This window comes from Carettochelys insculpta, chromosome 6 (genome assembly GCF_033958435.1).
Source record: "Carettochelys insculpta isolate YL-2023 chromosome 6, ASM3395843v1, whole genome shotgun sequence".
Taxonomy (NCBI): domain Eukaryota; kingdom Metazoa; phylum Chordata; order Testudines; family Carettochelyidae; genus Carettochelys; species Carettochelys insculpta.
The window spans coordinates 100,649,239-101,225,954 of record NC_134142.1 but is presented as its reverse complement, the minus strand read 5'-3'; the positions used below and the strand labels follow the sequence as shown (position 1 = coordinate 101,225,954).

At 42.3% G+C, this 576,716-nt stretch overlaps 2 protein-coding genes and 1 long non-coding RNA gene across 8 annotated transcripts; 2 read left to right on the top strand and 1 right to left on the bottom strand.

The window, feature by feature from the left end:
• The first annotated feature begins 123,896 nt into the window (after positions 1 to 123,896).
• On the top strand, positions 123,897 to 482,913 carry NAV2 (neuron navigator 2). 6 transcript variants are annotated; one of them, XM_074997676.1, is made up of 39 exons: positions 123,897 to 124,927; positions 232,944 to 233,061; positions 243,248 to 243,300; positions 261,147 to 261,219; positions 274,100 to 274,370; positions 276,891 to 276,959; positions 280,954 to 281,111; positions 320,030 to 321,137; positions 327,442 to 327,554; positions 332,131 to 332,239; positions 333,946 to 334,335; positions 354,485 to 354,607; positions 402,132 to 402,270; positions 413,843 to 414,110; positions 415,031 to 415,733; positions 419,939 to 420,406; positions 420,965 to 421,030; positions 423,394 to 423,438; positions 426,018 to 426,178; positions 429,745 to 429,933; positions 431,961 to 432,013; positions 435,369 to 435,392; positions 435,509 to 435,583; positions 445,306 to 445,389; positions 446,250 to 446,361; positions 447,060 to 447,205; positions 449,794 to 449,966; positions 453,588 to 453,741; positions 455,424 to 455,583; positions 456,062 to 456,162; positions 458,126 to 458,221; positions 458,637 to 458,805; positions 461,608 to 461,843; positions 462,835 to 462,989; positions 464,040 to 464,111; positions 464,280 to 464,476; positions 464,709 to 464,827; positions 477,037 to 477,240; positions 479,337 to 482,913. In XM_074997676.1, the coding sequence occupies exons 1-39, from the start codon at positions 124,670 to 124,672 to the stop codon at positions 479,460 to 479,462; spliced, it is 7,338 nt and encodes a 2,445-aa protein (XP_074853777.1). In that variant the 5' UTR covers positions 123,897 to 124,669; the 3' UTR covers positions 479,463 to 482,913. The 6 variants fall into 6 exon arrangements, with proteins under 6 accessions (XP_074853777.1, XP_074853776.1, XP_074853779.1 ...); XM_074997675.1 differs by having other exon boundaries at positions 413,819 to 414,110; XM_074997679.1 differs by lacking the exon at positions 123,897 to 124,927 and adding an exon at positions 217,193 to 217,298 and having other exon boundaries at positions 413,819 to 414,110.
• A 19,860-nt stretch (positions 482,914 to 502,773) lies between these two features.
• Positions 502,774 to 507,820, bottom strand: DBX1 (developing brain homeobox 1). The gene is made up of 4 exons (XM_074999021.1): positions 507,451 to 507,820; positions 506,879 to 506,980; positions 504,663 to 504,865; positions 502,774 to 503,964 (listed from the first exon to the last, which is right to left on the bottom strand). The coding sequence occupies exons 1-4, from the start codon at positions 507,818 to 507,820 to the stop codon at positions 503,581 to 503,583; spliced, it is 1,059 nt and encodes a 352-aa protein (XP_074855122.1). The 3' UTR covers positions 502,774 to 503,580.
• A 15,701-nt stretch (positions 507,821 to 523,521) lies between these two features.
• LOC142014106 (uncharacterized) lies at positions 523,522 to 576,423 on the top strand. Its single transcript, XR_012645866.1, has 3 exons — positions 523,522 to 523,604; positions 539,579 to 539,681; positions 576,314 to 576,423. It is a non-coding gene; the product is annotated as an uncharacterized LOC142014106 (long non-coding RNA).
• The last annotated feature ends 293 nt before the right edge of the window (positions 576,424 to 576,716 follow it).

Sequence of the window (576,716 nt, the reverse complement as noted above, 5' to 3'; positions counted from 1 at the left end):
GGCATGTGTACTACCCCCTTCAGAACCTATTTATCCCTTTGTGATGAACTGTTTTAACTCCCGTATTTTAAGAACATAGTTTTCAGTATGGATTCATAGCTCCTTGAATGTTCTCTGTACATGTATCTTCCAGTCATGAAGACAAGCAGTTTGTTACTGGTCATCACCCTTTTGCATGCTCTTTAGTACAAGGTTCCCCACGACCTGATAGCTAAACTACTGTACATCCCATAAATCATGTGCCAGGGCACCAAGGATGGGAGAGGCTCATGGTACAGCTATGTATCTGCACGGTGCAAATATTTGATTCTTGTAATTATCTGCTCCTCCTGACAAATAAAATGTTTCAGTTGCAACATCAAACCTAAATTGGCCTGTTGCAAAGTGTCTTCTGGTAGACTTTCTAGGTCTGGTCAGAAATAATTTTATTATTTCTCACCACTTCATTAGTGGAGGCCTTGTCAGCTTGGAATGAAGTGAGGGAAAAATGTTGAAAGTTCACGGATGCTGGGAAGCCCAGGTGAGGGATTAGTAGCAAATCTGCAGAATGGTTCCTTACTGGCCAGTTCATTACCACCAGTTTTAATGTGAAATGCAGCATAATCATGCTGTAGCTGAAACTGTGACCATATAACCATTTTTCTAAGTTAGAGGGAAACTGGAGGGAAGCCAAAGAAGAAAATGAAGGAGGTGGAAAATTGGCCAAGTGAGAACTGTTATGCATAGGGCCATATTGTATTACTTTAATGAGCAAAACTGATCGTGTTTAATAGTAGCCTCTTACAAATATTATCACTCTAGACAGGAGAGGTTTTGATGACATTTCAAAAGAAGGGGACTCAGTTTTCCCTTCCTACCACACACACTAAAGCATTTAAAATTCATTACTACCATCTGTGCATTTTTAATACATTCATCAGCAAATCTCTTGTACCAATGTCATTAGAACTTTCGGAATTATTAAACAGACATGAAACATAGTCCTTAAAATTATTTGAATATTAATTTAAGTGGGTACAACCAAGAAAATTCTAATTCAAGATGGTGACTTCCTTTTCAGTCTTTTTCCTCTGTACTGTTTCACATCAAATACGAAGAACACCCACTTGTGCAAGGTTTGTCTAGGAGCTAAACATAAAAGGTCTGAGTGATGGACAGAGTTGCATCCTTAAGTCTATATTTTCTTGCATTTTTCAGATCAGATCAGTCATGTTATTTTAGTGTCATTTTTCTATGTACTTCTCTGTAAGTGGCAGAGGTTAATTGCCTCTCTGTTCGCTCATGCAGCAGTGCCAAAAAAGGACTCCTTTGCAGTTCTTAGTTGAAATGAAGACTGTTGTTTATTGAAGATTAGATTTGACATTGATAAAATACTAACCATTTTTGAAGTCAGAGAGAAAACAACAATAGGTGGCAGTTGCTTATCACATTCAACCCAGAACAATGGCAGAAAGATGGTAAAATGACCCAATGAATAGCAAATGGAGAGTACACAACATAAATATTCTAGTTTGTACTACTTTTTTCTGCTCCATCCATTTACAAGCCAGCTGCATCAACAAATTATTTATTGTCCTGTTTAAAAGACACCTTACACTAATCTATAAAAGCAAAGTATTTGACAAACAAAGAATCAGTCTAAACTGGAATAGCTTGTTTTCCAATATTCTTTGAAATTAAAATCATTACAACTGCGCAAGCATAAAAACCACTCTGGTATTAAACCTTGCTAAATTGTGAGTACTGCACCATCCACAGATCTTTTTCTTCTGTGTCATTTGATGGGACTCGGGCCTACCAACCCAGACTGCTACATATGCTCAACTCCTTTTGACCTTGAAAGACCAGGCCTCGCCAGGAAGGCTGATAGAAAATTCAGACTACATGTGAGATTTTCAGACTGCGGAAGATTTTTGCAGGCGCTTAGGCCAACTCAAGTGCCTAAAAGGTACCTAAATCCTTATTTAATCACCAGAGATAAGTGGCTTGCTTCTCAAAGGTTGAGCTTCTGTTGCTTCCTGGGCTTTCTTTACAGGAGGCATGATGTAAATCAATGGTACCCAAACTTTTTGGCATCGTGCCCTGCTTTTGATTTTTGAGAAACCCTGACCCCTCCCTTCCTTTTTACCACAGGCCACACCCCAGCCTCCTGCCTGAGCCCCTTCCCTCCCCCAAAGCCAGGCAGCGCCAGCCCCTCATCTAACTCCATACTCCTCCTCACCCCCGCCCCCCCCCGCAACCCACACTCAGTCACCTTTGCAGAAGGTGGCTAGATCCATGTGAGCCTTCGCGGCTGCCTGCTTTTTATAGCGGCTGTGCCAGGTAGCCCACGTAAAATGGCAGGGGCTGAGAGCCACAAGCAAGGGCCATCTTTTTCTATGGGTCTGGGGAATGACTGGGGGAGGGGGCTGGGTTACCTCATATCCCCCAGAATTTCTTCATGCCCCCCAGGGGGGTGCGACCCCAGTTTGGGAAACCATGATGTAAATGGAGTGATTCTTGACCAAGAGTGTCAACCTCAGAACAGACACCTCAGACTGGTGGTATGTTCTGTTAGTGAGATTTTAGTAACCTAGAGTGATGTATGGTCAGGAAATTGTTAAGTCTCTTGCAGGATAAATGACCTATATTCAATCTTTAGGGACATACTGGTAGTTAAAGTTTGTGTTTTATGTATCTTTTGTTGGAAGTTAACAAATAAACCAAACAATTCCTGTCTGTGCTGCATTATCTCTTTTGAAGTGCATAGCAAATCTGTGAATGGTGGAAAGCAATTAACTTATGTTAATCAGCATAACCAGTTACTGGGAAATAAGTCCATTTGGAAGTCTTTAAGGTTGCCTGTTATTCACCTAAAGACTCTGAACTGTGATGAGAAGTCTCGATCTGTATAAAAGGCTCTGAGGTTCTGATCCTTTTTGTCTCACATATCCTTGATGCTTTATCAGGGAATGCTTTAAGTTGTAAGATATGAGATCTCCAGTCCTAACTGGATCTCACCCTGAATATTGGACAATGAACTATGACCTAGGGAGTAATTCTGTAAGAACTCTTTGCAGCTACAAAGCTCACCACCTCTATAAACCTGATCTCAGAACTATACTCATATCTGTATATATATTGAACTTTTAACCAATACTCTCTTTTTTAAATAATTTTTTGTTTCGTTAATAAGAATTGACTGTAAGCATGTGTAAATGGGCATGATTCATCTATGTGGAACCTCCCATTGGTCTCCTTGGGAATTAGCTCAGTCCAGCCTCCAGCATTCCCTCTCTTGTTGGTGTCTTACACCATTACCTGTTTGTTCTCCACCAATTTGTGCCAGAAGCTATGTTCCTCCCATTCGTGTGGGCACTGCCCCTTGACAGTGCCCCATTCTGTGGGGTCCTCTCCTCCTAAGGAACCCCAACACCCTACACTCTCCTTGCCTTAGAGACCCACTACCGATTGTCATCTATCCCCTTACGTCAGGGGCAAACTCCAGTATGAAATGGCCACTCATCATTGGCAAGAGGTTGTGGACCTGCTGCCTTCTCCTACCCTGGCTGCCTGCAGCACTAGTATCGTTAGGCCTTGTCTCAGACCCTACAGCCTGGAAGTGGTTTTAGGCCAGATCACCCCAGCTCTGTCCGCCTTTCCCCAGAACTACTCTGTCTCAGAAAACCTCTGTAGCTTCCTTGGTAGCCAGGTCTTTCTTGCTCCACAGCTAGATTAAGAGTTCTCTCCTCTTTTTCCAGAACCCCAATTTGTACAGCTGTACCCTAATTAGCAGTTTGTTGCCTTGGCTCCTGGCTCCACAGTTTCAGCTCTCTCTGAGGGCTGGGTTTAACCCTTCACCCTCCTGGAGCAAGGTGACCACCCCTCTATAGCAAGTGTTTGGGGTAAGATCTAAAGTATTCCTGGGAGTAATGTGCCCGATTCTCTGGGATTGGCAGATCTTTATTTGACTTGGATGTCTGCATGGAAACCTCATGTTGGGTTGCCCCAAGGGACCTATGTTACTGGCTTCTGTGTAACCAGTAAGGTATTATAGAAGCTATTTTGTGCTGTCTTGGTAGATCTAGTTAATGTAATAAACACAATTGTAGGGAGGGAGTGGCTCCATCATTCTTTGCAGTTTGGTTCTAATTGAGTAACCTCAGTTGACTCTGCTCAGACTCCAGTCCCATTCAGTAACAAAGATGAATTCCCAGACTACTAGACTAAAGAATCATCTTGCCACTCAGACAAGCTGGACTTAGTGATAAATGCTCACTTAAACTAAAGACCACAAAATATTCAGTGTGCTCCCAATCTCTAGAGACTAGTTGTTTATCCCAGATTAATTTGTACATTAGGTCTCACACCAGAAAGAATGCTGGTAGCTAATGCTATAATAAACTAAAGGTTTATTAATTAGGAACAAGAAATTAGTTATTTACGGGTTAAAGCAGGCAGCAAATATACACACATATTCAGTCTATGGTTTCAAAAGGTAACAAATGTAGTAATTGGTTTGTATTGAATGTCTTTTCAGGGTTAACCCATGCCAAGCAGTATGTGGATCTCTATGCTTAGAGTTAGGAATCCATGGACTTGGAATCCAGATGGGGTAACAGAGTTTCTCCAACAGATTTTTATCCCATCCATCCTAGAGCCCAAATTGATGGGGTGAATTCTTGTTTTGTAGGTAGGTAACAGGGCTTTTGTTGTCTTTTGATGCTACACAGCACCTCAGTTGTCTCCAATGGGCCATCCTGGTATGCAGGTCTAGCACTTGGTCTTAATATTTCTTTTTCCTGTTTCTTGATTTACACAATGAGAGATTTACAGTGAAGTGCTCAATATAACTTTATACCATGAATTACAGAGGTTATAAAAATATAATTGGAGATACACATCTCCTAGAACTGGAAGAGACCTTGGGAGGTCATCTACTCCAATCCCCTGCCCTCTTGGCAGGACCAAGCACCATCCCTGACATCTATTTGCCCCAATCCCTAAATGGCCTCCTCAAGGATTGGGCTCACAACCCTGGGTTTAGCAAGCCAATGCTCAAATCACTGAGCTATCCCTCCCCACCTCAGTTATAACTGAGATTAATACCTGCAGCATCCTACTAGAATTTTATATAGTTTAAATGCATTCTTATCAACTTTATGTCTAATATCTGTTTTCATGATGGTAATACACGGGCACGTAAGACTGACTTCCAGCTCTGCATTTGTGTTTCAGTGTGACCTCGGGTCTTGGCAGGAGCTGTCACCTGGTCTGCCAGCATTACAGAAGTGTTCCAAGAAAAATAACCTCCGAGATTTTAATAGTCTTGTCTTTAAACCATTGAATTATTCAGTGCATGATGTTAAGAGAAAACAAAGGTCATGAGTAGTGGGGAGAGACTCTGGTGTGGGAATGGGTTTGTTCACTTTGGTTCTCAAAGAAAGCTGCATGTTTTGTTTATTTTGACCTTGCTGACCCTAGAAGAGAAGCAGGTAGGCAAACACACATCAGTGGGATGCTGCCATGTGCAGAATAGCTTCCTTTGGAGCAGACCAGCCTTGAATGTATATTGCAATGCATGTGTAGCACAGGGGGAAAAATGCATTTTTGACCGATCTCCTGCTGTCACCAAATGCCTATTTCCTCCCCTCTGTGTTGCTCCGTGTTCTATCTTTTTAACAGCTTCATTTCCTTTCTTTTCAACATATCTACCAACAAAATGCTTTCCATCACATCAGGGTATTTTTAGCCTCTTATCATAGTTATTTCCTTCAGTAAATAGTTTCCTGGCATTGCTGCTGCAGTGTACCGCTGAGAGCTGGAATGCACATTAGGGTACAATAGGTGCTGTGTGTGTGGGAGGTGTGAGCCAGAGCAATAGCAGTGCTTTTCTTTTTGGCTGCTTTGTACAGAACAGCTCCCACATCTGCGTGATGATGCTAATTTTGTTTTACAAATTACAACCTTTACAAAAAGAAATGGTATTTATAAAGTCAAAGGTGACAAACCTAATCTTCGCAGGGTGCCAAAATAGCTTTTGAAATCAACCTTTGTTTAATGGGCTTTTCATGGAGAGTGTCCCCCTCCTAATCAGTGGGGGAGACTGCAGAACATGGCATTGTGATTAAAATATAATTTAAAGTCTGTAAATATGGTAACAAATAAAAAAAATACCGGGGTCAGGTCACAAAAAGTGGAGAGGAAAAAATGGAAATTGAACATGGAAACCATTGTGGTTACAGATCTTGGACTTTATATGTGCCAGTTAAATTGCACTGTTCATAGATGTAGCCATGTTAGTCTGTTTCAGCGACAACAAGGAGTCCGGTGGCAGCTAAAGACTAACAATTTTATTATGGCATAAGCTTTTGTGAGTTGCTGCTCACTTCACCAGATGGATGAAGTAAAGAAGAAAGAAACAGATGGTAGAGATACAAAGATGGGAGTCTCATATCAGAGCTAATTCAATTAGATGGATGTGGATATAGGGTAAGAATACCTATAACTAAGTGGAAAATTACTTATGGTAATGAGAGAGCCATTCCCAGTCCCTATTCAGACCCATTCTGATCGTGTCAAATATACATAGGAATTCCAGCTCCGCAGTTTCATGTTGTGGTCTGTTTTTGAAGTTTTGTTTGCTTAAGAATGGCAACTTTCAAGTCTGTGTGTCCAGGGATGTTAAAAAGTTTTTCCCATTGGTTTTTCTTTGTTACTTGTCTTGATGTCTGCTTTGTGTCCATTTATTCTGTTGCATGGAAACAGTATGATTTGTCCAATGTACATTGCAGGTGGGCATTGCTGGCATACGATGGCATATAGCACATGAGTAGATGTGAAGAGGAGTGAGACTGTGGTATGTCGGATGTGGTTAGGTCCTGTGGTGGTGTCACTAGGCTAGATGAGTGAATAGAGTTAGTAACGGGGTTTGTTGCAGGGATTGGTTCCTGGGTTAGTTTTGGTTGTGGAGTGCATGGTGGTTGGTGAGTATCAAGGATCTATACCCTATCCTAGAGGATGATCCCTCACTCCCATAGCTGTTGGGATGCAGGCCAGTCCTTGCTTACAGACAGCCACCCAACCTGAAACACGTGCTCACTGACATCAAGAATGGCAGTGTACAAAAACCAAAAGGAAAACATTTAAACCTCCCTGGACACACAGGTGTTTATATATTATTCAATATATTAAATGTGGAGTTTAACGTACAGTACTCCTTTTCAGTGGAACCAGATAGTGCTCCTCTGTGCCTTACTGTGCATGAGAAAAATAGTAATTTTCACACATCCCCCTGCTGAGATTATCCCAGGGAGTTCAGTTTTGCAGGAGTTTTGCTTTCTCACTTATGCATACAGGATTTAGGAGCACACCTCCCTTTTGTTTTAATGGGAGTGTATGGGAAAAGAGTTACCTCGATGTCTCCCCATGCATCCCTGGAATCATTGATTTAGTTTAGCGAGATTATTCTATAAAATATGTATCAGAGAGGCAGCCATGTTATTCTGTAGCTTCGAGAACAACAAGAAGTCTTGTGGCACCTTATAGACTAACAGATACTTTGGAGCATAAGCCTTCATGGGCAAAGACCCGCTTCATCAGAGCATGAGTGGGGTGGGTGGTTTCAGACGGGTATTTAAAGAGTGGGGTCCCAGTAAAAGAGAGGGCCAGAGCTGACAAGGTCTATTCAGCAAGGTGGAAATGGCCCAGTATCAATAGTACTTATCAAAAGAGGAAAAGACAAGTTAGATCAGACAGAGGGATGTGAGCCTTTGTCAGAGTATAATGGGGAGATGTTAACACCCAGGGCAGATAAGCTGTTTTTGTAAACTGCGAGCCACTGCAAGTCTCTGTTTAATCCTTCATTAATGGAGTCAAATTTGCAAATAAACTGCAGCTCAGAGATTTCTCTCTTCATTAATACTGGGCCATTTCCACCTTGCTGAATAGACCTTGTCAGCTCTGGCCCTTTTACTGGGACCCCATTCTTTAAATACCCATCTGAAACCAACCCCCCTTTCATGCATCTGATGAAGCAGGTCTTTGCCCACGAAAGCTTAAATTCGGTACTGAGGAATAATGCCCAATTTGTAGCAGTAGGGATGGAAGAGCTGTGTCCATGGAATGGATATGTAAGAGCTGTCCATTTCCCCTGCTGTATGTGGCTGTCCGCTTCCCCTGCAGTGCTCTGATAACATACCTCAGCCTTGTTTTGGAGGGACCCTCTTGAGATCGTATATTATTATAGTGAATTTGCTGTGTCCATTCAGGGCTTGACTTCTGAGCCTGCTTTCTTCTATTTTTATGACAGGGACATCTATCCACAAGGGTGGAATGAGTCTATCAATTCATTCTATAAAACGGAGCTGTATTCACACTAAAAAACCTACTGGTGGAAAAGCACCATTTTACAATATGAACCTCTTTCACCCTTTTCTTAAAGTCTGGCTGATTGCTTATTGCATCAAAATCTTAACTTCCATTTAAAGAAAAAAGTAGATTATGATTGCAGAGACAGGGTAGACAGAAAGGAGTTTTGACCACAAAGGGTCAAAAGCTAAAGGCAAATGAGAGTCCAACATGTGTTGTATTAAAATAATCTCATGATATTTGGAGGCTGGACTCATTTTTGAACATTTTAGATTATTTCCATTTCCAGTTAAAAATTGTAAATAGGACAAAAATGATTCAGAATGACTTCTTGTCTGGAGAACCTGATTCAGTTGAAAAGCATTTAACACAGGATTTTGAAAGCTGTTTTTAAATATACTTCCCAAAAGTATATTGTTCCTAGGAGAATTTCTTATTTCAGTAGAAAAACTTAGTAGCATATGTGAAGCAAAATGCACTGCATCTCATCCTAGTTATTGTTCTGTGTTCTCTAAATTTTTCTGCACCCTTCAGCCCATTTCTTGTCCTAACTTAAAACATGCTACTGATGCACTCTCTCTTTGCTGCGTTGGAGCTCAGCCTATGCCATTATCTCAGTGCCAAATTGTACTGGCCCGTGAGCCTCTGTGCTACACTCTTTATTTTGTGTGTCTGTTATTCATGTTTCCTCCTTATTCATGCCTTTTATTGCACTGAGCATATTTTCTGAAATTAAAAAGTTAGAACTTACAACTCCTCTTTTGTCTGATTATATCAGATTCTGATGCCCATATTATTCTTTCTTCAATTTTACCTTTGCTTGATTTTAAAACTTGTTTTTTGGTGCTGAAACTGTTTTACGTTCTTCTAAGTGTGAAGGCATATGCTACTTGTCTGGGTTTAAAAAGAATAAAATGAGGATGATGGGGAATTCAAGATGGTACTTGAATGGAACAGTCTGGAATCTAACTTTACTGCCATTTGCCTCATTAACTTCCTCTTCCATGTTTTTAGAATTCCACTGCTTGCAATGCATTAATATGTTAAATATACAAGCTTTAATATTTTCCTGACATTTTTACTTACAACACAGTAGTGGCTTTGATGGATCATGTTTTGCAAAATACTCCTCTGTTATAATTGGCAGTTTCCAACAGATAATTGTGAATTCTGGAACTTGCAGGGTGGAGGGGGGAACTTTATCCTATCATGTGCTATTCAGAAAATCTTAGCAGGTGGGCTAGGGTCAAGTCCCTGTCTTTTTCTATTGATCTTTCTCTTATGTAAGCAAGTAAAGCTTAAGTAAAACAAAGACTCAGCTGGATTGTATTAGTGAAGTTGTCCCTTTAGCTTTAGTTTCCATGTTGTGGCTCCTGCTTTTGGAATTTAAATTATAGATTCCAATAGCAACTATAAACTATACACTCCAATAGCAACTCGATATAATTTATTAATCACCTGGGCAGAGTAATATAGATGTATGAAGATGTGTATCTGACATGGGCATAACTGATATTCACACTCTTCTGAATTCTCACGAGATAAATGGATCCCAAAGCCCAAACAAAAATACAATTCAACAACATTAAAACAATTGGCCTGATAATGGGTTAGTCTTTTCTGTACAACATCAGTGTGGAATACACAAAAACATTACCAGCCTATAGGAGTCTGTTTGAAATTCTGATTCCTGAAATCAGAGAAGGAATGAAGTGGACATGACAAGGAACGTTGGCTTGGTCCATAGAAGTTTGCTGTCCAATCTGAACACCACAGCTTGGGCCAGTCTATATAATGGGCACTATCCTGAGCATTTGGGGCCTGAACCTGCTGGATCTTTTGGCTAAGTTCTGATCCAGATCTGATTCTGTAGCTAAACTTCATGACTAGGGTTAATCTTGCCAAGTAAAACCAAGAGCTTAAACTTGCAGTTTTGATGGAGACAAAACTTTCATTGACATCAATGTACAAAGAGGCTAATAAGGCTTTGGTTGGTGTCTGCTGGGTGGTGGGCCGAACATGTTTAAACAAAAACAAACAAACAAACAAAAAGGCCCAGCAGGTGCTGTGGAAAATTCAGGAAGGTCAACATGTACTTGTTTTCATGCGTGACGCAGTGGGGCACACGTTTTCCAAAAACACTAGAATTAGATTAGTTTAATTATCATTACATCTAACTAAATATATTGTTTTATTCAGCTATTACAGATCCCAACAGTGATTTGAAAACTGTTTGCAAAAGCATTTTAGAAACTGTACTTTAAATATGTCTGCCAACTCCCACACAGCATGCCTTTCACTCTCACATTTAAATTAGACAACTTTGTCAGAGTTAGCTGCTCTCTAGTGGGGTTCTTTTCCCAAAGAGATCTGGCTGCCAGACTCAATCATCATTTTAAAATCCAGATTGAGGTGCTTTCCTCCCAGTGTTTGGTTGTAGCTTTTTGCTGTGTTTCAGTGAGCTTTTAATGTGAGAAAGCCATGCTTTGCATTATGTGGATTGTGGGCTAGATTCTGCGACCATCACTCACTGCCGTATTTATTTAAGCATCCAGTTGATTTAAAAGTAAGGTGTTGGTTGTGGTCAGAGATGGCAATAGCTATCTTTAAATAAATATTTAAGCAAAGGTGGCAGTGATATTTAAAATAATCCATTGTGGGTTTAGAACACTGAACTAGAAGGGCCAATAGTAGCCAATACACAATTTTCAGAGAAAGATGTAAGAGATTAGGCATGCCAGGTTATACTTCCTAGGGAAGAAGAATGGACAAGCAGCCCTCAACAGATGCATTTCCTCTTTTCCAAAGAAAAGAAGCAATGGTTCAGGGATATCTCTTTAGGCTTCAGGCAGACTGCATGAATGTCTGTGGTCCCACATGAGAATCTTCAGTATATCAGGAAGTCTGACATTCTTCTTTCATTCATGGGCTACTTTCTATAAAGAAGGGACCAAAGCCTCGGAGGTACCATGTCTCCTGAGCAGAGAGCTGAGTTTGATGTTGAACATTTTGAGCAATTTTTACATTCAGACATCCTCTAAGCCATCCGAACAGCAGGGATATACTTGTTCTATCTATCTATCTATCTATCTATCGATATTGATATAGGTATAGATTGTTATATATACTTGTAATTGCCTTTTGGAAATAAAATCTCCTGTTATGAGGTTGGAGAACCAAAAGAAACAAAGCAATTCTTAGTGCAACCTATGGAGCTGTAAAATGTGGTGCACCGTGATGTTAGCCTGAAGCCGCTGGAGGAAGAGAGTGCTGCTGAATGGCAGAAGTTTGTTATTGGTGGAAATACACAATGATCTCTTTGATCTCATGTCTGAAAAAAAGTACATATTCTAGCAATTGTTATGATTGAAGTGAATTTAGTTTTGCTGAAAATACACATAAATTGTGTGGTCCTTGAGCTTCTTGCTGCTTTCCAAAGGGTCCCTTCATAGTCTGAAGCTTGGGCTTGATTTAAACCTGTAAATGCAGATTCAACATTATAAGTTTTGCTTGTTTCCCAGTTCTCTAATCAGTTTCTAGTTGATCCTAATTTAAACCTGAGAGCCACGTAGATAATAATTCTTATAGCACAAAATCATCTAGAAAGACTCATTTTAATGACCATTTTAATGACATTTTTGTTGACATTTAATTGTACTCTATTGCTATGATAATTATGGAGTCCAGAAACAATCACTGACTATGTTGTGAAAATGACTCTTTCGTAGTGGAAAGGCTGAAATCAAAGAAAGTGGTGCCTGCTAGATGATACTTGGCATTTCTCCAAGGCTTCTAGCTATAGTGACCTCCTGACCAAGAAAGAAGGTGGCTGCAATCATAGAGATTGGTTTAGAGGGGGATAAAAGGGACTGTTTTCAAAGTCTATATGAGTACGAAGCTGACTTCAGCACATACAGTAAGTGCATAAGTCTGATTAAAAAAGGTGTTGCAGAAAGATGGTGGATATTTCACAGATAAAACTCTTGGGCCTGGTATACTGAAACTTTAGGGCTCTTAGCAGGGGATGCCATTTCATATTTGTGTGTGTGTGTGTGTGTGTGTGTGTGAGAGAGAGAGAGAGAGAGAGACCTGTGCATGTCATGATGGGGGAAGCAAAGGGAGGGCATTGGGTGGCAGACTGAGGACAGCAGCTTCAGAAGGGTTACTGAGCACACTTAGTAAAAGCCAAGCAGCAAATTTTTTTGCGGGGGGGTTGGGAGGTCTACTCTATCATGTCTCTCCCAACATATCCCCTGTTTCCAGGAGCTACTAAGGCTCTTAAAATGCTGGTTTGGGGGCAAATAACTTAGCAGTCATCTGACAGGAGCACTGTCACTAATTTTTATGTAGAAGAAAGAAAAATAAATAAATATTTGACCCACTCAGCTCTAATACTAACCCATGCTGACATTTTGCGGCAAGTCACTTAAGGGACACTGATTAGGGTTTTAAAAATTTACTGTATATTCTTACTTTGTTACTAACTCTGCAGGGAAAGAGACGCTGTCTGGGTTCCTGGGCTTGCTCTCCGCTTTGCTAGGGGAGTTGAGTCTGGTGCTGTGGTGTGCAACGTGCTACCAAGAGCTGCATGTGTCTGTTTTGCTAGATGAATATGGGTTGTTGGCTTGAACAGTAAATATATTTTCAGAATTATGTGGCTAGTCCACTGTAGCGGCTATAGATTCAGAACTGGTTGGACATCACAAGTGTAGTGGGTTATTTCAGCAGGAGACAGATAAGTCTTGGTTCTTTATAAAAGCATCAGAATGGCCATACTGGGTCAGACCAATGGTCCATCTAACCTAGTATCCTGTCTTCCAACAGTGGCCAATGCATATTCAGAAAGCATGAAAAGAAGAGACAGTCATCAAATGGTCTGTTCCCTGTTGCCTGTTTCTAGCTTCTGGCAAACAGAGGCTAGGAACACCATCTGTATCCATCCTGACAAGTAGTCACTGATAAACCTATTCTCCTTGAACTTACTTTGTTCTTACGAAGTGGGTCTTTGCCCACCAAAGCTTATGCTCCAAAATATCTGTAAGTCTTTAAGGTGCCACAGGACTTCTTTTTGTTCTTACTGGAGCCCTGCCATAGACTGGGCCTTTCCACTCTCCCTTGGCAATGAGCTCCACAGGTTGACTGTGAAGAAATCCTTTCTTTTGTTTGTTTTAAATTTGCTGCCTATGAAGTTAATTGGGTGACCTTCTTGTGTTTTGTTAGTGAGGGAATAAAAAACATTTCCTTTTTAGACCTCTATCATATCTCCTCATCCTTCAGTCATTTCTTTTCCGAACTGAAAAATCCCAGGCTTTTTAACCTCTCCTAATACGGATGCTGTTACTCACCCCTTAATAATTTCTCTTGCCCTTCTCTGTACCTTTCCTAAATTCAGTATTTTTTTTCAGAGGGGGCAACCAGATCTGCATGCAGTATTCAAGATGTGAGCATATCATGCTTTTATAAATCGGCAATATGATACTGTCTGCCTTATTATCTGTTCCTTTCCTAATGATTCTCAATATTCTTTTAGCTTTTTAACTTGTCACTTCACGTTGAGCAGGGATTTTGGGGAACTATCCACAATGATTCAAGGATCTTTCTTGAGTGGTAGCAGCTAATTTAGATCCCATCATTTTCTATGTACAGTTGAGATGATAATTTTCTGTGTGTATTACTTTGCATTCATCATCACTGAATTCCACCTGCCATTGTGTTGCCTAACCACCCAGTTTTGAATGATCCCTTTGTTACTCTTTCTTTGGAATTACACTCATCCCTTGCTATGCAAGCACAATTGGTTCCCAAATTTTTGCTCATAGGTGAAACCTCGTAAGAGTTTAATTCCCATTTAATTCCAACACTTAATTCCCATTAAAATACATGTAAAAGTCTCCGATTCGTTCCAAGTGCTTGTAACTTGACATAAACCAGTTGAGTTTAAGTACTTTTCTGATGTATTTGAATAGTTTGGCACCAGAAATAGGATGTAGTGTATGTATGTAGAACAGGGATTCCCAACTTATGTGTTGGGACCCAAATATGGGTCTCGTTAGATTTGTTAAGGGTCGCCAGCTGGGCAGTTCCAAGCCGCATGTGGCTGTTAAGGAAGCCATTTGCAGTTTCGTAACACTGCTGCCTCAGGTAGATATCCATCAATAGAGATAGATACCATCTTCAGCAGCTATCTCTATCACTAGAGATAGCAATTACCTTATGCCTAGGTGCTGAAAACTTAACACTTGACATAAGTGGTTTTAATGACTGTTATGTGCTGGGAGCAGAAGGGCTGAGGGAGCAGCCCAGTCTAGCATCCCCAGTGAAGAAGCTGCGGGAGGAGGAGGAGTGTCTAAGGTTGGGGCCATTTATGGCTGCAGTGGGGCAGCGGGGGACATATCTAAGGCTGGGGGAAGTCTGGGACTGCAGTGGGGGATCTAAGGCTGGGGGAAGTCTGGGACTGCAGTGGGGGTTCTAAGGCTGGGAGAAGTTGAGGGCTGCTGGGGGGAGGTGTAAGCCTGGGGGCAGTTTGGGGCTACAGGGGGGCTATAAGACTGAGGGCCATTTGGGGCTGCAGGGGGGTGTCTAAATTGGGGGGCAGTTTGAGGCTTTGGGGAGGTCGAAGGCTGGGGGCAGTGGTGGGGTGGTGGCAGCTTGGGGCTATTTTGTGTTCAACCCCGGGAACATTTAAAAAATTGCCATGTGGCCCCCAGTGAGAAAAAAGTTGGACACCCCTGCCTTATTCATTACAAAGACTGCTTCCATGTCTTTCATATTCCTAGTGATCCCAGGCAAGCCACTTGATAGGCTCTGGTAGTAATTTCCCCCCACCCGCCCTTCGCTCTCCCTCCCTTTTTGTTCCCCCTCTCTTCTATGTAACTGATTTCTCAGTTTTCATTTTTTGTTTGTGACTCTGCACCAGCTCCTCCAGCCTCTAGGTGTGGGGTTTAAGCTGGGGGCAGGGAGGAGTGGTTTGAGGATGAGTCTTTCCCACACCATAACTCAGACTAAGTATAGTAATAAAATAATAAACTATAATAAATAAAGTGTTAATATTTTGTTAATGTATTTTCCCTTTTTTAAAGAATAATTATTAATATATAAAGATGAGGGGGCACAATTTTATATTCTTGTCTCAGGTGGAAAATTAGCTAGTTAGAGTACTGCTTCCCCCCGCCCCTACTCCACACTCCCCTTTTTGAATCTCCTTGGGTCATCAAGTCTTCCTGAATTGTCAAAACTGGTCCCCATCTGGAAAAGGTTGGGAACCACTGCGTAGAGTAACCAGATTCCATACTAGAACCTTAAATTACCTTTTTTATTTAACTTATTGAAAGTGAAAAAAATGTAAGAGTCATCAAAAGAAGTCAGCATTGATTGGGTGGTTGTGGAGCTAGCTGTCAGCTGGTAGTTTGTGAGGGGTTGTCAGCATCTTCATCTGAAGGTACATCGAATTCCATATTGTTAGTAGGAGTAGTATAAGTTTTTGATGTGGAAGGTTGAAGATCAACAGTGTTTCAACAAAAAAATGTTCAAGTGTAGTTTGTTTGGCAGCCTGTTTTTTCATTTTGTAAAGTTCACAATAACAGGCTAGGGAAGCATTTAGTTCACACTTGAAAGCAAACCTTTCCAAATTTCGATCATTTTCATCCAATATTACCATTGCTGCTTCACAATACTTGAACGCTTCAGAGCGTTTTTTGTTGTCTAATATTCTCACTGCTGCAGTGTCTTCATCATCAGATTCAGCATCTTCATCCTGTTTACTTTTTTTTCTGTCTTCGTCAAGTTGAATGAGTTCTTCGTTGGACAATTTCTCCTTGTGAGAGTTTAGAACTTCTTGAACGTCCTCTTTGTCAACTTCTTCGAGTCCAGCTTCAAGTGCCAGCTTCACAATTTTTTCTTGACTGCCTTCCATGACCTTTCACAGGCAATGAAGTCATGCACAAATTTTGGCAGCGAGGCTTTCCATAAACCATTCATATTTTTGAGTGACTTTGTCCCAGGCTAAAGCAATATTACCTATTGCCATTTTTATGTTGTATTTCTTCCACAATTCTCATACTGTTGGCTTGTTTTCACCGTCAACTTCTGAAATGAGGTATCTCATGACCAAACATAAATAATATACCTTGAAAGTGGCTATTACACCTTGATCCATTGGCTGAAGGATCAAGGTAGTATTAGGAGGCAAGAAAACCACTTTGGCCGTGTCTACACTAGCCCCAAACTTCGAAATGGCCATGCAAATGGCCATTTCGAAGTTTACTAATGAAGCGCTGAAATACATATTCAGCGCCCCATTAGCATGCGGGCGGCCGTGGCACTTCGAAATTGACGCGGCTCGCTGCTGTGTGGCTCGTCCCGACAGGGCTCCTTTTCGAAAGGACCCCGCTTACTTCGAGGTCCCCTTATTCCCATCTGCTCATAGGAATAAGGGGACTTCAAAGTAGGCGGGTCCTTTCAAAAAGGAGCCCTGTCGGGACAAGCCATGCAGCGGCGAGCCGCATCAGTTTCAAAGTGCCATGTCCAGCCGCATGCTAATGAGGTGCTGAATATGTATTTCAGTGCTTCATTAGTAAACTTCGAAATGGCCATTTGCATGGCCATTTCGAAGTTTGAGGCTAGTGTAGACGTAGCCTTTAATGTTATCGGCATAGTCTTCCACATTAATAGGATGTCCAAGAACATTATCAATTATTAAGAGACATCTATCTTCCAAGTTGTTTTAGGAACTATAAGATGCAATAAAAGGAGAAAGAGAGCTGGTTATGTAGTCTGTAAATATTTGTACTGTCACCCATGCCTTCTTGTTGGATCACTGTTAACGATGCTTTATTCCAGTGCTTGTCGGTTTTGTGAATGATACACGAGTAGAGGCTTCAGCTTGACATCACCTTCAAGATTACCACCCAGGAGTAGTGTGAGACAGTCTTTAGATACTTTAAAGCCTGATGCTTTCTTTTCTTTTCTAGAAATAAATGTTCGAGAAGGCATTCTCTTCCAAAAGAGCCCAGTCTCATCAATATTGAAAATCTGCTTAGGTGAATAGCCTCCTTCTTTGACTACCTTCATGAGCTCTTGCGGAAACTTCGTTGCAGCTCTGACATTAGCTCTCACCCTTTTGCCTGATGTACGAATGCTATGCAAATTAGCATGGTTCTTGAATCTCTCAAGCCAACCATGGCTTGCCTTAAATTTAAGATCCTCCAAACCTGCTACTCCTTCTTCTTGAGCCTGCATCTTTAAATCTTCAAACAATGACATAGCTTTCTCTTGGATGATAAGAAAGCTCAAATTCATGTTAAATGTGGCTGTCAATCCAATGGGACAAAAGTCTTTCTAGTTTTTGCATAATGACATCTCTTATTTGTGTTATACTCTCCAATTTCATACCACCACCAGAGCTTTCAGCAGCTTCTTTCAGCTTATCTTTTTGAGAAAGAATTGTACTCACAGTTGAAGAAGATAGGTTCATGTTTGCACAGATATCCCTGTTACATTCATCTTATTCAATACACTTCATAATTTCTAGTTTCTGAGCTACACTTAATGGCCTACTTGCTTTCTTTGGTTTACCTCTATGGGAAACATTTGCAATGCGTTTTGGACCCATGTTGTAGAAAATAAAGATGGTAATTCAAGATAAAATGTATCACTGTAAGAGTGATGAAGGGATGCACAAAGGCCATGAACTCAAGGCCCATGCTGATGCACCAAAGAGCATCATGGGAGAGCGTGACATCACCAGATACTCACTCAGGGCTTTTTTTCCCCACTGCCTTTTTTACCAGGGCAGCCATTTTTAAAACGCGTCTAGGCAGCATTTGGCAGCTCCCACAGCTCTGCCTCCAGCTCCCTCCCTGCAGATGAACGAGCAGGACTCTAGGTGCCGGTCCTTACCCATTAAACTGAGCCCTGCTCTTTCAGAGCAGTAGGTCAGGGAGCTGCCCCTGCCACACTGTAATATGAAGGAGCCGGAGGGCTGGGAGAGAGGCACAGTCAGGCAGGAAGGAACTTTGCAGGCCAGGAAAGAGCAGCAGCATGTGGCATTACTTTTGAAAGGTAAGTGAAACTTGGGTTTGTGGTGGGGATGGTTGGGGAGGGTTAAAAGATGGGAGTAGTTTGGGAATGTAGGGGAGAGAGGGTTAAAACCTGGCTGAGAGTGAGGTCTGTGGGTGGGCGGTGGATGGACTAATACAGTAAATCCTCCAGTTTTGCAGGGGTTGTTTCTGCAACCCCTGCATAACCCAAGTTTTTCTGCAAGGGAGGTGGAGCCAGGAACCACCAGGCCTGGTCAGTATCCTGGCTCCCAGAGTGACAGGAGCTGGGAACCAGGGGCAGTCTGGTTCCAGTCTCCCCATGGCTTGAGGGACCAGGAAACTGATCAGCTCAGGGCTGGTCAGTTTCATGTTCCCACCAGTGCAGGGGAGGGAGCCAGGCTAAAAGTCTTATCAGTCTCCTCCCCCAGCCGCAGGGCTGTCAGACAGCTGCATGTGTGAAGGAAGGGAGGAAGAAGGCTCCAGCTGCAGGGCTGGGGGGTGTGACTGCTCTGCACAGGGACCCCGCAGCTGGAGCGGAGCCGAATGCGGGGTGGCTGCTCTCGCCCTCCCCGCCCTGCTGGGGACCCTGCGGCTGGAGCGGAGCTGGATGCGGGACTGCTGCTCTCGCTGATCCCCCCACCGCAGACCCCACGGCTGGAGCGGAGCCAGCCATGGGGCTGCCAGTCTCTCCGCCCCTTGTCAGGGACCCAGCAGCTTGAGCAGAGCCAGCTGTGGGGCTGCTGATCTTGCCACCCCTGCCAGCGGCTGGCTCCTATTAGTGGGGGAAGTTCACTCATCTAACGAACATTGGTAGGTATGTATCTCCCTCGTTTTAATGAGTACTCGTTAGTAAAGTACTCGTTAAACAAGGGACGAATGCAATTATTTTGAGTAATTTTTTATCACCTGAAAATTTTGACACCTCCTGTTTATCCCTTTTTCAAGATAATTTATGAATCAGATGAACAGTCCTGGTCCCGATGCAGGCTCCCCTGGAGCACAGCGCTATTTGTTCATACCCTTTCCCCCCCATTTTTAAGTGGAGTACCTGCAATATTTTCTTGATCATCTAAGGAGCCTTCAACAACTTGAATGACCAGCCTTTTGTTATTTTAATAATCCTGCCTCTCTGTTTATAAACAAACTCCCTGCCCCAAATTCAAAGCTGGGAGTAGCACAAAATCTGTTGCTGTTAAGAGCTGTGTCTTGGGGCTCGGGCATGTGCTTTAAGCAGACCTCAATGAGCTCAGATTTGGGCCAAGAGTTGTGGGGTATGTACATATACTCCCTTATGGGGGCACTGCCTCTTAGATCACTTCAGTAGTGCAAAGCAGCTTTAAGCCCAGTTGAAATGCTGTAATCATGGGGTTATGTGGTGGAGGTTGTCTCTTGTGGAAGCTGTTGCATTTTAAATATCTTATACAAACACTCATTGACACAAGACAGGAACCTGGGTCTCCCAGGTAAGGGTCCGAATAACTAGCTTATAGTCACTTTCTGCATTCTGTCCCTCGGATGACGAGTGTAAGTTACACTTATTAAAATTAATCAGCTAACATGTACATAGTTATCATTGAGGAAGACGAGGAGAAGCTAGTGAAAGTGGTGCAGGTGCTGAATAAGGAAGGGAAGTGGCATGGACTGATTGTGAACTGGGGGCAGCAAAGGTCAGCGGGGGGACAGCCCAAATATGGGAAAATTCATCCCTTTTTAAAAATAAGTCTGGATGCCTTTTTGGCATTGCAAATATGGCACTGTCCTGCTCAATATTGGATGGATGGTCATCTTAGTGTGAGGGCATCTACAAGAGAGTAAGGAAGTATAAGTTAGTTGTTGGAGGAAAGGCTTGGCTTGCCTGTTACCTACAACAGTGCAGTAGCTCTGTTTGAAGTCAGTGGAGTTGCACAAGGTTAAAGCTGGCGGGAGTGAGGCGAATCAGTCTATAAGAAGGAAATGGCTGATTTTTCTTGCTCTTTTATTTTCCTTGTTAGCTGTTACCTTTGTGTTCACAGCCTATGGCAGGATATCTGTGAGTGTATATCTGTGTGTGTAATAGCTTCCCTCAGAGTCACCTGGACTCTGTGAGCAAAATGTCAGTTTTTTTAATGTAAAAAAGCAAGAGCTACTTATTAAGAGGGTGTAAATATAATTTGGTATCACGCTTAGAATTTCAAGAACATGCAGTTTACTTTGTTAGATAATTAGGGATTCACCTCTGAGTTTGACCAATCATGACATAGTATATATAAGTGCACGTGTTCAGTGGATCTGTACCTTCTTATGCCAAAGCAGATTCAGGTCCATAGTTAATTATGAGCTGGTGAAGACTATAATTGTAAGCAGACTAATGAAAAAGGGATCAATATTCAAACACTGATGGCTTTATTTTTGCAGTAGGTTATCATGGCATCTAAGCAAATTTACATAGTTTTGTGTATAGCTGCAAGTGTTTCACTTTATGATGGAAATTTTTAATGATATAATAAACTTGGAAATGAAGGAGGTTTTTCCGAGACTGAGATTTTTGTTGCTGTTTGTAACTTTAAAACTAATCTAGTCCAGAAAATGAATTCCATGTGTACTAAATGTTGTTTATCTGGGTTTGAGCAACTTCTTTTCTATATACCATATTTTGTCTTTGAAAATGGGTATAGGTGCACATTTGATTTTTATCTTTTTCCAGCAGATGATTTACAGCAAATTTGTCTTTAGAAGCTATTTATTTTCCATTATAATAATAGAGATTGTTAGGCATCATTTTATTCATTCTTTCCAAACTGAAATTTTATGAATTAATTCAGTTAACCAGTTGAATTGCTAAGTCTTTCCTTAGTTGTGTAGCTCAGTTCTGCACTTAGGATAGAGAAATTTCCTATGAAGATCTTTAGCATCTGAATTTTGAATCCTTTTTATATAAAGGAAACATTTGTGCATTGTCTTATTTCTATAGTTTTAGAATTATACTGTCTTGAATAATTCATGAGTAACTTAAACAGAAATCTCAAGCATGTCAAGCATCTGTCGAAGGAAATATAAAGAAGCCGTGTATAATCTCAGAAAGCAAAATCCTAGACTAGGTTATCAACACCCCCAGCTCCCACTCCAACAACCAAAATTAGGCTGTAACACATAGCCCATAGGTAATTAAACTGTTAGGTGCCAAAGGCAGAGAATACAAGGGATTATGGTGCACCAGTGCCCGAGGCCCCTGCAATAGCAGGAGAATGATCAAGTGAGATATACCCAGCTAACTCTGGCACTTACATGATGCAGTGTAGGTAGTCCGTGGACTCCGACGATGACGTCAAAGTACAAGTATGAGTTGCAAAGAACCTGGGCAGAAGAATGCTTGAAGTGGAAAAGCCATTGCACAGGGGCAGTTCCACTCTCTTGACCTCAGAAGCCTGGTTCCAGTGGTACAAAAAGTTGTCATGGCTGGGACTTCCTAGGCTGCAGTGGATGGCCATGCCATCTTTGGTGCCTTGTCATGCCCTTTGCTCTCCACAGAGGATTGCAGAACTGCCTTCCTGGTCCTTGGATCTAGCTGTTGATCTCATCCATCCAACCCGCTGGGGCTGACCTTGCAGCTGGGATAGGTAATTCCCTATCTCACCGCAAGTAATTGCATGCTGGGATAGGCAATTCCCTATCTCACCGCAAGTTTCAGACCTGCTGGCTACCCTCACCTGGTTTAGCCCGTCTGTCGAAGTGGTTTATCAGGGTGTGGCCACTGCGTGCTACATCTTCTTGGAGCAACAGGTGACAGCTGGGTGCCAGGTAGGGACCAAGGGTGCATGAACTGCCCCCAAAAAGACACAACAAGTCCCCACACCAGAGGTGCTACCCCTCCCTGGACACCCCATACGCCCCACATGACATGGTAGAAGGCAGAAAACTCCCCAAGGTTACTTCCCATTTGACCTTGAGGAAGTGTCCTTCCTAACCCCACATATGTCAGTCAGAATCCAAGCATATGGGCAAGAATGAGCCAGGCAAGCCCCTGAGAAAGAATGCCTGGTACCTCCTCAGAGCACTGGCCCCACTGGTCAAGGGCTTTTGTTAAGAATGTCAGTTACAGTTTTGGATTAGTTCTCCCCTTTTTCCTCTAGTTTTGGTCAACTTCAGAGGTATCTTGATTTCTCACTTTCCATAAACCTGGCCCTCAAATGTATAAGGTAGATATCCATTCTTTTATGCCACTAAATAGAAAAGTAGTAGTAGTGGTGATGTAGGAAGAAAAGAGCATATGCTCTCACCTCTGTGGTCAAACATGAGGGAGAAGAATTGAGAGTTTACATTAGCGTAGGAAACAATGGGACTGCCTTCAAATATCATTCACCTTTTTTCCTGGATTAATGCAAATCCCCCCACACTTCGGAAATCTTACCATCTAATTTGATAGCAATACCATTGGTTGTGAAAACAACTGGGGCTCAAATTTTTACAACAGTTTTTCTTGCCTCTTCTGTTTTTTTTAAAAGCAGTTTTCATGAGAACCATGGGAACATTGCATAGGATTTTATGGGTTATAGTTCATGGAATAATAAGAAAATACGGTACTCACTGCAAAAGAACAGTATGTTTAAAGGATCTGTGAAGAATATTTTAATTCCATTTTGTTTTTTCGAAACACTATACCGTAACACTGGAAGAACTGAAATGTTGAATTTTTGTGATCCCAAAGAATTTCAAGCTTCATTTCACTTGTTAAATACAGTTGTCTTTGGTTACCTTTAAACAATCCATTTTGGCTTTCCATTTAGCTAACTGAATAGTTAATAGAAGAATTCATAAAATAATTATGGATTTGGAGATCTAATTCTGAGAAATACTCAGTAAATGACTGATTTCAGTGGAAGTTTATTTTTAATTTATGAAATTAAATATTTTCATTGTGGCAATGCCTTCAAGCTTTAGATAGGGAGTGAGGCCCCATCATATCAGGCATTATACTTCTTACATGTAGACAAAACATTGTCTCAGGATGTGAATGTTTCCATCCATAAGTGATATTCAACTGGTTATTTCATTAAGAAAATGAAAGACCATACCGGGGGGTTATAACAACTAGGGAAATGTTTTAACCTGAAGGTTTTATGGTTTTTAGTATGGAATGAATGCTGCTTCCGGTCTATTGACACATTGTAGACCTCACCTTGTGAAATCACCCTGCTGACTCACCTAATGGGGAAGTTGTTTTCCTGATGCATGGATGTAGCAGCTACAAGTAATGCATTCACAGTCCTGTGATTCAACTTCTGTGTGGTCATGGGGTGGCTGTACTCATAAAGGCTTGAAAACTGTTATAGAAATTTTTTGCTGATGCAGGCTTATGAGCAAATTAAATTGTCACAAAAACCATGGAATGACCCCTTAGCAATGGAGCAGGTTTCCTCTTAAGTGTTTTGTCAAGAGGGAGTTAAAAATAGCTGTGATATGTTTCTCTTTTCAAATGCTATGATAGTAAATATTGAGTAGAATGGCTTTCCCAATACATTAAGAACTACTCACAGAGCTTTCTTAGGAAGCTCTTGTTTGTTCTCGCCCGTTTGACCTGAGCCAGAGAGGATTCTTTTGCTGTTTGCTGATTTCCAGTTTCCTGGCTGAATGATGCCAGTCCTCATCTTATTACAGTGAGGAAACAAACTAAGTGTCAATATCCTACAACTGCTGATTATTTGTTGTTGTTGTTTTTTTAACTGAGCATATTGCTAACATGTTGTAAATTATTGTATTAAACTGTAACATACAGTGTACAAGAAGAACTCAAAATATAATGAAAGGAAAGAAAAAAGAGCAGATGTACACTGCCTAATACTGTTTGTGTGCAAATTAGCCATCTCTCTCGCTTTTTAATACTATATTTATCCTAATAGTATGTGAGCCCCTCAAGTAAGTGGCAACTGAAAGGAAAAAGGTGTTCTTCCCTTTCATTCCTTGTTTAGACCTGTTTATCCTTTTCTGCCAGTATTTTTAGTCTCATGCCTTCTCTAGAGCCTATCAGATCGAGGTCAGGGGAGTTCAATAGGCAGGATAGACCAGAGTCAGAGTAATTTCCATGTTTATGGTTATCAGTTCCAGTAATAACAGCAACTGTTGCAAGAAATGGAGATGCACTTTATACTCGTGGGACTAAAATCTGGCAGGAGAGCAGGTTCAGACTGCTCTCTACACTGAAAGAGGCTGGTTGTGTTTTTTCTGGCTTCTCCATTCTGTCACAAGCTTGATGATAAGGCCGTGTCTACACTAATGTCCCCCGTTGATCTATTTCGCATTGCTGACTTGCGTGTGGTAAGGCCCATAGGTGACACATGGGAAATGCAGAGGGGGCCAGATGCACACCCAGCATCACCCCCTCACTGTCATCATTAGTATTGTGCTGTTTCCAGCGCAGTGGGAGAGGGCAGTCCTGGCCCTCCCCAGGAGCTGCATGGCCTGAAAGCAGCACAAGCTACCTAGTTTGCATGAGTCCTAGGCTGTGCTGCTCCAAGGGAAGTGGAGAAGCTGCTCTTGCATGCACCCAAAGTGATGTGGCACTTCCGCGGGGAGGGGCTGGGATTGGCACAGGGAGAGGGCAGGACGTGGATGGAGAGGGGGCAGGTAGCTGGTGCCCCCTCCTAGAATTCCTGCACCTGTCACCTCTGATAAGGTCAGCAGAGCTGCTCTCCTGTTGACGATGTTTATTCATCCCATTTTAGTGGATTACCAGCATCACCAGGAGAGCACTTGGAGGTTGATTTATCGCATGTAAGCAGAAGCTATGAATTGATGGCCAGGGGATTGATTGCTGCAGTGTGAATCTGCAGCGTAGCTAGACATACCAAAAGATATTAAGTTAGATTTTACAGTGAGACTAGCAAGTGTTTCTCAACACTAGTGACAACACAGAGAGTCTGAAAACAGTTTTATTCTATGTGCCATCACCTCTGTTTCCCACAATATCTGAACATTCCAGTCAGCAAGTTAAAACTCCATGTGTCTGGTAATACATCTCCGACCAAGTGGTAACGCCCGCCAGTTGGCCTTTGGGCATGTTTACACTTGCCATTTATAATGCAAAAAGACCTTTTTTGGTGTAAGGTCTGTGGGATCATCAACAGTTGCCAGTGACTTTTTATGGTGAAACTAAGAAGTTTCACCCCAAATAGAAAACACCTTATATGAGAGGTAGGGCGACCATATATCTCTGTCCCAAATACAGTAGAGTCTCACGATTCACAAGCTGATTGTTCGCCAATTCAGTTATTCACAAGCAGCCGAGTGGCTACTTCCTCTGGCCCCCAGGCAGGAGCATCAGCAGCTGCCAGTTCTCCCGGGCCCCCGGGCAGGAGCGCCAGCTGCCACCGTTTCACCCGGTGCCCCGGACTAGAGCGCCAGCAGCCGCTGCTTCCCCTGGTGCCCCAGGCAGGAATGCCGTCAGCCCCCGCTTCCCTTGGGGGCCCAGGCACCCCCGTATTTGCAAAAAATCAACATTCATGAGGGTTCTAAACATGGAACCCTTGTGAATATCGAGACCCTACTGGACAGGACAGGGAGATATGGGGGGGTATGGGCGGCTCTTCCTGGCACCACCAAGCCCCAGGGAGCCTGGAATAAGGTGGCAACCATGGGCTGTCCCCGAGCCCCAGGGAAGCATCAGCACCTGGCGCTTCCCAGCTGCCCACACTACCCCCATTTCTCCGAGGCTTAGGGCAATGACCTACATGCTCTTCAGCCAGCAGCTGCACCTGCACAGCTGCTGTTGGAAAAGGTCAGCATGGGGAGGGCCCAAATACGGGCCAATTAATCTCTTTTAAAAAATAAGTAGGGACCCCTTTTAGGCATCCCAAATATGGGACTGTCCCACCTAATACAGGATGGATGGTCACTTCGATAAGAGGCACAGCGTTCCATACCAGCGATACTTTTGCAGTGACTGGAAATGAAGACAAGTTTTTCCTGTTTACCCAGTTTTTAGCCTCCAGAGGGTACGCCACTGTGCCTAGGTGGCCGCCAGCAGGTCTCGTGCCAGGTAAATAGATGTCCTCCCACCCCAGCAAAGAACTTTGAAACTCTCCTTTCTGTTTCCTTGATAAGTGCTCACTTATCTAGCCAGGTGACAATGGCTGCTTCATGGAGCAAATGATGCCTTGCTGAGAGCAGTGCTGAGCTACTGGAACTGGTGAGTGTTTGGGGAGAGGAGGTGGTGGAGGGACCCTGGTTTCCCTGCTATTACCCTCCACTTTATCTCAAGACCGCCTCAAAATGGAGAGAGCTGCACTGTGGGATAGTTTCCCTTCATGCACTGCTCTTATCCGTGATGGAAATACTGCTAATGTGAACACACTCTGACACCCGAGGAAATCAGTGACTACACAGATCAACGCTTTTCTTTTACTGGATCCCTATCATCATTGAAACTGACAGTGCAAAAACTCTGCAAGTGTAGCTGTAGCCTTAGTGAGAGTTCTGGGTGCCACTCACGCATGAAGGGACTGAAGGGGATTCTTGGGAACCTCTGAATGTGACTATGGCTCAAACTGTGTTATCACTTGTGTTGGTGTAACTTCTGTCACTCCAGGGTGTGAATAAACCACCATCCAGAGTGAGAGTCTTCAGGGCCTAGACAAGCTCTTCTGAGGAAGCTGTCTTCTCTTGGTGAACTGTATACCCCATCACTTTGACTTGTTATTTATAAGCTGTCTGGAAGCCAAGCATAATAGCATTTTCATTCACACGGCAATTGTTTAATTAAGTTTGTGTCAGCTGCTTGATCTGTAATGGAAATCTGGCTGAAAATAACTAGAGTAATTGGAACTGCTATTAAAAGGTAGCCAATAAAAATGCTTATATGTGTCCATGTGTTTGGCATCCTTTTACGGTGTTTGTATATTACATCTAGAACAGCAGGATAGAGGAGAGCAGTTAGTGGCAGAGTGTTTCCACAGTTTCAGAGAGGTAGCCATGTTAGTCTGTATCTTCAAAAACAATAAGAAGCCCTAATGGAAACAAACTGTGGAAAAACAAGTCCTGTGGCACCTTGTAGACTAACATGTATTTTGGAGCATAAGCTTTTGTGTGCAAAGACCTGCTGCGTCAGATTAGTACAGATGCATCTGATGAAGCAGGTCTTTGCCCACGAAAGCTTATGCTCCAAAATATGTTAGTCTATAAGGTGCCACAGGACTTGTTTTTCCACAGTTTGTTTGCATTAACTGTATGTTGAACTGAACTTCAGAAATTTGTCTGTCTCCTTCATATGTCAGAATAATACATCAGCTTGTAAAAATGTAATTTTATGCTATGATATTTTTACAAGTAAATTTAGAAAATAGTGATGCATAAGCAACAGAATGCAACATCCACTCCCCACCCAAACATCCTGTGATTTGTGACAAAACTTGGGAAGCCCTTGTCTTAGAAGCTTTGTTACACTTACCCATGTAAATTACTAGATTTAGCAATGGAGAAACTGAGGAGACTGCATGGCATGCTTGGTCATCATGGTATTCAGCACTTATAACCTTTCCTGTCAGAGGAATCACTCTGAGGGATTGCCGTAACCTCGGGCATGTAGTAATGTTGACACTTAAAACAAACATTGCTAGTGACTTGAACTATAGACGCTGATGTTTTTTTGTCCTCACATTTGACTTCTGTAAAATATTCATGGCTAAAACTCAGGATTGTGAGCAAGTTCCAGTTTGAAGAATTGTTTAACAGCAAGACTTTATCTCCAGTTGAGCTCTTATGTTACAAAAAATGTTCTGTGATGTGCATATGCATCAGTTTGGTCCTGTGTATACATGGATACTCTACATACCGACTACCCGCAGTACCAAATTCTCAGGTATTATCTGCATACATTATTAAATGTGTATAGTTCTATTCTAATCCAGATGTTTAAACATCTTTTTATTGCGAATAGATGGAGACATTGTGAGGGACATAATTTCCCTGTATAGTTTTGTCTTCATAGTTAGAATCTCAAGTCACTTTGGTTACCGATGTGTATCTTATTAATATGCACTTGTCATCAACTCTTCAACATATATATGTCTACATATACATACTTGCAGAAAAGTCAAAGTTGACACAGTGCGTACCCTGCAACACTCCTCGGTCCCCAAACCAGATGAAAGCTCCTTTGTACGACATTGGAGAGTAAGTTGCACAACTGAAGACCTTTCATTAAGTACATCCTGTCCCTTCACACATTCATCCAGAAGTCTAGCCTTTTCCTATGTAACCGCTCTCAGCTCTTCACTGCTAAACACCTGTATGAAAACCACTGGGACAACTTGACACATCAGACCAAAGCTCTGGGTTAGGCATGAAAAGTTGTACAAACTTCCTCCCCAAGTAATTCCAAGCGTCTGAATCTTGTTGCATGCAGTGTAGTTGTAATCGTGATGGTCACAGGATACTGAAGAGACAAGGTGGGTGAAATAATATCGTTAGCAAGAGAGATGGGTTTTGAGCCACACAGAGCTTTTCTTGAGCTCTTGGAAAGGAGGTCCAAGGGTCCTAGCAAAATGCAAGGTGGAAGTGATTACGCATAGGTAATTAGTGTGTATTATAAGGGACCGTTCAAGGTAGAGTGATCCGGTGACACCTCTGGCATGATAGGACAAAAATAATGGGGTTAGTGAGTAACTGATTGTTGTAACAAGCCAACAACAGTGTGTGTCTGTTCAGTCAGTAGTTTTCAGTGTCTAGCAGAGTAATGGGTTTAAGGTCCCAGGCTCATCTTTTAAAAGTGTTGTGTATATTTCCTTTGAGGATGAGGACTGATAGGTCAGACATAGAATGATCATTTTGTGACATGTTAACCAACAGATGACAGGGTGTGTGTTGTTGTGAGCTCATTTAAGAGTGAGAATTGTCTGGTTTCAGTCACACAGTTACTGTCGGACTAGAGGAAATATGCCATGTTTTGTGATAGGCATAAATAGGATCCAGGGATCTTGAAATCAGTGTTGGGGAGGAGGGTTTATGATCATTGTAGCAGCAGCAGAAGCAGAGATTTGTCTGCAGGTTTTGCATCTGTTGTACTGGCAGGGTCTGGTGCCACTTAGTGTATCACAACTAAGGGACATCAGAACTGACATGTTTTCATTATATTAAACTGGTTTTGTTTATTCATTTGGTTCTGAAAATAGGAAATCACAGAGCTTGCGAGTGTGCTGTACGAACGATAGACAACTCCTGTCGCTAAGTCTCTCCTCCCGCCTCCCGCGCCCCACCCCCCGCCTCCAATTGCTACTGTACCTTCAGTGGTCCTTATAACATGTGCTAACTACTTGTGCTTAACTATCTGTTCCACTTTACATTTTGCTATGACAGTGGGAGTTCCTTTCCCAGTCTGGAAGTAAAGCTCTGTGTGGTTTGAATGCTTGTCTATCTCACCAACAGGAGCTGGTCCAGTAGAAGCTATCACCCCACCCACCTTGTCTTTCTAAGGCTGTGTCTACACTAGCTCCCTACTTTGAAGGGAGCATGATAAATGGGGTGTTGGGAGTGTATTAATGAAGTGCTGTGCTGCATATGCAGCACTTCATTAAGCAAATTCCACCCCATCTCCACCCCGCGGCAACTTTGAAGTGCCAGCGCGTGTGTAGCTGCGGCTAACCCGCTGGTACTTCGAAGTGCTTGGGCAACTCCTCAAAATTCGAAGTACTGGTGGATTAGCCACGGCTAGACGCAAGCTGGCACTTCGAACTTAACACTTTGGAGTTGCCCTGGGGGGGAATTTGCTTAATGAAGTACTGCATATGCACCGCAGCACTTCATTAATAAACTCCCAACGCCCTACTTACTGTGCTCCCTTCGAGGTACGGAGCTAGTGTAGACAAGCCCTAAGTGTCTGAATTGATACCCAAAACCCAAGAGAGGAGCACAAATCTTTTTTATGACCTTTTGTTTTATACCATACTGGGCATCCATCTTTATCCTCAGTCAAGATATTACCACATAAGGGAGTGTTTCTATAGTTTGTGACTGCTTTGCAGGTCTCATTTGTAGGCATTTAGGCTGATAAGCAAGCCTCTTTTGTACAGGTAGCAGTACTATGTGAGGTTTTTCCGTGGCTAAGCTCAGCTGCGGGCTGAAGGGAACATACTGAACCTTCCTGACACCACCTTCTGTGACAGATAAACATTATGGGACAAGGTGATGCCCACTGCTAATAGAGAGCATCGTGCTTACAATCTTTTCTCCACTGAATGATGGTCCATCTGGAGAGAGTATGGGCCTGAGTGTTCAGATAAACAGACTGTACTGTATAACCCCAGGGGTAATAAATATTCAGCTACATAGCTGAAGTATCACAAGGCATCTCACCAAATGTAATTTGATTAAGTTATGTTTATAGCTGAGATATTGAATGTGACTTTGAAACCAGCCTCTTTGTTTCAACTGTGGTGACAATCACAGACCCATGTCAGTACGTACATATCTACTTGCCTTTTCATGAGTGCATAAAGGAAGTTTGATGCCTAATGACCTTCCTTGGCACCATAGCACCTGAATAGAACTTAGTTAATGAAGAGGCCTTATGCTAGACCCTTGGTCCAGTGTGCAGTGTTACATTTCACCATTATTTAATAGCTGTCTTTCTTGCACATTTTCCAGTACATCCTTGATATGCAGGTGTTAACGTTTGCTTGCTCCGCTGTGGTTTTCCTTTCATTTTTGCTTAACTAAAAATAGATTTTGATATGAATACTTTCCTCAAACAGAGCATTTTTACAAGGTTTGGTCCTTAAAAGGAACTGATAAATATTCTGACCTGTACTTTAAGTGATAGGTATTTGTAAGCTGTGTGTAATGTGGGCTTAGCATATGGTTGGTGTCTTTGCTCTCATCACATTAGCCGCCCCCCCTCCCCACCTCTGCCCATCCCATTCTCCTAATCGGTAATTAATTTGCAGAATGAGGGTGCATGCTGCTCCAATGTGAATATTGTCATGGGAGGGCAGAAGGGGGAAAGAATGAAGTAGAGTTAGAAGAGAAACTAAAGAGTGAAAAATGATTACAGCTTTTATAATCATAGGTTTTCACAGCAGCAGGTTTCATTTTGCACTACTGCAAAAAACTAATCACTCTGTGCCTTTTGAAATGCCTTCTGAAAACAAGACAGTAAAAAGAAATCTGAAGTAGATTATATAGATATATATGTAAAGGGGAAGAGAGAAATAAATGAAAAAACCTGGGATTCTTTTTATTTTGATATCTGGAAATGCTTAGACTTGGGCATAATTTAAATCACTACATCATTTTATAAAAAGAAAACAAATATCCACTCAAACTATAACAAACATGATTCACCGTTTCCATCCAGCTGTTTGTTTGACCAGGATTCTGGGGTGTGATCATGCTTCTCTTTGCATGTTTTTGACTTCAGTGGGAACAATTTAAACCCAGGGTGAGGAAGAATAAGGTTTACTTAAATTAACGGTGTCCAGCTTTCTCAGCTTCAGGACCAAACAGATTGTTTCCAAAAGGTGAAGGGTCATACTCACTAATTTTACAGTCCTTCTAGCTGTCATGGATTTTGTGAGACTGATTTGCCTTTACCTCCAGACCCCCCTGTTCCAGTTGAAACAGAACATTTCTCTCATTCAGGCCTGAGTGCTGAGTAGCCAAAGTGTGCCTTGAGCTCCCTTGTCAAGAGGGCCTCCAAACTGAGTGGTCTGTGCATGTGTAGATGTGCACCACCAATAGAAACACATGCTCTGTGAGTGGCTGGGGGTACTCCACCAATCAGCTGGGGTGCTCCACTAATTGGCTGGGCAGTACCTGAATCTCTCCCGGTCAGCTGCCCAAGTGCTTAGCATACAGGGGACACTGGTCACCACATCACGCAGATTTGACCTGCCAACCTCTTGTCTTAATCTATGGAGGCCAGCTGGGCCAAATTTAAGTAGTGTTGCTTCCTTCTTTGGCCACTTGAAATGTTGGGGAATATACATGTTCTATTCCCTTTGTGCTTCTAGGCAACGCAAGGGGAGCGCTTGGCATCTGCAGGTCCTCTGCTGAGGATTCTGCTAATATATACAAGTGTCAAAGGGTGCAGAGCCCACCTGCTAGCTCCTGCATCTCCCTAGAGCCATGGATAATATGGAGATATGCCTAGAGTGCTCTTGCACTACTTATTCCCAGCTGGTGGATGGTTCTTCGGGAACTATTGCCAGCTCACACAATTTAGAACAATTCCAGAGAAATTCACCTGCTCTACACCTGGGAGCCAGAGGCAGAGGATCAAGGAACCATATGTGGTTAATTTCCTCTTTTTTGCTGTCCTGAGCTGCCCTCATTAGTTGTATATGAGAGAAGGAATCATCCTTTGCCAGGTTCTAACCTAGGCCCTGACAGACCCATTTCAGTATTTTGTCCTGTACTCCTTGGGGTTTGTGCACTGTGAATAGTTGCTGTCCCTTCCATGTTGCACCTACTCAGTGGCTTCTGTCTCCCATGAAAGCTGCTTCTGTGGGTTCAGCAGAAGCACTAGGAGGAAGGCTGTACCTCCTACCTTCTCCCCATGGAAATGGGGCTGATTTAAGCACTTTCCTTTTAAAAATCACAGGTGGAGTAGGAACACATTTTAGTTAATTAAATTTTTTTTTCTTAACGCAGTGGTGTCTGAGGGTTACAATGTAGAGAGTTACTAGTGGGTCGCAGGCCACAGATTGTCCAACAATTACGTAAACTTTCTAAGTGTCTTTCTTGGCAGTGGAATTTATTTTTTCTGGATTTCAAAACTCACTTCCAATGTAATGTTTGCTAGCTAAATCCACTCTGTTCACTCAGGGCAAATGGGGGCTGATTTTTACTTATCTTCCTGATACAGGTGCAAGACTCCTGCTTTTCTTGTGGCACTGTTGATTGCTTACCTGATTGTACCTATTCTCTTCTTCAGAAATAAGAGTTGCATTAACAGGTTGACAAACTTGATTCACACTCTCCCTGATGGAGCTCATGTTGTTATACAGAATACAGCTTGGGTGTATATCCCAGTTGTATATTTTACAGATCTTGGCAACTCTATGCTTTTCATGTAATAGGAAAGATACAGGTGAGCAATTTACATCTATCCTTATTTCAGTCATTATAAATCATCATGGCTGGATTATGAAGGGGGCTTTAGGGGCTGCTGCCCAGGGTGCTAGGCTAAAGAGATTCCCCTTAACCCAGAGCACAGAGATGCAGCCACTAAAACCCCTTGTGTGTTGAGGGCAGGGGGGTGGCTCTGTATTGCCATTCTGTCTCCTCCTGCTCCCTACCCCCAGCTGGAACCGTGTGCATCACTGCTAGTGGCACTCACCTGCCAGCTCCAGGAATTGCAGCTAATGGGCGTGGCTGGGAGAAGGCAGTGCATGAACACATAGGGCCACCCAGAGCCACCTGTTCCCCCTGGGACCTGTGCCAGGTAAGTGCCCCAACCCACTGTTCCCTCTCTTCTCCTTCCCTGCTGCCACCCTCACTCCAACACACTACTACACCCAAATTCCCAGCCAGTCCCCACACCCCAGCCTGCTCCTGCACCTTATCTCCTCCTCAGACCCTGCATACTCCACCCTGCTTCTGCACCCTACCTCCCATCCAGACCAGCCCACACCCTCACCCTCCTCCTGAACCCTACCTCCTGCCAAGAAAGGTCCACACCCAGCACTGCACCTTGGCAGCTCTCTCCTGCTCAGTGAGCTCCCCATTCTTAGTACCGCGCTGGACCCTGCAGGGCTGCTATAAAATCTGCTAGATCTGTGCCCCCAAAAGAAATAATCTGGCCTTGATAATCTTAAACATGTAGGGCTGGAAAAGACCTCAAGAAGTCCACTAGACCATTATCCTGCGCTGGGGAAGGTTCAAATGTACCTATGCCATCCTTAACAGTGTTTCTCTAACTTGTTGATAAAAACCTCCAGTGGCAGGGATTCCACAACCTCTCATGGAAGCCTATTCCAGTTCTTATATACCCTTAAAGTTTGAAAGTTTTCCCTAATAGGCAACCTGCAGTCTCCTTTACTCCAAACTAAGCTCATTATTTTCTGTCTTATCTTCAGTGGACACAGAGAAAAATTGATTACATCTTATTTATGACAGCCACGATTTTCTGTTCTCATCGTAGAAAATTACCCAGATTTTTAACTCTTCCCTACTGGTCAGGTGTCCTATACTGTAATCTTTTTTCTGCTGCTCTCCTTTGGACTCACTCTGATTTGTCTGCATCTTTCTAAAATGCAGCATCCAAAACTGGTGTCTCCTCCAGCTGAGCAGGGCAATGGTCTCCCATACCTTCCTCTGACACGTCTGTGAATCTATCCCAAGAGGGTATTAGCAGGCCCACAGACAGCAATTCCAGGCTCCAGGGCAGAAGACACAAAGAGTACCCAAGGATGCAGAAGCTTCACCCGAGCCAGAAGGGTCTGTCTGACATTTGGTGGGTGTTGCACCTGTGCTGGTGACTAACAAGCTGCCCACTATGTTGCTGGTCATGTTCTTCCAGCACAGCCAGGGCTGTTATGTGCCTACCAAGGGTTGCCAACTCTCCAACTGCACAGACTCAAAGACATTTGCCCTATCCCTTTTCCAAGGCCTCCCCACCTCCCCCCACCACTTATTCCATCCCATAGGAGCTGGAAGTAGTGCTGAGGCTGATGCAGCCCCTCCTGGACTGAAGTGGTTTCCATCATATTTACAGTTTACAGTTGGTTTGGTAGGTCCCAGAACCCCTGCTATACAGTTTGGTTCAGATTCCTATTCCTTCACTCTTCCCCATCCTCACTCACTTTCACCAGGCTGGGGCAGGGGGTTGTGGTGCAGGATGGGTGAGTGATACAGCACTTACCTCAGGTGGCTCACACGAGACTGTCTGGCAGTGACTCCTAGGTGGGGTAGTGGAAGTCTGGGGTTATCTGCATGCCACTGACCAAAGGCATTTCCCCCCTCCTCCACAGTTTCCAACCAAGGGGAGCAGTGGAGTGGGCACTTCAGGAAGGGGTCAGCGCACAGAGACACCCCCCTGCCTCCTCAGAAGCGCAGGGACATGCCCCATGCTTCTGGGAGCAGCATGGTGTGAGGATTAGCAGGACTCCTGCCTTAGCCCTCCTTAGGTACCCTCCTCAACCATCCCTTCCCAGCTCCCAGGCTCCCAGCAGGCCTGGATGTTAACCACAATAGTGACTGCATTATCTTGTTGGATCACATTCAGGTTTGATCCACCACGACTCTAATATACTATTCTGCTGCACTGTTATCTAGCCATTATTCCCAATTTTGTAGATGTGCATTTGATTTTTTCCTTAAGAACAGTCCTACACACTTTGCTGAGTTTCATGTTGTTAGTATCAGACTAATTCTCCAGTCTGTAGGTTCTTTTGAGTGCTAATCCCTCCCAGCTTGCTGGTATTTACAGATTTTAGAAGCATATTTTTTACTCTCCTTTTCAAGTCTTTATACACACATTGAATAATACCAAGCTTAAGACACACCCCTGTGAGATCCAAGATGATATGCTCTCTCTTTTTGACAACAAACCATCAAAATTTTTCTTTGTGCCAGGGCTGAGCTCCAGCACCTCTAGGCTTGGCAGTTTATAGGCCTGGCACCTCTGGGCTTGCCACATCAGAGCAAAAATGCTTTTGAGCACCAGCACCTCTTTGAGTACAAATGAAGCACTGAAACTAGTCTTTGAGTACATTTTTCAGCATTAGAATTCAGCTGCTTCAATGGGTCCTTTTTACTGGAGTGCAGATTGCTATAGTCCACCTTTTCCTCATCCACCACCTTATCCCCCATTTCATCTTCCTTTCTGCTGTCAGAGGTCTGCAGAGCAGTATTTACAGAGGACTCCAGACACTTTTTGGGTGAAATGGTTGGATCTCTCCACAGAGTAACATCCAGCTGCTCATAGAAGTGACATGCTTGGAGAGATGACCACTAGCTTCTTTGGTCTTTTGATACACCTGCCTGAGCTCCTTGATTTTAACATGGCACTGCTGAGTGTCCCTGATGCACCCTTTCTGCAGCATGCCCTGTGAAATCTTGGCATTAATGTCTACATTTCTTTTGCTGGTTCTGAGCTGCATCAGGACAGATTCATCCCCCCAGCCCCAACACAGTGATGAGGTCCTGGATCTCCTGATTGCTCCATGCTGGGGTTCTTTTGCGAACCTGTGAACTCATGAGCAGGTGTGCTACTGAGGTGTGCACCTGAGGTCTGCTAGCCATGCTGGCCAGAAAGGAAATTAATTCAAACTTCCCAGGCTGATAATCCCTGCTTTCTATTGCCTACTTACTGCTCACCTGGGCTACGTCTACACGTGAAGCCTACATCGAAGTAGCCTATTTCGATGTGGCGACATCGAAATAGGCTATTTCGATGAATAACGTCTACACGTCCTCCAGGGCTGGCAACGTCGATGTTCAACATTGACGTTGCGCAGCACCACATCGAAATAGGTGCTGCGAGGGAACGTGTACACACCAAAGTAGCACACATCGAAATAAGGGTGCCAGGCACAGCTGCAGACAGGGTCACAGGGAGGACTCAACAGCAAGCTGCTCCCTTAAAGGGCCCCTCCCAGACACAGTTGCACTAAACAACACAAGATCCACAGAGCCGACAACTGGTTGCAGACCCTGTGCATGCAGCATGGATCCCCAGCTGCAGCAGCAGCAGCCAGAAGCCCTGGGCTAAGGGCTGCTGCACACAGTGACCATAGAGCCCCGCAGGGGCTGGAGAGAGACAGTCTCTCAACCCCTCAGCTGATGGCCGCCATGGCGGACCCCGCAATTTCGAACTTGTGGGACGCGCAACGACTACACGGTCCCTACTTCGACGTTGAACGTCGAAGTAGGGCGCTATTCCCATCCCCTCATGGGGTTGGCGGCTTCGACGTCTCGCCGTCTAACGTCTATGTTAACATCGAAATAGCGCCCAACATGTGTAGCCGTGACAGGCGCTATTTTGAAGTTAGTGCCGCTACTTTGAAGTAGCGTGCACGTGTAGACACGGCTCTGGAGAGCAGCAGAGGTGAAAGTGATGCCCAGAAAGGACAGGTTGGTGGCTTTGTGGGATACTTCTGGAGCCTCATTAAATCTATTTTAATAACGCTGTGTCTGCATTAGCATAAGGTCACTATTACAGATTCGATTTAGTATTACTCCTCGTGAAATGGAGGTTTACAAAAGTTGACCTCAGAGCCCCTTAAAATTGACCTAATGAGCCCTGTAGTGAAGACTGATGCTTTATAAAATCAACCAAAGTCCCTTAAATTCGAGTTGATCCTCTAGTGTAGACCAAGCCTGAGACTGATCACTTAGCACAGGCAGGGTTTTCAATGGAGTGGGAAGGAAGAAGGTTCCTTATAGTACTTGGGCTTGACTACTCATCATTCAGATGTTGTTGGTTTGGCAGGATTCTGTGTTTGCCGATATCTGAAAGCGCAGTTTAGACTCATGGCATTAAATCTTTTATTCAAGAAAAAGGATATCAGACTAACAGCTAAATCAAGTGTTGTCAAAAGTTGTATTTTTCACTGTGTTGTTTTTCACCATGTAATGTGTTCTGATATGAATCATGCAGACAGGTGTCATTTTACATTAATTACACAATTGCTGTTTCTAAAATATCATTGGAATGTTGACTGATTTTCCTGGTATTGCATACAGAATATAGTCCCCAGCTCATTGCAAAAAATGATTGAAATGTGATGAATTGAGAAGAGCTGTGGGTTTTAAAAATCAAATTGTTTAAAACACTTTTCGGTGCACTGGTGGTGTAGAATTGTCAGTTCCAGGTCTCTCTCACCAACCAAACTTGGTCCAATAAAAGATATTACCTCATTCTCCCTTGTCTCTTTCAAACGCTTTGGGGTATTGGCTGTTTTTGCTAACTATCACTTTCCACAAATGACAGCATCAGCAGTTGGGAAAAACTCATTGCTAAACATCAGCCTGCCTGGCTCTTCAGTGATATGCTGAAAATCCACACCTAAAGTCTCCAACACATGCCATAGAAAAAAACAATATTAGACTTGACGTTCCTGAAATTTATAAAGTAAACAAGCAGTGAGAGAAGGTGGGTGGGTTGGGGGGTGAGAAACCACTTTGTTCAAAATCCAGCCAGCCAATCAATTGAGAGAACCATTTCAGGCCTTTTTCTGTAGATATCATAAAGAAAAAAATTAACCTACAATAAAAATTGCATAGCCCTCTCCCCTTTATATTTACAATTTACAAGTTATCTTTAACACAAAAGCAAAAGGGGCAGCAAGTTAATTAGTTTTGAAAGTGAGCTGGACGCCTTTAAGAGTATGTCTACACTACTGGGAAGACCAGGTCAGGGTCAATCTTCCAGAGTTTGATTTCATGTGATGGGTACAGACGTGCGAAATCAGACTATTTGAGGTTAGCAGTTGACTTCTGTACTCCTCGATGTTGTGAGGGGTAAGGGAGGCCATTGAGAGAAATTCTCCCATCAACCTCCCTCTGTATGGTTAGGCTGGTAAGTTGACTGTATATGAATCAATTTTAGCTAGGCAGTTGCTGTAGCTAGAATTGTGTATCTGCAATCGACTTAACTCACTAGTATAGACCAAGCCTATGGGTATTGTTGTAAGATTAGGTTGCTGGCGGTGGTAGGCAGCAGGGCTCAGCAACACTTTGACTTGCTTTTAGTTTGTCTCATGTTGCTAAAACTCTCAGTTCCATGCTTCAGCGGGCCCCCAGCAGGGGCTAGGAAAGAATTTCCTCCTCACCTTTCTGTGTATTCTGTAACGGTTTCTTTAAAAAAAATTCCTTCCTCTGAAGCTTTGAGGATGGCCATAGCAGGAGAAGGAGCATAGGATGGGGAGGGCGTGGACTCTTAGATGGCACCATTCTGTCTCACAGGTCTGGCTAGCTTGTTCTTGCTAACATGCTTAGGCTCTGATTGATTGCCATATATGGCTTTGCGGAAGAATTTTCCCTAAGTCAGACTGACAAATTACCTTGTTTTGTTTTTCTTCCCCCTTCCCCTTCCTCTGCCATGTGGGAGTATTTCTCACTTAGCCTCTGGCCCATCTGTTCCTCAGACTCTACTGTTCTCTGCCTGTGGTGCACAGGGCTAGTTTCTGGTGGGCTGTAATACCATAGTCTAATTTTGTTCCTTGGATTTTGCGCATGGGCGCTGCATGGTGCTGGTGACCTGTGATAGATCAGATCAGACTAGATTACCTGGTGCTCTCTTCTGGCCTTGTACTCCATGATTCTGACATTCTTAGCTCCTGTCTCTGCACCTGTGTACAGTAAAATTCTCTATTATCTGGCATCCCCGAGGAAGTTGGGGGATGCTGGATAATCAAGTATGCCAGATATTGGAGTGGGGCACTGGCCCTGCTCCACCAGCCTCACTGCCACCCATTCTGTCAGCTGGCCCCACGGTGGGCAAGTTAACACAATGTGCTGGTTATCCAGATGCCAGATAACCAAGCTTTTGCTGCACCTGTTTCAGCCAGTGGAATAATTGTGCAAATGTTTTGTGTAGTAAAGTCCTTCGTTCACTTTGAATCAAATATGGAAAGTTTCTAACTGTAAGATAAAACCACTATGGTACCTAGGTACTTATAGCACTATCTGTGGCATTTTCATTTTACAAATTTACCAATATAACTGCAGAGAAAAAAATGTTTAAAACATTATATTCAGCCAACCACGTAAAAGTAACTGAAATTAGTTTGGGTAAGAATATTTCAGCAAAACATAGCTTGGCTGGTAAAAGTGCTTAAAATGAAAGCAAGAACACAGAATCTGAAATTTACCTTATGAAAAAACTGAAAAAATAATATTTTTCCCCAGAGCCTAAACACAGTATAAGCAATGCAGCCGTTGCAGTCACACTCCAACCTTCCAAATTGTGTGCACATGCATTGCAAATTCAGGGCCTGATCCAAACCCATTGAAGTCCACAGAAAAACCCATTTGCTGCCATGGCCTCTGGACTAAGCCAGCATAAAAACTGCTCAGCACTGAGGTGAAATCTCTGTCTACTCAGCTATATAGGATAGAGGAGGTGACGTGTGGAGAGCAGGGAAGGACTTGCTATGGGGACAGAGGATAAGCAAACTGGTCTGCTGGTTGGGATTTTGGCTTAAGACTTGGGAGATCTATGTTTAGTGCTTCGGGCTGCTTCAGTTTTCTTGTGGGACCCTATATAAGTCATTTGTTTCTATTCTCAGGTCCACAGCCAAACTGAAGATAACTTCCTTGCCTCACAGGGTTGTTGAGGATAAATGTTTTAAAATTGTGTAGCACCTCTAAGAATCAGGTCTGTGGGAGGGCACATAAATACCCAACATAGACTCCCTACACTGGCCTGTGCCCCACTTTCAACTTCTCAGACTGTTGGCTGGAGTGAGGACTTCATAAATCAGTGTGTAGATGGGTCTCACGTGAAGCTTGTCACTTGCTGCTTTTTCCCCTCCCTGTTATATATGGTCCTCGCTTTTCCCTGTTGGCCTCCCAGGCCCTCATATTTACTGTTGAGGCCTCTTTCTTCTTTAGCAGAATGCAGCCCCAAAGAGCGGGCACCTCCAGAGTCTCAGGAGAAATGTAATTTTGGAAGGTGGTAGGTTGGCAGGGGAAATTTTGAATGCATGTGGTAATAAAAGTCAGTTTTCCACATTGATGAACTCCAGCCTCTAAGAACTCAAAACCTTCATTCTGGCAGCATCAGTAAAATCAGAAATTAGACAAAGAATATAAATTCTGCTCATATGTATGGCATGGAAATTGGGAGGGATTCTGCAGTTGGTGGTGTTATTTAGATAGTAACTGTCAACGGAACATGGCCTGGCCTTTCTGCCATAGGCATCTTCCTCTGAAAAGCCTGGCAAACATTTGTAAAATGTGATGCTTTGTTACTTACTGCAGCACAAAGGCCAATGTTTAACATTCAGTGCTTTAGTATTCTGTAAGTATACCATTTTCTGATGGCATCTAGTCAGATTGCACTGCCAGAGGGCTTGGTTCTTACATACATCTCTGTGTGGGGGATATAAGTGTCAGAAGGCTGAGTGAAGCTTTATTGGAACTGACATGTTTTCTTACAAAATGATTCTGTGGAACTATAAAGTAAAACATTTTGTCCCTTAAGAGAGCTGTAAGAGTTGTTTTGGCAGGAGGGATGTATTTCCATTTAGGGGTAGATACAAATGGCTTAAACAAAAGGGGGACAAGAACTGATAAATAATCCAACATGAATCATAGAACTGGAAGGAACCTTGAGAGGTCATCAAGTCTAGTCCCCTGAACTCATGACAGGACCAAGCACCATCTAGACCATCCCTGAGAGGTGTTTGTCTAACCATCTCTTTAAAATCTCCAATGGTAGAGATTCCACAGTCTTCTGAGGCACTGCATTCCAGTGATTAAACTACCCTGCCAGGAAGCTTTTCCTAATGTTCAACCTAAACTCCGTTGTTGAAATTTAATCCCATTGTGTCTTGTCCTATCCTCTGAGGTTAAGCAGAGTAATTTTTCTCCCTCCTTCTTGTAACAACCTTTTAGATATTTGAAAGTTATGTCTCCTTATAACCTTCTCTTTTCTAGACTAAACAAACCCAATTCTTTCAGTCTTCTCTCATAGGTTATAGTTTTCTTGCTCTTTTGAAATGTGTGCTTGGCAGGCTGCAATCTACCTGGTCCTCCACAAGTCTCATTACTGGCTGGCACAGGCCTCTGAGAGGGTGGGACAAAATAGGGCAGTTGCCTAGGGGCCCAGTGTTTCAAGGGGGCCTGCAGCTCCATCTGTTGCCACTGCTACTTTCACTCCAGAACCTTTTGAACTGCCACAGCAGCAGTGCTCCATATGAAAGTTGTGGGGGTGGCCCCAATCCTGGGGTTCAGGCTGTGCTAAGGGCTGACTGCTGTAGGCCCTGCCCTTTCCACCTTGGCCCCACCCCTTCTTTGGGGCTCCTGGTGGCTCTCAGACCTACTGGGTTGGTGTGAACCAAGTTTTCCTCCCATGTCTTGCCAACTCACAGCATTTGGCCCCATGCTTATTTTCCCATACTGTAGTCCTTTGGGTTTGGGAGCCCACTTGTCCATTGGTGTTCACTTACCTACATTTCTGTGATAAGCCTAAATATCATGTTGGCAGATTCAAACCACTGAGCCCTCCTTTCATGTGTAAAAATAGGCTGGCATGTAGATAAGGGCTTTCAAGAGAATTATTAGTGTTCTGGGAGGGCAGTGACAAGGTTCCCCAATAACAATGCATCCCTCCATGTAAATGTGGGGAGAAGGGGCAGACAAGGCCATTTGGGGAAAAGTGCTGCAATCGTAAAAGGAGCTGTGGGATCTTTGCCATTCAGGCAGAGTGCACAAGCCCTGGATTTTTAAGGTCTCATCTGAAGGACACCTCCTATCTCAAACAGAAATAATGCGGAACATGATTAAATGATGTGAGTAGATTGGACTCAGCCAGATTTGAATGACTGAAGAGAAAGAATCTAGGCTTTTTAAACCTGGTTTTTAGACCCTCTGCCCAGAACAGTAATAAACAAGAAAAGAAACACATCTTAAAGAGCAGAACTCACAATGTTATGTTTTCCTGTAATTACAGAGTTAAACCGGTAACTGAGAGGAGAATTTAGCCCTTTCTTGTTTAAGGAAGTAATGAACCACTATTGAAAGTACAGTGTATGCACTTGAGGGTCACTGAACAGGATGTGCTCGTAACATATTTGAGGCATTAGTTCTCAGACCCTGGTATTCGGCATAATGGACGGTTCTAATAGGACAGGCAGACCCCACAGAGAATGGGTAGATGATATAGTAGATTGGTGCAGAGCTAGTCTACAGAAATTAAACCACTCCACACTGGACAGGGAAAGATGGAAGGAAATAGGGAGAGACGCATCAGACACCAAAGGGCACTGAAGCCATGGTTGATGATGAGGATGATGAGTTCTCAGTAACTTTGTGCTGAGTGCTGTAAATTCCTATGGTATCAAATAGCCCTGAAGCCCATTGCTGCCCTTATGCTGAGCTGGTCTACTGAGAACACATAAGGCTTTAAAAATTATGAAGTCTCACTATTATTAAGAACTTTGGTTTTAAAACTGTCTGCAAAGTTCCTCTAGTCTTATTTAATTATTTTGATTAAATTCTTTGTTTAGGTGTTTACATTTAATGCAAGGCAAAAACAGGGTGAAATATGCTACCTGTAAGTGTAAGGACACATGAAAGTTATCTAAAGAACCTGATGGAGCAAAGTACAGTGTTAGCTCCGAAGCTGGGACTCTGTCACTGCAATCAAAAGCATTAGCTACAAGTTACAGATAAACAGTGCAAGAGTGGGTGGAGATAGGGAGAGATGTTTTGATTGTGCAAACGGCCACACTCGTTCCTGAGTTGAAGGAATTTGAACAGTATGGTTATCACAGGATAAACTTGTGCAACTGTGTTTATTGTCCATGAATGGATTTGTAAGTTTTAAAAGTATCAGTATCTAGCAAAGCACAAAGATAGACATTGAACAGGGGGTTCTATGAGTCAGTGAGAGAAGGATGAATCCATTCACTATGGACGAAGTTGCTGTGTATTGTAAGAGACAGGACTACATGGATAGTTGAACTTTAGGAAACAATGATATTCCTGTGCTCCCAATCCATTTGAAATAAATCTCCTTCAGGAATAGTAACTACTTGACCTATAGGTATAAGGGTAGGCATAATGGAGCTGTTTGTCAAAATTGTTATGCATAGCTGAACAGAGGTGGGAAGATATGTGTTTTGTCAGATTTATGACCAGTGGAAAAATGTGACTTTATTTCTTTTGTGAGATTCCTCTCCTTTTGCTGCAGTAACCACGCAAACTGCGCCTCCAGAAGAAAATTGTTTTAAAACTTATCTGGAGAATGGACTATGTCTCTGCCATGTCCGACATTGTAATTTTGGAACCCCTCTTCTCCCCACAAAGAGTGAGTCTAATGAGATGTTCCCTAATCTACTCCTAGCTGTTAGCCTGTCCAAAATGAAGATAAATTACAATACAATCAGCTACCTCTCCCAACAGCACATACTGTGCTGCCTGCATCCTGTATACATTTTCAAAATGCTTGAAAGGACTGGAAGAAAAAATAGTGATTTGTTAGTTTGATTAGTAGCATTTGCTTTAATCTATGATCTCAGCACCCTGAATGCTTCAGTCCTTTTATGTTTTTTTAATAATTAAATGGATTTATAATTTTTAAAAATAGATCCTAAGTGCATTATGAGCCTCTACCCTGAGTGCGTGGGCTGGGGCATTTTAGTGAAACACAAGCTGTGCTTTCAGCATTTGAATTAGTATGGTGCTGCCAGTGTCTTTCATTGTTGGCTTTCCCTCAATGACAGTCATAAGGTGATTTCAGAGTTCCGGTGAATGCATTAGTTTGGAGAGCTGCCTGCCTCCTTGTGTCTTTTTTTCTTTTGAGCTTGACATTTAAAAGTAGAACCCTCCGCCCCCTTCTCTTTGTCTCCTAGTCAGAAGGCGGCCTCCTCCTCAGTGAAACTTTGCCTCTTACATTGTGTTCTTCTGCTAATGTTTGTTTTATAAGCTCCCTTCTTTCTCTGGCAGCTCACACAATGACGAAGCAATGAGGGCACCTTTCCAGGCTATGAAATTTTAGAAGCGGTACACAGTGGAAATAGTTACAAATCAGTTCCAAGACACACACACACACATACACAGAGCATATGTACTCAATTGTATATGTTCAGAGCTGTTCATTAGGATTTCAATTTGTTAACCTGTTAAGAGTTTCTTTTCATGTGTCCATTGGGAAACTTCATTCTGCAGGCCAAGTGATAGCAGGTTCCTTTGAGAAATGAAATAAACAGTTTAAAACTTTGTGTCTGCCAAAACAATACTAAAATCCTTGAGCAACAGGTTCCTGTATATTGACAAGGAGAGAAAGTGCAGTGTGACCTGGTCCTGCATTGCTGGATTGTCCTAGCTATATATAATAATCTGTTAAAGTGATTGGCTGTGCCAGATTTAAGGTGCTGACTGGGCACTCAGCCTATTCAATCTCTTAATGAGATTGTTTGCCACTGCTTCGGTGAATTGGAACTTTTGCTGAGGGGACAAGACTTTCTCAAAGTTCAATATTTGCTGAATTAAAAGCTCTTGCACTTTTAGACTCTTCTGAGCAGGAGAGACTGGAGTCTGTGTGCCAGCAAGTGAAATGGATATAATTACTATAAAAAGGTAACACTACCCTCCACAAGGGGAAAATGACACTGTTTGGTTTTTATGAGGTCAGAGTAATTTTAATAGTTTGAAATTTGGTTTTATTGTGTGTTTTATGTGGAATTTAAAAAAAAACTCGCACTTAAGGTATTGACTCAAATTAGGCAGAATCCGTTTGGTTTTGTGGTGGATGGTCAGATTCTCTTGAGAGGGATTATCAAAAATAGATTTAAATCAAAACTGCACATCTGGAAAAGCAAAGATGTTGAGGGCAAATGCATTCTAGATTTGGATCTGACTTTTGCAGCGGGGTTTATTTTGTAATGGACTGAACCCAACAACCTGTATCCAAAAGTGCTTAAACTTCTTAGATGTCCGGATCCAGATTTCACTGTTCTGGTTTGAGCCCCTCTCTGGGGTTTAGTGTGGGAAACTTTTCTGTACCTGCAATACCTTTTTTGAGAATCTCTGGGATTTTACTCAGCTAGTCAAGTACCAGTGAACAGTATGTTCCTTTTTTGAGAACTAGAACTGGCAGTTGTTCAGGATCCAACATGTCAGCTGGCAACGAATGCAGAGATGGAAAAGCTAAACTGACTTTTTTGTACACAATTGCCCTCAAGCTCATTGAAACCGATGAGAGGTAAAGCAATAAATACAGCTGCATATAAATACATCCTCCTTATTGTCATACTGCAGTAACCCAAATCAGTTTTTTTCCTCTGTAGCTTTAGCAAGAAGACTGTGATTTAATTCCAAAACAAATGCAAAATACGGGAGGTAGTGTAGGAACTAGAAGTAATGTGGGGAACGCTTGCGCTAGTTGCAGCAGTATTTAAAAGAAAAAATCACAAGAATTGCTGTTGCTTTGAAGGCTGAATTCCAAGCATGTTGTAGGATTTATACTTTTACCTTGGGAACTAAGGGGCTGCTGCCCACTTTAAAAAGATTTTTGTGTGCAGGAAACCTTGAAATAAGGAAGAATAACCACCTAGAGTCAGACCCCAGGAACCCTTAATTATAACTTCTTTGAAGCAGGGGACAACTTTTTGGTTTGTCTGTATAGTGTCGAGCACAATGGGACCCTAGTCCATGTCTAGCCTCCTAAGTGTTACTGTAATACTAATAATGAACCATTTGTAAGTCATAACCATCCTGGAATATATTATTCTTCATAATTGTTTACACCTACCTGCGATTCCAGGTTGAACTTCTCTAGTCTGGAAATCTCTTGTCTGGCAACATCTGTAATCCAGCATGATTTTAGTTAGCTGGATGACCACTTATCATGGGTGTGGCCAAGCTTCCTATGGTCCATTAAAGTTTGTTTACAGACACTATTTCTGGATCTTCAATGTTCTGTGCTTCTATTTAGCTGTAATTTATTTATAACTGGCTTCTGAGAGGCCAGTAAGCAGTGGAAGCATTGGTAATGCCGCTAGACTCTGTTGATCTCCTGTGATCTGGCAAATTCTCTCATTCGGCAAAGGTCAGGTCCTGAGGGTGTCAGATTAGATAGATTCAACATGTAGTGGTATCTTACTATAGTTTACAAGTCACTGTTATATTTTGACTGTCCTGGTCCAGTTTAAGACAGAATTGCATGCTACTGCTGAAATATTGACCTAATGGTGTCATGGAAAAGCAAGGCATAGCTAAATCAGTCATCTGATGGCTAGATCAGCAGCATCTGTGAATGATATGAAATCAGCATGCTTGGGTCTTACTTCAGCACAGCACTTAAACATGGACTTTAAACCCCATTGATTCAATCTAATTTAAGTACCTGCTTAAAGATAATCATAGGCTTACGTGGTTTTGAGAAACATGGCCCGAGGCTTGTTGTGATAATAAAAAAAAAGTGGTTTTCCGTTTAGGAGTGATGTGAGTTATCAGATTAAACTGTGAACATATGGATCAATGTTGCAACCACTATTATATGTTTGCAAGAAATCTTGTACGAAGTGTTCCAAGTGAGATGTCTATAAAAAGCTTATGATTTGCTGGTCATGTTTATGCCATTTATATGCATGTATTGTTTTTGTATTTGAAGTTATAAGTATTGGCTATGTACTTGAATTTCAAATGGTTGCTTCTGGGAGGAACCATTAAGAGGCTTTGCAAGCATACTGTGAATGGACTATTAGTTAAGTGAATAGAAGTACTTGACTGACATTGGAGTTTGGAAGGTGCCAATCCACATCTGATGAGTTCTGTGAACATTCAGACTAGCAAGGGAGCTCTACCTGCAAAGAACTGAGTCATGCATGGACAAATGTCTTGCCTGTGTGACTCCACACATCATCTTGAGATGCACTTTTACACAGCAATGACAGTGAGATTCCCTCCACATGGCTGCAGGTGCAAAAGGCCCTGGAAACACCTCCATTTTGCCTTTGGCCCTGCTTCACACCTCAACGTGATCTTTACTACAAACTGAAGCTCTAAACAAAGGACTGACCCATGCTAATGGTGGATATGCTACAGAAACTTGACTTAAGCTAGCAGTTTATTCCATCTCTGCTACAAGCCTGAACCAAGAACTATGCAACTGTTGTATGTATTTGACTCCTTTAACAATTTTAACTCTCACCTTTTCTCTTTTTTACGAATAGACCTTAAGATTTTAGTTACTAAAGGATTCACAAGAGTATTATTTTTGAGTAAGATTCTAAGTTATAAATTGACCTGGCAATGTTGCTGGTCCTTTGGGATCAGAAGAACTTTATCTGAAGAGATTGGTTTTCATAACCACTTACCTGTACAAGGAATAGTGTTAGTGGCACAACAGAATTGACATGTCTGAGGCTGCATCTACACTGCATGATAAAATCGAATTTATTTATATATAGTTTTTCTCATTCTGGAATTTACAAGTTCTATTTTGACCATCCTCATTTCCACTGTTCTCCCCACAAAGTCGAGTCATTGCTGCCACACACAAATTGGCTTACACTGATTGTTGCAGTAGTGCGGTGTGGGAAGCTATCCCACAGTTACCTTATCCCCATAGCATTCTGGGTATGCTCACTGGTCTTCCTGCCATCTTCCCCCTTTGCATTTTCCACATTCTCCTCCCGATCCTTGAAAATATCTCAATCCCTGGAAATAATGCAGAGACCCCCCCCAAATTAGAAGAAAGAATTTTTGGTCCCCACCCCGCACATTACATTGCCAACATGGGTGCAGCGAGTGTATTCTCAACTGCCCATCTGCGTGTCCCACTTCTCATCATAGTGTGCATGTGAAACCTGACATTCATGCAGGGGCCCGGACTGCTTTTTTAAGTAAGAAGACAGAGGGTAGAAAAGTGTAGGAAGAAAATTTTTGGTTTCTCCATTCATTATGTTGGTATTGGAAAGGGTATTTGGCTTTCTAGTAGACTATAAGGCTTCTGTGCTTTGACTGTGTTCTCAACTGGCCATCCACTGAGCGTCCCGCATCCCATCATGCATGTGTATGCATGTGATCCCTGAAAATAAGGCAGGGTCCCGGACTGTTATTTGGAAATGAGAAGAAAGAGTATAGAAAAGTGCAGGAAAAATATAATTTTTGGTTTTCTTCTCGTGGCAGTAAGCCCCAGGATGGTCTGTGGGGGGCCAGTTGAAGTGGTCATTCCCTGGTGGCAGCAGGTCCCTTAGCCACCAGGGGAGAACTTTTCCCTGGCAGCAGCACCAAGCCCCTGAGCCACGGAGGGAAGGGGGGAGTCAGTGGTTGAGGGGGGCCAGTTGAGGTGGTCCTTCACTACAGCGGCAGCAAAGTCCCCCCAGTATCTTAACCAACAGGGGAGACTTCCCCATGGTGGCAGCAAAGCCCCTAGTATCTTAGCCACTGGGGGAGACTTTCCCATGGTGGCAGCAATGCCCAGAATATCTTTCCCATCCGTGGAGCCCTAAACATGCGACTGGCAGCATGGTCAGCACCAAACGGCAGGCATGTTCTTCTATTGGGTTGGTTTGGAGGCTACCCATGTGATGTGGCTGAGTGCAGGAAAGACCCAGGCTGTGTGGTGCCTTTGGAGGTGGGAAGGGCTTTCACACAGAAATGTAAACTGCTGAGAAGCTTCTCAGCATGTTAGGCAAGCACAATCCGCAGCGCAGCCTTGATGACATGTGGTACGGCGGGGCATGGGCTGGCACCTGGCAGTGCAGAAAAAAATAGCAAGTGTATAGATAGAGCTGCGAACTCCATGCAAGGGCTATTTGAATGGGTAGATGCACTCACAGTGCTTATAGCATTGAAAGAAAGAAAAGCCATTTATCAGGCCCTCATACTAGCATGAGCCCACAGCTAAAGGCTTGCTGCTCCTGCTTGGAAATTCAAGGTGTTCCTGGTACTGGAGAGCAGCGGCCAGAGTGGAGCACTGAGAGGGGCATTGTGGATGACATATGGGATGCCTCTGGAGGCTAATAAATTTTATTTTAAGATGTGTTGCTTCCACACTTGCCTTTAATCGAACTTCTGAATTCAAGCTTGATGCTAAACCTGTCAGGTAACTGCACTTTTGTACTCTCAAGATTAGTGCACCCAAAATCGAACAAATGGCATTTACAGGGAAGACAGTCACATGGTAAAATTGAGCTAACTGAATTAAATTTGAATTTATCTCGTGGTGTAGATGCAGCCTGAGGGAATTCCTTGTATGGCTCCTGGTTAGCCAGCATGCTCAGAACAGAAGTGCACTTTGTGACTGGTTTGGTGTATCTTATCATGGAGGACCTTGAGTCTTGAATTGTAAATATCCCTGTCTCTAAGCTATTTGACTAAATAGATACTTTCAATAGTGTTCCGCCAGCACCCACCTGTTACAGATGTGCCCTGTGACCATCAAAGAGTTGTTTTGACTAACTCAATCAGTACCAGTAATCAGCTGTCTTGACTGGGAAGGAAGGTGAATCTTGAAAGACTTTCTTATAAAGAAAAACAAATAATAGGTTCTAATTTTCAGTTGGCCTCCAGATTATTTAGGCAGACCAGATGGAATGTACAACATACAAGTAATTCCCATTTTGGCATTCATTTACACAGTTAAACAGGAAGAAAAATAGTCCCCAAATGCCAAATATTTAGACTGGTAGCAAAACACATTTGATTAAGGCTTCCATTGCATTTTTCATTTTCTGGTTATGCCTAGATTTTAAAATGAATGTGATACTGTGGGCTCACCCTAAGATAGACATCTAATGAAACAGAATCTTCTCAATACACAACAGTGTTGAAAAATGTTTATATTATTTATGGTACGTCCATCTGCATTGACGTGCATGCCAATCTTGCCTTTGTCTTATTGTTTTACTAAATTCATATGATGCCAGTGCACGCCTATTTTTTTATTGTAAGTATGTGAAAAGGAATACAGGAAACAATTAGAAAAAGACTGGATTAAACAATATACAAAAGCCAAAAGATCTTATGGTAATGGAGAAACACAGTTGCAGAAACCAAGCTCACTATGGAACCAGGATTTGTTGACTGTCCTTCTCCCTGGGTCTGGCCAGTTAAACCAGAAACTTGCATACTCTTGTGAAAAGTATTGGAGCAGTAGCTAAGCTAACTGGAGCTTTTTGCAAAATCCTATGGCTTGAGAACCAGTACCAGGTTGGGATACACTTCTCCATTTAAATTATGGCTAATAATTTTAACTCTTTTTCATGGCTACCTACTTTTTCCAAATAATGCAACATGCACCAGAAGTTTAATACCAACAAGTTGAACCAGCGCAGACAATTGCTGATGCCCACACAGTGAAATTGCATTTCTGATATAGAAACAAACAAAAAAAATAAAACCAAAACCAAACCCTGTGATTTTAGCACAACAAATGATAGATTAACTACAATGTGACACAGTAATGTTTGTGCAAACATGGTAAATAACACATTCATACCATACATGTAGACTGGGTGTCTTGTTGACTTTTGCAAAGCGTCCTGTGTGATCACCTTTAAAGTATACTGGCATGTGTGAAAATTCTGAAAGCATCTCATTGAACCCCCAGCAAACATCTGCTGTCAATGACAAATCACAGTACAAATAGCAGTGGGTGCCAATGTGTGTTGTTTTTTCCATTAGGCTGGATGAGAGACCAGGGTGCATTCTGTCCCCAGTTCTTTTCACAATGTACACAATTTATTGTAAAACAATCTCTGCAAGATTTAATAAAGTGGAAGGTGCTGGGATTTCCATGAAGAGGAACTGCCTAAATGATCTGGGATACACTAATATGACTTTCTTTGCTGTGACCATTGATGCAATGCAGTGAATACGGAGTCTGTAAAAACAGTTTGAGGGTTATGGACTATGCCTGAATATGGTGAAAACAGGTGAGATGGGTGCCCTGTTTGTTGAATTCATCTGGACCTCCCCCATTGGCTCAGTGTGTGATAGGTACACTCCATCACCCGGTCATCTAGATTCCTTGTTAGATTGAATAATTGCAGCAAGGTGGACTTTGGACTACCAATGGGGCTGAGCGAACAAATAGTCTGTGGCCCCAGGGCCTCCAGGCCAGTCATTCTGGAACAATTTTTAGGGTGGGAGTGCTGAGCTGCTTCCCCTTCCTCCATCTTACCCGGTCCATGGCTCTCACCACTCTAGCCTGGGGCCAAAAAACAACAGTTTAAATTCTGGCCCTCTGGGCCAGATCAGCCTATAGCTTCCAGGAGGGACTGGGCAAAAAGAATCTATGGTCCTGAACCTCTGGGCTGGGACTTAGAACAAACAGCAGCCAAGCCTAGTGGCCTGTGGGGTCTAGTAGGATGATGAAGCTGTCTCTACCCAATCCACTAGGTTCTGACTCAAGACCCTGTGAAGTCACGAGACTTCCCTATTAAAGGTTTAGGCATCAGCTTCTACTACATCCCCTGAGTGACTTCCTATCACAAAATGCATCCCAGGCATTCCTTGGCTGGAGGCAACATAGCATCTCTGTCTCTTTCTGCACTCGGTGATTCAGCCACAACGTAGTCTGGATCCACAGGCTGTGCTGCTTGGGATGTCACTAGCACCTCTGCAGGAGCCTGTAGTACACATCCTTGCTCCTCCTCAGACGGCCCTGACTGAGATGGGCTGCCTCCTTTTGTTGGGCTCTTCTTGCCTGGAGCATGCAGCAGGAGGAAGGGGGCGTGTATGCTTGTGGCTGCAGTGATTGGGCTGTCTCTGTTGGGCCAGTGCACTGTTGATACACCCTGTCCTAACAAGATACAATCCAACAAAAAGTATAATGTTCAAAGGGTAGAGGAAGAAGATGGGTTTAATTGTTGGGGATTATGCCACCCAATCAAGGAGTCTGCTCTAGGGAAACCAGAGAATGAGAAATATACAGAAGTTTGACTAGAGGGGAAGCTTAATTTTGTCTATTTCTGTAGCAACTTGTGGATGTGAATCCTAGGAAGCTATTATTGCTAACTAGAGGAAAATTGAAGATTTTGACATGTGGTGCCAGTGAAGATTCTTGTTTATCTCTTGAGTGGAAAAGAAGGTAAATGTTCCTATTAGAAATATTATTGGAGAGAAATGGACTACTTTTGGAAATTAACAAGTACAAACAGAGACAGAATTATCCACATAAGGCATAGGGGTCAGGTCATTGTAGTAGATTGTGATCATCATGGAATGGATACGTGCTTTATGACAGTTGGGAGGTCATCTCCTGAGTGTCTGAAAGTAGAGATGGATCAAGAAAGCTTCAGAATACTCTGCTATCGTGTCATCAATATTTAGATATTAATAAGTGAACTTGCATATTCCTAACTCACAGTACTCCACTGTAACATAGGCACACTTGCTCGAAGACACAGGGTGCCAGGGAACAGGAGCCCCGTAAAAGATGAGACAATTTATCCATTTTCTTAAAAAAGTCAGGACACCTGTGAGACAGCTTAAATAAGGGACTATCCTGGATGGCCACCCTATCCATGTCTCAGCTATCATCTCTGCACATAAGTGTCAGTAATTTTCAGCTCTTCTGCAGGCTGGACAGAAACACTGCCATCCTTCTCAAGTGATTTCAGTTCCCAGGGATTTCAGTTGTTGGGTAGAAACACAGTCCTGCCTCAAGTGGTTTCATCTGTGATAGAACAACTGAAAAATAACAAAGGAGTGAAGCGGGTTTAGCTCTATTCTTCTACCAGTGAGGAGAAACAGCTAAATCCAGCTTTACAGCAGGTGTTTGATGACTTGTACCTCATAGGTTGGAAGCCAGGAACACAACTCCCTACTTTCACAGGGCTTTGACCTTATCTGAGTCCTTATTCTACTGAGGCTCTTTACAACTGCAAGTGACTCCTTCCTTTGGGACAGGTTAAGCATGGTGTTTTCTATATACTCCTTTTCTGTATTCCCACAGAAATTAAAAGCACTGGTACCCATATTTCACTATTCCTGCATTTAGCTCGAGTCAGGCTGATCGTAGTGAGTGAACATCAGCTGATTATCTAGCAAATCTAAGCAAAGCAGGAGTGAACAGAATTTACATAAATGCACCCAGCATCTTTCCTCCCTCCCAGCTAGCTGTCAGAGAAGCATTCACTCAGATCCTACTTACACAATTATTTTAAGAAATTGCACACATACAGTTGGGTCAGATTTCTGACAGTGACTAGTGTTGAGCACTCACATATTGAAAATCAAGTTCTTTAAGATGTTTCATGTTGGACCTCTCCAAACTAGAAGCACCCAGAATCACTCATCATTAAAACAGATCCATCTTTAACTGCATGGTAATGCACATGTCATCCTCCAGTCTGCTGCATTTCATTGTGAGCTGAAGTGAAGCCTGCATGTAGTTTGTGTATCTGTAAAGTACTCTGTGATCCCTGAAGTTTTAACTGAATCAACTCAAGTGTGCTACTGAAAACAGAGCTGTCACAGGAAAGCCCTTTGTGTATATTTTTAACATTGTGCAACAAAATCATAATTGCACCAATGTACTTCAAACCTCTTAATCCAGTGCAGTTTGACAAAGGACAAAACAAGTACTGCTTACAGGCAGAAACCCTTTGTCTTGGGCTTGTTAATAAATGATCCCTTTTTTGTTTTTCTGTTACCTGCACTGCAATTTGTTGTGTGCTCAGTGTCTAAATGTGAATACTGTTCTTAACTGCATATCCATGTGGAATTTCATTCTCTTTATTCATCCCCTTATTTAAAAATAAAATAGTTACGTGCATCCAAGTCTGAGAATGAATTGCAATGTATTTACACGAGGTGTTTAAGAGAAAAGACAGCTGCATGCAACCGGATTTGGAAATGCTAGTACAGGAGTTACTGCTCAAAATGATTACAATGCTATCAGCACACATAAACTAGCTATTAATGTTTGCTGCCTACTGTGAGATAACAGCAGGAGAAAATGCAAAGATCATTTTGTTGAGTCATTGTGTAACATTAAAAAAATCAAACCATCTGTGTTTAAATTTTAATTCCTTTCCTTCTTTTCATTAAGAGATCCTTAAAAGTGGGTGGGGGTGGGGGTGGTTAGCTCCATTTTCTGCGGTCAAGCGAAAGGAACTGAATGTAATGTCATTTTAAATCATAATTCATTATTTTTGCACTAGTGTAAACCACTTGTGTGGGTGTTCTGTCATCTTTAGCCTTTTCCGTGAGCTTTGGCATTAACAAACTGAAAATGAAGTCTTTATCTTTGATCCTCTGATTCATGATTTGCAGCCTTGTGCTTCTCTAATATGCTTTTGTTTCCTTGGAGGACTTTAAATATGTGAATATTCATTTAGCACTAAATCTCAAATTCTTTGGTAAGGAAAGAGAACTGAAGCCTTTTAGTGCTGCAGAATGATTACAATATGAGGCATAGATCAGTCTAAGAATTCTTATTTTTAAGCCTTACTCCTATTAGAATTACTACGAAACATACATTCAACTTCAAACACCCTTAGTGAGTATTTTGTAAGGTAGCCAGAACTTACTATGATGAAAACCTGATCTTCTGCCTGATGAAGGCTGCAGGTTTGGTCTCTGTGAAAAACATGTTAGCTGCTTAATGTAACGTGCCCTTTCTGTGCATCATCTACCTTTATTGGAGCTCTGGAATTACTGAAAGATCAACGCAAAGTCTCCTCATTTTGTGTGAGTTTTGTGGTTATGATCTCTGAAAGTGATCTCTGTGTGTTATCTGCTAATTAGACTGTCTTTAAATGCTACTTTATAAGAATGTGGCTTGCTTTTCAATTGTAGCTGTAGAATTGCAGTTTACTGAGCCATACAGAAAGGTAAGAGAAATTGATCTGGTGAGTTTGGTTCTTGCCTCATTTGTTTAAACAAATGCAAATAAATCTTGGTTTTGCTTAAGCATGGGAAACAGTGGAGATACTAAAGATTAGTTCAGTGTCTAACATTTCTCAAGCAGTTTGTGACAATACAACTTTCAAGTTTGAATGTGGCATAAGTGAAACATATTTTCTACTAAGGTCTGTGTTACCTATGGTCTAAATCAGGCGTGTCCAGCCCGCGGGCCACATGCGGCCCTGGACAGCTAGTAATGCAGTCCCACAAGATCGTAAACTTTTAACATTATTATGTGATTTATACACATTAACTATATTATATATTTTATATGTGGCCCAAGACAATTCCTCTTCACTCAATGCAGCCCAGGCAAGCCAACAGGTTGGACACCCATGGTCTAAATCATGGGTGTCCAACCTTTTGGCTTGCTGGGCCGCATTTAGTGAAGAGGAATTGTCTTGGGCCGCATGTAAAATATATAATATAGTTAATGTATATAAATAACAAACTTCCTTTATTTTTTTATATTTTTTATTATAACATTAAAACAAAAGAGGGAAATATAAACATAAAACTAGTGGGATATTTGAGCTTGTTTTTGTGAAACCAATGCACCAATGTCTGGTTCGATGGAAGTGGTTGCAATTCTTAGTGAGTTCTCAAGGTGCTCCTCAGAAAATTTTGATCTAATTTTACTCTTCGTGTGCTTCATCCTTGAAAAAAGTTGTTCACAAATGTATGTACTGCCAAAAAGCGATGATTGAATAAGGCGTGATTGTGAAGCGAGGGATATTTTTCTCCAGGAAGATAGGACTTATAAAAGTCTAGTAAAGAGACATGATCAAATTTTTCTTTGAGTTGAATGTCTGATTGCAACTCTATACATTCCATTTGAAAATTCGGAGGTAATGTATTTATGTCGACTGAAAATGGAGTCGCAAACATACCAAAAAATTGATGATTTTTTTGAAAATCTTGAAACCTATTATCAAATTCCTGTATCAAAACGGAAAGCAAGGCTGCATATTTTTCACTGTTCACAGGACTGTGTTTAGCCAACGTATCAAAATGCATAAAATTATTTGCCATAACTTGAGGTAGCCAAAATTTAAGTTTCATTTCGAATGCTGTTATGGTTTGAAACATAGCACAGATAAGTTGATTTTCACCTTGAAGACGCATGTTTAACTCATTTAAATGAGTGGTCAAATCCACCAAAAATGCTAAATCTGTGAGCCATTTTTCATCTTCAAATTCTGTCAAAAATTTTCCTTTTGATTCCATAAATGACTTGATTTCATTTCGCAAATTATAAAATCTTTTCAACATTTTACCCTGACTTAGCCCCCTTACTTCAGAAAAGTAAATGATGTCCCCATAATCAGCATCCGTACTTTTAAGGAACTCCTGGAACTGGCGATGATTCAGTCCCCTGGATCTTATGAAATTCACAGCTTTGATGACAATTTGCATGACATCATCCATTTTTAAAGCTTTCGCGCATAAATTTTCTTGATGTACGATGCAGCGATATTTCATCAAACATGAGTTGATGGTGGCAATTGCACCATCTTCTATTAGTTTTATAAGCCCCTCTTTTTTACCAACCATAGCCGGGGCACCATCGGTAGCTATACCAGATATGTTGGCAAAGGTTAAAGAAAATCGTTTTAATGTAATTTTTACTGCTTCATACAAATCAAGAGATCTAGTTGTGTCTTTTAATGGCACCAAAGAAGCCATTTCTTCAGTGAGATTGTATTCGTTATCAATACCCCTAATAAAAATGGCAAGTTGAGCTGTATCTGTAGCATCAGTACTTTCATCTATCGCCAAAGCATAAAATTTGAAATTAGCAGCTTTACTCTCCAAATCTCTTGCGATAGATTTTCCTATTTCTTCAATTCACCTGGCTATAGTCTGGTGAGACAAACTGATTTTAGAAAAATCCGTTTTTTTATCAGGACAAATTATATCTGCCATGCTTTCCATACATTGCTTAATAAACTCACCATCAGTAAATGGTTTTGATTTTTTTGCAATCAGATTTGCTACCACATAACTAGCTTTCATAATAGAGTCTGTTTGAGTTGTAATTTTTAAAAAAAAATTGTTGAGATGACAGACTTTTTTTCAGTTCCGCTATTTTGTCTTTACGAAACGTTCCTTGATATGCATTGAATTTGGCAGCATGTTTTTGCATATAATGTCTTTTCAAATTGTAATCTTTGAAAACTGACACACTTTCCCTACAAATTAAGCATAGTGCTTTATTATTTGTCTCGACAAAAAAGAATTCATCTGTCCATTTTTCGTTGAACACTCTTCCTTCATCCACGATTTTTCTTTTTTTGGGTTCTGTTTTCTTTTGACATGATGCTGAAGTCATGCTCGAATAAAAAAATTAATAAATAAGCAACCATTTATTTTTCTAGTATTAGCGATGTTGTATATGTAATTATATCAATATCACGACCAAAAAACTATTTGATTCATTTTTGTACTTACTCCACCACAGCTGCTAAAAAACTATTTTAACTTATTTTAACTTATTAAATTATTTTACGAAGTAATACAACAAGCCCAAGTGCAATAATTAAATAAGAAAACTTACATGTCTGCTTCCCAGCAAAAAAAACTTAGCATTTGTTTGCTGGGTCAATAACAATAAACGCCTGTCTTCACAGGCACACACACGTTGTATTATCACACACGTATTATCGGTAATTGTTGCGTTTTACTTGCCAGGTCGCACAAGCGCATATAACGTCTAACATACGCGGGTTTCGATTCGACTGACTGTGTGTGGTGGGCGTGGGAGGCAAAGTTAGCACTGCGCTGTGCCCTCCCCTATACAGCATTCCGTTGTCGCCTACACAGTCCACGCTCGAGTACCACGCAATTGAGTCATGAAAAATATCGCTAAAAATCACATAATAATGTTAAAGGTTTACGATCTTGTGGGGCTGCATTACTAGCTGTCCAGGGCTGCATGTGGCCCGCGGGCCATGGGTTGGACACGTCTGGTCTAAATGCTTGGAAGAAATATTGCAAAGATGGGCTCTGCATGGTGGAGCTGAATGGATCAGAGAATTGGTAATGGGATCTAGAGCTGTTTACTTCTAAGTCACTAGTTGAAGCCCATTCTGCATCAGTGGTAATTAAAAAGGGCTTTTATTTTTTTCTATATCTTTCCATCTATGGTGTAATGTCCCTTCTGTGCCCTCTGTGCAATGAATTGTCAGTTTCTGTCTGGGTTCTAGTGACTGTTGACAAAGCACACAGGAATGACATTAGCAATAATGCAGAGAGGCAAAACTGGGCATGGAGACTCCTTTACCATTATATATGAACACTGTAGGGGTGTGTGCATGCAGGACAGAGGGCTGAGGGTTTGCATTTGCCTGTGGTGTGGATAAGGATCTTCTCCCTTCCTTACTATCACTCTTGGGTTTGCTGCTTTAGGTTTTCAAGAAGTCCTATGGCACCTTATAGACGAACAGATATTTTGGAGCATAAGCTTTCATGGGCAAAGACCCATTTTGTCAGATGCATGAGTGGGGGGCAGGTTTCAGAGGAGGATTTAAAGAGGGTGTCTCAGTCAAGGGGATGGCCAGAGCTGACAAAGTCTATTCAGTCAGGGTGGAAATGGCCCATTATTGGCAGTTAATGTGCAGTTATGCATATCAAGAAAGGAGAAAACAGGTCAGTTCATTGGCGGGATGTGTCCCGTTGTCAGATGCTAATGTGGAGGTGTAAACATCAAGAGCAGAAAAACTACTTTTGTAATGGGCCAACCATCCTCAGTCTCTGTTCAGTCCCTGGTTGATGGAGTAGAATTTGCAAAGCAACAGTGCACATTTCTCTTCTCTACAGAAGAAAAAGGACTGTAAATTATCTAAACTCCTACTTTCCACATAGGGCCACAATAGTGGTACCCTTATCTCACCCAGCAATATTGTCAATCTATCCAACTACGCACTCAGCCCAGCAAAATAACCTGCCCTTTCTCAGGGACTCTCTTTTTGCCCCACCACCCCCACAGACTTGATACAGTTCCACGGGGATCTGGACACCTACTTTCGCTGTCTTCAATTCAAGGAATACTTCCAACAGCACACTGAACAGCGTGCTGACCCACAGGTACCCTCCCACTTACAGTACACAAAAAGAATTCTTCATTGATTCCCCTGATAGCTAAAATGACAAACTGGACCTATACGTTGAATGCTTCTGCTGACATGCACAGGCAGAAAGTGTGGAAAAGCAGCATCGCTGACCCCATAACCTCAGCCGTGCAGAATGCAACACCATCAACAGTCCTCAGAAAAACTCTGAGATTTCCATCCAAGAGGCTGACAAAGGAGGTGGTGTTGTCATCATGAATAGGACAGACTAGTGAAAGGAGGCTGCCAAGCAACTTTCCAATGTCGCATTTTACAAGCCACTATCCCAGGATCCCACTGAGAAACTACAGCATCTGCTCAAGACCCTCCCTATAAAAACACAGGAGCAAAGTCCATCAAAGTCCAAAGTCCAAAGTCGACACAGACACACCCCTAGAACCCCAACCAGGTTTATTGTACCTTCTACCCAAGATCGAGAAACCTGGGAATCCTAGACACCCCATCATGTCAGGCATTGGCATTCTCACTACAGGTTTGTCTGGATATGTGGACTCTCTACTCAGACCCTATGCTACCAGCACTCCCAGCTTTCTTCCAGATACCACCGACTTCCTCAGGAAACTACAATTCATTGATGACCTTCCTGAAAACACCATCCTGCCCACCATGGATGTAGAGGCCTTTTATACCAATATCCCACATGAAGATGGACTTCAAGCTGTTAGGAACGTTATCCCTGATGAGACGGAGGCACAAATGGTGGTGGAGCTTTGTGACTTTGTCCTCACCCACAGTTATTTCAGATTTGAGGACAATTTATACCTTCAAATCAATGGCACTGCTATGGGCACCCACATGGTCCCACAGTATGCCAACATTCTTATGGCTGACCTGGAACGTTTCCTCAGTGCTCATCCTCTAGTGCCCCCCTCTACTTGCTCTACATTGACGACATCTTCATCATCTGGACCTATGGGAAAGAGGGTCTTGAAGAGTTCTCCCATGATTTCAATAGTGTCCACCCCACCATCAACCTCAGCCTGGACCAATCCACATAAGAGATCCACTTCCTGGACACTACTGTGCAAATAAGCGACGGTCACATAAATACCACCCTATACCGAAAACCCACGGACTGCTATGCTTATCTAGATGCCTCCAGCTCAAGCCAGGCACTAAGGTACAACCACATTTGCTCCAATCCTTCAGACAGATACAAACATCTACAAGACCTTTACCAAGCTTTCCTGAAACTACAAACACACATAAGGAAGTGAACAAACAGATTGACAGAGCCAGACATGTACCAAGAAGCCACCTGCTACAAGACAGGCCCAAGAAGGAAAACAAGAGAACTCCACTGGCCATGACATACAACCCCCAGGTGAAGCCTCTCCAGCACATCATCAGTGATCTGCAACCCGTCCTGGACAATGATCCATCGCTCTCACAGACCTTGGGAGGCAGGCCTGTCCTTGTGTACAGACAGCCTGCCAAGCTTAAATAAATTCTCACCAGCAACTATAGACTACACCACAGTAACTCTAAAGCTGGAACCAATCACTGCAACAAACCTCAGTGCCAACTCTGCTCACATATCTACACCAGCGATATCATCACAGGGCCTAACATCAGCTATACCTTCAGGGGCTCTTTCAGCTGCACATCTACTAATATAATATATGCCATCATGTACCAGCAATGCCCCACTGCAATTTACATTGGCCAAACTGGACAGTCTCTATGTAAAATATTTAAAAGTAGCAGTCCTACAACAAAAAAATTTCAAAAATAAAATGGAAAGAGAAATTTCTGAGCTTCAATTCATTTGCAAATTTGACTCCATCAACCAAGGATTGAAGAGAGACTGTGAGTGGTTGGCCAATTACCAAAAGCAGTTTCTCTGCTCTTAATGTTCACACCTCCACATTAGCATCTGAGAATGGGCCACCTCCCCCCCCCACCCGATGAACTGACTTGTTTTCTTCTCTCTCAATGTTCACAACTCCACATTAACTGCCAATAATGGGCCATTTCCATCCTGACTGAATAGACCTTGTCAGCTCTGGCCATCCCCTTTACAGAGACCCCCCTTTAAATCCTCCTCTGAACCTCCCTGGCCCACTCATGCATCTGACAAAGCAGGTCTTTGTCCATGAAAGTTTACGCTCCAAAATAGCTGTTTGTCTGTAAGGTGCCACAGGACTTCTTGTTGTTTTTGAACATACAGATTAACACGGCTACCTCTCTGATACTCAATTTTTCAAGTTAGTTACTTCCCACAGATAATGTGTTATTTTTAAATATCTAAGGGCCTGATGCTCCAGTAAGCACTAACTTGCACCTTCCAGGAACCAGAGGATAGGACATTTCCTTTTTGGTTTGTTAATGCCACAGCATATGGAAAAGGTGAGAGATGACAGAATGCACACATCAGTGGCGCACACCACTGTAAAAATAATGACTTAATTTCAAAACAATTTTACGTTCAATTCCATTCTGAAGTCAATGGGGATGTGCCTGCAGTATCAGGGCCTTCTTTTGGTATCTAGCTGGTAAATACATGCTAACATCTCAAAGAGCATTTACTTGACAGTAATATTCTGGAGAATCATAATACTAAGTTGGTTCCAGAGCTCTCAAAGGGGTGCCCATTAGGGCCTCTGGGAATTGTGAATTGTTAACAATTTCTCAAGGAATTGATCTTCTCTGGATTGCTTTCAAATGCCATCTGATGAAGGCTGTGTGGATCATATAAATCTTAATAAATACTACTTTTCTGTATCCTCTCATTTAATCAATTCTTGTCCTGTAGTAGACATAAAAACCCGTGAACATCTGATTCAGATGGCTATTCCTATTATCTCTGTGTTTCATCTAAGCATGTATGGTAGTTTATAAGCATCATTTAAACTTCTGAAATTATTTTACTATACAATAAGTTGGTTGCTTAAATATGATCACCACTCTGTACTTCAACTTGTGTGTATATGTACAGAGGAAGTGTCATTAATGGAACAAGATGTCCTCTGTGCAGTGAATCCAATGGAAGAGAGGTTTAATTTATCAAGAGTATCGTGAGATACATTTTAAGAAACTTGAGCTCTTATTCATCTCTTCTGTAAGTGCCACAGCTGTTTCCTTTGCATACCAATATGCTGCTGGATGGTTTGCAGGTCACACACTTACAGAATACTACCCCAAAAAGTCTCAAAGCAGCCATTCAGCATATGCGAATAAGTGTGCTCATGCATATACATGCTTTATTACGTAGTGGGTAAAAAGAGGTGTGGAGGAAAAAACTTTCATGTACATCCTTGAAGGTCAAAAGCATCTCCAAGTGAACGAAGCAAGTAAGTTGACTGAAGCATTTGACTAAAACATTTTCATTTTCAATTGTAGAAACTGCAAGATGTGTCTGGTTTTAGTTGATAGTTAGGAAGCTGCAGCTCGGTGTTGTGAATCCAGCAAGTTCCTTCCTATTCAGATCTTCTCTAGTAAGCAGATGTAAATATGCAAAGCCATGTGTAGAGAGTTTTGCCTCAGGTTTCCCTCAGGTTTGCTCCATCTTCCTAGCAATAACAATGGCAATCAGAGCAGACTGGCTATTTGTCTGCATAGTTCATTGTAGATTTTCACTTCACATGTTTCTTAAACTCATGCTGCTGAAACTGCATGAAAACAGTGACAACCAAGATCTACATAGGAAATCATGTTGTTTCATTGTGTTGTCTGCTTTTAGATGCTTTTTAAAAGCAATTGTTTTCCTCCTCATGACTGCAGACAACTCAGTCTCCTCAAGCTATTACAGGCAATATCAGTATTGCAGGCAAGCTGCTTGGAACTGTATATTCAGGGGCATGGTGGATTTTCCATCATTAGCAATTTTTAAATCAGGATCAGCTGTTGTTCTAAAAATTTGCTTTAGGAATTTATTTTTGGGAAGTTCTTTGGGCGGTGTAATACAGGAAGTCAGACAAGAGGATCACAATGCTGCCTTCTGGCCTTGGAACCTGTGACTAAGTATCCATGATGTCAAAGTTAAGTGAGATGCAATTTAGTGTCATGTAGTCACATCACTTTTTGCTATGAGCATGTAAAATCTCACATACTAGATAACATCAGTTTTTAAATGTGGAGACTTCTAAGGAACACCTTATTGCTGTGGATGGTATGATAAGTGGTGTACTTTGAGTGTTGATGAATGGGACACAGTCCTACTGAATTTACAGTCTTTTGAGAGGGATATAAAAATCTTAGTCTTGACCATTTTTTGTTATTACATCTCTGTACTTTTGAGAGTTAATGCCAATGTTTTGAGCAAAATTCAGTTTGGGTAGAGGTTCCAGTTCCCCAGTCATGCTCTGTCCTGAACTGTTGCACTGTATTGTAGTGTGTTGTTAAACAGCCACTCAGCGCTCCCTCTTAGATATGGCTATATGTGTGTGGTAGGTTAGACTGGGACAATCCTCCTGCCCCTACCACACACTTTTCCTTTTCTTTTCTTTTTCTCTTTTCCAAAACTGGCCATTAATCATCAATTTGCGAGAACAAATGGGGCAAATGCCCAATTTTGATCCCCCCCCCGCCCCAGAAAAAAGCCACTTGAGGAGTGTGGAGGAACATTTGAGGGGGCCAGTGGGCAAATGGTATCAATGTGTTGGAGCGCCTTTGGTCCAGCCCAGCTCAATGGAGAAAGTGGATGGGGTGACCATTAAGCCAGCTGCATTTGGGGGGAAGCAGAGTCCCTCAGGGCAGCCCCACATGGTATCCGGTTTTCTCTTTAGGAAATATGGTTGCCCTAGTGGTGGCTGAAGTGAGCCCTACCCAATAGCACAAGGATGTCATAGTGCTTAATTGATGTTTTGAGCTCAGTGCCTTGAGTGCTGCCATGGAACTTTATACTTTGATTTTTTTGTTAGATATCACAACAGATCATTTTCAAAGACACCTGTAGAACCTACAAGTCCTGAATTCCAGTCTTTTTTGTATCACTGAGATGATATTCTTTCCCTGTCAGTATAAACCTTATAGTGTAATTTTTAATGGATGCACTTCTGTGTCTGTTGTCAAGAGCTGAATTCCTTTAGAGATTACTGTTACCTACCCATACTGGGGGGAAGCATGATTTAGTTGAAAGGGGGAGAGACACATGATTCTCCCACATGTCCTTTGCCCAGTGACCCTTCACCTGCCCTGCACCCCACCTGGGGCCATCACCCTCTTCCCACCCCATGTTACCTGCAAAGTCGGTTCTGTCCTTCTCTTCCTGCACCTCCCCCGTATCCCTTCTATGTATCACTCATTTACATCTTGCATACACAGTTCAAGTTTTACAACTCAAAACTATGCCTGGTGATTCACCTGACAGAGACAGGAAAGCACATCCTTTGAAAGCATCTTTTCCAATGTTATAATATTAGACACACTGTTGTTTTTGTTAATTTACAGGTGGGTGCCAGGCTGTGTTCTCTGTAAGCTGAGATTCAGGCACTGCCCAGCTCATTAGCAGAGTGCCCATGGCCAGCAGCATGTGTTTCTATTGGTGGTGCATATCCACACATGACTTGGTGCACTTAACATAATTTATTCTGCTCATGGATGGGAAAAAAATAGAGGGAACGCTGATGCCAGGGCATTAGGAAAAGTACACCAAAAGTGACACTGAAGTACTTGTATCAAATTGTTCATGCTTATTTGCTTACATCCGCACTGCAAAGTATCCCTATTCAGGCAAGTACATGCTTCATTTGGGTTACTTGAAGTCAGTGGGTCCCGAGCATGTGCTGAAGTACATTCCGGAACTAGGGTCTCATTTGGTAATGCTTCAGTGGTTGTTGAGAGAAGTCTATAGTTTTAGTTATTATTAATAATACAATCACCTCAGTTAGTGTTGCATCCCCAATGGTTGATCATTTGTTTCATTTATGGGGGTTCATTTGTAGTTAGATGTGTTTGTTCCATTTGCCTTTTATTAATCGTATCGGTTTGAAATAGTTTCCCCCATGGGCTATCTCCTTTCCTCTTGTGAGAAATGGTTTCTTTTCTGTGTACTTTGAATGGAGCTTTAAGCTGTTTTTGCTGTGGTGCCTTACAACTAAATACCACTGTGTGCACTAGCGTACTATACGGTACTTTGAAAAGCATGGCTGTTTCCGCTTGGCATGCTATGTCTTACTGATTAGCAAATAGCATCCACTTTACATATATAGTCTCCTTCAAGCTGCGTTGTAAGTTATAGATAATTTTAACAGTTCCTGTGACATGATGTTTGTAATATTTACCCAATTAACAGGAACATTAAGCCTGTACTGCTATTTCACTGGGAGTTGAACGCTATTCCAAGTTCACCAGATTACTTGTATCTTTTACCTTTCTTTCTTGAGGTTTCAGTATGAAGTACTTTAGATGTCCAAGGCCTGTGAAGATCTTCAAAAGATTTCTTGCTACTGGAAAATCAGAATATTCTCTAATACACTTTGTACTCCACAGTTTCTCCCCACCTGAATCCCACTGAGACTGCTTCCCTCTGATACTGAGGGAGGTTTGCATAGGCTTGATTCAAATTCTCCATGCCCCTGCAGTTATTGAACTATAGCCACGTCTACACGTGCCAGCTACTTCGAAGTAGCCGCACCAACTTTGAAATAGCGCCCGCCACGTCTACATGGGGCGAGCGCTATTTCGAAGTTGAAATCAATGTAAGGCAGCGAGACATCGAAGTTGCTATCCCCATCAGGAGATGGGAATAGCGCCCTACTTCGACGTTGAACGTCGAAGTAGGGCACATGTAGCCGATCCGCGTCCCGCAACATTGAAAGAGGGGGGTTCGCCATGGCGGCCATCAGCTGAGGGGTTGAGAGATGCTCTCTCCAGCCCCTGAGCTCTATGGTCGCTGCGTGCAGCGGCCCCTTAAAGCTCCCCGCCACCTGCCTTCCTGTGCAGGAAGCTGAGAGCGCGTGCAGGCAGCAGCATTGCCATGTGGCTAGCCTGCACACGCCTCTGCAGCCCCAAGCCACTCCCCCGCTGCGATGGCCACCCGCCAGCCCCCCAAGCACCCCCAGGGCACCCCCCAAGGGGAGCCAGGGCTCCGGGCATCCAGCCAGCCTGGGAAAAGGCACCGGGGCCCCTCCTGGACGGAGGCCGAGATCCGGGACCTGCTGGGTCTCTGGAGCAAGGAGGAGGTGCTCCAGGTAATGGGGATCAAGAGGCGGAATGTGGATGCGTTCGCTCAGCTGGCTGAGGGCCTGGCTGCCTGGAGGCACCCTGCCTGCACTCCTGATCACGTCAGGAGTAAGGTCAAGGAGCTGCGGCAGGGTTACGCCCGGGCCCAGGATGCGGCCAGACGATCTGGGGCCGCCCCCGCCACTTGCCCCTTTTACAGGGAGCTCAGGTCCATCCTGGGCCCCCAGTACACCTCCTCCCCGCCGGCCACTCTTGACACCTCGGCCGACAAGCCCCAGCAGGCCCCGGAGGTGGAGTCCACCCTGGAGGCAAGCCCCACACCCCAGGGCCTCCCACAGGAGCCCACCCCTGGGATGCTGGAGGAGGAGGGGGAATCCTCCTCCAGCGACGGGGGGCTGTGGATCGTCCTGCCGTCCCGGAGCTCCAGCAGGGCGTCCGCCCAGAGGGTGTCCCCCGACCGTGGGAGCGGACCGTCAGGTATGTACCCCCCCGGTGCACACCCCCGGGGTTGAGGGGCAGGGACAAGAGACATGACCAGGGCCCTCCACATGCACAGATGACCATGGCCCCAAGGACAGCAGTGACATGTCCCTCAGAAGAGTCCATCAGCCCCTGCCCCCCAGCAGGACAGCGCCATGCCCCATCCCTGGGGATGGGGGGAGCGGAACCTAGGGTCCCCCGGGGGGAGGGGGTGGAACACCATCAGCAGCAGCGGCATCTCCCGGGGACAGGGATGGGAAACCAGCAGCAGAGGGTTGGGGGGACAAGGGCCACGGCTCGGGGGCCACACTAACGGCTGTCTCCACTCTTCTTCCCCCGCTGTGTTCCGCAGCTGCACCTTCGGAGGGCCCGGAGAGCACCAGCGAGGTGTCCGTGGTCCCAGAGAGCCCACCGGGGCCATCCCAGCAGGCCAGCCCCTTGGCGGAGCACCAACCATTCCCAGGAGGGGGCCGACGGCAGAGCCACCACCACCAGAGGACAGCCATGGACCCCCAGCTGCTCGCAACCCTCCGGCATCAGCTGGAGGTGTCGGAGCGGTGCCTGCGGGTGGACGAGCGCCGGCTGGAACTACAAGAGCGGGCGCTGGCCTGGCGCCAGGAGGCATGGGGGGCCTTTATGTGCACTTTCGAGGGCATAGCGGAATACCTGGCCCCCCATGCCACACCGCCCGCTGCTCTGCTCGCCCTGCCTGCAGCTCCATCCGCCACTCCACCCGCTGCTCCACCCCCTGCTCCAACCACCGTCCCATTGCTGTCCGCCACCCCAGGGCCTTCTGCCGAGGGGAACCTGGGGCCTGCTGACACCCGCCGGCCATACCTGCCGGTTCGCCCGGCCCCCAGCCAGCCTCCGCCAGGGCTCAGGCCGAGGTGAGGGTCGTGCCCGCCAACCCCGGGCGGTGGACAGTAGAGGGGTGTGGGGCCCAGGACGTGGCCCCCCCTCCCCCTGTGTACATATCCCCCCATATAATATATTTGTATATACTTTGTGTTACACCTGTTCTGTTATATGGTACCTGCCGCCCCCATGTAAATAGTTCCCCCCTTATGTTCAGCTCTCTCTCTCTCTATATTTTTGTTGTTTGAATAATAAGACAAATCACTGGTTTTTGGTTTCAAAAAAACAACAGCTACATTTTTATTTGCCAGGAAGGGGGGGGTGCTCTTGGATGCTCTGTGGTGTGGGCGTGGGGGCAGGGAGTGTTGTGGAGGATGGGGGGGTGCAGTGGGGGGCCTGCCAGCATTCACCCCGCAGCCTGGTCGAAATGGGCCCGCAGGGCCTCCCGGACCCGGATCCCCTCGGGGTCCACCTGGCAACTGGGGGCAGCGGGTGGCTGCACGTCGGCCCTGCCAGCCTCCATAGCCCAACCCTGGAAGAATGCCTCCCCCTTGCTCTCGACCAGGTTGTGGAGTGCGCTGCACGTGCCCACAACCTGGGGGATGTTGGTGGGGCCCGCATCAAGGCGGGTGAGGAGACACCTCCAGCGCCCTTTGAGGCGGCCAAAAGTGCGCTCAACCACCTGGCGTGCATGGTTCAGGAGCGTGTTGAACCGCTCCTGGCTGGCTGAGAGATGGCCCGTGTAAGGGTGCATGAGCCAGGGCCGGAGAGGGTACGCCACGTCTGCGATGACGCAGAGGGCCATGGTGGTGTCCCCCACAGGGATCTCCCGCTGGGGGATGTAGGTCCCCACCTTCAGCCGGCGGCACAGGCCCGAATTCCTGAATACCTGGGCGTCGTGGGTGCTGCCAGGCCAGCCAACATAAATGTCCAGGAAGCGGCCCCAGGTGTCCACCAAGGCCTGGAGGACCACAGAATGGTAGCCCTTCCTGTTCAGGAAGCATCCTCCGCTGTGCTCCGGGGCACAGATGGGGATATGGGTCCCATCCAGAGCCCCAAAGCCATTTGGGAAGCCCAGGGTGGCAAACCCTGCAGTGGCGGCATCTGGGACCCCAAGCCGCATGAGCCTGTGGAGGAGCAGGGCATTGATGGCGTGGACAACCTGCAGGGGAAGGACATGGGAGAGCACCAGTGAGGGGTGTGCAGGGTGTGTCTGGCTCTCCACCCCAGGGCTGCCCTCCCCCGGGTCCTGTTACCTCCATGAGGACAGCCCTGACGGTGGCCTTGCCCACGCCAAACTGCTGACCCACGGATCGGTAGCTGTTGGAGTGGCCAGCTTCCAGACGGCGATGCCGACCCGTTTCTCCACCGTGAGGGCACGCCGCATGCTGGTGTCCTGGTGCCTCAGTGCGGGGGTGAGCCACTGGCAGAGCTCCAGGAATGTCTGCCGGCTCATGCGAAAGTTCTGGAGCCAGCAGTCATTGTCCCACTCGCCAAGCACCATCGGCTCCCATCAGTCAGTGCTTGTGGGGTAGCTCCACAGCCGGCGGCGTGTGTGGTGGGGGGAGGGGTCGGAGGGCAGCAAGGTCTGGGGCTGCTTCCTCCTCCCCTGGGGGCAGCTCCTCTTCTGTGAATAAAAGGTGGTCAGCTGCCTCCTGCATAGCATTGAGCAGGGCAAGCACTGCTCTTGCAGGGGCGGCTGGGTGGACCTCTGGCTGCTGCTGCTGCTGGGGGTCCATACTGCTTCGACGGGTGTGCATGCCCGTGGCTCTGCAGACCATCTGCTGTGCAAGCTGAATGTGTCTGGGAGGGGCCTTTTAAGGGAGCAGCTAGCTGTTGCCCCGGAAGTGCTAGTCCGCCCTGTGACCCTGTCTGCAGCTGTTCCTGGCACCCTTATTTCGATGTGGGCCACTTTGGCATGTAGACGCTCCCCTGCAGCGCCTACTTCGATGTGGTGCTGCCCAACGTTGACGTTGAACGTCGACGGCACCAGCCCTGGAGGACGTGTAGACGCTATTCATTGAAATAGCTTATTTCGATGTCGCTACATCGAAATAAGCTATTTCGATGTAGCATACACATGTAGACGTAGCTTATAAGTCTTATGTAGTAACTTTTAGGAACATGGCATTTTTATGAGTCTAAAATCACAATATTCCTTACTGCAGAGCTGTTTGGTGAACGTGTTACATGCTTTATTTCTGCCCAGTCCTCTGCATATGTTATGGTTGTTCTGAGCTATGTTTAGTTTCTGTGATTGAGTTCTTTTAATGTAAACAAAAAGTGTTTAGAAAGAAAATGTTCCAAAGTGGACCACATGCTTTCCTCTTGCATGGTATACTGTGTCAGTGGAACTGAGGTATTTAAAGAAAATACACATTATAAACTCCAGAGAATATTGATTTAGGCAACAATGTTAATGCTTAACAAATGGCCTTCCTGATCACAAGTAAACAGGGACTGAGGAATTTTAGAAGTCTGTTTTAGTTTTGAGTTTTCTTTGAAATTACAAAATATATCTAATAGTATAGCTCTTTGTCCCATGCTGCCTTACAATTTTTTATGAGAGAGAGCTGAAGAAGTGACTCTGTCCAGGGACTCAAATGTGAATTCTGGGATGACTTCAGTTTTGCCCACACACATCCTGGAGAGAATTTGAATTGCTCAACTTTTATACCTGTTAGCTGAATTCACCTAGCTAAATCACCATACACCACTTTGAAAATTCACCTTTATGTCTTCAGAGAATAACTGACCGATCCTGCTTCATGATAGGCATTGCTAAACTGCCCGCAGTGTTTTTGGTTACACAGATGCCTTGAACACAGAGAATCTAGTAAGGGTATAGTTCTCCTAACTATTAACAATGCTAAACCAGTGGTATCATTATAGTAGTATTTAGGATTCTGCTGTGACTTTTTAAGTAAGCAAAGTGTTGCCAGACAGTTTCAGGACTTGATTGGCAGCAGCATTTGGCTCGTGGACTGCTCCAGGCAAACAATTTCAGGGACCCTGCTTAAGAGACTCTTACAGGTCTGGTCTGGAGATGCAGTATTCACTTTCCTAGAATGCCCACTCATGCGAAGGAGGGAAAGGCTGTGGTTGCGCCCCCACTGTACCTCAAAGATGTGTAGTACTTCTTGTCATTCACCTTAGGTCTTGCACTCAAGGAACAGGCAGAAGGAATTTTGTTTGCAATAAATGCATCAAAGAAGAAGAAAGGTACCAAGTACCTTCTAGCCACCTCTTTAATAATTGTGACAGGAGCAGCCAGAATATGGCCTTGAGTGTTTTTTGGTCTTCCAAAATACATAGTTTTAGTTCCCTAAATAAAGGGGGTGTACTTATAGTTGTCCTATGGAACGTACCTCTGGGACTGTTGAATCCAGTCCCCCGAATCAGGCAGGACTGGATTAAATTTACTCCCGCAGTTATCTAATATTTCCTTCATTGTTTCCAGAGACACAACTGCTTAATTAATGTTAGTTGGCAGAATTGTCAGGGCTAGGTAAATCCTGTCTTAGACCAAACGTAGCCTCCGATACACATCACAGACACCGCCCAGTAAAGGAGTGGTGGGCAACCTGTGGTCTGCAGGTTGCATATGGCTTATAGGAGTTCTGCATGTAGCCCAGGCAGCCCCTTCAAGTCCCTGTCTCTGCTCCTATCCCCAGCTGGGGCCTTTTTCTTGCCTTCCAGAATTTCCAGAGTGCCATGAAACAACAGATTTGCACTCGCTTCCTGTTCCTCCCCCTCACCCCCAGCATTTCTGTGCTATGAATTGACAGTTTCAAGCCTATCCCTGCTCCTTACCCCTATCTCCCAGAGCTTTAATGCCACAAATGAGCTGATTTACAGCATTCTGGAAATGCTGTGTGGGATTGTGAAGAGAAAGGATGGGGCGCATTCAAGGAAGGAGGCAGGTAAGGTACCGGGTGGGGGGTTGAGTGAAGGATGGAGTGTGGGGCGGAGCCTGCAGCGGAGAGGGAGGGTCAAGCAGCCCCTGGCAAAATGAGAAGTAACAAACAAAGTGCTGACTGCATACAACATTGTGAGATCTGTGCACTCCCTCTGCTTCTTTGTTATTTTTGCCAGCAATTTAATTTGCCCCTAATAATGGATCACTTTGTGTTGAAAAGGGATGTTAAAGGAGAATGAAATGCAGAGTATTTAATTTTATTCTTGGGATCATGGTTAGTGCACATGCCGGATTTCATCTTGTGGCCCAGGAGTTTGGCGTGCAATTTTGATCCCATTGAAGTCACTGGCAAACCTTTTCTTGAATTCATGGGGAGTGGGGGAGGTGAGAATCAGGGTTTCACCCCATATGCAGAGCTGAGTATTCATTCGACACATTCTGTTTTAATTATCAAACCACCCCACCCCTGCAGAATATAATGTATCTTCTATCAAGCTTCAAAAGACTCAGAGGTGTAGCCATGCTAGTCTGTCGCTTCAAAAATAAGGAGCTGTCCTGTGGCACTTTAAAAACAAATACATTTATTTATTAGGTAATGAACTTTCGTGGGTAAGACCCGCTTCCTCAGATTCTTACTCATGAAAGCTCATTACCAGCTTCAAAAATTATAAATAACAACATATTAGAGATAATATTTGAAATAACTGACCCCATTTTAGCTCACACCCAGTTTTTAAAGATGGAACCTGGAGAGCAAAAAGCATGAGTCTCTACCAGTTGAATGAAGGAACTAAACGTGGGGCCAAAGCACTTAACTACAGGTGTAGCAGAATCATCGCATCTTAGGTTAGCCAGCCACTAGAGGTGAATAAGTGCCCCCTTATTTCTAGTATGAGTTACATGTTTGTTTTCTGCACATAGGGTTTCCTCCTAGTACCTAAGTTGCCTTTCCAGTTACTGTGTAAAACTGCAGGCAGGTTCAGATTAATGACATGAGTCAGTTTAATAGTGATGCAAATAATAATACATTGTGCTTCTGAACCATCAAAGGGAAGTGTTCACAACATCCACTATTAGGTAAATGCAGTCACCTCTGTGGTACAATCTAGCAATGTCTTCAAAGCATAAAGTAATGCTACATAAGATGAGAGGGTGTGAAGAACAAATTCAAAATGGCCAGAATATTTAGGCATAAGCTCAATATTATTACCTGACATGATCTTTACTCATGCTATCATGGAAAATGGCAAATGAGAAGCTCAACTGGTGATTAGGATACCTTCAAAAGTCTTCTGTATATGAAGACAATGGATTAGCACCAGCTTACACACTAAACCACAAACGTGACTTTCTGCAGCATGTAAGCATCCCACAGAGGTCTCCTACGCAAGCAACATTTCAACATGCTTCTCTTTTAAGATCTGAGAGAATGAATCATACATAGCCTGACATAGTTTGCAAGAGGACTTGCTGTTTAATTCTTGACCTTAGCACTGTCCAACACAAAAGATAGATTAAGTAGGGTGTAATGCTGTGACACTCCCTAGAGGTACAGACTGGTTTGTGAGGCCTCATCACCATACATCTGTAGCAATGTCTTCAATGAAGCTAAAGTTTTGCTTTAGGTTTATAACACCAATATTATTGTAAATGTTTTCAAGAGATTCAAGATAGTTATATTCCATTGTTTTAAAAAGTGCCACCATCCTGGAGAGTGGAGCATTTGGAGGAATGTAAAGAAGTGGCAGAATAATTCTTCTCTGCTCTTTGTAAGGGAGAGTGAGCAAGTAGGAAGCTCAGTTAGCAGAGCAGAAGTGAAGGATCAGAGTAGAGAGGAATGTTGGTATATTTGATATCTTGTTAGTCAAAAAAAAAGTTTATAAAACTTTGCCTAACCCTAGAGTTAGGTTTAGGCAAAGCTTTATAAACTTCTCAGACCTCCTATGTTGAAACTCTCCTGCAGTTGGTGTATGGTGTTTTCTGAGGTCTTTTTTGCAGGTAAGTCGAGTACTGAGTAGCACTGTCTCCTTATGCTGCTTGTGAGATACGGTGCTACAGCAAAGTGCTCAGAGCACTGACTTTAAAACAGGAAATTAATATATTTTCTGCGGACTATTTTCTTTGTGTTTCTTAGGCTTCTATCAAGGGAATCTCTTTTCTACCCTCATGTTTTTGTAAGACTGTAATGTTTGTTGTTTACTTCTTTCCACCCCCCCTTTCATTTCTGCTAGCACCTCAACAAATGGTGTCTACAAATGTTAACATAGCCTTATGACATCAAAAATGTTGATTTAGCATGTGTCTGGCTGCCCGTCTGAATATTTCAGACCAGCAGTTTTGCTAGGTGAGTAGGTTTCTCTTTCAAAGTATGCTAAATAGACACATGCTGATTTTTCACAGTCGGTCAGCCTGCAGCCTGTATTTTATGAAAGCATTACATCAGCAGTAAAGATGGTCAATCAGCAAGATGTAGGTTTGGAGGTTCATACAGTATTTATGCTGTTAAGTGACATGGAAAACAAATGCACGGAGGCTAAATTTGTTCTTAACAAAGATAATTTGTCTCTAAAACTAATAGCAGTTTGCCAACCACTAGGATGAAGAATTGAAATCTATCAACCCATCTGTACTAGGAAGAAGAGACGTAAAATACAGTATCAGCTGGAATTGTTACTTGCATCATCTACATAGTATAAAATTACATGCATAAACGACTTTGAAAATTTATCGCAGTGTGTAGTTTAAGCTTCTGTATAGTCAAACATTTGAGTTTGTTATAGACATTTGTTGTGTAGACATTTCTTAATCAGCTGTGTCCCTGTGGCCATGTCTAAACTGCCCCTCCCGTTTGAAATGGACATGCAAACATGGTCAATGGAAAAATGCAAATGATGTGCTGATTTTCATATTCAGCATCTCGTTTTCATAATAGTAGCCACTCACTATTCTGGATGTGCTGTTTTTGAAATGCAAAATGGCTGTATGGATGGGGTTCCTTTGGAAGGAAGCCCCCCCTTTCGAAAACACCCTTCTTCCTGAAAAGTATTAGGAAGAAGTGTGCTTTCAAAAGTGAGGCTTACTTTCGAAGGAGCCCCATCTACGTTTTGCATTTTGAAAACAGCATTTCTGGAATGGCAAGTGGTTGGAATTATGCAAATCAAATAGTTGAATATGCAAATCAGTGGCTCATTTGCAATTTTGGTTGGCCATGTTTGTATGCCCCTTTTGAAAGGGAGGGGCAGTGTAGACATAGCCTGTAGGTATAGACATAATGTTCTGAAGCTCTGAGAGGGGCATTGAGCTATAGATTGCTGCTTTGTGTCACTTACTGTTGTTAAAATACATGAATTTTATATTTAAAAATAAATAATTGTCTTATGTGAAATGGATAATTAACAATGATTGTACAGTTACTTGGGAGTCCCCCTGTGAGACTGCATTTGATGAATTTTGTGTTTCTGCCTTCTGCTTCTTCTGTTTAAGTGAATGACAAGTATAATTTGTTTCCTAGCAGCTGGATTTATGTCACTGGCATCTCTGCAGGGTGGCTTATTCAGTAAGTCATTACGTTATTTGTATTAAACCTCTTAGATGTTTATGGATTTCTTTTGTCTGAATATGCTTCAAAATAACAGAGTGTTTCTACAACCAGAAAGACATGGATGTTCTCTTTGTCTTGGCATAACTGCCATTAACGTATATATGCTGCTCAGTTGAACAGTACTGCCCACAGTCCTCACACCTCATAATCTTCATCCAGCTCTTCTGGGAAGAGGAGGGTAGGGTGCAGTTCATTGCAGAGTGCATCAGCTGACGGTGGGGTGTGATAACAATGCTAGGATAATGGAACTTAAACAAAATGAAGCATTCCCACCCTCAGCCATGCTGTCTCCAAAGTATTATTGTCCCAGAACTCAGGAAATAAGATCTCAGATCACTGTAATGGATGTGTTTTGCTGCCATTAGCTTACCTGCCCAGTCCATGCTGCGGTATCATTAACAGATCTCAGGAGTGCTTTACTAAAGCTGTGAGTCCCACAGTGGCAAAAATACAACGCAAGCATCAAAGCAAAGAGCATAATGCTACAGCTTTATTTTCTAACAGAGTGAAGAGCCCTGTAGATAAATTTGTGCACTGGAACGAATATTGAATCTGATGGCTTACGCAGCTGAGTGCAGGAGGAGGCTGACTGACTGTCAGATTTAGTTTATCATTCATAGGATATTTCTGTATTCATCTAGCAAAGATCCGAGTGTCCGAAAGCCAGGGGGCTGACTTTAAATCAGTCTGGGTGTTCGTGACAGTTTGAAAAATGTGCTTTGTATGGGAAAGCTTTTGCTCAGCACGTAATACTGGTTGGTACCAACTGTTAAAATAGGGTAGTCTCTCTAAGACTGGCACCATTAACAGTGAAGTTTCTAACTAGATGCTGCAGTTGAGCATTAGCTTTAATCTAGCTTTCACAGGGTATGTCTTCACTACAGGAAAGACGACTCTGCTGCGGTTGATCTTCTGGAGTTTGATTTAGCACGCCTAGTAGGGACATGCTAAACTGAACGTATAGAGGGCGTGCATCGCCACTAGTGCTCCTTCCCCCCCATTAGGAGTGAGGGAAATCTATGGGAGTGCATGCTCCCATCACCCTCCCTTAACAGAGACTGCATGGAAGCCTGAATTAAAGTACGTGGACTCCAGCTGTTACATAATAACGTAATTAGAATACAGTATCTTAATTCAACCTCCCATTGTAGTGTAGACCTGTGCAGTTAAAAAAATTAGGAAGGTGTGGCAGTGCAGAGCCCAGCGTGGTATAGCAACACATGCGGGTACCAGGTTCTGGGCAGACTTGCATAGCTGATGCTGAACCCTGAGCCATTGCATCTTCATGGATGTTTTCAACCACCCTAACCACATTGCAGCTAGCACAGGTATGCCTGCCCAAGGGGCAGTTGTACTCTGCTTGTGGTGAAGATGGACCTTGAAGAAGAGCCTGTGAATATGTCTAAAAGGTGTAGGCCAAATAAAAACTACAAATTCCTAGTGATAGGTTTTGAGTGTGTGGGGCGGGAGAGTTTGCAGTGGTTAATCTACTTTCTGCAGACATTGGTGTGGGTGACCTTTGTTTCCCATATTGTTTGCAGAGCTGAACCTTTTACAATTGGCTCTGCCCCAGCCCTTGATGAATCTCTAATATCTTCCTGTGCTTCAGATCCACATCGGTGAACTATCTTGTTAAAAGTTTCAGGGCGTAGTCAAGCTAGTCTGTAATTTGAAAATGAACAAGCAGTCCTGTGGCACCTTAGAGACTAAGAAATTTATTAGGTCATAAGATTTTGTGGGGCAAGCCCACTTAATCACATGTCCCCAAGGTGCCACAGGATTGCTTGCTGTTTGTTTAAACTCTAAGTTCTTTGAGGCAGGCAGCATCTCTTACTGTTTGTATGTTAATAATAAAAGGGCTGATCAAACCTGGGTTTAAATATAAAATTCATTTTTCCAATAAAGTTTTTTCATTGTCCATCACCAAATTAGTTTTTATTGCTTTGGTGGGGCTCAAAACAAATTCACTGTCAGAATATTTTATTTCAGTCATGCTGAAAACTTCTCTTTTGGTTTTATTTTTTTCATTTATTTTCCCAACTTTTATATTGCATGGGTTAAAATCATAGAATCATAGATTTATCATAGGTTGTATAGGTTCACCTCCTAAAACCAGTAGACTCCATCCGGTGACATCTGTGATTTGGCAGGACCACACATGCTTCTGGACCAGTGAGCCAAGGCAGGAGGGCCAGCCTTGTTGCCTGGTTTCGGGGTCCAAGTTGGTGTCACCCCCCTCTCCAACTCAAACCCCCTGCCTGTGGAAGCTGGGTAGGCAGCCCAGTGTGTGTGGGGGGTGAGGTAAGTTGCCTACTGTAGGTGTGTGGGGCCATGACAGGGGACCTCCCCTCATCTGGCAAATTCTCTTGTTTCTGCTCTTTGGAAGGAAGAGAAGGACCCAGTTACTCCTTAGCCTGTGGAATGTCATCCACCTATGCAGTGAATGGCAATAGGGTGCAGAATCTTCAGTGATACAGGGTATGCTGCCTAATGTGATAATGGAGAGTTCTGTTTATAAATCATTTACTGTAAATTCTTATTGAATAGATTGCAACCTTTCTGTAACAATCAGGGATGATTTTTCTATATTAATTGTATTTCCACTAATAGTAAACTGAAATGCCAAGTATTAAACACACCTGCTTTGTTCATCATACATGGGTTATAATCCCTTCAAAATTAGCTACAATTGTCACTAAAGTGTTTAAGCCACAGTTCTTGATCTCTGTTGGGGCATTAAAGGACAGATTTATAAAGGTATTTAATTGTATAAAAATGCAGATAGGTATCAAGTAGGATTTAAAAAAAATCAGTGGAATCAGCTGGAGTTAGTCACCTCTTGAAAATTTCTGTAGGCACCTGTCTGCATTTTTAGATGCCGAAATAAATTAAACAATAATGTCCTGTCTGTAGAATAACTGCTGCTAATGCCTGCTTTTTAGCAATTTTAGAATGCAGCTAAAGTCTTCAATTCTGAAAATATATTTCATGGCAACTGTAGTAATAACTTGAAAGTAAAAATTCTATTCTTTGTCTTAAATAGTTTTCCTACTTAGTAGTACAGTCAGGTGGTGGATGTGCAGTAATTGTATTGGGAAATGCAATATCACATAGAGCATATTGATTATATAGCAAAAACTTCCAAGTTATGAACAGAATTACTTGATGGAAAACTAGGTCGTAGCTTACAAATATGTAAGCTGAAATAGAAATCTGCTGGTTACAGAAGCTAATGTAGAATAATCAAATATTAATATCAATAACGAGGTAAAATTTATTCCTGTGCAACAGCTGGGTTGTTTTTAATTTCATTAAATTAACAAAATCAATCTTTGTTTCTTGACCTTGTTGAACAATCAGGTTTCTCATTTGTCTGGCAGCCATGGATGATGTATTTGATTATTTGTTTCAGTGATACTTTTGTTGAGTCACATTTAAAATGTATCATTCATGGCTCAGTGATCAAGGTATAATTGAGTTTTAAATAGTACAGTCAAACATGTCAGTTCTAACAAGTTACTTGAAAAGAATATGGGTTAACCAGTGTTTCTTCTAATTTTTCCCATCCATGAGTGAAATAAATGTTATGTTCACCAAGGCATGTGTGGTTGTGCAAACCAACAGAAACACATGCTGTCCACTGTGGGTAGCTGTGGGCATTCTGCTAAGCAGCTGGGTGGCACCTGAATCTCTCCTGGGTGGCTACCCAGATGCTTAGATTATTGCTGTTACTGATTACTGCTGTTCTTAAGAATGTAATCTCTGTGCAGGAGTTTTAGGCTGAAGATTGACCGTATAGGAGAGCCCCAGCTGAGTTGTATAACAGTTTTCTGTATTCAAGCACCGTCTGCTTAAAGCCTTCTGTTACCTGTGTATGTTCACCTTTGAAACAGGAGCAAGTCTGTGTCTCTGTGTAGTATATTGGCTAGAAAGCAAAACGCAGAAGGGAAGCACCTATGCTTTTACTACTAGATGTATTATGTACTCCTGGATCACCACTAGGCTTTCAGAAAACTTAATGCTGTTTGCAAGGTACAGGCTGAAAAACCTGGGCAGTAGAAGGGCGTAAGACCTCAGATTCTTTTTTAAAATTAGGGACTGGTTTCTGAATATTATCCATATTCAGGGTGGAATATATCAGGTGTTGGTCAGTTTTTGCCTACCCTCTGGGGTGATTCCATAGTGAAAAGAATGCATACATGTTACTTTTTCCTTTTGCTGAAGTATTTTCCAAAAATCTTCTTTGACATCATTAGTAAGAAGAATGCTCCCAGGTATAATCTGAACATTACAAGTGAAACACTTAGGCTGGATCTACACTTGCCCCCAACTTCGAAGCGGGTATGTTAATCAGGGCAACAGGAGATTACTAATGAAGTGCTGGAGTGAATATGCAGCACTTCATTAGGCTAATTCTCCCCTGTGGCAACTTCAAAGTGCCGGCATGTGTGTAGCCTGCCCGTGCTACTTCGAAGTGCCTTTACTCCTCAAAATTTTGGGGAGTAAACGCACTCTGACGTAGTGCGGACACTTCAAAGTGCCTGTGGCTACACGCATGCTGGTACTTGGAAGTTTGACACTTCGCAGTTGTGGCAGGGGAGAATTAGCCTAATGAAATCCTGCATATTCACTGCAGCGCTTCATTAGTAGTCTCCCTTCACCCTGATTAACATGCCCTCTTTGAAGTTGGGAGCAAGTGTAGACAGCCCTTTTTTATGCATGAAAATCACAAGTGAAACACTTATTATGGGGTCCGGCAGGGAATAAATGCCCATCATGTAGGATAATGCCACTGGTAAAATGAACAAATGTCTGGGCCTCTGGAATCAGTAACTGTTTTGAAGGGCTTTATCATTTTACTCATTTGTTAACTTGTCAACCACTTTGAGCAGAAGTGGAGTGAAAATCCATATACATTCCTTAGCATGCTTTTGTAAGCATTCCTATTCCACTGTGTGGATTAGAGATCTAAATCTACTGCAATTTCATTGACTCTTTCTGCAGCTCATTTAAGTATTCTTAACTTTATGTACAGGTCAAAGTGGCTAACTCTGCATACAGTAATTAGTGGGTCTGAACCAAGTAAAAAGAAATGTTCTGTTTGGTCATATTCAGGAAATCAACAATTTCTTAATAGCAGCCAGAACATGTTTGACTCCCATATATTAAGTAACATTGGAGCCAGATTGGATATGGACTATATGAGAGATATACGGAGGATGAGAGTTAAGATATTTACAGGGTTATTGGTTAGAGTGAATTGTGACCTATGTGATGGGTGTAGTTTTTTAAAAGTGTCTTTTCTCATCTGCTACCCACATTTCTTGCCCCTCTGAGTTTCCAATTTTATCCTGTTATAGCCATTTCAAAATTATGTGTATCCAATAATGCCAATTAGTTCCTAAATGCTGGAACCCATCTTTTAGTCATTGGAAGGTGCCAGGCAACATTTGGAGACCAAGCTAAGGGACAAAACTCTATTGTCAGAGCAGTCTGTTTTGCACAAGACTGATACCTCAAACAAGGCACTCTTTCTCTCTTTTTCTCTCTCTTTTTCTCCCCTCCTCCCACCTTAAATATTTAATTGGTTTTGTGTGTATGCCCGCATACTCAGCTACTTAGGTAATCTCCCTTACTCCTTGAAGCAGTTAAAGATCAAGTATTATAATAAACTAGCACATTATTTTTTTTTCATTTCACAGTATTGGTGGGCTGGGAGAAAATAAAAGCTTTGTAAAAGATCTTTCACTGTGCTTCCCAGAGCTGTATCCTAGGATTGGCTCTGCTGCCAGCTCATCATGCAGAACAAGGCTAATGAGTAAAGCCTGACTGCAGATCCTACCTTCTGGATTTTACTCATGGGATAGTGAATAAAAGCTCTGTTCTAGTAGAACATACACAACAAAAGGAATCTCTGATTCATTTTACATCATGAAGACATGCATTCTGCTTCTGCTTCTGTGTGTGTGTGTGTATGTGTGTGTGTGTGTGTGAAGCCTGTGATTTTCACCTATTGTAAAGCTTCCCAGGACACCTCAGCTGAACATTGGGATGATGATTATGTAGAGTCAATGAGATATCACCATACAAATTCACTACTTTATCAAACAAAATGCACACAGTTCTTAACCTAATTCGGTGAGTATTCCATGGAACAAAGCAACACACAAAAGGGTGAAAAGTCAGACAGTGGGCACCATTGTGGCATCTCCTTTCTGGCAACAACTGTGAAAATCTTAGCTTGAATCCTTGCAAACTGATTCCTGCCACTTTCCGAAGAAATTCTCCCAGAATCCCAGTATGGCTTCCAACCATTCTGAGGAACAGCAGACATGATCTTCACCGCCCAACAACTGCAAGAGAAATGTTGTGAACAAAACCAAGCCTTATATACGAGATTCACTGACCTGTCCAAAGCATTCAACTCAGTCAATCATAGCACCCTGTGAACCATCCTCTCAAAGGTGGTCTGCCCCCAAAAAATTCATTAGCACCTGGAGGCTGCTTCACAGCAACATGACTGCCACAGTATTGAGCAACAATGGATCCCAAAGGGACCCCTGTGAGTTCAAAAAGGGAGACAAACAAGTGTGCGTCATTGCCCCTCACTGTTCTGCATTTTCATCACCATGACCCTTCGCCTCATTCATGGCAAGCTTCCAGATGGCATGAAGATTTTCTGTGGCATAAACAGGAAGCTCTTCAGTCTCAGGAGACTGACGGCTGAAGGCAAGACTTCCGTGGCCTCTATCATGGAGCTCCACTACAGATGACAGTATGGTTGCTGCTCTTTCTCCTACAGCTCTTCAGACCATCTTAAGTGCCTTTGCTGAAGCATACGATAATCTTGGCTTCACACTGAACATCAGAAAGACCAAGATGCCATCAACCCTCGCTATTAGGCCAATCTCATGTACCTTCTATTGAAGAAATGGAGAATGGCTGGAAAATGTGGAGCACTTCCCATACCTTGGAAGTCATCTTTCTGCTAAAGTAGACATTGATGTGGAAATCCATCTTCATCTGAGCCATGCCAACTCTGCTTTTGTCCACCTGAGACAAATTGTCTTTGAGAACTGGGACATCTCTTTTAAGACAAAGCATTTTGTGTACCATGTAGTGGTTGTTTCAGTGCTGCTGTGTGCATGTGGAACCTGGATAACATACAAGAGTCGTTTGAAGACACTTGAATGAGATCATCAATGCTGCCTCAGGAGAATCCTAAATATCTCTTGGGAGGATAGGCGCACAAACACTAGCATTCTGGAAGAGTTGAACATGACCAGCATTGAAGCCATTTTCAGTCATTGGACTGGTCACATGGTTCAGATTTCTGATCAATGCCTCCCAAAACAGATTCTGTCTTTCAAGTTGGAGGAAGGACCAAGGAGCATTCAGGGCCCAGCAAAAGCAATATAAGGACATGTGAAGGCACACATGAAAACGTGCAGCATCAATGTCAACACTTGGGAGAACCTTGCCCAAAGACCTCTCCCAGTGGAGAGTGGTAATCCATGGCGGGAGGCACAATATGAGATGTCCCACTGCGGTGCAGATGAGGAGAGACAGAGAAGAAGAAAAGAGTGTCAAAAACTGCCTTGTGCCCCTCCAAAAGCTACCAACACCTGCCCCTTCTGTGATAAGACTTGTGGTTCCAGAATTAGGCTGATCAGCCATCAACAGACTCACAAGTAGGAAAGTGACAAGAAGACCTCCTGCTCGTTATCAAGTGACTGTCAAGACAACATACTGAGAAAAGTGTGTTTATTTTAAAGTTGAAATGTGCCACTGTGAATGTACAGAGTGGAAGGTTTCAATTTTTAATACCCGAACTTCAAATTATGTTTGCAGCCAGGCTGCTCTGAGCTTTGATCTGGTCAGATTTAGCAGCTGGACAGACTCAGTACTGTTTTGGATATGGCTGGAGATCACCAAGGAATATCAAGCTGCTACTGCAGGTGATGGAGGAGGATTTAACAAATACCCCATTTTTCTTGAATGGGAATGTAATCAGTGCCCCAACTTAGTAGTAAAGGTCCCTGTTACTAGAAATTCCATCTGTTAGGTAAAATGATGCTAGTGATGATTCATGATCATTGAAGATTCTGTAGTACTCTGTGTAAGCACAAGATACTAATGATAGCTTAGCTAGATTTCAGCGTGGATAATTACATTTTGCTGACCTAAAATCTTCTGCTGTTTCCACTGGTTATAGCATTTCTCTTCCATAGTGTTCAGAACTGCAGAATATTCTTGCTGAAAACTTACACAGCTACTGAATTCACCTCAGTAGTGGTTGCATTTTACACGTGTTGTTTGCAAAAGGAGTTAGTGAACTGGTCTCCTTGGGAGTGAAACCAGTCAGCTTTGAATTACATCAGTATAGCTAAGCTAATAGTCTTTAAGATGCCACAGGACCTGGTAGTTTTTGAAGTTACAGATGAACATGGCTACCTCTGAGATATTTACACTGATGGTGTGAGTCCACACTGTTGCACACACACTGGTTTAAGATACCTCAGCTGAAGCACTGTGTCTGCCCAGCACTGTTTTGGGATAGGTGCATTATACTCTGGGTGGGTGATCCCAGAGTGCCAAGTACTATGAGGAGCATCTGTTCATTCTGGCTGATTTTCAGAAATATGTTCACTTTCAGAATTTGTACTTCTGAATGAGACGGGCCACTCAGAGGAGCTTGTGCACATGTGTGGGCAAAATTTAAAGAGTGGGGACACCCAGCCCAGGTGACTTCAAAAATTCATAGCAGTGGAGTGCACACAGAAAGCCAGAGAGAAAAGCACTTCATATGTGAACAGATGCAATGTGGGTGAGTCGTGGGAAGGCTGCATGACTATGGGTATAGTATTATCAAAAAGTTGAAGCATCTACTAACTTTCACCAGTAAAAATCCCTCTGGAAAAAATTAATTCCAAACCAGCTTAGTGATTTTATGGCAAACGGTGAGACACACTGATATAAGATGATTTGTGTTTAGACTCGAGGCTATTTCTGCTGCAAAAATGTAAACTGTATCCATGCAACTTTGCTATGGTGGTCAGCCCTCCCCTGAAAGTAAGGAACTCAGAACGTTATCACCTGATCCCGAACTATAACCAGTGGAGCCTGGCTTCAAGCCAATGAGAAAAATACAGAAAGGGTCAATTAATGCTTGAAGTTAGCATACCTGCTTCTGTGAAATTAAGCGATAGCCTATGAAAGAACAGACTCACTGGTTTAGCTGTATGTCAGAGGCCAGACATGTTCCCACAGGTCAAGTATTGAACAAGTAAAAACTAAAATAAAAATCTTCCTTGTATATACTTGCACAGCTTTGGGTTACGTTCTTTGACAATATATTCCTGAAAATGAGTTCTGAGTATTGATTTATGATTGGTGAAAGGAGAAAGTTTCATTTCTTGACAGTGGTGCTTTTTAAGTGATGTATTGGGGTCAGACATAGGCAAACACCACTGTAAAAGATATAGCAAAGATTGAGAGGTCATGGAAATAATTTTAACCTGTTTTATTGATTTTTATGTCATTATTTCTCCACAGATAGCCTCATATATCATTTTATGCATACACAGCTAATTGGTCAAAAGCATTATAGGGGCATTTTTAAATGAGCTACTTTCAGTGAAGAATAGATTTGCTTCTAAAATTATATAGGTGTATGGTTTTGCTGCTTTAAACACCTATATACGCCATTTGTTTTTGTGGGGAAGGACTGTATAAGCATCTCTTTCCTTTTGTTTCAGTTAAGCTGCGTCTATACGTAAGCACCCTTTCGAAAGGGCAAAAATTGAAGTTCGGCTTTCAAAAAAGCGGCCATCGAAAGAGAGCACCCGCCGCCGTTTTTCAGATCAGCGTTCTGATCTGCTCTTTCGAAGTGCCGCCCTGGTCTTTCGAAAGACAGCGTCCACACGGCTCCAAGCCCTCTTTCGAAAGAAGGGAGGCAGTAAACACCCGGACGGGATCCCATGGCCGACAAGCCCTTCTGGGGCCACAGCCAGCTGCCTCCTTTAAAGGGCCCCTCCCTCTGCCTTCCCCTCCGCACAAGCTGAATGCTGCCCAGCCTGTTCCTGCCTGGCAGAGCCCACTCGTGCCCATGGAAGCCCAGCGACAGCTCCTGCAGGTGGATGCCCTCATTATGGATGCCCTGCTGGCAGTGCTGTGCTCCCTCGCTGCAGCTGCACCTGAGCTCATTGGGTGGCTGCAAGGTCCCCCCCGGGGACCGCCAGGCATGCCTCCGGGTGCCCCGACGCCTCTGGACCCACCCCAGCAGCACCGACTGGTGGTAGCGTGTGGTGCTACAGGAGTGGGGCAAGGAAAGGTGGCTGCGGAACTCCCGCATGTCGAGGCAGACCGTCGAGGAGATCTGCCACTGGCTCGCCCCTGCACTCCAACACCAGGACACCTGCACGCGGCCAGCCCTCACCCTGGAGAAATGTGTTGGTATTGCCATATGGAAGCTGGCCACCCCGGACTCCTACAGCTCTGTGGGACAGCAGTTCGGGGTGGGCAAGGCCACTGTCGGGGCTGTCCTTATGGAGGTAAGGTGGGGCCGAGTGCGGGGGGGCTGGGGAAGGGGAACCCTCCCCTGTAAGGGGCTGGATGGGAGCGGGGCGGGGGCTGCACGGGCCAGGGGCTGAACTGGAGGGGGGCAGAATGGGCCTGAGGTGAGAGGCGACGGCCGCCACACCCACACTAGAGCATGTGTCCCCCTTCCCCCTCTGCAGGTCGTCAGGGCCATCAACGCGATGCTGCTCCATAGGGTTGTCTGCCTGGGGGATGTGGACAACACGGCCACCAGCTTCCTGGACCTGGGCTTCCTGAACTGCATCTGCACTTTGGATGGCAGGCACATCCCCATCCACGCCCCACCACATGGCACCGGCCAGTACATCAACCAGAAGGGCTACCATTCGGTGGTGCTCCAGGTGCTGGTGGACGTGAGGGGATGGTTCACCGACCTCTACGTGGGCTGGGCCGGCCGCTCTCATGATGCCAGGGTCTTCCGGAACTCCGGCCTCTGCCGCCGCATGGGGGCTGGCACATTTGTCCCCCAGAGGGAGATCCCAGTGGCTGAGGATGTCACCATGCTGCTCTGCATGGTGGCAGATGCGGCATACCCCCTGCAGCCGTGGCTCATGAGGCCCTACACGGGACACCTTGACCCCACCTGGGAGGCATTCAATGAGCGCCTCAACCATGCCTGCAATGTGGTGGAGGGGGCCTTTGGGCGCCTAAAGGGGTGGTGGAGGTGCCTCCTCACACGCCTGGAGGTCGGGGTCCCCATCGTGCCCCAGGTGGCGGGTGCCTGTTGCATCCTCCACAACATCGTGGATGGAAAGGAGGATGCCTATGTCCCTGTGGGGGGCCCTCCAGATGGCGATCTGTAAGAGTAGCCGAGCACTGCCCCCATCCGCCAGGCCCATCAGGGCAGCCACCGCATCCGGGAGGCCCTCAGGCAGGCTTTTGCCGACGGCCACCTCTGACCCGCACGCACGCCCACATCCCACGCACATCCGTTACCCACCATCCCTGCCACCCACCATCCACCAAGGAGCACAGCATGGGGTGGTGAACAATAAACAAACTTCATGTCAAACTGGGTGTTGGTAACTATGTACAGGGGGAACCTAACTTGGAGGGGGCCATCTAACCTGGAGGAGGGAGGGGGGCATCTAACTTGGAGGGGGAGGGGGGCATGTAACCTCGAGGGGGGAGGGAGGCACTCATTCCGGGGCAGGGTGGTGGGCTGCGAGCCCTGTCGGCCCCTGGAGCCCTGCTCCCCCGGGTGCGGGGTCCCTGGTGGCCAGGAAGGTGCTGGTACTACTGGCAAGTAGTGGCGGCGGCTGAGCCTGGTGGCGGTGGCGGGGGCAGGCTCAGTGGGGGCAGCGGGGGCAGGCTCGGGGGGGTGGCAGGGGCAGGACCAGCAGGGGGAGTCGCCTGGGGGGCCAGGAAGCGGGCCATAGTGGCTGTGTGCTCCTGAACAGCCTGGCCAATGCCCTGGAGAGTGTCTAGCATCCTGTCCCAGGCTGCCCTCCGCCACTCCATGTCGACCCGGGCTAGCTGGAGGTGCTCCTCAGCCACCTCGGCCTGACGCTGGGTGGCTGCGTCTTCCCCGGCCCTCCGGAGGGCCCTCCGGCCACGGCCCCGACAGCGCCCTGCCTGGAGTGGTGTCCGGACGGCTGCAGCTGCTGGGGTCTCCGGTACGAGGGATGGTGCAGGGCGCTGTCGGGCACCGACCAGCCGCCACCCCTGTGTGGCTTATGGCGCTGTCCACTGAGGGCGGGTGCTGGGCGTGGCTGATGTGCCACCACAGGGTGCCACATCCCATGTGGGGGCTGGCCTGTGTACGGCCCGGGACCGCTGGTCCCATGTGCAGTTGCCTAACCATTGCATCACCACCACCCTTGGAGTACGTGTGCGCCCCTCCCTGTACATACTAGAGGGTCCCCCGGCGACGTCCAGAGATGTCCGGCCCTCGGTTGCCTGGCTGGAGGAGCGGGAGGGGATGAGGATGGTCAGCTCCCCCTCCTCGCTCAACCACTCGGTGGTCCCCTTGCCCTCTGGGGTCCCCGATCCGGGCTGCTCCTCCGCTGGCTGCAGCTCCTCCCCGGAGGTGTCCAGGAAGGCCGCGGAGGGGGAACTCTCCTGGGGCCCCAGGATGCTCCGGAGCTCCCGGTAGAAGGGGTACGTTGCTGGACCTGCCCCGGAGCGTCCAGCCTGGTCCCTGGCCTGGGCGTATCCCTGGCGGAGCTCTTTGACTTTGGAGTATACCTGGTCGGGGGTACACTCCGGGTGGCCCCTGGTGCGGAGGCCCATTGCCAGGAGGCCAAAGGCTGTGGCATTGCGCTGCTTGACGCCCATGTGGCGCAGGACCTCCTCGTCCTGCTAGAGGCCAAGGAGGTCCCGGAGCTCCTGCTCTGTCCAGGAGGGTGCTCGTTTTTTTTCTACCCCTGGGAGCCCTGAGAGGCTGGAGAGGGCTCGGAGGGGGAGGCTGTGGGGCTCGCGGGGGGTCTGGCTGCTGGCCATGGCTGGAGCATGCGGCTGGAGCTTGTGCGCACGCTGCTTCTAGCACGCTCTCAGCTTCCTGCCATGGGTTTTCTGTGTGCATGCGGCTTTAAAGCAGCCGAACCCAGGGACCATAAAGTCCCACTGCTGCCGGCTGGAGCGGCCCCGTGCTCCAGCTGATTGGCACCATGGCGGACCTGTATTTCGAAAGAGTGGGCTGTGGAGCATCTACACATGTACTCTTTTGATTTATTATTTTGAAAGGGAGAGATCTTCCTGGTACGGGATCGGGGTTCGGATTTTGATTTCGCTCCTCCCACTCTTTCGAAAAAGGGCCTCTTTTTTCGAAGTTTTTTGCACGTGTAGACGCACCTTTAGTGTTCATTGCAATCCAACATCAGTTGCACAGTTCATAGGCTGTTCTGTCCTTATTACTGGTAGTGACTAGATGAGTTGTAGGTCAATTAATATAGTCAATAGTTGGTCTTTATGATTGTAATTGTGAAGTAGGGACTATGAGGTGATACTAATAACTCACCTCATTGTCCCTACTTCACAATGTTGGTTTGTTTTTTTTATTTTTTACTGGTGTCTGTTTTTAAAATTAAGTTGAAATGTTACTTTTTGATCTATTCTCTCTGCTGCACTGAAGCTGTAGTGAAATTACAGCAATCCCTGCCCAACTGCGAGTTCCTCAAACGTGACATTTGAGTATGCACGTGTTTTCTTCTGTATACCTCTTTCAGAAATGTGAGGCAACTGCCTTGAGTATGAGTCACTGTGAACCATCACAACCCAAATGTTGAAACTTTCATATTTACATGGTTAGCTGCCATATTGTCTTGCAGACTCTTGTGAAAATGGTTGTTGGGGGTGGGCAGGCTGATGTCAGCCAGGAGACTGGCCACAGACGGCTGCTGTGGGGCTGACTTCAGCAATGGGGCCAGCAGCTGTGGCCAGGGCCAGTTGCCCACTGCCCAGCTGGGGGTGTTGGGTAGAGTGGGACCAGCTGCTGGCCCAAGCTTTATTAATGGGCACATTTTATTATCTGCCACCCCCGGTTCCCCATAACCAGCATGCCGGATAATAAAGCTTTTACTGTACTACTTTTCTTGCTTTGAGTGTAGGCTAGTGACTGAGAAACAACATTTTTGCTAGCCTTGCTGGCCAGTTTTGCCCCATTGTCACCTGTGGCTCCACGTTGCCTGTCTATTTCTACCTATGGTCTCTTGTGTTGTGTTTAGATTGTAATCTCTGTTGGGTCGGGGTGCTCTTTTTGTTCTCTGTTAGTAAATTGTGTAGTACAGTGAGGGTCCTAATCCACAATAGGGATCCCTGTGTGGAATCCCAATACAAATAGTAAATTCTGGCGATAAGGTGGTAGGGATTGTTTTGGGCTGAGAAATGGGAATAGAAAACAGCTTAAAACTGTGATGGGGCAAATTTTAACACAGATTCTTGCAGCATGATGGTGTGATTAGAACAAAGGACCAGCAATCAGAGTTTGTATGACTGTTTCTAGTTCTGTTCACCACCATCAATACTATCACACATTGTTTTCAAAATGAGATGAAAGGGAAATGCATTAACTAAATGGTCCCCATAAACAGCGGTCTGCTCTGGCCTCACAAATCATGACAGCTGCCCAAACAAACAGCTGCCTCAGGAAATTATATTTTTCCTTCTGGCAATAGTTAAACTACTGTATGCCTAAGTCTCAGATCATCTGCTTCAAACCAAGTGGACTAGTGATTTGGGCTGAGGTATCTTCACTGCAACTCCTTACATTTCTCATCCACTCATGTGTCATATGTTTGCAAGAGGAACCTGCCCATCTGCCTGATGTGATTAGTCATGAAAACTTGCTGCTCATCACACATATTTTCAGTATGGCTAGTAACAGCAGACAGCCTAGTGATTCAGCTACAAAAATGTGCTGAATCGCTGTCCACTCTTAGTTCTCGGAGGGCTAGAGCAACTCATTTACAAGGGGAGATTAACCATAGGAAAAAGTGCATATATCCTGATCACTGAATCACCACTAATAGTTGGGGAATGTCCAATACGTTTTGCATTTTAATTAATCATGCTGGTCAATTTATTAGAGGAGGGTAAGTCAATTGTTTCCCCTCTCCCTCTTAAACCATCTCTAGTTATAATGCAGTTTTTATAGAAATCAATCACTGCAGCATAAAGATATTGATGGCTACTAGCCAAATCTTCTGCATTTTTCTACATTGGTCCTAAGTAGCTGGATTTGGCGCAGAAGAATCACAGATAGGAGTGAAAGGAGATTTGTAGCTCTTTAGCTCGTACTCAACAGGGAGCCAAAGGGTGGTGGATCTGCATATCAGTGAATATGCTTTTGCCCCACCCTGGCTGTGCAACCACAAAGGGAGTCCTAGGGAGGCAGACTCCCCATTAGGAGATTGGAGCCTATGTAGGCTTCTTAATTTCTGACTGCAGTCAAACTGAATTGGTTCTCAGTGGCATTAGAAAACTTTTGGTTCCCAAGCTTTTTATCTCTACTCCACCATTTACCCTTGTTTATGTCCTCTCTTCCCAGAGCCAGGGCTGGTACAAGGCAATGGGTCTGAGAAGAAGGGAGATTGTGGATAGGATTAAGGGAACTGAGGCTGCTGGGATCACTGCTGGGAGCAGGAGGAGCAGAGCTTCAGTGTGGTCCTTCAGCCAGGAACCCATGTGTGGGGAAAGAGTAGAGCCCTGAGTGCTGATCCACGAGCAGAGTCCCCAGTATGAGTTCTGTAGCTGGGACCCTGGTGGAAGGAGGGGCCGGCAAGAGCAGAGCCCTGAGTGTGGATGCTGCAGCTAAGACTCTGTGTGTGGGGCTGGCGAGAGTAGAGCCTCAGGCATGGAACCTGCAGCTGAGAGGGACCCCAGGCACAAGCCCAGGAGCAGAGTCCTGGCAGCAGCTGGGACCCTAGGCAGGGCGTTAGAATGGAGCCCTGGGTGTGAGGCTGTGTGCAACCTGAGTGGGGGGTGGTACAGCACCCCCTGCACCCCTAGTTATGTCTCCTATGCTGATTCTGTTGCAGGTGGAGGTCATGTGGGAATGCAGAGGGGGAAGGATTTGCCACATCACTTCTTGTGACCTAATCTTGTCTGCCAGCATGTGGTCCTTAATATAATGTGGTGCCCATCACCGTAGTGTCTGAACACCTCACAGTCTTTAATGTGGTGACCTTTCAGTGTTGAATCATAGTAGCAGAGATGTAGCCATGTTAGTCTGTATCCTAACAAAACAAAAAAGCAGTCATGTAGCACTTGAAAGACGAACAAATAAACTAACTAATAAATTATTTTGTTAGTCTTTCAAGTGCTACATGCTACATGACTGCTTTAGTGTGGGATCAGTCCCTGAATGAAGAGAAGCTGAAAGCAAACTGCTGAAGCAGGGATAGACTCCTAAAAGGGGAAAGGTGCTGAGATCTGGTGAGATCCCAGAAGCCTGCCGAGTATTACAGAGCCAGACATGTCTCTTCTATTACTTACTTGTCAGAAGACTCAGCAGTGGCTGTTACTCATTTAAACACTGATGCCTTTGATCATCAAATGCCAGATGCTTTTTCGTAATGCAGCATTAGAAGTTCTTTGCATTTTATGAAAATTAAAGGGCATTTTGCCCAGTGGTGTGGTTACTCCTCAGATGAGTCAGAGGATTTACTGTTCAACTGACCCATAGTGCCTGTTTCCAGTACATTATAGTCTGAGCAGCCTTTCCAAACAACTGTTTTATTTGAATTCTAGCATGTCATTAGTATGCAACAGCATCCAAAAATAATTGAAGGTGGTGGACTTGTTGGATGAAAATGGAGTCTAATTACATTTTGCAGTCAGTTCTCTGAAGGGTTCTTCCTATTAATTATTTTTATTATTCAGTTGCCCAGCATAATGGTTGTGAAAATTATCGGACTTGATAGCCCTGGAGGCTGGGGTCCTGTATACAGGATGGATAGCAACAGGTATTCCGTGTGACAAAGCTTCTTCTCATTCTTGGTGAGTCTCTATGGCCCCTCCAAGTGGTACAGGGCAGGACAAACTACTTTACCAAAACTAGTCCTGTTTCCATACTGTATTGAGGAGAGAGTGGTGGATGGAACCCAAGCACTCTGTCTTCTCCAGGCTCCAGCCCAAAGACCCTGTGAAAGCAGCTGCCTTCAAATGTCTCCAATAACAGCTTTGTGCCAGCTACAATTTCCTGGACCACTTTCTCCAGCACCTTCCTTACCTGCAGGTTGTTCTTTCTGGTACCTATGTGTGCTTTCTTCTCCCAGATCCTCCACCACACCACCTGTCTTCAACTCCTTGTGCACACTGAGCTACCAGGAGACGAGCCCTTGGCCCTAGACATTCTGATTAGTCTGACCCACTCACCTCCAGAAACCTTCTAGGTACTTTAAGTTTTCCCTCATTAATTCTGGTAAGATCCTGCCAGTTCTAAACAAGCTTCTGCTGGTTTACCTTGGGAACAGGGACCTATTTAATCTGGGGCTAATGTATTTCCCTTCCGATGCAGACATGGGATATTGCACTGTGTACATTAACAATACAACCAAGAAAACCCATAAATATATGAATGGACTGGACAACTAGTGGTATTGCCAAAAGACTTGTCGAGTACTAGCCTATAGCAATTCCTGTAGAGCATTCTGATATTCACTGTCATTCTGTGGAGAACTTCTTGATTAGAAACCGTGTCCATTAGCAGGTGAAAGCTGGCCTCAAACACAGCCAAAACAAGCAGATGTGAAATAGTGCTCTTTGTGGGCTGAACATTTTATGCACCCTCTAAAATTGGGAGGTTTGTCTTGTCTCCCTTTCTGGCATTAGAACCAATGGAAGAGCTGACTTCCCCTTCAGACATCTTAGGGCCTTGCTCTCTTGATTGAGAATGGAACATGAACTTGCTGAAATCTTCTTTTCTACTTTTCTGGGTTTACAGATACAAAACAGTATAAGAAAAACAATGCAATATGTAATAATTACACAATAGGAAATGAAAATAGAATATGTGGTTTTTACCTAGGGCTTATTGAACTGTCTTGATTTTTTTCCTGGTCCTTTTCTGTCCCAGTCCTGATAAATGCCTACCAATAGAGGGACTTTTATCAACTTCCCATCTCATTAGGGTCTCCTTATATGTACTACATTATTCTACATAATCTTTTCCACAGGATTTTGATTTCACTGTAAGTCTTCCATCCAAGCACTGATTTATCCTTATGCTTCTTACTGTGCAAGAGCTGATAATGTTGCAGCTAAAAGTTGTGTGACTGGAGGCTGGCAACTGTGCCCCACAAAGAGGTATGTGCATTGAGAACAAATAAATATTTGTCTTGGCTTTAATTACTTATATACATAAATGGTAAGACCACTAAAAGGTTGCTTGATGATGATGATGATGATGATGATGAAAAGTCTTATTTGCACCAAATCACATGAGAAAGCATTTGCTTAAATATTTCATTTGGACCTTCTTTCACCCTCATTTTCATCTATCCTCTTCAGAGCCAGGCTGACAACTGGCAGAGAAACACTGAATTTGCCTGTCTCTGCCATTTTTCATTGGCTGGAACTTACAAACATAGGTTTTGTTTTAAGGGGTCTTTCCTGACATTCTTCAAACACCGCAGACGTTACCGTCTCTCTTTGTAGAGAAGATATAGTGGAAAAACAGTCCTGTGTTATTTCCAAGATAATATAAATCTGATAGTGTCTAATAGAAGACTGATTTACTGGAGAGGGAAGCTTTGATTTAGTAGTGGATGATCAAATAAGTCAGCCTTAATGTTTACCGAAGTCACAGGATGACCAAGGGCCAAAGCCTGAAGCTGAATAAGTATTCAAATTTGGGTATTTAGCAGTTGGCTCAGGTAAGAAGTGGAGCCTCCATGTCCAGAGAGAGTGCGGAAAGAGATTATCTGATGTACGGGAAGACCTAATGTGAATGGGAGAAAGCACATTAGTTAGTATGACGCAGCCTTGTCCCCATGCATACAAGGTAAACCACTCAGGAGTGAAACTCCTCTGAAGTCAGTGATAGTCTTGACTGAGTAGGGACCTCAGGATTAATGGTTTATTTATATATACTTACCTTGGTTTTTGCCCATTATGGATGCAATTTTCAAAAGCACTTGTTATTGGTATGTCTCTGTGCTCATTCAAATCAAGGAGTAAGCTCATTTTAGTTTCATTGGGAGCAGTTAGACCAAGGCTATGTGTTTTCAAAAGTTCTACCCACCTCAGCAAATATATAAGGTGTTGGACAGTCAACGTACTCTACTGGCAGACACGAATATGTCATGCTTCCCCATTGTGACTCCCACAACACCTATGTAAGAACTAAGTGCAGTTGGTTGTTGTGCTCAGGGGAGCACATAGATGGGTCCTTTCTAGATCCTCAAAAGTGCGAGTCACATTTCAGGGAGTGGAGGAAGAAACAGAGTCAAAGCTTGAGGATGAGTGAGGTTGTACCAGGGGTTCTGAGTAGAAGAATGTCTCCTGGAGCTGTCTCTGAGTGGTGCCATAGGTACTGGAACTAAGAGGATGGAGAGTGCTGTGGCACCCTGATGTCTTTAAGTGGTTTCCATTGTATAAAGGGTTTCCAATTGTGTTCAACAGCTCTTGGCTCCCTCACTCCAAAAATTATTCCAGCATCCCTGGCTAGTGCTGTTCTGCACCACCCCAGTGCAAGCTTACACCATTTGACTTTATGTGTGTGACCTTGAATGTGCTCATCATAGCCATTCAGTTACCAGAAGAGCAAATCATCAGAATTGAGTATTAAGTGTAATGTACTGGCAATGACTGTTGTCAGTCAATGTACAAAGTTCTTTGTTTTCAGTTTATTATTTTGTGTAAAATTTCCAAGAAATTTATCAGTTTGGAACAAAACAATTAAAACTGGATAAAAAATGGTGCAAAAATTAATAGAATAGTTTTCTGGGTAAATGAGGGGGTTAATATTGAAAAATGAGAAGCCCATGTTACCTTGCCACATCTCTCTTTCTACACTGCTGAGCTGGGTCTGGAGAGTTCTGGTACTTCCAAAGTTGGGTGTGTATTGGTCAAATATCCCATCAAAAATACTAATAATGTCTTTTGTAAAACATGAGAACTTTTGTTAAAAGTTGGTAGCACTGAAATCACAAGGGCTTTACCAATTCATGACAGAGGATAGTTGTTCCTGTATCCCAAATTATGTAGTTCTTACGAGATTAGGACTTTGAAGCAGGAGGCACAGGAGGACTTGAAGTCAAGAAAATATGTACTGGTGGAGCCTCTCTAATATAGCACCCTTAGGACCTGAACAGGACAGTTTGCTGAACTGTGAGAGGTCAAGGTTGTTTAGTAGCATTACCAACACTTCCACTGCTTACTGGGCTCTTAGAAGACATTTAGGGGTAAATTAGAGCTAAATACCAGCACAGAACACTGAGAGCCAGGAATGGTGGCTGTAAACAAACTACATGAATTGTCACCTTGGGCATTGCCTTACATGCTAATATGTGCATTACACATAGACTGAAGGAGAGAGAAATTCTGACCTGAAGTTTGCCATTAGGGCTCACATCCTAATTTTCAAATAAATCTGTATGTACTTTGAAAATAAAAGTTAACAATGTCCCTCCTCACAAACATAATCTTTTTGTACTGTTTTTTTCTTTGATAGATTAGTAGAAATTGTTTGTAGCTGGAGTTCACCAGTAGTGAAGACCAAGGTGTTACCAGACCCATTGAAAAGAAATAGTAAGATGAGTGGGAGCAAGGGCAGCAAGTTTGCAAAAATGTTGATGGTACCTAGAATGGCCAAAGCCTGTTTCCATCCCCCACTCAAACTTTCCACCCCCTCCACCTGCGTAAGGCTCTGAGAGGGACTTTGGGTGGAAGGAGGGGTTCAGGCTCTTGGAGCGATTTTGAGTGCAGGAGGAATAGAACTAGGGATGTAAGTGCAAAATCTTAATCTGCACAAAGAGGGGATTCTTTTACAATGGAGCTCTTTGCATACCACTTATCCCTTTACATTGTTGCATATCAGCAGACATGCTCTGGGATCTCCCGGCTAATCGAGAATACTTCCTTGCAGGTTTGTACAGGTGTTTTTTAAATTATTCCAGATTCCCTTCATAATAATATTCTTTTAGAAAACATATGTTTTTTGGTGTGGGAAGCACTTCGGAGAAGATGAAAGGTGCACGTGCGTAGCAGAGACACTTAGGGAGAGTTGGATAGTGATCTTAGTGGAAGGACCATAATTTTTCATCATTAGTGTATTTTTCTCCCTTTATGAATTTTAAAAAGTGATTAGCTGATACTAATATTTGTATTTCAAAGTTCTTCACAAACATTGTAGCAGTATGAAGTATGAGATCATGGTATCCTGTCCATTAACTGATTGCTACATAAATGGATCAAACAAAGATACTAGGGTAATGAGCTGAAGTCTGGAGCATGAAAAGACTGTGATCATTCAGTGGTGTTGCGTGATTGTTTTGTGTAACTGTTCAGCTGCCCAGGCTGGCTGTACACTCCAGATGCTCTCTGGCTTGATGTAGAGAGGAGATGTTGGCTTTCATGGCCCCAGGGAAAGAAGAGGCCTGCCAGGCAAAGAAATATCAATATCTCTTAGCACATTTGGTCAAGGATGCTGGACAAGGGATATGATGGAGACCATCAGCACTGCCACGTGAAAGTGAAGGAATTGTGGCAGACATATCAGAAGGCCAAGGAAGTGACCATTCAGTCTGGAGCTGAGCCCCAAACCTGCAGCTTTTACAGAATGCTGCATACCATATTTGGCAGGGACTCCTTGCTCTACCCACATGCCACGGAAGAACCCAAGCCAGAGATTTCTGGCACGAATAGCAAAGTCAAGGAGGAGGTGGAAGGGAAAAAGGAGGAGGATGAAAGAGACATGACCAGGAGGTCCAGCTAGACAGGACCTGTTTGAGACTCTACCACAATTCAGTCAATCCTGGCAGATGAGCATGCATGAGCCAGGTAAAGGGGACAGAACTTCTGGTAAGTAATTGCATGTCTCTGTGCAATGATATACTGATGGTGCCTCCACCTTAACAGGATACCGGCTATTGGCTTTTCATTATTTTTTTGTAACAGTAGGATACTTTCCCACACTAGTGAGTGATAACTTCAGCAGGTACCACTCCGGAACATAGACATGCAGTCCTGATGGCTTCGGGGCACTAACAGCAGCTGTGCACTCTGTGCCTTCATTACCTTCAGGAGAGAGAGAACAGCTAAACTTGCTACTGCTTGTGGAAAATGAGGTCAATATTCAGTGGCATTGCTTTGTACTCTTAGTTTTAGGCAACTGAGCAATCTCTTCCTCATTTTCTTCACCCCGGTTAGATGATAGCCATGTACAACCACTCTAAAGCGGATGTGTCAATAAGCATGTCTTCTTCAAAACTTTAGGGAAGCTAGGGAGCAGCGTTCTGAGTCTTGACTTGGACTTTCCATTGTGACTGTATTGACAAAGATTCCCTATATATTTGTCTGCAGGTGCTGCTGTTATGGGCTGGGGGGAGGGGAGTCCCCTTTCTATATCCATGGAATTCCTGAGGGAAATAAGTAGGACAGGAAGAGTACTGCATCTCTACATCTCCCATTCCACACTCAGGACATTAAGAACAACCACAGCTTCATATACAACGATCTGCAAAATCTATAGTCCCTGTGTGTAGGTGAAATTGACCTGAATATGCTTTCCCGTTCAGTTATGTTCTATTAATTTATTGAGTTATTAATGCATTTGCTTTTAAATTGAACCATTTTCTTTGCACTGATTTTGTTTAGAAAATAATTCATCTTTACTAGTTCATAGCATATGCTGCAGAATGCCTAGCAGAACTGAAAGAATGTCTAGCAGAGCTGAAATGTACAGCATGCCATGACTCATAGTATCAGTGACAAACACATAAATATACACTGAGCAGCACAAAATAGGTGCATTGACAGTGTTATATTCCTGACTGCACACCAAGCATTACCCAATACCCACTGTCCTTGAAACAGCAGGGCCAGGTAGAGCACAGTACACCACAACACACTGCTATGGATCATTGTTAAGGAACTTTTTCAAAGCCTCCTTTGGCCATATAGAGCTGTATTGATCTTTTCTAATAGCTCTTGTGTCTGACTGCTCAAACTCAGGCGACAACTGCTTGACCTCTATCCCAGTAGCAGCCTTTCCTCCTTTGCTTCCTAGATACCATGCAGGACACAGCAGGAAGCTGCAACCATTGGAGTGTGTTTTCACTGCGATCCAATTTTGTGTGTAAACAATGACAGCATCTCTTCAATCTATGAAAAGCACATTCGACTGTCATTCTACACTTGCTAAGCCAATAGCTGACTCTTCTTGGTACTGGAGAGGTGGTTGGTGTACATCTTCATGAGCCATGGGAACAAGAGAGAAGCTGGGTCCGTCAGGATCTCCACTGACATTTCTGTGTTGCCAGTGGTAGTCTGTAAGAAAAGAAAGTCCATGCTTGTAGCTTTATAAGCAGACCCATGGTGTTTGCTGCTCGCATCTTTAACATCCTCCCTGACCAGATGATACGGATGTCAGTGAAGTATCCCTGATGATCTACCTGTGCTTGCTAACAACAGAAAAGTAGAGGTACTCTGCTAATGTACTCTGTGCCAAGGTGGTCTGGTGCCAAATATTGATATCTCTGTAGTCTTTTGCTCCATTGCAGTTTGGGAACCCTATTGCTAGAAATCTATCTACTGTAGCCTGCACATTTTCAAAAGTCACAGTCCTGCATAGCAGCAAATGATTATGGTTCTGCACACTTGACAGTGATCTCTGTACTGGATTTTCTAACTCCAAAGTGATTTCCCGCTGAGCAGCAGCAGTCTGGCTTTGCAAGTTTTTGCAGTATGACTGCCCTTGCTTCTTCGCTGCCAGTGCAGCTTTCATTCTGTTACTCTTCTCTGGAGGGCCATGGTGAGTGCACCACACAGATTCAGGAATGTGGCCTTGCACCTCCAAAAGCTTTTCAGCCGCTGTTCATCATCCCAACGTTCCATTACAATGCAGTCCCACACCTGAGTGCTCATTTTGGGGGCTCAGAAGCAGCACTCCACCATCTACAGCTACTCTGTGAATGTCAATAGCAGCCTTGAATTGATTCCCGCTGTGTCTCATAGCAATCGGTCCTCTTAAGAAAGCATCATGTTCCCTGTTGATTTGATGGTTTTTACAGTCTGCAAGTACTGGAAAACCATGTGTCCTATGTTAGCAATATTTTACTATAGTGTAGAGCTGTGCAGGTTCCATACTTCTGTCTGAGATGACAGACAACAAGAAAATCCATGTGGGTTTAGGAAAACTTTATTAAAAGCACAAATAAGATGGGATATAGCTGCAGACAGCTGCATGCTGGGAAGTTGCCTTTGTTTCCAGTCACTCTTTTTGTACCCCTACCATGCATTGCCAATCTTCTCAAAAGACGGTGATGCACTGTGCATTGGGATACCATGCACCCATAGTGCATTGCATTGTGCATAAATACAAGCACTTCTGTATGGAGACCACCGAAACAGGAGCTACCCATACATGTACCCAAGTATTATACTATCTGCAGTAGCTTTATGTTGGCATTGATCAAAGTTTGTAATATAGATAATGTTGTCAGAACACACAAGACAGGAATCAGTAACCTCACCCTGTGATCTGGATTCATGGATCAGGTGGGATGTACCTACCTCATCTCCCCCTCCACATATGCACACACACCGATCCCTATTATACACTGGAAAAAGAGAGATTCCTTCCTGACTCTCTAAATATTGTGATCAGTTCAACCCTGTGCATGCAAGCAAGAATCACCACAGTTAAGCATCTAATCCCATTTATTCCTTGAGATATCACTAGCATACAAGTAATCGTCCATCTTTATTTTCTTGAATCTTGGTCATTTGGATTCTGACATTATTTCCTCAGGCAAAGAATTACATATGGTGTACTGACAAGCTTTTCAGGAGAAAATAGACCCTCTGTTGAGATTAAAACAAACTACTTTAAATTTGATTTTAGAAATGTCCACGTTTCTGCTGTGCTTAGTTCAAATTTATCCATCCCCCAAATCCTTGAGATCTTCCTTAAGGTACTTATATAATACAAGAAGATACCCGCTGCAGCCTTCTCATCTCCAAACTGTATATGCTTAAGCTCCTTATCCAGTCGTCATCACTAAGGCACTCCATACTTCTGGTTAGTTCTGTAACTTCTTTATGGATTTTTCTCCAGAACTTATACAAAACCGGGCTTGGGAATCCAGCCATGGCCTGAAACATGGCCTTTTATGGTGGTATAGTAACTCCCTTAATCTTGTTTAAAAACAATTCTTTGCTGCTCTGCTGGAAGCCAGACAATTTCTCTTAGCATTTGGAATAATATACTCCGAGCTCCTGATTTTGGCAGATACTGTGGTGACACATTTATGCCTGCATTGCTGTCAGGTAATAGGGTTAGGGAGTCCTGCAAAAGTGATCACAGTAATTCAGCCAGGGCACGCATTAGGGATCTGAGCATTCTGGTGGGCTAGCGCAGCTGCCTTAATGAGACATAAAATCAACTCAATGCTTAGTACAAGCTAAATTAATGTTCATAAAACAATTTGTCTGGGCCCAAAATATAGGGCTTGAGTAACACCCCCCCCAAAAAAAAACCCAAAAAACAAAACAAAAAAAAAGTCTTGTCTTAAAAACCCAGCAATAAAAATGTTTTCTTTAGTTGTCTTAAACTTCAGTAATACAAACGTTCTTTGTATTGAAACATTTCCCTGCAGCATTTGCAACCTATGTGAATCACTTTAGTTTTGCACAAGAACCAGGAAGTGAAAATTATGAGTCTGTTTATTTGGCCTAAGCTGGGTGAAATGCATAAAATAAGCAAATTTATGAAAAGGTGATAGATTTCTAAATAGGTGTAATTTGTATTACACTAATTTTTTTAAATAGAATTTCTGACCTAACATCCCATGTTTTAGTTTCATGAAACAAAAGATGATGCTGATTGGGCAGTGAGGAGCATCATAGGAGCTCAGACTTTCTGGTGCCCTTCACCAGTATTTTAAAGACTTATTACAATTTAGAAGGTTTTAGTGACAAAAGTTGTCCAGTATTTGTACATCTATTTCCTAGTGATTATATAGGTCAAAAAAGAACTTCAGTCTCTCCTTACTTCGATATTAAAGCAAAGGAATTTGTACCATGTGGGAACCTACAGATACAGTATGGATCAGGATGCAAGATTAGGCAGGGGATTAAATGAGAAAAGCCAGGGGACTGTGGGTGGGGTAGATTTGTAACTGGCAGAAAAAGCTGACAGAGATGTTTCACAGATATGCAGTATTCAGTACTGCCAACCCCAGGTGTTCAAAAAATCATGAGTCATTCTTCCCAAATGAAATTGTCTTAAAAATCACGAAATTGTAGAAAATAATTTTTGGGTTCTTTTTATTTTCCCTTTTGTTTTGGAGTCTCTAGCATACATTCAGGTAACATTTTCAGGTTTTACTCTGTGTTCGTATGGCTAGAAATTTACTCTTCCTTTTCCCCCGCCCCTTGTCACCTAGAAAGCTAAGGTTCTCATCTAATCACAGGATTCCATGACTGGCTTTAAGAGAAGATCAGGTATCATGAGACCTGCCATAACGTTTTTAGTTGGTAACATTGTGATCCTTTCTGAAGGATGTTGACCCAGAGGAGCTGGTCATTTGTTTTTTAGAGGCAGATTCTTGTCTAGAATTGCCTTGTAAGTGGTTTTGTAGCTGTGGGGCCTGTGCCTTTAAGAGTACAGCTGACTGTTAGGAATTCCATGCACAAACAGGATACAGGGCAAAAATAAATCAATCCCCAGCTGTCACTGATACCTGGCTGTAACATCAGATAAGCATGAGCGCAGGACCAAAAAACATAAGGTACCAAAGGGGATAACGAATATGTGTTGAAGATTTGCTTCCCCAAAGTCAGGCTTTGTGCTTGATTTCAAATGTAATGCAGCTATTAACATTGTCTCTGCTTTTAACCATGTAATGACAACTACCCAAGCCCCTAATTTTTGATGCTTATAGTTACCATAAAGAAGAAAACAAAGGGTGGATTTCCACTGATTGTCTTTAATGTCTGATTAAACCCATTATTTTGCTGATGATCCTCTTTACCCACAAAACTCTTCTTAAAACTCTGAGTGCACATAGCCTGTAATCTAGTCTCCCTAGGGTGCCAAAAGCTTTAACGTCAATTCTGCACAAGCACAATAGCCTTGCCACTGAAAGTGAAGCAGCTGAGAGACAAGGACATTTTCAGGCTCCAGGGGCAGTGACTCCACCAAGTATTCTAGTAATTTAGCTATTAAAATTAAGAGGGTCCTGAGCTGAAAAATGTGTGTCTGAATCAAATGGTCTCCCATATTTGGGGCTTTTCTGATCTGGAGTTTTGTATATGGTCCACCCCTTTTCCCCAACCAGTGAACAACTTCTAGCCTGGTCAGTGTAGCTTGATGTGGGGGTTAAGATTCAAAAAAACTATTTTGAGATGGAAAAAAAGGCTGTTCTGGTTACAGCTTGATTAACCCTGTGCTCAGTGGCCTTTCTAAACACATGAGATTTTGGTGCAAAATGGGACCCCCTGGTGGCAGGCAGGGAGGGCTTGGAAGTGCTGTTAGGGGAGCATTCTTAGATACTGGGCAGGAGGTGTACTTGTACTGTCTAAAGGCACATCTATACTTACAGCAGATCGACTCTTCAGGGGTCAATCTTCCATTGTTTGACTTAGGGCATCTAGTTGGGACATGCTAAATTGAGTGGTGAGGGTGCTCCTGTCGACCCCAGTACTCCTGGCAGTTGGAAAGAGAAAAGGAAGTCTACGGCAGCATTTGTCCCTTTGACCTCCTGCTGTGGGCATGGTGCCAAAGTTCAAATCAAGGTATGTTGACTCCAGCTATGCAGTTAACTTAGCTGGCGTTACATATATCTTAATCTGTACTTAGCCCCCAGTGTAGACCCAGCCTAACTGAAGTAGGACTGGGCTGATGGGCTCCGAAGGGAGAGCCCTTAGATAGGTGGAACTTTGTGTGGGACATAGCAATAAGGAGAATGCTGTCATGCTTGAGAGAGATGGGGAACAGCTTGTAATAACCCCTAAAAGGGTTGGAAGAACTTGTAGAAGGATTTTTGTATTCATTTTTTATTATGGGAAATCTTGATTTTTCTGTAACAAAACTAATACTTAGGTTCAGTGGTCTCAGTCATTAAGAACTATAGGAGTCATTCACATACAGTAAACAGAAGAAGCCTGAGCTATAGGTTTGTTTGAAAAAATCACACTGAGCACAGGGCTAGATCTAGCTGTAGTCAGTCTCTAATTCTCTCTCTAATGCTGACAAGTTCTGTGACCTTGGAAAAAGCTCTTCAACTCTCTCAGCATCTTTCACTGGTAAGGTGAAGATTATAGAACTGACCCACTATATCTCACAGGACATGATGAGACGAACTTTCACTAAGGGCTTTGTGAGGAGAATTCTATATAGCTGCGAAATATGTTGGTTATGTACTCTTCAGAAATGTTCTGCCCATCCCCCATCCCAGTGATAGCAGGGAAATGGCCATGGTGGCATCTTTTTGTTTCCTTCCTTTCACTTACAGCAGTTGCAATTGAATAAACAGCACTGTGCTTTTATGTCTGTGCCACTCAGCTGCTGCTTGGAGCTTACTGAGCTGCCCTTCAGCCACCAGTACAGTCATTCTAGACATTTAAATGCTGGCTTCCGAATCAAACAGCTATTTAAGGCCTCACAGTTTTGGGCACTGTCTGTAGTACAGGCCCTGCTGCTTACAGATCAGCTCTTTCTTCTTCAGTCTCCTTATCTGTTCTCCTCCCTCAGTGGGAGCAGAGAGCAAGAGAATTCTGTACCACCAAGCACCACATGCCTCCCCCACCGCCACAGCACAGCCAGGGTAGAATACTTCAGGGTTGGCCTCGCAAAACAGGGGGATTGGTCCTGATGATGCACCTTGAAACTAATTTCTTGATAAGAAACCATCATGAATGTCAGGTTCTAAAATCTAATTAGTATCCAAATTAATTTGGTTTACAGTTAGTCCACTGTCACCTTCATTCCCCTGAGTTACTGGGATTTCATAGACACTTCCCAAATTGTGGACAGCAACAGCACTGCAAATCCCAAAATTAGAGCTTGATGCTCTGCCTGCAGTAAACTCTGATGGCTGGTTTGCCTGTGATTGTTACGTGTGCTTTTCCATGGCTCCATCATTCCCCTCCTCTTTCATGTGAGCAGGCAGGCAATTGCAATTCATGGATTGTTCCCATTTCTGTCTCAGCTCCCTGCCAAGCTCACAAGAGCAAGGAAAAGCTGTTGGAACAAAGCGAGCTCCGACATTTTTTATGTGGTCAGGTGACCCAGCTCAGGATTTTTTTCTTTTTTCCTTCTCTATAATTCTTCCAATTCTAGTGTATCTTTTTTAGATGGGGTGACCAGAACTCCACACAGTATTCAAAGTGTGGGTGTACCATGAATTTTTATGGTATCATCTAAATTCCCTTTAAGCTAGTTAGTGCTATGCATGCCCCAAGGCACCCACGCAAGGCGAGGAGCTGGGCTTCTGCACCCAGAGTTGCTCAAATGCACAGGCCAATCAACATTTCTGTTGGAGAGAATAAGGAGAAACTTTGGACATATGGTTTTGAATTAATGTTACCACTGCTATATGTTGTTATGTTGTATTATTTAAGATCCAAGACTGTGTAAATGGTAATCCTATCTCACGCTTTTGCATGGACACACAAATAGAGTGGATAGAGAGAGATAAGTTACTTTGTGTCAGATTTCAAGAGCTAGGTTGACCAAATGTCCCATTTAAAGGGACATTCCTGTATTTACGCCCTTCTACAGGTGTCCTGACTTTCTTAAAAATGGGCAAGTTATCCCTTATTTTCTGTCCAGGTGTCCTCAATTCAGTATAGAGATATATGGTCACCCTATCAAAAACGTAACCAAGTCAGAGTGAGGGAAATACCTGAATGCAAGATGTGTAAGGAACACATACTGATACAGGAGATTTAGTTGTTGTCATTCTTCTGTCTTAGTCTGTACTAGGCTAACAAGCTAGCCATAGTTCTATGGGGTATTATCAGGGAAGCTAAAGCTAGCTGGTGTTACAACAGTTGCCTCTAATCTTATTTTTGTGTATTTATAGTGTGTAAGATAATATTTGTCCTCAAGTAGGCTCTCTTACTGGCCTCTTGGCACAAAGGGATCATCTCATATCGACATACCATGGAGCAATACTCTTATCACCGTTAGTACAGGAGGTGTTACTGCTGCCTTACTAGATTTCATTGAGTGAGTTTTCTGGTTGGACCCCAGAGCGCTCATTGTCTTGATAATAGTCTGCAAAAATTGCTTGGTGCTGTGTTCAGACTTGTGAGTATCATGAACTCTAAATAGTGATGGAGCAGAAATGTAAGACCTCTGGGACAGTTTACAGCCTTGCTTTATGATGATTCTTTCTGTACATGACTCTGTTAGATATTTTGTACTGGGCTGAAAGATTGTTTTAATATCCTGGCCCTTTGTTTCTGAGGTCTGTTTCCGCCAACCAGTGTTCTCAGCTAATGGATTTGCTTCCACATCATTATACAAAAGGAGTAATTTTCTTTGCCCTAGTTATCTGCTCCTAGCACATTCTCACGTTCAGACTTCATTTGAGAAACTACTGCCTTTTTTACTCGTGATTTATACCTGCTGAAATATCTAAGAGGAAAGAGGGTAGATTTATTTTCCCATGTTTTGGACCAGGCTACTGGGTGGGTTATCTGGTGACATTTGAAACTTGGACTTTTCCACAGGCCTAAATTTGGGTGAAGGACTCAAAACACAGAGGGTTAAAAGAAAAATAAATCATAAATTATCATGTTTTTTTCCTGCCCTCGTCAGCATTACCTGCATGGCCCTCCCTAACTTTCATCTTATTTGTCTGTGACTCAGTTTTGCTTTAAACAGAAAGCATCCAATCAAAGCAGATTTCCACATGAAAAGAGACAGCTGTTAATGTTTTTGTAGCTTTGTTTTTGTTTCTACTTTTCAATGGCTATAATTCTCTCCCAGAAGCCTGACAATATTTTTCCCTAATGATTTTGTCTTTTTCCACTTGGCAAACTTTAATTCCCTGCCCCACTTCCAGCCTCTCCCCTGCTGTGCTTTGTAGAGAGATTACATTACCATGGTTGTTTTGTTCAGATACTACTACATCAGTTTGCATAGTTCTCCCTGGTATATCAAAACATCTTTGTTTATAGGCCAGCCTAAAGAATTGATGTTTTTGTGGGCCTCACTGAAAATATTAGCTATTAAAAAAAAAAAAAGAAAAGAGCTGAGAAATTAATTTTAAAAAAACATATTTTTTATTGCAGTGAAATTAGGCTGCTGAAAATTGACAGACTGACCCACCCCAAAGAATAAGACTTCTGACTTAGAACAGAACAGCATCAGTAGCAGTACAGCTTCCCCACACGATCATGACCTCTATGATCTAGCAACACCACAAGCAGCAACTCACAGCAGTGAGCTTCAGGTTGTGGCTACACCACATGTTTTTTCAGTGTTACTTTTTTCGATGTCCCAAGGTTGAAACAAGTAAAGTTGGAAAATCGCATTCACGCAGCCACAGTGTTGTGAAATGGAGCGTTCTCATTTACAGCCACAGTTGAGAGCCGCGGCATTGCAAAAGGAGCATTCGCATAAGCCAAGAATAGCTATGCTTTTGTTCACATGCATTCATTTTCAACCTTGAGGCAGGGATATGATGAAAATCATTCAGATAGCTGGAGTTATTATTTGGAAGTGAAAAGGCCTCTCAACTCGACTTTTCTTGAGTGGCAATGTGAGCACTCCACTTTTTTTTCTTGGGGAAAAAAGTATTTTTTTAAATGAAAAAAATAAACAAAAGTATAGACAATCCCTCAGAGCCACAGTCTCGTGGAGCTCATGCTATGGCTCTAAAATAGCTGTGTAGACATCAGACTCTAAAACCCACTGCCTCCCTAGGCTTCAAAGTCCAGGCTCCTGCTCAATGCTGACCGTCTGCTTAACTATTTATAGCAGAATTCTCCAGATCTGAAGAAGTGGATCTGTCCCAAGAGAGCTCATCACCAAATAAATTATTTTGTTAGCCTTTAAAGTGCTACAGGACTGCTTTTTTGTTTTATTTATGGCACTGTAGCAGAAGCCCAACTGTGCAGATTCAGGCTCTGAGACTCACTGCTGCCGGTTCCTGCTTGCTGTACAGATGGAACTATAGAGACTAACATTCGTCTTTAGAGGGTATTTTATTCTTCGTGGCCTTATTGTGCATGTCATGCAATGGTAACTCTGATGTAGGTTAAGTTTAAATGAATGTTCACGTGCTGTCTGTCTCTCATACCCGTGAATGGGGGAGGGAGAGGGTTAGGAAGGCAAAGGGAGCATTTGCCCTGCAGCTTGGCAATTCAAAGGGTTATGGCAGTGACTGGAGCCTTGGGCCCCTTTGAATCACTGCTAAAGCACTGCCTTGGGTACTCAGTGTGGCTCTGAGGGCTGTGGGGAGGGCATATGTTGCAGTCTAGGCAGTGCTAAGGGCTGGCTGCCCTCAGCCCCTCCCTTTCCACCTGAGGCCCTCTCACACAACTTGCTCCAGGGCCAATGGTAGACCTTAGTCAGCTCCCTTCTGAGTGCCTCACAATCATTAGTGAGTGTGTCCTCTCTGTTACCTGGACCCATAGGGATGTGTTAATTGCTTTGTTGGCAGGTAACAGAGATTAAACCCATATTTTCAAAAAGTGGCTACTGATTTTGTTTGCCTCTGTTTTTGGCTCCCCCCTCTGAGATACCTTGGACCTGATTTTCAGAGGTGTTGAGAACACTGATTTCCACTGTTGTGGTATATGCTCAAACTTTTCAAAAAATCAGGCCAAGAGTGTATAAGGAATCCAAAATTAGTAGTCACATTTGCAAATGTTGGCCTAAATGCATTGGCTACTGCTGGAATTCTGTGGCAAAACTGGCACTTGCACCTATTTCTTTTACTACAATATGATTGTCCCCTTCTCTGCAAGGAATGAAACTTGGGGCTATCAGCTAGTTTTACATAAGGACCACCAAAGGGCTGTCAGATGGCAACTAACAAATTCCACTCATGGTTAACTTGGATATAGTCAAACAACAAGAAGTCCTGTGGCGCCTTTTAGACTAACATATATTTTTGAGCATAAGCTTTTGTGGGCAAAGACCCACTTCGTCAGATGCATGAGTGGGGGGGTTTCAGAGGAGGATTTAAAGAGGGAGTCTCAGTGAAGGGGAAGGCCAGAGCTGACAATGTCTATTCAGTCAGGGTCAATGTGGCCTGTTATCAGTAGCTAAGGTGGAGGCGTGAACATCAAGAGCGGAGAAATTGCTTTTGTAATGGGCCAACCACTCGCAGTGTCTGGTCAATTTCTCTTTGCAGTTTATTTTTCAATTTTTGTTGTTGTAGGACTGCTACTTTAAATCTGTTACTGAATGTCCAGGGAGACTGAAGTGTTCTCCTACAGGTTTTTGTATGTTACCATTCCTGATGTCTGATTTATGTCCATTTATTCTTTTACGTAGAGACTGTCCAGTTTGGCCAATGTAAATTACAGTGGGGCATTTCTGGCACGTGATGGCATATATTATATTAGTAGATGTGCAAATGAAGATTATATTTAAACAGGCAGCGTGGAAGCTCTTTGTCGATTTTCCTTGAGCCATCCAGCTCTTTTCTACAGTTCTTTTTTTCTTTTAAATAGAAATTATATAATCAGAATCCAAAGGACTTCTTTCCATCAGAACATAAAAGAGTTTATTTTAGCTTACGTATTGGGACTTAGTTCTTGGATTCAGTAGCTGGAGTTTTGTATCACTGTCCACCCCAGCAGTGAAAATTACTCCTCAGGTTACGTCCACAGGAGGAACATCTTTATGACCCTATTCTCCCTGCTAGACAATCTTAAAAAGGGGATTATTCCCTTCTTGCTTGCAGAGCAATCTTGCATGGTAAGGATTCACGTCAGCTTGAAGAAGATGAGCCCAAGACATTGATATTTGGGGAGGCCCCAACAATGACTAATGCCTACTATCCTAAATGTGCCACCAACTTTTCTGCATCTTTGTTGAACCCAGATAAGCTAGTTTTAATTTATTGTATAAGATCCTGAATTTTAATTGAGGTGGGAGGAGAAAACCCCTGCATATAGCTAACCAGGTGGAGAAAGCTGAAAACTGAGTTTTATATTTTGATTTTATTACTGAAATTAATAATACATGGCAGCCCCAGGAAGTGGAAAATTTGGTCTAGGTAATATGTGTGTGCAGTTTCTTCAAAGCAGAGTGGAAACTCTAGCTGCTTACTTGCATTTTTAGACAGAAGACTAATCTGAAGAGCAGCTATTTTATTGCTGGTGCATAATAAATGGTTATACACCCTGCAAAACTTTCAAAATGCATGCACATGAGATCTTATCATGCTATGCCTCAGTCTCCCTTCCCATTGTTTTTGCTCGCTGGTTGCGACACTATAAATGGGAAGACCCAAATCCTCATTTGCTGTAAATCAGTGTACTTCCATTGATATCTATGAAAACTGAGTATCTGGTTTTCATTGTATGCAAGATCAGTCTTTCTCTTTGTACAGAGGAGCACGTAGCATGCTTTGGAGCACTATATTAAATTATATAGCAAAACTAGATTAGCAGAACATTAAGGCTGATAACTCAACACTCAAAAGTTAAGTAATGCCAAACTGAAGTCTGTCTGTGCTACCTTAATTTGTCTCCCTTGTGCGTATGCTTTATGATAGTCTTTAATGATGTGATCACATATGAGTTTTTCCAAAGGATGCCTGCTTCATTGAAAGCTCAGGGTGGACCGGCTCCAAGGATGAATGAGGATTGTAAAGGAAGCTTTTGTAAAGGAAGCTTTTTTTTTCAAAGGAAGCTGTTGTCTGTAATATCCCCACCTAACTGGTTGCAAATGCTGAAAGGTGTTTAAATAATGAGGCAGGTGGGGAATGCAGAAAGAGGAGGATGAGGATGAAAGCAATTCAGTGCTGCCCTGGAGAATGAGTTTATCCCTCCTTCTGCTACAGAATTCCTATGTGATACTCTGTGAGCCACTTGAACTAAACTTTTACAGGTGGTCACTAATTGTGGGAACCTCATTTTTCATGATTGCTCAGTTTGAGAACCTGGGTCTGTTTTGCTGATGTGCTGAGCCCTCATAACTGCAACTGAAGTCAATGGGAGCTATGTTTGAATACAGTATATGAAGTACTCTGAAAAATCAGATTGTAAATGTCTCAAATAGCTTAGCATCATCCAGTGTGTACACTGAATGAGGGACTTGTCCCATGGAAAAGCAGCATGTGTTCATGTCATTAAAACTATGTCAAGATATAGACATTCAAAGGGGTTAAATTACTTCTGATATTTCCTAAATGTTGAGCATGTGACTGGAATTTTTGTGTTATTTGAATGCATGTACATATATTTCTTTCTCTGTGTGTGTTTGTGAGTGAGAGTGTGTGTGTGTAATTACCTAGTTTAAGTATGAAAAACAGAAATCCCATTCTGTATCGTTATATCATCACCATTACCCTTGCCTGGAAGTACTGGTACTTGTAGAGTACACCGTCCTCTGCCATTTGAGTTAACTGATAACAGTAGTTTAATTTGACAATCTTGTCATTCTCTTTGTGGACCTGTACTAGAGGAGGATGAAAGACAGTAACAGGTATTTGCAGACTGCAGTGGAGTGGTGTAAGGCTAGGAGTCTTATGTACCATCCCATGTTCTAGAAAGATCAAGGAGGCACAAATTCTTCTGTTTTCCCCAAAGCTTGACTCCTTCTGCCCTATCCTCTGCAACCTTTCTCTGTCACTGTCACAACTGAGACTCTTCCACACGTCTGGTTCTTGTCCCAGTCCTGTTCCCATTGCCTGCCTAGCCCCAATCTTCACTCCTCAACTTATATCCCACCCACAATTGCTGCTCCTAAACAGTCCAAATGTCCCTCTCCAGGTTCACTGTACAGTCTATCGCCACAAAGTCCCAACAGCAGTTTCTGTTTTTGTGCTCCCACTCCTTTTCCTAGTCTTATTAGGCTCCTTGTCCCATCTTCTGTTTTTCCTTGACCCTGGTTCAGGTCTTGTCCCTTTTGAATTCAAGTCAGGCTATCAGCAGGTGGTGAGGTCACTGAGGGCATACAAGACACAGACTCCATGCTCTCAGCTCCCATGTCCACCCCCCCCCCCAAACATCCTAAAGCATCCAGGAAGAACAATTGTAGGAAAAGTCCAGCTTCTTCTCTTGCCTTGGGCTGGAGCAGGCTTAGTTCTGTGAAGTGCTGCACGCACAGTCCTGCCACACAACATTGCCACAAGGGAGTTGAGCATGCTCAGTGAGAAGGGAATATTTGAATATTTTAGCTGTTATGCTCCTAGAAGTCTTTCCTGAATGTTTGTGAAATCAGATTTTCTTTTCAAAGGCTTATAATTTGGCCAAATGTTGCCAGATTTTTAAAGGAACTGCAAAAAAGCACACCACTTCCATAAAGACCACCTGCCTGCTACATTTCCTTTCCCTGCTCCCAAGTATGAGAGATGCTAGAACTTCTCAAGAACATAGATAGCACATTTTTAATGCCAAAACAATGTTTCAGTGTGGCAGTTATAAGCTGTGGAAGACAGGATCTTTTAATGGGCAGTGCTGGGCAGCTTTAATAATAGGTGATTGTACTAGCTCTACACTAATAATAACCTGGAACTCTTTTAACTAAATGTTAGCAGCTGGGCTGCAAGTTTCCTATCAGCAACACTTCAGTGCTGTAGACACCAAACCACACAGCCTCGCTGAATTCCCAGTGTGTGTGTGTGTAGCATTGATCTTTCTGATGCAAGGTTAAAGCTTGGGTATTTGCCATGCTCTAATTTTTATGCTGTATGCTAATTACTCTTTTGAATTTGGAATGCTTGTTCAGCACAATGTAAAAGAAATCTGAAATGACATTGTGATGCTGTGTGGTATATAGCCTCCAACCTTTTCCAGTTTATATAGAAATGCTGGTGTAGTTTTCCTAGGCCTAATTGAACATCAATCAAATTTTTATTAAGTTTGCAGCATACTCTTTCTTACAGACATGCACACATGGCCCACAATACTGATTTTCTCTTTGTGCCAGAAAGGATGCTGTCCAAAAGAGGTTTCTTTTTTCGAAACACAATATTGGAATTAGAAGGGGAAATTTGGAAATGGATGCAGCTGTCTGAAGATTAAAAGAAAACCCCAAACAGAAATGTAGAATGTTTAGCACTTAAAAAAAAGTTAACAATTAAGTAAACACAGCTGAATTCAGTTGAGCTGGACATTAGCTGTTACAGCAGACCCAGAGCCCAAATATTTGACAGGATTTATTTGTGATGGTACTTCTGCGTACAACATATCTGTTCCAGTTGGGAATCCTGAAGCAAATGATTGGCAGTCTATGGGGACTGTTACATGTTAGGATGGAAATTCTGTTCCCTTCTCTGTCTAAGTAAATAATTATTCTTAACACTTCACCTTTAAATTGCTGTGCAAACATTAGTCATTACAGCAAGCCCAAAATGTAGGCTATGTATCCCAACTTTATAGGGAGAAACTCAGGCAAAGAAAGTTTAAATAACTTTACCATATTACTGATCTGCCAGTTATAGTTTTCAAATTATACCTTACAAGGCATAGCTTGTGCAGATTTTATTACAGTTGTGTGTAGGGTGTGGGTGTGGATTTATTTTAACACAGCATAGAATGGAGCAGAGTCTACAATTAGTTTTGACCTCTAACAAATCATCTTGCATTATGTCAGGAGCCAACTGAAGAGAGAGAGAATGGTAGATAAGCTTCACATTTATTTCAGAATGATTGATTTACTATTCCATTCTGGTTAGTCTATACTTTGCATTGTGACCAGCATGAAGGCAGCTTAGTTTAGGTACTCAGTGGACTGAACAAAGCTTTTTCAAACTCCAATTCAATTTAAAAATACGGCAACTTTTGCTACTAAGGTGGCCCTCCCACACCAAAAAATTAGTACACGTCTTTTCTGGAAAAGAGGAGATAGTGTCCAGCGTGAGTGTAAGTGTGTCTGCTATAGCAAATTCATAACTAGTGGGCACCAGCAAATACATTTCTTCCTGCAGTAAGTACAGAAAACTGGACCTTTTAGTGGTTTGTGTCATTTCACTGCTGTTGGTTTATATTTCAGATTTTTCCAGATCTCCTTTGGGTACCTTATGCCATACCAAACCTGTGGGGCATTTTGGCATTGCCCTTGTGGCTCTTCCATCTCAGACATCTCACTGGAGTGGGTTTTATGAGTCAAAATGTGACATTTGCTATTTTGTCATTATTAAAACTCACAGGATGGGATGTGTGAGATCAAATGAAATCCACTACATGTGGGCATCTGCCAAACATTGAGCACCATGAATTTGCACAGCGTCATAGGCAAAATGTACAGTGGTGAAAAGGTACAGAGTAGAATAATATACAATTCTTATTCAAAACTGTAATTAAATGTTTTAAAAACATAGCTGTACGGGAAACAAGTCAAACACCATATCATTCTTTTGTTGGGGATGTAGCAAATTATTTGACCAGACACCACTTAATAACACTGCCTTTGGTTGAGGACTAAACTTTACCATTTTTAAAATTTCATTTATTTAGTCGGGTGGGGATATCAGTTGTCAGTCCACAATGAGGAAAACAGAGGAAATGTAGAAGAGAAGAGAGCACAAAAAGCAATTCTTCAGATCCAGAAAGCAAGCCTGATTTTACCCTTTACAGAGCTGTCCATTGGCCCTAAGCTGGAATCCCAACCATGCACACCCTCCTCAGGCAGCGTCGACTCCGCTGGCTTGGCCACGTCCACAGGATGAATGATGGAAGGATTCCAAAAGACATCCTGTATGGTGAGCTAGCCTCTGGCAAAAAACCTCCCGGACGCCCCCAGTTGCGCTACAAAGATGTCTGCAAGAGAGACCTCAGAGAGGTAGACATCGAGCTGGACAACTGGGAAGAACTAGCAGACGACCACAGCAGATGGAGGCAGGGGTTACACAAGGCCCTTCAGAAGGGCGAGATGAAGATCAGACAGCTAGCAGAGGAGAAGCGAGTGCACAGAAAGCGCAATAAGGACTTGCCAGACACCCACTACATCTGCAAGAGACGCAGCAAGGACTGTCACTCTCATGTTGGTCTTCATAGTCACAATAGATGCTGTAAATGAAGTCCTCAATTGAAACTTTAAAGGGCGTGATCCATAGTCTATGCAGACTGAAGGATGCCTACTGAACCATTGGCTCCTGCAGTGCCCATAGCAGTGAGCACTCTCATTTGGGGGAACAGGAACTTAAAAAAGAACACAACCCAAACTTTTACTGGGGGGGGGGACTTCTAGCCCTTTTATTTGCAAAGAGATCTTGAAAACTTAAAACAATATAAATTGATTACAAATGTTGAGATACAAGCAAAAGTTCCCTGAAAAATCTCTCTCACATTTTCAATGTAAAATGGCTCAGCTACATAAGGAGGTATCCCAAAATAATTTCTTTGGTCCTTCCTGAAATTCCTAAAATAGTACCATACACAGTATAATCACAATGGATGGAGTTGGCTATGTCTGGGGAGAGGGTGGCAAAAATTATTTAACAGGATGGCATATTCATCAGAGTCATATTCATCAGAGACAGTGAGCTAGAGGTTCATCTCAGTTATATGCATGTAAATTCAGAAATTCCTTGGTGAAATCCTAGCCCCACTGAAACCAGTGGAAAAACTCTTATTTACTTCAGTGGGTCCAGGAATAACATGGTCAGAATCTTTTAAAGTTGCATTTTCATCAGCATCCACTGTTATTTAAAGGAGCTCTGGAGACACTCAGGCAATTTTTCTAACACTATAATTTGCTTAAACCCCATAAAGCTCTCTGTTTGCTTTTCCCTCATTGCTGATTATCTGGGTATTTGGCGGGGGGTGGGGGGGTTCTGCACATTTCTCTTTAAATTGCCAGCTCCACTTGCTTGCTTCATTCAGCATTTACTGATCCAGTGTTAGGAAAATCACAGGTCATCTTCACGATAGCTGTTATGAAGCACAGACTGCAACTTCCAGCTGAGCATAACTCCCAATGGGAATGCAAGGGGAGGCTTTCCTTTCTTTGGGGCTCCCATGGAAGAGCTGCTGACTGTTGATCAAGTCTTGGCTGTGAAACATGAGGGATGTAAACTTGGCAAGGCCAGACTGCGGGGGGGACTTTGCTAGTTATGCTTGAGTATCTGGCCGCCAGTTGGCAAGTATAACAGGAAGCATTTGTGATGGCTCAAGCACTGGGCTGTAGATCATTAAATGAACAGGGCAGGAACTGTCTAAATGGACAAGAGAGTTCCTATTTAACAAAAATTCCTTGATAAGCATTAGTTCTGGGAAAGGAAATAGAAAATCAGTGCTTGAGAGTTTAATAGGCTTTTGATAAATTATAACATTTTCAGGCCAGATTCTCAAGTTGGCATCATAGGAACTATGCTGATTTATGCCATTTGAGAATTTGTCTTTTTTTTTTCCCTTGAATTGTGTCAGTGATCGTTTGATTTGCAGGAAACAGGATAAATCTGAGACGGTTTATACTTTAAAGACTGGACAGTTTGATGGGACTTATTTGCAATGCCTAGGGTTGTGTGAGGTTTTCTGGCTTGAGGCCTGCATTGGTGTATATATAAGTGCTGCCTCTCTCTGACAGGTTATGATCCCCTCTTCTCAATCTGTCTTGTAGATGTTCCCAGCACTAGGTCCAGACTGCAGAAAGCAGATGGACTTGGTGCACATAAGCAGAGGAAGACAAGGGTCTGAGAGAAACTAGCAGGGAGACAGGTTGGGAGTCAGAGTGTGAGCCCGTAAAGATATGTTCCTCTTCCTGCTTTCCTTAGGGAGATTTATGAAGGTAAGAAGAATAGCTCCCATTGGTTGCAAATGGAGTTGCAATCGCCCATAACTGTGGAGGGGCAGGTAAATATAGCAATGGCAGTCTGCTAGCAGCTAACCCTGGCAAACTCTTCTGTTTTATTGTCCACCCCAATGTGGACAAAGCCATGGAATCAATTCTTATTCATGTGAGTCTGGAGTTCAAGAGAACTTACAAGTTTGATTCTTGGCATTAGATCCTTGTTTTTTATATAATATAACAAAAGATCAATTTCATTACTTAGAATGCCTGCAGTGCCAAAAATAGTCCCTGGCACAACTCCTCTCAAGTTAATGCCAGGGATGGCTTGCCTACAGTAAATAGGAAAACTCATCATCTGGCAACTGTACATATTTTCAAAGAGAGCCTTTGCGGGAACAGCACTGGCGGCAGATGCTGACGTTCTAGATAGTTTTACAGTCTTAAGTGATTAGGCGGAGATCTGAGAGCATACCATAACTGACTCAAGGAAAAAATAAAATATTGGTGATAAGTTTCAGAAGGGTTATCTTTGACACGGTGAATTAGTTCAGCTCAATCAACAGCACTGAATAATCAGCACCCTTAGCAACGTATTATTATTACTTTATTCTTTTCCGTATTTCCCTTTCACTTACATGGGTGTAAGTGTTGGTTTCATGAAGATGAGGAGTTTTCCTGATGTAATATTAGAAACTGACCCACTGTTTGTTAAAATGTCCTGTAAGGAAGAAAGGAAACCCAGCATAAAATACTTACACGTTGTGTCCATTTCCATTTGCCAAATGATGATTGTCATCTACCACCCCAACCCCAGTTTTGGACGGAGCTGAAGTTAACACCACTGTTTGTGTTTAACAACTGCATATCACAGAGTTTTTTGTTTTGCTTGAAACATTCTGGTGTATGTGCATCAGCATCAGTGTTTGCTTTCCACACCATCTGGGGAAAGTGCCACTTGGTTAACCAGTACTGCACCAGCAGCAGAGGAAGCCCCAAAGCATTAATTTTGCATAGGACTGATAGTAACATCTCTTTTGGTTTCTTAGGTCCATTTGGGACCTATTGTGGGAAAGTTGTAGACGTGATTTTTTTTTTGTTTGTTCACTGATTTGATTTTGCAAACATACTATATGTGAAGAGTTGAAGTAGTCAAAAATTTTCCATCTCAACCATTTTGCTTTGGAAGACTGGGTTTTCAGAGGAGTGATTCTTTTTACTTACAATGTTGATTTTTCCGCAGAAAATGTATTTATTTATGTCAAACAATCAGATGTCTGACAAGCAAAATATTTCGGTTTAAAGCCATGCTATTTTCATTTGGAAATGCAGCTGTGGTGCCTCATGGGAGTTGTATCTCAGTTGCCTTATGTCTTTGTTGTCCATGTGGAGATATAAATGCAAGCCTGCTGACAGGGGGAAGGGAGGGAGCAGGGTATAAGGTACAAATGAAGCTGTTACTCCCAGGCCCAGTATTTGAAAGGGGCAGTGGTGCTGGCCAGAGCTCTGGGCCCCTTTGAAGTGCCATGGCATCGCTGCTGCACCACTCCATGCTGTGAGGGACAGGATCCCAGTGCCACGGTATGGGTGGAACTGGGGTCTGATTGCCCTAGGTCCTGCCACTTTTTTCCTTGGCCATGCCCCTTCCAGGGCGCAAAGCCACCCTCCCCTCCCACCTTGCTCTGGGGCGCTGGGCAGATAGGGGCCCTGGGCAGCTGTTGACCCTGTTGATCAATGCCAAAGTCACCTCACTTTTTCAAGAGAGGAGACCCTCAAACACCATGGGAGATGTAGTCTTCTCACAGAGGTCAGCCTCTAGAGAAGAATTAGAGCGTGAGTCACCCATATGAGAGCTCCCATCAGGCATCTTGGCATCATTTGCAAAATTAAAATATTTCATTTTTCAACCAAATATTTTCAATATTTGAATTTCTTCTGAAAATCACCACCCACCTCCACCCCAAATTTCCCATCCAGCTGAAATTAAGACTATTGTTCATCAAATTGGAGAAGCATGAATAAAATCCAAAGTCAGGACTCTTAGTTTTGTCACAGATAGGAAACATAGATTTAGACTGCAAAACCATCGTGAAGTTTGAGCCATATCCTATTTTAATTTAATTTATGAGCTAATACAGAGTCCTCCACATAGAGAATTTTTGTTATTAGCATGAGTCATATGGTAAAACATACTCCTCGTGCTCTCGGGTGGTAGAAGATCAGCACAGCGTGGCCCCTTGTGGTAGGCAAGTTTTTTTTTCACCATTATGCTCCATTTTTCCTTACTACAGAAAGCACTCCTGCACCTTAAACATACAGAAAAGGCAGCTTGGTCATAAAATGAATTACTGTAACTGACTTTAAGGCAGTCCTCAACCATTGTTGCCAAGAGAGGCGAAGCTAATTATTAAAACAAACTTCAGGAGAGCTGCATTTTGAAAAGGAATTTAATCATCTCCTATTCTATAAAAGGAAGCAGACACAAAATAGAGGGACTGACATACTCCTTACAGAGATTTTGGACACCAAACAATGCTCTTTCCAAATTCTAAATAGATTATTGGAGTGGAAAAACAGTTAAAAAAAGAAGCCCTTATTGAGTACATTGTTGGTTTGTCCAAACCACACAGGTTAGGAAATCAGGAAATTCGAAGTCTGGTGGCCTCAGAGTCCAGGGGCTTCTCCAAATTCAGTGCATACCTCACTGGAGAAAGAGGGATTAAACAAACAATACAGGTTGTACCTCCTTCACCCAGCACTCTCAGGACCTGAGAGGCCCCAGATGAGGGGATTTGCCAGATGTGGGGAGGTCAGGCCCCCAGTCTGGGTAGAGTGGGGACTCCACTCCTGCCAGGCTCCTTTGTGGAGCTGCTAGGCTTCCCTTGCCTAGGCTGAGTTCTCTGCTGCTGCGGGACTGCTTGTGGGGCTCCTTGTCCCAGCCAGGCTCCCTGCTGGTTCCCTGCAGTGAGGCTCCTGGCAGGGCTCCCGACTGGGGCTGGGCTCCCCATGGTAGGGCTCCCTAAACTGGCTCCTTGCCCGGGGTTGTCCCTGGGGCTTCCCCAAGCAGGTTGGCAGGGGCCTCCCTGCCACAAGGCTCCACTCTGGCCCTGCACAGCTAGAGCCCTCTGGTCCAGCAACATCTATGGTCCTGCCAGACGAAGGATGTTGCCAGGTGAGAGAGTTTCAGCCTGTATATGTGTTTGGGATACACAGGGAAATGTTCAATAGTAACAGAGAGGAAGCCGCGCTAGTCTTATACACTATCAAAACAAAAAGCAGTCAAGTAGCACTTTAAAGACTAGCAAAATGGTTTATTAGGTGAGCTTTCGTGGTGGGTCTGTCCCACGAAAGCTCACCTAATAAACTATTTTGCTAGTCTTTAAAGTGCTACTTGACTGCTTTTTGTTTTGCTAGGGAAATGTTCATTATGCCTGTCATCCTCTTTCAGGATTCTTGCTATGAAGGGAAGATATTTAAGTTTGTGGCAAACCTCAGGCTCCCAGAAGCCACCCTTTTAGGCTAGTGCTGCATAGAGGATTGCTTCAGTACGCTGCACAGCAGCCAGGGGACCATCCATGATCCTCTCTTCTGTTAAATGGTAGACATTTAATTCTCTAACTCCCCTCTTATGAATCCTTTTTGGGAAGCTGCACTTTGCTTACTGCCTTGTTTTTTGGATCATGTATAGGAGGTTCATCCAAGGACCTTCAAAGACAGGTGATGACCATGACCACTGCCTGAGCACTGCCACAGGAGTGAAAGAGGGGACTAAGAAGAGTGTTAAGCAGGGAGGGGAGGGCCTAGACAAAGACGGAAGGGGCCCTGCACAAGAGAATTATGTTTTTTCTTACACTTTCACCTTCTCCGTCTGTGGACCTGGGCACAGGCCAGTCTGACATATGTGGCAATCTCCAGAGAAGATAAAGTTTGTGGGTTTTTTTTTATTTGGATGGTTTTTTGTTTCAGCTGAAAGATCGTCTTTTAATTTTAGTTTATTTGTTAGTATTTGGAGATTAACTGTGATACTGAAATTGGATGATAGAAGAACAACTTAGTTTGCATGAGTTAGATGCCCAACTTCCATTTTCTATGGTAAACAGGCACATTTGAAAATCCAGGCCTTAAGGAATAACTGAAATTAGTTATAGAAAATAACTAAAAATCTCCAAAGATGGTTCAAACTAGAGGGATCGAAACCTCAGATTCTTCACCTGTGATGTGAAGAAGCCTGTAGCCTGTGATGGGACATGTTAAAATGGTATGCTGTCATGTTGTGATGCGACAGCATTGTCTTGCCTGCAGGACACTGTATCTCAGTGAGATTGGGTAGCATCATTTGGATCTCATCAAATAGTCACAACAGAATGAATACACACACACACAGAGAGGGGACCTGGGTTGCAAGGGATTAATAATAGAAGTTTCTGCTTTTAGGTCCCCGGTCCTTATGTGACTCAGTCTCTACTTTGCTTATGGCAGATACTGCCATTTGTTGGTTGTTCAGGTGCCTGTTTGCAATTCAGGTTAGGTCCTGGTGTATAGGTGTCCACATTATTAAACCTCCAAAACAAGTGGCATTCAGCAGAGGCGCAGGATTGGATTCTAGAGCAATTCCAGTAGGTAAAGATAGAGAGAATAAGGAGTAGTTTGTGAAAATTTGACCTGCTGTTGTCAATGAGCATGTTCATTCTAGGGAACAGATGTAAAATCCCCTCTCTAGGGAATTTACTCTGCCCTTTTTGACAATCATGAAATTCAATAGCCATTGAAGAAGTACCGTTGAAAGAGTTTGTTTTTCTTTACTTGAATTAATTATGTGTGTTTGTATCTGTAAGCTAGGTAGTTGGCTTTCCAGGATGCAGACATATCCCCTAAAATTGGCAGAATCTTGTGAAACTGGGGGAAAATGCACTGAACCTAATGAAATTCATAATAAGGACAGAAAAAAAGACATCAATTACCTCTTCAGCTTAGCTTATGAATATTGTAACAAGCTAAAACTACCCTTTCATTTGGACCTGGATCTTCTGCAGGTTTTTTTGTTTGTCTATTTTCAATCTCTGCTTGTGTTTTACATAGCAAGGCTGGCTTTTCACCTCTGAAACAATGTGTAAAGTATTGTAACATTAAATGCATTTTTCTCCAATAATTGTCCTTTCATCTGGTAAATCTGACTCTGGCTGTCAAGTTTTGTTCTTTTGACATTTTTTTTCGTAATAATTTCTAGCTGGAAGCTAAGCTTCATGCTGTGGCAGGAGGGAAAACATTGGGAAACCTGTATCAATGAGATGGAAGAACAGAGATGAGCAGTTTGTAATCTGAGATTAGTGGATAAAGAGACTAGAGGAAAAATACATTTACCGATAAAAGATTACCCATTTAAAATTAGTGCAAAGCATCCCACAGAGACTGTGTACTTGACAGTAGGGATGCCAAAATGAAAATATTTAACATGTTGATTTAGTACAAAACTATAGGAGTATCAGATAACACTTTAATTAAGGAGTCAGTAGCAAGTATAAGCAGGAGACACAGGAGTTTGCAATGATAGCATGTCCTGGCCTTTTATTTGTCTATAAATAACCTACTTGATATGAAACCTCTTGCAAAACTACTCCACAGTTTAGTATGATCTGAGTTTAAGCCATTTATTCAGTCTGCACGGGTTATTTTATGTACAAATGTTGGGTAGGAAGTGTTGTGTGTAGTGGTTAGAACAGGAGATAGTTTTTATTTTTAACCATTCCGTTTATCTACCATGTGATCTTGAACAAGTTGTTTAGCTTATCCAGTATCTCAGATTTTCCCCGGCTGTAAAATGGGGTTAGTCATACCTTACAAGGTTTGTTGGCTATTAGTGGAGTTCCCAGCTGTATTAAACACACAAACCCAAACACTCTTTCCCATCCTTTCCTCAAGGCCCCGCCCAGTCCATCACTCTTCTCTCCATTGCTTGCTTTCCCTGATCTTCACTCATTTTAACTGGGTGGGGGTTGGGATATGGATTTTGAGCTGAGGCTGAGGGGTTTGGAGTGTTTGAAGAAGGCCCTGAGCTGAGTCTAGAGGGTTTGAGTGCCACCAGATTTTTAGCCTCAGAACATCTCTTAGATTGGTGCAGTAGCCTCTGGGAGGTTGAGCCTATTCTGGGAGATTCCTGTTGCTAGCCCTAACTGTTGGCGTGATGGTCACCATCTTGGCTAACTCCTTAGGAATTCAACTGGAAACTCTAGAGATAAAGCATGAGATGATGCAACTTGAGCTAAAGCCCTTTGTCAATGTATCAGTAGTCGGTTAAATAAGTAAGTCCTTTCTTTACACTTCTGAAAGGCAGCTCTGAATGAGGAGTGAGTAAAAATTGAGTGATGATTCAGTCTCTTGTGTTTTTATTTGGAAATGCTTTTTAGTAAAAAAAAAAAAAAAAAACTGTTTGGAAACACTAATGCATCCTTCACATTACACTACTCATTCGTGGATGCTTCTGCAGAGCTATTACAGATCCTGCTTTGTAACTGAGCATAGTCACACAGTTGCTTGCCAGTCACAGGAGTTGAAGCCACTCCTCTTTTGCAGAGATATTTTGTTTCTGATTTGAGTTGGAAGGACCAATCAGAGGCCTGCACTCTTTTACTGTACTGTCAGCTTGCAACCTTCCCCTGCTCCAGCTAATCTCTGTCGCCTTCTTTGGTGTAGGAACAGCAGGCTGCCTCTATCACACACAATATATTAGCAGTAGTGCTGACACCTGTGTCAGTGCTGATGTTTAAAATGAGGTGATGGCTGCTGTCCCTCCTGTTTGACAGCTGAATTTTTACTCTGTGTTTCACGATCATCACTGGAGGAGCTGGGAAATTTTGTTGCTACTGGCATTTTTTTTTTAATTTAAATGTCATCAATGGGTGTTTCTCCTTCTGCTCTAACATCATTGTCCTGTTCACAGATATTAAGACTAAGAAGCTTGATTCCCTAAGGCTCACATCCAAGGGCATCAGTCATTAACACACTGAGCTACATCTGCTTCTTGGCTAAGACTGAAGAAAGACATCTTAAGCTGGAAATCCTGCTTGCTCTCTCTCTCTCTCTCTCTCTCTCTCTCACACACACACACACACACACACACACATACACACACACAGGAAGCATATGCTGCAGCAGGTTCCTTTTTTATTTCAAAAGGCTGCCTCATTTCGGAGATGCAGTGACAAGATAATGAAGTAAAAGTCTCCTCTTTCCAAGAAAGAAAATTATAGGAGTCAGCAAGCAAAAGGAAAGAACAAATTAAATAGCAGTAGCAACAGAAGAGGCGTGGAAGGAGGACGGTGGCTTAAGGAAACAGGTGGAAAGCTCGCAAGACACTGAGATATTTTAGGCTTAAAAGTGTCTGTTTCTTCATTCTATTATTTTCTAAGCAGCTTTTGGAGCTTCCTAAGCAGCGTTGCTTTTCCATAGCAGCTTTACGAACCAGTCTTTTCACTCTCCCTGGCTGCTGCTGCTACTACTGTTGCTGCTGCTGCTGCTGTCAGAAACGTGTTAGGAAAGCAGAAAGAGAAAATGCCAGCCATCCTGGTAGCCTCCAAAATGAAATCAGGACTACCTAAACCTGTGCATAGTGCTGCTCCCATCCTGCATGTCCCGACAGCCAGGACCATCCCACAGCCCTGTTACCTGAAGTTTGGGAACAAGGTGGAGGTGACTAAGCCATCTTATTCTAGCCAGATTCCCCTGAAGTCGCCTCATGGACATGAGAATGCAGGGGATGGTTTCCCCCCCAGGAAGAGTAGCTCGCTAGAAAGTGGATTTGACACTCAGGTTAGAAAAGAGTGTTGTTTTACGGCGTATGTGAGGATGTGTGTGTAGTGGAGATGTTATGTGGTGGGGATGTTTCTAATTTTGGAGGTGGTAAGTGGTTGCAGGGGTGATCTTGTTTTTTCGGTGGGATGGTGGCCGGGTGTTGGTTGTTAAGTATGCTATGTATTTGTGTTGGATTGGGTGTTAGTTGTTTGCAGGGATAGTATTTGTGGAGTTTATTTGGAGGTGGAAAGGATGTATGTTATGGGGTATGTGATTTGACTGGGTGGGTGTGTTCTGGTTTTGTGCTGGTCTCTGATGGTGATCGGGCTGCTAGTTGTGATGGGTGTATTTTGCATATGGGGATATACTGGAGTATTGGTTTGCTGTTTGTTTTTGTGTTTGTGATTGTGTGTGTGTGGTAGTGGTGATGGCAGGTTGACATGTTCTATATTCAACTGCAATGTACAGAGAATATATTATCAATCAGCTTGTACACTTGAATGCTGTCTAGGAAATTTCTTGCTAAATGGAATTTTCCATCTTTAACCTGCATATACATGTAATCAGAGACAGCCCTTCATTTCTAATATGCAGTATTTAGATTTAATTTGAATGTGTATCTGGGTGCATCTTTAAATATGTTGCTTACCAGTGTGAGAGATGAAAATGAATGTTCCCTCCCTTATGCTATTTTTGCTAGCCTAGTAATATTTTCAGCACGGATCAGATTGCTTCTGTACTGCTGATGCCTAAATGTGCTTGATAGCAGTGTAACCAGACTGTGTTAGAGTACTATGGTGTGAGCAAAGCAGATGGTCTGCTGCGGCAAACTGAACTGATTAATATTATATAGAGATGGCCATGTAGGCATGTGGTATATTTTGAAAACAGCATAACATATCTGCAGGCATTTGAGCTTAGTAGAATGTGGGTGATACCCTGGAAATGGGGTCTTGCTGGAAGAATCCTAGCTTCCCCCTCTTTACCCTAGAATACTGGGTCATCTGTGCCATCTGGGGATTGAACACTGTGGCTTCATAACCCCTTCTCTTAGTAGTAGCATGACTGCTGATTGGGCACATTTGGCCTCCTGCTCTGCATTTTAGACTATGCTGGCAGACAGACTGACGTATCAGGCTAGTCAGGCCAGACGGTACCAGTTCCTGAGGGATGGAAGGCAGAAATGGGAGACATACTAGTAGTGTCAGGGAGGTGGCAGCAGACAGACTGACCTTTCCATCACACCATGCTCTTAAGAGAGGAACAAATGCTATTTCTTCTAATCCTTGTGTTTTTCCTTCTAATCCTGATATGTCAGCAAAATCTCAGCATATGTTCCTTGCTATCTCGCTGAGACATGCCTAGGTTCTGTGTTTAAGTTTTCATTGCTGCCTGAATGTTTTTGTATGTAGGTATTTTCTCCTTTTAAATAGTACTGTAGGCATAAAGACACTGCTGAGTTTCAGAGTTTTGGAGAGATAGTATGTATTTTTACCCATATATAGATCTGAAGCTGATTTACAACATGAGATATTGAATGGTGTGCTTTAGCAGGGCAGGATTTTTTTGCGGGGGTAGGTGGGGGAAGGTAGGTGTTACTGAATTTGAGACAATTTCTTGCCAGTTTGTGGGAGAAATCCTGATTTATTAGCAATGCCCAATGACTTACTTGGATCCAACTCTCGGCAGATGACCACCACCTTTTAGGATTGGTCTGGACCAGGTGTGATTGATTTTTATGTTCTGTTAACTTATTTAAAGCTCTGGTATTCACATTCCTTTTATGTTCTGTTTATTGTTCCCAGTCTAGTTACCTCCGTGCCCGTGTAGGTATTATGCCAGGGTGTTCCTACTTGAGATATATTGAGTTACACGTAATGAGATTTTCCAGACAACTTACATCAGAGCTACTCTTCTCTTCCCCCTCCCTTAGTAAGAGGGTTTCTTTTGCCACATGGCATGGTATCAGGAGGAGTACTTTCTACCTAAAAAGCCTTCAGCTGCATTCAGGTATAGAGGATGCCAAGCCTAATGGATGTTCTAGAAAAGTTCAACCAGGACTAAATCACTGTAAAACAGCGTTGAGCAATGATTTTTGATGGGAGCCACTCCAGGATTTTGGGCCACACTCCAAGGGCTGCGCTTTTCTGTGGAGGAGCTGTGGGGTATGAGAGCAGGGCTGGGTGCAGAAGGATGCTTGGAACAGGGAAAAGAGTGCAGAATAGGGTGTGGGGTCTGAGAGGGAGTTTTATTGAAAGAGGGGGTTGTGACCTGGGGGAGGGAGGCAGGAGGGGATTCTGATGTGGGGGAAGGATATAGGAGTGGGTGAAGGGTCTGGGAGGGAGTTGGGTTGTGGTGCCAGAAGAAGGCTCGGGACAATGGGATTTAAGCAATTGTGCTGCACTGTCCTGCCCCCAGCAAAAGCTTTCAGCTCCCATTGGTCATGAGTATGCCTGCTCCCAGCTAAATCTCTTGGCTCCTATTGGCTGAAAACTGCTCAGTGGGAACTGAGAAATTTTTCTGCACTGCCCCTGCCCCAGCAAAATTTGTGAGCTCCCATTTGCTGGTTTCATATGCCATTCTCACCTCCAGCAAAATTTCTCAGCTCTTCTTGGCTGCTTTCTGGTCAATAAGAGCTGAAGAATTTTCTTGAGGCTGAGGGCAGTACCTGAAGCTCTCACCCTCTGCAGCCTTAGGGGCAGCCCACAGGCCAGATCTGAAGGCTTGGCAGGTTGTATTTTGCTCACCCCTGCTCTAGAAGGTTCCCAGAGCCTACTCCTAAGGAATGCATTTCCTTGTCCCTAGCAATATTTCTATATTAGGTACTCATATAACCCCACTACCAGAGTATCTGAGCACTCATAATCTTTAATGTATTTATCCTCACAGTACACCTAACTATCCTCACAATACACTTGTGAGGTAGGGAGCTACTTAGAGGTGCAGAACTGAGACACAGAGAGAAACTAAGTGATTTGCCTGCAATCAAATAGGTGACAGAACCAGGAACTGAACCCAGGTTGGAATTCCACTCTCACCTTTTCTAGCAAATTTGATCAGCAACCTCTAGCCAGGGGCTCGCCAGTGCCTCTCAATCCCAATTAATTTCCATGATTGTTTGAGAGTTTGAACTCTGAGGTCCGGTATGGCACTTTGGAGCATGGCTGCTGAGCCTCTTGTCTAGCTGAAATACTTTGCCAAAACTATCATCAAATTAAAACAATTACAAGCCCTAGTCCTGGGTGCCATGTGCCCTCCTGTTCATTGTACAATTTGCTACCCTCCCTGACTTCCATAATGACATCCTTCTTGTGGCCTGGAACGAGCAGCTTCCCTCTCCTCCTAATCGAGCCAGCAGATAGCTTGGAAGGGTTGCAAAAATCAAACTCTTCTCATTGTCATCCTGGGACAGCTTGTGGTGTGAAGTAGCCCAAGGAGTGGCAGCCATGACAATTAGGTGCTGAAACTAGGATTGCTGGGGTGATGCTGCAGCACTCCTGTCTTGAAGCAGTTTCCATTGCATACAGGATTTCCACTTTGGTTCAACTGCTCTCAGCACCCCCATTATAAAAATTGTTCTAGCACCGCTGCCATTCCATCTAGCCAGTGGCTGCATTAGATCTCATTTTAAACATGGCAGAAAAATGAACTGGGTGGGTCTGTCATCTAGGTATTTCATCATGTCCTGGTTTGTAATTTATTTCATTGTGTTGCTGCTGTTTTCATTGGGTTGAATTTTGTGTAAATATGCACTCGACAAACCCCCAGCAGGCACAGGTATTAGGAGAAGCCTGATTTACCCCACTTATGGACTGGCACCTTTGAAACACTGCACAGTTGTTGCTCTATAGACACTGTACTGGGTGAGCCAGAACAGGGCATATTGGGGTGTGATCAAGGATTTTGTAATGAGGGTGTGTATGTTAATGGCTGCTATGCCCAGCCTTCCTCCTATATTGGTTTTACAGTAAGGAAACAGATGCACATTACTATGTATTCTGATGCATAAGTTCTCACCAGTTTCTATCTGTCCAGGAATTTATGCCTTTATCACAGTATCTGAGCTTCTGTTTGGGAAATAGCTATTCCTCTTTCACTGCACTTGGCTTGTGATTTCTTGTGTGGAAGGAGCCCTATCTAATGTTTAGAGCATGTAATTAGAAGTCAGAACATCTGGTCCAGGCTGGTTTCCCTGGGTAGTTCTACAAAGCACAATTATTTTGAAATAACAACTGCTGTTTTGAAATAACTGTGCTAGCATCTACATGATGAAATTCGAAATAGGGGTTGACTTATTTTGAAATAGGTAAACCTCATTTCATGAAGAATAGTGCCTGTTTCAAAATACCTATTGTTAAGACAGGGAATAGAGCCCATTTTGAAATAAGCCATAGTGTGTCCAATGGCTCTATTTCAAAACAGGCTGTATTGTGTGTACACGATGTATTTGAAATAGCTAAGAGCAATTTCAAAATGCATTTTGTGGGTAGCAGCATTATTTTAAGCCATTTCTGAAAAATTATTCCAGAATAGATTATTTTGGAATAAATGCTGCTGTATAGACATAACCAGAGTGGCTGCATCAACACTAGCAAAGTCTTTAGAAAGAAGGTCCTGTCTGCGATGACTTAGTGGGGGTTGATCCTGCTTGAAGCGAGGGGCTGGACTAGATGACCTCCTGAGGTTCCTTCCAGCCCTATGATTCTATTCAAAAGATCCCATGGAGCGTCTACAAACAAAAAGTGTTCTTTTGAAAGTAAATTGAAAGAATGTGGCAGTCCTTTAGAAAGCGCTCTTCCACTCCCGTTTCAGGAAGAGTGCCTTTTTTCAAAAGCTTTAGAAAGAAAACCAGTTCAGAAGCTCTTTTGGCCCTTTTTTCAGAAGAACAGTCCTCATGGCACCTGATTTTTCGATCCCTGGTCCATTCTTTCGAAAGAGCGGGAGCTGTGTGGATGTTCTCTTTTGACAGAGTAGATAACTCTTTTGATCCACTTTTTGCTGTGTGGGTGCACGCTTTCAAAAGAAGTTCTTTCAGAAGAGATCTTCTGAAAGGGTTTCTTTTGAAAGTTCTCTGTAGTGTAGACGTAGGCTGTGTGTCAAGTAGTTTGTTAATAATATTGGATGCCTCCATTTTTGAGTGCCTAACTGTAAATATTTTGAACTTGATTTGCAGAGGACCCATACACTCATTGCTCCTGCTGACATTAAATGGAGTTGGGGGCAGTGCCACAAAAATTCTGAATATCGAGCCAAAATCATCTCAAAATGGTAATTCTGAAAATCAGTGGCCACTTGTGATTACGTTGGCTTTGTCTTTCTTCTTCATCTGTAAAATAGTATAACATGCTTATTACTGAGATGTTTTATGCCTTAATTAGTACCGTATAAGTGAAATGAAAAGTTTATTTAGGTACTTATTTAGTTATTGTAATTTTTACAAAAGCATTTTAGTGCATTTTAGAAACATTTTCCAAAGACAGATCCAAAACTCTTAGCTTCAGGTTCCTTGCCAGTGCTGATGAATCACTATAATGTCATTGCTGTTATATTGTCACTGATTTGTGCATTTCATTCATTCTTCTGTATTTAATTCCCTGTATGGTGGCCAATGGCTACCTCTTAGTTAGCTAATACTTAAACTGTCTGATATGTAAATACCTATCAATAAATTACATTTGTGTTTCGAGGTCATTGTTTTGGAAATATTTAACTTCGTTTCCACAGAAACTGCCATCTAACAGATCAGATAGTGATCTGTGCTGAATGGATTCATTAGTTATTTTGTTAAGTCATTTGCACTTTGAGGAATTGCTATTAAATTTGCACTCCTTTCTTATGACAGAAATCACTGTTGACTACAGTTCTCCCGGGGAGGAGGGTGTTTTAAGGATTCGATAACCAGAACGTTTAGAAGATTATATTGCCTAAAGAATACAACCAGTTGCAATCTTGCTCTATTATGTTAAAAGGCGGAATCTTGCTTTACCCATAAAAGATGATTATGGATTTAATTAGTGCTGCTTTTTTTGCTATTGTGTAATTGTTTCTACCTTCTTGCTCTTAACTCTGTGGGGGAAACGTGGAGAGTGTTTATCTGCTAGTATCTGAAGACATTCGTAGTTCAGCATTGTTCATGATTATTTTCTTTTAATTTTATCAGACACATTATAGCACCAACTCACTTTCTCACTGACTGTGAAATTTGATAGGGGAGAGATGAAAAAGCATATTGCTGAAAAATTAAACTCCACTACATGCACAACTGCAGCAGCTACCATAGCCCAGGAATTCGTGCTTTCTGTAGAATGGTTCTGCAGTAACACAGGGGCTGTGTCTACAAGTGCCACTTCTTCCGGAAGCAGCATGGTAATGAGCCATCCAGAAGATGCTAGTGAGGTGTGGATGTAAATTTCCTGTGCCTCATTAGCATACGGGCATGTGGTTTGGAGTCCGGAAGAAGGTTTTCCAGACTCCAAAATGTACATGCAGACATGTATATACTCCAAAATATACATTCAGGGATCTTCCAGAAGATTTTGAGGACGAGCGGGGTTCCGGAAGGAGGATTTCCTTCTGGAAGATCCCGATGGGCTGTGCGTTTGCACATGTATTTTGGAGTCAGGAAGAGCTTCTTCCAGACTCCGAACCACATGCCCATATGCTAATGAGATGCAGCAAATTTACATCCGTACCTCATTCGCATCTTCCGGATGGCTCATTATCATGCCACTTCTGGAAGAAGTAGCACATGTAGACACAGCCAGGTAGTATCTACATTGCACGTGGACTGTGGGAGTGTAAAATGAAGTGCGCACTAGCTTGTTGCATTGTAACAGCTTTGTGTAGACCCTCTGAGTGCAAGTTGAATAGTATCTAGTTTACATTAACATACTGGTTTTTTCAGTGTGCCACTGGAGAGTTGTCTTGTAGGAGGCGGAGAAGTAAGACAGAGCCTAGACCCAGTTGTTACCTGAGATATGCATATGCAGGTCACACTGATGCTTTGGGATACCTGGTGCTTGAATTGGGCCCCATATATCAGAAGAGCTATACTGAGAATTACAACCGGTCATACTAGTAATACAGATATAAAGGAAGTAAACTTATACTGGCTTTTTTTTAAGAAGTTTAAGTAGGAGACATTTCATCACATATAAAATGGAAAAAAATATATAGGAAAGAAACAATGTTTTAAAACTTTTGTTAGGGAATTTGTAACCATGGAGGTGGGAAAAAGCCCCAAGAAATCATAATGGACCAAATCCAGGCAAATAGTTAAGCCCGTGCTCAAGTTGGAGGAGCATAGCTTTTAGTGAGATGCTTCATGATCAGTGCTTTTTTTGGTAATTAAAAAAAAAAAAAAAGAGGAGCCAGTACTCAGGCAGCTCTCTGCTCCCTGCCCTCCGCCCCCTGCCCCTCGCAAGGACCAGCACCAAAAACCCCACTGCTTGTCATTAAAATTAAGTGTATGCTTAAGTACTTTCCTCAATCATTGACAATGCTTGTAAGTAAAATTATAATTGAATCTTTCTTCTTGAGGGATGCAGTTTGTCACCAGGAAATTCAAACAGAAGTCACCAGCTATCCCCTAGCCAAACCGTGCCCTGTAATTGTGTTTATAATAACAGTTTTTATAACATTTTAATAGCTGCATATGAATGAGTGCCAAATTACAATGAGATTCTCAGAAATCTAATCTCGCACTCTAACCCAGCAACATCCCTAATCTGGCATGATTTTAGTTAGCTGGAGGACCACTTATCACAGTGTGGCCAAGTTTCCTCTGGTCCCATAACATTTGTTTACAGACACCAGTCCTGGTTCTTGGTGTTCTGTGCTGTTATTTAACTTTAATTTTCCCCTAAATGTCTTCTAAGTGCCCAGTAAGCAGTGAAAATGTTGGTCATGCTGCTAGACAATATTGACCTCCCTTGGTCTATCAAATTCTCTCATTCAGCACCAGTCATGTCCCAAGGGTGCTGGAAAAGAGAGGTTCAACCTGTACATAGAAACAAAAAGAAAGTATTCATGATTTGTTGTACAGTATCACTGAAGAGAATATAAAGGGATGCCATGTTCCTCTATTATTTGTATCTAAGATGGAAGATTTACAAAGAAAGCTCATAGATTTCTTTTGAGACTTTTTTTAAGGGCCGTAAAGTGCCACTTGTTTTCAGGGTCTGGTTCTGTTTTCTCTCTTGTGACTCACAGTCTAACTCTGGTAGTTCTCAATTCGGCCTATTACTAGTTAAATGATGAACAGGCAGGCCGGCCCTCATGACTGTCCTTCTGATTATAGGATAATTGGAGCACTCCTCCAGAATACCAGTAAATTAGCATATTGTCACCGTACTGTTTTCCATAAGTTCAATTCCCTCTGTGTGCAAACATCCAGGGTGGAATTTTTAGAAGCGCTCACTGTTGACCTGACAAATACCATTGAAGTCAATGGGAGTTTTCCCTTGACTGTACAGTACTGGAAGAAGAGTTGAGCATATACTGACTGTTTTTGGAAATCCTTTCTTTAAGTTAAATATTCTTCTTTTACATTCTCTTTCTATCTATGGTACTTCTGTGTCCTCCATTATCGTAGTATCTGACCACCTTACAATCGTTAATGCCTTTATCCTCACAACATTCCTGTTAGGCAACATATTACTATTATACCCATGTAGAGATGGGGAACTGAGGCAAAGAAAGGCCAAATGACTCGCTCAGGGTCACATAAGGAAGGTGGAGGTAGACCAGATAATTGAGTCTAGCCCCTTAGAGACCCTGTGTGTCACCCTGACCACTGGACTGGATTTATTTGCCATGTTCTCCCTGCATGCTCTCATTATGGCCTTCTGGCTTCAGGCCTTGAAACTGCTGTTTTCCCATGAAACTACATTCCTCCAGTGAGTACAACCCCACTTTCATTGCCCATAATTTTTAAATAATTCTCATGGCTCACCACTTTAGCCCTCTTGTTGTTCCCTCCCTGCAGCAGTCTGTAATCCGTACTCCAGAATCCAGTTGTGCTCTAACCAGTAATAAGTTCATTGTGCAGAATGTTTTCTTCTTGTCACTTTGTTCATCTTTTTTACGTGTAATTATTTTGATTTCTTTTCAAGATACAGAGGTATATTTCACCGATTGCTTTAAGAATTTCCTTGCTAGCACTCATGCATGTTTTGCTCATCCTGTGTTGTACAGAATATCTTCCTTCCAATGTATGTATGTTTGTTTTCTTGATTTTTTTTTTTTTTATTCTCCAGACTTTGGATTTAGGTTTATGTTCACTGAAACACATCAGCTGTTTCTCTACCATGTGCCCCAGTCTGTTCTAACTTTGTTATGGGTTTAGTTCTTTCGAATAGATGCTCCATCTAGGCTGCAAGTACTCAGAAAGAGAGAGAGATTCAATTCTTTAATTTATATACAGAGTGAGAGTGCAGAGGTGCACTAATTGAGACAGAACACACATTACTATTTTCTTTCTACCAACTCAAAATCAGTAGGACCTACCTGGTCTGGTGCCTTTGCAACCTTACTAGTCCCAAAGGAGGGAGTTTGCCAGTCCAGGGGAGGTCAATGTCAGCTCCTCCGCTGCTGGCCTCTGGGCTCTCCCATGGGGGCCACCAGTCCTCCAGCTGCTGGACTCCCCTTCTTGCTGCCAGGCTCTCTGCATAGCCACTGATCTTGCTGCCAGCCCCAGCCATGCATCTGTGCTCCCAGCCCTGACTGGCCTCCCTGCTGTCAGCCTAGCACTACTCCTGGCTGCAGCTGGAACCCTAGCTGCTTGCCTGGCTCCACTGTCCCCACATCCCTGGCCAGGCTCCCAGCTGCTAGCCCCCGGCCACTAGCCGCTCGGCTGGTAGGCTCCTAGCCACCACAGACCTCTGGTCCAGCAACATCTGTGGTCCTGTCAGGCTGGAGAATCCCAGACCAGAGAGGTTCAACATGTAGTATGAGAATCCTTAAGAAGATACAGTTTTGAAAAATTTCTGACTAATGGGCCTTGAATAATACGACTTCTTCCATTCATCATTTCAATTTCTGACTATTCCAGATTTTATGTCAGTCTGGACTGTACCATGGGTGTAAATTGAGAGATACTCCATTGAAGTCTAAGTCCCAAATGCCTTTCTTTATGCTTTTGTTTAGATTAGTGACTTCAGTGGAGGTACTCTGGATTTATATGCTGGTAAGTGAAAGTAGAAGTTGTATTTTTAAACTGAGATTCTTTCCTAGGGGTGAATTGCAAAACAAGCGTGACTCAGATTGGTTCCCAAGAGATGTTTACGTGGCTAAAAATACACTGGTAAAATATTATTTTTAGAAAAATTTTTATTTAAAACCTATAAATTGCCAGGCTCCATGTGTATTATTAGTCATGAACTGTTGGTACATTTTGTAACAAGGAGCTGATGGTTTTCCATTTACCAAGTACTGGCATTCAGTCAAACATTTGTCACTTATTTGCAAGCCTCTAATTTTATCTGAAAATTGTTCTTTGTGAAATAGTATGTAGAAACATTTGAAGTTTCTATAGTTATGCAAAGAATGGAAATACTTGCTAAAACATCATAAATAAAACATGAAATCAAATGGATAATTCAGGCTTCTTCACATTTAAATCCAACTCACATCCTAGTTCTTGCACTGGTTACGTCATCTTCCCACGACACACCCCCCGTTGAAAGAATTTTTAAGTGTTGACCATGGATTACTTTTCACTGTATATTTGACGTATTTTAGAACTGGAAACAACATGTGGGAAAACAATAAATGAAAGGAAAAATAGCTGTCTTTCGGATCTCAAAGCTACAGATATCTTGTTAATATGCCTTTATTAGTTTAGTCTCTGTATCGGTACTGTCTTGGACTCTGACCTCACCAGACCGCCTAAGCCTTTATTTCCTCCTAGAAACCTTCTAATATCCTACACTGTGTCCAATCCGTTGTCTTGAAAAGATGACTCTTTCCATTGTCCACTCTTTTTTTCTCTTCTCCGCATAAAGCTCGAGCTGCTTTCTTATTCCTGAATGACAAACAACCTCCCTCTCCCTCTTCAAATCTATCCTTATGTACCCTTCTTTTGCATAGTCCTCCACTTCGATGACTCAATCTGCACATATATTCCTGTCTTGCACTTTCTACCATATCCATCCTTTTACACTGTAAGCAGGATACATCAGGGACCTTATTTTGTTATTTGTTTTGACAATTGTCATACATACATATGACAACTTTATAAATGTAGTAGTTTGGCAGTAGACAGAGTCTAGGCATGGCAGAAGGCTCATGGATACACTATCAGGTAGCAAAAGAACTAATTGATTCCTTTCCAGGAATTGGTTTGCTTGTAAGTTTACTTTAACAATCAAGGAGACAAGGTACCTATCATATTAGAAAGACTAAGGTTGGTGACCACATTTTAGATTTGTTAAGAGCCTAGTGGTTCTTAATTTGATGGTAATGCTTGAGAGGAAGTATAGCCAGTGCTGTGAATCATGGGACTTAGCGCAATAGCTTCATAAATCCTTCAGTCCTTAATTTGGAATCCATAATCCTTCCATTCTGAAGACTGCTTAATCCAATTAGTCCTTCCTTCAGAAGCAAGAAGGGAATAGCGATGATGTTAGAGATCTTTCACTTGACACCCAAACCCACTGGATAGTGATAATGGCAGATGCCATTTTGACAGTGAGGAATACCTTGTAGGCTCAAGAGAATTGGGATTGAAAGTACAGATCTAATGGCAGTCAGCACAGCAAATCCAGAGCAGTGTGGATCACTTTTCTTCACTACGGGAGTCTGGTGAGGCATATTCAGACAGAAAATATCACCATGATGGTGAGTATAAACAATTGGAAGGTACATAACATGTTCTCTGGTACTGTGACTTCATAGCCATGTGTAATGCAAGAAATTATCATTAGACAGGTACTGCTGATTTAAACATTGTGAAAGAAAAAATTTAAAAGGAAGTAAAAACATATCTAATTTCTACATTGTTTCTTACATAATTATTAATTGCCAAAAAGAACATGATTTGGCATCATCCTGACTTCCATATATGTTTTTATGTTGTATAATATGCTAAAGATACTGCTTCTGCTAGCAGACAAAGGTGTCTGCACTATGAAATAAAGTTGAAGTTAATAAAGTCAACTTTATAATGTTAGATTTTATAAAGTCAACTTTGACTTTCCACAAATATTCAGAAAGTCGACTTAGCATGTCTCCATTGTCTTACCTACCTTCAATTATGTACGTGGGTACCTATCCCACAGTGCCTTTCGCTCTGGTGCATTCTGGGGTTTTGTGCCAGTGGCTTATGGGAAAAAATGTGCAGAAAATGCTTGTGGGTCTCTGATGTCATCATCTCAGAGTGCAAAGCACCCATTCCCCTCTGCTGGAAAACAAAGGCCTGGCCCAGATGATTTTTTGCAATTTTTCACACCTTTTTCCCACAGCCTGCCCCGGCTCATGCCACTGCATGGCTCTAGAATGGATCCTCAACAGCTTATAGACATTGCACAGTGTTTATAAGCTTGGCCACTTCCCAAATCATCATGGAAGTATTTATTTAGACAAAGTCAGTGGGAGGATGAGTTGGCTGGGGAGGAAGAAGATGATTCGGATGATGAAATGGAAGAACTGGAGACCAGGAATGCAGACCTGCTGGTTGCCCTGGATGCTTTGCTTACAGTAGAGTGCTGTTGCTGGAGATGTGAAACTAGCACAAACTGGTGGGACCATATTGTTTTGGAGGTCTGGGATGACCAGCAGTGCTGTAGAATTTCTGCATGTGCAAGGCCACTTCCATGGAACTTGGTGATTTGCTGTCCCCTGCCCTGAAGTGCAGCAATACCAGAATGAGACTTGCATTGACAGCCCACAAGTGAGTGTCAATTGCTCTGTGGAAATTTGCAATGCCTGACAGCCACCGGTCAGTGAGAAATCAATTTGGGGTGGACAGATCCATTGTGGGGTTGCGGTGGTGAAATGTAGCCAGTGCAATCTGTTACTGTCTCATGAAGGAGACAACGACTCAGAAATTTCCAGCATATAGTGGACGGCTTTTTGGCCATGGGGTTTCCTGACTGAGGAAGGACCATAGATGGAATACATATCCACATCATGGCCCCAGACCGCCCGGCCTCAGAATACATAAACTGCAAGGGGTACTTCTCCATGGTGTTTCAGGTGTTGGTGGATCACAAAGGTAATTTCACTGACATCTATGTCGAATGGTGAGGAACCATGCACAACATGCATATCTTTAGAAATTCAGGTCTGTACAGAAAGCTGCTGGAAGGCACTTTCTTCCCAGACCAGAAAATCAAGACTGGTGATGTGGAGATGCCCATAGTGATACTGGGTGACAGTGTTTACCCTCTGCTCCCTTGGGGAACCCTGTACCACAGCCAGGAGCACTTGAAGACTGAGCAACTGCAGAATGGTGGTGGATTGTGCCTTTGACTGTTTAAAAGCCAGATTCAGGTGCCTTTTGACCTAGTTGTATCTTTCACAAACCAACATCCACACCATTATTGCAGTGTGCTGTATTCTGCATAACATATGCAAATGAAAGGGGGATAATTTCATGCCAGCCTGGATTGCAGAGGTAGATGTCACGAGCAGGGCTTATGCACAGTTGGATGCAAGGTCATTCACCAATGCACAGGCGGAAGCAACAGCAATCAGGGAGGCAAAATACTTTATGAATGAGCAGACAGGCACATGATTCTGCTGCATTTAAGTATTGTAATACCATCCCCACCCTCAACAATGGTGTGTGTTTGCCCTTTATGAAAGAACCTCCAAGTGCTCCCTACCTCATGTGAACCAATAAACGATTCTTTGGTTTTCACAAAAACGTTCTTTTTATTTGGGGGTGGGTTGGTTAGGATTAAGGGTTAGGAAAAAGAAGGGAATCCTGGCATCATGTGTGGTGGAATGTGAGCCTTTTGCAGCGTGGCAGCATCTTGGCAGCGGAGTGAGAGACTGTCCTTGCCCTCCCCCGCTGGACGCCAATGGTGGGGGATGGAGCCACATCAGGGGAGGCTGGGCAACGTGGTGTGGAGTCCATGTATTGAGTCCTGTAGTGGGTGTTCCTCTGCAGCTCCAGTGTGGTTTGCTCCCTGATAGCCACCAGGAGCTCTGTCAAGTCCTCTTTCCTGAACATGCTTTGGTGACACTGAAGATGCTTCATTGCCTCTGGAATGTCCGCTTGTGGTTGGGACTCTGGCTCTCACCCTGCCAGCCTTCTCCAGCTGCTGCAGGATGAGATCCTGTTTAGATATTTTCTTTCTCCTCATCGTGGCAAGCTTGTCTCACCCATTGATGCTGCCTCTTGAAGATAGCGAAGGTCAAAATATAGATACAATTTTTACATTTGACACAAAGTGTTTATCCATAGAATGAATGGGTCTCTATTTAACAATCACTGCAACTTGTGCTTTCCAAGGCCACATATGGCTTCTTAAGGATGACAGTGAATCTACTTCTGCAGAACAGAAGCTATTACTTCATACAGACCATTTCAAGCAGACATGGTAAGATCTTGGCAGTTTATGAATGGGGGGAGGGGTTTGGAAAAAAAATCCTGTAAAGTGGACATTTAAAGCAGGGAAAGCCTGTGCTGGACATGTCTGGGAGCAGAGTCGTCGGAGCCTGGCAGCCATGTGGCAGAGGAGTCAATGCCACTGGCAGCATGGCAAGCTGAGGGTGGGGAGTGACACCCAGGTAAACTGTAAAACGTGGAAAAAATGTTTCTTGCTCCTCATCAATCCTGTGCATGGAAAAAGCCATTTAGAGCAAGGAAAGCCCACACTGGACATGTTGGTGTATGTGAACAGAGTCCGCTGTGTGGCAGGGGAAGGAGTCTATCCCACTGGCAGCATGGTGGGCTGCGGGGGGTCGCTCATCCCTGTAAACTGTAAAGCGTGGGGAAAAAAAACTTCTCGGCGGGTCCTCATCAATCCTATGACAGGAAACAGCCAGCAGTGTGGTGGAGGGGAGAATGCCAGGTGAGATTGCCAGCTGCATGGAGGTGGGAGAGACAGAGAGCCCTCCAGCCATGTGGTGTGGCAAGGCAGTCCTTAGAAACTTAAATGGCCAGGGAGCAGTGTGAAAATGCTAATCCAAATTCCCAGGCTGCTTCTAGATTGCAAAAAAAGATATCAGCCTCCTAAGAATAACAGAGAGTGAAAAAGAAAATATGCTCATAAAGTGTGAGCATAAGACTGGAGAATTTGCCAGAATGCTGTGTGGTGCCATCGTACCAGATTACTTATGGGTTGCCTGGTGAGGCAAGGTGTTCTATTGTGGAAGCCACAATAAGTCAGGCCTCCCCAAAAACCTCGTGCAAAAAATAAGAGTGCCTGGCTGAGACCTTTATGGAGATCGCCAAAAAGGATAAGTGTTTCATCCACAGGAACTATCAACAGGCTGTTTTAAGGGTTGTAGCTCCACCATGCCTGAACCACAACCCACTTATAGCCATTTAAATATGTGCTCCGTAGAAGTAAACCTGTACCCCAACCCAGATGCAACCCACTTGTAGCATTCAAAACAAACAAACAAACAAACAAAAAAAACAGGCAAGCCCTCTGCACCATTGCTGAAAACTAGAGCTTCAGGTGTCAAGGAGGAGGGGACTGGCTCGAGATTGAGTTTAATGAAGAGCTTTGGGCTGGCAGGATCAGCTTCATTGAGTGCCTACTGACAGCTCTTGGCGTTGTCCTGTTCGTCAGCCTCTGTGTCCTGCTCCCCCTCTCGGATCGCACCAGCCTCCTGAGTACAGCCTCCTGAAGAGTTCCAGTTAAGATCAGGGATCATGGTTAGGTCCCTCCCAAGAATGGCATCCATTTGCTCATAGTACTGACACATCTTGGGAAGTGATCCAGATTGCCCATTGGCTTTTTGGACTTTATGATAGCTCTCCCAGAGCTCCTTTACTTTTACCCGGCATTGCTGGGTGTCCCAGGAGAAACCCTTTGCCATTATCCCCCAAACATTTTTTTCATAAATGTCTTCATTTCGCTTGCTGACACGCAGTCTGCTCAGCACTGATTCTTCTACCTAAACAGAAATGAGATCCAGGATCTCATTATGACTTAGTGCTGTAGCTCTTTTTAGACCCTGAGAACTAAGATCAGAAGAACCCTGAGTACTCATGATAGTAAGATGGCCAGATGCAATGGCGAGATGCGATGCAATGGATGGACGGCTCTTCAGGTGTGCTATCCACACTGGTCAGAAAGAAAATGAATTCAAATTCCTATTGCCTAATTCAAATTCCTGGGCTTCCTGTTTCCTACTTCCTGCTCACCTGGGCTACGTCTACACGTGCCCCAAACTTCGAAATGGCCATGCAAATGGCCATTTCGAAGTTTACTAATGAAGCGCTGAAATGCATATTCAGCGCTTCATTAGCATGGGGGCGGCAGCGGCGCTTCGAAATTGACGAGACTTGCCGCCGCGCGGCGCGTCCCAACGGAGCTCCTTTTCGAAAGCACGCCACCTACTTCGAAGTCCCCTTATTCCCGTGAGCTCATGGGAATAAGGGGACTTGGAAGTAGGCGGGGTCCTTTCGAAAAGGAGCCCCGTCGGGACGCGCCGCGCGGCGGCAAGGCTCGTCAATTTCGAAGCACCGCTGCCGCCCCCATGCTAATGAAGCGCTGAATATGCATTTCAGCACTTCATTAGTAAACTTCGAAATGGCCATTTGCATGGCCATTTCGAAGTTTGGGGCACGTGTAGACACAGCCCTGGAGAGCAGCAGAGGTGAAAGCGGCCAGAAAGGACACCAGTGGGGCAATGTGGGATACCCATGGGACACCTCTGGAGGCCAATAAAATTGACTTAAAGAAATGCTGTTTCTGCATTCGCATTAATCCAACCTTTTAAATTCAAACTTGACACTATGCTGCATTGGTGCTCCTTAAAATCAGCCTAATGGTTTTTGCAGTGAAAACAGTCACATTGTAAAATCAAGCTAAGTGCCTTAAAATTGACTTAGTGGTATAGTGTAGACATAGCCACAGCCAGCAGGCAAAATAATCAAAATCAGGCAGTCACCATGGTTAACATTTACATGTGTCAGAGTTAGCATCCCGGCACTAGAGTAATGTTACGTTTTCTTATGGACACTTCGTGACAAATGCTACTCTAAATGTGTGTCCTCAAAATGAAGACGTTCAAGACAGGCTTAGGGAGCACATTTATAAATTGAAAAGATCAACACATAATTGTGATTGCAGGCGATTAGCTTAATTATCAATGGAGCAGTCCATTGACACACATTTGATCAAGACACGATGTCCTCCTTATTCAAGATCATATAAACACCTTAATATAATTTCAAAGCTTATTTTAAAAACAACACACTTACAATTGATGGGACTGTCTGGATGGATTGGTAATTAATATTTAAATGAGTCCCTGAATAAGGGAGCAATCTCCCTGTGCATTTGATGCCGGGACCCAGACCAAATCCCTGCTACGAACCCCAGCCAGGATAATGCCCGCCCAGGTAAGCTTCTGGACTCTGCCCTGAGCCTCCTGGAAAGGAGTAGCTAGCAGGAACAATGAGACCAGGACAAGGGTGAAAGGTTAAAAACAAAGTAACAAAGATTTTTATTAAGGAACACAACAAGATTAAAACTATAACAAGTAACAGTTTCTTAAATGCAAACTTTTTTATACTCTATTGATACGTACATTTACTTTTGCAACTGTATCCATTTGGTAACTTGTTCTTAGATCTTGAATTGATTTTATTGTACCGCAAGATAAAAGGATTTGGTTACTGGAATAAGGGAGGAAGGATAGAGGGATTTTGGGATGAGGGTTGTCAGGGTTTTAGAAATCCCTGCTGTCTCCTTCCAGAGCCGGGGTGGGGGTGCTAAACCCCACCTCCGTGCGGGGTCGGGTTGCTAGCCCTACCCAAGAGGTTGGTACCCGAAGGCCAGTGGGACTGTCCCTTTATGTTGTGGGGGTCCCTGGTACCCTCTTAATGGGCCCAACTAAGTGATCCTGGGAGGCTTATGCTCTTCCTCAGGTCACTGGGGTAGGATTGACAGTTAGGGAGGCAGGGTGGCAACGCCTTCTCCTGCAGTTTATTAAGAGGAGGTAAGCAAGGATAGGGGGAAAAGGACAGAAGCGGAAAGGGTTAGTTAGAGCTTTTACCTTATTGTTAAAACATCGAGGGTAAAACAACTATAGCATTTATAACAACTTAAACTTATTAATGAACATTAATTATTAATTATATGTGCCGATGTTTGGCTACAATGGTAAACCCTGCCTCGGATGTCCAGGCCCGGCCTCAGGGGGTCGGGTCCCCGGGTACTTCCCTCCCCTCGTCAGGGAAGGGAACAACGAAGGAGCAACCCCTCGTTCCCTCGAAGAGGGTCCCGATTACCCAGGTGGGAGTAGATATAGATTAGGAATTAAGGTAAGTTTACGTGTCCAGTCCGGTTATGCAAGGTCCAGTCCAGTTAAAGTCCAGTCCGGTGAAGCGATGACAAGATGGCGGGCGGCGGGAGCATAGGTGCCGCAGTGGTGGCAGGCTCTGGGCTTCAACTGGAGAGCGCGCAGTACCTCACCCTAGGGGTGAGGCCAGTTCGCCGCTCACCAGATTCACCTCAGAGCTGCTTGCTGGCGGCGGGGTCGAAGGTGCCGCTGTGATGGCAGGCTCTGGGCTTCAACAGGCAAGCACGCAGTACCTCACCCTAGGGGTGAGGCCAGTTCTCCACTTGCCTGATTCACCTCAGAGCTGCTTTTGCTCTTTTAGTGCTGAGGTAAAGTTGTCACCACAGCAGGCGGGCCCTGCTGGGCGACGATGGTGTTGACTTGGAAGATCTTCTTAAAGTCTTCTCAGCTGGAGCTCTTCGCAAAGTCTTCTCAGCTGGAGCTCTTTGCTGCCTGTGAGGCAGCTAGCCTAGGGGCGGGTGGACGCCTCAGGGGCCAGCACCTCCCCGTACAGGTAGTGGAGTCGTATCCGCGCCAAGGGCCGGTGAGCGCTGTATGGCGCCGCCTTATATTCTGTGATCTTATGCATAATTCATGAAGCTATTTACATATGAGAGTTCTAAGCGCATGCTTTCAAACAGGTTCTCTGGGCCAGGGAAGCTTCTAGAAGCTGCCTCACCTGTATCCAATGAGGAGCCTGGATTTCAAATCCATGATTCTGAGGTGTTTGTGAGTTCAGGTTACCGGCGAAACCAACTGAGACAGAGTGACCATTACAGGGGGCTGCTAACTGGCAGCCTATGTACCTTTTAGAGTCTACCTGCCCCTGTAATGATGTTTAATGGCCAAAGGCTTGTTTCCCCTGGCCCACGGGGACGACTATGCCCGAGGGATGAAAAATCCCTGACAACAATGAGGTCAAACAATCACTTCACTGTTTGAGGCCAGTTGAGGGAATATTTTAGTTGTGGTTTTGTTTGTTTTGTTTAAGGCTCAGATCAAGGATTACTCGGGATTTCAGAATGGTTTTACGTGTACTGGGCTCTTCTGTGACTCGTTGGGATTAATTACTTTTAACAGGAGTGGAGATGGCTTTTTGGACTTATTTCTTTATTTATTGTCCTATTTTCAGCTTTACAACTTCTTACTCTTTCCAAACTGCATTAAAATGTACCATCTCCAGGATCTGGATATGTAGTCCGGCAGTATTACCTGTAAGTTGCACACCTGTAAGGGTCACCCTGGAGAGATTCAGGCACCACCCTGCTGATTAGCAGGGCTCCCAAAGTAGGCAGCATGTGTTTCTATTGGTGATGCACATCTATACGTGCCTTGGTGCATGTAAAATTTATTCTGCACACAAATGGAAAAAATTAATGGGAACATTCTAGTCCAGTCTCAAAAAACTAACCCTGCCAAAAAAACAGGCTGCTGAAAAGCTGCCAAAAGGTAAGTTTCCCCTAGTTCAGAGAACAGAGTGGAAACTTAGCATCTTATTGCTAAGCAACAGAATACCAGGAGAATTCTAATGAACTTACTTTAATTTACAAAACCAAATCACTTTTTGCTTTTTTAAGAGGGAAAGGGAGCTGTTGCCTAGGATCCTATTTCCAAGCAATCAGATGCAAACTCTCTCTTCTCTGAAACTGGGCAGACTTTACTTTCCATTGGCTTTTTAGGAGGTGTTAGTTAGCTTTTTGGTCTTTTGAATACATGGCTTTTAACCTCAGTTATGGGATTGTGAGCTTTGGGGATTCAACCATTTGACAGCAAACCAATGAGGCGAGTAGTACTGAGGGACTTCTCTTCATTGTAAAAAGTCTGCTCTATTGCACGCTTCCCACAAAAAATGTTTCTTGCTTTCAGAAGGAGAGAGGGAGACTCCTCTTGTGGCTGTTTTTTCAGAATAGCTTCAGTGATGGGAAGGAAAATGCAAAATTCAAAGGAAACAGGAAGAAGAGTCTGGACAAAATGTTTGTAAATGCAAGAATACTTGTCATAGAGCATGACACTGCACTAGGGCTATAGCCACAGGTCATTGCTGCTGCAGCTTGGATTCTGGCGTCTGACCAGAAATTGGCGCATTGTCATTTGTGTATTGAATAGTAACAGAGAGAAAGCCGTGCTGGTCTATATATTATCAAAACAAAAAAGCCGTCCAGTAGCACTTTAAAGACAAACAAAATAATTTATTAGGTGAGCTTTCGTGGGACAGACCCACTTCGTCAGACCATAGCCATACCAGAACAGACTCAATATTGCCTTAAATATCGAGTCTGTTCTGGTACGGCTATGGTCTGAAGAAGTGGGTCTGTCCCACAAAAGCTCACCTAGTAAATTATTTTGTTAATCTTTGAAGTGCTACTTGACTGTTTTTTTGTTTTGTCATTTGTGTAGTCATCCCATAGGAGGTGTACAGGGAAGAATGGCCAGCTGTGTTGCTTGTCAGCGCCATCTGCTGGCCTGTCTACAGAGCTTCAGCAGTGGAACTCCAGTGTCTCCTCCAAGAAGGCATCACATTTTAAAACTAGGGATGTGTTTGAAGTATCCAAACTAGAGACGAAAAGGTTCCCTTCTCTAAAGTTAAGAGCAGGAAGATAAGAGGGGGTAGAGTGATCCAGTTTGTCCCAGAGGACTGGAATTTGCTTCTTCTTGTTCTTATCACACTCTTACAGTCAAGATTATATAAGATGTCCAAAGGAAGAAAACTTGAATGAAGGGTTGAACAATATCACGTTTTCTTAATTGTCCACTGGAGTGAAAATGTGGGGAATAGTGAAGGATACTTCCTTTAGACTGAAGAAAAGGTGGTAGTGGGTAGGGAGAATGAACGCCACTTAGCATGCTCCCTCTTGTTACCTAGTCTCCATTCTATTTCTTCTTCACTGCCCATTTCCTGTTAAAGCTTCTGTTTTGAATGGTTGATTTGATGTGTTCCTTTGGGAAACAGGGGCTCGGTCGACACTTGCCCTCAACTTCCAAGGGGAGCATGTTAATCAGGGTGATGGGAGATTACTAATGAAGTGCTGTGGTGAATATGCAGCGCTTCATTAGACTAATTCTCCCCTGAGGCAACTTCAAAGTGCCAGATTTCGAAGTGCCGGCATGCGTGTAGCTGTGGGAACTTCGAAGTCCCTTTACTCCCCAAAATTTTGAGGAGTAAAGGCACTTCGAAGTAGCGCGGACACTCGGAAGTGCCTGTGGCTACATGCATGCCGTCACTTTGAAGTTTCTGTAGGGGAGAATTAGCCTAATGAAGTGCTGCGTATTCACTGCAGCACTTAATTTGTAATCTCCTATTGCCCTGATTAACATGCTCCCTTCGAAGTTGGGGGGCAAGTATAGACAAGCAGGGTGAACCTGTGGTTAGGAAATTGGACTGGGGCAATGGAGATCATGGTTCCTTTACTTGCACTGACACAGACTCCCCATGTGACCTTGAAGAAAGCACCTGCTTCATGTCTCTTTCCATATCTGGAAAATGCAGATAATAATTCTTCTCTATCTCACAAGAGTGTTTGAGGGTAAATCATTAATGTTTGTAAGCTTCTACCATATTGTAAAGATGGAGTTATATAAGTACCAAGGGTGCTCCCTTCCCTCTGGTTCATCAACAGGAGATTGCAATGCAGTTAATATAACTATGGTTAACTTTTATTCTACCCATATACATGACCTCCGAGAACCCCAGTCTGAGGTGCCTGTGGCTGGGTTTTCAATCACTTGTTAGCAGCTCAGCTATTTCTTTTTTTTTAACATATGTGCTCTTAAATTCACCTGGCGAAGCAAGTTTGTGGCTGCCATGGACTCTTAAATGAGGTTCAAAAAAAATCTAAAGTCAATAAAACAAATCCACAAAGCCCCAAACTGTATCTTGGCAAATCAGCTAATCTCTTGTATAGTTTGAGGTTTGGGGTGAAACTTAATCTATTGGCCACAACAATGTGGACCAGATGAAATTCAACCTTTACTAGGTTCTGTGGGATTCCACCGAGGAGGAACTGACACTGAAATAAAAGGGAAAAAATGACTGTAATTTTCAGATGAAAGACAAAGACAGCATTGGTAGTGAGCATCATATTTCTGACAACACTAACCTCCACCAGTCCAGTGTTGCTGTCTCATCATTTAAAGGCTGGCTGAGTGACAGATCCAATTTATATTTATTTCAAGGCATTAAGGAGGAATGAGTCTGAGCATTCAGCATCCCCATGAGTGATAATTTGATTTGAAATCATTTTGCTGTGGTTCTTAGCAACTTATATAAATGAATTTTTAAAAGCACCCATCCCCCCAACTTCAGCCAAAACGGCAGTACTGGGGACGGGTGTGTGTGTGCAGGAAGCGCCCTTTAATCAGAATTGCAAATGTTGTTGCAGTACCTCTCCCTAACTGCAGTTTTTTGACAGAGACTGAGGTGATGGACTTGGAAAAGTCAGTAACCGTGCTGTTCAATGATGACCTGAAACGGATGGTTACTAGGCTAAATTGCCTGTTTAATTTAGAGCTGCAAGTGTACCCTTAACTCCTTTGGGCAAAGACTTCACAATATCAGCAAGATGGTATTCTGTGGGGTTGCACTCTGCATTTTTTAACTATTTATCCACTCTCTTCACTGTTGCCCAAAGAATTTGAATGGATTATGATCTATCCCACGCCACAGTTTGGTATATTATACTTTATGGCCCTGTCCCCATTTCAGTTATCTTTGTCTAAAGGGTTGATACTGCAAGATAGTGAATATCTTGTGTGAGGTCCTCAGCATCATTCAGTTCCTACTGACCTTGCAGGTTCTGACCCCCAGAATAACACATGACATAATGGAGGATGGAGAGATTAGTGGGAGGGAGGACAGGTGTACAGTATCTCGATTACATGGATCACTGCGTATCCAAGAGCTAAATTTCAAGGCTGGTGGTGGTTCTTGGCATTCTTCACCCAGTAATGGAACATTATGATGGCATGAAGAGCTGAAGGAATTTTGATTCTGCTCTGAATAGTTAACAAAAAGTGAGATTATGGTGGCAGCATAATCTTTAAATTCCCATCTTCTTGGAAACTGCTCTCGTCAGACGTTTTCTGCTTGGGAGGAGATGACTGTGACAAACATATATTATAAAAGGAAGGGTGTCCGTCCATCTGTCCATCCCACCCTGGCTAGGTCCCTAGGGCTGGAGCTGCCAGTGGAGCCACAGCTAGCTTCTGGCTGCAGGGTTGCTGGGGTTCCTTCAGCCCCAGACATATCCCTGGAGCTGCCAGGCTTTCCATGGCCCGATCCCCATTGCTGGAGTTGCCTGTGTGGCTCTGCATGCCAGCTGGCTCTCAGTCCCAGGGCAGCCGGGGGTTCCCCTGGCCTCAGCAAGATCACTGAGGCTAAAGCTGCTGAGATTCCCCCGGCCAGGTCCCCGGGGTGGAGCTGCTGCTGGAGCTCTGCATCCTGTGACAGACCCCTCAAGCATCCCTTAAGGGTTCTGTGCTTCCAGGCAGCTCCTTGTGTGTCTCAGAGACTCAGAGAGGCCCCTTTTGTTGCCCTGGAACTTCCCAAAGGCAAGGGTCTCCCTTTACTCAGCCATTTTCATTACAAGCCAGTCTGAATTTGGGGTGGAGCAGGCCCTTCTTTGCCAGCCTCGAGCTGCTCCGGCTCTGCCCCCGTTGGCCAGCCCTCCAGGGGAAATGGTGGGTCAGGGGGAGTCCAATCCTGCCCATTGCCCTTGACTCCGGCCCAGAGACCATAGGGAAGGAGGGAGCTGGCGGAGCTTTTAGCTCCTGTGGGCCTCTTTACCCACCACTACACCCTACTGTGTTGCTGGGGTACCTGGCTGGGCTGTGCTCTGCTGGGCTCTGTTCCATTCTTCTCTGCTCCCCTATCCACACCTCCAGCCTCCTTCTCTCCGGGCACCACTCCCCTTCCCTCCTGCTGCCTGGGGAAAGCCTTTTTGGAAAGCCTTAACTGGTTCCAGGTGCTTTTAATTACCACCTGTTGCTGGCTGACTCCTGATGAGCCTCAGCTGTCTATCCAGCCTGCAGGATTGCACCCTCTGTGAACTTAAGAGAGGACCAAAAAGGGGTTCCTCCAGCACCTAAAATGTTCCCCCTCCATCTGGCACTTGTCAGCTGCAGTCGGTGATCTGCCACAGCCTCTAGCAGCTCCCAGCCGTGTGGCTGCTGGGGTTTCTCCCAGCCCTGGCCAGATTCCTGGGGCTGGAACTGCCAGTGGGGGCTCCATGTCCCTACTTGTTCCTGGCCCTGGGGCTGCCAGGCTTCTCCTGGCCCAGCTGGATCGTTGGGGCTGGAGCTGCCAGCGAGCACCCAGCTTGGTAATCGTCACAAGGGGGCGGACCCTGCTAGTTCTCATTTGTGACATTCTCTAGAAGTGTTGACATTATCTTTCAGAATTTTCACATCTTTCTTCCAGCAGCTGGCTTCTGTGTCATAGAATTTGGGGTATCCCCTGAATACATCTTAAGATTTTTCTGCAGTGAAGATTGACCTTTCCTAAGGCCAAAGCTTAGCCAAAGCAGCTACAGTGGAGCGTTCTCTTCCTAGTGAAGTCTTTTATTATGTTGCACAATGAATGAGGCATGCAGCAGAGCTTCTTCAGGGAACGAGATTTTACGGTGTCAGTGAAAGGGACCTCATTAACTCCAAATAAACTTCATTCAAGCTCGGGAAGAAGCAGCTTTCTTTGTGTTCTTTTTAAGTAAGCAAGTCTTCCTATACTTGTAGGCATTTTTATTACCCACTTAAACCTTTGTGTTAGAAAATCTGCATAATTATTTCAGTGCTGATTTTAGTACACCATTGTGAAAGAAGTGTCTCAATAAGAGAAAGGAGAGTTCCTCGAATGAAGACTGATTTATTGTCTTTTTTGTCCTGTGAATGAAATGTCTAGGAAGGTAACTTGCTATGATTTTCTTTTATAAATGAAAGCAAGATAAATTGCCCTTTGTGGATGAGACAGTCTGTCATTTCATTTTACCTTGTGCATTCATGAGCAAATTACCTGGTGGTCATTAGGGTCCATTTGTGCTGTGGAAAATGTGGATCTGTATTTAATGAAATTGTGGCCTTTTCCTGCAGTTAGATTATTTAATGTCCTGGGCAATGCATTTCTAATGCAGCTCACTTAAAACGTTACAAATTTTCTCATCTAGAAGGAAAAAAAAGATAGGAAATTTAAAGAAGAAATCACAGAAAGTTATTCCGTAGCATAGGCAGAATTTACCTGTCCTTTAAACAAGTAAAAGCAATTTGGTGATGCTTTATAGCAGATACTTATGTAGATCAGGTAGAATTCTTCTGTGGTTTTATTATTTGAAGAAATCTATCTTAGGTTCCAGATGTAGATCACTGAAAACTCATTACACTTTTGTCCTGGGTTCCTAGCAAGGAGACAGACTCCATAGGTCCTTTTTACCTATCCAATCTGTGAGATGTGACAGGATAGTAAATTCATTAATCCAGGGTTGAGCAAAGTTTTTATGTCAGGCCCTACTTTTCATCCCTGCAATTAGCAGCTCTTCCCCCTCACCCAACATTCTATTGTAATCCAAACTAATGGAAATTTCATGTGTGTTCATATGAAAAAAAAAAGCTTTTGGCATATGTAAGAAAATAAGTGTGTAGAACGTAAAAACTTTATTAATTAGTTTATAAAAGTGAATGCATATACATACAAACTAATATATATTTCAACATTTTAATGATAAGGATGAGCCTGAGACCCAGCAGTCAATCATGCTGTACCCCCCTTATGAAATTTCATACATGTCTGAGGGGGCCCACTCCCCCTACTTTGTGCACCCTGTGTTCACACACCATACCACAGGGATACTTACATACAGTCAATAAAACTCTATTACTTCAGGAAAAAAGTTAAATTTAATTTTATTTTGTGAAAGACCCTTTCCTCAGAGATGTAAGTTTTCCAGGGATGCAGTCTTAGTGTTTTGATTGCTATCTCTTAGGGTGCATCTGCAGTAGGAACTAACTTTGACGGTAGGCACTACCTTGAAGTAGCCAGCAGAGAGTCTACACACATTTTCCCTTACTTTGAAGTTAACTAGAGTAGAGAGCCCTACTCTCTACTCTAAAGTTAACTAAAGTAGAGAGGCCAACTTTGAAGTCCTTACTCCGTTCCCGGGAATGGAGTAGTGTGAAGTAGGGTGTGTGTAGACACTCAACTTCAAAGTTGCTTACTTCAAAGTAAGCAACTTCCAAGTGATTTTTATAGTGTAGACACAGCCTTAGTATTTTATTTCTATTGCCTTCCAGAAATTTTTGACTCACCATTTTTATGGACAAATCACACCTTGGCTTCTGATTTTTATCTAAGTAAGAAGTCAGGCTAACCAATTTGACTATGAGTGTACGAAGCTGTGCTGATGACATGCTCATCCTGGAAGGTGGCACGTGTTTCTATGAACTTCAGCCTACTGAGGTCTAGGAAGGAGTGATGAACTAGTGGAGCAGACCACTAGCCAGAGACTTGGGATATCCTGGCTGAATCCCCTTCTCCACTGTGGACATCCTATAGGATCTTAGGGGAGTCGCTTGATCCCTCAGTGTTGTAGTGCATCCCTGTAATTTCCCTACTTCACTGGGCTGTTGAGCGTAAATACATGAAAGCTTGTGAGATGCTCTGGTGCGATGGTAGTGGAGGCTATGTAAGTACTGTGAATGTATGCATGCTTCTCACGGCTTCATTCCCAAGTATGGTAAGTTGTCTCCATAGAATCAGTTCTCTCTTAAGGTAATATGTGAATCAAAACAAAGGAAATGTGTTTTAAAATCCTGTTCTACCAACGATTTATGGATTTTAATAAAGTGCATGGAGATAAAAGGTATATAATCACATCTCTGCTGAATGGGAAAAAGTTTCCCAGCTTTAAACAGAACAGAATCTATTAGTTTTGGCCTTATCTTCTGAGAACAACAATACATCCTTTAATGGTAGAAATATTTTGAAGAAAAGATAAAAATCAAGGGACCTGCACATGCAATTCAAACAGTAATGAGGAGCTTGTGGGCTGGGAGTTACCATCTGCACTCCACTTTGATGCCATCTGCCCACAAAGAGAATATCACTATAGAGGAAAATAGCAGGATGTCCTGCAATTATCAAGTCACATAACCACCAGTTACACATGAAGACCTTCTGAGATTGGTAATGAAATCCAAACCATTGATAACATCACTCTGAAATTGAAAGAAGGACTGGGATGAAAGAAAACAAAAACAAAACCAAAAACCAACAGATCTGTGAAATTTTGGAAGCCATGGAGGCTTGTGGATGAGGGAAGCTCAAAATTTGCTACACAACTTCGTTGGTTGGCCACAGTAAAGGAAATTTATAAATAGACCATTAATTTATACCATGTAACAGTGAATACTGGAAACTGTGGAGGCTGAAATTATGTTAATTTATGCAGCTCCCACTGCTAGAGTGGTTTAAAAATAGCTTAATTTCTAGAAAACTGTTGCTACTGGGTGGTTAACTTGTGTTTAGCTTTTGCAAATTTTAACCAATAGAGCACTGAGGCTTTGGCTACACTACCCCTCCCTTTCGGAAGGGGCATCTAAATAATGGCTGTTCAATAATGCTACTGAGGTGCTGATATGAATATTCAGTGTCTCCTTTGCATAATGGCAGCCACCCAGTGAAAGTGCTTATTTTGAACTAAAAATAGCCATGTAGCTGGCGTTCTTTCAAAAGGGTGCCCTGATTTTGAAAGCACCCTTGTTACCATGTTTTTGGTGGCTGTCACTGTATAAAGGAGGCTCTGAATATTCATATCAGCACCTCATTTGCATTTTCAAATGGCTGTAATTTACGTGCCCCTTCCAAAAGGGCAGGGTACTATAGCCACAGACTAAGTGAAACCACGATCATCAGCACTTTACGTGTGCAGGTCCAAGAGGTATTTTGCTATGTATGATTTCCATTGAAAAGGCTGACCGTTGAGTAAGAACACAAACAAATTATTAGATGCTGTGAGTAGCCTGCAATGCTACGCTTGAGGCTGAATAGGAAAGAAATTTTTAAAGTTTAAACAAAAAAGGTCATATTTCTTCTGGTCAGGTTTAGTTTTGCAGTGGTTGACACCCATCACCAGGATGTGCAGTTCTCTGTAGCATTTAACCTGCAGGGAGGGGGCTTTGCCTTTAGTTCTGCCACAGTTCACAGTAATTTTATGCATATTTGGGGGTAGGGTATAAAAAGAGAAAAATAATATCTCAGCCTTGCCGTTAAAATAAATGTATATTGTCTGTCATATTTTAGCTAAATTGCCAATATTTATGGATGTAAACCTTAAATTGAATAATATGTAGATTTCAGTTGACATCAGTGGCTGAATGTGTGATTCTAATAAACAGCTGTGTGGAAAGCATAGGGATCCTGAGAAATGAAGGATTGTCAAAGAACATCAATACAGCATATGCTGAATTGTTGCTAAAAATACAGCTGCACAGGTTAGGAAAAATGAGGTAATTTAGTAGAATCTTTCTAGTATTCCATTAATTATGCTGTATGTTTCTTTGGCACCTTGCATTTAATGATTTCCAGATACTTCTCAAAGGTTTATTAGTGAAAACAAGCCACCAGCCTCTGTGGTAGGTAGCTAGTGTTACAAAATAGGTACAAGAAGAAAATCATGATTTGTGAATGGTTGGTCACTAATCAGTGGTAGTCTGTTGTTTACCGTCTCAATCAGTAAACTTGTTTCCTTATTTCCACTAGAGATCACCCCAGGATTACACAAATGTGTTTTATTAAATGCCACTATTGAATTAAAGGTCAGGGGGAAATAGCTTTCAAGGACACAACCACACATACTCGTACTACACATGTGAAGAGTTGCCTAGGGACAGCAGAGGAAGCCACATCGTAGTGGGTCCAGTGTGTCTGAGTGTAGGCATGAATCCAGAGCGGCAAGCTGGTTGTATGACCCCCCTCATCAGCTTGCTCCCTTGGCAGCCAAGACTAACTGCAGGGAGGTGTTGGCAAGAAGCAGTCTAGTTTTGAACCCATCTTTGTATATGTTTCAATCGAGTAGCTTTTGTCCTGTCCCACTGCCCCAAGACCCTGTATGACCATGATTCATCACCACTGGCCCAGAACACTGTAAGATCACAAATCATTAACTAACGGCAGGTGGGACTTTGATCTTCTATTGATGGGGCCTCTATTTCTTGGGTGGCTTCTTTTGCAGGGCTCAACTGCTATAATTCTCTGGCCATCAAGCTGCTGCTGGCAGGTGATTGTCCAGACAGGCTGGCTTCAGGGACTGATTTCATTGCACACACACCCACATTCACACACCCACATTCACACATTCACACTCACTCACACAAAAGAAAACTCACTTCAGAGAAAGCAATTTCTTTTACAAAGCAACAGCCAGGATTTCTTACAGACTTATGAAATCCATAAACAATTTCTTTCTCACTTACAATACTTAATATAGACCAGCAGCTGCTACAAAACATTGCTTGTAGGACATTGCAGGACTTACATCTGCATGGTACTGGACTGAGCTTTATACAACAATACAGTACTAAAGTCTAAATACATATTGACCAATCAGATAACATACAGATGAATACATTCTGACTGGATGCTGCAAGTTCCATTAAAACGATTTTCTTGTCTTTGACAGGATGGTTAAAGCTCTGAGCCACTGGTTAGACTAGCTGAGATTGCAGGGTTACCACCTGTTCAAGCTTTCATCCATCTAAATAGAGATGCTGAATTGCTATCTGCTGCGTATAGGTTTTTTCAGAATACATCTCAAAAAATCAGGAGCCTGTCCACTTGCCATGGATGACGAGAACTGTGGTAGTTTTTCTAGAAGTAAGAGTTTGGCTTATATTTCACCAAAAACTCCTTTTGTCCTACTCGTCTTCCACCTTCTGTGTGCCAGTTGGCTGACATCCTCCATATCACAGAGAGGTTCTTTCCAGAAGGGTTACTTAGGGAACCTTATGAATAAGGAATGCTCTATACCAAAAGTCGGCACAGTAATTTTTTTTTTTGGGTGGGGGTGGGTAGTCTCCACTGGTTGTACGAAAAAATTGAAAAAAATAAATTGTTTAGAATCAAAGCATTTTTGACCCAATATTAAACATTACATTTTGAGGTTTTTAAACTTTTGTTTTAATTGTAGTAAACTGTGAAATGACAAGTTGATACATCACTGGCCCTATTTTAGATCAGTGGGAATGGAAACTTTGTGTTCTGATGGTGGCATATGTGATCTGGACCATCTGTTAAGATGCTTGTGTGAAATGTGACGATGGTCTCAGTCTAGTTTATTGGGAGGAATCTCTTATTAAATAAACCTTGCTACAACTAGCAGTAATTGGCACCCATCTTGGAATTCAACTAAATGTTTCTCAACCAACCCTATGAGTTGACCCATTCAGGCTGGAGTGCAGGCACTATAGGTGGAGTATGCATAATAAAGAAGGCCATTGTGAGTGGCCTATGCTCCAAGACGTAAGAGTGGAAGAGGCTTACTACTACTATTGCTATGAATCATTGGTCCCTGTGCTGGTAAAATTCATTGTTGTTGTCAGTCTGCTGCCTCTTAAAAGCACTCAAATTTGTCCACCTGAGCTGTGTCTACACGTGCACGCTACTTCGAAGTAGCAGCACTAACTTCGAAATAGCACCCATCACGGCTACACGTGTTGGGTGCTATTTCGATGTTAACATTGACGTTAAGCGGTGAGACGTCGAAGCCGCTAACCTCATGAGGGGATAGGAATAGCGCCCTACTTCGACATTCAATGTCGAAGTAGGGACCGTGTAGTCGTTGCGCATCCCGCAACATCGAAATTGCGGGGTCCTCCATGGCGGCCATCAGCTGAGGGGTTGAGAGACGCTCTCTCTCCAGCCCCTGCGGGGCTCTATGGTCACCGAGTGCGGCAGCCCTTAGCCCAGGGCTTCTGGCTGCTGCTGCTGCAGCTGGGGATCCATGCTGCATGCACAGGGTCTGCAACCAGTTGTCGGCTCTGTGGATCTTGTGTTGTTTAGTGCAACTGTGTCTGGGAGGGGCCCTTTAAGGGAGCGGCTTGCTGTTGAGTCTACCCTGTGACCCTGTCTGCAGCTGTGCCTGGCACCCTTATTTCGATGTGTGCTACTGTGGCGTGTAGACGTTCCCTTGCAGCACCTATTTTGATGTGGTGCTGTGCAACGTCGATGTTGAACGTCGACATTGCCAGCCCTGGAGGACATGTAGACGTTATTCATCGAAATAGCCTATTTCGATGTCACTACATCGAAATAAGCTATTTCGATGTAGCGTTCATGTGTAGACGTAGCCGTGATGGCACAGATTGGTTACTGTTCCCTATCTTCCTTCTCTGACATTACAAGAACACTGTATACAATAGGGGAGTATGTGATGAGTCATTGAACACCATCTCTGGACATACAAGACTAAGTGGCATTGTTTATAAATTAGCAGGTTTGATAACGTTGTTATACAGAACTAATAGCTTCCTGTGTACACCTTTCACCATCAGCCAGTGCCTGAAATGGGAATGGGAAGACGCAGGGCCATGTCCTCCCTACCCATTCACTGGTTCCAGCACAGAGGGATCAGGTTGGAAGAGGAGTAAGCTGTGTCTGATAACAGGCTAATGCAACATGTACATCGTTGTTGACATTAGAGATCTCAGAGATATTCTGAACATCCCAGGATATGGAGATATTGGCCAAATTGTTCTTTGAATATGAAGATTCTTATTATTGGCTAGAAGTGGGCACAGCTTTGGAATCCAAAGCACAGTAAAAGTGGCCATACAATTTCCCTTAGACTGACGTAGAGTTGAACTGCTAGCAAATTAAACTGAGTCTTATTTTAGAAGGATATAGGTATGAATAAATACTATCCAGTGTTCTCTGCTTCTGCCCTGGTTAACTGGGATGCTATTGCCACCTGGTGGTTTTAACAAAAACCACACAAGCCACTATGATCTGTTTCAGGTTAAAAGTAGTTTGAGGTTCAAAAGAACAGCAAGTCAGGGACAACTGACTGGCATATGGAAGAACCAACTCACAAGTATTAATGTGAAGTCGGTTGTTTTTTAGATTTTTAAAGCATTGAAAGGAGCTGGCATGAACTTGATAGCCATCTGGCACATATCTGGCCAAACAGGCACTGGCTTAATTTTTTTTTCATTAGAAGTAGAAGTAAACTTAATGTTTACTCACAAAGCAATGTCTTTACATCTAGATACTGCCTTTAAAGAAAAACATTTTGCTCCTGTTTTAACAATCTCTTTGCAGAGATCTGTTCTTTCCCCTTTTAATACTGGCCATTTCCCTCTTTGGCAACTGGTGGGATCCTCAGTGTTGTACCCGTTTCTGACGTGTGTCATTTCTTAATTGTAATTGCAAAGTTTAAGCCAAGAGTCCTTGTCACTTTGCCATTGAGGTTGGAAAGCTGATACATAGTGATCTGACTGGGCTTCTTGTCTTTTTGGGAACAGTATCGACAATCTCCAAGGATTAGTGAACCCTCTGAAGGCCTCCATTCCCACCCGTCTCTCTATCCCAGGCTCAGATTACTAATGTCCTGTGAAGTTGAGTGAGTTTGTATTATGTTGGATGGAGAGCAGTTGCATTCTGATCTCTTTCTCAGTGTGAATTTGGGAGTAGCAGTCTCATGTAAGGTGACTAGTTGTGGATTTATGCCATCTGATTCTGGTAATTCAAGGGGTCCCTTACAAAGGGCAGTGAAACTGAATGGAGATTTTGGCAGCTGAACTTCAGTTCTAAGCTCAGACTGTATACAGTTTGCCTCTAAGGTGCATCTTTTTTGCCAATGTATGCTTTTAGGTCATATCCACATCACTTTTTTAGATTAGAAAGAAAAAATCCTCTTTGTGTTTGTTATTCCAAAATTTCTAATTATAGCGGTTTTTATATATTCCAGTGGAGAAACTGATAATGATCACTGCTGGAGACTGGACATGAGGCTGGTGTATAGTGTGGTAACATCTATGTTCCAAAACACCAGAAGTACATTTGTTCAGTTCAAGGTAAAGAACTGGGCAGGGCTGCACAAATATTACTTTTTGCCCTTTGGATCCAAGTATAACATATATGACCTTAAAGTCTTCTAGCACCTGTTGGCTGTTGTTCACAAAATGCATTTGTGGATTGCTCTAGAAGACTTTTTTGGGGAAAATTCTGCACATTAAGCATTGCTTTGCAAAAGTTTCACAGCAAGAAAGCTAAATATCAAACATTCTTTTCTTTTTGCATATCATAAAGTACTCCTGTGGGAAATTGGAACACATTTGTTCCTGCATGAAACTGGAAGAGGTTTCCTCTTGATATGGGAGGAGATGGAGCATAACTCCATGATTTCTAGCTTGAAACAAAACCATGACCTTATTTCAATCAGTTATTTCTCAGCTGCAATTATCATTGCAAATGTAAAGAGGGGAAAAAGATCCGCACAGGACTCAGTTACATATGGCATGTGAAGTCTGAGGTAGAACTCATTGCTATCCCACAGCTTGAGACAGTGCTCTACAATGAGCACAGGCTGGAGCTATATCTTCTTATTTACAATGAGAATGTGAGTTTCAAAAACGCTCAGATCCCATCGAGGTCACTGGGAGCAAAATTAAGACAACATTGAATGCTTTAGAAAATTGTACTCAACTGATACTGTAGTTTGTCTGCTTTAATACTGGTAATTTGCTTTGTCAAATACCTAATCTTCTGACTGTAAAATAACATTAGACCACAAGCGCTTGTTTAGTTTGAAACCCAAAAAGTCTGAGATAAAAAGCTGTGCTTTGTAATGTAATGCATGAAAGAACTATCACCTGATGTGAAGCATTACAACTTCATCTCAGCCAGAAAACTGACAACAAGCCATATTTTGGTAGCATATTGGAGCAAAGTTGATGTATATCTCCTGACTCACTTTGGAGTAGTCTCGTTCAGTACTGTTAGCAGAGGAAATTTGATTTTCATAAATGATTAGTGTTTGATCGTAACTATGTTAGTGGGTGATTATCAGATTATAAATTTTTATACTTAACATTAATTGGCTCTTAATTATCCTTTAGACAAAACTGTATTGAAGTATATTTAGTAGAAGAATGTAGGTAGATTGTAAAATTATAAAGATCTACTCTGCAGGTTAAGCTACAGGTTGTCAGGTCCTACAAACTGCATGCATATTTTGGTGTAACTTTTTCAGTGGAGTACAACATAGGCTACTGTGTGCATGTAGCTTTTAAGACAGTGCCTTAAAGACTGTGGTACTCTTTTTGTTCTGTACTGACATTATTTGGTGAACGTTTTCTCTTTTTGTTTCCCTGTATTCTAGGTCAGTGCCACTCTCTAGTGTACCCTCTTATTCAATAGTGCTTGTGTACATATGGTGAAATGTGTGTAAGTGTAGTAATTCCACTGAAGTCGAATTCCAGGAGTTTAGCCCAGAGTTTGTATAACATTTTTGTTCCTTGACTTAAGGGTCCCGATTTCATGGAAAATATTTTAGCTTCCTGTTGTAGGATGTATGAGCGAGTATATAGATTCTCACCTGAACCACTATTAAAGCAGGTAGTGGAATTATTCTGTGCATCACAAATACTGAAACTTGGAATGGAGTGTATGTGCTGTCAGTCATAAGTAAAAGTACACTGCAATAAACTTACATAAGCAGCCTTTTAATTGTATTTGCTCTTAAGTTTCAAGCTACCCAATGTAATCTGCTTTCGGGAACAATATCTGACCTAGATGTCTCAGATGTAGAATGCTGTTGGCATGATGGCAAAACTTGGATCCCCAGATCATGTAATCTCATCTGCATGTTTCAGCTTCACCAATGAGAGCCTTAACTTTGTATTGTACAGAAAACCCTGTATCTGCAAGGAAAGTATGGTACGCTTCCAAACTAGTGCTTGGGTTATGTATTTTTGGAAACACTCCTTAGGCAGATGTATTTCTTTTCCTAGCCCTCCTCCCTTACCTCCCACCCTCCCCAGCTCTGTGACTTTTAGGAATCAAAACACAAGGTTCTCAAAAATGTTTCAAGTGTAATTTTGAAGAATGTTTTTCACATATCTGTGGGTTTGAGGGAATCGTGTTATGTCCTGTTGGACATTTTCTGTCTGTGTTGGTGGACCAGATATGCAATGAGAGTCTGCAGAAAACTGTTCCTGGATTATATTCATAGCCTGAGTGTTAACTTTGTGGGTGCCTGGATCAGACAAAATAGGCGGAGCTTCAGCACCCATCTGCTACAGCCATTCAGTGGGACCACTGATCATAACTGGCAGGAGGTGCTGGGGGAGAGTGGAGAGCAGCAGGTGGGCCAGAAGCCTCTGGAGATGGGGTGGTGCTGGAAGAGTGGGAGTGAAGGCAGAGATTTGGGGAAGGGAACTGAGTAGGGGTGGAAAGAGACAGAGCAAAGGTGAGGCATGGGGGAAAGGTACAGAGTAAGGGAGGAAGTGCCAGGGAGAGGGAGGGGCCTCAAGGCAGAATTTTCAGGGGGAAAAATAAAAGATGACGCCTGTGAGTCATAGGATAACTAAAACAATACTAGTCTGTCTCAGAGAGGAGATATTAAAGGGAAGATCTTACGTACACGTGTATAGTGTTCAGTGTTTACGATTTCTTTAATGAAGTGCTATCATAGTAAAGGTTCTGGATCCTTCCCATGTCAGTCTGGTCTTTAGTAGTTTTAACGTTCACATCTCACAATAGAGTAGTTTTGGAAACTAGTTATTTCTTTATCTGCTGGAAGTAGGAGATGTAGGTTGTGGCACAGATGGGTTTGTTACAATTTCACCTTCCATGTGTGTCGGTAAAACCTGTTTCTCTCCTGAGCTGGACTGAAGTTGTCTCTCTCGAATTGCAAAGTATTCATCTAGGATGGATGCCTTTTCCAATTTGCATGTGTCCCATATCCTCAGACAGCATTGCTAAAATAGCGTTAGAGTGGACATAACTTCTGTAAGTATAGCAATGCTGGGCCTTGACGTGGTGATGGAAGATCACAGTGGTCCCAAACAGTAAATTCTGAAAGTTAGCCTCTCCCACAGAGAGCATTTCTCCATGTATTTTGTTTGTACTGGCAAAATGGAGCAGAAGAGTGTGAATCTCAGGCAGATACTGCTGGTGATATACTGGGGTTGTATACCCAGTGTGCACCTTACCACCCAAAACTTTGCTGTCCTGGAGTTCAGATTTTTTTCCCCGTCAGTTCTGCCTTTCCACCATGTCTACCATCAGTTAGATCAGCATCCCTGTTGCCTTTTTGCTTATAAGTCTTTTTCCCTTCTGTGCCATTTCCTAGGTGGAGAAAAGACGGTGGAATTCTGTCTGCACACTCAGCAGACTTGCTATATCTTCTCTGCACTTTTTACAGTTTGGCTTCATCTTCTTAGCTTCGGTTGCACTCTGGCTATGTTCTCATCTGGCATTGACTGGCTACATTTTGGTGTTGCTTTAGTGGAGTTTGGAGGCAACTTTTTTATTTGACAAAATTGTCTGTAGAGAACTTCTGTAACTTTTGCAGAACCCTATGCAGTGTTTTTGAAGAGCAGTGCATATATCCCATAGTTATTCTTTTAATGTTCTTTATCTCTTCTCTACCCATATTTTCAGCCTCCCATGAATTCTAGAATTACGTACATTGCAAAGGTCCAATTAGTAATTAGTAATATTTAGCAGAGTTCTAGTGAGTAAAACTTAGCCCAAAGAGGTAACAGTGCATGGAAAAAGGAAATGGAAAAATCAAAGGAAATGGAACTCAGATTCTGTTTTAAAATACAAAATGGTCTTTCCTTTACGTTTCAGAGTGAATTGAAATGGGTGTATTTCAGTTCCTCATTTCAGGCTTGGAAATTAAGCTTAATACTTTCTTTGTCTACAGACTTAGCATTTGAACAGGCACACTTTGAAGTGAATGACAATTTCAGATAGTGTAGCTGTTTTGAAGATGAGGATTTTGGTACTTAATGGTAATCATCTCAGAATTATGTTCTCCCTTTGACAAAACTTTCCAGCATAAACAAGAGAAAACTGCAGCCCTTTCCATAAGGAAGACAAACTGCTAATGACAGGAAGACAGCCTCCTGTCACATGGAGTCCCTGGAATATTGCAGAATACCATGAAAAGCTTAAGTGTCAGAGTTGAAAACCAGAATGGACCTGCAGATCGAGTCATCAAAAGCCGTGAACCCCATCTTGCATCCATCCTCAAAACCTAACAGCTGAAATTAGACCTAAGTATTGCAGCCTATAGGAAATTAGACTATAGTGTGCCACAGTTCTTATAGCAGGTTAGGAGGATTTTCCCCCTCTGAGCTTTCAAACACAATTGTGATACCCTTATAAAAGAGACACATTTTGTAGTCTTCCACTTCCTTGCCCCAAAAGCTGCACATTTTGCTGTGAAAGTTAATATAGACAACTATTTCTACCTTGCATGTTTGTAAAAGTAGGATGAGTATAATAGTGAAGGATTAAAAAATCAAAATATTTAGATTTAATTTGCTAACACCTTAGTTGCATGTGTGCGTGAAGAATTGCATGAAGGGTATAATTATTTTTATGAAGCACAGACAACATAACAGACATGCTTAGATCATGGATCCCACTTTAGACATCAGCAATAAAGTTTCTGAAGATTCATATGCTTAATTAAAAAAGCATACGGTGGCCAATTTTCAGTAGTGCCTGCTGTGGCAAGAGCTGGTGGTGGGCTGGAGTGGGGATCGAGGCTACACCTGCAGAAATGGAGTTGCCACTGTGGGGTGAATGTAAGCATAAGAGGCCTTCCATCCCAACCTCCCTCAAATTACTGTGAACATGTTGGTCAGTGTTCTAGTGAGCAGCATATGCAGCTGACAGTGAGGAAGAAATCTTTCCTTCCTGGCTGCTGGCCATTTTCATACCACTCCATAGCTGCTGTGATGCCCTGCTGCTGCTATCCCACTTTGCCATACACTACCTCCCTACAGTTTGGAGTCACAGCCGGTGCATGTACATAACCCCAACACCAAGCTCCTGACCTGCTGTAGCCATGCGCCGATGCCATGTATGTGGCCAAACAGGATGCTTCTGTGAAGTCAGATTCATCCCTGCACAGCCTCCCTTGCAACAGAACACCATATGCTTTGCTGTATGTTGGGTGCAAATACAGTTGATATTACAGTGGAAACAGAAGGATTTGCCTCTTGATTATGCTACCACAAAATGTGTGTTTCAGGACACTTCGTCCAGTATAAAATGAGTGGATAAGTTATAGGAAACAAAAGAAGAAAGTGTGGAAAACTCAGCTTTTTGCACTGTGATCCTGGGCTCTTTCTTACAGTCTGACTCTTACAGTGGTTGGCAACCTGTATCCTGTCGGCTGCATGTGGCCCACTGGGGATCCACCTGCAGCCTGTAGACCCGGCTGTTCCCTCCCCACCATTCCACACACCTCTCACCCGCTGGGGCACCACAGCCCCATACTTCCTTGCTCTCTCTCCTCCTTCCTAGCATTTTTGGAGTGTGTGAATCGCATGATTTGCACTCCCTCCCTACTCCTCCTCAGAACTGGAATGCTGCAAATCAGCTGGGGGAGGGGTGGGGCTGGAGCATGAATCCCTTGATTCACATTCTTTGAAAGTGCTGGGAAGGCAGAGGAGGAGCAAGGAAATGCAGAGCTCCAGTGCCATGGTGTGCGAGAAGTGTGGAGGGGGGTTGCTATGAGGCTGTAGGTGGAACCCCAATGAGGTGCAGGCTGTTGCAGCCCACTGAATTGAAGGAGGGACACTCATTTGGCCCCCTCACCATTCACAGTTGCTCATCGCTGCTTTAACTTCATAAAAATGTACCCTTATTAGCCATTCTGACAGCCACATATATGTATGAGAGAAAACAGTTCTGACTGTCATCCCCATAGAGCAGCCTCAGCATCACAAACCGCAGCACAAAGCTGTACTCTGGGTGCCATGACAGTGCCCAATGAAAAAACCGTTTCCAAGAGAGGAGAACCTTTTCAGCCCTTCTCGTTGGGAAGATAATTGCTGTAAACAGCTGGGGTCATTATTTTTGTTGAGTGGGGGATGTAGAAATCGGGATCATTTCCACATGACAATGTAAATTATTTGTTTCACTAAGTTTCTAGAGAACGCATTGTTAAATGTATGAGCACAGAACAAATGTTGACTTGGAAAATATATGTAGTGCTTAGAACTTACAAAAATGACCAATTATGGACTTCTGCTGTTTTGACTTCATCTTGTGCACATCCAGGTTAGTGGGTATTTTGCCAATAAATAGAATGGGAGCAGAACTGGGCCTTGGAGTAGTATCAAGGGTTAGTCCATTGTTGCCAACACTCGTGATTTGGTCTTGAATCTCATGATGATCGTTTTCCTTAAAGCCCAGCTGCTGGAATCAAGTGCATATGTGATGATTTCAACCATCTTTCTTACCAAAAAGATATATTTTTTAGTCCTTGTGGCTGTGGAGAAGCTTCAAAACGTGAACCCAGTTCATTTTACAGGCTCAAATGACAGGAGGCAAATTAAAAATACAAATGTATTATTTTACATAATCATATGATATTGGAGCCAATCCCTTGATTTATGGTGTGCCTCACTCATGATTTTTGAACATGCGGGGCTGACAATATTGTTCTAATCTAGCCTAAAGAACAGTATATGTCAAATTAGATCACTGACTTCGGAGGGACAGCTTGTGAGTAAAACAAGCAGGATATGTCACTGTGTATTACATCATTTTAATTTTTTTATTTAGCTTTCATGCAAAAATACCTCATCAGTAGTGTTTAAAGTAATCCAGTTTCTTACAGGTATTACTGTATCTGCTCATGGGGCTCAGGGAAGGGGATGGGCATGAGTGGGGGCTCAGGGGAAAGATTTGGGGTTGGGGGTACATGAGTCAGTGCAGGGGTTATAGAAGGTTGGGGGGGCTCAGGGTTGGGGGCTGTCTGCAGGGGGGAATGCATGGGGAACTTGGGGCTGGAGCAGTCCTGCTCAGTTACCTTGTCCCACACTGCTCCTGTTTCCTGCCTCGCTGTGGGGGTGGCATCTGCAGGCAAGGGAGAGTGTAAAGACCTCCTGCTACTTGCTTCTCAGGGGTCACATGTTGCAGGAGTGGCGCATGCCTGTGCCTCTTCCAGGACGTACTGGGCCAGCAGGACAGGCTGGGAGCGCCATACTTCCATGCTCAGGCCTCTGCCTGCAGCACGCCAGCTGGCTACTTTCTTACTAGTGTAGTAACAGAGAGGTAGCCGTGTTAATCTGTATTCTAACAAAACAAAACAGCAGAAATGAAGCACTTTAAAGACTAACAAAACTGGTGTAATGTACTGTGGAGCACTGGCCTGCTTTCACCTTTGCTTATAAGATTCTAATACATGCCACACAAAGAATAGTGGGATATGGGGGTCAAAAGGTGGAAATGTTTTGTGTTGCATGTCTAAAAATGGATCAGATACCTGTCAATGAATTTTGTCTTAAAGGTATTGTCAGTGTCAGAATTATGGGTTTAATTTTATTTTCTGTTTCTTGATTCATATGCTGAGCTAAACCATTTAAAGATTAAAAGTCTATAAGGTGCCACAGGACTTCTTGTTCTCGAAGATATTAACACGGCTACCTCTCTGATACATTTAAAGATTGATCTCCTAGCCACAACAAACCCAGCTCCTGATGGGAATTTAAAATGGGGATTACATGGGCTTTTTCAGTTTTCCGTAAGACTAATTTCACTTATATGATTTATATTCCTCTTACTGAACTTGTTGTCTACAATTTTCACCTCAAGAAGAAAAACCAGTCACCTGGAAAAGTAGTGAACGTCAGCTTATCTTGTTGTGGTTTCCAGAAGCAGTTCATGTATCTCTGTTTGCGCTTTTGCAAAAGCAAAGGATTCCAATCATAAGGCAAATGAATCCTGGCCAGCTGAAAATCTTTGAAAAAAATCAGTGTATTGCTTCAGTTTTTCAGTCAGATGACACATCTCTGTTTTGAAGATCAGTAAAACCATTGGTCATCTGGTGGTTGGAGCCATGGGCTTTTTTTCTGTGTTGCTTTGCCAAACCCTTGATTGGCTCAAAAGTGAGCGTGTTTTGCATAGACAAATTTGGCTTGTATAAACTTTTAGAGGTTTGTCATTTTTGGCTGTTATTTTCACATGAACAGTGTGGTAACCGAGGAGACTAGTTTGAGATCAAATTCTGAAGTTTTCTTATTTATTTAACTTTTTACATACAAAAATATAAAATTAGTACCAGAGCAATACAATGTAGGACACTAAAAGCGTGGCTTGAAGCTCTTGCCTTATATCCTGCTGAATTCCAAATATGTATTGCTAGGGTTTGCTCAACAGCTCAGGGACTAGGACTTCCTCTTTCATATCCAAGATCTGTGTAACCATTGCAGTGTCTGTTCTTACCTGATTCTTACGCCATGATTATCAGTGTGGCCTCAGAGTGTCTGCACATAGCAGTGAATTAAATTTTTTTTCGGAGCCTTAATTTTGAACAACCATAAAAATGTGATTCTTGGTGGTCTTGCTTCTCTTGGAGTCGTTAGCTGTGCAAAGTGGGTATAAAATATGCCGGTTCAAATGGTGTACCCATTTCACCCTCACTTTGCAGAAAGTGCAAAGGCAAATGAGAGACTGATTCAATATGTTTTAAGATATTCCTTAGTCATCTGTTATTTTTAATGCTTATTATAATGTCAGTGCTGGGAAAATCAGGAGCTTATATGAGATCTTGGGCAAATAGCTAATTAGGAAAGACAATATTAGCAATACTTATCTAAGAAACATGAAGGGAGCAATTAGAAAAACTATTGCTACCACTGTGTAACTGGGAATCAGCTTGGTGTCTTGGGGTTTGGTTTAATTTTATATTCACCTAAGCATCATTCTCTCCATTGGGGTGTACTTAAATTACCGGTGAGTAAACTCCTGGTTGTGTATAACTGAAATAATTAATTTTAAATGCTATATGCATACATAGCATCCCAAGTTTAACCCCACATTTTTGTCTGTCTCTGAATTTCTCAGGCTGTTAAAGATGTGGATCAGGGAATTTCCAAACTGTTACCAAGTGCCAGTATAACTTGAGCAGAAGTGTCCGGGAAACAATCACATGAACCACATCCTCTCCCATTGATAGGGATGGCGCCCCCTTCTCCACTTGGCAGTCACACATAACTGTAACAACTGCTGCAACCGCATACTATAAACTCTAATATTAAGGAAGTGGTCAATGTATATTTTCCATCTCTTTGACTTAACTGTGATTTTAGCAAATGAGAGCAAGAAGGACAAAGGAGCTTTGGCTGTGCCTAGACTAACGTGGGGAGTGACCTAAAACCATAATCTAACCCTTTAATTAAAATGCAGGTAAACTCCTTTAGAGTAGATCTGAAGCTTGTTACTATCATTGGTCAAACTCTTATGTAAGCAAGAAATATTCCACTTTGTGGAGCAATATTGATAGTGGAAAGCATGTGTCCAGTTGTTTGTTTGCGGTTTGCTTGTTTACTGCAAAAAATGTTTTTTGAAAGCAAGCAAGTCCTGGATGGAATCCTTAAACATAATATTTCTTTTAAAGGAGAAAATATATAGATACATTTAGATCTCTCTCTCTCCAACAAATAAACCAAGCAAATAATCTGATAAAATAGAATTTCTGCCCAGATTATATTTCTTTTCATCCTATTTAGAATCTTTTTTTAAAGATTGGAAACATTGACTCAACTTCAACTCCAGTGACTCAGAGCTCTGTTGTAATAATAGACATTCTGGGTCTCATTCACATGCCCCTTTAAAGCATTAATTTTATATTGGGATGCAGATATGCACAACCTGCATCATAAAACGGATCGTGGATTTATAAAATACGTTTTGTACTTGACGAATCCCAACGCACTTTGAAGATGATTTTGATCAACCTCATTTTTTTCTGTTTGCCAGTAGCAGTAGCTGTTCCATTTCTATCTCTCTGCCCTCACTCTCCACATGCACATGATCCACCACCTCAAAGAAGGAACAGGCAAAGAGTATCTTTGGTTGAGTCTAATCTGCTAAAACTCTGCCGAAGCCTTCAGCTATCATACTGTTTGATTTGATGTGTGCACAAGCCAATGTTTTAGACAAAAGTTGAAAGCAAAGGGCATGGAGTGACTCTCAATTAATAATCCCACAAAAGACAGGCAGTGAGGAAAGAGAGAGTCTATGCAGGAACTCCAAAGTGAATGAATTTAGTTCCATTTTCTTTATCATCCAGATGCAATGCAGACTGGGGTGTGAAGCTGCACCTGAAGAAAAGAATCCAAATTGATGCATTTAGAGCTCTGAGGAAAAACATGTACCAATACCTGGTTCTCCTCTTCTATTCCCCCTTTCTCTTTTTGGCAATAAAAATGCAATGAAGAAAATGACAGTCAGAGTTCATGAGAGGAAAGAGCTGAAAGGAAAAAAGATAAAGGGGAAAATAATACAGACAGTAATGAGTGGAAGAGGAAGGAGGTAGTGGGGAAAAACAATCATGTTTATCAAAACATGAAAATACTAAATCATAATAGGCTGAATTCAGTTAACTGTATCTTGTGATAAAAATTTATTAACAGTAACAAAACCATGAGCCTCTAACAGCTCCAGAATAATCTGGAACATTCTTCCTGTGTCTTGCATCAGTCGCTCTCCTCCAAGCTACCTGAAACTTAACTTCACTCCCTGTGCCTGTGGGGCTGGTGAAAAATATAATTCTAGCGCCCCCATCTTCTCTGAGATTTAAGCAGTACTGCTGCACATGCCATGAGGCATTCATTTGGAACATCATTCATCTTAATTTTGTATCGTTGAGTTTCCTCAGTTTTATTACAGGCATTTTCTTGAGTTGTTTTATAAGATGTGTGCGTCATGTAGCAATCTCTGCTCTGAAAGGAGAAATATCTTTCGGCTATTTCTCTTCCCAGGGTATCTTTTGATGGTGTACTTTTTATTTCTGTTCCAAGATGTCTGGAGTATTTTTCTTCCTAGTTGTTGAAAATTTATCTTCAGTTTGTTTTAACTTATCCAGGGATTGTATTCTCTTTACCTGAAAGAAATGGTATGTGATATGTAGAAGGTGGCACAGATATTGTAGAGGTCCAACCCTCTCCACTTCTTGGAGGTAACTGCTGGATCTCGTGGACTTTAAGCTTTTTGAATCTGAATAGTCTCTCTCGTTCAGAGTCTCTGCACCCTGAAGGGCTGAGATCCTCTATTTCGCATCCCATCCTTAATCAGCTACCTTAGCCCTGAAGACGAGTGTCAGCACTTCAGACTCTCCCAAAGCTCCAGCTGGGAGGGTACTTTGGGGTGTCATTAATTCTTCAAGGGCACATGATATGTACCCTTGCACATGTAATGGATGATTAGCACAGGACTCTAAACCACAGTTGCTCTATAATTAATCACATGAAAAATACAAAGCTCTGTGTGAAATAATGAGCCCTGCCCATACATGTTGTCCTGCCTATGTTTTCTCATGATTCCAGAGTAGAGTCCATAGGGGCCATCCAGTTTCATGCTTCTACACTGCATTTCTTGTCTTTTGAGACATGAGTTTCTCTCTATTTCCCCTCCCACCAGGTCAGTTTGCTTTGACCCTGTCTGGTTCTGCATAAAAATCAAGCCTCCCCATCTGTAAAAGTAATCCCTTCTCTTTTCATCTCCTGATCAAGACTTCCTGTATGTTTCAGAGGCCTCCTCATCCCATCCAGATTTTTTTGTTGTTGTTTAGCCACAACAGCTTGGAGTTTGTTCTATATTTGGATTTTCTGTGCCAAGGCAGGTGGTTGGAATTTGGAATAACCTGTACTCAAGAAGGAACTGTACACCATGCCAGTTACACACACATGATTGAAAGTAGCCTATAACAGGATCATTCTGTGAAAATGGACTGTATTATGCATGCAACTATGGAGAAAGGCCAGAGTTGATGAAGTGGACTACATCCTCCCTGACTGACTTGACCTCCTCATCTCTGGCCTTCCTCTTGATTAGGACCCTCTCTTTTTCATGAGCCTGTATAATTAGAATTGCCCCTGGAATCTCCACTACATTGCATCTGACAAAGCAGGCCTTTGCCCATGAAAGCTTATGTTCCAGAACATCTGTTAGTCTATAAGGTGCCACAGGACTTCTCATTGTTTTTATAAGAAGCTGACATATACAGAGGATTCCTTGAAAGTAATATTGGGCTCATTTCATTTTGCATGGTTAATAGTTCATAAGAGCTTTATTTTTACATGCAAAGATAAATGTAAAGAAAAGGATTTAGTGCATTTATCTTTCAGTGACCAATATATGCACATTGTAACCTTTCATTTCTATTTTACCTCAACATATCCAATAATTTCCAACTTTAGACTTTATCTCACGCTTCCTGTCTTGTTACAAGCTGCAATAAAATTAATGCTCTGGAAGGAATCGTTCCCAGTTTCTGACTGTAATATGCTTAATTCTGATCAAATGGCAATCTCACTTTGGTACTGAATGCTCAGATACAGTTTATTTTCAAATAGTTTTTGGTACGACTACAGAATCTGTCCTTTTAAAGGCCACAAATAAGAAAGAAGATTAGAGTAAGCAGAAGTGTATTTTTATTAAATGAATTATAGTCAGATATTGACTTTCTGCTTAAATTTTAGTAGTTTAAGTTTAGTCTCACCCTATGAGAGCTGTCTGAGAGTGATGTTTAAATCAGAGGGGATACACCTGTGCTGAGATCTCATCTGTGCTTTACAGGCTGGGGAAGCTGTGAATAACAATGCAATGCGTCAGGTTCGCAGCAGCTCTGACTAATCTATATTTGAGCATGCGTGGAGTAGAAGGCAGCAAAACAGGTCTTTGAAGTGCATGGAACTGTCCAACTCTCAGGCTGCTGATGTCATCCTTGGGAGCATGAGGGAGATAAGTATGAGTAAAGCTGATGACTCAGTGCCGCATAATAATAAAGAGGGCAAGGGAACACTGAAAGCTTTCAAAGATAATGCTTTAATAAACAACCAGAAATAAATGGATAGGCTTGTAAATCCATTAAAGGAATAGATACTGCTTCAGCCATTACAAGCCAAGAGCCAAGTATGGATAGAACTTTGTGGAAATCCTTTTCCTGTTTATTATTAGAGTTCCTGTCTCAGGAGAGATTGATGATACCTGGACACTTAAAATGCATAGTCTATGCATAAGGTGATCCAGCTCCATTGTAATCAGTGGGAATATTTTCATTAACTTGAGTGGGGATTCGATTAGGCCCAAACTGAGGGGTAACACAGGTGTAACTGTGGCATTGTAAACCACTCCTAATTGACTAAAATATTCCTGCTTGGGCTTAACATCCACTCCTACCCTGTAGATAACATGGAGATGTAAGTGCAGGGTGGTGGTGGGGAAATCAGAATGTTAAGTTCTAAGGCATGATTAGGTGCTGCCTGCCTATCTTTTCCAGTGATTTCAGTGGTTGTAATTTACTGGTGTGCTTGATTTAATAATCCCGAGGTTTACAATATAGGGCTTGCAAAAAGGATGTTTTGATCATGTGGTTCTCTCTCTTTCTGCACTGGCAGAATCTTGGTATGAAGAGCTCCAGATAGAGCTGGTCAAAAAAGTTCACTATTTGAAATTTCAGTTCTATATTTTGTCAATTTTTAAAAAAAAATTCATTCTAGTTTTTAGCTACATGCTAGTTTCCACATATTTCACAATGGCTGTGTGTACGCTACCTCCCTACTTTGAAGGGAGGATGGTAATTAGGGTGTTGGGAGTTTATTAATGAAGTGATGCACTGCATATGCAGCACTTCATTAAGAAAATTCCCCCCCCCACCCCCCATGGCAACTTCAAAGTTTTAAACTTTGAAGTACCAGCTCGCGTGTGGCTGCGGCTCACCTGCCAGTACTTCGAAGTCCCTTTACTCCTCAAAATCCTTTCAAGTACTGGTGGGTGAGTAGCGGCTAGGTGCGAGTTTAAAATTTCGAAGTTGCCGCCGGGGGGCGGGAGGGAATTTGCTTAATGAAGTGCTGCATATGCACCGCAGCACTTCATTAATAAACTCCCAACACCCTACTTACCATCCTCCCTTTGATGTAGGGAGGTAGTGTAGACAAGCCCAACGTGTTTTTCCAAGCTTTTCTGGGACAGGGAGTTGGTTTAGCATCAGATTCTGGAAGCAGTTTTGTGACTGGTTTGTAGTGAATTTACTTTTCAGAAATGTTCTTTGTGTCCTTAAGGACATGTGGATAAGTTCTTTTAAAACTATTGTTTATTAGTTTTTGTCAAGCACTCTTATCCCTGGGGGACAGAGCACATAGGCTGTATTGCCCTGGAGATGTTTAAAAAAATTGAATCCATGGTTTTGTTTCAAATAGGTTTTCTTTGTATGCTTCATCACTATAAAATTTCCCAATGTTAAGAATAGTTTTTAATTTTTGGAAAGTAAAGTTTGCCTCTGCCTGGTATCACTGTGTGTTATCTTTTGGAAGACATAAGGCTGAAAAAAAGGTATCAGTTACTAAGTAACCTTTTGTGCACCACAGCACTTTACCGTATGTAGAGTTCCACAATATGAATATGGGTAAAACAGATGGTAGATATTTGTGTGTCTGGACAAGGGTCCTCTCTACAAATTCTGTCAATATACTCAAAGGTAGCTCCTTAATTGGTGCCTCTGGCCTTATTGATCTGTGAGGAAAAGCAGAGATTTCATTACAGTCACTAAATGACTGGCTTCTGTTTTCCCCATCCATGGCAGAAAAAAAATTGAACAAATCATGCTTTGATGGCAGTTAGATTCTCCATTAATAGCTTCCCTTTCCTTTCCATTGAATACAAGTTAAGTATAGAACTACATAGTTATAGTTTCCATATTTTCTCAATAACTGACATTAATAAAAGCCAATAGTGAGCCTGCTCCTGAGTGAATGGTCAAGGTGATTCAGCAGAGGGGCCTGGGACAAACCATTGTTTGCTTCAGGCCTGTGTTCTGAAACGTGCTTGGTGCCTCACACCTTGCTGAACTCTGCAAGAGCAGAAGGTGCTCAGGAGGACCTTTCAGGATTAGGGCTCTGTCTCACGAGGACTAGGGAGTTGAGTGCTGACTGGAGAACTGGAATCCCCAAAGGGGGCAAACGGGCCATGACTTTGTCTTTTCTTTCACACTGGACACTAGGGCCACACTGTTGTGTGAAGATGAGCTCACGTTGCATCTGTAAACGGATTTGGAAGAGCGATGAAGCCCAGACTATTACTCCTCTCAGCAGGGCTGTGCACTGCTCAGCCACAATTCCTTTATAGTCCACAGCTGTACCTGAACTCCCACCACTTTAATGCAGGAAGTAATTTACAGCTCATGGAAATTCCTTAAGGCTCACAAAACCCCTGTGAGATAGCTAGTTGGTTACTAGATCTGTTATTAGACCTATTTTAACAGTTGGAAACCCCAGGAGAGGAGTATCTAAGTGACTTACTTCAGATTACACAGCATGACAGTGGCAGAGCTGGGAGCAGAACCCAGGAGTCCTGACTCACAGATCTCTCTCTTTTTACCACTGACAGCTCCCTAAATCAGGACTCTCTGGTCTGGCAACATCTGTGGTCTGGTAGGGTTGGGGAGGCTGGGGCAACCTACATCAGGATTGGGAGCTGGTGCCAGAGAAGTCCAGCAGGTGCCTGATGCAGGCCAGTGGCAGGTTGGCCAACCGGGACTGGAAGCAAAGCCAAGGTGGGCTGGGGGGCCTATAGCAGGGGCATGGTCCAGCAAATTCCCTTATTCAGGACCAGTTTGGTCCCAAGGTGCTGGACCAGGAGGTCCAACCTGATCTAGATGCCATTCTTTCCTATATATATCGATTTGGCAGCAGAACCCCAGAATGTTCTCTCAACAAGTCAGACTCCTCAGCTGTCATTTAGTTCAGTGCCACTCTAACATTATGTGGTTGTTAATATTTTCACTGAGTACAATTTTGTATGTCTGCGTGATGTTATGGTGTAATCTGTCTGATGCTGGAAATAAACATTACAGTTTTACATTTCTGCACATTTTTCTTTGGCTGCAGTAGACCTTGGCTCAACTTTCAGGGATAATGTATAACTATAATTAAGGCCATTTAAAGAAATTGTTGAAGTGTGCCCACTTAGGAGCAAGGTGCGTTTTGAGATATGAGGACTCAGCTTTCTCTTCAGTTCTAAGGCATATAAGCAGTGTGGGAAAAAATTGAATTGCACATGTATCTTGCTGCTTTGGTGGTGTGGCATCCTGGTCACTACTGAGACGTATTTACATTAGTGATAGCACAGACAAAAGGTCTCTCTCATACTTAATTCAGTAGATAAGATGGTTCATTTTCCCTGTGTGAAAAATCCTGATGGGAAAATTCTGGAGGTCTGACAAATACTGTCTCAGACCCTGTCCTCATCTACAGCATTGGGTGGTGCACAGAATAGAGCCAAATGAGATTGGGAGGAGATGGGGTATTGAAAGGAAAGCCCATTTTGAAAGGACTCTGGTTCTTCCTTCTGCCAATCTGGCCACAGCTCTCACTTGAGTTCACAGGAGTTCTCTGCTTTCCAAGACTGGTTAGTCTTGTTAAATGCAGCATCTCTACTTAGGAATAGCTCAGTGGTTTGACCATTGGCCTGCTAACCCCAGGGTTCTGAGCTCAGCCCTTAAGGGGGCCATTTAGGGGTCTGGGACAAATAGATTTAAAAAAATATCTGTCAGGGATGGTGTTGGACCTGCTAAAAGGGGCAGTGGACTAGACTCAATGACCACCCAAGGTCCCTTCTGGTTCTATGAGATCTATGTGAATGGATATATGCTGTTTCACTTCTTAATTTTGTCTTTCAGCATCATTACTTTATGGATGTAGCTCACAATGTCCCCACTGCAAATGTAAAGAAAGCCTGCTTATTAACATGCTGATGTATTGGTGGGGGAAATTCAGGGCTAGCATTTGGAATTGGGAGCATAGGTGGCTTTATGTTGTGTTACATCCTTGCCAATATTGGGGACTGCTGGCAGCCAGATTGGCTCCTGGCCATGTTAGAAAAACCTCAGACACTTTACCAGCCCTAAAGCTGCTCTACATTGTGCTCGAAGATAGTACATTGCTGCCTCATTGCCTCCAAATCCTGAAAATGATCTTGTCCCAAAAGTCTTCACAACTTCAGGCCAAAAGGCAATTACTTGAATGATGCCTTTTTGTGCTGTTCAGTTAGAATAAAATACAGTTACTCTCAAAACTTTCCCCTTTCTCTGGTAGAGCCACATTTGTAGAAATGCTTTTTTGCTGTAATCTTCAAGTTATTGTAATTACACAGATACCTATGCTCCTCGCTAATACGTCTTGTACAAGAAAGGTTGCAGTACTTTGTCTTCTCCCAAAAGCAAGAAACTCATCTTAACCGTAGTGCCTAGTATATGTGGTCTATGTAGGGCTTGGTTCTACCCTTTATTGTTAGCCTGGGGAAACCTGGTATTCCCTTTCACCTTTCTGAAATTGATGGAGTGATGAACTTTTTCCAAGTTTTGCTGGAACAGTTCCACAGCGCTAATCAGGACTACGCTGGCTCACCTGCTCTGATGGAGCTGAGGAGCTGTAGTGTGTCTGATGAAGACACACTATCCTGATGGAAGAGCACTTTTCTGTTGGCATAAGTATTTCATCTCAGTGAGAGGTTGAAACTATATGTCTGTGGGAGAAGGTTTTTTCTTTTATTTTTTTTTCTTTTGATTGATGATATGCCAGCACTACCAAGTTTTACCAACTTATGTAGACACCCAAAATTCGACAAAGCAAAAAATCACTAAAGTGTGTTCATGCTCCCGCTCTCTGACAGATCATGTCCACGCTGGAGGTACCATCATCAACAGTGTGAGCAAGGTGTTGTGGCTATGTATTACACAGTTCAATGTTGTGAGAAGGTGCAGCTGATCCCTGCACATCTTAGGATTCCATCTGAGTTCTCTCTCGCAGCCTCCTCAGCTGTCAGGAGTGGCAGAAGGCAGAGATGTTTAACCAGGGGTACGTGCAGCCTGGGGGGTACACCAAGGTACTCCAGGTGGTACACGAACTTATCTAAATAGTTGCCTAGTTTTACAACAGCTACATAAAAAGCGCTAGTAAAGTCAATACAATCTAAAAATTCATTCAGACAATGACTTGTTTCTACTGCTTCATATGCCTTATGCTGAAATGTAAGTACAATATTTCTATTTCAGTTCATTAATTTGATAATAAAATGGTATAAAGTCATCAGGTTTTCAGTAATTGTGTTATTTTTGCATGTTTTTGTAAGTAAGTAGTTTTTAAGTGAGGGGTAACTTGGTTGTATGCAAAACAAATCTGACTCTTGAAAAGGGCACAGTAATCTGGAAAGGTTGAATGACACTTGTATCAAGACCTCAGATTAGTTTAGGACCATGTTTCTCAACTGGTGGTAACGTGCCCTTAGGAATATGTGTGAGAAATCTGGGGGTGCTTTATTAAAAAGAATTGAGAAACACTGGCATAAGGTGCGAGCTCTCCATTGTTGAGGAACGTTAAAGCAGCATAGCAGCCTGTTCCCTCGCCTCCAGCAGCAGCAGTCTGCCTGCCACTGTGTTCCTAGTGCAAGGTAGAACAGGAGCACTCAAAAGATTTGTTCTTTTTTTTCCCAAACAGAGCACCAAACTCAGCTGTAAGACATCAGGGCAGACATTGCCAACAGCGTGATGCAAAGGAGAGGTCTCGAAAGTGCAAATGGCCATTCATTTGCACATTCACATGGCTAATTTGCATAGCCGTGTGAGATCACCCTACCAGAAGAGATGGCTGCCAGCAAAAAACAAACTGTAGAAGTGGTTCTACCAAGAAACCCCGCCCTTTGTCATCAGCCCCTTATCCCTGATTTTTTCCAGGCAAAAGGGGCTGCCAACAAAGAGGGTTTTTTCTGGTAGAACCAAGTCTACACAGCTTGTTTTCTGCTGGCAGCCATCTCTGCCAGTGGGTAGATCTCATGCAACTATGAAAATTAATTACATGAATATGCAAATGCAAATGAGCATCTATTTGCATTTTCAAGACCCCCTTCCCACTTTGTAACACACTTCTGGCACCATGGCTCTGTGTAGATGCAATCATTGTGGGGTACTGGCAGAAACCAGTTCTGTCAACAAAACAAACTGTCTACACTGGCTTCTTGTCAACAATAAAGGGAGGGAAAAGAGAGAAGTGTCTCATGGGGGTGGAAGAGTATTGTTTCCAAAATTAGGTGTTTTTCCCATCAAAGGTCACTTTGTAAAGTGTAAGCTCTCACTGTTTGGTTACAAAACTTTGGCTACGTCTACACTATCAGATAAATTCGACTTTTTATATTAATTTTATAATTCTGGAATTTATGAATTCAAATTTGACCATCCTAACCTCCCATGTGCTTCTCACAAAGTCGACTCATTGCTGCCACACAATCGGCAAACATCGACTGTTGCAGCAGTGCATTGTGGGAACCTATCCCACAGTTCCCTCAGCACTACAGCATTCTGTGTAAGCTCGCTGGTCTTTGAAATCATCTTCCCACATTGCATTTTCCTCATTTCTCTCCGGTGCTAAGCAAATGTCCATTTTTCCCATTGAAAGGAAGGAAAAGTTGGACATCCACACAGACAGCAAAAAAGGTTTACAGAAATGTCTTTTTTTCTGTAGCTGCATTCACAACTGGCCATCCACTGTGTCGCCACTCCTGTAATTGGATGTGATCCCTGAAAATCATACAGGGACCCTAAAAAACTTTAAGAAAGAGAAGATAGGAAAGTTTTTTTGAAAAAAGGGAGCTGCTGAGGGGAGAGTCTGGCTTTCTGGTGCACTATAAGGCTTCTGTGCACAGGCTGTGTTCTCAACTGGCCATCCACTAAGCGTCCCCCCTCCCATGATTGCATCTGATCCCTGAAAATAATACATGGACCTGGACCATATCCTCAAAGTTAAGAGAAAGAGGATAGAAAAGTCTAGGAAAAAAAAAGATTTTTGACTCTCCTCTTCACTACACAGACATTGCCAATACAGCTGATGGCAGTGAAATATCATACACTGAACTTATAATGGAAACAGGAACTAGCCGTCTCCCCTTATGTTTCTGAGGAGGTTGACACATGAAAAGAGATAGGAGATATTAGCAGAATGATTTTATAACAGAAATATCAAGCCAGCAAGTGTCTGCAAGGGACAACAAGCTCCCAAAAATACTTTGCCGGGATATGTGTGTGTGTGTGTGTGTGTGCGCGCACTGTGGTCTGTGGTTGCAGATCTGTTTGGAATGTTGAAGTAGCTGAAGTAGTGCCCCCCGACTCTCTTAGCTGCTGGGGGAGATTTTCTCTTGCTGGCACTAAGCCTCCGAGCATCTTAGCTGTTGGGGAAGACTTCCCGTGGTGGCTGCAAGCACCACTGGTCCCTTGCTAAGGGCATGGGGGGTGGTAAGTGGGGGACAGTTGAAGTGCCCCCCCCGAGTATCTTAGCCACCAGGGGAGACTTCCACTAGGAGGCTGCAAGCCCCCAAAATTCTTTCCCACCCTTGGAGCCCTAAAGACATGCACGTTTGGACATGGTGCTACCTGGCAGCATGATCAGCACCGAATGGCAGGCACATCCTTTTATTGGGTCAGGGGCTACCCACATGATGTGGCAAAGTACAGGAAAGACCCCACCTGTATAGCACTGTGGGGGAGGCAGGGGGGTTTCCACATAAATGTTAACTGCTGAGAAGAAGTTTCTTGGCCTATTATGCAAGCACAACCCCCACAACAGCCTTGTTGCCATGTGGTGTGGCAGGGCAGCGGCTCGCACCAGGCAGCGCAGAAAAAAATAAGTGTACGTGCAGAACCACGAACTCCCTGCAGGGGCTATTTGTAATGGGTAGATACGCTCACAGTGCTAATAGCAAAGAAAGAAAGACATTTCTGAGGCTCTCATACAAACATGAGCCCACAGCCACAGGCTTTCTGGTCCTGATTTGAAATTCACGGTCTTTTTGTTACCTAATTAGCTGGAGAGCAGACGCCAGAGCAGAGTACTGCAGGGCATTGTGGGTTACATACAGGACACCTCTGGAGGCTAATAAATTCAATATTAAGATGTGGTGCTTCCCTACTGGCCTTGAATTGAACTTCTGAATTCGAGCTTGATGCTATTGCTGTCAGGTAATTGTGATACTGTAATCTCGATATTAGTGCTCCCTAAATTGAGCAAATGGTATTTACAGTGAAGACAGTCACATGGTAATGTTGAGCTAGCTGTCTTAAATTTGAATTTATCTCGTAGTATGGACACAGCATTTGTAGCATAGGGAAAGCCTGATTTAATGCTGATGTGGACAGCACCAAGGTCAGTGTGACTTGTCGCTTGGGTAGTGACATAAGTTACATTGCTTTAAGCAGTAGTGTAGACAAGCCCATACCTAACCCATGGAGTTTCATTCTAAAATCAGAACTATATTTGTTTTCTTAATTTACAATCAGATAGCAAACTAAATACAGCATCTTTGAAGGGTTATATTCTGGAATTTTTCTTACAAGTAAATCAAAATTTTCAACTGGATTTAATTTCAAATTGTTTGAATAAGAACCATTTATAAACTGTTGGCTTTTTGTAGATGGGCAGGAAGATTTTTATCAAAGTTACCTAAACAGTTTTTGACAATTTTTATTTACCACCCCAGTTCAAGTGAAAAATTTTGATCGTTGCTCTGGTACAGTTTCAGTCATTTTGCTTCACATTTTGACCAAAATATTTAATAAAAATTGAAAATGCCACCACATTTTCTGCAAAAACAATGGATTTTTTGATCATGGAGAGAATATTTTGCCCTCCCTAATTCCCCTCTCACTTTATAATAAGTATATTTTTTGCATCCCAACCAGCTGTAAAATTCAAATAAAGGATAGTAACACAGGGTTGTAACTAAATGTTCAGTTTGTTAAGCAGCAATCATAAATGAGATACTGAAGTGATAAAAAGCAAAAGCAATTAAAAGCAAATTCAGTACTGTAGAATTACATTCAGTGGCCAAAGAACAAGCAGTTGTCATATATATTTTTCCTTAGCCAAACAATGGATTATTAGTTAACGGATTTCCCTGAGATTTCCTTGTAACTGCTGTACAGGCAATGGCTGTATGAACTGAATTCATTCATAATGTCTCCAACATCTGTTTCCTCCTGTTTTCCCTCCAGTTTTATTCAAAGAGCAATGGATGCTAGAAATGTATCTTGTTAGGATGCTTTGTATGCTGGAGTCATGCCTACTTCATGTCACTGAAGACCCACAAGTGAATAACAATGGTATCATTTAGCACAGTTAATCAGGGTGTTTAGAGGCTCATGACAGTGTCTTTGTACAAAGATTGCATTACAGGGAGTGGAAGGAGATAATATTTTGCTGTGTCATCAGAGTTCATAATAAAGCTGGGAAACCCTCTTATGCATTATTTTTAGAGAAATCAGTTGCAAGCATGTCTCCTGCCTTCTTTCCCTTTAAATTTAAGAGCAGTATGTAAAAGGCCCCTTCGAGGTCAGTGCTCCCACAGGGATGCTGTTGGGGGCAAGAGGTCATCCAAGGATTTTACCAACTTCAGTTCAAATAGTATCTCTTTCATTTTGTCAGGAGAACCTGACTGAAAGGTGAGAGGATGAAAGGTAACTCCCAAGTCATACTTTTGATAGGACAAATGAATACCTGCTGCATCTGGAAACCCTGTCAGGATCCTTTTCATCCCTGCCTCCCCAACTTCCTCCCAGGGTGGCAGGCAGATGCTGTATGTGCCTTTGAACAGCTGGACACAGCTTCAATCCATCAGGCCCATCAGGAAAGGGTGCAGATCTGGGAGGCCCTGAGGGGACCTTCTCCCACAGCCCCCAATAACCCTCCCCAGAGCCTCCTCAGTGGGAGGCCTTGGGACCACAGCCCTATCCTGTCCCCACCATGACCCCTCCCTTCACCCCCTCACCCCTCCTCAACCCCTAACCAATATGGAGGGAGACAGGCATGGAGAACAATTGACTGTTTTACTGAAACTAGGAGAAACGTGTGCAAACAAAACCATGTAATACAAAACTATTTACAACAAAGTGATATGCAAACATCTTTGAATTATTTACATTGTGGGGGGGTTTGGGGCAGGGGTTAGAGGCATCAGAAATTGGATGGGGGGCTTGTGACGGGTAGGCAGGCAGAAATCCATGGATGGGGCGGGGGGGTCACAAACCAGAGGGGGAGTGGGACCCCAAGTGGTGTTGGCCTTGGGATCCCCTCCCGCCACAGATTCATGGCCCCTGTTGGGGCTGGGTTGGAGCCAAGAACAAGGGGATGTTCGGAGACTGGGGCTGCAGCGGGTTCTGGGTCAGCAGAGGGAGCAATGGTGCTTGGGTGGCTGTCTGTAAGGAAGACAAGGAGAAGATATGGTGAGTCATTCATGCACCCAGCCACTGAGGCCTTGCCCCTCATCATGTGCAGTGACCAACACCTCTCAGACTAAGGGATGGGAATGTTCCAGGAGCAAAGCCATGTGTGTCCCTCACAATGGGCCCTGCTGCATGTGCTGACCACAGCGCCCCGCCCCCAGCCCTGCTCAACAGGCTAGCAGCCAAGAGGGGTGTCTGGCCACAGAGGGGTCTGCGCATGGATGGTGGGTGAGCCAGGAGCACCACCTAGCCCTTCCTGCCTGCCCCCACACCTCGCGGCACTGTCTGCAGGAGCAGGTGCTGCCTTTTGCTTGCAAGCATAACCATGTGCTGCGAGCTGCAGTCCTCAGTATGTCTGGGGCCAGCCCTCTTCCAGCCATGGCAGGTGCTGACAGGCTTCATTACTCTGCCTCAGGGCCTGGGTCTCATCTGGCCTCCCATGAGGCTAGCAGCAGGCTGGCTCCCATCCACAGGGGATGTCTGCTAAGTCCAGGTGGTGCGAGGTCCCATTCGAACCATTCAGCTGGTGAGGACTGACTCCAGTGGGGACCGACTTCAGCATGATGACCAATGTGCTTCTGCTCGCCTTTGAGGCCATGTCTGCCTCTGACTTCATCGGGGGTTGGGGCTCAGCGTGTTACTCCTCCTCTTTGTCCGGGAACTATGGCTGCAGGGGGAGACCTCCAGTTCCGTGTCGATGGGGCATGTGAGTGGTGATGTGTCCCCCTCCCAAGGACGTTGTCCAGCTCCTTGTAGTAGAGGCACGTGGTGGTCCTGCCCTGGAGCCTCAGAGCAGTGCCTCCGCATGTCAGGCCTGGTCCAGGAGTGGCCCTGCCACTTGGTGCCCTGGGTTGGCTCCTGGGATCCCTCCGGCTGGTCCCTCGATGGCCCTGGAGGGGTCTCTGGGTGCCTGGCTGTCTGCCATCTGAAATGTCTTGATGCAAAGGAATAACTGCGAGGGTGTGGGGGGACTTCAGATGGTACCTCTGCTGCTTCCATGCTCTCAGCTTCCTGCCAACAGGGTTTCCCGGGCTCCCTGCGGCTTTAATAGGGTTCCGATGGCAGCAACCATAGAGCACTGATTACTGTGGACAAGGAAACCCCTGGGGCACCTGTGCACTGCCCTGGAGGCCTTTTCTGTCAACAAGGCCCCCTGGAACTTACAGACTGGTTTTCTGTCAACAGCTGCATTATGCCTGATTGGAAGCAAGATAAGACTATCTACAGGATGCTGCATTCTGTTGATTTACTGTTGACAGAACACCTTGGGAATCTGGATGCTCAGTGTGTTGTCGACAAAGTGACAGTTTTGTCAACAAAACCCTCCAGTGTAAACATAGCCTTTTGTTTAAGGGATGGGAAATTATAAGGAATTTTTTCTCAAAGTGTTTCATACAATTAAATGTGTTTTGGAGAAAAACAATATAGTACAGAATTATAGAATGAAGGTAAAGACAGAAATGTGGAGACGTAGTCATGGGAAAGAAAAGTTGGTCACTTAGATGAGAAATGATTCTTTTCCTATCATAAATTTGGGCACACATGCAAAATTATATTGTACATATTCCTTTATTGATTCTGAAAATAAGTAGCATCTTGCTGATGACTGTATGCAAAATCTGAGGAAAGCAATAAAGTTGCAAGTTGGTTTTCAACTCAGCATCCTCATTTGGGTGCATAAAATTTGCACCCCTATTTTTATACATGCACTGAATTGTGGGCACAGATTGGAGCATGTATTTGTTTGGCCACTTGGAGTAAGCACCAGTTTGGGCAGCTAGAGACACAAGTAGTCCAGTCTATACATAAAGTTGAGGTTTTGCAGGTGTGCGCACAGACATAAGTAAATTGTGCTCTGAAAAAGAGGCAGGGCTTCCTTTCTATTGAAATGATATCTGCTAAAGCAGACAGTTCTTGAGTTTTAGACATCATACTTTCTATTTAAAGATTGTCTTTTTCCTGGGAAGTTGATTATAGGTGTTCAGATTATGCTCAGTATGAAGAACTCTGATAATGGAAAGGGAATGTCATGGTCCAAGATGTACAGAAGGATATGGGAAACAGAGAGTGTAATGGATTATCCATATCTATTATTCATATGAAAAGGGAATCAACTGTCCTTGTGACACTTTTTTTGACCCACAGTGTTTCCTGTAAGTTGTGTGTTTGTGAAGTTACTCAGGAGAGATACATATGCTGTCCAGCTGATTAGCAGAGCACCCAGAGTTTGTTTTTTTGTTTATAATTGTGGTACAAATTTGCGCATGCCTTGGTGCACATAACAATTTTATTCAATGCATAGATGGAAAAAAATCCATACTTGGATGGAAAAGATTAGAGGGAGCATTAGACCCTCACCCTGCAGAATCCCTGTTACATGAGCAAAGTCTGTATTGAGAGGAGGGAGGGAGTTGGGTGGCCCATAGGCAGAGCTGGCCCTATCCGTTCGTTGTCCAGTTTCATGGAAAGGTAAGGACTTTCCATGCTGGTACCTTTACTCTGGAGTCCCTGCAGAGCTTCTGGGGTCTTTTGATAGCAAAATTGCCTTGTTTCCAAGGAGGCAGATGAGGATGCACTGGGGGCTACCACTGGTGCAGTGGTGAAGGGTCTTTGCCTGTGTTGCCCTCATCTTCTGTGGATGCTTTGGATCATCCATATTTTGGTACAAGTAACACATTATTTTCCATTTATAGGGCATGGTCAGCTGCCCAGTCAAGATGGCAGTGGGGTGGGAGCAGAGGAAAGAGGCGGGGTGTCAGTTCACGCAGAGATTTCACAGGAATTGCTGTATTGCATCACCTAACCCAAACCTAAGGTCCACATAGTTCACAATCCAGTCTCTGGTACTGGTTCACAGAGATGCATCAGAGGAACCTGTAACCACAGCACAGTATGGCAGGCCTGCTGACAGGGGCAGGGCAAAGGGGGCTGTTGTTCCGAGAGCTGGCCAGTCGAAGCCCAGGACTCCTGGCTGCTGCCATTGCTACTACAGTAGTAGTGTCAGCTGAAGCCCCGGGCCCCTTAGAATCTCTGCTTCCAGCTCTGCTACTCGGCACTATGTGAAGCTGTACATGTGTATGTGGGGGTGGGGAGGAGCCTGCTGCAGTCCAGTGAATTTCAGAGTATAACCACATGGTGTTAAAAAGTATTTCCTTTGGTTTTTACTGAGTGAGGGGACAATCTGGCCCCATTTTTTTTTAGAAAGATTCCAAGTAGAAGCTGTGTAAAATTCTCTAGTTGCACTAACTAGAAATAAAATGATCCAACTTCAGGAATCAGCCTCTTAATCCAGCCAGGTAAACAGGGAAGCACTTCATAACTTAGTTCCTCCAGACCTAATGAAAAGAGGGTGATTCTCCGTAGGTGCCTTTTTTATGTTTTCTAATACATAGCACCTGAACTGCTTTTGTTTCAAAAATGTTCTAAATAAGTTTGTTAAAATCAATCAACAAGGAAAGAAATGGTCCATATTTCTCTCTTGCCCTCCTTTTTAAAAAATAACCTCATCTGAATGCCTCGTCTTGTTTGTGGAGCCAAAATAAAGCCCATCCCTGAAGGAGTTAAACACAATTCTTTTTTGAAATGATGAACGGCCCATTGAAGCAGGAATGCCCAATCTGTGAATTGCTTGTGGTTGCCGGGGGAGGGGAAACTTCCCTGTCCTGCTTTCAATCCTGCAGCTCCAGCTGCCTTCTCAGAGCTCCTTTCAGGAACTGTTTGATTTGGCTGAGAAGGGGGTGTGGGGAGAAAGGAGGAGGGAGAGAGAAGCCTGTGCACAATGCTTCTGGTTTTCCTCTATCCACAAGAAAGCCAACTCTCCAGAACAACAACATGAAAATGACTTGCCTTAAGCAAGAGGAGAGAGAAGCTCACAGTAACACCTGGGTCGTAAGGAACTGGAGACATGCAGGAGATGAATTTGTAGCATTCCCTGCTTGAGGCGTCTCTGGCAGGTGCTTGGTTGGTGCTCTGTAAGGAAAATGAGTGTGATGCTGTGGCGATGGGAACAGAATAACATGACCATGAAGCTGGTAAGAATTTCACGTGCAAGAATTTCAGGGTGCACATCTATGGATTGATAAAGAAGTAATTGATTAAGAAGTAAAATGTCAGTTTCCGGAAAGAGTTGTCGCATACCTCATTGGCATTGTATTGTTTCCTATGTGTTGCTCACTGGAGGTGAACAGGAGTTTTGGTCCAAGTGGGATAGCAATCTTAAGGTGAAATAGATTGTTTTACAACAGTGGGTACTCAGGTGAGGCTTCTTCCATATAATAAGTTGTGTTGCAGCAGGGATCAGTTCCAGACACATCTATTAGTTATTAGTTCATTCTTCTGTACTGTGAATTGTGTCTATGTTATTAACAGGTAGTTACATTTATTTAAAAGTAAAAATAGAAATACGTACTGAGCATAGGTTTCCTTTCTCCTGGGGGTCAGAGGTGGAGGTGGGTAGGAGAAATTTTCTATCTTTCAGTCTTACAGGAATATTTTTTTTGACAGAAGTGTTTGAGTTCTGAGTTTGTTGATCAGTTTGTTTTTAATCTCCCTACTATTCTTCCCAGGACAGTAAATTAAATCACAGTTCCTTGCAAACAGAAAGCACGTGAACTCATCTTTCCTGAAGCATAAATAAGATCAGGAAGCCCACACATCTGCCTGTCTTTTCAAATTTCTATGCTTACTGAGATGTAAACTGAGGTCAAAATTGAGTGTAATTGCTCATTAGCAGGTTTTTGATGCTATTTGAGGAATAGAATATTGAGGCAGTGACACTATGAGATACCTTAAAATGCTGTTTTCTGTCCAATTAGCTTATTACTTTAAACAATGAAAGCTATAAGTTCTATGCAGATTTTATTTTAAGGTATTTTGTTTTAAATTTATAATCAATATCAAAGATTTATGAGGGATCTAGTTCTGTAATCTTTATTCTTTGAAAATATTTAATTCAGTGGTACTGAGGATACTCTAGAACTCTTAGCATCAGTGGCTGTGTTGACAGAAAATTATAATGTATCTAGCTATAGTTTATCTGTGGTCTAAAATGTTTTCCTTTTTGATGAAGAGATGTCAGTTAAGCACTATTGTGCTTAATAAGTGACTATAGATGGGATCAGATTATGTCAGATGCCGCATGCATGAATTCTTCCTAGAATGTTGAATTTTTGAGCTGAGGGAAGGAAAATTTGCAGCTTGAAAGTTGGGTTTGTAGAAGCTTGGTTCAAACTGCTGTGAGGTATGCTCAGAAGAGATGTTAATGCAAGCCCCATCTCCCTTTTTTATAGGCAGAGAAATCTGTCCTCCGGAAGTAGAGAGAAATAGGTGTATAAAAAAACTTTATTTGCACATAGACTTTTAAGCCACTTTTGACAAAAAGAATGAATTTTGGTGAGTACCTACATATTAGCTTGGGGAGAACTGAGCAATTTAAATTAACTGGGAAAAATCAGACAAACGGAGGAAGGAAAATAGGAACAGGTTATCTGGAGAAACGTGAAAGCAAGCTCTCAGCTTTCATAACAAACCAAACAGATGATGAAAAATAGGGTTAGATCTGAACATCATGAAAAATACTGATTTGACTTTGTGTTTTAATGTTATGTTGCTCTTCCCTCTCACATTCACCAGACAGAGTTGCACCAGTGTGCTCAGGGGAATGCAGTGATTGTTTCTTCCTAGTGTCCTGGAGGAAGAAGGTTTATGGGTAGGTAATGTAAACCTGGGAGAGTGTTGGAAGGAGGCAGGGTCATAAAGTGAGAGTTTGCCATATTCCTCCTGATAAACAGGGAATTCTGGAAGAGATGTGCCTTAGGGTCTGGAAGAGATTTGTTCCTGACCTACCTTTGAGCCTTGTGTGTTTCTGCTGGGCTCTGTCTAGTGGACTCAGTCTGGTCTTTAGTATAACTGGATCCAAAGACAAATTTGTAAACAAAATCCAAACCCTAAGAAATACACATGTAGCATGTCATAAGACACCCAATTCAATCAACAGTAACCTTAAAATACAAAGAGAAATTGCTTTTGTAGGTTAGAATGTTAAATATAAGTTGTAGAACAGAATAAAAGCATACAAAAATATCTATGGCCATAAAGAGCACCACAGATATGTGTAAGAGACATTGATACAGATTTGTTGTCAGAGATTCCTGAGCATCCTTCATCCTGGGATCTCAGAGAACTTTACTAGCATGAAGCTTTGTAACATTCTTACTGCTTTTTTGTAGATGAAAAATACAGTAATTCCTTCACCTGCTGCCAGAATGTAGGCGGTGCTGGGATAGAATGTGGCAACATACCTGGTTGAAACCATAGATAGAATATATTAACATTTGTGTCGTTAACTGTGGTAGCTGGTGCATCTTGGGAAACCCTCTGGAATATTTTCTCTTTTGGTTTCCCTGTCACTTTACTTTTGTTTATCTCAAAGAAGGTGGTGTAAAAATAGTGTGCGCACCGTTCAGGATGAGCTAATTCTGGTTATCTGATAGAAAATAAGCAAATACTTATCAGCAATGGCTCTTCAATAATAAAGTTCATTTTTATGCAGCTTATTCAATAATAATTACAATTTAATGTGTCTTTAAAGCATAGTACTAAATGACGTTTTTTCTTTGTTTTATTACTAGTATTACTGTAGTGGCAAAAGGGCTTGACTGAAATCAGAGTTCCGTTGAGCTAGGCACTCTGTACACCTGGTGGGAGTTTGCAAACTAAGGGCTGGCTCCCACTGAAATCAATGCAAGATGAAGTCCCAAATGGATGTGTCTGACAAAGTGGGAAACAGAGAAGTGACTTGCCTAAGGTGGTACAGATGGCAAATGGCAGAGCCAGGAATAGAACATCAGATACAGGAAAGAAATATTGATGAAAAGAAACCAGTAGTGTAGCACTTCCTCAAATGAATATTAGCTTAACTGCTACATTATGTCAAAAATTGGTTCTTTTACTTAGATCTGATCAAAAAGCTAATTAGGCTAAGAATACCACACAACAGAGTGTTCTTTTCCTCACTCACATTGATTGGCATATAGATTGCCGTTGTTTGCCAACCTGCTCATCCCTCTTGACTTCCTTGCAAGCTGAGGGTTCTCAGAATCTTGCCTAACTGAGCCCCAGATTCGGCTCCCTCCAGCTGAGACATGATTGGAGGCTGCAGATAGTTCCACTTTATAATTATCAGTCATCTTGCTGCCAGCAGTTTCACCCTGGCAAGTTTCATCCTCTCATTTTTCAAGATGGGCTGATGGATCTTGTCATCACCTGTTGTGGAGTGGCTGTAAAAGGTCTAGGTAAAACTTCAGCCTTATGATGGCTGTTGCTAGCTGCTTTTGTTTACCATATTTTTTTGGGACTATAAGGGTTCTTTCTTGTTTCCTACCCTTCCCCCCCCCCGGGTTCCATGTATGGTTACCACATTTCTTACCCTGTATTAGGCAGTGCACAGAACTGGAAGTGTATGAATATGGATCCTGCATTATGTTGTACCTGATGTATATCCAGGTTTTGCAGCTGGATGATTTACTGTGTGTTTTAGAATCTATTAGTCTTTGGCCGGCACCTCATGAAATGTATTCAGTACTTTTTTTGTTGTAGGTTTATTGGCTACTTAAATTATAATCATGCAGACCTGTGGGAAGAAGTCATAATTCTGGTAAAGGTGTACCTCCATTCTTTAAGTAGCTTAAGTGTTGGTGTTTGTACAGGATATAACTTTTGCATGCCACATCTTTGGTATAATTCATCCCCAAGTCTTTCAAGCTGAAGGTGGCCTGCAAAGAAAAGAATGGCATTATGTCCTGTTAAGAAATATATTTGTATAAAGAAGGCTTGAATTGCTTTATTTTGTGTTTCTTAAGTGAGAAGGGGTTAGTGGGTTTTTTTTTCCTTTCCGCCTTAGTGATATAAGGAATATTAGGGTTTCATTCTCCATTACTTTGCAATTGATAATGTCATTTCAGTAACTGCTTAGTATACATAACATGCTGTCATAACAGCATTTTACACTGCCACCCTGAATGCATTAATTATGAGGGAGGCACCAAAACAGCTTGCTTTGGTGTCTGAGGCCGCGTCTACACGTGCACGCTACTTCGAAGTAGTGGCGTCAACTTCGAAATAGTGCCCGTCACGGCTACACGTGTTGGGCGCTATTTCAAAGTTGAAATCGACGTTAGGTGGCGAGACGTCGAAGTCGCTAACCCCATGAGGGGATGGGAATAGCGCCCTACTTCGAAGTTGAACGTCGAAGTAGGGCACGTGTAGACGATCCGCGTCCCGCAACATTGAAATGGCGGGGTCCTCCATGGCGGCCATCAGCTGAGGGGTTGAGAGACGCTCTCTCTCCAGCCCCTGCGGGGCTCTATGGTCACCGTGTGCAGCAGCCCTTAGCCCAGGGCTTCTGGCTGCTGCTGCTGCAGCTGGGGATCCATGCTGCATGCACAGGGTCTGCAACCAGTTGTCGGCTCTGTGGATCTTGTGTTGTTTAGTGCAACTGTGTCTGGGACGGGTCCTTTAAGGGAGCGGCTTGCTGTTGAGTCCGCCCTGTGACCCTGTCTGCAGCTGTTCCTGGCACCCTTATTTCGATGTGTGCTAGTTTGGCGTGTAGACGTTCCCTCGCAGCGCCTATTTCGATGTGGTGCTGCCCAACGTTGAAGCTGAACGTCGACGTTGCCAGCCCTGGAGGACGTGTAGACGTTATTCATCGAAATAGCTTATTTCGATGTCGCTACATCGAAATAAGCTATTTTGATGTAGCATGCACATGTAGACGTAGCCTGAATGTGCTTCCTCAGCATCTAGCATGAATGAGAGCAGTTTTGGGGCTGCTGTTACATGCTTTTAGCTTCAGAAGGGAGCTAGGAACAGTGAGAGCACAATGGCATCACCCTCTGCTTTTCCTGATCTTTGTCTCATCCCAAGGACTGGTGCAGGAACCATTACAACAGTTCTTTGCCGCCCACTGATTTGCAGGAGCTTCTTCTGGATGGCTAGATTCATTGACTTTCTGAACCCTCTATGCCATCAAGTGTCGCACAGCATTTGTATCCTAACTGTGAAGTGGTCTTGTGATGGCACAAGGAGAGATGTGTACCTTACAAGGTACTTTGCAGTGTAGACTAGACCCAATTCATTTTAAACAGTGTGAATAATAATCATTTTCTCTATCGTGAAAAGTCTCAGAGTGATAGCTGTGTTAGTCTGTATTTGTAAAAACAATGAGTCAAGTCCTATAGCACCTTAGTGACGAGCAGATTTATTAGGACATAAACTTTCATGTATAACCCACTTCATCAGATGTACTGGGGAAATGAAGAAACAGATTGACAGACCAAGATGAGTATCCAGAGGTCACCCATCCAGCAAGACTTGTTAGCAAAAGAAGCACCTCATTTAGTGGAATCATTAGTTTTAGTTGAAAATCAACAGGTTTCACTAGTCATCTATCAATGAGAATCAACTTTTCTTTAGGAAAACAACTGAAAAGTACAAAAAAAAATCAAAAGAAGATTCAAACTGATTATTTAAATTGAATTTTTTTGCTTGCTGTTTTAAATCATTGTTAAAATCAGTGATTCCAAAAGCTAAGATTTAAAGTCAATCCATCCTACACATAATTTCTCTTTGCTGAATTTATGTTCTTTCTGTTAGGAAGATTGTTCAGGGCATGGTTGTCTTTCTTCCCTTTTCTCTTGGTTGGAGCCCATCTTTATTATCAGAAGTGTGCTTAGTGTTTGAGGAATGATTGTGTGATGCTCTATGGTACTGTTATGAGCAGCCTTTCCAAGTACTAATTTGATGCCTGCCTAGAAAAAGCCATGCTTCTTTGGAAATGTCATAAGAACATGTAGTCGTAAACTATTGGCTTACAGATAATCCTTTCAGGAAAAAAATGTTTAGATGAAATTCTAGACTAAAAAGGCAGAAAGATTAAATTTCTTTCCATGCCTTGTAAAAAAGGGTCTAGCCTTTTATATCAATGATAACCTCTATTGTCCATGACAGTAGTGTGTATGTATGTTTTCCTATGAAATGGAATTACTGCTTCAGTTGATCATAAGTATGCATGGAGGGAGTTTTAACAGTGTGTCATATAGATAAAGGTTTGGCAGCAGTAACTGGGGAAGTCCAGCCACCTTTTTCCCATGAAAACTGGCACTGCACTGCTAGTGTAGAACTTGGTATCCACACAAGCATGACCAAACCTTTCTGTTTGTTCCCAGGACTCTCAGCTAGCTGTGAACTGGAAATGCGCTCTTGGTATTGACATGCAAATGAATATACCAAGCTTCCCACTTCATGTCGAGAATCCCCTTATCCAGCACTGCCATAAAACATAGACTTCTATAGGTCTGCTCTTTGGGGCTCCGGAGATGAGAGCAATAGAATTGGACAGGTGGCTTCCTTCAAGCTGCTGCTGCTACAAAATATTTTTTCAAACCGGTCATTCTTTTCAGCTGTTAGATATTCAGTGCTGATAATTGTTCTTGTGGCAGATTTGTTTTGTTGCACTTCTGTGGTGGTATAGTGAATAATTATCAACATGTGTTGTCATTTCATGTATTCAGAGTAAGTGGCACAGGGCTACAGTGATAGTTCAGAGGTGATACTAAAGTCTAGTGTAAAATAACCAAAGTTTATGTGAACATGAGAAGGATCATCTTGAAGCTGAAAGCAAAGGTTTGAGAATCAGGTCAGGATTCTATTCCCAGTTCTGCCACAGATTTCCTGTGCAACCTTGGGCAAAACCACTTGAGGTGTCTTACTAGTGTCCCTGAACATAAAAGGGCAATAATACTAGAAGATGTTGTAAGGCTCACTCAATTATTGTTTTTAAAGCTTGTTTGATGGAAGCTGCTGTAGGAGCTCAAAGGACAATTAAGCACCTAATTCTCATTGAAAGTCTGCGGTAATTGGGTTCCTGACTTGTCCCTGTGCTTTTGAAAAGCTGCCCTGAAACCTTCCTATTAGTGGTAATACCGGACCTGTTATGTAGGATACATAAGTGACCTGTTTTTTAGTGAATTGATGTGTGTATCTCTCCCTATTTTTGTCATAAAACAAAATAAAATAGGTCACAGAGGTTGCATTTCAGTTATTCATTTGATAACTTGGTTTTAAGAGAATTATATGATGTTTTAAGGGAACTGGCAGCACTCATAAGGTGCGGTTCTGATTAGCTTATTTAAATATTTGTCTTGCTATTTCTTTGAGAGTAGAAAAAGATTCTTAAAGTTTTAATTAGTACCTGAAAAGCAGAGAAGGAGAAGAGTACAGATAAGTTCTATAAAATATGCTCTAGCCAGTTGCAAAGATAATGTGATGCTACTGACATAGCACTTTATTTTCTAGCTTTGTTCTTCTGTGGAATAATTACCTTATGATGACACACACGTAAGTCAGTGCAGAGTATGTCCTTCAGTACTCCCCAGACATGCGCATCAGCAGTCATTTTCAAAGACAGGACTATACCACAAATGCATTAGAAATGGGATTTTAAAATGGGGATGAATTAAAAAAATGTTTTCTAGGTAATTCTCCACCAATCAGCCATTTGTCCTTCCAGTGACGACAGGTAGCTGGAAAAAGGGGAGGGTGATCTCAAATGCAAAAATCAAAAGTATAAAACAAGCTCGTTTTTATTTTAAAAACTTAAGTCTTTATCAAGATAGCTATTAAAATATTTGGTTATTGAAACCTGATTGTTGGCAAATAGAATATTTCAGTAATGTTTTCATTACCATTTTTTATTTTTAAAAAGATCTAAAATGAAAAAATGTAAAAAATATATAATTTTTTGTGAAAAAAATTGTTTTCCTATAAAATAACCAATCTCCTGTGAAAAGTTTTTTCTCTGGAATTTTCAACCAGCTCTACCAGTAACCTCAAAGCACATGAGAGTGATGTACATGACGATGTAATTCAGTTGATGTAACTTAATACAGCTCCTGGCCATGTCTTTGTTTCTCTGTATGTCTAATAGGAAGATGTCTATAAATCTCACAATATAATGACACAATAGTTTGAGTAGAATGTTCTATTTGAAATAATCTAATTGTGCTGTTCTTTATGTTCAGATGAGCACTTTCTACCTTCCACAGGGTACAATGTAGTTCTTAACCAGCCTATTCCTATGTAACAATATTCTACAAAATATTATAAATTGCTGTAACTTTGTGGTCAGTCAGTATTATACAGCTCATTATTTTGGTGAAATTAGTGACTTTTTTTCTGAAACCTTATAGTTGAATATTTGATCTGCTGAGGAACTAGAGTGTCCAGTTCCTGGATTTTTTTTAAAACCTATGGCATATGTCAACAGATAATTATTTACTTCAGGATTGTACAAAGCACACATAGAGCCTTTTCTGAATAATATCTTTTTAATAGCCAAGGTTTAACTTTAGGGAGCATGTTTATTCCTTTAACACAAGAATCCAAGTAGGTGCTTTTCATAGAAAGGCAAGCACACAAATCAAATAAGTTATTTGTTAACGTTAAATAAATAAGGGAAACAAAGACGTGGAGGTGTTTGCATCCAATCTCCATGAAGTCCTCAAGACCCTGAATCTCTTGATTTTTTTTTAATGGAGCCAGAGCAATTATTATTATTATTATTATTAGTTGCCACCTGATAGAATCATGAAACGGTGACACCATTGATTCCTTAGATGTTTCAAATATGTATCTGAGCATCTTAAAAAGTCCTGTGCTGGGTCTACACTTGCCCCCAACTTTGAAGAGGGCACGTTAATCAGGGTGATGGGAGATTACTAATTAAGTGCTGTGGTGGATATGCAGCTCTTCATTCAGCTAAATATCCTCTGTGGCAACTTTGTGGGGAGGTTTCTGCATCATGCATGCCGGCAATTCGAAGTTTGACGCTTCGAAATTGCCACGGGGGAGAATTAGCCGAATGAAGTGCTGCATATTCACCGCAGCACTTCATTAGTAATCTCCCATCATCCTGATTAACATGCCCCCTTTGAAGTTGGGGGCACGTGTAGAAAAGCCCCTAATGTTACCTGTGATAGAAAGCTTCTGGTGTGGCCAACCAAAACAGTCATGGGCTACGTCTACACGTGCCCCAAACTTCGAAATGGCCACGCAAATGGCCATTTCTAAGTTTACTAATGAAGTGCTGAAATGCATATTCAGCACTTCATGAGCATGCGGGCTGCCGCGGCGCTGCAAAATTGATGCGCCTTGCCGCCGCGCGGCGCGTCCAGACGGGGCTCCTTTTCGAAAGGACGCTGCCTACTTCGAAGTCCCCTTATTCCCATGAGCTCATGGGAATAAGGGGACTTCGAAGTAGGCTGGGTCCTTTCGAAAAGGAGCCCTGTCTGGACGTGCCGTGCGGCGGCAAGGCATGTCAATTTTGAAGCGCCACGGCAGCCCGCATGCTAATGAAGCGCTGAATATGCATTTCAGCGCTTCATTAGTAAACTTAGAAATGGCCATTTGCGTGGCCATTTCGAAGTTTGGGGCACATGTAGACGCGGCCATGGTGTACAGGAAGGAAGAGTACAATAAACCAGAGAAGAATATCTGTTCAAATCTACTTGTCATCCTGAAATGAGGGCTTGTGGTTGTTGCTAGGAAAATTGCTAAACCTTAGTTACGTTCTCAGAAAACGTGCCATTTTTGGCATGTCAATCCTGTCTTTAAGAGCATTGCGACATAGTAGCAATCCCCTTACTTACCATGGGGATAGGATGTGGGGAATTGTGGGCTGCAAGCAAGTGTTTCTAGAACACATCTGTGCTACTTCTGAAGCAACTAGAGGAGCAGCTAGAGAGTAACAGAAGGTATCTTTCTATTTGTTGGACTATGTGCTGATTCTCTGAAGTACAGCTAGTCCAGGAGAAGAGACTGAATTTGAGTTTCTCGGTCATTCTTATGGTAGCCCATTTGTGAAGATGCTAGACCACTGGGCTGATCCCAAGTTGTTCAGTGTAGCCCACCTTACTTAAATGGTGGTGATGCCTCAGCTCTTGAGCCACTAGGCACTGGAGGACCCATTTCGATTACACTGATAGAAAAACAAAATTGATGTGTAATCTAAAACCTGTTACTCCAGAATTTGCAGGTGAAATTAATTTTTAACAGACTAGGTGCCTCTTGCCAACTCCCTTTTTAACGTGATCAAAACAAGGATCTGTTCCATTCACTGCTGTATGGATTGCATATTTACAAGAGGTGACATAGTGTTTTATGGCATTGGTTAAAGGTTATTGTAAATAATGCGTCATCTTTCTCTTGATAAAAGATTTAATGATCCTCTTTTTGGAGCAGTGACCAGACTTGTAGCGTGTGCATGCAACTTTGAAACCTGAGAAGGATCCTGTTCCTTTATAAATTAATCTTTACCATTACATCAGTAAAAGAATGATGACAAATGTAACTGGATAGAACTGGCATCAGATAACCTTTCCTGCTTTGGTTGTCTAATCTGTTTGAATCTGCAAGCAACTGATGGTAAAGAGAGTGGCTCCATTTCAGTAGGTAGCTAAAAAGCCTGCATCTGTTTAAAGTTCAATATTTACCAAATAGTACTGTAAATTTGTTTAAAGAGGTACTTGAATGGCAGCAGCAATTCTTGCCAAAAGCATTACAGATTATGTCATTTTATTTCTTTTAACACCAATCAGATTTAAACAGCTGTACCCCTGGTTATACTTTTCTTCAAATAGTTTCAAACTGGCAGGGTTGTGTGAGGCTCTTGTGCGGCTAGGCAGAGTTGAAGGGAGAAGTTTATCTTTCAGAGAATCATAGAATGCTAGGACTGGAAGAGACCTGGAGAGGTCATTGAGTCCAGCCCCCTGCCCTTATGGCAGGACCAAGTGCTGTCTGCTGTCTATCCCTGCTGTACATTTATCTAACCTGTTCTTAAATATCTCCAGAGATAGAGATTCCACAACCTCCCTAGGCAATTTATTCCAGTGTTTGACCACCCTGACAGTTAGGAACTTTTTCCTAATGTCGAACCTAAAGCTCCCTTGCTGCAGTTTAAGATCATTGCTTCTTGTTCTATCCTCAGAGGCCAAGAAAAACAAGTTTTCTCCTTCCTGCTTATGACACCCTTTGAGATACCTGAAAACTGCTATTATGCCCTCCCCCCTTAATCTTCTCTTTTCCAAACTAAAGAAGCCCAATGCTTTCAGACTTTCTTCATAGGTCATGTTCTCTAGACCTTTGATCATTCTTGTTTCTCTTTTCTGGACCCTTTCCAATTTTTCCACATCTTTCTTGAAGTGCAGTGCCCAGAACTGGACACAATACTCCAACTGAGGCCTAACCAGCGCAGAGTAGAGCGGAAGAATGACTTCTTCATGTCTTCTTCACAACACACCTGTTAATGCATGCCATAATCATGGTTCCTTCCTTTTTTGCAGCAGCATCGCACTGTTGACCCATATTTAACTTGTGGTCCACTATAACCCCTAGATCCCTTTCTGCCATACTCCTTCCTAGACAGTCGCTTTCCATTCTGTATGTATGAAACCGATTGTTCCTTCCTAAGTGGAGCACTTTGCATTTGTTTTATGAAACTTCATCCTGTTGACCTCAGACCATTTCTCCAATTTGTCCAGATCATTTTGAATTTTGACCCTATCCTCCAAACCAACCCCTCCCAGCTTGGTATCATCTGCAAACTTAATAAGCCTACTTTGTATGCCAATATCTAATTCTAAATCTAATTGTTCCTCTCTGTTCTCTGTACCCTCATCCTGTGACCCCAGGAATTGTCTAAGTGCATGGGCATTTTCTTCCCTCTAATCCTCTTGCATTGTAGGTAATATGCGTAGCAGTGTATTGTGTGAATGATTCAGAAGTGTATTTGCACTTCATTTCCATATAGACGTAGATGCAGTTTATTTATCAAAGACTTAGGCCGTGTCTACACTAGCCAAAAACTTTGAAATGGCCATGCAAATGGCCATTTTGAAGTTTACTAATGAAGCGCTGAAATACATATTCAGTGCCTCATTAGAATGTGGGTGGCTGCGGCACTTCGAAATTGATGCGGCTCGCCGCCGTGCAGCTCATCTGGATAGGGGTCCTTTACGAAAGGACCCCGGCAACTTCGAAGTCCCCTTATTTCTATCTGCTCATAGGAGTAAGGGGAATTCAAAGTAGCCAGGGTCCTTTCGAAAAGGACCCCGTCTGGATGAGCAGCGCAGCGGTGAGCTGTATCAATTTTGAAGTGCCGCGGCCGCCCGCATTTTAATGAGGTGCTGAATATGTATTTCAGCGCTTCATTAGTAAACTTCGAAATGGCCATTTGCATGGCCATTTTGAAATTTTTGGCTAGCGTAGACGTGGCCTTAGGGCCGGACTCTAATTTCAGTAGCACCACTGAAAATGCAGAATAATTCTGTTGACTTCAGTCAAATTAATCTGTGGTTACACTTTTGAAAATGAGATCAGAATCTGGCCTTTCCTTTAAGACTACTGATTGGGAGAACAATGATTAATCAAAGGCATGCCTGTTTGTGTGGCTCTGCATGGATGTGCAGGGGGACAAAGACTCAAGGAACTTTTCCTTCCACCTTTGCTCACCTTATGCAAGGGCCATGAGCAATAAAAGGAGGAATGTAAACCGTACACCTTTCTAGTTCCCCTGAGCATCCAAATTGCCTCAGAGGTCAGGGGTGCAGGGAGGAGCTGGACCCTGCTTCCATCTCACCTCCACAATGCCACTGGCACTAGATAGGCTCTTTGCAGGGCGGATTCTGCATCAGCCAAAGGGGCAGTGGAGTTTTCACATTTCTTCCTGCTGGTTAGTGAAGAGCCTCTAGGTTGTGCACCGTGGCACTACACTACCTCCACTGTGAGCCAGATTGTGTTTATCTATACAAATATGTAAAGCTGAAGTGTACATCTACCCTGAACTATCCTGCTGTGTGCTAAGTGTCGGTGGGAGTTGGTGGTGTGCACTGAAATTCCCTAGTACACACTAATCTGCTCCTATTTTGCGGGGGAGAGGTGAAGCTAAGTGCACCAGGAAACTTTCAGCATGCTACAAAACAGGTGGCATGTGGCTCTTTGCTCAATGAAGTGCAGCTCCTGCTTGGAGGTGTGTGCCTGGACTGTTCGCTGCCACTCTGTGCATGTACCCCAGCTCTTGGAAGGAGAAGCAGTGGTGGTGGTTCTGGTGAGTCCCAGGCATGGCATTAGAGCAGGGAGTCTGGGGGTGCCTGGCTCTGTGGAATGGGGAGGGCATTGAACCACATATTATATATTTATTTTTATCTATCTATATAGCTATATTATATATTTATCAATAGATAAAAATAAATATATAATGCATGGCTCTTTTCACTCTATCCACGGCTATTTTGGCTTTTAGTCTTTAACTGGTTGGCCACCCATGCTACAGAGGAATAGATTTACACTTCAGCCTGCTGTGAACTAAGCGTTTGTATAGACAAGCACTCAGTTGTGCCAGCTGGCCTAAAGTCTCAGTTCTGCAGAATTTCATGAGCTGTAAAGTTGGGCAGAATATTGGCTTTCAAAAAGTTACAGTTGTGCTCATGTGAAATTGTGAGATAATTAGGATTTCTCACTGTGAAGACAGCATCAGAAGGTTTATCGCTATGTATAGCATATCTGTTCTGGTTTACACACGACTTCCCCTGCTATTAAATATTTCCCTTTAATTCTCTTATCTCAGTGTGCCTTCTGGGCTAATGTGGCACATACTGCAAAGAAATGTGCTTATTTGGAAGTGACATTTAGTTCTGGAAGAGATTTTGAGTACTTAACTCTAAAAGTGGAACAGAAGAATTGATTTGGGGGTGAGAAGTTATACAGTTCGGAGAGTGATGGATTGATAGATCTATTTTTACCAGCTTACTTAACAAATATCCTTTCCCTCTCCTTAATGAAAACTAAGAGCTGTCTCCAAAGCTTTCTCCATTTCTATATTAGTGGCAGGTAAGAATTTTTGGATCATGTCCTAATACCTAACAATTAATGATTTACATGACATTGAAATTGGATCATAACTGAAGTTATATAGCAGTTTCTAAGATGCAAAGTTTGGATTATAAGTCAAACTCTTCCAAAAATCTGTAGAGCATTCTGATATACATCTTTGTTTCTAGCCTCAATAGGGACAAAGTTCAGCAGCAAAGTGCAGTTCCCTGTTAGTCTGAAGTTCAGGGATATTTGTGTAATATACTTGTGTAGTGCATATGATCTTGTCTCTGTGTATTTCCTGGCCCCAGCAATTATAACAGCCTTTCCTTTACTCATAGCTAACCGAGTTCTCCTTTTGACCTAGAGGCCAGTGATTTCTATGCTTAAGTCGCCACGTTCACATTTCACTGTCTCCCCTGTGTTTTCACAGACCCCAGGTTTATATTCTTGGGTTGGTGCTAAAAACGGTTGATCTTTGGGTTCTGAAGCTCAGGCAGGCTCTGAATCCTGGGAAGGGGGATGGGCATCAGACCTCGAGCTCCAGCCTGAGTCTTAATGTCTGCCAAGCTGATGACTGCTACGTGTGTATGTATTTGGTCATGGTTCATTGTTTTTCTGATCCAGGGTTTACTGCCATGACACACAAATTAGAACATCTGGAAGATGCAATTTGAACAAGAGAGCCCCATCTTGGTGTAAAAGGCACCAAAGATATAACAGGAATCTGTCTGTCATTTTTCAGCGTAAATGTCATGCTGAATGGGGGGGTTGTAAAAGCTGGACTTTCAAAGGAACCTGTGCTAGTTCCCCGATCCGGCTGATTTTTGTTTGGAGTCGAATATCCAGTTCTCCTAGGTTCCTTTGAAAATCCAGGCTAATCTGTAACCTGTTATAATTTGGGATTTAAGTATGTGACATACAAACCTTAGTTAATCCTATTCATAAATACTGCGTTGGTGGTGTACAGAGGCTTCAAAGGGCATTGAAGAAATTTACTCATCAAGATATCTTTTGCACAATGAGCTGTGCATCTTCAGAGGAGTTCTTAGGAAGTACAATTGGAAGTAAATGCGCAGAGGTGGTGAAGAAATAAATTAAACTAGGTTTTTTGTATCTGATGAAGCAGGTCTTTGCCCATGAAAGCTTATGCTCCAAAATATCTGCTGGTGTATAAGGTGCCATAGGACTTCTTGTTTTTGGAGATACAGACTAACTCAGCTACCCCTCTGATACATTATTAGGAGGGTGAAGCTGTGGGAAGGAATTACAAGAATTGTTGAAAAAAGACAATGGTTTTCTTAGTGTCAAGTATCGGAGGGGTAGCGATGTTAGTCTGGATCTGTAACAGCAACGAAGGGTCCTGTGGCATCTTATAGACTAACAGAAAAGTTTTGAGCATGAGCTTTCGTGAGCACAGATGCTGATGAAGTGAGTCTGTGCTCATGAAAGCTCATGCTCAAAACTTTTCTGTTAGTCTATAAGGTGCCACAGGACCCTTCATTGCTGTTAATGGTTTTCTTGTAAATTGTCTGACAGAGCAGTTACCCTGTGTTTTAAGAATTCCAGATTGTGGAGAGCATTGGTATAGCAACTGCTGCTGGGTGTTTAATGTATCACTAATCACTCTCAATCTGTTTGTATGGCAGCAGATACACATGCTGAAGATTTAGTGATATGTTCCCTTGCTGGTGATCATGAACATTAACATGAGAGTTTACCCACTGAGAGTTCTTGTATACTCCCCTCTAATGAGGATATTGTCATGTTCATTTCCTGTAATGTGTCTTTTGTTTCTGTAACGGTACACTCTTTTACCCAGAATACATGACAAAAGTACTGTAGACTGAAAACTCCATCTGTATACAATTTTTAGGCTATCTTAGAATGATCTTAATCTTGTTACCAAAGGGTAATGACTGTAAATAAAGTCTTCTCAATAATTGTTCTGAGTAATTAGTACAAAGATGAGAAAACTTGACCTGGTTTGAGGAGGAATTGCAATGCCCTGTCTGAATAAGGAAAGACTTCTAACAAGAAGTAGGTTTTACCCACAAAAGCTCGTGTTTCTAAGGTGACACAGGACTGCTTGTTATCTGGGAAGCTACAGAATAATGCAGCTACCTCTTTGAGACTTTTTTGATGCTGTTGTACTTCACATAGATATTTATAGTGGTATTTTTTCAACAGCAGAAGAGATGCTGAAATAACACAAAGGATCAGATTTAAAGTGGTCTCCCCATCCTCCCTACACCTGCACATGCTGCACATGTTGTAGTATGTGGAATCCTTGCCCAGTGTTTGCTGTAAGCTGTACACTTGTGCTGCCACTTAGGAGAGATTCAGATGCTTGACCGGCTGGTTTGCAGTGCACCCATAGCTAGGTTTTGTGTTTCTATTGGTGGTGCACATTCACACATGCCTCAGTGCGCGTAAAATTATCCCACATATGGAGGGAAAAATCCACCTATGAATGAAAAGTTTAGAGGGAACATTGTCCTTGTCTGTTTGGAGAAGAGCCATATAATATATAGTCATAAATGAGGTGACTCTTGGGGGGGGGGGGGTCCACAGAGGATCAAGTGTCTGGGTGGAATGGGAAGCAGTGCCAGAGTTAGAAGAGATGGCACCAGAGCCTCTTCTCTTCCAACCACCCAGTGAAGTGCAGTAGCTGCCTGGGAGAGCCAGGCACTCTCCCTGGCAGTTGCTGTGCTGGATTGGGCAACATCCAGGAGTGGCTTTTGGGTCTGGCTGCCATGAAGGCCCAGCATCGTCGGACGCCAGAGCCCTGCCCCAATGTAACCATCTGCACGTAACCTTTGGCTGACTGCTTAACAGCTACTGCACTGCACCTGTAGAGAAATTCCAGTATTGAGATGAGATTTTTCATTCTTGAAAGAATCTGCTGCATTCAGGGGTAAACGTAAGTACTGGGTCTTTCTGATATGCAGCCTGGGGTGGCTGGGGGCCTGGGCAAGGGGGGGCTGCCCCAGATTCCCCCAGCCAGGCCTTCATGGCTGCCACTGCCACAGCACCCAGGAACCCCAGGGCTCTGGTGGCGATTTGAAGGGGTAGCTGCACTGCTGTCGCCAGAAGCCAGCCCACTTTCACCTCTGGCTTCATTCCAGTGTGTTCATGCCTCGAATCCCCACATGCAGGACCTAGTCCAATTTCCATTGAAGTCCCTTGCCATGCCTGTATTGGTTTAACGGGAGCTAGAGTGAGTGAGGCCTTACTTGTCACACTTGGGTGTACCAGCAGATCTGTTGTAGGTGTTACACTGTGTAATTGTATTTTTTCATGCTATGACTGCAGAGAGATTGAGAATGAGGATAATGGAAGCTAATACACTGTGACATGAGCCTGGGCTGCGTCATTTATTTCCTCACTGAGGACCGCATTCAGTTCCACTGCAGTGTGTGCGAGCTGGAAGGTTTCCTGAGTTAAATGTGTGTGTGTGTGTGTGTGAGAGAGAGAGAGGGAGAGAGAGAGAGAGAGTATGTTTCTAATACACAGGTACACAAAATATAGATATGTTCAGTGTTCCCCATAAGCTGAGTGCTTGGGCATGGGCAGGAGAGATTCAGGTGCCTCACAGTTGATTAGGAGTGACCAGCATGTGGTATTATTGGTGGTGCACATGTGCACATACTTCAGTGCACATAACAAAATTTATTCTATCCATCAATGGAAAAAATTAGAGGGAACACTGTACGTGTGTGTACTAGAAATGAATTCATTGTCAGCTTCAGCAGAAGAGAAAAATAACTCAACATAAACCCATTGCAAACTTAACAGCAAAAATGGTACCTTCAATTACTATTGAAAAAAACTCTGATCTGAAGCAGCCCTTAAAATAGTTTTAAATGCTAAACTGACTTTCATTTCTTGAAGCTAACCTTTTGATATCATTAAAACTGAATAGCAGCTGCAGATATTTCCTTGGCATCACTTTAAGCTTCATTAGTGAATAAATTGTGTAGTTTTGGGGGTGGGGATTGTCTACTTGTGCTTAGCATTGATGCAAATAGGGCCATGTGTGGGGTTCTGTTTGGTGCCAACTGTCCTCTGCCAATTTTAAACGGGTTAATTTAATATTTGCTGACATTTGCTCAAAAGCTTTTTTTTCTTTTTTTGGGTAGCAAATGATCTCCAATAAATTGACTGATTGGAAAACAAGTGGTTCTCAAGATGAACAAGAACCAATGAGCAACCAGTTTGGGGGTTGAGGACTGTTTGCTAAACAGAGGAAAAAGGTTGTTTTTCATGAATATAAAAATTATAGGTTCACTATTTCCAAGATAGCAGTGTTACTGACTTATACACAATTGATGTAAGTTGTGGTTAATCCTCTCTTAAGGAGGAGGCAGGTCCTTTTGCCAATAAACACTTTTTATGAGGTCTGTCAATCCTGGCGGAACTCACAGTGATATCAGATTCTGATCATCTGATACTCCATTTGTTTGCTTTTGAGACAGCATCTGCAAAGAGTTGGAAAAATAAAATGTCAGCTGCTAAAGACAGAAGCAGGTGTCCCTAGAGTATTCCCAAATCCCATGCTTTATTTGAACATTATCACCTCTTTGTTTATAAAGAAAAAAAAATGTAAAGACACATGCTTGTGTTAAAAAGCCGACAGAAAAGTTCATTGATCTTTTTAAAAATATGCAGAATACTTAATTTATATAGAAATAAGAGAAATCAACAATAAAAGTACAGAAGCAAAGCACACATGCTGAATAAAATTGTCACCTTGTAAAAATCTGTTTCAATCTGAAAACTTTACTGTACTCTGAATAATTTTGCGTCTTTCATCAGAGGCTTGCAAAGAACTTTACAAACATGAGTGTATTACACGTCAGTCTCCTTGGGATACAGGCAAGCACTGGTTATGTTTGCTTTATACGTGGGTAAAATGAGACACAGAGGGCTGCATTGTGGTTGCCTGAGCTATGCAGTGCACCTCACAGTTTTGTTGCCCCAAAAGTAGGCCAGGGACCAGATTGTGACTCAGAAATTTACAGCCTGGCTCCTGGATTTCCGTTTGTTACAAGGGGGCAATAAGGTTCATCTGACCATCACCTATCACAGGCTATGTCTATCCTACAAGATAAACTAGAATTTAAGGCAGTTAGCTTGATATTACTACGTGACTGTCTTCACTGTAAATGCCACCAGCTCGATTTAGGGAGCACTAATATCAATATCACAATATTGTCAGTACCTGCTGATGTAGTATCAAGCTTCAATTTAAAAGTTCCAATAAAGGCCAGTATGGAAGCACCACATCTTAAAATCGAATTTCTTAGCCTCCAGAGGTGTCCCATATGTAACCCACAATGCTCCACTGTGCTCCGCCCTGGCTGCTGCTTTTCAGGTGCGCAGGAATTAGGAAACAGGAAGACCATGAATTTCAAATCAGGACCAGGAAGCCTGTGGCTGAGGGGTCCTGTTAGTATGAGAGCCTGATAAATGTCTTTTTTTCTTTGCTATTAGCGCTGTGAGCGCATCTATCCATTACAAATAGCCATTACAAATGGAGTTCATGGTTCTGTCTCTACGCTTTGGATTTTTGCATCATATATTCTCTCCATATAGGTGCACATAACAAAATTAATTCCACACGTATGTAGAAAAATTAGAGGATGATCCTTGGTCCTTGTGTTATGTGAAGGCATAAATAGCACTTTCTTATTTACTTTCTCCATGCCACTCATGAGTTTATAGCATATCCCCTCTCGGTCATCTCTCTTCCAAGCTGAAAATGCCCTGTCTTTTTAATCGTTCCTCATAAGGAAGCTGCGCCATACCCCTTTTTTGTTGACTGTCTCAATACCTTGTCCAGTTCCACTTTATCTTTTCTAAGATAGGATGAGCAGACCTGCATACAGTATTCAAGGTGTTGGCATACCATGGATTTATATGGTGCCATTATGATATTTTTGTTTTAATATATTTATGTATTAATATGACTCATAATAGTCATCTTTGGACTTAACTATTCTGAGTATACTTTATCATCTGCAAAGGTTGACCCCTTTTCCCAAATCATTTATGAATATATTGAACAGCACTGGCCTCAGTTACAGATCTTTGAAGGACACAGTTGTTCTTATTGGGGGACTCAGTTACAGATCTTTGGGGGACACAGCTCTCTCTCTATTCTGAACACTATCCATTTTCTCCCATCCCTTTTTTCCTGTCTTTTAATCAACTACTTATCCAGGAGAGGACCTTCCTTATATCACATGACTGCCTACTTTGCTGAAGAGCATTTTGTGAGGGGACATCTCAATGGTTTTCTGAAAGTACAGATGTGCTATATTCACTGGCTCACACTTGTCCATGTTTGTTGACACACTCAAAGAATTCTAATAAAGCATGATTTCTCTTTACAAAAACTGCGTCCCCTCTTCTCCAGCAAATTTTGTTAATCTATTTGGCAATTCTTTTTCATAACTGTAGTTCAATTAATTTGCTTGATACTGAAGTTATGTTTACAGGTTTGTAATTGCCAGGATTGCCTCTTGAGCGTTTTAAAAAAATTAGTGCCACGTTAGCTGTCCTCCAATCATCTGGCACAGAATCTGGTTTATATGATAGGTTACGTACCATACTCAGTAGTTCTACAATTTCACATTTAAGTTCCTTCAGAACTTTTGGATGACTACCATTTGGTTATGGGACTTATTACTGTTTAATTTTTCAGTTTGTTCTAAAAGCTCCTCTTTTGCCATATCAATCTGGGAGAGTTTTTCAGATTTGTCTTCTAAAAAGAATGGCTCAAGTGTGAAAATCTCCTTCACGTTCTCTGCTGTGAAGATTGATGGATTTAGCTTCTCTGTAATGGCTTAATCTTCCCTCAGTGCTCCTTTAGTATCTTGATTGTTCAGTGGCCCCGCTCATTGGGAGGCTTCCTGGTTCTGATATACTTCAAAATTGCTATGCATTTTTTGAACCTTTGGTTGGTTGTTCTTGACATTTCTTGGCTAATTATACTTGCCAGATTTTATGCTCATTCACGTTTTCCTTAGTAGGAGTCAAAATATGCACTTTTTCAAATTTGAGGATGTTTGGATTCATCCCACGCAGTCTAAGTTGCAAGCTTTTATCCAAACTAGATCTAGATCCTGGATTTTGTTTTGGGTCCAACTCTGAATGAAATTGACCATACTGTAGCTAGTTGCACCTGCTTCTACCAGGTCTGTTTTGACCTAAGGGGCAGAAACGAACAGCTTTCTCTTGCATTTTTCTTTAGTTGTGATTGTTATGATGAGTAACTTATTTGAAACAGAATTCCAAACTATTGCAATTAAAATGGGCAAGCCAACCATTTAATAACATTAGAGATGAAGACTTAGGGTTCACTGACATAAACAGTATTCTCTATTGTTTTTTGCACAATAGGATTTTTTTTCTTTCTCATCATTATTTTAGCATGAAAAACGGCTTGGATTTGAAATATCTCTATCTTTGATCAGTGATATATCGCCTAAGACAACACAGTTTTACTAACTAACTGACCCCAGGCTAGTCTGTTTTGCAGTAGTATTGTTCTTTCTTGCAGTTATGTTGTGCCTCTATGATACCAAATGATACTGCAATGAGACTGATTTAATACAAACAGAACTAATGTGCTCATATTACTGTAATTTTTCTTTGCCCAGAGGGACTGTATAACTCAGAACAACAGATTAACTATGCATCTCCCTCTAATGGTCAGTCCACATGAAGAGGTTTATGAGTCTGCTGCCTTCCAGCTAAGAGACCATGTCCTCATAACTCAGTTGTAGAATCTCATGCTGTTAAAAGTTGGGGTAATGAGTCTGATCCCTTCATGTGACAATTCAGAGTCTTTTTCCATGAGCAAATATCAAAGTAGGTGTCATGGGGTCCACTTAGTACTCAAACACCTCTCTGGTCATTATCACCTTCCTGGTCTGTTACCCCTTTTGCCACATTTTCATGGGTCTTGGCCCCTCTTTCTCTACTTCTCAGGGTGCTGTGTCTCTGTGATTTTGCCTCCAGCCAGGCCACTCTGTTTTCTCCCTTCAAGGGTATTAAAGTCTCTCCCTCTAAGACGGGAGTATTTCCTTCACTGCCCAAACTATGCCATTTCCCCAGTGGTTGGTAGAGATATTTGGACCCTCTGTCTATTCCAGGTTTCAGCCGAGGGAATCTCTTAGCACCCGCCAAGGTCTGTTCCCAAGAAAACCTTGCTATCTTTTTCCTTGAGCTTTTTGCTAGACTCTTTCCACCAAGTTTCCCTTCTTTCTTTTTCTAATGTCCAGAATGTGGGTACACACTCCCTTATCAGAATGCCATTCTACTGCCAGCTTCCTGACTTCCTCCTAGCCCTGACTTTTCCTTCACAGCTACATTCATTATTTAGTGGCTACTTAGGCCAGCTAATTCCCCTCAGCAGTAGTATGTTGCATTAATTGGTTGCCTTATAGGCTGGGGTGTGGTTAACTCCCCATCACACTAGGCCTCATCTGTCTTAAAATGTGATTTAGTATTTTCATTCGTGAAGTTCCAGATCTTGAGCTCATAGTAGTTAGAAATGGAAAAGATCCACTTGATCTTCAATTTTATTACTTCTCCAAATGCATTTATCTCACTGATAAAAAAATATACAACCACTTTTAAATGAGTACTAATTTCATTATCACCACAGGTTATATTGAATAGAATACAACAGATCATTTAAGTAGCTGACCTTGACAGTTCTTTCAAATTAACGTGCACATACAGCTGCAATTCCTTATAATACATATTAATGCACAATAAGTATATTAAAGTAGTACAGGGTCTTCCCGCTGCTCTTGTTTCTATGAGACAACTGTTTCTGTGCTTAAAGGCATATAATTCCTATTAGCAACTGCAGATTTTAGGAGCACAGAGACATTAAAGAGTCTGTCTCATAGCAACAGAACTCAGGTAAATAGGTTGCAATACAATGACCATTTAAGCAATGGTCCTTTACCAATCCAAAATTAGTGTGTTGGAGGTCTTATATGATAATGCCCTGCAATGTCAAGGCATTGCCTCGCATAATTTAAAATGATTAACTCAGTGTAGTGCTTTCTACACAAGCAAATTATCAAGGCACTCTCTTGTAATAAAATCAGAACTAGACATGTTTGACTGGGCCCTTAGCTTACTCCATCACATCTAGACATTGCATTTCCTTACACTTAATACCTTTAGTATGACAGAATCTTCCACTAGATGAAGAGCTCAGTCATATTCTTCCCTAAACAGACATGGACCTTGTAATGGACTTTGAGAACAACAAAAAGTCGTGTGGCACCTTATGGACTAACAGATATTTTGGAGCATAAGCTTTCGTGGGCAAAGACCCGCTTCATCAGATGCATCTAAACATCTGTTAGTCTATAAGGTGTCACAAGACTTTTTGTTGTTCTCGAAGCTACAGACTAACATGGCAACCTCTCTGATACTTGTAATAGACTGTAACTAAAGTGGTGCTGGCTGGTACATGTGCAAAAGGTTGAAATAGAGTCACAATCACCACAATGAAATAACTGTGCCACCCACACCAACTCTGTTTATGTACTGTTAATTTAGAACATCAATGCCATTTAAGGTTTCCTTTGCCAAACCCAAGAGACTAACCAAGCATTATATGTGAAGCTCTTTGGGCAGTGACACTTCAGTTGTTTTCACCCATTGTGCAGTAGTAAAAGGAACAGTTCCTTTTACAAACATTAAGAGGCAGAGGGAGCAGAATTCCCCTACAAACAGCATAGTGTAGAACGTGTAAAAACTTTTCTTTTGGCATGTAGACATTTGTGACCACCTCTTCAGACCTATCCTAGTTGCCATGTTGCAAGGTTAACAAGAAGTCCTGTGTTACCTTACAGACTAACAGATATATAAGGTGCCACAGGACTTCTTGTTGTTCTCGAAGATACAGACTAAAACAGCTACCTCTCTGATACATGTTGCAAAGTTGTTTGTCTCGGTGCACATGTGACACAATAGGGGCCCTCCAGGTGACATTGTTTTGCATGGAAGTTTGACACAATTACAAGCTTGAATAGTAACAGAGAGTAAGCCATGCTAGTCTATACACTATCAAAACAAAAAGGAGTCAAGTAGCACTTTAAAGACTAGCAAAATAGTTTATTAGGTGAGCTTTCGTGGGACAGACCCACTTCTTCAGACCATAGCCAGACCAGAACAGACTCAATATTTAAGACACAGAGAACCAAAAACAGTAAGCAAGGAGGACAAATCGTCCTCCTTGCTTACTGTTTTTGGTTCTCTGTGTCTTAAATATTGAGTCTGTTCTGGTCTGGCTATGGTCTGAAGAAGTGGGTCTGTCCCACGAAAGCTCACCTAATAATCTATTTTGCTAGTCTTTAAAGTGCTACTTGACTGCTTTTTGTTTTTACAAGCTTGAGTTATACATGTGCAGTGTTGTTCAGGATCAGAAAGAAAATCATGTTGAGACAGCTCCCCATCTCTCCTCAGGGACAGGAGAGTTTCAGCAGGTGAGGAGGAGGTCACTCTTTCACTACATTTACGACTAATAACATGCTACACTTCCGTAGCTTCCAGCGTTGTTGTGTTTAATTGCAAAAGCATGTCCTTTTCTAAATTGTTGCAACAGATGTAGGGCAGAAACTATACAAGCCATTCACTGCTTTAGGATTCAAAAAGAGATAGTATTGAGCTCTTAAGACTTTGGATTGTGGCAGCATTTCGATTATTATGTCTGCTTTATTTACAGGATCATGAAAGTGTGCCACGGGCTAAAACTTGGCACATATGGGCCTGTGTGTTATAATTTATATAATAATAAGCCCTCAGCAGTCTTTTTAAAAATGTTGTCATATAAAAGGAAATCAATAAAAATAGGCTATTAAATTCAGATGCTTCCATCCTACACTTCTGAGCCCCTTGCTTTAATATCTAAAATTAGAAAGTGCTCCAGTTTCTTCCAGGCTCTCTTTAAAAAGAACCATTCCATTTCTTACCTGGTACTGTGGCCACAGCTGATGATTTGAAACTAGTTTCCTTTAGTATTGGGCTTTTTCCCATAGTTCACATTCTAAATACAAATTTATCCTGTGGAGTAGAACAGCTGACAGTTGTAACAGCTCTGATACAGTTCACTGAGAGAGATTTTTCTTCATCTTTATTTTCATTGGCCAAAGGTGTTACAGCATACTGTGATATGTGCACTCCTTAATCCATGCATATAATGCTCATTAATCTGAAATGGCCAAGATGACCTGCAGAATTTCTAGAAGCGTCAGGATAAATTTGGTGGGCCTGAGTCTGATGTCATTCTCAGTCTATAGACACCCTGCAATTACGAATCACATCTGAGGTGGCTAAGGACTCACTCTGATCTTAAAACTCTGAAGTTCCAATGGTAAATTGCTCTGATTGTTTCTGCAAGTAAGACAAAGTAAGTAAGACATTCAGTTTCACCTACAGATATACTTTCAGTTATACTAGATGTGCATGATTAAGCACACAATTGAAGGGCGTATTACCATTTGGTAGCTCAATGAGGGTCCCTTCGGAGAATTATGGAGTACTTGTATAAGTCCTATCTGCAGAAGTTCGAGCTCCAAGACAGTTTGTAGCCTAAGAATAGGCTATAAATGCAAACTCTCCTGATTAACTAGGATGGGGCCTTCTCATTAAAGTGTGTCATGTGATCTGAAGTTAAATTCATTTTCTGTGGATTACATGTACTACAGATTAAACCTCCCAAAACTGGAATTCTCTTGTCCCGTAATATCCATCTTCTGGCAGGGCCACGGATGTTATTAGATGTGCGACCTGGGTTGGGAGGTTAGTAAGGGGAGAGTGGTCACCTCGGGCAGGGGAACTCAGCGTGGCTTTCGTCCCTGGCCAGAGGCAACAGCTGGACAGAGCCGACCTACAAGGGCTGGGGCTACACCTGGCACCCAGGGGGCTGGGACGATGCAGGCAGACTGGCTTGGCTGCACCAGGCACCCACCGGGCCTGATGAAGGAGGTGCAGCCTGTAGTTTCCTTTGGAATAAGACATACTGTTACCCGAAGAAGAGTTTAAAAAAAAAAAAGTAGAATTCAGATACAGTTCTCTTAGTCTTAAATGTCTATCCAGAAACCATACAGAATTAGGATAGTGTGTCTGATCTTATCCACCTGTATTATTTTAAAATGTTCATAATGTGATTTATTGTGGGACTTGTATAACTATGCACTGAAAAAAATACGATTTTCCGGATGGCCTTTGTTCCGGACCATGCCATATACATAGATTTACAAATGAAATTGCATAATAAGCCAAGGTTTAATGCAAAAATGGTCATGTTTACTTAGGGTCAATTTCATGTAAGTCCATGTGGCCTGTAAATGGCCCTTACATACTGACAGTAGTGGCAAATCTCAACAGTGTAACATGCTTGTTCTTGGCCTCCCCACACTTTTGGAGATTTTCGCTCTATTTATTCTCTATGACTTGCAGAAATTTTTATTTGGATGGGCTTTTTTCCTTTTCTTTTTTCGGTCAATAGTTGGTCTGTGTCAGATTTTTGAGCTAACCCCCAACGGTATGAATTTTAATCACCAGATCAATGAAAGCATAAGCTAGTGCTACTGTAGAGACCCTTTGTAATATGGAGCATAGGAGATGCCATACTAGGTCAGACCAATGGTCTACTGGGTTTAGTATCCTGCTTCCAGCAGTGCCCAGAGGCTGATGGTCCTGAGGAAAGTAACCCCCCTCTTCAATAAGGGGGGTACCATACCAATTACAAAGTGGAGGGCAGAATTTTCTTTATAACTAGTAGAGGCTCATTCTTCATCATGAAGACTCTGAATCCAGCTCATGATTAGTTATGCAGGTGATCTGTGCCCTGTGGGGAGTGATATTTCCTTTAATATATCCTCAGTTTACAAATATATTTAACCAAATTGATTCTCTGCTTTTAGCCAATAGACCATGGCAAAAAGATTGTTCAGTTTCACTATACCCTTTGTAATTGGAAAGTCCTTGCAATGATCTGAGTTTTACATTTTCTGTGGCCCCATGTACTTCTAATCATCTTCTGTGTTCTTCTCTGTGTACATTTTTGGTTGATCTCATGCCAAGTGTTCAGTGTTAACACTTACTGATTGTACCCTAACCACATTATGTATTTAGGAAGTACACCATTATCCTAATAACATTTTCAAAAACTTTAAGTGGAAGGAAGAGAAGCTGTGCTAAAAGCAGTGTCACAATAGAAAATTTAATTTAGAAAGTTATCAGTCAATAAAAGATTCAGTTAGATTTACATCTGGGAAACAGATGGCCAACCACAAGATGATTAGATTAGGTTTATTATGTTTATGGAAATTAATTTGGCACTTTATTTTGGGGGTATTTTTTAAATCTATATGATTTTGTTAGCTAACAGAAATGATTTATGGAGATGACCTTGTGCTTTAATGTAAAACATGGCGAGTCCCAGGGAACATCAGATACGCAGAAAGCATCTAGCTGCAGCCTAATTTCTCTTGCACACACTGATGTAGGAAATGGGGTTATAGAATAGAAATGCTGCCACCTATTGGTATGTAGGTGATAGTATTTTCAATCTTCAGGACTTCATCTAAGAAAGATCTCAATAAAATATTTAGGGTCAGAGTTACAGATTCTAAGGTCAGGAGCGAGCATTAAGATCATATATTCTGACTGCCTCAATAATGGAGGCCATAGAATTTCCCCCCAGATAATTCCTAGAACAAATATTTTACAAAAATATCCAGTCCAGCTTCACCTCTTAGGTGAAGCTATGCTCTGTCCTCAAAATCAAGGCCCTGAAAACCATAATTGTATCATCTGCAAACAGGCAGCTGTGTGGAAAGATTAAACATGACATTGAAAGAGAGGTTGAAATGAGATGTTGGGGCCGAGCCCAATTACTGGCATCAACTCTTCTCACTGCTATTTCCCATATGGGATAAGTACTCCAGTCTTCCATAGGGCTCTCACTCTTTGAACTGCTCTATGGATGCTGGCCCAAGGAAATCTTGGATATGTCATAGAATCGTAGAATCATAGGGCTGGAAGGGACCTCAGGAGGTTATCTAGTCCAGCTCCCTGCTTCAAGCAGGATCAACGCCCATTAAGTCATCCCAGTCAGGACTTTGAGAAGGTTGGGAGGGGTAGGATGCAGATGTGCTTGAGGATACAATCCAGTACACCGTTTGTAGCTACTACTTTTGTGCCCATCTGTATGACTGCTGCTGGTCTCCCACACTAAGGCTGAGCCAAAATCTGGTTCACAGAGGAGGGAAATGAAGCAGCATTTATTGTCTCTTGTCTCCAGAGTCAGACATCCTATTGACAGGGAATTGAGGAAGGGTCTCTCGCTGGCTGTTTGGGATTTTGAGAGCAAACATAAACCTACTGTTGTCCCTCCTCTATCTGGTTTAGGTAACACCATTTCTGGACTTGGAATGGACCCCTAATCTGTCATTTTGGCCAGAGTAGGATACGTATTTGGTCTCCAAGATGGTTGGTGTCAAAGCAGATATGCATTGGAGAAGGTGTTCATAGAGATTCTTCCTTCTCAAGGAAATTATTGCATTTTTTTTTCCTTTCCCCTGATGAACCTTCAGGCTACCGATTTATGAAATACCTTTGCACTGGTTCTGTCATTATGTTTTGGATGAAATTAGTTAGCTGCCCTTGTTCCATGAACCCCTGGGAGCTGAAGTGGAATGAGATCATGTATTTCTGATACCTGGGCACATTAATCTGCATTTGGAGTTACTGCTTTTACTTTTTTCCCTTAAGTTCTTGTAAAAGACTTTGAGAATGTTAACCAGAAGTACAAAGAGAAGAGGATAGGAAGACTGCTTTTGTGCTTAAGGCCCAGCAGTGCAATTCAGAAAATCTAGGTTTGGTTCCCAGCCCTGCCTCAGACTTCCCACACAACCTTGTGTAAGCCACTTATCTGTGTGCCTCCATAAAGTTGTAATAATAATAATACTTACCGCAACTGGACATTGAGAAAATATGTGCTGTGGTAAAGGGAAGCATATCTACCCTTAAAAGTGGAGTTCCCCTTAACATAGAGTAATGTAGTTAATAGTAATACCTTACTCTTCTATAGAAATTTTCCTCAGTAGATCTCAAAAAAGGTAAGTAGATGATCGCCATTTTATAGATGGGGAAATTGGAGCACGGATGGGTGAAGGAACCGGGCTAAGGTAACCCAACAGGCTAGCATCAGAGCTGAACTAGAGCCTAGTCTCTTGAGTCTAATGGGCGAACAGTGTCTCTGGAAAATCTGAATATGCCTTTATGGTTCAAGGAGAGAATGAAGCACTGTCGCTTGAGAAGAATCTCATTCATCTCCTGTTTCTCTATGTGATTCTATGTATGTTTCTGTTGACAGTGAGATCCTATGGAGGTGTATGAGGTTGCATGGATTGGAAAGATCAATTAAATGACTGTGCCAGCTGCCTGCAACGTCTGCTGTTGCTTTGTATACTGAGCTTCTGAATCAGGAAGTAGAAGGACATCACGTTTAGAAATGATCAGGGGATTTAATTGCTGACAGTGGCCAGACCATAACAAGTTTCATTGTATTTTGACTTCCAGCCAGCTCAAATATTTTGCCCCTGGACTTTTCAAAAAGACCTGTAGCTGAACCTTAATGTGTAAAGTTGATCTTTCCTTTGTCCTCTTTAAAGGGTTATATTTCTCCGAAACTCCCTCTAAGCTACCCTCCTCCACACACTGCCTCTCTCTCACACACCCTGATGTCTGTCAGTGGAATACTGTAACTATGGCTCATCGTTTAGGCAAGTTGTTTTCCAGCAGAGTCATGGAACCGAGCACTGTGGAAGGCAGCTAATGCATTTATTTAATGCAGGAGCAGCACACAAGGTCCTCTTCAAATAGCAAGAAATTTCTGTTCCCTTATAGGCTGTTAGCTATGAGTGAGCTGCACTGGCAGGGGAAGCAGCTTTGTAGGCACTGTTGCCACAAAGTTATTTTTGTTTGGTAAAGCAATTAACATACAGATTTTATATGGGAAAAAGTGTTCTTAAGAAAAAAAAAAAGCACAGTTAAACTATTAGACTGCCGTCCTAAGGGAAGCAGACGTGACACTGTCCCTGCTTCTTACCCCATCAACAGCCGCAGTGTACTTTAAAATACAAACTTGAATCAAAAGAGTTGATGGGAGGGCAACTTTAAAAAAATAGCAGCAATATGCTCCAGTCAGGGAGTTAATGCAGAATGAGAGGCAGTCTGTGGATCATAGGACTTCTATGATCTGCATTTCAGCTAAAGCACAAATTAGTGCCCAGTTGTTAATCTTAATTAAAAGTTTTAAATTATTAAATGAGTCTGTTGAAAGATGACCTGATTATTTCATCACGTGTCCCAGTTAAAGCTAACAAGGAGCTATTCCAGCTAAGACTGTAGAGACAGATTGTGTGTGCGCGCGCGCGCACGCTTTTTCTGGTGCCGAGTACAACGGGACTCTGATAGTCAGATGGGACTGCTGAGTAATTGCAGAATGAATATTTAATGATAACTTGGCCTGAAGTCTGTAGCAGAAGGCACAGGGCATAATAGTGACATCATTCCTCCCCAATTGGGCTAGATCTGGCATTCTAAGGGGGGTGGTTCCTGTGGTGTATATCTAGCACTTGATCAGGCTTCCCTCTAAGTTTTCCCATCCCGGTGAGAAATGCATTTTGTTATATGACACATCACCTTTGTATTGGTGCACGTACCCCGCCAGGTGAGACCAAGGTGTTGTGTGTGTGAGGGGGGCAGAGGGTGAGAGTCCAGGGGCTCTGTCTGGGCATGTGGATTCGGGGGTAGTGCCAGGGATGAGGAGCTTAGGGCTGGGACAAAGGGTCAGGGTGCAAGGGCTCTGTCTAGGGATGTGAGAGCAGGGATGAGGAGTTCGGGGGTGGAGTTGGGATGCAAGGACTGTGGGTTGGGGCAGGAGGTGGGGTGCAAGACCTATGCAGGGGTGCTCTGGGGTTGGGCCAGGGCATGGGGTGTCTGGAGGCGGGCCTCTCTGACTGCAGCATGGGGAGGTGGAAGTTGTAGATGTGTGATTCTTAAAGGTGTTCAGTGTGAACACAAATTGATTTGCATTCTTTAAACTTTAAGATGAGGTACACTGAACAGGAAGAGGAGATGACAAAGGGAAGCAAATTTTCTCAGCCTTGTGGTGGTTGCGATGGTGGTGGGGGAGTAGGAGAGTTGCAGCAGGGGCTGGAGTTAACACAGTAAGACATTACTGTGTAAGAAAATCTGACCACAGTGTGTGCATGACTTCAGCTAAAATTAACCCTCCAATCTTCACATGCCAGTGGCCGTCACCATTTAACAGTAGACCCCCTGAGGGGGAAGAACAAGTTGGATTGTGGCATTTCTGCATTCATGTGAAATACACCAATATGAACTTTCGTGTCCCTGCTCGTGGGAGAAGTAAATTTTCCTGTGATCATTATAAAAAAGTAAGCAGATCTTGGCTCCTTGTCAATGACAATGATCCTATAAAGGGCTTCAGAAATGTTTTCTCCCTTTATTCTGTTAGAGATTTCCTAAGATTTCCTTTGGTGATTGGGGTTGGGGGTGTGTGTATTTGTTTTTAAGTAAGAATTGTAAAACTTTTTATATTGGCCCTTTATCTATTAACTAAGCATATTTGGTTTAAGGGATTAAAGTCCCATTTGTATCTGTATGAAAGTTGTGGCATTAGAAAACATTGTGGTATAATGTTATTAATGGCTTGTTAGAGATGCTTGAAAAACTCTTCAGTATCTTGTTGCTGTTCTTGTTCTTAGGACATCTTTTGTGGACAGAAAGTTCATCCGACCAGTTTCTTCAGTGTGGCCAAGGAAGATTCTAAGATTTCAAGGGAGGAGTTACTTTGATCAGTTCAGCCATCTAAATCTTTTTCCTTTTACTTTTGGATGTAGAGGGAAGTCATGTAGATTTTAATACTAAACAAAAAAGCAGTCCTGTAGCACTTTAAAGACTCACAATATCATTTATTAGGTGGTGAGTTTTCCTGGGAGAGACCCACTTCTTCAGCTCTGGAAAATTCTGATTAATGATAACTGACATGAAGAGATTTTAACAGAAAGATAGAAAAAATGAAATTAAAAACTGACTAATCGGCTAGATAGGACAGAAGAAGTTGGGGTAGAGAGAGAATAAAAATAGTTTCTGCAAGTGTCTGTTAAGTTTCTGCCTGGGTTCACTGTGAATATCAAAGGTAGGGAAACTGACTTTGTAATGAAGCCCTGTGGCACCTTATAGACTTAACAGATATTTTGGAGTATAAGCTTTTGAGTTGATGAAGCGGGTGTCTGCCCACGAAAGCTTATGCTCCAAAATATCTGTTAGTCTATAAGGTGCCAGAGGACTTCTAGTTGTTCTCAAAGATACAGACTAACATGGCTACCTCTCTGATACTTGTCTTTGTAATGCATGAGGTAATTGATATCTTTGAGTCCAAGGTGAAAAGTATCAAATTTGAGAATGAATTCTAATTCAGATGTCTGCCTTTGTAATCTGGTGTAAGGTCTCTGTTTTAGAATGCAGACTTTTAAGTTGTGAATGCTGTGACCTGCTGGTTAAAATGCTCACTTGCAGGTTTATGTATATTCAGATTCCTAAAGTGTGACTTGTGTCTGTTCATTCTTCAGTGAAGAGATTGTCCCATTTGTCCAATGTACATGTCAGAGGGGCATTGCTGACACATGATGACATATATCTCATTGGTGGAAGTACAGGAATATGAGCCCCTGGTTGTGTGCCTGACGTGATTAGGTCCAGTGATGGTGTCTCCACTGTAATAGAGTTGGGAACCAAGTTTGTTTTAAGAAAAGTTACAGGAGTAGTATTTTTGTGGTGTGGTGCATGGCTACTAGTGAGAATTTTCTTGGGATTGGGCAGTTGTCTGAAGGAAAGGACAGGTCTGTCACCCATTGAATTCAATAGATAAAATTGCTGCTGTACACATGTGAGTGTGCAGAATCAGGCCCTCAGTCCTCTACAGTGCTAATCCTACTAAATGATGATATTGGAAAAGTCATGAATTTTTTAAAACATAAATGTTATTTGCTGTTTCATTACACCAATATTTTTCAATGCATTATAGCAATATATTTTCTGTTCAAAGACTCATTCACCCCTTTCTATCCCTCCTGTGTGCACATCAAAAGAGGCATCTCTTCTTCACTGAGGTGGACTGGTTGCCTATTCTTATTTGAAGTTTCCAGCTATTTTTTCTCATGTTAGACTTCTGATTTCTTCTGCTTTCCTTATTAGCTAATAGCAGGACACTGTGAGGAAGGCCTGTCTCCTGAGACTGAAATTTTTCAACTCTTGATGTTTCCAACTTCTCTTGAACAATAGCAAGATAGATCTAGCCTTAGGCAAAAAGCAGCCAATTCGGGCTTCCTGGTTCTGTGCAGTCTTAATTGCTTACCATCTGCCCCTGTTCCCTGCCTCTGTCAACAGTGTGAGACCTCACTAAACACAGTGGACTTGTACTAAGCCCCAGTGATGCCTTTTTTTATGTCTCCTTAAAATCAAGTCTTTCACAAAAGAGTAACAGATTTATTTAATAGGCAGGAATGTGCACCCCATATTCCATTCAGCTCTATTATTGATCTAGCTCTGTGTTACATTGAAATAACACCAGCAGTTGCTGGTATTAGCCCTTGTCTTTAAAGTGCTTTGAAACTAGATGCTGTTTTCATGGGGCTGATCTTTGGCTAAACCTCATTTATTCCTTATTTAGTCTCAGAATAAATGAGGTTTAATATTCTTTGAACATAAGATTTTAATATTTTAATATTCTTTGAACGTAACATTTGATCATTTCACTGGATGGTAGTAAGGTTTGGTGCTAGATAGCGGTTAATGTTATCTGAGTCAGAAATACATGATTCATGGCTCTGTGTGCCTGTGTGTATATAGCATATTCAGGGCACAATTGATGGGATTTTGCTTTGCACAATAACACAATAAATACAAATATTCCCAACAGGATCAACTCAATGAACTGTGTCTAATTTTAGGAATATTGTGACTCTCCATAGCCCTTTGTGGTTTGTTGAGCATTGAGATAGGCATGACATTTTAAATGCATGTTTTTGTGGGGATCTTTGTTGTGACTAACCCTGTCAGCCAATAATGAAAACCCCCTTGCTCAATTCTAATTATGGTATTTGTTGAAAAAAGAAAGTGTTCAGCTGTTACTGTCGTGTCTCCTTGAGTCATACTTATGAGAGCCTGACTCATCATAATCTCTCTCCAAGAAAAATTCAGAGGCAGCAAATGTCTGATTAGTTGGAACGTGACAAGAAGAGGGATAAGAAGTTCAATTAGGAAACTGAACATGGATTTTAACTAGGAATTGTTAGTGGAAGTTAAAATGAGCTGAGGAGTAAAGCTTTTCCTTCTGTCTGAAATAAAGTCAGTGAACAAATGTGAATCCCTTCTTCCTAATTAGGCACACATTTTAAAAATACCTACAAGCAGTCATGAACCTGTAGCGACTTAATAAAACTCATCTTTCTATTCTGGTCTACTGTCTCAATTAAGGGAAGACATCTGTTGTAAATGCTACGTGATGGTAGTAATGTCTAGGAGGGGACACATGGATAGAAATTCTCCCTCTATTTATTATTTTCTGCCTTTGTCCCCAGTTGTTATGATGAAATAGAATAATGTCCCCCATGACTGTTTAGCAGATCAGCTTCTGCTCTCTATGGCCGTGTCTACACTAGCCCCAAACTTCAAAATGGCCACACAAATGGCCATTTCGAAGTTTCCTAATGAAGCGCTGAAATGCATATTCAGCGCTTCATTAGCATGCAGGCGGCCGCGGCACTTCGAAATTGATGCGCCTCGCCGCCGCGCGGCTCGTTCCGATGGGGCTTCTTTTCGAAAGGCCCCCTCCTACTTTGAAGTCCCCTCCTTCGAAGTAGGCGGGGTCCTTTTGAAAAGGAGCCCCGTCGGGACGAGCCGCGCGGTGGCGAGGCGCGTCAATTTCAAAGTGCCGCGGCTGCCTGCATGCTAATGAAGCGCTGAATATGCATTTCAGCGCTTCATTAGTAAACTTCGAAATGGCCATTTGTGTGGCCATTTCGAAGTTTGGGGCTAGTGTAGACGTAGCCTATTTTTGACTGTTTGGGATGGTGAGAAGTGTAGCCTTCCAGATAGCTTTGCTGGGATGTTTCCACTGGTAGTGCAAACACACCTTGTCCTTCAGCACAACGCAGAGTTCTTGTATCCCTGTACAGTTACAGATGACAGCTTCTCAAATGGCACTCTAACATAATGAGACTGGGATACTGGCTTTGGACCACTTTATTCAAACTAAGTGATTTTAACTTACATTTTAAATGGTTGCCTCAAATGTGTCTGGTCTCAACTGGAAAATGGAAGCAAAGCATTCCAAACCAAGCTCTTGCTGTTGGTTTTTCTATTGTTAAAAGGGGTGAGGCTTCATGTTCCAGGATATATCCGTTTTCTCATCCATTTACTTCATGCCGCACGTGTGCAGCCATTCTGGCAATGTATCATTGCTGCCTCCTCCGGGCACCAATAAAGTGCAACACTTCTCTTTATGGAGCTTGTTATTTTAATTCAAAACACTATCTAGAAAGAATCACCTGAGAGAGATGAGAATCCTTTTCCCCTGAGTTAATTATATGGCTTCCAAAGCCCTTGATTTTTGCTAGGCTAGGAAAGATGTGCTGCAGTTACTGCCATCACATTGAGGCCATGTATGTAGAGCAGGAGCACCCTGCTATTTTCAGTATGTACTGTGTTTTTTTTTTTTCAAATTACGTAGACTTTCACCAGGATGAGATCTATAAATAAACATGTACTTTTGCTCCTTAGCCCAACAGAGTGAAACTCTCAACCAATATGCCACCTTACTGGCCAGTTCACCAAACACACCTCTCAACAGCATTTCAGCCCTGTTCTTTGTGGATGGGTTCATTTTATCAAAGCCACAACCATCCACCACAAAGCAGGTAGATAAGCTGAGTCCTTTTCCTTCACCTAAGACAAGGTAAACCCACCTGCAGGTCTGTCTCTCTCTGTCAAAGCTGCTTGCTGTCCTTTTTTCTGAAGGCCAAGTCACCTTCAAATATCACTTGATCCTTGGCTTCAGTGCCATCTGCTGAGAGGAAGCTTATTAGCCACAGGCAGGGCACCAAGCCCACCTGCCTGAAAGGACCAGCCACCTTGTGAGAGGGTTCAACAGGTGGACGTGGTGCAAGTGCTTTGAGTAACACCTCAGAAGTGGTACCCACATTATCCAAGTGTAGAAAGAGGAGTCATTTGGATCTAATAAGTATGAAGTTTTCTTCTGACCTCATGAAACAGAACATGCTTGGACATAAAGATTTCTTGTCCTTTAAAGGACTCATTTGTCTTTGCAGAGTTTCTCTGCAGCTTATTTAATAAAATCTTGCACTAGCATTAGTTTAATATGTTCATCTCTGTCTGATAGACCACAAGGGGAAAAAATCGTGACATGGTGAGGATAAGGTTGTTACTTTGCTGGAGATCTTGCAGTTTACATGAACTGCCCCATAGTGCATTGATAGTAAAGGAGATACTCAAATATTGACATACAGTCAGTTCATCGAGGGTTTGCCAAAAGGAAGTAAACTAGTGTTTACAGGTATGACAAGCAAGAGTTTCACAAGAATGGTCATTTTCGAAAGCACTATGAACCTTAGAAGTTCCTACCGTATTTTCCAAACAATGCATTGAAGAAAAGAAAAAAGTAAAGCTTCCAGTTTTTACAAGTACAATTACTTATTCAGTCTTTGTTCCTGTTTCTTAACAATGTCGTGTATTGACTTTTGATGGTTATTTCTCAAAACATTGTTCATCTCATGCATGGTATTTTCGCTATGACCCTGAATAGGATGAATATTTTCAGAGTCAATTTTTATCTGTCACACCCCTAATTCAGACCCAGTGGACTGAAAGAAAAGATGCCATTCACAATTGCTTTTGCTTTGTTTCCATGTACGTGGCATTCTAGAATCATAGAAGTAAGAGATGGTAGAGCAGAGGGAACTACTCTGCTTCTGAATCCATCATTTGCAAGAGAGGGTTCTAAGAGAGATTGAATTGATACTGCACCTGACTGATAACTGGCACAAAGACATTTCTTGGCTCACCCTATATTTTTGAATAAAATAAGAAAGCTGACCATGATGTTGTTTATACTAGACAACCATTACTGAATCATTTTACAAGCAGCATGCTGATTTATGTAAAAAACGTAAGTTATTATCCAGTGCCTTATTTTCTGAATTATATGGAAGACTGAAAGGGAAATACTTTGTTGGTATTCTGAAGAAGTGAGTTAACTCACGAAAGCTCATGCTCTAAACTTTTCTGTTAGTCTATAAGGTGCCACAGGACCCTTCGTTGCTCTACAGATCCAGACTAACACGGCTACCCCTCTGATACTTTGTCGGTAGTAATTGTGTGATATTGCAGTGGTTAGGCCTGAGTGTGCAATTTACAACAGATCATTGATTTTATTAATTTAAGCTTTGTATTATTTTAATAGCCAGAGTCACACTGGTTTTCTTAGTTGTATTCACTTTTGAAGTATCAAGTTAATTTGTTTGAAGTTGTTGTTGATTTTTTTTAAAAACCCTCTATAGAGTATTCATAACTAGATCTCTGATTTGCCTTTTGTGCTTTGTTAGTTAGATGTTAAGTCATACGGTATTTCTTTTTCCTAATTGTATGTGTGTGCGAGTAGCTCCACTGAACATCAGGCTTGTTTTCTGCAAATATTTAAGCCAGAACTGAATGAACAAATGTCAATAAACAATGTATTCACTTACATATTTGAGAATAAGTTAATGAAATTTTTTGTAACAGTATATTCCCAGCTCTTTCTTTTATGTTGTTTTATCCCAATTATTTAACTTGTTTTTGAATATTTAAAACCATTTTGTGGTTTATAATATTTTTATGCATCTTGAAATTATCAACCATTATACAGATTTTTTTGCTTGTTTACATGAAGAGGAGAAGAAGCATTAGGAATTATGTTAATGTGTAATAGGGCACAAAGACTGGCAACAAGCTGCTTTTAAATGTACTCTAGGAGGTTTGTTCAATAAGTCTGATGTACTTGAGAGAGCAGGCAGTGAGTGCTAAAAAGGACAGAACTATATGCTCTTTCCAGTAAAAAAACAAAAATTATTGCATAAGATCTATATACAATGGTATAATTTTCTTGTAACAAATGGGGTGGTTTGGTTGGATTTTTTTTTTAAAGTAGACCTGTATTTTTCATAAGAAGATGTATTAGCTCAGCTGGTTGATTGAACAATACGTCTGTCATTTAAATATCCCATCCAAGCATTCTTGTCCCACTGGCATGCATGATTGATGTTTGTATTTCTTTAAAATGACCTTTTAAATAAAAGGTAAAGGACCATTGGTTTTAATTCTACCCACAATTATTGAAATGGATTCAGCATACAGAAGAGCAGTTGCTTACTTCTTTTCCGTAGTGGGTTTCTCTCTGTGGCATGAAAACATGAGAGCCCCGAAGTGTTGTGAATGTGACATGATGGGAGCCCATTTATGTGTATCTTGTTGGGGGAGGTCATTCAAGACATGAAAATCATAGAGGGGGGAGATGAAAATGACCTGTTAACTATTTCGTTTGTCCCTTTTCTGATGTGGGATTGTTACTGTTTGAGTATTGTTCAGTGCTTTGTTCAGTTTAGTGTTTGCCCAAATGACAGTCCAAGAATGCTAAATGTTTGATTTTATACTATTATTTTTTTATTTTTCACAATAGAAGAGAATATTCTGTGTACGCCAGACAAAGGGAATGCTAAAAATTAGGCTCCATTGGGTTGCATATCAGTGTTCTTCTATAATTACACATCTGAATTCTCTACACTATACTTATTTTAATCTCTTGATAGTTCATCTACCCAGGTATAAACTCACACTACATATCTGCATGAATTGCTTAGTTTAATGTTTGCTTTGCTTTGTTTGCTACAAAGTTTTTCAGTTTTGATGGATAATGTTGTAAAGAAGTTAAGGTATCGGACACTATACCTTGGGAGAGAAGTAATAGTGAAAAATTACTGACATACTAAGTATGAGAAGGGAGATAAGTTTTTAAGAATGCATCTTTAAGAATTTTTTTAATTCATGAAGGTAAGGAGTGGATGGAGGGGTCTGTGTAGGAATGTTCATATCAGATCAGACTAATGGAACATCTAGTCTAGCATCCTGTCTCTGTTAGTGGCATGCACCAGATACTTTTGATAAGGGTAAAAGAAACTTCTCAGTGGACAGTTAGGGAATAACCTGTCCATAAGAGATAGAGATTATGTTTCTCCTTTTGACCTGAGCAGCTAACCTATTTTTGGGGTCTTACAGGTTAAACCTGTTTGAAGGAGGTGATATTAAAGCTCACTACTTTAACATAGTCCTGTTCAGTTACAAAGAATGAATACAAAATATTTCTGTGAACACAAGCGTTGTCAAACTCTTATTCAGAGTTTCCATCTTGCCTTTCCAAGCAGTGCCAGCACTAGTGAGAACAGCTTCGCAATTGCTTAGGGCCCTTATTCTCTTCTTATTGTAATAATTTGCCCATATAGTGTTGTGGAAGGGGAGGAACCCAAATCTTTCTTCATAGGGCGCTCAAGGGACTGGCATTGGCTTTGTTTCCAACCAGCACGTTGTCCAAAAGCTGTTTCTCAGGGTGTGTTTATGTTCCTCAGCTTTTAGTAACAAGACTGTATCGACACTGCCTTGTTGCCAAAAGTGAGTGTGTATGGATGCAGTTTGGCGGCTCTTTTGTTACAAAATACTTCCATCCACAGCTAGGGAGTTTAGCATTGTTAACAGCAGAGTACTCCTGTGAAAAAGCAGCAGTCACAGCTTCACTTGTCACTGCAAAACTTTGTCATTCATGGGGTTTCATTAAGCACCCATGAAGAGCAAAAGTTTTGTTGATCAAGTGCAAGTAAGTGTAAACGTACCAAAAAGGTCCCATTGTTTTGGAAACATTTTTTTTCCATCTCTTTGGCTTTCCTGATGTCTTCTCTCCACCCCTTCTCCTCCCCCCCCCCCGCCCCCCGTCCCCCTGCTGCTTCTTGCTTTTTCCGGACACTTTTGCCCACAACTCCCCCAACACTTCAAACAATATTCACACCAAACAATATTCAGCCACCCTGTAAAACAAATCCATTCGCATAGCTCAGCTTCTGACTGGCTTTACAAATGGTCTGTGTTTTGGGGGATGGGTCTCATTGTTTCAGCTGTTTTAAAAAGGAGCTTAATTGCTTCTGAAATTCATCCCAAAGGAAGGATGCTGTCATGCTGACCAGCTTCAGTGAGATTTCACCCAACATCATCGTAACAGTAGCCTCCCTCCCTTTGTAATCTGCAATGTTCCTCTAATCCATAACTCTCTTGTCCAGCAACATACATAATTCAACATGATTTCAGTTAGCCATTTGGTGTGACCAAGTTTCCTGGGGTGCCATAAAATTTGTATACAGTCACCAGTCCTGGCTCTCAGTTTTCTGTGATATTATTTAGCTGTAATTGATCCCTAAATGTCTTCTTCCATTAATCAGTGGAAGTGTTGCTAATGTGCTAGACAATACTGACCTCCTGTGGTCCAGCAAATTCTCTCATTCAGCATGGGTCAGGTCCCAAGGGTGCCAGATGAGAGAAGCTCAACGTGTAATAAAGGTGTAGATTCTAACACAAGCATTAGGTGTAAATATCTGTATTTCTAGCTAAAAGATTCCACCATTTTGTAAATTAAAAGATCAAGGCAAACTTCAAGATTAGGATTCTACTTATTATATAAGGATGCTTTATTTAATATACTTCAAGCCCTAGTCTCTTTGGTTGTATTGAAAATTTCAGGTGATTCTTTACATATATTTTTGTGTCATGCAATTTTTACTTATTCATAGTAGCAGAACAATTTAATGGTAGTATTAATCGTAATTCTTTAAACACCCTGCATGTTTAACTTATCTTTTTTGCTTGTGAATGGTCATTCTTTGTGCTTAGCTCTTGCCCTGCCCAGTGATCCTTTCTGTAAATTGCTCACACCATGGCACCTCCTCCTTTCTCTGTGAATTAGGATGCTTTCTCTTTGTGAGTTGGGCCTTCAGTCATGACACTTACAGCCCCCACCTTCTAGGGTAACAAAGTCTCACCAGACAAGCTGCTGGACGTTGTCTCAGATGCCCTCATTGTCCAAGTATCTAGTCCTTGAGCCATTTCCCTGTGTTAGGTAGGGGACTCTCTGGCTAACAATCTATGTCTGCTTAGTCTCAGACATTGCTATTTCTTTGGGCACCTTCTTACCCCATATGTCAATCTGCTTGCCTGTCTCTGGGATTACCAATTGAGAATCTCCGCTCGTCATGGCTAATTCACTTTTCTCCACCTCTTGTCAGACTACCCAGTCCTGAGGCTTATTCTCCCCCAGGAGCTTCTCCTTATCAGTGGTCAACTCCTTTCCCACTGAGTAGTGACTGCAGACGTCCTCCCTGCAGCCTTTCCCTAGTCTCGCTTCCTGGTTCATAATCTGATCCCAGCTCCTACCCACACCTGGGCTTCATCTGTCCTTAGGCCTTATCCAGCCTTGGTTCCCCTCCAAGTGCATAAGGTGAATTTACCCCTTCTGAACCAAATTAGCCTGCTCACAGGTTGTGTGGAATACACACCCCACCACAGTGCTGTTAAAATGTTTTCCTCTGTAGAAATCTGGGACACACAATTTCTGTTCTGTTGTGTGACATTTTGGGGTTTTCATTTTTATCGCTACAGCAAAGTCATGCATACAGTCAGCACACAGCATTTGTTTCACTGCGATGTTTCTCAGTGTGATGTTTCAACCTATTTTTCTTTCAATGTTCACAACACCATTGGCCTAAAAGGAAACACATATCCCATTTAATGCAACTGTAAAGGGGGAAGTGGAGGACAAATGAGGGAAAGCCATGAAATGTATTTCAGTTCATGGTCAACACAATCAACATTGTTTTGCAGAACTTCACACCTGAAAATAAAATAAGTAAGTGTTGTTTTATTCCCAGAGAAAAATAATAAGAAATACAAATATTTTAAATGAGATTAGTAGTGACTCTTCAGGCTGTGTCAGCACTAGTAAAAATAGCTGCACCTTACCTTTCTGCATTGACAATGGACTGACAACAGGGAGTCGAGGTTGTCCATACTCTCTTTATGGGATTCGTCAGACAGGGAAGAAGGAACACATAGTGTCGTGGAGAAGGAGGACACAAGCCTTGTACCTGCAGTTTGATTCTGAAGGTACTTCTGAAGTTAGTAGGCCTGAGTCTGCTCTCACTTCCCACTGTATTTACACCACGATAGCTCTAGTGACTTCAGTAATCTACATTAAGAAAAGAGTCCAACCCACTACACAGAGATTCTGCCCTGTGCCTCTTGAGAGACATTGCCTAGTAGGAGGGGAAGTAAAGGTGACTCTGCCCTTTCACGTGTGTCCATGATTTGCCTGCACTGGCAGAATCCTATTTTACGAGACCTAATTTACAGAGGAAAAAAAAAAGGCAGTCCAGTAGCACTTTAAAGACTAACAGAATAATTTATTAGGTGATGAGTTTTCGTGGGACAGATCCACTTCTTCAGATCATAGCCATACCAGAACAGACTCAATATTTAAGGCACAGAGAACCAAAAATAGTAATCAAGATTGACGAAACAGAAAAATATTATCAAGATGAACAAATCAGAGAGTAGGGGGCAGAAGGGAGAGGGGGGAGTTAAGAATTAGATTAAGCCAAGTATGCAAAAGAGCCCCTATAATGATCTAAAAATTCCCCTCCTGGTTCAAACCACGTGTTAATGTGTCGAATTTGAATATAAAAGAGAGTTCAGCAGCCTCTCTTTCCAAAGTAGTGTGAAAATTCCTCTTCAGTAAGATGCAGACTTTCAGGTCAATAACTGAATGGCCCACTCCATTAAAATGTTGCCTGACAGGTTTGTGAATCAGGAGTGTTTTTATGTCTGTTTTATGCCCATTAATTCTTTGTCTAAGAGAGTTTTTGAAGTCTGCCCAATATACAAAGCATCTGGGCATTGTTAGCACATGATGGCATATATGATGTTAGTTGAGGAACATGAGAATGTGCCCGTGATTCTGTGAATAACCTGGCTAGGTCCAGTGATGGTATCTCCAGAATAGATACGTGGACAAAGGAAAAGTTGTTGCAAGGAAAAGTTCCAGGACTGGTGTTTCTGCGGTATAAACTGTGGTTGTGAGTGAGAATCCTCATAAGGTTGGGAGGTTGTCTGTGGGAGTGTACAGGGTTGTCACCTAGCGCCTTCTGGAGTGTGGCATCCTGATTAAGGATAGATTGTAGGTCTTTAATAATGCATTGCAGCGGTTTGAGTTGGGGATTGTAGGTAATGACCAGTTCTGTTCTTGGCTTTTTTTGGGCGTATCTTGGAGCAGCTGGTCTCTGGGTATTCGTCTGGCCCTGTAGATTTTGTTTTTTCAGTTTTCCTGGTGGGTAATTCAGGTTTATGAATATTTGGTAAAGATCTTGTAGTTTTCGGTCTCTGTCAGTAGGATCATAGCAAATGTGACTGTACCTAAGGGCTTGACTGTAAACAACAGACCTAGTTGTGTGTGCAGGATGGAAGCTAGAAGAGGGTAGGGTGATAGTGAGAGTATAGTGATCTTCTCATGAACCATAGTAATTTCCCACTGGGCTGCTGGGAACCTCTGTACATAGGGCCTTGTGCACATCACAATTTTTTACAAAGAAAATTCACAATAGGGTAAATTAAAAAGCATTAAATGGCATAGATTATGCATGAAATTATTTTTAAACTAAATCAGTTTCAAGGAATATGCACAGAATTAATTTCACTATTAAATGTAATGAATTTTGCAACTGAAATCATTAGTTAACACAAACATCTTTAGTCCACTACATGTTCAGCTGTTTCTGCTTAAAAGCTTTTAATTAAAGTTTGCATATCGTTAGTTGGGTCACTTGTTCCTCTTTCATGGGTTGACTCTGTGCAGTCAAAAATGGTCATATGAAAAAAATATTATGCTTAGCATCCACAGAGGAAGAAAAATATCACCAGGTCAGTTTTGCAGTGTTGGGAAGTGTTCTGCAAGCTTCCAAAAAGCAGTCAGTGAGAGGTCACTTTTGCATTCCTTTGCCTAAAACCAGTAGCTCTCTGATTCAGTTTTCTAGGCATGGACACCAATGGGAAGGCATCCAAGTTTAGTGTACGTGCTTGAATGGGATCAAACACAGTTCAGCTTTAAGGAATCAGAGTGCTGGCTCAGTGAAACAGGGTTCCTTTCATTCATATCAGGGAGATAATAGTTTGAAAGTTTATCTGCAATTTCAATAAAAAAATTAATAGGTTGGTTTTAAATCCCTGCTGTTACTCACATTTATATGCTCAATAAGTGTTAATTATGTCAACAACATTATTGTACAGTGGAAGAACACAAATCTTACATCTTTTAAACAATTTGATTACATTAGCAAACTCTTTGCCTTCTCCTGTGATTGAGTTCAGTCTGTAATATTTCTGATTTGTCCAGCAGATGTTTCCTTCAGCTTCTTGTTTGGTGTAGTTTCCATTTCCTCGTCCACAAAACTTGTACAGTGGAACCCAGCTTGACATAGCCATGGCTGGGATGACTTAGTTGGGGTTGACCCTGCTTGGGGCAGCGGGCTGGACTTGATGACCTCTTGAGATCCCTTCCAGCTCTGTGATTCTACAATTCTAACCCTGAGATACGTACACTCAAGTCACAAATCTTGGGATAATGGGATTCAGAGTGGTGGGGAGCTGGCACCTGGTTCCGGGCTTCCTGCCACTCACAGGGGCTGGGAAACTGACTAGTGCAACAACACTGGTCAGTTTCCCAACTCCTGTGAGTGGTGGGCAGCCAGAAGCCAGGCACCAGCTCCCTGGTCCTGTTGGTGAAAGCAGCTGAGAGCCTGACTCTTGGCTGTTGCCACTGACAGGACAGCTGCTGCCATGGACAGGAGTGGGGAACCGGAGTGGTAGCCTCACTGTTGCCATCCCTGACAGGAGTGGTTTCCACGTTCCTGACAGTGGTGGCAGCCGTTCCTGTCAGTGACTGAAGCAGAGAGTCAGGCTGCTGCCCCTGACAGCAGCAGTTTTGCAGCTCCTGTCAGTGGTGGCCACCTGGCTTTTGGTTGTCGCCACTGACAGAAGCTGAGAAACTGACCAGCAGGGCAGTGCTGATCAGTCTCCTGTCTCCTGTGAGGGGCAGGGATCTGGGAGCCAGGCTGCCCACAGGAGTGGAGAAACTGACCAGCTCAGCAGCACTGGTCAGTTTCCTGGTTCCATGCTGCTCATAGGAGACAGGAAACTGTCCATCTCTTCTTCTCTGGTCAGTTTCCTGGCTCCCCTGAGTAAGGTGAAATTTTACTTATGGGGGGTTGTGCAGGAACACAACCTCTATGTAAGTCAGGGGTTTACTATAATAAGTAGTGTAACGTGCATTGTATTCCACAACAGCATACCAGCTTCCTCCTCTCATCTCAGAGGACAATTTCACATGGGCCATTTTTACACAGGCCACTTCCTTCAGAAGTGGCATACTAATACACAAAGCGAAAGATGCTAATGAGGCACAGATGCAAATTCCCCGTGCCTCATTAGCATAAAGTCACGTGATTTGGAGTCTGGAAGACCGTTCTTCCAGACTCCAAAATGCCATGTAGAAGCATGGCCCCAGGAGGGGCTTCCGTAAGGAAATCCTCCTTCTGGAGGCCCCTTCTTCCCAAAAATTGTAGGGAAGAAGGGGCCTCCGGAAGAAGGACTACCTTCCGGAGCTCCCGCCTCCCAGGGCCGCGCTTCTACATGGCGTTTTGGAGTCCAGAAGACCATTCTTCCAGACTCCAAATCACTTGACATTATGCTAATGAGGCACGGGGAATTTGCATCTGCGCCTCATTATCATCTTTCGCTCCGTGTATTAGCATGCCGCTTCCAAAGGAAGTGGCCTGTGTAGAAATGGCCATGAAGATTTGATACCAGGGCTTGGTCTGTTGTTTTTAGATAACTCTTTAACATGTTATTTTCTGCTTGGAGAAGCTTTAAAACACTTTTTGACTGTTGCTGGTTTGTCAGTGTCTGGTAACCAGTCAGATGCCACCTTCCTGGTTATCATGCCTAGTGGTTGAAGCAGAGGTCAAAACTGAGTGCTTAGACGCCAGGGACAAGCCAAGTCAGCACTGTAACCAGATTCCAGATGCATGCCAGGGCTTGAAACTAGGTGGTCAGAGTCCAAAGGTTCAGAAAGCATCAGGAGATGGAGGCAAACTGAAGCCCATCAGTCACAGGGCTGGAGGAAAGTCAAGCAAGGGCAAGGGAATGAATGGAACAGTCTTAGGCAAGACTGGGGCAAGAGGCAAGAACAGGAATAAGAGCAGAATGGGAGTTCTGGAAGTGTTGATGTGCGTCAAGGCTGCCAGAGGGTTCCCAGTTGTTGCGTACACTGATGTGCAGCCGTAACAGGGTTGAGGAAGTACCTGATCTGGAGGGTGAATACACTCAGACTCTGCTTCCTGCTAGTTGATGCCACATGCCTGAAGATTCAGTCACTACACGCTTTGCAAGAAAAGTTGTTAGTTGATATGTGCTTTATTGTGAGTCAGTGTGTCTGTGCTGGAGGAGCGCTGTGTTGGGGTGCAGACAGCTGCCTGGGCCATGCCAGGAGTGACTTTGGGCCCCCCCGCCTCTTTGTTCACCTCTTGAGCATTACTGTTAGTGAATATTAATTATTTTACCCCACCTTCTCAGTGTATTAAAGAGTGATTAAATAAGTTTGCGTTGTTTTAATTGTGCACAGTATTTTTTAGGGGTGAAAGTAACTACATTTTCTTACAGGTACTGTCATATGTCACTCCCTTGGGGGTAGGGATTTGGGGTGTGCAATATGACAATACCTGTAAGAAATTTAAGTGTGGTGTAGAGTGGAGGATTCTGATAAAGTTTTATCAAATACCCAAAATTTAGATTGTATGTGTTTCTTTTCCTCCTTACAGATTTACACGGATTGGGCTAATCACTATCTTGCAAAATCCGGTCACAAACGATTGATAAAGGACCTACAGCAAGATGTGACTGATGGAGTCTTATTGGCTGAAATCATCCAGGTTGTAGGTGAGTGAGTGTTTCTTTTTATGTACTGTGTACATGCCAACTTGGCGAGAGCCACAGCTTGTTTTTTTTTCGCATAAATATATGGGAAAAGGAAAAAGAAACCATTTGGAATTAAGATGATGATTTTCGCCTAACAGGCTTTGATAATTACTTTGATAAAGCCTTATTTTAAGGGATTATGGAAAAATATTTGAATTTCTTGATAAGATCTCTTAACACAACATTATCACCCAGGACAGCTGAAGGGAAAAAGAAACCGATGAGGTGTTTTTTTGTTTGTTTTTGGGGGTTTTTTGTTAGTTGACTTGTGGCCTTGCTTTTTATCTTTTTGTTATCTTTGTTCCTGTTATCTTTTTTAGACTAGTCTGGAAATAATTCACAAAGACAATGGTGTTATATTAAACCTGCCACTTTGGATTTGGTCTGAAAAATCCCAGTGTGCAGTTAGGAATAGTGAAGGACGGGATCTGTAAATAGAAGAAAAGAAACCCTTAATCTGTTTTAAATAAGGAAGCTCATTTATTGTCAGGATGGCTCCAGGCGGTATAGGGGCTGATGTCAATGAGAACTGAAGATACAAATTGGGCCCTGTGCAAGGATCCACATTTCCCCTGCTATGGTTTGTTCATTATTTCCTTTAGACAGTGGATCATCCATCTGGTGTTTAGGCTATGGATGGAGCTATAGAGAATGACAGAATCAGGAAGCCCATTAATAGGAATTAGATTGACTGTTACTGACAACAAGCCTGACAGACTTGAGATGTAAATGAAGAAGACAGTAATGAAGTAACTAGACGCCAAAGCTTGCATGGTTACATCTGGTACAAATGCTCTACAAAAGAATTAGGGACCCTGAGTTAAGTTTATGAATTTTTGTGTGGGGTAATCAACTGACATAAATTGGCATTGTTTCTATTGATGAAGAGTGGTAAATCGATTTGTACCGGATGAGGATCTGGCCCATCCACACTGAAGAAACATTACATTTATTGCTGTCTGAGTATAGGACTCTGAAAACTATCCATGTAAAAACAAACATAAATTTCACATGAATTACTTATGTACCTGTGTATAACAAAACTCCATCCAATATCTATGTAATTGTGTACACCAACACACATATTTTAATTGGGAGATTTTCAGAGACGTAAGTGGGAGGCAGGCACCCATGTACAGTTAACTTCAATGAAATTTGGTCACCTACCCGCTTTTTGTGCTTTTTAAAATCTACCTCACATACAATTTCACATTTGTAACAGTGCTGCACAAAAGCCTTGAGTAAAACATGCATATAAAATCCTATTAAAAACAGTGTACCTACATGTATCGAATACTTGCATGTATATTTCCATGTGTACCCACTTCTGAATGCTCTCATAGGTTTCAAAATAGTTCTTTGTGAAAAACATTCAGAAGAGTTATTTTCTACTATGCTTGATTTAAGTCATCTTTGCATTTTTCTGCTTTTTCCCCATTGCTGCTTTAATGTTTGGCTTTAGCATTTTAAGACCCAGCTGTGCAAGATTAGTACCTCAGGTGAAAGATTTTGTTTTCCATAGATTTGTTTCCAAACAAAAGAAAATCCATGTTTAAACTCACAAATTCTAATTTAATCGTCCAGATTGGCACTGAAAGGAAAAGGAAAATATTCATTTGCATCTCTTGCGTTATTGCCATAGGCAAACTGCATCTCATTGTCACATTAGAAGTGGTAACTTCCACACATGGAAACAGCTCCAGCTACAACTATAAAACCATGACCTGCCCCATAAATAAGGATTTGTACTATGGAAGCTTCTTAATGGTAATTTCTTTTTCTGCTCTGCATGCAGTGCTATCTGCTATGTGTGATGATGGTTACAGGAAAGCAGTAGTACCACAGAGAGATCACTGTTCTTCTCTGGGTGTTGGTGGTGTGTCTGATAATTATTCCAGGTTAACAAAACCTTTTCAGATGAAGTGGTTGATTCTGAGCATTCCTTTTGGTCACTGCATGAGTTTTGCATTCATGACTTAAATTGGTATTTCAGTGCTAAGGATGATCTACAAAAGGAAATATATTTGTGCCTTTTTATGAAGAATAAAGAATAGCTATTGAAAGGGTTTCTGTTGTCTTCTGAATTGTTTTTCCTGTTTTTTGTTTGTTTGTTTTGAACATTAGAAATGCAGGTCTTGTCTTCCCTTTCCCCCCCAAGACATTGTGTAAATAATTAGAGAACTGATAGGATTATGCCATTAGAGATACCATGCAGTTAAACCTGATTAATTAAGAAGGGATGTAATTTTATGTTGCTTCAGACTCTTTTTTTCTTTTTTGCTAACATCAGTTTAGCTCAAATGCCTAAATAGCACAGCTGAGAGACGCTGTCATTGTAAAAGGATAAAACATTGTGCCCTTTTGGGTGAGATCTCAGAAAACTCATGATCTACAATGAATCCTCGAGGAAAAACTAGAGGAAAAACAAGCTTGGCATGACTGATATTTCTAAGGGGGAAAAAAAAGGAGAATAAGTTCTACAATAAAATTGAAGCATTTGTTATACTTCATAAGGAAAGGGAAAAGAGGGCACAAGTGCCTTTTAAGGTCCTAAAATATCTTGGCTGTGTATTCCCTTTCTTATCGAGATAATTTGCTAAACTGTCAGGTCTCTGGACAGGCTTAAATGTTCTTCCCATGACACCTTTTCCTACAGTTCTCTGAGTGAGTTAAAGTGTTTATTTTTTGTTGTTGTTTTTTGAAGTTCACTCACCTTTGTCTGCTTCTCTCACTCCTTTTTTTCCCTGAGGCTGTGTCCAGAGCTCAGGTTTTTGTCAACTAAATGACCCTTTTGTCGACAAAACCTGGGGAGCAGCCAGATTGCAAAGCGCATTCTGTTGACAGTAAGTTGACAGAATGAAGTAGTTTTGCCGACAGCTGTAACCTGCTTGCCATGAGGAAGAACACCTCTGTCAAGGGAGATCTGTCGACAAAAGGCAGGTGTAGATATGCCGGGGGGGGGCCTTCTGTCCACAGGAAAGTCCTGCAGGATGCCACACAGGTGCCTCAGTGGACACCCTATCCACAACAATCAGCACTCTATGGTTCCTCCCTCTGCACCTTCTTAAAGCTGCAAGGGGCCCATGGAACACTGTGCCAGGAAGCTGAGAGCATGGGAGCAGCCATGTGGCACTCAGCTCTCCCCTATGCCTTCACATCTGCATCCAAGCAGAGATGGCTGAATTCCAGGCACCACGCGATCCCCCAGGCCCTCAAGGGAGCAACCCCAGGGGTGCCAGGATCCTCCCCGGGACTTGAAGAGGCATGTCCCATCCTGGATTGGAGCAGAGATCCAGGCCCTGCTGGATTTGTGGGCCAAGGAAGAAGCCTTGCAGGATCCCAGAGCCAGGCACTGCAATGCAGACATTTATAGCTGGATGATTGAGGCCCTGGCAGACTGGGACCACTCAGGGTCCTGCTCCCCCTTGGGTTTGCGGCTCCCCTCCCCACCATGTTCTGAGGCCCCTCCACCCCTGTCCCAAGTGCCACCACATGTCAAAGTTGAGAGGTCCTCCACCTCTTATCCCAAGCCCCCCTACCTGGGAGGCAGGCCTCCCTCTTGCCCTCCATAATGTTGTGCAGTATACAACAAGCTCCCACAATCATAGGTATGTTGTGTTCCCCCACATTGAGGTGGGTCAGCAGGCACCTGAACCATACCCTGAGGTAGCTGAAGGTACACTCAGCCTGCATCGTGGCACATTTCAGGTGCTCATTGAATTGTTCCCTGCTGGAGTCCAACAGTCCAGGACACAGCTTTATCAGCCATGGCTTGAGGGGGTAGACCGTGTTCCCCATGATGCACATTGGTATCTGCATGTCCCCGACTGCCAGCTCTTGGCGGGAGAATAATGTGCCCATGTCCAGTTTCTGGCACAGGCTGGATTTGTGGAACTTGTGGATGTCATGTGCCCTGCCCAACCACCCAATGTAAATGTCCATGTACTGTCCATGGTGGTAGACCAGGGCCTGCAACCCCATGGAGAAGTAGCCCTTTTTGTTGATGAACTTGACCACGCAATGCTCCGTGGCGCACATCAGGAGGTGGGTCTCATTGATTGCTCCAGCACAGTTTGGGAACATCGAGGCAGCAAATCCGGCCATGACCTGGTCCGGATCTCTCAGACAGATGACCTTCTGCAGCAGGGATTGAGTTGATGGCCTTCATGACCTGCAGAGGGAGGTGACTGATCACACCCAACAGGGATCGAGGGAGGGAGTACCTGGGCCCTTGCAGGGGATCCCCGACCCCTTCCCATCTGCTTCCCCCGATCTGTCTGGGCCCCCTGGTGAGGCTGACCCCCCCACATCAGCAAGGCTGTGTGAGAGAGGGATGGCACGACCCTTCACTTCCTCATCTCCACCTCCCAACCCTGCATCATGAGGGTCCTCCTTCAGCCGGAGGCCCTCCCCCACATTCAGGAACTGCAGCCCGAGAGTGTGTTACCTCCATGAGGTGGGCCCTGACTGTGGACTTTCCCGTGCCAGACTGGTTGCCCATGACTGATTGCTGTTGGGGCTCGTGAGCTTCCAGAGACCTATTGCAATCTTCTTCTCCCTGGGAATGACAGGCTGCAGCTGGGTGTTGCGTCTCCGAAGGGTAGGAGTGAGCCAGGCACAGAGCTCCAAAGAGGTGGACTTGCACATGCAGATATTCTGAAGCCACTGCTGGTCATCCCTCCTGCTGTGGTGCCTCCAGATCCGCCTGTGCACCATAGCGGGCAGTTGCAAGTGTGTATCTCCTGCAGCCAGGGAGATGATCCTGAAGATGATCTCGGGGTCAACCTTGCTGAGGAACAAGAAGGCAGCTGCCAGAAAGTTCAGCACAAGCCGCAGCATGTCTGTGTGGGGCCATTGCAAGCCCAGGGGCAGCTCCAGCTGCATGGCATCCAGGGACCAGCTGTGTCACCTGCAAATGCAGGGCAAGCACAGTGGGGGCTCTACTGTCCCTCCACATGCGTAGGTGAGCCCACAGCAGGGGCAGGCAATGGCTGTCAGGAGGGGTCCTGTTAAGCATTCAGCCCTGCAGGGCTCTGACACTGGCTCTCGGAAGGAATTGGTGACCTGCAGGCATGGCTGACGTGGTTCTGGGTGGCTGTTTTGCCAAGAGATCAGCCAGTCTGTCTGTTCGTCCTCTGTTGGGAGAGCAAATTGCTCTTTCGATGCATCTTGGTGCCTGGACGCAATCTGTCGACAGAAGTTTTGTCGCAAGATATCTTCAAACACAAACTTATGTTGACAAAAGCCTGCGGTATAGACGTAACCTTAGAGTTGTGAAGTCTATCATTTCACGATCACTTTTATCCAAATTGCCTTCAAGCTTCAAATTTGCTACCAATTTACCTACTCCTGTCATTAGTAGCAAGACTAAAGTGCTCCCCTCAGTTATATTCTCCACCTTCTGAAACAAGACACTGTCTCCCCATTACATTCAAAGAAACATCCTGTTTGTGAGATTATCTGTTTGCATGGTAAACACCTTGGAGACTGTCAGCACATAGCAGGGCCATCAGAGTGAATTATTACTCAGGTTTACAAGGTCCGGCATATTCTCTTTCTATCTGTACATTCCTGTCACTCAAAAACAGATGTGTATTTCTGGCAAGAAAGGAAATCTCATGTAGGAATTTATACCTTGGTAACTTTCATTCACATTTGTTATAACTTGGCATCTATGTTTTGAGACAACAGGCAATTCTAAAAATATTTGAAACCTGGTAACAATACGTTTGACACCTGGGTGACTTGCTATGTAAACTTCAGGTTTTTTTACTAGCAATGGTGTGCTGTGATTATTTTGTGTTGCTCAGCAACATTTTTTTTTCGTAATATTCTCAATCCAGCTGGGAACTTCATTAACAAAACGATAGGTTATTTTGAGTCAAAGATTTGCACATCTGTATAGCTTCATATCTATGCATATTCCCACTACAGTCACTGGAACTTCTAACATATGTCACTGTCTGCAGAATCTGAACTTCAGATTGCAAACTGTGGGTCAGGAAATGTGTCTTATGGGGGGCAGGATGTACAGAATTGTGAAACGCCATTGCGTAGAGTGCTAGACCTTTCTTCACTTGGCAAACTAACGGTATTGATAGGCTGAAAGGTGTGATGTTATAGTGTTGCACTGGCACAGCATCACAGAGTTAAGATGTACGTTGGCACAGATGATTTTGACATTGTGAATAAAACCAATGTACTCAGTGCATGTATACAACATGCATACAGTCAGAATCACAGAATCACAGGGCTGGAAGGGACCTCAGGAGGTCATCTAGTCCAGCCCCCTGCTTCAAGCAGGATCAACCCCCACTAAGTCATCCCAGCCAGGACGTTGTCCAGCCCCTGGTGAATCCATGTTGGCTACTTTTGATCACTTTCCCCTCTTCCAAGTGCTCCAAAATGGATTCCTTGAGGATTCCCTCCATTATTTTCCCAGGGATTGAGTAAGGCTGACGGGTCTATAGTTCCCTGGATTGTCCTTCTTTCCTTTTTTAAAGATGGGCACTATGTTTGCCTTCTTCCAGTCATCTGGTATCTCTCCCAATCTCCAAGAGTCTTCAAGGATAATGGCCAAAGGTTCGGCAATGACCCTGGGGTGCATTAAATCCAGACCCGTGGACTTGTGCACATCTAGTTTTTCTAGATAGCTCAGAACTTGTTCCTTCCCCCCCAGATGGCTGCCCTCCACCTTCCCATACTGCATCGTCTAGGACCGTCAAGGAGAAGTTGACTTTGTCTGTGAAGACTGAGGCAAAAAAAGCATTGAGTACTTCAGCTATTCCTGCATCATCTGTCACTAGGTTACCTCCCTCATCCAGTAATGGCCCCATACCTTCTCTGATAACCTGTTTATTGTTCACATGCCTGTAGAAACCCTTCTTGTTACTCTTCACATCCCTTGCCAGCTGCAGTTCCAATTGTGCTTTCGCTTTCCTGATTACTGCCTGGCATTCTCCAGCCGTATGTTTATACTCCTCCTTAGTCAACTGTCCACATTTCCATTTCTTGTATGCATCCTTTTTGAATTTAAGTTGACTAAGGATTTCCCTGTTAAGCCAAGCTGGTTGCCTACCATGTTTGCATTTCTTACTATGCAGCGGGATTGTTTGTTCCTGTGCCTTCAGTAAGACTTCTGTGAAATACTTCCAGTTCTCTTCAACTCTTTTCCCCTTCATCTTCATTTCCCAAGGGATCCTGCTGATCCGGTCTCTTAGGGAGTCAAAGTCTGCTCTTCTGAAATCAAGGGTCTGTAAAGTGATACAAAGTCTAAATGGCGAAGAACTACACCTGAGCCCCTGAACTTCAAAACTGAACTGGCAATTAAACTTTTGCTTTTTATTTCGGTTGAAATTGTAATTGAGAGATCAGTGGAATTGCCAACATAATCAAAATGAACTTTTCCCTCCTCCTCTTCCTCCTCCTTTCTGGGCTACTAATTGTCGTTGTTGTTGAAATTAAATACAACCATCATGGAGTTATGTAAAAATGGATCAATTTACTGAAAGTAGGAGTTCCATGGTAATTATGATTCACCTGTAGTAGGGAAGGAGGAGCTACAAGAGGTTCTTAATGATACACCCCAGGGAAAAATTCCAAGGGAAAAGAGAGAGAACTTTTCCGTAGATATTTATCTGAGGCTGTATTTTTGGTGTCTGCCAATTTCTTCTGTTTATTGAGTCCAGCCTTTTGGAAGCTGAATGTAATGTGATATTCCAAAAGTTATAAAGGTAGCCACTGGTGGAACAGAAATTGAAGTCCTTGTACTGGAGTATTGGAAGGGATTAAATTGTTTGCTCAAACTGCAGCTAATTTGAAAGATTGCATGGTATATCCTTGCATTACCCTGTATTACTTACAAATCTCTCTCATTTCCAACATTCAAAGTCTGTGTTAAGATGCCACATTTCTACTCCCATGCTCATTAAGTGGAGCACTTCAGTTTTCAAAAGTATACTCTACGCTTACAAAGAGGGGCCACTTACTGGTGTTGGCTTTGCAGCTGCATTTTCTATAATATCCTTTTCCTTTGTACTGTTTGTATTACATTCTATCTTATCCAGAGATATACATATTTGGGATCTGATGCCATTGAAATCAGTGAGAACTTTGTCATTGACTTAAATAGGAGCAATATCAGACAGTCTACTTTTAGAAAGCCATTTATTTAATAGCACTGAGTTCCTAGTATCTTAGGGGTATTTTTTTTTCTATTAAAAGCAGTTATATTACTATATTTCAAGCACAGTAGTCTTCATAAACTATGGACAGAGATGTCCTATTTTGTCAAACTGCTGCCTCTGTCACATGGCTGGTCTCTCAATTAACACTGTTGCTTATGAGGTGCTGTCTGTTCTTCGAGTTACTTAAGAATGAATCAAAACAAAAAGCAGTCAAGTAGCACTTTAAAGACTAGCAAAATAGTTTATTAGGTGAGCTTTTGTGGGACAGACCCACTTCTTCAGACCATAGCCAGACCAGAACAGACTCAATATTTAAGGCACAGAGAACCAAAAACAGTAAGCAAGGAGGACAAATCAGAAAAAGATAATCAAGGTGAGCAAATCAGAGAGTGGAGGGGTGGGGGGGGAAGATCAAGAATTAGATTAAGTTGAGTATGCAGACGAGCCCCTATAGTGACTCAGAAAGTTCACATCACGATTTAAACCATGTGTTAATGTTCCGAATTTGAATATAAATGTCAGTTCGTCCGCTTCCCCTTCTGCAAAGGAGCGATAATTTCTTTTCAGTAACACACATACCTTGAGGTCATTGACAGAATGCCCCATTCCATTAAAATGTTGACTAACTGGTTTGTGGATCTGGAGTGTTTTGATGTCTGTTTTGTGCCCGTTGACCCTTTGTCTAAGGGAGTTAGAAGTCTGTCCAATATACAAAGCATCTGGGCATTGTTGGCACATGATGGCATATATGATGTTAGTCGAGGAGCATGAGAAAGTGCCCGTGATTCTGTGAGTAACCTGGTTAGGTCCAGCTGCCACAAGGTGCAGAGCTCTGGAGAACAGAGCAGCCACCCAGTGGATTTGCTCCCTGCGACTCCAAGGCACAGGGTGCCAGGGAACAGGAGCCTTGCAAAATATGGGTCAGTTTGTCTATTTTCTTTAAAAAGTTGGGACACCTGTGAGACAGCTTAAATAAGGGACTATCCCAGTAAAAATGGGACAGATGGACACCTTAGTATTGGGTTACAGTCCTTGCTGCCAGCCCAGAAGCAGGGGGGCTGAAAGCCAGAGATGGAATCCAGCTTGCAGCCAAGTATTAAGAGAGCCAAGATGTATGACTAGCTGGGTGATACCTGCCAGACGAAACAGGTCATGCAGGCAGCCCCTCATGTATCCCCAGTCCAGGCTGAATCTGTCACATTCAACTGTTCTCCAGGGAAGCAGAATGGAAAGAACTGAATTTCAGCCAGGCTGCCACCAAGGGACACTTCAGTCTCTGCTAAGCAAGCTGCCAGTATACTCCTGAGCCGTCCCTTCTGGCAGCTGTCCCGTGTACCTGCTATTCCCAAGTCACCTGAAGTCTCTGGGTGGTGTGGACAGTGCTTTGGAAATTGAAGCCAGTGAGTGGAACAGGAGAGAATGGTGCTAGTGGGGAAAACTATCAGTGAAAATAGCCATTGACAAATTCGGGGGCAGTGAATATTTTCAGCTATGAGCTTCAGTTGTGTGTGTTTATGGATGGAGGGGAATGGAATATCTCAATGTTGCTGTGATTATAGAAGTAGCTGCTGGGGTTGAAGGTTGTTGAAATAGAATTTGAGGGAATGTTGATACAGAATTTAGTCTCATGTGGGGTATGTACACTCATGCCCACATCCGTGATGCAGTGCATCAACCAGTTTTTAAGCATTTGGTAGTATAAGGAGTTATCTGTCACTTTAAGAAATGTCAGCACAGTTGTCTCCTTTTGAAATGGTGATGACCTTGCTCCAGCTGTCTCTGGATGAATGACCCACAAGAAAAATTCAGCCACTGAATGGGTCTCAATGTTTCACATATTTGCTTTGACTGGTCAACTACAGTTTATGCCACTTGATTTAGCTGGTAATGAGTACTCTGGAAATAACTGGTATGTGTCCTCACTACACTTGTTGCATTACTTTTTTAAATTTGTTTTTCAGCAAATGAAAAGATTGAAGACATCAATGGCTGTCCAAAGAACAGATCTCAAATGGTAAGTGATAAAGCAGCTGTTCACACGTTACTCAGTACCTAATGAAGTGTGACAGTTAATTTTACTGAGAATTGTGGAATACCTGCATCAGTACAGAAGAAGGGGAAATCTGAACAGTTAGAACAATGTTAGATCGCTTTCTCATCCTATTGAAGAGGAGGATTGGATCTGACTCTTAGCACAATGTATAAGGGCTAAAGTCTCATAGGCTCTGTTAAGATCGTCTAGATATTTTAGGTCCTTTCCCGAAGAGAGAAAATGTTAATCTATTAATGGTGGTCATGCTGAAATAGAAAGGAATTTGCAAATATTTCTTTGGAAGTTGTTATGAAAAAAATTAAAATATGCATTTTAACTGTGATGGGTTTTTATCTGCACAATGTTCTTCTTTATGTGGTTTGTATTTAATCTTTGAAACCAAGCACCAACAGATACAATAGCAGAACTAAACACATGCATTACATGAGAGTATGTTTCCTGTTAGGAACAGTTCAGTTAATATTATAGGCAAGATATTTGAGGATATTTGCAGTAATAAGGTAATTTAAAATGTACTGTAAGAAGATGATTATTTAACTTATTATATTTTAAATGGCGGTCTTTGTTCTGTATTTTTACACAGAATCCGTGTTATACTAATTCTGAATTCCATGTTATGAATCCATGTTACAATATTATTTCTAAATTACAGCTGAATACTGAATTTAGGATTATTTTTGTATTACTTCTGTACCATATTTTCCAAGTAGTTTTAATTCTTAATTTTGTTCACTGTGGGTTCCACTTGTCTACATCTGATGATATTAAGGGCTTGGCAGCAGTTTTCTACCACAGACCGTGAAACTTGTTTGTGTTTTACTCTTCCGTTTTTCCCCTCCTTGAGGTTATCTTCTTTGTATTCACAGTGCAACCACTTCTTAAAAAAGAAAAACATCTCTTCAGATTTATCTTTGCTACTTTTACTCCTTGGTAGAGATTGGCTGCTATTCTTGCTGTAGCCACTGCAGCTGTCTAGAGTATAAATACATCACGGAAACTTTCAACATCTCTGTAGTTTAAGGTTTCACAAATGTGTTGTAAGAACTGAATTTCATTCCTGGGCTAGAAGTGATACCAAATTACATAAAAAGTCCATTACATTGTAACTGAAAGTTAGATCATCTCACTTTTTTCTCTCAGTACTAAAGTATCTCTTCTGGGGTTGCAGCCAGTGCGGACACCAAGTGGTGTTTCAGAAGCCAGGTTTGGGCATAATGACTGTCAACGTGCATGCTAGAGCAGGAGATGTGTAACGCACTAAAAGGGGACATTCTCCTTTCTCTTCCTTCTCAAAAGTACTGACCCTGCAGTCCTGGTCTGTGCAGGAGGATGTGTCTGCCCTGTCCCGTTCGGTTTAGGATCTTTAGCACTGTAGCCAGTGTTGAAAGTTCCAGTGCTTTCTCAATGGAAGCAGAAGATCATCATGGCTCTCCCTTGTATTGATGTGCATATCCATAGGGTTGTCCATAACCTAACACTAAAAGGCTAATGTTTGTCACTGTCTGTGCTCTAAGAACATAACACATTACAACACAGAGAGTGAAATGTTTGCAGTCATTTTTACTGGATCAGTGAACAGAGCTTTTTCTCTAAGACAGGTGCGGGCAATAATTTCTAATGAAGATCTACTCCAAGAATTTAGTGAGCTGTTGAGAGGTGCGCTTTTCTATGACGTTAATGGAGGGGGTGTGTGGTTTGGGATGGAGGTTTGATGCACATAGTAGCTTGGGATAAAGGTTTGGGATGCAGGAGGGGTGCAGAGTCTGTGAAGAGGTTTGGGGTGCAGGAGTGGAGTCTCATCTGGGGGTAAGGTGTAGAAGGGGGTGTAGGGTCTGGGAGGGGTTGTGACCAAGAACAGAGGTACAGGAGGGGTTACAGGGGCTTGGCTTTCGACTTGGGAGGGGTGTAGGAGGTAGTCAGATGCTATGGGCAGGCACAGACTGGGAGGTGCTTACCTTCGGCAGTTCCCAGCCAGCAGCCCAGTGGGATCTTTGGGCATGCTCCCTTGCCTGCTGTGTCCACATATGCCATTCAATGCAGCCAGCTGCTGAGTCTCTGCATAGTGACTGCATCCCTTGATCATTGGAGGCCATGGCTTCATCTCCATTTATCCCATTTGGGTCATTCCCACCTCTGATGACACCGACTTTGTCAGCAGATAGGAATAAGGGGATTTCGAAGTTGCCAAGATACTTTCGAAAAGGAGCCCCGTCTGGACGAGCCGCGCAGCTGCAAGCCATGTCAATTTCGAAGTGCCGTGGCTGCAGGCATTCTAATGAGGCACTGAATATGTGTTTCAGCGCTTCATTAGTAAACTTCAAAATGGCCATTTGCATGGCCATTTCGAAGTTTTGGGCTAGTGTAGACACAGCCTGAGAGAGAGATATCTCTGCACACCCTAAAACACAAGGACTGTTAGTGTGCCTGGCCCTTGTTCTGGTGGCATTACAAAGTTCCTTTTGTCCTCCCTGCCCTCACAGGAGGACAAACAGTCCCCCCTAGATTTTTACCTTATTGTTCCATCACAGCTGTGTATAATTACATGCAAAAGGCATCATCACAGCTTACTATGAAACTGGACTACGTGATAAATACAATGAAATGCCTTTTCATACCTGTCCACTAGATACATTACAGAAGCTAGGCAACTGTTGTCTTTTTTAAATATTCATCTATTATTTCACTGTCTAGTAGGGATGTAAAATCCAACTAAATCAGTTAACTGGTGAAATGGGCCCGCCATGAACAAAGGCTGCTCTGGCTGGGCTGCAATGCTCTGTGCCTGCAGCTGGCCCCACAGGCCTGAAGCATCCCCCTGCTTGCCATTGGCAAGGGCTGTTTCCACCTCTTCTCCAGTTAGCCATAACTGGTAAGCCTCAATCATTTAGGATGAGGATACCAGTTAACCATGAACATCCCTGTTTTCCAGCAGCTGATATTAAAGATTCAATATCCACCCCAGAGCTTGCAGTACCATAGTTCCATCTTTCTACTTATTGAAAGTTACTTATAGATACTTGTAGTTACTTGTGAATGGGAGGAAATTATGGAAATTATAGCACTTTGTAATAAAGAGCGTAGCTAGATGTGATGACTTTAAGACACATAACTTTAAGAACATGCAAAGTGTATATTTTGTCTGAAGCTTGAAAGATGAGTATTAAACTGGAGAATAAGACAAGAAGTAAAGAAAAGAAGCATGATTGCATGGAATTAGAGAGCAGTGGTGGAGAGCTACGTTAAGTGAAGAGATGTTTTAAAAATAGAGATTAGAAAGTGGACGGGGGGGACGTTTGGTGTAGCGGGACAATGCGGATGTTGTGGGCACAGGCAGCAATGATAAAAAGGCTGAAGTGTACGTAGGAGGGGATAAGTGGTGCATTAATGTAGAAAGCAAGTAGAAAGAAGGTGCTGATATGTAGGCAGGGGTAGAACTGTGCTGTGCCTTGAGCATCAGGCTCAGGAGTTTTAAAGAGATGAGGCGCTGTAAAGGGATTTAAGGAGGAGACTGATATGACCAGAGAAGCAGGAAAGGATGATTATTTTATTCAACAGTTAAAATGAAGAGGAGGCACATGGTAAGGGGCTGAGAAGTCTGAGAAGGGGTGCTTACAGAGATTGGCATGAGAGGGAACTGGAGTGTGAGCCAAGATTTTGTCAGCATGGGTAGAGAGGAAGAGACAGATTTTAGAAATGTGAGAGGGAGAAGTGTAATGACAATATTTGACACGGGCCTGGATGACCAAATACAATCCCAGTATCGTATGAGTTTCAAGGAGGAGGAGAACAAAGGAACTGTTAATAGTGAGGAAGGGAGAATGGGGTGAGAGAAGGATGAGAGGGTTTAATTTATCCAAACTAAGTCTGATGCAACAGTGGGACACTCCAGAGGAGATACTGGAGGAAGCAATGTAGCCATGGCAGCAAGACCACAATTTCCACAGATATTTAGGATAGGAAATAGCTGTGATAGCCATGAGGTGTCTGTGGTCATATGTTGTCGTCATTTTTAGTGGTGATCATTCTTGTGCATCTGTCTGTGAAAAAGAGTCACCTGTAACAGTTTGGCCCTTAGTGCCCTGAAATATTGTCTGTGATGCAGATAGCCTATCAAACTGCATAAAAGAGGGAATTCAGCCTTTGCTACTGTTTGTTTGGCTATATATTGCTCAGCGTTAGTCTATTTTCAGTCCAGTATGGGTAACGCTTCTTATTAACATCATTGTCGCAACTCCTTGAGTAACAATCAGACCCGTATTATCAGTACAGTGACTTTAACTTGCAGTGGAATCTTGGAATAGCTGCAGTATGATTAATGTCTTGGATGTATGCATGGTGTATACAAGTGTATGTTATTGAAATAATTGGATCTGCAGCTACTTACGTCAGGTGAGAATCTGACCTTATGTGTGTAAAGGTCACTAAGACTACATCTACACTTGCATTCCTCTTTCGAAAGAGGAATGCAAATGAAGGAAAATGCAAATGCAAATGAGGCACTGATTTACTTATCTCTTTTGAAAATAAACCACTGTTTTTGAAAGAACTCTTATTCTTAATTTCTTTTAGGAATAAGGGTTCCTTTGAAAATTGGGTTTATTTTCGAAAGAGCCATGTCTACACTACTTTTTTCTTTCGAAAGAATCTCTTTCAAAAAGAGATTATGCAAATGAAGCATGAGATGTGTAAATCAGTGCTTCATTTGCATTTATGATTTCCTTCATTTGCATCCCTCTTTTGAAAGAGGACAAGTGTAGACATAGCCGAAGTGTTGTTGTGCACTGACACCCAGATATTTAATTACAGATTTATCGGTTTCAAAATCAGCTTCTTTAGGACCTTGCTTTCCAGTTTATTTCTTATAGTCATTTTTGCTACAGTTAGAGACTTGAAAATTCCCCCCTGCAGTGTCTCATTGTTAGCACCAGTTGCCATCTAACCAGCATAGGGAAATTTCAGAAGATACACGTTGGAGTTTGTCAGCTAACGGCAGTCATCACTGTTAAATGCCATTAGGCATTCCCCATCTGATGCTGAGACTGCTGATCCATTTTACCAAAATTCAGATTCTGCTTGGGTATTGCTCCATTGTCTTCAGAGTCATTGCACTTGGTCGTGCCAGGGTTGAATCTGGTTTCAGGTGTGGAAACTGCACTTTTTCTAACACCCCTGAGAAAAATTCCACCAAGCTGCATAGTTGTCCTCTGCACTATCTTTATTTTGAATAGTAAGCAGCCACTGAAGCTTCCAAACACTTTTATGCTTCTATTGTTGTCTAGGTGAATGTAGTTGCAGTAAATCTTCTGAGGGCTCTCCCACAAACCTCTCACTTTGGGGGAGGGCCTAGTCCTTAGAGCAAAGAAAGAGTTCAGCTGCTTAAGAATGTGCTGTTAATTTAGAGACCCAGCAGTGCAAAAGAGATCAAAAGCATCACAAGCATTTTTTCTCCACAGATTCCAAGCACAGGATTTTTAGAGTCATAGTTCAATGATTAAATAAAGGTGTTTGCTTTCAGATAATTCTTCTGTAAGGCTGACTTGAGAAATCTGATGCAGGCAAGTTTTGTGTCTTGTTTTTTGTTAGACATTATTACCTTGACTCTGTTCCCCAATAACCTTGTGTTTAAATGTTACCACTGTTTGGTGTTCCTATAGTAACAAATGGGCATCCTTTGGCTTTAGTGTGGTATTTTTCAGCACAGCTGTATGTTAGCCTGAAGGGGAAAGTATTACCTGGAGCAGTGCCAGAATTACTATGACAGCCACTAGCTTAACTCCTTCCACTACAGCTGGAGACAGCTGGCTAAATAATGAGTATGGGAATGTCTAACACTGCACTTTTTAAAAGTAGACTCGTTCTCTGTTGATCACACTAGGGGCTTAAAAATCACTCCCTCGGCTTTCAGTTTGAAAGTGCGCAGGATGTTTTCTCTTGCCCTTTGTCCAAAATAAGTGTAGCTGCAATTGCATGAGCTTCTTTCTCTTGCTCTATGGAAAAGGGATATTTTGGAATGGTTTTCCACCCAAGCATAAGCAAATGCATGCTAAATATGTGCTTTGCTCCTGGTGGTAGATTTCATGTGTTGCCGATGAGACTATGGTTTTTCCCACCACTGCAAGTGACTCATAGTTCAATGGCTATGATTCCATGCTGTGGTTGCTGCTTAGCTTATTTTGAAAATGTATTATTTCATGGAACCAGAAAAATGAAACAGAATTAATTACATATAGCAATTGAAGGTTAACACCATACTAAGATTTTGACATAAACCAAGGAAGAAACAGAAAGGACATCAGAGATGAGGCCATCCTTTACTCCTCTTATAGTGCCTACATACTATGAGGTATCTCTTATGTAAAACTTCTTATTACTGAGACCTTTATATGCATAACAAATACTATTGAGTACATTGTGGTTTCACTTGCTTGCATGAAAGTTGAATTTGCTCACAGGAGTGGAAATTGTGTTCCGGCTAAATTTGCAGAATGAGTTAAGGATACATCCTTAATGATACGTTACTTGTCTTTGATCCTCAGCATTATTTTCCCTTTACTTTAATGAACAGAACCCTTTTTAAACTTTCTTGCAAATAAGAGAAAATTAAAAGCATGGGGCTAGGGAATCAATCAAACGGTAGCTATAAATTTATCTGCCCTTACAGGATTAATTAATTCCCCTTCTGAGCCCCAGCTATGGTGAAATCTTTGTAGGTTTTCTAAATGGGATGATGCGGAGTAATGTAGATTTCAAGCATAGAGATATCTGCTCATGTTTATGTAGTTCAGCTCTTGCTTTCTGAATTCCACACAGTGGCTTTACTTTCAGAACAGAAACCCTATTTTCTTTATCCAGATGAAAATAATGTACAGCAAGGTACATCATGAAACTCTTTTTGCTAAACTGGAATGTAACAAAGATTCTGTGTCAGGTTTCTGATTTGGAAGCTGAAACTGTTTATACAACTGTTTCTGTTGCCACCTAGGCTTCTGTCTCAATTTGAATATGTCTCTATTTATAAGCTCTTCACACTCAGATATCCCAAGGGGGTCATACTTTTGACAAAGGATTATCCAGTCTAAAGAAATTAGCTTTCACCCCATTAGGTGTCTGTAGACCTTTGATTTCAGGCTTCTGCTGATATACTGTCTCTGTGTAAGTATGTTTAATTTGGTTATTTTAAGTAATTAAATAGTCTTAAATAGTCACTCCAAAGCTGCTGTGATGTTTGTCCAGGGCAGTTATTCTCTGGGCTGGGATTATTTTTTTTTATAAACCCCTAATCTAACTTGCTTATTTTGGGCTAAACTGTGTCTTTGGCCTGGTTTAGCAGCTACAGTGGAGGATGAGGAGGAATACAATCCCACACTCCCCACTGCAGGACCTAGCTGCTGGGTCCAAGCACAGGAAAGAGGGCAGGATTGTACACCCAAAACATTCACTCTTTTGCCACTCCAGCAACTAAATGTGGGCACAGAGTAGGTGGAACTATGGTTTCTGCCCCCGTCCAAATCAAACACACACATGTTGACTAGCTATAATGGTGAGGCTGTGTCTGGTAATGGGTTGTCACAGTGCACGCCTTCTCTCTTGCCCTCATGTAAGAGAGAAAGCTGTGTTCTTGAGGCAGGTGTATTCTTACCAGAGCTGTCACTGGAGTGAGTAACTACAAACTGCCCCCTACACTGGATTGAGCCTAAATGCTTGTTCTGTCCCCTTAATGTTAAAGAACATGATGCTAGATTGGCAGATTAATGGAGCTTTTAGCCCAGTTAGGGATTTGGTCTATGATGAACATTGCTTGTTCAAATTAATCCATATATGCTACATTATTGATTTTTTTTTAAAATAAACTAGGTAATTTGCATATAAAGTAAGTGACCGCAAAGCAGTATATGGACAGAACATGTTTCTGTCTAGGGGAAAGAATTCTAAAGCCAGTGGAAACGTTTCATGTGACTAGTACTGTTCTTTGTTTCAGTGTTTGATTGATTTCTGAATTAATTTTACACACTCAAATCACAGATCGATAGAATCTTTCAGTACGTGGGTTCCTGTATGGGGCTGAAAAACTTAGTGTACTGTACAGACACAAGGATCACATATTTCCATGCTTTCTCCATGCATCTCAGCTCATGATATTTTCAGTTTGATTATATGTAACTTCAAGGTTTGTGGTTCTTTTGGTGATTGTCTTTTTGGATTCTTCAAGTTTACATGCACCACAGAACAGGTTCTTTTTGGCCACAATGTCCATCGGAGCCACACCTGAACCCTGGAGATTTTGGCACTACCCTTCATCACCACCCAACTTATAAAGGGCAGAGCAGGCCAAACTGACTCTCAGTTCTTTCTTATCATCTATGGCACTAAGGTGGAACCTTTGCAGAGTCCCCTTGCTCTGCACAATGTACATCCTCTTCTTAGGCAATTGTCACATGCTTCTCAACTGTGAAAACAGGTCTCATTATGGTATGGTTGTGCTTCAGGGTAGGAGGCAGCTCTTCACTCCCATGACTGCAAAACAATCTGATCCCTCCAGTCTGAGCTGGTTTTGCAGGACCAGAACCTGTGCTCCATACTGTGCAATGACTCCAGTGCTGCAAACAACTCCACGGTGTTATTTTCCATATCTTCATGTGCGTCCGTGCCTCCCGTGTCACTTCGCTGATACTCCATAGGCATTACATTCAGAATATACTGCATTGCAGAGTGCAAAGTCATCAAAAAACACTGCACCAAACACTGAAGCATCTTGGGATCCATGTTATTCTTTGTAATGGCAGGTGGCAGTCAATATAAAAGTGTTGCAAAATGTCCCTTATCCATTTCTTTTCAGAAGGAAGCGGGAAGTGAGGGAAATGCGTTTTGGGATGATGACAAGAAACCCAGAACCACCTTTTTCCCCACAAGACACTGGCGCAGAATCCCAAAATGAAAAGAGGCTACAGGAACTGTGGGATAGGTGCCCACAATGCACTGCTGCCACAGTCAACTCAGGCAATCTAATACAGACCCACTAAGTTGACTTTGTGAGCAGTTTCACTCAACTTCAGCTTTATAAAGTCTAGTGTTAAAAAGTCATGGTTTCTATAGTTAGTGCTATTAGTATAATTTTAGTTGTTTATATCATGTACCTTAGCACAAAAAAAAAAGAGGGGGGCAAAACTTTTTATAAGAGATTTGCAGATACGCCTGATACTGGGACTCAATGGCTTTGGCTGAGTCTGTTGTATTGATCCTAAGAGTCAGAAGATCTAAAATAGTATGAGTGCTTTCATTGTCCAGCATGAAAACATTGATAGAAAGGTTTGGGATTTTTTTTCTGAAGAGTCTTTGGTTTACTTGATTTTTTGGAAAACATCCAAAAGCATTTATTCATTGCAAGAAAGAACAAGAAATCCAAACAAGCAGTTATATTGAAAATGAAACTGTGTAATTATGCAAAATAGATTTAATAAAAGCCTATCATAAACCTCAGCTTCTTTTGGAGGCAGAATGTGAGTCTTTTTTTTTTTTTAAACACACTTTGATGAAAAGGAAAGGGTTAATTTCACTCTCAGTCTTGCTGGCTGAAGTACAATCACTTTTCCTGTTTTTAACAGACAGGCACAAGGTGAAGACCAGGATAGAAGTAGTGCGGGAAATGTGGCTTTTGTTGATGTTCTTGGAACACTGGATGGCTATTTGGTAACAAATGGGTGCATTAGGCTGGAAAATCAGCCATGGTACCTGTTGCTTGGACTCAGGCTCACATTACAGTCAAGCACTATATATGATTAGTGTCCTTTTTCTTCAGAGAAATCAGGGCTGGATGTGATATTGCAAGTAGAGCTGTTGATTTCAGACACCATTGAAAGGCTGAGTGGGAGAGGGGTTGAGAGGGGAAAAATAGTTGAGCTTATGGTAACACAAAGAGGAAAGATGACCCAACAGGATGTCTCCCCACTTATGGGCTGAAGACTGGATCTTGTGAGGATGTGATGACTTTTAGGACTCTTGGGTGAAAACAAAGTTCCTTAAATAAGAGCAAGATCTGATGGCTTTCCTCTGGGGAAGAAAACCTCGTGGTTTGGTGTGCTTTTCTGCTCGGACTCAAGGATGTTGAGATGAGATGTGGTGAGTGAGCTTGAAAACCATGCTGTTTTTTCAAACTCTCCTTTAATGTCCCAAAAAGGTAGGAGAAGTGAATGGTAGACATAGGTCATCCCTTCTGTATTTCATTTAACTAAATCCATTTCCGTAAGGCCAAACTTGGTATAGGTAACATTACTAAGTCCAGTCTCAACACACTCCTTGACCCCTGTCAATAGGCCTTTTTTGTTTGGACTAATTCAGTCCCTGTCTGGGTTTCTTTCACTGGTTTATAACATTCTTTATTGAAAATAGCTTGACCTATTTTCATGTTTAATTTCTAAGCAGGAAAAAGTTATATACCAGTTGTCACAAAAGTCCCCAAAATATAAGATTTGCCTCTCTTGAAGACTGCTCTCAGGTGAATGATGGGCATGTTAAGTACCCTTTTTGTCTGGGTAAAGTGGCACATTCCTGACAGATGTTCAATTGTTGCTTCTCCAACAAGACACAGCAATGAGGGAGGCAGGCGTTCAGGATCCTTCTGCCGGAACACTCACGGGCCCAGGAGGCTTGATTCCAGGTTTGCTGTACAAGCCTCTCTTGTCTTATGAGCACTATGGCTAATGCAGGCTTACCAACCAGTCCTTCTAATATCGAAAATCTTGAGGAAACTCAGACGACAAGATTCAGCCACAGTAATCATGGTAGCTGCAGACAGTTCCCAGGTGAACTTGTCTTCTGACCAGCTCTGATCATTCTATCTGTTCTACCTCATATAGTTTAGTAAATTGAATGTTAGACCATACACCAGGATCCAGTGTCACTATAGCTGACAGTCTGGATGCAGGCTATTCCCCTGCCACTGAAAGAAGCTGTTCAGCTGATGTCTACGCATATCAGTATGGAGCAGAAAAGTTTGTGCTAGACCATCTTGTACTATGCTGGAGCAAAAGACAAGGGATTTTCTGTTTGGGAAGTACAGAATCACCTGTCTTCCTTGGAAGCACCTGTTTCTGCTATTCTGAACTATCTGCTAACCTTAAAATATTAAGGACTATTCATCAGTTCTTTATGGATACATTTAGCAACAGTAGCAGCACCTCCTATTTAGAGCCATATCATATTTTCCCACTGCACAGTTGCTAGATTCCTTAAAGTTCTCATGCATTTGTTTCCTTGTTGTGGGAGCCACCCCATGCTGGGGACTCCACTTTGCTCTCTGGCTTAATGGAACTTCCCTTTGAGCACCTAGCTGCCTGTACATTTTACCTATGCAGGCTATGAAGACTGCCTTATTAGTGGCCATAAAATCAATTTGGTGAATTCAGGCCCTTCTGGATGGTTCCCCTTATACAGAGTTCCATAATTCGTGCTTATCATTGCTTCTGCTTTGCATTTAAATCATATGGTTCACCTCTGAATTTCTTTCTCAAACCAGGGGAAAGGCATATTGTAGTCCGTCAGCATGGACCAGGTCGTCCAAAGTCTTTATAGCCTTTTCAGATATAATTAAGACTAAAGCCACTTCCACCCAAAGATTTTCTAAATAAGTATCTAACTGTGTTAGCTCCTGTTATGAGATAAGCAGGTTAGAGTCATCTGTGCAAGTTAATGACCATTCCATGATTATTCAGGCAACTTCTGTGGCTCTTCTGAGAAGTATGCCTTTTTCAGAAATTTGCTGGACAGCTTCACAAGGATCTGTCCACATTGTCACCCAGTACTGCTTCTTAACTGTGGCTTCAGGATCAGATGCCCTCTTTGGTACAGCTGTCCAACAGGACTTCTGTCTCTCCTTTCTATCTAGGAAGTTACTGCTTGCTAGCCACCAGTAATGGGATGCATGAGGGCAATCACTTGAAGAAGAAAGAATAGTCACTTACCTAACAGTGACTGTGATTCTTCAAGTTGTCCATGTTGATTCCAAAATCCATCCTTATTCTTCTTCTATAATGTTTTGTAGATATAGGATTCTGTACTGACAAAGGAACTGGGGGATATGTTGATTTCCCATTTCTCCGCATATGTTACATGTAGTCTATGTTCAGCATATATGGGTGCCCAGGGATGGTTCTTTATTGTTTTCTGGGGCTTTTTCAAGGATCATTTGCCTTGTTTTACCTGTACAGACCAGTCACTAGGATGTGTTTTCTAACTTTTTTCTTCTAACGCTGACAGGAATAAAAACTAAAATTGCCATTATGTTACAAGCACAAAATCTTCTCTGTTAGTGTTCATACTGGTTAGAAGTGCGTTCTAAAATATCTTTCTGCACCCCCCAATGGTCCTGAGCCATATACCTGGGAAAGCAGTAGCTGTAAGAGCACAAATGGGAATCAGTTATTATTCCTGTCTCTTACACAGAGATTCAAGGAAATTCTCCCTATCTACTGTATCTATTTAAAAAAAGGGGCGGGGGGGGGGTAGAAGATGGAAGGAGGGAGTTAGGGAATGATGCTGCTTGCTTACCTTTATAAAGCACTTTAAGATCAGTGACACAAAAGAGCTATACACTCGCTATATTTATTGCCACGGTGATGAGGAGACACTGATGCATAGCTATCCTTTTTGGGAGAGCGGGCTTCATACATTAAGATTTCAACTTAGAATTGACAGCTAAGATGAAGAGGATAAATTGCATAGAGGATAAGGACCCAGAAAAAAGAAATTCTACAAGTCTAAGACCCTCCCCCCATGAGTGATTTGTGAATGATCTTCCACTGGGAAGGGAAGAATATTTACAATACAAATTGTATGTAAATACAAAATAAGGATAGTGACAAACATACAAGGCCACATCCTAGGTGGTGTCAGAGGGATATGTGGTGCAAAGTTTTGCATACACCCCCATTTGTTAGTTGGCCAATGCCTGAGGCAGCTGGATGGCTGATCTAAGTTGCTCCTGGCTTCCCTCTGCCTCCTGGGTTCATTCTGGCAGCTACTGATCATTAGGACACACAGTTCTCCAGACACTACCACTTGCAGTGATGCCCCCTACTAGCTCCAGTTGTTTCCTTCCATGTAGGGAGTACAGAGAGAGCTGGTTAAACCAGCTTTCCAACTGTTTTTCATTGCTGAAGCAGTGCAAGTAGCAGAATGTGTTAGGTTACTCTCCAAAGTTATTCGGAACAGAATCCCTGGCTTGTACATCATTGTCGATAGAGAGAGAAATCTCTGTCCACTTAATTTAGAGGAAGAGGGAAGTCCTGACAAAATATTAATTTTCCCTCTCAAGTGTCAGAAAAAGCTTAGAGGAATTAAAAGAAAATTTCTTCATGCATAGAGGAGTTCATGTGTTAAGTAAATTACCATGTGCATTAATTGGAACAGCTCAGCAACAAGGATTAATTGTTTTTTATAAAGAGAAGGCTTCGTTAAATTTGGGGAAGTAGTATTGCCAACCCAGCTCTTGCCACCTCCCCCCAAACCCTAGGTGGTTTGCCTGAGCTCCCTGCATTTTCCCAAAGTTCTTATTTATAATTCAGTGTGTCATCTGAGTGCTGTGGAGTTTCTTCATTATACCGCTTGTCGCCAGCAGTTTTAGAATCAAGACGTCCCATACAAGGGCAGGGCCTTTCAGGCTTAGGATCAGCTGTCCTCTAATCTGTGTTTAGTTTTAGGAAATGCCAGAACAAATAAATGTCCTGGATGTTGTAAAACTGGTATTGTACAATTGGCCATGCCACAGGCACTTAATGTTACATCTCAGAAAAATGAATTTGTGTACAGTGTTCTAAAGATCAAGGCTTACGGTGTTTTGGGGGAGCAAAGTTGATGGGGGGGTTGCTTTTGGTTTTTTGGACATTTGATCTCTCTATAGTTGCTCATTTCAAATTGGAAGTAATTCAAATCACATGTTGATTGTTGCAGTGGATAACTGTACTCCAATTTACCCTCCGTGTTTACCCGCCTTCAGAAACATCCAGTTTCTCCTTTGCCTCTGCTGCCTTAGATGTTGCCTGTGGCAGGAGTCAGACCAACTGAGAAATCAGAGCTGCCTGCCAAAAGCCAGTTGTGGCTCACAGCGAAAAAGAAAATACATGCTCCCTTTTGGCAAATCAACAACTTCACGTCAGCTTTAAGTGCTTAAACAACATATGGGCTTGGCTCGGAAGGGTCCCTCAAGGTTCAACCACAAGCAGTCATTGAAAGAGTATAATTTCAAGGGGAGAGGAGCTATGCATGCTCTGGTGAGAGTCAGTGCAATGCAGTGTCATTAAACTACTGTCAGTTCACAAGCTGGTGCTCAGCTGTGAACTACTCAGGAACTTTAGTTTTGCACCCATGTGACCTGTTACCATGCCACTTCAGAATATTTTGCACCTTCCTTGCAGATGCAACAACTGTTTTGCATACATAGTTTACATGGAGTTCATAGTTCTAACTACATTAGTATTCCTAGAACAATACGATGGCCATGAAAGGCTGGATATATGCTGTCTCTACGGCTGTGTCTTCACTGCCACTTACGTTCGCAAAACTTGCATTGCACATGGGTGTGAATATTCCACCCGCAAGAGCCATATGTCATCTAAACACATCTATGTTGGAACTGAAGAGAGATCACATACTCCTTTTTATTAAGTTGCATGGGAACTAATTTAAGTCACTAAGAAATATTTTACCCTGCATTACATTTTCCTTCTGCTTTCCTATAGTCGTGTGTACATTATCCTGGAAGATCGATTCACACAGGGAGTCTGGTAGGGTTGCACAAAACTGCCCTATCAGGGGTCAGCAGTCTACCCCTGTACTCCTATGATGAGGAGTAAGGGAGGTTGACAGGGGAAGGTCTCCCATTGACCTCCTTCAATGAGGACAGCCAGGTAAGTCGATTGCAGATAAGTTGATTGTAGCTACACAATTGCTATAGCTAGAATTGTGTATCTGCAATCCACTTATTTTCATAATGTTGACATAGCCTAAATCTTTCCTTCTGTATTGACCTCTATTTCCATGACTTAAAATCTTAGTCATTATTTATAACACATTGCTGTATATGGTTCATATTTTAAATCAATACAAACCTAATGATAGTATATGAATATATCAGTTAAGTATCCTTGTTATATTTGTATTTTCCAACTCCTTCCCATCCAACTATGTAAAGTCTTATTACCATATTTTATCTTCTGACATATCTTTTATCTTCTGGGTATCCAGCATCAAGATTCCAGGAAGGGAAGTACATTACAATATGTCCCCCTTCCTTTAGTAATGCAAAGAACAATGTTTCAGCTTCCAGGTAAACCACACCAGGGCTCACTTTATGAAGAGAGGATGGGTCTTAGGAGGTTGGGGCTTCTCACACACACACACACACACACACCCTGCACAACCAAGAAGGAAAACGAGGGCTCCTTCAGAGTTCTGAAAATTCTGTTCATCCTCATTCCTGAGAGCTATAGGATCCTTCTGAAAATTAATAACAGTAGCTTCCTGGCTGCTTTCTACACATACCCAAGCAGAGAGATTTTCAAAAGCATTTGTCCTTGACATAACTTTTCTCACTGTCATGAACATAAATTTCATCCTTGAGTAATGAGAACAGAGTCCAGACAACACAGCACCTTTGAAAATCCCCACCATATATCAACTCTGTAAATGTTCTAGTGCACACATTCTGCCTGGTGTCCAGCCTCAGAAATATGACTAGAAGGTGGTGATTTTCGTAGAAGCAAGGGAAGGATGAATCCTGGCTTCTTAGGGCAGGGGACGAATATGGGGCTGCTTAACTGAGGCTTAACTGGGGTCAAATTTAGCTATGACAGATCAGGAAAGGGATCTTGGAGTTATAGTGGATAGTTCTCTGAAGACATCCACGCAGTGTGCAGCGGCAGTTAGTAAAGCAAATAGGATGTTAGGAATTATTAAAAAAGGGATAGATAATAAGACAAAAGATATCATACTTCCCCTATATAAAACTGTGGTACGCCCACATCTTGAGTACTGTGTGCAGATGTGGTCTCCTCACCTCAAAAAAGATATATTGGCATTAGAAAAGGTTCAGAAAAGGGCTACTAAGATGATTAGGGGTTTGGAACGGGTCTCATATGGGGACAGGCTAGAGAGACTGGGACGTTTCAGTCTAGAAAAAAGGCGATTGGGGGTGATATGATAGAGGTATATAAAATTATGAATGGTGTGGAGAAAGTGAATATAGAAAAATTACTTACCTTTTCCCATAATACAAGAACTAGGGGACACCAAATGAAATTGATGGGTAGTAGGTTCAAAACTAATAAAAGGAAATTTTTCTTCACACAGCGCACAGTCAACCTGTGGAACTCCTTGCCTGAGGAGGCTGTGAACGCCAGGACTCTATTAGCGTTTAAAAAAGAGCTCGATAAATTTTTGGAGGTTACTTCCATAAATGGCTATTAGCCAGGGGTAAAGTATGGTGCCCTAGCCTTCAGTACAAGGGCAGGAGATGGATGGCAGGAGATAAATCACTTGATCATTGTCTTCTGTTCTCTTTCTCTGGGGCACCTGGAATTGGCCATTGTTGGCAGACGGGATACTGGGCTGGATGGACCTTTGGTCTGACCCAGTATGGCCATTCTTATGTTCTTATGTACTTCAGCCTAATGAAGTAACTTTTGCAGTTGGAATGCGTCACTGGGGGAAGTGCATATAGGCAAATGACAGTTAATGTGTCTTCAGGAATTAAAGGTTACTCTTTAATTCAAGATTGGCATGTGATGAAACCTCCAGGAATACATCCAACCAATATTGGTAACCCTGGCAAATAATCATTGCTCCCAAACAACTTGCAGGAAAGCCCTAGAGACCTGGATGTGCACACTGTGTCAGACCAGCTGAAATCTGCCCACCCAATTCAGCACAGATGCACTAGTTCCCTGCACCCACTGAAGAGGAATTTGCTCCACTATGAGTTCACAGCCTGTTCCAGCATGTCATTTCTAACATCCAGAGAATTGTGCAAGTGAACATTTTCTGGGTTCCACTTGAAGTTTCTAGTTACCACTTTTATATTTTACTGCCTCTGTGACTGGAAATTTCTGCCAGCTGTCTGCTTTTGAGCAAGTAGTAATCTCTTTTCTTCTCAGGCAAATTTGGCACCATGTTTATTTTCAATATCATGTTCATTATCTTAGGACAAAAAGCCTAGCATGTTATGTTTGGCCCTGTACTGAGGTGTAGTGATCAGCTTTCTTGGACCTGCATGGGTAGAATATTTAAGTAATTTGCTTCATGCAACTACACACTAAGAAGGGCCCTGACCTGATACATTGTTGTCTAGTAATTTAGGAGTTTTCATGTTGCAGGTTGAACCTCTCTCATCAGGCACCCTTGGGACCTGACTAGTGCTAGACAAGAGAATTTGCTGGACAATGGGAGGTCAATATATTCTAGCACATGACTAACACGTCCACTGCTTACTGGGCTCTTAGAAGACATTTAGGGGTAAATTACAGCTAAATAACAGCACAGAATATAGAGAGCACAGAAACTTGTCCACACCTGTGATACGTGGTTACCTGGCTAACTAAAATCATGCCAGATTACGCAGTATGCCAAATAAGAGTGTTCCAGATTAGAGAGGTTCAGGCTGCATTATAGTTCCAATGTTAACAATTTTTTTTTCCACTGCAATGAACAAAGCCTTTTTTGCTGTAGTACAAAGGTTGTGTGTAATAAAATGTGATGGCAGATTATGGTAAACATTTGTAACAACACATATTCTTTTGTCTCCCTTTTTTCCTGTTTAGATTGAAAACATAGATGCATGCCTGAGTTTCTTGGCTGCCAAGGGAATAAACATACAGGGGCTGTCAGCAGAGGGTGAGTCAATTTGTCATTCCAGCATTTATCTTGTAATGTCTGACTTTTAATTTGTTTTCTCCCTCCAGTTTTAAAAAAATAGGATCTTTGGATATTTAATAAGACCAATATGAATAGTTTTAGCTTGTGCCGTTATGTTTTCCTCCTTTTTCCACATCCACTGTGTGAAAGGTAGGTAAAATACTTGTTGGACTCAGTGCTTTTGACTCTTTAGCTTTAAAAATAAACAATGGGTGAGAAGTAGGATTCATTTACTTCTTAAGAAACAAACTAACCTTGCAAGGTCTTGTATCTATGGTTGTGCCCACAGCAGAATATCACTTTCAAATAGCAATATGTGGAAAAAAGTTCAGAATTAAACAACAGCAGCAAAATATATCTGTAGTCCTGTCATGCAAACATATGCTCTCATGCATATTTTTACAAGTGCATTGTGGTCAAAAATATATATCTTATGGAAACATATGCATACATCTTTGCCCATTTTTTTAAACTACTCTTAGTATGATGCCTTGAAACAAAATGTTTTATTTTTTATTTGATGGCTATTGAAAGGTGTCCAGTTACATTTTTAAAAAGAAACTTCTGTTTTGCTCTTCTGTTTATTTTGCTTTAGTATGTAAATGTTTGAAATGTGACTCTAAGTGCATGCATCAGTAAAATTCAAACGTTACAAAGCAAAACAAAAATTAAAAAATAGGAGCTGCCAGGTTAATCAGTGCACTCATTGAGACCATCATTCTACAACCAGGTTATACTGAGAACCACACTACACAAACTATCAGAGAGGCGGATGTGTTAGTCTGTATCTTCAAAAACAAGAAGTCCTGTGGCACCTTATTAGACTAGCAGATATTTTGGAGCATAAGCTTTTGTGGGCAAAGACCTTCTTCATCAGATGCATGAGTCACACAAACTGTATTGCCAGCATGTGGTACATCAGGTTTCACCTGTACTTTCACTTAAGTTTGTTTGGAAAAGCAAGCTGGTGCCAACAAACAGAGTAAGCTGCAGTTAAGTTACACTTTGAATGTATTAGAATACACCTTCTTCATAATTTCCCAGAACAAGTCATAGGATTTGCAAGTTCAGGTAAGATTACTTTCTTGCTTTAAGTTCTCAAATACATTTGACTGGAAGTTTGAGATCAGGGAGATGGTTACTTTACAAAGTTTTTACATGAATATGCGTAATTTAGTTACGTGTTTACTTGAAGCTGTGATTTTGCCTATCAGCTCGTGCCTCTGCATAAAAAAAGCAAAGCGAATTTGATACCCTTTCTGATCATGTGAGCTGACAGCTCTAAAAGAGAGGAGCTGCGTGCCATCTCAGCTGGAATAGAAATGCTTTTCTCTCTTGGTTTTGACTGCCTGGTTGCCAATAACTGGAATCTCCTGGCTGTAAGCATTAGTGCACTTAGTGCTGGGGCATTCCCAACTCCTCATGCCAAAGGGATAATTGTGGGTGGTTTCTCGCTGTCTCACGCTCTTAATGACAGACTGACAGATTATATTTATGCTTGAACTACAGTACTCAATGGACAAACAGTGGCTCAAAATTCCCAGCTTCCCAGAACCTGAGTGAGAAAGTTTAGAAACAAGATACGTTTCATTTAATCGCTAAACAATTGGGATATTAGCGTTATATCTTTTTGGGATTATACGGTGTTGTTACTTACATTGCTAATGTGTGGCACATACTTGTGTGTGAGAAAAATTGCCCTTTAGGAGAAGTAGACTAATACTTGCAAAGGGTGTAAGAGGACAACAAATGTTGCTGGAAAAGAAGATCTTTAACCTACATGTGGTTTAGCTAAAGGTATTTTTATGGTTAATTTAGTATTCACAAACTACTACTTCCACAGTTGTTTCCCAAAGTGGCTTTTCAATGGAGTGATAATTACCTGAAATAATTGCTTCCTCTAAGCGTAAGGTCATATTTAATGCCATTTGTTTCTGTTTCAGGGTTTTCTGCTGAATTTGTTTTTCACAGCATTTCGCAACTTACAAGGCTTTGTCTGTGAACTTCAAACTCTATTTTTTTTTAATGTAGCTAGTGACTCCTGTAAAAGGGGGCAGGGTGCCAACAGATTTAGTGTGTCCCTGGGCATGATGGGGGGTGGTGTGTAGCTCCTTGCTCCAAGAAGAGGACGTGGAACTAGTGTGGGGCTGGAGGGAGCCAGTCTTTAGCACCTCCCAGAATGCACCTTACTGCAGTCCTTACCCTGCCTGCATCCAGCTCTCAGAGCTGGTTACAGCATGGTGCTCTGGCCACAATTTAAAGGGCTCAGAGCTCTGAGCCGCCATTGCCAGTATCAAGGAAGAGTCAATGGCTTGAGCCCCGGGCCTTTTTGAATCGCTACCCCCTTCTCCCTGTCTGCAGTCCTGCCCCTGTAGATTCAAATATTATATGAAAGAAACCATATCCTATTGAAAACAAGTGGTGCTATTAAAATTATACCCCATATAATCCACAGGGGATGAAATATGTGGGGAAACTTGTGTACATAGGTATTCTGAGTAGGAAATAACTTCAATTATTTTAATAGATATGGCATATCCAGGTGCCAAGTATAAGTGGCCAGCAGTCTTCTCAATGTCCACCAAATGCATGTTGCCACTGCAGAATATTCAAATATGCCATAAAGTAGGGAGGGGAGAGCTAGGGTAATCCCTGTTGCAAACTAAAGATGTTGGTTTGAGATTTCAAAAAGATATTAAAATTCCCTTATTCTGTCTCCTAGTCAACCTCTTTTCATTTGCACCCAGGACTTTCTGCCTGTGGATATCAAGGTAGTACTCCTCCACGTTGCAGTACATGAAACTTGAACTGCCACTTTAAAATGTTGGGAGGTTAAAAATGTTGTTAATTTTGTTAATCTTGATATTGATAATGTGCAGAAAGCAGGGCAGCAAACCATGAATACATGCAGTAGCATTCTGGTGTTGCAGCAAGTGATATAAGAACAGTTAGCTCAGTATAAACAATCCTTTCCTACAGAGTGCCCTAAATTGGAGACATAAGCAACAGAAATCTTCTTTCCCTCCTGACAAAATATCCCATTTTCAGCCAAATACTCCCCTTGTAATTAGTGGTGCTCTGAGTGAAGCCTTAAACCTCTAAAAGCGGAAGCTCTTCATGTCAGTAAATGATGATAACACAGAGAAGGTAAACCTGGCTGCTTCTGCACAATAAACACCAGTTTTCAACCCTGATGAGAGAGAGAGAGATGTTCCTATGCATATGTCACCTCATGTTACTTTGTCAATAAGTTACAAAATCCCAGACAAACAGGAGCTGAGGTGATGAGAAGACTGTCTTGGGTAAAATTATTTACTCAGCTGACATAAGATGTCCATAAGCCTCTGCCACCAGATCACAAGCCACTCTCAGCAGAGCCCTGTGCGTCCCAGTTTCACAGAATCTACCAATTTATATTTACCTGTCTTTCGCAGTTGCACATTTAAGTCCCCAAAGGATATAATAGGGCAAACTTAGTGGCAGCCAGGGGGAGAAGTGTTCCACTAATGGCTACCATACTAGCCATGCCAAACAGCAAGCAGTCCTGTAACATCTTAAATTGTTAGTCTTTAAAGTGCTACAGGACTGCTTGGTTTTTGTGTGAAGCTACAGACTAACACGGCTACCCTCAGAGACTATTTACCATACAACTGGTAGAATGAAACACCTATCTTATTGTTCCATGCAAGGGACTAAAAATACTAGTACTAAAAAGAACATATTGAATATTGAAGTTCTGAGCTTTGAGTGCAACATTTAATTTAAACCTTACATGTTAACAGTGATGGGAAGCAGGCATCTCATAAAAAGCAAATGAGAACACTGAAATCCAATTAAACGGTGCATAACCAAACAAGCCTCTACAATGTCATGCACAGGTTGCTAGGACTGAGTGGGTCAAAAGCAAATAATTTTATTTACTCCCTTTGCAAATGTTCAGACAGGAGGAAGTAGGAGTTTATAATCAATTCAGAATGGAAATATAAATCATCTCTGGGTTGCTTAGAGTGAAATCATTTTTTCCCATATGGAACTTTACCATAAGGAGAAGGTTCACAAGGACTGCAAGTATAATTTGTACTTCTCAGTGCCTTGAAATAATCTAGGATTTTTATTAGTCTGCGCTTTCCAGTGAAGTAAAATGTCAAGTAAATAAGTGGGCTCTACTGTATGCATACTCTATGTCTGTTACCCTAGGAATCTTAGCCCTGGATCAGGACCCTGTTGTGGAAGGAATGCACAAACATAGGACTAAGAAACAGTCACACTGCCAAAAGCCTTACAATCTAAGGCATTAATTGGTATAATAAACTCTTTCTTAACAGTATTCTATGATCTGTAACTCTCAAATACCCGGCATTTTAACCATAAGAAAACTTTACTTACGTTTTCTGTAAGTACAGTATAATGGAAGTAAATACAAATAAGCACAGCAAATACAGTATAAGTTTACAGTGTACAACACTAGTGTTATTGGTAAATGAAATACTCTGCATACATTTGTATTTGTTTCTTAATATCTAATCTTGTTTATCTTTAGTGTTAGGCATTGCTTTCTATCTTTCTATCTATCTATCTATCTATCATCCAGAATATTTGAATATCCAGTAACGCACTGATCCCAGAGCTGCCAGATATGAAAGTGTTCATTGTACATGTTTACCAAGGGGACGTTTCTGTGCACGTGTGGGAGAATTCTTCTTGTTTCTTCTTTTCACTGCCATATTTCATTGGGTTGCTCATCAGTTTAAGCTTCTGATGCGTGCTGATGCTGCTCCCTGGACTGATGGAGGCCCAGTTTCTGTCTTGTTGGAATTCCCACTCTCTACTTACTCTCCCCATTTTCCAGATAGTGTTTCTCCTTGACTAATCTTTGCAGATTACAGATGCTGTGTATGTACCTTAGGAAATAATGCTTTCTTTGTTGACAGCAGTTGCACTAGCTGTGAATTCTAGATTAGCTGGATAGAGATCAGATGAGGAAATTAGGAAGCCCTTAAGTGATAAAAAGAAAGGCTTCACTAGCGTTCAGAACAACCACGGTCTAATTTTGACGATGTTTATAGTTTCCCCTCTGTGCCGAAGTTCATGATTCTGTAGTGAAATGATTTTCAGCTCCACTTCATCCTGTATATTGCGCAGAGTTTTTCTTTCTCTTTGCTTGACAGAGTGCTGAATAGACCCTGGGCTTTTGTGGATTGATTTAAATTTATTGGAAATCTGTCAGTCCTGTTCCTCACCTCTTCTCTGTGAATTGAACAATTTTCCTCCTTTCCGTACGGCTAAATCTCCTAATCCAAGAAGACTTTCTGCTTATAGGGTTGTCACATCACTCTTGGCTACCTTCTAATTTTGTACCCTGGCCAGGATTAATCTTTCCTAGAACACATGCAGCACCACAAAAAGAAAAGCAGTAGGAGCTAGATAGGCTCTGAAGAGTGGGCATCTATGAAATGTTTATATCATATACACTCATTCCTCGCTATATGAGCACAATTGGTTTCCAACTTTTGGCTCGTAGGCGAAAACTCATAAGAGGGATACTAAATCCCCATTAAAATACATGTAAAAGTCTCTGATTCATCCCAACTACTCATGAAGGAATGGCAGCATGTGGCGCTGCTTTGGAAAGTTAAGTGAACCTTGGGATTGGGTGGGGATGGAGAGGGTTAAAGGCTGGGGGCAGTTTGGGGCCATGAGCAGGAGGGAGGGTTAAAACCTGGTGGTGGGTGAGTCTGTGTGGCGGGTGGGGGGAGGGTTCAGGCTGCTGCAAGTTGGATCTGTGGGGCAGGTGCGGGGGTTAGGCCATGTCAGGTTGGGTCTGTGAGGCTGGCAGGGTTTCAGGCTGCTGCAGGTGGGGGCTGCAGGGCAGGCAGGGAGGTTAAGGCTAAAGCAGGTTGGATCTGTGGTGCTGGCAGGGTTTCAGGCTGCGGTGGGTTGGGTCTGTGGGGCCTGTGGGAGGGTCAGGCTGAGCCAGGTTGGGTCTGCGGGGTCGGTGAGGGATTCAGGCTGCTGCGAGTTGGGTCTGCGGGACCAGCAGGGTTTCAGGCTGTGGCCTGTTGGGTCTGTGGGGCCGGCAGGGTTTCAGGATGTGGTGGGCTGGCGCCATGGGGAGTGGGGTGAGGCTTGTATTAGTGGGGGATGGGGTTCATTTGTCTAGTAAACAAAGATAGTATATGTGTCCCTCCTTTTAGCAAGTAGTCATAAGTGAAGTACTCGTTTAATGAGGGATGAGTGTATTATGTAACACTTTCTTTAGCGGGGGTCCCATTTTCCCATTTTGTTTTATTTAAATGACTTATCAGTCTCCAGCTGAGAAGAGGTGCAGCTGCCTTCAAAGACCTTTTGGAAGTGGCCAGAGAAAGCTCCCTAAAAGTGAAGTGAACATCACTCTCCTACCCCAAAGGGCTACATGTGTTGCCTTTGCAAGAGGCCCATTCTTTGACAGTCCCAGAGTTCAGAACCACACAGTGTGCCTGAATTCTAGTCGATTGTGTCCTGCTACAAAGGGCTTCTGCTAAACCACCTTACTCGCTTCATCTGATCATTTTAAATCATTTTAAATTTTATTTTCATAGTGCAAGATGTTTTGGGGCAACGTGCAGAAAATATGTGCTTCACCTAACTTCAATAAATATTTTTTCTACTTCCATTCTTTCTTAGCTTCATTCATTTAGATTCCGCATGTAGTAATGTTTGTAGCTCCTACTTCCTGCACTATAGTTCTGACATTTCATGTCCAGTAACCAGAAACTGACATTATCCCTATTCTATATAGATTTACTTCCCCCTCTCTTTCCTACCAGTTTAGGAATGAAATGTTTTCTGTGCTTCCTTTGTTGCTGTGCCTCTGAGTCTTACATACTTTTGTGTCAACAAAGAGAGTAGCTGGGGCAACCTTTCAAAATTGGAAGTCAAGGCAGTAGGAGCAACAAACAGCAGAAATGTCACCTCATGGAAACGTCCAATCAGTAGATTTTAAGGGTTATTTTTAAAACCAAATCCTGCCATGCTCTGAAATCAAAACATCTTGCAATATTTGTTTTAAACTTAAAATATAAATAAAGTATCCGTGTGTGTCACAAAAATGAAAACGACTGAGTTACATGCTCACGCTTTCATAACTCGATGTGTGTGTTTTAAACTGACACACAGTGCAAGAGGAAAATTTGAACAGGAAGTAATTCAGACTTTGCTCATTGGCAGAGAACAGTGAAGTCGAAGTACTCTCTGTGTACGGGGTCCAGTGGCCAACTGCCAGGCGAATTACCTCTGTTCATCTTTCCAGATAAGAGACTTAGAAGAGTGTCCAAAAGGCCTGTTTGAAATATTTTGCTCATTCTTAAAGGGCCATAAACTGTTCCCTATCTGGTTAATGGAAGCTTGTTTGTTTTGTGTCTGTGGAAATAGCATTGAGTCCAAAGTCTGTATACAGATTATAGACAATGTGAAAATATTGTCAAACGAGAAAAGAGGTTCTCTTTAATTTGCTTTTCCTTGGTTTACAGGTATATGTGTATGGTGTTCTTATTTTTTGTGTTTCTAAGAAAATGGTAAAACCAGGTTTCTCTTCTAATAACCACAGCAGATGGGCATACATTCGTGTATCAGATTATTCATTACAGATGGGGCTGGTTGCTCTGCTTTTTATTTCAGTTACTTGACATCTCCTATTATAAGGTCCTATTTTCAGCTGCTTAGTTCTTGCTAAACTTTAGCTATTTGGGATAATTTTTTTTCTTCCTGAGTGTCTGTCTACCTGGGGCTGAATTATTTTGAAACATTTTACCAAAACAGTTCAGCTATTTCTTAGAATTAGGTTAGTGCAAAAATATTAATTTTTGAATCAGTGTGAAAAAATTCTGCCAAGTTTTAGTGCCCCCTTACTGTGAAGCAGGAATTTTATATTTGGTAATTTATGCTGTATACTGTTCCTGAGAAAAGCTGCCCAAATGTGGTCAAGTTATAAGTTTTTGAAAAAATTGCTTGCATATTCTCAGTAGAGATATCTTAGATTTTGGCAGGTATGTTGCTACAAGATTCTGTGCACATTTGGGTTAAGCAGGACTTCCCTGCAGTTTCAGCTTTGATGAGATAGTGCCAAGCGGCTAAAGTTATCTGAGCAGTGACTCCCTGTGGGGCCCAGGCAACATGGAAGAGGAACCCGCCTATTTCAAATGCAGAGGAAGGATCAAACAGAGTTGGGAGAGGAGAGTTGTCTGGGAAGTTGGGGAGAGACTATAGGTCGGTACTATTGTGGGGGAGGGTCACAAGGATTTCAGATTGTGTGAATACTGGGACTGGCTGGAGAAAAGGACTGGGGGCCAAAGAAGGAAGTGGGAGCAGAGTTGCCAAGTGTCCAGTTTTTGACTAGAATGCTTGGTTGAAAAGGAACTCTGAGGGGTCAGATCAGCACAGTTGACTGGACTGTTAATAGTCCACTTGGCTGGCAGGGTCCTTGCCCAGCTCTGCTGCTGCATCACTCCCAAAAGCAGCAGTGTTTTACTCTGGCTCTTAGGTGTAGGGTCATCCATGGTGGCTCTTTGCATTTCCCTCATCCCGAGTGCCAGTCATTGGGAGCTGCAGGGGTGGTGCCCGTGGGCCAGGATAGCATGCAGAGTCCCATACACCTAGGAGTTTGAGGGACATGCTGCTGCTTTTGAATGCCAACTTTGGTAAGCACCACTTACAGCCTGTACCCTGCATCCCAACCTCTCATCCCCAACCCCATTCCAGAGCCTTCATCACCAGCCAGAACCCTCCCCCTGCTACCTTGCAACCCCTGCCTGAGCTCAGAGCCCCTTCCTGCACCCTACACGAGAGCAAGGAGGGCTGGTCTCAGAGAGAGGGTCAGGCCTTTAGAGGAGGGGTAGGGCAAGTCATGTTTGGTTTTCTGCCATTAGAAAGTTGGCAGTCCTGGGGAGAGTACAATGCAATGAGAGCTGGGAAGAGCAACAAGACCGGTACTGAGAGCCAGTGGAAGTGGGAAAAGAGGTGAGGGGAGAGAGGAGACAGCTCTACCAAGGAGATGAGGTTGAGGTATAGAAAACTTGAACTGACTGAACTCACAGAACTGTGGGAGAGGGTGAGAAACTGGGACTGGACAAGGAGGGAGACTAGAACTGGGAGCTAGTGAGGATAAAGATCATGATTCATGGAAGGGGTCAACTGGAGGTCAAATGTTGAGATAAAAACAGGTTGGATGGAAAATAGAAGCAGGGAGATTGGGGACTGACTGGGATGAGAAGCATTAGGAGTGAGAGGAGTGTGAATTGGGGAAGGAGAACAGGACTGAGACAAGGAATTAGAGACTGGGATGAGGCAGTAATGGGACAAGGATAATTTTGAAGTGCTGGGGAAAGGGAGTCTTGCTTGGATGGCAGGAGTAGTAGAGCCTGTGCTCACTAGAGAATACTCCCCTCTAGTGTCTGGAATGGAACCCAAGATTCCGGCAACTCACTGCTCATCTGGGGTTCGCAAAGTGTGTGTCTCACATACCTCCAGGGTGGGTCTGCGCAGAGAAAGACAACTTGCAATTACTGCAAGCTGCTCTGTAACCCTAGAGCAAGGTGGTGGGCATAAGGATTACCACCCTGCTGATGGCCTGGTTGGAAGTCAATATGATGCCACAAGGTGGAATTCCCACCCACCCCCCTTTTTTATGTAGGTAATTACAAGCAGAAAAATACATTAAAATTACATTGTTGAGACAGCAAAGAGGAGCACTCAAAAGTTAGGAAATACCAGCTTTAAAGTTGTCTGTGCGACCTTAATGTAGCCCAGTGCTCTTTTTCGAGAAAAAAGGTGGCAGAACTCAAGCCCCAAACCGCCCCTACCGTCCCAAGGGCCAACCCGCTACTCCGGTGGCTTAACCCCATGCGTGGGGTCTGAGCCGCCCCCTTGTGACTTAATCACTCCCCTCAGCTAGGCCCAAGCTGGCCCCCTGGCGGCTTAACTGCCCCGCCCCCCCTCAGGGCCTGAGCCACCCACCCAGTAGCTTAATTGTCTCCCTCCTCCCCCAGCAGGACCATCCCTGTTCCCCAGAGCCAGGTACCTCCTGCCCCTACTTCCCCAAATTAATGCCCTCCCCATTCCCCAGAGCCAGGTACCTTCAGACCCCTCGTCGAATGCCCTCACCATTCCCTAAAGCCAGGTACCTCCAGCCAGACCTCCCCCCTCAAAAGCCCTCCTCATTCCCCAAAACCAAGTACTTCCAGCCCCTGACAAATACCCTCCCCATTCCCCAGAGCCAGTTACTAATCAGTGCTAATTTCTTCAGATGTGGTGCATATATCAGCTGGCTTGTTGAGAGGGGACAGTGAAGGGGGCAGTTACACCAGGGCTCAGCGTTCCAAAGGGGCTCAGAACTCCTGCCACCACCACTGCTGAAGTGGTAGTGACAGTGGCCAGAGCTCCAGGTCCCTTTGAACTGTTGTGGCTGCACTGCTCCGCCGCTTCACGCAGCTGTTCAGAGCGGGAGCAGCTCCATGAAGCAAGTGGCACTTAGGCCTGACTGCCTTAGGCTCCACCTTTTCTGCCTTAGGCCATACCCCTTTTGGGGCCTCAGAGCTGGACACCCCTCCCACCTTGCCCCAGGGCTGTGGTGGCCATCAGCCCTGCTGTATATCAGTCCATTACTGCCCTGTGGAAAGACCAAACGAGTAATTATCTATTTTAAGTAAAGTCACTAATACACACAGTATTCTGTTTCTTAATTCAAGAGTATAAGAACGGCCATACTGGGTCAGACCAAAGGTCCATCCAGCCCAGTATCCTGTCTGCTGACAATGGCCAGTGCCAGGTGCCCCAGAGGAGGTGAACCGAAGACAATGATCTAGCGATTTGTCTCCTGCCATCTGTCTCCAGCCTTTGACTAAAGGCTAGGGGCACCATACTTTACCCTTGGCTAATAGCCATTTATGGACCTAACCTCCAAAAATTTATCAAGCTCTATTTTAAACTCTGTTAGAGTGCTGGCCTTCACAGCCTCTTCCGGCAAGGAGTTCCACAGGTTGACTGTGCGCTGTTTGAAGAAACATTTTCTTGTATTAGTTTTGAACCTACTACCTATTAATTTCATTTGGTGTCCTCTAGTTCTTATATTATGAGAACAAGTAAATAACTTTTCAATATTCACTTTCTCTACACCATTCATGATTTTATATACCTCTATCATATCGCCCCTCAATCTCCTCTTTTCTAGACTGAAAAGTCCCCGTCTCTCTAGCCTCTCCTCATATGGGACCCTTTCCAAATCCTTAATCATTTTAGTTGCCTTTTTCTGAACTTTTTTTAATGCCAGTATATCTTTTTTGAGGTGAGGAGACCACATCTGCACGCAGTACTCAAGATGTGGGCGTACCATAGTTTTATAAAGGGGAAGTATGATATTCTTTGTCTGATTTTCTATCCCTTTTTTAATAATTCCTAACATCCTATTTGCTTTACTGACTGCCGCTGCACACTGCGTGGATGTTTTCAGAGAACTATCCACTGTAATTCCAAGATCCCTTTCCTGATCTGTTGTATCTAAATTTGCCCCCCTCACATTGTATGTATAATTGGGGTTATTTTTGCCAATGTGCATTACCTTACACTTACCCACATTAAATTTCATTTGCCATTTTGCTGCCCAGTCACTCAGTTTGCTGAGATCTTTTTGAAGTTCTTCACAATCTACTTTGGTTTTGACTATCCTGAACAGCTTGGTATCATCTGCAAACTTTGCCACCTCACTGCTTACCCCTTTCTCTAGATCATTGATGAACAAGTTGAACAGGATTGGTCCCAGGACTGACCCTTGGGGAACACCACTAGTTACCCCCCTCCATTGTGAAAATTTACCATTTATTCCAACCCTTTGTTTCCTGTCTTTTAACCATTTTCCAATCCATGAAAGGATCTTTCCTCCTATCCCATGACCACCTAATTTACATAAGAGCCTTTGGTGAGGGACCTTGTCAAAGGCTTTCTGGAAATCTAAGTATATTATGTCCACTGGATCCCCCGTCTGCATGTTTGTTAACCCCTTCAAAGAACTCTAATAGATTAGTAAGACATGACTTCTTTCTACAGAAACCATGCTGACTTTTGCCCAACAAATCATGTTCTTCTACGTGTCTGACAATTTTATTCTTTACTATTGTTTCTACTGATTTGCCCGGTGCTGACGTTAGACTTACCGGTCTGTAATTGCCAGGGTCTCCTCTAGAGCCCTTTTTAAATACTGGTGTTATATTAGCTGTCTTCCAGTCATTGGGTACCGAAGCTGATTTAAAGGATAGGTTACAAACCACCATTAATAGCTCTGCAATTTCACATTTGAGTTCTTTCAGAACCCTTGGGTGAATGCCATCTGGTCCTGGAGACTTGTTACTGTTTAGTTTATATATTAACCTATATATATTATATATTAAAAGAGATTTTCATAATTGAACTTATTAGACTGACATAATTAAAATAATGCAGTTCTGTGTGGTTTTTCTCCCCATCTTTCATATGGAGGACTAGAACTTACAGGAAATCATTTGCAGCATGATGTTACTACTTTGCATTTGATTTTTGCATCTTAATTTTGGCTAAAAGGAATTCTTTATTAAAAGAAACCAGCTTCACACCATGTCTTTCATTTCTAATACATCCATGGCAATCACTCAAGGGGAGAAATAACTAATTTACTTTGTGGTTGGTGCCCAATGCTAATCAACTGATACCAATTAGTTTTGCAGGGCATCTGTCATATCCTAAAGGAATTAAATTGAGGCAGTGTTGTGAACAGTGTAAATGCTGAACCAAGCCATTGCAGTGTAGGAAAAAACTAAACTAGTTGTTAAGTGACTTGTAAAAAATTGCCTTACAGAAATCAGAAATGGGAATCTAAAGGCCATTCTGGGACTTTTCTTCAGTTTGTCTCGGTATAAGCAGCAGCAGCAGCAGCAGCCACAGAAACAACATCCCCAGCAGCATCTGCCTCAGCAACCTTCAACGGTATCCCACCAAGCAGGGCCTCCAGTCCAGTGCCCAGTTGGGGTGCAACAGCAACAGATGCCGGCTTCACCCCAAACGCAGTGCCAACAGCCCCAGCAAGCTGCACTTCATCAATTAAAAGCACAACCAGAAATGCAGTCAAGGTGGGATGGTTTTTCCTTTTCTATTGTGGTTTTTATTTTATTTTATTTTAAGGCATTCAGAAATAAAAACAGTTTGTATGGCAGTTTTTCCTTAGGACAGAAAGTATTTAGTGTCTCAGGCTATCAGAAGGTAAAAGGTGCATAGCAATCAGTTTCACACCCCTTGAAGTCAAAATAGAAGTAATCATGAAGTTCTGTTTGTGGCAGCAATATTCATATATACAGGTTTAAAATGCCCACTACATGAGTGAGTGGGATTAATTTAACTTTTAAAATACATGTGGTGGCTTTATTTCTTTTGCCTTTTGCTATCAGAGGATTTATTTAGGTGTACTTGGCCGTGTCCACACGAGCCCCAAACTTCGAAATGGCCACGCAAATGGCCATTTCGAAGTTTACTAATGAAGCACTGAAAGGCATATTCAGCGTTTCATTAGCATGCGGGAGGCCGCGGCACTTCAAAATTGACGCGCCTCGCCGCCGCGCCTCTCGTCCCGACGGAGCTCCTTTTCAAAAGGACCCCGCCTACTTCGAAGTCCCCTTATTCCCATCAGCTCACAGGACTTCGAAGTAGGCGGGGTCCTTTCAAAAAGGAGCTCCGTCGGGACGAGACGCACAGCGGCGAGGCGCGTCAATTTCGAAGTGCCGCGGCCGCCCACATGCTAATGAAACGCTGAATATGCCTTTCAGTGCTTCATTAGTAAACTTCGAAATGGGCATTTGCGTGGCCATTTCAAAGTTTGGGGCTCGTGTAGACGTAGCCCTTGTGAGGAAACACTACAGTTGTTTATATGCGGTCAAGGATGCTGGCCTAGAGGACACAAACGTGATAAAGTGCAGACTTTATATTAAATATACCTTCATGGGGATTCCACTAAGTAGGGTGATTTGTGGCTTATAATATATTTTTAAGATTCTTGCTGATGCATTCAGGTGAAAACAAAAGAAATCACTATTGAGGAATATGTTCACTGTTATGGTTCATTCAAACCAGCCTAAGCCTGTTGTCCAAAAGTCGTTGGCTATCTGACAACTGTTTCATGGCTTATGTGAAATGAGTTTGATGTTCTCACTCAGGTTGTAATTAGAAGAATGTTCCCATTACAACTGGCACCTTTGCTGGCAATCCCAGAAGAGAGACCAGGCATTAATTCTGTGAGAATTAAGCTATCCTCTGATCCTCCTTCCAAGTTAGACTTAATGCACAATGATGGAGACAGTGACTATGCTATACTTATCGACTATGTCTACTGCTGGCAGGGTCATGCAAATGAGGGCATTCAACAATGCAAATGGCCACTGATTTACATAGTCGCACACGATTGCTCTCCAGGCAGAGGCTTCTGTTCTCACAAAATAAGCCATGTAGACAGGGTTCTGTCTACCAACCCCCCCTTGCCGGCAGCCCTTATTCCTCATTTTTGACAAGGGGGTTTTGGTCAACAGACCCCCATCTACATGGCTGGTTTTGTGATGACGGAAGCCTCCGACAGGACAGCGGTCTTGTACAACTATGCAAATGAGATGCACAACTATGCAAATAAGCAGCAATTTGCATGACCCTGCTGTCAGCAGCACGCTGTGTAGATGTAGCCATTCTGTGTACTTCTGTCTATTGGACTGCATGCCCTTGTGAAGGCAACAGGACTCTGAATGGGAGAAAATTGAGGAGGATTTAGCACCACAGAAGACATACTTGTATACCTCTTTTATATATTGTTCAAAATATATGCACACTAATATGTTTTCAGTGTAATGGTGCAAATCAGTTTGTAATTTTAAAGTGAGTGCTGCAGCAAGGCTGGTTTCCATAAACCAAAACCACCACCGGGGTATAAATCCTTAAGGTGAGTCTGGATGAAGAGGGCACTTGTCAAAGCTTGTTCGATTTTTCTTGCAGCATAAAACGGCTTTTCTTTATAGCCAGCAGAGCAATGTGGGTTTTTTTTTCCATGGTTGGGCCTAGCCATTTTTCTTAACAGCCATACGAAATTGGCATAAACTTAACTGCAGAGTAATTATTGTAAAACGAAGTTGAGCAACACGAACTAATCTCAGTGATCCTTTCTCAACACTTGAGTGTTGGTCTGGAGCCTGCACAGTAGTCTATGAACTGAATTAAAATCAAAGTAATTTTTAAAAAATATCAGTCATAACTTGAGGATTTGTATTTCGGGAAATTTATGCATTAACTGTAGCATGCCGAGTTACCAAGTCATTCAGTTTCTTAAGACCATTGTATATAATAAAAAGTTAGAAAGAAAGGAATAATGAAACTTGATTTGCAAGCACATGCAAACCAGGTCAGTCTAGGCTGCACCTCCATTCTGCACATGAAACTAACACACAGTATAAAAAGTGAATCATGTCTGAGGTATTATGTCAGGGAGAAACGTTGACCTGTGAAACATAAAGGAAAAACTCCCTTTTCTAAAATCATTGGCTCAGGCCACTAGCATTTTGTGAATGTTTCATCTTTGCTCACTCTTTTTCTTCCACTTTTTCTTTCCTGTTGTACAGTGCATCACCCAGGGACTCATCTCAAAGCAAAATCATCCGATTCACTCTCGGTCAGAAAAAGACTTCTAGGTTAGCACTTCTTCCTCTTCTGTGAAGCATGGATAACCTTCCTTGCAAGATTACCAACTGCATGTTTAGGGTTCACCTTTAAATTATTTTATCTTTTGGTTTGTAGCCAAGCATTCAGAATAGCTGAAATATAGAGATCATCCGCTTGTGTTCTCTCTGATACTGTGTATATTTGGATAAATTTTCCAAGGGCAAATAGAGGAGAGGATACAGTCGCTCATGTTGACAAGAAAATAATGGACCTTGGTAATACTCCTGAGCTTTTCATTCCAAAAAAAGGATGGTGTTTCATTCCAAAAAAAGGTTCTCTCCCTCAGCACACACTATTTCTATACCAGTTATTCTTTATGTTTCTACTCTGTTGAAATTACTAATGTCAGGATAGTTTTCTCTGGGGTAATAAAAAGTGGAACTTGTGTCCGATGAGACAAAGCAACAAAGTAGATATATTATCTCATCACTGCTCCAGAACTCCCTAGTGCCCTGTAGCAGAGAACATCTAATCTCCCTGAAAATGAGTAATAGGTATTTCTGTCCATTTTGTCTTTAATCCCAACTTGACTCACATGCCAACCCTTATGAGCCTCTCACAGCAGCACTTAAAAAGACTGGTCTAATCATTATTAATACCTCTGATATTAATCATGGACTTTCTTGTGATTAATATTACTCTTTGTATGTTATGGTCATATGTACTTATTTAGGAATTCCACTCTAGCTCTGCTTTAACTAGTGTAGTCAGTGGCACTGACAGCCACCGTGGGCCATGGGGCAATAAGGGAAGGTGACCTGGCTTGGCCAGGAGTGGAAGGGGTGGGGCCTGGGTAGACCCCACCCTACTCCCTGACAGCTTCAGGCAGCCAGAGTAGCACTACTGCAGCATTTCAGAGGAGCCCAGGGGCATTTGCCCCCATCAGTGTGCATTTTTACTTCTCTTGTGCACTAACTGGTAAATTGTACCCGTTTCTGTAATAAGGAATTATCCTATCATTCTTTTGTCCTTCAATTTGAAGCAACATCCCAGAAACTTACCTTTTATTTGGTGAAGGGAATGTCTAGGCATCATAAAGATGCTTTGTTTTAGAACCCCTATTCTGAATCACCTTATAAGCTTTGTTGCTTCTCCCTATTCTGTTTCCCTCCTAACACCAACTTGATGCCTGAGACACATCAGGTTCACCGTTTTCACATGGTTACAGCCTGTATTAATTCACACGTTGGCTAGCTAAATGTTCTGAAGAGTACCAAGAGTGGTCTCTCAACTTACCTAAACTCTGATAATAAGAAGCCAGGAGTTGCACCCTGAAACTAGATTTTCCCCTATAGAGGCTGTGGCTATACTACAGAGATTACAACTGTAGTGTAGCCATAGCCAAAGTAGCTGTATACACTTTCAAATAATCCTGGGCAAGTAAAAAGATCTGTGTTTAAAACAAAATTAAATCAGATAAATCACAATGGAAATCTGATGGAAGAATAAGTGTCTTGACAATATATCTGCATGTTTTATTCTTACATTTATTTTCCATTTTATGCATATTTCTATAAATAGCAATCACGATCTTTGCTATCCTCCGCTGGTCCGAGTGTCTGGGTTGTCCCTTTTACCATAGTGTGCTCTTGAGGTTCTGCAATGCTGGCTTTTCCAAGCAACCCATTTTGGTCAAAAACTTCACTCCACATTAGAGGACCATGCAGGAAGAATAACTCTTTTCTCACCCACCAATCTTACCATTAAAAAAAGGGAGTAGAGAACACATTCTAAAAGAGTCCAGTAGCACTGTTCTGAGGGTTAGACCATATTAGAAAACAATGTGGAGTCTTTTTTTTTTTTTTGAACAATTAGGTGATGTAGTGATGCTTGCAAAAGACTGAATTGAATACCTATGAACTAGCATGCACGCTGCATGAGCTCTCTCACCCTGCCAAATTCAAGAAAAGCGTGAAAAATGGGACTGAGAGCCCTGAGCATTCATGTTTCCCATCTTTTCTCCCCACCTCCTCCTGCCTCTTCTTTTTTTGTCAATGATAAAGTGTTCCAGGGCATTCCAAGTTGAGTTTGCCTTTGATCAATGCCATATATAATTTTCTAGCATCCCCTAGTGTTGAAACTGGCTGAGTGTCTTTATAAACATTAAGAACTTGAGGGGGTTGTCTGGGATACAACAAAGTAAACCTCAAAACCCGTAATGTTATGTGCCAGAGGCTGTGGTGATATGAATATATAAATACATGTTTTTGTTTTTAGTGGTTCCGATGTATTTTGTGCCCCTCCGAGCTTTGGAAGCATGTGCATGCATCTGTTAACATTTATGCTTTTCCCTTTTTTATTTTTTTCATTTCCCCTTCACTAATCTCTGCAGAGTTGGTGGATTCGAAAAACAATGCTAAAGCTCCTCTCCCGACTTCCCAGCACTAATGGTGTTATAGATGCAACAATGATTTAGCACACTCTAGTCCTTTTTGAAGAATATGCTAAAGTATAGTTTTACTACGCCTTCCTAATAAGAGCTTCTGGATTAGGCTCATTATTGGTCTACTTCATTTAGGTAATCTTATGGGTGGGTTTTAAAAAAAATAATTATGCTGAACACAGTAAAGGTTGAGGGTAGCTCAGGTCTTCCAGTGTTGCCACCACATGCAAGGTAAGCAGATTCTGGTTTTTAGCCTCAAAAATGCAAGTGTCACAACACTTTGCAAAGAACTTGGAAGTCTGAACAAGTATGCGCAAGTATGTATTTTTATGATTTCATTTCATATTTTGTTGCTCTCGTATTTCTTTTACTTAGATTCATAAAAGTGTGCTGTATGTACGTTAAGACTGATTATCCAGGGTTCCTCATCTGAAGGAATTAGAAGTCCATATCTTATTCAAATTCAATGGAAATTGGTCATCTGACTCTATTAGGCTATTTTTAAAAATATCAGCTACTCTAAAAAAAAATCACATAATACACTAAATCTTTCTCATCATCCTACTCTAAAACCCAAATTTCCTTTCCCCAGAAAGAGTTTGATAAGACAGATAAACCTTGCAAGCCTGGGGTCTGCTGGATCAAAAGGGAAATGAGTTTTAATGGAGATTCTTTGTTGACAAAACATGGCTATCAGCATCCTGCAGTTTAATCTAGGAGGCTGTTCAGTTCAAACTCCTCAGTTGACCCCACTGCTGAGCTATAACACAGGGACTCCACTGCTGGGCTATAACATAGTTCTGAGGCAACCAGAACTGAAACCTTAGCGGTTATTGTAAATCCAAAAATAAAAAATATTAACATTCCATTGAAAATCAGTTGCTAGACAGGTCAGTTCCTTGCGCACAAACGTAGTGTGCTACCTACAGAAAAGTACCAGTTGCTCAGCAATAGCCACATTTTGTCCGTTACCTGTTTCTGAATTGGACGTAGTCCTCTTTAGAATGCATTCTACTGTCTAATTTAGGAACATAATCTCAGATTATCCTCTTTCTTACACTAATTCTATTGCAGCATAAACCTATTAAATTAAATGGAGTGGCTTCTCGTTTACACTGGCATAAGGGAGAGAAGACGACGACCAAGAGCAACAGCATTGAAGAAAAGAGACTGAGGACATGATTCTGCTGCCTTGATTTAGATTGAGTAGTACTGCTAGTAGTCCCCTTTGAGCCCAGTCAGACCACTGGCCAAGTACAGTACTAATCGATTCAAATAAGGGTGGCAAAACTGGGTTCTGAATCTGGAAATCACATTTTAGAATAGTACAATATCCAATTCAAGGAATTTTCCTTAAGTAAAACTATTCAAACTATCACTCTAGTCCTTGTAATGTATATTCTTATCCAGGATGCTTTGTGGTAGCTTGGTTAAATTCCTTAAAAAACCCACAAAATGTTATTGCTTTGCTGCCTTTATTCCTGGATTACGCATGGTTTTCAATTGTCTTTTCCTTTTCCAAATCGTTGTGGTTTTTCTTATGAGTACTTTGTCCTGTTTTGTTATTTTTTTCTTAACAGACTCCCAGGTCCTACCACGAGGGTATCTGCTGCAGGCAGCGAAGCCAAAACTCGTGGGTCTATCAGTGCCAACAACCGGCGCAGCCAGAGCTTTAACAACTGTGACAAATCCAAACCTGTTAATCCACAGCCACTTCCATCAAATAGCAATGAAAAAGGTAAGGGAACCTCTTGTATTTTCTCAGGTCTGCTTTGCTTTGGTTTCGTTCCATGGAAATGAAGTAAGACTGGAGTAAAAAACGGGTGAAAACATCTCTCAGATTTGTAGTCTGGTGCAAACACAGTGTCGGATCTGGGGCCCCCTGCACAGCTTTCACTCAATCCTTCAGTAGCGCTTCCACTGAAGCTGCCAGCAGTCCTTCTAGTAAGGACTTGCTAAAAACTGAGCCTGAGCTCATTGTCTCACTAAAGTTGGTAGGATCTTCAGCTGTCAACTTGAGTGGAAATAGGTAAAGTCATTGGGATGCGGCTGATCAGTATTTAACAGAGGTGACAAAAAAAAAAAAAGTGCCAGAAGGAAATAAACTTGAATGGGTAAGTGGCAATCTCACAGATTCGGAAGCTTTTTTAATAACAAGAGTGAGGGAAAAGCTGAGTAAGAATCAGAGTAGGTACCTGCATGTGAGATATTCCCTCCCCAAAATGGGTTTGTTTTCCTTTTAAAAAAGAACAGTCCCACTGCTACAGATGTTCCTCTGTTTCCTAGGACCCTGTATGGTTACATACTTAAAAACCTGTCTGGAGGCCTGAACTAAAACTGGTTGAAGTCAATGGGAATTTTTATATTGCCTTCAGCAGGCTGTGGATCAGGCCTTCTTCTGTACCCGATATATAGATGAAGAAATCTGTTTGCAGAGCTTCCGGTCAGCCGGAACCGGAAACCATGTCTGTCGATAAAAGGGCCACGGAGCATCTACACAGTTGTTTTGCTGACAGAACACTGTTGAGAGAGGTGTTAAACCTGAACGGGGAGAAGTATAACACGGCCAGCGGATGTGCTAGGTTTTGTCAACAAACTGTCGCGAAAGCGCAGTTTGTGTATAGATGCTCTGAGGTTTTTCTGGACAAAAGCCCAGTTTTGCCAGGGACAACCTCTCATGTAGACATAGCCCTGTGGTGCTTTGTCTTCTTACTCTTGGATACGTAGTCTTTCAAAATGATTTTAGCCACCACTCTTTTTTCTTGTTTATAAACATCCCTAAGCTATCACATGTAGCAGAGGTCACTCCTGCTTGATATCTGATTTTCTTACCTTCTGAGCTTGCTGTATACATTATAGAGAAAGACCGTACTTCAGTAATCACATTTCAAGTAATTTTCTTAACAAAATGCAAGGAGGCTCTCTCAGTGATGTAAAACTTAAACTTGACAGCAGAGCAGTTTAGTAGTAAATATGACTATAGTGATTCACACGAGCATTGTATTTCAGCATGAATTTAAATTTATCACTCATAATGTGAAACTGTAAATAAATGTCCCTATTATTTAATGGGGATAGGATACAATTCTTGCTTCACAGATCAAAGCTGGTGTTTTAGGTAGGAAAGAAAAAGGTTCCTTCCTGGTTTTTAAGGTATTGTTTTTTCCCCGCTCCTGCTGCTGTAATTCCATCTCTCCTTTTTGATTCTCGGTCTGTCTTCCTGCTATGTATCTTCCCATCATGTCAGTTTGGTTTTCACCTGATCCCTTCAGCATTTTACTAGCTGTCCATGTTGACCGAATCGACAGGCTGCTCTGCTTCCTCCCATGGTCTCTTTTCCAAATGACCTGCACTCTTTAAATGTTTGTAAACTTGCAGAGGGGAGAGATGTGGGATTTTCTTTTAGATTTACTATTATCTACCAATTGTTTTTCAGTCACAAAACACTCAATTTTCTTCTTTGTAATTAAGTCCTTACAGAACCCTGCAACATCAGTATTGTCAAGAGATTATCTTGCTGCTACTAATTGTACTATCCAAGAACTTACTAGCACAGGTTCATCTAATAAGAGCAGGCAGCACGTTCACAGTGCTAGGACTAGTCACAAAGAGATAGCCATGTTAGTCTGTATCTTCACAAAACAAACAAGCAGTCATGTAACACTTTGAACACTAACAAAATAATTTATTAGCTGATGAGGTTTTGTGGGGCAGACCCACTTCTTCAGATCTGGAAATAGTCTGATAATCTATTTCCAGATCTCAAGAAGTGGGTTTGCCCTACAAAAGCTCATCACCTAATAAAATATTTTGCTAGTCTTTAGTGTTGCATGACTTTTTTTTTGCTCTAAGACTAAGGACTTATGTATGGGCAACAATCCTAACCTCTACAAGTAAAACTGAGGTCAGCCTGGCTACATTGCTCAGAGATGTGAAACATAGTTTGATTGTCTTAATCCCCTGCTGTAGATTCAGCTAAACTGATGGAAGAATTCTGTCAGCATCTCAGATAGGTAGATTATTAAATAGATGGAAGGTTTTCTTCTGCCATTGTAGGAGACAGTGCTAGAATGGTGTGGCTCCAGCTCCATAGCTGTGCTCCTGTAGTGGAGATATACCTATTTACATAGGAATTAGACCACAGTAATCAAAGGCAGGAGTAGTCCCCTGGTTTTGAGCCCAAGCTGTGCCAGGGATTCTCTTTACCCTCGGGCAGGTCGTTAGAAGATATATTTTCTAAATGGTCTGTGCTTTGGGGTGCCTTTGTGATAAGAGGATGTCTCAGGCCCAACAAGGGAATTAAATTCTCATTTGCTGTTACAACATTAAACAGTTAAAAGTGGTGCAGAGTTTCATGTCAGCTTATCGCTGACTTACTCCCATTTTGCCAACTACCATTTACAATCTTTGTAACCTTTTATTAAAGACACAGAAGAAGCAAAGCAAACAGTTAAAGCATTTGAAATGGAAAGTATTAAGCAAGGCTTTCATTTTAACACTTTTCCTTATTTCCTTTCCCTTTAGCTGTATAAAGCCTTTTATAGGAAAATCTCCCATTTGACAGTCTTCAGGTAGTATTAGCTGTCCTCTTGAGCAGGAAAAGCAAAGTTCAGTCGTGCTGATTTAGAACTGCTGCTATTTTTGGAGTACGGTCCTGCTTGCTTTAAGACAGAACAAAGACAAACGTACACAGAAAGGGTGAGAAAAGAGAGCTAGAAAATTCAGAGTTTGATCTTTGGTGCTGATTTTTATTTGCGTCTTTGCTGCTTGGGAAAACGCAGCCAAGCACACGGACTTAACAGCCATTCTGAGTCCTGGCAATCTTGTACCAGTACATTTACCAGAATATTTACGATGTTGCTTTTACCTGCCTTTCTGGTTGCAGGCTCATAGTACTTATCCTAAGATGCTGTTATCTTACTTGATAATAGCCAAACTTTTCCTATATAGAAAGATAGGACAGAAAAGAAATAGCACAAGGAAAGAGAGTAACATGGGGAGGGGGGGAGAGACATGGGGTGTGTGTGGGGGAGACATCAGGCCCCCAAGTCTCAGGTTCTAGCCATTATTTGGCTGCAGCTGGTGGAGCTGGTAATGCTACCTAGCTTCTTCTCTTTGGCTTGGTCTGGTTAGGATATCTTTCCAGATGAGAGCAACAGAGTCTCAACACTGTCATGTTGGAACTCGGTGTCACAAGAGATGGAGGGATAGTAGCCATACCGGTAAAGTTTTGTTCTTTCCATCAGGTATCCCTCTGCTCCCATTGGTGACCCACAGATAAATAGTGCCCAAGAAGTGGTAGTGACCTCATCACACTAAAATTAGCCAAGTGAAATACATTTTGTTGATTTCAGCTAAAAAATATTTCTCATGTTTCTCGAGGATTTTTAACTTATTGTCATGACAACCCTGACTTTATCAGGAGCTTTTTTACTTAATCCAGTTTGCACTGGTTCATTTGTCTCCAACTTCTGATTTGTTTAAACATTTTTATATCATAAACTGAGTTGGGTTTCCATTTCCTTAGACAGCTTAGAGCCAACTCTGCACTGCATTTCAATTTGGACATCCAAAACTCAGGGCCTCTTCTCAGAATACAGCTGAGAACCTTCCTGTGCTGTATATAGTGTAGCAACACAAGTTAGTCCAGTAAAAGCTATTATTTTGCGCATCCTCTTTTTCTAACCTTCCTGTGTTTCAGTATCCCTGTTCATAAAATGGGGGTGCTAATTCTTCATTAACTCACAGGTGGTACGTTCCTTCTCTGTCCCTCAGAGATGCTTCTTCCATTCAGGTTTCCTAAACAGGTTGAACCTCTCTCATCTGGCACCCTCAGGACCTGACCAGTGATGGACAAGAAAATTTGCTGGATGACAGGATATTGTCTAGCACATTGCCAACACTTCCACTGCTTACTGGGCTCTTAGAAGACATTTGGGGAAAATTACAGGTAAAGAACAGCACAGATCACAAAGAGCCGGTACTGGTGGCTGTAAACAAAACTTTCAGGGAACACAGGAAATTTGGCTGCACCCATGATAAGAAGTTGTCCAGCTAACTAAAATCATGCTGGATTACACAGTTTGCCAGATGAGAGAGTTCTGTGTTAGAGAGGTTCAAACTATATACACTTTTGCTTTTTTCTTTACAACCTGTGCCCTTAGCCCCTTATCTTCGCTTCCGCTCTGTTCATTTTTCTTCCCAATTAGCTTATGCCCTCTTAACTAGACAAATCAAAGTAAAATAAAATATAGGATTTACATAATTTACATTATTTTTACCACCACCATATTGTTCATACTTCTTGTGTGTTCTCCTTCTTCTACTGTGCTCCTGTCTTATCTATTTAGATTGAAATCCTTAGTTATAAGACACTAAAGGCATGTAATTTAGTTGTGATTTATTAAATTCTGTTAGTAGAAGAATGGAAATGTTGAGGTGTTCTATGTGAGTCCTCCGTATTTCAGCTTATTCTGCGTAGCTTTTTATTAGCTGACAGCTTCACTATTGTTATAATTTATTTGTAATGCAAAAGGCACAGGAAGCCACAATCAAATTTGGGCCCCATTGTGCTAGAGGAAAGAAGGTCACATCTGGAGGTCTGCCTTTTCTAGCACAGCAATGTGATGGCTGGACAAATTGTTTCTGAAGGGAGGAGTTGGGTGATATCCTTGCCTCATTGAGCCATTCCCTCTCTTTATACCATTAAACCACTTCTGTCAGAGACTATCAATCCCTGTTTCACTAGGACTATCAAATTCTGAAGAAAAAATTTTTAAATCTTTGGAATTAATTGAACTGGACTGAGAACCATGTGTTTTTTATGGTGTTCCAAGATGACATTCCAGTTTCCCTGAAAGGGGTTCAGTATTCTTACAAAGAATGAAGTGTTAACCTTTCAGTCGTACTTGCTTTGTATACTGGCTCCCCACTCTGAATCAATGTTTTACTTTAGGAGTATAAATATGCAGACAGTATGGGTCAGTGAGAATATCCCCAGAGCAGGAAAAGAATAGAGCCAACATAAGTTTCCCAGTTCTGCTCCTCCCCAGTTACTATGGACATCCAAGTAAAGTCTCTTCAGCACCCTCTTTTCCTATTTCCTTGTGGGTTCCAGCTTAAGTCTTGTATTGTGCTGTTGGTGGTCAGTTTTCTGAGAGTATTTCCAATCCATTGCCATCTTCTCTTCATGATTTCTTCTTCGAAGGAAATTAGTGAGTCAGTTGCCATAGGTCTTGGTTGCTGATGGTGTATGGCCAGTGGATTGGGAGGATTTTATGGAAGCAGTTATTGATAAACCTCTGAATTTTCTGGGCAGTCCTCTTTGTTGTTCTCCAAGTTTCTGCTCCATAAAGCAGGACTGAGTTGACATTAGAGCTGAATAGCCTGATCTTAATCTGAGTTCTGATCTGCTTAGAATCCCAGACGTTTTTCATGAGGAGGAAAGCTTGTTGCTTTCCCAGTCCTTGCTCTCACCTCAGCATTGGTGCCCCCCTCTTTATGGATGCTGCTGCCCAGGTATATGAAGACCTCAGCTTCTTCCCACACCCTGTCACCAAGTATAACTGGCTCTATGCTACTGGTGTTGATTTTCAAGGTTTTAGTTTTTCCCCTTGTGGATGTTCAAGCCAACTGTCGCTGAGATGTTGGCCAGGTGTGATGTCTTCTCTTGCATCTGTCAGTGGCTGTGGGACAAAAGTGCCAGATCACTGGTGAAATCCAGGTCACCCAACTTGGTCCACAGTTTTCACTGGATCTCTTTACTTTTCCCCGTTGTTGTCATCTTCATGACCCAGTCTATCACCAGGAGAAAGAAGAAAGGCGGCAACACGCAGTCTTGTCGGACTTCAGTCTTCACTTTGAAGCTCCTTGTGAACTGTCCCCCATGGTAAACTTTGCAGGTCATTCCTGCAGAAGAGTTCTTAATGGGGCTGACTAACTTGGCTTGTAGGCTGTAATGCTGAATCAGCTGCCAGCAGGTTTCCCTGTGTATGCTACCAAAGGCTTGCTCAAAGTCAATGAAGTTGATGTAAAGTGGTGAATTCCATTCTACAGATTGCTCTAATATGATTCGCAATGTTGCAATCTGGTCAATGCATGATCTATTCTGTCGAAAGTTGGCTTGCTGGTCTCTCAGCTCTGGGTCCACTGCATTTTTCATTCTTTCCAGGATGATTCTGTTGCAGATCTTTCCTGGCACTGACAGATGTGTGATTCCTCTATAGTTGTTGCAGCTGCTTAAGCTACCCTTCTTTGGGATCTTGATGAGGTAGCCTTTCTTCCAGTCTGCTGGTATATCCTCGTCTTCCCAGATCTTCTCAAACAGGGGAACGATATCTCTACTATGGTATCAATGTCTGCTTGGAGGGCTTCTGCAGGAATGTCTTCTGGGCTTATGGCTTAACCGGTTTTTGCTTTCAAGATGACCTTCCTGATCTCCTGTCTAGTAGGTTTGCTGCACTCTATTGGAAGATAGATTTTGGCTGCTTTGATGTCCGGTGGATTTTCTGGGGCCGGGCTGTGGACAAGCTCTTCTAAATGTTCTTCCCATCGGCTCAGTTGCTTCTCTGTCCCTACTATCACCTGTCCCTCTTTGTCTTTGGCTGGTCATTCAAGTCTGCTGCATTTTCCTGAAATCTTTGTAGTGTTGTAACTACACTGTGCTAGTAAAGTTGTGGATGGGGGTAAAGTCATAGTATTGTGTTCTACCTATAGAGCAACCTATAGCAGATCAGGCAAACCTCCACGGCTGCACTACTCTTTGCAGACTAAACCAGTTCCAGAGCAGACAGCATATACCTACCTCCACTGTGGACCCTTCTGTTCTTCTGCAAATGCTAGCTTATGTCCATTGCCTTGTTGATGTGTGTGCTCACTGCATGTACTGGTGCCGGAGGTTCTCCCCTCAACTTGTGTCTATAGGGGACCAGCTCGGGTGCCCTCTGGAGTGACATCTCTAAGCCACAGTGTAAAGGGCACCACCGTATCCCCCACCCCCATCAGTTCTTTCTTACTGCCAGTAACAGTGCTGGAACATCCACCTTCTCTTTCCTTGTGCTTTCCTCCATCAAGGTGTCCTTAGTGGCTCTATTGGCCTCCCAACGGCATGATCAGGGCAAATCAGTGTTCTCACCTAAGTCCCTCTCATTCCTAAATGGACTAGATTGACTCTTCTCATTGGTCAGTGACCCGGTTCTACAATGGGACTTCACTCTCAGTCTCTCGAGATTCATAGGGCCAACCTTTGAGCCTTTGGCTTCTTGTTCCATTTCACACCTCTCATGGAAGATTGCTTCCTTTGTAGCTATTACCTCAACAAAGTGAGTATCTAAGATTGAAACCCTTATTTTGGAGCCTCCTTACACACACTCTTATAAAGACAAGGCCCAGTTGCGACCCCACCCTGCATTCTTGTCTAAGAGGGTGTTCCACTTCTTTCTTAACCAGGGCATTTTTCTCCTAGTTTTCAGTTGAAAGCTACACTCAGCCATGGGAGTGGGGGAGGTGGCTGCACACACTAGATGTCTGGCATGTCCTAGCATTCTACCTGGAGCACACCAAGTCTTTCTGCAAGTCAACCCAACTCTTTATCACAAAAGCAGAAAGGATAAAAAGCCATCTTGTGTCCTTGTGAAGGATCTCAAACTGAATTGCATCCTATATCCAGACCTGTTATGAGTTAGTTCAGGTCGAACAGACACCAATATTAAAGACCCATTTGACCAGAGCACAAGCTTTCTCAGTAGCCTCTCTAGTACATGACCCCATCCAGGACATCTGCAGGACTGCCACTTGATCTTTAGTGCGCACATTCACAACACATTATGCCATCACTCAGCAGGCCAGAGATGATGCTGGATTTAGTAGAGCTGTGCTGCAATCAACACATCCATGAACTCCTACCTGTCTCTGGTGGCACTGCTTTCGTGTCACCTGCAATGGAATGAGCAAGCACTTGAAGAAGAAAAGAGAGATCCCTTTTCTCGTAACTGGTGTTCTTCAAGAGGTGTTGCTTGTGTCAATTCCATGGCCTGCCCTCCTTCTCCACTGTTGGAGTTTCTGACAAGAAGGAATGGAAGATTGAGGAGCTGCTGGGACCCCTTATACTGCGGCTTACAGGTGCCACTCTAGAGGGCACCAGAGCCAGTCTCCTATGGATACTGCAGAGGGAAAAACTTCCAGCACCTGTGAAGCACACACAACTACAATGGAATGCACATGAGCAATACCTCCCAGAGAACACCAGTTATGAGAATGGGTGCTATGCACATGTAACCGAGAGAAGATTAGAACCCCTAGGGATAGGACTGCCATCTCCATGGCATCTCTGTCTTTCCTGGGAGATTCTTCATAGAATCTGCCCCACTAGTTTTCTTTCTTAAGGGCCTGATTCCACTTACAATGGGGACCCTGAACCCAGCTCTAGCATTGTAAAGTGTCTTAAAATTAATGTAAATGTAATTTACAACCACTTTATGGCATCCTTATACTGCTCTTAGCATGTAAAGGGATCCTGGGGTGGGGCTGCCAACTTTCAAATGGCAGCTCCTTTCAAAACTGCACTCCCTACCCTGCCCCTTCTCTGAGACCATACCCCTCACTTCCTCTCTCTGCCACCCTCACTAACTTTCACTATGCTGGGGCAGGGGGTTGAGATAGTGGGGTATGGGCTCTGGGGTGTGGGCTGTTGGTGGGGCCAGAACAAGGGTTCAGGGTGCAGGAGAGGGCTCTGGGCTAGGAGGATTGCAATAACTTCAGATGGAGCTAAGAGTTCTCTGGTGGGGCTGGGGATAAAGAGTTCAGAATGCAAGAGGGACTCCAGTTAGCGGTTGGGGTGTGTGGGCATGAGGACTCCCAGGGGCATGGGGTTTGGAGTGTGGATGGGTTTGAGGTGCAGGAGATGGCTTGGGGTGGGGGACAGGTGAGGTGGGGTGCGAAGGTGAGGCCTCTGACTGGAGATGTGGGCTCTGAGGTGTGGCTGAGGAGGAGGGGTTTAAGTGCGAGATGGGGCTTGGGAGGTGGGTTCTAGGAAGGAGTTTAAGTGCAAGATGGGACCCTGGGCTGAGGCGGGGGGGTGGGGAGTTGATGGTCCTGGTGGCATGTACTGTGGATCCCAGGATATGCCCACCTTGCATTTCGCTCTAACTGGCATTGGCAGTGCTGGATCTAAAAGACCTATGCCGCACCCTGAACAAGGCTTTCAAGGGGAAGATAATTAAGATAATGAATGCTGTAAATGCATGGCATTCACTATTTGAAAAACAATTGGTTTTAACCAACAAAAGTATACTCCTGCATCAGTGTAACCAGAGCAAATCTCCTTGTAATAAAGGTAGTTTTGTGACTTGCCATCTTGAGCACACACGTGAAAAGCAGGTTCAGCAAATACTGTTTCCCTGACACTTATGAAACATGCCTTTTAATTTCGTGTTTGGAAGGCTGTGTCAATCCCAGGCAAAGGGGAATAGAAAACGAAACACCAAGAAAGCTATTTTTGATGAGTATTGTGATAAGAATGGAAAATGACCAGTGGAAACTTCTTAAAAATGTTCATGTGACAAATAACTCTGTTTGGTCTCCTTACCTCTTTTATAATGAAGATGCCAAATGTACATGATTTAAATTTAATTCAAGGGTCACTTAGTGTAGGTTTTTAAGATGGAACATACTATAGTTTTTCAGAGATTGCTTATATGTGTGGCAGCTCCTCAGAAATAAAACCAATGTTCTCTCTCAGACAATTCTCATTTAAATGACATTTACTGAAACTGTGTCTCATCGCTGTTATTAATTTGACCGTATTTATTAGCTTGAGTTTGTGTTTCAGGCCTTTGTAATAGAGTGTGCCTCTTTGGTATTTTAAAGGCATCTGTAGCCCAGGAGGTTTTGAGCAGTTGCTTTGCAGTCAAACTGGGACAGCTTAACTGGCATCTCTAGTAAAGTTGTTGCACCAATAGACTTAGAACAGCATAATAGTTCAGTGTTTTAAATATCGAAACGTTTTCACCTGCTGGGAGTGGAGATGGTAGTTCTACACCTACAGGTTCTAGTCTGCTCAGTTACATGTGCATAGCTCCTATTTGCATTAAGTGAGAATGTTGCATAGGAGAAGACTAGAGCCCTGGTCCTGCACACGTGTTTATTCATGCTGACTTGTCTCATTTCATTAGATGGTATTTTTGTCCACTCTCACCCACCATCAAATGTGTTGGCTGAGCTTCACTGGTCTTAACAGTCTTAGCCCAAGTGCCCAAAACTCAGCTCTTAATGATGTCAATGGGGTGTAACCAGCCCTGCATAAGAGGTACTCAGAACCTTTGGATCAGGAGCTATATAAGAAAAGACTTTGTATTTGCCATAGAAAATGCTTAAATGTCAAAAAGTTAATAGTAATTTATCTTGGCAAATCAAATTCTAGGTACGTGAGATGGCATTATTCTTAACGGTTAAGCCGTCTTTTCTGTAGGTGACATTAATGCTGATGATCTGAGTTACAAGCATTTGGCTTTTTACTTCCAAGAATGTTTTATATACATTGTGTATTCAGGATGTTTTAATATCATAGCAGTGGAACCTGTCAGGTAATCTTACAATTATTTGGAATTAATTGAGAATTTGGTGAAGCCAGCTTGGTTTATAATTACGTATTTTTCATATGTAGACCCAGAATTTGAGAGTATAGTAAAACTGAATTCAAGTAAATTCTAATTTTGTGGTGATTTTGGAGATATTTAAAGTTTTCATAAAAGCCAGGGTTCACAACAGAATTTTGGTTTTGGTAAGAATTTAAGCATATAATAAACTACATAGGCATAGGAAAAACCACATTTACGTTTCATACTGAAATGATATTTTCCAATCCAATCTAATATCTCTTGACAAACAAATTCTCCTGTTTTCCACTGTACTGGAGGTTAAGGGGTACGGGAAGAGTAAGTGTTCCTAGCACTTATCCCCTAAAAGTGACTGATGATAAAGGTTTGTGATAGATAAGCATTATCATCTCTACATGTGTCATAATAACAAGTAATGTTTTGGAGAGCAATGCAAGAAACTTAGTTTTCAGTTTTAGATTAACAGTTCACTCTTTAATCACTCTTAATCACATCTGATGAAGTGAGTCTGTGCTCACGAAAGCTCATGCTCAAAACTTAGTCTATAAGCTGCCACAGGACCCTTCGTTGCTGTTACAGTTCACTCTTGTCATTTAACAATTGTAGTTCAGCTGATGTTTGTGAAGTTTTACTCCTTGGCTACACCTGCTGTGCTGTCTAGTGTCCTTTGTTAAACCAATGAATATACCTGCCAAATTCAAGAGCACAACAGGTACATTCCTCTTGGACACAAGGACTGGGAGACTAAGGCTTGTTAATATTTTACAATACACTGCCTATTTCCTTCTGTTTGTGGAATGGGGAAGGAGAAAAGGAAGTCTGCCTAAAGAAGTTGTAGACTTGGAGGGAATTCCAGGACGTGTGATTTCATGATACAAATAGGCCTCAGGGTAATGCACTTATTTTGTTACGGAGTATGTTTGTAAATTATACCTTTTATTAATCTACGGTCTTTCCCCCCAATGTAAATTATTTTGTTAATCAATTTTCTGTATTTTGTGGCAATGAAAATAAATTAACTGAAGCAGTTAATACACCTGAAATGGAACGGACAGTAAATGGACCAGAGAGGAGCAGCTGACTAACGGAAAAATAACACTAAATTTTGGGGAAAGGTCCAATTATTCAAATAAATTATGCAGATGTTTATAGCAGACTTAGGGAATGGCTTAATTCAATATCAGATATGGTTGTACTGTGTTAAAAATAGGATAGGTTCATGAATTACACATACATGGCTATCACCTATCCACTCCGTCTCAGCGAAGGAGCACATAGGATGACTGGCAGTACTCAGTGGACTGTCCCCATTAATGTTGACAGTATTTTTACTGGGTTAAAAATCTTACATGGAGTATGATGTCAGAGGGAACCACTGTGATCGTCATGTCTAACCTCTTGTATGGGACTTCTCTGCATTAATTTCACTCTGCAGCATCCTTGTGAAAGCTAGTCAGACTTGAATCTGGTCATGCAAAAAAAGAAGCAGTCAGTATACACCTGCTATTCCTCATCTTGGAGAATATGAGTGGGGCAAGATAGGAGCCTTGGTTCATGTGCGTCTGCTCCAGGGGTGTACCCAGGCCCACAGTGTACTACATCTGAATTGGCATGGCTAATTATGTCCATCTTTCCTCCCTGTGGAACAAAGAGGGCCAATGCCTACCAGGGTCATTTTGGGATGGTGCAGTTTCTCCACCACCCCTTACTCAGGGTTGCATCTAACGATTCAACCTAGCCCAGAATGGGGCAAACTACAGCCCATGAGCCACATCTGGCTGGCCAGACATATTAATATGTCCCTTGAGCTCCTGCTGGGAAGTGGGGCTGGGGCTTGTCTGCTCCATGCAGTTCGCGGAAGTAACTTCATGTCCCCCTTACGAATGGCCCTTAAATGCAGGGGGCTGCCAGAGGACTCTCTGTGCTGCCTCTGCCCCAATCCACCACCTCAGCTCCCATTGGCTGGTGAAGGGGCAGTGGCTGCAGACAGTGGGGCAGCACACACCCAGCTGCCTGGCCACAGCTTCAGAAGGGGCACACGTTGCAGCTTCCAGGAGCTGCTTGAGGAGGCAAGCACACCCTAGAGCCTGCACTCCCACCCTGAGCCCCCCATGCCCCAGCTTTGATCTCCCTCCCACACACTAAATCTCTCAGTCCCAGCCCAGAGCATCCTTCTGCATCCCAAACCTTCTTTCCCCAGTCCAGAGCCCCACCCACACTCAGAACTCCTCATTTTGACCCCACTCCAGGACCTGCAGCCCCAGCTAGAGCCCTCACCCACTTCTGCACTCCAATCCCAATTTCACGAGCATTCATGGTCCTCCATACAATTTCCATACCCTTATGGGGCCCTCAGGCCAAAAGTTTTCCCATCCCTGATCTAGGCTAGTCAGTCCTTTACAGACATTAATGAAATAATTCACATGACTTTTGTAGATGTCATTATCATCACTTCTATCAGGAGGAAACTTCAGTCTACAGATTTGAACCAAAAAAGCTGGTGACAAAAGCAGGAATAGACTCTCTCAGTGCCTTGACTGCACTCTTATGAACCAGCTCGTGATCCTTTCTGCTTCATTTATCCTTTGTCACCTGATATTACCCCGATTGCTTCTTAATCTTTTTCTTGATAAACTCCAGTTTGCAAGCCATGGAAGAGAATGTGAAACAGATAGAAAATAATCTATTCGCTCCTGTCTCCTTTCATTTAAAATCTGAACAGCTTGCAAGAAAAGGAGCTAAGGCCATGATAAGGAATTAAATAAGGGTGTTCTCCCTCATGACCCAGCTGTCACATAAGGTGTGAAACAATTATACGCCTGCATGTTTTTAATCTTCATTTTCAATTATCACTGCTGTCATCAGAAGAAACCTAAATCTTTGAGATTACTTCCCTGGATGTAAAAGTAAAGCCAGATTCTTCCTGAAGTGTATAGATCAGTTCAGTGCAAAGACTGGCCAATTTGTATGACTTGTTTAAACACAAGTAAAAATGAGAAAGAAAAGTGGCACCTTAGTTTTACCTCTAATGACAGATATCAGTACAACTTCTTTAGCTGCTACAATATTCAATTTAATATTTGTGAGTCACAATCCTATATTTTGAAAGGAAATTAAAAGATACAGACTTCATTAGGTTTTTGTTTGTATTTCATTGTTCAGTTTGGTATTTTTTGCATTTTATTTGTATGGTATGTATTCTTTTCCCCAAAAGTGTAAAATGGCTTTGCAACCAAGTTTTCAAAGTGGCCTCTGAGCTTGGGTGTTCCTTGTTTGTATGCCCAGTTTGAGTTACAAATGAAGTGAATATTCAGAGGTGCTGAATACTTGTTGGTTCTCTTGCTTCAGCTTGAGTCTGGATGTGCAGCACTTCTGAAAATTGGACCCAGCATGTCTTAGGTAGGAGCTGAAAAATGGAGGCAGCCAAAATTAGTGGCTACTAATGAAAATTTGGACAGGGTCATAAAAGGCACTACTTGAAGCATGCTGAGCACCTGAAACCATTAGTGTGGCTAGAATCGCTGTATCAGGATCAACTTTGTTCCCTGAAAGGCTCTTCAGGCTTGTGCTGATGTCCCTTACTTCAAAGTTACAACAGTAAAAGTTTCTTATAGCCTCCCCGCCTGTTCCCCTGATCCTTACGTGTATCTTTTCTGTATATCAAAAGCCTTGGAAGTGGCTGGTGAGTTGTCAATTCTGCAGTCTGTGTGTGGAGATTTAAGTCCAGAACTCCGTTCACATTAATGGCAATTCAGTGTATGAATTCCCCACACAGCAGTATGAAGATATATCCTTCTGTGCTAAAATGTTTCATTCATTTTTGTGATGATTAGACATTTATAACAGTAACAGGATTCTGAGCAGTGCATTTTGAGGTGAATTATTACTCTGCTTGGGTTGTTAATGGCTCTTCTAATAAAGAAAAATGGAACAATGCTCTGATTACATTTGGCGGTTGTGAGAAATTCTGAACCATTCACATTTGCAATTTCTGATGTCACCAGAACCCTTCACAAAATTAAAGCCTTGCAATTCACGTCTGAACTATTGCTGTCATTCAGTCCATGTGTATGTAAATCATATACCGGTCTGGTTTTAATTTGTGTCCTTTTCCAAGTTAAGACTGTGAGTAAAGTACAACATAAATAAACTCTGCCACTGTACAATGTCACTGTTAAACTCATCTTAATTATTCAAGACACTTCTAAGTCCAAACAAATGTAGGAGTCTTGCATTCATATGCTTACTCTGTGAATCATTGGGGAGTGGGTATCTTGAAGCATCTTTCATAGTCGGATTCCCTGAGGCTGTTTCAGAAGCATGAACTCTAAACAAATAAACAGTTGCCTTAATCTGAAATCTAATCTGCATATGCATTATGCAACAGAGATACATTTTTTCTTCTTTGTACTGGAGGAGCAGAACTAGCCTGTGGGCAGAAACAAGACTGAACTTTACAAGTGCATGTGAATTGAATAATGGGCCTGTTATGTCAGGTTCTCTCTTTCATGTAGCCCTAGGGTTCACACAGTCACTCAGCATTTATTAGAGATGCAAACAATGCATCAGAAGCTCAGTGCTGTAAGATGCTGGGCACTCTTACTAAGCACTGAGTACCTTCTTTCTCTAAGTGACTTCATTGTACTTTTAGGACACCGAGCACTTCAGAAGGGGGCTTTGAATATTGCAGCATCAAGCCAACAAAGCATATGACAACAATCCCATATGTGACTGTCTTGTCCCCTTACCCTGCCTCTCACACAGCTAAATTCATAATGGAAAGAAGCAACATACGCTGATGTCTTTGTATTCTAGGTATCACCCCTGGGATACTGGGCAATGTTGTAAGTGGACTAACCACAGTGCTTAATTTGTGACAGGGTTTGCCAGGACTGAGCCTCTAGGCTCGACATTTCATATCCCTGGCACCTCTGAGCTTGCTGCATCAGTAATGAATGTAAAAAAAAATCCTCACCAGCCACTACAAATCACAATCCAGTGACTCTAGACCTGGAACCAGCTCCTGCAACAGTCCTTGCTGCCAACTCTGCTCACATATGTACACCAGGGTCATCATCGCAGGACCTAACACCAACTATACCGTCAGGGGCTCCTTTACCTGCACATCTACTAATATAATATATGCCATCATGTGCCAGCAATGCCCCACTGCAATTTGCATTGGCCAAACTGGAAAGTCTCTGTAAAAGAATAAATGGACATAAATCAGATATCAGGAATGGTAATGTACAGAAGCCTGTGGGAGAACACTTCAGTCTCCCTGGACACTTAGTGGCAGATTTAAGGGTGGCAGTCCTGAAACAAAAAAATTTAAAAAATCAAACAGAGAGAGAAATCTCTGAGGTGCAATTTATTTGCAAATTTGACTCCATTAACCATGGATTACACAGAGACTGGGGGTGGCTCGCATCTTACAAAGGCAGTTTCTCTGCTCTGGGTGCTAATATCTCCCCATTAGACTCTGACAAAGGCTGACATCCCCCTGTCTGATCTGATTTGTTTTTTTCTCTTTTGATAAGTGCTGTTGATACTGGGCCATTTCCACCTTGTTGAATAGACCTTGTCAGCTCTGGCCCTCCCTCTTACTGGGGCCCCACCCTTTAAATACCCCTCTGAACACCCCCCCCACTCATGCATCTGATGAAGCGGGTCTTTGCCCATGAAAGCGTATGCTCCAAAATATCTGTTAGTTTATAAGGTGCTACAATACTTCTGTTGTTGTAAAAAACAAATTGCATGAGGCCTGGTACCTAATTGCTTGAGCCAGGTAGGTCCTTTCCAGCTTTCTTTCTGAATATAGTTTTTTATTTAAAATAGTCCTGCAGAGGGCAGTAGAAGCCTGTGGGTAGAAAAACTTCACTTAGAGCTTAAAACCCATGCATCTGACAAAGCAAGCCTTTGCCCATGAAAGCTCATGCACCAATAAAACTGTCAGTCTATAAGGTGCCACAAGACCCCTTGTTGGTTTTGTGGATACAGACTAACATGGCTACCACTCTGATGCTTGCACTTAGCTTTTATTTCAATATCAATCTAAGGTAAAATGGGAAATGCGATTAAAGTAAAATCTAGGTAGTTTATCTCTCTCCTCTCAAAGCCAAAGAAGATGAAGGAAGCTCAGTTACTGTTTACTTCCTTCTGGACAGCGTCCAAATCAGAAGAAGAAGAAGATGATGATGATGTTTATGAAAATGTATATGCTCAGAATATTACAAAAGATAATGAATTCATCATTTAATTGCAAACACTCTCACACTTAATCCTGGAACTCCTGTTAGGAATCTCATGAAAGAGGCTCAAAGACTGAATAACCAGGGTGAGCAAACTATCATGTCACCCCTATGAGTGGTATCTCCCAGGTATAACAGGTATATTTGTGGGAAAAGTTCTAGTTCTTACTGTTTATGTTGCACCTTTTCTATGGAGAGAGTAGTTTTCTGTTTAAAGCAGCATTTGCCAATTTTATTTGTCCATAGAACCTTTTTAAACTCAAAAGAATTTTGCAAAATGCCGTTCCCAGGATCTACTCCCCTTGGCCCCCCAAACCCACCCCCCCATCTCCAGGCTTTACTTACCTTAGCCCTCAGCTGCCAAATCCATCCTCCCTATTCCTTCACGTTATCTCTCTCCTGCAAACCTGCCACTCCATCCCCAGGATTAACCCCTCTCAGCTCCAAATTGGCTCCCAGGACTAACCCATCCCTGGCGGTGGCTGGGGAGCCTATGTCAAGTGGCCACGTGTACCAACGGAAGGAAGGCTGGCATGTAGTTGTTCCACTGGTGGGGGACAGCTGAGCTTCACTGACTGGAGGGATGCGGCCACTCGGGTAGCAGGGCAAATGATGGGTTCTCTGTGGTTCCCTGCTTTGCCGCCACTGAAATAATGGAACTAAATTCAGTTGGTTTAATGGCTGGATGACTCCTGCTGCCCTGCAGGGCTGCGAGCCACAGAGGAGTCAGCTATTGTGATGCAATTTTCTTGTGGAACCCTTATTTTCACTTTGCATAACTCTGGGAAACACTGGTCTAAAGCTTCCATCTAGCATATGTCACCAGAGAAAAAGAAGTTTTCTGGCATATATTGATTGCATATTTATATAAACTAAAATTGTTTTAGGAAACTAACTATATTATTTTGATACTATAAATAAACTGAAAAAAAATTACGTAAACCAAACACCAAACATTTCTAGTTAGTAGGAACAGTCTTACATGCTCAGCAGAATCTGTTAACGTATTTCTAATCTCCTAAATGCACTCATAGTTCCAATGCTATTTAAAGGCATACCCACACTGTTCCCCATTGCACTAATGTTCAGTCCTGGCCCCAGTGCAGCCTGTGAAGCTGGTGAGAGGCCTGCAGCTCAGCTCTGCAGTTGTAGAGTTGTCTGAAAATCCTTAGAGAGCAATACCCATTACTAATTATTAAATAGTTCTTACGACATCTTGGCCATGGACTTTGCTGCCCTTCCATGGCCATGAGGTGACATCAGGAAATCATAGATGTGCAATTCAGCACAGTGGGATGGGATAAATTTTCCCTATATCTCAGGCATGAAGGAGGCTAGCAGGGAGACCCGCCTGGAGTTCACTACTGGCTGACAATTTTGGTCTGTTATGCTAGCCTTGTGTATCTGCAATATGATTTTTATCAGGGGAAAATATCAAGTTAGTTTGACAAGATCAATTTGTCATAAATGTGTTCACTGGTATTAATTATATTACCTTTCTTTAATTGTTTATTAATCAAATTACATATCCATATCAAGTTACAGATCCATATTTCATTGTTTTGCTGCTTGATGGTTTTTGTAACTGCCCAGGTCCAATGTTCCCTGTAAGCTGAGTGCTTGGGTGGCTACTCAGGAGAGATTCAAGTGCCATGCATCTAATTAGCAGAATGCCCACAGCTGGCAGCATGTGTTTCTACTAATGGTGCACATCCACACATTCAAAATTTTTCACCCCAAAATGGAAAAAAAACCCAGACCGAGCACTGCCCAGATAATTGTCCCTAAAGTTAGTACAACATTATCTTTCTTCCAATCTTCTGGATCTTCACCACTGCTCTAAAGAATTTATTGAAAATCAGCATTAATGATCCAGTGAGCTCCTTGGCCATCTCTTTTAAACTCTTCGATTCACATAATCTAGACCTGCTGATTTCAAAACAATACCTAACTTTAGTAGTTGCTGTTTAACATCCTTTTGAGTTACGTTAGAATGAAAAGTTGGAATGGATACACACTAAAGGGCCCATCCTGATCTGTTCTCTTTCCCTGAATGGCTATTTTGCATATGGTCAGTGGCACTGATAGGCACTGCAGGCCATGGGGCAAGGTAGGAGGGGGACCTGGCTCCTTGCCCTGGAGTGGGTGGGGACTAGGGCAATCAGCCTTTAGCACTGCTTGGATTATGGAAGTAAGGGACAAGATTCACCCTTGCTTCTATAATAGAGCTTGAACCCCTAAAAACTGTGTCTCTCTGGTCCTGTAACATCCATGGTCAGGCAGCACCATAGATGTTCCTGAACTGGAGATCCTGTGGCCAGTCAGGAGTTCAGGAGGGGCTGGGATGGCCAGCAGCTGGTATGTGCAGCCTGAGTGGGGCTGGTGGCAGAGGGCTGGCAGCCAGGGGGCAGCAGCTGGGGCTGGGAGCAGAGCTGGGCAGGGGGGCTGTAATTTGAACTCCTTTGGTCCAGCAAACTCCAGTTGGGCTGTCCAACAGAGAAGATCAGGATTTTGTCAATTTTTTAGCTCTAGGTTTTAACAGATGGGAAACTACCACTCTTTAAAAATCTCTATATAGCCTCTCCTTTTCAAAAAAAAAAAAACAAACACCAAAAAAACAAAAACAAAAAAACCTCAAAACAAAACAGTTCGGTATGGAAAGAATAACTGAATATTTTACAAGACATTTTACAATGTTTGGATCTTTTGAAATGCAGTTTTCTCTATCCCTATTGCATCAGCCTTGTCTGTGTTATGTAAAATGGATTGATAATCATCTAGGAAAAACACACCAGAGAAAAGTGACCTTCAGTGTGCTGATCAGATAGTTCCCACGGTATGTTTGTTTGCCAAGCACATTATTTGCACATACCTAATTATTAGTAGGTACAAGTAAATTGGTACAGATGTATTGCCATGTAGCCAAAATTCAGAGGCTAAATACATTCTTTACTTTTGTAATGGAAATCTCATGTTTGTTTATACTTCTGTTATTGAGAACAAGAGAATTTGTGTCACAGAATACAGGGGGCATAAAATCTATAAATTCATTTGTATAATTCTGCTTAAATGAATTAGATATCAGCAATAAGCAAAACACCAAGGCTATGTCTACACTTGCTCCTGTCTTTGAAGGGGGCATGGTAATCAGGCTGCTGAGACATTTCTCATGAAATGGTGCGATGCATATGCAACATTTCGTTAGGCTAATCTCCGCCCCTGGCAACTTTGACGTGTCAAACTTTGAAGAGCCGGCATGCTGTGTAGCCATGGGCACTTTGAAGTGTAGACATACCCCAAATGTTTTTGTTTTCCACAATTTCTGTACTAGGTAACTCCTAAATTATAACAATGTAGGAACAGAAAAGGAGAAAATTCTTTTGCATGGCAAATCTGGCGTCTTTTTAAAATGTTTTATAACCTATTGGCCTGTAGCCTCAAAACCAGAAAATTCTGAATTGGAGGGCAAACTAATTTTAAAAAATTGCCACATCGGAAAATGATTAAGAAAAAAGCTGTAAGAATAATTAATGGTTTGGAAAAGGTGCCATTTTAGATTTGAAGGGTTCACACTATTTAGTTTGCTCAAGAGTATTTTAAAGGGGCACTTGATCACAGTCTACAAGTACCTTTATCACGTGTGGGGAACTCCCTGGCCTGCAGTCCAGATCTGTATCATGGCTTGTCTGGACCCAGACCACGAGGCTCGAAGCTCCCCTCCATGGTAACTGATCCACAGAGGAGTGGAGGGTGCAGTGCCCCGAGCCTCATGGGCCAGATCAGGCAAGCTGTGGGCTGAATCTAGACAATGGGCTCGGAAGGGACTGGGGGTGAGGGGGCAGGAAGCAGCTCCAGGCTATGCTGCCAGTTGTTGCTGTTGTCCGAAGAGTAGTGGCCTGGGCAACCAACCTGCTCATAGGCTTCCTACCATTGCTTTGATTGGCTGGAATTCTGGCCAATTAGAGCAGCAGAAGGCAGTGCCCGGGAGCAGGAGATAGGGGGTACAGAGCCATGTGTGTCCAGCAGTGCTGCAAAGGCAAGCGCACCCCCCTCGCTCATACCCCACACCCCCAGACAACCCCTGAGCCTTCTCCCATCCAGACCCCCTACTCCTACCACCTTCTTGCACCCTCTCTCCCAGAACCCACAGCCCAAACCCTCCACCCCCTCCCTCCCAGACCCCACCCCCCTCTACTGTACTCCTTTCCATGCAGAGTCCCACCCCCACCCTGCTGCTGCTCCCTCCCAGGCCCCTCACCCCAACCCTGATCTCTCCTTTCCAGACCCCACACTCCAGACTCTCCTGTACCCTTCTCACTGAGACCCACACCCCAAGCCTGCTCCTGCACCCCTCCCATACAGGCCCCCACTCCTCTCTTACATGCCTCTCCTGCCTAAATAACCTACCCACAGCCTGCTCCTGCACCCTCCCTCTTGCCCCGGCTCTCATACATACAGTCGGAGACCACATCAATTTGGTTTTGGTTTTAACTTTTATGGCCCCTGACTGATTGGTTTACGGGTCAATGGCCCCTGACATGAAAAAGGTTCCCCACCCCAACCTATGTGGTGAAGGGATTTTTGTTAGTAGGGGCTTACCTAAATTTTCAGAAAAGGCATAATAATATCCAACATTTTGGAAGCAGAAACTAGACAAATTTATGTAGAGATAAGGTGTACATTTTAAACAATGTGGTCTTTATCAGGGTCTCTGAATCAATGCTAGGTATCTTTCTAGAAGGTGTGCTATAGCTCAAATGATGCTTGATGCGAAAATTACTGGATAAGGTTTTGTGGTTTTTATTATGCAGATCAGACTAGATAATCATAATAGTCTCTTCTGCCCTTAATAAGCATAAAAATGTAGGCCTAAGCCCTCTTCCATAGTGGCAAATATTCTAAGTGAAAAATATTGGTTAAATACATACAGTAACACTTGATTCACAAAGGTCTAACGTATTAGCAAGTGCAGAATCACCAGATATTCTGTCTTCTAAGATTGCAAGCCCATGGTGGAAAGGACTTCCCTACTTCATGTTCCGTACTGCCTTAAGGACTTTGTCCATGCTCCTTATGTTCATAATAATAAATAATAGCAGTAAAAATCAAGATATCTGTTATTCTTTGGTGGTATATGTGAGTGGGCATTGTACATCAAGTAACATTGCAATTAAAATCTGCTGTTAAAAATGTGTATTCAAATATATATTTATTCTCCCTATATATATTAGTATTCTGTTCAGGATTATGACTGTGTCATTCCTTTTAGGTGGATTGCAGCATTCGTAATTTCTGGCAGATTGAAATCTTGTGCTATTTGGTCAGCTTGACTCAGGACAAGCAAAAAATAGACCCTCTCACTGAAAAGTAAGACAGAGCTACTGAAGATAGGTTATATGGTCCACTGTTCAAGGATTCAGCCCCTCACCTCCAAAAACATTTTTCTTTTAAACTTTTATTGTTGAGATTACATTATACCGATGAATATAACTCTGGTAAACTGTAAGTAATATGACAGACTTTTAAAAAAATAAACTCACCTATATCTTATATCAGATGAAATTCAGGTCACACACTGCCTTATAAGTGCAGTTCATACACTCTTGTTGAATGTACCATACTGGTACATACCCAGCTTTCTGAACATTTCCAAAAATTGTGTACATCAATTACTCTTTTCCATCTTTTAAAAGTGTACCTTAATGCAGTTTGTTTCTTAATACAGATATCAACTTGCGTCCTGTCTGGGGTCTGATCCATATTAAAGAAACAGTAAGACAAGCAAGAAGAAAAAGGAATATGTATCTTTAGGCCTAATATAGAAATTCTCTTAGTGTTTTTTGTAATTTCTCAGGCATTGTTGATAATAGTAGTGTAGCTGACTTTGGACAATGTGAAAATCAAAGCAGGACCTCTGGATTTGATCCTATAAGTGTGGTATTCTGTACACAGCAATATTTTTAGACTTTTGTTAGTTTAAAGTAATGCAGAAAATATTCTATTATCGCCTGCTTCCTGAGAGAACCAATTTTTAGAGGCTCATCAAAATAATTTATCAGATACTGGTGTTCAGAAACTGTCTCCTAATCAGTGTAACAAAGGAAACTATTCACAGCAGCACAATGTAGCTGTTTCTTTTTTTTTAATCACCCCTAAAATTCTATGTCGTATTCTGTGTCACAAAAATCATTCCAATGTTGTTTGATTTTGCAGTTCTTAAACAGAGGTTTGCATTTTGAGATCATTGCATTTATCAACCTGATGAACTTGTTTGGCGCATCTACACGGAATAGTCCCCAGGTTTTCAAGAAAATGATTTTTAGGAGAGTTGGTTTGGACAATTTGTTCAAATTAAGTTACATTTGTTACAATTCACCATCCCCAAATATTCTTCAGCTAAATCAATTAGCATAATTCATGGTTGTAAATAGGTATGTTATTAAATTAATGTAGAAATGTGAAATTGTAAAGCCTGATAAAGTCTCAACTTTACATATAGTATGCTCTTGTGATTTCCAAATGGGAATGCTGATATACTTTAACTGATCTTGAAAAGTCAGTGACCCATTTTGAACAAACTGCCAGATGATCACTGCAATTGATTTTTAACTGAGCCAAATCCAGTCCAACTCTGTGAGGCAATTAGGTAAGGGCGGGGGAGAGAGGTGGAGTAGGAAAGTGTCTGTAACTTAGGGAGTATCAGAAAGATTAACAGTTCAACAGAGACTGAAAATTAAGTGGAGGATCCTGAAATGCAAAGAAGATCATAATTCTAATCAGTAAACACAACATATGCAGCAGAAATCTGGAAAGAACTTTTCTAAAATGAAACATTTGGTTCATGCAGCAAACAGCAGTAAGTGAAAGTATTTTTTCCTCAAGTTCAACATCCATATTCTTGTGTTTGCTGTTTTTTTATAAGTTCTTGACAAGTTTTTGAGTTTTTTTCTTTCTTTGTAAGGTCATATGAATCTAATGTTAAATGAGCACCCTTTCAAATATGCTCATTAATACTAACGCAACTGTAATAGTGGATAGAGCTTTTTAAAAGAGTAGCACAAGTACATGAGGTTAAAAGTAAGTTGTAAATTAATTTGCATTTGACCTTTGATTTCAGTTTTGTTATATAAACGTTTAGCTTCAATAAACTGGGAATATCCCCAAGCCTGGAGCATCACAAATTTTAGCTGTTGTATTTTACTGTGTTAAAAAAAAAATAAGTGCCAAATCCAGGCTACAAGCTAAGTAACAGTTTGCATTATTTTTACACATTACACTGAGTACAACCAAAAGCACATGGGCTGACAATCCACAAATGTGTGCTGTTTAATTCAGTGTACTTAATAACTTAACAAAGAAGCTGTGTCCCATGTTAAACAGTTGAGGTTACATTTATAGAGAAAGCTGATATGTTTAAAATTTAACAAAAAATGCTCTAATGCAAAAAATCTCAGGCCACAGGTAGACTCCTTAAAAGAAAATAAGCTTTTTAAAATAAACAGTATGTGCTACATGGAAAATTCTCACAAAAATTCTACCTTATTAAAATATTTTAGGATTGTTGTAATTTTTCCATGCTTGATTTTAAAGTTCTTTCTGACTGATGACCTACCTTTGCCAATCAAATTGCTGATCAAAGTAGTTTAAGTGACTGATCTTGACAAATCCATAATTTCAGTGGTACAGATGCAAAATTTCTGGCTTTATTTTTTTTTCTGTTGTGCAGTGTGTGTTAACGGAAAGCAGAAGTTGTGAATAATTCTAACCTGTTTTCAGTGCAGTAACTTGTGCTGAAAGCATTTTTTTTAATGTTCATTATATCTAATTTGGTCTTCAGTGCTATCTGACTGACTTAGGTGTGTACATGTTCCTGGTTTGAATGATCTGTTTGTCTGATGCTGGAGACTTTTTCTGGCCAGCCTGTGATATTTTTTTTAAATTAACTAAAAGAGCTATTAGAAACTTCAGAACATATTCATCTCTGGCATTATGCCAATGAAGCCATGCTGTGACACCAAATACTTGTTTGAGACTTTTGGCATTTATATCATAGAATTTGTTTGGGTTCATGCAGTTCCTGGTGTTTGTTTAAAGGCATAGGTCATATCCACTGATCATTACCTAGAACTAGATTGAAAGGAACTGTGCCCCTGAAACACTCCTGTGAATCAAAATTTTCCTGGATGGCTTCTTTTCCAGGAGGAGAGGGAGCATGCTGTGTTAGCTTTTATCATTTGCAACTTTCTCTCCACCTTGCATTCAGCTGGCTTCACTGGCCAATATATGGGACTGGGTCTGTGGCTTTGTCTACTGTCCATCTCCCTGCTATACAGCCTTTGCTCTCCTTCACCATGCATCCTTCCTGATCCCAGGATCCAGGTTGGTATTATGCAGCTGTGTTGCGAAGAGAGCCATTATTTTCCATATAGATGCTAGTCATGATCTAGCTCTCAGTTTTATGTTTGTCATTCCTCAGGCAAAATTCTCTTTGACTTTAATACAAAATTGCCCAAGTGAGGGCTGCATTACAGGGTCCACAGAATTTAGCTCATATGGGTTTGTGTGTTACACACAGATACTAATGGATGTCATTTTAGGGATTGGTTTTAAATATAATTTACTCCTGTAATTTGAGGCATATTTCATATTTTTCATGAGTAGTCAGTGTAGACTTACTACTTTGATTTCCATTGGTTTTAGTTGCAGTCATATAGCTGAAGTACCCAGGCTTCTGCTGGGAAACATGCTCCTTAGTATCTCAGAGATCTGCCTTCCAGGTGGGCAGCATATCTAACAGGAGCAATGCCTCACGTTGGTTACATCTATCCTATGAAATAAATTTGAATTTAAGGCAGTTAGCTCAATTGTACCAAGTGACTGTCTTCACTGTAAATACCATTAGCTTGATTTAGGGAGCACTAATATTTGATATTTGATATCATAATATTGTTGGAGCTGGGTGGGTGTAATGTCAAGTTCAAATTTAACAGTTCAAATGAAGGTTAGAGTGGACGCACCATGTCTTTGAATCAAATTCATTAGCCTCTAGAGCCTGGCTGGTGCTGTTGCACCTGGCTCCCTGCTACTCATAGGAGCCAGGAAACCAAGAAACACAGCAGCCCTGGTCAGTTGCCTGGCACCTGCAAATGGCGAGAAGCTGGGTGACATGGCTGCTGCATCTGGCTCCTGGCTCCCAGCCACTCGCAGGAGCCAGGAAACTGACCAGCACATCAGCCCTGGTCAGTTTCCCAGCTGTTGCAAGTGGCAGGGAGCTGGGAAGCTCCTGGAGCTGCACCTGGCTCCTGCCACTCTTGGGAGCTGGGAAACTAAGCAGCGCAGCACCTGGCTCCCAGTTCCCGCAAGCCAGGAGCAGCAGCACTGGTCAATTTCCCAGCTCCCCCAAACTACAGAGACCCAGGAACTGGGCAGTAAGGTGAGCGCTGCCAGTGGTGGGGATGCAGCAGGGCTTGGGGACTGTGAGATAGGTTTCCACAATGCACTGCTACAGCAGTCGATGTTTGGCCACTCGAGTGTGGCAGCACTAACTTGACTTTGTGTGGACTTTGTGGAAAGTGATGATACTCAAAATCAAATTTATAAAACCCAGAGTTACAAAATTGAATTTATCTGGTACTATAATGCAATCATTGTTGTGTGTCCGTCTGTAAGTCCTCATTCCCTTTACAAAAGGAACAGAGTAGATTGGATTGGTTTAATAAATGTTGACTCAGTAGTGCTTGATAGTTGTTTATCAATAGCTTTATGTACTTAAGAGTTTCACTTTCACAGCAATAATGGATTTCCCAAAATGTAGCAAATTGCTGTACATTTCTGTGCCCACTAGCTCGGATACATGGGGTGCTGCCATTTTTGTCTGCACAAAGTGTAAAATTTCTTCATGGGAAACAGTAAGAATTTTGTTGCAAGATTTTGAAAAAATCACCACAACTTTGTAGTATATATTCCCAGATCAAGAATGACAAGGGGAGCTCACGGATTCCTGTCAGAAGGTTATCTCTGATGGCTGATTAGTTGCCTCAGCAAATACCTAAACTAATGCCAGTGGCGTTGATTTATATAGTCTTGAGAGATTGCATACACACCCATCAGTTAAGAAGCCTAGATTTAGTACTTGCAATTCTCATGACAAACTTTAGAAAGCAGTTTGATATCTGGCAGTTTTCACTCAAGGGCCAATGGCTTTGCTGCTCTGCTCAATTCCAGCAGTTAGATAATGTGGAGCAGGACAGGGCCTTTACAATGCTAAGTAGTGACATGAAGGTGACAAGTTGGCAGCAACTTCACACTTGAACTTCTCTGTTTTTTGAGTGCAGCAGGCGAAATGGCCAAAGAACCAGTACTTTTGTAATGAAAATGCACCTCATACCATTCTTAATTCTATCAAAACAAAAAAGCAGTAAAGTAGCGCTTTAAAAACTAACAAAATAACTTATTAGGTGAGCTTTGGTGGGACAGACCCACTTCTTCAGACCACAGCCATACCAGAACAGACTCAATATTTAAGGCACAGAGAACCAAAAATAGTAATCAAGGTTGACAGATCAGAAAAAAAAGGATCAAGGTGAGCAAATCAGAGAGAAGAGGGGTGGGGGGGCACTAAGAATTAGATTAAGCCAAGTATGCAAAAGAGCATACTTTTCTTTTGCATACTTGGCTTAATCTAATTCTTGACTCACCCTGCCCCCCACCCCTCTACTCTCTGATTTGCTCACCTTGATCCTTTTTTTTCTGATTTGTCAACCTTGATTACTATTTTTGGTTCTCTGTGCCTTAAATATTGAGTCTGTTCTGGTACGGCTGTGGTCTGAAGAAGTGGGTCTGTCCCACCAAAGCTCACCTAATAAATTATTTTGCTAGTCTTTAAAGTGCTACTTTACTGCTTTTTTCTTTTGATAGTATATAGACCAGCACGGCTTTCTCTCTGTTACCATTCTTAATTCTGTCTGTTAAATCTTAATTAGAGTGCTATGAAATCCTACATTGAGGCTCCTAATCAGTGGAAATATAATGTGACTGTAGGGGAACACTAAAATGCTTCTTGAGGAGCCTGGAATGGAATTTTTGACTCCTATTTATATAGTATATACATTTCTGATTCTCAGTCTAAATTCAAATTTCTTGGTTTGCTTAGGATCTTACTCTTCAACATTTCATTATGAAATCTTTCAATTATGTTGTGTAATTTTAATTTTATATTGTAATTTTTCTTTCACTTTAATAAATCCACAATGCACAGTTTTTACTAGCCCTTGTCCTACTCTTTATTTTTCTTTTATTAAACATATTTTTAGAGAACAATTGGCCCATCTCAGTTAATCTGGACGGTTTATTTGTACTGGGTATGTGCCCATGGGGAAGCTTAAAGCCATAGAAGAGTAAATTCAGCAATTCAATACAGTTATGTGACGAGATAGAAGTATGCAGTAAATCATGTCCATGTTTAATCTTACAGCTGTTTAACTGGCTGCATTTGGCTTTTCAAATGTGCTCAGCTCTTTTACCTAAACAGAAAAAGTCTGAAGTTTCAATAACAACTGAAATAGACTTATACAAGCCTGAGAAACTTTGCCATAGTTGGTATAAACTTTAGGAATATTAAAAACAAAATAAAGCTGTATTTAAATAATGTTTTGAAATACCCATAATAGCCAGGAATTTTAACTGATGTCCTTAATTTGAAGAGTTGCAAAGCATAAAAATTCAAACCTAATAGCAAAGCTTAAACCTAATCTTGAGAATTTTGAAGACAGTGGAATTATGCTGATGACGTGGCCCAGTATTTGGTGGTTGCTTGTTCAGTGCTGCAACAATTATTAACCATTTCCAGTTTTTAACATTTTTACACATATGTCTATGTAGAATAGTAACAAAGAGAAAGCCGTGCTAGTCTATCAAAACAAAAAGCAGTCAAGTAGCACTTTAAAGACTAGCAACATAGTTTATTAGGTGAGCTTTCGTGGGACAGACCCAAGTGGGTCTGTCCCACAAAAGCTCACCTAATAAACTATGTTGCTAGTCTTTAAAGTGCTACTTGACTGCTTTATATATGTATATGTATTTATTGTTGAGTGAATTGTTTCTGACAGACAGCCATGGAAACTGAAGTTGACTATTCAACCACCGGACAGACACAGCAGCAGTACTATCTTCCAACACTGCTGCCCAAATGGCAGTGTGTTTCCACCCTCAACGGATAGGGATGTCTCTAAGGCAAATCTGTGTGGTCCATTCAGTCTTTGGTTCAGGGTCGATCTTCTGGATCTACCAGATGAGGGTGGAAACGTACTGGCATTTAGGCAGCAGTGTTGGAAGCTAGTGCTACTGCTGTATCGGGGTGTTGCTTACCGTATGCTCTGTCCTTCCCTCTGGAACAGGTTGTGGCTTTGAGGCACAGTCAGCACCTTTATGTGATAAAGTGCTAGAAAGAACATAAGTGTCAAGTATCAGAGGGGTAGCCGTGTTAGTCTGGATCTGTAACAGCAACGAAGGGTCCTGTGGCACCTTATAGACTAACAGAAAAATTTTGAGCATGAGCTTTCATGAGCACAGACTCACTTCAAACCAGCATCTGATGAAGTGAGTCTGTGCTCACGAAAGCTCATGCTCAAAACTTTTCTGTTAGTCTGTAAGGTGCCACAGGACCCTTCGTTGCTGTTACAGAAAGAACATAGACATCCATGCTGAAACTCTCCTGTGCATGCAGACTTTTTTCTCCACTCCAGCTTCCAGACCTTGTATAAACCAACTAGGTCAGAGGGGGAAAAGCAGTCTCACTGGTCAGAAAACAGAGATGGAAGAAATCCCAGATTATCAGAAGAATTGCTCATAAAACTATAACAGGTACAGAAGAAAAGACCACGCCTGTGGGCACTGACCGGTTTTGGGGGCCAGGATTAACAGATGTTTTGTATTTGTGTAAACGTATTGGTATGAACGCAAACATTAGCAAAGTATGTGTACAGATACAGATTTTGGATTAACATACTCACTTAAAATGTAAATTCAGTCTTTTAGAATGTGTCGGTGACTTGTATCTAGAAAGATCTTAAGGCCACACGAGACCATGAGATCATCTACTCTGATCTGCCTTTTGCAGACCTGAGTTTCACCCAAATACTCCAGTGTTGAGCCCAAGGTCTGAATTTAAACAAAAGCATTGCAGTCTTTAGGAAATTTTGTGTTCCATAGGCAGAGAATAGGAGAGAGAGCGAGAGAGAGAGCAGACATATCAATATTTCGGATTGCCAGTTCTCCAGGATTGCTCTGGAGTCTCCAGGAATTACAAATTAATATATCCAACCCAAAACTGGCAACTCCACCAATGTTACAGCCTTTTACTGTTACTGTTGCTTGTTACAAAACTTCACTGGCTGGCAAAGTCATTCAGTAACAAATATTGTCTTGTTTGATGTCCAGGAGTGCCTTCCCCTTATAATCAAGCTAAATCTTTTCTAGGACCTTCCATTTCTGTGTCAGAGTTCTGACTGTAGTCAAAGTGGGCCTAGATTTGAACAGTGAATATTAAATTTTGTACATAATCCAAGTGAGGGAGGGCAGTTACAGCCCCCTATCTTACTGCCTTTTGATGGCTCTGTCACTTCAGGCATTCAGGGATTTGTTTTTTACAAATGAGAAAAGTCTGTAAGAAAAAGGAACAGGGGTGGGGTTTGTTTAGGTTTAAATTAAAAACTGTCACTGGTTTGAAAGACATCCGCTTATTTAGTTATTTCATAATGGCATAACTTGCATCCAGATGATGGAGGTCCCTCTGGCCTTGTTCTTAGTCAGTCATGTGGGGAGAGTCTTTTGAGTTTTACTGTAACTAAATAAAATCAAGAAGGAATTCAAGTGTCTTAGTCAGTTATGCCGAGACAATGAGGGAAGAGAGTTGTCTGGGCTCCAGCTTCTACCCCCTCCCCCACCCTTCATTCTTAGAAACTGCTGAGTCTTAATGAAATAAACCCACAAACAACTGAACTGTTGTTTCATATGTTGCAGTTTTATGTGAACAAAAGAGGACTTTGCAGAAATGTGAAAGTTTCCTGACTGGCTTTTCCATAGATCTTGGACCTAGTTTTCAGAAGTGCTGAGTATCCAAAACTGCAATTGAAGAGGGCTTACCTCCTGTGGGGGAAAATAATGCTCCAGTTTTCAAGGAATAAATGTGACTTTTTGTTTCATATTACAGTAAATCAAATCCCCCTTTCAAGAGCAAGCGTCTTGTCCAATGAGTAAAAGTGGAAGCAAGCGATTTTATCCAATTCAGTGAAGTATATCTCTTTTCAGTGTAACAAGATGGTTTTTGTACACCTCACTATGGGATCACAGAGCATATCATTTTCTAGGAATCTCTGCTTATAAAGAAAAACAATGATTGTGCACCTCATGTGGTGGTTGTTGCCTCTGCCATAGGCTCAGTCACTATCCCAGTGCAGATAGTTACAGAGAGGTTGCCCTGTTAGTCTGTACAATATCGTCACAAAACAAAAAAAGCAGTCATGCAGCACTTTAAAGACTAACAAAATCATGTATTAGGTGGTGAGCTTTCATGGATAAGACCTATACTGAAGAAGTGGGTCTGTCCCACAAAAGCTCATCACTCAATAAATTACGTTGCTGATCTCAGAAGTGCTTCATGACTGCTTTTCGGTCCAGTGCAGATAACGTAGCTTCCCACAGCAGAGAGCTTGCCCAGTGTGATAGCATGCTCACTGCAGCTCCGTAGATAACACAACCTTACTATTCTAATGGTATTTTGTTAATCATACACTTTGCTAATTTTGACAAAAGGCATGTGCAAAGTTACTTCATTAAGCAGATTGTTCTGTATGCTTTCTCATTAGATAGGCATGTGGATAAATTACAGTTATATGGTGGACTCCTGATAGAATTACGTAAGCCTCAACAACATCAGCTTCATTTGCTAAGCATGATAAATCTCTGATAAGGCAAAGGTGACTATCTGGTATGAAGCCGTCTTTGCTGCACTCCTTCTGTACTGCCTTGGGAGAGGATGGTTTGGTGGCAGGACGGAGGAGGAGTTAAGAACTACCAGTCACTCCTCTATTATAGGAGTGGGGCAACACAACAGCCTTCTGCAGTGCTGAGATTGCAATAATGGGCATAGAACAGGTCTATTACCACTTCCTAACCTGGATTTTAACCTTGGATTTCTCTCTTCTCTGCATTTGTTATGCACAATGTAGCCTGGTTACTTAAAGCTTTGCATTGGACTGAGGACTTGTCTTTTTGTGAGAAAAATGTTGTTTGTTCCCTGTTGCTGTTAAACAAGGGACGTACTTTTATTTAATGAATGGAAAGAGACTATAAAAATCCTGACCTTTTTAACATGATCTGAGTATGTGCTGCTTTTGCTGCTGCAGTGTGACTGCATTTAAGATGATTTTCAGTTGAAACAAATTGGAATGCACTTGTTTAGACTTTACTTGACAAATCCTAGGAAATGGCATATATTTTTTCTAGCCCTTAATATATTGTGTGATCTCAAAGATTTCAGTGGGTAATTTAAATCATAAGACTCTAGATTTTCTTTTGTCATCACAAATAGATGGGTTTGCAGATGCAATTAAGGCTTTACAGGAGCAGCTGAAATCTGATTTACCCACATTACAGCGTATATTGGCTTTGATACTAGGCTACCAACATCATTTAAACAGGAACATTGGGAATAAAATGGACTTCAGGCCAACATTTTGTCTTTGAAATGAGGAGAGAAATGATTATTTAGCCTAGGCTGTGTTTTGGTTTTGAACACATTTCATTTATTGTGAATTTAGTTAATGTGGGTTGCTGAGGAAATAAAACATCTTCCCCGCAAAGGGACACAAGGGAATTAATAAATGTATCTTAAAACTCACTCGACTTTTCATCAGTGGAAGGTCTGTGCTCTTTTGATTTAACCTTTCCCTTCGCACTGGTGTATTTTATAATCTGAGGTACCGGTCTTTTTTTAAAGTCAAAAGAAGATTTTAATACTTTTGGAGTAGAACTTAATTATTTTATCCACATAAATCTATGGTTTTAATAGTAATAAAAAAGTTGGCAAGCCGGTTGTAACAAAGGAACAGATAATCCTGGATGAGCATAATTTTCTTATGTTGAAGAAGCTGTTCTTATGTCAATATTTCCCCATAGAACAGATTTAGTTTCAACCATTTACTTGCATTAATTTTGTATTGGGTGGAAAGTTTGTGAATTCTGTTCTGTCACGCTGAAAACTTATTTACAATGGATCTGAGTTCACTAGAAACAAAATTCCATTGTACTTCTTCTAGGAAAGGAATAAGTGGTTTCTTCTCTGTTCCAGTTGGCTATCTGATTTCTTGAGATTTTATGCATTTTAATAAAAGTAGAGATATGAAATCAGATGGTCATGGACATTAAATGGGTTTCCCTAGAAAATATCAGATACAGAAACTAATATCTGTATTATACTGGATCATTGATGCAGTTCCCGTTCCCCACCTTCCCATCTATTACACAGAGTTCCAAATTTTCACAACATCTGGGGCCTACTTCTGATCTCTTTGGCCGTTTCTACACATGCCACTTTCTTCGAAAGTAGCATACTAATAAAGAGCCTGAAATATGCTAATCATAGAATCATAGAACGCTAGGACTGGAAGGGACCTCAAGTGGCCATCGAGTCCAGCCCCCTGCCCCAATGGCAGGAACAAGTATTATTTAAACCATCCCTGATAGATGTCTATCTAACCTGTTCTTAAATATCTCCAGCGATGGAGATTCCACAACCTCCTTTGGCAATTTATTCCACTGTTTGACCTCCCTGACAGTTAGGAACTTTTTCCTAATGTCCAGCCTAAACCTCCCTTGCTGCAGTTTAAGCTGTTGCCTCTTGTTCTATCCTCAGAGGCCAACAACAATAAGTTTTCTCCTTCCTCCTTATGACTCCCTTTTAGATACCTGAAAACTGCTATCATGTCTCCCCTCAATCTTCTCTTTTCCAAACTAAACAAGCCCAATTCTTTCAACCTTTTTTCATAGGTCACATTCTCTAGACCTTTAATCATTCTTGTCGCTCTTTTCTGGACCCTCTCTAGTTTCTCCACATCTTTTTTGAAGTGCAGTGCCCAGAACTGGACACAATACTCCAGCTGAGGCCTAACCAGCGCAGAGTAGAGCGGAAGAATGACTTCTCGTGTCTTGTTCACAACACACTTGTTAATGCATCCCAGAATCATGTTTGCTTTTTTTGCAACAGCATCACACTGTTGACTCATATTTAGCTTGTGGTCCACTATAATCCCTAGATCCCTTTCTGCTGTAGTCATTCCTAGACAGTCTGTTCCCATTCTGAATGTGTGAAACTGATTGTTCCTTCCTTAGCATAAGGGCATGTGATTTGGAGTCCAGAAGACGTTCTTCCGGACTCCAAAACACTGTTTAGAAGCGTGGCCCCCAGGGGGTCATGTGGAAGGAAGTTCTTCTTCTGGTGGCCCCTTCTTCCTGAAAAATTTTGGGAAGGAGGGGCCTCCAGAAGAAGGAGTTCCTTCCGGAAGACCCCCCCCCCACTCCCGGGGGCTGCACTTCTAAATGGCATTTTGGAGTCTGGAAGAATGTCTTCTGGACTCCAAATCATGTGACCTTATGCTAATGAGGCATGGGGAATTTGCATCCATGCATCATTAGCATATTTCGGGCCATTTATTAGCATGCCACTTTCTTTGAAAGTGGCATGTATAGAAAGGGCCTTTGAGATCAGCGTAAGAGGAGAGGAGATTTAGGCTCCAAATTTAAGTGTGTGTGGTGAGTAAGAGAGAGAGAAGGTAAGGTTGTGCATGGAATGTAGGATGTGAATTAATGTGATTTACATAGACAAGAAAAGAGAGATTGAAAGAGGAGAAATGGAAACCAGGAACACCTGAATTTTAAACCTAGCTCTGATACTGTTCCCTTTGTAACCTTTTTCAAGTCACTTAATTTCTGTGACAGATATTCTCCTTTGTTAAATGGAGATAGTATCTACCTCAGGAGTATCCCTAACTATAGAAGGCCACTCCCCCAGAGTACAGGTGAGATTATAGTGTGGTGGTAATTTTTTAGGGAAAGTCAGCTAAAGCACGGCCTAGTAGACTAATCTCATCTCAGTGCTTGGTTACAGAAGCAGGAGATATGGGCATAGAATAGACTTGCTGTGGTGTCCAGCCAGTTTTGAAGCAGCAGCCACAATATCGAGCTAGCCTCAGCATTCTGAAAATATATTTATTGTTCAAGCCAACTAGCCACACTCAACTGGCCAAGTAGCCATATGTCGGTAGTGGCTACTGTGTTGGACACCACAGGAGTAGAGAGAGACCATTTCTTAGTTGCCATTTCTCAGTATCCTCATTTGAAATCACTTAACAGAGCATAGGAAAGCAATGGGATATTAAAACAAATGGACAGTTAACTGACCTTTCTTTGACAATCATTTATAGACACATCTAAAATTCATGGTCTAAATCCAATACCTTTTGTATTTATCTGGAATTCTGGATTACTTTGTCCCTTCTCTGCTTTTTAGCAGAAAACTCGCAGCTTTCATGCTATGAGTAAGTTTTACTCCTGTCCCCCACATGCAGAATGTTTAATATTTAGTGATTTAATTAAGAAATTTAAAAAAGACAAACAAAAAACAGATACTGGAGTTTTCTTCATCAGGTTTTCAAAGACCCAGGTTCTTTGCATATGCTGATCTGTATCTTACTTCATGGACCCTTTGGGCTAAATTTTTACAGACCTGAGTAGGGTATAGCTGAAAAGCTGCACCACCCAGGAGTTTGTTTTGAGGATTCAGGTAAGTTTAAACTGAACTTAAGAAACCTGTGGCTGGCCCATGGCAATTGACTTGGACTTATGGGGCATGGACTAGGGAACTGTTTAATTATAGTGTAGATGTTCCAGTTTAGGCTAGAGCTGTAGGACCCTGCAAGGTGGGTGGATCCCAGAGTTCAGGCTGCACCCTGATTTTGAACATCTATACCTTTGTTAAAGAGCCCTTAGCCTGAGGCCAAGTGAGAAGCTGCTAGCTGTGGGTGTCTACCTGAAGCATAGACATAGCCTTATGGTGCATCTACAATGCACCCTTCTTTACCCAATCAAAACAAAAAGCAGTCAAGTAGCACTTTAAAGACTAGCAAAATAGTTTATTAGGTGAGCTTTCGTGGGACAGACCCACTTCTTCAGACCATAGCCAGACCAGAACAGACTCAATATTTAAGACACAGAGAACCAAAAACAGTAAGCAAGGAGGACAAATCAGAAAAAGATAATCAAGGTGAGCAAATCAGAGAGTGGAGGGTTGAGGGGGAAGATCAAGAATTAGATTGAGCCAAGTAAGCAGACGAGCCCCTATAGTGACTCAGAAAGTTCCCATCACGATTTACCCAGTGTGCTGTGTACATGCATACATGGCTCCCTAGCATGGGTGTAGATGGAGCAGCACGAATTGGGTGAGTAGACTGCAGACACATCTCAACAGCATGTGTATGTGCCCATGTTCTATACCACTCATGCCTGTCTTCTTGTCTCCCTGTCTGCTATTTTAACAGGTTAGTATCCTGCTGCTTCCTTGCAGCTGCCACACTTTGTCTGCCACAGGAAAGGACTCTGGCTGCAAGGAATGGCTTTGCCAGCTCCCTGCTGCTAGAGCAACTCTTGCAGCAGTGCAAGGCTCTGGGAGCAAGGAGCTGCTATTGCATCCCTATTGCATCCCCACCCCGCAGTTTTCACTGACGTGACTGCAGCACACTGTGGCCGTGGCGTGCTTTTCATCACAGAGCATAGCAACCTGCATGCTACATGCTGCTGTCAGTGGTATGTTGTCTGAGGGGCATTGTGACTGAGGCACAATTCTTAAGCTGCATCTTCCGTGCGAGGGTAGGAAAGATAAACAAGTTACCACTCTTTTGACCCAGTTATTGCAGGAAACGTGGAGTGACAAGTAGTGGCGCCATAACCTTTTGAAAAGTGGGAGAGGACAGTATTACTGACTGATCTTTCTTGCTCTTTCCTTCTTCCCAGCTGCGGGGGCAGGGTTGATGGCACTTGGTCCTTCTTTTCCCTCTTTCTGTGTGTTCCTGGGACTCCTACACCATCTGATGCATTTGCTCCACACTCCCTGATCCACGTGATTGTGGGTGGAGTGCTCCTGAGCTCAGGCAGAGAGTGGCACTTCACACACCACCTGGTAAATAGGATTTGGAACACTCAGCACTTGATTCTGCTCCTACAGTGGAGTAAATCAGGAGTAACTGTACTGAAGTCAAAGGAGTTGAACTAGTTACACCAGTGGTAAATGAAGTTTGAATCAAGCCCTTGGTGCTCATGTATACTGAAGTGACCATTGCCCCTCTTTATTTACCTGAGAAAAGCTTTCCAGAGGAAAGGGCTAGAAAGACCAGCCATTTTAGTAGTTGATAGTTAATTACAGAGCTTTGGAAATCTTCCCAGTTCAGTAATGTTAAAAAATGATCATTAATTCTTCTTACTCTATTTAGTACATAACAATGTAAAATGGCTGGATTTATTATTAAGGGATCTCCAACAGCTCTAGGAGCACAGATCTCCACTAAGTCATGAAGATGTATGCGCTTTAAATCTTCAGGAGGTCTGGTTTGGATCATTTGAGTGAGGTTAACAAAGCCATATCTTCAGTGAGCAGCTGAAAGTGAAGTAAAACAGCCCCTGTGTGGTTGCCGCGGTTCATGATTTACAGAACTGAATTCACAGTGCTGCTCCTGCTGCTGAAAAACATACGGTCTCAACTGCTGTTTATTTTTAAATTAAAAAAGCAGCTCTATATTCAGTTTACTTTATTGCTAGAGGGCAGGGAAATATAGGTAAAAGCCGTTAATCCCCAGCAGGCTGCTGGGTAGCCAAACAGTTAGGGATGACAAAAGTTAATTGGAAACATGAGCCGTTTAACAGAAAACATATTTGTGATAATTGAGAGAGTAGCGTCTCCAGAAGGGAAGGTTTGCAAAGAGAAACTTTAGAAGAGGAGAAGTGGCCACTGATAGGTGAGTAAGCAAGAGTGATTTTCAAGCTCTCTTTAGGTGCTGAATTTATTACTTTAGAAAACCAGGTGGCATTAAAAAACCTAAATAAATAAGAGATTTGTGCTCATTGAAGAATGGTTTGCAATTACTGACACTAGCTCTTCTTACAGCTGGAGGCATTTATTAGATAAAAATGTGTCACTTAGGTTCACTCCAGGAATACGGATGCAATTGGTTTTATTTTTGCAAAGTAGGTTTGCCTATGTTTTTAATGGATACCAGAATTTGAAACTCCCTTAACTGGAAATAACTTTAGTGATGTTGTTTGTCTCTCCCCCTCCCCTTTTCTCCATGCAGTTTTTCTAGGAAATGAATTTGAACAGTAAAGGTTTTCTAAAAGCACAGGGAAGGCTGTGGTCAGATAATGCACATGTACTTGTTAATGAAGATGCACTGTAGACCTAGAAGATGTGCTAAAACATAGGTGACGTTTGCATGTTTAACCTCATTTGGGTGTGTTTGTAAAACTGAGGCAACTTCAACTACCATAGTGAGAGTTAGCTAATGTATTGAGGGGATCAAAAATCAGAAGTCTTACTTTGTTTAGTGAGCCTTCTGTAGTTTGTAACAATGAGGAATCTTTCTTTCCTAATAGTAGTAGTCTGAAGAACCAACCCTTTTACTGTGGAAAGGAATTTGATTAATCAGAACTATTTTAATACCTGGTGCTACTGTCTTTGTTTTTGCCAGAGCCAGCAGACAATACAGCCTCCCAGTCCACAGGAATGAATGAAAATGTGCCATCCTCAATTCAAAGCAGCAGCAGTACAAATGCTGTTAGCTGCAATAACTCGTCGGCCATTCCCCAGCCCAGCTCTGCCATCAAACCCTGGCGCAGCAAGTCCCTTAGTGCAAAGCACACAGCCACGTCTTCCATGTTATCTGTAAAGCAGCCAATCCCAGAGTCTCCAAAACCTCCTTCAGAAGTGGTCAAAGCAACTCCGAATGGTCAAAAATCCATGCTTGAGAAATTAAAACTCTTCAATAGCAAAGGAGGCTCCAAAACAGGAGGAACATCCCCTGAGTGCTCAGGTTCTCGGGACACTAGCTGCGAAAGACTAGAGACACTTCCCAGCTTTGAGGAAAGTGAAGAGATAGATGCTGCAAATCGGAATATGAACAACCCAGGACCAACATCCAGTAGCCCCAAAATTGCACTTAAGGGAATTGCACAAAGAACTTTTAGCCGGGCACTGACTAATAAGAAAAGTTCCCCAAAGGGCAGTGAGAAAGAGAAGCAGAAAGAGAAGGAAAGGGACAAAAGCAAAGACATTGCGAAAAGAATATCCGTAACTGAGAAGCAGGAGATGAAAGAGGAGCCAAAAGAAGAACAGACAGCACCAGCTGCAACAGAGATGCCAAAAAAGTCCTCCAAGATTGCAAGCTTTATCCCTAAAGGAGGAAAGTTGAATAGTGCCAAGAAGGAGGCCTCCACACCTTCGCACAGTGGAATACCAAAACCAGGAATGAAAAACACCACAGGGAAATCCTCAAGTGCCCCAACGTCTGCAAAGGAAGGTGAAAGAAGCCGGAGTGGGAAACCTAGCTCAGGGCTCTCTCATCAGAAGACCCAACTAGACAGCAGGAATTCCAGTTCCACTTCCAGTTTAGCCTCCTCAGAAGGAAAAGGGATAGGAGGGGTGTCTACTCTTAGCAGTAGCAGCAGCACCCAAGCTGTCAATGGGCCACTTAGTACTACACAGACTACAGGAAGCAATACTGTGAGCGTTCAGCTACCTCATCCACAACAGCAATACAACCACCCAAACACTGCCACAGTAGCTCCTTTCATGTACAGGTAGGTTTAACTCTTCAAGCGTGATGTTTTGAATCTGAAATTTATCCATGTGTGCTGTACTTGGAGATGGGCAGAAAATTATACAACAGCTGAAGTGGTGCTGACACTTTTTAAAAAACTGACATAATTTAGCAAGTTATTGTTAAAAATCAACAATCCTAGCTGAGACAGTGATAGTTCCCAGCAGTTAAAAAAATAAATGATTGCCGTAATCCCAGATAACGTTTGCTTAAAGCTGGCTTTATAGAACTAGCTTATTAACAGTACCTTTACAGTGTGTGTGCTCGAGATGTAATATTTATAGGGGTCAGCTGTGTTAGTCATTGCCTGTGGTGGGTTGGTAGAGTGGAGTTGCATTATAGCACTCGGAACTCATATAGGTACTGTGTCCCGGAGAGGTATGATATCTACAACTGCCAACTGACAAACATACCAATTCAGATCATTGGTGTGTGCAGTGTTTGGAGCCCTGGTGTAGGTAGTTGAGCAGCTGCTTTGTCATTTTTAATGTGTTGATCAGACTGTTTTTTTATATGTCACAAGCTACGTCTACACGTGAAGCCTACTTTGAAGTAGCCTATTTTGATGTGGAGACATCGAAATAGGCTATTTCGATGAATAACGTCTACATGTCCTCCAGGGCTGGCAACGTCGACGTTCAACATCGACGTTGCGCAGCACCACATCGAAATAGGCGCTGCGAGGGAACGTCTACACGCCAAAGTAGCACACATCAAAATAAGGGTGCCAGGCACAGCTGCAGACAGGGTCACAGGGCGGACTCAACAGCAAGCCGCTCCCTTAAAGGGCCCCTCCCAGACACAGTTGCACTAAACAACACAAGATCCACAGAGCCAACAACTGGTTGCAGACCCTGTGCATGCAGCATGGATCCCCAGCTGCAGCAGCAGCAGCCAGAAGCCCTGGGCTAAGGGCTGCTGCACATGGTGACCATAGAGCCCCGCCGGGGCTGGAGAGAGAGCGTCTCTCAACCCCTCAGCTGATGGCCACCATGGCAGACCCCGCTATTTCGATGTTGCGGGACGCGGATTGTATACACGTGCCCTACTTCGACGTTCAACTTCGAAGTAGGGCGCTATTCCCATCCCCTCATGGGGTTAGCGGCTTCGACGTCTCGCCGCCTAATGTCGATGTTAACGTCGAAATAGCGCCCAACACGTGTAGCCGTGACGGGTGCTATTTTGAAGTTAGTTCCGCTACTTCGAAGTAGTGTGCACGTGTAGACATGGCTACAGTGTTAAAGATGGTTGCAGTTGTTGGTAACCCATCTACACCAGTGCTCCTGATATTGCTAACAGTGCTGAAAATAGCTCAGTGTTTGCAATGCTGAGATATGTTTAGAAAATGTCCTTAGTGTTGACAAGACCTCAGGTCGAAGGAAGAGCATGACTGAAGCTCCATCCTTGGTTAGAGTCAAGCATTCACTCTCTCATGAGTGGGTTTTGCTCTGTTGCTAGATCTGGAGTCAGCTGAGTGGGCCATAGCCCTGCTTCCTCCATGAGCCTTTAAGAAAGGTGTGTGGAACAGTCCTTGCACTTGGGGAAGAAAAAGGTGGGCTCAGGTCCTATTTGGGAACAAGAAGTGAGATCCTTGTGCCTTCTGTCCCACCTCTTGGGAACTTATCCATTGCTGAGCAGAATCAAGCCAACACTGGGGTTTTCGTTTGCATTGTCCAGTATATTTATAAAAAGCTGTCCAAGCATCCTGCAGCATCAGCACATGAAAATGTGGCCCTGCAAATAAAATACATCTTAATATTACATTCTTCTTGATGTTGCTATTAAAGTACACATATATTCTATTAAAATTTCTGAGTGCATCTTGCTCCCTAAACCCACTACTTTCAAATCAGTGCTATGGCAGCATCTTGCATTGGCCTTACGGTGAGCTGGCCCAGGCCTGCTGTTTGCTTACAAACCCATTAGAGGTGTAGCTCTCTGTTTTCAGCTAGAGCGTACCAATGCAGCTCTAAGCATTATAGTCCTGTAGATGAAGATTGAACAGACCTTTGTGTTTGGGCCTGTTACTTATCATGGGAACTAAGTTGAACTGATTTGCCTAGTAGTCAGAAGGCCAAGTAGTGCACATATTAAGTATAGATGCATTCACACACAAGCCTGCCATGCCCTGCCCTGCCCTGCCCTGCCCTGCCCTTCAAATACTCCCCATAGCTATGATTAGCTCTCAGTTGTTACATTTCTTACCAATATGAACAAGCAAGGGTGAATTCATTACACATTGTATTTTGTTGTCTATGACTATAATGTCCGGATGAAAAAGTCAAAATAAAACTCACTGTAATAACTGAGTTGGAGCCGATCTCCATTCAGTGTTTTCGGTAACAGTATCCTTGGGAATATGAAAGCAGCGGAGCTGCTCACAATAAAATTTTTATAACTCTAATAACAGATTGTGATCTCAAGGTAATATTTATTTGACCTTATGAAAGAATGCAAAACAAACTGCACAATTCTGCCAGAAAAATTGCTGCAGACTTGAAAAAATAACACATTTACTTGCCCAGCCAGAAGTCAAAATGAAAGGTCAAAATGTATCATCTTGTTTCCTTGAAAAATGAAGAGGAACAGTAAATCTATACTTAATAGAAAGTGGATTAATAGTATGTCTTTGTTTGAAAGACCTGAAGCATACAATTTATAGCACTGTTTTTATGTTTATGTTCCAAATTTCAAACTCTGTCCATTACTGGTATTGATTGGTGTTTCCACAGTGTCCATGAAGGCCATCCATGGACCTAGACCTCATTGTTCTAGGAGCTGTACAGATGCAGAACAAAGTGATGGCCTCTGCCATAAAATACCATTAGCTGTGTCTACACGTGCACGCTACTTCGAAGTAGCGGCACTAACTTCGAAATAGCGCCCGTCGCGGCTACACGCGTCGGGCGCTATTTCGAAGTTAACTTCGACATTAGGCAGCGAGACGTCGAAGTCGCTAACCTCATGAGGGGATCGGAATAGCGCCCTACTTCGACGTTCAACGTCGAAGTAGGGACCGTGTAGACGATCCGCGTCCCGCAACGTCGAAATTGTGGGGTCCTCCATGGCAGCCATCACCTGGGGGGTTGAGAGACGCTGCCTCTCCAGCCTGTGCGGGGCTGTATGGTCACCGTGTGCAGCAGCCCTTAGCCCAGGGCTTCTGGCTGCTGCTGCTGCAGCGGGGGATTCATGCTGCATGCACAGGGTCTGCAACTCGTTGTCGGCTCTGTGTATCTTGTGCTGTTTAGTGCAAGTGTGTCTGGGAGGGGCCCTTTAAGGGAGCGGCTGGCTGTTGAGTCCGCCCCGTGACCTTGTCTGCAGCTGTGCCTGGCACCCTTATTTCGATGTGTGCTACTGTGGCGTGTAGACGTTCCCTCGCAGCGCCTATTTCGATGTGGTGCTGCGCAACGTCGATGTTGAACATCGACGTTGCCAGCCCTGGAGGACGTGTAGACGTTATTCATCGAAATAGCCTATTTCGATGTCACCACATCGAAATAGGCTACTTCGATGTAGGCTTCACGTGTAGATGTAGCCATTATGTGCCAGACACACCTACAGGGAAGCCTCAAAGGAGCTAGTGTATCTTCTTGATCTTGGGGTCTTGCCCGCCAGGGTGGGATGTTAATATCAGGGTTTCAATCTGGCACATCTGGAAGGTAATATCTCTAATATCTGAACTTAGAGACCCACATCTGTTACCAAAGTCTATATTAGGTTCAGCAACGAAGGGTACTGTGGCACCTTATAGACTAACAGAAAAGTTTTGAGCATGAGCTTTTGTGAGCACAGACTCACTTCATCAAATGCTGGTCTTGGAAATCTGCAGGGCCAGGTATAAATAAGCCAGAGCAAGGGTGGGGTTAACAAGGTTAGCTCAGTCAGCAAGGGTGAGGCTTACTACCAGCAGTTGATCTGGAGGTGTGAACACCAAGGGAGGGGAAGCTGCTTCTGTATTTAGCCAGCCATTCGCAGTCTTAGTTTAAGCCAGAGCTGAGAGCATCGAATTTGCAGATGAATTGTAGCTCAGAAATTTCTCTTTGGAGTCTGGTCCTGAAATTTCTTTGCTGTAGGATAGCTACTTTTAAGTCTGCTACTGTGTGGCCTGGGAGATTGAAGTACTCTCCTACGGGTTTTTGTATATTGCCATTTCTGATGTCTGAGAGCACTTCAATCTCCCAGGCCACACAGTAGCAGACTTAAAAGTAGCTATCCTACAGCAAAGAAATTTCAGGACCAGACTCCAAAGAGAAATTTCTGAGCTACAACTCATCTGCAAATTCAATGCCCTCAGCTCAGGCTTAAACAAAGACTGTGAATGGCTGGCTAAATACAGAAGCAGCTTCCCCTCCCTTGGTGTTCACACCTCCAGATCAACTGCTGATAGTAAGCCTCACCCTTGCTGACTGAGCTAACCTTGTTATCCCCACCCTCTCTCTGGCTTATTTATACTTGGCCCTGCAGATTTCCAAGACCAGCATCTGATGAAGTGAGTCTGTGCTCACGAAAGCTCATGCTCAAAACTTTTCTGTTAGTCTATAAGGTGCCACAGGACCCTTCGTTGCTGTTACAGATCCAGACTAACACGGCTACCCCTCCGATATATTAGGTTCGTAAGTCTGCATCAGTGGCCCAGCTGCCACTAGAAACAGGCACTGAGACATTATGGCTACGTCTACACGTGCAGCCAACATCGAAATAGCTTATTTCGATGTTGAGACATCGAAATAGTCTATTTCGATGAATAACGTCTACACGTCCTCCAGGGCCGGCAACGTCGATGTTCAACTTCGACGTTGCTCAGCCCAACATCGAAATAGGTGCAGCGAGGGAACGTCTACACGTCAAAGTAGCACACATCGAAATAGGGATGCCAGGCACAGCTGCAGACAGGGTCACAGGGCGGACTCAACAGCCAGCCGCTCCCTTAAAGGGCCCCTCCCAGATACAGTTGCACTAAACAACACAAGATACACAGAGCTGACAACTGGTTGCAGACCCTGTGCCTGCAGCATAGATCCCCAGCTGCCGCAGAAGCAGCCAGAAGCCCTGGGCTAAGGGCTGCTGCCCACGGTGACCATAGAGCCCCGCAGGGGCTGGAGAGAGAGCATCTCTCAACCCCCCAGCTGATGGCCGCCATGGAGGACCCAGCAATTTCGACGTTGCGGGACGCGGATCGTCTACACGGTCCCTACTTCGACGTTGAACGTCGAAGTAGGGCGCTATTCCTATCTCCTCATGAGGTTAGCGACTTCGACGTCTCGCCGCCTAACGTCGAAGTTAACTTCGAAATAGCGCCCGACGTGTGTAGACGCGACGGGCGCTATTTCGAAGTCGGTGCCGCTACTTCGAAGTAGCGTGCACGTGTAGACGCAGCTTATAAGAGCAGCCTCAGATTTGCTTTAAACTATTTCAAGTTGGATATAGTTCTAAGGGGTGAATACAGTATGTGGGAATCACTGGAGAACAGGAACAATCTAGCCATCTCTTTCCCATATCCACAATCCCTATAGAAGGAGCTGTGACAGAGAGAAGGGGAAAATCTGTTATGAATATACTTCTGTTCTTGTAACTGCAAACAGCAAAATTATTATATCCTTCTGTATGTTGCCACATGCATGGCCGTTTAGCTGAGATCAAGAATAGTATCAGTGAAATAACTTCTGAGTGTTCCTATCTAGGAACCCTTTTCTGTACTTAAAGGAGGATGCGCTTAACTGTGAACTGCTGTGGTCCTAAGAGCCAAAACACAGTGTAATCAATAAAATGAAGTCATCACAGATATATTCTAATACAGAACTGAAAAAAAACTTCCACTTAGTGGCATGTGCCAATTTCTGTTTGCAGTCATTGTTAATTGTTTTATTTTACCTATTTGGTTTTTAAAGAAAAATTGGTGACACTGCTAGTCCACAAGGGAACTCTGCACAGGTGTGCAGAATTGTCACATTCATACTCTATTGTTAACAAAGATCAGATTTTCAGTCCACTACGTGCTGCTGAAAATTTAGCTGAAAATCAGAAGAGTCTTAGTGTGGGGGGGTGGGGGGTGTCAGTGAGGTCTACATTTTGAGTATGAATATTTCATTTTTTACAGTTAAGTGCTTGTTTCCGTTTCTAGGACATAGCTCAACATGGGACTAATGAATTATGTAAAGTCAGTCTGCTAGTGTATTCTACAGAAAAAACACAGTAGATGATGGTGGATGCAGTTCTACCAATGTTACCCTTAATATATTTTTGGTGATGAGTGCCTGCAGATCTCTCTTTGTGTTGCCTTTAAGATCACAGACAGACAATGAAGGGAATGTAACAGCCGAGTCCAGCACAGGAGGAGTGAGCATGGACACTGTTCTTTACACTAAAACTGGACAACCTGGTCTTGAAGACCTTTCCGGTAGGTCCTGGAAGATGCCTAGCTAACAAATGTGAATTGTGTATAATGGAAGAGTGGGATAACTGAAGTTTGTTTCCCCTTGCTTTCTGGGGGAATTTGTTTGGTTAATCCTAGTGCTGGGTTTTTGATGAGTTCTAATATTTGTTTTTTTTCAGCAATTGGGTTAGAATTTTGGACACCAGGGGCTCAGTTCTACAAAATACTGAGTATTTAAATAATTGGGAATACTTAATACTTAGCTTTTGCATCTTGCAACAAACATGCAGGCTCTTGCCAGATTAGAAAAAAATATTCCACAAGAGCCTCTGAGGACCCATGCAGCTTATATTTGTTTTCCATTTCTTTTAATATTGCAGACTTCAGAGGTTGTGGATTAGATGAAGCCAGATCCTGTGGCATATTATCTTAATTTATAACTTTGGGGAAAACCTAAGGTTGTCACATTCAGTTTGAAAAATCTGAGAAGTACTGTGCTTTAGACTCAATTCATGTTTGCATTTCCCAGATTTAAAATGATAGGTTAACAAACTGTTTCTTGTTTTGAAAGTTTGGCGTTTTGACAATTGCTCATTCATCGTAAAATGAGCAATTACATCTTTATAAGAAAGGAGAATAGCTCTCTACAGCATTTATTTATTAGATGACTATTAATGGGAACATTTCTACTCTTGCAGTGAGAAATATAAAGCCAATTTTAACTTATGTCTCTATTGAATAAATGTGTGCTGAAATTGATTGAAATTAAGACGCTATGGGTAATAAAGTAATTCACATTTTGTGTGTATTTTAAAATTCTTGTCATTGTCAGGAATAGCTGATAATTAAAACAAGTGAATCTTAGCCACAATTTTGCAGTACAAATGGGAGTTGTGCTTGTAAGTCTTTGGTGTGTCGATCCCTCATTCTGGGGTTTGTGTGGTTTTTTTTTTGTTTGTTTTTTGTTTTTGTTTTTTAGAGTATTGTGCATTTCTGTTTATAAGCTTTTATATATGTCTTTTATATAAGTTGGAATTGTGGTGTCACTGTAGAGTTCTTTATCTGTTTAGTTTGTGCATTCTCCAGTCTAACATGCTCTTTTTGAAACTGATATTTCTGGTTGGAAAGTCGTGGTGAAAAGTTTCACAATCAGATTAATTTCATATTTCATTATATATTCTGCCTTTTCCACGTTATACCTGCATGCGTGCATGCTGGCCACAGAACCAAGAGGAAGAGTCAATGATGAAGAGGAGAGCAGCAGGCATGCACGCAGGCACATATCTGCATCTATAATTTATATATAAATGCATTAAATATTAAACAAATGGCATCAGGGATACAGTCCTTGAGAACATGCCTGCAGTCATTCATAAGTATGGGAAGCAGTGCAATTTTGGTTAGACTACAGGGAGCAAGCATGGGGTTCCTGACTTTTCTCAAATACAGGTTGAATCACGCTAGACCGGCTCTCTTGTTTGGAAACATCCATATTCCTGCATGATTTTAGCTTGCCCAATGACTACTTTTAATGGGTCTGGCCAAGTTAACCTTGGTCCCATGAAGTTTGTTTACAGCCACCAGTCCTATCTCTCAATGTTCTGTGTTGTTATTTAGCTGTAATTTACCCTCAAAATGTCTTCTAAGTGCCCAGTAAGCCGTGGAAATGTTGGTAAAACTGCTAGACAATATTGGCCTCCTTTGGTTTGGAAAATTCTCGTTTGGCATCAATCAGGTCCTGAGGGTGCTAGACCAGAGAGGTTCCACCAGTAGTACCTCTTAATTACTGTTACCTTAGGCCTTCCTTCTTTCTTTTCTTTCTTCCTTCCTTCTATTTGTGCTTGTTTGTAAAATAATATCTAGCTTACAGAGGGTTTTCAGAGCCCTTAATGAAGAATAGTATTTTAGTTCATAGTATTGTTATTTCATTATGCATATTAGTTTAAGAGCCAAAAATACATGACAGCAGGACAATCCGTAATCAAGTAATACAAAGAGGAAATTGTTTAAAGCCAAAGTCAACAGATAGTTGTTTTCAATCAAGAAGCATTCAGGGGGCACACACAACATAAAACAGTCCCTCAACCCCAAAAGGGAGGGAAAAATTAAATAAATGACATACTTTAATGTGTCTTATTCTGTCCATACATGTATGTGACAAATATTGGTGCTAATGAATTACATATGTATGTGGAGAGGAAAGAATATGTATAAGGAGGTGTGGAAGTCAACAGTTCACAAACGTACAGAATCTGACTGGAGAAAAGAATCTTGTACAGAAGTTGATTAACATTTTAAGTGATATGTCTAATTGGTTATTTTCAGTGAAGGTCAATATAATGTATTCTAACGAGACTACTACTGATGGCTGAACATGGCTTTCTCTTTGGACACATTGTCACAATTTAGTTTTGAGAGTCTGAGCAAACAACATTAATTGCTTTTACCTCAAATAAGCCTGTAGTCAATGCTCTTTATAGTTTACCTAGTACTTGCCTTTGTATTTACAAATGGAATGATCTGTGGGAAAAGCACCTTTATCAGTCATAGTCTTAGAAATATTATTTTTAAATGTTTTTGGTGTTGCACTAATTTGCAGACTAATAAGTGCATAAAATATTTACATCCTATAGATACGCTGTCTCAGAGACTTGAACTCAATTAGGTTTCTATTTCTAATCCTGTCAGATCACTAATGAAGAACTATCTGATGGTTTAGTGACATATGTGAAATCCATTGTTGGTATCAGTCTGGTTCCCAGAGACCTGTCCAAATCAAGGAACAACAGCACTAAGCTGACAAAAAGTCCTGTGGCACCTTATAAACTAACAGATTCACTGGAGCATAAGCTTTCATGGGCAAAGACACACTTCATCAGGTAAGGTGCCACAGGACTTCTTGCTGGTTTTGCGGATACAGACTAACATGGCTACCCCTCTGATACTTAGCATTAATATGGACAATAATTGGCCCCTTTTTGTCTATCTCAAAAAGTCCAAGGACTGGATGAGTATGATACTACTTTCTTTTCCCTAGAAATGGTACCTGTGACTCAGAGATGTGGCATGGTGGTGTGGCAGCCTGGGACATTTGCACTGACGCTTTGGAAGTCTTCTTCTCCAGGGCTAGCAATTTGACAGCTTACACAATCACCAAATTTACTGCAGTGGCTAAAGAAAGGTCTCTTAAAGAGCAGCCACTCTTTGGAAGTTGTTTTCCATCTTTAATTGAATCAAACATTTTAATTTTAATATGTAGAATATCTGAATTAGCCATTTGTAGATTATTTCAACTCTATTCCATAGACACTTGCCGGGAAGAAGGCTTCAAGGAAAGAACATTCAAGTAAAGAGAGTCAAGATTTCAGTATCATCAAAAGTAAATGAATTAGGGATACGATGCACTTTGCTGTCTGTTGTAAACCTTTTGAATGAGGTCCTTCTACATTCTGTATGGAAGTTTTCAAGTTTGGTTATGCTCCATGGTGACAGCAAGCACCTTATTAGCATTAACAATCATAAGTCACTTCTTTTCAACACCTCGAGAGCTTTTAAGTGGTAAAATATAGTTGAGCTAGGAGTGAAATGTTTTTAATCAATTATAGAGAACAAGTAAGCAAAATAAATTCCATTGAGGTCACTAAGTGGTTTTATAAAATAGAAGCAGACTCCTTTTTCTGGTTAAAGAAGGGGAAATGTGCTGTTTTTGACTAGACCATTTTAGGGAATTTTGAAATAAAAATGGCACAGGTTCCTTATGGAAAGCCCCCCCCCCAAAAAAAAATTTGCTATGACATTGAGAATTCAAGTAATGAATCAGTGTGCTCTTGAATATGGCAAGTCTAATAAGGAAGGTTTCTATACTATTATAGAAAAAATTGCTGCTGGAACATGAATCATGCTGGACTGAATGTATTACATCCTGCAAGGGAAATTAGTTTGAGTTAATATCCAAAAACACAGAACAGAACATTTCTATCATAATGCATTCTGGTGACCATATCTCCTCTGCAAAGCTCATTTACGTGAATGAAATGTCAGGACAGAGCTGGGCATGTGACTGCATTTGCTGGAATACCTGCTATATAGTTCGACTGTGAAGCAATTAACAGAGATTTTTTAGTTTGTCCTAAAACACAGCTTTGTCGTAATTAATCTATTTTATTTAAAATGAGGAAAGGATATATACTGAGATTGTAACCTTGCAAGGAACAGACTTCATTGAGTATGTGTTCGTCCTGCCTCTGTGAGGGATGGAATAGACTCCCATATGGTCTAACCATTCTGGCCATTGAGCAAAAGTTTACCTGGCAGGTCTGAGAAAAGTACAGTACAAAAATATTTGATTGCTTTCTTGTACTTTCTTTGTACTGTAAGTGAGGTAGCAATGGAGCATTCTTCTTTGATCTGACAAAGACAATGGAAAGCCCCTTCCAGCAGTGAATGAAACCCTACATCACGTTCAGTGTGGGGTATTAAATAATGTGAAAGCAGGGATTTGTGCTTGGCTCAGAGCTGTGAAGACATGGCAATGTATGTCTTTACTGTTGCTAATTAATCTTGGCTTGTTCTTTACTTCTGAACATCTGTTTTTTCATAGGGGAGGATCCAGAAACGAGACGATTGCGAACTGTCAAGAACATTGCTGATCTTCGACAGAACTTAGAGGAGACCATGTCCAGCTTACGGGGAACCCAGGTCTCTCACAGGTAGTGGCATGAATTGTATCTTTCTTGATCAGTGAAATTCCTGTTTTTATGTTACCTACCTGGAGTCTGGGTTCTGCCCCTGAAAAAAATTATTAACACTGGCAGTGGGGAAATTAAGCTAATCCTTGTTTAATATTTATCAAGATTTATGAAAAGGTAGTAATGGTGGTGCCGGGAACAGGGTGGTTGTATATAAAATCAGAGTCATGGAAAGAGCAATGCTAGTTAAGTACATTAGGTGGTGTTTGAATAGAATTGTGCAAGCTTTACCGTTTAAAATGTTACTTTGGTTTACCTATGAATAACTTGAATGCACTTCCCTCCCCAGATCTATAATATTCTGTTTAAACAAGCAGGTGAACTGTGTTTGACCTGCTTGATAAAGTGCATAACTTGAATTCCTAGCTAGTCTTTGGACAAATAAAGCTTTGTAATATTATTAGTGATGTGTATGTGCAATTTTTTTTAGAAAAGCGTTGTTTAGAAATCTCTGGTAATATTTAAAATATGCTCAAGATAAGCAAATGCTGTGATTATATTTGAACATTGAGAGAGGCTGCTGTTTTAAAGGCTCAAAAGGAGACTTAGGAGAATATGAGACTCAGCCACACAAAATGTTCAGCTCCCTCAGTTTCAGTTGAACCCTTATGATGATGAGCCCTTCCTAGGAAGCAGCCATATATGAGCTCAGGAGATGAAGGTTTGCAGTTTTGCCAAGCTCAGCCAATGTCCATACTTCACAGATTAACTTCCAATGAATCTATTTTCCTACTGAAGTCTCGATTAAAGTGACGGCTCATTATGATTTAATTATTGTAGCCATAGGAGACCTAAGTCTGCTCATGGTTCTACAGGATCTATCATGCTGTGAGTAGCCTGAGCCCATTTAGTCCATTTTAGCCAGAGTCCAGTGTAACTGAGGGTAACAGATGGAAAGAAAAATGGGGTTGTTTTGAGAGAGGGAAGCTGCAGCCCCTGAAGAGGAGAAAATAGAAAGCCCGTACTAGCATTCATCATTGAAGGGGAACAATAAACTCAGCTATACAGGCATAAAGAATCTAGTGTATGTTTGAGCCTTAGAAAATGTATTTAGTGGTCATGAGGTGAAATACATTTGAAAATCAGAGTACCGTGTAAATAGATACAAAGTTTGAGATATGAAATTAATTCAGTCTTTATATATCTATTTTTCTCCATAAGTCTTTACTGAGAGAGGCCGAAGGATTATTAGCTTCCACGAGCATCTTCGAATGGATAGAGTATTTTGTAAATGCTGCTAGAAAGGAGAGAAGGGATCATAAAAGTAGCTGCTCAGAATCAAAGGGTGGTCTTTTAATCAGCTCAAGCCTGCTTCCTGGAGCGGTGATAACATGAACTATGAGTTAGGCTTGACTGAAAGTAGATAAGTTGTGCTTGGATACTGGGGAGAACCCATGCCAAAAATTAATAAACATAAATAACCCCCCACTCTATTTCCCTCCACAGTACAACATTTCTGGCCTGACTAAGGAGATTCTTTATTATTAAATAATGTTAAGGCAGGTAGTTTACATTAGGGCATTTGTTTTAGGCAAATGCTGTTAAGTGTGTCACCTGCATTTGATGCCTTTGCCAGTTACATTATTTTATGATGTATGAAATAGTATTGCATGTAATCCAGTGTTTCTCTAGAATGTCAGTGAAGACTAAATCAATTTTTTTTAAAGCACATTGGAGACCACATTTGACACCAATGTCACTACTGAAATTAGCGGTCGCAGTATTCTCAGCTTGACTGGAAGACCAACACCTTTGTCTTGGAGACTTGGACAGTCCAGTCCCCGCCTTCAGGCAGGTGATGCTCCATCAATGGGAAATGGGTATCCTCCAAGAGCCAATGCCAGCCGTTTCATCAACGCTGAGTCTGGGCGTTACATGTATTCAGCACCTTTAAGGAGACAACTAGCATCCCGTGGTAGTAACGTTTGTCACCTAGACATCTCAGACAAGGGTGGTGATGAAATAGAACTTGAAAGCATCAGCATGGATGCCACTGGCTACATGAGCGATGGTGATGTTCTGGGCAAGAACATAAGGACTGATGACATTACGAGTGGGTAAGTATAAGTAAATTGGCTCTTCAATGTCATGAAGAATGGAGCTCTGCAGTTTTCAGTCTGACCCTTTTGCTTTAAACAGATCCATTTAAATGGCTTCTTAAAGGTAGCAAAAACATTATGCCCTTTGTTAATGAGAATTTGGAGGGCAAGCTCCCAGTTACATTTGAATGAATTGTGGCTAGAGTGCTATTCATGCTGTGTTTTAATTCCTTTCTTTCTTCCTTTCATACTTAACTGACATTCCTTCTTCATTTGGGTGACAAACTGAACTTCAGAACTTTCTGAGGTTAGTTATGATACTGAATCTTTTACATCTATGAATCTGAGCTGGAATTCTTACGGAAAGAGCCTTTTCTATGAAACCTTGACTCCTAAGCGGTAGACCAAACCTTCCGATTATTAGATATTAGATTGTTGGTGCTTGAAAATGGTGGGGGAGGGGCAGGGAGGGAAGGTAAAATCTCAACTTTTTTCAAACTTTGGCAAAATTTCTATTTTGTAATCAAAAATTCAGGTAAGGGGAAAAAAGAAGCGATTTGCATTTTAGGTGAGTTAGTCACCTATTTCCAGTAAATCTTGTAAACAATCTATGTAGATTCTTCTCTCTGGTGCCATATTCAGGAAAGCCTCCATATACAGCAAATCACTTGATCACATGCTTAATTCCTCTTTAAGCCAGTGGGATTTTTGTACAAGTTGCACAAATCTCAAGTTAACATGACTCTGAGTGGTGGGGAACTGGCACCTGGCTCTGGGCTGCCTGCCACTCAGGGGAGCTGGGAAACTGACCAGTGCAGCAGTGCATGTCAGTTTCCCGGCTTCTGTCAGTTGCAGCATCCCAGAGCCTGACTCTCCACTGCTGCCCTTGACAGGAGCGGGGAAACTGCTCCTGTCAGGGGTGGCAGCCTCCCTGCTCCTGTCAGAGGCAGGGAGAGTCTGGCTGCTGCCCCTGACAAGAGCGGGGAAACTGATCAGCACCGTAGCACTGGTCACTTTCCTGTCTCCTGTGAGCAGTGGGCAGCCTAGATTCAGGTTAGAGCCAGCGCTGGTCCGTATCCTGGCTCCCCTGAGGTATGCAAAATGTGACTTATGTAGGGTTGTGCAAGAATGCAACCTCTAAGTAAGTTGAGGGTCTACTGTACATAATTAAAGTTAAGCATGCTTTAGTGTGTTCCTTAAAAAGAGCATACTCACAGGCATGCGTAAGTGTTTTCCTGAATTAGGGTCAATGGTTGTCAGATGCTTGCTGCAGTGTTCATTGTCCCCACAAGATGGTGAAATTGTGGCATGTTTTACATCGTTACAGAAAGTATTTGTTTTCTGTGTATCCCATTGATTTTTCTGAACTTGAAATAGAAAGTCCATGTGTTTTCAGATCACCAAAAGGATGTGTTTTTACATTTCAGTGGATTGGGGGGAAATGTATGCATTTACGGACAGGATACAACTTAAAGAATGAGTTGTTGATGAAAATACACAAACTATAAATGAGGGACAATTATTTAAATTTTGCAGGATTTAAAATCAGCATTTCTTTTACTGGAAATCTCATCTGTATGCAAATACATTGACATATGCTTTGTTACAAAGCACACAGTCATTTATTTGGAAGTAAGTGTTTTTTTAAAGGATGTAATGTTGCCAAAAAAGGAAACAAATGTTATAGAAAAAGTTAAGTTTTAGTGTTGTTTATAGTAGCGCTGGCTTAGACTGAAGATTTTAGAACCTCTTATTGAAAAAGCTAGAGCACAGCTGTTGATTTGCCAGCATGCAGCCATTATTATAAAACTAAGTTCAGCAAAGCGAACCACAGGGAACACTGGAATCTCCAGTTCATTCTTTTCTACAAGAGAGTTTGAACATTTTACTTACGTATTCATGTTTCCTTTAGCGATCATATACTGAAGAATCCAACAAGAAAACTATTTGTAGAAGTAGTTATCTGTTTTATATGAGGAGCTATTTGTTGCTAGTAGAGAAGAAAACACACTCTTAAAATCATCCATGTTTACACAAAATAAATCAGTTTGTGCCTTTGTTTTGCAGTATTTATTGTATTAACAGTTACCACTCTTTCCTTGGCACAAACGTCCTTCACACAAAACTGAATTTATGAAATTGGCTGGAAGAGAAAGAAAATGATTTTGATTACTGCTGTGATTGTTGTAAAAGACTTACGGCAACATCTGTGTAAGTTGTTGACTGTAATTTGAAGGGAAGGGCTAGTTTTAGCTATATAACTGAGAGAAGGTTATTCTCATATGGTAAAATACCCACAATGTAGAAGGAAAACTGATGCACCAGCACCATCTTAGTCCCATCTGAGCCCTATTTTGAGAAGTTAATTGGTGCATGGGTCTGGTGCTGATCCTCTGAATATCTCATCTGTAGCAAGTCCTGGATTATGATAGGAACAGGCAGTAACTCATTTATGGGAAAACCATCTATTCTTTTACATATTATGTGCTGAAAAGTAAAGTAGGCTTGTCCAGTGGAAAAGAGTAACCTTGGTAGAACTATGTTTTTTCCATCTTTACACCTTTTTTCACAATATAAATGAGCCTGTCTGCGGGCTTGTATGTTCTGGGCCATGTGTCTAAATAAGCTGCCTATGGCTCCCTCTAACATTTTGCTCCAAAGTTCATAAGCTGATACTGTGAGCTTCGGTACCTCACATTCTTGAATTTCAGCTTACAAACAAGATTGTAATTATGGAAGACGAGAAAAAAGGTGTTAAGGTCCTGGATGTACATTTCCAGAGTCACTAGTGACTGTATAGATCTACACAAATAATTTGTTAATTTGTAATAGCTGGTGATCCTGTTCTATACAGCAGTGAACCCGCTGAAGTTCTGAAATGTAACACTGGCCTTTAAAATATTGAATCACAGTCTAGAATAAGCTCACAATGCAACACCTCTGAAATAAAAAAAATGGATTAAAATTTTGTTTTACCAAGATTTCTTTCACGTATCCCTACACAATAAGAACCAATGCTAGTATAACTGTGAAGACCAGTAGGGCAGGCATTATGCACTCAGCAAGAACTCACATGTAGTACTGGATATTAGAAGCTACTTAGTGAGGGGAGACAGAATATGAGACCGAACTCTTACCAGATGCAGTTTTTCTAAAGTGCTATGGGATCTTTGTATTTTATTTGGATAGTCTCAGTTTCAAGCATAGGACCAAAAGCATACACCTGCTACTTTTAAACCCTTGCACTCCAAGTGCACATAAGTCATCTACAAGTCCCTTCCACTTCACTCTGTCCTGGGATAAAACCTCCAGCTGAGTACCCCAGTTGTTGTCCCTCAGTCTCAGTAGAACTTCTCCATGATCTTCTCCATGTTGTCCGAGGTCTTCCTCTTTTGCATTTTCCTTGTGGGTTCCATTTGAGAGCTTGATGGACTATGCTGGATGATGGTTTTCTGAGAGTGTGAGACTTTTTGGTATGACAGGTCTGTCATCCATACAGAAGCACACTCTTCACATTTGTGTTGAAGATCTGCAGTTTCATCTTCTCAGATATTTGTGAACTCCATATGGGATGAAGAGTCTTGAATGCAGCTATTACTTTACCTATCCTGGCATTGATATGTTTATCTGTTCTTCCAGCTCTGCCCATAATATTCCCTAAGCAGGTGACCTGCTCCACATCTTCCAGTCATTCTCTCCCAGTGTAATGATGGTATTAATGGACATGCATGGCCAAACATAAATAGTATTTTTCTTTCTAACACATGTGTGTCCTTAATATAGTGAGTCATAATGTCTGCTGCCCTTGCTGAATAAAATGTGCATATTTACATCAGCACTGCATAGTCAAAATAGGTTTAGGAGAACCCTCTCCTCACCTCAAAAAAGATATATTGGCATTAGAAAAGGTTCAGAAAAGGGCAACTAAGATGATCAGGGGTTTTGAACGGGTCCCATATGGGGAGAGGCTAGAGAGACTGGGACTTTTCAGTCTGGAAAAGAGGCGATTGAGGGGCGATATGATAGAGGTATATAAAAATCATGAATGGTGTGGAGAAAGTGAATATAGAAAAATTATTTACCTTTTCCCATAATACAAGAACTAGGGGACACCAAATGAAATTGGTGGGTAGTAGGTTCAAAACTAATAAAAGGAAATTTTTCTTCACACAGCGCACAGTCAACCTGTGGAACTCCTTCCCGGAGGAGGCTGTGAAGGCCAGGACTCTATTAGGGTTTAAAAAAGAGCTCGATAAATTTTTGCAGGTTAGGTCCATAAATGGCTATTAGCCAGGGGTAAAGTATGGTGCCCTAGCCTTCAGTACAAGGGCAGGAGATGAATGGCAGGCGATAAATCACTTGATCCTTGCCTTCTGTTCTCCTTCTCTGTGGCACCTGGCATTAGCCACTGTCGGCAGACGGAATACTGGGCTGGATGGACCTTTGGTCTGACCCAGTATGGCCGTTCTTATGTTCTTATGAGCAGGACTCTTTTCTTGCCCATGTATCATTATTTTAATGGTGAACTAAGCTCCAAGGACAGAATTTGTATTATTGATGATCTCAGAGTCAGCAAGACTAGGTTCACTTTGAGATAATTTATTGAGTTTGAGAATTGAGCAGTGATGGTAGGATTGAAACCCTACCATACGTAGTTAGAGACCTGTGCACATTTCACGTTTGGGATGTCACAGAAATAATGCCTTATCACACAATGCTGATGTTAGACACACTCTTCAGAATGTAATCACATGGGAACGTTTTGTTAGAAAGAAAGCAATCCTCAATACTTCACTGAAATGATGGCACTGGATATGATCCCAACATGAATGGAGGGCTTGAACCTTGTGTCTTAGAAGCAAGGGTCTGACCCACAGTGAATCATGTAGCACTTAACCAATGTTGAGTTGCTTTCTTCTGTAACAAAAGATTGTTTTCTAACCACGGTATCATAAGTTATCTTCCCTGATGTGAATTATATATGACAGCAGAAACTAGGATTGCAGTGCAGTGGGACATAGGTAATATAGGATTTAGAAGTGAGAGATCTTCCTTGTAAAGATAGTATTGATATGGTTTGCTGCACAATAGCTCTATAAGATAAACTGGAGGACAAATGAACCCAATGCTTTCCTAAATTATGCTACGGAATGTAGAAAGCAGTACAAAAAGGCATTTATAGCATGAATAGGCCTTTATTAGTTGGTATACATTTCACTTTGTCATTTTCAAAATTGCTGCAATTCTGTAGTTTGAAAAACCTTGGATCTGTGTTTTATTTGGCAAACTGATAGGAAAAGAAGCCAAAATATTTGTTACAGCCAAAATAAATTCAATAGCCAAGATAAATTATTTCATCCCTTGGTTCCTGAGGCTTTCTTTTAAATTCACCGGGTCATGGGAAGTTCCATTTTTCCTGCCTTTTAGAAGGGTTCTGGCAGAAATTAGTATTGATCTCATAAAGTTACAGAAAGAGCTATTCCTTATGGCCTGATCCAGCAGAAAAATATCAGTGATCTCCCAAACCTTTGCTAACCTCAGGAGACCACTGGTGCTGGATCTGCAGCAGGATGACTCATCCAAGTGAGGAACTGTCTATGCCACAGGGGGTCGACGGGAGAAACTCTCCAGTCGAGTTCTCTATGGGGGTAGAGTAACAAGCTCAGTTGGAGATTTGTGAGATCTTCACTAGACCTACTAAAATGATCACCAGTGGATAGATCTCAGAGCATTGGTGCAGGCTGTAGCATAGATGTAGCCTCTGTAATTCTGTTTCTGATAGCACCAGAAGCATAGAACTTGCCATTTAACTTAAGAAGCCCATTCCAGCACTGTATGATTTAAGAATATGTATATTCGGACTTTTTGCTGTGTATTCATTCTGCTACTCTGAATCTTTGGCTTTCTACAATCTCGATAAATGTGAAAGTTAGTTAAAATGACTCCCTGAATTACAATAGTAAGCCTGTCTATATTACAAACTTATGTCAGTGTTAGTACATACTTGCTTGTTATTTTCCACACCCTTCAACAACACATTATGCTGACCTAGGCTCTGGAATAGACAGAACTGTACTGAGCCCTAAGCCTTAAAATTCACTTCTTCTGAGACAAGCTCAGCAAAGATGGCATCACTGTATCAATAAATTTAAGGTCAAAAGCCTGTGCTCTAAAGGCCCAGTACAAATGTCCCCTAAAATCAATATTAGTCTTTTGTTGGACTTCAGAGATGCTCAGATGGAATTGTCCTCTGGATCACACAGCACATTTGGGTTCTGATTTGTGCTACAGCTAAGTAAACTATGAAAGTACTCAAGGATGAGGCCATGTCTTTTTGTCTTCTACGGTGCTGAATCCACTGCTGGCACTCAACAAATAAACAATAAAGATGATAAGAAGATATAAGCCATCAAACTCCTACATCTAAACACTTCTTTGTGGTGTTTAAAATACAAATAAGGATCAAAGCCTAGGTTTTAAAGCCTGGGCCAAATTGCAATGCTATGGCCTATTCAGTGCAAATGCAAGTATTGTAGCCTTTCCCATAACCATGCCCTGCACCTTGATTGATTCAGGGTGTGTTTAGCAGGCTGGTCATTTCATTAGGCACTGCACATTAAATGATTTATCATGCATGATAGGACTTGATCTAAGTGTGAATAATGAATAAAATTGAAGACTAAAGACACAGCCATACCATATATGGCTGCAATGTTCCAGCATGATGAATAATCATTAGAATGTAGTTTATTTTACACTTTCTCTGAATGTGCTATTTATTTGAACTTCCTTTTGTCTTGTTGGAACAGGCTTCTTACAGTTTGATCCTTTTCACACTGTAGCACAGTAAATACTGTGAGGCTAAGGAGTTAATTGATTTCTTTATTATTACCTGTGATAGCCCAGGGAGTTCTGAGAAGACTGAGAACAATTTAGCCTGCTTTCAGTGGGCTTCATAAAGAGGCACAAGGAAATTCTGACTCCTCAGAGGACTGTTGTGGTGTCCAGTTTTAGATGTAGGGTAAGGATCAGCAACCTTTCCGAGGCAGAGTGCCGAAATTTGACCTTTTGTCCTCTGTACGGTCTGAGTGCTGGTGATAAAGTCACTAATACTCCTACTTATAATAGCTTCATTGATAAATAGGTAAAGATGCAGAGCTTCGCCATTTAGATGGTGGTTTCTAGCATTAGCTGGTCTTTTGTTAACTCTCAGGCTCCCAGCTTCATGGGAGAAGATGGTTGGGGCTGAGCTCCTGCCTTGCACGCGGATGAAAATTGGCTCACGTGCCACACTTGCCACCTGTGCCAAGGGTTGCTGACTCCAATGGAGAGAATTGTGGCTGTCCCCATGCTATAAAAATGAAAAGACAAACATAAGGTAATACTCAAATATAAAGTAAATCATGTCCTGAGAGCCTTGCCTAAAAAGAAAATAAATCAAATATTACATTGAAATAAGCTATACAAAGGGCTTGTCTACACTACCACCTTCCTTCGAAGGAAGGATGGTTATTAGGGTGTTGGGAGTTTGTGCATAGGCAGCACTTCATTAAGAAAATTCCATCGTGTCCCCCCACCCCCCCGCGGCAACTCCGAAGTTTTAAACTTAGAAGTACTGGCAAGCGTCTAGCCGCGGCGCACCCGCCGGTACTTTGAAGTGCTGGGGCAACTTCAAAGTCCCCTTACGTGTGCTGGTACTTCGAAGTTTAAAACTTTGGAGTTGCCGCAGAGGGGAGTTTGCTTAATGAAGTGCTGCCTATGCACGGCAGCTCTTCATTAGTAAACTCCCAACACCCCGATTACCATCCTTCCTTCGAAGGAAGGTGGTAGTGTAGACACAGCCAAAGTGTTTTTAATACTACCTGTTTAAGCACACAAGTCAGCGAATGTCAAAGTTAACGTTTTATGCTCAACATTAACCCGTCTCTTGCGAATAAAAACATATTTTTAATCAGTTATGACATACTGCTTCACACGTAATACAATTGGATATCATAGGGCTTTTTCTATAACTTTAGGGCTTGCTCCAGAGGCCTGTAGCAATTGTGTTTAACCAGCAATAGATCTGTAGGATACAGCTACACTGCAAAGAAATCCTGCAGCACTGAGTTTGGAACCTGGGTCGATTGACTGGGGCTTGCCGAGCTTGGGATGAAGGGCTAAAAGAAGCCAAGTAAACATTCCTGCTAGGTCTGCGGCCTAGATCCCAAGACCCTGCCTCCTTTCTGGGTTTCAGAGTCAGGGCTCCTAGTTCAACGAGCCCAATACACCACATCATAAATGTTTTCAGGATCGGACCCTTAAATAACTTAGTTGGACTTATACAACTGCAGAACAGTCAGGAACAGGAATGTTTTAGCCATTAACATCCAGCAAATCCTACTCATTATAGGGAAGAGGGAAGAAGCCCACCAGGTACCAGCTCCCATGTGGGCTTTCTGCTGCTTCTCTCTCTGGTCCCTGATTAGCAAAAGGAGTGGGGAGAGCCAGGGTGAGGGTGTCTCTGATCTCTCCCAGTTACCATCAGATTGTTCTATGACATAGTGCTAATCTCAGGGTTTCTCCAGCACCGAGTAACACCAATTCTTCCAGGGTTCCTCAGCAATTCCTCTTTCAGACTTGCCCACGCCAATTCCCTCCAATACTCAGAGTCTTGACTATGCCAGTAAGCCAATAAGCCAGTGCCTTCCCCAAGCTCCATTTGATTCCGCACTGTTTGGGAAATAGATAGATTCCTACCTGTCCAACACCCTTGCAGCTGCATCACAGCTGGGCTTCTTTTCCCTTCCCTTTGTAAGGACTGAGAGTGCTATATGCTGCAGTGTTTAAGCTTTAAAAATGCGAAGGGAAATGGAAAGTGATAATCAGCTGCAATCGTGATTGACGGTAAAACAGGATGGAAAAATAGAATTGGCAATAAGAGTGGAAAAGTGATCCATTGTGATTTGTGGTGGGACAGTCCTCTGGTTTACTTGCATAAACTGAGATCTATAGCCTCAGATGAGCTTTGCTGTCAGGGGGTGCTGCTTGGTGCAAGAAGAAATTTAAAGGCAATCAGCTTTCAGCTGCCTGCTCTTTTTTATTTATATCTATAACAAAGCCTCTCTGCATACACACAAGAGCAGGGATTGATCTGAGGACCATCTACAGGCATGTCAATCTCAAAGCCTACTGAGGGCCACACAAAAGAAAACTGATAGCTTTCAGAGCCACCAAAGAAAATGTATTTCTCCCGGAATGTTGTCTTTATTATAGATTATGTTTTAGGTATACTTTATAATATTTTTTCAGGACTTGTTTGAATATAATGCAATAATTTTAATGGGAAATGTAATACTTAATATGAATTTTATTGTTTTATAATTTTATTTTTATTAGTTCACAAAATTTGAGAAAAGACACCTAGCAGTGAGTGAAGAAAAAGGTAGAAAACACTGATGATAAAAGCAGATCACAGAGAAAAACCAAATCAGAATAGCCAACATATCTCGAAGAAAGAAGGGACAGATGGTTTTGCAGTGAACATTCAAAGCCAGGTGTCAGGAACATTTCCATTGTACAGGGTTTGCTTTGTCAAGCATTGTGACCAGGTTTGAATGATGCTTTGGCAGATTTTATGTATTTCCCTCTCACCTTTCTACAGGGTGGGTACAACACAGTGGAACCCCTTCCCTGCCCCAAGAGAGCCACTCCCCACACCATGCGGACGTTAGAGATTCCCCTTTCCCCCACCCCCTTTCAGTGGACCATAGAAGACATCACAATCCACCGCTCCTGCATAGAAGAAGCAGGGAGAGAGGAAAGGGATGCTGGGTGGGACTGGGTGGATCCCAGTAGGGGAAGGGGTGACGGGGACAGAGACCAGGTCAGGATCTCACAGCTTCTGCAGCTATTGTCCACAGTCCAGAAAGAAGATTTCCTTTCAGTTCCACCAAAGGAAAATTGTTGCACTCCCCTCCCTATCTTAGACCCCCTCCCTTCCAGTTTACACTGCACTCCCCCTGCCCCTCAATTTCTCTGTACTTCCTTCTCAGACATTCTGGGGTTTACACTGCAATCCCCCATTGCACTGTGTTCTCCCCACTTTCAGATTTTTTGGGGTTTGTATTTTCCCCCACAGTGGTGCACCCCCATTGCACCACCCCTGTCCCCTTGAGGCCTGCACTGCTCCCTATTACAGTGCAGCCCCTGTTGCACCGTGCCCTCAGGCCTCTTGAGCCCTGCACTGTTCCCCAAAGCACTACCCCCAAGCCCCATGAGGCTTACACAGCATCCCCCCATAATTCCTCCCCATGTTACTCTGCCTCACGTGCCTCAGACGCCTCTTGCTCCACCCCCGCATGGCTCCCTACCTGCCGCTGCCCCAGGCAGGTGCCCCTCTCCGCCTCAGCCCACGTGGGTTTCACTGCACTCCCTATACCCCTTTCCTATATAACTCTGCCTCTCATTCCTCTGAGCCTTGCTCTGTGCCCCTCAGCTCCTTACCTGCAGCTGCCCCAGGCAGGCGCCCCTCTCTGCCTCGGCCCTTGTGGGTTTCACCATCCCTCTCCTTAGAGTGGCCACACACCCTTCTCTGGTATGCATGAGTGGCAGAGGGTGGGACAAACACCAGTCCTGGCTCCTCAGGCTGTCCGCGTCCAGCACATGCATATTAAACCCCTCTTGGTTCCCGGGGTTTTAATACACATGTATCGGACACACAGCCTGAAGAGCTGGGATTGGCGTTTGTTCCTCCCTCTACCACTCGTGCGTGCCAGAAAAGGATGTGTGATGGGGCGGGCCACACTTACATGTTTTATTAACATCTAGCTGCTGGGCCAAAAAAAAAAAGAAAAAATTGGTTGGGCCACGAGTTTGACATGCCCAAATCTACAACAGAAACCCAGGTTTACTGTTCTCATTTAGCTGTAAAAAAGGACCAGCCACTAGAGGGAGATACAATGCCATACACTAAACCAGAGCATTACTCCTCCATATATTTTACAATTTAGATTATCTGCATTGGAGAAATGGACACTAATGCAATTGAAATATAACTATTAGTGTCTTGCTGATTGTCTTTTTCCTGATATTTTTATATATATTTTTTTTTCTTCAAAAATAGCTACTTTTCCTGATACCTTCATAAAGGGAGAGTTGGATTGTGGGTCAATATATTTATTCTTATCATTTACATAGGGAGTTAGGTTCAAAGGTGAACACAGTGCAAACTCTCCTTACCTGAACATCTTGCAATCTAAAGCAACATTTGCCAATGGAGGCTGTATCAGTGTCTGAAATGATTTCCTAAAGTTCAGTACAGCTGCAGGATTTTAAACCAAGACAAGGGTGTGCATTTTAATTTTTTAAGTGTTCTCTGTAAGCTGAGTTCTTGGACGGCAACTCAGGAGAGATTCAGGTGCTGCCCAGCTGATTAGCAGGACTCCCACAGCGTCCCTAGCCTGATGAATGTGTTTTTACTGGTGGTGTGTAGACACGCTTGCTTTAGAACACATAGCAAAATTTATTCTGCAAATGGGTGGAAAAAAATTAGAGGGAACCCTGCCTTTGGCTCCAAGAAGGCCCTGCAAAAGTAGGGACAAATGGATTCAGTTTAGTAAAGGCCCAGTGCTGCTGTTACGTTGACAATTAGTAAAACTCCCACTAACTTTGTTTTTGAACGATTGCGCCCTAAGTAGGCAACTGTGACTATAAACCAGGTAATACATAAAGCTTATATCAGAACAAAAAGCAGTCAAGTAGCACTTTAAAGACTAGCAAAATAATTTATTAGGTGAGCTTTCGTGGGACAGACCCACTTCTTCAGACCATAGCCATACCAGAACAGACTCAATATTTAAGGCACAGAGAACAAAAAAACAGTAATCAAGGAGGACAATCAGAAAAAAATGATCAAGGTGAGCAAATCAGAGAGTAGAGGGGCAGAAGTGGGGGGGAGGGTCAAGAATTAGATCAGTAACACGCAAACTTTTAAGTCATTAACAGAATGTTCCACTCCATTAAAATGTTGACTAACATTTGCGTGTTACTGAAGAAAAATTTTCACACCACTATTCAAAGGGAGACAGCTGAGCTGTCTTTTATATTCAAATTTGGCACTGTAACATATGGTTTGAACCGGGATGGGAATTTTCTGAGTCACTATAGGGGCTCGTTTGCATACTTGGCTTAATCTAATTCTTGACCTCCCCCCCCCACACTTCTACCCCTCTACTCTCTCATTTGCTCACCTTGATCATTTTTTTCTGGTTTGTCCTCCTTGATTACTGTTTTTGGTTCTCTGTGCCTCAAATATTGCGTCTGTTCTAGTATGGCTATAGTCTGAAGAAGTGGGTCTGTCCCATGAAAGCTCACCTAATAAATTATTTTGCTAGTCTTTAAAGTGCTACTTGACTGCTTTTTTGTTTTGAGAGTATATAGACTAGCACGGCTCCCTCTCTGTTACCATAAAGCTTATATGTGAGTTTTAATCTAATACAACTGTAAGCACCAAATCTTTATACAGGAGATTGATACCCATTCTTGATATCCATTCCCCTAACAAAAGGAAGATCTCCTTTTCTGTAGGGTATCACCAGCACATGTGTGGACTTTATAATAAAACATGGACCCAGGAGACCAGGCAAGCATCAATAGCCTCAGGTCTCAGCTGAAGTGATTAAAAATTGTTACCATGTGAAGGCTGTTCAATGGCTTATGAGAAATATGTCCAGTTCTGTTCCCAGTGGAGAAGTACCCTGAAGAAGTAAGCATTTCACAGAAACCACCTCTGCATATTAGTTGGCTTTCCCAGCAGAAAGGGTCAAGATTAAATTGTCCTGGAGAATTTAAATTGTCCTGGAAGCTGCTGCTTCCATTGTTAATGACATAAGTATTTTGTAAGTACCTGGTTTCCCACGCCAAACTCTGAAATTCACTCATGAGAGTTTATTAAAAGAAATTGCTTTTTTCACCTGTTTCTTAGGTGGCCGTCTCCTTCTGAACCCCAAACACTGATTGCTATTCTGCAGAATGCAAGGCATGGCTAGGGGGCAGAGGATTTATTTCATATTCAGAACTTGTCTTCCCCCACCTGTCTGATGTCCAACTATTTTGTACGGCCTAATTAGATGTAAAGTGAAATGCACACCGAGTATGAGTTGCTGTGAACCTAAAGGGAAATACTTGAGTTGAATGTTGACTATTTTGGCCTTGTAACAGCAGCACCATGCTGAAAAAGCTTGGGATCAGAGCCCACTCCTGAATGTCTTCACTGGATTGTTGGCATTTATGTGACTCAAAACTTGGAATTTAAACCAGAGACAAAACACAAGCTGACCTTGCTTGGCTTGTTATTTATTTCTTTATTTTTTAATTTAAAGGCAGGCTTTGTGGGCAGAGTGGATGTTCCACCCTTTGGCTAGAAAAATAAAATGTTCTGCTGATGGGCTGGCAGTGGGAGAATGATGGTGGTCAGACAAGACTGATTGGTGACAGGAATTTGGCAAAAAGTGAGAGACAAGCATATGGCCTAGTACCAAAATATTGTCAGAATGAAATAAGCAAACTAAAATTATGCTAACCTGAGAAGTCTGTGGTTAAGAGTGATTCTTCAGTCAGTCTAGCAGCAATAATTATATTTCGTCTAATCATATTTAGTCTGACAATATCCTGGTTGTATCAACAGTCATTTTTTGATCACATTTGTCCTACTTTGTGAACAGTAGTAGAGATGCATGCACCAAAGCTTTAATTTGCTTTGTTCTTGTCTAACTACCTACATTGACTGGTGTTGCAGCCCTGACAATTTGCAGTTAATGATACCCATGACACTGTTATTGAAACCTAGAAAAATATATGCTTATGTTGCTTTATTGGAAACCTTGAGATAATATTTTGGATTCACTATTTTGTTTGGACTTTATTTGAAGTTAATTTAATTTAATTTAATTTTATTACTGAGGCAAAAAAAGTCCTTGGAGTGTCAGAGTGTATATTGAAACTTAGGCTATCCCTTAGGCTGTATATACTCACCATTTGAGAATTTTACTTTCCTGACTACCTGTTGGCTAAATATGGGAGTAGTCGGATGTGTAGCCATAAGCATGCTGTTGGTGCTCTGTTTATATGGGCAAGTACAGCGTGCATACAAAAGTCAAGTGACTTGGTTTGCTAAATAAAACTTTGGTTGATCTGTGGTGTAACTTGATCCTGTTTTGTGTGTGTACTTGGGGAAGGGGACAGAAATAATTTAGGCATCAGAAACATCCTAAAAATATTGAACTTGGAAGGATACACTGTACCATACAAAGTTTCAGGGGCACCTATGGGGTGTAGCTGGCAAAGCAAGAGAGAAATTCTAGATCTCACTTTCCAAGGGAAGTCCAAAACAGTTGAATCAGAGGAGGGGAGTGGGGCACATTTCTTCTAGAAAGTACCATGTATTGTTTGGTTTCCATTTCTGCTGTGCACTTTTATTACGCTATTATGGACACTTATGTAAACATAACCTATATAGTTGAGAAACACAAGTGTGGAAAATTAATTGCATTTAATTCTTGTTGAAAAGTAAGTCCATTGAATGACTCGTGAGGGATAATCCACAGAAGATAGATAGGAAGCTCCTTGTTATTAGTGTTTTATGTTCCGGGCATTAAAACTCTTCTCCTAGTTGAGTCTAGTTAAGGCACTTATCTCTGTTACCTGCCAACTTTTATAAATCTTGTTTGTTAAATTCTCCTGAGGAATTGCAATTTACACATTGTGTAAATAAGTCGTAGTGTGTGGAGGGCCTCTGCTTATTACTATTGAATGCCAGAAAAGTTCCTGAACATTTAAACTTTAGTTTATCTGCAATTTTTCGGATATTTAAAGAGTGTTTGACATTGAGTGTGCTAGCACAGTCCTTTTGATGCTGGAGTCTAATAAGGCAATTAGTAAAGAAATTAAACAATACTGTAAGTACTGTTTGCAATCATACTGGAGACACTCTATCGCAAGGGAATAAGGACTGGTGGAGAGTATTGTGGAAGAGTTAGGTGGGTGAAAATGAAAGAACATGTTCTTAGGTGTAAGATCCCAGTGCCACACACCAACGGCTGAAGTCTAGGGGCACAATAACAGCAACCATAGCATTGAACTGAATGGTAGGTCTGTCTGTGTCGACCTTCACAGTGTCAAATAGGAACATATTTATGTAGCTGCATATTAGGAGTTACCAAGAGAACATGAAGACTTAAATATAGGTGAGAGAGAAAATCCTTACTGGGAATTTTCTAGCATCCTGCATTTCCACTTTGGAGGTACAATTATTAGATACATTTTGTCAACGTAGTGGGTAAGGCTTAATGCTCTTTCTCATGACAGTAGTCCTTGGAGTTATGTGTGGGTTGTGTTCCTGCGCACCCTTGAATAACTTGAATTTCACCTAAGTTGGAGGCGAGGAATTGGGAACCAGGTGGCAGCCTGACTCCACTGGACTTGCTGGAGCCAGGCGCAGCTTTTCCCCAGCTTCTCCAGCTGGCGGAAGCTGGGGAGAAGCCATGCCACCATGTCTGTGTGCTCACCCAGCTCCACCAGCTGAAGGAGCCCAAAGGGCAGAGAGCTTCTGCGGTGTGATTTCTCCCAGTTGGGGGAGCTGGGTGGGCAGACAGATGTGGTGTCATGGTTTCTTCCAGCTGGGAGCCCGGTAGGCAGACAGATGCTGCCATAGGGCTTCTTTCCTTCTTCCCTCAGCTGAGGGTGCCAGGGGTTGGAGTGCTTTTGGTTTGCACTTAACTCACATTAACAGAGGTAGACAGGTATTTAATAATAAGATATAGACTTACTTGACTTAAATCCTTGTGCTCTAAGTGAAGCATACAAGTCTACATCTACAAGTCTCCTCCACTTAATTCTGTGTTGGGACAAAACTTCCAGCTGACCCTAGGAATAGCCCAGTTGTTGTCTCTCAATCTCAGTAGATCTTCTTGCACATCGTCCAAGGTCTTACTCTTTTGTGTTTCCCTTGTGGGTTCTATCTGCGAGCTTGACAGACTATGCTGGATGATGGTTTTCTGAAAGTGTGGTCTAGCCTTCCCCACTTTCTTCTCTTGAATTGAACATCACGTCTTTTTTGTCCCGCTGTGTTCCAAGCTCCTCATTTGTGACAAAGTCTTGCCATTTGATGCGAAGGATGTACCTCAGGCATCTGTTTACGAATGTCTGTAGCTTGTGATTTGAAGACTTTATAGTATGCTAGGTCTCTCATCTGTTCAAGAGCATACTCTTCACATTTGTGTTGAAGATCCACAGTTCTAACTGGAAACAGTTCTGGCCAGTAGTGAGTGTTTGCAGAGTTATGCTCTTAATGATACTCATGCTTTGTAAGAACATTTCTGTAGGCTTGCATTTGTTCTTAATTTCCCTGATATATTTTTCCAAGAGAGGAGGAGGTCTCCCAGCCAGCTGACACCTTCATAGTCTGTCATCGGCAGCCAACCAACAGGAGACAATGGAGCCTGCTTCACCATTCTTCCATATACAATATAAGAAATGGGGCTTTCTCCAGCTCTCTTATTTGGCCCTAGTTTAGAGTTCGGACATCACTCCTTTTAAGGTGACCATACTTCCCCTTCATTGGGGTTGGACACCCACATTCTTGAGTAGAATTTATGCAAAATAGCATTCTAGCTATACATTTTTTGATTCTACAAGCTGTGCTATGTGTTTGACAACTTTATGAAGCCTATCTGATATGTAAGAAATTAATTCCGTTATGCATTTTTATCGAGGGAGGTGAAACTACATAATTTGTAGATTTTATAATATCTGAATCTACATATTTTCTTTTTAACCACACTTTAGTGTTCCAAAAAAAAAAAAAAAGAACCCAAAACAAAAACCCCACCTTAGCAATAAAACCTTCTGTATCAACGGTGTTGTCTATTGACTTACATTGGGTTTATGGGTGCTCAGCACCTCTGTAAATCTGTCCATGAAAAGCTATTATGTGTTCTAGGTGGCACAAGTACAGTTATTCTAATGTACATAATTGTTGCACATATATACAGAAGGTAAACTCCTGGCCATATTGCAGGAGGTTTTCCACTGACCATGATTTCATCCAGAATATGCATATTAAGATTAGGTAGTATATGTCATGTGTATGCACAGTATCGTAATTTTCAACTAGTATCACATATATTTTAACTTCTCATAAAATAATTTTGAACTTAGTTTATTTTGCTGAAAAGGATTAGTCATATGCCAGATGAGGATGGTAACTGCCAACCTAAACCAACCTTTTCAAACTGTGTTTAACAGATATTCTCAAAATAAATCTTCTGCATTTAAGAGGCAAATCAATCACCGTATATGCAAACAAGTAGTTGAAAGTAGATGATTTGCATGTTCAGGTGTGAGTTTTTGCAACAGGCCTGTAACATGTACACTTAATGATGTGGTCTTAAATACAGTGGTAAACTTTTTTTCTAACTTATTTTTCTTCTGTGATTGGCGAAGAACAAAATTTTCTCCTCCATTGTAAGGGTTTTATTAGTTTCAGAAACAAATATTACAATGCTCTAGCAGTTGCAGCTAAACTGTTGTAATTCTTTTAAGCCTCCTTGTTTACGAAGTTTGGAGAAAAGAACTGTCTCTTGTCCCTGTAGACTCTGGAGAACTGAGAATAGGCTTGTCCCTAGTTTTACTAGCTTAGCAACCTCTTTGTAAAGTCCCAATGGGGACTCTTCTGTTGTTCTATAATAGGCCCACTACAGACTATATAGCTAAATCACATCTAGTGCAGGTTTTTTTCATTTTTTTTTAACCTTCCTGTCTCATGTAATTGTAGTAATTGTGTCTGGCTGCATAGTCAGCTGGGTTTGTTACCAGAGATACTGTGACAGAAATGATACGGCTGTGATGGAGCCAGAGCTATCTGAATCATGATTTTTATCTTCTAATGTATGGATGTATTGTGACTTTAAGACCTGATTGGCTGTTCTTTCTTATTGAGAGCAAAAAATGCGTCCCAGTAGGAAAAATTAGTAATAGACTTTGGTACTTTTAAAATAGAGGAATAGATCCTAGGGTTTTTTTAATATAATTTTGGTGTTATACCACTATTTCCTTAAAAGTGATAAAAGAATTGGGAGGATATAGCAATTTCAATTTACAAGTCAATAAGGTATGTTGAACAGCATGCCAAAAATATCAACTCTATCACTATAGTTGCATATTTATTCGATTATAACATTGTTGAACAGTTGTACAAATACTTACAGCTGTAGGGCAAGAAGAAGAATATCCTGTTTTCTTTAGACTTTATAAACTCTTCTGCATGTTATTTTCCAGACTTTAAATATCTATTTCAGGGATTTAATACATTTGCATTGTTTTTAATACGGTTAGTTGTTCCAGAAGAAGAAAAAAATAATCTATGTACTATCTTTGGTCTTTATATTAATGAGCCGCACAAAGTTTTGTTGTGTATTTTTGGAGATTTTTAAGGGGATTGGGTATGAGATTATTACACTTTTTAAAAAAAAATTAACAATTAAATAGAGCTTTGTGTAATATTTGTATTAAATCAATGCAAGATATTTTAACTGTGTTAGTTGGGGACATACTTTACTTGTTTTGGGGGCATAAATGTAACATTCATTTCAGTAAGCGTTTAGAATATTGATATTTGCCTTAAATTTGAAAAACCATCTCAGATCTCGATTCATAATATCAATGATGAAAAATATGTTGTGAGTATTTAAAAAAATAGAACATCTGAGACATGTTTCAGTTGGTCATTTCCCAAACTGACTGCATAGAGATGTGTTGCATGCACTGTTGTCAACTACTTTTTAAGTCATTAAGAAGAAATCTTTTCATTTTTAAGGCAGAAAATGTCCTTTATCTATGCTGCAATCAGGCAATAAATTAATTTTGTAAGTTATTGATCTGCAAAGTTGGTTTCTAGATAAACATTCAGAGTAGCTAAGGCTTTAAGTCCTGTTGCTTTGTACACCCCAGGACTTTGAATTATTTATCTAAAAACTAGCTAGCTTTGCAGATCAGTAACTTATGAATGATTTTTGGTCCTTTTAAACCATAGTTGAGAGTGTTTAAAAACACAAAGGAATGAGATCATTTATATAAAAATCTTAATGAATATGTTTTAAGTTTATATTGTCACACTACTCACGTACAGACGATATGATGTTTTTGTTCATTTGTCTTGTCATTTGATTCTCTCTCTCTCTCTCTCTCTCTCTCTCACACACACACACACACACACACACACACACACACACACACACACACACACACACACACACACACACACACACAATTTACCTGAAGAACTTTGTATTCTCTGCAGTAATCTAGAAAATAGTTAGGAAATAAAAACTAATGTGGTTTGCTTCTCCTTCCCTGCCCTTTGACAAAGCTAGATGTGAAGGGATTTCTGTTTGCCTTGTTTAATGGTCAAACATACTGCTTCACATACAGACATAATGCATTCTTTTGTTTTATTGGACTGGAACTACTTGTCTTACTCATTTGTAAATCTCCTTATACACATATGACGCTTCTTAAGTATTTAATAACAACACCACTGAAATGCAGCTACTTCTCTGATTCAGCATGGTAATTACGGGCAGCATAGTGCAAAAAAAGTGGAAGAGCAGCCACTCTACTCTGGTCAATGATGCACATCCCTTTTTTCACACAGGGTGCTATGTAATCTTTAATATAAATGTGCACCAGATAGGACCCTGGGTGAAATCCTGACTGTACTGAAATCACTGGGAGTTAAGTGAAATTCCTTCAGTGTCTCCAGGATTTTAGCTAGCATATTTTAAACAGCACAAAAGGCACAGGGAATGTGTTTTCACACAATATGTTAAAAATAGGTGAAATACACATGTTGAAAGAGACCTGAAATCACAAGTCACTGAAGAATAATGCATGTGCATTCTTAATGAAATGTGTTTTCCTTCTTCTTTGGATTTAAGTCTCATTTTGCCGGATGGTGGAAAAGACAGAAAGAAAAGCTGAGTTAAGGGTGTAACTGGTGGAACTGAGAGTAAAGCTTACTTGGTATCTGAGTATTACGTGTAAAATGGCTATAGTGACACCCCCAAAAGTGTGAAAGTGCTTACAAATTGTTTTACTGAACACTTATTGATGTCTTGTTCTGTTTCTAAAGGTACATGACTGATGGTGGTTTGGGCTTGTACGCTCGAAGGTTGAATCGGATGCCAGATGGGATGGCTGCAGTGCGGGAGACACTGCAGCGTAACACCTCACTGGGACTAGGAGATGCTGACAGGTACGCTTGTGTCAAGCGCACGCTCAGTTATTTCATACCTTCTTGCAGTGTTCTAATTTGCAGCTAAGGCATGTTGAAATTCAGATAAATAGATATGTCCTAGAATTTCAGAAACTGATTTGTGGGTGTAAGAGTCTCTAATGCCATGTACCACTTAATGAGTTAGGAAAACGGCACAAACGCAGCAAAAACCTTTGTGGTCTTAGTATTGTAATGTGGATTGCTCAAGTCAGTTTTCCTGAATTGAAAAGAACAAAAACAGGTTTAAAAAAACCCTTACATCTAGTACATGGGACTTGAAAGAAAGAGGCCCAATTCTCTGTTAACTTTAAACTAATTAACTCCAATGAAGCAAATCAAGCCCAAGGTCTGGTATAAAGGCTTTTTCAGGTTATTAAAAGGAACATGACTAGCTGGAAAGAAGAGATTCTAGGGAGCTCGAGCAAAAATGAAGCTTCTGGAGAAGATACATGACATGTGCAGAACTGGGGTACAAAAAGCTGAGTATCTTTGGTATACAACACGATTTGATTAGAAGGACCTCTTCTCCCCTCCCAAATGTTGTGCTTGGTAAATGTAACATCACTGGTGAACATCAGCTTTGCACTGAGAGTATTGGCAGAGTGGCCTATACATTTCCACCATCATTGTCATGAAGTGCCCGTACGTAGTAAATGTGGATTTTGAGTTTTACTTGTTCAGCAGATTTTACTATTAGCAACTGCCAAAAGTGCAGGTGAGCCAATGTGCCCCAGTACAGCGCACTAATAAGGAATTAGCTGGCTGGGGGTGACGCTTTGGATGCTGCAGGCACTCTGGAGTGGGTGGCCCCAATCCTGGTGCTCCGTGGCCACCCCGGGGATCTTGTAGGTGGGTAGCATGTTCATCACGGCTCTGGCCAGTCCTGAGCTCTCCACAAATCCCTCAACTCCCTGCCCTGAGTGCCTCTCCTGCATCCCTGCTCTGACCCCCTACAATCCCCACAACTCAGCCTCCTGCTATGACCCCCGCCTCTCCTGTCCTGAGCCTGCCACCCCCTCAGCCTATTGCCCTGAGCTTCCCCACAGCCACCCCAACCAGTGTTCCCCATAAGCTGTGCACTTGGGCAGCCACCCTGGAAAGATTCAGAGGCTGCTCAGCTGATTAGAAGTGCACCCACAGCCAGCAGCATGGTGGTGACACACACCCTCGTGTGCTTTGGTGCACGTAACAGAATTTATTCTACACATGGATGGGAAGAAATTAAAGGACACATTGACCCCAACCTTCTGCCCTGAGCCCCCAGCACTGCATCCCACACATAAATTTCTTACACATACTCTCTTATCACAACCCCCTCAACTCTCTAAGCTATCTCCCCAAGGGGAGATTGCCATATACTTGTAATGGCATGTCTGCACCATCAAATTATGTCACCAAAAACTGCATTGTGGTGACAAAACATTGAGATCATATGCACTTTTGTTGGGAAAAATACCCACCCCATGAGAGACTTCTTCCTTTTGCCCTCCCATTATTGTTGACACTGCCAGTGTAGACACTGCTGTTTGTTTTGTCGACAGAACTGGCCTCTGCCAGTATCCCACAATGTCTGCTCAGAGTTTTGATCTCTGCTGCCTTGCAGGCATACACCTTCCCCTTTCAAAGCTCCAGGAAGTGTCTGTTCTGTATGGGGAACAAAGAAAGAGCAAATCATCCGACTGCCCCACACTAGGCAGACACAGAAAGCAGACTGCTGCCTTGGGTGGAGGGGGACAGACTGCTGTGCTGCTTTGGCATTCATCAGCATGCAGAGCTCACAGATCTACTCACGAAGCCGCTCCCAGCAGCTGAGGAGGCTGTGGGAGAACTTGGAGGGAATCCCAAGATAGGCAGCGATCAACCCTGCCTTCCGACAACACTGCACTGTGAGAGACATACCCACAGTGCACTGCTTACACTATTGATGGGGGTGCCCCCAGTGTGGACATGATTTGTCAGAAAAAGGAGCAAGTTACTTTCACTCCTATACTGCTAACAGTAAACCCTCCCTGGAACACAGTGTAATAGATTTCATTTGCTGTGGGGTGGGATGTCTCCATGTGCTTCTACCCTGCATCTTTCCCACACATTCCGGCCCCACCTGCTGTCTTGTGCCCCCTCCCCCACCACATGCATTCCCCAGTCCCACCTGCCGCACTTGGGCTATTTAAACTCCTGCACCTCAGAGGCCCTCAGTAGCTCAGCAGGGTTAGAATGGCGTGGGCGAATGGTGATAGAGCAAAGCAAAAGCTGCTGCCATTGCTCCACTTCCTCATAGCTCCTGCCACTGCGGTGAGTGCAGGAGGACCTGATCCCTGTTGCCCTGCATCCCTCCGGCGAGGGGCTTGTGGGAAGGAGTGTAAGATGGGAGAGGGCAGAGCAGGGATGGGAAGAGGTAGGGCAGGTGAGAGAACAGGGGCTGGACTTGGTGAGGGGGTCACCTGCAGGGCTGCAGAGAGAGTCAGAAGCCGTATGTGGGCTCTGTTGTGGACCTGGGCAGTGAGTTTGAGATCCCGGTTGTAAGACATCAATGCCTAGGATGACAGCATGCCTATATTTTTAGGAGTTAATGTCTGCTTCTGATTTCTGGCTTGCAGCTCAGGCCAATGTCTACACTAGGCCATATAGTCAATTCTAGATATGCAATTCCAGCTCAGGCAATTGCATAGCAGGATTAAATTATGTACAATCGACTTACCTGTCCATCCTCACGGAGGGAGGTCGAGAGTAGAAATTCTCCTATTGACCTCCCTTATTCCTTGTGATATTGAGGAGTACAGGGATCGACTGTCGACCCCTGATAGTTCAATTTCATGCATCCGCACTAGCCACGTAAAATCGAATCCTGGAAGATCCATCTAGACTGGCTCAATCTTCTGGGTGGAGAAGACATACCCTAAAACCCATCTTTAGTTAATACCAGTTCTCAGGACTCACATGGGTTTGTTTGTGAGAGACGGAACACCTGGGAATTGACAAGGAAGCAGAAGAGACTATTAGCACAAGGGAGTATTTACCCATGACTCTGGAGTTCCTAGGCTCTCCTGAAATACAAATAAATAATATTTTCAAAAATACTAAATCTCCTGTAGGAAACTGGGGATACAAAGTTGTTGATTCCCTCCCATTCTAATGTTTACAGTATTTGTCACACTTTCGTTTGGTATGAAAATACTTCTGAGATCTAGGTTCTAAGACACTTGCCTGAAATCCAGCTTGCCTGTGTGTGGTTTTCTCATTTTTACAAGGGCTGTTTTATTTCAGCTTTAAATAAATTCCTGTTAGAGGAATCATGTCATATTGCAAAAGAAGAAGCAATTACTTGCTAGTAGCAACTTGTTACAGAGAAACCAAAGAACACATTTGGTAAAAGAGCTTTCATCACCCTCATAATCAGAAACAAAGGAGAATGGGGGAGGAAAAAGTAGGAAAGAAGAAAAGTTATTATGAAAATTAATCTTTTTTCTTAAGTGGAAGGAGGAAACAATGCAAGTCCTGAAGGCTCGGTCCGTGCTGCTGACTCAGGAGCAAAAGAGGGTCATAAGCACTAGATAGATTACATTTAGTCCAAGATATTGTGGCTTTATGATGACTAGTTTGGTTTAATGCTTTCTAATTAGACTACAACCCTATGTATCCATGGCCCAGAGTTTAAAGATGTTTAGGTGTTGCTGTGCTCAGTATTGCTATGCCCTAACATATCTAGGAGCTTAAATCTTATTATCAAAAGAATTTAGGCACTTTGGAGCCAAAATCTCATGGACAGTTTATGGAGTTATGGTTCTAAATCTCTTCTAAAATGACACTTGGGTTCTCAATCAGTTGCATATTGCAACACTGTCTCAGCAGTGCCTAAATAGCTTGAAAAAATTGAATCTCAGTGATTTGAAAAAGGCAACTATTCAGTAACTGAGCATTTAAAACATGGGATTTAAACCAAGGGTTTGTCGTATGTGTCTTTGCTGCGTGGCAAGCCAGAATGTATAACAGTGAAGTAGCTTCCTGCTCATTTATATCCCATGTGGATGCTGCAAAGCACCCTGGAAGTTCCAAAGTGCATCTATTGATATTTGAAACTGGAGTTTATTGAAGCAAATTATAGTGCTTTCACTGTGCTGTAACATTGCCCACGTGGGACATTACTGTGAGGCAAGCTAGGGAGCTGTAGATTTACACCTGGTTTATGATGTAGTAATGTCTTGTGTAGAAAAGCCCTACATCTTAATCCATTTCTCAACTGAATTTGAAGGATAATCTAATAAAATGATATAACAAAGGGTCTTTGCACAACTATGAACAGATGTAAATGATCATTCAATGCTGCTCAAGCAGTCTACATAGAAAATGTGTATGAAGAATAAATTTAGCTTACCTTAAATAGCTGTAACATGGAATACCATGAGAGAGAATCCAATGTGAAAATATAGCAAATCACAATTAAATGGTTGTTTAGTTAAAGAATTCCCAAAGGAGTCTTTGCAATGTACTTACTTGTTTTACTTGCTACTGTTAATATACGAATTGTAGCTGGCTAGTAGAGAAGCTTTTGTGCATTCGCTCTATTAGCGTAAAACAGAGCCCTCACAAGGTACATTTCCCCCTGCAGCAGAAGAGGAAATCTGAACTAGGCAGTTTAATTTAATGCTTGATTGCAAGGTTAATGGAATTGTCACACAATGCAGCTGAGTTTATTTACTCCCTTCAAGATGATTTGCAGAGAGAGAGGGAGGAAGAAGTGACATTTTGAATGCCTTTTTACTGACCTGTGCTTTTTTGAAAAAAAGTTTGTAAATTAACCACTTCTGGTTTCATCTGGTCATGGTTATGGTTTGGTGTTTACCATCTGGGTGCTTAAGTTTGTTTCATGGTGTCAGATAGAGCTGCGTGATCTAAATCTATATTTTATTGACTTTCACGGCTCCCAGTTTTCAGCTGTGTGTAGTGGTGGAGCAGAATATGGATCATACAGTTGAAAAAAGGTTTAATATGTCTGCATGCAAACACTTCTTTCTATGTAGATAATTTAAAAGGCTGACTTCTAGCTAAATTACTGTACCTTCCCAAAGGTCAAATTTGTAATCCTGTGTAAGTTATCAGTGATTAAAACTGTAGGGCAGTGGCCACACTTGGCCAAAATTTTGAAATGGCCATGCTAATGGCCAAATTGGAAGATACTAATGAGGTGCTGAAATGAATGTTCAGTGCCTCATTAGCATGCTACCAGCCACGGCACTTTGAAAGTGCCGCGTTTTGATCATGCGCAGCCCTTTTCGAAAGAATCCCTCAGACTTCGAAATCCCCTATCAGCTGATAGGAATAAGGGGATTTCTAAATGTTCGGGGTCCTTTAGAAAAGGATCCCCCGTGTAGCCAAGCCGTATGCGATCAAAACGCGGCACTTTCAAAGTGCTGCAGTCAGCAGCATGCAAATGAGGTGCTGAATATTCATTTTAGCACCTCATTAGTATCCTTCGATTTGGCTGTTAGCAGGGCCACTTTAAAATTTTGGCCAAGTGTGGTCACATCTGAGATGTCACTGGTTCTGTATTTTTATAGTGCCTTGCACAATGGGCTCTTGGCAGAGGTGGAAAAAGTACCCAAAAAACTGCTTGAGTAAAAGTGCAGCTGCTTTCACTTTTGGATACTTGAGTGCAAGCTAGATGTGATGTGTGTGTGTGCACCTGTGCACACACAAGTGTATGTGTACATTTTCTCAAGTAGTTTTCCTGAGGGATAGCAGTGACTTGTACTTAAGTACATTCCCTCCACAAACTGACGTACTTTTGCTCAAGTAACGTTTTGGGGTACTTCTTTGACCTCCGGCTAAGGATCCTGGGTGTGGTGGTAACACAAATGATTAATAATGATTGTGATAAAAATTTATTGCAAGGTAAAGATCTAAGGTAATGGGAGCATACAACAGAATGAAAAACAAGAGACCTTTTGACAATGTCAGACACATGTGGCAGAGGACAGGACAAATAGTGAAAAGCAGATAGCCATAAAGGAGTAGGTGTCCATGACTGAAATGTAGAGAGAATAAAGTAACATAATTGTCAGTCCACTGACCCCAACAGCCAGTTATAGATAGCAAATAGCTTACTGTAGCCATAGTGCTACTTAGACTCCGAGGCTGTATCTACACGTGTGGCTTCTTCCAGAAGTGGCACGGTAATGAGCTGTCCGGAAGATGCTAATGAGGCATGGATGCAAATTTTCTGCACCTCACTAGCATATCGGCACGTGGTTCAGAGTACGGAAGAAGCTCTTCTGGTCTCCGAAGTACACATGCAGACGCGCTGCCCACGGGGATCTTCCAGAAGGAAACCCTCCTTCTGGAAGCCCCTTCTTCCTCCTCCTCCTTTTGCAGGTGGGGACTGGGGCTGGGAATGTCATCAATTTTTGGCAGGGTGAGAATACTGTAGTAATGCGCCTAATATGAGACGCTACATAGGCTAATTTTTTAACAATATGCATTGTGAAAATGTTGCCATTTACCCTTTGCAATCCACACCCTTCCACCACAAGTGCCATACTAACAGCAGCAAGTTAGTGGAAACAATAGTGGTATATTTCTTACCTGAAATAACAGAGACAAAGTGGGTGAGGCAATATCTTTCACTGGACTGACTTTTTTGGTAAGGGAGGCAAGCTTTTGAGCCACAGAACAGCTGTGTGTGGCTTGAAATTTCAACTCTCTCAGCAACAGAAGGTGTTCCAATGGTATACACCACAACAGTAACACACCTTTCATCTTGGATTCAGTTTGGTATAAGCATACTACTTTAAAAAGGGCAGCACTGTGTTGCTGTATGTTACAGAAGTGCAAAAAAAAAATCCTATTGGAACCTTGTCTGGACTGTAAGAAGGCTTTGTCCTGAAATGTTGAAGTGTGACTTGTTACATTTTAGCCTTTAGATTGTTAGTGCCTTGGTTGCTTAGAGTCTGAATGCACAAGCAGATATAGAACATTTTTCAAGGTTAATGTGTAGGAAAACAATTTCAGTATATTTTTAACTTTAGAATACTCATTTCCCTCCCCTTCAATGGCTTCTCCATGTGCTTGCATGTTAATCCTTATACTCAGAGGCAGGCGGTTTCAGTGCCCTCAACTGAAATTGCAAAATTGCATGCAAAGTCTTGTTCACTTCAGCATTTCCCAGTTTTTGTTGGGGTGGGGTAGCGTTATTCAGCCCCTTCAACCCACAACAAAAGTGAAGCTGCTCACCCAGGTAGTAGTAACAGCCATAGGAGTGCAGCTGAGAAAGATACTACAGTGATGCCATTAAAATGCTGTCAATTACCTTTTGCATTTCACTTTACTATCTCCAACTCTTCATCTACCTAAAGCCCTAAAATTGCAAGACATATTTTCCAGTCATCCCTCAGTCTTTTGGAAGATACCATGTTTATCTAGAAAAATCAAGTTTCTTTGATCTTGGGATTTTGTAACAAAGATTAGATGACTAGAATTTTCAGTAGTAACAATAAAATACACCTTTATTTTGTACAGTACCTTTTGTACAAGCCGTAACCCAAAATACTTCCTGAAGCTGAATAATACAATTATGATATTAAACAACAAAAAAAGCAGAAGACAACAGTGTTGAGGCCAGCTCAGGGGTATTGTGGTCCACACTGCTTCATGCAACTCCTGTTGGTTTCGGATTGCTGTTCCCAGGCCAATAGGAGCTGCAAGTGGCCGTACCTTCAGATCTGCAAGTAAATAAAGCACCAGTGGCCTGTCAGGGGTTAACCTGGCAAACTGCCTCTAGCTCATGCCCACCCTTGCCCTGACAAAAGAAAAGGAATTCTGCTTTCCCAAGGAGGTTAGGACAGTCATAGCAGCCACCGCTGGCCATATGTCCAAATGAGAAAATAAACATGGAGCAGGTGTTCTTGTGCCTAGATCAAAGGGAAAGAACAAACAAAAACAGACGGTGATTGTAGTCCTGGGCACAAGCATAGACCTCCTCCAAACAGGACAAGAAGATAATTAGCAAGTTCTTCTTTCACCTATATCTTGTTCAGGAATCTCATGGTCTCCGAAGATACTAGAGAACAACTCTTCCTCTTTCTCAAGAACCTTCTGCCATGGAGGAGGTACAGTAATACCACCTAGCAACTTAACAAGTGACTCCTGCCAGTTGTTCTCTCCCAGGCTGGCTGCTCAGCACAGGTAGTCTTCCCAGGTTAGACTGTCTCCATAATTTAAAACCATGGTGTCCAACATGCTAGCTACTAGCCATATTTGGCCAGTTAGCTGGTTGACTGTGGCTATTTGGCTTGAACAATAAATATAAATAAATATATTTTCTGACTAAAGTGGCTGCTTTGCTTCAGCAGTAGCCACTACAGTGGCTGTTGCTTCAGAACTGGTTGGATACCATGAGTTTAAAACTCACATCCTGAATTGGCTTCATTACAGATACAGATACTAAAGACATGGAGTAGATCAGGACCCCAGGTACCTTTCTTTACTCTTGGTCTGTCTAAACCACCCCCAAAGCCACTGTGGGCTTGATTCTCCATTGCCTTAAACTTAGTAAGTTCATTTTACACCTATGAAAGTTGGTGTAAAACACCGTGTATCTTACCTGTGACCATCAGGAGGGATCTCTTTTTTAAAGTATAGGCTCTTTGCTTCTGATGGAATCAGATTATAAATCATGTTGACCACTAGTCTGATCCAGTATGACTAATCTTATGTTCCCACACATGGACTTTTTTTTCCTGAAGTGCTTTTTCTTTGGGCATACATTTGTGCATGTATAGTGATACATATGAAAATTTAGAGGCTATGTGAAGTGAGTGACATTACGACCCTTGATATTTCCAGTAGCATCGCCTTGAACTAGCATTGCCTTCTCTGTTACAAGCAATTTCTTTTAAACGTGCTTTGGGCATTAAGCATTTATTCCAAGGGTGAACAAGTTTGCTGACACAAAGGCCATTTTAAATTGTATAGGGACTTTGTGCTTTGCATGACGAACCAAAGAATGTGAAATGCTCTTTGACAAAGCACAGACCTTGTTATTTAGTTTTTCATGTCTAATAGCAACAATGTCAACAGGGTCTCAAGACTGACCTGCTCCAGTAACCTCTGAGTTTAGGATTTGGAGATTACATAGATAATGCTAATAACAGGCAGTGTTCAAACTCCAAAAGCAGATACATATATCTGTGCTGCTTGACCAGCCTGGAGGGCTGGGTATGGCTGTAAAACAAATGTAAAGCAAACTGGGGCTGACCAGAGGTTCTTTTTCATTCTGTGTGCTATCTTAAATGTGTCGTTGTAAAAGGTGAACCCTACAAACACAACTCCTTTGACCTGTGTTATATTTTTGGTACTTTGAGGGTACACTACGCAAAGGACTCCTTGTCTGCGTGTGGTAGTTTTGTAGACTCTGTTCTGAAGAAAGGGTCAGGAGATGGAAGTCTTTAACCACTGTTAGGTACAACTCAGGAGATAGTGGTGCGGGCTTTTCCATCAATATTCTGCCAATATATCCCACTGCTGACCTAGAGGGGCTATGTCTAGGAGTGAGAAAATAGTGTAGTTTTCTGGCCCATTCAGTAATTGGCTTCCCTGCTGAAGTGGCCAAAAAGCTGTCTGGTTGATGGTTTTTGCAGTCATGGGGGTGGAGGGGAGAACTTTTCCATTAGAAAATGGATAGAGACCGCCTGTTCATTTCATATCCTGTGATATGACCCATAAGATGCCTGTTGATGATCAGTTGGAGTGGCATGGACTAAGCCCAACACTTCGAAAATGTACCTTTATGATTTGTCACTTACCTCACTTGGACAGTGCTGTAAGTTTTTCATTTGAGTTGTCCACAATTGTATATTAGCCGAGAGTGAGGTGAAAATTGTATTTGTTTGTATACCTCAGATATATTTTCTCTTTGTATATGATTCCATCTGATTTGTTAATAAACAAAATTAACCTCCATAGCCAGAAGGCGAGCATTTTGCACAGTGACTTGACTTCTACAATAATTGTATTGCTTTGAACATTGAATAGAAAACAGCCCATATCCATGATAAATTTGTCTCTTTTTCCTTGCTATGCTTCTTCAGGCTCTTTTATCTCCTTATCTTGAATTGTTTTCAGTGGACTTGCAGCAAAACTTGTTTGCTTCAATTCAGTGAAAAAGAATCATCCTTGGGATTAGGATGCTAAATATCCAAGAGCAACTATATGGGTTACACACCAGTGTAGTCAATCCCTGTATATTTACAAGGTTATGTATTTCGTAAACAATCACCTCTATCAGATGCTATATACATAGCAGTTTATCAACTGGACAATGACTTTAAAGCAGAGATTACTTTTTTTCACATGGAAGTAAATGAGTTTCTTCCTGCTTGACCAATTTCAGGAAAAACTGAATAGGCCCCAAAATTTAAAGCATGTGTCCCTGACCTGACACATCTTACAAGTGTTACCTTGTAGACTAACACATTTATTGGAGCATAAGCTTTCATGGGCAAAGACCCACTTCATCAGATGCATATAAAAGCTTATGTGCCAATAAATCTATCAGTCTGTAAAGTGCCACAGGACTTCTCATTATTTTCACAAATACAGAATAACACAGTTGCTCCTCTGATACTTGACAGTGTTGTCATCTGGGGAGGTGATGGGACCTGACAAAGGGAAGGTTCCCTCTCATGAGCATCATGAGAGAAAGTCCTACTGAACAAATCCACCCTGGTAATATAAAGCATTTTTATAAAGAAGTCTTTCCACACATTGCACTCAATGGCACTTGCTGCTGCATCAGTGCATTACGACTCCTGAAGAGTTGTGCTGGAGAAAAAGGGGGAAGATAGAACTGCAGTGCTCTGAAGAGGGATACTTTATTTAATGAAGGTCCCTCTTTATGTGAATGGTTCTGCACCTTGGGCAGGATTCTATGCCACCATCCCCATGGGGCAGCGTGCAAACCGCGAGGTACCCTTAGAGCATGGGTGTCCAACCTTTTGGCTTGCCTGAGCCTCATTGAGTGAAGAGGAATTGTCTTGGGCCACATATAAAATATATAATATAGGTAATGTATATAAATCACATAATAATGTTAAAAGTTTACGATCTTGTGGGGCTGCATTACTAGCTGTCCAGGGCCACATGCGGCCCGCGGGCCGTGGGTTTGACACGCCTGCCTTAGAGCATTTCCTGGCCCTTAGACTGCCCATAACTGCAAATGGATTGCTCCGTAGCCCAGGTCACTATATTTCTCAATTCTGAGATATTATCCCATTCTACCCAAGCAGCATTTGGGGGGGAAGGGGCAGGCTAGTTACGCTAACTTCAGGTCCCCCTGTGGCAGCTGAGCTTCTGTAAAGAGCCCACAGAGGAGAGCAGATTCCACAGAACAAGTAGCACCTCTGCTTCCATGCTTCTGCCCTGAACCCTGGGATCCTACAGCTGAAACAGCCTGGAGTTTTACACGTGCTGCACAGACACATGAACACGCATTGGGATTCCACCCAATATTTGTAAGTACTGTGTGTGTGTGTGATTAGTCAATTATAAATAATTACTGTAAGATGGTGTAACATTTTTATTAGCAGTAGTTTATTCCATTTGTTTTTCACTAAAAATAAAGCACCTGATTTAATTTAGCTTACGATCTGTGTAACTGGAGGCTAAGTTCTGTGGAGTAAATGGAGTTATGTTTTTATAAAATGGGTATAAACCCCAGAGAGCTTTAGGAGACACTCTTATGGTGGGAGGCCTCTCTCACGGGTATGATTGGTCAATAAGTAGCCAAAGAATCACACTGGACATTGGAACTCTAACCTTTGAATAGTATTTGAGTAAAGCCCGAGGAGTGAGTTGGAAGAATTTTAAAGCTGCTTAATTATTTGCTCCTGACAGTGGGGGGTGTTTGGCTGATACTGCTGTGGTGCTGCATGTGCTCATCTGCCTCAAGTAATGTTTTTTTTATCTTCTTATTCTAAATTTAATTTTAAACTTCATCTGCACTAATTATTCTGTAGTTTGAGTCACTTTTCATTTGCACCAATTAGTCAATCTGTTTTGTGGAGAAATGAGAAATTCTTTTCAATGTTCCAAATGGATCTACCCCACCCTGGCCTTTGTGTTTTATCATAGATGATTTATTCTTGTCATGAAACTTTCAACTAGGAATGCTCATGGTAACATTCCTGGCTGTACTTCACATTAGTTTGAAACTATCAATGCTTGTTCAGCACTATCTGATTTCCACATATAAAGTCCCATGTTTCACTTGTCTTTTGTTGTGAAGTTTTTTGATTTTCAAAGATAACAGAATGCAGGCCCAATACTACATTGCATGTGCACACAAGTCTGAAGTTCAAAAGCTGTTTTGGATTTCTAAGGAATGAGGGACAGGACTGTATACTTTTTGTAGATGAGTCAGAAATAAAAACCTTCTAAAAATAAGAGGAAAAGGGATGGAGGAAAATCATAAGTAAGTAAATATCACAAAGAAATAGATATCAACATCCTTGTGCTGGGTGAAGTTGAGACACTAGTTATGTCTTCAAACTGGAGTTGGGGGTGAGCATTGTACTGTTCCTTGTCTGACTACAATATATATAAAATTACTGTTTTCTAGATTATCTCTACCAGGTATCTCATGACACCTAATGTGCCAGCTCAGGTTTGCTTTTTGTTTGTTTGTTTTTTAACAACACTAATTGTGCAGTGGTGTCTTGGAGTTAGTGGCATAGTGTAATAGCATGCTTTACAACTGCAGAGGAGGGCTGGATTTTCCCCACAGCCCCAAAATTTAGACAGTGGCTACTCAATTATTTTCTCTGCGGCTCTGAGCTCCTGTTAATAGAGTTTCTGTAATGGCTGCTGACTGTTCCTTGATGTTTCTCTCTTGCTCACCCCTTTCCCTATCCTGTTCTATACCATGCTACTTGATCTGCTCCTACACTGGTTACAGACAGCTCAACAGGAGGCTGCTGAATTTATCTTTCTTTCCCTTGAATCTCACTGTGTGCCATTCTCTTTCTCTGGCCGTGCCCTGATTTCATAAAGAAATTGTTTCATCTCACCTAACATTTCCTCCATTCTACCACACCTGCTGTTTCACTGTCCCTTTTTCCCTTCCATCTCCACACCATCTTCTGTGCATTTAAGCACTTCTGCCCCTAGCAGTTGGCAGAATCCTTCTGTCTCTATCTTCGTGAAACTATCCAAACCTTTTCTCTAAGCAGATGTTTGAAATTACACCCAACTTTGTATATGTTTTCTTGCTGAGTAATAGCAGTTAGTGATTGGGTCTGTGAGTTTTATCTCTTTGATAGAGACCACTTCATGTTGGGAACTGAACTGCTCCCATAAAGAGCAGAGAGCGTTTGTGGTACTAGCTGTATATTCAGAAATCCTCACATGGTAGGAAGGGTTGCTGAAGAAGAAAAGATAAACGATAAGGATAATTTATAACTTATTGCTTGGCTAAGCAGGATGGCTGGGATGTTGGGAGGAGGACATAGCTGTTGATGGATATTTAAAGGATACTGGCACATCATAATTTAGTGTTTTTTCACATAGGTATAACTAGGAGTAATGGAATCAGATTAAGACGGGGAACATTTACACTGAACATAAGGGAAAACTTTCTGACACTTAATTAACTCTGAAATAGTTTCTTTAAGTGTATGTCTACTCATGGGGAGGTCGGCGCACCACAATCAATATTCCTGGGATCGATTTTGCCGGGTGTGTGAAGACATGGAAAAATTGATCTCTCTGGGCTCGGCCATCAATCCTGGGACTCCAGGTTGAAGTTTAGAGTCAGGGACATCAGCGTGAGCCTGAAGGTCCCAGATCTACACCAGGGAAGAAAATCAATCCTGGTATGTCAATTCTAGCTATGCAAATGGTGTGGCTAGAATTGCATATCTGGGATCGACTTTGATCCCTAGTGTAGACCAGGTGGAAGTGGGAGACATGACAGATCTGGTCCTTGGAATTGTCAAATCTGACCCGAACAAAACATTACAGAAAAATTGCACATTTACAGGAATGTGTATGAGATAATCTAAGACATGTTTTTCAAATTTAGCCCCAGGGAGTTAAATATTAATATGAAGCTATTATTAAAATAAATGTCTTTGCTATCTGATAGGTTAAAATCTTGTGCTATTCATGAGCACAATTCTAGAATATGATGCAAGGTTCATAATAATAAATTAAGCCACTCAGTGGAGCTGACAAACAGGTACTACCTGAAATAATTTCGTAGACTTCCATCTTCCATTTTTTGATTGATCTGAAGGTGACACACGTCCTTTTATAGTCTTTTATGCAGTTCATCTCATGCAAGAACTTCTGCAATAGCTAGTGTAATCCCTTGGCAGTGTTGAAGTGTAAAATATTATCAATCACTTGCAACTAGAGTAACATAGATCTGTTGGCACATTCATCTGTCAAGTGAGCTTATGTAGAAGATCTCTAAAAATAGACTACAAGAAATGAGAGCTTGCACCCATATGTTGGTGTCTGGAATGGTCTCTGGTGTGCTGTGTAACACCCTTGACAAGAGCTGACAATACGGGAAACATCTGTGAAGAGTGTTTTAAAATGTCATAGCAAACGTTTTCATTCTGAAGCAGTAACATTTATATAGCACCTTTCCTTTTCAACAGTTCCAGACCACTTCCCCCTTTTCCACTGACCACAAAGATGCAGCTCTCTGGGTACAAAGCGGGAAGAGGGCTGAACAGATGCTTTCTCTCCAGCACTTTAACTGATCACTGTAATCCTGCAGAGATTTACTGAGTTAATGCTGGCTTTGTCAGCATTAATTTATGATACTTCCCCAACTACAATGTGAAACATCACTTCTTAGTATCAGTAGTGTGGCTGTGTTGTGCTGCCACTCAGGCAGGGCAGAGAAAAGAGAGAGCATGGAGGAGATACAGGACCTCCATAGTGCTGCCAACTTTCTATTTGCAGAAAGCTGAACCCCCTTCCTCTACCCACTGCCCTAAGGCCCCATCACTTTTCCCTTCTCTGCCCATTCAATTCCCCCTCCCTCCATCCCCCGCTCTTCTCATCCTCCCTTATTCATTCGTTTTCACCAGGCTGGGGCAGGAGGTTGGGATGCAAGAGGAAGTGAGGGCTCTGGCTGGGGATGAGGGGTTTCGTGTGCAGGAGGGAGTTCCAGAGCTGGGTTGAGAGGTCCAGAGCATGGGAAGGGGCTCTGGGCTGCAGCAGGGGTTGGACAGTGGGGGAATGGTGTGGGCTCTAGGTGGTGGTGTGGCCTCTGGGGTGGGGCTGGGGACATGTTGTTTGGGGACAGAAGAGTTCTGGGCAAGGGCCGAGGGGTTCAGAGTGTAGAAGGGGGCTCAGGGCTGCAGGTAGGGAGTTCAGGGTCTGGGAGTGCTCACCTCAGGTTGCTCCTGACAGCAGCAGCAAATGCCAGCCTTAGGCCTCCATGTTCTGGGGGATTTATTTCTAAACCCATTTGAAGGGCAAAAGGGAATAAAAAACTTTAACAGTGTAGGGACCTTAAAATGGGGCTTAATTACTTCATTAACCCTTCTTTATGCTTCCAAAGTAATGTAAAAGGGCCTTTGTAGTACTGGAAAACAGGCTCCTAGAGTTTCCAGTCTCCTATTTAAAATAACCACATAGGGCTGAAGTTGGCCATATATACATGTTACCCAGGAAAAATAACATTAAGAGAACATTAAAGTTGCAAAGTTGAGCACTCCAATGTTAGCAGATGCCAGAACCTTAATTTGGCTTCCGTGTGTGTGGGCATTATGACCCAGTCTTTAATTATGTGCTCATGTATTCTTTTCAGTCGGTTACCTGTCTCCTTCCTTGTGCAGAGTGGACCTTTGAGAGGGCTGAATCAGGGTCGCGTAGTGAAGGCGACTGAATGTTTAACCACTGCATCATTTGTTACATAGCACAACCATCTCTCCCTGTTCCAAATATGGGACAGGAAGATATGGTGGGGAGAGGCAGCTCTGTCAAGCCCCGGGGAGCTGGGAAGGAGGCAGCAGCTGCTGACCCTCCCCCAGAGCCCCAGGGAAGTGGCAGCCACTGCCGCTCTGCGGGAGCCCTGGGAAGCAGCAGCCACTGGCCCTCTCTAGGATCCCCAGGGAAGCGAGAGCCACCAGTACTCCCCAAGCCCTGGGAAAGCAGCAGCTGCTGGCCCTCCCCAGGAGCCCTGGGGAGGTAGCAGCCCCAGCACTCCCCAGAGAAGTGGCAGGGACACAGCAGCCACCCATACTCCCCCACTTGCCTGATGCTTGGGGAAGTGACTCCTGCAAGCAGCTGCACCTGCGCAGCTGCTGCCGGAAAAGTTCAGCTGGTGGGAGGGCTCAAATATGGGACAATTAGTCCCTTCTAAAAAATAAGCAGGGGTGCCTTTTTGGCATCCCAAGTATGGGATTGGCCCGCCTAATATGGGATGGATGGTCACCTTATTATTATAGGAATTGGAAGGTGTACAGTGAATATTACAGGGAGAAGAAGGAGTGTCTGATGGTTAAGGCCATCAGATGGAGCTCTGCAGATCTGGATTCTATCCTTGCCTGTGCCGCAGAGTTCTTGTGTGATGGTGGGGGAGTCACTTCATCCACATTTTTCACTGCATCAGGCTAATTATGTGTTTTTCATTTGGTGTGTGCCAAGCTTGAGATTCTGGGGTCTGATTTCCATCCTATCTCTCCCCCTCCAGAAAAGTGCAGCCTAAGGCAAACATCTGGGGTTGTAAATTTTAGGCCAAACTGTTAAAGTTAGGCAAAGTTATAAACAACTAACAAAATGGTCTTACCATGGATAGTGTCAGTGCTACCAGCTTTGCACATAATGCAACAATTTCTTCACTATTTCATTATAGCAAGCTATATCTAGCGTGGAGGATGTAGCCACTCTGAGCTCAGATTTACTGACTCAGTATAGACATCCATAGATAACAAACATGCAGCTGAAAGCTCAATGGGAGTGAGATAGGAGAGGGAAACATGGGATAAGAGAGAGCTGAGCAAACCTTGACCTTATGAAAATGCAACAGAATCACTAAAAATCTTGCAGAATAGACAGGACCTGAGACTTCTGCAAGATGGGAAGTAAAGGGGTGAGAGACATTAACCAAGAAATCAGTGGTATGGAACTTTCTGGAAGCAAATGGGTAACAAAGCTGAACCAGAAAGAAAGCTTTGTTCTAAACCACTTAATAAAAATGAATTCATCTACAGCAGTTCATTGACAGAGCAATTAAATGGTTAAATTCATCAGGGGCACAATCTTAGATGAGAAGTATAGCAGAATTTAGAAGAGTTTATGAACTTGCATAGCTGAGCTCATATTTGTTATTATATATTATATGTTAAAGAAAAAGAAACATAACTGCTTGTATCTTTATATCAGTTTGTAAGGAAAGAGGGACACATAATTTAGGAAATCATGCATAAATTATCCACATGAGTTAGTTTTAAGCAGTCTGCAGTTCAATAATGTTGTGAGATATTGTACCCTGGGACTGATACCACTGTGCATTGAACAGGATCAGGTGCTGGAGGGCAATTAAACACACAAGTTCTCACTTCAAACAAAGGCACAGAAGGGAGGCTCCCTGTGTTCTGTGCAGTTAATCATGAAGAAAAGATCAAGTAGGAAAAGAAAAAAAGATGGTGCTTTTTAAGGAAAGGCAGTTAGACCTCTACAGCATGTCTGCTTGAATTGCATCTTAGTAAATAATAAGCACTTGTTATGCTAATGACCAGTATGTTCAGTGACATCGTTTGCCTACAGATTATGGGTATATTAATTAGACTGTGCACATAATCAATAATACAGCTGCTAGTTTTTCTCCTTACTTAGAATCTTACTTTAAGGTTTTTATTTATGAAACAGCACCAGATACTAATGATTATTGCATATTTTTAACTTGTGAAAGCACAGGTAGCATATGGATTCTAGCATTCTCTGACAGGAAAACATTAATGATAAAAAAAAAAATTATGTCAGAAAAGTTTACAGAACAAGTCCATAACATACACTGCCTCTGGAACTGACTGCTTCCATTGTTACACCTGATTGTAATGAAACTGATACAATTAAGAAGATTATGCAAAACCAAAAATCATTACAACAGCCATGAAATCCTGAATCTGAAACATAATAAATTGATCTAATACATAGTAATAGAGCTCTGCCTTTTCTCTTTGTTTTGTTATTGTTGTATAAGGCCTTCACTCAGTCTAGGACAATGCAAATGTAAGTTCTGTAGCTTTCAGTCATTGCTGGTTTTAAGTCCTATAACTTTCTGTAAACTTTGTTTTGTAGCAGCTGCTAGGTCTACATTAAGTATTATAAATTAGTAAGAAATTCTTTATAGATACCATAAGTCTATAAAAACAAAAAAGCAGTCAAGTAGCACTTTCGAGACTAACAAAATAATTTATTGGGTGAGCTTTCGTGAGACAGACCCGCTTCTTCAGACCATAGCTGGTCGAAGAAGTGGGTCTGTCTCACGAAAGCTCACCCAATAAATTATTTTGTTAGTCTTGAAAGTGCTACTTGACTGCTTTTTTGTTTTGATAGTATATAAACTAGCACGGCTCCCTCTCTGTTACTGTTCATAAGTCTATAAGAAATCCTGACTGTTCTTTTAAAAAAGAAATTGATTTCTGTGAAGTGAGCTTTCCTTTGTGTGAGTGAGGAAAGCATGATTGTGCATGCACAATGGAATCAGTCCCTGAAACCAGCCTGTCTGGACAACCAGCTGCCAGTAGTACCTTGATGGCCAGAAGATAATAGGAGCTGAGCTCTGCAAAAGATCCACCCAAGGAAGAGGAAGAGGCCCCATCAAGAAAAGATCAAAGTCCCATCTGCTGTTAGCTGATTACTCATGGTCATACAGCATCCTGGGGCACTGGTACAGCACAAGAGCTACAGACTGATCACCTCTCTGCAGGAGTTAGTCTTGGCTGGCTGGGGAGGCAGGAGGCCCAGGGCCCTGGCCCTGCCCCCCCTTGTCTCCCTAAGAGGGATGGTACTAACTGCTCCCGAGTGCCAAGCTGACATGAGAGCAAGCTGACACAGGGAATCCTATAATCACCTCGCCCAGATTCATGAACACAGCCAAACACACTGGGCCTCCTATACCTTGGCTTCCTCCCTGTGCAACTCTTCACCTGAGTGAGCTCTCCTGTGTAACTGTGAGTGCGGGAGGGTGTGAGTGTGTGCTATTCTCCTTTAATCCAATAGTGGCAATTAATAAAGTACAGATGAGTGTGACCAAGTGGGGAGGGTTAGTGTAAATCAGAGTAACATTTATCTTTCCCAGACTCATGTTGTATCTCATGGACTTCTATCATTTCTCCTTTTATAGTACAGTAAACTCTTGATTTAATCAGCCAGCTGGGGGAGAGGGTTGTCCGTTTTCCCAAATGTCTGTAAATATGAGAGTTTGCTGCCCCAACAGGCTCCCCTATCTCCAGTCCCCTTGCCCCGCTCCAAAAAAAAACACCAAAAGCAAAACAAACCATCTGATGTACCAGAGCTACTGCTGGAGGAGCTGGTGGACCCACAGGTGGCTGGCACCTTGCTGCACATGGTTGGTAGCACCTCACTGAATGCGGCTAGTGGCCCCCCACTGGCATGGCTGGAGAGGCCCAGCCACACACAACTAGAGCAGCCCTGCTGTGTGTGGCTGGGAGTGCCTCCCTACATGCCGCTAGAGGCACCCCGTTTCCAGCTGTGTGTGGCGGGGCACTTCCAGCTGCACGCCAGCGATGTGCCTCTGGCCACACCCAGCTAGGCACTAGCCACTTGGGGGTCCAACAGCCTGGAGGAGCTGCAGCCAGAGATGCCATGTGCTCCTCTCACCTGCAGTAGGGAGCGAGTGCCATCTGCCCATGTACTCCCCCAACCCCTGCTGGAGGACTGCATGGCAGCTCTGGCAGAGGAGGTGGTGTCTCCTCCAGGCCACAACAGAGGTAAGTCCCTTTACTTTTTTTTTTTGGGGTGGGGGGGGGGGCGGTGTGCAGAGGATGGCAAAGGGATTTAGGATTTTACTGACCCCTGCAGACTCTGGGAGACGTCCATTGTTCCCGAAGTCCGCTAAACCGGGGTCCACAAAATTGAGGGTTTACTGTATCTAATTGAAGGCTAAATTCTGCTCATTTTTCTCACACAAACAATAGCATTAACTTCACTGAGTAATCCAAGTAAGAATTGGCCCACAGGTTGAGAGTGCCTGATTCTATGAGTCTGGTTTTCCTACTTGTCTGAAAACTGCTCTGTTGCTCCATAAATTATACGTAAAACCAAAGATGGGACTCCAGTGCCTCACAAAAGGGGCTGCATGAATCCTGTCCATTGATATTGCTGGCCATTTGGTTTTAAGCTTGCTGTTAAGAGTGGCATTATCACTAATGCAAAGGACCTGAACAAAACAAAATACAACTGTTATTCCCCCTTACTTTAACTAGGCATTAAGGGGTCAAGTCCCCATTGCCTACTCTTTGTAGAGCTTGTAGGTTTGGCAGGCAATTTAAAGAATAGCTCAATTGGAAGTTGCCATTTTTCTGAAAGCTGGCTATAGAGGTACCTTGCCAACCTCTAATTAGGCCATGTCTCCTTTTTTGCTTTCTTTAACTGTTTCCTCTGCTAGTCTGAATAGAAGTACTGTATCAACGATGTGTGGAGATGCACAACTTCCTGGATTAATGGTATCCCTTTTTGTAACTACTGTGTGGACAGATATTGGGGCAAAAGTTGGCTCAACCTCACTTGTCAAACGATTGCAACACTGGGGTTTGAAAGCAATTGATCATATTTTTAAAAAAATAGGTTACTATCAGAAAAAAACGCGTAACTCCTCTACAATGTTTTTTCCCTGTTGGAGCATAGCACAAGTGAATTTCGCATCAGCTTGGGTATGTAAATATTTATCAGCGTTTGGAAATATAGGTTACCCTGCTGGTATTTTGACTTCACTGACCTCTGCTTTTTGATCCTCAGTTTTTCAGCTTGTTAGTCAGGAGAAAGAGTGATTGTAATGAACTAAAAAACCAAAACGGTATCTTGAGAAAAGATCTGAGATTTGTCATCTGGCACTCCAGACTAAATATTTAACATAGTTCATAAAGTATATAATGGAAATATTTACTTTATAGGCAACTGAAGGAATATAATTTACAACTCATTATCAGATTAGCTTTTCAGATATCAGGTAATGATTACAGCCCTTTAGAGCTCAGCGATCTGGGATAAGTAATTTCATTTAAAAAAATCAGAATCTTCAAGGTAATTGTTACCAGAGAAAGTAAGGTTGTAAATACAACAGCTTGCCAGCTATTACCTTGGCAATTACCATCCTTTGTGTCCATACATACCTTTGCAGTATGTATTTTCCATAAAATAACTGCAAACTATTTAATATGTTTCTGTCATGATGGTATCTCCCTTTGTTAAAACAATGCAGAGGGAGAGGGAAGTCTATACTGTTAATAATGTCTAAGAAGGAAGTTTACAGCCAGAACAATGAGGTTGTGTACTGGGGAAAACCTCAGGGAGAGTGAGAGAACAGTCCCCTTCTGAGACTATGAAGCACTAGTAAAACTCCTCCATAGCCACATGTACAATATTGGGCTAGACTTCTGCATTGAGCTGCCTGGAAGGAGTAGTTCCTGGGTGATCCAAATATCTGTACAGTCACTACCCTTGCTTCAGCCCACACATCCCTATTCTGTTGTATATAGGTTTCTAAACTGTGCCCAGGACTGTGGTAGCCAAGCACTCAGTACACAGGTAGGCTCTAAAGTGAAAACCATTGATATGCCAGCCCAATCACATCCCTGCAATGTTGTCAACAACCATCACCGGATCCGGGGCAAGGTGGGAGGGGGAAGACTCCATATCCCGGAAGGAATGGGGCCTAGGGCATTCTGCCCTCAGCACCACGCGGAATGTGGCGCCACTCCCCGCCCCACCCCCAATCGCACAGCAATGTTGCCACAGCAATTCAAAGGGCCAGGGAGCTCCAGGCCCACGTGGAATGTCAGCCCTGGGGGCTATTGCCCCCATTGCTGCTCCCCTCCCCTGTCAGTAGGCCTGCATCACTGTTAGACTTTGCTGTTCCTGGTACTGACTCTTGACTCCCCCCAGTCCTACTCCCTTCTGCAGTGGAATGGCAGCTGGTCCACTGTGTATACGATACTCGTCACCCATGAGTAGAAAAAAATCAACAAGATTTCCCTGGTCCTACACTGCACAGTCTGTGACCTGGGTAGCACAGCCTGAGGAAGGTGTCTTCACTCCTCACCCTCAGGCCATGGTGGTCACAAATGCTGTCCGTAGGCTGAAGCAGGAACAACAGAGCGTAGTGAATTATTGTCTGTGAAGGGAGGGTAGTTGGAAAGATTCACATATCTGTGGATCCTTGAACCCAGCTCATGTGTTGCTGAGCAGACAGCTACCTCAGAACTAAGTGCCATGCTCTAAAGGTGGTTTGCAACATCAGTGTAAAATCCCCGTTTTCTCGCTTGCAGAATAAAACAAAACCAGTTCAGTCCCTGGCATCTGTCTGCACCTGCAAGGAAGGGGAGCAAGTTTGTGGATAATTGTGTTAGGGGATAAGTTTTCATCTTTCATCTGACCATTAAAGGTTAAACAGTTAGGTTTTTTTATTCATTACACTTGTACAGGCTGAGGTTTCTTCTAGTAAAACTCCCTGAAGCTGATAAGTTAGTGACCTAAAAGGTTTCACTGCAGTACTGTGATAAGAAAGAACCATTAATATTCTCAAGTGCTCTGAAGACCTTGACTAGGAGCATTATTACAGACTAGTTCTCTTTATAACAGTCAGGAGTTCATATGTGAAAATGCCGATTTACACCAGATGTTTATGGGATAATAAAGGAGCTTCATATATGACATATTTCTGATCAGTCACACTTTCCAAATATTGTTTTAAATTCAATACTTTATTTGGAGAGCTTAGAGTTCTCTTTTATTGCTTCATTAAGAGTTTAGAACTCCAAAAGGACAGGAACATAAGACTCCATACTAAAGGTCAGACACTAAAATGCAGAATTAGAAAAGGCTTTTGTTTGAATGCATTCACCAGTTAAAGTCATAATACATATCAGGTTTTAAATAAATTCCTTTTTGTTTTTGAGGAAAATTATAAATTGAAAAGAAATTCAGGGCTGTTCTTGCCCAGACATGAGTTAAAATGGTGTGGGTGCAAAAAGAAAGGAACCTGAAATCTTGATTTATTTTCATTAGTATTCTGCTCAAGAATTTGGAATTTGAAAGACAATAGATTTGACAGGCAGGTAATAGAGAGAGAGAGAGGGAGAGAGAGAATTCACAAGGGAAAAGATGCAAAAACGCTGAAAAGATTTTACAAGGTTTTACAAGACAATCTGAAAAAGAAACCTGCTTTTGGCTCATATACACACCCCAGCTCATTCATCTGCTGTGCAGGTAAAATGAATTATTATGTTTTGTTTGCAGAACATAGATGTGTTTTTGAAATGTTTGAGATCACACATGTTAAAGTGTAAAAGTTGGTGTGTCTGTTCTTTCACCACAGTATATTTTAGAAGAAAAAAATCTTTTCTTGTGTGGCTGTTTAGCTGCATGATACAGAGGATTTCCTCTGAGACCTAGAGCCTTTTGCTAAACAGTTAAAATCTAAACCATTAAAAGTCAATCTAATTTGATGTTAGTGTGATTCAGTACTTTATTAGCTGAGATTACTTCAGTAGTGGATGTCTTTGCTTTTTAACAGCATTGTAGTTAGTCATTTATGACCATATGTGAGCTCGAATTTGAACAGGATATAGTTAGCACCTCTGCTCATACAAAAAGTGCCCGATATTTTTAATAATGACTAATGTTTAAAGTCTTTTATATCTCATGTGAAAGATGGGATATTCAAGAGCATGGTACTCTTCACACCTTGTTGCAGCATTGGTAAAGCAGCACTGACTCAAATAGTGCTGCTTACCAAAACCTGCGGCACCTGATACTCACCAGAGATTAGGTATGTCAGACTGGCTGAATGCATCCTCTTTACCTTGTCTGCAGCGCCTACCAGTTTATGCATCAAGGAACTAGGATTCAAATTTATCTTCCCCTCCGTGGCAATGTGAAGAATTACTACCAGACTTTGGAATTTTTATAACCTTGGTCATATTTTTAGCTTCTGTCTTCTGCAGCCATGTTATTTACTGATGTTGAAATTATGTTATCAGTCCCAGAAACTGAAAACAAATCTATGAGCCATATGTGCAGATAAAGCAAACACAGCCATCACAAATCTTTTCTTCAGTCTCCTGTAAGAGAGTAACACTTCAAACTGCTCTATTTTTATAACCCTTTTGTATTTCAGAGATCAAGCTAAAATCTTAAAAGCTGCTGAAGACAAGAATGGCTCATACGATTAGAGAAATAAAATTACGTTCTGTTCAGAAGCTTACACCAGAAGAGTGGAACTTTTGTCTTTAGTCAGGGAAGCTTACATTTGAAATATGTCATTCACAATGATACCTTCCTTACAGCTATGAGGTACTGGTAAAAAATGAGTGTCTTTTGGGAAGACAAATTAACTTGTATGTTTGGAAAAGGGAGAGTCGAAAACTATATGTAGGAAGTCCTAGACCACCCGGCCCTTGGCCTAGGGCGGTCGGCAACCAAAGAGGGGTTGCAACACCGGCCCGCACTCAGTTGGGGCGGTCAGCAGTTCCCAGTGCAATACAATACAGGCCCCAGCCCCTCAGTCCAGGGCGGGGCAGTAGTTCAGATAGCAGTACAAGCCCAGCCCAGTCCTCAGTCCAGGGCGGTGCAGCAGTTCAAATAGCAGTACAAGCCCAGCCCAGCCCTCAGTCCAGGGCGGGGCAGCAGTTCAAATAGCAGTACAAGCCCAGCCCAGCCCTCAGTCCAGGGCGGGGCAGCAGGATAAGGAGGTTTAAGCACAGGCCCAGCGCAGGCTGGCCCTGTCAAGGAGGGGGTAGGGGGTCGCAGGCCCTCCCACTCCACTGCGACCCGGCCCGGGGCCCTGGGGGTCGCTCACACACGACCACGGCACTGGGGATCCAGGCCGCAACACACTGTCATGGGTTCGGGAGCGTCGTTCCCCGGGCCACTTCCTACCTCTGCCTCCACTGGTGGAAGGTCCCAGTCCATCTGGTCAGGGGGTCCCTCTAGGTCGGTCTCCTCCAGGTCATCCACCTTTGGGGGCTCCGGCCAGTCGCCCATCTCAATGTCATTGGGGTAGTCAGGCGGCGGTAGCACGGGGGACCCGCGGTGATCCTGGGCCTGAGGGCTACAGCAGTCCGCTGGGCCTCTGTGGCAGGCCGCTCCTGGGGCTTCTTCCCAGGCGGGGGGTCTCCGCCACCGTGAAGGTCCTGGCAGGTCTGGGAAGTCCAGGTAGTCCCCCTTGGGCATCTGGATTCGGGGTTGTTGGGAGCCGCTGGGGGCTTGCTCCTTCGGCCTGGCCGGGTGGTGACAGGCCCTCTGCCCTGGGCGCCGGGGAGCTCAGGCAGGCGCGTCCTCCCTGCCCAGAGGCCCAGCCTTTAATGAGCCCTGAGCCCCGCCCTGGGCTCTTCTTGCCCTCTGAGGGGCGGGCCTCTGGTATCCTAGCTCCGGGCCCGCCCACCAGGGCCTCTTCACAGCCTCATCTGCCTCTGAGTCTGCGGGAGGCCATACTGACTCACTACACTATATTTTAAAAAGAAGGTGAATGATACTGATTTAACTCTTTTTCACCTTTCTTGGATTGATTAATTACATTTGAGAGGTTTATTAAAAATTTGGGCCTTTTTCTATGGACTCAATTTGCTAAATGACTGTTTGTTCTTCATAATTCTTGTTACTTTGATTTAAGTGATATTTAATATCACCTTTTCATGGCATATATATGCAAGACATTTTATACATGTGTGAACACACACGCAAAAAGCATCTTGCTGTGGGTATGTATGATAAGCAGACAAGGTCCCTGCTTCAGGCAGCTTGGCATTTGATAATATTTAAGACTTCAGGACGAGTCACATTCCCTTGATTCATGTGAGCAGTATCACTGGAATCAGCTGGAATTTACTCAACTTAAAACTATAGAAATAAATGAAAATGACATTTTTAAGGCTCAACCACCTTACTTTGGATAAGACCTTTCCTGCCTTCCCCTTTCCTCATTCCTCACAGAAAGTAACCATTTACACAAAAGGCCAGATTCTGCCACCCTTGCTCAGTTGAACAGCACATCAATGAATGTGTAACCAAAGCTTAACTACCACCAAGCATGGCAACATTACAGAGTCAATCTTCAAATAAAGTAGAGTTGTACAATTTTCTCCCATGTACTCTGCACTAGCAGGCTTTTCTTCTCCAGCCATCCGTGTTTTATTGTTGGATTTATTTGTTGTCTTGAATAAACAGTTTGGTCAGTGGAAGGAAAGTCCCAGGATTTAGAGATTTAATGTCTCTTCCAGTTTCCCCCTAAGGCTCTGTCAAAGCACCTGATCTTATTCCAAACCGATATGATTTGTCTGTCTCTCCCTGGAAGGCTAAAATCCTGGCCCCCTGATGTCAATGTGAGTTTTGCTATTGACTTAAAACAGAACTAGAATTTCAAACCAGGACTCCATTGTCATAGAAATCCCAACATTCATTGCTCTTTCACACCAAAAATTCTTTGAGTATTTGCAACAGATTTTCATTATGCCTTCCTGAGAAGATACACTGTTTGATACTTAAAAGCATTAGATAACACCATTGACAAAGGTATATGTTAGCTGCTTTAAGACATCAAACATGGAATAATCTCCAGGTAATCTGATAAAATGGGACTGGTAGTCTAGAATTGCAGTATCAGAGGGGTAGACATGTTAAGCTGTATCTGTAAAAACGAGAAGTGCTGTGGCACCTTATAGACTATATATTTTGGAACATAAGCTTTTGTGGGCTAAGATCTGCTTCATCAGAATTGGAGTGGTTCTTATAGGTCATTTTAGCCATGTCTACACTAGCCCCAAACTTCGAAATGGCCACACAAATGGCCATTTCGAAGTTTACTAATGAAGCGTTGAAATGCATATTCAGTGCTTCATTAGCATGCGGGCGGCCATGGCACTTCGAAATTGACGCGCATCACCACCGTGCGGCTCGTCCCGACGGGGCTCCTTTTCGAAAGGACCCCGGCTACTACTGAGCTCATGGGAATAAGGGGACTTCGAAATCAGCGGGGTCCTTTCGAAAAGGAGTCCCATCGGGACAAGCCGCGCAGCGGCGAGGTGCGTCAATTTTGAAGTGCTGCGGCCGCCCGCATGCTAATGAAGCGCTGAATATGCATTTCAGCGCTTCATTAGTAAACTTCGAAATGGCCATTTGTGTGGCCATTTCGAAGTTTGGGGCTAGTGTAGATGCAGCCTCTATGAAATACACCACATTGTTACATTTGAAATTTTTCCCTAAGGTGTGACGGGTCAGTTACTTCTCATCATGGATGCACTAGCATGCTGGAACAGATCAGTAATTTTTCTTTTTTCTTTTCTCTATGACTATGTCTACATGAGAGAGTTTTGTAGACACAACTGGGGTTTTATAGATGAAACTGGTGGAACATCTACACACGTGCATTTTGTTGACAGAAACCATTGACACAAAAGCTGTGTAGATGCTCTGGGGGTTCTTCTGTTGATGGAGTGGATCAAAAGATCGATCCGCTTTTATGGGTAGATATGATCTGTTGAAAGAGGTTTTGTTGGAATGTCTATTCCAACAGTAACTTCTGTAGACAGATGCTTCTAGTGTAGACGTAGCCTGTGTCTAAAGTTCACTGATACTCAAAATGAAGCCCTAAATTAAGCCAATAGCAAACCAATACCCAGCCTAAATCTCTTGTTGCCAGACAACTCTACAGGGGCAAGGCAGAAAGAATCTTGTGTCCAAGGGTACAAATGAAAGCAGAACAAATTCATAATCTGTATACTGAATTCTGTGGCTCTAGTGCCTCTTCCATCCAGTGGTGCATGAAAGAAACAGGATTCTTATTGCTCACGGTGTCTTCACTACAGGCCAAATCAGTGCAGCTGTGATCTTTGCAGATAGGAAACTCCCAGTCTGTGTTCTGGATCCAGACCTCAGGCTTGGGACTCCCCTCCATAGCCTCTGACCTGTGTAGAAGGTGTGGAGCCCTGAGCTTTGTGGGCTGGATCGGGCAAGCTGGGGTTGGATCCAGACTACAGGCTCTGCTAGGGGCTACGTCATATGCTGCTGTTTGCTGCTGTTTCCCCAGCCAGGCTTCATACCACTGCTGTGATTGGCTGGAATTCTGGCCAATCAGAAGCAAAGGGAGGAGGCATGGAGACATATGGATCTGAGCAAGTAAGCGTATCCCACTTCTCCTAGGCCACTCCTGCATCCCCTCCCATCCGGCCCCCCCATGCCACCTTCTTCCTGTAACTTCCCTCCCACCCCAACTTCCCACCTGCACTCTGCCCCTGCCCCCTCCCACTCAGACCCAACACCCCAAACCCTCCAGCCCCTTCCTGACCAAACCCCACATCCTTTCCCTGTACCCTCTCCTGTCCTGACTCTCCAGCTGTACCCTGCTCCTGCCCCGCCTTCCAGACACCTTTCTCCTACCCTGCTCTCTTCTTTCCAGACCCCACACACCAAACTCTCCTCCACCCACCTCCTCCCCAGATCCCCCATCTGCAGCCCATTCCTGCACACCACTCCTGCCCAGATTTGCCCACCCCCAGCCCACTCCTGCACTCTCCTGCCCACCCGACTTTTGTTGGTGAGAGAAACAAACTTTCCTCCTTGGACAAGAAGAGGATACTGTGATGCTTGGGCTACCTTTTCCAGAGATGAAGAAGCAATCTGTTTAGCTTGAAAGCTTGTACCTCTCATCAACTGTGTCGGTCAAACAAAAGATATTGCCTCACTCACCTCATCCCTCTAATATCCTGGAACTGACGTGGCTAAAATTACGCTGCAGACACTAAATGGCATACAGCAACACTACCTAACAATTTGAAAGGACAGACTATGAAGTATGGTGTCTGTACAGTCTTCATTAAATGCATTGTGAGATCCTGCCATTCTTTTTAGCTCCTCTGTAATTCTCCAACTTTGCTCTAAGTGGTACAACTTAAACGATTAGAGAAAATATAGAGGAAGTGGTATAACAGAATCACCTTTCAAGTACCACATTGTTGTCTAAGGCAGAGCTTGAAATGGGATAGGCTTATGCATTTTTAACCTCAAATGAATAGAATGCAAACATATATTTGTGGTGGTAGAATTTGGCACTTTTTGAAAGAGACATAGAACAAAGATTTACTTTTTATATGCATGTATTAAGTCACGTACTACTTTATCTCCATTTAATGCATGGACATAACTCCAATTAATGTTCATAGAAGTTACACACATGCATTAAGAGGAAAATGTGACCTGAAACTGGTTGCTCTTTGGCTTAATGTTCTGTATTTTATTACACTAGGTATGTTTGACACATTGCAGTGTTTTCTAAGCAGCTGCTCTTTAGGTAAATTAATATCTGGGGCCTCTTTACTTCTCTTTCAAACAGTAACTACTGTAGCAGAGCTTAAGCTGCTCATAGCTTATCTCACCAGATTGCTATTTGAAAGTTCTAACAAAAACACTTTCATAAACTGCTCTCATAACACACTAATCTCCTAAACTTCCTGACTCTTTAAGCTATGATTATTAGTGAGCGTAAAACCAGTCCTGAAATGTCCCTCTCTGCATCTTCAGTACCCTGGGTGTATGGTGCAAAATCCCTCTCACTTCAAAGTTACAAAATGGGGATTGTTAAGGAAATCAAGGCAGAAGCTGCAGGTTTGGGAATGGTGAATGGCATCGTTCCTTAAGACTATGATCTTGTTTTTATTTGGGTTTAGAGAATTAGTAGGTCAGATGTTATGACTTTTTATTTGCCAGGCTGGAGTTTGATTTGATTTGACACAGAAAGGAATTAAAATATATCATGCAGAACCCTATTATTTCCCAAGAGCATATGCTGTTTTTTAAATGAGGGCTGGGTATTAAATTTCAGCCTTACATCGTTGTTCCCTGTGGTAATAACAAAAAGAACACATCGTAGCATATTATATAGTTGTAACACTTGGCTAAAGGTTGTGTCAGGACTTCCATTCTAACTGTCAGTTTTAAGTGCTTTGATCACCACTGGAAAAAATCAAGTTTGATTTCAATCATGGTATATAGGTTTTCAAAAGAAAATGAAATTTCATTCTCTTTTACTACTGTGATACAAAATAAGTATTTAAAGAATTTCAAAGTGTCATATAATACATTCAATAGAAATTCCTTTAAAAATGTATAAGGACTCTTTCTGCACTCTGTTTATACCAGTTTATGACAGAATGGCTCCAGTGATGATGTGTCAGTATGAAAGTGGAGAATCAGGCCTATTGAATTTAATAGATGAGTGTACTTATTATAGGTTTTTAAGCTATCCCATGAAATGCTTAACAAGGATAAAATTTAATACAAAATTGGATGGGATGGATCTGAAAACCTAAAAGAGTGTTCTAATTTTCTATAAAATTTTTTAGGTTCTTCTTATGTAGGCCAGTAACTAGAAATGAATTATATTGTATCACAGCATATAAAAGAAAAAAATAGATTATTCTTTTGCTTAACCAGTGTAATAACTTTTGTATGGTCAAAACTAATAGGTGACACACCCATTTTTCATCAAAGACTGCTGCCGTTGGCATCAGCAGAAGCTGGATTGGGGCATGAATAACACATCAGTATCTTCACAAGTTATGCATAGTGCACATTTCGTTTAAAGAACTGCATATTGTAACTGCTTTAATAATTCTCCTATGTAACCCTCAACAAGGTAATAAGCCCTTTAGCCTTGTCATTATACAGCTATGCAGTTAAAGAGTGGCTGGCTGTGCACCAAGTCAGTGGCACATTAACAAGCGTAAGAGTGGTGCTCCTATCTTTTATTCATCATGCATCTAGTTTTAATATAGATAATGGTTCAGCGGCAAAGGGAAATGATATTAACAGCCTCTCTTTTCTGCAAAAACACAAACGTTTACACTAAGTGATGCTTTTCCAAGCTGCTTTGATTATTTGTATTTGTTCTAAATAGTAAATTGTCACATCCACCATCCTCTAAATAACCAGTCTTCTGTGTTACTATAGCAACATGGTGCCCACTAAAATATAGGTCCCAAAATAGAAAGGGAAGTTTGGATTCTGACTTGCTTATTTGGTGGTTTTGGCAGGAGAATATCTCCTAGAGCCTGTATTTTAGAACCTTTTGAACACTTGCATTTGTCAAAATGCAAAAAAAAAAAAGCAAAAATGTGAAAGAAAAGAAGTATTAATATGCTGTAGTATATCTAGTCGCTAAAGAGTTAATAACCCACTGTGCTAGACTGCTAGACTTCTTCTGACTTCTGTTCTCTCTGGCTTTCATATGCATGAATGGTGTTTTCCAAGGGATGAAACTGAGGATACAGCCCACTATTGCCTCTCCCTGACCCGTGCATCAGAAAGTCTGCCCTCCTTGCTCCCATGACACACTCACTCATCAGTAACATGGATAATGGGGAGCTAGCCTCGATAGATTAGAAATCGAACACTAGTTTTTAGCCTGATACGTTGTCTTGTAAAAATGAATGAGTGTGTCTGTTCCTATTGAGCTGGGAGTTAGTGTGCTTAAAGGTGGGAAGTAATAGTATAAACTACTGGTAATGTCATTTTCATAATAATAACACAAAAAACTATAGTTCAGTATTTAATTTAGTCCCCCCGGCTGAAAACTTCCACTTCTTCTATCAGTCCAAGTTCCTGTTTCTAGGTTTCTTATCCAATCTGTCTCTCTCCTCTGTGACTCCTGGGTCCTAATCCCAGTTTACCTCCCCAGGCTCCTCTCCTCTTCTCATCTCACTCTTCCTTGGTTCATAGTCCTTCTTTTTATCTAGGAGATTTCAGTTCTCCCTCTGCCTTTCAGTTCCTCAGATCTTTTTCTCCTCCACACTACCCCCACTAACCTGTCTCTGCCTCCTGGTGCATGCTCTTAGGCTTGGTCTATACTTACCTTGAATATCGATAGCTACTATGCAATTTTAGGTACGCCAGTTACGTACCAAAAATCAATTTTGCAGCCATCCATATTTGTCCCTGCCTCACTGCAGAATGCCAACAGGAAGTACTCCTCCCATTAGCATTTCTTAATCCTTGCAGCTCACAAGGAATTCCAGAGTTGACATTGAACCTGAAACTCACCATTTCACACATGTACGAAACGGCACCCTGGAAGATCGACCCTAAGCATTCAGTCTTCCATGGCAGGTGTAGACCCAGCCCTAGTCTGTCTCTTGTTTCCCTCACCCGCTCCAGCCCTAGTCTCCTGGCCCAGACACTTCCAGGCTTTCCTCTCCATCAGTTACCAGGTCTAGTGTTCCTACCCAGCCAGTCTTAGTCTGGTTTGAGCAATGGTCTGCTAAACCCAGGGTTGTGAGCTTAATCCTTGAGGAGGCCATTTAGGGATCTGGGGCAAATAGATTAAAAAAAAAAGGGGGGATGGTGCTTGGTCCTGTCAGTAGGGCAGGCGACTGGAGGTCCCTTCCAATTCTATGAGATGTGTTGTGTGCCTTCTCTCCAAATCTCCAGTCTCTTTAGTAGTTCAGCCCAACTCTCCATGTCCGAACATTTCCAGGCACGTCCTTCCAAGTCTGAACCAGAGTCCACCTCCATCAAAATATCCAGATTTTTTTTTAATATGGGCAAAACAATGTATTTTCCTTAGCCTTGTCTTGTAAAGTGGCTAAATTATTTTGCTGAAATCCTCTCCTCTGCCCCCCATCAATCTGCGGCAAAAAGTCCACCATAGATAATTTCAGCACAAACAGTAAAAGTTTGGCAAAGCTGTAAGAAATTGAAAACAGGAATGTATAGTGCGATGTGCCAGGCAATGATAATATGCAGTGCTACCAGCTCCACCTAAGAATTTCCCCCAAGTTGCCCCATTTTGCAAGGGCAGTTCTCTCCCTGTAATTGGAACATGTCATGTTCTTTCCTGGTTAGAGCTTGAATTCCTTAGAAAATATGCTATACTCTAAGGGACTTAATGTACAGTATTGTACATCCTGAACCACATTAATTATACACGCATGAGTTACCCTGAGAAAATTACCAAGTTAATCATTCTTTATAACTTGCTATTCTGCATATATCCAGAGAAGATAGCATTTTTAACATATGTCCATGTGAGTTATTTAAAACAAAAATTGTGAAACCTCCACATTGTGCTCCGATGATCTGATCTAACAACTCTCAATTAAGCCAATGTGAATCTTTTCACTTATTGCACTAGACTTTGGATCAGGCCCTTATCTTTGTGTTCCAGTTATTGTCATCCTTGTCTTTCTCCTTCCTCTTTGTACTGAGTTATGCACACCTGTTAGGTGTTCTCTTAACTCTACAATTTGATCCATGTGAAAAGTACCTCATGCCCTCATTGAGTCTTCACATAGCATCTATACACAGATGCAACAGCAAGGAGTCTGGACTTTAAAATAAAAGGGTTTTAATCTATATTTGTACAGCATCCAGCACAATACTGACTAGAGCCCTTAGGCTCTGGTGTAATATAAATAATAAATACAATATTATTTTCCATGGTAGAATTTCAATGGTTCTTTTATATAAGTGATTGCATAGTGTTTTGTAGAATTTTATGAGGCTGTATTTATTTCAAGTTGGTTTAAAATTATGTTTGCTCTTAATTAGCAATATTACAATTTTCCCTCTGTTTCTGATACATATCTATCCATTAAAGTGATCTGATATACTCATTCTACAGTGGTAAATATGGATTAATTAATTCAAACCCTTCTAAGAAAAAATCCAGTGTCGTCATAATTCCTCATGCCATGAGTAACACAGGCTTTGTATGGAAAATTGAAAGAGTCACTAAGAAAGGGATTTCTGAGACAGAATTTTTATCTAGACTGCAGCTACTTAAGGCTCTGTATGTGTTATGGTGAAATAGATGGAATGCCTGTTATTCTCTTTTGACACTGCTAAATTCTCATTTAAACAAAATGAATGTAAACAAACAAGTGTGCTTCTTCAGTGTTATGAGAGTCTCTGGAGAAAATGTTAAAAAAGGAAAATGTTAGTCTAATTTTTCAACATGATTTTAAAAAAATAAATTAGGAAATATGTGTTTCTCGTATGAAGGTCTTGGAACTGGGACCAAATAAAGATGCCTATCATAAAAAGTACAGCATTACAGGTATTCCAGTTTTGACTTTTACTCCACATCTTATATTTGATGTAGAGGTTTGCATAATCTCTCTGCTTCACTGCCACCATATTACAGTTTTTCACAGATGACCTACTACCAGCAGAATGTCTTGACCTCTCACTCCTTCAGCACCTCAGAGGTTAATTTTGTTGAAGGATCAAATTTCTTTCCAGAGGAGTTTGATGATCACCTTCTGCTAGTCCTTACTTTTAGTGTCTCTCAGAGCTGCTAAGTGTTGAGTGCTCTCCTGAAAAAGAACCTCGTTCAGCTTCTTAAAATACCTCTTATGTATTTAAATTGAAGCTGGTTTCTTTAGCAGAATTTTTAATGATAGCCTGATGAAGGTATCAACCTGTAAAATCAATCTAAGCCCTTTTTCTGGGACTCTTCATGGGCAGCAAAGTGCAGAAATGCTTTGGCCTAGGAATATTACAAGGTAGGAGGTTTTCTATACCTTTGTTTAAGAAGTCAGTTTTTTACAGTGACTGAATTGTGCAGTAAATCTAAGAATTTAAGATTTTTTTCTTCCTTTGCTCCATATTCCATTGTAATTGCAGAATAGTAAATTAAATCAGGATTTTATTGTTTAGGCACATTTTCATTAAATAACAGGGAGTTTAATAAATATGCAAGAATTAACAGATTTGTTAATATGTATTCTGCTGACGGTATCTGTGCTTCCTGACTAATTGTTAACATAAAGTTGTTCTTTAATTATTTTATTCCAGGTAACTTTTGGTTTAGAAATGACTATCTTTCCCATTAGATTTGCAGACCTTCTAGCCCTCTCAAAAAGCTCTGTTCTAGGATTCATGATATTCTTACGCTGCTGTTTTTGTTTTTTGTGCAAAAGTAGGATCCTGTAAAAGTGTGAGAACTCTCACACACTGAACTGTAACAATAGCTTTCAGGGCTGTGTCACGCCATTGTGGCTGCAGGCTGCTCTGTGACATTTGAGGACTTAATCTGCAGTGTTTTTATCATGCATATAGTTCTTACTCATGTGCAAAGTTTCATTGGCTTGCATAGAAATACTTGTCTGAGTTAAGGAGTAGGTTCCTTTAAATTTGCAATTTATTTGAAACAAGCCTTAGACTTACCGATGGTAATTAAAATGTTGCACTGATACCAGAAAACCAACTGCTTCCTTTTCTGATACTGACATCTTCAGCGCAGTGTATCTGTATAATTAAGTAGTAAAATGGATTCTATTGATTCTCTTTGTGTGTGTAAAAACAAAAAAGCAGTCAAGTAGCACTTTAAAGACTAACAAAAACTGAACTTTTGTGGGACAGACCCACTTCTTCAGACCATAGCCATACCAGAACAGACTCAATATTTAAGGCACGGAGAACCAAAGTCTGTGTCTTCAAAAACAAGAAACGTTAGTCTCTTCAGGTCTATTCACCGCTATCTGCCCCAACCAGGATCCAGCATAGGAAACTGCAAAGACAAAGTGCAGAACTCCTGTGTGCCAAAAAATGAAATAACTGCCACTCATTGAGTAAGGTTTCCTTCATTATCTGTGTGTGTGTGTGTGTGTGTTTTCTTTTAACTGATAAGTCATTCTTTCTTCAGTGGTTTGGCTTCTTTGGGGATGCTCCTGCTCCCAGTGATCAAATTAACTCCTTTTACTGCCAAGTTTGATTTTATTTAGAACATATGTTGGCAAATTCTAATGTTTCACGAAGGTCCAATTTAGTCTCTACCCTCTTTTTACTGAGGGAGTGCGCGTACATTATCTCAGTGTCCCTGTGTGTACAGCTGCCTTTGATCAGTTTCATATGAAGCCAGATGTGAGAGATGGCCCAAATGTGAAAAAGCTGAGATTCATTGTGCACTAAGCAGTTTGGGGCAGGAGCTGCACCTAGATTATTTTATAAAGCACTTTTGTGGCCCTTTATAAATCATGAAGGACACCTTACTTAATGAGTGGCAGTTACTTCATTTTTTGTCACACAGGAGTTCTACACTTTGTCTCTGCAGTTTCCTATGCTGGATCCTGGTTGGGGCAGATAGCAGTGAATAGACCTGAAGAGACTGGAGAGCTTTTGTATAAAGCTTCTTGTTTTTGAAGAAACAGACTAACACGGCTACCTCTCTGATATTTGTTTAAAGCTGTCATTCTTCTTAGCATACATGTAATGTGCCTCCAATGACATGTGATCAGGATTCATCACTGTATTTGGTCCACTGGTTGGCTTATTTGCTTCCCCAGCTCACCCTGATAGGGAGTGTAACATGAATGCTGATCTGTGCCTTCCATGATGTCATTGCAATACTGTGTAAAGGCAGGAGAGAGAAAAAGTGGTGACAGGCAATATTCCCTCTAATTTTTCCATCAATTTGCAGAATAAATTTTGTTATGTGCTCCAAGGCATGTGCACCACCATCATAAATACATCCGGCCAGTAATAGATGCTATGGGCATTCTGCTAATCAGCTGGATGGTATTAAAATCTCTCCTGGGGGACTGACTGCCCAAGTGCTCAATTTAGAGGGAATACATAAAGGAAGAGGTTTCATTCTACTGTGCCACTTACCAAGTTGGTTTATGGGGTGTCTCTTTTTTTGGGGATGGACTAGTCAGTGAGCTCATGGCCCTTGACACTCACACATGCATATAAGTTGCCTGGTTGAGTGTAAGTAGAAACACTAACCTGGGATTATAATGCTCAGAGCTTTTCCCGCAATGCTGGTTATTCTATCCATCTAGGTTTTTATAGGGTCACCAGTCATTGTGAAGGAATCTAAATACTTGTTGCCTTTCAGGATATGTTTGTTTCTTTAATGTAGTTCATGCCTTTCCTCCCACGTTTAATAATAGATTTAAATCAAAACTATAAGAATCCATCTTATTTATTCCTTATTCCTTATGCCTTTGTACATTACAGACAAGATTTTATTTTCTGTCAGAAATGTGGCTCTCTAATGAATTTGATCTGTGAAGCAGAATTTTCACAACTGTTTCTCATTTTATTTGGATCCTATAAAGTCTCACAAGCTAATTAAGGTCCTAAGCTAATACTTGGGGAGGAGGCCTCCTGAGAAGATCTAGGAGTTCAGAAGGAATTTTATCAGAAGATACTGTTGGTATTTCAATAGGCAGTGCTCTTTGAGTCATTATTGAAATAATGCCCTGGCACAATCTAAGAGGGCACTCTGATCCTGGAGGAGCTAGCTTTTGGATCAGGAAAAATGTAAAAGAGGTAAAATAAAAGGTCGACTAAAGGTAGACCCAAAGATTCTGACATTCACAAATAATCTGATTTTATGTTTGGTAATTTTCAACATTGTGGAAATTCCTTTCATCAGTCATCCTGGTGTACTTTTCATAGCACGGCTCCCCTGCTCTGATCAGTGTAGATGAGTCCTACATATTTAACTCTGAGTGTTCACTCTGTTGATTTCCTCCTCCATTTGGCGAGTGGAGAAAAAGTGGATTTTTGTTGTTGTTGTTTTTTGTTTTTGTTTGTTTGTTTTTGTTTTTTAAAGAGGCAAATCCTAATTGTGATCCATGTGCAGAACTCTCAAGACCATCGAGAAATCCTGCACATCTCTATAGCAGGAGCCTCTACTGCCCTGAAAATGACCTCTTTCATCTCAGTGGGCTTCCTCAGCTTGCCACCCATTTACATAAACTGTATACGGGTCAGAGTTTATATCTTTGGCTTGTATATGTGTGCAGACACATGCATAATAAGCACTGCTGATTTTCAGCCCTGATTTGTTGCTTTTACCATTTGAAAACAAAGGACTTATCTGTTACTAAAACAAAAGTATAGTATAACATTTTTATAGAGATTATTTATCACCGGGAGCCAATCGAGTTTAACCTTGATCTTGGCAATGATACAAGATTTCAGATGTCCTGCAGCTTGCATTAGTCTAATTCAGGAGTAACTCCAGAGGAGTCAACGGAGTTGCAAGAAAATAGTGTGAGATCCAGACTGAGCTCTAGGCTGTGTACTAATTGCAGGATCAGTCCCTTATTTATATATCTCATAGCTGCTCAGAAGCTATAATAAAGGGGTCTGTGTAAGTACTCATATAGAAGAACTATAAAGTGTAGTACAGTGCAGTTCCAGGAAACAAGAGTTTAATATCTGACTAAAAACTTTTTTCCCTTTACTGTGAGTTAGTGTTAATGCTACTGTTGAAACAGACACACTCATTCATGCTGATTTATCTCCAAACCCTCCAGGCAGTGTAGTTTCACAATTGTGTTGAACAATAGCCAAAAAACAAGTTCCACCGGTCAAATGTTTGCAACTTATTACAGCCATCTCTTGGAGGCTGTGTTTAGTGATTGTGTATAGTGACTAGCTGATGATTCTTTGACTCAAAATATGATCAGGTAAAGCATGATGATATCACACTTTATAATTCTGCTTTCCAATGTGAGCTTATTATTCTCTGTGGAAATTTACATGACAGGTTGTATTTTTTCCTGAGAATCTTCTTCCATTGGGTTATGTCTAGATTGCAGCCTGCCACTCTGGGAGCTTTCTGCTGACATCCCAGTCATCCTTGTTCCACGAGGACGAAGGGATATGTCACCAGAGGTAGTTTTCCCAACATTTGACCCCATGTAGACAGATCAAATGTCAGGAAAGCCTCTCCCGACAGAACCGTCGGCAGGAGATACACAAATGCTTCGCACATTTTGTGTACCTTTTGCCGACACTTCTTTTCAATCTAGACATAGACTTAGACAAGCTCAGATAGGATGAAAATCTTGTAGGTGAAGTATGATTGCTAGTCTGTCAGTGGCTGGTCGTCAAGATTTAAAAGAGCAGGAAATCTAAAAAGAATGCTATGTCATTGCTGACGGAAGTATTTTGATTTCAGTGTAAGTAAGAGATAGAGTAAATAGGAAGAGGACAATCATAACTTCTATAAATCTTTTAAATGGCTTTTGCTGGACTAAATATTATCTTCTGCTGATTATGATTATTTTTCTAATATATACTTCAAAAATATTCCTGAAATCGTATTTTAATAAAAGTGAATTTTAAATAAAACTAGGTTTTACTGAATAGAAAGCAAATAGTACCTAAAAATTAGAATGGTCTGAGCACATTTGCAAGAGTTCTGCAACTCTTGCTACAGTAAACCCTCCATTTTACAGACCCCGATTTAGCGGACTTTGGGAACAACGGACGTCCGCCAGACACTCGTTGTTCCCAAAGCCCGCTTAATCGGGGCCTGTAAAATTCTAAATCCTACCCCACCAAAACCCACGGGACGTACCCGAGCCGCTGGAGCTACCCCTGCCTGGACCACCACTGCTGCTGCTGGAGCTGCCACGCATTGTTCCCATTAGGGGTGGGGTGCATATGCAGGAAGATGGCACTCGCATATGCCCCCACCTCTGGTGAGAGGAGCGTGTAGCAGCTCTGGCGGCAGCGGCGGCGGCGGCTCCTCTAACCGTGCAGCAGTCTGGCAGCTCCAGCCATGTGACATGGGGGCTGGCTCCAGCCACATGACACGGTGGGGGGCAGCTCCAGCTGCATGGTGCAGGGCTGGTTCCAGCCACACGCCACGGAGGGACCGGCTCCAGCAGCGAGCACGCTGGGTGGCAGCTCCAGCAGCGAGCCGGCATGGGTCTCTGCAGCTGCACAGTGCAGGGCCAGCTTAAGCAGTGCATTGCAGCGGGGGGGGTGGGGGGGCAGCTCCAGCCACACAGAGTGGGGCAGTTCCACTCTTCAGCTTCTCCAGCAGCAGTGGGCTGGTGAGTCCATGGCTTTTTGGGGTGGCTGGGAATGAGGGGGCTGGAGCTGGGGGAGGCTGCCAAGCTGCCACAGAGGAAGGAAGAAACAGTCTTACCATGGAGTAATTTCCTGCAGAACAAAGTACAGTAAACCCTTGGATTTAACAGACTTTCAGGTTTAATGGGCACCCCTCCCGCCATTAAGCTGTTAAATCGAGGGTTTATTGTATGCCCCATGATATGGGATGTAATTTAAAGGATTAGCTTCTTTCTCCACAAGACTAGATGGAAATGTGCTACAAGATGGTCAGATCTTTCATGGTCTGCTCATTCTAAATGTTGTGGTAGTCTTGCTTTGCAGAGATTTCGAATGTGAGATTAGTATCTCTAAACACCAAATTTGGTTGGCTTAGAAATGTTTCATTTTAAAATTAAAGTAAACATACAGATTTGTGACAAAGAGGACTTACTGAAGAATATTGTTGATGATTCATATGCGTGAAATTCACAGGTGCTCTTTCAAAGCAATTTTCTCTTCAGCCGCTCTTTTGCAGACATTTATTTGGCATATTGGTATTATAACATTTAGAAAGGGATTAAGCATGCAAATAATTCTATATGGTTTATTGAATTTCTGATAAAATCCTATCCATATCATGCTGGATTCCAGAGGGAAAAAATGGAAATTGATATGTTGCTCTATTTCACAACTACATTTTGTAAAGCTTTCTTCTTGGGAGATTGTGAGTTTTTAAGAATTTTATTTATTTATTTATTTTAATTTTGTACTCAGAAGTTATTCTTCTTCAATCAGCAAATAAAGAGTTAAATCTTTAGGTGGAAGATGATAATGACCATGTTTTCAGTTGAAACACAGTAGATGCCCCAAGCCTCTGCTTCCTCTCTTTGACACAGGATCCTTTTGAGCCATTCACTGTAGTTTTGTTCTTGATTTTGAATCTCCAGAGAAAAGCCGTAAAACACACAAATCAGTATGAGTGCAAAATTCAAATTTTGATAACGGCACTAGTTAGTAATGATTTAATTGACTATTTCAACTGAATATGCTAATATGGAAGACTTCTGAAGTCATGGGCTGTCCTGAGGATTACCTGGTAATACCTGTGCATCTTCCACATAGACAAAAGCAGACATTTTGGTGGGCAAGAATAGTATTAAAAGGAAACATGCTGACAGATTGTTGGGGGAAAAGGGGTTAAAACAACAAACTGTAACCTGACCATTAATTGGGTTTGCAGTCCTGACTGCTAATGAGAAATCTGTGTATGAGTATTTAGCCTAGTTATTTATGTGGGAGACCCACAAGAATAATCTTAAAATCACAGAAATGTAGGATTGGAAAGGACCATGACAGGTCATCTAGTCCAATCCCCTTCACTGTGGTAGGACTAAGTATTGTTCATCTCTGATGCTTGATTGCCTAATGCATTCCTAAAGTGACAGAGAATCCAGAACCTTCCCAGATAATTGGTTACCCTGCTTAGCCACTCATAGTCTTAGTTACTTCCAGGTGATAAAAGTCGGGGAAAGACTGGGGTGCAGTACTCTGAAGTATCTCTTAAAAGCAGGGGCTGCATGTGGGGGGTACAGGAGGGGCCACAAGCATGAAGTGTTTGTAGGCCGTGCTGCTCCAGGGAGAAGCAGGACTGCCTCCGCACTGAGCAGAAGTATGATGCTTCCACAAGAAGAGGCAGGTGGGGGCAAGGCAGAGGTAGAGCAAAGATGCGAAGGGAAGGGGCAAGGGTGGAACAAGGGTGGGAGGGGCTTGGGGCTGAGGGGGGCATGTGGCTGGTGCTCCCTCCCTGACCCCCATGCTCTGGAACCTCACTCACTCACCATTGCTTAGGAATAATTGCTACTATGGAAGACATCGTATTCCTGTGCTGGCAGAGATCGTGATGGCAGCTTGGGAACAGGAGGAGCAGTGTGTGTGGGTGGGAGGAACAGTAACTGTGTGTGGGTGAAAACCCAAGGTCCTTTAGTTAATTCATCACTTGTGTCAGCCTTTTGTCTGAGGTGCTGAGCCACACACTGGAACAGGGTAAGGTATGCGAGAGTTAGGCCAACAGTTGGATGCCTGACAAGAACCATCCCCCAACTCCATCAGCAGTCATAAAAACTCTTGTTTTATGTTATATATGAAAATATTTGATGTGATATGTTGATAGTAGGCCATTCGGCTTAATCTTTATTTTCAATTTAGGGCACCAAAAATCAGATGATCTTTCAACTATAGCATCAGCCAAAGATAACTAGTAGTGGTATCATACAGTATGTTCTTCAGTGTATCATTTGGGACCGTTCTTGACTGATACTTATCACTCAAATGTCCATTGATTCAACTGATTCAGTATGATTGATTCAAATGATTAAAGGCCTAACCTGAAGTTAATTTTTCACTGGGGTCAGTTTGGCAGTGACCGTGAGCATACCTTGGGTATGGGTATGTGTCACTCACCAGCATTATGTGGGTATATATCATTAGTTATTTTCCTGCCATTATAGGGTCCTTGAGCACTGGTGCAAATCAGTCCTTCCTGCATGCTGCAGTGGTACATAATAATAGTCTAGTGTTTTGTGGTGTGTAGGGCTTTTTTTCTTATTTCCATTAGTTGACTCTTAAATTATACATGTGTGTTGGCTGGTGTTGGTGGCCTGTGACATACAGATCAGACTAAATGAAATAGTGATATCTTAAACTTGATGGCCCTATGACTCTGAAGCTGCGTCTACACGTGCACGCTACTTCGAAGTAGCGGCACCAACTTCGAAATAGCACCCGTCGCGTCTACACGCGTCGGGCGCTATTTCGAAGTTAACTTCGACGTTAGGCGGCGAGACGTCGAAGTCGCTAACCTCATGAGGAGATAGGAATAGCGCCCTACTTCGACGTTCAATGTCGAAGTAGGGACCGTGTAGACGATCCGCGTCCCGCAACGTCGAAATTGCCGGGTCCTCCATGGCGGCCATCAGCTGGGGGGTTGAGAGATGCTCTCTCTCCAGCCCCTGCGGGGCTCTATGGTCACCGTGGGCAGCAGCCCTTAGCCCAGGGCTTCTGGCTGCTTCTGCGGCAGCTGGGGATGTATGCTGCAGGCACAGGGTCTGCAACCAGTTGTCAGCTCTGTGTATCTTGTGTTGTTTAGTGCAACTGTGTCTGGGAGGGGCCCTTTAAGGGAGCGGCTTGCTGTTGAGTCCGCCCTGTGACCCTGTCTGCAGCTGTGCCTGGCATCCCTATTTCGATGTGTGCTACTTTGACGTGTAGACGTTCCCTCGCTGCGCCTATTTCGATGTTGGGCTGAGCAACGTTGAAGTTGAACATCGACGTTGCTGGCCCTGGAGGACGTGTAGACGTTCTTCATCGAAATAGACTATTTCGATGTCGCCACATCGAAATAAGCTATTTCGATGTTGGCTGCACGTGTAGACGTAGCCTGAGAGTTGTGAAATCTCCAGGCCTCTCAAGCATCTTGCTACATCATTGGATGTCTCTTATCACTTCACATGTTACAATGCCAGAAATCTCAGACTATATCTTGACCCCATTTACAATCTGATTTGTTTTCAGTTGTGCTGATATTCTTGGATAGCATTGCTGTATGACTTCCATTCACATGGGACGAGGTTGAAATGAATATACTTCTAAGAAGTTGTGTAGTTTTGAGTATCAAAGTAGAGTTTCAGTTGATTGACCAAGTGGGTGAAGGAAAGCCCAAAGGCTCCAGTTTTGCATTATGGCTGAACTAACTTCTGCTGACATCAGAAATTATTAATTGCACCAGTTAAATTACAAAACAGTTATCATGGCTCAGAGAGCCAGGAATGCTGTAATTGTGAGGGCTGCTAGATTTCCCTTCCTGCTTCCTCTCTTTTGACTTTAACCATCAAGACAGAGAACAAGGTAACCGTGTGAACTAATGCGTGTGGTTTGTGGGCATCTTTTAAAGAAACAATGTGAAATGGACATATATCATTTGGGTAACTGATTATGTTCCCTATGAAGAGACTGTATTCTGGAAGGGGAGATACATGGGGTTGTACCCAAAGATATGATACATTTTTTGTAGCTCTTAAGTTTTTTATGAACCTGTGTATGTGATAGGAAAGATTTATATACCATATTCAAAGAAACTGTAGGATATATTATAACCTATGTACTACTCTCCATATTATTTCTTTAGTGTACTGGATGAATAACTTTTACATATACTGGATTGAAAAGTGAGTTGAAAATATGCATGCATGTGTTTAATTGGCTCAATTAAATCTTCTTCCTTTTTATATTGGGATGTATGCTATATAGATGTCACTTTTGAAGATTTGGCCAAGTAGCAGATAAAGCTACTTCAGTTAAGATCTTATATATGAACTCCGGAGTACAACAGTTATAGTAAAATAAAGTCAACAGTCTGTCTTGCTTGAAGATACGGTTCAAAGTATTTGCTGATATAGCCTTAAAAAACCAAAAACACAAAAAACCCTTTCTCTTCAAAATAGTGCAAGGTTTCTTTTTCCTGCCCATTTAATTCTTCTCCATTTTGTTAAAGACTGATTTTCCCCACCCCACTCTAAAATGCTTTCAAGTAAAGCTCAAACGGACATGGCTGATTTTAGCTTATGCAGCATCTTATCCTATCCAAAGAGCTTTGTTTGTGTATCATCAGCTTTGTTCCAAGAACAGTGTAATTTGGCTGTTTCCAGGCAAAATGCAAGTTGGGCCCCACATACGTTGCAATTCTTTGTTATTTAAACAGGTATTGAAGTAGGTAAGTTTTTAAGGAAGTTTAAATGCTTCACTTTCTCCATCAGAGCACAATAAATATAAGTAGATTGAATATTTAAACCAATATTCTTTGCAGCATCTGTTTAAAGCCACAGCAGTCAGCAGAGTCACATACATCTTTCTGGCCTTGTTCATCAGCATCATGCCCATATATGGATAGGGGGGCAGGGAATGTATTGGATGCATTTGCATCTCCTCATGGGCTGCCCCATCCCTTCCCCATCCACCCTCATCCTGATCCCTGGTTCCCTCCCTGACCAGACCAGCTGGGGATCACCTGGGACAGGAGAGAGGTGGCACTGGCAACAGCAGCCTCAGGAGGTTGTCTACCCCCACAACACACTCTCTCACCATGCATTGCTCTGCTGCCTTCCTCTGCCTGCTGAGCTCCCCTGGGTGACTGGAGGTCACCCAGTCACCAGCAGAGAACTGGGGCTTAGCAGGCTGGGGGGCAGTAGCAGAGCACTGCGTGGTGAGTGCAGGGGGTGAGGGGAGGAGGTCGAGGGGAGGCAAGCCCATGCAGCAGCTGCTGTCACCCACCCCCATCACAGATAATATGCACCCCATGCCCAGGCCAAGGAGGAGGTGGGGAGGAATCTTTGGATCTTTGGGTCAAGTTGGGGGTGGAGTTTGGGGGTTCTTGGCCTGAGCTGGAGGTGGGGGATCTTTGGGCTGAGCAGAGGTGGAGTGTTTGGGATCTTTGGACTCAATGAGGCATGGGAGATTTTGGGTCGTTGTGGAAGAAGGGAGATGTTTCATTCTGAGCGGCTGTGGCAGTGGCCTGGCTTCAGTTTGAGCCCAGCCCTGGTGTCCTGGGCCCCAGAGGCCAGGTAAGATAACCCATATTAAATAAACATCATTAGGATTGCTCCTGCTTAATTATCCCACAGTGTAATATATTTTCTTCCACACCTATGGACTCTTCACAATATATATTTATATCTAGGGTTTTTGTTCCTATTGATCGGGCACATCCACACCCCACCTTGTTACTAGTGTTATACGTAAGAAATTTTAACAGAAGAAAAGAAAATTCAACCCATCCAAGGATGGAAAACACTGCTCTCCCACCCTGTATGCTGTCAGGAGAGCCCTGGTGCATGTGCAGGGCTGGGGAGAGCCCTGGTTGCACAGCAGCCAGGACCCTGGCACGCAGGGCAAGTAGGAGGGAGGGAAGATGGGTAGGGCAGCAGGGGCCCAGGTGCACACAGGCCTGGCCTCCAGCAGCAGGGATGCTAAGGGAGAGGTGTAGGGCCAGCTGGGGATGGGGGTGTTGGTGGTCCACATTTGCAAAAATGGTGCATGTGTACACACACACACACACACACACACACACACAGAGACAGAAAGAGAAAGAGAGAGAGAGATTGAGAGAGAGAGAGAGAGAGATTTCTGCATAATGCCCTGGGAATTATTTCTCCAATTCAGCAACCGCATGCCTCACAGTAAGCATGTAGTCAGGCTAATTGAAGTCAAGGGAACTGACTGATGTCAATAGGACTACCTAGGTACTCAACATTAGGTGCATGCTTAAGTGTCCTGCTGAACAAGGGGGCCTGTCAGAGTGTGAGAATACTGTTTTGTTATACAGAATGATCTGGAATACCAGAAAACTGCAATTTCAATAAAATTGTTGTAGGGTCTAACTTATTTGTGCCAATGTTTCTTAGAGTTAATTTAAAAATCTTATATTTTTGTTTTATATTTCTAACATTTTGTCTATGAAATATTTGCATGTACATGTTTTGAAATGTGTATTTGCCAGCAGGCTGCAAGAGCTCCAAAGGCAGTTTTGGAGAATTACCTGTAGGACAGTTATTCAAATGGGGCTTTACTATCCTTGGGAAAAGTAGCCATTGTGTACTAGTTTGTAAATCTTTACTTCAGCAGGTTATTTTAAATGCACATTAAAGGTGGCATGTCTTTGCTGATGTTACAATTTTTTTTTGTCTGGTATGACCTTCCAGTAGCTGTAACTATATGGTTGGGGGTTTTTTTGTGTTAAGCCCCAGTAGTGTCTTTCATATTTGGTGAAAAAAGCTGCAGTTATCATATGCTGGAAAAGCTAGTCTTAAATAATAAGCTATTATCTCACCTAATTGGCAGGAATATGAATGTAAGTGTCAGTGGAGTTATGCATTAGTTAAACGGCAAATGCATTCATTGATTAAAACTTTAAGAACTATAACCGGCTGGCTGACAGTGGCAGTATTGCTGGTGATGGAACATGATAGTTTGTTATCTAGGTTGAGTTAGTAAGACAGAGTCTAAAATTTTGCTGGTAAATTTAAGTTCCTGCCCCTGCTGATGAGGCAGCATAGTTCTGCTTCATCTGTCAAGAAGTATCTTCTTAAACATGCTATTTTCTCTTCTGGGACTGGCAGGAAGGAGTGATGTTTAGTTTAAACTTTGTTTTGCTATACAAACTGGGGGCTGAGCCAATATCCTAGTTGCAGGATGTCATTGCTAATGCAGAACTATGGTATCAAATATGACATGCACTGGAAAATAGCTCAAGGAGAACAGCGTTATGCTGGTCAAAGATACACTTAGGACATAGCTGCATCAGTCATATTTGTCATCATGAAACTTTGGTTTATCACTTTTGTTTCTTTTGATTCCTCAACGACTGTAGGGTTGCCTTGCTTGGATATAAAGTGTGTGCTTCTTTCCACAGCTGGGATGACAGCAGCTCTGTCAGCAGTGGGATCAGTGACACCATAGATAACCTCAGTACTGATGACATTAACACTAGCTCCTCCATCAGCTCCTATGCCAACACTCCAGCCTCCTCCCGTAAAAACATAGATGCCCAGGTAAGATTTCTGTTTCCTTTGAGACATACATTTGTGGATTTGTTATTTTCTCCAAACAATGGGTTCATTCTCTTAAAGGAATTGTGTCTATCTTTTACTTGATCCTTTCAACAGTTCAGTGCTTTTTTGAAATGGAGAATGAAATACATCAGTATATTTCTTATAATAGTAACCCTAGACTGTGACATTTGGCTCCTTTACAGCCTTTTAGCAACTCATGCTGAAACTGTTGGAAACCTGACCATAAATAAAATAACAAACTCCTGCTGTCAAAATTTATTTTGATCAGTGTTTAATATTTTACTCTGAGCACTTTCAGCCTTGCAGGCCCAATTCTGCCTCCTTTGCTGATGTTCAGTAGCAAGTTACTGCAGAGCTGGTCCCATTGAATCAGTGGGACTACTTGCTACCCAGAAAAATTAAGAGTTGCAGAATTCATTACCTTTTTTATACATTTTTAACCTTTCAAAACATTATTTCACTTTCTTTTTTTTAACAGACTTCCTGCTTGGAAAGCAAGTCCGGTTTTTCAGTGTTCCTTTTCTCTTTAACTCCCTTTTCTCCTTTTAACAGTACACTTCATACATCCATTTATCAAAGTACATTGTGCCATCTGTGCACAAGTGTGTTTTCTGGAGAGTACTGGGTGTAAATGGAATGATCAAATAAGAATTTCTGATATTCGCTAACTGGGAAGGACACTTTAAGAGGAGTTTGATTAGCTATTGTAATATTTTTGTGCTTTAAAAGAGGGCAGATATTATTTCCCATAATTGCTCTGAATCGTGCTACGTGCTAGACTATGGCTACACTGCAGCATAAAGTCAATTTTAAGGTACTTAGCTTGATTTTACAATGTGACTGTCTTCACTGCAAATATCATTAGGTTGATTTTAAGTTTGACTTTCTCTCCCCGCCCCTTCAATGCAGTATAATGCCAAGTTTGAATTTAAATGGTCAAATTAGTGCTACCTTAGAAACTTTAAATCTATTTTGTCAGCCTCCAGAGGTATCCCACAGTTCCCCGAATGTGTCCGTTCTGGCTACTTCTACCTCAGCTGCTCTCTGGAGCTGTGTCTACACGTGCACGCTACTTCGAAGTAGCGGCACTAACTTCGAAATAGCGCCCGTCACGGCTACACGCGCCGGGCGCTATTTCGAAGTTAACTTCGACGTTAGGCGGCGAGACGTCGAAGTCGCTAACCCCATGAGGGGATAGGAATAGCGCCCTACTTCGACGTTCAACGTCGAAGTAGGGACCGTGTAGTCGTTGCGCATCCCGCAACTTCGAAATAGCGGGGTCCGCCATGGCGGCCATCAGCTGAGGGGTTGAGAGATGCTCTCTCTCCAGCCCCTGCGGGGCTCTATGGTCACCGTGGGCAGCAGCCCTTAGCCCAGGGCTTCTGGCTGCTGCTGCGGAGGCTGGGGATCCATGCTGCAGGCACAGGGTCTGCAACCAGTTGTAGGCTCTGTGTATCTTGTGTTGTTTAGTGCAACTGTGTCTCGGAGGGGCCCTTTAAGGGAGCGGCTTGCTGTTGAGTCCGCCCTGTGACCCTGTCTGCAGCTGTTCCTGGCACCCTTATTTCGATGTGTGCTACTTTGGCGTGTAGACGTTCCCTCGCAGCACCTATTTTGATGTGGTGCCACGCAACGTCGAAGTTGAACATCGACGTTGCCAGCCCTGGAGGACGTGTAGATGTTACTCATCGAAATAGCCTATTTCGATGTTGCTACATCGAAATAAGCTATTTCGATGTTGGCTTCACGTGTAGACGTAGCCTGGGTGTGCAGGAAGTAGGAGCAGGAAGCCTGGCAATTTGAGTTCATTTTCTTTCTCGCCAGCATGGCAATTGCATCTAGCCATGATTTCTCAGGGTCACAAAAGAACCCCATTATGGAGCCATCAGGAGAGCCAGGATCTCATTTCAGCTGGCAAGTTAGCACCTGGCCCGCCACACCACATGGCTAGACCACCCCCTCTCTCCCAAGCACTATGTGGCAGATGGACCAGCCCCTACCCCACCATACCACCTGGCAACTGGGCTTTGGGGACCATGCTTTTAGGCAGGGGCATGTCCTGCCCTGCCCTGCATGGGGTGAAGGCTTCTTCCATGCACAAGATTAGCAGGAGAGCCTGAGAAAGTTCTTTTCTGCCCTTCGCATTTGTACAGGGTAGCAAGCCCGTAGGTGCCATGTGGCTGGTGGGCTATCCCTGCCCCACCACACCATGTGGCAGCTGTGCAGCACAGACTATGCTTCCAGAGAAGAGCATGCCCAGCCCTGCATGGGGTGAAGTTTCCTTCCTTATGAGAAACTTATTTTCTTTGCTTCACATTTTATGGGGATCATTCTTAAAAGCTTCAAACTCTGAAATTTACACTATGTGCTGACGCAGAAATTTTGTGGGGCTGGCCCCACAAGGCACCATGTGCTGTGGGGGGCTGGCCCAGTGCCACAGATATTTTAGGGGCCTGTCGCCCCCCGGCATACAACTGCCTGAACCGTGTCAACAGGTTGCTAGACAGTCTCCAGTGCTGGCGTCCCCAAGGCACCATGCACCGGGGGGCTGGCCCCATGCTACAGATATTGTAGGGGGCTGGCTGCCCCAAGCTACCATATGTTGAGGGAGGGAGCTGGCCCCCAACACAGAAATTTTACAGGGCTGGCTCAGGTGTGCAATTGATGGAATCATGTCAATAGATTGCCCAGCAATCTCTGGGGCTGGCCCCCCATGGCACCACATGTCAGGGGCTGGCTGGCCCTGGGCCATAAACATTGGCTGGTCCCCAAAGGGGCCAATACTCTCCCTTCCCAAATGGTGTGGCTCAGGGGAACATTTCCTAAGATGTAATGGAGCTTGTGGGCTCTCTCTCTTTACCAGAAGAGGCAAGGGATTCCCTTCATTCTTTTCCCAACTTTTCTATCGTCTAATGCCTCCTTAACTTTTCCTTCTCAAGCCACTACTACTTCTGATGGAGTAATGGCTCCTTCCAGCAGCTACTAGACATCAACGCCCTCTGGGATTCTTTCCTTCTCTCCTGTTTAGTCTTGGGATTCGTAATGAGTCTGGAGCAAATACTTCTAACGGTCTTCTCGTCTCATGTTAGAGGCGTCAGTGCAATGGCATCCCTTGAGGGTTCTTCACTGCTATGTGGTGAGAACTCATTGATTTCTCTCTCTCTCTCGCAACTTCAAACCTGGCTCCTTTAGCCAGATACACTACCACTTATGCATTTTATCATCTTTCCTTGAGCATAATATGAAGTCATTCCCTAGTCACATGGAGCAAGTTTGTTCCACTTGGGTGTCATACACTTCAGTGATGTTTGTATATGAAACTGATGCTAAGAAAGGCTGAACACTCATGACGCCCATTGATTTCACTGACAGTTGCAGATACTCAGCACCTATTGAGAACAGGCGTAAGGGTTGCTAAAGTGCTTTGGGACCTTAAATGTGTTTTAGTCTTTGTGTTAATGCAAAATATTATTCTAAAATGAGATGCTCAGTTTTGACTCATGCCTCTTAGTGGCTCAGGTTCAGGATGGATCTCTGAGAGGAGACAAGTTGCTAGTACCACCAAACTTACTTTCCCTTCTCCCATAAACTTTCTAGCATCCCAGGGAATGCAAACGTGGTAGGACAGTAGCTCCCAAAATTCAAACAGACTACAAAATATAATGATTGGAATAGCAGTGCTCCCCGGGGTTGTGAGGCACCTCACCTGCACCAGTCCTTAAGCATCCAGCAGCTGTGGCTGTGGCTGCTGTGAGTCAGCTCCCTGAATCCACTCACCTCTCACAACAAAAGTACTACCTTCTAAATCCCCACAGTTCCCTCTTTACCTTCTAAATCCTCACAGTTCCCTCTTTACATGTTAGTGAATGGCACACACGCTTTCCACAAATTTCCTGTAGTTTGCAGTCCCTTATCCATTGAATGCTAACAAAAATACCAGGTCCACTATTCTCAAAGGAATGGTAAACACACCTGTTTGTATGATGCAACTTAGGACCAGCTCTTTGCTTAATACTAGAGCATGGACATAGAGGGAAAACAAGAAAGATTTATTATGAAAAACTAGAGATTCAAGATATTGTGAATGAGCACAATGGGAAAATGGTTATATATAAACAAATTCCTTACATTTCTAGAGGATAAACTTTAGTAATAGGTGATGATACCGAGTAAAGATTTATCTCACCTGAAGTTCTCTTCTGTGTTTTCAACCAAAGTTTGCTAAGCTCCTGTTTTCTTACATGCAGCTGTCCTCTCTCTTTTTTTCCTAGGAGTATGGTCTTCTTTGTCCCCTAGAAATACCACGAAAGTTCATTTTGTTTATTCCTGGCTTGTTTTTTCCTGTGTACTCCTTTCCTGTTGATTTTCTTTCTTTTCATTAATATTTGACTTTGTATGTAAAAGGGAAAACAGCAGAAATGATCAGATGATGTAGGTCTGTCCCACGAAAGCTCATCACCGAATAAATCATTTTGTTAGTCTTGAACATGCTACCTTTCTGCTGGTTTTGTTTGTTGGAGTACAGACTAACACAGCCACCTCTCTGTTAGTGTGTAAAAGGGAATTCATTGTGTTAGCTTAATATACATCCCAAATAAGAGATGCATGTTTCTTACCTCTTCTCAGGAGGAAACCCTGCTTTTTCCTCTTGGCTGGTGGCTATACCTTTGTATAGACTCTACAAACATTATTTTCAGTGTATCTGTGCACACCTTTGATGATGATTGATGACCAGGATGACACCAGTTTTCATTGAGGCCTCCCATGACATTCTTTGGTGAATGAGAATGCATCCTACTTCCCCTTTGATATGAAGAGCTTTTTTGGGTCACACCCAAGATAAATGAGTTATATTTACAATCCTGCTGTTTACTTGCCTACTTACCTGATTTAACTTCTCTGTGCTCACTTTACCATTTTATAGTGCCTGTGTGTGAGAATTATAAGACTACCTTACAAAAATATTTACATTTTTAAAGAATATCTGTAAAGTGCTCATCTGTCCTTAACTGTAAGGTGCTCTTAACTGCAAATTATTATTTAAAAAAATTTATTTCACCTCTTAAAAGTCAAATCCTAAACTGACAAACAGAGCATGTAAATTGACTGTGGGAATCATGCTCAGTTTGGGAGTGTATAGATTCGCTACCACAACCCTCCCGCTCTTGTGTTTTTTTGTTTAGACTCATATATTATGGTCTTTGCCTATCCACATTTGCCTTCTTCTCTGTGGTGAGCCACAAAGATCTGGCACCGGGATCGTCACAGCACACAGGGATGTGGCACGCCAGTTTTCAAGGTTCCCTACTGCTTTGCTTCCCGTGCCACAGGTTCAAAGCTTTTAACCTAGTTGTGGTCTTACAACATCTGTTTAAGGGAATGCAGGGTTTGGATTTCAAATAATTAGAGAGACTGTGGAGCTTATGCCTGTGAAACGGGGAGCCCAAACCAACAACACAACACGTGAAAGAGGGTGGGCCCTCACGAGTTAGTCTCTGTAGGGTAGATGTAATCAGAAAAACATACACATTATTATCAGAAGAAAAGAAACAAGAAAGGGAAATAGAAACAAATCTAATTATACTAAGTACAAGACTTAGAGGTGATGAGCATCCACAGCTTTAGCTGAAACCAGTGGGAGCTGTGTGAATTCATCATCTCTGGAAAGCAGACTATAAAGTGATACAGTAAACCCTACATTTAATGAACTAATAGGGAAAGGGGAGTCCATTAAATCTGAGGATTTACTGCCCCCATGCCAGGCTCCCCTCCTTCCCCCAGAAAAACCAGGGACTCACCAGATCACTGCTGATTGAGTCACTGCTGCCGCTGGAGGAGCCAGAGCTCGCTGCCATGGCTGGAGCCAGCTCACCACCATGCCTGGTGCTGCCCTGCTCTGTGCAGCTGGCGTGGGCCCCACGCGGCACCACTGCAGAGGGCCCTGCATCGCATGCCATGGAGCTAGAGCTATCCCCCGCTGCATGGCTGGAACCACCCTCACCATGCAGCTGGACGGATATGCACCACGTGGCTGGAGCTGCCACCACCACTAGAGCCACCACACACTCCTCCCACCAGGGGTGGAGCTCTAGGCGAGTGCTGTCTACTTACATATGCACTGCACCCTTGGTGAGAGAAGCGCGTGGTAGCTCCGGTAGCAGCAGCAGTGGTCCAGGCAGTGGCAGCTCCAGCACCTTGGGTACGTTCCTTATGTTTTTGGCGGGACAGGATTTAGAATGTTACAAGCCCCAATAAAGCAGGCTTTGGGAACAATGGGGCTCTGGTGGACATCTTTGTTCCGTTATCCACTAAATTGGGGTCTGTAAAATCGAGGGTTTACTGTAAAGTTTAAATCTATGCAGGAAAGTCATGGAGGTTGTTCCTTCCCACAGCAACCAATGCCCTCCACCTCCAACAACATCCCATCATACACATCTTCTGCTGGGGATTTAGAATTAGGAGACATTTGAAAAGGACTCGCACTATAGCAAGAACTGGAAGATTGTTTACAAGTTAAAATCATTTACAAGAAAAACCAATTTCTCCACATGCGTAACAGCAACAGTAAAATACAAAAGGGTTGAAGAAGACTTATGAAAAATCAAGACCCATTATTTGAAAAGGAAGTTAGCTAAGCTTTTAAATGGAACATTTGTAAACCAGGCAAATCTCTATGTTTGCTATCATCATAATGGTCTAAGGCTTTGTCTACACAGCTGAGTTTTGATGACCAAACCTATGTCAGCACCTGAAAAATGACATTAAAAAAAAGTCCACACTTGCTCCTTGTGTCAACAGATCATGTCCACATTGGAGGCACCATAATCAACAACATAGGCAATGCACTGTGGGTATGTGTATTTAGGGGTTGTGGGAAAGTAGAGCGAAGTGCAGCACATCTTGGGACCCTGCTAAATGTGCTGTCATGCACTGCTTTGTGTCCCAGCCCTCCTTGACTTCCAGCTGACTTTTGCATCATTTGTTTTCAATTGCTATTCTTTGCTGTGCATAGCATATGTAGTAAGAAGGGTTGGATCCTGCACTTCTCTCCTATGCTCTGTTAAGTGTTGTCAGGATATCGCATATGGCAGCACAGTTAATCATGAAGTTACTGACAGAGCAAGGCTCACAGGCACCCAGCATTCTGCATGATATGGACAGCGGCAGCTTAGCATTGCCTTTGACACTCACAGAGCAGCTGCATCGGGTAGATTTTCACTTTTGGGGTAGGGAAAGCAGTGAATTCTAGGATCGCATTGTTGTGGAAGTATGGGACAAAGAGCAGTGGCTACAGAACTTTCAGATGTGAAAAATCACCTTCCTGGAGCTGTGTGCTGAGTTGGCCCCAGATTTGTGGCATAAGGATGCAAGAATAAGTGCTGTCCTGTTGGTAGAGAAGAGAATGGAAATTGCTGTCTGGAAGCTAGTGAGTCTAGACTGCTACAGTCAGTCACAAACCAATCTGCGTGATGAAGTTGACTGTTAGGGCATTAAATTGCATCCTGCTACAGAGGACTAACTCTGTGAAGTATCTCAGAGAGGGAGTTGTGTTAGTCTGTATCTTCACCAAATAAAAAAGCAGTCCTGTAGCACCTTAAAGAGTAACAATATAATTTATTACTTGATGAGCTTTCGTGGGAAAGGCCCACTTCATCAGATCTGGAGAATAACTAACTGATAACAGAGAAAAAAACTGAAGAATCAGCTAGATGGGGGGGAAAGGAAAGAGGGAGAGAAAAAAAAAGCCTCTGCTAGTATGTATTAAGTGGGATGGCAGATATCTCTGAACTCACCTGTGCACAACAGAACCCAGAGTCATTTACTCTGTGTCTTATCTCTTGCTTCCTGCTTCCCAGAGAGCAACTGCTGAGACTGGCTAGGCACCTCAGGAGTGGAAAACGGTTCCTGGCTGCCTGCCCCACTGGGCAACCACACTGGGAGTTCCACATTCTCATCTATCTTCACCTCTTCTTTTTCTGTGGTCCTCTTGTCACCACTTCCAGAGTATCCAGGGGGCTCATGGCAATGGAGGTGGGATCTCCACTGACAGTAGCATACATCTCCTTATAGAAACAGCAGGTCTTAGGTGCAGCACCGGAGCAATGGTTTGCCTCTCTTGCCTTGTTGTGTGCCTGTCTCAGCTTCTTTTATCTTAGCTCTGTGCTGCAGCATCTCCCAATCATAGTCCTTTTCACATAAACCTCAAGAAATGTGCCCATAGATATCCCACTTTCTATGAGTCAAGTGCAACTGGGACTGCACAGACTTCCCATGTACTGATCAGATCCAACAGCTCCGCAGTTGTCCAAATGGGAGTGTGTTTGGTGTGGTAGCCAGCCATGTTCACCTGATAAAATGTAGTGAAGTCTCTCCACACCCAGCCAGCCAGCAGGAAGTGGAATTTAAAATTCCTGGGGCTTGCAAGAAGATGGGCAGATTGTTGTTTACCTGGATGCAGGGCAGCAGAGCTCAAACTGCTGAGCAGAACAGTCAGGATGGGTATTGTGGGATGCTTCCTGGAGGCCAATTAAAGGGATTAAAGCAGGCGTGGTTTCTACATTAGCTTTTTGTCAATAGTAAAGGGGTAAGGGAAAAGAAAAAAAGGGTCTTGGGGGGGTAGAAGTATTTTGTCAGAGAAATCAACCATTTTCCCCAACAAAAGTCACTTGCCAGTCCTTGTTCACTTACTGAGTCCTGTGTGCCTTATGTCTAGCAGACAGCTGTGTTTCAGCTGATGATGTAATGGTAAGTTTCTTTGTGTTTGGGTTCTGGCTTCATCAATGTTCTCATTGTCTGCATGAAACCACAGCATCTATAGCCAAGTTGATTGAAGAGTGGACTTGCAAAGTATCAAATACCAGGGGAGGTGTTGCTTATAAATGTGATATAATAGTTGCATCAAATAAAGGAAGATGTGGCACAATAGTTGCATCTAATGAAGTGTGATACAATAATTGCATCAAATAAAATTGAAGAACACAAGAGTATTACATTGTCAGAGAACTTGCTCTTAGATATTCTTTGTTGGTGAGATTTTATCTTTTCTTCACTAAGGCAAACCAGGAAGTTTAAAGTAAAGGAACATTTCTCAGTATCACACCCAGAAGTGTGCTTAGCACTTCAGTGACAAAGAGACACAACTCCTATTTTGGAGGCCTTGTAGGGTAAAGACACAATTAGGCAGGGAGGAGCATACCCAGGAAAAAGATGAATGAATGGTAGTGGTAGGCTTGGGTTTGTTGGTTCCATTTTTTTTTGTAAAAGACAGGTAAACTTAGTAGTTCAGTGAAGCTGTGGTGGAGTGATGTATGTGGGGTGGGGGTTGTAGCCAGGTTTTATTGGTTTATGGCAAAGCTGTTGTTCACAAGTTTAGAGCATCAATCATTAATCCCCAACTCGTGTATCCATCAGAGAGAGGGATAAGAGGAAAGTAATACTGTGTTTCTCAGAGTAAGGGGAATTTTTCAAGGTTATGATGAGATAACCTTTTTTTATTTTGAATGAAGATTCAAAGAAACACTGCATTAGACAGCACAGGATCTGCAGCCACAAGTGCCGAAAAGAAACACAATCCCTGAATCCACAGTCAACATTAAATCTTCAACTATTTTCTCATTTAATGGCCTGATAACAAGAAAATAAAGTGGTCCCCAACTATTTCATACAACTCTGAAACAAACGATTGCACTTTATGGTGTTGGCTTTCATATATTGAACACTTAGATTATTTTTTCTTGATCTCTTTTAAATATCACAGTAAAAAGCAAAAGAAATTAAACAAAAACAAAACAAACCCCTCACTTCTCTGGCAATATGATAATATGAGAGATGTAACTTAGTGATACTGGAAAATAAATTATAAAACAATGGACAGACTAAGGGAGATAGAAGGTTTCAAAATGAAACACAATGGCTGTGTCTACGCTGCCACCCTCCTTCGAAGGGAGGATGGTAAGTAGGGTGTTGGGAGTTTTGAGGAGCAAAGGGACTTCAAAGTTGCCCTGACACTTCAAAGTACCGGCGGGTGAGCTGCAGCTAGATGCAAGCCGTTACTTTGAAGTTTAAAACTTCAAAGTTGCCGCAGGGGGCAATTTCCTTAATGAAGTGCTGCATATGCAGCGCAGCACCTCATTAATAAACTCCCAACACCCTACTTACCATCCTCCCTTTGAAGGAGGGCAGTAGTGTAGACAAGCCCAATATCTTGCAGAAGGCATATTAAATGATCGTGCAATTTTTCTGTTTCATTTTGACACTTTGCTAGTTACCTACATATCTGAATGTATTTTTTAAAAAAGTTCTTTGGCTCAATAAGACCAGGTCTTTCCAAGTGCTACAAAACCTAATACCAGGTTCTGACCCCCCGTATCTCCCCTTAGGCATTGGGATGGGAAAAAAAATGCTTTTCAGCATGTAGCAGAGAGACTTTTGTAAACATCCTTCTGCCCAACTCACTGGGTGGACACAAGCAAGCGTGGTTTTGCAGCTGCCTCCATGAAGGTGATGTGATAGAGAATAACCTTAGCTATTTCTTTGTGTTCCTGATCTGGAGTTCCCACTCTCCAAAATGTGGGTCATAGTCAGTTTCTATAGTTGGCTGTGACATTACAAACTTCCAGTTGTTTATTACAAAATAAGCTTTGTGGGGAAACCTAATTCATTAAGAGAATTTTAATAGATATATCTCTTTATAATCAGTGGTAATGGGCAAGGGAAAGGCAAATGGAGAGTGGGATTGATATTATATAGGGTAATGTGATGGGACTGACAGAGTTGTCTCTAGATAGAGAGGAAAAGTCCATCCTCAAGCATGGTTGTTGTAGAATTCTCCTCAAGGAATCTGACTGTATAAATGGGATGTTCAGTCAGACTGACAAAATATAAAAAAGAAATAGGAATTTCAGTGAAAATTATGTGCTGACTTTCTTCGTGGATTTAATGTGATTTTAATGTGTTTCAAAGTGGCATAATGGGGTTTCATTTCTCTCCAGTTCTTTGGTGTCTTTCTAATGGGTTAGATTAAAACTAACAGCATTCCACATCTTTTAGTCTATGTAAAAAGCCACCTCGCTGTGTTCTGGAGATCAGATTGCCAGACAAGAGATAGAAAAGCAGCAAGAACAAAGAAAAGCTAGCTGCACGTGTTTGAAATGATTTTTCATGCATTGCAATGAAAAGGTTCACATAAAACTCAAGGAGGAGGTAAATGACAATGAACTGAGTATTCTCTTTGTTATTTATTTATCAGATGTTTGGTGCAGGTTTATTTGTTGGTTTTTGGTTTTGACTGTTTACTCATTTTTTCCCAGAGTATCAGAAAGCAAACATATAAGATTCATTATATATCTTGGGTTTACTCTGGCAAAAAAGCAGACTTAATGAACAAAGTAAAATGTCAAAGCATAAACAAAAATTATTAGTAAATTTTTTAATCAGTTTGGTGGTTCTAGATTTTGCACCCTAAGAAAAGGAAGGATTTGGGAAAGGAATTTACAATAGAGATTCTGTTGTGACATACTGTTTCCCTTAGACTGATGCAGAAAAGCATTCACAGGTTGAACGAAATTCACTGTGGTCCAGTGATGAAGTCAAGAAATCTGATGGCGGATCAGATAGTGGAATAAAGATGGATTCTGGATCCAAATGGAGGCGAAATCCTTCTGATGTATCTGATGAATCGGATAAAAGCACTTCTGGGAGGAAGAACACTGTAATTTCACAGACTGGTTCCTGGAGACGGGGCATGTCAGCTCAGGTTGGCATTACTACACCGAGGACCAAGCCTTCAGCCACCTCAGGCTCACTGAAGACACCAGGAACAGGTGAGGAAAAATTTATCACACTGGCAGGCCAACAGTTTACAATTGAAAAATAAAATTCTGAGCTGCTTTGCTGAGCTGGAAATGAACTTTAACTAGTTCTTGGTTTACTTGTACATTTTTTGTGTGTGTGTGTGTGTGCATATATCTACAGCATATCAGATCTCCTTATTTCTGTTTTATGGCTCTGTGTGAATATATTGAGTATGCTAAAATGCTTTGGTTATTGTTTGTCTGTTTTGATGTCCCTTAAATTAGACTGTTCATTGAACACAATCTTTGCAGTGCAATAGTCTTGTTTCTTGTGACTGTCAGTAATGGAATTCCAGTTTCATATTCCTGGATTAAGAATAACTCGGATCTTAGACTTTACATGACAAAGGATAGTTGCGTGAAAGAAGCTTTTTCATGGCTAAATTAGCAGCTTACTTTATATAAAGCACATGAGCTTAAACAGTATTTGTACATGCAAATAGATAAATTACACTTTCACTCACACTCTGTTGTATACGCTTTTGTGTATGGAAATTTCAAGGTCTGTTTTGGAAATGGGGCCATTGCCAGTTACATAGACATTTTTTCCTAAAAGATATTTACTGTTACCATATCATATCACTGCACTATTTTCAAAAAGAGCTCCAATCAATGGCAATCACAAAGAAAAATGCTTCTTATTTATCCGTCACTACATCTTAACTCTCTGTTCGCTGGTCTTTTGTGTTCTCAAGGGCAAACACACCAGGTGCTCTCCTCTGACAAGCCTGCATATATAACACTCAGTAGTACATTTTAGTTTCATGCAAACTGGATCATAATTCTTAGTCACATATCCTTTTGCTTCTCATGATGCTTTGATGTTTACCATTTGCTTAGCATTTTCAATTTGTTTAACAGACTTTTTTTTTCCTTTTTTTTTTTTTAAGGCAAAACTGATGATGCCAAGGTATCAGAAAAAGGTAGACTTTCTCCTAAATCTGGACATGTTAAACGTTCTCCATCAGATGCAGGACGCAGCAGTGGTGATGAATCCAAAAAGCCACCCACAAGTAACCCTAGAACACCTGCTGCCAGTACAAATACATTTGGATTTAAGAAACAGAGTGGGTCAGTTCAAGGCATGCCTATGGTTACTGCCAGTGGTGCGACTATCACCAGCAGATCAGCCACACTGGGCAAAATCCCTAAATCATCTGGACTCATTGGTCGGTCCACTGGTCGGAAAACTAGTGTTGATGGGTCACAAAACCAGGACGATGGTTACTTAGCACTTAGTGCCCGCACTAATCTTCAGTATCGTAGTTTACCCAGACCCAGTAAATCCAGTAGCAGGAGTGGAGCTGGTAATAGATCTAGTACCAGTAGCATAGACTCCAACATAAGTAGCAAGTCAGCTGGGCTGCCTGTTCCTAAAATGAGAGAGCCAGCTAAGGTGCCCCTCGGAAGCTCTCTGACAGGTCTAGTTAACCAAACTGATAAAGAGAAAGGGATCTCATCTGACAATGAAAGCGTGGCTTCATGTAACTCTGTTAAAGTCAACCCTGCATCACAGGCTGCTTCTAGTGGACCTCAAAGTGCTCACCAGCAAGGAGCCAAGTACCCTGACGTGGCCTCTCCCACTTTGCGCAGGTAAGCAAAAAAGTTATACAGTGTGAAAGTATATTAACTGGAGTTCTATAATTAGGGCTGTTCAGGGCAGTGACTGGCTGAGTTTGTACTAATGCATACTAATGCATGTCCTAGCCTGAGGTCTTTGTACTAAAAATATGTTTGTCTGTAATATTGTAAACATTTATTGCATTATGGGACAGCAGCAAATTTAAGTATTTGAAATTGATTGTTAAACATCCACCAAAATGACTGCAGTTGTGTCTAATTCAGAATCAAGTTAGTACAGGTTGAAACTCTCTAGTGTGGTATCCTTCAGACCTGACCGATGCTGAACAAGAGAATTTGCTAAATCAAGGGAGGTTAGTATTGTCTAGCATCATTATCAACTCTTCCAGTGCATAACTAGACTCTTAAAAGACATGTAGAAGTAAATTAGAGCTAAATAACAGCACAGAACACTATATCAGAGAGGTAGCCGTGTTAGTCTGTATCTTCAAGAGCAACAAAAAGTCCTGTGGCACCTTACAGACTAACAGATATTTTGGAGCATAAGCTTTCATGGGCAAAGACCTGCTTTGTCAGATGCTTATGCTCCAAAATATCTGTTAGTGTATAAGGTGCCACAAGATTTGTTGCAGCAGAACAGAACACTCAGAGCCAGGACCGATGGCTGTAAAACATTTATGGGAGCATTGGAAACTTGCCCACACCCCTGATAAGTGGATTAGTGGCTAGCTAAAATCTTGTCTGACTATGGAGGTTGCTGGACGAGAGAGTGCCAGATTAGAGAGGTTCAACTTGTTCTTGAAAACATTATAAAAACTGAGCCATAAACCCACAGAACCAAAGTTACAGGTTCCTGTAGAACTATTGATTCCACCCCATTATACTTACATTGTGCAGTAAGACAGGAAAATAGTCCAAAATTCAACAAGATTTACACATAGTATTAGTTAGAGAACACGATTTGATCCAGTGTATATTCATCTGTTCACCTACTTGGCCCAATACAGTATTTTACTCTGTTGCAAGTAATGCTGTCCTGTGTGGTGAGACTCGTTACCTTAGGTGCCAGAGTATGGACATACACAACAGCTTAATTAAAAGTACTTTGTCAGCCACATTGGATTTTCTTATTTTTCACAAAAATATTTATTTGTTTATTTATTTATTTATTTTGGTGTGTGTAATGATTTATTTCCTAGGCCTTTATGACCTTATACATTTTGCTCCTTTGCAATTATTTTTAATACAAGTTCTTGAGTGGGTTTCCTTGGTTTTCTGCAGCATTTGAATCAAGGTCTTAACTGTAACAAAGGTATGCAGTAACATTATTTTCCATTTGAATTTGACACCATAAGTAACGTAGTCTCTTTTGAGTTGCAGTATTCAGGATTTCATTGTGTCTTGACATCATAATTTCATCTCCATGCAATTACACTGACATTATCCTACTTCAAATGAAGTGAGGATGCCATATTCCATTCAAGTTGCCAACTTCAGCTTAGTTCCTGTAATATTGACCTGGGTTCCAGCTAGAAAGACAAATGAATATTTCATTTCTTTTGAGATGAATGGCTGTCTTTGAAAATAGTGTGCAAGTATAACTCAGCAGGATATTGTAGTTTAGTGAGTTTCCTATTTCTGGGCATGATTAGAAAAGTTATGTCTTTATGAAAAATTAATTTTCAACAATTAACAGTTTTAAACAAGAAATAGGAAGATTTGATTTAAAGGGTATTACACCATAAATGAAAAATGTCCGTGTTGCTTGCCTCAAATATGTTAATAATCAAACTCAAGCATAGATTTCTTTTCATCGCTAGAAAACCACTTTGCTAGACTTCTATTGTTCCAATGTGTGAAATACATGCAACATTTAAGAACAGACCCTGAGAGACTATGAAGTGGCATAGAGAGCTTTTGTGGAAGAGGTTAAGGTTTAATCTAAACCTTCACTTTCTTGGTTAGCTATTTCATTCTTCAGTTGTCACCTGACTGTGTAAATAAAGGTATCCTTGGCACAGCTGAATTGTTTTCAGTGGAATTTGCCCTTTGTTTGTGTTGCTGGGCACCAGCACTGTCATAGTGTAATATTGAGAATTTTGTTGCACGTTTGTGTTCACTTAATATTCCATGCTGATTTTACACAGCAAATAAAAAGACAGCACTGTCTTAATTTTTCCAGCATATTGTTCATCTAGTACTTTCTGTTGTGTGAAACCAATCTAGAGTACAAAAAAAAAACAAAAACTGATGCAGGTGTTTTTGCCACTTGTTTTGTGAGTCTTTGTGCTCACTCTTCTGATGCATCCCTAAAGACATGACCCAGGGTCAGCTACGCCTATTTCTCATCAAGACCAGCAGACAGGCCCAGCCTTGGGGGAAGGCCAGCAATTGAAGGCTCCAAATGAAAGTAGCACCCACCAGCCAGGCCCCACTGTCAACATGCCACCTTGGGCCCTGTCTACTGGCCAGGCCTCACTGGGCTGTCTCTGTTAGGAGAGGAGCAAAAATATTCTAATTGTCTACAGGATGTCACCTTCCAAGGATGTATGTATTTTGATACTACCGATTTGCTGAGCTAGGTTTTGAGTTAAAAAGGTACATTTTTTGGATCCCATCCTCCTTGGATGTCCAGCTCCATGATTTTGACTTTTTTTGTATACCGACTTTTTCCCTCCCTTATTTAATTGGGTTTGGTAAGAAGCATGCCAGGAGATGTTATCCATACAACAGGATCATCTCATTCGGGCTGGCAGTTGTACATATTGGCTATATTCTGGGTGGTGGTGACCTGTCTTAAAGCACGAATTTGCCATTGTTCTATGTTAGAACGAAGAAAATACTACTATCTCCCTCTGGAGTCTTTTCAGTCTGGTCTCTGAGTAAGCATTGGGATATTGATAATTAGTTTCTTTTGAGATGTATACTCCCATGTTCAGAGAGATATTAGCATTAGTTTGGCCTCAAAAATCTCTACTACTCAAGAGTATTCTTCTCCTTCATGATCTGATGGCTGCTAATAGTTTTCTGAATGTAGTTACAACAAGCATACAAGATCAAAGATGAGATTAAGATAAAAACTCTCACAGTACAGTCTGGGATCAGGGGTTGTATGTATTGCAGGGCTCTCCTCTGTCAAATCACCATTATGCAGTGATCATGTTTGGTCCTAAGCTGAAGAAATCTAGGAGTCTCTTAAGGAAGTTGTTTATAGATAATAGAAAATTGCACATTGATACATTCATAGCAGGAAGCTGTCTGAAATGTCATAACCACTGCTCCTAGTAGGTGAAATTTTCAAAAGCACTTAAATGATTTAGGAGCTTATGTAATTTTTTTAAAAGTAGTGTGGGGACTTAGGATCTAAGTGCCATTGACTTAGTTCCATAGTGTTTAAGGCCCTTTGAAAATGGATATCTTGAATAGCTTAAGCGCTTTTGAAAGTTTTCCCCAATGGCTCTTATGAAGGTAACAAAGGCTATTTAAATGATTTAGCCAGAACATTGGTTTTGATAGGGGAAAATTAGGGAAAATTTCTAGATGTCATTGATTTTTGCAAGGGATTTTTTCAGATACTTTTCTATGGACTGCTCATTGATAATGCAAAAATCAAAATCTTTCCCTTGGAAAACTGTGCTATCCTTTAAGATATAATTTGAGTGATTGTGGAGCTGAATAACATCCAGTCTAATATTCCATGCTTTAAAGTCATCAGTTCTGTATTGTCACAGGTAAAATCCATTTCTCTCAGGAAGCAGATGATAAAATGGCTAATATTTTTTAGTTCTGTGAAAGCAATGAATGAGGATTCATACAACGAAAACTAAGATGTGTCTGAAGTTGGAATAATAATTTTCTCTGGCTTTATTAATGGCAAGGAAGGGAAAAGTATGGCCATCAATTCATGGTTGTCAGTACGAATCGCTAAGACAGACAATTTACTGGCAGGAAATTTCTTGCCGGCAGAACCTCTCTCTCTCTTTGATTTAGCAAGCAACAAAAAATTCTTTTTATAAAGGGGTTTTCAGCTATTACCAGAATTATTGTATCATTTCTTATAGATGTAACAGCTGGACTCTCAATATAATTGAATATGTCGTTTTCCAGTGGTAGTCTTCCAGATGTCTAAAGAGAAATAATATATGTATAAAATATCTTAGTCATTTTACAATCAATTTCATGAAATTTTTGTTACATTCTCTGAACTTTTTCTACAGGCTGTTTGGTGGAAAGCCAAGTAAACAAGTTCCCATAACAACAGCAGAAAATATGAAAAATTCAGTGGTGATCTCCAATCCTCTCGCCACCTTGAACCAGCCGGGTAATCTTGATTCTCCTTCTGGCAGCGGCATACTGAGCAGTGGGGGCAGCAGTCCTCTTTACAGTAAAAACACAGACATGAACCAGTCTCCATTAGCATCTAGTCCCAGTTCTGCCCATTCAGCTCCCTCGAACAGTTTAACTTGGGGTACGAACGCAAGTAGCTCTTCTGCTGCTAGCAAGGATGGCATTGGATACCAGTCTGTCAGCAGTCTTCACACCAGCTGTGAATCAATTGATATCTCTCTCAGCAGCGGAGGTGGGCTGAGCCATAATTCGTCCAGTGGCTTGATTGCAGCTTCTAAAGATGATTCTTTGACTCCCTTTGTCAGAACCAACAGTGTTAAGACAACGTTGTCTGAAAGGTGAGTAGGTTTAAGCCTTGACTCCATAAATATAATGAGGCAACTGTAACTAATATTTGAAGTTTGCAATTCAGATTGCCATCAAGGGAAAGATGGAAGGATATTACCAAAAGACACAAAAATGGCCGATTCAAGCAAGGAATTCAGTTCCGAATTACATTACCAGTATTTTAATCCTGTTTTGAGAAGCCAAGTCTTTCTGGTTAAAATGAATGGGTTTGTTTTAATAATATTTCAGAGAAGTAGGATATGGAAAATAAATTCTGGTGACCTGTGGTGATTGGTCTGGTATTTTAATCTAAGTAGAATATAAACATTTCTTGAAGAGCAAACAGTGAGAGGTCACTGTCTGTAGAAGGCAGTGTAGTTTGAAACCTTGGAATTTAGTCTTAGCTTATTGTATGACTTTGTTTCTAAAATTTTGTTGCACTCTGTAGCAGAAAACAATGGCTAAAAAAAGTTCTAACTTTTTTTGTTTTAACTCCTTCCCCTTTCTATCCCATTTTCATGCTAATATTCCTTTTCTTGTTTTCTGTCTCATTGGACTTGTTCTTCCAGCCCTCTCTCTTCCCCTGGTGCTAGTCCCAAATTCTGCAGAAATACTTTACCCAGGAGACAGGACAGGTAATGCTGTCTCAAGGCAGTAGAATGCACAAAAGCTCTGGGTCTTGTTGCCCACATTTATAAAGCAAAGTGTCTTGTGAGAGATGGGCTCATTTTGAGACTTCTGCTGTGTTTGTTGCCAGGTGTAAATTGTGACACATAGACATGCCAGTGAGAGTCCCCTTAATTAAAGCTGGGGGATGCTATATGCCATAATTGACAAATTTAGTTTCTGGGTTTTCATTTGGGGTTCTTTTTTTGTTAGTTGGCTGGGTTTTTTATTTTGTTTGGTTTTGTTTTTTGTTTTGTTGGTTGGTTGTTTTGGTTTGTTCTTTGCCAAAGGGCAGTTTTAAAATCCTGCAATTTGTACCTACCACGATGAACTCTCACTAGCATTTCAGCATTCCTATGGCATGCTGCTTTTTCCACTGCGTTTCAGGCTTTTCACCTGTGTCATGAAGTTCCAGTGTTGTTCAGTACACTCAGTGTTGTAAGTCCTTTACTCAGTTTAGTTCATAGGTGCCTTGCAGACTTATGTGTGTGTCCACTCTTATAGAACTGAACGCAGGAAAGCCATGGACATGAAACTAATGGCTCCAGCTTGCTTTTCCACTCAGCTATGACATGGCTAATCCTACATCTAGGAACTGATAATGATATTTTGCAGTAAATAAATTAATTTAAACATATATTTATTTCAGTTAAAAATGTGCCCTCCTGACAAAAAGAAAAGCCAGTTTTCCATTTGCCAGTTATATGAAAACAAATATTTGCTTTTTGCAAATGCTATGTGATTGACTTCACACAGAAGATGGAATTGAAATTGAAATACTAGAAGTCTTTGAAATCTGGGCCAGTTTGAAAAGCAGCTACAGTAAGCCCTCGATTTATGCAGGGGTTGCATTCCAGCAACCGTGGCGTAGCTCAAATTTTCATGCAAGTCAAGGGAAAACAGGAACCAGGCTGCCTCCTGGTTCCTAGTTCCCCTGGACTTGCAGGATCCAGGAAACTGACCAGAGTAGTGGGGAGCCAGGAACGAGGGGGGCATCCTGGTTCTAGTCTCCCTGCAGCTTGTGGGACTGGGAAACTGACCAACTCGTGGCTGGTCAGCTTCCTGATCCTGCAAGTGGTTGGGAGCTGGGAACCAAGCAGTAACCTGCAGCTGGCTTTGCTGGCCTCCAGCTGTGGGGCTCTCCGCCCCGGCCAGGCACCCTGCAGCTGGCTGTGCTGGCTTCCAGCTGTGGGGCTGCAGGTCTCCCTGCCCCCCATGGCACTGACTGCCCTCCCCCACAACCCCTCTTGCATAAATGCAAGGTACGATCATTTTTATGCACATATCTCGAAAGATTACTGCACTATATTATATTGCAAGTAAGGCTGTGACTGCATTACAGTTAATGCCAAGATAATTTATGTTGTGCATGGGTGTGTATAAACTACTCCTCTGGGTAACTTAAGTTACTCTTATGCCAGCATAAGCATAGGTGTGCATGGCACTCTGTTGGCAGGAAGGCTCCTCCCATCAACACAGAGGTGGAGTAACACCTAATGGAGGTGGGTTTTATATGCCTTCTCCCAGCAGTATAGAGTGTTTTCACCACAGTGGCGCAGCTGTATCAGTAATGCTGGGCCTCTGCATTTCTGTACATATAGACATAATCTAAGGGGTATCTGCTGGTTCTGTGTGCTACATTCATTCCCCTGGAGTTTGATTTTGCTGTGTCTGTGAAGATGTGGCAAAATCAATCTCTTTGGTCTCAGTCATGACACTGGTACTCCACACTATTGCATGGAGTAAGGGACATCAGCATAAGCCCAAAGAACCCAGATCTACAACAGGGAACAGAGTCGATCCTGATACTTTGGTTCTAGGCATGCTAATGGTTTAGCTAGAATTGTGTATTTGGGATCAACTTCGTTCCCTGGTGTAGACTAGGCCTAATTGATGGTAAATGACTGAACTTGTACTTTGAGGAAGGCAGAAGGAAATGATATCAGAGCATCTTTTGACTTTGAGAAATAATCAGTATTCACAAGTCTGTGGCTGCACGTCTGTTTAAATTTATATTTTAAGCATTCATTTGTTGAAGCATAGTCTTATTTTTAAAGAGCCATTTTTTGTTCACTAAGAAAAAAGGAAAATAGCAACACCACTTTTGTGAGCAGATGAAATTCATTAGCATGATACCTAATGCATGTACCCACACATGCCTAGGAGGCATTTTTCTTTTTGTTCTTGTTGCATGTTTACTTAGATAGGGTGCATCACTTTTTCCTCTGAAAATGTGATGCAGGTGTTTATACTTCTCTCCTCATTCTGATTTTTAATCCTTCCCCCTCCTTTTGTTCTCCTCTGAAGTTCTTTTCTTTTAACTTTTCTACAGCGACCCACATCTTGATAGGAACACTTTGCCTAAGAAGGGACTAAGGTATTGGTGTTTCCACATAGTATAACAGCTTTTGTTGTGATTTTGGAGCTTTGCTTTGTGTTTCTGTTGTGGCTGTTTGTAGTGGTCTCCGCTTTTGCAGGGGGTGGCAGCAATCTTTCTTTCTTTCTTTCAACTCCCCAAAAAAGGCCCTTTTCCAACATGTTTCTTTTCTTCATCTAGCGGCTTCGTTGCTTGAGCAGGAACTGTGGCTTTTGTTGGCTGAATTGCTGAAAAGCATCTCATAAACCATCATTGGGCTTGATTTGAAAGCAATAATTTGCAGCTTTTATGGCTAGTGCACTAAACTAGGTGTGTTCATTTTCATAGTGCAGTTCCTGGAACCCTGAAGATTTTATTTGAGAAAATTGATTTACAACATTTTAATGAACTTTTTATGATTAAATTCAAAATAATTAAAATTGTTTTTGCTTCAGAATACACTTTTAATGGCTCTCTAGAGAGACAGTTTGAGGTATGAAAGAAAAACCATCAGACAAACATTTGGTAAATGTCTGTTCCTGATGTATGTTTGATATGCACGGGGTATTGAAATCTAGAAAAAAGCACTGAGAAACATTTTTCCTCCCTTAGTTACCAGAAGCAATCTTAGTTAAACTATTAACTTTAAGGCTACAAATTAAATGCTTTAAGTCAATGTCACAGAATTCACAATAAATATCTGGCTAGCTTAAGACATTTAAACTTCAGGCTTGCTTAATGCTGCTTTTAAAATTACTGAACTGATGGCTTGAAATTGCAGCTGTAATTTATTCTGCACTATAAACACATTGTTCTTTTCACTGGCTTTATTGCACTGAGCTGGGTGCTAAAAGTATTTCATAGAATGAAATTTTTATGTAAAATGTTTCTATGTCAAACGTGCATCTAGTTAATCAACACTATCTTTTACGATTGAAACACTCAAGGGCTGAAGAGGTAGGTATTAATTTTATGTTGTTTTTATTTTAAGTAGGTGTTAAAGTGAAGTGACTGTTAAAGAAGGCCCCAGTTCCAAAAAGACATATGCATGTGCATAACTTTAGATATGAATGGTCCTAAATCAGGGACGGTAATTATAGGATTGAGGCCTTGGGCAGAAGTTAAGAATGTACTTTAAAAAAAACTCTTTTGGCCAAGTTCTTATAGTGTTCATTGTTGTTCTTCACTGGCAAACAGTATCTTACAGGTGACCAGACTGAATTCAATGTAGCATATTAAATTGGATATTAAATCAAATGCCTAAATCCAAGCCTATTTATAAAGACATTAATTCTCCATAAATGTTTACTTTCTAAGACTGAATGATATATTTTATCAGAGGTACAGAAGTTCATAAGTAAAATTCCACTGAGCTTTATTGGGTGCTATTTTTAAGATAAAAGGGACATTAATGGTATAGCTACTTTGGACAAAAGTTATATCTTTGAGTAAAAACAAATGTAACTGTTCTTTACAAGCAATTAGACTTTTGTAGGTTTGGACATTTTGGCTTTAAAAAACCCCATTAAAAGTGTCTTTTGGTTGTCATCTTTGCCTGTATGGATCATTTTAGAACTATCTCTATTTAAGCAAATACTTCTCTTACAGTATTTCAGATTAACAGATATCATTTCACATTTCTCACTATTATTATTACTGTTACTGTCTGTATAACATCTACAGTGGATCAGTTAATTCTAACACAGCTCCAAGAACAGAGCAGAAACCTGGCGGTCAGTGGGAGTTTTGTTTTTGATTTCAGTCTAGGCTGGGGTTAAACCCAGGTCCTTGCCCTGAAGAGAAGAGTAAGCTCAGTCTCCTCATAATGATATCATGCTACAAATTCTGAACAAATGGGATCTATTTTCAGGGGACTATGTATTGCAATAAAATTTGTTTAAAGGTCTAGCTTTTCATGACTCCATTGATCTGAATGACAAAGAGCCTTACTAGGAGCTTGTCTATGCTAAGTGGAAGAGTGACCCAGATGGGGTCGATCTTCTAGAGTTTGATTTTTTTGCGTCTGGTGAAGATGCCACAAAATCGATTTCTGTGGGGTCAGCAGTCGACCTTTGTACTCCATGAGTATGCAGTAAGGAAGGTCAATGCAAGTCTATGGAAGCTAGGTCTTCCCTGGGGAAATAACTCGATTCTGATACGACAATTCTAGTTACGCAAATGCTCTATCTAGAATTGTATATTAGAAATCGACTCATTTCCCTGGTATAGACACAGCCTGAGATATTTCAAAGATGAATTGAGATGTTCAAATTATAATTTTGTGATATAAACTAAAAGAAGCAAAGAAATTCAAAATTAAAGGTGCTGACTCTGCAAGCAGTGACTTATGTGATTGGCTGTAAACATACATTTGTTGTTGCCAGAGCAGACTTAAGGCCTTAAGGCTCCTTTCCTTCTTAGCAGTTGTAGAATCCATTGTAAAAAGATGCACTTTTTGAACTCCAGTGGAATGAGTTGGGACTGGGACAAAAGGCTTAATTTATATCATTTAGTCCTTAAATTTTATTGGAAGAATTTTTTTCCAACTGTTGTTTAATGACATTTTAAGATAAATTTTAAAAAAATTTCTGGTTTTTCAGGTATACCCCTTCATCCCAACTTCGTAGTCAAGAGGATGCAAAAGAATGGCTACGTTCGCATTCGGCAGGAGGCCTTCAGGACACTGCTGTTAATTCTCCATTTTCATCTGGCTCCAGTGTAACATCACCCTCTGGAACTAGATTCAACTTCTCCCAGCTTCGTGAGTAATCAAGTGTCATTGTACTCAGTGTACTATAATGTGCCAGAGTGCACCTGGCCTTTGCAGCCAGGTGGCCCCACAATCCTACTTCTCCCTGCCTCAGGACAGGAGCAGTGAGGCTGTGTAGAGAGGTGTCTTAAAAGCAGCCAGTCAGAGCTCAGCAGGTTCTGATAAATGGAGCTGCAGGACATGTGGAAGGGTGCTCCTCCATGGCCAAAGGAGCCCAAAAGGAAACCAGAATCTAGTTCTGGCTGCATTTGCTTAAGCTGGGAGAGAGAAGTCCTGAGAAATTTAGCCCTGAGGTACAAGGTGACGATAAAACAGTGAGGTGAGAAGAAGTCCAGGGAAATACCAGAGCATTACAGCAAGAGGTATGTGGCTCCCATTTATAGGAGTCTTGGGTTGGAGCCTGGAATATTGGGCCAGTCTGGGTTCCCTCACTTGCCACCACCAAAGTTGTATAAACCCGGAGAAGGTGACAAAATTCATAGAGTACCCCAGGTAAAAGGCTGAATTTAAAGAACCCAGAGATGGTGCTGCCCAGAATGGAACAGGTCAGATAGACAGGTTTTACTGGACTATTTACTACCCTGAAATGGTGTTGTTTGGATTGTGAGCTGAGCAACTAAACAGGAGCAAGAGATACTTAAAAGATGAGTACCCTCCACTACAGAGATCTTTCAAAAGAAGTTCTTCTGGAAGATCTCTCCTGAAAGAACTTCTTTCGAAAGAGAGGGGGCTGTGTGGACACTCTCTTTCGAAAGAACAGGCTAGGGATCAAAAAATCAGGTGCCATGAAGACTACTCTTTTGAAAAAAAGGGCCTGGGGAGCGTCTACACATGTTTTCTTTCAAAAGAAGCTTTTGAAAGACGATGCTGTTCCTGAAATGGGAGAGGAAGAGCACTTTCAAAAGGAGGGCCGTGTTCTTTCAATTTAATTTTGAAACAATGCTTCTCTGGATATTTCAAAAGAGACCCCTTCTTTCGAAAAATATTTTAAAAGAACTTGCTGGTATAGATGCAGCCAGTGATGCTGTATTTATAATCAAAGCTCTATATGAGCTATTTATGGGCCTACACTACTACTAAATTGGAAGCACCTACACTTTCCTACATGCTTACATGTACCTCATCTTTAAACTCCAAGCATATTAAAAAATATGATCATCTAAGCATTTCGGTATCTTTATTCATTGTATAGACTTTCAGTCAGCTAATTAAGAAACCAGACAAAGCTCTATCCAATATAATCACAGACAAGCCAGTGGAATTTTAAGTTGGAAAGTTTACCATCCTTTCGTTTGGTAACTTGGATTAAAATAACTACATTTTTAAATAGAAGAAATGTTCAAGTTCCCTAGAAGCAGCTATAAAATTCTGCTAACTTTAATTAAATATACCAGCATGTGGAACAAAGTAATTTAAAGGGCCCATAGTTTTGGAATTCTATCATGTAATAGACTTGCTTTCATCTTACAAGCAATTGCTCAGTAGTTCCTGTTCATTTAAGGCCCAGTTTAGATATATAAATCAGTACTTGGGCACTCAGGTGGCAACATCTGAAACAGAGAAGTCTCAAAATATTTTATATAAGCAAATATGTTATTTATAACATTTTATTTTCATTAAAGGGATATAAACAATATATGAGAGCTATCATCAGCATTGCCCAGTTATTGTTTTTTATCAGAATATACTCTCGACTGAACTCTTACCTGACAGTATTTGAAAGTTTATTTTTCTGTGTGAGTTAAGCTTTCAGAGTGCTGTGTAGGCAGTCTGAAGAAGGCCTGTTATCACAAATGCATCTGTCATCTGGTACACATTTAAAACATTTCTTTCTTTCTTTTGCAGTTCATTTTAATGGGAAAAATATAAATCTGGCGAGGTGATATATGTACACTTAAAGTACTCTAAGCAAATACTTTACCTCTGAACATCCATAGTTACTTTTTAAATTTTTTGTCTTAAATTTGAAAAATATTTTCAGTCTTTATGGTAGAAAGATAAAGCAATAACATTCAAAGAAAAGTTGTGCGTGTGAGCCATCCTTATCCTTTTATTTATGGAACAGCTTGTATTAGGGATGTAAAATCCCATTTACTTAGTTAACTAGTAAAATGTTAAGTTTAAGTGGTTAACTGGTGAAACAGGAACCACTCCAGACCAGCCAAGTTGCCACCAAGTGTCCCAAAGCCGCTGTGGACCAGGCTGTTCCAGCCAGCCTGGAGAGCCCCCACCTACAGCACTCCCAGGGCCACCGCAGATGGAGGCTGCTCTGTGCTGGAGCACCTCTTGCCCAGGGCCAGCTGGGGGCTGCTTCAGCCCCGACTGGTTAACTGTATCTAGTAAGTCTCATCTGCTTAGGCTAACCGGTTAACCGATGAAACCATAACATTCCTACTTTGTATATTATCTGAGTTGTAGAAACTTGAGTGATCACTTATTTCCCATGCAATTTTGAGCTGAAACAAACATGTCCTAGCAATCATTTGAATGCACTGGAAGAAACAAGCTATAAACTAGCCCAAAATAGTTTTAGTCAAGTCAATATCCAAAACAAAATCCAGATAAATAGAGTGATGGGGTACAAGTGTCAGCAGGAAACAAGGAGGAACCTGGACTATCCCTAGTGACGCACAATTGACAATCATTGCAGACTAAAAAAGTAAAAATGTTGGGACATCTAGCTACCTTGGAACTTACATGAAGATCAACTGCATGACCATATTTCAGAAGAAATGCAGCTAACAGAAATGAACAGAAAGAATGATAATTAACTTTATCTTCAATAGAGGAGGAGACTGATTTGGGTGTTATCCTTTGGGATGTTTTGTGCTCAAGACATGTCCTGCAATGGAAGTAAATTTCTTCTAACTTCAGTAGCAAGTGCTGGCATGGAGAGTCACAAACTTTTTAACACAGGTGTAATTATAGCTATCTTTAAGGAGGAAAGAAATTGACCTTTTGTAAGGGAAAAGTACACCATATCAATGATGACAAATGAACCCAAGATACCAACAGAACATAATAAAAAATATGAAATTAGGGCTTCATAGACCAGGATGAGATAGGACTCAGCTGTCAAATCTTCATCTTGATTCTTAGCCAATGGAGTCTCAGCCAGAGAAACAAGTGAATAGTAACAAACCTAATGGAACTACTAGATGACAAGTTTGGCCGATGTTACCAATTTTCTACACAAAGTGACTGATTAGTAATAAACAGGGCTAATTTAGCATGTGTACACACACACATTCCAAAATAAAGGTAGCCCTGACTGTAGAACTTACTCATTCTAAACATTTTTCTTCAAGGGGTATTTGAGGCAGGTGTAATATTTGTATAAAACCCTTGATCTGTTCGTTCTAGATGCATGCGTATATGTATGTATATCACTCAGCTGTAACTTTTTCAGAATCCTACTAGAAAACAACAATTAAGTAGTACAGAACTATTGTGAAACGAAAGTTCTTGAATTTGTAGTTACTCTTAAATCCAGTATTTTTGGTAGGAAATAGAAATATAAGAATTCTGTGTTCTATTATATATTCCTTCCTTTTTAGCAAGTCCTACTACTGCAGTCCAGATGAGCTTGTCAAATCCAACCATGCTACGGACACACAGCCTTTCCAATGCAGATGGTCCTTATGATCCTTACAGTGACACACGCTTCCGGAATAGCTCAATGTCATTAGATGAGAAGAGTAGAACTATGAGCCGTTCTGGGTCATTTCGGGATGGCTTTGAAGAAGGTAACTCAGACTTGCGAAGGCACTCCTAATGGGCTGGCAACTGTTTGCACACAAATCATTGGAAAAAGCTTCATTGACTTAAACAGGAATAAGATCAGGCCCATAATCCTACCAATTAAGTTATTTAAAATATTGACTATGAAAAGTGTGAAATTATTTTGTTGTGCCAGTTTTGAAAATGGAGAAGAAATAGACTGTAAGGCAGTATCCAAAGCCCATTACCATTAATGGGAAGAATCCCTTTGATTTTACTAAGTTTATGATCAGGCTCACAACATGCAAGAAAAGAAAGACAAGCAAATCATAAGGGCTTTGCTGATTTCTGCAGATGTGTGTGTTGTCCAATTTGTGTGTAGGATTGAAATTTCACTAGCAGGATTGCAGGAGGCAAAAGAATAGCATATTTTAATGAAAGAATTTTAAACATTTTTTTTTCTGGTTGCATTTTGAGTTTCGGTTTAAAGTTAAGTTACAGATAGGCTAGTAGGATTTCCTTTTTTCTTTCTTTTTCATAAACCAACTTTTCAGTGTCAACCAGTTTGTATGTTTATTTTATTTCCTATGAACATTCAGAACTATGATAAAGAAAGCTTATGACAAGTGCTCAGTGAGAAATATAACATTTTAAGAGCATAAAAAAAATCAGTGCATATAGGTTGGACTGGGCAAAATATTTTGTCATGAAAGATTAATAATGGACCAAAAGTATTGCAACTTAGTATACAGGTCAGAAGCAAGAAGCTTAGTATTAATATTGAAAGTTCTTGAAGTGGAAACATGTTAGTCTTTTAAGAGGTTACAGTTAAATTCTACGCATTTTCATTGTTAAACTTCATTTCTTCAAAATACATTATGTTGCCCCGATGGGGATAGGGTCGCATGCAGTTGATGTTCACACAGAGGTCCTTTGGTTTCAGCCCCCCCAAAGCCTTCCTCTCTTAAAGGAACCAGTCGGTGAAAACCTTTGGAAAATAAAACAGTTTCTTCGGCTGATTGTCCTTTCCACCTTCAGGCTTTTCTGTGGGAGACTACAATATCACTAGGTTACTGAGGTGGCGCGCACAATCCTGATTGGTGAAATCTGGCCCCCCTGAAGTCAATGGGAGTATTTCTGGTGGGACCAAGATTTTACTCTGAGGATTGATAAAGACTGGTAGGTTTTAGCTAGGACCAAATTATACTCTGGATTTATATGGAGGTTAATTCATTGATTTTGGCTAATTACTCCACAGTTACTACCTTGCAACAAAGCTTTATTTGGCCACTAATCTTGTATTTGGGTACAAAAAAGGAAAAATAGAAACAATCTGTGGGTCTATCAACATTGAATGTGTCTGTTAATCTGAATGTGATGTTGAGGGAGAAAAGAAGGAATACATAAAGAGTAAGAATTAAGGTTCTAATGAAATCTCAGTTTAAGACTCCTTACTAAATTCCTTCTCAGGCCAAAAATACATCTGCCTCACTGCAAATTATGCCTCAGTAATGAGTGCATCCCAGTGAGCAATGAGTGTATCCCAAAAGGCCTACTTGTGCTTTCTGTCAGGCTTTTAGTCTGAAGATTGTAATGCATCCAGCACTCATATGTTCTCAATTGACAAGCTAAAATATTTTGTAAGTGCTGAATAACTGCTGTCTATGTGAATACGTTTCTCTTTTTAGTAGGGCCAATTGGGGGGTCAAATTCTCTTCTCAGATATGGGTGATAAGCTCCCACTGGCGGCAAGTCACACAGTCAGAAGGCCTAAGGAATGAATATTCATTTTTTTAATATGAAAAATAATTTGAGTTTTAGGACCAAGTGATTTTTTATTCATTTGTGAAGGCATTTTCTAGAACTGTTTCCTTGGTGTAGCAATTTCTACTTAAATCATTGCAGATGTATAAAGTTTATGAAGGATGGTTCAGTTTTGTTTTCATTGTTATGAAAACATGGGCTTCAAGATGTAAAATATCCAGTGAATGCTCTGTGTGATTCCACTATGTGCTTACAGATATGCAACTTGTTTATTTTATCTTTCCTTTAGTGCATGGATCTTCTCTCTCCTTGGTGTCCAGTACATCATCTATTTATTCAACTGTGAGTGTCATGAAATTAAAAATTATATTGCAGTCATATAATGTTTTTAATAAAACGGGTTAATTGATTGGACTAAGTGTGCTAGTTGATTTTGCCATGTAAAGAAGATGGCTCTCCTCATATGAACATACATAATGTACACTAGCTATATAATATTTTTCTTTTATGTTCCCAGAAAGGTGCTCATGGATATTTATCACAGTATTCATGGTAGCCTGACAAACCATAATGGTTCAAAAGCAGGAGTCAGTTTCCTGAATCAGAGATCTGCAACCATCTAAGGAGGTCTAGGTATAAAGGACCATAATGGATGGTCTTGGCCTTTTGTGCCGACAGCATGCACATTGACTCAATAGATAAAGCCATTTGAATCTGATAGTTCAGTGATCTGCTAATTGAAAAGTCTCTAAGTAGATCTTAAGTCAATGGATTTTAATGGTTGAAAAGGTACCATTACATCTCATTCTGCCAAGAAATTTTATTTATAAAGTCTTAATTGCACAACCACTTAATAATCTTACCTTGAAAGAACATTTAGTAGTATTTTGGGGCAAATAATATAATTATAGTGTCTTTTAAAAGTGTATTACATTATTATCTTTTAATATTTTCACAAAAGTATCTTACTTCACAGTATGTAGTATTAGCGGTTACTAAAGGAAATATACCTCAACAATGGCTGAAAATCTGAACTGACACCCAGGCCTTTTACAAACAAGGGACAACAGTGGAATCCCGAATTTGTGTTAATAGAGGACTTTATAAATTGATATGAAAGTATGATACAACCACACTACTACTATGCATCCATATTTGAAACACAACTATACTTATTAACATTATCTTTAAGGACCTGATTCTGCAATTTTTATTCAAGCAAGTAGTCCCTTTGAAGTCAGTGATACTAGCTGTATGAAACAGTTGCATATTCAGGCCCTAAAACAAAGACCTTTGGTTTAAAACACCAAAAACCTAGAGCTACATCACTTTGGACCAGGATCAGCAATCCTTGGAATGCAAGGTGGGCGCTCAGCCCTGCCCCTCCACCCCCAGGCACTTAGGAGCTTGCCCAAAGCCATGTTGCCTGTGGATTAACAAAAGACCAGCTAATGCTACCAACCACCACTTAAACGATAACGCTCTGAATATTTATTTACTTATTAATGAAGATGTTGTAAATGGGACATAGGCTGCAACAGGTGAAATTTCAGCCCTCTGCCTTAGAAAGGTTGCTGAACCCTGCCTTAGACTGAAATGCAATTACATGAAATTAAAATTCATGAGACACTAGACTGAACAGCCCTGAAATTGGTGGATGCTTATTCATATAATTAATCCCATTGAAAATGAGGACACTATAAAGGTGCTCATTGTATGAATAAGCCTTTCTTGTTCTCTTCCAAAAGTACTGGCTGAACCTCTCTATACTGACACGCTGTCATCTGGCAACATCCGTAATCCTGCATGATTTTAGCTAGACAGTATTGACCTCCCATGCTCCAGCAAATTCTCTCATTTGGCACCAGTCAGATCTCGAGGATGCCGGACTGGAGAGGTTCAGCCTGTAATTGTGATCACAATGAATGATGCATGTAAATGTAAGATGTATTTAAAGCATTGGGGTTTTTTGTTTTTGTTTTTTTTAAAAGTGTGGCTTAGGCTTGTATAATTGTAATGGTGGCTAATATTGGAGATGTTTAAAAATGACGCAGCAGTTTAACTTTGGATCTTCCTTATACTTGTGTTTAGCTCTTAATTTTGTGCCCCTGCTTAGTAGCCACAGTTTTACCATCTGATCCACAGTGGAAAGTGATTACATTTAATAGTAACTTTGACTTGTGCACTGACTTAGCTGCTTGTATGTGCCCCTGCCCTCCCATTACTATAGAATCCAAATGCTTCACAACAGGTACCAAATTTTTCCTCACAACATGTTTGTACAATATAGAAGCATTATCCCCATATACCTGAGATACAGCGTGATTCTCATTTGTCCAGTGTCACAAACATTCTGTGCTGGAAACTGAAACTGATCCCAGATCTCCTGAGTCTCAGTCCAGTCCCTTAACTGCTGATCTGCTGTTTGGATTAGCACCTATTTGCTTTGCACTCTGTGGAAGAGGTGGTGCATAGCTCTGCTGCCCAAGGAAGGGAGAATTACATCCTTGCTCCTACCAAGTCGACAGTTCCAGCTCAGCTGCTCTGGGTGGCACATATGGGAGTGGAGCCAAAGTTCCACTCACTTCCTGTCCAGTTGCATAAAGGAGAGGAGTACTGGGCGTGCAGCCTAGGTTCTCTCATCCAGCATGGAATGCTGGGAGTCTTATTCCATGTGCAGCCATATAGAACCTGGCCCTTATAGGTAGGGGGCACTGCCAAATTCACAGAAAAATGTATTCCATGAAAAACACATCATAGACTATGAAATCTGGTCTCACCACTCTGGTCTCCCCTCTCCCTCCCTCTCTTAGACAGATTTCATGGGTAAGAGCAGCATTTCTGGCAATACCATACCACAACCTCCTTAGGTCTGTGCTGCTGCTGGTAGTGGCTTTGCCTTCAGAGCTGAACCACTAGACTCCAGCAACCACCAGTCTCCAGCTACCTCACTCCAAACACAGCATTGCCACCAGCAACAGCACAGAAATAAAGGTAGAAGTACCACAACTCTACCCTATGATAACGTTGAAGTGTCTGATGTTATTCAAGTGGCCCAAGAACCCATATGTTTAGAATCTTCAAAGCCCTTCGAAATCCATTGATCAGGCCTTTCTGTGGCATGGAGTCTTAAAGCCACAGGAAGCAGTGCATGCAAATGAGGTTTAGTTTCCCACACTGCTCCTACCTCTTCCAAGGTTGTCTCTACCATATATTTCACTGGATACAGTCATAGCGTGTGGCTAAAAAGCTTAATATTAAGACCCTTAAAGTAGTCACAAAGAAAATTTAAAACGTAAAACACATGAGACATTGATATGTTTTGTTTCTGTTTCATCAGATTAGTGTACATTCAAACAAAACAACCAAAGCCATGAAATTTTGCAGTTTTCTTTCCAGCAAAAATTTCGGAATATTCAGAATTTAAAAATTCACTGAGACAGAGAACTAGGATGATTGATTTAAGTAGTTACAACATCAGAGTTTTTAATGATGAACTTAGTGACAAGCCAGTGGAAATAGTCATGTGAATAACATTGCCTGCAAAAAACTATGTATATGAATCAATCAGCAATAAATAAAGGCTTCTATCCTAAGTTTTACATGTAACAAATTTGGCATAAACTAGTAATGAATGATTTTAAATTCCTCATATGTTTTTTTCCTGATTTTGTTGTTGTTGTTTCTGTTGTTTCAGCCTGAAGAAAAATGTCAGTCAGAGGTAAGGAGCAATACATAAACATTAACTTTCAATGAAGATACTTTGCATGAATATCTGCTGGCTCTAATTCCATCTATTACAGTCTAAAAATATAATCTTTTCAATACAATATTTAGATTCGCAAGCTACGAAGGGAGTTGGATGCATCCCAGGAGAAGGTGTCTGCTCTAACAACTCAGTTGACTGCCAATGTGAGTACAATTCAAAAAATGGAGGCTGATAGATGAATTATTTAGTGCACAAATCACCATTCCGTCTTTCCTAATTAGTCAAAGGACTGTTATCAGTTTCGGTCACACATTTGTGTTTAAACAAATATATGCATTTTGGGCCACTCTGAAAACAAACAGTCTTCTATCCTAGTGTTCAACTGATTACTTAAAGCATGAAATACAGTTTTGCTGGTTTGTCTGTTTCCTTTAGATATGTACAGCATACTGCTACGTACATTTGGTTAGTGCTGAAAGAGATTCTTTGAAGATTCAATCCTCTTCATATTGAAGTTTGCAATCACATATGTGTGTCAAAAGGTCATAAGAGGGTCTTAGTTACAGTGAGTGCCGAAGAGAAACAGGAAGCCTGATTTATTTGCATTATGTTTTCCCATAGCATACAAACTATGCAACAGTGTGGATTGATAATAAGTGTAGGCAAAACTGACATATAAAAGGGGCCCAAAAATATGTTTATGGCAAGGTCTAAGAAGCATAATGTATATGATTCAAATCAGAGTACATTGTGTTTTCACTTGTTTGCCTTGAGGAATATTCACAGCAATGAAATGACATAATTATCTTATATCCCATCTGGAACAAAGGATTGAAAACTCACAGATATCAGTAAGGAAATCCTGGCCATTAGCTCTTGAATGGATGGTTACAGCAAATCCACCAACATGTAGAATGGACTTGGCTAAATGATACTATCCTTCACAAAGTGGAAGTCAAAACTGGAGCTAATGTATGTCAGTGTGTCAGCCAGACATGATGTAATCTAATCTTCTGGCTGCTGCCATCATATTTAGAAAATAGAAAGGGGAGCCGACTGCATGTTAACATATAGATTAAGAAAAGTAAAGGCTTTGTGTAGCACTTCACCACATTTCAGGAGCGAAAAAATGAAAGAAACCCAAAAATAAAAATTATTTTTGTCCTGCAGATGCAAATACCTGACTGTTAAGTGATTTTATTCATCATTCCCCCTCATTTGTATCTAATATCTTTTTAGATTCATCTTTCTCTGTGTGTAAAGTCAACATAAAACTGAGCTTTGCTCTCTTAAATGTAGACCATATTTTACAGAGTTTTCTGAAGTTTGTTTTTTGGCTGACTGACTATTCTTGTATTACTCTAGCTTCTGCTCCTTACAACAAACTAAACTGCTGTTTTTGTAAGTTGGGCTCCATTTTGGACTCAGGGGCCTGCTTTGCCTGCTGTTTTAGAAGAGTAACCTCTTCAGATTGTAGAGAAGAAATATTCGCTCCAGGCATCAATTACCTTCTCTCTTTGTCTATATTAAGAAACAGTTCAACATCCTGCAACTGTTCCTCCTTCAAGGAAGAGTAACTGCTCTTTCCTGAAACTTCGAGCTCCCAAATGTTTCTGCCTGGTATCTATGGGGCCATAACTTTTAATAAAATTAACAACTTTTACTACTTTTTTCCATTTCATTTTCTCCAGAGAGAATTTATCACTGCTTTAATGTGCTGAGGCCCTGGGCAGCCCTGAGGACTGAAGTCCCTTATTTGTCCACAAAACAGGTACAGCTAGGTCACTGGGAGAGGCTTCCCCAGACTGCCTTGCCAATGTGCCTCAGCCTGAACCTGGAATGCAGGGGAACGCCTCTTTCTATAAAAGGGTACTCTATTTCCAGTGGACACTTTGCTGAGCCTACCATCATGGGTGTTTCTTAGCATCATAATTTCATGGAAGGGTCTTGTTTTCACTAAAAAGTGAACCCAGGCTCACCAACCCTGTTTCTTGCAAATCACTGATAGAATTGCTGGTTTTGGATGTGCATGTTCTTAGTGGTTCCATCACATGACATAATCTTAGATGAAAGAGTAACATTTAATTCCTGGAGATTCTGGGACAGAATCTGGCAACCCTGTTGGGCGACAACAATTATCAGGTTGTAACCACTTGTGATCACTTTAAACGGGTTCAGAAGGGCCACTACAAACTGAAAGGCTCTGTATCCATTTATTATCTGTTTATTTATCACTTGATCCATGCAGACCTATTCACCATATTATTTTTCTTTCTCAATGATTTTAAATTATGTTTCTCATTGTTACTGACCATAGCTTCCCCACCCCCACCCCAAAGGAAATTACTCAACCCAGTGTTTATTTTAAAAACATTATGGTTTTCCAACACATGAAGTTGGTACTTAACTTGTTTTATTTTCAGTCATTTTTCTCACAGTCTCAGCCCTGTTTATTTTCATAGGATCTGGGGGGAGTGACAGCCACATATAGCCTCACATTATTGTACTGTTCATATTTGTTTTCATTGTGAGTGTGAGAACAGTTATTTGGGATAAGTCAGGTATGTGCTGATGAAGGAGAAGTCTGGAATGGCTACATGAAAAGTTTTACCATTCTGTGTATACATAGATGACAGAATGACCTTCTCTGTAGTGGATAGTGTGTGTGTGTGGGTGTGCGCGCTCGCATGCAGTTTGTATTTCTTCAGTGTATGTAATGAGTTTTGATCTGAGAATAAAATATGTGTTTATTTTGATGATCAGCTGTAACAAAGAGTGGGCAAGTATGTATTCAATATTTTGTATATTACGGGTTTGTCTTCTGGATTAACTTCATGTGCATATACACTTTTTTGGACTAACAGGCTGGGTCTGCACAAGGAGAAAACTTTGAAATGGCTATGCTAAAGGCCAGATTGGAGAATACTAATGAGGTGCTGAAATGAATATCAGTGCCTCATTAGCTGCTGCTAGCTGTGGCCACGTTTTGCTCATGTGCAGCTCGTCTACACGGGGCGTCCTTTTCGAAAGGACCCCCATGTAGCCAAGCTGCATGCAAGCAAAATGCTTCTCTTTCAAAGTGTTGTGGCTGGCAGCATGCTAATGAGGTGATGAATTTTCATTTCAGCACCTCATTAGTATTCTGCGATTTGGCCATTAGCATGGCCATTTTGAAGTTTTGCCCTAGTGTAGAAGTAGTCGGTGTGTCTTATTTCAGATTAGTTTAATTTAAATACAGTAAAATGATTTGGAATGGGGCATTCTTATTCCAGAGTAAGACCGTGCACAAATGGAATATATTGGGAATAGTTAATCCTTTTTAAATTCAAACTCTACTTATTCTGGCATGGCACTGGGAAAATGATTCTTTGTTTTCACCAAGTTAATTATTAGTACTAGCAGGACCTGCCCCTTTGTGGTAGTTAGCAAGCTGGGAGTTTGCTGGCAGCTCCAGCCCTGAGGAGTCGTCCGGGGCCAGGTGAAGCTTGGCAGCTTTGCACAGTGGCAGCTCCAGCCCCAGAGATCTGGGGAACCCTTGGAGCCAGGAGCCAGCTGGGGCATGGAAGGAGCTGGCCAGGGCACAGAACTCATCCAGCAGCTGCAGCCCAGGGAACCGGCCAGGGTCTTGGGATCCCCAGCAGCCTTGTGGCTGAGAGCTGGCAGGGTCGCGGAGCTCTGCCAGCAGCCGCAGGGCTGGGAGCTGGCAGCTCCAGCCCCTGGGACCCATCTGGGGTGGGACGGACAGACAGTTTGACACATCCCCTTGTACAGTAGTATAGATATAGATTCCAATCTCTCTCTTCTGGAGTGAGACTGTGTATTAACGGTGATTGTTTTATGATTGCCGATTGTGAGACTATTTTGTGTATTATAGATGGTATATTTGGTTGCTACTGCTCTCTCATGGTTTTTTTTTGTTTGTTTGTTTGTTTTTTAATGAAAAGGATCAGGGAAAGAGTCAGATGAAAACTTCATGGCCATTCCAATACACATGTAAAATTCCAAACTTCATTATATCTGTGTCATGTCATTATTATGGCCTGAATGAACAATGCAGATCTGAACAACACCCAGTTCAGGGAAGTTTGAATCAGAAGCTTGAAAAGTAATATTGAATACTATAAAGAGGGGATATTTAAAAATAAAATGTCAGGTTACGTGAAGTGGGTCCTGAAAATGGACAATGAGAGAAGTGTTAAAAATTCAAGATTTTGCTTTCCTTTAGCTAAACGGTACAATTGATTAAAAATAGAAGTCTCCCACATAGTTTGTGTTAAAATTGAAGCTGATTTAAGATGGAAGTTCATCCTGTGAGCCTTAACTACTGACATTTAACAAGGTGGATTATATACCATCAGCCATTCTAGTGAAGGCTCTTGGATAGAAGTGTGTAGCAGCATTTTTTTTTCATTTAGTTTCAAGCAAAGAGACTGGACAGGTACCTCTTATAGAATAAGTCTTCAGTGGTTACAGCTCTCAGCTGCAGACATCATCTGGACAAAAGAGGCAAAAATGCTTATTTTATTATATAGTGGGATACACAGGAAGTGAATATTGAATTTACAAGTTTAAGACTTGTATTCCTTCACTTGTATATCTTCACTAATTTAAAGCAGCTGTAGACTTACTGCAAGCACCTTTCTCCTCTCCACCCCCTCAGCTCCTGTAGTTTACACTTGTACAACTTTTGGAAATGTGTTCTTCTAAAGTATATGTAGTAAACTCTTTCATATCTGGCAACCCTGGGACCGGGAGGTTGCCAGATGCTCAAATATGCCACTAAATAGAGAGGGGGTTGTGGGATCCCCAGTAGGGGACCCCACCAGTCCCACGGCTGGGAGCTGGTTGAGGTGGAAAGCCCTGCTGGCCGCTCTAGCCCCAGGGAGCCAGCTGCAGCTGGAGAACTCAGTCAGTGCCAGCCCCAGAGAGTTGGCTGGGTGCCAGATGTGGGGGAACTCTGGCAGCCCTGGGGCTGGGGCAACTCTGCCAGGGCACAGAGCTCTGTCAGCAGTCCCAGGGTTGGAAGCCAGCTGGAGCCAGGGGAACTCTGGTAGGACATGGAGCTCCAGGGCTCCGGGGACCCAGATGGGGCCTGGAAAACCCTGGCAGTCCCACGGCAGGGAGCCCCTTTGGCAGCTTGGAGGGAGGCAGGGTGAGCATTGAGCAGACCACCCTGAGGGGCAAGGTGTTGCTCCTGCACTCAGTTCAGGAAGGTCGTGTTTGTGCCAGTTATTTGAGAGTTCTGGTTGAATGAATACCCGACAAAACAGAGTTTCCTGTAGTATTATACTGTCATATGTTTCAGTCATCGGACAGAAGACTAACAACTACTTTTATCATGCAGGATTTCCTTTGCTGTTGAAGGAGGTTGGTTATCATGCCTAGATAATTATTTTGTGGGTTGACGATAAGGTAGAATCTCTATAATCAGGAACTCTTTCATCTGGTAACCTCCATACACCAACATTGTTTTAGTTAGCCAAGTGACCACTTACTATGGGTATGGCTAAGTTTCCCATGGTCCCATAAAGTTTATTTTCAGCCACCAGTCCTGGCTCTCAGTGTTTTGTGCTGTTATTTTGCTGTAATGTACCCCTAAATGTCTTCTAAAAGCCCAGTAGGCAGTGTAGGTGTTGGTAATGTGCTAGATAATATTGACCTCCCATCATCTGGCAAATTCTCTCCTCCAGCACCAGTCAGGTCCCAACGGTGCTGGACAAGAAAGTTTCAACTTGCATATTGAGTATTCTGCCTATTTACAATGTAATAGCACTTGCATTTCTGGATCTATAGGAGTGTCATCTAAACAACTGCAGAAATGCTACAGAAATATATTGCTTCCAATTGCCCACATGTTGGCATTTGTTCAGTCATCTTCATATGGGCGTATATCTACCCTCAAAGACTGACACAGTAAACTATTTCATATCTGGCAGCCCCAGAACTGGAAGGTTGCCAGATATTCAAATATTATGGATAATAGAGAGGTATAACAATAAAGGAAAAAAAGATTAGCTAGTAAGAAGCATACAAAAGTGTATGCAGAGTACTTTATTTACCAACAACAGTAATGTTGTATACTGTAAACTTATATTTACTAAATATATATATATATAAAAAATAAATATTTACTTTATTTATTTGTATTTACTTTCACTGTACTGTACTGTACTTATGGAAAACAACTAAAATTTACTCGTGGTTAAAATGCCAGTTATTTGAGAGTTCTGGATCATAGAATGACAGCTATGAAAGTTTTCTGCATTTCCAGCACAAAGCCTTTGGGAGATTCATATATTGGCATTGCAGCCACCTCAGTTCAAGGACCACAGCCTTTCTCTGATCTCAAACAAACTGAGCTTCAATCTTTTTGTTTTCTTAGTGGAAGTACAATAAATTCAGAATATTGAAGAATTATTGTAATTGAACAGCAAACATTTCCAACTCAATTTCGTAAATTTACAGCAATTTTAAACATTATTAGTAAAATTATTCCAGCTCTATGAATACCTCTAACAGAATGTTAAGGATGAAAGTTCAGAGTTCATCCTTTACTTGTACAGTGCAAGATTTTGCACTTGTACTTGCTTTTTGAAGCTGAAAATATGCATTTTGAAGTCAGTGAGAAAGAGGGGAAAAACAATTTACCTGTGTATGAAGACCTGAACATGAAGAAATTTTGAAGGATGTGGCATCATTTTCCATTAGCACTGGTTATTTTATTTTCAGGCCTGAACTATATTTCAATACAATCAATGTTGCGTTCTATGGGAATGGGAAAACATGAAGGAAAAACTAGTCTGAACGCCTCAAATTCCTGGACTGGTATTTAATTAATGTATCGTCTGGTCCTCCTTGGACAGCAAAGTGTGAAGAACTCTTAGCAGAATGCAAAATATGAGCTCTGCAAGTTTCTAATAAATTGGCAACTCCCTAACATCAGCTCAGCTTCAACCATTATCCTTCTATGTAAAGAAGGCATGTTGGATCTGAACTGACTTGCAGTATTCTCCCAACTTGGCAGTAGGAAAAGAATCTCAGATTCTGTTACCAAAATAAACCTGTAGGCTAGTGAGAGTCAGTCTTGTTTCCTTAAGACGTTCCATTATTAATTCTGCAGGTGAATTATTGATTTTCCTACGTGTGGAAAGTATGATTATCCAAATTAAGTTTATTATTTGTTACTAAGCATTTTTCTGTAAGCAGGTTGATTGGTTACTTAGTGTGTACGGTTGTTATTTTCTTGATTTTTTCTAGTAAAATAGTTGTCGAAATCTAAAATTTTAAACTCTATACAGTGATTTTAATATTCCACATTGCTAGAATGTTGTCTTGGTAAGAATGGAAAAAGCCTGATAATGAACTTTTCATTAGACTGTTTTCTTGTAAAATTCCCTAGTGCCCTGTTACTTTGCTGACTGCAAGACTATCTGGGATAACAGATTTTTTTTAAACTAAACTATTAGTTTGTAAATCGATTAATGAATAATTCAATTGACAAAAGCTCTCTCTCCCTGTCTGGTGAATTTTTCTTTTACGGTAAGCTTAGCACATCGATGTGTGATTGCATTTTTGCAGCTTAACATAAAAGCAGCTATGAAGAATGCATTTTGATTCTTTTGTGTGTGTTAGAAATGACAAGTCAAGCAGAAATAATCCCTCCATGGTTCCATGTGCAGTCACTAGCATTTGCCAGGAAGCTCAGTCATTGCCTTACCCCTTTCAAAAGCAAACAATTGTCACAATTGTATCTATGCACTTACTATGTATGAGAAACTAACATGGCACAGAATAGCACGTGTGGGGCAGCAAGGGTTATCTACCTGTGCTGAGGCCTGATCACGTACATGTAATCCATCTCTGACAGGTGTTTGTCTAACTTGTTCATTAAATCCTCTATTGATAGGTAGTCCACTCCCTTCTTTGGAAGACTATTACAGTATTTAATTATTCCTAGAGTGTTAGCTAGTGGCCGGGTAATGTGCGGTGAGGTATCCCCCCTGGGTCCTAAACAACCCAGTTTTTTACTGTTAGAGCAGGGGCCTGCTAGCACTCTTACCGACGGCCAGGCTGTAGTAACCAAACAGTTAAAGTTCTTTTTGTTGTGCCGGCTGTGTTGCAGTGACAAAAGGGTTAACAGCAGTCAGGCTCAGAGCTTAACTAGTTACAAGTTTATTAAGCTACAGTTATAAGCATGGGGTTACAAAGGCTATTGTTTACTTCTTATATGCTAGCAAAGTACAGGTGTTAACAAGTTACATTACAATCCAATACAAAGATATCTGTTACCATCTAACACAATGATATCTTGACACAACGACGTCTAGTTACAGAGCTCTAATTCTTTAGCTGTGCACAAAAAAAAAACGGAGACCTAGCATGGGTATATCTTACCCTCTCTGCGTCTCTCGATACCAGCGTAGCCAAGCCGGATCGGTCACTCAATTCCGTGGAAAGACAAATACGAGGTTGGGCGTCCCCAGTTGTGGACCTCGGGAGGCAATCATCTGACCCGACCAGCAGGAAGTTGGTGGAATGCACTCAGAGTTAGAGTTCTGCTGGACCCATCTTTTATACCCCTTTTGGGTTACGTATTCTCTTTCTTATCTATGGTGCCAGATCATACTGCTCTGTCTTTTTTGACGCCAGTTTGTTACAAGGGCAATTCTTACTTAATTTGCACTTGTAATACAGGAGATAAGCAATTTAGGAGTACAGGACATTCTTTTTGTGTGGGCGGAGATTTCCCCTTCTGGGATGGTTGTGTGGTCATCAAATCCATCAATGCCAGCTGGGATGATTTCCTGAGGGTCCCCCCCACCTCTCTCTGGTTGACAGTTTGGCCTGTTAGCATTCCATCTGTACTTTCTGCTTCTCAGGGTCACGATAAGCTAGCACATCTGGGCCTCAATGGGGGCATCAAAGACTGTGCTGTCAGCAGCCATTTCCGTGCCCTGTGTGCTCCTCAGTGGGGGGGTGGGGGGGCAGCGAGCAAGCTGGCTTGTAAGGGGGAGACTTTGTCTGGCTACATAGAGTTAGACAGTTTTTCCTAATATCTAATCTAAATCATCCTTTCTGAATTTTAAGGTAATTATTTCTTGTCCTACCTTCAGTGGAAATGGAGATCAGTTGATCACTGTTGCTCTTAATAATGGCCTTTAACATATTTGAAGACTTTCTTGTCCCCACTCAGATGTCTTCTCTCGGGACAAGATATATCCAGTTTTTTAACCCTTCTCCCTACATCATGTTTTCTAAAATCTTGGTTTTGTTGCCCTCCAAACTCCAATTTGTCAACATTGTTCTTAAAGTATAGGGCCCAAAACTGAAACCAGCACTCTAGCTGAGGCCCCACCAGCACTGAGTAGAGAGGAATAATTACCTTCCATATTCTCCAGGGTATTGTCTGGACTGATGGACAGCTGTGTCCCCCAGTTCTCCATCCTGTTAATATATCTCAGAGTGGTATTATTTGGGGCTTTTTTTTGCACACATATTGTTGACTCACATTCCACAGACCCTTTATTGCTGTACTACCTCTTAGCCAGTTATTTTCCTTGTTGTAGTTGTGCATTAGATTTTTTTTCCTTTTTAAGTATGATGCTTTGCACTTACCTTTATTGAATTTCATCTCTGTTAATCAGAGGTCAACTTATGCCCCCAAAGTTTAAGGATTTTCAAAATAGTTACCTTCTGGAACTGCTCACTCCCACACCCATAAATAATTCCTAATAGTTTTGTTCATAAAACGTTTTGGCAAGATGTGCTTTTATTTTTCCAAGCCTACTCTGACCCCTCCACTTCTCTTTGTGGCATCTAGTTCACAAATACTCAAAGACATCATATAATCTTTCGTAAATACTTAGCTTATCCCACTTCTTGGAGGAAAGAACGGTATTCATTCTACAGTGTCATTTATTTTCAGGCTCACCTTGTGGCAGCATTTGAACAGAGCCTTGGAAACATGACTATTCGACTGCAGAGTCTGACTATGACAGCAGAACAAAAGGCAAGTTTGAAACATTTGTTCCGTATACATATATGTAGATACATGCATCCTAAAGGGAAGGGAAGACCAAATGATTTTTAAAAATTAATTCCCAATAGTGGTGCTTTTAAGAAAACCCCTTCTGATAGACTCACTAAGTTGCCCTGTTCTGTTCATTCCCTCAGAAGCCTCTGGAACTGGTCACTGAGCAAAAACAGAATCCTGGGCTAGACGAACAATTGATCTGACCCATTGTGGATGTTCTTGTGAAAGAGGATAATCCTTTTGTTTGTAACTGAAAATAAAAATGTGTATGTTATTGATGGGGTAATATCATGAAGTTGGGAATCTAGATATTTCCTGAGTTCTATTTTCATTTCTGAGACAATGACTCCTTTTGTAGCCTTGGGTAAATTATATAACCTTTTTACCTCAGTTTCCAAACCTGTAAAATTGCTTGCTTACCTCACAGGGGTGTTCTGAGGATTGATTAGGCAATGAATGTAAGTTGCTGTGAACGTAAGAAGTGCTAGTTATTGCTTTTTATTACAATTTGTTCTCTTCCCAAAACATACATTCATACACCCAGTAAAAACGCTATTAAAAATTACTACCCAATGCACAATCACCAATTTTTAGTTCTACTTTAATACACAATAATTTCTCCAGGCGGTGGAATGACAACATCTTAACTCCTAGAAAGTTGTGTTTATACAGGCTCAGTTTATAGTGCAGCATACACCAAGCCTCAGCATATTTCTTGTGCACCTCAGATCATTCACCAGACACCTAAACCCAGATTGAAAAGAGGCTGCCTGTGAACTGTTACATGTAATCTAAATTTATAGACATCTATCTCACTGGTTTCTTTTTCATTTCAGGATTCAGAACTGAATGAGTTAAGGAAAACCATTGAACTCCTGAAGAAGCAAAATGCTGCTGCCCAAGCTGCCATTAATGGAGTAATTAACACACCTGAGCTCACCTGCAAAGGTAAAGAGGCAGACTCTGGTTTTAACAGCTGTGTAAGACTCCTGAGACATTAGTCCTCTTGGTAATAGCTGATGTAATTTGCACAGCCAGGGACTGGATTTATATATATATCAACTGTATTTGCTCCTGCTTTGATGCAATATGAAGAGTTATACATTTTGTATCAGTAAAACTGTATGATTTTCATGGATCCCTTCTATTTAAATAAACTGTTGTCAGACCCTACTATGTTGTTAATAAGTATTTTAATAAAACTTTGCTGTCTGCAGTTGCAGTTGATCTGTTGCTCAGACAGAATTTTCATCTCTGCACAGCAGCACAATAGAAGAGTAGAATCCACCCTTCTGCGAGCTGTGAATACTGAGAAATCTTTAAGTAATTATCAGATTCTTTTTAAAAATATTGGGAAAAAAAAACCTCTAGTACAAAACAAGGACCTGATCCAGAAAATTCTCCATCACATTACTACTCTCAGTGATTTAAATTAGGACTGTTTGCATGAGGAAAGGTTTGCAAGCTCACAAGAAATTAATTGTCCCATGAGAAACATGGAATACTGCTGTGAACCATGCAATGCACCATTTTGTGCAAGTGGTTCTAAAAGTGTTTAATTCCTGAAATATTTGCAGGGATGAGTGACCAGTGGAGAAATTTGGAATGTCTGCAGCAAATTTGACTATGTCTCTGTTAACATTCAGGTACTGGGACTGCCCAACCTGCTGACCTGCGAATCAGAAGGCAACATTCTTCAGATAGTGTCTCTAGTATTAACAGTGCTACCAGTCACTCCAGTGTGGGAAGCAACATAGAGAGTGATTCAAAGAAAAAGAAGAGGAAAAACTGGGTGAGTGTGCTTCAAGAGATTGCATAAAGTGAATATAAATTTTTCCCAGCAATATCCAGAAGGAAATTCACCCTTGTGCGTCAGGTCAACACAAAGGCTTTACACTACTTAAAACACACGTAAGCCCTATTTCAAAGATTCATGTGTATGCTTGTGCTGGCCCTCTGCATGGGAAACAATTTTCATCTTCACTAGCCAAAAGGCCAGGTCATAAAACCTGTAGTTTCAGTAATTCTCAAAGTCTAGTCCTGTCTAAGAGACATACATCTTCTAGCATATTAACAAACTCACAGTGAAGGAAGATTGTCTCTTATCTCTTATTGTTTTCCTCTTCTGAGTGCACAGAACATTCATTTTATTTTGACATGGGCTGTTTTCTGAATGCTACCGGGACTTTTTAAAACAAATCAGTTTTCAAAGTTCTCTTGTGACAGAAGTTTCTTCCAAAAGGTTTCAAAATAATCATCTTTAACTTCCCAATTCTCTTTCTTTGCTTATCATGTATTCTACACAAGGTACCATGCACTGGAGGAAAGGTACACAGTACTAAACTCCATTTTTAATTAGATCATTACTGCTGTAGTAACGTTAGCTTTATTTAGTTCCTGTAATGTAGTCAATAAAGCATTCCACAGTCTCCTTCCCACGCAATGCAAACTTTCCTGGATCCTTAGCACACTGAAATTATAAATATGCTACTACAAAAAGTTACAGTTTGCTCTTATGAATATTTGTTCTGAAATTATCAGTGATCCTGTTATTATTTATGAAACTCCCTTTGTGCCATGAGACTATAACATTTAACTTGAACAGAGTCTCATTTTAATGTGTCTTTTCTATCCCAATGGTTTACTTTAATATTTTAATCATAACACTTTCTATCCCCTTCCCCATTCTCCAAAAACTTGGATTGAATGAAAACAATGGCTTCTCCAAGTCCGCTGTTGTTCTTGTTGGGGCACTCTGCTGGCAAGGTGGACTTTTAACAGTTAATGAGTTTTTTTCACATCTGCTAGATTAATCCTATATGATCCATGAACCCTCAGTCATGATCAACACATAAATGATTCTTTTCAGTCCTATCTTATGTTTCTGTGGTCTAGATTAGAATATTTCATGTTTGCACCAAGATACAAGTCCCACTTGTCATTCCACTATTGCGTCAGGGGACATTTATTTATTGTGACAAAGATGAATATATACAGTCTTAGTTAGGCTGGGGTAAACAGATGAATAGTATCTTGAGCATATTGAAGCAGAATGAAGAATAGATATAAATTGAATTATTTGTTTATAAACTGAACATAAGTAGGTCCCAGTAAATCTAAAATGCTGATTACTTGTGAGGTCTTTTCTAAACTCAGAGTGCCTAATTACATAGTGAAACATGACCTTCAAGCTAAAGTAAAAATACTTCAGACTCACAATGCCATTGAAAACTTCGCAGTTTAAAAAAATCTTATCAACCATCCCTATAAAAGACATACGAGTTAATAGTTTTTCAATAAGTGTTGTTGATTTTTCAATAATTTTCTAAGTGGGATTCTCATTGACAGGACTTCTTTGTTGCAGATGGGTAGAGTAAGCTTAAATTTTTGAATTGATGAAATATTTATCCCTTGAAGGAAGACACAATGTACCAATGCCTCAGCAGTGTAGTTAAGAGATTACTAGCCATGGAGAGAATAAGATTCAGGTCTGTGTGCCATCCCTCATGAGATGGTTTCTGGTGTTTGAGAGTCATGGGTTCATAGAGTCATCGACTCCAAGACCTGAAGGGACCATTAGACTTCTAGTCTGGCCTTCTGTATAACAAAGGCCATGGAACTTCTGCAAATAATTCCTAGAGCAGTGCTTTTTCAAAAGCATTCAATCTTGATTTTCAAATGGTCAGTGATGTAAAATCCATTGTGAAGCCAGATAAATTATTCCAATAGTTAATTACTTTCACTGTTAAATTGTAAAATGACCATGTGTCTGAAGGTATCATTTTTAGAGAATATAGTTCCACATACTCCTGATTGCTGTTTAAAATTATTTGTGGTATTTGTTGTTTATTGGTCATGTTTGTCTGAGAAATCCAGAGCTTTCCGTGTCAGTGGCTTTCTCTGTTAAAACTTGTCTTTTTTCCTTCCCCCTTCACTTTTGCTTGCACTTCCTCTGGCAGGTCAATGAGGTAAGGAAGACCTACTTTAAACTATAAAATACAAAGCTAACCCATCCATTTACATGACTAACCCTGTCAGCATCAGTAACCTTGTCTGAGCCATGTTGGTTTATAACTGCAAGTTACAATAACACTGTCACAAAGTTTCTCATGCTGAATGGAATTTAGCGTTCATTGTGAGTGATACACTCTGAAAACAGGAGGCATCAACATGCAGACCCTTCAAGAGCTTATTGCAGAGTCCCTTGTTAATCTCATCTAATGGCTAAAGTTTATGGTTAATCATATTCCCCCAAAACAGTGCAGCATTTGTTGCCATTCTGTTGGAAAGATTTGCATGCTAGAGTTTTTACTTCGTGGCTTAATGTATTGCTTAGATGCATTCTCTGATGTTGCTACTGTTATGGTTTTGTTGTTCTAGTTACGCAGCTCCTTCAAGCAAGCATTTGGTAAAAAGAAATCCCCCAAGTCGGCATCTTCTCATTCAGATATTGAGGAGATGACTGATTCGTCTTTACCTTCCTCACCAAAGCTGCCACACAATGGCTCAACTGTTTCTACTCCATTGCTGAGAGCTTCTCATTCTAATTCTCTGTAAGTGGAATTTGTGTTTGTTAAAACCTCTTAAAGTGAGTGTTTTGGAAATCCAGTGGTAAGAAATGAACTGTAAGGAGCAGTCCTGCATTAACAGAGAAGTGGGACTGGATGACCTAACAGGAGTGCCATATATTATTATTTAGTGATATTACCCCAAAGTGAGATGGGAGCTCCATTTTGCCACACACACATATACATGGAAATATGCATATTTCATAGAGCTGGAAGGCACCTCTAGAGGTCATTGAATCCAGTCTCATGCCCTCTTGGCAGGAACAAGCACCACCCCTGATTTTTTTTTTAATCTATTGGCTCCCGGCCCTTAAATGGCTTCCTCATGGATTGAGCTCACAACCCTTGGTTTACCAGGCCAATGCTCAAACCACTGAGTTATACATAAGTAAAATACAGTTCAGGGTGAAATCCCAAATGTAGCATTTTCCCACTGACTCAATGGAGCCAGGTTTTCACATAATGTCTGGCTAAACATTCCACTTAAGATAAGCCAAAGCCAGAAAAAAAGATGTATTATTTTACAGCAGCTGCACAAAGACACTAGGTGACTTGCTAAGGGAATCACGGGAAGTCTGTGGGAGAGCTGGGAATAGGACTCATACATCTGTCCTGTGTCCGAATCCATCATCTTAACTATAGTAAAATCATCAACTCTCTTCTGTACGCTAACTCAATATTTTCACCGTGTAGGGGAAGTAAGTGCAGCTAAAGTTATCTTGGACTGCAGAAATAATTGAAATGTCTCCTCATCCTGCACAGGTTCCGGCACAGGTTGACTGACATCTGTCATTTTGTGTTTTCTATTAAGTAAAGACAACGTGCGTTGCTGTAAGATTCAGAGAAGAGTTTAATTTCAAAGTGGTTGATCTAGTTCATGGAACAATAAGAATTTTTTCAAACATTTATGCCAAAAGCCAAAGTCCTGGCTCTTATCATTTGACTTAACTGTGTGTCCTTAGACAAACTTTCTGTGCTTCAGCCTGACAATTTGTAAAATGAGGATAATGGTGCGACCCTGTTTTATGAATATAATGTGTATAAAATGCTGAGAGCCTTGTAAAGCTGTTTTATAATTACAGTGTATCAGTAACTTCTTCATTTTGATTTGGATCAGGAGAAATAGAGTGGCCACAAGAGCAACATGTGTTACCTAGCTGAAATCAGGAAACTTTGAAAGTGTTGTAAAAAATCCTGTCTGATGATATTTCCAGATTGATTTCAGGGCATATACATTTGAATAGCATCCATACTTGAACTTTCCCATCATTTGTTCCATATAAGAATCAAGAGAACAATGGAGATAAGATGTTGATATCATGAAACAGCCCCCCACCCACATTTAAAAGTCATGCTGTTTCTGGCTGTCAGTTGCAACATCATCACTTTCTAGCAATCTTAGCCAATTATGCAAAGGCATAGTTAAAGCTTAAAGCCAGTTTTTAATGTTGGAATTCATCATATTTTGATTATATCTGTTATCAGTCAAAATACACTGAATATGGGTAGTCTTGACAAGTATCTGGAGAGCCAACAGGCTACAGATGAACTGACCAAAGGTCAAACACCTTCATCTGTGGGAAGGGCTTAAGGCAGGGCACCAGTAGATATTTTGGTTTGTTTGTTTTTTGGTGGAAGGAAAAACTTTGCTCATTTACTTAGGGATTTAGACAGAGATATTTTTAAACTGAAACCTCCCTGAAAGCATGCAGCTCTGGTGCTGATTATCCTGCATATGAACTCGTGCATCTGAACAGCAGCTTTAGTCTGCTTAATTGCTTTGCATTGGGTAGCAGATTCAGGCTGCTGCTTAGGGGACCTTTAGCAGAATGAGGAGGCAGCATGATGATCTTCCAGATAATGTAGGTTTATAGTGCTGCCTGTATGTGCTGAAAGGATGTTTACTCAGAGTTTGGGGGAGAACAACAAAATTGCCATTAAAATAAACTTTTAAGCATGAGTGGTTTAAAGCGAGAAGGAATTTATCATGTCTGTATAGCTATAGGGTTCCAAAGCCCTCCGGAATCATGTAGGGAAGCCAGCTGTGCACACCTGTTGAGCTTTAAATCTTTCTGTTTGCTCATCAATCTCCAAGTGACTGCTGCTACTCTCTGTATGGCTTAATGTAGTTAGATTTTTTTGCGTTTGAAAGATTTCCTTTGTGATGATGACTTCGAAAGAAATACTAGTGGTGTCCAAAGATGGGTAGTTCCCAGAATTTAGTTTAATGCACAAATCTTATCAAAGCATAATTCCTATGCTGGTAGAGATGGTTTCTGATGTTTGAGAGTCCTGGGTTCATAGTGTTATCGACTCCAAGACCTGAAGGGACCACTACACCTTCTAGTCTGGCCTTCTGTATAACACAGGCTATGGAACTTCTGCAAATAATTCCTAGAGCAGTGCTTTTTCAAAAGCATTCAGTCTTGATTTTAAAATGGTGAGTGATGTAGAATCCATTGTGAAGCCTGATAAATTATTCCAATAGTTAATTACTTTCACTGTTAAATTGTTTGCTATATTTCCAGTCCAAATTTGTCTAGTCTTAGCTTCCAGCCATTGGGTTGTGCTACACATTTCTCTGCCAGACTGAAGGGTGCATTATTAGTTACTTGTTCCTGTGCACACACTTAGAAAGAATAATCAAGTCACACACCCCCTGCCCTTAATGTCGTTGTTAAGATGCACAGATTGAGATTTTTGAGACTGTCACTAGAAGGCATTTTTACTAATCCTTTAATCGCTGTAGTGAGCCCTCTCCAGTTTACCAACATAACAGTGAACAGTTAATGGCCTTCATGGATCCATGGTCCTGAGCTGACGGGGAGGATGTTGGGCTGGATGGACCCATGGGTCTGACCAGGGAGCCTGAGGTTGGGGGAATTTAACCTCCCTGTGGAGAATGACTCAGGGCAACAGGTTTCCCCCCAAAAAGGGAGAGGTGGGTATGGGCAGCCATTAAAATATATGAGGAACGCCTCCAAACCTGAGAGGATATTTTTCTAATCAGTATTTAGTAATTACATGATAAATGGTAAAATCTGAAATTTGGTATCAATCTTCGATGATTTAAAAAAGAAAGAGGGGCAAATATGAGATCCATTGTCACAAATTAAAGGAAAATGGAAAAGTTTGTAGGACTGTATAACTATAGTTGATACATGATAAAGAGGTAAAATGTGAGTGTATTTTATGTTGGCATTTGATAATTAGAGAGAAAATTAATGCAATTTGCAAGGACTTTCAATCAATTAGTATTCAGGAATTGGAGAAAAGGGTAAAATCTGTGGACATTTAATGTTATCAAATAATTAGATGGGAAAATCTTGGGGATTTAAAAACAGTCATAACAAGAGAAAAGGGGGCAATATGTTGCAGGAATTTTATCTCAGTATTTTAGAACTGAGAAGAAAATGAGACAAAAGCTTCTACATAGAACTTTTATCTCATCATTTGTGCTGTAAGCAGCAACTGAGTTCTGTCCTTCAGGCACATCATGCTGACTTAGGGAAAATTGTTTTTGCTTTATTACCTAAATACTCTGAGAAAACATTTGAAAGTTATCTTCTCAAGCATGCTGACTGACTGTTTTACAACCTTTCCCAGGATTTCTGAGTGTACTGACAGTGAAGCTGAAACAGTCATGCAGCTACGCAATGAGCTAAGAGACAAAGAGATGAAACTGACGGATATTCGCCTGGAGGCCCTTAGTTCTGCCCACCAGCTAGACCAGCTTCGGGAGGCTATGAACAGGATGCAGGTAGGAGTGGAACAAAAACTAAATAAATAAATAAATAAATATTTGCTTTTAACTGTTAAGTGCTTCACTAGTCCTTCACCACACTATAGGCTGAATCCCTCTAATCCAGAACTTTCTTGTCCGGCAACATCTGTAATCCGGCATGATTTTAGTTAATGCTTATCATGTGTGTGGCCAAGTTTCCCATGGTCCTATGAAGTTTGTTTCTGACCACCAGTACTGGCTCTCAGTGCTCTGTGCTGTTAGTTAGCTGTAATTTACCCCTTGATGTCTTCTAAGAGCCCCAGTAAGCAGGGGAGGTGTTGGTAATGTGCTCAACAATATTGACTTCCTGTAGTCTGCCAAATTCTCTTCTCTGGCACCAGTCAGGTCCTGAGGGTACCAGATGAAAGAGGTTCAACCTGTACATAATTTTAGAGGATGTGTAAAATCCAGGTTCTCTGATGCCTCCTGGCCACTGAAAGGTCTGTTGCACTTCTCTCCAATGTAGACATCATGAACCCTGGTGTCTTGCCCAAATTCCAACTTGGGTAGATGCTATCACCCACCCTATGCTCCTCTGGCATTACACATTCAATTGTACAAGGTTCTTATTTAGAGTATTTACTTTGACCACTACCAGTGGACATTTAGATAGTTGCCAAGCTCCACCTAGAGGTGACTACATTTCAGTGGGGGCAGGGAAGTGACTTGTGTGCTTTGGAAAACTTTTATCAAAATGTAAAGGATTAGTTCTAATGAACTGGCAAAAGCCTTACAGGTAACTCAGTGGCATTTCCCTTTCTATCTGTATGTGACACAATAATGTCTGAATGCTGAATCTAGTCAATTTCAGGGAATATTCTAGGTATCAGTGATCAGAATCTTGGTGATTTGGGGAAACTGGACATTCAAAAGGGGAAAACAGGGACAGTGTTTCTGAGTTGTGTTTGAGACCTTTGCAAGCTCAACCAACTAGGGTGGTAGGGCTCAGGAGAAATGAAGGGTACAAGAGGAAATGGGAACATGCACATAGACCTGACCTGATGTGGAGTATGGGAGACCCCAGGAACTGGAGAATGGGCTAGAGAGAGGACCCCTAGAACCAGGGAGGTGGGTACATTGCCCCTGGTACGTGCGAGATTAGGGGACCTTGATATAGTGAAGGGGTGAATGCTGGGAGAACCTCTTGCATGGGTAGAAATGGCAGTGGAGGTAAAGGAGGTACAAGAACCTCTGGCAGGAAGGGGAGGTTGAAGGACCCTGGTACAAGTGGAAGGAGGAATTAGAGCACACATAGAGCCTCTGCCTTGAGAAGAGAAAATGAGGAGCCCAGGAATGAGAGGAGGGGAAATGCAGAGAGGCACACAAAATATTTTCTCAGCAAAGAAAATATTTCAGGGAATCCCAGAAATACAGGAGTATGGGGGACTGGTGACATTCAAAGAGCTTGTGGGATGGACTAGAAGAATACAAAGGAGCCCCTGGTGTGTGCATGCACTTGGTTTACAAACCCTACAAAGTGGGTGCCACCTAGATTTTGTAGTATGCCACTTCTTCAAAAGGATTTCGAAATGTGCATCTTACAAAACATCTGGATTTTATTCTTTGGATACTTCAGTTAGATTCTTAAAGTGTATTCTTCCATTTCCAAGTGAATTGAGGTAACACATGCTTCCTGTCTACTGGCTTTTCTTTTCAAGAGTGAGATTGAGAAGTTAAAGGCAGAAAATGACCGGTTGAAGTCTGAAAACCATGGTAGCTGTAGCAGGGCTCAGTCTCAGGTTTCCATTTCATCCTCACCAAGACAGTCCATGGGTGTCTCTCAGCATAGCCTGAACCTCACAGAGTCTACCAGCCTTGGTGAGTATAATATGAAAGGCAATGGGCAAGTGCTATCCTGTAGTTGGCATATTCACTTTAGCTAGACATGAAAAACAAGAGAGTAAGCCTTATTGGTGACTGTGGTGTTGTTATATGTCAGCCACTGCTCTTATCCAACCCTTCTATTAGATTGTCATCATAGTACTGCTACACCCTTAAAGCTAGCTTTCCAATTATGACCTCAGTCACCTAGATTCATGTTCAGAGCCATTTAATTGTGTACATTTGCCGACGTGATATTTTGCAGAAGAGAAAATATTTTGTAACTGATAGTGACAATTTTCTGTGATCTTCCATTTTTAAAAATTCTCTACACATTGGACAGGGATGTCAGTAACAGTATTCTCACATTTCACCCCTGTGCACGAGGACTATGTTTGTAACAAAAATATTAGTGTAATGCTCTTCTTTGCTGTCATTGTAAAACTAAGAGGCTTTTGATGTTTGCAATTCACAGACATGCTGTTAGATGACACTGGTGATGGTTGTGCCCGGAAGGAAGGAGGCAGGCATGTTAAAATAGTTGTTAACTTTCAAGATGAAATAAAATGGAAGGAGGTGAGCTGTATTTTATATTAGGCCTGTTTATACACCCTTCAGCTTTGAAACATAACAGCTGTGGCCACACTACCTCTCCCTTTCGGAAGGGGCATGTAAATTACAGCTGTTCAAAAATGTAAATGAGGCTCTGCCATGCATATGCAGTGTCTCCTTAGAATAATGGCAGCCACGCGAATTTCGAAGCTGCTAACTTTGAAGCGCCGACCAGCAGTCTAGCCACAGGCGCTTCAAAATACATGCCCAACTTCGAAATTCCCTTACTCCCAATTCCTTTTGAGAGTCACGGAATTTCAAAGTTGGTCACATTTTTCGAAGTGCCTGCGGCTAGACTGCCAGTCAACACTTCGAAGTTAGCAACTTTGAAATTCATGTGGCCACCGTTATGCTAATGAGGCACTGCATATGCATGGCAGTGCCTCATTCGCATTTTCAAACGGCTGTAATTTACATACCTCTTCCGCAAGTGATAGGTAGCATGGCCACAGCCAACTGGTTTGGGTTTTGATCCTGAACTCCTGCCTTTACTGCATTGGATTCTGTTTGACTTTGTTTGGCAAACATTTCTTTTAACAGTTATCCAGTTCTCAGACTAATTAGGATTAAAATAATTCTGTTGAGACAGACAATAAGAAGAGTAGCCTGCCTCACAGCAAAACTGATGGGTCCAATATGAGGAAACACAAAGCTTGTTACTCCAAAATTTAAATCAGGGTCACATTTCAAAATTGTTCCCTAGTTAAACCCCTTGGCGTTTCATTAGCATTAGGACGCTTCCAGCCGCAGCACTTCGAAAGCGCCGCTTTCGAAAGCGCGCGGCTCAGTGTGGCTACATGGGGGTCCTTTTCGAAAGGGCCCCACTCCTTTCAAAATCCCCTTATTCCTCTCCTCCCCCTTATTCCTCTTTCGAGGAACCCTTCTGTCCCATGACCTGCAAATACATCTGGTTATTTTTAAACTGATTAAGCAGCAGCCACGTTTCAAGTGTTGTGCATTGATTGCAGTCCACTTAATAAATCTGTACAAGTATAAATGTGCTAAATTGCATTTATAGTGCACCAGCCACACCAGATCATTGAGTTACTTAACAAACATTCCTTAATAAACACCTATTTGAGGAATAATTTGTGTCACTCACACTTGCATGTATTCAATAAAGTGACATAAAATTAATCAAATAACTGGAAATGAAGTTGAATCAACAGATCTGCTTTTTATTAAGTGCCAGATTTACACGAGTAAATTCTGTGGGGAATTTCATTCACCAAGGATGCTCCCACTGATAAGCTAATTAATTATAAAAATGATTTATTCTGTTTGACTACATCTGTGTTTGTGGTCAGCAAAATAATGAAATAGAAATGATAACTTCTTATACTGATGTGTCTTGGCCTCATATCTGTTGTCTTTAATGACAGCAATTACTTTTTCTGTTAGCAGTGTAGATCCCAGGCAATTGTTGAAGAACAAGTTGGTTTCTGTTCTACCATAGTCAATCATGAACAAAATCATAAACTAAAGTCTTCTGGTATTGTGAAGAGAGAGACAGAATCTAACTTGATTTTCAGATGCTTGTGGAATTTTCAGAAATGAGGAGAGGGAAACTTTTTTCACTTACCAATTAAGCATACTTGATCTGGAATAAACGTGGTACAACAATGTAAGTTTCTGATTATAATGACTATAATTTTCTTATTTTCTTTTTCTCCTTCTGATATTTAAAATGTCTAGCAGATTGCACTTTACAATATATTAAGGTATATTAATAACCATTATTTTAATTGTACATTTATCAATGCAAAGACTATTCAGTAGAATACAGAGTGGTAGCGTAATGTTTTCAAAATTTACCTCATAGTGTTGTGCTAGAGACAAACCAGGGTTTAAAATAAATCGTTAACTGTGGATAGTCTCACATCACTAGTTTTCTTTTTGCTGTAATTAATACATTTGTATGTATTAGGATTCCAGGCCCCGCCTCTTCCTCATTGGCTGCATTGGAGTCAGTGGCAAGACAAAATGGGATGTACTGGATGGGGTTGTTAGACGATTATTTAAGGTAAACAGTGACAATTTACTGTGTGTTTGAATCTTCCAATTCAGTAATAACTTTTTTCATAGTAACAGTACAACTAACTACATTACGTTGTGGACCTCCATGAAGGCTTGGATTTGCATGTGGGTCTGAGCATGCTCAGCTCCAGGGATCACTGCATTCTAATCTTGGCTTAGATAGACATGCTGTGGGAGTATGGGAAGTTCAGTTAACTTCTTTCTACTTCAGCTTCCCTGTTTGTGAAGCAGAGATAAGTTACCCTCCTACTTGACAGGGATGCATTGAGGATTAATTAGATAATGTATTTGTAGCACTTTGAAAATACAAAGCAGTCCCTAAATGTTGTTATTGCATGTTACTATTGTGACGTAGAACCATCAGATCAAGCAGATTTTGGAAGCTATTTTTGTCATCTCAGGAATATATCATTCATGTGGATCCAGTGAGCCAGTTAGGATTGAATTCGGACAGTGTTTTGGGATACAACATTGGGGAAATCAAACGCACAAATAGTGCAGAGACACCGGAGCTGCTGCCCTGTGGCTATCTGGTTGGTGAAAACAATACCATCTCAGTTACTATCAAAGGTAATTATACTTGATCCATCCATTGTAGTTCTCAGTAATTATATCTCATAAATGCAATGGTTTTAGGAAGCTCAAAAAATGGGAGACTTTTTATTATATTTTTTTCCTGTCTCTTGCTTTAATCCAACTGTATCTTATTTTTTCAGTGGTTTGCGAATGTAAACATTAGACTCTGAAGAGTATTAAGACAATGTGCCTGTACCCTAACTCTGTATCACTCTATCTTCTTAATCCTATAATAGTAGTACTAACTTACAGCAGATCTTGTCCTGGAATAGGAAAGCAACTTGGGCCAGACTCTAATAACTTTGCTTCTGTTGTTTAGCGCATTTCTCTACGAGAGCTCATTGATCTCAATGAAGGTCTCTCATTGGGTCACAGCTAGAAAAGATCTCACGATTCATGGTTTGAACTCTGTTATGTTTATTCTTTCCTTCCTTCTTTTTTTCATTGGGATGGAGGAATCTTTTTGGTTTTTTTAAGACAACATGGCTATGTCTACACTAGCCCAAAACTTCAAAATGGCCATGCAAATGGCCATTTTGAAGTTTACTAATGAAGTGCTGGAATAGATATGCAGCACCTCATTAGAATGCCGGCAGGCATGGCACTTCGAAATTGACATGGCTCGCTGCCACGCAGATTGTCCAGACGGGGCTCCTTTTGAAAGGACCCCACCAACTTCAAAATCCCCTTATTCCTATCTGCTGATAGGAATAAGGGGATTTCAAAGTTGGAGGGGTCCTTTTGAAAAGGAGCCCTGTCTGGATGAGCCACTCAGTGGCGAGCCGCATCAATTTCGAAGTGCGGTGGCTGCCAGCATTCTAATGAGGCGCTGAATATGTATTTCAGCACTTCATTAGTAAACTTCGAAATGGCCATATGCATGGGCTAGTGTAGACACAGCCCTTATCTTTTATTTCCTTTGGGAACTCATTCTGTCCCTTCCTCAGTCTTCAGATGTGTGCCATAGTCAGCTGCCTTCCATCCAAGGGGCACTGTGTGGGAGTCACTTTACTGGCTGACAGTTCTGCTTGTTTAATCAACCAGAGCAACTGTTAAGCAACAGAAAATGTCCTCTTCCTACTCCATGAAGGACTGAAGAGGCTGAAAAAGGGTCTAAAGAGGGAACGGAGATGGAACCCATTTCTCTTTCATGTCCCTAAACAGCAGCAATATGACTGAGTTACCATCACAGACCCACCAGTGTAATTTAGCGCTGGTGTGTGCTACAAGTTCTGAAGAACGCTTGAACATAATACTGCTTGATATAACATTTTTGTTAAAGTACACCAAGCAGGGTCTACCTAGGCTGGTTAATATGCAGGACATTTCAGCAGTTTCGAAATTACACTCCTCTGAGGTGTGTTTACCTCACAGAGTATGCAAGCTGTTAGTGTTAGCTGTATAGCAGGAAAAACACGATCACAAAAATACTGAAACGTTTCAGTTCACTCAGGTTTATCCAGGATCTGAGACATTCTTCTAAATGCCCCAAAATACAACTTGAATGAAATGTTGCTTGAGAACTTGTCACGCTAAATAAGCTATATATATTCAGTTTGCAATGGTTTTACTTATGCTTTGTAGATTCATTTAAGATATACTTAGGTTTCATTTAAAAATTCTATCTTAGTCAATTCATGGGAAGCCAATAATTCATTTCGTACCTTCCACATATAGAGCTGTGCATACAAATGTTTGATCTTGTAAGTAATCAGTCAGGTGCTAACAGTTCTGTCAACATATGAGGTGCCAACATTCCTTCAGGTTTTTTTTAAGCTTTGTGTGCTTGCCCTGAGCCAGTTATGACTAAAGTGACTGCTGACATTGCACAAATGCTCCTCTATGATACTTTATGCCTGAAGCTGTCTGTATTAATTCACAGAAAGAGTTTGGAGCAAATGGTCTGGGTATTTGGAGAAGACCAGGGGACCTGATGATAGATTTGTTTTGTTTAGCAGAGCAGCAAAAAATGGCTGAATTCTGGGTAAATGCATCTCTTCCCATGACTGTACTTGACAACAAAATGGCCTAAGAATAGATTAATGTACAGTAGAATTGGAAGCCAGGCTTTACCCAGTAATTCTTGATAAATAAAATAAACTTTCAGAAATCCAGAGGACTGAGATGATTCATGGGAATACAGTTTAACCAATAATTGTATCTAAGACCATTTGTCCTGGGCAGAACTTATGCAGCATAAACTGTGCTGGCTAATCTGAGAGCTAGAGAACTGAGAGAGCTCCCAGTAGAGGTAGTCCTTTGCATGCAGTGTAACTAGCTGATTAATGACTCTCCTCTACCACGAGATATAATATAATGTAGATAGGAGTCTTCATTTGGGGGAGGGAACATTCTGTTCTGGTATGGCTATGATTGGAAGAAGTGGGTCTGTCCCACAAAAGCTCATCATCTAATAAATTATTTTGTTAGTCTTTAAAGTGCTACTGGACTGCTTTTTGCCTATAATTGATGTAGGTGGAGATAGCAGCTTCTGAGTGAAGCTTTTGGGGTGTTTCCTGGTGTAACTGGCCTTAAGGTCGGTCTCTCTCTCTCTCTCTCTCTCTCTCTCTCACACACACACACACACACACAAAATCAGATTTTCCGTATAGATCAGTGTTTTCTTCTAGCCTTTAACTCTAATTTAACGTAAACTTGCCAGTTAAAATAGAGAGATTTTCCATATTTTTGCTACTGGGGCAGAAGTTTAAAACCCCTGCTTTTTTGATGGAAAGGGTTTTTAGCAACTTTAGAAAAGTGTAGCTCCCCTGACTAATGATGATTTTCTAAATACAGGTATCTGTGAGAACAGTTTGGATTGTCTTGTGTTTGAGTCACTGATTCCAAAGCCTATACTGCAGCGATATGTGTCTCTCTTAATGGAACATAGACGGATTATCTTGTCTGGACCAAGTGGCACTGGTAAAACATACCTAGCAAATCGTCTGTCTGAGTTTATGGTACTTAGAGAGGGCAGAGAGCTGGCTGATGGAGTTATTGCAACCTTCAATGTGGATCATAAGTCCAGTAAGGTGAGAAAATGGAAGGTGTCTTTATAGAATCACTGCTACTATGTGTCAGAAATGAGAGACTCAACTATTAACTTTAAGTAAATAGCAGTAGACTACTGTGATTAAAATCCTTAGTTTGAAAAAAAGGTAACAATATAATGCACCTCTACGTTGCCTTAATCTAAAAGTTAGAGTGGCTGTGTGGCTACAAACAATAGCAGCAGCAGCATTTTTCTGTATATACCTCTGGTAAGGTTTGTAGGTAAGAAAACAAAGCTACCCTGCCATGTTATAAATGCAATGGCCACAAGCCTAATAGGGAGTTTTTGAAAGCAAAGTGCTGGCTGGGAGTATATTCACCACCAATTGATATAGATTTAGTAATCCTGTTTAATGCACACTTCAGAGATGATGAGAGTAATCTTACCCAAATATTCAGTTGTGGCACTGAATTTTTTCCATGCTGTTGTCCCAGTCATCTAAATTCTGCCTCTGCACATGAACATGACAGCCAACTCATTCTATGTGCTGCTGTTAGAGAGTAAAACAAGAGCAAGAATATCATCAAACATGGCAAGCATGGGCAGCCAAGGTATGCTGCTACTTCTGTGCCTTCTGACCTGCCTTACCCAGTATGCTAAGATATAAGTTATTTAAACACCTCAGAGCTCTGTACAGTGTAGCACAAGATATGTTAGCAAAAAGGCAGACCTTGCACCCTGGTAATTTCCAAATAGGCTCCCCAAAAAGGACTCCTGGCACATATTTGAGTCTTTAACACCAAAAAGTATTCAGGCTAAGGCAAAAGTTAAAAGTGAGAAGTCATATATTTACTCCACTTGGAACAGTCTGGCCTTGTGTGGCTCAAGCAAAGCAGGCTATGTTATTTTTATTATCAACGGCTATTCTAGAGCTGAATCCAACAGTCAAATAGCAAATCTTTTTCCTCTGCTAATTGAGTTTCCAAGGAATAATACAAAAACCAGCTTCCTTTTCTACATATGCTTTGCAGGAACTGCGGCAATATTTGTCCAACCTTGCTGACCAATGTAATAGTGAAAACAATGCTGTGGATATGCCTCTTGTCATCATTCTGGATAATTTGCATCATGTCAGCTCCCTAGGAGAGATCTTCAATGGGCTTCTGAACTGCAAGTACCACAAATGGTAATGGGATCTACACTTCAGCCCCCTAAAACTGGTCCTTCCACTGAGTCAGACTTATACCATGATCAATAAAATAAATGCTAGAAAATTGTATCAGATTATTTTTGAGACTGTGGGCTGAAATGGCTAGAACTGATTCTGTCAAAAGAGCCTAGTTCAGGGGTCAGCAACCAAAAAAGCAAGAAGAGCCGTTTTTTTCTGATTCAGTGAAAAACTCAGTAACTAAAGAGCCACGATGCATGTGAATATGAGACGGTACTTAATAAATAATGTCAAACCATATTTTTTGTAACCCCTATTTTAAGAAGAGTGCGCACATAATGATTTGTAATGCGATACTTGTTCACTGCAGGATGTTCACAAACTTTTTATGCATTCTGTTTCCTCACACTTTACATGTGTGTTTGCACCACTGTCTTCCTGACTTTCACTCCCAAACCTTCTATCTCTCTGGAGGACGTTAGGGAGAGTTATCCAACGTTTCGAGATCACATATCGTCTGCTATTTAGATATGAGTGGTTCATTTTTGGGCTCTTAGACGTTCACCATTTATTGAAAATAATCAGGAGGGGTTTTTTGGTTGTTTGTTTGTTTTAAACTTTTCAATTATAACATCAGGAGCCACAAGGAAGTCCTTAAAGAGCTGCATGCATCTCCAGAGCCACAGGTGGCAAATCCCTGCTCGCTGAATGGAACTGTGTGTGTGTGTGTGTGTGTGTGTGTGTGTGCTGAATGGAACTCTGTGTGTGTGTGTGCGTGTGTGTGTGTGTGTGTGTGTGTGTAGTAAAGTATTTGCATAAATTGTATTCATCACACACAATAGTCCTGGAATATTAAGAACCCAGTTTTCAGTGAAGGCCTCTCTTTGTAGGTGATACTTTTGCATCCACAGTTCATCGCAAGTACGGTTATTTGTACCTGCAGATTAACTATACTGGTAGATGAGTGGCTGGAGTAAACCCATTGGGGTTGTAAAGTCTTAATTTGAAAGTTACTTATTAATTGTGTTTGAATTATTGCCTGCTAATTTGTTCATTGTTTTCTCATAGTCCTTACATTATTGGGACGATGAATCAGGCCACATCCTCAACTCCTAACCTTCAACTACACCACAATTTCAGGTACTGTATGTAAATTGTCAGATTACCTGATGGCTATTATTGTACTGCTTAGCTGAGAGTATAAAGAAAATATCAGCTAGACAGGATGAACAAAATCCATCTGGAATCTAGGCTGTCACTCTTTAGACTAACAGGTAAATCCTTGACACTTCTCTTGTTCTGCTTCAGATGGGTGCTATGTGCTAACCACACTGAGCCAGTCAAGGGCTTTCTTGGTCGTTTCCTGAGACGAAAACTAATCGAAACTGAAATCAGTGCCAGGATGAGAAATGCAGAACTGGTTAAAATCATTGACTGGATTCCCAAGGTCTGGCAGCATCTCAACAAGTTCCTGGAGGCTCACAGTTCCTCTGATGTTACTATTGGTGAGAGATGAGAATTTGTGTTCCAGCACCAAAGCATTTTCGAATGTTTCTGAGAGGAAATATCTCAGTTCCATGCACTCCACTGAAATTAGGGGAGATGATTTATAAAAACCACATTTTTGACTGACCATGCTATCCAGCAAAACTGTACCAAGGGATCATAATAGATAGATTGTGGACATAAGGGAAGTTTTTAAAATTCTCATGATGTGACTTTAATTTCTTCTTTTAGGTCCACGACTCTTCCTCTCTTGTCCAATAGATGTGGATGGTTCTAGGGTCTGGTTTACTGATTTGTGGAACTACTCTATTATCCCATATCTTCTGGAGGCAGTCAGAGAAGGACTACAGGTGAGGAGGTCAAGTATGAAACCTGAACAGTGTTTCTGTCTAAATAGCAAGAAGATACCAGATGCAACAAAACCACCTTAACACTTTCCTCTAGAAACAACTAGATACGTTGGATAAAATTTTCAAAAATGATTTTGGCATTGATGGTGAAGCCCTTTTTGAATTTCAATAAGAATTAGGCTCCTGAGTGCCTAAGTCATTTTTTGAAAATGGGACTTACACTCCTAGGTCACTTAGGCTACGTCTACACTAGCACACTACGTCGAAGTAACCTATTTTGAAGTAAGATCATCGAAATAGGCTACTTCGACGCGTATTGTCTACACGTCCTCCAGGGCTGGTGCCATCGATGTTCAACGTCGAAGTAGCAACGGGGAACATTGAAAGGAGCCACCCCGGAAGGAAATGCAGAGTATCCACACACACAAGCACTCTCCATCGAAATAAGGGGCCAGCAAAGCCTGCGGATGGGGTCACAGGCTGGACTAGCCCTTCTGGGGCAAGAGGAAGCCGCTCCCTTAAAGGGCCCCTCCCAAACACACTCGGCCTGCACAGCACGAGGTCCGCAGAGCCGACAACTGGTTGCAGACCCCCAGCTGCAGCAGCAGCAGCAGCCAGAAGCCCTGGGCTAAGTGCTGCTGCACGTGGCGACCATAGAGCCCTGCAGGGGCTGGACAGAGCGTCTCTCAACCCCTCAGCTGATGGCTGCCATGGAGGACCCCACTATTTTGATGTAGCGGGACACGGATTGTCTACACATGCCCTACTTCGACGTTGAACGTCGAAGTAGGGCGCTGTTCCCATCTTCAGATAGGAATAGCGATTTTGACGTCTCGCCGCCTAACATCGATTTCAATGTCAAAATAGCTCATGGCGCGTGAAGACGCAACGGGTGCTATTTCGACGTTGTGCCAGCTACTTCGAAGTAGCTAGCTAGTGTAGATGCACCCTTATACACTTTTCAAAAATGTTAGCACACATCTAAATTTCCATACATAAAAGCACTTGTTTACACTATTATCCCTAATTTTTCTTAAAAACTAAACAAGAATTTTCAATATGTTTACAATGGTCAATGAACTCTTTCCACAACTTGTAACTGTCTTTCAACTGATAAGCCTAAGCAGCATTTGGAGAGATGTATTGAATAAGTGTTCAGGATTGTTCTCACAAGCACTTGGTCTTTTATTTCCCAGGCCAGGTTATAAAATGTTGACTCACTTTCTTTGAAGTTCCTCCAGGGTCTGTAAAGAAAACTTCATTAAATCTAATCTGAGCAGAGTTATTGAACTGCCTGCACTTAGCATCTGATTAAAAATTCAGGTTCTCCAGCAGTTTTAGACAGCTGGGATAGTACTGGCACTTATATCATTTTATGGGAGCCAGCATGTCTGTGGCTAGTGCAGGGAGCTTGTAGCCAGGAGATGTGTGCTCTCTTCAGGTCTGCTACTGATTTGCTGTGTGAGCTAGACAAAGCAGTTGGTGTCTTGGTACTTCAGTTCCCCATCCACAAAGTAAGAATACTAAAACACCTACCTCATACGAGTGCCATGACATTTATCTAATTAATGGTAGTAAAGTCTTATAGGTGTATGAGTGAAAGTGGTGGTTCATAAGATTTATTATTAAAAATAAACTCATTGTGTTTCAATATCGTGGAACAGCTTGCAGATTTTATGCTGGCCGAAATAATTTTTCGGATGCATCTGTGTCCCCATTTTTTGCTTCTCCCCTGCAGCAGCCTCTCCAACTAAAAAATCAACCCAGTTGCATTAAATCAGAAGGAAAGGCAAGTGTAGGTTTTCCACATCCATATCTCTGATCTGGATTGCATGACAAGGTGAGCTCATCTGGACATACTACACCAAGGTACTATATCAAGGAACAAAGAATGTAGGCGACACAGAATGGCAGATAGTGTCCTGGAATGCAGTGACACTGAAAAGGTTTTAGGAGTAATGGTAGGTAATTAGTTGAACCACAGCAACCAGTGAAATGCTACAGCTAAGATGGTGAATATGATCTTGGAAGGCATCAGCAGCAGACTATCATGTAGGAGTTGGGAGGTAGCATCACCTCCCAACACAGCATTAGCAAAGTCATTGATGCAATATTGTGTGATGCTTTGGTACCCACACTTCAAATAGGATATTGAAAAATAGAAAAGGATTGAGAAAACAGCTGCATTAATGATTTAAAATCTGGAAAGCTGGCTTTATAGTGTGAGACAGAAACTCATTCTGTTTGGTCAGTCCTTTAGAAGGTTAAGGGATAATTTGGTCATATTTTACAAGTATCTACATTGGGGGGGAAAGAGTTTTCTGGTAGTAGATGACTCTTTAGCAGAAAAAGATACAAAGTGATATAATGGCTAGAAGATGGAGCTAAATAAATTCCAACAAGTAAATAAGCACAAATTTTAATGAGGGATGGAACAATGTAAACTAGGGGATATGGTGGATTCCTGGCCACTTGATGTTTTCATATTAAGACTGGATATCTTTTTAAAATGTATGCAGTAGCTCAAACAGAAATTATGCACTTGATGCAGAAATTACTGGGCCAGGACCTCTCGCCTGTGATAAGGAAGAGGTTTTAGACTAAGTGATCCTAATGGCCCCTTCTTGTCTAAAAATATAGGGTGAAAATTAATAATAATAATATTTTAAATTAATGTTTAGATATTGCTTTGATTTTCATTAATGTTGAGCTTCCTTTTTTTTCTACTTCATGATGTGCAAAGAAAGCATGGTTTTTGCTTATAAATAATAAAATAGTAACTTTTTTCTTGTCAAATGTCATTTCTAGAGTAGAGAGTCAGTTCTTGTCCGCATTGGAAAAATGATTGCATGGCAGCTGGAGAATTAGTGAAGTCATGACACCACAATAGACTGAAAACAGAGTAATTGACAGGAAGGATTTTGTTATGCTGCTTAATATGTAGGCTTCATTGTTAACATACCAATGTTTGAAGACTACTGCAGAGAATACTCGTGTTAAAAGATTCCACACAATTAGCCCTTCACCTAAAACTACCTGCCAGAATCCTCCGAATAATTTTTCTGTCCAAACGACAGAAGACCAGGCTGTTATTACTTTTCATTGTTTCAGTGGTAGCTTCTAGAGGCCTTGAGCATATCGAGGACAATCATTACTGGCCCTGTGCAGACACATAGTATAGGATAAGCTCTGCCCTTTGGTTACTTGACATATCTGATCCTTTTTAGGCAAAAAGCAAACAAATACATTTAAAAAATAACTTTCAGGTTTTCTTTGTATCTTCCCAAAGAAGGGGGGAACTACAAGTGGAACCACTCATGAAAATTTCCTTTACAGATCATCTTTAAAACAGGGAAATGGAAGTTGCTTTTTGCCTTTGGACAGGTGACTTAACCAGTGCGTGCCTGTGTTTTTCAATCAATAAAACGGGATCACAATACTCACATAAGTTGCAACTCTGCCTGTACTGCATTTTGAGTCATTCACATCAGAGATTTGCAAAGCATTGGAATGTTTAGAACAAAAAGAGAATAGCCCATGCTACCTGCTTCCTGTTTTTGTTTTGGTTGTGCATGCTGTTTGTGGCCTCCTGACAGTCACTTAAATGGCCTCCTTACCAGGGCTAAGTATTTCCCATTTCCTTGTTTTTGGCTTTCAGGGTCTTTTTGTCTAGCTTCCTGATTTCTTTTTTTTCCTTTTCCGTATTCTGTTGAACTTAGTTATCTTGTGTAATGGCTCAGCTTACTCCAAAACTTTTGTTTCCCTGTGTCTGTGGATAGGAATTATGACTGCAAGCCTCAAAAAATAGATTTTGTTTCAATAAATTCATAGGACCAAGATACACCATTCCCCACAGCCTCTGCAGTGGCAGAGAAATGATTGAATGAGACTCCCAGATGATCCTGGCAAGTGACCCCTGCCACATGCTGCAGAGGAAGGTGAAAGAACCGTTCAGTTACTGCTAAAGTGATGTGGGGAAATTCCTTTTGAACCCCACTTAGACAATCAGACCCTGAGTATGTGAGCAAGAACCAGTCGGCGGAGCTCATGAGAAACAGAAAGCTTGGTGCAACTTCAGAGCCTTGGAACAGATTGTTCCATCTCCAGCTGAGGAATACCTTTGAGGAAAGGGAGTGGGAAGTCTCTTCGTGACCCCTGCAGGTAGCTTGCTGAAGCCCCAAAACATGAGCTTTTAGGGACATAAGGCATAAACTGGAACTAAGTCCTGAAGCTGCTGAGCACTATCACAAGCAGCCCTGTCACACAAAACACTTGTAAATGTGTCCTGATGTCTCAAAACTAATTCAGTTGTTTACCCTCATATCACTTGTTGAGAGGCTATTCCAGAATGTTGCTCTTCTGATTATGAGAAATCCTTTTCTACTTTCCCACCAGAATTTGTTCATGGCCAGTTAATACCAAGGTGTTCTTGTGAAAAAACTATTACTAGAAATGTACATTCGATCCTGAAATCTGTCTGTCCCCCATACCCAGAAATGCTCATTTGTGAATACATCTTGTCAGAGGGAGCCACTATCAGGGAGAAAGGGCAGCTTCCTAATCTCAGTCCAGTGCCTGTGGGGCTGGACATGGACTGAATGAAAAACTGTATATTTGTATTGCCATTTAAAGATGCATTATGGACAAATGACATGTGGGCCAATTGGATCCTTTTAAAGGCTGTTCCCATTGGACTTCTTCAGCCTTGGTTTTGGTTCTATTCCTAAAAGCAGGGATGTAAAAATCCATCTCTCTCTCCCTCCTGTTACTGTTTTCGGCCTCAGCTAGAGCAAATAGGGGGTCCCAGAGTCTGCTTCCTGCCTGTCTGGTACATTCTTATGTGCTTTATCTCTGGAACTTGTACAATGTCACTAGGGACTGCCACCTTCTAATATGCACAGGGGGAACATTCCTAGTGATCATCTGCAAGGGTTGCAATAACTGTTGATTGCAATGGAAGAGAATGTCTGTTCCAGTCATGAATTTGCCAGATAAATGTTTTTCTTATTTATTTTCATCTCAAAGTATATTCACAGATACCGTGAGTAGTACAGCCATTCATTCCTGTCTATGGGTTGATTCTCCATTATGTCTATCCTGTTACGTCCTTGCATACAATGTCCCACCATTTACTATCAGAAGATTAGCCATGCTAGTCTGTATCTACAAAAACAACAAGAAGTCCTGTGGCATCTGATAGATGCATCAGATGAAATGGGTCTTTGCCCATGAAAGCTTATGCTCAAAAAAAATCTGTTAGTCTATAAGGTGCCACAGGACTTCTCATTGTTTCCACCGTTTACTGGGTGATCAGCTTCTAGGACTGCTTGACTTTGGGGATGTGTTGTTGGTTGTGTTTGGCATCTTGTTGTCTTCTGAGCATTCCTACCATTGTAATCCTTATTTTATTGCAACCAATCTGATATCCTAATTTCATATCCTACTCTTCCATTTATCTTCTTCTGTCTCTTAAACTCATTGTTTTTCTCACACCCTCTTCCAAAGTACTTTCATCTCTCCTGCCTCCAGCCTTCTCTCTGTTTCATGTAAACCAACTGCTTTCAGATCATAGAGTAATGCTGTTAGTACCTGGGTTTTGTAGCACACTAGAGATGTGGTAATTACTTAAATAAGAAACGTACTTATGTAACATTTTTTCAGAGCTGGACAAAGAATTAAAGGAAACGTTTGTCTTTTTTCCAATATCCAGGAGCCTTACTTACAGCATACAAATCTCTCCACTTTTTAGCAGCTGTGATGAATGCTCCATCTGGTGAGCAAACAGATTTAAATAGTAGACTCAGTGTAAGACTGGCTGGCACCACCTACTGGACAACTGTGCCAACTCATTTGATCACTTTGCCTTAATTTCAGAATGGAATAAACATTAAAATTTAAAAACAATTGATCATTGCATAATTTCTGAAGCTGCACTTTGCTGCCATGTATTAATCTATAATTATGTACACTACCATTGCACCATTTCTAGTGGAACAAGCCACTTGGCTCATATAATTTGATGGGATCAGAATCATCCAGGAAGGAATTAGTCTGTTATACACTGTTTGATGTCTATGCATCTTTGTAGCCAAGTCTCCTGTTATGTGCTGTTACTGTGGAGATCATTGTGTTTCTTTCTGTATTTATTCAGAGCATCCTTCTGCTATCCTTACTCCAACTGAGTATTGCATTGCGCCATGAAGAGTGTTTTTTGTCTGTCTTCAATCTGCAGGATCGGTAACAGAAATGGACCTTTACCATTTAATTTTCCTGATCTAACGCACCATCACAAACAGTAGCAAATTTTTCAGAAAACATTGCCTGAGGTCTCAGTTGATTGTGAGGTCCTCTTCAAGTACAGTCATCTCAGTAGCACATTTGTTTCATTGGAAGATAGAATTAAACATTGTGCTGTTTCTTCCTCATTGTTAGTGGCATGCAGACACTGTTTTCTTGGTGCCTATTTGGTGCTAATGCTCCATATCACCATCCAGGAGACCTAGATTTCATTCTTAACCAGGGTACTGGTTGCGATCATTCACCTTGGATTGCTCTGGAAACAGCATGCTGGACTAGGAAGCAGTGTTCTCTGTAAGATGAGCACTTGGGTAGCTGCTCAGGAGAGATACAGGTGCCACCCTGCTGATTAGCATAGCACCACAGCCACCCACAGTGGGCAGCATGTGTTTCTCTCAGTGGTGCACATGCACACATGCCGTGGTTCACGTAACAGAATTTATTCTGGCATAAGTAGAAAAGAAAAAGAGGGAACCCTGCCAGCAGGGGAGTAGTGGTCAGTTGCTCCCAGTGTAACTGACAGTGGCCGTGTCTACACTAGCCCCAGACTTCGAAATTGCCAGGCAAATGGCCATTTCGAAGTTTACTAATGAAGCGCTGAAATACATATTCAGCGCTTCATTAGCATGCGGGCGGCCGTGGCACTTCGAAATTGATGCACCTCGCCGCTGCACGGCTCGTCCCGATGGGGCTCCTTTTCGAAAGGACCCAGCCTACTTCAAAGTCCCCTTATTCCCATGAGCAGATGGGGATAACGGGACTTCGAAGTAGGCAAGGTCCTTTCGAAAAGGATTCCCGTCGGGACGAGCCAAGTGGCGGCGAGGCGCGTCAATTTCAAAGTGCTGTGGCTGACCGCATGCTAATGAGGCGCTGAATATGTATTTCAGCGCTTCATTAGTAAACTTCGAAATGGCCATTTGCCTGGCAATTTTGAAGTTTGGGGCTAGTGTAGATACGTCCAGTAAGAGTCAATGCAAGGAAGAGCATTCATATACTTCAGAGTTTCCACCAACTAGCTCTACGTGGCGAATAAAGATAGCAGCCTTTATGACAGCTGAGTGGATGGAAGCTGAAGGAAATTGTCCTTAGAGTTCTGAAAGTGCTGGAAATTACTTTAGGTCCCATAGGAAGCAAGTCTCAGAGGAAAAACAATTGAAGATGTTGGCAGTTTTTCAAAGAGACATTATTAAGGGTGCAAAATGAATCCATTGTGTAGAAAAGACAGGAAGTATGGCAAGAGACCATCCTCGCTTAAACAAGAGATCTGGAATGATCTAAAAATCAAAAAGGTGACCTACCGAAAGCGGAAACGAGGTTAAATTTGAAAGGATTACTGGAATCTAATACTTAGGGGCAAAATTAGAAAGGCAAAGGCACAAAATGAGCTGTAACCACTTGGGTGCGTGTACACTTGTATTCCTCTTTTGAAAGAGGTATGCAATTGAGGTAAACCAAAAATGCAAATGAGGCGTAAATTTGCACACTGTGCACCTCATTTGCATATTCTAATTTCGAAAAAGCTTCTTTCAAAAGAAGAAAGCCAGTGTAGATGCTGCTCTTTTGAAAGTAAACCCCATCTTCAAAAGAATCCTTCTTCCCATTAAATAAAGGGGAGAAGGATTTTTTTGAAGATGGGGTTTACTTTCGAAAGAGCAGTATCTATGCTGGCTTTCTTCTTTTGAAAAAAGCTCTTTCAAAATTAGAATATGCAAATGAGGTGCCACATACGCAAATTTACACCTCATTTGCATTTTATTTACTTCATTTGCATGTCTCTTTCTAAAGGGGAGTGCAAGTGTAGACGCACACCTTGAGACATAAAGAGTAACAAGAAAACATGCTACAAATATATTAAAAGCAAAAGGAAGACCAAGGACAAGGTAGAATGAAGAGGGGAAAACAATAGCAGAAAATAGAGAAATGGCAGAGATGCTTAATGACGTCTTTGTTTTGATTTTCACCGAAGGTTGGTGGTAATTGGACACCTAGCATAATGAATGCTGGAGAAAATTCAGAAGTTGAAATAGGAAAATAAGTTAAAAAAATACTTAGATGTCTTCAAGCCACCAAGGCTTGATGAAATTCATCCTAGCATACTCAAGGAGCTGATGAAGTTTGTATCTGAGCCATTAGCTATCATTTTTGAAAAGTCATAAAAGACAAGAGCAATCCCAGAAGACTGAAAAAGGGCAGATATAGTTCCCATCTATAAAAAGGGAAATAGGGGCAACCCCGGAAACTAGAATGAAATTCAATAAGGACAAATGCAAAATAATCCATTTAGGAAGGAACAATTACACATATACAAAAGGGGAAGTGACTCCCTAGGAAGGAGTACTGCAGAAAGGGATCCAAGAGTCATAATGGACCACAAGCTGAATATGAGTCAACAGTGTGACACTCTTGCAAAAAAAGTAATCATTCTGGCTATGTCTACACTAGCCCCAAACTTCGAAATGGCCATGCAAATGGCCATTTTGAAGTTTACTAATGAAGCGCTGAAATACATATTCAGCGCCTCATTAGCATGTGGGCGGCCGCAGCACTTCGAAATTGACGCGGCTTGCCGCTGCGCTGCTTGTCCTGACGGGGCTCCTTTTCGAAAGGACCCCCGCCTACTTCGAAGTCCCGTTATTCCCATCTGCTCATAGGAATAAGGGGACTTCAAAGTAGGCGGGGTACTTTCGAAAAGGAGCCCTGTCTGGACGAGCCGCGCGGCGGCAAGGCGCGTCATTTCGAAGTGCCACGGCCGCCTGCATGCTAGTGAAGCGCTGAATATGTATTTCAGCGCTTCATTAGTAAACTTTGAAATGGCCATTTGCATGGCCATTTCGAAGTTTGGGGCTAGTGTAGACACGGCCTTTAGGATGTATTAACAAGAGTGTTGCAAACAAAACACAAGAAGTAATTCTGCTCTACTCTGTGCTGATTAGGCTCAACTGGAGTATTGTCTAGTTCTGGGAACCACCTTCCAGGAAAGATGTGGAGAAATTGGAGAAGGTTCAGAGAAGAGCAACAAAAGTGATTAAAGATCTGGAAAAATGACTTATGAGGGAAGAGTGAAATAATTGGGTTAGTTTAGTCTGGAAAAGAGAAGACGCGGAGGGGGACGTAACAGCTTTCAAGTACCTAAAAAGTTGTTACAAGGAGGAGGGAGCAAAAATATTCTGCTTAAGCTCTGATGATAGGACAAGCAGCAATGAGCTTAAATTGCACCAAGACAGGCTTAGGTTGAACATTAGAAAAAACTGTCATGGGCCGTTTCTACACAGGCCACTTTCTTCGAAAGTGGTATGGTAATACACGGCCCGAAATATGCTAATGAGGCATGGATGCAAATTCCCTGTACCTCATTAGCATATGGTCATGTGATTTGGAGTCTGGAAGACCGTTCTTCCGGACTCCAAAACGCCATGTAGAAGTGCAGCCCCGGGGGATCTTCTGGGAGGAAGTCCTTCTTCTGGAGGCCCTTTCTTCCTGAAAATTTTTGGGAAGAAGGGGCCCCTGGAAGAAGGACTTCCTTCCAGAAGACCCCCTGGGGGCCGCGCTTCTAAACAGCGTTTTGGAGTTCGGAAGACTGTTCTTCTGGACTCCAAATCATGTGACCGTATGCTAATGAGGTGTGGGGAATTTGCATCCGCACCTCATTAGCATATTTCGGGACGTGTGTTACCATGCCACTTTCGAGGAAAGTGGCCTGTGTAGAAACGGCCATGATGTTTAAGCACCAAAATAATTTGATTAGAGTGGTTATGTAATTTCCATCATTGGAGATTTTTAAGAATGAGACACCTGTCCGTGATGATCTGGGTGGTGCATGGTCCTGTCATGAGTGCACAGGACTGGACTTGATGCCCTTTTGAGGTCTGTCCTTTTCATAGTATTTTGTGATTTTTATACCCACAACTTCTGCTGAAGGAAAAGTATTTAATCTTTATAGCAGCTATGTAGTCACTGAACAACTTTTGTGACAGTTATGAATGGTTTTCCTATGCAGATCTTTTTAAATCTTTCGTTTCCAAAATTATCAGAGGAGTATGTTTGTCCAGAACTGAACAGAGCATCTGTGGTTTTGATTTTTCTCCTCACTTATCCCAGTGTGAAAAGTTAGTGTTTGGAACTGAAGTATTACTTCTGTTTCTTTCTCCATTCATTCCCTTCCAGTTCCAGCAGTGAGTATTTAACTTAGGGGATTGTTGATCGTTGCTGCTTTCCAGACTGTGGTATGAAAATCAACAAAGTAATCTCAAAATTACATTTTATTTTATGCAGTCTTTCTTGGGTGTGAGGAAGTCTGGTCAAGACTCATTTTTTTCTGGAAAAATGCATCTAAAAACTGTGTTGGGTGGGGATAGGCCAGGCATTTTGACTGGGGATCCTGACCCCTCACAAGGTTATTACTGGGAGGTCATGAGCTGTGAGCCTCCATTTCAAGTCCCTCTTTGCCTCCAATATTTATAATAGCACTATGTATAAAATGCATTTTTAATTTATTAGGGGAGATCACACTCAGAGGCTTGCAGTGTGAAAGGGGTCACCAATACAGAAGTTTGAGAACCCCTGGGGTAAAGTGCTACTGAAGGGTGTGGGAGCAGGACTTCAAGAATTCAGCTTCAGTTGAACTTCCCAAGAACTTAAGGGAGAGGGGGTTCATGGCTAAATATCCTTTTGGGCGCTGACTTTTGCATTCTGCATTGTAAACTTTCTTGGATTGAGGCTTTGTTCAGACTCCTGGAGAATAATCTAAAATGAGAGCATTGGGATTAATCTAGGAGACTCTCATAGCTCAGCTGCTTTTCAGCTTTCTAAAATATCAACATCAGCCATTTCCATGTGTGGAAGTACATTTACCTTCATCATAAAAGTTTTCTTAATGTCCATAAAGGGATTTGGAGTGATGGTTAGCACTAAGGTAACTACACCCCATGGAGTAAAGACATTTAGATGTTCTGATAATACACCCATTACCCCTACCGTGTCTTGTTGCTTCACTCTTCACTGTACTACAGTAAAGGAGAATCTGAATCAAATGGCAAAGTGCAACTACTGAAATCCAGTTTCTGTACACCAGTCAGACTAGAACTCGCTGTTGCAGAAGTGAAAACGGGAATATCTCTTTCCATTTGGAGTCTGCTTTTGAAACCCATGTGGCTCAATAGTGAGTTTTCATTTAATGAAAACTAAGTGATCTGAATAGATCAAAGAGCAGAATTTATTTAAAAATAAAATAAATTATATTGCTTAGCAGCACTAGCTGTGTTTTCCTGATAGTTATGTTTAAATCAAAACACTCTTCTGGAGGGTGGGGTGTGTGAAGCAGAAGGCTGAACAGTTTGCACTAAATTCTGCTGGTACTGTCACTTGTGTGAGCACAGAGAAAATCTAAAAGTCCAAAGACTTCAAAATTTATTTCTTGGGCACTCCCCCCGCCACATAATTTCTGATTAAAGATGTTGAACAGCTACATTTATATGCTCAAGCAACATACTGCAACTTCTTGGTAACTTTGAAAGCAAATATGCAGCGTCCTACTGCAGACAGGAAGTATGCGCTTGTGAACTGGATAGTATGTCTGACTTAGTCCAAAATAAAATGGCACGGAGGGGTGGTGTACTCAACTTTTGAAGCTAGGTTGTTTTCAGGTTCCCACTCTCCCCAACTGGTGGGTGATTAAGAGGGTGTGCAGTCTCAAAGAGGATAGTTGGCCTCATCTGAGTCAGTTGCCATTACATAGCTAGAAATTTCATAGTCCGAGTAATAGGATGAATGTCACACCCTGCTTGGCCAGCCTGCCTTCACAGTGTTTGCCACATTAGGAGAACCGTGGTACAAGAGTATGTTTGGACTGACAAACCTGCAGAAAAGTATATTACAGACATATTTTAAGAGAGACATTTGTTCTTGTTTTCTAGTTGTATGGAAGGAGAGCTCCTTGGGAGGATCCTGCCAAATGGGTGATGGATACATATCCCTGGGCAGCTACCCCACAGCACCATGAGTGGCCTCCATTGCTACAACTGCGGCCTGAAGATGTTGGATTTGATGGGTATTCAATGCCACGGGAAGGTTCAAGTAGCAAACAAGTTCCCCCAAGTGATGCTGAAGGAGATCCTTTGGTGAGTTCTCTCATCTAAAGCTTCAGAGCTAAGTAAGATACACTTGCTAGTGATAAAAAAACAAACAAACCAAACAAACGAAAAAACAAACAAATAGGAATGAAAGTGAATGACAAGTTAAGAGTGTGAAATGTTTTGGAATTAGAAGGAAGTATTTCTTGCCAGGGAGTATAGTCAGCCTGTAAAATGGACTGCCACAGGTAAGCAATGTGTCAGATGTAGTTCTGCCAGATACAATGAACGAAAATACTGAGATTTCCTAGTTGTGAGGCTGTAGCTAAAATGCCTGTAAGAATATGAAGTAAATGTCTTCCACCTTATAGAAAGCTTTGCACAATCAACTAGATGCCTTTTGCATGTTACTCTGTTTGTGTGTATGTAATATACATAAAGTATGAAAATTTTTGATTAAATAGTTTTCATGTAATATGGTGGAAATTCTTGTTCTAAACTACCCAACTAGGATCACACAACAGCCGTGTTGCTATGATGTTGAGCTGTTTTTCTGGTTCATTGGCTGCATGAAAATTGAGACTTATCTTTAATATGAACATGTCTTTTACACCGTGCTTTTTTTGTGGGGTACTTGTTGGTACTGAGTATCAGCACATAGGCAGCTCCAGCCATGATATGGCTGGCGGAGAGGGGGCAAGAGTACTGGCACCTCTTTTTTTGACAAAAAAGGCACAGCTTTTATGTAATTTGTGTCTAATTTCTTAATCAGCAGATACCATGCAAATGTACGGAAGCTAAGATTTTAAATGTTGTACACAATGTTTCAGCTTTGGATTTGCTGGTTAATGCACATTAAATGGCAGCACTAGTTCATGCAGCTTTATTCCTGATGAAAGCAGTTATTGCAATAACAGCGTATGTTATGGGTACTCTTAACCTATTGTTTTGGAATTGTGTACACCTTCAAAATAATTTGGGTATATTGAAAAGTCACTTCCACTCTTTTATGCACACTTATGTAGGGATGTTATTATCCACTGTCTAGCTTGATAGATCTCTCTTCTGGGCTACGTCTACACGTGCACCCAACTTCGAAATAGCTTATTTCGATGTTGCGACATCGAAATAGGCTATTTCGATGAATAACGTCTACACGTCCTCCAGGGCTGGCAACGTCGATGTTCAACTTCGACGTTGCTCAGCCCAACATCGAAATAGGCACAGCGAGGGAACGTCTACACGCCAAAGTAGCACACATCGAAATAAGGGAGCCAGGCACAGCTGCAGACAGGGTCACGGGGCGGACTCAACAGCAAGTCGCTCCCTTAAAGGGCCCCTCCCAGACACACTTTCATTAAACAGTGCAAGATACACAGAGCCAACAACTAGTTGCAGACCCTGTATATGCAGCACGGACCCCCAGCTGCAGCAGCAGCAGCCAGAAGCCCTGGGCTAAGGGCTGCTGCCCACGGTGACCACAGAGCCCCGCAAGGGCTGGAGAGAGAGTATCTCTCAACCCCCCAGCTGATGGCCGCCATGGAGGACCCCGCTATTTCGATGTTGCGGGACGCGGATCGTCTACACGTCCCTACTTCGATGTTGAACGTCGAAGTAGGGCGCTATTCCCATCCCCTCATGGGGTTAGCGACTTCGACGTCTCGCCGCCTAACGTCGATTTCAACTTCGAAATAGCGCCCAACACGTGTAGACGTGACGGGCGCTATTTCGAAGTTACTGCCGCTACTTCGAAGTAGCGTGCACGTGTAGACGCAGCTCTGATGTGTTTCTCGAAATACAGAATTCTGCTTAGAGTACGAGTCTGAGAATAAGGAGATGGGGAACCATTATAGCTCTTCCAGTGACTCTGTGTGTGACCTAGAGCAAGTCACTTAACCTTTCTGCATAACAGTTTCCATCTGTCACGGCAGGAGGTGTAATGACAACCTCCTGGCTCACAGAGTGCTGTGAGACTTGCTTCACGTTTGGTATTCTGTTTGAGAATCTGAGGGAACTCGGGATACTTATTTCTCTCTCTTGCACTGGTGTCCCATCAGTGATGTGAGTGCAAAAATGCCTAGGACAGAGTATTAAGATTCTTTCATCTCAGCAAACAACCCTTAATGCTTTCCGCCCTTTCTTAGATGAACATGCTGATGAGACTGCAAGAGGCAGCCAACTATTCGAGTCCCCAGAGTTACGACAGTGACTCCAACAGCAACAGCCATCATGATGACATCCTTGACTCATCACTGGAGTCGACTTTATGATCTTCAGCAGACAGAAGATAGGTGGTTTCCTACTGTCCCTCTCCTACTTTACAAGAATCTTTATCACAAGCTAATGAAGATAACTTGTTACTGGACTGGGCAGATGTCTCAGTATTAGAGCTACAAGAACAAGACACTTTATTTGAGTCAGCCTTGAATGTGGGTGCAGGCAACCCAAACAACTTTTTTATTGTTTTTCTTTTTACAATGATAAGAACTGCACTATGTCTTTGTTTTGTTCTGTTTAGTTGCTGTAAACCTTCATGCCGCAGATACTGCAGACATTTTTAAAAAAACACCATCACCACTTCACAGCTATGAAACAAACAGCATTGTGCCATGGACAGTCCAGAAGGAGAGGAGAGGGATGCTTATTGCCTATGTTGCTTCTGACCAAACACATTTTGGTGGGGGCTGGATTTCTACTAATCAGCTTTGCAGACTAACCTCAGCTGCAGATCATTCTGGTGCTATAATATATTGCTTGCCTTGGTAATAATGATCCATAAAAGGCAAAGCTGCAACACAGGGAAATTTTAAATAAATATTAAAATAAAAAAGCTGCTCTCCTTGCCAGTCTGAGACATTGGCTTGCTTTCCTCTATTTCACCAAGTGTTTATAGAGATTTACAGACATATAAATAGAAGTATATGTACAGTCTAAACAAATCAGGTTTTTTCAAACACTGTGTAACAACTCATCCTATACAATTTTAAAGACCAAGTACCCCTTTGATATTCAGGGCTTGATTCTCTTCTCTCTCATGCCAGTGAAATGCCACTGACATTAGCAGAGTCATATCCTGATTTACTCTGGGGTAAATGAGCAAAATTCATGCCTCTGCAGAGGGCCTATGTCCCCATGAAATGACATAACTCAAGTGGAATTTCAGTGGTGCATAGGTTTTCTGTTGGCTCTATGGATAGGGGGTGAATTTCACCCTGGTAGGAAATAGTCAGACCTTCAGTTTTTGTATTATAATTTTATACCTGTTTTCTAAGACCTTTTTTGTCAGGGGTCTCTCTTTCTGGCCATTACAATTGCAAAGGGGTTCATTAAAGCTCAGCTTTGCAGGCAGTCCACTGATACTCTGGTAACATCATTGAGTCTTGTTCAGTTTTCAAATAGCAGAAAGTAGTATTTTAGCAGTTAATTGAAACTGTCTTATTCAGGTCTTAAAAAGTGGGTAGTTGGAAGGGGTACTACCCCTTTAAAGTTGTAAGTTGTTCATGGGTTATGGCTGAGCTGTGAACCTGGCTCTCTGTTTCTCCTCTTCCTTGCCACATGCACACGATACAGTTTCAGTATTATGGCTTGTATTTTTGTTGGGGAGCAAGACCACCTGAGAGAGGATTGCACTGTCCTTGGGAGTAAATACTTTCAGTAACATCACACATCATCTGTCAGGCTGTACAGTAGCAAGAACTGCAATCCTCAGCATTGATCTGTACAAGCCTTTCCAGCTATCTTTTGGTGCTGAATTTAAAGCGATGCCTTACTTATTTTGTACTAATTGTATTAATTACATTAGTGCTGTATATTATGAGGTTTTATTTAAGTAAACAAACAGGGCTAAAGAAGTCATCTCTTGGAATATAATAATGAATTTCTGTGTGTATTGTTCGTGTCAAATAGTAGACTTTGTTTAAATGTGATAGTAACAAAAAGAGGGAAATGAGAACTTTTCAGGTTCATATCAGTCTGCAGCAAATAGTTCACTGGCTGTTTGTTCAATGCAAGAAAAAAAAAAAAGCTTTTTCTATTATGACAAATGCCATCCCTACTAAGTCGAAAAGTGCTGGTTTTTCAATGTACAGGCAGAAAACTTATTACAAGCACTTTTTTTAAAGAGCCGGTTAATCTTCCTGGGTTTAAAATAATATAACAGACACAAGTTCATGCTTCTGTGACTAAGCTTGAATTGAGAGTTTTATTATCCCTTGCAACTTTCTACTATCTGTGACATGACCATAGGATAATTTTGTTGTTTTTGTCCGGTGAGAGCTGGTCTTGAATCTGCTCCTATTGCAGCTTTCAAGTCTTGCTGATTTTTTTAAAAAAAGAAATTGTAAAAGAATAAGTAAAGTATTTTAATGACAGCGAAGGGGAAGTCCCCGACCTGGTGTCACTATTTTAACCTTGCTGAACACTAATTATTTCACTTTAAGGGTTATACAACCGATCTTGATAAACCAGATCTTGTTACTGTAAAATGGGCTACACATACGGAATCAGGCAGTGTACTCATGAGTTGGAGGGATTCATTTCTCAGCAATCTGACAATTCTGCTTCCTTGCACTGACTTTACTTGTTACTACTGTGAATCTTGGTAGAGACCAAGTACCTGAACCTGAGACTGAATGCATGCAAACAGACCCTTACGCCTATGTGGATCCATTTGCGTGATAGAGATCTAAGCTGACTTAACATTACAGATCCAATTCTCAGTAAACCTTTGGCTGAATTCTACAGTACATTAGAAATTGTTAGATTTTTTTAAAAATCCTATGCTGCAATGCAGAAGGGGTTTCTTTCCGTTACTCTCTGATTGACAATAGTTTGGGTTACTTTAGCAGAGGTGAATTTGAATAGGCTCATCATTTTAATGGTCACAAAAATTAGTGTCCTTTCAGAAACTTCGGGAAGCAGGGTTACCTGTTATGCACATCGCTTATGTTCATCATGATTTTGTTTTATCTTCGTAAACTATTTTTAAATGACTTGGTTTCATTTGGGGCTTTGTCCAAAATGCTTTTTTTTTTGTCTTTTTTCCTACAAAGTTGTCTTGTTTTTTTAAAAATACAAAATTCTATGCAACATTCATGCTGAGTTATAGAGCAGAGGTGTAAACCATTTCCTTTCCTTCAGAACTGCCAAGAATTGTACAGGCCATAAATGAGACATGGAGACAGTTACAGTTGAGGGTGTATTTGGCTGGTTTATTTTATTTTATTTTGTACATTTTGGAAGAAATAACTATTTCATTGTTAATACTTAACTTGGATATTATGTGTATTGAATCTTGTCTAAATGTGGCAATTCTTTCAAGAAAAAAAAAAAAATAAAAAAGTCTTTGTGGATATTGCTAAATGGAAGGTTGCTGTTTTGATCTAGTTGTTTCCAGTGGAACAGTTTATGAAACATGTTCTATAAGATGTACATTTTTTCACTGTAACATAGAAATGTAAATATTTGATTAAAAGTGCTGCATTTTGATGAATTTTTTCTAGCCATTTTTAAAGAGAAAACTAGGAACTGAGTATTTTGTGTACGGTATGATGTTTTCCATCTGTTCCCCTCCCTATTTAATTTTCGGTTGTCATTTAGGATTGGAATTTGCAAGTGGTCTGTTTGAGATCATGGCCCTGTCCCCCAACGTCATGAAGAATAAAGCCAATGATTGTACCAGTCTTAAATTATTCATGATTCAATAAAATTGATACTTATTTATTCAGATTTGTGCATTTGCTGCCATTTTGTGCCATGTTGATCGCCTGTTTCTCTAATACTGGCATTTGGGCTTTTTAGTTCTTACGAAACATTTGTTTGTAGTGCTTGTGAAAGATTGCTGGTTTGACAGCTCTCGAGACTGAGTACCCTATATTCAGAGAAAAGCAGTGGAAATGGAGTCCTTAGTCGATTTCACTGCAAGTGCATTAACATCATAAGCTTCATACGAGCTTGTCTACATGGGGAAAATTGGCAGGAGACTTATACCATGGCTCACTGATCACTCACTTTGCCAGAGATATTTAGCATGGTGGTAAGGCTGCTTCCTAGCTTGTAAAAGATCCACGTTCAAGCTCCTTGGACTTCATTTGTAAAAAAAGTGGACAGGAAAGTTTGATTTCGTCAACTTAAGTTAAATCAGTTACAGATGACAACTTTTGTATATTGCTTAGGCACATAGGTGCTTATGTCAGCACAATGTGTCCTTATTACAGCTGGTTGTGTCAATAGAAAATATGGTAGGCATCAGTATATACAGTGTATCTCATGCCACTTTTCAGTACAGTGCTTTGTGGGGCCTTTTCAGTGTACTGAGGAATACCAGCAAGTTGCCTGGGGAGTTTTGGGAAATGGGGGTCAAATTCCCACAATCCCATTTTCCCCATCCCATAATTTTCATACTACTTTTAAAATTCCTACATGACACTTTTTGGAACTTGAGCATGTACATCTACAACCACGTGTACATGGAGGAACATGATCTGCTCACAGAGTATGAATGGAGATGGGGTAAACAGACGGACACATAAGAATGGCCACACTGGGTAAGGCTAAAGGTCCATCTAGCCCAGTATTTTATCTTTTCATGGTGGCCAATGCCAGATGCTACAGAGGGAGTAAACAGAACAGTAATCATTAAGGGATCCCTCCTGTCATCCATTTCCAGCCTCTGACAAAGAGGCTAGTGGCATCATTCCTGCACATCTAGGCTAACAAATACGACTGGAACTATCTTCCATGAATGTATCTAGTTTTTTTGTTTGTTTTTGTTTTGAACACTGTTAAAGTCCTGGTCTTCACAACATCCTTTGGCAAGGAGTTCCACACATTGACTGTGCACTATGTGAAGAAATATTTTTGTTTGTTTTAAATCTGCTACATACTAATTTTATTTGGTGGCCCCCAGTTCTTTAGTTATGGGAATAAGAAAATAATGTTTCCTTGTTCTCCACCTGTCATGATTTTACAGACCCCATCATATTTTCCCCCCCCCCTTAGTTGCTCTTAAGGTGAAAAATTCCAGTCTTTTAAGTCATTTTTCATATGTCACCCATTCTAGACCCCCCAGTCATTTTTGTTGCCCTTTTCTGAACCTCTTCTGAGATGAGGCAACCACATCAGTACACAGTATTTAAGATGAGGGCATACCAGGGATTCATACAGAGGCAGTAAGATATTCTGTCTTATTTCTAGGCCCTTTAAAATGATTCCTAATGTTTGCTTTTTTTTTTAACATGCTGCAAATTGCATGGATGTTTTCAATAACCGCAATGATGCCAGGATCTCTTTTTTGAATGGTAATGGCTAAATTAGTCCCCCCTCATTTTGTATGTGTAGTTGGGCTTTTTCCCCCAATGTGCATTACTTTTGCATTTACCAACATTAACATTCCTTTGCCATTTTGTTGCCCAATCTAGTTTAGTGAGAGTCTTTCAAAGCTCTTCATAGTCTGCTTTGGTCTTAATGATCCTGAGCAGTTTAAGATCATCTGCAACTTTTGCCACCGCACTGTTTACCCCGTCTCCATATCATTTACGCACCATAAGTAAAAATGCCATGTGGTTGCTTGCTTTCGCACAGCAGCTCCACCTGGTGGATAGATGCTTTGGGGCCTGAGAGATGACAAGTGTTGGTACAGAACTTCTAGATGCAGAAGTCCATATTGCTGCTCCGTGTGTGTGCTTTCCCCAGCCCTCGAATACAAACATATTCGAGCACCACGGATGGTGCAGAAGTGACTTGTGCACCTAACGAGAGACCTTGCACTGGCACATCTGGGTAATTGCTTCATCTGCTGCATACCAGGCACTCAGGACATGCAGAATGGGTGCCACTGCAGGGCGATGTGAAACGCTGATGAGCAGAACAACAGCTACAGTGTTAGAGTTACGGTCATGACAGACACGGAATGATGTGTCTCAAATCTGTCTTACATTGGTTCCATGACAACCTATAATAAATGTTGTTTGTCAGTTTAGCCTCTCATTACAGCACCACTCTGCAGTTGATGCCATGCTGAACAGGGACAATTGCATGGGTGCTGTATATGCTGGTCAGGCTTGATAGCATCTTCTGGGCTGCTCAGAATGGTTTCAACTGCTGGATTGCCTGGCAATTTAAAAAGAAAACTGTTTGCTGCTGAGTCTGAATAGTTTATCTTCCAGAGCAAGCAGAAACCAAACAATCTGTCCAGTAATCACCCATTTTTGATACTGATGCCAGTCAATGCCAGCCTTAGGAGACCCCCACCACTGGCATCCAGGGCATAGTCTGCCGTGGAGCATTGCCTCAGTTTCCCTAGCCCACTCCCACACAAAAGCACTCCGGATGCCAATTTGGCTGTCTTTTCTCCTCTGGCCAACTCATTTATTTTTAAGGCACTGGTTAGAAGACTCCTTATTCAGACACAGACCCAGGCTAACTTCAGATACCAACATGAATTTCACATTGTTCATATGTATAACCTGAGACTTGGAGCTAAATGGCCTATTGGATTTTTTGTCAAGTTGCTGGAAGAGCTCCTCAGTGCTGCAGCTTGTGTCTGGGCCGTCCAGGTGGCAAACTGGCAACCTATGCATGGGGCATATTGAAAAAATTCTTAACGTAGTCTCCACCAAAACAAAGACCACATTTGCCCAGGGCAGCGCCTTCATCTTGCCTATACAGTTCCAGCACTGAGCATTAGCTTTGCCATAATTTTAATTGGCCAATTAAAAAAACTCAAGACTGGTCTTTGAGCTCAAGCTGAGGCTTTGCATCCTTGCTGAGCGGTGCTGGGTGGCTACGGCAGTGCCTTCCTCTTGGTCCCTAATTGCTTGATGGGAATGGGCTGGCCACTGAGGGGCTGTCATTGTCTTCTCAGCTTTCTATTAATATTGGTTCACCTTACTCAGTTAGTTAATGACTAGTTAGCCCACCTCAGCTGGCCAACACTCATCTTGCCTCTCTTGCTCCATGTTCATTCTTAACCCTTTGGTGCAGTTTGTGCTCAGGGAAACTGACGCACACATGAGCATCATAAGCGTATCACAAAAAAATTCCCATGGTTACAAATACTTCAATGTATACATAATAATCTGCACCCGTGTACACCAGGTGTACCAGAAAAGTGTATTTTCATCCCACTAAAAAGATATAGGTTCATCAACGTTAGTATTGGCTTTTACGGGACACTCGAGATGGGAAGTTGTACCTACAAGAAGATCTGTGAACTTCATTTTTCCTGCATTTTTCACTTCAGGTAAAAGCATGCTTGCTCTCTTCTTTTACTAGCGGCAGAGTACAAGCTATAACCTATCACTCAGCTACATTCCTGTGGGCAGCTTGTGTTTCAGTTTGTTCCTTAGCTAGGACCAACTTTATTTCTGAAAGCGTCTTTTCAGCCATCGGATTTTTGCCGTTCTTAGGAGAGCCCCCTCCCCTTGGCATCCAGGGCGTACTCTGCTCTGGAGCATTGCCTCAGCTTCCCTAGCCCACTCCCGCTACTTTGTCTTCATGAACATGTAGATTTGGGGGGCTGATGTTGTAAGGTGCTGAGTGCTCTGGTCCTAATGCTGCAAAGAGGCTTTGAGGGCTTAGGGTCAAAGAGCTCAGCATCACAAACCTCCTCTCTCTCACTCATTCTGCTTCACCCTTACCTTCAGCCCAGCTCCTTTTTATCCTTTTCTGCGGCACCTATACGCACCATCCTTGAAACATCATCCCTTCACTGCAATTTCTCTTTTAGTCTCTGCTCTGTCTCTCTCCTTCTAACATTCCTCCAGTGGGCACATCCTCTTTTCCAGCTCCTTCCTGTCCTCTCCATCCTGGATTCTGCACCCCACAGAAACAATTACCTCAAAGACCTTGTAGCCTGGTCAGGCTCAGGAAGGGGTTCTTCCTCCCCCAGCTCAGTGAGGGGCCAATCCACTTCACTATGCAGTTGCATATAGGGAATCAGTCTTAACCACACTAGTCCCAGAGCTCGGGCCTGTGATCAGGCCAAGCAACTAGTCAGATAGGCTTAGGCCCTAGCATAGGGCAGGGCAGCAACAGTATTCACAGCACAAGCCCAGGCCCTACTCCAAGTCAGGGCAGCAACAGCATTCACAACACAAGTCCAGGCCCCAGTACAGGGTGGGCCAGCACTGGTGTTCATGACACAAGCTCAGGTCCTAGTGCAGGGTGAGGGGGCAGCAATGGAGTTCATAACGCAAGCCTAGCCCCTAGCGCAGGGCAGCAATGGAGTCCGTGACGCAGGCTGAGGCCCTAGTGCAGGATGGGCTTGCAAATGGCCAGGCCTTCTAGCAAGGCAGAGGGCTGACAAACACAGGTATGTGCCTATAATAGTGAGAGGGGAGAGACCACCACCCACAGGTTAGGGGTACCACTGTATCCCAGACCAGGGCATTACCAATGGCAGACTAGTTTGCCACTGGGGGGGGTGGGGGGGTCCAGACCACAACACACCAAGACAGCTATCCCTGGGCCACTTCCAACCTCCCCCTCCTTGGAGCATAGCTCACTGGGTAGCAGGTTAAGGTCCTCTGAGGTAGAGCAGAAACTGGTAGCTCTTCCCAGGTGGTCTAGCTGTGGACCTATCACTATGGGCCAGTCTTCAGTCTCTGGCATGGCTGAGTCAGCTTCCCAGCCTGGGAGCACAGAACCAGCATCTGGCTCCTCTGGTAGCTAAGGCTCATTGTACTCAGGAGGTGCTCACTCACCCACCCAATCTCTTACTGTAACTCTGTTGTTGCCCCTATCATTGGATGGGGAGGGGAGAAGGGCACTGATACATGTCCCAGCACTAGGCAGCAGCAGTCAATTTTTATGTTGACAGCCTGACCTAAGAAATAATAGACTCTCCTGCAACTCTTGGCCAAGCATTTCACAAGTGGCGTGAGTGCTACCATGAGATGCTCTTTAACAGGCCTGGCTTTCTGAGGGTGGGAGCTTTGCACTCTTCTGAAAATCAGGCCTCTTAAATGGATTTCAGACTACACACACTCCAACTTGTTAGTCCCGTTGGGAACTCTTGGTCCTTGGTACCGAGAAGCTTGCTGAGCTCTCATCAGAGGCTGGGCTTCTCTAAAAGGGCACAGCTTAGATCATGTTCCCACTAGGAGATAGTTAACAACTGTGGCCATTTAATTTTTTTCTTCAGGTGAAATCATTTGTTTTTGCAATGTACTGAAGGAAACAGAGGCCTGGGGAACAGATGGGTTTGTGTGAAAGCAGACTGCACTGTTCCTCTTACAGTTACAAGTAAATCCCACTGTTTCACATTGGTGTAACACTCACATTTTTCATGCACAAGGTGTTACCAGCTGTGGCTTATTAGCTGAAGCTTGTGTGTTTATGCATGCATCCTGCTAGCTGAACATATTGTATTATTGACATCAGCGTGATGCTTAATGCAGTGCTGTGTGTTTAATTGTACTCACTGTGCACTTCTGTGAGAGGCAGTTTAATGGCATATGGTCCATGTTTTTAACACAAAGGGCTCAGTTTTACAGTCCCTATAGGAACAGCTCCTGTTGAAGCTGTTAGTCCAGTCTGAGTTTACATCACTACAACTCTATGACATCAGTGAACTGAAATGGGTGTTACCTAGGGTCATGCAGTGGCAGCAGGATGTGTGTGCTTAGAGATAAGTGACAATTGCTCCTGCATAGCTCAGGCCAGCTCTGGGCCCAGGACTTCATACCATTCACATCTCCATATCTGTCGTTGACATACTTTTGGCCTGTGACCCTTGAAAAGAGCTTTGAAGCAGGACAGAACAGGCAGTGATACAAGGCCCATTTTTTTCAGCTTTCTTCTGGAGCCGCCGGTCTTCAGTGGACTTGGCAGGCCTCATCCTTATCGACTACTCAAGTGTCACCTGCTCATATGAGAGCCACCTTGCCATGTTTATTTGAACGCTTTTTCCACATGCCCTTAGTTAATGGTTATATAGCACCGTACTGGGTATGCAGTACAGCGTATTAACCCTCTTGCACTCTCTTCTGGCTGCATGAAGAACTACAGTCTCTCTGCATTTGGTCTCTGGTCAGGTCTCTGCCAGTAAATTGGGCATTAAACTGCTTCCTTACTCCTCTTTGCTGACTCTGTTGGCTACTTAGGTGCTGAGCCTGCAAAGACTGATGCACTGGAGCGAATGGGACTATGTGAAGTGTGTAAAGATTACTGCACACACTTTTTTTTGCAAGCTCAGGATGTTAGATTTCAAGCTGCTTGGGACAGTTATAGTGGCTTAATATCAGATCTTCCAAGGTATTTAGGCACCTAACTCCAGGCCTATGTGACTGTACAGTGCCTAGCACAGTGTGGCCCTTACCTTAGTTCAGGTTTGTAGGAGCTACTGTAATAGCAATATGGAGCATGTTCCTTTTTCATTTTATGTGCCAAGCGTACTGTCCCAGAAGCCCTGCATGCCATGGCAGCGGGTGGGCTAGAGGGGGAAATCAAATAATGGTACAACTCTCATTCTTGCAGAATAAATGTCTGAGGAAGGTGGTTTCAGTCAATTAGCACTACTTTGCCACCAGATGGCAGCACAGGCAAAACAATTGAACACTCATCTCTGTCTGAACTGCTCAATTCCAAAAGTGAGAAAGAGAAGGTTGCAAAACAGGAACTTGCCACTAACCGCTGCTAATGACACTGAGCTATTAAGTGCTTTCCCCTGTTTGGAGGAGAAAATATTTTGCTTTGGCAACAATTTGCAGTAGCAGGTTTTTTTTCATTAAAATTTGATAGAACAAAGAAATCCATAGCAAATATTAGGCATACATTTTTTCCTATTTTGGGGGTGCAGTTTAGTGGAAGTTTGGGAATCAGGGATTCTAGTTCTACCACTGATTCACTGTGACCTGCAAAAGTGACTTTAGTCATTGCATGGCTCTGTGCCTCAGATAATACCATTGACTTTTCAACAGGCTGTTGTGAGAACAATCAGTTGTAAAGTATACTGAGATCTTTGTACCAATTAACTGCAAGGAACTAATAGCCATACCACTATCTCTCTGTTAAGTCACTCTTTATATCTGGCTAACTGTGATTTTTGTGTTTATTTTCTCCTGAGCACTTTTTTGCAGCTGTGGAAATGCTACCATATGAGAGTTCTCAATGCCACTACACCTGTAGTAACATCTTACACCCACTTTGCACATGTGTAAGGCAGAGCAAATCATTTCCCTGGGTTTATCTCCACTCTTGCAAGCTGCAAAGCTCTCTGAACAAGATGATGATTGTCTTTGCAAACAGCGTAGTTGTAGCTGTGCTGGTGCCAAGATATTACAGAGACAAGGTAGGTGAGGTAATAGCTTTTATTGGACCAACTGCTGTGGCTGAGACAAAGAAACTTTTGAGCTACACAGAGCTCTTCCTCAAGGCTCAACTCTGTGTGGCCTGAAAACTCGTCTTTCACAGCTTGTGATGCTGTCTCTGCAGACAGGCAGAGTTTTAAGATATTAAGGGTGCAGTGCACAGGAAAAAGGCAGCACAGGAGCTCTAAATGCCCTCAATGAGCAGCACCAGGTGAGTCAGCTTGCTGAGGTAAGTGCCATTTAGGTTGGAGAAGCAATCTTAAGCAGCAGAGCTTCTGCACTTCTCTGATATGCTTTCAGACTCTTCTTTGCCTCTTGGAACCTCATGGCAAGGTAGCCCATGCTCTGTGACCTACAGCCCTAATGGGCTGAAGGGGGAAGGTACAAGGTAGCCCACAGATCAACAGCCAACAAAGAGCTCTTTCCCAACCCATCTCTGCTCACAGGAGAGATTTATAGCAGTGAGGACCCACGTACAGACCAAAATAAGAGTTCTGAAAAGGTATGAGCAGAATTATTTGTTTGGGTTGTGTGGTAACCTGTTGTCATTCAGCTTCAGAGTTATGCTATTATTGCTAGCAAGACTAAGTGGGGAATATTTAACAAAACCCTCCGGCTAAATAGCTTATCCTCTGCTGGAGGGTAATATTCTTATTTTTAAAGTTAATTGTGCTGCTGTTGGGGGTGGAGCCTTGGCAGTTCTGCTGGTTGTGTTCATGCTATCACTCAGTATTCAGGCCTGCCTCCAGGCTGAACTTCTCCTCCCCAGCCTCAGTCATCGGGAAAAGGGAATCCACTGCCCAATGTTCAAACCCCACCCACCAAAGCATTTCAAAGCAGTGCCGTTTCTTTTGCTGAGGGGAATAACTAACACACAACAGCAACCCCACTTGTGGTGTCCCTCAGATCAGTGGTTAAATGTTTTAACATAAGTTCTAGTTTGCACTGGGATTGCTTCATTCTACCATTTAGGTTTATACAGCTACTGATGTTAGTTATCAAAGCAAAACACTGGGCGACATTGAAAGCATTTCATTCTCACTGTTGCCTTTTCACGCCTAAAACCGTTAGTAACCAATGCTCTGATATCTGTATCTAAGGACCAGCACTTTAATCTTTTCTCATCAGGACTACAAACATCAGGCTAGGGGCATCCTGGGATGACCAATGTCTCTAGTTCTGCCTCAAACACATCCCTGTATAAATAGCCAATCAACAGCTACTTCCTTGTGCCCAAGGGTTGGCCTATGCCCCTGCCCTGCTGTACACCCAATAAAAGTTCAGTTTGCATCAGGCTTTGGCAGAGCCATAATCCTCCCTTCTTGTCTGAAGTAAGCAATGGGCCTCTCTGTTCCAGTGCCCGTTCATCATGAGGAAACAAGTATTAGGCCTTATGAAAAATGGAGCCCTGGGAGAACTTGTATTTTGGTGCATGTGGCCTCCGTGGAAGTGGCATAGCTCCATTATCCAGATGGCTGGAGGCTTCTGAGGTTCACCACCCTCCTAAGTCCTGCTCCCTGAACCCCATTGCTGAACCTCTGGCCCCTGCAACATCCTTCTGCACCCACCTGGACAAACTGACATGGGGGATGCATGGAGCAACAGACATTACTGCTCCCTGGTTCCCAACCAGTGCTCCTCCCTGTATCTCTAAGAGGCTGGGGATGAGGGAGTGAAGAGCAACATCAGGACTTGCTGCATCCGGGCCACTTTCCCCATTTGGGCTGAGTAAAGGGGAGGACAGGAGAGCAGCAGTCCAGGTGGGGATAGCAAACAGGCTGCATGGAGCACTTTGTGTTGCTTGTCTCCACTCAACAGCCAGCTATGGGTGCAGGGAGAAATATCTATGGATGACCACCACCTCTTCCACTGTATCTCAACTGGGAGGAAATTGGAAAATCTGGGCGTGTCCTACCAACCTCTCTGTGCTGCCATGCAGCTCCCTCTTAACCATGGTACCCCCAATAGTCATCCCGATGGCCCAGCCCTATGGCTGGCCTAGAACTTCACACCTCTAAGGGCGCATGTGTGCTTGGAAATCAGATTGTTAGTGAAGATACTCTCTGTCCATGTGTACACTAGCCCCAAGCTTCGAAATGGCCCTGCAAACGGCCATTTCGAAGTTTACTAATGAAGCGCTGAAATGCATATTCAGCGCTTCATTAGCATGAGGGCGGCCGCGGCGCTTCAAAATTGACCCGGCTCATCCCGACGGGGCTCCTTTTCAAAAGGACTCTGCCTACTTCGAAGTCCCCTTATTCCCATCATGCATCATGGGAATAAGGGGACTTCGAAGTAGGCGAGGTCCTTTCGAAAAGGAGCCCCGTCGGGACGAGCTGCGCGGCTCAGATCTGCGTCAATTTCGAAGCGCCACGGCCGTCCGCATGCTAATGAAGCGCTGAATATGTATTTCAGCGCTTCATTAGTAAACTTCGAAATGGTCATTTGTGTGGCCATTTCGAAGTTTGGGGCTAGTGTAGACGTAGCCTCTAAGGAGCACAAGAGCGAAGATGGACTGTTAGCCGTCACTGAGCACTGTCGAAGCTTTATGTAAATGACAATCCCCCATCCAAAACATGATTGTTATTTTGTGTTATATTTGTGACCTCTGAAGGAGCAATGAGGGAGCCTTAATGACTAGTGGGCTGGTCTGATTTAAGACTCCTAGTTGCTTAGTTATGGTTCCATCCCACTGGACACGGAGTTATGCATGCGTCATTTATATTTGTCTGCGATGCTGGTGGCAATGCATTTTCTTCCCCGTGTGTGGTGTTTTGTGGTTGCTACCAACGGTTATTTTGCTTAAACCCCCTGGGAGTTGAGGCACACCCTGCACATCTGTTTCATATGCATACATTGGGAGGGCACCTCTTTTTGAGGGCTTACGAGCTAAGAAATTCTAATGTGGTCATATCTCACCTTTGGCCCTCTACCTTGGTCAATGAAGGATAGGATTCTGGAGTGCTTTTTTCCAGGTTTTTTTGGGGAACAGTTGTTGGGAGGGGGGGATGTTCTGTCCCACCTGAAGCTTGAGTGATTACTTGCTTGCATGATCATCAGCAAAAACTGACTGACTGGGAAGATGCATCCCAGATGGAAAAGACTAATGGGGCATATGGAGCCATGTTATGTGTTTTGTAAAAAGAGCTACTCCACAGTAGCCAACTGGAATATGGATTATCCCATCACCTAGATTCATATTCATTTTAATCTGTGTTGCTATAGGCTTTGGGCACAGATATAGCAAAGGAAAGACAGTTCTGGGGTAGTCTGAGCATAGCAAGCAGAGCATAAAAGGAAGGAGCTATTTGTCTTGGTGGTACCCTCTTACCAGCAGATGTGTAACACCCAAATCCAAGAGAAAAGGATTAAAGGAATCAAAATATCTGTTCAAGGGTGTGTGCACCGAGGCTCATAGGCTGTGATGGGCATAGCGACTAGATGAGAAGATTTTTGCCTTGCCTTGAACATTGTCTACTAGACATAGTTTGCAAAGCGCTGGTGTCCTAGATTATAGCAGGCCTGGATCAGGTAGCAATCAGTGTCTCATGTTCTTCTTCACTATAATAACAAATGCACTTTTACCACGCCTACACGATGAGAAGGGTTATCTAGCACTGATATTCTGCCACTGTTTATTGTATTCAAGCTATACAAAGCCAATGAACCTCTTTAGAAGACAGTGTCCTGCCAAATCATGAGTCTTAGCAGGCCACTGTGAAAATGAGTACTGTCAATGGGAGACATGCCCATGCTGGAGCTGGAAAGATGTCTTCCAGCCTGAGAAGACAGATGCTCACTAGCTCTGCTTGAGCTAGTGCACTAAAAATAGCCATGTGGCTGCTGCAGCACAGGCAGTGGCTTGGGCTAGCCACCCAAGGGTTTGGGCAGGCCGTTACCTGGGCAACTAGCCCCTGCTGCTGCCCATGCTGCATTGTCCACATTGTTATTTTTCCCGTGTGCTTGACAAGAATTACAGCATGTCCGTCTGTCTGGGCTGAGCAATGCACTCATCTGCAGTGTAGAAATAACCATTAGCACTGAAATTGCCTCTGGACTGTGGTTACAGAGCTCCTTGCCTGCCGCTTCCCAGGCTGCATTCTGTTTTTGCAAGTGATTCAGTTTAAGGGATATGGAGATGTGCAGTCAAAGGTATCATGGATCAGCCTTCCTTCCATTTCTAATTATCCTTTCCCTAGCCAAGGAGCCCTTCTTTGGAATGGCAGCCAGAGAGGGCTTCACTTTACTGATCCAGGGAAGGCACCAATGATGGAAATAAAGAAATCTTCCTTATCTAAGCTATTGATGGTTCATTAACATTCATTTGAGTCAGAAAGAGGTAAAATGCTAGTGATGGGGGCCTATCCCAGGATCTTCGGGGGGCGGTATTTCCTGCTTTGTCTCTTGCTTCTGTTTGACAACTGCACATGTGACCCGTTGTCAAGTCAATTTTTACTATTTACTGACAGTCATTACAATGCTCTACTAGTTAGAACTGATTTTGATCAGTCATATAAGCAACTGCAGTATTTCCTATTACAGCAATAGCAGTAGTTGATAATCGAGGAGAAAGCAATGGATACAGCCATTTGATTTCAATAGAACCAGCACAAGCCAGTGAACAGGGTGCTTGACTAGGAATCAGGCTCAGCGGCTAATTTGGGGTTCCATGTGCAAGTCATTTGCCCTCTGTGCCTCAGTGTCCCCCTTATAATATGGGGATTATGGTATATTTTCCTTTGAAGTGCTTTGAAATCTGGGGATGCACATTGCTCTCTAAGGGGATGAGGCTTATGAGTAAAGTGATGTTCCGATAGTTGGATGTCTGTGCAGTGTTGGAAGATGCATCACAGCTCTATTAAAAAGAGGGCTAAAACAAACAGTAAAAAAGCATGCGTGACACACAGATCTTGTCAGAGGACTTTCACTGAGAAGTGGAGGGGAAATAAAACAAAATGAAACCAAAAATAATGGTCTGTGCAAAGCATTTATTCAGAAGTGAAGAAAACAGCTGCAGTAAGGGTGTGCTGTTCCTTGGATGTAAAACAAATTGCTGTTACCAAAAATGGTAAACAATTTTAGAGGAGTGAGCTGTTAGTCTGTAGCTTTGAAAAAAACAAGCAGTGCTGTAGACTAACAAGTTTGTCTATTAGGTAATGAGCTTTTGAAGGTAAAACCCACTTCTTCAGCTTGTCAGATCCCCTGTTATATAAACCTTGGATTCTAAATGTCGACTCCAAATATGAAAATCTAAAGAAGTGGGTCTTACCCACAAAAGCTAGTTACTTAATCAATTTATAAGTTTGTAAGGTTCTACAGGACTCCTTGGTTTTACTTACCATAAAGTGAAGGGGAAAGCTGCCTGGTTGAGGTTTACCTTGTCTGATGAGGTCTAGGTGTGTCTGACCTTAAATTCCCTAGGCTACGTCTACACTAGAGAGCTTTGTTTTTAAAAAAAAAAAAAAAAAAAAAAGCAAAAACAAACCTCTCCTTTTTTTGACAAAATACGTGGAATGTCTACACTAAAAATGCATTCTGTTGACAGTAAATTGACAGAATGCTGCACTTTTGTCAGCAGCCTTCTGCCTCTCCCCCATGAGGCAGAACACCTTTGTCGACAGAATCTCTTGATTTAAAAAAAAGCCACGTGGATACTCCGGGGGACCCTCTGTCGACAGACAGGGCTTCTGGGTCACTGGGCAGACCTGTCTGCTGTGTTTCCAGTCTGCCATTTTGTCAAGAAAGCTGTCAGGCAGTTTGGTCACTCTCTATCGACAGAGCAGATCGCTTTTTCCATCCACTTTGGGGTGTGGCCACAATCTGTCGACAGATGTTTGGTTGGAAGATATCTTCCAACAGTAACTTCTGTCGACAGATGGCTACGTCTACAGTTCAGCCCAAATCTTCAGTTTTTTCTTTCAAACATTGATGCAGTCTATCACCTTCATTACCTGTAATTCCTAAATACTCAGGATTTTACATTCACTCATTCTGCCCTATATCCTTGAGGTACTGTAACAACATTTTTTAAAAATACTTTCCCATATTCCTGCTTTTTAAACTAAACACCATAATGCAAGTTTTGTTATGTTTATTGATATCCACACATTCTTGTAAAAGGTAATCAACCGTCTTTCTCACTAATAGGGTGCATCTTTGTGTCTGTTTATTCAAAAAAAGATTTTTGTTTAAGCCACAATAGCCAGTTATTATGCTAAACAAAATTACATAACTCAGTGCCAGGACAGGATAAGTGAAGTTATCCAGTACTCCAGGGTATACCTCAAAAAAGCTTCCTTCCTTCCCACCCTCCCATTTCTCTTTTCAGTTTTCTGTTGTAGCCATTTCAAGTACTGTTTACACAATGGTATTTCTAGGTCAATTTTTCCATTTCTTAGTGTTTTTAGCCCTGATGTCTGCTATTTTGTTTCCTGTTAACCCAGTGTATGTTGCGATCCAAGCTACAGCTATGGAGATGCTAACTCTTACTAGAAATATAATTTCATAGATTTGTCACCTCTACAGAGATGCCCTTTTTATGGCCATATGGCCTGAGGTTGAATCCAAAAAAGGATAGCCATTGCTGAGCATACATCCCAGTTAATTGTTACTAGTTTAGATGTCTTCACAGCTACAAAATTGGATATTATTTTAGATGTACTAAATCCAGTTTTCGTATACACTATGCTGTGCCTATTCTTTCTGAATTTTCTGGTTTTGGACCTCTCTGTATATATTTGCAAAAACCAATTCCATTTTTCATCTCTGTACTGATAGATTTCATTTTAAATACCTGTTGACTCTCTTTTTATACCTTTTTAAAGTATATAAAATTCTAAATCCATGATTGGACATGGCATTTTCTTATAACTTAAAGTTTTCACATTATCAAGATCCAGGTTATACATTTATTCACAAAAACAATAGTTAATATATTATACAGTTTTGTTCTGTCTTCATGGCTCCCTGTTAAAGTAACAAGTGAATAGTAGTATCTTTGAGTAAAATTAAACCTGTCCCTCCAGCCCCTGGATGCTGTACAGTTGTCTACTCCTCATGAGCATTTCATACTAAAAGTCTTATGAAATTAAATTCCTATTAAAAAAAAAATTAAGCAACTATGCAGAGAAAAAAAATCTGCAATATTTATCCAGCCTAGCTTGAATTAGCATTCAGCTAGGTCATCATCACCCTTAATAAGATCTATTTAACCTTTTTTAAACACCACAACCTCATAAACCTCAATTAACTTCAATCAGCAAAAAAATGCCTTGGCTTAGTAGTAAGACATTGTGGAGCTACAGTATCTAAGAAAAAGAACAGGTGTGGGACAGTAGAAAATATTAAGATTTGGTTTTTCTCCCTATCTGTATGGCTGTGTCTATACTACAAAAATAACTCTGAAGTTGCTTGAGCAGCTACACATACTCTACTTCGAAGTAGGGCACTACTCCATTCCTGGGAACGGAGGAAGGACTTCGAAGTTGGGCTCCTTTGAAGGGTTAACTCTGAAGTAAAGGAAAAATGTGCATATACTCTCTGCTGACTACTTCAAAGTAGTGCGTAACTTGAAAGTTAACTTCGAAGTTAGTTCCTTGTGTAGATGCACCCTATCTGAAGTTCATTTTACCGTATTTTAACATTTTAACATTGAGTGCAGAGCAACATCAAAACTAAGTATTCAGAAATACGCACACTCAACGAGCCTTGTGAAACTTACACCTATTAAATCTGTTTTAAAAAAAAAATCTATGTAAAATGTACCCTAATTCAGAAAGCCAACACAAGGACAGAATTGGGATGGGAGTGGGGGTAGAAGAATAGGCGGTAAAAGGATAGAAGTACTATACTATACAGGTCTTGTGCTCGTAGAGTAAACAGAGGTCCTCGTTTTATAGGGAGTCTTGATATGTCGGGTTTGTCTTTTATTGCCCCTTTACCCCCACCCTTATCCACCCCACACTTGCTATTTGGTCACCCTGTGTGCTGGCCCATTGTACCAAGGTGTATTTTACCCTTCATGGCATGGTGAGTATTGCCACACTGGATCACACTGGATCCAGCCTGGGATCCTTCCTTTGAACGTGGTACAAGAAACCTCTTGATGCGCAGTTAGAGAATGATCTGCCCATGCAACAAGTCTCTTCTTAACCTCTGTCAGGTACCGTTTGGCTGCTCCACGAGTTTTTATGTCTTACTTATCATGTGAACATATGTGAAAAATAATGGCAGAGGGCCCCCTCATATATTTACTCGGGTGAAATCTTGGCCTCACTGAAGTCCATGGGAGTTTGCCATTGACTTTAAGCCTGGGATTTTATCCCTATTGCTTTTTAGAAGCCTGTTGAGCTCTTGATTTTAATGTGGCCTTGAAGCAATCAGTTCCAAAGGTTAATTATGAATGGTGTTTTTGTTTTTCTTTTAAACAAAGCCTTCTGTACAAATGGATACTATATGATGAAATCTTGAAGAAAGCTTGTTTTATGTTACATGAATTGAACTGTTTGAGCAGTGGTTTACTGTATCAACTGATAATGGGAAGGGTGCAGAATAGGAAGGGGAAATTATGTACTCCCCTCTGAATAATTCATCTCTACTCCTGAAAAAGGAAGACATTGTCACATTTAAGCTATGTCTACACGTGTATGCTACATCGAAATAGCTTATTTCGATGTAGCGAAATCAAAATAAGCTATTTCGATGAATAGCGTCTACATGTCCTCCAGGGCTGGTGCCGCCGACGTTCAACGTCGACGTTGGGCAGCACCACATTAAAGTAGGTGCTGCAGGGGAGCGTCTACACGCCAAAGCGTCCCACATCGAAATAAGGGTGCCAAAAACAGCTGCAGACAGGGTCACAGGGTGGACTAGCACTTCCCGGGCAACAGCTAGCCGCTCCGTTAAAGGGCCCCTCCCAGACACTTGCACTAAACAACACAAGATCCACAGAGCCGACAACTGGTTGCAGACCCTGTGCATGCAGCATGGATCCCCAGCTGCAGCAGCAGCAGCCAGAAGCCCTGGGCTGAGGGCTGCTGCACACGGTGACCATAGAGCCCCACAGGGGCTGGAGAGAGCATCTCTCAACCCCTCAGCTGATGGCCGCCATGGCGGACCCGGCTATTTCGATGTTGCGGGACGTGGATCGTCTACACGTGCCCTACTTCGATGTTCAGCGTCGAAGTAGGGCGCTATTCCCATCTCCTGTTGGGGATAGCGACTTCGACGTCTCGCCGCCTTACGTCGATTTCAACTTCAAAATAGCGCTCGCCATGAGTAGACGTAGCGGGCGCTATTTCGAAGTTGGCGCGGCTACTTCGAAGTAGCTGGCACGTGTAGACGCGGCTTTAGACTGCTCAAAAATGCCTATTGTTATCTTTCAGCCATCAAGTTCAGAGAAGCCTAGAATCAAAAGTTTTAAAGGTATCTAGCGTTTTGGGATTCCTCTGGTTTTGGCTGCCCAGCTTCAGACTCCTTAAAGGGGCCTGATTTTCAGAAGATGGGAACTTTTCAGCAAATCAGGCTCCTGTAAGGCATGTTTGGTTGGACACCCAAAATCATTAGTTACTTGAAACTCTTGGCTATGATCATAATTGTCACCATATGTGATAAGTGGAATTTTCCTGAACTATTAATTTAAATAAAATATCAGAGGATGAGACTAAGGAGGGAAATGCTCTCTGAGGCTTTCTTTCCTTGTCAGCACACAGATAATCAGTTAGTCCTGACTCAAATTTAGTTGTTGACAAAATGATAATATTGGAACTGAAAGCGCACTATGTATGGCATGTAACCATTACTTTCAGGAAATAAGCACATACCAAAAACAAACTTCAGCCAATGCCAGATAAGTGCTTCAGCAGTGGTTAATGCCTTTTTGTTGGTAGATCAGCTTTACAAATTGCCCACTGAGAAAATCATAGACATTGGAGATGAAAAAGACCTGTTAGGTCATCTAATTCACCCCTGCAGTCAGTTATGAGCTGTTCCATGCAGTATAATCACCATTCCAATTTTCAATTTCTATAGCAAGGGGGCTCCCATAACTTCCTTAAAGAGATTATTCCACAAGTGTTAGGGATTTCCATATAATTCCTGATATTCAGCCTAACTGATCCTTTGCTTAATTCCTTGTTGTGAATCCTAATGATTATTCGGCTTTCTTGGAGTCTGGGAATTTTGCTGTTGGATTGAATGGAAGAAGTTTTGTGCTTCTGATGTTTAAATACTTGAAAATGGTTATTATAGACCTTAGCTCTCATCTTCAGTGGAGCATTGAGTCCCAAATATGAATTTGAAACTGATAACATTTCAAATAAGGCACAGGTGGTGTTCCTTGCAAGATGTGGGCTTGTGTGGCCACTTGGGAGTGATTCAAATGCTGTCCGGCTGATGAGCTGAGTGCCCATAGCTAGAGAGTTTTGTTCCTATTGGTGGTGCACATTTGCACATGCCTTAGTGAACATAAAATTTATTCTGTACATGCATGGATAAGATTAGAGAGAACATCACTCAAACGCCTTACCCCCACTCTGCTGGGAGGTTCATCTTTTTCTCGATCCTGGTAATACTATATTAGTTCTTCACCAAGAACGGTATGCAGGAAGGGGCTTAAAGCTTCTAAATCAGTGATGGACAACCAAAACCAGGGAGTATGTGGTATGAGTGGCCCTCCTTCATCTCAAATGGTCATGTGGCCCACATACCCCCTTTTTTGCACCCTTTCCCCATGCGCCTCTTGTGCTCTGGAGCACTGGACTCCTGAACTTACTGGCTCCTTCCCCTCCCTCCCACCACTTTCAGAGTGCCCTGAATCCACTGACTGGCACTCCATCACCTCTTGTCCTCCTCCCTCCCAGAGCTTGAACAGCTGATTGGTGGTATTCCAGCTCTGGGAGGGAGGGGGAAGACCAGAAACCAAACAGAGCAGGGACAGAGTGTGAATCAGTAGATCTGTGGCACTCCCAAAGTGCTGGGAAGGAAGGGGAGGAGCAGGAAATATGGGGCTTCAGTGCCCCAGGGTGTGAGAGGCGCATGGGAGAGAGGAACAAACTGGGGGTCCTATGGGCTGCAAGTGGAACTCCAGTGTGCTGCATGTGGCCCATGGGTTACAGGTTGCCCACCACTGTTCTGAATTGTTTGCTTCTCCCAAACTGAGTTTCTAAAAGGGACACAGATTTGAAGTGGTGTTCTAAGGCTTTTAGTAATAATTTGTGTACCAGGAAGGGTTTCTTTTTTTAATAATTTGAACCATCTCTCCCTCATGCCAACAGTATGACATATGGTCTAGGAGTTAAAGGTACTCAGCACTGTGTAGGATTGGGCCCTAGTGTTTGCTCTCTAATCTTGCTATGGAAATTGAAGTTCAGGAGAAAAAAAAAGAATAATTTAGTAAAAGAAACCAGTGTGAAAGATGGAAACTCTTGTTCACGTATAGAATAGAAGTTAAATTATTTGGGATAGTGTTAGGAATAAGGGATGCAGGACAGATCACATACACTTTAAAATCTATTTAGTACAACCTCAGCCACTCTAATCTGGCACATTTGGGACCTGATGAATGTCGAACCAGAGAATTTGCCAAACCATTGGAGATCAGTATTGTCTAGTAGCATTACCAACACTTTCACTGCTTACTGGGCTCTGAGAAGACATTTAGGGGTAAATTAGAGATAAATAACAGCACTGAACTCTGAGAGCCAGGACTGGTGGCTGTAAACAAAGTTTACGAGCACATCGGAAACTTGGACACAACCATGAGTTGACATCCCGCTAACTAAAAGCATGGTGGACCGTGGATGTTAGACCAGAGAGTGCCGGACTAGAGTGGTTCAACCTGTAACAGTTGGAAATGTATTGGTTTTAAATTCAAATGCAGCTATGAGAGTTGTATAACCTCTGGACCCTATATTCTCCTGCTGTTTTTCATAAATTCCTTTGTCCCCAGACACTATCTAAGGAGCCTGTAAACAGGATGACGTGACCAAGTCACAGAAATCTGTTTTTGGCATTCATCTCATTTATTATATATACATATTTAAAATCTGTACACATAAAATACAAAATAAAAGCGTTTCTTTATAAGTTACACAGTTAAACAGCTACTTTTTTTTAGTTAAAAACCATGAAAAAACAAGAGTATTATCAGTCCATCTTTATACTCATTCACAATAACCTTGGTATAAAACATCCATACAGTGTAAGTGTACAAAATAGTGTACAGTTGATAAAAGCTGTGCAAAGACAGCAAAGTTGAGTCAAAAATCAAAGAGGCATATCCATTTTCCTCCATTCACATTAAACCCATGAGAGAAACAATGTTAAAGGTGATCACAGATATGTGGAGTAAAAGTGGGTTAGAGGGTACTTCCTATGTAGTACTACTGCACCAACAGATGACAGTTTTGAAACCTCTGATCATTCCAGTCGCCTTATGTGGACTAGAGTCTGCCAATTAAGTAACAACATGCTCCAGATGTATCCCACTGACATATCTGGAGTCTGATGTCACTGGGTATGTTTATGGGGAGCAGTGTCTGGTCCACGAGTTGTTCCACCAAGTTTACTCACATGTGTAAGGACTACTCATGTTAATAAGGCTTACAGGATCAGATCATACAGGTGCCATCATTTCCGTACCGTAAGAACAAAATGGGAGTTCTCCTGTAATCTAAAAGGATTATGGTATCTACCATGATTTTGTCTGGAAACTATGATCTCCACTCATTTTAATTACTGCTCCCTTGCTCTGTGCCAAGAATGCTTTCCAAGGTAGTGTGTTCAAATAACCTTCTGTGGCTTGCACGGGAAAAATGTAGCTATCCTATAAGTTTGGTTGTTAACCTTAGATACAAAGGGGAAACCTAATGTTTGTGTACAAGGCCTCAGAAGCAGAGCAAACAGATGAGGAAAGGAGGATAAGCATACATTTTTCTATGTCATAAATAACCTGCATGTGACAGCCATGGAGACATTCAGGAGGGACACCACCTCTTCAATTTTATAAGCACTTCTATACTGTTTAGTCAATGATTTGCACCTTTGCAATGTCCCCGTTGTAGGGGGGCAGGCAGGAGACCTAAGAGACTGTGATCTCCTCCTCTTCCTCTTCCCCCTCATCATCCTCTTCCTCTGAGTCTGAGAAGTCTGAAGGTTTGCTGGGGCTGCTGGAGTGGGAGGGAGATGGGGGCAGCTGGGAGTGCAGTCTGTCCCTCAAGTGCAGATGGTCCGGGGACTGGCGGTAGGTCAGGGTGTGCTGGGGGCTGGCTGGGCACAGAGGGGACACTTCCTCCTCCTCCTCCTCTTCTTCCTCCCCGGAGCATTTCTTGCCCACGTCGCTGAGGTCGGGGTGAGGGTTGAACTTGGTGGGTAAGGTTTGTTCCCTGCAGCCCCCGGAGGACAGGAGCTCTCGCTCTTTGGAGTTCCTCCACTTCATCCTTCGGTTCTGGAACCAGATCTTCACCTGTAGGGAAAGCGCCAGGTTCGGGTTACACAGACTTGTGGCGAGTGTAACCCCTCAGCCCCCGGCTTCCCTCGCCCCAGCGGGAGTCAGACAGGCGGCTCCCAGCCGGCGAGGAGGCTGCGCACGGTGCCAGGCGCAGTGGGCACAGCCACGCTAGGGATCCGCCCGGCTTGCTCTGCCTCGGCTTGGCTCTCTCCTCCTCCAGCCTGGACGACCGTCTTTGCCCGGCTCCATCCGGTCGCCAAAGCCTCAGCGGTTACTCCCTCCGCCAAGCCTTGGCGATCTTGTCCCCTGCGCTGCGTGCAGCGCCGAGCACTCCCACCCCGCCCAGGGCCGGCTCCGGCTCCCAGCCAGCCCCACTGAGCTCTGTGGGATCGGGCCCTACACGAGCTCCTTGGGGTGAAGCTCGTGGCCCTTTCTGCCCCGGTGCTGCCCGCTGGGCCTCGGGCGGATAAGGGTGGCTGGACGGGAGGCCGGGGAGCCAGACCGGGCCAGCCTTCAGCCGGATAACTGCACGGGGCACCCACGTGCGCGCCGGGGGGGCCAGCTGGCAGTGCCGCTGAGCATGCGGAGTGCCCGCAAGGCGGCGCCCGGCAGCTGGCAGGCTTGACCCTGGCCGAGTGGGTGGAGCGCGGGGCTGCGCCTCGGCTGCCGGAACCAGGATGAAGCCTCCCTCCCGCAAGGGGGACGTTAGTTACCTGCGAGTCTTTGAGGCCCAGCTTGGCGGCCAGCTTCTTCCGGTCGGGTTTGCTGATGTACTTCTGCTTCTGAAACATCCTCTCCAGCGCTTTGCGCTGCACGTCCGAGAAGACCGCCCTGCGCAGCATGCCCCGGCGCGGCTTGCCTCGAGCAGCCAGGGGCCAGGAGAACGTGCCGGGGATGGGCACCACCGAAGAGGACGCTGGGGAAAGGGACAAGGGCGGAGACAAAGTTGAGCCAGCCAAGAAACCGCCCGCAGGCTCTGCCCCGCGTCCCTGCCCGTTTCTCTCTGGCGTCTTTGCGCTTTTTCTCTTGTTCATCTGATTCTGTCTTTCGCACTCTCCCTATCCCCCCTCCCGCCCTCTGCTCTGGGCGCATCTCCCCCTGAATGGACCCCGCACCTATAAACCTGAAGCAAAGAAAGGAACTTTCCGCTTAAATAACCGCCCCTTTCAACAAGTGATAACTCGGATTAGACCCATCAACTGAAACGTGTAAAATGGATCAATAGTGAGCTGTTTTGTGATGTGTTTCAAAGGTCTGCAGCTTGAAAAGGCAAAGCCGGGCGCACCAACTTCGAGGTATAATAAAAAAGCTTTTTTCCACCCCACCCCCCTTGCCGCAAAGTATTTGATTTCTTTTTTCAGCTTTTATCATTTCAGGCACTTTATTATTCTTCAGATGAAAATGAGGGACTTTACAGATCTGAACAAAAAAGTCCCCTTTAGATGCAGTTTTGATTAATCAGTATTCATCTTTTTTATATTAATCTTCCTCCCCCCTTACAAAACTTGAAGAATTCAATCCGAAGACATGAAAAGTAACAGCTAATTAGCACATTGACTGGTTCCCAATGGTATTGGTATGATAAAAAGGGCACAGTTTCGCCTTAAAAAAATCCCAAAGAGAGACAGAGATTCTAATGAAGCGTGAATGGTAATTGTGTAGTAATGAACTAACAGAAAAAGACTGAGGACAAGCAGCTAAAGCCATATATTATTGGAACAAAAGAGATTTACACTTTCAAACTAAACACAACTGCATGCCAGGCTCCTTGGGAGAATACTGATGACACAGTCTTCTCTTTCCCCAAATCATTTTCATTAAATGGACATGAAAAGCTATTTATAAAGCTCAAGTTGTTTTTGTTAGGCCATTCACATGCTGCAGAAAAGAAGCAAATTCCATTATCAGGAGCATGAATGGAAGAGCTTGGATTATTTTCTTCCTTTAAAAAAAAAAAAGCAATAGCTTGTTTGTCTAATTACATATTTTTAATTCTTGTCCCAAATCCCAATACTTTGCAGCTATCAGACTCAGATAAGAAGAGCCTGATCCTTCTTGATTTTTTTTAATCTTTCTTAACCACTGTAAATTTGATTGCATATTTTAATCCCCATTCTTGGTTAACAGCTACAGCTAAATATGTGAAATTGGAAGCACAAGAACGAAATGCTTAATATACTCTGTGGTCGTAAGGGCACAAGATTTGCATTTTAATGGATCTATTATCGGGAGAAGGGGATAATATTTAGTAATAGTGTGACAGTGAAGCCCCAAACTAGGCAATGGAAAGTTAATGGATTTTTCACCCTAATCTAGATGTGTTCTGTTTACCTGCCCAGAGCGAACAGTATCGGTAAAGTTTCTAATGTTTGGGGTATTGTGGCTCTTTTTGCCACACAGAAGCTCCCCAACAAGGGAACGCTCCATGTGGTCTTGTGAAAATACTGGGACACTGAATGACCCTTAATGGGAAATTAGCCCATAGCTGGTAAATGTCTATCAGCAGCATGGTAAAGTCAGCGCTGGGTCTGTGTGTGGCTGCCCGGAGGGAGCTGACCAAATTGGTCATGGTGCTGAAACTTTTGTTGGGGATCACCGGCAGAGAGCCCTGGCTCTGTGGGAAAACCGCAGCCGTGAAGAGGATGCCAGCAGCTTCTCTGTGAGAAGGGAACCGCCTCAAATTTGGACCATGACAATTCCGGCTAATTTGTAGCTCGGGGGAGAATTGGTAAGAAATGTCAAGCAGTCACCGCTTGTGCTAAATCGGGCATCAAATTGGCGCAACTGATTCTTGAATGCTGTTCCCCGTCCAACCTCTGAACCAGAGCACAGCCCCCGAGGGTGGACGGGGAAGTATCACCGGGACATGCTGGGAGTGGAGGGGAGCGGTCGGATAGGAGCGGGCAGGGGGAGGGGCTCTGAGACCTACCTGGGAAATAGGAAGACCTGATAAAAGGCTGGAAGGATCCTTCGAAGTAGGGGAAGGAGAATGTCTTTGGAGGGACGCTGGGAAGCAACGCCGGGGAGGGGTCTGGGGAGAAAAGAGAGGCAAATGTAAAGGGCTCTTTGCCGGTCACCGGGTCCCCCCAGCAGCTGGTGGCGAGCAGCGGCGCTGGGAAAGCAGCTGCCGCTCCCTGCGATAGTGTTTCCCCAAGGCCGCCGCCTGGAGCGAATAACCCCGCGCCCCGGAGAGTGGGAGTTCCTCCTGCCTCGGGGAATCGCCGCTGCCGGCTCCCCTCGGCGTCAGGCCCGCCGGCCCGCCCCGCCACTCAGCTCTCCACAACTTCCCAGGGGGCCTCCTCGTTGCGGCCGAGACCCGAGAGGCGCCGCGGAGCGCGAGCTGCAGCCTGTCTCCCCCTCGCTGCTCAGCGCCTGCTGCGCCGCTCCCCAGCCCCGCTCCCCGCTGCCCATAACTGCGCGCGCTGGAGGGCAGGGAGCCACCCCCCCCCCCCCAGGAACGCAGGGCCCAGGCACAAGCCGCCCTCCGGGTTGGCCGCTTACCCGTTCTAGGCGCGGAGGAGAGGATGGCGTTGACCCCAAACTTCAGGAAAGTGGAGTCGGTGTTGGAGGAGGCTGAAGCCTGCGGGGAACAGACCCGCCGTGCGCTGGCGGTGGTGCAGCTGACGAGCTCGGAGGTCACCGTGTCTGTCCTGGTGGTGCTGCTGGCGGAGGTGGGAGGGGACATGCTGGGCGGGGGGCAGCTCCTCGGCAGGTAACTGGCCGGCCTGCTGATCCTGATCAGATCTTCCACCAAGAAGCTGGAATGGCTCGTAAAGGCGGATTGCAGCGATTGGGGCAACGTTAAAGTGGGGGTTGGCCGCAGGAGACTCGGGTACACAGCCGGAGGCGCTATAAGGCTTGGGAACATCATGGCAGAGAGTGAGCTGAGACTTGGTGGGGTCCGAGGAACCAGGCTTGGGCTTATTTTTTTCTAATCTGCTTTGGGAACCTCTTTGGTAAAGATCCCGCTGGTACGTCTGGCAGAGTTCTCTCTGCCCTTTCTCCTGGCTGATGGGTTTTATAGCGGTGAGCCCCGCTGAAGCTCTTTCAGAAGTGACAGCTCGAACAAAGGGGTTCAACAAAGTTCTCCACTTGAGCTTCATTCATCCAGAGCGCTGGGCTTTCTGATTGGTCCAGAGGTGCAATTTATGATTGGATTAGACTTCATAAACAAGCAATGCACAATGGCCTTGCAACAAAGAAAGTGTAGTCATCAATTTTGCATATTGACCGCCTCTTTGGAATACATTTCTCCAAAGGCTCCCAGCAGGGTTTTGTTCAGATGCAACGCACACAGGCTAATTAAATGCCTATTTAAAAGTTTCAAATGACATCTTGCCTCATAGAAAAAGAATTATTTAAAGAAAGCACTAAATTTATTTGCTGCTCCCCTGCAGAGTTTAGGAAATAAATCAATAAATATTCATACCAACGAATCTACAGGCTGTCAAAAAGGCATCATTTTTGAGTAATGGAAGATACAACTTAATGAACATAACATTAAACGCTGCAGATGAAAAGATCCTGATATCGGATCTAATTATTCGCTGAATGCTATCGGTATGTAGTGAAATTTGCAAGAATACTGTACATATAACAAGCTTTTCTAACCTCAGAATCAAGTCTACAGACACCTGAAAGGAGAGAAACTGATCTGAATGACTACATCTGTTTTTTGTTATTCTGACGAAGATTGTTCTAAGCAGGTTGGTGGATAAACTTAAAATTTAGCAGTTATTTTAGCTCACCATGAAGTATGAGGAAATATGAAAACTAAAAATAGAAAAGACCTCTAAAACTACTTAGTGACACAACACATAGCTGAGATTTTAAATCGTCTGGTAGGGTTTATCCAGCTATTTTTAAAATAGTAGAAATAAGCATTATTTAAAAGTAAAAATGAGTGAAAGATTCCAAAATCTTGATCCATATGGTTTATGAAAATATTTTGAGTCAATGATATTTTTGTCAATAGCAATTTTAAAAAGATAGCTGGTATCCTTCTCATTGCCCCAATTAATGTACTATGGCCTTTTTATCCGAGTATCTGAGGTTTTATTTAATGATGTCGCACAAACCCAGAGAGCCTACATTTTCACCCTGGACCAAATAATATTTTAAAGTAAAGATTTTTAGAAGATTTTTCTGGTAACCCTTTCAATGGCAAATTTGGAAAGAGATGAAATTGTAGTCAGGTTCCTTTTGGGTAGGTGGACGAAAGAGCTATTGAAAGTTGTTTTACCTGATTTCTCTGTTAAAGAATATAACAGATGTGTTAAAGGTTTTTAAAGCACCCTTTTCAGTGCTTTGGTGTTGCTGAACCTTTGCATGCAGAAGTGTGCAGCCTCCGCCATGCAGCCTTTATCCTATTAACCATGAACTAACTGTCACCTTCAGCTGTTTTCTCTTTTTATTTTTTAACACAAAGCTTTCTCAAAAATCTTATTAACCAGCTTTATTTCTCTCGATGGTTTTTGTTCGGCTGTTTTGTGTTGATTATCTCCATGTCGATGCTTTAACCATTCAATAAAAGTGCATCTGCGATTTAGATCACATTAGGGAAGAAAGAAAGTCTGTTAAACTTCTCCCTTGATTCAAATCAAACAGTTATATACTAGAAAGGACGGTATTAGCCATCGAAATACGTGATGCTGACAAGTTTCCCTAGTGCTGTTCCAAGGCTCCAACAAACCTATGGCTTTGGGAGATCGTCAGAATCAGTTTAAGAGCTGGGGGTTTTAAAAGCAGTGCCACCGTTTTGCAGAAGGGAAAAAAGAAAGAAAACGCAGCAAGTTCTACAAAGGAACCAAACTCGGATCAAATGAGCCCCAGTGGCGAAACACCTGCACTTGGAAGTTGGCAGAGTTTATGCACTGCTTCAAGTCACAGTGGGGAGGGAATCCTGCTCTACTTTTTGCGTTTACTTCTTTTCGTGCTACGGCATTTCCCTCCGGGCAGGGCGAGCTCACGCCGTACGTCTGGCTGCTCTCAAGGTGCTACTTTCCGGCAAGTGGAACAGTAGCAAATAAAACCGAAAAAATAGAACTTGGCAAAAAAAAAAAAAAAATCCTCCCCTATCTTCGCCCCGCAACTTTGCATTTCTCAGAGCGTCTGGAAGAGAAGTACCGGCAGAGCTAAGAACACATACTTTGTACAGTCATGTTCCACTGAGATGATTTACTCCTTTCTTTACATATACATCGGGGGAGTTTTGCGTCACTATAGACCAACTGCTGCTGATTTCTCTGGTTTTTAAAAAAGAGGCTGACATTTTCTGGAAGGTTGGGTCAGACGCATGCTGAGGCACACGTGGACCCAGTTCCTTGTGAGATGTCTTAGCACACTCATAAAGAATTCCCTAAGCACCAAGGCAAAAGGGACTAGACATCTATTGAAAGGGAAGAGAGACCATAAGAAACCAAGAAATCGGACGAAAGGATCTTATTTTCAGTGATCTCCTTTGGAAGTGTCTTTTCAAAGCCAGTGATCGTTTAGGAGAAGGGAATTCAAATGTCTGGAGATAAAACCTGTGACTAATGCCGTTTGACCTATGCTCATGGGGTTTTGTGCTTCCTGCCATTCATTTTAATGTCGTTATCTTCAAATTTATTTCTTAAAAGTCACTCACGTTCTCACTCGACCCCCTCTTAGTTTAAAAAAGGAAAGGGGAGGGCGCGGGGAGACTTTGAAGTCTGCGTGTATCATAGTCCCAGGCTGGCAATCTGCACGGGACTGTCCGAGGGAGTCTTAACCTCTCAGGCTGCCTCACCTCAGAGCTAGGTTTTTGTTTGTGTCAAGTTAGCTCGTTTCCTCCTGGTGAGTGTCACTTGTGCGCTGTCGCTCGGGGCCGGCCGTAACGACCAGGCGTCAGTCACTTGGGCGGGAGGGAATGGCTCCCAGGAAAGACAGCAAACAACTTTTAAAGGCAGGCACCGGGGATCTGATGCAACAGGACCTCACCATCGATTGGCCATTTTGTAGGTCCGGGTTAAAAAAAAAAGAGCCGTGAAAGGGTTTTGTTTAAAGCTCTGCAGCGTGTTACTCAACTGCCCGCCAAGGTATTGGCCCAGCTGGCACAACCTAAACACGAGTCAATTTCAGAACGGATCTTGGGCAAGTCTTTGGGGGGCGCGTGTGAAAAGGGAGAGCTCAGCGGTATTTGGGGGTCTCCCACACGTATTGTGTCTTGGACCCTCCTCGGGCTTGTAGAGCAACGGCAGGATAATGAGCGAAAAGTTCTAATTTGTTTAATTAACACCCCCCAGGAAAAAAAAGCCCGCTTTATATTCAGTTGTAAATTCCCACAAAGGAAAAAGCTTTAAACCCACCGCCACCTTCGATGCACTATTTGGTGTGGACAGCAATCAAAGGAGACAGGTTTGTCGTCTTCCGTTTGCGCCGGGGCTCCTTCCTGCCCCGTCTTTGCTTTAAACTCTTATTATTTTGGCGAGCACAGAAACTCCTGCCGCCCTTTGTAACTCGCACGCAGCTGACGGCCAGGTAGTTTGGCTGGCGCCTATCTCCGTGCTGCTAGCTCCGAGAATGGAAGGGCTCTGTGTTCCATGGACGCTTTGGCTGCGCTGTTGTGGGAATCTATAGAGTAAAGATATAGGTGGCTTTTATTTTTCCGGGGGGGGGGGGGGGGGCGAGCGCTACCCCTCGAGTTAATGCGTTTCCAAACTCTTTAACGATGCTTATCCACAGGGTTGAGAGCTTAAATGGAGGCTGTTGGGGCGAAGCTGCATTAAGGCACCTAAGGCGCTCGTTCACCTTTAGAATTCAACACAAGGAACAGTAACTGTTGGTTCGTTCAAAGCTTTTCTAGATCCCCCTTTTTCTTGAAAATCCTTCTATTGTGCCAATCAAGCAGATGGTTTGCAGGAAATATAGCTTGGCCCCAGTGACCGAAACTAATTTTAATTAGCTTTCCAAGCCTGGCACGTTTGTTTTGCTCTTACAAAATAGCTAAAAAACAGCTGGCAAGGGTGAATTAAACCCATTAAAGACACATTTATAAGAAATTATATTCACATAGGTTGCCTGAACCTCCCCCCCCCCGAGAGGAGAGAGGAGGTATTGAAATGAAAATGTCCCCGAACACACTGCCCTCCTTAACATCGCTTGAAAGTCTCAAAACATTTTACTAAATAGATTAACTTGACTATTGTTTTGCATCACATTTATCAGCTTCATTAAGTGAATAGCTGAACAAATATATTACGCATGCATGAAAAGCTCTTTTGGGGGCTGCCGTATTGTGTCCTCAGCCCTGACAGGTGGTTAACTGTGTTCCCCTCCCCCCCAGCGCAAAGAGGGGGATATTGGCTAGAGCGCACAGCTCGGACTTGGCAGAGAGACCTAGAGGGGAGAGCTACTTTCTTTGCGCCACCATTCATTCCAGCCAGCCCAGAGGGCACCCTTTCTGAACGGGAACCCAATGAGCTGAGCATGTCAAAAGTAATTAACTTTAGTTTTGCCGTTGTGTCTTGCTTGCGCTGTCCCCCTGCCTTCCAAGCCCGCTTAATTTGCGTTTCTTTCCATGTTTCTTTATTCTGGCGTCTTCGTCTGTTGGTCTTTTTCTCACCTGCCCCTTGGCGGATATTTTTAAACCCAGCGTGTCCTAGGCTTTCTGCTTCCCCCCCCCCCTTCCTGTTTTGGTGTATTAAAAAGTAAAGAGGGTTTTTTGCCCCCCAGAGTTTTCCCGATTGCAATCTGGGATTTTCCTCTTTATTTTGCTATTGCTTTCGCGTTTATTTCATTGCGGTCTCCCTGGCTGAAGCGGCCCAGGGGTGAAGAGTTAGGTATCTGTATGCCAGTGATCCTGGCGCTTGTAACGTTGATAGACACCATTCTAGGAGAGCCAGGGCTTCTGCTTCAAGAGCTTTCTCTCCGACTGGTAGACCAATTGCGCAAAGAGTGAGCGACAGGAAGGCTGGCAACAAGCTTCACGCGTCCTCCTTTCTTCTCCGGGTGCGGCTGGTTGCTGGGTTTCACTGGCGTGTGTGACATTTTCCCTCATCTGCCTAAGGGAGTTTCCAAACACAAACCAGAAGAGAAAACTTGACCTCCACCTTTCTCCCAAAGCGGCTCCCCGCTCCGCCCCGTGCAACCCCCGGCCAGCTAGCGTTGCGCCTTTCTCCAGGGGCACGGCTGCAAGCCCCAGCGCAGAGGGGCGAGTAGGGGTTGCCAGCGAAGTACCAGGACTTTCCCTCCGGAAGGAGTTGAGAAGCCTCCCTAAAAGCCACGTTTTGGGTCCCCCCGCGCCAGGTCACAGCACGAAGGGGGAAAAAAAGGTCCTTTTGCGGATCTATCATGGAGCCAAGAGCCCCCTTTTTTTTTTTGTCACGGGAGTGCGAGGCTGAGGGTGTGTGATGCCTCTGCTCCCTCCACCCCGCTGAGAGGGCGCCTGTAGTGGGACCAGAGGCTGACCTCAGGGCCCTGGGCTGCTGGAGAAGAGCACATAGAAAGTTCAGCCTGGCCACGGGAAGGGGGGCAGAACCAGCCTCTCTGAAGAAGACAATTCCGGGGGGGGGGGGGGGGAGATGTAAAACCAGGACGGCCGCTCCCACCTCTCACGCCCCTGCAGCCCCCATCTTGCCAACGGCAAAAGAAAAATGAGACCAGCTCCTTGACTCTGACCTGTCTAAAGCCTGTCTGCCCGCACTGACCACCTCTTCGCGGAGACAGGGTTAGCAACGCAAATCCCAGGAGAAGTTGCCTTGGCAGTTGCAAGTGATTCTGTGGGGGCTAGTGAGGGAGCAGAGAAGCCGCCTGAGGGTGTATTTGCTCCTCTCTCTCTCTCTCCTGTGGCTGGCTTTCCTGGGCCAGATGCCACAGGGCACTCCGAGGGTACCGATGAACGGGCTCTACCTATAGGCCAGACCCCCTGGAGCTGCAAATGACGCCTTCGCTTCGGGACACACAGCAAACCCTCTGCTCCCACCGAGGTTGAGTCGTAGGCAGCCTGCGCGTAAATCGAATTCCGCGTAAATTGGAGGGTTGGGGATCCCCGGAATTCCCCTGGCTGGGGGAAGCGGCGGCTCCGGCTCCCCCGAGAGCAGACGGGGGCCGGGTTAGGGGCGGGGAGGGGCGCCTCCTGCTCCCGCCGCCGGCCGTGCGGAGCAGCTGTGGCGCCCCTGCCGCCCCCCCGCCCCACACGGCTTGGCTCTGGGGCTGCTCGGGGGCGGCAGCTCCAGCCGCGCGCGCGGCTTGGCCCCGGCCAGCTCCAGCATAGCCGGTCCCTCTCCGCCCCCGGCATTGAAGCGCCCGGCAGCCCCAAGGCAGGAGCCGCCTTCTAAGGAGCCCCTCAGCCGGCTGGCATCGCGGGGGTTAGCGGCGAGGCGAGTACCGGAAAGTAGGGCCGAGCCCGCGCCAAGCGAGGGTGCGCTTGGTTTTCTTCCTCACGTGGAGAAGTTATGTTAGCGGAAGACCGTCCATGGCATCGGGTCAGCGGGGGCGTCGTACAGCGCGGAGGCAGCTGGAGTGACAGGCGCCAGGTGCTCTGAGCTTTCTTCTTCCCAACAGACCTTCTCCCCCCTAGCAGCCACTGTAGTCACCATGTCGTGACAGCCTTGACTGGCTGGAGGTGGTCACTTGCCCCCACAACAGCCCTTTCCCCGCAGGTACCAGAGGCGTTCGAAGGGAGAACAGAACGTTTCCGAGCAACTTTTCGCTCTCAAGAAAAGTTGACTCTTTTGCCCCTGGAATGCTGAAATCTTCCTAACCCCCTTCTAGCTGTATCTTAATAAGATACGTGAAAAATCAACTGGAGTTCAGCGGTTACCACTCTGGCAGAGGCATTAACTTGGTGTCTTTAAGAGGCAGAAACAGAAGAAGTTGAGAGGAAGTTCAGCGGCTCACAGTAATTCAAAGATAGTTCCCTTGGTACACGTGGATAGCTGGCAGATAACAGTCACTTCTAGGCAAAGCTCTTCCATCTTCAGGGTGTGATATTGGCACGACACAATCAATGCTTTCAAAACCAAAGACAGGCTCTGGTTAAAAGTGGTGCCATCTAAGTAACAGGATAAGAGAACATTAAGGAGCGCCTCCCCCCCGCCCGAAGTCCTTCATCAGGATGATGTGATTGAAATGGAGAACTTGCAGCCTCTGATGCATTGCTCCCCATACCAGCATTCAGTGAATCACAGCAGAATTTGGGGGTTGGATCCTTCCAGCCACATGAACCAAGATTCCCTCTTTTTCACCATCTATGTGCAGAATAAATTTTGTTAGGTGCGTGCAAATGTGCACCACCACCACCAACATATGCTACCAGCTAGGGATAGCTGCCAGCTCTGCTAATCAACTGGACAGCATCTGAATCTCTCCTGGGCTTGAGCCCAAGAGCTCAGCTTAAAGGGAACACTGCTCAAAACCTTAAAATCTGACCAAACCTAACATCTCTTGCTGTGAGAGCGTAAGGTAAGGGAGAACAACTCTTGCCCTTCTCCTGTAAAGTGAAAATACTGGCATGATCAGAAATAAGACTCAGGACTGTAATTCTGTCTGTCAATCAGAGGTGCTTTGCAGGGCAAAGGAACCCTCCATACTGTGCATAAATAATTACCACATTGTTGGGAGCAAATGCCTTTAGCACAGTGTTGTGAGTGATTTTGTACGTGTTTATGCTTTTGGATAATTTCTGTAAGACTCCATTTTGCAAGGACAGATTCCATTTTGGATGGTGCCTGATAATGGCAGTATTGGTAGAGTCGGGTCATTCTGGCTCCAACTAGATTTTCCCACCACAAGCTCCTGAACATTCTCTTACCTCAGAAGTTGCATGCTGCAGAGCTGTCAATCATATGAACTTTCACACTACTGAGGGCTTGTCTTCCATTCCGCAAAGATCAACCCAGTCAGTGTTGATCTTCTGGCGTTCAATTTCCCGTGTCTGGTAAAGACACTTGAAATTGATCTGTCTGGGGTTGGCAGTTGACCTCTGTACTCCTCACTATTGTGAGGAATAAGGGAGGTCAACAGGAGAAATGCTTCTGTCAACCTTCCTTAGTGAAGACAGTCAAATAAGTGGATTTCCTATATGTCAATTTTTAGCTATGCAATTGCCGTTGCTAGAATCGTGTATCTGAAATCGACTTTCAGTTCTAGTGTAGACCTGGCCTTAGTTAATAAAAGCCCTGCAACTGACAAAGTTCATTCTCTCTTTCCAGCTGAGACCTAGGGAAGACCTCCTCAGACAGCTCAGGCCTCTAGCACTGAGGAATTCCAGCAGTGCAATAGTGAATGAAGGAGCAGAAACTTACCATCCTAGGATCCGCAGTAGTCACCCACTTCTCCGCTAGGATCTCCCTGGTATTCCTCCTGAGGAGCTATCAAATAGCTCAAACGTTGAGGTCCCAGGCTTCTTGCTGTACTTCACTTCCATCCACGCTGTAGTAAAAACATCCTCATTGTCTGGGGTCTGTGCTATCATTTTTTTCTTCCTTTTCCCACTTGGATGTTGCAGGTTCCAAACTTCATGCTTGATTAATAGTTCCAGTACTCTGTTCAAAGTGTTATACTTTATGGATGTTTGCTGTTTATTATTGATTAAGAATATAAGAACATAAGAAGAGCTATACTGGGTCAGAGCATAGGTCCATCAAGCCCAGTATCCTGCCTTCTGACAGTGGCCAATGCCAGGTGCCCCAGAGGGAATGAACAGAACAGGTAACCATCAAGTGATCAGTTCCCTGTTGCCCATTTCCAGCCTCTGGCAAACTGAGGCTAGGAACGGCCTCCATGCCCATCCTGGCTAATAACCATTGAGGGACCTATCCTCCATGAATGTATCTAGTTCTTTTTAAACTCTGCTATAGCCTTGGCCTTCACAACATCCTCTGGCAAGGAGTTCAACAGGTTAACTGTGCGTTGTGTGAAAAAATATTTCCTATTGTTTGTTTTAAACCTGCTGCCTACTAATTTCATTTGGTGTCCTTTAGTTCTTGTGTTGTGAGAAGGCGTAAATAACATTTCCTTATTTACTTTCTCCACACCAGTCATGATTTTATATACCTCTATCATATCCACCCTTAATTGTCTTTTTTCCAAGCTAAAAAGTCCAGTTTTATTAATCTCTCTCCTCGTACGGCAGACATTCCATACCCTTAATCATTTTTGTTGCCCTATTCTGAACCTTTTCCAATTCCAATATATCTTTTTTGAGCTGGGGCAACCACATTTGCATGCAGTATCCCAGATGTGGACACTTTATATATTAGCAAAAACCCCTTCAATAAACCAAAGCAAAAACCCTTGTCCATTTCATAAGTATTGAAGTGATACTGGACTGCTTTTTTGTTTTTTTTTTGTGGCCTAGATCATTCTTGCACATGCCAACAGGAATTAACTTATCCCAAACTATGCCACTTTGGTGTCTTCTTATTTTCTATTTTTTTGTGTGAATGTTAGCTTTCTGGAAGTTCTGGTAATGAGATATGTTTTAGATTGTTGATTTTTTGCTCTCCATTCAGGTCTGTCCTTGACTGTGTCCGAAAGTTACCAGTATTAAGGCTTCATTAGTTCAGTGTCCTTAAGGACTTCTTGAAGAATATTTCAATAGGAAAATCACTTCTGGGATGAGATAGCACCTGGTTAATCAAGCATCATATCATATTTTAACTTCAGGATGGCTGTGGTCAAGAGATTCAGAAATGCTAACTGCTGTTAAACACATGCAAAGAGATTCTGAATGGCCTACAGAGCAACAGCAAAGAACTGGCACTTCACAAGGAAGCAGTGGTTAAAATAGCTTTGTCACTTTTGCACCTTCTGGGTTTTTAGGTAGCTCCAGAAGTTTGGCTCCCTCACATAAAATTATTCAGTGTGCAAGGCCTGTCAAAATTATAGCAGTCTATACCCAATTGTGCTCAGAAGCTCCACAGTGCTTTGTGCTTGGGACATAGTCTCACTCACTGGGTTTAATGCTGCTTCCACTGAAGTCAATGGCAATTTGAGGGAATTAATGGTAATCAAATAGGTGTTTTAAAATACAAAGAACAGTTTGAACGGGGATTAAAGAACCTTGCGATCTTTAAGATGGCTGCATTGAGCACAATGGTCACTGACAAGGGCTGTCCCTTTTTAGTAAACTAATTCATATACAAGGAATAAGAGTCTAATTTCAGCACATCAGTGTAAAACTGGAGTGACTCCAGATCAAACCGGTGTAACTGGGACTGAAATACTGTCCAGGGGAATGTGTGTGTTTGACAGCTGGATCAAGCTGCGAGGCCAGCCTCACTATTTACTGAGCCTTGTGGAAAACATATGCTTGAACCTCGGGAAGAACCTTGTCTCTGCTACTGCTGCTGTCTACATCAAGCACTAGCCCATTTTCACTGCAATGACTGAGTAAGAATGATTTGCACTTGCATACCGCAGCATGTATTATCCCAGGAGCTCGAAGGCACTTCAAAAGCAATTGATTAAGGCTTCGCTCATCCTGTGTGGTATGAAAAAAATTGTACACTATGGGAGTGGGGGAGAGGAGAGGGAAGGTTGAAAGCCAGATTGCCCCATCCTGTGGAAAATTCCATGAAAGAAGAAAACCTAAGCTGCTCTCGTGAGAAGTTGTCCCCCCTCAGTAACAGCCATGGTAGGCATCCAGAGTGAGAAGATGGCTCCTAGATGTATGAATTCTCATGCATAGATAGCTGTGGAAGTAAATGAAGGTGCAGAGCAGGGGATGATGCCATGGAGAGAGGTACTTCCAATACTCCTGGCCCCACTGACTACTGCGAAGCTCCAGGCAGGCTAAGCACCAGCAAAAGTGGTCAGCCAGAAGTGGAGGGGGTTAGTCTTGTGGAGGCAACAGAGCTACATTTCCTGTAAGGAGGGCTTCTTTTGATTCTATTGGAGGAGGATGAGCTGGGCTACAGTTAAAGACCAAATGCTGCTCCACCAAAAAGGAGGTTTAACATTGATTTCACTGAGAGCAGGCTTGGAAACTAAGCCACTTGTCCAACGTCACAGAGGGAATCAATGCAGAGCCATTCTTTTGTTCCAGCCACTAAACAACACATCTTTGCTGCTGTGCAGATTGTATGTTTGTTATTGTCATATACTTGTACTCTGGCAACATTCACAATGCGCTAGGCACTACCTGTTCAGACACACAGCAGAAGACTTGGTCATTGCCTCATGTTGAACATGCCTATGCTTACCTGCGGCCTCCAAAAATCCTTCTCCCTGCATTAGAAATGCTGAATTCCTTGAGCTAAATTTAAAGGATTTACATGCCTGTGAGATTCATGTAGTGCTCAGATCCAATATCAATGGAACCAATCAGCAATACTAAGCTTCTTGTTTGTATTCATGTAGAGCAGAAGTTCTTTCCATATCTGGAGCAGAAAAAATGGAAAGAAACATGCACATTGGAGAGCTTGGATTACATTAATCTCTAACACACTGTGTAAGACTCACAGGCCTTCTTAGCCGCAGTGGAAGGACTGGTTTTTAGAAGTCCTGTGCAAGTCTATCGTGAGGCATATTTTAATATAGCTATAAGCACTAGCCATTTAATGCTTTTATGTTTCCAGCTTGAAGAGCTACTGTAACATCACACAACTTGTGTATGATTGATGTTTTTAAATCATGCCTCTTCTAAATGAGAGAGCCAAGCAATTTTACCTTTCTAAGTAATGGGAGCTTTATTTTATTTTTCTTCTGCATTTAAATTCCACGCTGCCCAGGACTCAAAAATTTAAGGAGAATTTAACCATGACTTGAGAAGTAGCTTAGTTATCAATTATGCACATTAAACAACATAGAGAGGAAAAATGTTTTGATCAGAGCTATTCAACTCTGGCTGCTAATCTAATTACAAAGTGTAGGTTCCCTGACACAGAGCTGCCTGCTTAGAAACAGCTTTCCTCACACCTGGCGGATTGTTTAGACAAGCTTTTTAAATGCCTACAGTTTTAAAGGGGAGTGAGAAAGATCTTTTTTTAAAAGGAACAAGTTCCTGTGAAGTGTAATAGAAAGAATTTAGTGGTTGTCAACATGAGTTTAGTATGAGGGTGCTGTGTAAAATGTGGGTTCAGTTTTCATTGACCTTTGGCCATAGCAGCCTAAAAATTTTTTACTTTTTTTCTTTTTTTTAATCAGTGTACAAAAGATAATAGACCCTTGGTGATTGTTTTAAATAGTATGTCTATGCATGTGTGTGTGTTTGTATGCACATATATATACTTTCTAATTTGGGGGTATTTAATGACTCAAGCGCTCAGTTGCTCTGAAAGGGCATCTTTGAATTACAGCCCCAGCAGAACATTATTTTTGAACTGTTTAGTCCTTGATTCCTACAAACAAAATAAAGTACCTTGTAGAATAGGGCCCATTGAACAGAGATGATGGGTTAAGATGGGGGTCTGAGGTGGCAGCGTGGGTGCTTGTTTATCAGGGAGGAGTTGTCAGTTGTTAGCGGGGCTGGTGAAAGAAGGGACGCCAGAGTCTGATGGCTGGGATAGCATTGATGTGAGGTAACGGAGTAATCGGATTGAAAGTTAGGCATGGTATTTATGTCAGTTCACATTTCATCAAATGAATAATATGAGGTTGCTACCTAGCCAAGGCCTTGGCCTGAGGTTGAGTTATAAAGAGTGTAGGCCTCATTTGATTCAAATATAAATTAATTCTCACTGGAGCATTGGCTGATTAATCTATTTGCATAATAGTAGAAACACTGCAGTGTGGTTACTTTTGCAGGGATTTGGACAAGAGAAGCTTTAAATTTATTTGAAAGAATAGTGTGTGAGGAGTCAGGGAAGCAAAAGCACCTCAATACGGCTCCTGAAGCCATTTTTTTTTTTAACCAGACCCTGAAGTGCTAAACTTGGGGGCTGGATTTATTCGCACGAGATGTTTAACGCTTTCCTGAAGGAACATTATGTCCTATCTGTCTTTTTTCATTTATTTGCCTGAGTTTGGTTTAAATAGTTTTACTTTCCGTGGTAAGGGGCGTGGTATATGATGCTGTTACCTTTATAATGTTCAATTCATATGCAGTCTAGGAAATAATATGTGCAAGCAGAATAAATACTGAATTCCATCTAGGTTTTCTGGTGACATGGTGAACCATGAGAGCCAAACTCCCATTTATTTAAATGAAGAAGTTTGCTTTAAAGAAAAAGAGGATGATCAGTTTTCTCTTGCTTTCTGAGAGGGACTCTACTAGCCATATGCATCTTCCAGAAAACAAAGGAAACTGCACTGAGAGTAGCACCTCCAAGAAAGAAATAGAGTTTGTAGGGGAGAGGCTTTTTCACAGCATGTCTGGATAGTATGAATGTAGCTGAAACATGGCCAAGCAAAGTCAAGATGACTGAAAATTTAAGACCTAATCTAACTGTTAGTACCAGTCACACATTGATCTTTCAGATAAGAAAAAAGTCTGAGGCCATTTTCACTGGAGATCATTAAACAAAACAAAATAACCATGTTATGTTTCACAAGGGCAAATGCATTAACATTACATTACATTCTTCCTACCTAAATCCCCCCTGTAATTTAATTGGAAACAGTGCACTGCTTCACTTTCAGTCTTAGTGTTATATAGTGTAACTGTGCATTATTAACACAGTTGCTGTGTTTCACCCAAGAAGTAGCTGCATTTCAGAGTTGGGCAAAATAATAGGTGTCTATATACCTAGTACATTTTTATGAAGTACACTAGAATCGATTTAGATAAAAGGCATCATACAAACATCAAAAATAAATGGTTGCATTAGGGAAAACACAGAAAAGCTGGAAAACGATGAACCAAATCATGTTCTCATTGAAGTCAAAGGGAATTTTGCTAGTGACTTCAGTGGGAGAAGCATGAGGCCCTAGTAAAGCAAAATGCAGGTTTTTCCCTCAAGAATTTTGGGGGTGGACTCAAGCACATGTCTTCTGAGGTATGCAGGACAGGCCAATGTTTATTTATGAAATCCTTGTACCACACAGAAGTTAGGGAAGATAGCTGATCTTCTGGTTAGGGCACCAGTCAGGCTTTGAGATACCCAGGCTCAAGCCCTTTTTCTGCTGCAGACAGACCAGCCAATAGGGTTGGGAGTGGGGAGAGGGAGGAAGTTGCCATGTGGCTCAGCACATCAAAAGAGCCTGTGGCTCCTGGCTGCCACGGCCACTATCTCAGGCGTGGTGGCAGCCAGAGCCTTTATTTCACCCCTGCAGTGCTGCATGGCACACTCCAGGAAGCTCTCAGAGCTGGCCGGGGATTGGTGAGGGGGCCAGTATTCTGTACTCCATGCAGCTTTGAGGGCTGTGGAAGGGGCCTGGCACAGCGCACTCTGAGCAGTGCTGAGGGCCAGCAGCCCTAGCCCTGTCCTTTCTGCCTGAGGCTGCGTCCTTTCTGGGACTGCAGATCTGCCCTGCCACCTTGCCCAGGGGCAACTTGATCACTTGGTTGTTGAGATCTTGTGTGAACTTGGATAAGGCACAAAGGGTATGTGTTGACTGTAGAGAGAGACTGTGTGATTGGTGACCACGTGCGAGCAGCCACACTGCAAAGTCATACCTTTACTCTATCTTCACTGGTGCTATATGGCCATGGGATTGAGCCTGCACTTCACTGCTAAGTAGGCAGGATATTGGTCAGAGTGAAAGCCTTACTCAGGCTCTGAGCCCAGTCATACTCAGCTCTGGGGGTGCTGAAGGCAAATTCGTGATCAACATTTCCAAAAAGAGGCCCAGTAGTGTGAATTCGTTGCTTCTTTTACTACAGCACTATTCAAATTTTAATAGTAATTTATAATTTGCATAGTAAATAAGTTAATAAGTAGTGCAAATTGATATCTTAATTGGTTAGTAACATAGTAAAAGTATCATGACTGGTTATTAATAATAATAATAATAATAACAATAATTAATTAATAAAATCACACAGATGTGCATAGGAGGGTTTTATGTGTGGCCAGAAGTGAAGTTAAGAGAAATAGTTAAGTGCCCTGGTTAACTCTGTAATGAAGACGTAACAGTGAAGCATTGCTCTGGCTGGTAATCCACCCACTTTGCAGTAATGACTTTGGTTCAAACCCTTGAATGTTGATTAGTCCTCCAGTAACTTCCCATAGTTCCCTTGGTGGGCTCAGAAGGACAGACAAGTTGTCCCACTATACACGAGCAAAGACTCAGAAAACAGCTCAACCTGTAGCAGCATAAACGATCATGGATACACCTCCCAGAAGTTCTAGCAAGACACCCACAGGAGCTCAGTGCCTGTGTGGGTTGCAGTCAGTTAGTAGAGCAGTTTGTGTGCAAACATTGAGCATTGATCATCTGAGTTAACTGTGCATTGAAGTCGTAGTAGTGATGAAGCTGGAAGGGACTGACGTGTCTGACTCTGCCATGTTTCCTCTTTCCCTGGTAACTGGTGGAACTGGAGGGGTTTTGGGTGTGAGGATTCCCTGAGGTCGGGGGTGGGGGGGGGGGCGCATTTCAGACAGCTCTGTGGTTCTTTTAAATCATCAGAGAGAAGTCATGGACTGAAAGGTAATTTTTATAGAGACCATTTAACTTTTTTTTTAAACTTTTGTTGGTTTTACTAATGCAAACGCTCTTCTTAATTTAAGGGATGAGAAAGCACACCATCGACATCCCAACCCCAATGAGACCTGAAGCAGTACAGCTGCTGAACTTGTACGATGTTCCTGGTATGTTTAAAGTTTTTTTTTTTAAGAAGACAAGACAGAAGGAACCTTTCAGATGTACTTTGCAAAAATAATTTTTACTCTTTGCAGATCTCCTGTAGGTTATAATTCGACAACTGTAATGTTTTTCTACCTCATCTATTTCACTGTTTCTATCTTTATTTTCGCTGGAATGCGTGCCTCACTACTTGTTACTGAGTGCTTCCATGTATTTCCTGTGCCTACAATAGAGGCTAGATTCTCTGCTGAAGTTAGTGGCATAGCTTTATTGTCTTCAGTGAATCTTCACCAATGTAAAGTAGATGAAGAGCTCATTCTACTAGTTTTATTCCTCAGAAGGAAGTGTCTAAATTTTCCTTTAACTCTGGTGCCTGCTTTCCAACTTCTACTTTATCGTATTTAATTGGGCACCTTCCTAACACTGGACATCAGGGAGATTGCATGTGGGTAACTGAGAGCAGAACTTTGACTGCAATTGCAAAGTAAAAATATTTATCTGAAGGTAACACTTTTCCCAAAGCACTGTACAAAATATGCACACAGCTTCTCCTCTGGATGCAGCCAACTCTCGGAGGATCATGACAGTCACCACACAGCAGCTGCCAAAGGGAGAATCTAGGCCAAAAGCCCCTAGTCTTGTAGGGGGGAAAACAAAGATGTTGTTTCATGCCCAGCTGACAGCCCAACAGTTTTAAAGATAGATCAATATTTGAAACTACAAAATAAACTGGTCAGAATTCTGCTCATAAAGCATCTGCACTTGCAGTATTTGTGTAGTTACATTCTTGCAGAGAGGGAAATACTTAGGACTTGCAGAAGGTTAGGCCATACAAACAAATGACATGCCTAATTAACAGAATGTTGTCACAGGATAATAGTGACCCTGCTGCTTTGCTTTGGTATTTTTCAAGAATAAACAAGACCAAGGCAAAGCCAAGACATCTGCTTTCCAAACAGAAGCCCTTAATTCTGTGACAACATTCTAGTCACATTACTCCATGTCTTTTACATCAAGTGATTGATATAGTTTAGGTTGTTTTGGTTGGTGGAGATTGGAACCAGATGAAATAGGAGTTCAGTGCTCATCTGACTTAGATAGCAGACCCATTTGTGTTAGCTGCAAGTAACTTTTCTGAACAATGTTTTGGTTCTTTTTTTGCTTGAAAACAGCAGGAAAAACTGTTTGCTAGTGGATGGCATGCATTGCAAAGCATCTAGACTTTTTGGTTCTATTTCTGGCCCTGATTTGCTCAAGGAACTTATGTAAAAGTTGCTTAACTTTCTTGAATCTCAGATGTCTCATCTATCAGATGTGGTCAGAAAGTTCATGTACTTATTAGCTCCATGGGATTATATTGAGTCTTAAATAAGTCTGAAAATAGCTTTGAGGCCTTAATACAAAAGGAACTATTAATGTAAAAAAATTTTATATATATTTTTTCTTAATCAGCACTCTCTGAATAGATGTCTTTTTCTTTTACAAACAAAATCATGTCCTCAACCATTCTGATTTCTAGCACATATTCTACTTCATGCAATACAAAATCTGTCAGTGTTTCACTACTTGTAGTTAACCTCAGGATTAGGTTCTACTGAAGTGTTCACCAGCTATTATCTAATATTTTGCTTTTAGTATCATCGGGGTGAACGAAGGAAGGGGAGAAGAAAATCTTTCTGTTCCACATGACCTGTCATAGGATTGTGGTAAAATGCTGAATCAAAATAATAAGTGCTAGTGCAGGGCTGATGTGTGAATGATGCTCAAGTAGCAAGTTTGTTTAATGCCCGTTTGCCTTATGCCTCACTCCTGAAGTACACTGCAAGGTTTGAGATTTATCCGGGTATTTTTTATTAATATAAGGAAAGCCAGTTTAACTGACTTTTTAACTAAATCTGTGCTGTGCAGGCAGATGGAGGTCAGCAAATGTGAGACTTGTGAGAGCATTTGCTTTCTTGCGAGTAGCAAGGCAGCACAGTGGCAGTTGTGGGAGATCATAAGGTCTGTTCCCATCAGCACATCAGGAAAACAGACCCAAAAGCACGCAACTAACACCCAGATGCAGGTATGGGGAAATGTGCAGAGTTTCTCTGAATGAGACTTATGGCTAGAGAGATTCCTCTGAAAAGACCCCCATAGTTAAGAAGAGGTGTCATTTTTGTGCCTCAAGCAATCTCTGCATTTTCAAAAATGTTTAGCTCAGGTTTGATTTGGGTGGTGAGTAACTGTTCATACTGGCCCTCACCTCCCTAAATCCTTCTGGTTCTGGTGACTTTTTTGCACTCCAGATGTTCTTACAGTTGCCAGCAGTGGAAGATGAGGGTAAGAGAAGTATGGTTAACCCGATTCTGGAGGCCTGCTGGATAATTCTAAAATGGCCTTAGAATAAGGTAGCATGAAAATCCTATTTACATTCCATACAAGCTGCTCATTCACTGATACCTTCAGGAAGGGCTTAGATTGTGTAAGCACACTGCCCTTTCCTCTGTGGTGGTGAGGGAAGAAGAAATCAGGTAGGCTTCCAGATGCCTTTCTTGGACTAACGGACTATTCAGCAACTTATTTCAGTGCCACTTATAAAGCTGGGTTTGTACTCAGGCTGTCTCTGGTCTCTAGCAACCCTTCTTTTATGTTCATTTTGGTTCCACATTTTCTGTCTGTTGGGGATTAACAAATCTGTGTTTGACATTCCAGCACAGTTTGTTACTGGTAAAAGGGAACAAGAAGCTTGCCATGTCTCTTGACTAAGTCAGATATATGACACTGAAAGAAATGATCTTCCACACAGAGCTGTAGAAAGTTGAAAGGCAGAAGTAAATAACCAACTATTCCACAATGGGATATGCTCAACAATATTTATGTGAGCTTTGTGCTCTCAGATACACTTGGATGGCAGTGAATTGTCAGTTACTATATCAATCTGCCAAGTATGAATAGATCTCAATGAGCTTGAACGTTCTCAGGTTAAGGAATCTGTAAAGCTGATAGAAATCGTGCATGATATCGATATGACCTCAGTCTCGGGGCATATAAATTAAACCATCCTTAAGCAAGGGTGCCTACTTACTCAGCAATGTTCACATGGAAACATAAGCCAATTTATAAACAAGCAAATGTCCCCACCCGGCCTGTCAAACTGTGTTTTTTATATCGTTCTTATCATGGTGGTATTCGATTATAAAATGAGAGGCTTTTACCATTTCCAGGAGAGTATTTGACTTTAGCAGAGAATATGTTTAGAATGTATATGGTCTCCTTGGTGTAATCTGATGTCAAATATTGCACATGCACCGATGATATCCAAATAAGAAAAAAAGAACCTTTCAATATGAATAATGTGGCAACTGGAAGAAGTCATATTAAAATATTTCCATACTTTAAGGACCTGATTCTGCTTCATTTACACCAAACGGGAATTTTGCCAGTAATTTCAAGCTAGGGCTCACAAAGGTACATTTAATATGGGAGATCTGGCTCTGAGTAGATAAACAGCCCCAGTTTGTTGTTTCTGATTGTAAACTGCAGTAACTGCCTTTCCCCTCCATTCCTTTTCCAAATCATAGTGTAGAACCCAAAGGACCTCAATAGAGCATCTGGTCCAGTCTCCTACCCAAAGGCTGTACTAAGTATTATCTTCACTGACAGTTGTTTGTCTAACCTGTTTTTAAAAAACACCAATGACAACCACAACCTTCCTGAGCAATTTATTCAAGTGTTTAACTGCTCTGATAGGAAATTTTTTTCTAATGCCCAACTAAACATCCCTTCCTGCAATTTAAGCTCATTATTTTGCGTAGATGGTGAATGGTAACTGATCCGTAGCAGGCCTTGTGTGGTTCTGACGGGGCCAAGATGGAAAGCTGACATGGTTGTTCTCATTCTCATTCCCTGCCTTCCTTCAGAAAGTACAATCTAGTAATCCAAGAAACAACATGCTATTGTCTGGCCAATAAGCTTTCCAAACACACCCCTATATTTTTTTGTTCTCCATCCCATACCACCATAGCTGCAGCATTGGTGAACTGTATCTTCACCAGTCCAGCTTACCTTGGTAGCCATCTTCTATCAACCATTCTACTGAGTTTCATGGAACAGGAATTGGCACTGATGACAGCTGTAGGTTACACCAGTGCTGTACACCTATGCTAGGCCTTTGCACTACTGCAACTATGCTGGTGCCAAACCTCCAGGATGGATAAATTCTTAGTGTTTTCTGCCCCACCCCCTCTCTTTCCTAAGCCAAACTGGATGTATAAATAAACTCACTTTGCTGTGTTCAGAAAGCACAAAATATGCTCTAGGCCAGATTTTTCCCTTCCATAGGAAAAACTGGGTGGCAAGTAGAAGGTTTTATATGAGTTTAGGCATTAACACAACCCAGTTATTATAAACAGGGTTAAAAAGAGTTTGGGGCTCAGCCTGCTTACTACCACAGCAAACACATGATTACAAATCCTTTGAAACCTTTTATTAAAGATAGAAAAGAAAAGCAGTTAAAAGCATTTAAAATACAAAATATTCACATTTCAGCATCCCTTATGTCCTTTCCCTTTAGCTGGAGAGAGTTTCTGGAAGTAAAAAGCCCCTTGTTTAATATTCCCTTAGATGGTGATAACTGTCTTATTTGGGAAAAAGAGAAGTTAGTTGAAATGGGGGGGAGCTCTCATTACTGTTGTTGTTAAAGTCCAATCCCATTTCCTAAAAGACAGTCGACACAAATCCATACAAGTCTGATGACTTTGGTGTTGACTCTCATTTGTGGGTTCAGTGCTGCAAAAAAAAAACCAAAAAAAACCCACAGCACACTCTGCAACCTGGTGAACTTGTATCAGCATTGGGCTGTTTAGGGAATTGTTTTTATTGTCCTCTTTTTAGTTGTAGGCTTAAAGCAGCATTGTACAAAGTACCATGTTGGCTGGCTAAGTCTGGCTCTTGTTAGAAAGAAGGAAAGAAAAGCCATGGATGAGGGACTGAAGAAATAAGACAGGGGAGGGGTCACCTGGGGAAACTACATGAAGTTTCAGCTCCCAGGAGGTGTTTGGGATTTAGCTGGAGCTGGTGGAGGTAGTAATGTCATCTGGTTTCCTCTTCTGGCCTGGTTCAGTCAGAACCTCTCTTAGGATTAGGAAGATGTAGAACTGGGGTCCAAAGGTGTGGGAACTAGGGGTGCTGGAGGTTTTGCATGGGGAGCTGGACAGTGGCCCCAGCCCTGGGCCCTGCACCCTGAAGGCTCTGCTGCCTCTTGGGGCCATTTTGCCAGTGTTGGCCTTACTTGTGGCCATAGACTCGATCACCATACCCTGTCCTGCGTTCACTCCTCCCAGAGCCATGAACTCACACCCAGTCCCAGCTCTAGGCCGTGTCTACACGTGCACGCTACTTCGAAGTAGCGGCGCCAACTTCGAAATAGCGCCCGTCACGGCTGCACGTGTTGGGCGCTATTTTGAAGTTGAAATCAATGTTAGGTGGTGAGACGTCGAAGTCGCTAACCCCATGAGGGGATGGGAATAGCGCCCTACTTCGAAGTTGAATGTCGAAGTAGGGCACGTGTAGCCGATCCGTGTCCCGCAACATCGAAATAGCTGGGTCCGCCATGGCGGCCATCAGCTGAGGGGTTGAGAGATGCTCTCTCTCCAGCCCCTGCGGGGCTCTATGGTCACCCTGTGCAGCAGCCCTTAGCCCAGGGCTTCTGGCTGCTGCTGCGGCAGCTGGGGATCCATGCTGCATGCACAGGGTCTGCAACCAGTTGTCGGCTCTGTGGATCTTGTGTTGTTTAGTGCAACTGTGTCTGGGAGGGCCCTTTAAGGGAGCGGCTTGCTGTTGAGTCCGCCCAGTGATCCTGTCTGCAGCTGTTCCTGGCACCCTTATTTCGATGTGTGCTACTTTGGTGTGTAGACGTTCACTCGCAGCGCCTATTTCGATGTGGTGCTGCCCAATGTTGAAGTTGAACGTGGACGTTGCCAGCCCTGGAGGACGTGTAGACGTTTTTCATCGAAATAGCCTATTTTGATGTCGCTACATCGAAATAAGCTATTTCGATGTAGCGTGCACGTGTAGACGTAGCCCTAGAGTGTTACGAGAGGACTGGGCAGTGATGGGGTGGGGGAGACACTGTTCAGCACCCCAGTTGAAAAACTGTTTTAGCGCCATCTCTCATGTTTCAGTCAGCCAGCATTGTGGTCGTCAGCTTTTCCCCATCAAATTCTCTCTTTAAGGACCCAAAATGGAGAATGATTTTGAATTAGGCTTAATTTTTGACTCATTAATTTTGGTTCATTTATTTGTGGTCTTTGAATGTTCTTGTTTACCAAGTATGTTCTCTACACAATACTTAAATTATAGAGGTTGACCTTTTTAGTTTGACTAATTCAGTTCCTGTTTCTCCTGTGTATCATTTCCCATCTACATTTTTTTATGATAGGTGATTGTGACATTTTATGGATGTTCACTAATTTTTCACTGTGGAGCTCATGTTTATTGTTAATGTGTAGGCCTAATTATAATAAGAGGAGAACAGGACTTGACACAAATTGCAAGGTTCCCCTTATCCACATTCATCCACTCTATGGAGGAGATGGCGTCCCATCCTTGCATAGAAATGGGAGGGGTGTTTATATGCCTCACAAGCCCCTGACATCTGCTTGGGATTCTGGAATATCTATGGAGCCATCTTCTTGGAAACTATGCCCTCTGAACTGGCTTCAGGGCCCTTTCAGCTTTCCAGGTTTCCTGAGCCTTTGGCCATGTCCAAAGTCCATTTTAAAGAGAGGATTTTGCCAGTGCAGAGGGAGCCTGGCAGTGGAGTTAATAGCACCTCAAGGTGTAATAATGTTCCTGTGGAATCCTTACATGTTTCTGGGGGGAATGATGTACTTTACCCACCCCCAGGCCATCCTAGTCCTGCCTTTTCCAGTCTAGGTGTAGTGTTTCTTCCTAAGGTGTGGATGCTAGTGCAATGGATTCAAGAGTGAGTCCTACATATGCAGCTGACACTTTATTTCGTGCTGTTAGGTGCATTGTAAGATTTGAGGGTCACCATTGCTAACAATAGCACAGAAGGGTGTGCACTTCTTTTGCACCCTCCAGTCCTCACAGAAGAATTGCTTTAGATTCACTGAACTTGGAAACTAGCTGGCAGATTATAATGGGCTATTTTTAGTGCTTTTAAATCAAGAGATCAAATGCCATGAACGTGAGTGAAAAGCAGTCATGTACACAGATCCTCACTGAAAATATGGAGCTATACCTATCACATAGAACTGAAAGAGACCTTCAGAGGTCATCAAGTCCAGTCCCCTACACTTACAGCAGGACCTATCAGCATCCCTGAGAGATTTTTTTTTTTTAATCTATTTGCCCCGGATCCCTAAATGGCCTCCACAAGGATTGAACTCACAACCCTGGGTTTAGCAGGGCAGTGCTCAAACAAAAAGAAAGATGGATTTTAATACCTGTTAGCTAGTGTGTTAAAATCCTAGCCTAGATAGGGCAGCTTGTCATTTTAGCCTGTGAGGTAAAGCCTAGACTGTTTGGAGGGTTTATTTTATTAAAACTATACCTGCCCTGTCTGCAGCAGGATTAACGTGTTAACTATGGTGTTTAATAAAAAATCCTGCACTTTTTGTGCTATTCTAGACATTTTGCTAAGATGGACTCTTATTAGACACAAGGTAAAAGGTGAGAAAGAGACATGAGAGATGAAATAATATAGGGAAGAAAAAGGATCTGTGTGGGGGAGGGGACCCATGGAATCCTGCCTCCCAGATGGTAGTTGGGATTTAAATGGAGCTGATGGAGGTAGCAGTGTTATGAAAGTAGAAGAATCTTGAATCTTAGGCTTTAACTTTACTGTTTTAGCACATGTGAAACTGCCCTTGGTATGCTAGACTTTTCAAACCTTACTTAGAATATGTTAGGTATCATGGTCCAACTTTAGACCATTGACATTCTAGCCAAGACCAAATGGTGAGCACAAACTTTACAGTTTTAGCTTTGTTTTTCAAGTTGACAAGTTATCTTTGTTTGACTAGGAAACTGGATATGAGTCCATGGTGTAACACAATTAAAAAAAAAAAGCAAACATTGTGCCGGGATATATTAGAAAAAGTGCTTTAACAAAGGCATGAGAATAATTCTTCCATGCTACTCCATGCTGATTGGGCCTCTGCTGGAATATTATGTCCAGTTCTGGGTACTACCTTTCAGGAAAGATGCAGACAAATTGGAGAAAGCCTAGAAAAGAGAAAAATAAATTATTAAAAGTCTAAAAAACATGACCTATGATGGAAGATTGAAAGAATAAGGTTTGTTTAGTCTGGAAAACAGAATACGGAGAGGGAACATAACAGCTTTCAAATATGTAAAAGATTACTGCAAGGAAGAGGGAGGGTTTTTTTATTATTTAATCACTGAAAATAGGACTCAAATAAATGGACTTCAACTGCAGCAAAGAAGGTTTAGGTTGGACTTCCTCACTGTCAGGATAGTTAAGCACTGGAATAAATTACCTGGAGAAATTATGGAATCTGCATCATTGAAGATTTTTAAGAGCAGGTCAGCCGAACACTTATCGGAAATGGTCTAGATAATATTCTTTCCTGTCATGAGTGCAGAGGATGGGATGAGACAACCTCTTGAGGTCCCTTCCAGTCCTATGGCTGTAAAATGTGTATATCTAGGACAGGAGGCTGAACCTAATGGATTCATAATACATGCTTGCATAGCTGTCAAAAGATTTTTCTCGATTTAAAATAATATAGTGAATAGTAATTTGAAGCTATTCCAATGAATATCTTTCCCCTTTTTCAAACTGGCTGATAATCTCAGAATATTCTAGAAAAAGAAGGAAATCTGGTGTATTGTCAATTGTGTTTCCAAATTATACCAATACAGTGTATTACCAATTGAATTACCGAATTAAATGATGATAAGATTGTATGTGACCTTAGCAATGTTGCACAAAGTGTCGGGGGTGAGCAAACGGAGCCTGCCCTCCTTGCACTTCTCGATACAGGGGACAAAGGAGTACTGTTACATTCCTTGCACTGCCCTGAACATAGGGTTTGGTACCTGCTTACTGCCATCTGGCATACAAACTCACTCCACAGTGGTGAATTTGGCAGTTGATCCTGTTCACTTCTGCCTATGGCTACTTGGCTGGTCATCAAGGTGAACGTAGGGATGCATTTGCCCTCCAGTGGTGTAAGCCTCCAACGCAAGACTGTGCTGTACGAGCATGAGTTGGCTCACTATGGATCTTATTTGGGCCAGGAAGGGTGTCTTCCCACTTGTACAGAAACCTGCACAGGGCAGCAGTGTTCCTGTTTGCAGTCTTCAGTTGCTATTCCAATGCCTACAATAAATCACAATATCACATGTACTCATCCATCACTGAAAGGTGATTTTATGAAAGAGTAGGTAACAGGATAGAACTTAAGTAGTGTAAATGATGGCCATGTATAAAAATGAATTAAGGCCCTAAATCAGCCAAGTACTTAAAGCACATGTAGCAAAGCACTTGAATATCCTAATCTATTAAAGCCTCCTCATGTCACAATCCTTACTCACTTGTGTAGTCTCACAATAAATCAGTTGGACTACTTGCACAAGTGAAAGTAACTCACATAACTAAAATTTTAAGGCCAAATGCTGCATTGACATATGCCTAGTGAATCTCCATTGACTACAGTTGGTATTTTCAGGGTATGTTTCAGGACAGCAGTTGGTCCACTGTGTTAGAATTCAGTCCAGTAACCCTTATTCATGTTAATATATTGATAATTCATTTGATACTTCTAAGCCGTGTCTACACGTGCACGCTACTTCGAAGTAGCAGCACTAACTTCGAAATAGCGCCCGTCACGGCTACACCTGTTGGGCGCTATTTCGATGTTAACATCGACGTTAGGCGGCGAGACGTCGAAGCCACTATCCTCATCAGGAGATAGGAATAGCGCCTTACTTCGACGTTCAACGTCGAAGTAGGGACTGTGTAGTCGTTGCGCGTCCCGCAATGTCGAAATTGCGGGGTCCTCCATGGCAGCCATCAGCTGAGGGGTTGAGAGACGCTCTCTCCAGCCCCTCAGCTCAATGGTGGCCGTGTGGAGCGGCCCCTTAAAGGTCCCCTCCCGCTCCCTTCCTGTGCAGGAAGCTGAGGGAACGTGCAGGCAGCAGCTCAGACACGCGGCCAGCCTGCACGTCCCTCAGCAGCCACAGGACCCTCAATGGCCGCCTGGCAGCCCCCCCAGTGCCCCCAGGGGACCCCCCCCCAAGGGGAACCAGGGCAGCCAGCCCAGCCAGGTGGGCAGCCAGGCTGGCAAGTGGCAGCGGGGCCCCTCCTGGACGGAGGCCGAGCTGCGGGACCTGCTGGGGCTCTGGAGCGAGGAGGAGGTGCTCCAGGTAATGGGGAGCAAGAGGCGGAACGCGGATGCATTCGCTCAGCTGGCCGACGGCCTGGCTGCCTGGGGTCACCCTGCCCGCACTCCTGATCACATCAGGAGTAAGGTGAAGGAGCTGCGGCAGGGTTACTCCCAGGCCCGGGATGCGGCCGGCCGATCTGGGGCCGCCCCCGTCACTTGCCCCTTTTACAGGGAGCTCAGGGACATCCTGGGCCCCCGGCACACCTCCTCCCCTCCGGCCACCCTTGATACTTTGGCCAACGAACCCCAGCAGGCCCTTCAGCCGGAGTCCGCCCTGGAGGTGAGCCCCGCACCCCGGGGACCCCCCCCGGAGCCCCCCCTCCGGGCCATCGCGGCAGGAGGAGGAGGAGGAGGAGGAGGGGGGCTCCTCCTCCGCAGAATCCGGGTTGCAGATCCTCCTCCTGCCATCCCGGAGCAGCAGCCGGGCCTCCGCCCCCCGGGGATCTCCGGACCGTGGGAGTGGACCGACAGGTATGTACCCCCCTCTGGTGTACACCCCTGGGCTTGAGGGGCGAGGGTAATAGATATGTGTCCAGGGCCCCCCACATGCTCACATGGCCATGGCCCCAAGGACAGCAAGGCCATGTCCCTCACAGCAGTGCATCAGCCCCTGCGCGCCCCCCACCCCGCACGACAGTGCCATGCCCCATCCCCGGGGCAGGGGGGAGCGGAACCTCGAGGGGCCCCCGGGAGGAGGGGGTGGGACACCCCGCAGCAGCAGCAGCAGCATGTGATGGAGTGGGGGGAGTGCAAAAGGGAGACTCAGGCTAGATATGAGCAACAAGAGCCGAATAGCTCCCGGGGCAAAGGATGATCGTGGGGCTACAGCTGGCAGGTGACACCTCTGCCCTGAACAAAGAGGAGGGAGGAGCCGAGCTGGCTTTGAACTTGGGGGTGGGGGCGGGGGCCGCAGGTAGAGGCTAGGGGAAGGGAGAGCTGGAAGGCAGCCAGCCTGAGGAGGGGGAAAGCTGCATCCCAGAGGGGCACCCCTTGGGGTCTTCTCCCCAGGACAGGTTGGAAGGACTGTCTCTTCTGACAGCTGGTGCTGTCACTCCTGGGAGAAACTGGGCATCTGTGGCCTAAGAAACCTTTCCTGTAAGACCCTGCGGAGTGAAGTGAGAGTCGCTCCCACCAGGGGACGGGGTGCAGTGCAGGGGGACCCCTGAACCCCATCCATCACAGCAGCATCTCCCGGGGACGGGGATGTGGAACCTGCAGCACAGGGCTGGGGGGACAAAGACCACGGCTCGGGGCCCACACTAATGCCTGTCTCCATTCTTCTTCCCCCACTCCTCTCCTGTGTCCCTCAGCTGCACCATCGGAAGGGCCGGAAGAGAGCGCCAGCGAGGCATCAGTGGTCCCAGAGACCCCTCCGGGGCCATCGCTCCAGGCAAGCCCCTCGGCCGAGGACCGACCGGCCCCACGGCGGGCTAGACGGCAGACCCCGTGCCACCACCAGCCGACGGCGACGGACCCCCAGCTGCTGGCCATCCACCGTCGGCAGCTGGAGGTGGCGGAGCAGAGCCTGCGGGTGGAGCAACGCTGCCTCGAACTGCAGGAGCGGGCGCTGGCCTGGCGCCAAGAGGCATGGGGGGCCTACATGGACACTTTCAACCTCCTGGTGGACTACCTGGCCCCCCATGCCGCACCGGCCGCCGCAGCGCCCGCCTTGCCTGCTCCACCCGCTGCACCACCAGCTGCTCCGTACGTCACCGTCCCGTCCGCCATCGCCCCGCCACCCACCACCGAGGGCCGGAGCGCCGAGGGACCCCTGGAGCCAGCTGAGACTCGCCGGGCATATCTTCCGGTCCGCCCCGCCCCCAGCCAGCCCTGGACAGGGCCGCGGCGGGGCTCCTGGCCGCCCACGCCCAGTGCTGGACTTTAGGGGCGAGGGGCCCGGGACGTGGCCCCCCCCTTGTATATAGTTGTGACTTATTAATTTGTGCCCCCCGTTTGCCCCGTACCCCCCATGTAAATAGTTCTCCCCTTTATCATCCCTGGTTTTCTTTTTATTAGTGAACAAACTTTTTTATTACTATTGGTTTATTTGTACACATTACTTTTGTTACACACATGTTGTATATAGTTTGTTCTTGTTTTATTTATAGTTAAAAAAAAAGTTCTAAAAGAAAAAGCAGTTTAAGTTCAGCCACAAGTGCGTGCTGTCATTTGTCCAGGAAAAGTGTGTGGGGGGGTGCGGTTGGGTGCTCCATGGTGTGGGTGTTGGGGCAGGGAGTGTTGTGGAGGAGGGGGTGGACAGTGGGGGGCCTGGCAGAGTTCACCCTGCGGCCTCATCATCGAAGTGGGCCCGCAGGGCCTCCCGGACCCGGGTCCCTTCGGGGTCCACCTGCCGACTGGGGGCAGTGGGTGGTTGCACGTCGGCCCTGCCGGCCTCCACAGCCCAGCCCTGGAAAAAAGGCCTCACCCTTACTCTCCACCAAATTGTGCAGGGCGCAGCAGGCACCCACAATCAGGGGGATGTTGTTGGGGCCCGCATCCAGGTGAGTCAGGAGACATTTCCAGCGTCCTTTCAGGCGGCCAAATGAGCACTCCACCACCTGGCGTGTGTGGTTCAGGCACTGGTTGAAGTGCTCCTGGCTAGCGGAGAGATGGCCCGTGTACGGGTGCATGAGCCAGGGCCGGAGGGGGTATGCCGCATCTGCAATGACGCAGAGGGGCATAGTGGTGTCCCCCAGAGGGATCTCCCGCTGGGGGATGTAGGTCCCCGCCTCCAGCCAGCGGCACAGGCCCGAGTTCCGGAAAACCCGGGCGTCGTGGGTGCTGCCAGGCCAGCCCACATAAATGTCCTGGAAACGGCCCCAGCTGTCCACCAAGGCCTGGAGGACCACAGAATGGTAGCCCTTGCGATTGATGTAGCGTCCTCCACTGTGATGCGGGGCACGGATGGGGATGTGAGTCCCATCCAGAGCCCCGAAGCAATTGGGGAAGCCCAGGGTGGCAAAGCCCGCGATGGTGGCATCTGGGTCCCCCAGCCTCACGAGCCTGTGCAGGAACATGGCATTGATGGCACGCACAACCTGCAGGGAAAGCACATGGGAGAGCACCAATGAGGGGTGAGCAGGGTGTGCGTGGCCCTGCCCTGCCCTGCCCTGCCCTGCCCTCCCCTCCTCTGCCCGGGCCCCCCTCCCCTGCCCTGCCCTCCCCCCATGTGTTCTCTTACCTCCATGAGGACAGCCCCGACGGTGGCCTTGCCGACACCAAACTGCTGTCCCACGGATCGGTAGCTGTCGGGAGTGGCCAGCTTCCAGACAGCGATGCCGACCCGTTTCTCCACAGGGAGGGCACGCCGCATGGCAGTGTCCTGGTGCCTGAGTGCGGGGGTGAGCCACTGGCACAGCTCCATAAATGTCTGCCGGCTCATCCTGAAGTTCCTGAGCCAGCAGTCGTCGTCCCACTCCTCAAGCACCAGCCGCTCCCACCAGTCGGTGCTGGTGGGGTAGCTCCACAGCCGCCGGCGTGTGAGGCGGGGGCGGGGGCGGGGCGGGGTGCTGCAGGGTTGGGGGTTGAGCCCTGCTGCCCTGGGGGCAGCTCCTCCTCCGGTGTAGCAAGGAGGTGCTCAGCTGCCTCCTGCATGGCATGGATCAGGGCGAGCCCTGCTCCTGCTGGGAGGGCTGGGTGGACCTCTGGCTGCTGCTGCTGCTGCTGCTGCTGGGGGTCCATGCCTGCGTCGCCCGGGGTCTGTGTGCCTATGGCTCCTCAGACCGCGTGCTGTGCAGGCTGAGTGTGTCTGGGAGGGGGCCCTTTAAGGGAGCCGCTAGCTGTTGCCCCGGAAGCGCTAGTCTGCCCTGTTACCCTGTCTGCAGCTGTGCCTGGCATCCCTATTTCGATGTGTGCTACTTTGGCGTGTAGACGTTCCCTCGCAGCGCCTATTTCGATGTGGTGCTGCGCAACGTCGAAGTTGAACATCGACGTTGCCAGCCCTGGAGGACGTGTCGACGTTATTCATCGAAATAAGCTATTTTGATGTAGGCTTCACGTGTAGATGTAGCCCTACATGAGGAAGTGTAGGAGTAGGCAACTGGCCCAGATCTTCAAAGTTATTTGAGCTTTTAACCTCCAGTGAATTCGGTGGGAATAGACGCTTAAACACCTTTGAGGCTATGGGCGCTTGTGCTGAAACTAGAGCTTGCAGGACTGGGCCTTCTCATTTTACATGGAAAAGCAGCTCAAAATTCAGTTGCCCTATCCATTAAAGGTCTTTGGGTTGAAGGATTTGTCTATACATTAGAGGTTTCTTTTTTTTTCTAAACTCAGGTTAATTTGTTGCTAGTTAACCTGAGTTAGCAATCTTTTTTATACCAGTAGTCTGAGTTTGGTGGAATATCCAGTATATCGGGAACATATCCTCCCTGCCAGAATGTGTTGTAAAGACCAAGACTTTAATAGGGCTCCAAAAAAAAAAAAGCCAGATAAATTCACAGAAGATATGTGTATGTATCCATGGCTATTTTCCAGAATGGGCTGGGATGTTTAGAGGCCTGCACAGATAAAAAATTTGTATCTGTATTCCCAAAAATCAGATGCAGATACCTATATCAACATCAGCTGGTATAAAGCAGTTATCTGCAAATTTGCAGGTTTCTAGATAAAAAAAATTGCATGTGCATCTGTATCCATAGCCACAAAAATGAGCCAGGGATACCTGCTTGTAAGTCCATGGATGAATATGCACCTGGATATAAAATGGATATCTGCAGATTTTAAGGCTGTAGGGATGGTGTTACTACTCTGTTTATCAGGACTGGGAATGGGTGACAGGATGGATAACTTGTATTACCTGTTCTATTCGTTCCTTCTGGGACCACTGGCATCTTCTATCAGAAGATAAGATAACAGGCTAGATGGACTTTTGGTCTGAACCTTTATGACCATTCTTACATTCTTATGTTACCTTACTCAAGTTAACTGGCAATTAAGTAACACAGTTTTTAAAACTCTAAGACCTTTGAGGCAGGAACTGCCATTTTCTCTGTACAGCACCTAGTTCAGCATCAGGACCAAGATGAGGACTCTAGGCTCTACTGCAATTTAAAGGTTAATTAGTAAAACATTGCTTTGCTATAATTTGCACAAAAATCTTGTGATAAAACATGGTCTTCAATAAAGCAGTGCAACATCAATAAAATACTAGAGCTTAACACTGATACAGCTTTTCTATAAACATTTACGTTCTGAAAAGGAAAAATACAGATCCTTGGCATTAATTAATATACTGTAGAACTTGGAACTTTTGTTGTTAGCTAACATTGTGTTGTAGTTTTGTAAAACACGAGAAATGAATTTGGAGTGATTATTTATAGCAGCAAAAGGCAAATGCCTTTGCTTCCCTGCTGAAGATGTCTAGAGCATGACCATAATTTAGTGCAAACCTATATTTTATTTACTTAGACTATTTATACCATGTTTATCACTGAGCTGTCTGTTTATCTAACATAATCAGCTTGTGCAAAACCAAAGCACTGAAACAGTTATGCAATGTTGTCTTAATGCTGGTGACAATATTTGGTAAATTAATATTAATGCTTGTTTGTTTTTTAAAGCTAACGTTTGGAAATCAATAATTTTGGCAAGCCAGAATGTTCTAATGGTATCACAAGGACTAGTAAAATGAAGAGGAAACAGAAAGAGAAGTGAAGCTGTGAGGTGGGTTTAGTTCATCTCTCTCTCCTTTCATAGACTTTAAGACAAGAACAGCCACATTGGTTCTTGGAATTTGATCCTGGTTAGTATCACACAAATCTTAGGGCACAAAGGTCGTTAACATTCCGTTAGGCCCTTTTGAACTGTGTCCACTCTACAAAAACGTCCTTTGAAAAGAACCAATTGACTGGCCTGTCAGAATTAGGGCAATACTAAATTAAAACTCTAAAGTCTTGTTTGACTAAGTATCTTGCCAGCACTATGAATTCCAGTTGCTTTTGGATTATTGGTAGATGCTATTTCCAAACATTTACTAACACACACACACACACACAATATATATATATATATATCATGTTAAATTTAAATAAACACTGTGCCTTTTTTACATCTTCAAATAGGTGTTTTCCTGTTCTTGTGGGGGACCTTAGTGGTATAATTTAATTACAAACAAAAATGGCCACATTGTGAAGCCAGACAAAACACTGAAACATTTTTCTTTCCTTTTTCCATCATTCTCTCATTAATTGCTTGGCTCTGTGAAGGAAAGGCTTCCAAGCCCTGGCTTTGCACAAAACTCATCCAAGAGTGAAGAGGGCAAGCTGAACACTTAGCTTCTCCAGCTGCCTTTAAGTGAATGGCTTTCTGAAGGGTATGAATGCTTTCTGTCTCTCTGCATACAATGTAGGTGTTACTGCTCTGAGGGGGAAAAAAACAAAACAATAATCACTTGAAGGGGGGGTGGGGGGTGGGGGGGGCGGGGGAAGAGTACTATCCTGGCAAGGAGGAAAGAAGCATTCTCAGTCATAAAATCATGCCTCCTTCATATCAGTAAGAGGGATGGGCACAAAAGGTGACTTGGAATGGTACTTTCAGAGGATTGGGAGCACTTGGAAAGTGACATGCTGTTCCAAATGGCATTGTAAAAGAAGCTGCATTTTGCAGTGAAATAGTGATCAAAAAGACTGAGCTGCACTTCTAATGATTCATGTAGTGATTGGATATGTTTTCATACCAAATTCTGCTCTCTAACTGCCTGCCACCACTTACTTCATTAGCATCTTCACAGATGCCTGTGCACCTAACTAGTGAGATCACAGGATATACCATTTCTCTATACTGTACAGAATTTCCTATGCTAAATTCAAGTAATTTTCTTTGCTAAGTACGGGAAACATCAGGGTAAAGATACTTACTAGGCAACACTGCTGCAATTTTAATAGCACCCATCTCCATATATATTTCTGATAAGTGGCCATTGTTTAATCTGTGTACAGAATTGGTTCGGGATATGGAATTGACCCAATGAATGCTTTCTGTGTGTAACATTTCACATTACTCTAAGCATTTCTAATGCACTCACAATTTTAGTATTTATTGGGCACCTCCAATGACAGTTGGCAGAAGCAAAGAGCAAAAAACAGAAAATTGGCAGAGTTCAGATGCCTGCGTTTTTAACTCTGATCTTGTTCAATTTGTATTTAGACCCTCTAAAGCCCTTTCACATTAGTTACTTTTGGTCTGAGCAGACCTTTACTCTTATTTCAGCACAAAGAGTTTAGATGGTGTGCTTTCTGTGGCAAAAAAAGCTCTTGCTGGGCCAGAGCAAAATCTCTGCTTTTTCGGGAGCATAGGAACACAAAAGATTTAAGGGGAAAATTGTTAAAAGGGAAGCCCTTTTCTCTTTGGGCTGAATGCAGTGGGGAGATTAAAACTTTCATTTGAGATTTTCCTGTATTCATAGTAGCGAGGCAATGAATAGGTCTAAGTCAGAGCCCACAGTGGTGGTGGTGTGCCCTTTTATTCTCTGGCCCATCTTCAGACACAGGTTGTTTTGCACTTGAAAGAGGTGAATGAGGGGGAATGTGGGATTTTGACAGCTGATATTGGCCTCTGAGCTCTTGATGGGGATTTTCTAATTAACCCCAAGGACCCATCAGGTGGTGAAAATGAAATGATTTCTGTCAGAGAGGGCAAAAAGCTGAATTTGTCTATGCCATTTCAATCAAATGCACCAGGAAAGATATTGTACATCACTTATGTAATAACACCAATTTTGTCTCTGAAAAAGTTTGGAAGTCTGCGAAGTTTAGCATTGACAGAACTCATATAAGTGTGAGATTTCAAGGAAATGATTTCCATAGTTTGGAAAAGTTCTTAGCATTTATGTAAAAATAATGCCTATGTAGTTAAAGATTTGCATAGCAGCTTTGATCCCAAAGCACTTTCCTCAAATATATCCATCGAATACCACTGAAATGCAGCTGATTCTAGGATGGAGCATGCTCACATTATGCTCCACAACCATGGGGAATTTATAACCAAGAATACTCGGAAAAACTGCTACTCTAACCAAAAGTCCTCTGTGATCTTTATTGCACAAAGAGCAGATGGGACTTTGATTTTTAATGCAAAATGTAGTATTGCAAAAGCCTCAAAACTGCTATAATTGTGTCGAAAGATTGGTATATTGCATGATAGTGGCAACATTCACCTCTTTGTCAGTTTCACACAAATACAAAAAAAATTTGTCGGTTTCTAAAACTGACAAAAAGTGGGGTTTGACAATATGATGCATAAGCATATCATTTGCCTGTTTATTTTGTGGGGTAAGTTTAAATTTTGGGATATATAAACATAAGTAAATAAAGTTACCTGTATCATGTTGTGTTCATCTGCATGAAACCCATATCGTCACTATTTGGCACATTAGAAAGGCACAAGAAGGTCTGTGAAGACATGGAGGAAGGATGCAAGGAAAAGAGGGAGATAAGAATCATGGTGAACCAGTTAAAATAAGAGGTTTTTTTTTCAAAAAAGGAACCTTAACACAGACTCAGAGTATGTCTATGCTATGGCATAGCTAAGTTACTGTAATTGCTGTCATGCGGAAGCAGCCTACACCAACACAAAGGGTTTTTTCATTGATGGAGGAATACCACCTTTCCAGTAGTAATGTCAACAGAAGCATTCTTCAATTGACTACATCTACACAGGGGCCTTGGTCAGCATATCTATGGCACTTGGGGCATATTTTTCTATACCCGTGACTGATGTAACTATGCTGATACACCCATTCCTTCCATTGCTCCTACACAAGGAAAATGGTACTAGTTTTGCCAGTACATCCAGTCATAGTCATAGTTAAGGTCACTTTGGACAGCTGTCTATTTTGTCTATTGCTACTGCTAACTAAAGATAAGCCTCAACCAAATCTCCAGCTTGGACAACCTTGAATTTTGTAAGCTTCAAAATGTGGATCTGGAAGTTGCAACTTGCTGATCCAACATTTGTGCTGAGTAAGTCTATAGACTAAGTATGGTAAAGGGCAAAGGAACAAGAGTAAACCAGTAGCCACAGTTGCAGTGTGAAATGTTAATATATTGATAATTCATTTGATATTCAGTCTGTAAGTCAGGGGGAAAGGGTGGAGTACTAGTAGAAATAGAAATCTGTAAAGCAAATCAGCTAAATAAAGGCCTAGACCAAATGTGTGCTAAAGAGTTTTCATAGCAGAATCTTAAAACAGTAAAACTTGCTTACACTTAACATTAGGCTACAATATCTTGGCCCAGATAAAAAAAATACAGTGAGTTTCGGTTGAGTTTTGTGTGAACATGGCCACAACCATGCAAACATAAATGGATTCAACGGTGTTTTACTCAACAGTCCGTAGAAAAGTGAGTGTGTGCTCGCATGTTCATTTCCTCCCAACAAGAACAAAAATTCCTCCATTACAAATTAAAACTATCCAATTTCATACAGCTCTAGTGGGTCATTAGAATTATAGAGGTGATTAAAAGAGGGAGAATGGTCTTGTGGTTAAAGCTCAGGAGATCTGAATTTAATTCCACCTCAGCTCTTCCACAGGCTTCTACTGTGAAGCTGATATAGTCCTGTAGGTCCAGATCCCTCAAAGAAAATTAGGCCTTTCAAGCCCAGTATTTTTTAGGTCCCTAACAGGGTTGGGGCACACAAACTACAAACAGTTAATAGAACACATCTGAAAATGTTGACCGAAAGTCCAGATTCTCAAAGTATTTAGGCATCTAATTTCCAGGGCTTAAACAGCCTTGGGGATCTGGGCCTTATGACCTGTGCAGACTGATTTTTTTTCTATGGTATGTGCACCTCAATTGAATTAGAAACTTAAAAACCAGTGGGATTTAGCATTTGATTTTCAGTGGTGCTGCGAAGTCACAGCTGCCATTAAAATCAATGAGATATGAGCATGATTAACTCCTCACTGGATAGCGCCCAAATTGCAGTAACAGCTTTTTATTTAATACCTCTGCTTCCTGAAAGTATGTTGGATTTTTTTTTTGCTTTTATCTGCTCTAGCAACAAAAATAAAGTGTTATTGTTTCTTACTCTTGTTAGGACTTCAGAGGCAAGATATCTAAGATAGAATGAGCTGATGATTCTTGTTCTACTGTTTTGTACACCAACAGAAGTGTTCTCTATTTTCCATTCATTTAGATCTGTGGAAACCCACTGAAGCAAACTGATGGTATAATCTGAAGCCAGTGAGACTTCACCAGTATCAGTGAGGGCAATATTTGACCTGCAAAACCACTTATGTCAATACATTAGACAAAAAGGACCCAGTTGGCTCTCAAGGACCAACTTCAATTATTCTGGCTGTCTAGGGCGAGAGGAAAAAAGGCACCTTAGATATGAAATCACTGAAGTGATTAACACTGAATCAAAGAATACCATTTTTGCAGAGCTGTCTTTCAGACTAAAGTTTCTCTAATTACATGGCATGTAGGAAAATTCCAAATGCAGATTCATGAATGGTAATGATTTTGTGATATTTTGTAGTGCTCCTTGAAATATTATTTACTGATGAGCTGAATGAACATGCTTGAAATGGGTAAGGTCATAGATTCACAAAGTCCATGCTCAGAGGGCACATCTGTAATCATCTAGTCTTGCCTCCTGGATAGCACAGCCATAGAACTTCCCCAAAATGATTCCAATCTTGATTTAAAAACTGCCACTGATGAAGAATGCATTGCAATAACTCCAAGGATCAAAGTATCAGGTTAAGTTGCAGTGTCACTCTACAAGTTCATGTTCAGATGATTGTTCACCCCCACCCCACTCCCATATTGTTTGCTTGCTCCAACCTTACCAAGTAAGCCAAGTCATGCATTAACAGTGACTTTTCGTTTTCATTATTTTTGATTCCCTGAATTTTTGTGTCATTTCCAAACTTCTGTCAATGGTGATTTTATGTTTTCTTCCAGATCACTGATAAAAATTTTAACCAGCCCTTGTGGGATCCTAGTAACGTACCTGCTCAGTGATGATTCCCCAGTTATAATTGCATTTTGAGATTTATCAGTTTTCCAGTTTTTAATTCATTTAATGGGTGCCCATTTAATTTTGTATCAGTTTTGTATCCAGTGCTTCATTATCTTGCCCAGAATCAATGTCAGACAGGCAAGATTATAATTACCTGGGTCTTCCCATTTACCTTTTATAAATATTGCCATAGCATTGTCAAGACTGGCAGAAAATGTTTAGTTAAAGACTGACTCCGATTAGGGTTGCAGTGGTACAGACAAGTCATATTAATCTTACTGACTCCACTTGAATTAGCTGTTGTGACAAATTTTCTTTTCCAAAGTTCAGCTAAAAGTTTGTAGAATGACTTAGGCTATGTCTACACTTGCACTTGATGGACAAAACTTTTGTTGTTCATAGGTGCTTAGCTCCCCTTCCTACCCTGAACAGCTTTGCCACAGCAAGTACAAATGCGAACGTTGCTCCTGCTGACAACTCAAAAGCCTCTTGTAGGAGGTGGAAGTGTTTTGTTGGCAAAAGTGCCAATAAGCAGCATTCTAACACGCTGACCTTTAGCAATAGCGCTATATTGATACAGCCTTGTGGCTAAAAGCTGCATAGTGTAAACATAGCTTTAGAAAAACTATTTTATTTTGCAGGTTGTTTGTACCATATTTTAAGCAAGTTTCTGTGGACAGCTTTTGTTCATAATCCAAGTAAGCTGCTCAAAGAACATTGCAGTTGTGGGAGACTTTGGTCAGTGTATGCTCCCATCAGCCCTCATTCCCTCCTCACAAGGTTATTCTTAAACACAGATTTTGTTTCACTCAGTCTAATCTGTTGTTTAGGAGGTATGCTACACATATCATTGACTACTGTAACAGTTCTATAATGACTCTTTCATTTTGTGATGTAGAATTTAATATGTTTTAACTCTAATGAAGAAAACAATTCTGGAATGATGATGATATACGATATTAAAGATCTATGCATTCTCACTCCCAATGAAACATTTTCTTCCCATAGTGAAGAAAAGTGGAAAGCATGCTCCTCTTGCTTTGCCTATATACCTGTTTGTAGATTGGACCAGCAATATTGCCTCACTTGAGAGTTATTTTCTTCTGTAGCTGGAATCTCAGGGTTATTTCTCTTTAAACCTATCTTTAATTTCTCACTAACCACTGATTGACAGTCTCTTACGGAGTTTTTGGATGATCCACTGTATTAGTAATGCTATAAAAATACATTAAATTTTTGATGGACAAACTCTGCAAGCCTTATCTGAATATTTCACTTATTGTGAAATATATATACACACCTTCACAGCATCCGTGTAATGCACAGAACAATCCTCTTTTAACTGCTGGAAGTTTGAAACGTAGGGAGAATTGTCCCAGGCCATGCAGTTAAAATCAGGAATGGAACCCGGCTCTCTTCTGTCTTAGATCAGTGCCTAACCAAAGGCCACGCTTCTTCTCACCCTCTCAGTTGTCTACACCAGGGTAATTCCTTTGACCTCAGTGTATATACATTGGTTCATAAAAGAAAAACGTGATCCAATGAACTTACATCAATATACCTGAGAGTATACATTGATGGAAAATTGTATAGAATTTTGGTAATTAGGGTCCGATATCACTGAAAGCACTTTGCAGTGAAGGATGGTTGCATCAGATCTATGCATAACTTCACAAATGCGCCTCTTGACCACCTCTTAAATGTTGTTTCTATTCAAATCCTCTGTGTCTTAACATATTTTGAAGGAATTACATATTTTTATTCATTGTTGTTGATAAATATGTATAATATTTCATATAATATTCTTTCTGTAATTGTGATGAAAATTGAAAAATACTTTTCCCTGCCCATTGCTTTTTCCTCTCTGCCACCCTTTGCCTTGTCTATTTACAGCATAAGCTTCGTGGGGCCCTGACATCTTTTGGCTCGGTTTGTATATATACGACCGTATCATGGATAGCGCAGTAGAACTTCAATCCCAGTAGGGGCTTCTAGGAGCTACTGTAACAACAATAAATGTTACCCTACCAGAGGTGTTTAAAACATGTAAATTCCCAAGATTAGAGTTTAAGGGGTAAATAGGTACAATGTAGGTTTCTTGATCAGTAATGGTCCTTTGCCTTTAAGGTTTAGGTGTATAATGATGTTTATAGGAGCTGTCCTCTCCATGTTCTTCAGACAAGAGATAAACTTAGTAGAGAAACCCCACATACATCAGCAGTTTCAAAACCAGAACTCTAATCCTTTTTACCAAGTATACAGTATTTAATCAATTGAACTGAAAGAGACTTCCTTAAACTGGTGGCATACCGTATATCCTTTTGGCAGATCAGCCACAAGAGGGCAACATGAGCATGGTTACATACAAAGACAGTGTGTTATAAAGGGAGGAGGCGGACTATAATATAAATTATGTCTGTCATTGGGAAGAACCATTGGGTTACATCTAGTATGGCTTCTTTTATGTTTGGAAAGAGAAACCAAATTCTTCCTATCTGGCCTACTTCTCCACTGTCTTGTACCTCATGGAGCTTTTTAAAAGGAATGCACTCACTTTGGATAAGTGTAATTACCATGTAGAATCTGACCCAGTGGTCCAGATGACCTACCCCCATTTGCAAGCTGATGTTGCCACCTCTCACAGTTTTCTTGCATGACATGGTGTTTTTCTTAAAGATCCAGCTCCTGGTGCCATGTGAACACGTGTTTAGCTTCCATTTCTAAAAGAAGCTTGAAGCCTTCATGATTATAGAGAAAAGCTTGACAGAATGACTTGAAGTGTATTCTTAAGGCCAAGAAACTTGACAGTCAATACAAAAGACCTTAAAATATCTAATATTTAAAAACCTGTAGTTGCATTTTAGTCAGTCTGATGATGTTTTGGAGTCCCACTCAAGAGTTTTTGAGTGTTTGTTGCCAGTAATGTGATTGTATAATATCACATGGTAGTTAGAGTAGTTTCTTCTGTAAAAATTAAGTTAATTTGAACATGGAACACTTTTGGTCTTGGAATAGATTGATGGAACACATACATGCTGATTGGGGTGGGTGGGGTGGGGAGGAGGTTTTTCATACCAAAAACTTGCTGCACGTAATGCTTAAAAGTTGATTTAAAAGAGTTAGTTTTTTAGATGTTTTGTACTTTACAAAGAACAAAATATAACAAGAGAAAATCATCTGAATGAACAACTAATATCCTTCTGATAGGAGGATTGTTAGCAACCCTATAATTAAGTGTAAAAATTAAAAATTAAGTACAAACCCAAAACAAAACATAAATATAACAACCCAAAGAAGGATGGTTAGTGTCCATCTTTTCTACAAAAATAGAAAGGGCAATATTGGTTAAGAAAGGACTGTCCTTTCTTAAAACTTAAAAATATTTTTATGCAAACAAAATAGATATGGAAAAATATGATTAAATTTTTTATGAATTTGTTATTTTTACAGAAAACTACTGGAAAGTAAAAATAAGTAACATTTGACAGTTTCTTTAATGGGAAGAGGGTTTTTGCATCTTTTGATCATAAATCCACTTAATATTAGGAATGATGCTGGAAGGTTGGCTCCTTGTATCAGGTGAAGCATCACATGATTTCTCTGAATATGGCTTGGGCTGAAACAATCCAAAACAACTCTGATTGCTTTGGCACAAGTCACGTAACAACTATAGTATTATGAATGTTATAAAACTTAATATATGTACAATCTAAGTACTACTCAAATACCTTGATATTTTTGATATGCACATAATTTCATAATTAATATTTTAAAAGGAAAAATATCTCTAGCATCAATTTTTTTTTCTACAGAACACCTACTTATACCATGTAAGCCGTGTCTACACGTGCACGCTACTTCGAAGTAGCGGCACTAACTTCGAAATAGCGCCCGTCACGGCTACACGCGCCGGGCGCTATTTCGAAGTTAACTTCGACATTAGGTGGCGAGACGTCGAAGTCGCTAACTCCATGAGGGGATAGGAATAGTGCCCTACTTCAACGTTCAATGTCAAAGTAGGGACCGTGTAGTCGTTGCGCGTCCCGCAACTTCGAAATAGCGGGGTCCGCCATGGCGGCCATCAGCTGAGGGGTTGAGAGATGCTCTCTCTCCAGCCCCTGCAGGGCTCTATGGTCACCGTGGGCAGCAGCCCTTAGCCCAGGGCTTCTGGCTGCTGCTGCGGCAGCTGGGGATCCATGCTGCAGGCACAGGGTCTGCAACCAGTTGTAGGCTCTGTGTATCTTGTGTTGTTTAGTGCAACTGTGTCTGGGAGGGGCCCTTTAAGGGAGCAGCTTGCTGTTGAGTCTGCCCTGTGACCCTGTCTGCAGCTGTGCCTGGCACCCTTATTTTGATGTGTGCTACTTTGGTGTGTAGACGTTCCCTCGCAGCGCCTATTTCGATGTGGTGCCGTGCAACGTCCAAGTTTAACATCGACGTTGCCAGCCCTGGAGGACGTGTAGACGTTACTCATCGAAATAGCCTATTTCGATGTTGCTACATCGAAATAAGCTATTTCGATGTTGGCGTCACGTGTAGATGTAGCCGTAGAGTACTAGTGTTCCATGGAACACAGTTTGGGAAATGCTGTATTATTGGAAACCAAAGTGAAGGAGCTGGTACTCAGCTGGCTCCCCACCCCATCCCTCAACCAAACTTGTGGCCAGGGCTGTTGGGGTGTCAGTACTCTGTACCAGCACAAAAAAGCACTGACTGTAGCCATTTTTTGTGAAAACATAGAGTATGGTAAGAGTTTTCAGGGCTGAAGAAAAAGTACATTTGATGGTATTCCTATTAAAAATGTACAAACTCCTATAGCTTGCAGTGTGTAAAGAGTGAAAAGAGCTGCGGGTGTCATATATCTGTGGGGAAGCAGAGAGAGAGAGAGAGAGAGAGAGAGAGAGAGAGACTCTCCAGCGTTTGACTATGCAGTTAGACTATGTGCTGAGCTACCAGGGTAGGAGCTCTAGTCCCAGCTTGGTTTACTGAGTGATGATACCCAACAGTTTCACTGACTGTTGTCTCATAAATACTTGTATAATCTACTGGGAAACATATGATTTGTCACCGTGCATACAGTATGAAAACTTGCTTCCCTACTCTGTTATTCCTAAATGCAGGAGTGTTGTGGACCTGAGGGCTATAGTTTCAACCCTGATTATGATTCATTTGGGGGTGAAAAAAGCCTTCATCTATATATCTAATAGTAACAGAGAAAGCTGTGCTAGTCTATATACTATCAAAACAAAAAAGCAGTGAATGTGCTACTTTAGAGCTTTTTTTGTTTTGATACTATATATCTAAGTTATTGTAAGGAATTATGGAAGGAGTTTGCATTGCAAAGCATTGTATTTAAAAGTAATTTTAGAATCCATATTTCTATTTGTTTTACTTTTGCATTTTTAGCATTTCTATTATGGTTTCCTGGAGCTGTCCCTTTAAGAGGTGGGTGTGGCATTTTTTTGCAGAGAGTAAGTCTGAGAATAACCTAGGGGAATTTTTGCTTGTGCTCAGAGTGGAAGTGCCTGGTTCCCCAAAGATAAAACAGAATGTAATCAACATCTCTTTTCAGAAAGCAAGCCGCATTGTGTTAGGTTTCATATTAGCATTTCTGGGGGACTGGCTATCTTTGGGCATTGCTAAAGAGTTAATAGAGTCTTTCATCCATGGATCAGCAATCTGAATTCTGCCCAGTTAGGTAGGGAGAAAAACCAGTTCCCATTTAGTTGATGTATGACAGACCCCGTATGACATGAATGTGTAAGGTCTCATTTTTAGGTCTAATAGCATAACAGAATTATCATTATTCTGTGCACAATATTGTAACTTCTTTGGGGTCGGGGGCAGAGACTCTCTCTTACTGTGTGTTTATATCAGTGCTTTTCAACCAGTCTGCCATGGCACACTAGCGTACCATGAGAACTGTCCAAGTATGCTGCAAAATGTCACCAATTTTCCCTCACTGTGGCTCTTTGCAGAGCCACCGTGTGGGGGTGGGTGGTGTGGAGGAGGAAAACTGACAACCCTGCACAAGCTGGGGCTCAAGCAGCAAGGCTGCCTGAGTCCCAGCTGGCACACGATTCATCAGTTTCCCCACCATGATGTCTCTTTGCAGAGCCACGGTGAAGGGAAATGCTGATCCCTCAGGTTCCCATTTGAACCAGGTGGCAGCTGAAATGCTGCTTCCCTGCCTGAATGAGCCGGTGGGAAGCCCATCCCTACTCCCTGCTGTGACAAGGGGGAGGGATTGTGGGAGCATCTTGGAGCAGGGACGCAATTTAAATGAGGATACATGTGCAGACTGCCTCAATTGCTGTCTTGGCTCCAATGGGCTTATGGGGCGGGGAGCCTGCTGTCAGTGGTTACTCATTTACTCAACATCTCCAGTGTGGCATTGAGCAGAGTTTGAAAATGTGTCTGTGCTCACTATCTAAGAGGGTGTATTGTATGGTGGATTTGTTCCTTATTTAGCCTGTTGTATGCACTACCATGTTGCAAACCTCCCTAGTAAGACTGTAACCTTAGAAAATGTTAGTAAATGTGACTTTTATGAGCAATTGATTTATCTGAAAAATGTGGATGTGCTGTGGAATTGTCCGCCTCATAGAAGTATGTGGTGTTACTGAAAAGGTTGGAAACCAGTGGTTTATAAAGGGCCTGCTTAGCATAATGGAGGCCTGATCTTGACTAAGTCTACCAGCAATCAGGGTCAGCTGTGGGGACATGGCAGGAGGACTTGGCTTCAGGCTCAAAGGGGGACTCAGCACGCTTGTCAGTTATTTAAATATTAGCTGCAAGCTTCAATTACTACTCAAGAACTCCCGTAAAGGGTCAGGGTGTATATACAAACTGGCTAAGATTGTCTGGCAGACTTGGAGGTGGCACCCGCCCTTTTGGCCTAGTTTGTGTGTTGCATTCTGACTGTGCTTCAAAAACAATTCGAATAAAGGTCTCAGAGTAGTGTGAGGGAAGGGAGAAAGTACTTGATGATTACTGCGAGGTTAACTCAGATCTGTTCCCTAGGATTTCCATGTCTTTTCCATTTAACCCTACTTCTTAGCTGTATCCCTTCCTTTAATTGGACCCTGTCCTTTCCTCTATTAAGTTTTTGCTGCTTCTTTTTGATTGCTTTAAACATAATATAAATTGTAAGACCCATTTGTTTTCATTTATGTACCTGACCACTAGATGGAGGCAACATGCATAAAGTATGATGTAAAGTTCAAAGATTTAATGGCTGAAGTCGGCAATGCGTCCATGGGCTGGCTCAGAGGTCTGACCACGGTCAGTTAGGAGGAAGACGTAATGGACTTCACCATTCTTGGGGAGCAATGGGTGCTCTAGAAGATGGCTAAAATGACACTGAACATGCACTGTGTGATGTATTGCAAAATCCCACTACATTAAACATGCTTGGGAAAAGGGGAGAAGGAGGGCTTAACTCTGCTGCTTCTGAATTTTGTGTAAGAAAGAACCAGTCCCAAATGCTGCAGTCCCCACTCAGATGAAACACCCAGTTGTTATATTCTAGGGCAGTTTTGACATGGTGGAGACTTTAGGATTTTTGCATAAATGTCATAGTGTTGCCAGCCCCACATGTGATGATTTCTAGAAATACATCCAACCACAACTGGTAGTGTGTTTATATAGTTTTTAAAAACTCCCTCTCCTTCTGTCTCTCCTGCTCAGAAACCTCTAGTATTCCCATATTCTTGCTTGCCACACCTTTCACTTGGGAACCCTTCCTTCAGTGGGACCAGTCCAAAGAGTTTGGGGCCAAACCTCTATTGCATGAAGCAGCCTATAATTCTGCAAGCAAATCCTTTCCTCTTCTATGAGCAATTCAGCTGGAATTAACTGAATACAACTGCAAAAGAAAACTAAATGCCCAGACAATGTGCTATATATTTATTTTCTGAAAAAAGTGACTTGAAATTTTGCTGGGAACAATCCCATATGTCTTATTTTCTTTTCTTTTTTTTTTTACTTTTCTGCCAACAAATACGTCCAGTTTCTTATTACACCTTTTGGATGGGGAATTCTAAGCAATTTCTTGTTTCACAATAGATAGTAATTAGATCTGCCACTGGAGGTGTTCAAAACATCTATGAAATTCACCCCTGTACAGCAGGCCAGAAGAAGGCCTATGCAAAACTACAAACCTACATAACCATTAAAATAGGGCTTAAGTGACTCCTAAGTGTCACATGAATCTTGACCTAGCTTGTGGAATGGATGTGAATTTCAGCCTAAATATATTACTACATGACAGGTTACAGATATCTTTCTCTCGATATATGTGATATAATCCTTTTCAGTTTTGTAGCTGTAATATTGACTTACGGATGTAGGAATTGAATTTTTTGTATTCCCACAGTTCCAAGAACATTAATAGTTTAAAAATATTATTCATTGTATGTCAGGCTTAAAACTATGTCTCAACCGTGCCCACTCAATGAGAGCACACATGAACACTAACTTAACAAATGGTTTCTAAATATCTTAATTATTTGGGTGATTATTTCCCTTTGACCTTTCTCCATAGGCATCTCTTTGGCATATTCATACCAAGTGATGTTTTGCACGGGGGGGTGGGGGGAATGTTCACCTGTTTAAAAAGCTGCCACCAGGATGCTGACACAAGAAAAGCTTCTTTTTCTCATCACTGTATTATTTCCCTGAACACACTGTAATTTCATCAATTTTCCATGCTTATGGTCATGAATGCTTGACATTACCATGTCTTTGCGTTAACAAAAAAGAAATTTCATGGCTGAAGTTTTCACTAGAAGAATGGGGCAAGTGTGAAAAGGCAGCCAAAATATGGAGTGTTAGTGTCCTTTGTTCAACAGAAAGATTTCCATGTGCTTTTATTATTATTGCTACTTAAACTTTTAAAATAAACTGACATAATTATTAATAAACCTTTTCTAAGTGACATGGCACTAGTTTGCATTCTGGAATTCTGTTGAGTTTTTATGTGTGAAACAAGAGGAAATGCAAATTTAATACCATATTATAAACATTTGGGAATTCAGAAAGCTCACAACAAGCTAGATTCTCAGCTGTTGTAAATTGTCATAGCTGTATTGATTTCAGTGGAGCTATGCTAGTTTACATCAGCTAAGAATTTGACTCTACATATTTCTAGGTGGCAGTGGTTAAACTCTTCCCATTGCATTTTCAGCAGAGATTTATTTCAAAAAATAAAAAGCAGTGTAGACAGGGTTCTTTTGAAGAAAATGAAACATATTTTGAAAGAACCCTTATACCTCATTTTTCATAGGAATCAGGGTTCTTTTGAAAACATTTTTTTTTCTGAGGGAATCCTGTTTATGCTGCTGTTTTTGTTTTCAGAAAAGTCTCTTCTGGAATTGTGATCATTCAAGATTATGCAAATGAAGTGTGAGTTTGTAAATCAGTGCCTTATTTGCATTCTTCCTCCAAAAGGGGAATGTAGTGGAGAAGTAACCTGTTTACTCAGCCCTTATTTTGAAATACCTATTTTGAAATAGACGCTATTCCTCATGCAATGAGGTTTACCAATTTTGAAACAAGCCATCCATGTTGTATACATGCTAGCAAAGTTATTTCAAAATAGGGGCTGTTATTTTGAAATAACTTTGCCATGTAGACATAACCAAGTGATCAATCCTCTGTTGCCTGTTCCTTGTCTTCTAAAATGAGTCTGAGGTACTGAATTATATAGTAGTTTTTCAGTCTATAGTAATTTACCTTTTGGTCTTTGTATTATTAATTGTTTGATCCTTTTTAATGTTCTTTCACTGCGCTGCTAAAAGTGCTAATAAAAACCTAGATAAACTATCCAGACATTTTATTTTACTCTTATTAATGTTGCCAAATTATAAGTGTATATATTATGAAGAGTAAAGTGTTACAAAGAACTCTATCCATCATGTAGATATTTCTTCCATCTGTCTTTTGTATCTGTAATACACAAGTACTATAAAGAAAAAATACCATATCTTTACATTTAAATGATTTTTATTACTCTTTACCTTTGGAAGTATTATTTTGAGCAAGGTATATAATCTTTGCAGCTTTTTCTTGTACCAATGTATTTATTTTGAAAAATACAGCACTCTATGTATGGGACTGATAACTTCAGACAACAAACATATTTTGAAATTAACGAAGAATAGTGATTTATGGACTTTCATTTTATGCTCACAGTGATTTAGCTTTTTTTTAACCAGTAATAATGACTTGTTTATGGGTATATATTGTGCTTGAGGAAAAAGTATTAGACGAAAGGCCTTTGAGACTATTTTAGCACAGAACAGGCATGGCATAGACAGTGACAGCAAGAGCTTCTCTAACAAGAACCTTAGACGTATTCACTATCTGTTGCTTATTGACAGCTTGCCCTTTTTGCGGGAATGCTAACTAGAATGTTCACTTAATGTCAGTTTTTATGACATGCAAACTTGTTCACTTGGAATAAGTTTACAACCATTCATTTTACAAAGTACATGAAGGAGGAAGTCTCCAGTATGGCTAGGGTGACCATCCATCCCGTATAGGCATTCTGACTTATTTTTTTGAAAAGGGCTAATTGTCCCATATTTGGGCCATCCCCCTGCTGACATTTTACACCAGCAGCTGTGCACATGTAACTGCTGGCCAGAGTCACTTCCCCCAGCCTCGGGGAAGCAGGGGAAGCATGGGCAGCTGCTGTTTCCCTAGGGCTCAACGAGTGCCAGGAGTTGCCACTTCCCCAGGGCTCTGGGGGATTGCTGGCAGCTGGTGCTTCCCTGGGGCTCCTGGTGATCACTGGGGGGCTGCTGCTTCCCTGGGCCTCCAGGGGAGGGATGGCAGCTGCCACTTCCCTGGGGCTCCCTGGGGCTTGAACGAGCCATCCCCAACATAGCTCCTTGTCTTGTATTTGGGACAAGGAAATATAGTTGCTCTAAGTATGGCCAGGTGCTTCTATGGCAAGAGCTTTAAACTTGTATGCTCTGTAACTTAAATTCAGTAGCAATGAGAATGAAAAGTGATCTGAGCGGTTCAGCCTGGTAAGCACACATGATGCTGCATTCTGCCCAAGCTGCAAGTGGAGGAGGACCTTCCAGATAGCTCTGAAAAGAAAATTCAAGGAACTGAGACTTGTGGTTACAAGGCAATTATTTCCTATTGTGATCTACTACTTCTCCAGCCTGTGCAAATTACGCAGCTGAAAGAAAGGTTCTATATCATAGTTACCCTTTCTATTAAAAGTACAGGGCATCATTAATAATAGTAATATTTAGCATCTAAAACACTTTATAAAAATTTGTCTCCACAGTGGCCCTGTGTTATCCCCATGCTGCAGCTGGAAAAGCTGAACAGAGGCCATGACTTACCCAAAGCCACAGAAGGCCCCATGATTAATACTCAGGAGCTCTAAACACACGGGTCTCTTTTGAGACACCAAGCACCTGGCTGTTTCTTGATGGCTGAAAGAGTCCCAAGAATGCTAAAAAAATGGGGGAAATTGCATTAAAATGGCAATTGTAGAAAATATTAAGGAAGGATCTAAATATCTGGTATTAACAATGATCTAATGGACCCTTATTACAGACATTCAGCTACTTTTGACTGCTTTCATATGAGTCAACTTAACATCATGAATAAGGAAGAGTATGAAGTAAAAAGTTTGGAGGCCACTGTTATAGAATATTCCCTTCAACACATCATTTCCTAAGTTACATTGCTGAATTGTGTGCATCTCCATACCTGTTAGCTCCCCCCTCAGATCTTAGTTTAAAAACTCCTGTACATTGTTTTTAATTTTTACTTGCCAGCAATCTGATTCCATTTTGTATAGGTGGAGCCCATCCTTCCCATATAAGCTCCTCCTTTCACAAAAGGTTAGCCAGTTTAAAATAAAGCTGCCTCCTCCTAACACCACTGACTCACCCATACATTGGGATCCTACAGTTCTGTGTGTGGAACTGGAAGCATTTCAAAGAATACTGCCATGCAGGTCCTAGACTTTTGTCTCTTATCTAACAGCCTTAACGTTGCCTCTACATACTTTCGTCTACTTTTCCCTTTGTCACTGGTACCTACACGTACCATGTCCACCAACTCCTCCCCAGCACTGCACATAAATCTACCTACATGTCATGAGAGATCCACAATCTTCCCACCTAGCTGGCAATTCACCATGTAGTTGTCCCAGTCATAACCAGCCTAACTACAGTAAACTACTTCATATGTGGCAGCCCCAGGACCAGGAGGTTGCCAGATATCCAAATATTCTTGATAATAGAGAGGTACACCTAGCAATGCATAACACTAAAGAAAAACAAGAGGAGATATTAAGAATCAGACAAAAATATATGAAAAGTGCTTTATTTACCAACGACAGCAGTATTATACACAGTAAACTTATATTGTATTTGCTGTATTTATTTGTATTTTACTTACACTATGCTGTACTTATGGAAAATATAACTAAAATGTACGTACAGTTAAAATGTTAGTTATTGAGAGTTCCAGATATGAAAGCATTTACTGTATTTAGATTTCTAATAGAACCCACCCCCAACTGCTATAACCTACTGAGGGGTATTCTTAGTGTGAGAACATACCATAACATCATCTGGAAGGAGGGTCCCAGTTATGGGACCATTTCCCTGACAATCCAGCTAGCTGTTCCCCTTCCCAAGACTTTCATCCTCCTCAAGAGCACAAAGGCTGGCAGATATGGGCACAGACCTAATTGCTTGCTCCCTGAGAGACTCTGTCTCTCCCAGCTTCCCCAGTTCTGTCATTCTGTTCTCAAAAGCCTGTACTCAGCCTCTGAGGGCCATGAGTTACTTGCACCAAGTGCGCACATTCTTCACTTGCCCACAAGGCAGATAATCATATGTGCTGCATTTAGGGCAATAAATTGAACAGCCTCTTCCTCTACCACTGGAATTTTGCTGGCATTACTTGTAGCAGTTCAAGGGTATTTTTTATGCTTTGTTTTTTCGGACAGTTTTGTTGACCTAACTCAGAGTATATTCATTAGGTGTGTCTGTGTCTTACATTAGCTTCTTTAAATTCCCTGACAAATCTCCCCAGTTCACTAGCACCTTTGGTCACTTAGGAGCTGTCTCTTTAAACCCCTGTTCTCCTTGAGTTAGCCCTGCCTCCTTTTCAAGGCATACTAAGGGGATTAGGGATCACAGGATAACAGTCTATAGTCTTGTTAGCAAGCTTAGTTAGCTTGTTAGCAAGCTTTCAGGCTAGCCTAGCAGGCTGCTTGGTTCAGCACACAGCCTTCTAAAAAGATGACAGTATAAACTTCAATGAACTATACATATAACAGACAATCACACAACAAAGGAAAAACAGACAACAAACTCACCACGAGGGTCACGCTTTTGCTTGACCTGGAGAACTTTCTTGCAAAATTCCCTTGTTTGCTGTCCCTGTTTGGAAGCTCCTCTGGTTGCTTAGGAGCTGTCTTGTTTTAAGCCTCTCCACGTCTTCAGGCTCCTCCAATTTTCTCTTCTGTGCTAGGCAGGAGATACATATATCATTTCAGTGCTGTAAGGTGGCCTCTGGAGACAAATGTTGGAGTCACCTGCTTAGTCAGGTACTCTTCTTGGAGCATGTACTGCATATATTATCTATTTTTATTGCAGCAGTACCAGCAGTGCCAAGAGCCACTGTGGGCCTTGGGGCAAGGTGGGAGGTGGGGCCCAGCTCTGTGCTTGGGAAGGGGTGGGGCCAATGGCAGAAGGGACAGGTCCTATGGCATTCCCCACCTTCCCCGACTGTCTCCCCATCATGCACAGCCAGAGCTGCATTGCCACAGCAAATTCAAAGTGGCCCAGAGCTGCAGCTACCACTGCTACTACTTTGGCAGATGTGGTGGCTGGAGCTCTGGGGCCCCTTGAAAGGCTGGGTCTGGGGGCAACTACACCCTTTGTGTCCTCCCCCCCGGCGGCAGTCCTGAGCAGTACTTGGAAATAGCAACCAAGACAGATGCTGTGTTTCTTTGAAGCTGTACCAACATGGTCCAAAAAACAGTCCCTACTTTTAAGTGTCAGTACAGACAGGACAGAAAAAAGGCAGGCAGAACATCAAGAAGTCCTGTGGCATCTTACAGACTAACAGATATTTTGGAGCATAAGCTTTCATGGACAAAAACCCACTTCATCAGATGCATGAAGGCAGGAAGGGGAGCAGAGACAGGCAGTGAGCTGAAGTGTTTGCCCAAACTCTCACTGATCAGTGGTAGAACCAGGAATAGAAACCAGGTCCCCTGAGTTCCAGTCTCCTCTCCAAATGATGGAAATACCAGGCAAACCCAGCTCTGCTTAATTTGTAAAAATTGTTCGTGCCAAAACACTAGCTATTCTGTCCAGTGTGTGGATATATTTTTCCATTTACATCTGATCCTTGTTCATGTGGAAGGACATGGTTTAGAGCAGGGATGAAGAACCCCTTTTGGGTTGAGGGCCATAGACAGATCAGTCAGGGGCCACAAAAATGAGAAGTGAAAAAAAAATAGCCCTCACTGATGTGGTCCCCAACTGTAGGGGGGGTCAGGGCTGTGGGACCTGAGGGTGGTGGTGCAGGAGTGGCTGGGGACAGGCAATTTGGGCAGGAATGGGGGGGGCAGGAGTGGCCTGGGGGGTGGGGCATCTGGGCCTGAGTGGATTGCAGGAATGAGCTGTGGGTGACGGTCTGGGTAAAAGGAACTTCAATGGCACCAGATATCATGCTTCAGTTTGTTAAAGCATAAGAATGCTTCAGGATGAAAATTGCTGCACAAGTTTAGAATTTAATATGCAGATTTTCATATTTATATTTCACTTTCTAGTAATTCTTAGGACTATTGTTGTCTCTCAAATGGCTTAAGCAATGTTGACAGCTATATTGATGTCTTCAAGCTGGAAGTGGACATGCTGGGTGGCTTTCTTTATAATGGCTACGTTTACACTAGTACACTACATTGAAGTAGCCTATTTCGAAGTAAGAACATTGAAATAGGCTACTTCAACGCGTATTGTCTACACATCCTCCAGGGCTGGTGCCGTCGACGTTCAACGTCGAAGTAGCGATGGGGAACTTCGAAAAGAGCTGGAAGGAACTGTGGAGCATCCACACACACAAGCGACCCCCCCCCCCCGTTGAAATAAGGGGCCAGGAAAGCCTACGGACAGGGTCACAGGCTGGATTAGCCCTTCCGGGACAACAGCAAGCAGCTCCTTTAAAGGTCCACTCCCAGACACACCCGGCCTGTACAGCACGAGGTCTGCAGAGCGCTAGCCACACACTCGCAGACTGACACATAGCAGCCGTGGACCCCCCAGCAGCAGCAGCAGCAGCAGCCGGAGAGCTGCCAGGAGCTGGGAGTCCACGGGAGCCATCCCCTCATCTGGCAGTGGCGTGACCATCCTGCTGGCTTTGGGGGTGTCCCCGGCCGCTGGCAGTGGCTGACCTCTGGCGGGCTCTTGGGGACCACAGAGGGTGCATGGCTGCGTGGGGCCTTGGATGGTGCAGCTGCAGAGAGGGAGAGTAAGGCTGTTAGTACTGTGCCCGGGCCCGTGTCCTGTTTCCCTCCCCACCCCTTGGGTGCTGGGTATCCATCCCCATCGATGGGTGTGGTGTCCCTGTTGGCTGTCCCCATTGCATGGTCCCCCCCAGCCCCCAGGATTAAGGCACAGTGCTGTCCATTGGTGTGGGTGCTGATGGGCACTGATGGCCATACCGCCGTCCTGGGACCATGCTGTGGCTGAGAAGTTGCAGGTTGGGATCTGCTGGGGATGTATGGGGCTCCCGGTCATGTCTGATGCCCCTGCCCTGTGGCCCAGGGGTGTGTGCCCTGCGGGGTACATACCTGACCATCCACTGCTGCGGTCGGGGGAACCCCGGTGGGCAGATACCCAGCTGGTGCTCCGGGAGGGGAGGTGTATGAGGAGCACCCCCTCCTCACTGCTGGACCCCCTCCTCCACCGTCCCGAGGTGGGGGGCTCCTCAGGTGGGCCCTGGAGTGCAAGGCTGGCCTCCAGGCTGGACTCCAGCTCCAAGGCCTGCTAGGGCTTTTTGGCCATGGCGTCAAGGGTGTCTGGGAAGGGAGGAGGGGTCCCAGGGGCCCAGGATGGTCCTGGGCTCCCTGTAGTAGAGGCAAGCAGCGGGGGTGGCCCCAGACTGGCTGGCTGAGTCCAGGCCCGGGCGTAACACTGCTGCAACTCCTTCACCTTGCTCCGGACATGATCTGGAGTGCAGGCAGGGTGACCCGGTTGTCCAGTCCCTTGGCCAGTTGGGTGAATGTTTCTGCATTCTGCTGCTTGCTCCCCATCATGTGGAGCACCTCCTCCTCACCCCAGAGCCCCAGCAGGTCTCAGAGCTTGGCCTCTGACCAGGAGGAGCCCTGCCTCTTTTTGGCCCCCCATTTGGTTGCCAGGGGTGCCTGGGTCCCCTCAGAAGGGGAGCCCTGGGGGTGCTCTGGGGGCTGGGTCAATGACATGGGTGGTGGGTGGTGGTTCAGGGCCTCCAGAGGGCATGCAGGGCTAGCATGTGCATGTGCTGCTGTCTGCAAGCTCTCAGCTTCCTGCCACAGGAAATCTGGGTCTGTGGTGCTTTAAAGGCTGCTGTATGCAGGGACCATAGAGCCCTGAAGGGGCTGGACAGAGTGTCTCAACCCCTCAGCTGATTGCTGCCATGGAGGACCCCGCTATTTCGAAGTAGCGGGACGCAGATCGTCTACACACACCCTACTTTGACATTGAACGTCGAAGTAAGGCACTATTCCCATCTTCGGATAGGAATAGTGATTTCAACGTCTCACCGCCTAACGTCAATGTCAATGTTTAAATAGTGCATGGTGCGTATAGTTGCGATGCGTACTATTTCGATGTTACGCCAGCTACTTCGAAGTAGCCAGCTAGTGTAGACGCACCCAATTTGTGGTAACCAGAGGTCTGTGCTGAGAGTCCTTGCAGGTTTATGCCAGTAACTTGTGGCAAGGTTCACAGGGGTTTGACTCCAGTTCATCCTTTGGCTCTTTTGGTAAATTCTAATATTAAAATGTATTTTTACCTTTTCTGTCACGAAATCTTTAGTATGAACTTCACAGCTTACTCAGACCTTTGGTGGTTGTTGAATTTTTTGTTTTTATATTCTTCTAAAAACAGGGAGGGATAGCTCAGCGGTTTGAGCACTGGCCTGCTAAACCCAGGATTGTGAGCTCATTCCTTGAGGGGACCATTTAGGGATCTGGGACAAATAGATTTAAAAAAAAGGGGATGGTGATTGGTCCTGCCAGTAGGGCAGGAGACTGGACTCAATGACCTCCTGAGGTCCCTTCCAGCTCTGTGAGATGTGACTTGTGCCTTCTCTCCAAATTCCCAGTCTCTTTAGTAATCCAGCCCCACTCTCCATGTCCAAACATTTCCACTATAAAGGTACCTGAACCAAAAGACTGATTACTGCAGGAAAGGAGGGGGCACCAGCACCTGTTTCAGCCCCTGCCCAGCTGAGATTGCCTTCTACCTGCATGATGAAAATGAGGTCTTGGAAAAGTGTGTGTGACAGAGGCAGGTTCTCAGGGGAAGAGGTGGAGTAGGGGCCCAGACTTGGGGAAAGCAGCAGAGCAGGGGCAAGGTTTTGAGGAGAAGAAGTGGGGAAGAGAGCAGGGCCTTAGAGATCCAGTTAACATCAATTAGAAAGGTGTCAATAAGGGTGATGAATTAAGGTTGTACAGGCAAGTGTAAATCTGGCATTTCTCAACTTTCATAAGAATGGCCACATTGGGTCAGACCCATCTAGGTTAGTATGCTGCCTTCTAACAGTAACTGGTGCCCCAGCAGGAATGCCACAACCCCTGTTGCCCATTCCTGGCTTCTGGCAAACAGAGGCTAGGGACACCATTCCTGCCCATCCCAGCTAATATCAATTGATGGACCATGAATTTATCTAGCTCTTCTTTGAATCCTGTTATAATTTTGGATATCCTTTAGTGAGGAATTTCATGGGTTGACTGTGTGCTGTCTGAAGAAGTGCTTCCCGTAGTTTGTTTTAAACTGCTACTTCTTAATGTCATTTGGTGACCCCCCTTGTTCTTGCATTATGGGAAGGAGTAATAACTCCTCTGCTCAATTTTTCCTATACTAGTCCTGATTTTATAGACTTCAATCAACCCTCCTTAGTTGTCTCTTTTCCAGGCTGAAAAGTCTGTCTTCTCTCTCCTCTTAAGGCAGCTGTTCCACACCCCTAACAATTTTAGCTGCCTTTTCTGAACTTTTTCCAGTGCCAAGATATCTTCTTTGAGGTGGGGTGACTAGAACTGCATGCCGTATTCAAGATGTGGGAGTACCATGGATTTATATACAAGGATTATGATAGTCTTTGTCTTACTCTTTATCCCTTTCTTAATCCTTTTCTCCAGAAAAGTTTAATGGAATTTCAAAGGTAATTTTTTGGAATCTGGAGCCTAACTGTCTATGAAATATCACATGGTTGGTACAAACAGTGGAGGTCTGAGATCTCAAAATAAAGGTCATAAGAATCCTTTATAATGAAAAATATTAGGAAACCTAAATATAGGAACTGCTTCGAGTCTCCCTGTAACAAAATACAAATGTTCACACATGCACATATTCTTATTGAGGCCTGCTTTGGTTGAGCACTGACTCCTTCCTTACCTGGTCTATCATGATTAAACTCTCTCATCCTTCACATTGAAGGCCTGCATACAATAGTTGTACTCTTGAAAGAAAGATCAATAAAAAGGATATTACAAATCCTTAATAAATTCTCCCCAATATCTAAATTAAAACTGTAGCAATTGTTGACAGTTATCAGATATGCAGTGTAGCCAATTCTTAGGATTTTATTGTGGCTTCAAGATATTTAGGAAAGGAATTTTTTAACCTGAAGCTCCTGAGATAATGCAGTAGTTGGAGAATCTCAGCTTTCACTTAAAAGTCTGTTTTTATTTAATTACAAATTGAACCTCTCGAGTTCAGCACTCTCTCATACCCAACGTCCATAGTCCAGCATGTCTTTAGTTAGCTGAATGTCCACAATGTTTGTTTACAGCCACCAGTCCTGGCTCTCAGTGTTCTGTGTTATTATTTAGCTATAATTTACACCAAATGACTGTGTCTACACTAGCTCCCAACTTCAAAGGGAGCGTGGTAAGAAGGGTGTCGGGAGATTATTAATGAAGTGCTGTGGTGCTTAATTTTGAGGAGTAAAGGGACTTCGAAGTACCCTGGGCACTTGGAAGTACCTGCAAGTGAGCTGTAGATACATGCAAGCTGGCACTTCGAAGTATAACACTTTGAAGTTGCCACAGGGGAGAATTAGCTTAATGAAGTGCTGCATGTGAACTGCAGCACTTTATTAATAATCTTCCAACAACCTACTTACCACGCTCCCTTCGAAGGTGGGAGCTTGTGTAGACACAGCCAATGTCTTCTAAGAGCCCAGTAAGCATTAGACGTGTTGACAATACTACTAGACTATATTGACCTCCCGTAGTCCAGCAAATTCTCTTGTTTGGCATCAGTCAGGTCCAGAGGGTGCCAGACTAGAGAGGTTTAGTCTGTAAGGTCATGGTCACAGAAAGCCTGAAAAATTAATTAGGGATGTCCTAAAGGTTTTAAAACCAGAAGGCATATAAAAGGAACTGCAAATGTATTATTTTTAAATCTCTGGTTTAAAGATCATATACTCTAACTTGTGGGGGAGCGTGACCCATTATTTTTAAATGTTTGGCATTAAAAATAGCAAACATGGCAAACCAAACCAAACATGGCAAACTGATCAAATCACATTGCATTTTGTAACATCCATGCACCTCCTCCATTGTCCCTGTGTTGCCTATGGTCCCATAACACTTATAATAGAGTGTGATGCTTACTGTAGCAAGTTGTCCTTTTGGCTCGTGGTAGCAAGTAGTATGTGCCCCAGACCAACGATGCCCCTTGATATTTATAGGCATGGGATCAAGTCTTATGTTTGAAGTAAATGTTTATTGTAGGATCATATTTCTGGATTATAAAATCTTCAAAGCAGGTTCTTGATGACACTAGTAGTCCCATTGACTCCTAAAGGGCTACTCATGTGAGTAGGAGTTTCAGGATCAGGCCTTTGTCTTACTTATCTATAAAGTGTGTGGCATTGTGGGTGCTGTAATAATACATTTATTGTTCAGTTGATCACTCTGAATTACATGATTAAAGATAATTGGGAATAATATTGTCAAAGCTATTTGGCTTAAATGCCAAGGGGCAAATGTATTCCCCACACCCTGCAAGAAAGATATAAACCCTAAAATAGTAGAAGGTAAGTAGAAAATATGTAGCTAAATGTTGATTTCCCTCTTCTTCCTCCGCTCCACCCTACATCTGAGTGATGTGTCTGTATTTTATTTATATACCAATACCTAAGTGATTATCGGTGACCTAGCCCATGGCAGCTTTAAACAAGGCTGCAAGTGACAGTAAATAATCAAAAGAAATAATAGCAACTTACTCAGCAACACCTTCCTTAGGAAACTCAAAGCACATTTGGAAATTGTACTGAATGCTATGCACTTTTTTCTATGGAGACAAAACTATTAAAATCCCCAACAACAGCCTTCATTAGCAATTAATTATATTTGTGGGTTAAGCTTGTTGTACTACCAGAAAGAAATCAAATCAACATGTATAAATCATCTGTAATAGCTGTGAAGTTGAAAGGTTCAATTGCATTAGTTAGTTTCATATACTGGCATGAAATTAACTCAGTCTACAACCAGGAAAATGATAGTGCTCTGATAGATGTTTACTGTGTAATTTAGTTAAACAATATTTCATCCAAGGGTGTTATCAAGCTAAGAGACAGGCATATCTGTTGTAATTATATTTTACATCAGCAATGTGACACATTAATGAAATGTGTCACTGCACCAGTGTTAGGATACATTTCATTAATGCAAAGCACTTTTGTTCTATGCTTTACATTTGGAAACAGATTTAAGTATTAAGTGGCTAATGTCTGCAGCCAGGGAATCCTTTCCGAATTTGTAACACTGACCAGAACAGACCGCATTACACTCTCCAAATGGTGCATTTTTGCATTTGAATGTCTGAATTATCCTGGTTTCTTAGAGACGACCACAACACCAACATCTTAAATCCTCAAAATATTGTCCGCTTCATTGAATGCTCGCGATCTAAGCATATGTGTAATTATTCTGTAATTCTCCCCAAAATGTGATTCCTTGGAAATGCATACTAGATTTCCCCTATTGTAATTGCAATGACTATTTCTTTGTGTCCATTTCTTTAAATACGGTCACAAGGAAGTCTGTGTGCCTTGGTGCACCGCATGGGTAATGATGATTCCCCCCTGACACCCCCCCACACCTCTTAGTACGCCCATTGGGGGGTGTTGTGGGAGAACCAAAACCAAAACTGTTTCATTTGTTTGAGGTTACAGACTGAGGTCACAAAAAGACCATTTAAGATAGTATACATACAACAGTGGTCTTTCTTGAAAGAAATGGGCCTAATGTCACATACAATGGACTTATAGCTAGGCATGTACACAAAATTAGAACTTACAATTCTTTTTAAACCTGGTTGTGGTAATCCAAGCATATGTATACTTCTTAGAGGAGAGAAAAGGGTCCTGTGTACCTAGAATTTCTGTAGCTATTTTGATACAACTAATTTTATGGTTTTTTTGATTTGTCCAAAATAGTCTACCAATTTAATAGTGACTTTAAATATATAGTGATTTTTAAAATACAATCTGAAAGCAAGTAAATCCAGTTGATGGTGGGGGTGAGATTTTAGTTTTAGTTAACTTTGGTTTTTATTGATCCTGGCTCAATTATATTTTTAGGAGAAACTACAATTAATCTTCATTCACAGATAAGAAAGTGTTTGTCTCACATTAAGCATGACCAAATTCTAGGGTACAAGGGTGGAGTGTTAATTGTCATCTTTATTATTGCGCTTCATGCATAAATAACTTTATATAGCTTATTTTAATTGGGAAAGATCAGACTTTACTGAAAAATCTGTGATGGTTTCACTTAATCCTTCCCTTTAGAAGTCTCCGTGTAATGATTTTTTGATACTTGTGTTAGTAACCATAGCATGATAATTCATCATTTCATTTTAAAGAAACTAAATTGATCAAAGCTGAAGGTGTGCGAAATAATTATATTGAAATGCCAAAATGAAGTATTTTTGCAATTTGTTGCAAATTTCTACCATAAGTGGAAATAATTCAGACAAAAATGTTGCTTAGATATACTTTAAGTGAAATGGGTCTTTTTCAACAAATAGAAATATTTTAAATTAGTTTGGAATTAATTTTAAAATAATTTAAATCACTTTTTTCCTTTGTATCAGAAACTTGACAAAATGTTTTTCCCTCAAGGTGAAAATAACTATTATCAAAAGCAACATATTAGAAGTCTGTAATTATGTAAAACAAAATGCAATTTCCACAAGAAGCTATATGAAACAATAAATTTAGCAAAACTGATCATGACTGGACTCCATGCAACAAGTATTGCACATATTATTTAAGGTCTGAAAGCTGCAGGGTTACGGTGTAATTCTTTTTCTTCTATGTCAGCGTAAATAAAATGTAAAAATCTGAGTTTAAAAAAATCTTAATTGGTAATTTAGATAAATATTAAACATAGAATAGACAGGTGAAGAGGAGAAAATTAATCTGTGAAATAGCTGGTTCATTTCACATGAGTAATAATTTCTTATTTAGTATACATAACAATCTCTAAAGGCTTTTATTATACTTAACATTATCTCCTTATCCTATTTCAGTATTCGTTTCATACTGTATATCCTTAGCTATTCATTGACTTATTTCACGTGTTAGTATTGATAACATTAATAACATTATTTTAAAATTCTTCATTTGTGAAGAAAATTGAATCAGTTTTGAAGACAAATTATTAATTGTCTATATGATCAATGTGAAGTCTGTCACTTTAACAAAAAATAACCCCATTTTTTGTTAAAGCCAAGTTGCAAAGGGAAGGAAACTGAACGAGGAAATGGATTACTATTATTCATGATTTCTGTTGTACCTCAAAATGGATACTAGGAGTATTGATGGGGGTCCAATCTTGCATCTTCTTGCACTCCCCAAACTCTTGATGAAGTCAGTGAGACTTACAGATATCCATGAGATGTCAAAATGAGCTCTTTAATGGTGACAGTATTCCTAGTTTATACTCTAACCTAACTGAATAAAAGAGTGAAATTGAACCCCCTTGTGAACGATCTGAAAAAAGACCATAGTTCCCCGCATGAGTGAGGGCAGAAGTTCAATGGCTGTACAGAATTCTTCAATGTTCCTTTGAACCACATGGGTACACTGAGGGTGAACTGGGGATTAGTCTGTGTAGCTAATATTCAGGAACCCTTTATTTGGGACAATGGCCTCAGTGATTATGGAGGGCCTGCACTATTCCCTTGTGGTCTGCACTATTCCTCTGTGGTCTGCATTCAAGGTTAGTTTTTGTTACCTACATTTCCCCTTAATTTCTCCCACAAAACCTGTTTACTTGCACTCAGTGAAAAAGGTGTTAATTTTGTGGTATGGGCCTACAGTGTAATTTAATCACAATGTATTGGAGCACTAAATATTTTCTCAAAGTTATAAATGGGAGATCAAGTATAGAATTACTGTCCCTATCCAAAGCTGTGGATATCTTTCTATTTTCATTGGTTTATAGTTATTTCAGTGTTGTCATTATTCATTATTTGTGTTATAGAAATACCTATAGGTGCTCACTCATCTTGGGTCCACTGTTGTAGGACTTATACATACATAAAACAAAGGGTAGTCTCTGCCCAGTGGAGAGAATAGTCAAAGTGGACAAGATAGACAATGGGTGGGGAGGTATTAGGACACATGGAGATGAAATGACTTGTCTGTGCTTCTATGGTAGGTTAGTGGCAGAGCCAGGAACAGAATCCAGATTTCCTGATACTCCAACTAGTGTCATGTCCACTAAACCAGTGGTTCCCAACATAGGGTCCACAGACCCCTAGGGATCCATGAAGGTATCACAGGGGTCTGTGAAAAAAATAAAATATAGATAAAAATGATCACAGAAAATAAGTTTTAAATAAATCACAAAGTTACAATCAATTATTATTTCTGAATTAAATATCTCCCAATAATGTTATTAATTGTGGTTCCAAAATCTATGTTGTGGTTTCCTTTGTCATTTAATGAAGTGTGCATAGCAGCTAGAATTGGCTTTGAGGGGGGTCTGTAAATGGTTTGCAGGGGTGATTCAGGTCAGCATTAGTGAAATGGTTGGGAACCACTGCACGAGATCATCCTTCTCAAGTGTTACTCCAGCTCTTTAAAAAATTGAATTTCAAGCACTTTAATAGCTGGATGAGTTTCATAAGTCTGCTGACACAATACAACAACGCATATGGTATTTCAGAATAATTCAGAAGCAGATAGATTTTCATTCAATTATTTTTGCTCTTCTGTAGTATACACAAAAATTAATTTCCCAGGATTATTTGCAGCAAGAATCCCATATCCCTGAAGACACAGATGAAGGTGTAAAAATGATTTAATACTGCATGGCCAGCTCTTCTCTGGCATATGAGCTCCTACAATAAGTCAGTGACTTGGCCTCTGCACTGGGAGAAATCAAGGGGATGACAATCTCACTCAACAAGTTGGCTGAAGTCACATCCTTTCTCCAAAATCAAGGTGGAAAGTTTCTAGCACAAAGAAATAAGGACTTTCAACTGTGAGCTTTTGTCCTAGATTCATCAGCTGGACGGAATCCCAATCACACTGAAATCCATAGCAAAACTCTCTGTGGCTTCAGCAGGGTCAAGATTTCACCCATAAAATTGCACACTCTTGCCAATAAATCATATATGGCAAGTTTTTTTTTGTGTGTTTTCACATACGCTTACAAAAACACATAAAATACATGTACATGCATATGTGCATTCATATAATATTTGGTTTGATTTGTATGTCAACAAGAATTAGTGGTTTTCGGGTAGCTATAACTCTAAACTGGCTATGCTGAATTGTGATGACCAGCTCTCTGTGCTATTTTTTGCTGTTTTTCCTGTATCATTACTTGGAGTGATTTAGTCCAATTAAATGGCCAAATAAATTGAAATTGTCCCCAATATCAAGCAAATTATTTAAAAATAAACTGCGAATGGAAAAACATTGATACTGTGTGAACTTCAATTGCTAGTATTTTTTTAATGATGACGGCATACTTTTTTTTAAGGTGATTGTAAATCATCAAAATGGGCTGGGCTTTGTAAGCTCCAAGTTGGCAACAGCTTGTTGAGAGTAAATCCTCTCATGGAAGGTTTTACTAATCTGAATAAATTCAATTTCAAAATCCTTCCTTGATCTAAGCTTGCTTAAGCTTTCACCAAGGCCTATGGACCCTGAGGGTCAATTCCAATAACAAAAGATAAGAAAAATCTGCCCTTTCTCATATCTCTTTGCAATACACGATAAGCTGTTACCTCACTGCAAAAATCTTTAGGTTTAATGAAGTCGCCTTTTGGTACTTTATAAGGATGAAGTTCAATGTTTCCCACTCAGTAGTGATGTCATAGGGACCTTATATGCTCCCTTTTCAAGACTGATGTGTGCTTAGGAAAGGAGAGGCCCTTGAAGTTGCTTCAGTGAACCAAAGAGTCATGAAAGCTCATCACCTAATAAATTATTTTGGTAGTGTTTAAAGTGCTACTGGACTGCTTTTTTGTTTTGATAGTATATAGACTCTCTGTTACTATTCAACACATTAAGTAGATAGCCTTTTGTAAATGAGCTGCGCTGCTGGTTATCAGGTTAAGCAAACTACAGAGTGGAACTTTATTTGACCTGAAGCAGGTCTGCTTGGTGGAAGGATGAGCAGTTGTGTTTGTGAGGGAGAAAGTTAGTTTAGGAAAATTGAACACATTTGGGAGGAGGAAGGCAGGATGAAGGGGAACTGTGTATTTGTGTCCAGTCTGCCCATTGAAGTCAGTGGCACAGGTCCTTTCTTCTGAAAGCTGCATACATGGGCTAACAATAAAATAAACAAGGTCAAGTAAAATGCCTTTATTTTTCTTTTACATGCTTTTCTGTTACTTTTCCCATTTGGTTGGAGCTTTTCATTCCAGGCAGTGGCTTATTCTAAAGGTCTGCTAGGGTTTTCTCTTAAGAGATACTGGGCAAATGTAAAAAATCCACAGACCTATTTATTTGGAAAAAATGGGACAGATCGTCAGTTGGCATAGTCCCATAGACATGATTGTATCTATGTCTATTTACATCAGCTGATGATCTGGCCTAATGTGCATTGGAAATGCTTTACAGAATAGCAATTGTTAAAATTGTCATAACAGAAGAGGCTAAGATATTTGGCCTCACCTTGGAGGAAAGAACATTAGTATGATATCTGATATATCTGCTCAAGAGATGGGAATGACAGCTTATTTATATACAGAGAGAGGAGAGGAGAAGAGAAGGAGGGTAAGGATGAGGAGTAAAGATGAGGAGTTCTGTTCTCACCATGCTTAATGTGTGTCATACATGGGGAGGGTGCATTTTATGGAAATAATAGGCTTGTTCTGGCTTCCACTGAAGTGGCTGGAAGATTTGTCCCATTTATTAGTGAGAGCAAAATCAGACATTGTGTTGACTTAGAATGTAAGTTAAAATGTTCAACAATTCTTTGACAGATAAAACTAGCTTTATGCCTTTGGTAGGAGCTCTGTACTGAAAGGGGTGGGCTGCACAGGGTCAAAATGTAATTTGTTGTGTAAAATAAAATAAAAATGTTACTTGAATTTTATATCTTTATAATTTCATTAGGAGTGGTAGCTACTGTGGTAATCCATTTTCATAGTTAAAATAACTCACCTTCGTAACTTGTTGTTAGGCATAAATATATAAGGCTAAGCCCATTGGAGGGTGTGAAACCTTTCTCTCTTTTTGTTGCTATTATTACTGCTCTGATAACTCAGTACTTTAAAATATTTGACCATTTAGCACATGAGACACACTGGTGTCTTATCCTATGATCTTTGATTTTTTTCCTTAAAGACCCCAACACAATTTCAAATTTAAAAAAAATAAAATAAAATAAAATAAAATTCTAATCCTCATGGCTGTAGAGAAAAATTGTAAAAATGTGATCCAAATGCACCCTAAAGATTAAAAAAAGGATCAGGGCAGAAATGAATTTGCTTGTCTCTAACTTGGTCCTTACTGGATGCTTTTCATGCCCCTATAATCAATGTACAAGTCACCATAGGGGTGTAAAGCCTCGAAAGAGCAAGGGTCCTACAGACAGTGATTCATTCATGAGCATATAGCAGCAAGAGGCAACTTTCAGGCCACACACAGCTTTCTGGGTAAACCACTGGAGGGGCACCAGACAGGTTGTTCACTTTGTGCCCATATGCCTGTGGTTCATGGTTTCTGGCCAACAAGAATCGTGGGAATGGCGCAGGCCACAGGGATGTGCTGGCTGCTGCTTCCCACAGCTCCCATTGCCTGGGAACAGTGCACCAGAGCCAATGGGAGCTGTGGGCAGCCATACCTGCAGATACAAGGTAAACGACCTGTTCGGCAGAATACCATCAGCTTGCGCTCTCCAGCTGTGTGCCCACCAGTGGCATACAGGAAAGTGTACGGTAACCTTGAAGATAATAGGAGTGCTACCAATTAGTTATCCTTTGCACCTGTGAAGGTGAGTGACTAGCCTGGGGGATGGTGGGAGATTAGTCTATAATAATACACTGAAGAGTTGAGGAGTTGAGCTGATGATGAGACAACAGAGGAAACGGGTCTCTCTGGCTGAAGGAAGCCCAGGCTTAGGATACACACAGACAGAAACAGTGAGGTTAGTGCAATGCAGGCATAGCATAGGCTCCTGTAGGAGCAACCCAGAGGTAGGGTCTGTGAGAAAAGAAAAGAATGGAACAGAACAGAAAAGAAAATACAGTAGAATAGAAGACAAGAGACATCAGTAGCCTAAGGCGGCAGAAGAACTATTCAGTTTCATTTGAACATTTTTATACCTTGGAAGAGATCTAAACTTGTCTGGAAGCCTCAGACATAGAAGAAGATTGGAGGCCTGAAAGGACAGGAGATGCTGGAGGCAAATATAGTGACAGCATCCTGTACTGATGAAAGGGAGCACTCCAAGGGCGAGACACGTCTCCCTGCCCCGTACCATCCATTCCATTTCTGATGCTAGGCACTGTTAGTCCCTCACATTTCAATGAAATTACAAGCCTATTTTGTTTCAAGTTCCCTACATCAGTTAATAAGTCTCCAGAAAAGAAAGTGCTTGCTGAGTGGATTGCTCACATGCAACCATATTTGTTTCTAAGATCAGCACTATGAAAGTGAGAACTATTTTTTGTAAACCGAAATTAGGATTTTAAATGGAACATTTTTACAGAGGCGCTTTATTGTCTTAATTTTAAGAGCTGTTTTCTTGTAACAAAGCTACTTCATGTCAAATAAATACAGTAATTATTGGCATAGAGCTATTTGATTCAGAACTGTATTATTCATACAAGGCTTACTCACTTTTCCAATATTGGACTAACTAACTGTGACTAAATGCCAGGAAAAGGTCTTGCGCCTCGTAATGCAACATTTTAGTAAATCCACCAAGGCTCAATTTGTATTTAGCTAAAAATGTCACTGTTTTAAAAACTCCCAGGTAGAGTGGGTCAAGTTATTCATTTTGGATAAACGAACAGGTTAATTTACTGTTCTTCTGTTTTTAAATAATTTGTGACTGGATCTTATTTCTATAAAAATGATCTTTATTCATAAATAGTTGTCAGAAATGTCATGCAGACAGATGTCAGCCTGCCGGAAAGTCTTCTCCTACTTGGATTGCAGTAGGTAATAGTCACCTGCATTCCAGTTATTCCTTCTCCTCTGTGATTGCCTGAAACTTTGAAAAGAAGGGAAAAGTGATTAAAAAAGTGTCTCCTGGAATTCCCAGGTGAATAAATATTTGTGCCATTGTAGTGAGGAAGCATGACCTCCCTCTGGACTGGAGAGTGAGGAAGCGCTACACTCCCCTTGGTGGGCAGAGCCAAATCCACCACAACCCTTCAATGGAAGTACCAGGGTTGGGCTGGAAACATAAAAGGAAGGTTCTGCAGCTCAGCTGGCCTGAAGCCAGTAAAAGGATGCTTCTGCTCTGGCAGCCAGGGGTGAACCTTGCCTTGCTGGATCCTGTTCCCAGAGAAGAGAGATCCTGACAAGCAGTTCCTGAGACTACCTTCAGTGGTACCCGAAGCCCTGTGGAAGCCAGAGGTGTCAAATCCCTGGGAGGTAGGAAGTAGTCCAAGGGCAGTTGACACCTGGCTGGCTGCAGGTTTGATGACCTTTCAGTCAGCCTGTTGTGCCTGAATCTCCATCCACCCAGTGACAGACCATTCTGCTGCTGCTAAGGCCGTGGGTTGGGATGCAGTAGAGTAGGGTGGGCTCATGGTCCTCTGTTACTCCAACTCCAAGGTGTCTGACTCCCCACCTTTCACCTGGAGCCCTGTGCTCTGGGACCCACCCTCTGCCAGCATGCTAGACTGCTTGGTGGGTGTGCAAACCCATGTCTGAGCACCTAGATTGTGTAGGTGACCCCTGCCCCCTTTTCTGAATCTTAATAGCTGCTTTGCTTAGCTCTGCCCAAGGGGCTAGAGCACATAGATGGTGATTGTTTGCTGACTGCCTGAGTCCAGAAGCCAAGGCTAAAGTCTTCTCCCTGCTCATCTCTGCCCAAAGCCCTACAGCTAATTGATAGACTGTTATTTGTTGTTAGCCCTATTGTGGGGCTGTGGGCTAGAGCACCCACATGGCATTACCCATCTGTTGCCTAGTTACTGTGAGTTTGCCTCTGCCAAATGGGCCTAGAACTGTGGACTGCTGACATCTCAGCCCCATTGTAGTTACCCAAGGGCAATGACTAACCCCTTGAGACCACATGCCAAAGTGGCTTCCCTCCCCATTGGAGGGCAAGGGGGTACTAAATCTGCTATGTGTGAAAATGTTTGGTTTCAGATTAAACCATTGGTCAACTGAAAACTCTTCAGCTACAAATAAAGTGGCCTTATCCGTAAGAAACCCTCTTTGTTTAAAATATTTCACTATAGTTAAATCTCATTACTGTATTTTATTGTTAGGTTTTTTCATTGTGTTTTATATTTTAAATCTTGTAGCCCTCGTTCTGGAGGCATGAAATGGTGAAATTCTCAGCTTTAATTTTAGAAAAATGTCTAGTAGTTGTAGCCTTTGTGGTTGCAAAAGAAAGCTTGAAACCATGTTCTAAATGCACCCTAAATGCTCAGAACCCGAAAGCAAAACACAACATTTTGTTTTCAAAAATCTCATGATTTTTAGGGCAATCTCTTGGGTTCTTTTCTGTGGTTTTATGACTTATCATTTTTGAACTCACAAGGTTGACAATACTGATATCTGAAAATCATTTTTTTACTATTCAAACAGTTCAGTTTTCAGGTAAAATTAGCAGTGTGAGAGAATAAGGGCTTTTTGTGATGTACAATCTGATGTGAGGGTTGGGCTCAGATGAGATGTAAAACTAATAACTATAAGAAACTATATAGTGACTTTTGCACTGATTATTTGTAAGACAACCATACCCAATGGTTCGTTTCCTTCTGGGGAGGCAATCGCACATCCACTCAGTGCAGAGCTTTGCCTCCTGTGTACTCAGTAAAAAGCTTCTTGTTTCCATGAAGGTGGAGATGTTTCTATGATTTGTGCGCCCTGTGTTAGTAAAGACTAATGTGACTGTAGTAGATGGCCGTGCATGGAGTTGGGAGGAGCATGTGTACGTCTCCAATAAGTTCAGGTGGGCAGTGATAGCAGTAGAGCTCTTTTATTTGCTGAAAGAGGGTGATCCAGGTATCAGAAATGTAAGTGGAGAGTAAATACATGGGAAATGGTAACTAATGAGGTGTGGGGAAGAGAGATTTCTCATGAATCATAGCTCTTATTCCATATAATTTCTAATGATTCATGGGCCTCCCTCCACCACTCAGCAAGCATGTTTCATGATTACTACAGTGCATTGTCAAGCTGTACTGCATGCAGCTGCTCTGTCTGAAATGCACATATTACAAAAGTATGGAGAGAGTCACATGGCTGTCTCCTGACGTCCATGAGAACCAATTACTTTCAGACCAGTTAGGATTAGTTAGTCTACCCTTGGCTGAGTTAAGTTGCCCATCACCCAACATCCATGGGTAGTGAGGGCTGGTGTAATCCGTGCATTTCCAGACTAATACTTTGCTGGTCTTGTTTCTCAGGCCCACCATATTGGTGGGGTTCTACAGGTTGAACATCTCTCATCCAAGACCCTCAGGACTTGACGGTGCCAGATGAGAGAATTTGTCAGACGACAGGAGGTCAGTATTTTCTATCACACTACCAACACTTTCGCTACTTACTGGGCTCTAAGAAGACAGTTAGGGATAAATTAGAGTTAAATAAGCACACAAGACTTTCTGGAGCCTAGTTAGAGAAATTAAGCCATTTAGTCATCATGCTGTGCCCCACAAAATATTTCTTCCCCTTCCCTTCGATCATCTCAGACTTCTGCTCACTGCCCCCAAATCATTATCTCTTCCCTCTCTAACATCCCAAAGCCAAAAATCAAATGAATGGTTTCTCCTTTCCCCTCCATAACTTTCTAAGAAAGTTGGCTGATGT

What these genes read in the sequence shown, in the direction of transcription:
- DBX1 (XM_074999021.1), bottom strand. Translation starts at nt 507,820, where the DNA reads ATGATGTTCCCAAGCCTTATAGCGCCTCCGGCTGTGTACCCGAGTCTC. An exon ending in CTCCTCCGCGCCTAGAACGG is followed by an intron (nt 506,981 to 507,450) that starts GTAAGCGGCCAA and finishes TTTTCTCCCCAG; the next exon opens with ACCCCTCCCCGGCGTTGCTT. An exon ending in TGGGCCTCAAAGACTCGCAG is followed by an intron (nt 503,965 to 504,662) that starts GTAACTAACGTC and finishes CTTTCCCTACAG; the next exon opens with GTGAAGATCTGGTTCCAGAA.
- NAV2 (XM_074997675.1), top strand. Translation starts at nt 124,670, where the DNA reads ATGCCAGCCATCCTGGTAGCCTCCAAAATGAAATCAGGACTACCTAAA. An exon ending in CAACCAGAAATGCAGTCAAG is followed by an intron (nt 274,371 to 276,890) that starts GTGGGATGGTTT and finishes CCTGTTGTACAG; the next exon opens with TGCATCACCCAGGGACTCAT. An exon ending in ACTGAAGACACCAGGAACAG is followed by an intron (nt 414,111 to 415,030) that starts GTGAGGAAAAAT and finishes TTTTTTTTTAAG; the next exon opens with GCAAAACTGATGATGCCAAG.